A 576,716-nucleotide genomic window follows, 5' to 3' on the forward strand; every position below is an offset into this window, starting at 1 on the left:
TCAGGCACTAATAGTTTCTAAGGCTACTTCCAGTGTGCAAAGAGGCTTGAGAAGCTCCCATTCTAGACTCCGGTCCCTAGGGGAGGTTGTGATTTCCAGCCTTGCAGAATCCAAGAGCTTTTTTTGCGCTACTGAAGAGACACAGGGTGACTCTTCACACAGAGGAGTGTTGGTATAAAGAAACAGGAGGGGGGCCCAGGTGGCTCAGTTGGTTAGGTGTCCAACTCTATCTCAGCTGAGGTCTTGATTTCAGGGTTGCGAGTTCAAGCCCCGAGTTGGGCTCCACACTGGGCATAGAAAAGAGAGAAACAAAGGAGGCAACACTCTCTGTTGCTTATAAATATAATTTATTACCTGTTTAAAAATTCTTTCTTACATTTTGTACATGTTGGCTGACAGAATAAATGCAGGCAATTTACAAACCGAGGGACTGCAGGAAAAAATGGGGAGAGGCAGCAGGGAGAGAGAAGAGGCACACCCAGAGCTAGCATCCCTCACCTCCACCACACAGCGGCATGGCGGATGGGATGCCCGGAGAGCACTCCTCCGCCAGGAAATTTCTTGAAAAGGAATTGCATAGAAGATACAGCAAGAGGGAACTCCACAACAAAAGAAGTGTTCCGTATCTGAAAAGCCAAAGTTGTGTTGTCGTGTTTCAAAAAAGAAAAAAAGTGACAAAGCACAAAATCTCAATCTGACATTTCTGCAGTTGAACTGTTCCAAAGGGAACAGCAGGTGGATGACACAGGCTCTTCGACACCGACGCCTGGGGATCTCTCTCTGGCAAACATTACCTGTCTTCTTGAGAAGGAGCAAAGAGGAAGGTCACCAACTTGCTACAGCTCAACATTAAACTCGGTGGACACATCCAACACTGACATCCAACACACACACACACGCACACACACACACAGTGATGATATTCCCTGCAATTGGGCTGAAATGCATTCTGTCTAGGGGGCAAGGGCTCCACCACCAATGGCAGGTCTAGGGAAGAGCGAAGGGGAGAATGCAAATCACTCACTCAACTTGTTCGGACTGCCATCCTCTTTTCACCCTAGGCCAGGAGGGGTACACATTTGAACTCATACCCCTATGATGGCATCACGTGAGACTTTAAGAATATAAAAAGGCAAAGGCATTTTCCACTGGCTTTTGATTTCTTGCTTTTTAAAGCTGTTCTAAGACAGGTTTGTTTTAACATGTAGAAGATAGCTCAGGTTGTGATTCCTGGATGTGGCCTCACCATACTGCTGAGGTTCACAGGTCAGGGCTCATGGACTCCTAGGCTACTGCTCAGCGATCACCTGCCTACGGTTCACATTCTGCACTCCAGAAATGAGGGTTCCCCCCCTCCGGGTCAGTGCCATCAAGTTCAACAGCAGCTCTGATAGTGTCAATTCCAATAGATCTTTGGAATTGAAGGATGGCACATAGAATTTGAAGATATTTATAAGGGACCCCGAAGTCTCATGGTCTTCGGCAACTTATAGTTTCGCCGAGGCACAAATCTGAAATGGCAAGTGAAGAGGCTGGTATACAGCAGCAAACTCTTTGGCTGGTGGGCAGCTGACTGTATTTTGGGGCAGCTACCTTGTTTAGTTCTCAATGACTGGTTGGCCACAGCTCTTGTGATGTTGTGCAGAGATTCCCAATTTGTGATTCTGGAAGAACTCTTCAATACCCGAGAGTCTCAGAACACAGCCAGCTGGGAAACGGCCTCTTAGGGTTGCATGGTTCTGGTCCCTTGTAGAGTTCCTGTTGGTTTGTACTGGTGATGCCTCCCTCAACCACTCTAAAATAGGTCTAGGGGCATATATTACATTTGGTTGAGTGGAGATCATTAATATCCCACCAAAAATTGATACAGGGAGGAGACAAGCCTACTGGAAAAGTGGGGAACCGTGAACTCTTTTGAAGACAGATTTTTTTTTTTTTTTTTTTTTTTTTTTTTAGAGGCTGGATTTCTGACAATGGGAGTGATCACAGGGCCAATTACTCTGATGGGTCGGGAAGTAAATTGTCAGTCCTAGCTCACAGGGAAAATGTATCCAGTGACCTACAATGTCATCTACCTGCTTTTCAAAAATAGCAGGTTTCAGGCATGAATTCTGGAAATACCTATGACTCCATTTGGCTAACTTGACCTGTAGGGTCACAGGTCTACATTAACATTGGTTGCAATGTATTTATTCCCCTTATGCCTTATTCCATAAAAAAAAAAAAAAAAAATCATTACAGATGCAAGGGAAATCTTTCAAAGTGATAATTACAGCCAGAGATTATACAAATAGGTTTCTTAGGGTAGAGAAACAGCACTTCATTGCACAGAGGCAAAGATCTAAGGATTTTAGTCAACATTAGCTCAGTAAGGTTAAAAAAAAAAAAAACTCACAAAAACAAAAACCCAGAGTGTAATAGTTGGTCCCATGAGGCACTCGGAAGGTAAAAAAAGTTTTATTACCTTGAGATAATTAATAATAAAAATATTTGCCTTATCGGATCTATAAAATCTAATGCTCATTGACCACTATCATCTTTACAAATAATTGGCTTTTAGCAACAATATTCTGAATCACAAAAGCTCGTCTATTCTCAAAGAAGATGGATAAAACCTAGTTTCATTTCAGCTGTTTGCATGGTCATCCTTTCCCTCATTGGCCTTGGACTTGCACTGAGGTCTCTGTGTGAAACGGGTAACTTGTCCAGAGCAACTGCTCAGCAAAAGCTAAAGCTCACATTCAACTTGAAGACTGAAAATTCAACATGTAAACTTTTTCTACTTTCTTTACACTCGTTTTGCAGGTCCTTACATAGTTTTTATTTGCTTGGCCCCATGGGGACAGACCTTATACTGGCAAAGGCTTGTGAATTCTGGGAAGTTAGTGATCACCTTTACTGGCTCCCTTCCTCACATGCTGCTGACAAAAATGGACCAAAAGCATAGCTGCTGTGGCCCTGACAGTGATACGCATGGGGATACATAAGATGAGAGCCTTGTTTGCTCCTCTCCAGAAGTAAAATGGATTCCACCATCTGAATGCTTACTTTGAAGGTATCTAACTTATAGGAGAAATAGCTTTAAAAAAAATCACAAAATGTCTAATTTCAAGAGTGTCCTAAACTCAGACTCCATGACTTCTTCCTAAAGAATGGCTCTACTGTTTGAAAGTTGAGAGAGTAAAATCTCTAAAATAATTGCATACATGAAAATGGGCAATGGTCATACAGTTTAATATTGGATACCTGACCCAAAATGTTGCCCTGCCTTGGAAGAGCTTATATTGATCATGTGAGGATGGGGATTCTTCCTTTTAGTGGAGGTGAGTATCCAGGTTCGTGTCCACACAGTTTGTGAAAAGGCTGTTAGCTGTTACATGTTTGTCATCACCGTGAGTCCAGTCACCAATTCTGAATCTAATGTCTATTCCTTCCAGATCACTCTAAGGAAAACTGAATGAATGTGGTGAGAAGAAAATGAAAATATGATGAAACCTCTGCCCTTAGACAGGCAAACTCAGAAGAAAGGAAGCTTCTTTCTAGTCCTGGATTAGTAATTACAATTCTTGCTTCCTTAGATACAGTTCTCTCACTTGCATCTATAAAACATTTCAAAGTGAATGCTTTCTTACATTTCCAAAAATAAATATTAGAGAACTAAAAGTAAGAAGACTGAAAACATATAGAGCCCAATCAAAAATGTAAATGTTCAAAATGACAACTCTTCAGAAAGTGTTTTATACAGATACTTATGTATTTCTATCATTTCTATTACCAAAAACCAACTTGAGACCTATTGTGTGTGAAGGAGTTGATAACATACTCGCCTCAGTGTAATTTTGCTATGGGTAATTTAAGTAAAAAATTGTGACAATAAGAAAATGTATATTTGAGGTGAAAATTTACCCACATCTATCTGTCATAAAGTCCTGTTGACTCTTTAGCTATTAATTCCCTTTGTCAAACAACTTTTAGTAAATTGTTAAACTCAGGGTAGATTTTGTTGGGCACCACTAGATGGCACCATGCACAAGTGATAGGTGGTTTTCCACCCCCCCCACCCTCCCCTCCCATCCAAATGAAGTAAGCATGTCCTTCCCCATAAGCTATATAGAAGCCCTAGGAATCAAAGGTGGGACATGTCACAAAGAATGATGAAGTGGCTCTCTGTGAAATGAACTGTTGGGTCTGGACCTTCTAAGTTTGAGAGCAATCTAACAGCTATTATTTTCCTCCAAAGGAGAAGGAAATCAGAATTCGTAGTGAAAATTATTTGACATAAAGGATGTGTTGTATGTAAGGGAGTTGCCATTCACCTGATGGGGAGCATAACAGGTTCCATGACAGATGAGTACCTCACTTATAAGGAATTAACCACTCTTCCCTTTTCACTAGGCATGGAAGTTCCTTTGAGCATCCTTCAGATTTCTAATTCTTGATTTCCATAGATGACAGCTCCCAAACCAGTAATGATAAGCAATCTTGAGAAATTATTTCAAACTGAAGTAATGAACAAGCGCTCTCTTTCCTCCTCCTCCTCTTAAAAATATCTATTTAAAAATCTTTTTATGTAGAATACAGTGTTACTATCTTTTGGTCAAATATGCATCGGTACAAACATCATCACCAAATTGTTTATTACTGCAATCTCTTCCTTTAACATTAGTGTAACATATATTTATGGTGCAGGCGTGGCCTGAGAGAGAGAGGTTATGGAATATACGCCTAATAGAGAAGATAAGGAACAAAAGGGGTGACAGAAGAGGCTCCATACCAAAGTATCAGTAGTTCCTCAATGATGAAGATGGAGGAGTCTTGGGAAAATCAAGAAGTCACCAAAACAGAAGAGAAAACATATGTGTAAAGAAGGAAAAAATATAAAATGATTTCTAATTCAACTGCGGTCAGCAACCTGTAACCCTCCAGCTCAAAAGTCAACCACAGCCATGTTTTGAAGGTTCTGATTCATCCACATGGGTGCTTGTTGTTCAGTTGTGGTTTGGCTACTGGGCTACCCTTTATTTATAAAATAATAAAGGCTACCCTTTATTTCTCACTTGCTGAATGATTTAAGTCCCCAGGTTAAAACAAAGAGCCGGTGACAGTTCTAAGGAAATGCCGTAGTTTACACAAAGTAGTCTTTGGACTACTTCCTAGTTAAATTTTTTTTTTTTTTGATTTAAAAAAATTTGATTAAGACAATAACAGAACATAATTTGCCATCAGTCAGGAAGGCAAGTGGTTCCAAGAGAAAAAAGAAAATGAACATAAAGGGATGCTGTCTCTTGACAAGCAGCACAAAGACAAGGCTTGAAAGCCTGACAAACAGGTTACAGGTTAGAATCGTCCTCTTTCAAGCTGAGACTGTTTAGAAGGCTATTGTAGCCTGGGCAAGAGACTAGTGGACTCTTTAAATGATCCAGATCAGAGCCCGTGGTGGTCCTCGGATTGATGAATGAGACTGGAGACATCACAGTAGAAGTCCAGCATTTTAGGACCCAGAGAATACCCACTACCTCCACCCCCTCTATTTGACACGTGAGAGAACTGAGGTTCAGGGAGGCTAGAGAACTTTCCCGGGGTAACACACCTAGACAATAACAAACCCAGAGTGAGAACTGGTTTTCCAGTTGCCAGTTCAGAGGCTGTTCCTCTGAGCACACTGCCCCAGGGGGAGTCAGTGTGCGGTCACAGAACACCAATATTAAGAATAGTTTGTGAACTTTAGTAGAGAACGCTTCCCACAACAAGACTTGGAGGAAAAAGACCTTGCCAGAGCCAGCTTAAAGAAGAGACTGACAAAGCCAGCAAGCATTGACTTCGTTTCTGGGGCAGAGGGATACAAGAAAGAGAGAAGGTCAAGGAAGCAAAGCCTGTTTCATTAAATTGGTGACCACACCCACCTGATTATGTCAGAAGGTGAGGAAGGTCTAGTCAATATCTAAATACTAACAGCACTGCTAAGAAAAACAGAATTTAAAAGAAAATCCTTTTACTAGAATACTTGTAAATACTCATCAATAATAATAATGATAATAATGATACCTTAATAAAAAAAAAAACTTCAAATTGCATCTTATAAACACACATGTGGTGAAGAAATCCTTATTTGTGTGGCTGACCATGAATCACTGTCTTCCCTGCAATGCTACAGCTTTATTCCCAGAGGGTGCCCATCGCACCCTCAACGAGTAAGGAATCTTCCTTCTTTCTCCTTTAGGCTTAGATTCTCCACTTCCCTGATACAAACAGTAACACTGGTTCTACAAGTTCTAGAAACAGAACACCGATGGGAGGATTATCTGAGACACTTGATGCACACAATTTGTAGCAAAAGTCTGTGATTTCTCAGTAAATTACTAATCTGAAATAGACACAACAAACCGTCCACAGCTTCAACTTCAAATGATTTAAACAAAAATAGAACGAGCCATGGACAGTGTCTGCATCCCTGTCCAATTTGATGTAAACAACGTTTGTAGAAATTGGGTTTGTTAAGAAAGTTTATCCATATACCTGGATAGCAATAAAAAGCGTTTCCTAGGAAACTGTAAGATCCTGTACCACACAGCATACAGCCCAACTAAGAGGAAAATTAGGTTGATTTCTAAATTCAAGGTACAAATTTACACAATTGTTCTTAACTCCTGTGATGATGTCCGAGTGTAGTGGGCATGTGTGTCACCAGTTGGGTCTGCTTTCTCTCTCCTGCTTGCAGTCTTGCCTGTGAAACTCATCGGTCTAGGTCTACTCTGGATTTCCTTCTCAATGGCCATGCCCTGGTCGGCCACAGACCCCCTGTGCATTCCCATCTTGCGTTTCCAGTCCCAGCATGGGTCAATACTGCCCTTCTGCTGCTAAAGACACTACTGTTTCGTGTCTTCCCATTTCTTCCAGGACAGCCGCCAGCACGCTCAAGTTTCCATCTGGGAAGTTCTGTGCTTCCCAGAGATCCAGGATTACACCAGTTGGGCTGGATTTGGTGGCAAAGTAATTCAAGTACCTGTAATTGGGAACGGGAAAGTGTGCTGAGTGGTGAGATTTACAGATCTGTTTTCTCTGCAGTTTGTACTAAACCCTTCTGTGTCTCCATTTGTCTTTTTAAAGTATCTGGTCCCCCAGGAGAAGCTGTGGTTTACAGTGAGCCGTCCTAAAGAACTAGCACACACTTAATTAGATCAGCCCCGGACAGGAGATGCGATGCTTAACTTTGTTAACCTCAACTCTGAGTAAGATAATTTAAGAGATGAGATGTCTATGGGTCATATCCTAAACAGGAAGTCAAGACACTTATGTTTTCTTTCCAGCTCAGGCTCTGATCATCTTTGACAGGTCATGCCATGTCCTGTGCTCGGTAGTGATGGCAAGAGTCCACAAAGAGGAGGCTCTTGAGCTGTCCTTATAACTCGGTATCAATGCGGTGATTAGCATGTTAATTAACCATCCAGCATTAGGTCTTGCTGGGCAGGAGATGAGGAAAGACAATCACTCTAAGTGAATGATATATAATTTAGGGGGATTTAGCCCATCAGCTTTGCAAAGTGGATCACAAAAGTCGATCGATACTTACCTTGTGAGATAAGCCCAGAATATCTATTCTCAACAATGTGTTTGCAAGACCAGGGTGCAAGATCCAAAAAAAAAGAAGCTTCATACAGGTTTGCAGAATGAAAAGTAAGTGGATGGATAGGAAAACCAAACCAAACTAAACCAAACACGAATGCTGCCCTAAATCTAACAGTTACCAGCCTCGGAGCTGTATGTCTAATGGAAACCAGTCCTGAAGCCTGGCCATACCCACCTGTCCAGGTTCAGCTTATGGGCCAGCATCCTCCAGTCGTGACCTCTCGTCTGTGGAGCGTCCAGGCTGCTACAGAGCTTCTGCCGGATAGGGGGAGGGATGCTAAAAGCACCGGGTCCCGTCATGGTGGTGATGGTGCTCGCTGGGTCCAACAGAGGCAGGTCGATGCCAGTAGGTTCCTGTAGTTCAGGCATAGAAACAACACAGCATTATTTCCAAAGACAAAAGCCATCTCTATTGAACCATACAATGCCTTGCTTTGAGCAATAAGAAGAAAATGAGTGCTATTCCTCTTGGTAAGAAGGCCTTCGCCCAGGCCGAAAGTGGTGACCTGGTTGAGAAGAAAAAGTGCGTTCTGTGCTGAGTTTGCATAGCCTTGGATGGACAGGTTTCGCTATGGACCGGGTGAGGTGGAAGCTCTGGTGTGATACGGTAACAGCTTTTCTCTCATCCTTTTCAGGATGAAAGAGGAGAGAGGACTATCAATACTCCTAAAGGTTTAGATTTCGAGAGGGGAGAAATGTTCAAAAGGGCAGTTCTTTGAGAATGAACAGATCTGAGATTAGAGAAGGCTGGAAGTTCAGAGTTTCTAGAAACTGTCTGACCCAGAGGGGAATGCCCTGGGCAAATGCCCAAGTAAATTCTCTCTCTAACCTCTGCAGAAGAAGAGTCAGTTCTGCTTTTGTTGAATCAGATGGAACACAGCTCTCCTCCAAATGGTATCAAATTAAGACTAATTTTTTTAAAGAAAATGATGAACACAGTAGATTGCCTTAGGGCAAGCGCTAATGGCATCCTCCGATTGCTGTACACCCTTATTTTTGTTAAATCTAATTTTAGGAGAGAAAACCATAAATTGGCTCTTAAAATAGTTTCAGCTCATAAAACAGCACAAATGCAAAATCTGAATTTCATCTGCAGGAGAACCTCTAATCATTTTCTGATCACTTCTGCTGGTTGGAAAAGCAAAAGCAAATGTTGCCTGGGAACTCTTAAAGCAATAAAAGAAAATCTACTTTATCTACTTTAAATGTCATCTTCCCCCCTCCCCTCTCTCTCTCGTTCTCTTTCAAAGCAGGTAACTCTTTGGTGTACATAAGTAGTTGCTGCAGGATAAACTAGCCACATACATTTTGAATCATCATGAAGTCTCTGGTGTCGTGCAGAGGGCTGAGCTCAGGGGGGGTCAGTGCCACCACTGCCCAGAGCCCCCCAAATCTGGTTGCTCCTGTGCCGTAGGCATCACCGCTGTCTGTGTCCCCAGCATGCTCTGTATCCTGGGGCCAGCTGCCAACTCTCACTGCTAGGCCTGTGCAATCCCACCGCATAGGGGCCATCAGGACTTGGAGGGCACATTAGAGCAAAACAAATTCTTTGCCATAATACACACGGTGGTGTTGGCTGTCATCACGGTATCTGGCCTCGAAACCCCCAAACTGGCAAACTGAGACTCTGAGGATCCCATTTGCTCCTCTGTGTTAGCTCCAGCACATACCAGGTAAAGGACTGGTGGGAATAAAACACATTAGTAGTAAATGGGAGTTGGAGTCCCTGAATGGGGAAGCGGCCTACAGATCTTTCCCCAAACCTGGCGGAGCTCCTTCCAAAGGACCCTGAGAAGAGAGGGCTTCTGACCTCACAGGCACAGGGCTTAAACTAAAGGGACCAGAAGAGTGACCTGGGGGCAGGTGGTGGTGTTTATCAACGGATTTATGTTGGGGATTTCTGAACCAAAGCCCTTCAGCACTTGTATTGGGGGGAAAAAGTATGCAAGGGGTTGAGTAGGTGGCGGTGAGGAGAAATCACATGGTATTTCCACAACTTAGTGCCATCACCCAGGCTGAGATGCTTCTTCCTGTGTGGACAGTAAAAACAGGGCCTAGAAGGAAAGCCACCATATCCCCAAATGTGACCATCCCTTGATGGCAAGGAAGGTTGAGTTTGCACTTTGAGGGGTCTGTTTTGTGTAGCTGTGACTTTGTTCCCCAGAGACTCTTCTTGTTCGTGACCACAACATCTCCTTATGGCTTACCTGTGGTCTCAGTCTGTCAGACGAATTCTTCCTGAAGTGCCACACTGATGTTTCTCCTTCTCTCTCTCCCTCTCTCTCATTAAGAACCGTTAAATGCTCCTCCGACCACACAGAGTCCTCACTTTTACTCAGGCATGAGGGATATCTGCACCGCCTGCCTCATCGGCTGGTGGGAGGCTCCAGAGGTGATGCCTGTGTAGTACGGAGCCCGGCCTGATGTAGAGGGGCGGCTCCCTCCTCCCCCCACTGCTTGGCAATCAGATCCATCCCTTCCTCGGGTTGCCTGCACAGGACTCAAACTCATCTCAGACTGTTCCAAGCGCCTTTTATTTAAGGCCATACCTCTGATTGTTCTTTTTCCCTTAATCTCTCTTGGGCAAACCCTTCAAAGTCTGGACCAAAGACGTGTCCTCATGCCTCCCCTGAGCAAAGCCACCCAAAGCCACCAACCTGGGACCTCTGGCAGCACTTTTCCCGGCCCACACATTCTGCCCTAGGCACGCTGGCCTTACTTATATGCTACTTCTTTTGATTCCTATGATTTCTTGAAGATTAAAGTATTGTTGTCATCCTCAGAATTCCTATGATATCAGCCCAGTGCCCTGCACAGAGAAGCTCCTCAATTCATATTTGTTGAAATGAGAGAAAATATTTTTCCTGCTATAGAAAGAGTCTGAAGCCGTCTCCTGACAGAAGCCCAGCGGTGTGTTGAGCTTCTTTCCAAGTAAATGTGACTAATAATATGGCTCTTTTCACTGTCAAATCCTGAAATGAAGGCAGGCATGCCACTCGGGAAGGTCTGCCACATATTCGCGTTGCCGTCCTTTTCCTAGTGAGTTAAAACCTTCACCACTTTCACGTGACCCTCCGAGGCCCGAGTCACCAGCCTTGGCTACTGGGCCTATTTATTTCTCTGTGGATGAAATAGGCCCAAGAGGGCATAATTTCTTGTCTCTCTTATCAGACGGCCAACAACAGGCTTAGAGGTAAAAGAAAAATAGACATTTCCATTTCATCTAACAATTTCAGTTGCTATTCCTTCTGCCTTCACTTCCAGGTAGGAGTAGGGTTTACTCTCACAGAACACTTATTGCAATAATCGTTTACAATACCGGTACCATCTGTCTCTGATGCCATGATTCCCTCAGTTAAACATATGATTTTTCAACATTAGCCAAACAGCTGCTGTGGGCGACAGCACACGTTTTCGGCGCCCTGTGGGAGAACCAACTTTCCGCTCCCGTAGCCTGACTCTTCTTCTGGAAGTCACCGCCAAAGAGCTAGATTTTCCTAACGGTTGTTTAAACAGGTAACAGAAAACTGAAGAGTAAGTAGATGGGGTGAGTACAGCAGAGTGGTGTTACCTTGCACATTTTAAATATTCTTCTTCATGCACAAAATGTGTACAGAACGCGGTCGTAAGGTCTAGCAAATGTGGGAAACTATAATCGTGACTATTATCCGGGAATCTATTCATAAAGCAGAGGACTCAGACTGCCTCCCGAAGTTCCACCTTTTCCTGGGTTCAAAGCTGTGAACTGAGGCAAGGTGTGATGAACCAAACCGGGAAGATAAGCTGCCTTCTTTACTCTGGGAACTAGTATTTATTCATTTACTTATTGAGATTTATTTTTCACTCCTTTATTTTTTCTAGTGGCTGACTGAGGTTTTATGATTTTGATAGAAAGGGAATCTAAAGTTTGATGACAGATGCCACAGATGGTCGAGGCAGAGTTTACTCAAGAACTCCGGAATCCTAACGGCATCAATGGAGCAGTACTGACCACCAGCAGCTGAGCATGTGCCAGGAGCCAAGTTCTGTTCAGGGCACCTACTAACATTCGCTTGTTTGTCTCTCATGACACACCCAGAGTTCATTTTACCCATGAGGAACCTGAGGCGGGATGGGGAGGTGATAGTTCATGTCCCAGTGGAACTGTCCATTTGGGAATTTCCTACCATGGGTCTCTGTGTAGAGCTGAAACTAAGTAGAAGGCCTGAAGAGACTTTAAATTTCCTCCTCTTCTCTACACTGATTTTTCCCTGGATGTTGATGGGTAATTTCCCTGTTACTATTCCCCGCATATCCCTCTTTAAAAAAAATAAAGAAAAGTAAAACCTTTCATTATTTACATTTGGGCATGCATTCGGGCCCCTACTTTTACTCCTTCAGACATTTTCATTCGTAGACTCCTTCTCTGTGAGACTAAAGGCTTTGTCTCTTGTTAAGCAGTCTCTGGCCAGAGCACCCAGCGAGGAACAACTGGCCAACCCCTGACATCCCCGCGGTCTATGTCAAGCACAGCCTGGTCTCCCTGGGCGGCAACAGGTCCTTCTTGACTGGAGGGGCCAAGGGCCACGGCTTTATAAATGACTGCTGGTGAGTGCCTTGAGTGGTGGGCAATTGGGGAGGGGGCAGCGCATTCCTGGCAAGTCAGCTCATTCTCATTCTCGGAAGACAGCACTTTGGAACTGCAACCCCAGCCCACCTGCCAGCTAGCCCTGTGACCCTAGGAAGGAGGCCTGTGCAGGAGAAAGAAACCACAAATGGCCTCTTTTCTCTGTTTGGTTATGCTTTATCAGTCACAATATACCCCTACCCGGAGCTTTTGATGGGGATCCAGGTCTCAGAGCTCTCCAGAATCAATTGTTCAGAGCTGAGCCTTGCCCCTCTACGTCAGTACCCAGCCCCACATGTCCCCAGTTCCCCTCTGTGGGCTGCACGCACCCGCATTCAGATGCTAACCACAGCGGTGGGGCTCAGTGACCCAGAAGTAAAAGCAGCAGAGTGCCCCCTAATCCCCAAAGTCATCTGACTCCAGTCATTTCTGCCCTTCCCTCAGTGACATGTGTTCCTCTGCCACAGACGCACCAGAGGCTGGCCTCTCTGCCACCAAGTTGCAAAAGAACTCATCTTTCCTCTACGTTGGCACAAGGACGAAAGTCCTTCAGTTGTGATGGCACTTTGCAAAACTGTCGGCTCTGCGATGGGCGGGGGGTGGGGGGGAGGCCCTGGCTGGGGGCGGGGGCTGGGGCTGGGGCTGGGGCCTGGGTGTTAACCGGGGACCGGACAGCTCCCTTTCACTCGGGCCTCGCCTCACCCAGCTTTCATCACACAGCGAACCGTCGGTCACACTGAACAGAAAGCAGGCATCAAAGGAGCAGACGTCCTCGCCCCCCTCCAAAATCCCGCAGCCTTTGTTGTCACTGGAGCTGGGGGGTTATTGAACTTTGCAGACCTGCTGGGCTTGGAGAGTGAAAACACCCTCCGGAGCCAGCAGGGGTGGTGCCGTGCGCCTGGGAGACAGGGCCTGCGCCTGGGGCCTGAGGCCGGCGGTTGCCATGGCGCCCTGACACCGAGATCCTGCCTTATGAATGTCACCGGGGTCTGTGACTAAAGTTGTTTACGAGGCGAAAGTCTCATGGAACCGCAGCAGGACGTGGTGGCCGCGGCTGGGCTGGGCTGGGCGGCTGTGGGAAAGAGGGCTGGGCCCGGAGCCTGGTGCTGGGGGACACGTGGGGCGCAGCCACACGGGGCGGGGGGCATCTCACTCGTCACCCTGGTGTCACCGTGGTGAGACCGCGAGGGGGAAGTCGCCTTCGAACTCATCGACTGTCCTGCCGTAGTTTTGAAATAGGACAGTCCTGGGCTCTGGTGGCGCAGCCAGCGGCTGGAGCTGGGCTCGGCCAGGCCCCGGGAAGCGCTGCCTTCCGACCATTTGGCCCCTTTCCCTTTGTTCCTCCCTGTGGAGGGGCTCCCCTGTTCCCAAGGAGGACGGGAGGACCGGGCACCCCGAGGCTGCTCGGGGCGAGCCACGCCGCGTACGCGCCACTTACAGTCTACCTGACGCCTGAAGTTCGGGTCTGCTGTAAAAAAGTTACAACGTGACCTTAGATTCATGTCATAAAATACAAAAGACCTTACTCTTCAAAAAGGATTTCCTATTATATTCTTCTATATAGCCAGCTCCCTGAGTTCACTAAAAATATTATCCTATTAATAAATAGGACCCATCTAAGCGTTTCAGGACTTCCTACATGGCCTCTGCTGAGACACCTTTACCCTCCCCGCCCCCTCCCACCCCTTCCCAAGGTCAGTCTCTCTCCTGGTTTCTTTTTTCTTTTCTTTTTAAAAGATTTGATTTATTTATTGAGAGACACAGAGTCACAGGCAGAGTTGGAGAAGCAGGCTCCGTGCAGGGAGCCCAACGTGGGACTCGATCCCGGGTCTCCAGGGTCACGCCCCCGACCGAGGGCGGTGCCAAACCGCCAAGCCACCGGGGCTGCCCTCTCTCCTGGTTTCCGAGGCAGGAGCTTCTTACCTCTGACACGGTGCAGTGTAGCTGGAAGATCTGCCCTTCTCCTTCCACCTGTCGCACGCAGAGTTTGCAAACCAGCTCCACTGTGTTCAGGCTAAATCTTTCCAGGGTGAACGTGCAGTGGAGGTTTCTCTGCGACCCACTCCAGATATGATAAAAAGGAATTTCCTAGAGGATATAACAATGTAAACCACAATGAAGGACTAACGCTGAAAACAACTCTCAGATACCACACTGCCAAGTACTTTTCTTAGGAGTACTTTTCTTAGTATTATTCTATTAATACTCATGACAGCCTAGCAGTGGGGACATCCCAACCTACTTTTTGAGAAAGCCAAGGCCTGCCTGGAGATGTTAAAACCACCACCACCACCACCCCACCACCACCCCAAATCTCACAGCTAGTAAGTGGTGGAGCTGAGATATGAACCCAGGGAGTCAGCCTCCGGTGTCTCTATAGCTAACCAGTCTGCCACTTCTCTATCGTTTACAAGAGAAGCCATTGTATGCGATTTTTCAAAAGTTTAGCAAATTCCCAAAATAAAACCTACACACTCCAGTCATTGCTCATTAAAAGGAATCCCTGCCGTGGTGTTCTGGAGAAAAGCAAAGAAAGTCTAAAGGGTAAAGCACTGATCCAGCTCCCTTTCATGCCTGTACGCTCCCTTTGCACAGGACAGGGGAAAGCCAAAACCCACTGCAAGCGGGTAACCGTGGGCCCGATTAGCTGCCGCAGAAAATCCTTGGCCTAAAAAGCACCAAGCCTCTAATGAGCCCATCCCAGAATCTTGTTTCCATAAAGTAAAGTAAAGGAAAAAAAAGAGGAAGGAAGGAAGGAAGGAAGGAAGGAAGGAAGGGAGGGAGGGAGGGAGGGAGGGAGGGAGAAAGAAAGAAAGAAGAAAGAAAGAAAGAAAGAAGAAAGAAAGAAAGAAAGAAAGAAAGAAAGAAAGAAAGAAAGAAAGAAGAAAGAAAGAGAAAGAAAGAAAGAAAGAAAGAAGAAAGAAAGAAAGAAAGAAAGAAAGAAAGAAAGAAGAAAGAAAAAAGAAAGAAGAAGGAAGAAGAAGAAAGAAAAGAAAGAAAGGAAGAAAGAAGAAAGAAAGAAGAAAGAAAGAAGAAAGAAGAAAGAAAGAAAGAAGAAAGAAAGAAAGAAAGAAAGAAAGAAAGAAAGAAAGAAGAAAGAAAGAAAGAAAGAAGAAAGAAAGAAAGAAAGAAAGAAAGAAAGAAAGAAGAAGAAAAAGAAACTACTATCGTAGTTAAGAACAGAGGCGGCTCTGGAGCTGAATTCAGTACAAATGAGAACATCCTTCCCTCGCTTATGTGGTGCTGTGGGGTAAGTTAACCTTCCCAGGCCTCACTTTCCTTATCTGTGAAAAAGTAAGCAAAAGAGCACCTAATCATGACCTGCTGGGGTTAATCAAACCCGATGAGATAAATCAAAGTGCACGGGTATCTGGCAGATGGTAACAATTCAGCCAGGCGTGGCTTGAACTAATATCAGATTATCATTGTTATCAAAATAGTATTTTCCTTTATGATTGCACAAAGGATACTGTTCATAAAAGGGTAAGATTTGTGGGGTTTTGTGGTGATTGCAAAATAAGGGAGAGAAGAAAGCAAAGGAAGAGATTTAATAGCAAAGTCAAAAGCCTGATCCCTCTACCAAGTGCTGAGTTATACAGAAGAGTCTGGTAGGCACCCCCTTGTGAAAGCTCCAGGGTGTTAGTTAGCAAGCTAAGAAATTTGTTTCCTACAATTTATGTGTAAGTACTAGACATACAAGACTAAGAATGAGCTGGAAAAAAATCCTCCTTCACTCTTAGTAATGTTCACTGACTTATACCAGGAAGTCACAACCAGTGGAGCTGCAGTGCTGGGTATAGGATCGGATTTGCATGCAGGTAGAGAGGGATATGAAGCTTATCTAAGTGTGGACTGCATCTCTTGGGACTGGGTACAAGGTTGGAGATCCTATCCCACAGCCTCCTGGGAGGTCAGGCTCAGAGAGGTTGGGGGTCAGGGTGACAACCCCTGGAAACACCTCTGCTTTTCCCATGTGTCCATGCAGTGATACTTTGGAGCAGTGTTTTTATGCTGTTATCTAATAAAATCCTGATCAAATTTTATTTTTAGGTACTATTTCAATGTCCAAACTGGTGTTCCTTCCAAGTTTTCAATGTAAAGATACCTTCCTAGCAAGGCTGAGGTCTAATTTGTGTCACATGTGGGGTAACGCCGTTCTTCTGTTTTTCCTTATGAAAACATTTTTGAGGTTGTTTTTCTTTTATCAATTCAGTGTTAGCATTTATTCTGAAAATGAAATGGACTCGGAGGTCCTTTTACTAAAAATTAAAAAATAACAGTGCAATTATTTGAAGGAGAATTAAGAAAAAAAATACTATCAAATATTCTAGAGTATTTTTCAGAAATCCTAAATAGCTCTACACCATTTTGGAGAAACAAGTACTGATCCAGAATTAATTTCAAGGAAAGGAATATCTTATGTCTAAATAATTTTAGATTTCTTTTTTGGAACTGTCTCCAACCCTTTGGTTCAGCTTGGGAACCTTACCTGATACTTTGCCAGCAATTTACTTTTCCAGAGGGAATGGGTGATATCATGAATCGACAAGCGCAAGTTGTGGGTGCTGCCTTTAAAATGAAGAGCCTTAGGTTCTTCTAGGAGCTGTCCTCCCATCTGTCTCTCAAGCTGCAATACTTCCTACAATGACATGCCCAAAGTCAAAAGTAAATTACTGAATCGTATTACTTCCTCTGGCTGGCTTTCTCATCAAATGAGTACGTTTCCTCACCATACCTCCCCCATACCACAACTAACTCGTGCAGACTCCCACTTCTGCAGCCTGGAGACCCTCCAACTGAAGGGTCTGCCAGTTTGTGCGTGACTCAATCCTCCTGACCGTTAACTCTCTTTCAGCAATCTACATCATATGTTCTGAGGCAAATTCATACAGTCTGCATTTCCCCATGGGTAAGTGGAAGATTTAATCAAATCCTGGAAAATAACGATCAGGACCTCAAACAAGAAGAAATCCAAATGAAAGGAAAAAACAGGTAGAAATATAAACAATTAAAGTAAGTAGATTTTCAATGAACTTTTAGGGAAAAGGGCAAATCACCAGAAAACAAATCCATGTCTTGGACTTGGCAAAACCAGCCAACAAGTGAAGATTTGGAATGCATTTGGGGCATTTTTTCAACTTTTTGTAGTTTCTTTACCTACAGAAAGAATATGATTTTTGCATAAAATTATTCATTGTACAATTTTCCTAATTATCAAACACTAAAGTAAAATATACTCATTACATATCCCATTAGAGGAAAATCTACTGATGCAGATTAGGAGGGTTCATCAGCTCCAAATACTGAACTAAACAATTACTCAGATTAAATCTGGAAGAGAAGACTTCATTTCTCAAGAACTGTGGCTGATTAAAAATTGTGCTATGTAACTTTACTTATACTATAAAGATGTAACACGAAGACAAATTTTAAGTATACTTTCATTTCTCAAACAAGCTAATGGGAGTTAACGAAGCATTTCCAAGTATAGCCCCAATTATCCAAACAGCAGCAAACCATAAGTTATCAATGAACAAAACATGCGGATCTTCCTTTATTATCAGAACCATCCCTAGGCACTTTGCTCCTGTTATGCTTTAAAAGTTTTAGCGACACACATATGTAGGCAATCTGTGGCCGACCAGTCCCACTGCCTGCCTCCCTCCCTTCCTTCCTTCCTTCCTTCCTTCCTTCCTTCCTTCCTTCCTTCCCTCCTTCTTTCTGTTTTGAGGGTTCAGGAAAATAATGGATTTGATTAAAACAAAGGCAGAACACAATCTTCTTCTTTGGTGACATTTCAGTTGGAAGCATGGGGTTCCATAAAACAGGCACCCATCCAGGTCATTCCTGTACTAGGCTCCTACTGGAGTACCACGCGCAGATGGATCACAGTGGAGAACTGTGAGTATGGGAACCAGATTGCTGTCTACCCAGAAATACATCCGCTTTGCATTTGTTGAATGAATTCTAACCCACGCACATGTAGCCCAGTAAGTGCAGAGCTTACCAACATCATTGATTAGATGTAAACAGCTCATTTCGAGCTACTTCTTAGTGGTTCTTAGCATCCATCATATTTAAGTCAGGCTACTATTATGAATAATGAAGCTGCTGAAAGGTCCTATAAGGTGTAGGAGATATTAGCATGATGTGGAATATGGTCTCAGACACGGATTCCTCTAATTAGTGTTTAATGGACGAGATGAGGTAACAGCGCATTGGTGGAGAGACGGGCATGGTCCAGCTGCTTCAGAATATTTACATGGAGAGGATGCAACCTTGCTGGCTGATGAGTAGCTATTACTTGTGACAGGAGTCTGAACAGTCAGCCGATTCCCAACCAGTCAGTCAGCTACCAGGACACATATGTTGTTCCCTGGCTCTGCTGTGCCTACAGCTCAGCAGGCTCTGAGGGTCCCCAATAAGCCATACAGACCTACCCAACCCAGAGTTGCACATGTTCCTCGTGGAACACTTCACACTCCGTTCCTCGACAAGAATCTAGCCATGTGGAAATGAAGACGAATAAGAAAAGTGAGGGTTAATTGCAGTTTCTTCTGCTTCAGCAGCAAGGCATAATGAGCTTATGTTGATCATGTTCGGTGTCTAGTTAGCATAATAGAGAAAGCTGATGTTCCCAGTGAACCTGGCACCTGACAAATTCTAAAGCTAAAATGATGTTTGTTTATAAGCCATTAGAAGAAAAGAAACATAATTAGAAATCTTTGAGATTACAGTCATGCCAATCAATCAGTTCTAGCTTCTTTCCAGTACACCCTAATTACCTCATCAAGACGTCTAAAGAGCAATCGATAGTAATTATCTGATTACTATAGATCTTCATTATGTCCAAATTATCTCCCTGGGATGTCTAAAAGAAGATGCATTGTATTCTGGGAGGAAATTGTACCCAACAATATATAATCCACACCCCATTCCTACAATCAACATAGATTGCTAGAGGATATGGAGAACATTATCAGTTTTCTTGGCAGGGAGGACCAGTGAAAAAAACCTGAACTGCCTATTGGCCATGACCTTGAAGTCAAGAAATCTAATACCACATTTGAATGCAAAGTCTGGGTTGGAGTCAGCCCAAGAATAAGCCTCTGTCCTTGGTTTCTTAGGCATTGACCTCAAAAGGCATGATTGAGAGTTCTCACTGGTGGAGAATGATGGCTCTGGCGTGAGCCTTTTTTTTTTTTTTTTTTTTTTTTTGAGAGAAAGTACAGAGTAAAATGCCATTTTATTTTATGTTATTTTACCTTTAAAGATTAAAGATTTGTTTATTTGATAGCAGGGGGCTGGTTAGAAAAGAGCAGAAGGAGAGAGAGAGAGAATCCCAAGCAGACTCCCCGCTGAGCCTGGAGCTGAGGTGGGGCTTGATCTCCATACCCTTGAGATCATGATCTGAGCTGAAACCAAGGTCAGACACTTAACCGACTGAGCCACCCAGGTGCCCCAGTAAAATGTCATCTTAAAAATAATAGAGCCAGAGAACACATCTCCATTTCCTTTTTTTTTTTTTTAAGATTTTATTTATTTATTCATCAGAGACATAGAGAGAGAGAGAGAGAGAGGCAGAGACACAGGCAGAGGGAGAAGCAGGCTCCACGCAGGGAGCCCGATGTGGGACTTGATCCCGGGTCTCTGGAATCTGGCTCTGGGCTGAAGGCGGTGCTAAACCACTGAGCCACAAGGGCTGCCCCACATCTCCATATTCTTAAGCTATTTTTCCAGCAACGGGAATGATAAAAAAAAAATTTCTACACTAAGCTGGGGGAACCTAATTTTTTGTCCCCTTTGATTAGACATGAACCCTGGTGATAGAGAAACTGTCCATCAGCATGGACCCATGCTTAAAGAAGAGGTCCCTCTGGGGTGCCTGGGTGGTTCAGTCAGTTAAGTGACTGCTTTGGGCTCAGGTTGTGATCTTGGAATCCTGGGACGGAGCCCCTCATTGGGCTCCCTGCTCAGCTGGGAGTCTGCTTCTCCCTCTGCTGCTGTCCCTACCCCTGCTTGTGCTCTCTCATTTGCTCTTGCTCACTTTCTCTCTCTCAAATAAACAAATAAGACTTTTTTTTTTTTTTTTTTTTTTTTAAGCAGAGGTCCCTCTCCAAGCATACTGCATATGCCTATTGGTAAGAAAATTGAGCATGAATTCTATGCTTCTTTATAAATGATATACCAATATCAACACATCAGTAAGCTACTGTATTACATTATAAAGTACACATAAGGTTAAAAGTATGAGCTAAGATGAATCAACACAGAAGTATTATTATCTTTTTTGTCCCCAAAGTTCACGGAATCTGGGCCGTGTGAGGGCCATTTTGGAGACCACTGGCTTTGGCAGGTGTCCTTTCACTGCTACTTCTGGGAGAAATCAGCCCTGGAATAAATGATTTGGTAAGAAGAACCCTAACCAAACTCAAATGTAATGCTCTCCCTGAGAAGTAGCAACTGATATCACATTCAGGATGTTCAACTTCAAGGAGACAGGACAAAATAAAGACAATGACCAAAGCACAAATTAAAAATATTAAAGTGAATTAAAGATATTGGAATCAATCAAGAAAGCAAATCCTGGAAACTGAAATCATCTAAAACTACATGAGTCAGAGATGACTTGACACATAGAGCTTATCCCATACACAGGTTTGAACTTCATGTGTCTTCTTACACACTGATTTTTTTCTGACAACTACAGGACACTACCACAAATGATTTTTTCTCTTCCTTAAAATTTTCTTAATAACATTTTCTTTTCTCTAGCTTATTTATGGATAGCATACAGTGCATAATGCATATAACATACAAAATGTGTTAATCAGCTATTTAATGCCATTGGTAAGACTTCTGGTCAACAGTAGGCTATTGGTAGTTAAGTTTTTGGGAAGTCAAAAGTTATATGCAGATTTTCAACTGTGTGCAGGGGTTGGTGCCCATAACTCCCATATTGTTCAAGGGTCACCTATATAAATTTTACGTCAGAAGAGAGAAGAAGCCAGCCCATTTGATACACTGGTCAGGCTTGTGTTCCATATTGCTATGTTTTTAACTGTTATAACTTCAGATATGTTACAGCAGATCCTACTGAAAAATATGCTGTAACTTATATTTCAAAAAGCTTGATTTTCTGAATTCCTTCTGCATGAAATCATTTTATTATACATAGGATACACAGAAGGAAGAGGACATAAAAATAACAAATGTATGAATCAATAAGATATAGCTTTACAGTTAAATGCTTTCCTCTCCTTAATCTTCCTGAGAGTATTCATTCAACATCAGTAAAACATCCATGCCCTGCGGAACCATGTCAGGCTCTGGGGCACACAGACGAGTCCCCAAACCCGCTGCACAGCACTCAAGGAGGGGAGATCACCATGTAAACACATAACCCCAAAACTGTGCTCAGCTCTCACCCAGCTTTCAGACAGCTGCTTTTGGACCACACAGTTAGGATATTTCATGCACCTTAAGACAGAATAAGAACAAACGTTTTTTTAAGGTCAAAAGATGTAGTCAGACTTCAGAAAAGATAAGGTGACCTTGGAAAGAAATGCCACAATAGGAATTAGGATCGTGGAGGCTCTTTGTTCTCAGAAACAGAAACACCACCTTCCTTTGCAAAGGTTGTCCTCTCTCTCGGTGGCACTCCCACCTGGGGCCTTGTTTTGGTTCTGGGCGACTCTCCCTTTGGCTTTAATGAGCTTGCTCTGCTTCAACGAGAAGGGGTCACTTTCGGCCTTCCTTTGTCACTCCTATCTCCACCCTGCAACTTAACGTTGGGAAGACCCTCTCAGGAGTCACTTATTGGCAGAGGTATCCCTAGCTCCCCTTTCTGTGGCAACACACCCAAGATCCCAGGGGTAAAGTCCCCAGGAGCAGGCCCTGCGCGTGTGAGTCTAGGGCCCGGCGGGGTCTGAGCGATCCTCAGATGGCTGCTTGCCCTGCTCGCTGGCTGCCCAGCACAGGTTCTCGGGTGGCCCTGAGTGAGGGCTCTATTGATTTGGGAGGCCTGAGAGGGATCGCTCGAAAGGCAGGGACAAGAGATTCCACAGTAGAAACAAGCGGCTTTCACAATAACCAATTAAACCAAGACATTATCCATGCCCAGCCATTAGTGTGGGCCACTTAAGAGCCACAATAAATCTTAGCTGTTTTAAAGGCCTGTGCATACGTACACAGGGAGTCCCTCTGGCCTGTACCCAGAACTCTCCCAGGCTCTTAGCCCAGAGGATCAGCTGTCATCAAGGCGTCACAGGACAAGGCAAGAGGGAGGAGCCTTACAGCTCCCACACTCTGGTTTTCCTCACCCCAGAATTTTTCATGCTGCTTTATTGCTGGGGTTGACCGCATCTGCCTCCAGGCCACGTGTCAGTCTCATAGCTAGTGCGCGGGGGAGCCCCAGGCAACACAGCTGCACGCACTGAGCCACTTGAAGCGCAAGTTTACGGATGTGAGACGTCTCTGCCTGGGGGGCGCTTTGTGCCAGGAACTGTGTGAGGTGCTGGGGCCCTGGCTCTGTTCTCCGGGCCCTGAGCTCACCCTACTCCTGCTCCAGAACCGGTTTCCTCTCTTACTGAGGCTCTGAACCGTATGGCCTCCTTTGCTGGAGGCACGTGTTTTCGCTTCCCCCTCCTCCAGAAGCCGTCATCCTGCTTGTGGGTTATCTAGCCTTTAGCCTTCCCTCGGCCCCACACCCCACTCTCTCCTTTTCCTCACTGCCCTCTTAGCACTTCTTTCTTTTTCTTAATAGAAATCTTATCAGCTGGAGAAAGGAGGAAACAAATGGTTAAACTTGAATCTCATATAATGCATTAAAATTTCTTCTGGAAGAGAAGGCTGGAAGGAGGTTAAATCAAGGCTTTGTTTTATGTTGTCTGGCTTCATTCTCTGTATTGTGTGGATGTGATCTGTCTGCGCACTCTCTCTTCTTGATGGAAATGGAAAGGCCTGATTGGGCTATACTCAGCTGCCTAGGGGCCTAGGGTCGGCCCTGGGATCCCAAGCAGGTGGGCCTCGCACTCCGGAGGTTTTCCACCCAGGGACAGATGGGCAGGGAGGCACCCCGCTCCATGCTCTGTTCCCAGTGTTGGACCAAGCACCGGAGACTGAGTTGGGCAGCTCAGGCCCTGTGCCCCACCTTTTCCACACTTCCATCATCTGGGCCAGGGGTCTCAAGGCCACATTCAGCCTCCACTCGGGCCTCACAAACACCAACCCTCAAGGGTGTCTTGGTTTTAAAAAAAAATCACATCTCCATTCAGATTTTATAGAACCTTGTCTTGCTCCTGTTAATTCTTTAAGTCTGTGTTGAGACCTGCCCTTGTCATGGGGAATGAGAAATTTCTCTTTTCGCCACGGAGGCCTTCTGTCGCTCTCACAGCTGTGGGCCTGCATGCCTCCCAAACAGAGGCCACAGAGAGTGGCTGTCCTTCTCTGCTGGTCCCTGCCAGCGCTTCAGCCAAGCTGCTCTCCGTTCCACTGCGCTGATTCCTCCTCTGGCCTGTGGCCTCTGGCTGCAGGGCCCAGGGGTGGGGGGGTGCACATCCAACTGTGGGCCACCTCTCCCACCTGCTCGGGTCACCGCCGCTGGCTTTGCTACCTCTTCCTCCTGAGCTCACACCGGGGTGCTGTGCTCTCCCCCCTGAGTGTGCCTGCCATGCCTCGTCCTCACGATAACACGGCCGGACTCTGGTGACCATGTGCAAACACTCCCCGTCAAGTCACTTCATTTCCAGGGCTCTGCCTGCTGCTCCCACAGCTGCCACTGCCACAGATGCTCGGTCAGAGCTGCCACGTCTAGCCTGCCCAGTCAGGGCACTCTGTGACACTTTTAAAGCAAAATGCCAAAGGGTGGCATTTGAAGAAGTGGCAGTGTCACTTGTCCACCTCTGGGCATATTTCTAAGGAGAAGATGATCCCTCACATTTTTGGAATTAGGAATAGGACATTTTAGTTTGTTCTAAAACTTCTGAAATCATCTTTTATTTCTTTTTGTCACTGAATATGCCATTTTAAAATTTCCACATTAGTTTCTATTTTTGCCATAAGAATTCACCTTGAGCTTAATGACTTTTTACAACACAAATTTATTACCTTGAGGTTGTGTAGATCAAAAGTGTGACCTCAGTCCCACTGAGCTAAAGTCAAGGTGTTCTTAGGGCTGCCTTCCTTTTTGGAGAATTTGCTTTTTTGTCTTTTCCAAAACCTTCCAGAGGCTGACATTCTTGGACTCAGAGTCCCTTTCCTCCATCTTCAAAATCACAATGGTACATCTTTCTGGTCTCTCCTCCATGGCTATGGCTCCCTGGGACTATAGATAGCTAAGACAAATTCTTCACTTTCAAGCACCATGTAATTAGATTAGATCCACCCAGAAAATCCAGGATAATCTCTTCATGTCAAGGTCCATACGCCTCATCATATTTGCAAAGTCCCTTCTGTCATGTGAGGTAACACATTTACAGGTTCTGAACATTTTGTAAAGAGAGGTCTTTGGGGGCCTCTATACTGTGTACCAGCACTTTTATTTTTTCCTCTCTTTTCTTTCTCTCTCTCAAAAAAAATAAATTCAACAAGGCAGGTCATTTCCAAAATACAGGGTAGGGCAGGGCCAAGTCTCATGAGAGGATAATAAAGATTCAGTAAATCTAGACTCACCAAAAAGATCCGTGTCCCTAAATGGCTGACCAACTAGCCTGCCTACAGTCCTGAAACCCACCTCACAAATTAGAGTACAATTAGATTTAATATCATCATTGAGGCATTACCTTCACAATGCCGTTATATCTAAATGCCCATCTAGGGATAATGAACATCATCAAGCCCCTGTTTAGTGCTAGGAAATGTAATAACTTTGATCTCCTTGAATCTTCTCAGTGTCCCTGATGTAGATCAAGTGACTGTTAGTCAAAGAGGTCAAGTTCAATGACCAGAGCCACAAACCTGAGGAGCTGCAGGACCAATTGAGTTAGCCAGCCTAACTCTAGTTCCCCTACCACACCACACCACACTTCCTTCCATACACGCAGCAGAATGATAAGAAAAACACATTTGCATCCTTTTATGCATTTTTTGGTGTCATTTAATACTTGTGTTACATGTACACATAGATTAACTTAACTGAAGAGATCAGCGTCCTGAAAGTATAAAACATGGGTCAAGCTAGCTTTGAGGTTGTTTGAGGGAACTGAAAGAAAACCTAAGGCTAACGGGGCCAGTTTAAAAGAGGGCCAGCCTTCATAAGCCCAGAAGAGGCAGGCTTGAAGTGCTCTGGGTTCTGCAGGGTCACAGCTGCCATGGAGGGGGGCGTCAGAAGGCCAGTGGAAGGCATCAGGTGGCACGATGAAAACAAAAGCTTCTCCAGGCTACCTCTGCCTGTCTACAGCTGCAGCCAAGAGGCTGAGTATCACACAACTCTCGAGTAGACCTCCCACTTCCTCTCATTTTCAGCATTTCTTTCATTTTCTCTTATTTTCCACATAATCTGATCTTTCACGGAGTTTCTATACTAGACCGCAGCCTGAATTAGGGTATGTGAAAGCTGAAGAAATCCAAAGAACACTCTGCTCCATGCCAAATGACTACATGAAGAGAGCCAGCTTATGTTAATTTACATATTCAGTTCATATCGCATATACATTTGTCAGAAATTCAATAAACATCACATGCTGCCCATAATGTATGCAAATAACTCTTCTTTTAGGTTCTGCATCTCAGGGTTTACTATAAACCTCTTTATTACAAAAGGAAAAATCTCAGAAATTGTACCCTCAGGATAGTGGGACAGAGATGCCTTATTTCCATGTTGATGTATGTTTCTCTCTGAGTGTTTTAAAACTTACCCAAATATAATCTTGCTCTCTATTCATTTCTGGTCTTTTTATAGGAAGATTTAAATCTTTGCAAATAATGAGAGGGAAATGCCAATATTATCACTTTAATCACCCAAAGACGAGGGAAACAGAGACACTGTGATCATTGACGGACCTAAATCTTTATGACAGAACCTCGCTATGTGAGCACAGGATTGCTTCTAAAGGGTTTTTTGCAATTCTTCCATCTTTATTCCTCCACAAGAGCTCACCCTGCACATCGCTCCCACTGGTCCCTCGAGCACATGCACATGCACGGGAGAAAAACCCACCCCAAAGGTGGCTGAGAACCTCTTATCTCCTAGCAGCCTTGGCTTTTATATTGGCACTCACCTCTGGCATTCTAATTCTCAGCAATGCTTCCAAATTGTGAAACACAGCTTTTAAGTTTCAGGGACCGTTTTCGCCTGCAGGCTTAACAAAACCGAGGGAAGGTGTCACCAGGGCTGCTGCCCTCAAAGAGCTGGGTGCGGAGATGAAAGGATGCATCAGTGCCTCCTTGACACCAACTCATGTGGTGGTCTCCTTTTTTTTTTCCTCCCCATCCATATGGACAGTATAAGCACATAAGATAAAAAGCAGGAATTAATATTCTCAATATGTTCACTTCCAGACACTGGGCCAGATTTTTCTAGTTAGCTCTCCATGTTGTGTAGTTCTGAAACTCTGAGGAGGAGCACTCCGCTGGGCTCCCTCTCTGCCCCAGTCTAACATTCTGGGAGGGTTTCTGTAATTCCAAAGGAATCCTCAGGACGCAGTGGTAACTATAAGAAAATATCAAGCCTGAGGAGACCCACTTTGGGTCACCAATTGCTGCACTGGAGATGGAGGGGGTAGATGACTGAGCTGGATTCAAGTGCAAACAAGGAAGCAGAGCTCCTTTTCATCAGAGCCCAGGCCAGATGAGGAGAGGCTGAAATAAAAGGTTCAAAGAGTAAAGGACAGGCTCTACGGGAGTGTCCTCTGAGTGGTGCAGTAGGAGTCAGGTCATTGCAAAGCATGAAGGGGCTGCTGTGTAGTCAGGGACCTGGAAGAAGCCTCTGTGAGATCTGAGGAGAGCCAAGAAGGGATCAAAAGGAGTGCAGAGAAACAGGGGAGGCACAGCTCAGGGCAGCCACCTGGGGAGTAGGATACACTCAAGCAGAAATTTATGGTTGAGTGTGTGTGGGTGGCTCAGTGGTTGAGCGTCTGCCTTTGGCTCAGGTCATGATCCTGGGGTCCCGGGATTGAGTCCCGTATGCCTGCTTCTCCTCCCTCTGCCTGTGTCTCTGCCTCTCTCTGTGTCTCTCATAAATAAATAAAAAATATATTTAAAAAAATTATGGTTGTCAGAGCAACACCACAATCTGGAAGTAAAACCAGAGGGCTTGTTCAGTGCCAGTCATCTTTAGTTGTGGAAATTAGAGAAACCCTCAGCAGCTCCAGCTGGCAAGAGATTTAGATTGCAAGTGAGTTCCCTGGAGATTTGGGGGAGCGCAGAGGAGGGTTCATGGACCAGGACACCAGAGAAGATTGAAGGAGGTCTTCCTTAAATCCAACCGTGGCCTGCCTTTGTGTGTGAGATGGAAGGTCAGATGTGGTCAGAAATCAGGAGCTTCTGAGGTAGGGATCTTGGCAGGTGGAGATGCTAATGAGGGTGAAATCCAGAGCAAGACCCTGGCAGATAGATGATGGGGGATGATGTGAAGGTCACCAGAATAACTTTGGGCAAAGAACTGTAATGAGCGGTGTCTTTGAATTTGAAAGGATGATAGGAATAAGAGGAGTGGAAAGAAAGACCATGAGGCAGGTACTGCTAGGCTAGGGGTAGGTACTAGGAGATTCTGGGCTCTGGATCTGAAATAGATAGTGAATAACAGAATATCAGAATAAGAACAGCGGTAGAAAAAGCCAGCCCTCCAAGAAAACAATGCCCTGGAAGCAGTCAGAGGTATGAGAAGTACTGAAACTCATCCTCTCAGCCTTATGCTCACTTAGAGGGAGGGTGGTATTCCCCGCAGGGATTCTGAGGGATGCCGTGTCACATGGAAGATCCAGTTGCAGTTAATGTGAGCTGTGAAGGAGGTGGAGAGAGTAGTTCAAGGATTAGGAAAGTTTGTCCTCGGTAAGATGAAAGTTCCAAAAAAATCAGTGAAAGTGTTTAGGATAACAGTATTTTTTTTTAAAGATTTTATTTATTTATTCATGAGAGACACAGAGAGAGGCAGAGACATAGGCAGAGGGAGAAGCAGGCTCCCTGCAGGGAGCCCGATGCGGGACTTGATCCCAGGACCCCGGGATCACATCCTGAGCCAAAGGCAGAGCCTCAACTGCTAAGCCACCCAGGCGTCCCTGGATAACAGTTCTTAATTTTCTTTTATTCTGCACAACAGAATAACCTAGGGAATGGTAAAAGAAAAACCCGTGGCCCAATGTCTGAAAGTGAACATATCGAGAATATTCCTGCTTTTTATCATAACCAATATCCACACCAATTAGATCAGAACCGTTGGGTTGGGACTGCAGAGTAAGTCTTTGTTAAAGCTCCCCAACTGACTCCCACGTGCATGGGATGGAGAACTGCTAACCTGGGAAGAGTGTGCGCAGGGAGCTGGTGGGCCTGCAGGAGGAAGAGGTGTTTGGAGGGCAGGATTTATGGACGATGATGGGAAGCAGAGAGATGGCAGAGAGACTGGTGGGGAGCGCTGGAAAGCGGGTGCCAGAGGCAGAATTCAGGTAAAGGGCCTGTCTGCAAAGCAGCCCCAAGGTTCTGATTCAAGCGTGGGTGTTAGGCAGCGTCGCTGGGACTGAACTAATTGTCTCTTCAGTGTGTTGGATAGACCGTTTACCTATAACTAGGATTTTGGTATTTCTACATTATTAAAAGGCCATGAGGTGCAAGAAAGCCTTATCCATTATTCATATTTGTTTCAAGCTAAGTGCTGGATCCCCAGATGCTGAGAATTTATAAATGTCTATTTGGGAAATCACTGACCGTGATTCAAACTGCTCTTGGGTTGTTTCTGCTGCTCAAATCTGTTTGTCGATCTTTCCCAGCGTTGACCATTTGCATTTCCTCTCACTAATTAAAAAAATTAAAATTATTTTAATGAATTATTACCGTTTTGGGCAGATTTGTGTGTTTCTGGTGGGAAGAAAGATCAAGTGTGCCCAAGTATAAGAACTATCTGTGTGAATATAAAATACATGTATCAAACATTTTAAATATGATGTAGATCTTCCATAGTATGCTTTTTACAATGATTTTTCTTGGAACGGTTAAAAGATTTGCCTTAATCAGATCCCATGGCTCCACTACAAATACGGTTTTCCCTATGCAGAAATTAAGCCTAGGATGATTTCTTTTCTGACAGTGCCTTAGAAGTAGCACATCTGCAAGGAATATAAAAGAAATAACCATAAGCTTTACACTTACAGCTGTGTGTTCACATCATTTATTCAACATCAGAAACTCTTACAAGGTCAACCATCAAAAATATATCCTGTGTCTCATCCCCTCCATGGACCTAACCTGAGACACTCTGTTTTCATGACCTAGAACTACTTTCTGGATGGAAACTCCAGAAGGAAATACTTTGATATGTAGAAAAAAATTCTTCCCTTGGCTACCCTGACACATTTTCCTTCCACTTCTCTTCCTCCTCTGGGTGCTCTTCCTTCTATAGCTCCTGACTGCCCTTCCTCAACCCCTGCAATGGCAGGGCACCTCTAGGTCTCTATGTTCTAGGGTGCGGCTCTTCCAGCAACCCACATTACCAGTGGAGTCTAGACTGCAGCCAGTTCCCAGGCGTGAAGCCTGCTTTCTCTACTCAATAGTTTGTGACCTAGAGAAAATTACCTAATTTTTCTGTGCCCTAAACTGAACATCTCAAAAGTGGAATTAATGGTATTTTACAGGGTTGCTGTAAGGATTAAATGAGCTAATAAACATTTCGAATCATGCTCAGCACATAGGAAGTTCTCACTAATGCTTTTTTTCTTTTCTTTTTTTTAAAGATTTATTTATTTATTCCCGAGAGATATAGAGAGAAAGGCAGAGACACAGGCAGAGGGAGAAGCAGGCTCTCCGCAGATAGCCCGATGTGGGACTCGGTCCCAGAACCTGGGATCACGTCCTGGGCCGAAGGCAGACGCTCAACTGCTGAACCACCCAGGTGTCCCTATGCTTGTTATTTTTGACAACGTTGCTTATCTTATCCCTCTGCTCTCCCTTGATATTGTCCCTGATCACAAGGGTGACAAATATCAGTATTATATAATTGGTTCCTGAGTCTCGACTTTAGGATCTGCTCTTTTCCGGAAAGCGACACCCATATTTCTAACTATCCCTGGGACATCTTTGTCCTGATGTCTAAGTCATACCTCTACTTTGATGTTCCAAAAGCAAAGTCACCACAAAGCTATCTGCCCTCTAAGTGTTACTGTTATTTAGAGGCACACTTGCTCTTCTGCTCCACCCATCCAGTGTTGGCCACGAGGTCCCATGGGAGTTATACTACAGGACCTTCCGCACCTCATTCCCTTCTCACTTCTCCACCATCAGCCCAGATCTTTCCTTGATTCTTCACGCTTCTCTTCTTGACTCTATCTTTCCACTGATGTCAGACTAATATGTCCAATGGATATTTCTAATCATGTTTTGGGTTGGTTTAAATTTCTCCACTGGCTTTCCAGTAACTCAAGAACCTGAATCTCAACTCCTCTCTCTGGCAGTTGAGGTCCATCACAATAAAACTCTTATATATCTTTCTAGGGTTTCGGAAATAATATGCTTGTGTGGAGTCTGTACTGTTCCCTCTGTGTTTCTTCACGCTGTTCACTTCACCTAGAAATTCTGTATTTTTTCCCATTATGCTGGTCAAACTCTACCTTTCATTTGGACTAATTTCAAATGTTAGCTCCTTTTCAGATGTCCTCAAAATAATATTATGCCCCCCACACTGAACTCCCTCCCACAGAACTTTCCATTAATTGATGGCGTTTATCGGACTCTGACTTCTCTCTTATTCCTTGGCATATTTCTTTTATTCCTCCTTCTAGATCATAACGTCTTCAAAGGCACTTACTATATCTTTTAAAGCTTCAAATGGGATAAAATGAATCACAATAATAGCACCAGGAATTAAGCTCATTTATTCTGCAAAGCAGCAGCCTGTTGTCAAATGCTAACCCTCTTCCTCACAGTCCTCGTAAAAAGAATGGGAAAGCATATAAATGAAGTGGCACACAAGAGGGACATACAGCGTGAGCAATTACGCCAATTCCTTTTATAGGAAGCACACAGCTGAGATAAACATGGAAGCAGATTATTTACCATCCACATCTCGTTGCCAAGTTCTTCCACTTCTTCTAAATTTTTCATTAAAGGAAATCAAGGAAGGTAAACAAAAGTAGCCCTTGGGAGGAATCAGCACAACGGAAACAACTCATTTATCAGCATGGCCTCAGAGAAATGTCTAATTTTTTTTTTTTTTTAACTGCCTCTTTTGGGGCCAGACACTGGGTCATGCATTTGGGTGCACAAACATACACATCTTCTCTGGGTGTGCACCGCCACGCCAAATCTTGGCTTCGGTGTGCAAAGGTCAAGCAGGAGATGTGGACAGGAGCTGCTTACCTTCAGGGCATCCTGGGTGTCATCCAGACAGTAGACTCGAACACTGTACTCCAGAGAGGAGCAGCAAAGTGGCCCGAAGATGGCCAGCTTCAGGCGCTTTGCAGCAGCTTTGGTGGTGGACTGCCCAACCAGGGCATAGGTACTGAGGTTCTCTGTGAGGAGGTGGCAAGCCTCTGCGTCCAGCTGAATGTAGCAGGGGGTGGTGAAGTTTTCCTCCCCAACCACTACCACATCCTGAAAGACAAGAAGGAAGAGGCGGTGGTTGAGTCACTGTGGATTTTGTTGGCCGCCATGATGGGGGCCAGGTAGACGGAGCAGGACCTCTTCTGCTAAATGTTGATCATCCTTTTTTCTCTTTCTTTCTTTCTTTCTTTCTTTCTTTCTTTCTTTCTTTCTTTCTTTCTTTCTTTTTGTTTCTTTCTCTTTCTTCTTTCTTTTTTTTCTTCTTTCTTTCTTTTTTTCCCTTCCTCAGGCTTTATTTTACCTCTATTTCCATTCTTAATCATTCTCTCCCTTACTTCCCCTTGCCTTCATACTGCTAATATTTGTTTTTAGATGTCCTCTAGCACTTTTTTGATCTAGGAATCTACATTACTGGAATCGACATAAAATTCCACAAGAAATTCATGAATTATCCTCTTAATTTCAGTGTACCTGAGCTTATTACCCATTTATTCGAATTTAATGTTTTAATCTCTAAGTTTCTGATTGGATTTAAGAGTACTATTTTATTTCAATGTCATTAGAGAGTAGTAAGTTTTTCCTTAAAAATGTAGGTGTTTGAAAAGACTTAGAGAAATTAAGGATTTATGCAATACCATTCTACTGTGCTCCTCCAAACTCACCTGCCAATGACTTTCCAAAGCAATACATTGCTTTTTCTCAATATTCTGGGCTGCTGGACTCTACAGAAAGTACAATATGACAAACTCGATGCCTCTAAGATACTCTTCTCTGGTTAAACAGCCTAACCTTCCAACTTTTGAAGATACTTAGCAAGAAATAAAAATAAATGGGAGTGATGAATATTTTTAAAATGGTTACTAACTCAACTAAGTTTTGAATTATCTGAATGACTCAGGCCACAGAAGAAAGTCATATGAAAGACCAATTGTAGGACCCATAAACCAAGGATCAAAATTCCACATGCCTCTCCGGGTATCCAGGTAATAAGAATGTGTGAAGCAGGTAGGGCAGAAGACAATAGGGCATGGGGGAGACTGGGGTGAAGTGGAAACACAAACTTGTTTAAAGAGCTCAGTCTCCCCTGTGCTCTGCCCATCGCAGCCATGCAGAAATGCTGGTCCTTGTATTTTTCAAGAGAAGCTGGAAGTTCAAATTTTTTATGTGAAATTTGCCAACTTTTAATTAATCCAAATTTAAAAGCAAACTCCACGTGGTAGAAATAAAATACATGTGTGGGCCTGACTCTGCCTCCACATTAGGCTGCTTATACTCTCTACAGAGGCAGGAACTACATCTGCTTTGATTCCCACCATAGCTCAGTGGGCCTGGTTCATGGTGAGCAAATGGCTATTTGTAAAAAAAAAAAAAAAAAAAAGAATGAATGTGTCATCATAAATTGAGTCTCTGGGACTGAACAAACATATGAAAGAAAGTGCCACTTGGGTGGTTGTTAATTAGGTAGGCCTTGTGACATCATCTGAGCGATAGTATGAGGGGGGGTTTAACGCCATCCACGAAATCATTTCTTCAACTGTGCCTGTACTATCAAGAGAGAAAGAAACTCAATACCTTCAGGTTTATTTTAGCCCCAAAGGCACCTGAAAAGAAGTGCTTTTTTTTTTTCTCTTTTTCTCCAGCAGGGTGATGACAAGCCTCAAAAATCCCATGAAGCATGTTACAGAAAGCCTCCAGTAAGACATAGTTGAGAACAGAGATGCACCATGTCCCTGCCACAGGTGTAAGTATATTCTTAAGCACTGCCCTCTTCTACTTTTCTCATCTCTTTATTTCATTTTATTGTTGTTTGTTAGTGTTATTATTACTGAAGTCCAGAAATAGGGCATTAGGGAATTAAGCAGAGTTTTGTGGAAACAATTTAGAATCACTCTGAGATTAAGATTTTGGGACTTTTTTGAGATAAATCATCTCAAGCTTAAATGGACTGGAAGTCATAACTAGTTAAGTCTGGTCATAACTCAACATAAAGTATACACCTAGACTTCAGTCCTGGACTTTTGGTGCTCTGGCAAGGAGTGATCCCCACATGTGGCCATCCTTCCTGTCCTTAGGAAGGAAATTACAGTAAACCCAGGGATACCCTTCTAACTCTCATACTCCTCTTTCTTGTAATATTAAATAATTGAATCTTCTTGTATATTTTTTCCTCAAAATTTCTTTCCTAAAAGAAAAATAACTATAAGTAATTACAAAGTTGATAATATATGGATTAGATACTTTATAATGATTACACAAAAATACAGAAGTAGCTTTCAAAACTATTTTAGTCTATATAATTTATATATAAATTATATGTGTCTATAATTTAGACATTTTTGATAGACATATTCCTGAAATATGCTTTTTGAGAATATTCTAAAATGTAATGTTTAATTTGGCTTTTTCCTACTTACACAATAGATAACTGTCTTTTCAAGGGATGACAATGAAAATACACAAGCTGTTCTTTTAGTTACTAGGTAAAACTTACATGGTAAATCTAACAAACAAATTCATTTCTACATAACTTCCAGTGCTAACTGCAGAGTTCTGATGTAGAGAATGAGATCTGTTTGAGGCACTATCCTTAAGTTATGATGGCAACAGCCACAGAGAGCTAAGACATCAAAGGTGTTCTTCATTCTAGTGGAGCTTAGGAGATGCACCCTTTCTGTTTTCCCAAGTACAGTTCAGAAGAACTATACGTGTCTACAATGCCTACCATTTTCTAACCCAGGTGCAATGTTTCTCTCCCTGCAAATTAAAAAAAAAAAAAAGATAGAAGTTTCCCATCCTAAGACACAGTACTGTAGTTCCAAATGGGGCTTGTGTAAGACTCTCAAATGTTCTTTCCCTAGGAGTTGGCTAATGCTTGACCATCATTCTCACTGTGCCTACCCATCAGTAGATAAATCACTCAGAAACTAGTCTCTCTCCCTCCCTCCTCTCTTCTCATCACTCTCTCCTTCTCTCTTTCTCCTTTTGAGTGCAAGCTAAAATTCCATGCATGTTCTGCTTTCAAAATAAAAGCCTTCCCATAATTATTCCAGTTTATCTGCATGAATTGCTCTTATGTTCTGTCTTTATCCCAAGGGAAGCTCACCTCCCACTGTCCCTGTGCTGCTTGGTTCTTGAGCTGTATCTTCCAGTCTTCGGTATTGGGATCTGCGCAGTGATGCATAGTGAGGATGACTGGGCGAGTCAGCAGGGCTCCTGGAGGTCCACAACTCACCACAGGAGTCAAGAGTGTCTGAGTGTCTTCCATGGGTGGCCTAGGAGAAGAGCAGAGATTGGCATCAGTGACATTTCCATAGCATCCATTTACTATGTTCTCATTGTGATTTTAGATCTGAAGTTGTACAAATTGTTTCTTCCTGGGAGTTTTTTTTTTGTGTGTGTGTGTGGTTTTTTTGTTTGTTTGTTTTGTTTTGTTTTGTTTTTGTTATTTGGGGTTGGGGAGTGGAGAGGCAGAATTAAATGGGAAGACATGTCCTTTATACCAAGACTTTATTTAATTTTCAAGACTGGAGAGATTTATAACAGTGAATCACCAGTACCTCTTTGATCCCCTTCTCCCAGATACAGGTCTACGTTTGGTAATTTCCTCTGAATTCACGAACCAATACTTTTAGGATGGAACAAGAAGGAACAGAGTCCTTATGAGGTTACATACCATATTTTCTGATAATACTTGGCCTTGTTCTCACAGAGTTTCAAATATTTTTTATTTTTATTTTTTTTAGGACCTGACTTGAGAAATACTTCAAAAAAATCACTTCAGAGTAAAGACACCCTAGAGCTAAACTTCTTCCAAATGACTTTCAGGAATAATTCAGGCTAGTGGAGGAGATTCATTCTTTCAAGTATGACCAGACAGACTATAGAACTATGTTCTATAGTTCTAGAATTCAAAATGGAATCTCCCTACTTGTATGCTTCATATGCAGGATCTGGGTGGAAAGAATCTCAAAAATCTAAATTCTTTATTTCCATAATTTTTTAAATTGTCTTAAGACCTTCTCTAATAAGACTGTAATCAACGAACAAAAGGAAAAATTAACCCAAGGTATCAGTTGATATGTAAGCAATAGTCCCAAAGTATTGAGTGGATTGCCCAAAATTGTACAACAAGTGCCAGTCCTGGGACTAAAGCCAATGCCTTCTCAACAACAATACTCAAAACTACTCTGTCAGAACATTGTGGCTAAGAAATCAAGAACTCAGAGTTTCAAAGGAGGCAGGGCTTTGGGGTTCAACAAACACCACCATCCCTCCAAAGTAGAGACCTCTCTACAATATGCTACATATGAATAGTGCTTTAGACACATCCAAATTGTACTCCACTACTACTGAGGGTCCCCTCATCTAGTATCAATTTGAATTTACAAAACGTTCTTAGGGTAAACACAATCTGTCTTCCTGTCACTTCTCTCCACGTATCTTTGGCCTGCTTTCTCCCCACTTTGCCATGAGAGTCTTTCAAATGTTTAGCGATTGTTATGATGCCTCTAAAGTCTTATTTCAGACTAAATATCCTCAGTTTTTGAACTTCAACTAGAAAAGCATGGTTTCCAGGTCTCTCCCTATATTTGTATCTTCGCTCTCATACATATGTCTGTTAGTGTTCCAATGTTTTCACTGAAGTGAGGCATCTGGAGATGAATATTATAGTCAAATAGGCAGCATAGCAGGACTACTATTTTCCTTCCTTGGAATATGTCGATGAATCAATGCTTTACAAAATTGTTGCCTTAGATTATTTTCAGTCAAGTATTTATAAATATTATTGCACACTTGAGTTACACAGGAAGATGGAGATGATACGGTTAAGCGTCTCCTTTATAAAATGAGGCACTGAAGCCCCAAGAAGGCTAAGTAATTTGTTAAGGCTAACCACTCTGTGTATTCCTAACATGAAAGGCTCTTAAGCTAAATCTCTATAGTTTTGTGGTTGCAGTGATGGCTTTTGAACCTATGTCCAGAAATTTATATTTAGCTATTTAATTTCACCTTAACAGTTTCAGAGAAAATTTCAGGTCATCTATTTCTTATTGATGTCTTTCCTCCAAATATTGGCCAACTCTTCCGGTCTTTTATCCTCCATAAATCTGATATGCCTGCCATTTATATTCTGGTTCCAATCATAGATAACACTATAGTATAAGAATAGAGCAAAGACCTTTTCAAAGATACTACTTGAAACCTCTCTCTAGCCTCACATCAAATTAGAATTTATTGGTTTAGCCAAATATAAAATATAAAATATACATTGTTACATTGTCCAGTTCATATCTTTCCATTTCATTCACACAGGTATTACAATAGACATATCAAATTCCTTTATAATTGTGATGGCCACTTGAAAAGGATTTTCCTCTAGGATTTTTTTAATCTATGGTTAATACATTAAATACTAAATAATTTAGAAGTTAGCTTATAGCTATGGCTTACCCTAATTTAACACTCAGTGAAGATGGCAGCTGTTTTTATATATATGTGTGTGTGTATATATATATATATATATCATAAATATTTGTGATATACATGTGATATACACACACACACACAGTGTTGGAAGACAATTCTCCATGGATCTTTCATGTTTCTGCTTGTCTTTTCAAGACACTTGTAGAGCAATCACCTTGGAAGATAAAGATACTGCTTATCTTTGGAGCAAATTGTAAACATGTCTACTTCCCATTATAAAAATACAGGTTCTCTAAGCTCAGAGGTCCTTCCTGGAATGCAACCACTGAGTGTGTAGATGTCATCTGACCCCTTCTGCATCGCCCTTTGAAACTGGGGTTTTAGGAATTGACACTAAAACGAGAAAACTCTTGATAGTGCTATTGCTGTGAGTAAAAAACTGTTCCGTCTCTTGTGTCATCTATCAGCATCCACAAAACTGTGGCAACCACAGTAAGGTCACATCTTAGTCCTTAGCTCTTGACAATTACTATCCTTCATTCTAAGAATTCAATTAAATTTTGACATATTTTCTCCTTAATAAAACTTGGTTATCACTGCTTCCTCTCCTTCGAAAATTTCACCAAGATCTTACCAACCTAGGGCTTTTCTTTCTTCCTATTCGGAAAATAAAAGTTTTTGTCTCCTTTTAGTCTTGACTGTTTTCCATCCTCAATGAGTAACAACAAAGTTTTATTAAATCCAAAGTTATCAAAGTACTTGGAAAGGTACTTTGGGAAATAATAAGGTTGTTGGCAGCTTGAGAAGTCTTTACCATCCCCTTTATCCCTTCGTTTTCATTTCCTCTTAATCCAGTTTTTCTTCCTTCCCTCCACTCTGAAATTCATTCTCTTAGTACATGATTAAGTTTTGGTTTCATTGTGGTGTAGTCAATATTATACTATCTGTTCTAAGCAGTAGCCTTCTTCTTGCTATTTCTACTTTTCCTACCATGGGGCAGGGGGAGCAAAAAGCAGTGGCTACATTTTCGTGAGCACTACTCTTACCTTTTAGTTACAAGTGTACTTTGATAAGTGAGCATTAAACTTTTAAGGAAGGAGATTTAAGTGGAATCCATTTCAAGTGGTCCTTGCAATATAGTTGGAGATTGGAAACATATGTCTCTCATTCTGCTGTTAACAGCCGCGCTTGAGGCAGAAAGAGGAGGGGTTCTTCTCACCACTGAGTTGGAACAGAAAGGAGAAGCCTCCCTGCTGGGTTGGGGAGCTGTCAGACCTGTACTCTCCAAGCACACCCCTGGCATGCAATATTGATGGGCACCATTTTTGGAGGAGGGATAGTGAGAGAAGGAAGGGGCAGTAGGTGTCAAAAGAATTTATTAACCCAGTGAGGTGCAAGAATGTAATGAATAGGGGAAGTGGTGAAGTGGAATTCGTAATGGGGAATGAAAAACAAAGGAGAAATAATGATAAGAATCTTTTTGTTTGCAAGATGAAAGAAGGAGTGTTGAAATCAGAAACATGTCTAAGCATATCTGGAAGGCATGACTTAGGGAAGATCAAGATTTAACCATGTAAAACCAAAGGTCAGAGCATTTAGTTCCACATCTCCTTTCTTTACATGAACAAGGGACATGAAAATATACAGGACAAAACTAGCAGAAAATACGTATAAATAAATCTGACTCATGTTTTTGCAGAGGGCTCCACTCCTGTAGGACTCACGTGTTACCTGAGATATTTCAGCAAACATTCTCTAAATATTAACTGCAGATGACATGGAAATGAACACAAAGCAAAAATTAGCTGCAGAAGCAGCAATTAAGTAGAAGGTTGGTAATGAACAATAAAGTTTTCACGGCTTTTCAAAGTCCAGTGAGGATAATATGGTAAATGCTGGATGGATTCTGAAGCCTCCGGGACAAAGTCCCTCAGAGAGGAGTTTGAGTTTCCTGTCAGAGAGATTTTCTCATCCTTTGCCTGCTGTTGTCAGTGAGGATAACTTCTACACAGAAGTGCCTAATTTACAAAACTTTCACAAAAGCAATTGCATTTGCTGCTCACGGCACACCTGTAAGGGAGTTAGGGTAAGTCTTTATATTACTTCTTTTTCCAGGAGAGGAAACTGAAATCTAGAGATATTAACACACTTGCCTACAGCCTCAAAACTAGTAACAGGCAAAGCTAGATTTCAAGCACAAATGATTTGGTTTCTCTGACACAGCCGTGTATTTTGGTTTGCTTATCTGGGTTTAGGACCTTGAGACTTTGGGGGGGTCTATTTGCTAGAGCAAGCTTAAAATTACTTCTTGAAGAGCATATGTCTCCAGCCACCTCTGTGTGGAGACAAGATGCCTTCTATTAACATACATGTCTTTTGTCAGGTCCCTCAGGATGACAATCCCACCCGAGGCTCAGCTGCCTTTTGAAGCACACGGTTTCACATATAACTGGCAACTTGAAATATTTGCACTCTAGGTATCTGACAGGGAATATCTAACTCACTTGCTATCAAAAGCTCAATTGAGCAAAAAAAAATATTTATGGAAGCAAGTCACTCTGAAGGGCGTGCCACCATTGCCCTAGACAAGCTGGAATCTATCCCTGGATTAGGCCAGAACAGTTAAGTATTGTCCTTGACTGAATTGCTGAATCGTTGTGGAATTATTTTACTGAATTTATATCATCTACTTACATTGAGGGACACTAACAGAAGGAGCCCTATGAAAACTCATTGCTGTGTTTATTTTAAGGATGTTGTTCACTGTATTAACAAGAAATGTTTCTTTATGTAGAACGAAAGGAGAAATAATTGAACTTCTTTTGGGCATATTTTTCCTCATAGACACATGGATTTTGTAACTTAACCACGCTTCCTTCTTAAAAGCTTTGGAATAGCAAATTCATACCTATTACCAAGGAATATACTGGGAATTATACCAAATGTTTTACACTTTAATTGCCCACCTAACTTGGTTATCTTTTCAAAATTTATTTTTTCTCATTTTTTTTCATCCACTTATTTACAATTTTTAACTCCCATTATAGAGACTATGTTTTCATAAATCACCTTGAATCATTTCTTTATAAGTAGGATTGCAGTGTATGAACACTGTGGACAACAGTGAGAGAATAAGATATAAATATACCTGGACTCCACTCTCTTCCCCCTATCTGTAGCTGTTTTACAGCTGTAGGTTGAAATAATGACTTGAAGACTCAAAAGGGGAATATCAGTGAGTTTCACTGGGAAATAATAATGTCAACTACTATTTTACCCAGTTCCAAAAATGTGTTAAGATAAATTAAAACTTTCTGCTATATGATTATTTACATAAAAGAATTTTGGTCCACTATCCTAACATACTGTTTTATTATTTATATTCAGTACCTTTATACAATAGTTTCCATTGCCTCACCACTAACTCACACCTTGAACCCTTCTTAACTGGGATTGTATCCTCTGAAAAAAACCCTAGAGGCCACCAATGTCCTTCAGTTGACAAATCCAATGATTTTTTTTTGTGTTATTCTCTTTGTTTACATATTAATTTTAATAAGACCCATGTCAACCACTTCACCATCTTGAAACTCTCTTTACCTTTGATTTTTTTCTCTATTATAGTTACAATCATTCATTCTTTCATTCAAAAATAATTCATTGAGGAGCTGCTCAGTATTAAGCACCATGCCAGATGCAAACTCTATTTATCTGCCTCATCTTTATGTGTTCTATTCAGCTTGGTTCATCACACCCAAACCTTAAATAGGAATATTTCCCAAAGCTCTTTTTCTTGTTCTCTTCTTTCTGCCTCTGCATTTTTTTCCCCTCACAGGATCCGCTCACTGGTGACTCTCCAACTGCATGGCCATCATGGATCCCATATCCTTACCCACACACACCGCCCACATCTAGATTAGAATTTGTCCTTCCCCCTTGAACCAGCTGCATTCACAATTTTCCCAGTGCCCAATGCTTGGTTCCTACATGTACACATTGTGTTTTGTTACTCTTCTGCAACACTTCTAACTGGTGGTGAAATCTTTTTTTTTTTTTCTCCTGAAATATATTTCACTTTTCATCCTCTGGACTCAGGCCTGGTTTCCTCCCCTCTCTTCTCACATCTAGTTTATTGCTGCAGCCCAACCAAGCAGCCAACCTCTGAGGAGTCTTCTTGTTCCCTCCACCAACTCATCCAGCCTACCTTCTTCACCAGTTCAATCTTTAAAATGCACTGCTATTTTTGTATTACTCGGCCCCTCGCAGACATTTCATGGCTCCCCACGGTTTACCAAAAGAGTTCTATTTACCTTTATATTTGGAATGTCTAAGTTGATTTTTCTGGCCTTTTGAGAAAACTGCTAAGCAGGGACAGAATACAAAGAAAGGGAAAATTAACATTAACATTCAGATTCTTCTTCAATAAGAAATGACAAAGAGCAAAATTTCAGTCTGAGTCAGACTCATTTTTTTAAACTGCTACTGAAAACAAGGCAAAAAGGTCCACATTAGTGCCATTAATCAGGGAAATTGTATCCATAGGGACAACAGAGGCTTTGCGGCCTCTCCTGAGATCTGTAAAGCAGGAGAGGTAGAAATCATGAGCAAGGCCTTGCAGCTTTGCTCCCTTGTCAGAGACAGCTTGTCCCATCTCTGCAGCTCATTTAGGCTGCTCATCTGCCATCCAGGGCTTTCTCAGAGCACGTTCAGTAACGATAAGGCCCCCTTGTCACATCTACTCTGCCACATATAATTAAGTTCACTCCTCCCTTTAGACAGTTCACATCAGCAGATGACCAGCTGGATGCCATCCAACTGGAAAAACACCCAGTTTGGGATGCAATAAAGGGAATCGGAGAGAAAGAAAATGGAGTAGAAGGATCAAAACTGTCCTCTAAATGACATGAAGTAACATTTGTATCTTCTGATGTCTTCGCCATGTCTTCTTTGGAAGTTCTATCTCGGATCATGTGAGGATAGAAAGAGTCCTCAGTGAGCAGCAGAAAGAAACTGTGTTCAAGAATGCACTAGAGTAAGAAGCAGAGGCTAAAAAAAAAAAAAAAAAAAAAGCAGAGGCTCAGTGTGCCTTGGCGCTATCTACCAAGGAGGAATGGCTCATGAGGGAGCAGCAGAGGAGCTTCACGGCAAGACCACCTGGCTGTGAATTTGGCCTCCCCTCAGTTGTTGTTAACTGTGAAGAGTCAGCTATGTGACTTGTTCTCCCCGCCCCAGCACTAGTTTTTGGATCTTTAAATTGGGACTCATCATGACTCATGGAGTTGTAGTGAAGAATATATAAAATTAAAAGGGTGAATAAATGGTACTATGCCTTCTATTACTATTACATCCTAAAACACGATCCTGTCATTGTGTTTTTATAAGAAAAACACATCTAGCTCACAGCAGAAAATAAGCGAGGAGAGGAATTTCTCATTATTTGACACAGATATCTTCTTGTGTTTGGTCCTTGTTTCGTGGCCTCTTGTGCATATTTTCTTTTGAGATCTTGGGGTTTCCCTAGCTTCATTTTTATAAACTGAACTTCTCTGATGCCCAGAGTTCAACAGAGTAATTCCCCTTGAACCTAACTTCAGGTGGGGGCGTGGTGGGGGATGATGAGAAGTGGTTTAGAATTTCCTTTTCTTTAGAGTCAAAGGCAGAGGAAACTCAAAGCGAGAGTGTCCAGCTTTATCAATTTTTTGTTTCCTCTTTCTTTCCTCTAAAATGCACAGTTATTCTGGCCAGGGTACTGGCTATGCCATGGGAAGGAAGAGCATCACACTTTGCAGCCCCAGCAGGCCCCTGAAGCTGCCCCTTAAGGTGTGATGGTGGTGATCGGCTGGACATTAAGAGACACAACACCTCCTCACTTCTCAGCATAAAGCGCAAGCCAATACTCATTTCTGATTAAGCAAAAGGTCCATGTTGGCCAAGGCCTTGAGAGAGGGACATACTTGGCTAAGCTTGCCTTTGGATAAGAAGAAGAAGAAGATAGCATATACAGGGATCTTTGAGTTTGCTGATCTTATTTCTCCTGCTGCAAAAGAAGGGCACGCTGAGGGCCTGTGAATGTTACTTTGCACTGAGAATGGAAAAAATGAATATTTGATGTGAGTAAACATGAGTCTTTTAGTAATTTTCTGTTGCTCAAATTCAAGGCATGGATAATGCTCAAGGAACTCTGGTTTTCTTAGCCAGGCTAAGTCTGTGTAGGTGGAAGTACACCACCTGAGGGGGGAAAAAAAGTTCTAGGTCCTCCAGATAATAAATGCCAATATCTCCACCTGAGAGCATGATAAAAGAGCTTTTCGCCTTTTGAAGAACAAGACTAAAAATGGATGTTTTTCTGAGGATGAGAGAGGGAAGACAGAAAGTATAATGCATTATAATGATAACCTAGTTCGACATTTGTCACTCACGCTTTGTATTTGGAGCTCAGGGCTGAAGAGCCGATGCCTTTCCCCTTGGGAAAAACAATGATAATTACACGTAAGGATCTTCATTTCAACAATGTCTTTTATTTTAAGATCTCAGTGTACTTCAGAAGCATTAATCAGTCAGGCCTTTAAAGCACTATTTAATACACACGTTTATGTGGGAACTAACCAAGAGAGACCGTTGTTAGACATGTTAGAGGCCAGACTGAAAAACGAAATTTAGGACTTCTAAACTCCTCTTGTTATTTTTACTTAAAATCACTTCATCTTTATGATTATGACACACTTAAAACAAAGCCGCAAGATTCAATCTAGTTTTAATCAATCCTAGATCCACATAGAGAGGTTTGATATGGAATTTATAAGGGCTAAATGTAAGATGGGAAGTTGATAACACGCTAAGGGGAGTCACCAAAAGAAGAAGCTGTGAGAATCAAGTGCTAGGCTGACATGGGGAAGGCAGGTCAGAGGTTAAGGAGTTGGCTAATCTCTGTGACCTTTGACCCTATAATAGGAACGGGCTGGATTCCTGAGCCAGGCCACATGAAGCTGACATCTCGGTGTCTATATGCACGTATTTCTCTAGATCTATGGATCACAACCCTGGCCAGTTTTCCAGCTGTAATGGCCACATGTCCACTTGAGAAAAGATCTCTGGCCCTTGGCCCATACTCAAGATCTGCCAAAGTGTCTGAAGCTTCAAAGATAAAGAGAAGCTGACCTTTTATAGGTCTAGGAGGGGAAAAAAAGGTATGCTGGAAGCAGGGCACTCAAGACAAAAATATGTTGGGTTTATTCTTTCTATTGCACAATTCTCCTCCAGGTCAGACATTGATAAAGTCAAGCGCACCAGAAAAAGCATATTTACCTCATATTTTCTTTCCTGTGTACAGTCACATACATTTCGTAGACTCTCCCTTGGGGAATGGCCCCAGCGGGAATCAGCAAGCTTACTCCTGAATAGCAAAAGAGAAAAGCAGTCACATAAGACCTATGAATCAAAAGAAAACTTCACAGAATGCCTTTGAAGCACGTGAAAGGGAATGAGGAGATTTTGTGGCCATGTAGCCACAAGCCTGCTTTTTCTCTAAAGACATGTAAATATTCAGAGCAGCCCTGCTCTCCTTCCTTATCGGCCTTATTTTTTACCACAGCTTTCTCTGAACTGTTATGGAATTACTCAAAGGAATGATGTAATTTTTTAAACTCTCGTTTTATTTAAGGAACAGACAGATGGTTCCACTGTTGTTTTCCTTGTAAAATGAGGGAAAAACCAATAACCGCTCTTAAAATTTCAAACAGCTGTAATGATGCATCATTTCTAATTTAAGAAAAAAAATCCCCACAAAATTCAAAGTCAGAGAAAATGCTAACCTCCACGATATCAAAAAAACATTTATTTTTTTATTTTCTGAATATCTGGTTAGCATCAGTGTTTTTCCGTAACAGAGTAATAATTGGTGAAGAGCTTCTTTCATCGTACATAACTCTAGAAAATGAACAGACAACTGCTAGCTTTTAGTCATAGCAGAACAAGCAGGTTTTTACAGAGCTGCTAACTGATACCATGTTGTAGGACTAGGGGATCAAGCTTTGTCCTAAATTATCTGGGCCTAGAACAGGGCTTCCCAATTGGAGCTTGTATCAGAATCCCCTGCAGGGTTTGCTAAAACACAGATCATGGGAGTTTCTGACTCAGGGGCCCACAAAATTTGTACTGCTAGTGGTCGCCAGCGGACACCAGTGGTGGTGGTCTGTGGACCCGCTCTAAGAAGTGACTTGCAACACGGCAGCATTGTCTCCAAGAATAATGCAAAGTGGGTGGCAACTTGAAGACACTTGCCTCCATGATTTTATCCCAATAAATGTGGTTTATCTTCAGCTCGATAAAAATTTATGGAGCTCCACTGTGAGTACAGTGTTTGGCAGAACTGTGAATGCCAAGAAGTAAGATAATGTTCCTGTCTTTGAGTAGCTTATAACTTAATTAGCAAGGAAATGGAATATGACAAATGAGCACAGGGCAATAAGGAAACTTGCCCGACTGTGTTGGAAAGTCTCAAGAATAAAGAATGGAGAGTTAAGGAGGAATAGTTACTCAAAGGCCTTTGTGTAGCTGGTTGCAAATAGTGAATCATGGCCTTGAGAAGAAAAGTAACATAAGAGCCGTGGTGCCGTGGGAAGCGGAATGTCACCCTCGGGTACAGAATGGTTTGCTGAGGCACAGAGTGAAGCAGGAAGGCCACACATGAGCCTACCAACTCTTGGTAGTTTTATGTTTTCTAATGGGAACAATAAAATGTACCTTTTTGTTATAGGAATGAAATAAAATTATGAATGTCAAGTAAGAGTAAGGCCTGACACAGATTAGGTAACTTCTTATAAAACACTGTGTGTAAATCACTATGCCTCGTACATAGAAACTGTTTAATACATGCTACCTCCCTCCTTTCCACTTCAGAAAGCTTTATAATAATTCATATGTGAAAAAGTGACAGGTGTAGAAATGGGAGGCAGAGGTAAAATCCAGTGAATCTCATGAAAAAAAAAAAAAAAAAAAAGCCCTGTCTTGAGGATAATATCGTGTCTAAGCAGTAAATGCCCCATAGAGTATATTTTGATCTATTCATTTGATAGACTTTAAAAATAGATTTTAAGTCATGGTTTTAAAGAGCATACAATAGCATGAGAATTAAAGAGAAAAAGGTGAAAAAAAAAGCATATATAATGTATGATTTCAGCTATGTAAAATGTAGAGATAAAAAGAAAAATGATACTCCATGAAGGATTTTAATTCATTAAATATACTTTTAAAGGGATGGTGTGACAAACTGGCAAGGCATTGAAATGGGGGTCTGAATAAGAGAAAGAATCAACGACAAGTTCATATTCAGATCTGCAGACCCATTGGTTCTGTATATTACGCAGCTGTATGGCTATTTATACATTATCTCATTTTCTTATGCTACATGAGGACTTTAGGTCAATCAAATTGTTTCTTATTGCTGTATTTGCAAAATACTCAGTCTTGTCCAAAAGAGCTAAGGTAGATTCACAGAGGAATCCATTAACCCTCTTACAACCAATAGGGGCAAACTCATTAGTGATTAGTGAATATCAAACTTTAATCAAACATTATCAGTTACTAACTTAAACTCACCACGTAAGACCTTTATGAGACTTACCTTTTCGAAGCAGATAACTAAATGACAAGCTGAAAATTCAATTATATTACAAATATATACTAGACATAATATGGCTGGGATTCCAGACAGATGTATCAGAAGTGGGACTCAGTACCTTACAAATACCTTGAGGTTGAAGACTGTGTCATAAAGAGTTAAGTTAATAAATGAAGATTTGATGTCTACCATAGTGTCCTCTGATCTAAAAATTAGCATTCTGAAGTATTGCTTCCTACAGTAAATTGGAAGTGAACCAACTAATATGTTTTCTAATTAATTTGTCCTTTTAAAGTCTGATGACAACAGTGAGCACTTCTGGCTGGCTGTTGCCTTCTGAAGCTCTATTAAAAAGAAGGTCAATGACAGTTCTAAATTACACCTTGGCAGAAAGTTGTGAGTATAATATTTCTAGAGGAAGCGCTTTCAGAGTCAGTTGGAGAAAGATGAATGGTTTCGCTGATTTTGTCTGAAGTAATGCTGATTTACATCAAAAATGGATTCGGGTTAGATTAGGCTACAACTAACTTTTCAGGCCTAATGAAAACCAACAAATAAAAAAGATTTGTGTACCAAAATACGTTTTCATGATCCAGAGATTTAAGCCTCTAGGAATTACCTGAATTAGGAACAATAAGGTGACCCCCGAGAGAGTTGAATGTGCCAAATGCGGTACAGGATGGGTCAGTCTGCCTTGCGAGACTCTGATTCTTCACATGCAGGGCCTCGTTTTCTAACAAGGATTGGGTCATCTGAGGAGACAGCTTTGATGCAAACTCAGAGAGGTCATCCTGGGGGGTGACTGCACCCGAGGTGTTATATACTTTGATTTTCAGGTTGGGCAGTGGATCCAGAATCGGAGAGTTAGTCATTGGGATTTTGTCTGAGACATCATGCAAAGCATACACCGGTCCTCTGTACATGGCTGCAGCCGATGTGAGGTCTGGCGGTACCACCAGGAGATCTAAGTGAGAAAGAGAAAGGAAGGCCATTTGCATTCTCCATTTGGGCAATCGATTAGTCAGGCTCCCCCTGATGCTTTTGGAGCCAAAAACAAATGAACTCAGTGAATATTAGAAATGTATAGACTTTAAGATCCTGTTGAAAACAGGGCAATTAGATTTCTGTGACCCATTGTATTACTGGCTACCAAAAAGACAAGTCCATTCTATATTTTGCTTTGTAGTCTACTCATTGTCCCTAAGGTATTTAGCTATTTCAAGAAACTGGATTCAAAGATAGTCATTCCCACTCAGTGACTTAGGGAATAGTTTCCCTTGTCTATACTGGATTTGAGTCATCGATCTATATACCACTATATTCATATTAATGCAAACTGTCTTGTCAAAAGGCAAAAAGAAAAAAAAGAAGAAAAATTCATTTGACCAATCTGTGTACATTTCTAAAGTGAAAATTTAAAAGTATGACACAGAAACCAGTTAAGAAAAAAAAAAAAAAGATTTGTGCACCTTGCCACTTCTAGTTTGTTATATGAATGAAATAAACAGAATAATGAATAAAATAGACCCGAATCTGTGTCTTCATGGAGCTTATGTTCCAGCTGAGCTACATGACCTGAATGTCACTGATTTTGACACCACACAGGGATGTTGCTGACATGCATAAATCACAGGTGTGAAGAGCAATGTGAACTGACCTTGTCTTGCTGCCTTGATGTTCACAGGCTGAAAGCCTCCATTGAGTGCCGAAGAATCAATAATATCAGACTCAAAGTCGCGATGATTCTTGCGATACACAAACAGGGCCACAACTACAGAAATGGCCAGGCAAACTATCACAGCTATCACAATTCCAACATACAGAGCAACATCATCTGAGTCGGGAGCAGCTGGGGAGGACAAGGAAACATTGGACCAACTGCTTAGAGAAATTTCCCACAGTACACATCCATATCACTGTAATTTTTTCAGACATTTATTGCCTCTTTTTATAGGTTAATTTCAAATCTATTTCAAACGCTATATAAAACAACTGTGGCCTTTCAGTGGAAAATTATCTCTGATTTCTTTTCTTTTCTCACTCTGCATCTATTCACCCACTAATCTATCTTAAATTGGGCAGCATAACAGATCATTTATTAGAAGGCATAAAAAAGAAACTAGAACTGAAATCATCACAACCCACAGGGGAAAAAAAAGTTCATTACTAACTTCAGGTGAAAAAGTTTGGAAGGCTGCTTTGAATTCACTGATAGTTCTCTAAAAACAAACATAAATACTCTGTTAGAAATATCTGGCATGTTCTGAATCTGTATATTTATTGAACCAGAATATTTTCCTAAGTCATTTCAAGTCATAAAATTACTTTCCATAGCACTCTTCTTGCTTTACCCTAAATCAAGGAAGGGGTGGGTGGGAATGGTATACCTAACTAAGCAAAACAAATATCAGAAGCAAACATGTTGGATTTGAAAGGTGTGCTTTCAGAAGGCTCAGATCTGGGAAGCAGAGGTCAATGCCGATAACTCCAGGCTTTTGATACAGATTCAGTATTACCTCGGAGAACCGTGAGTGTCTCACGGTCCCTGGTTAGAGATTTACATTTGAGCTCCTCGTTATGGAGTCAAATATGTCCATACGGTGCACTGGGTAAGATAAAGGCCTGGTTCAGTGATCAGAAAGGTCACACTACCCCAGAAGGTAATTAAGCATTTGACCAACACAGTGTGCAGTCAGCTGGAGGTCTGTTTCTGGTTAAGGCGAGAGGAAAATTCTTGTAAATGTTGCATGTTGCCTTGGTGGCAGAGAGCATGCTTCGATCCAACTGCAAAAGGTGACAGAAGTTGATAATTGAAACAAAACGAACGAAATGAAACCTTTCCAGAACTCCATAGACACCTGGAAGTCCCTGTTTTTTTGGTATTTTGTGACCCACAAACATTTTCAGCAAAGTTAACTGAAGCTTTTCCACTCACTGTGAAAGAGGTGATTAAACTGGTATTTCAGCCTTTTTATGCTCTATTCTACAGACACATGCATTTGGGGGAAAAGGAATTTTGAGGTATATAAGTCCCCGGCCTCCTAAAAGTTAAGGAGCTATGCCTCTTTCCTAAGACTCATGGCCACATAGGGAAATGACTCATCATTTAGATCGCCAGTGGTTCACCCAAACTCTTGGGTCATGGTTTCTTTGACACATTGACAGGATAAAGGATTTTCCTATCGGAAATCGCCCCCTTTCTTTCGGCATTTTGTGTTTAAATGCACTGTACGTGAGGGAATTTTTATTTTTTATTTTTTTGACTATTACCTTTCCCAGAGTTTCCAGAATATCAGCTTCCCATCAACCAAGTCTGACAGCTCTTTTCAGACTATCAGTGACAGCCCAAACACTCTAGGTTTTGTGAGCACTGTTTCCTGAGTGCTGACTGCACTTTGTGGCCTGGTAGTATTTGAGACCCTGAGGCAGCATTCTGAACCCCAGTCAGACTATTAGCCCTAAATCCTTAAGGTTTTACTTTCCCAGGCTATAATTACCCAATCTTCCTGTTTCCTAACTCAACAGGCCTGCATTTTCTCAGCCCTTTACTTTTTAGCATTTGAACCCAGCCCTTGATTAGATCAGCATATTTCATGATATGGTTTGTCAGCTATTGGGACTGAAGCTCTGAATGGCAGACTGATAGATTTTAAAGCTGGCAGAGGCTTAAAATGACCCTCCTTTCTTCTCCTCAGCAGCGAAAATCTAATTTGTTTTTCATGTTAGAATATATTAGGCGCCTATTTCCTGTGTGCACATCTGTGATCCAAAGAAAGGTAAGCTTGAATTGGGGGGCAGTAACGTTAAATGATTATACAGCAACATAAAAACCAAACATCAAACTTACAAGAAAATCCATATTCATTCTGGGTTCTCTGTTCAGTTGAAATAGGATAAAGGAAACCTTGAAAAGAACAAAAAATGAAACAAAAATGGGAACAAAATCAAATTAATGAGGGAAACAAAATAAGAAGCATGAGAAATGGTTTAATTAAAAGAAAAGGAAAAGAAACCTGTGGTTCTTTAAAATTCTGGTTCAGTACAGAATTATGATTTCGCATCTCCTGTCTGCTCTGGAGCCTCACCAAGAATTAATAAGTAGGCAGATTGAATTTCAGAGCAAAACTGGTCTCGAGTCACTAACTTTGGAGTGCTTAAAGTCTTTCTTTTATTGAGCATAAACTCTAATGGATCTAATTTATTTCAGACATCAAGGGTCATTAGCATAAGGAAAATCTTTTTTCCTTATCCCTGCCATATGCTTTAATTCCCAGGACATATTCAGCAAGGCTCTAAGCAGTTTTTTTCTTTTTTATTTAATCATAACAGCTTGCTCTTGGTCTAATAGAACTAAAGAAGACCTGTCATCATTGGTCAAAGGTTAAATACCCACTTACTGAGCAGAGCAGAGACCACCCTTCCTCCCTGCATCTCAAATCCACGTTTTGGATTTTTGGTTGTTACTTGTCCCTCCATTTAATAGGAATCCAATAGGTTTTGCCCAGGGACTGAGCAGTTTGTCAATGCAATGGAAACTGGATGCTTTTTATTTGAAATCATTCAAAAATCAATAGGGCCTAGAGGTTATAAGGTTGTTTATTTTGGGGCTTCAGAGGAACAGTGTGAAATGAGAAAAATAAAAACCTCATCTCAACAATAAATGCAGAGATAACACTAGTAGTTTTCTTTCTTTTTAATATATTGCAAGGTAGGAAATACGATGGGGATGATGATGATGATGATGATGATGATGATGATAAAAATAACATCAAGAAGAAGACTGGGAGAAGACATTTAACAACATGGAATACAAATTTTTTGAAAAGAAAAATCCATAGAAAATTTAAAAGTGTAACTTCTAATTAGCATCCCCAGTTTTCTACTATTTAATATTCTGCAACATACAAATTGATCCAATGATACAGTACCATTTGGATTAATCACATTAAGATGAATAAAAAGCATATGAATTAAACTTTCCTAGTAATACACAAGGGCAAAAAAATGTAGAGAATCTGCAAGAATTACAATCAATTGGTTCAAAATTAAAGGTCCGTAATGCTCTAATACTGAAGGTAACTCCAAATCGTGCCTCAGGTAGATCTTCTGTAGTTTGCAGAACATTCAGTTCTTACAAGCTATTTACCTATTTTTGGGAACTAATTCTGGAGAAACATGCAGTGCTACCTTAATGAAAGAGAGGTTTGCTGTAGCACAGACAAGTTTGCTCTGAATTAATTTTTAATGCTTTATTTTAGAGCAATGATTGCAACCTCCTACTCAATTTTATAAATATTATATTCCTTATTCCAGTTGTCTAAGTCCATGTATTAGGTTTGATTTTCATTTTTAAACACTTCTGTCTGGTAATAACCTTTTTCCATTTGTATTCTGTGAACTCAATAAAAGGACATCTGGGACATATAAAGGCACGGGAAGAAAGGTTATTTATTTTCAAACCCAAAGATGTAAAATCATACAAGTTCACTGCTAGCAGAGAAGATGAGGTAGCTGATGTCGCCACTCTGCTAGGGAAGCTGTTAAATAGAAGGATGTCAAAAGATTCATTTCTTGGGGCACCTGAGTGACTCAGTGGTTGAGCCTCTGCCTTTGGCTCAGGGAGTGATCCCGGGGTCCTAGGATCGAGTCCCACATCAGGCTCCCCATGGGGAGCCTTCTTCTCCTCTGCCCTCTCTCTGTGTCTCTCATGAATAAATAAAATCTTAAAAAAAGATTCATTTCTTGCAGGTTAGAAAGCCTGGAAACCAGTGTAAAATAGGATATTTGGGGATGGTCTGATGTTTACTCTGAGGATTTTTGATAAGAATCAGCATGGGCCTGCTTGAGTAAGCAAAAGAGTTATGTCTTACAGAGGGAGAAGACGCCCTCCAGAGAGATACAACATGGTCAGAAATTCTTCCCTGCCAGGCACTTCTGGGCATGCCTTGGCTTTTAACTCTGTTTCCCAACAGAATCCTTGTTCTTGACAGGCAGACCAAGGAATAGTGAAAAGGAACATTATAATTTGAATTTTAATCTCAACTTTCCAATATCTATGTAGATCTGCATAACTCAATAAATATTTTGGTGAGTGATGGTATTCATCTGAGACTTCTGTTTCATTCTAGGCAAGAACTGGAATTCATTCACTCATTCACTCATTCTTCTAACAAATATTCCTAAGCCCTATTATATACTGGGTTCTATTCCAGGTATGGGGTACGAAGACAAAAAAGATGGGAAAACCCCCTGCTTTTGCTCTAGTTGAACAGAAAATAAACAAGTAAACATAGTAAATAAGATCATCCAGATGTTGAAAAATTTCTTTTGAAGAATAGAACAGAAGAATGCAATGTGATGGGAGATAAAGGGATGACCAACTTAGGAAATCAGGGAGGAATTTTCTTTTGAAATAGGATCTGAGGGGCACCCGGTGGCTCAGTCAGGTTAAGTGTGGGACTCTTGATTTTGGCTCAGGGGCTGATCTCAGGGTCATAAGCTCAAGCCCTGTGTCCAACTCGGAGTTCTGCCCCTCCCCTTGTTCTCTCTCTGTCTCTCTCTCTAAAATAAATAAATAAGCCTTTAAAAAATGGGATTTGAAGGCACCTGGATGGCTCAGTGGTTCAGTGTCTGCTATCAGCTCAGGCTGTGATCCTGGGGTCCTGGGGTCGAGTCTGCATTGGGCTCCCTGTAGGGAGCCTGCTTCTCCCTCTGCCTATATCTCTGCCTCTCTCGGTGTCTCTCATGAATAAATAAATAAAATCTTTAAAGAAAAAAAAAAGAGATTTGAGCTGGAGCTTGAACAATGAGAAAAAGTCAGCCAAACTGAGATCAGGAGGGAACAATGGTCCACAAGAAGGGCAGTAAATGCAGAAGCCAGGACAAAAATGGAGTGGTGGGAGGGAGGTGAGTAAAAGGAAGAGGAAGAGGCTGGCTCTGAGGAGTGAGGAACAGCCAGATGCAGGCCTGGTGGGCCATGATGGAGCATTCTGATTTTATCCTAAATGAAAGAAAAATCCTGTGATCAAATGTAATTTTGAAAAGATTGCTTCTTTTTTTTTTTTTTTTCTCCACAGTGGAGAGCAAAGGGAACAGAGTGACAGGGTTTTTTATGGATGGTTTCTATGACACATGGCTTGGGAGATGTCTATCAAAAGGTGTATGAATATAGTTGATGAAGTGCTTGCATTTGAGGTTGTTCTAAAATAAAAGAAATATTTTTTAGAAAACGAAAGTCTCACTATTATTCCTCATAGCCAATGAGGACCAATCCAGCCAAACTGTTATTTCCCTACATGGGGAAATTTAAAACAGACTGAGTATTAAGTATACTTCACTAATGGTTCAACACCCTAATTTACTCTGTTATGGAAACACTGATAAAGAGTTTTGGAAGGCAACTCTATAAAACTTTTTCCATCCTTTTCAAAACACTTCTGCAGCTACAGAACTAAAACATCACTTAGGAGGCTGGGAATCAGAAAAGAAGGGGATTACTGTTCCATCCCCTAAATGAGGGGAACACAGAATCACTTTTTAGAGTTCGTTTTTACGCTCCTCCATCTGATCCATCTCTCACAGAACCACAGGGGACATTTTCTTCAGCTAATGAGGTGACCCTGCTGAGAGCCGTCCTAGCAATAATGAAAAATAACATCTCCGGCCGAACACAGTGCAAAATAATTGTTTTTCTGTGTCCCAATCAACAGCCCAGCTTATAAGTTAGGGATTTCAGTTAACTTTCTTACTACTCGAAAGGAAGGCCATCAAAAAAAGGCACCAGGGCTGTTGGGAAGGCAGTGAAACTGAGCTTTTCGTTCTTCAGTTTGAATCCTAGCTCTGCTGCTTTCTTAACTGTGAGAGCTTGGTCAAACTGCTTCACTTTTCTACATATCAGTGTTCTAATCTGTGTAAGGGAACATAAGTCTTCACTCCCATAGAGTTGTGGAAAGGATAAGTGAGATTTGTAAAGGGCTGGTACACTGCACTGCAAGCAATCGATGAATGACAACTCTATCAATATCATTATGATGCACATTGTGAGCACGCTGAGACTCTCTTCTTAAGAGATTTTATTTGTAGAGTCAAGTCAGACCATTATTTAATGAGTGACCTTAGGAAATTTGTTTGAATTTCAGGTTCCTTAGTTATTACAGAGACAAAGAGCCCAGTTTTTCTGAGAAACCATGATCAATGCACTCTTTTTAAAATACTGTATACTCTTTCACGCTTTCCTCTGGAAGAGTTTATGGCCTTTGTGGCTTCTGGCAACAACATAGTGGCATGCTTCAGAATCAACTTGCCAGGGCCAGAGTGCAACTTGATGCTAAAACAGTTTCACAACCAGAGGTGGTGTCACTTCTAAAGGGGGAATTTGGAATTGGGGCAGGGGAGGTGTTTTTGGGTTGTCATAATGATTAGGGAGTTGTTTGTGGTACTTAGTGAGGGCCAAAGATACTGAATGTACTGCAATGGCAAGAACAATCTAATGGAAGGACTGTCTGGAACAAAACGTACCTCCATGGGTAACAACTTCCAAAATCATCTCTCTTGGACTGCTCCTGGACTGCTAGAAGGAGCAAAGGCACAGGGCTCATGGAAAGATGCAAGACTTGCCCCTTGGTCGTGGGAACCTCAATAAATGCATTTAAGGGAAGCCAGTTCCAGAGAAAGCAGTGCTTCTGCTATGGGAAATGCTCATGCTCTATGACCCCCTTTTGTAATTTTTAAGAGTAAATGTAATTTTAAAGAACATGTATTTTTTCAGGGGCTCCTGGGTGGCTCAGTCAGTTAAGTGTCTGCCTTCAGCTCAGGTCATGAACCGGGGGTCCTGGGATCGAGCCACTGGCTGAGCCCCACATTGGGTTCCCAACTCAATGGGGAGCCTGCTTCTCCCTCTCCCCGCCTGCTTTTGCTCTCTCTCTCTCTCTTGCAATCTCTTTCTCTCTCTCTCTCTCAAATAAATAAATAAAATCATTTTAAGAAAAGAATAAAGAACATTTATTTTTCGGGATCCCTGGGTGGCACAGCGGTTTAGCGCCTGCCTTTGGCCCAGGGCGCGATCCTGGAGACCCAGGATCGAATCCCACATCGGGCTCCTGGTGCATGGAGCCTGCTTCTCCCTCTGCCTGTGTCTCTGCCTCTCTCTCTCTCTGTGTGTGTGTGACTATCATAAATAAATAAAAATTAAAAAAAAATAAAGCTTAAAAAAAAAAAGAACATTTATTTTTCAATGGAGAGATTTTCCTGATCTGGGAGAAAAGGGATTGGAGGAAATCTGATTGTGGAGAGCAACTTTAACCAAAGACCTAAAGTGTTTGAAAACTGAAGCAAGAATAGGGTGTCTTAAAGACTTAGTGAAATGCTCCTTATGCTAGAAAACATCTCACAATTGCTCAAAGCGTCATTTTTTAGAGGCTACCTAATCCAATCTTTTTCACATGAGGAAACTGAGTCCCAAAGGTGAGAAGTGACGTTTTGAAATAACCCAAAGTGTTGAGATTAAAATTTGGTTTCTGCCCTCATATCAATTAAGACAACAGTGTACGAGTTTTGCATTGTCCAACTCGGGGTGGCCCCATTCACAGCTGTGTGGGCTGTGGATATGGATTGTTAATATAACAATTTTCCAGTTGATGGTGGTAAAGTCACTAGGGGAAGGAGTGTCTTTTTTCTAATTTTGCAAGGTCATCCTCTAGACTGGAGGTGGGGTTGCCCATATTTTTCAGCTGACGTTCCACTATCATAAAAGATGAGAGCCCACACCCATGTATCTTAAAAAGGAAAGCAAACTCACCTTGGTTTTATACTGTAGCAACATCAAGTTATCCTTAAGTACATGGCTCATAATTGTGCAATAACATGCCTACACATAGTCTATTTGGTGGGCTTATATTTGGGAAATCTCAGAAACAAAGCCAGAAACTATACATAAGTCTTCATGTCTCCAGTAAACAGCAATGGCTTTGATTTTTCTAGTCTTGTAAAAAATTTTCTTTTCATATGGAATAGATAATAGACAATAGCCAAAATGATCATCATGAACTTAGAATTAGTTGTTTTAAGAAAGAGAATACAAATTGCTTTTGTGCAATAAGTAATATTTTAAAAGAAAAAATTATCCAGCAACTACGTTAGTGTGAGAAATGCCAAAAACTGAGCATCACCGGACAGGTTTAAATTCCTCAAAATCAAGTCTATGCCCTTCCTAACTCACAAACTCCTGGGAGTTAAAACAGATCATTGATTAGAATTTCCTATTCTAACTCTTTTCTGTTTGCAGACTAAGGAGTCAGAGCATAGAATTGCAAAGGGACTTGCCTAACATCATCAAGCCAGTGAACCAGCAAGGCAAGGGTCAGAACCCAGTTCTCTGGCTACAGCCTCAACAATATATGTAGGTACTGTGTAGGCATTAATTAGCAAATTTAAATGAGGAGAGACAAGGATATAGTAGAAAAGGGCTTGATATGTTCATGGCTTAATTTGCAATTCAGTTATTGAATGAGTTAATGCTAATTAAGCTATAAAACACCTCTTCATTGCAAACGCGATCATTGATATTCATGAGAAGGCTAAAATAAGAGAGATTTTCATGCTTAAAGGAAACAACTTCCAAACAGCATCTTTTGTTTCAAGTATGGGGCAAGCAAAGAGGTACACTGAACTCGGGTTTCTACTCTGATGTAACTGGAGAACCGTGCTGGAATGATGTAGTTGTTCGTGGATGATAATCCCACTATATTTGGTGCAATAATTACACTAAATAAATATCCAAAGGAGAAACATCATTCTCTTCAAAAAAGACACCAATGGGGGGAAAATGGAATAGACACCCATAATTGCAGGGACACTACACATCAGAAGAAAATCATATTTTAGAGCAATAAAAGCTGACAACCACTTGCTTCCAGCATCCAAGACACCGCATGGAGACTAACTACGCCACGAGCCAGATTTGGGTTCTTAATGTTGGCTCCCGTGCTAACTTGTGGGCTGTTTTGATTCTATGCCTCTATTTCCTTCTTTGCAAGATAATTTTTATTAGACAATTAGCAAATATTCAATTTATAAGGTTATTTTTGGTGTATTTTGAGTTTAGTTATATTTAAACAAGTCATTTTGCTTTAGGTAGGCCAGTGGATCACAGTAGATTAGAATCAAAAGCAACTTATGCTGGGGCTTAAGGTTGGTACAGGAGATGGAAAGTGAATAAAATTAAAAATTAATTCTGACATTTCTTTAAGTTAAAACATATATGATACAGTAATTTTTTTAATGGATCAATAATTTTTATGCCTTTCAAAGTTTGAGAACCCCCGAGGCAGATTTAAGAAACACCTACAAGGAAACTTTAGATGTACATATCTGGGAATTAAAACAGTCTTCAGATTTAGACAAATATCTAGACGGAAAGGAGATGGGTAGAGTTTTATAAGGTGTTCCTGCTTGCATTCAGGGTTTACTCAATATATTACAATACAGAGCTGCTTCTATGACCTTAATACATGTATATAGATCTTATGATACCATGAGGATTAAATAAATTAGAAGATTAATTTGTATCTTATATGGGGGCTAGTATGTAAGTCATAAATATGATATAACTCAATTATAGTTTATAAGAACATTAAGTGTGTTCTATAAAAGTGCAAGTTTTCAAATCATCAAGTTTCTGGTTAGTTTTAGCATATTTATGGCATCTGAAGTATACCAAACCACTTCCTTAGATCTGTCTTTATTTTGATGATCCTAGCATTAGAAAAATCCCCATTCCCTATGGATTTTCCCCTCTCTTTGACCTGGATGCTTGATCTTTCTTTTTGCCAGTGGCTTTACAGACTGCTAAAATATATGATTTTTCTCACATTTCTTCAATGCAAATGTTCTTATTAAAAATCTCAAGGACCATTCAAAATAAACATGTCCAGATTTTGTTTTTTTCCTTTAAGGCTGGTTCTTATCTAGCAAGCCCATCAGGACTGCACTAATGATGTCAAAGGTCAGGTCTGTCAAAGACACTCATGGTCATTTATTATAATTTACCACTCTTCTGAGGGTTTATTTATTGACAGGGGCTTAAGGAATTCCAAATAAATGAATACATAAATCCTAGGACATGACAACAAAAATTGAAAAGAACATTTGCTTATCACTGATGTCAGTTACCTAAATTGCCACCGTACTCCTCCCCCTCCCCAGCCTCACAGGACAGTGGGCCTCCCTTCAAGAAACTCATCCACAGCCCTGTTTCTGTGGTAACAACCACGCCCTTCTGAAAACGAACAGCAGGATGTAAAAGCCTTATCATGTGACTCACAGTAGATGAAGAAACATCTAAAATTTCACCCAACAGTTGAGTAAAATCAAACCTGCAATCGGCTGCCCAAGTGTTTCTAATGCAATAGGCTCTATCCTCATCAATGCTCCTGAAGAATAATAAACTATCCAATTCAAAGGCAATGATGTTATAATTCATGGTGGTGAAGATATCTGACAGAAGAAGTAAAATGAGGAAGAGTCTGGAAGCAGAAGCTGATTTGTAGTATAACATTACCCTATCTGCTGGATTTTTAGGCAAAAGGAATACTTAAGCAAAAGCCCTGGCCCGGCACCGACGTGACCTTGGAAGAACCTAGGCTTTGCTGTGGTTGTCAAAGCTGGCACCCTTCTGGATTTCCCTGGAGTTTCCTTTCTGTCCTAGAAGCTGAAGACCTTGCACTTGTCCTCTCACACTGATTTGTTTGGGGCACCATAGGTGTTCAGCAGGTTTCCGTGGGCTAAACTTTCTAACCACATCCCTGCTTTCAAAAACAGGAAAATGTCTTACCAGAAGGGAAAAAGGCTAAAGCAAACCGCACTTACTATACCGGAGACGCAGAGCACTGTGTAGGGCAACCAGTCCGCGTTCAGAATATTTATTTGCCAGCTGGGACTCCACGCATATCAAGGATGATACAAACACAGCTATGACATCAGCCTCTTCCAAACTGTAGATAAAAGCACTCACTGTCTGACACTCACAATTACGCTTTCCTATCAAATTGCTGTGTTGACAAGAATCTCACTGGAAACTGACTGGCACCTTCTCAAATGCCTACCACGGCAGCTATAAACACATCATTCTCAAGTCAAGAAGAGACTACTTGTAAGGTAAATTATTTCCCCACATTAAATGCACCTAGGATTCCAGGGGTCCTGGTATGCAGTGTGTCCACACCACAATTTACACAGAGTTGTGCCACTTCCTCTGTATGTGAGAATTAATGGAAGAGCTATGTGACGTGCAAATTTTTTAATGTGAGGAGAGTGCTAAATTTGCAGACTGCATAACATTTTAATTTCCCAAAGTCAGGAAGTTCACTGATGCAGACACAATTCCAGGCAGTTCTTATTTGTAAATTGTTATTTTTAATTTGTCTACTGTGGCATAAACCATCTTCAGCAAGAAGTAATTCTAAATTCAGATTTGAACTGTAACATATCCCTGTGTGGGACTCTAATCTTCGAATAGGATTAAACACTAAAGTGCACAGCAATAGCTGCAGTCATGTAATAATCTGAGTATACTCATAAATACATATAAAACACCACTTTTGGGCCAGGCTGCATATGTAGTTTTGGATTGCTGTTTTCTAGAAGAAGAGCTCAGTATGGATTAAGCCAACCACAGCAAAATAGATCTTACCAGAAATTCATCACAGAGATTATAAAAGTTAAAAGGTTTAGGTCTTGGTAATATTGTATTTCAACATAAAAAGTAAACATAGTTATTGGCTTAGCATTTTTGGAGGTTTTCAAGTGCTTTTTTCTTTGTCTATATCTCTCTCTGTGTCCATTGTTCTCTCAATAACTCCCCCGTCCCCCGCCCCCGGCTTCTCTCTCTCTCTATGCCTGGAACCATTTTATGGAAATCCAATTTCAAAACTGTATTGTAGAAACAAGGACTGCTTTTATATAATTTTAGAAGCGATATAAAGAAGCCTAAATGGTCAGACAGCATAATGCATAATGGATCTTCCAATACTGCCTTCTGAATAATATACACTATTCTGTAGTATTATTAAGTAAAAATGAGGAAATCTGTTAAATTTCTCATATTAGGCATGTGTTTTTAGTTATGTTCGATAGTGAAAAACACTCCAAGTCGTGTACCCTTTCTTGTTCGATGCAATCTATACCATTTAGCATACCTAAAGTCTCCAGTTCTTTAATTTATTTTTTAAAATTAACAATGTGCTCATAAACTAAAAAGGTCCAACTTCTTTCTGGGACAAAAATTGACTCTGATGTCTTCCTTAATAATACATTCTAGTGAATTTTTTGAAGTTCTTAATTTGAATGTAGGGTCTCCAATGTAGGAACTACTTTTTCAGGCCAATGAGTGTATATCCAATGTAACATATACATGATATATGTTATACTTCAGTATCAACTAATGTGTATGGATGGCCTAAAAAATTTAGTGGAGCTTCTGAAATTGCTTAAAGACCATGACCTTGTTTCACAAATGAAATTACACAGTATCACATAATGAATCCAATTCATCAAACAGTTTAAGAATAAGCATGCTTGCAAGGACAGAGTGATATGTATATAATAGGCAACTGGGAAATAATGCAAAACTATAACTCAGTTCCAAATCCCCATGTCTTCGAAATCCTCTTATATCTACCCTTGACTTACTGGCTGTAAGCAACTCTTTCCACCCAGGGTTTTATGCAACTAGGGTTTTTGCAAATGTTTTATGCAAATACTATTTTGGTAATCGAATTTGAATCAAATCTAATTTGAATCAATGGGACCAATTTTCCAGGACAAGTCAGTGTTATTGCTATATCTCAAATCCCAAGATTCTTGTTTCCAGGATCATACAGTTGTTCTAGCCAATCTTCAACATCTTTTTTTTTAGAAAGTCATTTACAATTATAAGCATAATGAAAAGCCAAGTATAAAGAACATGGTGAATAAAAAGCATACTGAAAAAGAAAGAAATTACTTGCAAACTTCCTAGCCAAAAATAAATGCATACATTTTATTCATCTTTCTCCTAAGATTACTTTTACATAGTTGTGACTAAATGTATGTGTAAACCCATATTCTGATTTTCCATGTTAAACCATCATAAACATTTTAGTGGCTATATGATATTCCACCTTATGTAACTGCCATATTGTTACTTAACCACTGCTCTAATGCTGGACTTTCAGGTTTTTCATTTTTTATAATAAATTACAAAGAATGTAGAGCATATTTGGCATATATCTTCTCAGGCATTTATATTAATTTCTTAAAATTTATTCATTCGAGTAGGATTACTGGACCAAAGGGAATAAACAATTTTAAAGCCCTTAACTTAGATTGTCAAATTGCTTCCCCAATCAATCATAAAAATTTGTATCCCCATTAGCAAAATACGAGACACTTCACTTTGCACATTTGCTAACATTTAGCATTATTATGACTTTAAAATATCCAATAATCTTGTAAGAAACCCTTGAAGACTTTCGATTAAAATTTCATTTGGCCCTGGGGAACCATACATATTTTCAAAGGTGTCTTAAACACAAAACTGAGAGTGTGGCAAATGACTTAGAAAAGTTGTGATTAATTCCTCAATAGAAAATTGAATATTCTTAGACTATAGAGTCTAAGAAAAACAAAAACCTAAATTAAAACTACGAGTATGATTGGTTTAATCTCAGATATGTGTTACTTAGGCATAATGGGAGATGAAACTGAATTAATAATGTCCTAATTAGATAGTCAATGCTATTAACTGGACATTTTGAAATAAAGTTTGAAGTATACTTTAAGTTCTACTTCTTAGCCTTCAATCTTTCTCTATAATTATGGATTTAAGTATGTCTCTTCTAAAGAGTATAAAATGGGATTTTCTACTACAATTTTGAACTCCTTTAACAGGTAAATTTAACTGATTTACATTATTACTCCCCACATATGATGATCCATGGTATATGCCATCTTAAGAATTGTTTTCATTTATCATGGGTTTTTGTTGTTTCTTTTCTGCCCTTAAAAATCTTACTCTGAATTTATACAACCATCTTTTATGTGTGTAGTCAGTCTTAATATTTTAATTGGTAAACTTGCCTCAAGAGAATTTATTTTTTTTTTTTTTTTTTTTTTTTTTTTGCCTCAAGAGAATTTAATGCAAATAGTGTTATTTATTTTTTTTTACTGAACACTATGCATAAATTAGAAAATTTTAACTCAGAACACACTTTCCCATATGCTGTGAAGGTCATCTATAATTTAGTTCCATCTTATTTTCATTTCATTTTATGCCTCTTCATTGGCCTCTCTCTCTTTTTTTAAGAATCAATTTTTATTTTATATTTTTAGTAGTTTACTCTGTAAGAGTTTGAATTGTAAGCCCTATTTTTGATTGTCTGACAATCTTTTAAATTTTGCTCTCTTGGGATCCCTGGGTGGCGCAGCGGTTTGGCGCCTGCCTTTGGCCCAGGGCGCGATCCTGGAGACCCGGGATCGAATCCCACATCGGGCTCCCGGTGCATGGAGCCTGCTTCTCCTTCTGCCTATGTCTCTGTCTCTCTCTCTCTGTGACTATCATAAATAAATAAAAATTAAAAAAAAATCTCTTTAAAAAAATAAATAAATTTTGCTCTCTTGAGCAAATCTGTATTTTCTCATTCTATTCTACATTATGCTTTAACCTCCCTCTTACATAATCACTTACTTCATCTTTCTTTCCTGTGTTCTGAGAAGTTTTATGGGATCTACATTCCAGGTTACTAATTTTCCCTTCAGCTTTATCCAAAGTTGTCTCTGATTTGATTTTTAACCTCCCACTGAGTTTTAACTTTTAATTGTTTACCTTCCTAGGCATTCCATTTGATTTCTCTCCAAATCTGTCTGTCCTTTTTATAATAGTCTATTCTTGCATTTGTGCTTATATGCATTTTATAGTTTGTCTTTTTACTTTTATTTACTGTATAGTCCCACTCAGATTGCTGAATCCATGTTATGTGAGTGCTAACTAACCCACTTACTGTGCTGTGCACTCTCTCTTGCAGTAGACTGTTCCCTTGGGTGATGTGAGATATTGTAATCTCATTTCCAGGAGTCAGAAATTTTTGTCATAGATCAATGAACTTAGGTTGTGGAAAGAACTCAGGAGAATGGCTTATTGTTTGCTTCTTTTGGTACCCTTGAAGTTTCACCAATTAGGTTAATTACATATATTTTTGTTTTTTTATTTCATTAGTACTATATCTTAGATTCCATAGCAGATCTGGGTGTAGGACTGTGGTTTTATTATAGATTTTATTTAAGTGAAGATTTCATTTTGATTTTCTCTGCCATGAATCTTCCTGTGGCTTCCCTGGGTCGGTGAACAAAAATGTTCTAGTTGTTTTTCACAGCGGGAGCAGCAATTTATGAGATCCAGCTTTATTTACAGCTCTAGATTTTAACTCTTGGCCTCAGGCTTTGCAAATTCTGGGTCTCTGCCTCTGTGCCAAAACAAAAACTCTAACTTCCAATCCCCAGGAGCTACATCATGGCCAATACTCCTCTGGATTAGTCTGGTATCCTTTCTAGTTTTGAGTCCATACTTTATCTTCAGGATTTGAGGATTTCTCTATCTTTCCTTCAAACTTGACTCGTTTTCTCTCTCTCTCAGACACACACACACACACACACACATATATATATATATACACTCCATATATGTGTGTATATGTCTTTTAAGTTTTAATATCTTACCCAATATTTCTACCTGTTTTGAGTCAGAATTATTTGTATTGAGGGAGGTGTTAAGGAAGAAATGTGCCTGAATACGACTGCTTTGGACACATTACTTGAATAAGCCTTGACAGTAATATCTTCTACATATTTCATACTGTATTGCTCTTAAGTATCAATTTGCCTTTTAAAATCTACAGCACTACATTATTTAGATTTCTGAATTTGACTGACCTGAATTTCTCCTACCTGGCAATATGTCTACATTTATATCACAATCATTTGTATAAAATTTCAACTATGAATACAATTTCAGGGATATTGTATACTTGGTTCAATGGTAACTAGCTTTGTTTTGGGATAAACATTGCAATATTAATGAAAGACTATTAATGCATCAAAGACACTAATTCTCCTAAAGTAAATAAACTGTTAAATGATAATCCCTAATTGTCAATTGCAACTTTCTGGCTATTTACTACCTCCATTCCATTTCTTAATATAGACCACATCCATCTTGCAAAGTTGGGTACTTTCACTATTAGAAGGCCTTTGTTTTCCAAAATAAGGACGAAGAGTGGTACTATTTCTTTGTAAAACTTTGGTGCAATGCTATGCAAGAAAGACCCAGCTTACTGGTGAGTAGAAACTGTAACTTTCACTGTAAAATACTATAATTACACAGTGCACCACTATCTATCTCTGTGGTTTTTATCACTGAGGAAATCAATAGTACAGGTCACAATTTTCTGTTGCATGAGAGTAGACCTAGGAGGGCAGATGAAAGAGTTCACTGACTTAGTATGGGATCTTATGATAGTAAATCAGAATTGTAAAAGGAAATAGCTTTTGAACTAACTGGTTTTAATCCAAACACTCAAATGTTGCAGTCTAACAAGAGACTTTTTTTTTAAAGATTTTTTTTTAAGATTTAATTTATTCATAGAGACACAGAGAGAGAGAGAGAGGCAGAGACACAGGCAGAGGGAGAAGCAGGCACCATGCAGAGAGCCTGACGTGGGACTCGATCCAGGGTCTCCAGGATCACACCCTAGGCTGCAGGCGGCGCTAAACCGCCGCACCACCAGGGCTGCCCTAACAAGAGACTTAATAAAAAAATAAACAGAAAAAAAACAACAAAACTCTCTGTTGTAGCCTTGTACCCCTTCCCGATTTATACAACTACTTCGTGACATCATTACTGGCAAATATCCAATCATAAGAAAAATTCTATTAGTGACATAAGAAACAAACTAGATGCTAAGGGGATGCTATGTCATGGAAGTCTTAATTTGAGTATTTCATGTTTGTATTTGACAAATGTCTTAATTTAGTATATGTCATTTTGTGTGACCAATTAAAGGCCCTAAGTTCCATCTTGCAGCATTGTAGTTCTTGTTAAATAGGTTGCTTTGGGAACTTTAAAATATGCACAATAGAAGCAGGAGGTTTTAAATTACCCAAAGTTGAAATACAGTATTGAGAGAGGGAGAAAGAGAGAGAGATGAGGGGCGGGGGGGGGGGGGGGTTTGGGGGGGGAGAGAGAGAGAGAGAGAGAGAGAGAGAGAGACTTCAAATATTGCTACCTTTTGACCACATGAATCAATTTGGTCACCACTAAAGGAAGAATATTAAATTATAAAAACATTTAAAAAATAATAACTTGGTGCATGCTATGTTTTTATTTTAATCCTCAACCCAAACTCATGCCTACGGGAACAAATCCTGTATCTCTGGATTAATGGTTAGGAAAACAGCTATATTCTTTTCATTCTTGCATTTCTAATACAAACTTGGTGAGATACACAGTAGCAGTCTGAAAATCATAACCAGAAGCTGTGCTTTACACTCAGCAGCAGTCAGTTCTCAAAGAATGCAACATACTGTGGACAGAAAAATAAGAAGCCTGTTGGATTTTTATTCTGTCAGCAAGTATAATTACTTATTTTTATTTTAAGGAAGGTTTCTTTTCAAAGGTCCTTATGTGTATAGACACTGGAAGGTAAACAGAATTTCATAAATGTGGTGAAAGTAAAATATTTTATTTTTAGGTGACAAATATAAATAATTCTACACAAATATATGTAGTTGCTTGTGTTCTGCAAGCAATTCGTAATATGTTATAATAAATGGCTACATCTGGCCACTATTAGTGAAGATCCAAAGATAGCACATTGTTTGATCCATTCATATGAATAGGTGTGATATCAGAATAATTTTTACTACCTTAATCCATGGTCACATAAGGTGGTAAATTTTGTATACTTAAGGACTCCTCAATTAAAGGGGTAAAAGTTTGCGAGTATGGAAATCAAACTACCATCTCATTAAGAAAAGCTAAGAAAAAAAGTCATGAAAAATGGGGAATATTTAGCCTATACTTCCATTATATTCCTGAGCCAATCTTCTACACCCACTTTTAAAATTTTTGTTTAAAAAATAAAATAAAATAAAATAAAATTTTTGTTTTATTAACATCATTTCCTTTAAACAAACATTAACACAAATCTAGCATTTTCAAGGGTTTGTGGAGGTGCTCCCGTTAAGCATTTGCTATAAATTGGTCAATCTTCTGCAGGACCATTTCCTGTTCCTTATATGTATCTTACATTCATGGACATTGGTTCAGTAATGGCCACAAATTAAGAATAAATAGCCTACTTTTCGAAGTCATATGATTCTACTATGAGTTGAGGGTGCCCTTTTATGCAATCTAATAAAACTAAGTAATGATTCCCTGGTCTGGAAAGAGTGACAGTTTCCCCATGGATATGACTAAATCACTCTTTGCTTATGAGAAAGCAATACTGCATATGTCATTTGTTAACTGGGCAGTTATTATTCTTTCTGATTCCTGGGAGATTAGTTCTTTCAATTCTGAGACAGAGCTAGTACACTGGCATATTACTACATTTTTAATTGTTGTTCAGAATTCTTTATCTCTAATATTTCCATGAAATTCAAATGGTTAAACCTTAGGCCTCGCACCTATTTTTTGTTTGCCCAAATTGACTTACTCTGCATGCAAAGCCCATCAGTGCAGTTCTTGGATTGCAAGACGAGGCCATCACAGTCCTTGCCTCCATTCTTGGGGGCGGGCGCCGTGCACTCCCTCCTGCGCCAGTGTGTGCACTCGGTCCCACAGGTAGACCACTTGCTCCATGAAGTCCACCTGCCATCCACTGCCACACACACACACATACACACAAAAACCAGCATAAGGTCAGAGGGAGAAACAGCTACTTGATGGGAGAAGGGAGTAGAGATCAAGTATACATAAAACAAAACAGAAAACAGAAGAAAATGCCTCATCAAGGAGTACTGCAGTCATAACCCTGCAGGAAGTGAGTGTGCTCTATGTACATCATCAGGGCTCCATGAACTTTTCTTAGTGGGTGTATGTGACTGTTTCCTTACTGACTAGTGACTGCCAAGGAATCACTCAAAGGGAGACAGAGAAACCAAAGTTGTCCACCAGGAGCTGGTGAGGACCAGGAGGCACATAAAGTAGATCACAATGATGCCCTTTTTTTCTGTTACAAAGGGAAGCTTTTGGATTTTGCATTGAAAATTAGGGGACCTCTTTATGGATCCAAGATTTCTTTATGCGTTAAGTGTTATGTGGACAGTGCAAGTAAACCTATGTGGTGATATGGAGAAGAGGTTGGTACAATGGGGAAGAAATCTGTCTATCCACTCACTGATGCATGCATGCATGCATGCATCCATCCATCCATCCATATCTATCATTTATCTATCTATCTATCCATCCATTCATTCATCTATTCATCCATGTCTTAAATACTTTTTATTTTATTTTTTTACTCAAGCTGCTTGATTCTGTTGAGACCTTTTGCAATGCTTTGTTGAAATGACTGTATTATTTTTCATTGTTATTTGATAATCCTATTCCATTATTTGATTATATATATTTTTATTTTTATTTTACAAATAATATTTACGCAGATTCCTAATTTTTTGCTGTGATTCAGTCATTTAGAATTGACTTACTTTCTTACTAAGTTTTGTTGCTGGCTTGTCAGTAATCTCAATGATACTGAACTGATATATGTACAATATATATTAAGAACACACAAGCTAAAAAAAATACATTAAATCTCACTTAAGTCATGCTTAAAATGCATCCTTTAAAAATTCTTACATAAATAGGACAAGAATATTAAAAAAGTAGTTAAGTAAAAAAAAAGTCCTGAAATACATGATTAATTATGATTATCTAGAATTCAATATAAAACAATGCCAAACATCATTTATTGAACATCTAATATACATAATATTTTACACTTCCATATTCATAGAAATTATATCAATTTTAGTAGTCTACATAGTTGGGAAATCTATATGATTTCATATTCAAATTATTGTGTAAATATATTAGGTATAATATGTATGGAGATATAAACATGCCCATATGAAAAAAATGATGACAGTATTAATATTTCAATCATTTAGAGTTGGCTATTGAAACAACTCCCAGCTATTTGGAGAAAAGACATTTACTTTGACCTAGATCATCCCAACATGCACACACACACACACATGCGTGCACACACACACACACGTGTGTGCACAGACACACACACTTCTATTTCAACTCAAAATGCTCAATGTATTTTTAATTGTGGAAGTCAACACTTAGGTAAAATATAGGAGAGTACAGGGTAAAATACTGAACTTCCAAATCTAGGTAAGTGTCAAAATTTATTACATAAAAATCTCTCAAAGGATTCAGTGTGGGATACTGTTTCGATATTTGAAAATGGACACTTGGCAATATAAAATATAGATTGTATTTTTCTCTTCCAGCTCATTCCTACACCCTTCTCTGAGAAAATGTGTATTAGAGGATGAATAAGACAAAACAAAGGCTAAATAAAAGAAAGTAAGGAGGCTGAAATCATAAAAAAATAAAATACAAATGAATGCATAATGAAATTGACAACATAACAGCTACCCCAATGGAATGCACTAAATATATGGATTATTTCAAAATAATTTTAGCTTAACTTTTTAATATATTATATAGTTAAGCATTTTATTGGTTTTAGTTTTAGTTTTGGCAAATATTACCTTTAATTTGCCTAGGGTAAGAGCTAGTGACAATATGAGACAGCACGAAAAGATGCTCAGCGGCAGGAGGATGCAATCTCGCTATAGGTACCACTGCAAATAACTCACAAAAATATGTGTCCAACATGTACAGATAATAAAGGGCTGATTGTATTGTCATTTCAAAATCCATTAGGCCATGTGTCACAAAGCTTTGCCTTCCTTTTAATTCTTTACAAATGTTTTATTTGCCCTCACCCAGAAACTGACACCAAATAACAAATATAAGTCTAAAACATTTTCTAAGTTTTAATTCCAATAATTTCCATGACTCTCTGAAGATCAAGGGTTGTTATTCCTAAAATGTGTGGCTTTCCATGCTGCCTAAATCTCTTGAATTATAGAATTTATAATCTTGGCTCCAGCAGTTTTGTTGACTAATAGATAGGGATTATGTTCGGAAGTGTTTAATCTCCCGTTTTACTCTATTGTGCATGTTTGGGTAATAAAGTTAAGTACTGTTTGATGCGGGGTAATACTTGACTTCTCAGCAATGTAAGCATTGAATGGTATGATGGATAATAATAATGTTTATCATACATTCAGGTCAAGAATAAGGCTTCTTTTAAATCCCCTAAAATGTACTCCTAGAATGGGAGGACACATTTGGAACGAGAACACTGTTTTTTTTACCTGGGCATAAGGTGGTACAGGTTATTTTCTGCACACTCTGGCCTTCACAGAAGGCACCACCATTGAGTGGTGCTGGGTTGGTGCAGGTCCTTGTGCGTTTCTGATACCCTCGTCCACAGCGGCTATTACACACAGACCACTCTGTCCAGGTGGACCAGCCACCATTGACTGGAAGGAGGTAAATATAAAATGTGGATTAAATGTGTGTTCATGCACACACAGACGCACAAACCATACACAACACATAAAGAAAAACTCACCTGCTAAATAACCATCAAAAAAATCTAACATTTCAAAGCCTGAAGAGAGCTAGGGCATCATTTCATTCCAAATATTATTAAAGAGCAGAAGAATCTAAGCATAGAGATAAATAAAATGAATTACCCAGATTTACTCACCTACTCAGAAAAGTAAATAGAACTGTGTTCTATTTCTCTTGGTTAGTGTTCTTTAAAAATATATATATTCCCCTTACCTAGTCAAGCTCCAAAAATTGTTTTTGACAGCTTATCTCAAATAATAAATGTTTACATCATTATGCCAAGACTGCAGGTGGATCTGAAGCATGAGAACGGAATGAAATCATGTAGCTTTTTCATAATAGCAGATGACCAATTAGTTTTCTTTAGCACATGTAAACTTCACAACCTTTTAAGGACTTTTAGTCAGTTTCATTAACTAATCCAGTGAACCTGGTTAAAAAATAAGGTCTTAATATTGCTAGATTTTAAACTAATTGAGCAGCTATTTGACTAAATTGGCAAGTTGTTTCTGTGATTGAATGGACATTCATGCTGTATGTAAAGGCTAGCTATGGTGTTTGATGGAGAGTTCAGTATAGGTATGATCATAAAATCTACATTCTAACACCATGTTCACTATTTACCTCTGGACATCTCCCTCTAGAAAATACTCTGATATATTTTAGTACTTAAATAATGTGAGTTTAGATTAAATTATTGTTAATGAAGCACTTTCTAACAAAAATTATTTGCTGGTAGTTAAAACCTGACACAACTAAAATAAGTGTCTGTCTCTTGATCATAAATGGGAGTGCTAGACATTCAGGCAGCACCTTATAGGCGAAGTGTTTATATGGTGTACTTCATACAGCTGACATCTCCTCTTCTAGAAACTCATGCAATGGGAAATCATCGTTAATGTTTTATACATATAGACACAGACAAGACATTGCAGAGTTATTTTCTGTAAAAAAGATATACAATTGTAAACAACTGTAATATTCAACAATAGGAAAGTGGTAAAGTAAATGCATGTTCATATGATTGACATGTAGGCAGCCATTAAAAACGGTGCTACAGAAGTCTATTTTTTATTTTTAAAAATTTTTTAAAGATTTTATTTATTTATTTATGAGACACAGAGAGAGAGAGAGAGAGAGAGAGAGAGAGAGAGGCAGAGACACAGGCAGAGGGAGAAGCAGGCTTCATGCAGGGACTCAATCCCGGAACTCCAGGATCAGGCCCTGGGCCGAAGGCAGGCACCAACCGCTGAGCCACCCAGGGATTTCCCTACAGAAGTCTATTTAATAATATATGAGTATTTCAACATTACATTGTAAGTAAAAAATATATTTATACCCCTTATTTTAAAATCTTATCTGTGCATAGAAAATGCCAGTCTTATGTATATCAATCTTTTTGAAAGCTATTTCTGGATGACAAGATGACAGGATTATGGACATCTTCTTCTTTGACCTTTTCTGTGTTTCCAAAATTTTCTATACCAGATACATTTTTGCAATCTAAAAACGATACTAACAAAAATAAATATACACAACAGACTTAAAAATGAAATATTCATTAGATGTATATGTTTTGCTGTGGACTTCTGCTGAGCCTCATCTCTGAGTCTTGGACATCTTACTTTATGGGGCCATGAAAAGGACAGCTGGTTGATAGGTTGAGTTTCAGTTAGTGTTCCAAAGAGCAACTTAACCTGCTCAGCTTTACAAAACCAAATGTCACAAAAAAAAACAAAACAAACAAACAAAAAAAAACACCAAAAAAACACCCAAATGTCATGGAATTGTCAGTATAAACTGCTTACTAGCACACTGACAAGCCAATATTTGGGATTACAGTACACGTGTACTGCTCTGGTAGATTTTAACAAGAAATGAATAAACACAAACTTCTAAAGAAAAAAAAGGAATGTGAAAGTCCTAGACTTACTTTCTCATTCGACAGAGGAGACACGGGATCCTAGCATGCAGTCAAGTGACCAACTGAATGTCAATTGGTGGTAGAACCAGTCCTAGAGCATAAGACTCCTGTCCACTAGTCCAATGCTGTTTTTTGAACTCAAAATGCTGAAGTTCCTTGTGTTTGATTCTTTCAAAAAACAATGTTCAGCTTCTATTTATAGATATTGAAAGCATTCTATCCATTAGGAAAAGAGATTTGCATGTATAGAGGCTGTCATTAGTTACCTATGATTCCTATGGGCTGTGCTGTGCTGTTTCTTTTCTGCACTTCAAATGCTGTTAATCAAGTCCTTCAGCCAGTTTAGAAAGACAAAAAGAGGGATCATTTCATTGTGGCTGAAGAGAGGCAACTGCTTACAATTTAACAGAGCCATTATCCTGATGAGGAAATTAAGCCTCAGAGTATTCAGAGGATTAAAATATAGTATGTACCTGTCTTGTAATGAAAATGAGAGATTTAAAGCGTCACAATATTCAGCCTTTGGAACATCGTGGCGGCTCCTGTTTCTCATAACTCCTTAGGGCATGAGGAACACCACCAGATCTGCAGGAAGTCCCACGAGCCAGATACTTGCCCGTGGCTGCCCCTCCTTCACAGAGTCGCCCCAAGGCCCCAAGGCCCTAAGGCCCCTGGAATGTCCTTTAACACTAACACAGCTGTGAAAAGCTTCCTTAAGTTCTAAGTGGGTGGTGTGACACGGGCATATCATTTAAGGGGTGGCAGACCTTCAAAATACTTCCCAGGGTTGTTGGGTTACCTCTGACACGATAAGTCATCAAGAATATGAGGACCTCCTCAATGTCCACCACTGTGAGAAATAGATCCATAGAGTGGGCTCAGTCGGTAACGGGGCTTACCGCACCGCCTGGGAAATGAAACTACCTGTAGAATGAAACCTGTCGAATGAATGGAAGACACCTGAGCACGAGAGCGTGCAGAGAAATAAAAGCATCACGCGCTACTGCCAATGTGAGTGTGGAATTGCTGAGTATTTCTGGAGAAAGGCTAGGCCCAGTCAGAGATGAGCTGGGCTATAGGCCAGAGAGAGGCAGGGAAGCTTCCAGAAGAAATCATTCTGTTGGACCTTGCCACACGGTTAGGATGAGGACCACGGCGATAGCAGGGCTTGCAGTCACTCGAAGTACCCCTGATGGAGCGTGTGAGCAAATTCTAGGAAGTCAGCGTTGCTCTGATGTGTTCGGGGAACAGGTCAGCTCCAGTTTTCCTGAGTGAGTAGGAGCAGGCTACCTCGGCATCACCATCATCCACTGCTCTGGATGGGTGGTCCAGGGTACGCAGAGGAGAGGAGGGCTTGGAGAGGCAGCACGTCGGCCGGCTCCGGTGCAGGCCTCAGGCCGATTTCCTTCATCTTCCCGTAAGAGGACTGGCCAAGGGCTAGGAACGTCCAAGTCTTGTCTTTCTAGGAGTATCAGGGAAGCAGGTAAACCTCCCTGTCGAAGCCAGAAGTTGGGAGAGAGGGGCGATGGGGACCAAAAAGGGGCCTCTCCTGGCTATTTTAAATTAAAATGAGAAACACTAATTTGACATGAACTAGATTGAGACCCGGACAGCTCACTCACCGTAGACTATGACGGTTGCAGTCGTGCTTTTCCTCTTGGCAACGATGTTTTTGGCAACACAAGTATAGTTTGCGGTGTCTGAGAGGCGGGCCTGCTTTATGATGAGGTTATGATCAATAGTGATATAAAAATTCCGATCTTCAACAGGATCAATTATGTCTTCATTTTTCAACCATTCCACCTAAAGATGCACAAGAGAAATGGATAAATCCCCAGTACGGGTCCCTCCAAGGCTGTCTGTCCTAACTTGGGTTTCGTAATCTGTATAACATCGTTTCACGCTCTGATCTTGGGCAAACCTGGAGGAAGTAACTTTCTGAGGTCATGGTAAGTATCACTCACCTGCCAAACATGCTGATTTGTGTCTGTACTCCATTATTCTCGAATGTCAATGAACCAATTGGGAAATACAGTGTTCAAATTGTTTTCACTTCGCCCTGCGGGCAGGAACGGGGAACGCGCGCTGCCAAGTTCAGAACCCAATCAAAAATAATAGGCTAAGCATTTCAAACTGAACTCGAACCTTTTGCTGTTGGATTTGTTTACTCTTGGCAACTTACTGCTTTTCACAAAAGAATGTAAGGACTATTAAAAAAGCTCAAAAGGCATCTTAGACATCATGTAGCTCTAATAAACCAACATTTGGATGATTTATGTGTAACCTTGCTGAAACATATGGATTAAATTTCCCCCCAAATGCACTTATGTTAAAATGTAGCAAACACATATTTGGAGATGCATTTAAGCCAAAATACTTGACGAAAAAAAGGTTTTCTACCAACGTTCAATATAATACAAATAGCATATACATCATATTCAAAGCTCTCTTTCTGTGTATCACTAGCATCAAATCTGTGACTCGTGGTTTGCTTCTGAGGAACCTGAGCTAAGACGTGACTGTTCAAAACTACTGAACCATTTTTTCCATGCAAATAACATCAATTTAGCGACAGCAATGTTATCCTAAGAGATTGAAAGGAGGGAGATATATCTGTATAAACTGTCTTTATGGATGGTAAACTATTTCTTAGTCTATAAATTGCTGCTGCTTCTTTTTTTCCTAGGCACTGGTTTTCCCATAAAGCAAAACAACATTGATATTTGCCTCACTTAAACTTTTCTTTTGCAGTGATGGGATAATGGATACAAGTAATCTTTAGCACTAGAGAGTCAATAGTGTTGCCATTTTCAAAATCTTAAGGAGTTTCTCAGGCACCACAAGAGGGCTGGAAATTAATCTCTAAATCTTGTCAGTGGGTTTGACGTTGTACTGCTCTAAATTACATCCAACATAGGGACTCTAAAATAATGCTCCTCTAATCCTTAGAAGAGAGGCCAGAATTTAAAGGGAAAAACAAAAACCAACAACAATCCTGAAATAAACGTATGAGGATGTAGATAAGAGCAAGTATTTGTAGTGATATAAATTTTGAAATGGCAAAACATTCCTGGTATTTACACTATGGTAGTGAGAAACAGAATGGAATCTACCTAAGACAGTGCAGTTTTAAAACGTGCATTTTGTTTCCAAATACAGACAACACCTTCAGTCAGGGCCATGCCGGGATATACCTGATCAGATGGTCATAATCTATTGAACTAGATTTTCTTAAAACTTGGCCATATGTGTATGGTAGTATGATCTCACTAGAAGGGCAAGAGGGAAGGTAGCAAAATTAATACTGCTACAAACTATATTAATAATCATTAAATATTTTCGATGATAATTGAAAGCAGACATTAATTTTCAAAAATATTTTATTTATTTATTAATGAGAGACATAAGAGAGAGAGAGGCAGAGACATAGGCAGAGAGAGAAGCAGGTTCCCTGTGAGGAACCTGGTGTGGGACTCAATCCCAGGACCCTGGGATCACACCCTGAGACTAAGGCAGATGCTCAGCCACTGAGCCACCCAAGGGTCCCCAGGCATCAATTTTTAAATCTAATCTTTACCTGGGCATATCTATGCCATTCTAAAGAAAGCTTTCCACTTATAGCAAGAACTGTTGGGCTCCCCCGAGTTGGTCTTGGATTTACTGTGTGTGTGTGTGTGTGTGTGTGTGTGTGTGTGCGCGTGTGTGCATGTGCATGCTCTTACTGCTGTTCTTTCAAGGACCCATAATTGCTACTCTTTCTTTGAAATATGGGTCTCAGACTCCTGGACTTTACCCAGAAATGCCTACAAGTTCACAGCATCCCTGCCCCACAACCTCCTGCTTAGCCATTGCCTCATGAGTGTGGAAATATGCTTTGTGTCCAGTTGGGATCAGAATCTGAGCTGCTCCTCTCCAGAGTTTCGCTGCAGGATTAGGCTAAAGCTATCTCTTTGAGGTGTCACCTAAATGTACACACCTACTGGGCTTCTCATTTTCTGTCCAGCGTGCTCCACTCACCTATGAGGTTCTCTCCCCTATGAATGCTTCCATAAAACAAAACAAAGCAAAGCAAAGCAAAGCAAAACAAAACAAAACAAAACAAAACCTCTTGCTTTCAAATCTTGGCCTCATGGTTTGCTTCTGGAGAATCTGGCCTAATTCATGACTGTTGAAAACTATAGTTTCTTCTATTGAAATCACATTGGTTAACAACAGTGATGTTAACCTGATCAGAAGTGACATAAAGACATCCCAAGGGATATTGCAAACCGCTTGTTTATTTGAAAGTCTATTACATGGAAAAAAAGAACAATCTGCATGACTGGCAAGACCTAAAAAGACCTACATGATTATTGGGTAAACCATCTTTACTTTCAAATACGTCGCTCCACATTTTTCTCAAGTCTCTTGCCAGCACTGGAGCAGTGACTATGACCTGGGTTTTGAGGGCCTCTGAAGAACCCAGAAGTACTGAGAAGGCCCCCAGGGTCCTATGGGGGGCACTGCCCTCCTCCCCAACTCTGACTTTAACCAGAGAAGCTCTGCTTTGACCTGTTTTCCATTCTGGGCTCACCTGCAATGCCTTTATTTAAAGAAACAGAGGGTTCGCTACCACTAGAAATAGCTCTGGATTGAAGAGATGAGCCATGGGCTCCTCCGCCTTCTGATAACTCCCTTACCACTGTCCCCTCCGTGCCAGTACTCCCAGCTGCCACAACGTCCTGCTTGGAGACCACATCTCTGCAAGAAGCTCGGGTCATCATCACTCACCTCCTGCACTAGAATCCTCATACTGCTCTGTGCACCCACATCTCCCACCCTGCGAGTCTCCACACCCTTCCAAGCTGTTTTGGAATGCAGCAGCAAAATACTCCAAAATTTCAAACTCTTTTTAAATTGTTTTCTTCATTTTTTTTTTCTTTAACTTAAACCCAGCTCTTCATGATGCTACTGTGTTTTTTCTGGAGTTGTCTCCAGAGACCAGTGGTGGAGGTCTGATTTCCCAAATTCAACATACACTGAGACTGGGGTTTGGTAAGTGTCCTCCTTGTTCTGCTTTGCCTATTCTAGACCCTTCTCTCCAAACAGCTTTGTCTTGAATCTCATGCCTTCAGATTGTCACCCACTTCCTATATTTTTTTGTAGTCATCTACAGACTTCTGGACTCACAGTCATTTTATCCAGCACATTTTCTGTCATGATTTCTAATGATTTTAATAACCACAAACATGACACTTTCAACATTTTGGCCTCTCAGTTACACGACACTCCTTCCTGCCATGAACTTGGTCTGTAAGATACTCACACTTAAAGGCCAAAGACTTTCAATCCTGACCTCACTGTAGAATTATTTGGACAATCATAATATATCAATTCTACATCGAATCCAGAGAAATTAAATCTAACCCAGAGAAACACTGATCCACTGGTCAACACTGGTCTAGCACCTGTATTTTTTAAACTCCTCAAGGGATTGGGAAGTACCACTCTAGATGATTGTCTTTCAAATGAGATCCCTGGACAAGAGGCATCTATGTCACCTGGGATCCTGAAAGAAACACAGAATCTCAGGTCTCCCCATCTAGACTTACTGGATCAAAATGTGCATCTGAACCAGGGATGTATATGCATGATCAAGTTGCAGAACCGCCTGTCTAACTCTTGTCCTTAGCAGTCATTGCAACCCCTCTGAAACTCCATTTCAGTTTTCATCTCTTTCTATCTTCCCCATCTTTCTGGCTTACTCCCTCTAGGACCTCTACTTTGACAACCTTTCACTAGGACCTACATATTTATTATGCTTCCCAATCTCCTCTCTTACCCCTCTCACGTTCCCTCTTCTCTTTTTTACCACTTTTCAGTTGCCATGTCCAACTTCTCAACTTACAGCCTCAGCTCCCCCATCCCTCTCCTTCCTTAAAACACTCACTTGGCCACTCTTCCTCGACACCACCTTCAGAGACTTGCAGGCGAGCGTGGCTGTGCCCAGCCATGTTGAGTAGGCTTATCTTAAACTCATGATAACAGAACGCAAATGGGCCCTGAATGCTGCCAAAAAATCGTACTATATTTTCATCATCTGTTCACGGTCCCATCCTCCCAGACAGCTATTTCACACCTTCTCCACTCTCCTTAAACACTACCTCCCTCTCTATCCTCACTTTCAGCGGATGACCACGACTTCTACTTCACTGAAAAAAGTGACAATCACGAGACATCTTCCACAACTCCCACTACCCACCTCCCCATCCGTATTCCACATCCTCTGTCTGGTTGCTGGGTCAGCTCTTCATGCTCCCACCTGTCACCTCTCATTTGGATTCTCCATCCCATTCCCTCGTGCCTGGTCAAGGGCGAGCCCCAGCAAGTCTCCTCTCTGTCTCTTAAATCATTCATATTCTCTCCACACGAATCATTTCCAACAGCATATAGACACAGAAGTACTTTTCACAACTTAAAGCCCTCCCCACTCATTTCTGCCTATAATCACCTCCACATTTCTTTGCTCACCTTGCAAAATGCCTTGGGATACTTGTTTATTTTCACTCTCTCCATTTCTTGTCCTCTTCATCTCTCCTGAATCTATTCTAATGCACGTTCACCTCCACCCTTTGACCCACCCGTACTCTCTTTTCAAAGTCACCAATCAGTTTCACTTTGTTAGATGTACTGGTGAGGTGTTAATACTTAACTCATATGACTCAGCAGCAGGTTCCACCAGCTGGTTTCTCCCTCCTCCTCACTTGCTTTCTTGGTCAGGGCATTTGCTTTTGTCTTATTTCACTCCATCCCCCACAACTTCCTGGAGCAAAAGTCTGTTCCCCTCTGGAGGCTCTGTCCCTGCACCTTTTCTTTCTTTTTTTTTTTTTCCATTTTCTATCTATAGTCACTTCTGTGGTGAGCTCATCCAGCCTCAAGCAGAGGTCTTCTACACTAAATTTATCTCCAGTCTAGACCCCGCCCCTGAACTCCAGACTCATATATCCAACTGCCTTCTTTTGACACCACTGGGGTGTCTAAGAAGGACCTCTTGAACTGCACCTCCCATAGCCTTGCCCATCTTAGTTAATGCCAACTCTATCCTTCCATTTCTTTGGACAAAAACCTCCGACTTGGCCTTGACTCCTCTCTATCCCTCTCTTTGGGCAGTGGAAATCAGAGCAGCATATTGGGATCTGACCACTTCTTGTCCTCTCACTACCCCCTTTTCCGGTTCAAGCCACCATAATTTCCCTCTCAGATTATTGCAGCAACTTCCTGTCTTATCTTTGCTTTTCCCCTTGGCGATCAACAGTCTATTCTCAACACAATAGAATGGTCCTTAAATTCTAAGTTAGATCATGCTGCACCTCATCTCTGACCCTCCAGTGGCTCCCTATCTTGCTTTGTGTCAAAACCAAAGTCCTTACAAGGACTCACAAGGCCCAGCATCACCAGGATTCCTGACCTCCCTGAGATCACCTTGTTTACTTTTTCTCTTCTCTCATCTCTTTAGCATGCTAGTCTCTCTGGTGGTCCCAATCAGTGGTGCCCTTCCTTTGGGGATTTTGAGTCTGCTGGTGAATTTGCCCTTCCCTAAATATCAGCATAATTTTCTCCTTTCCATTCTTAAAGTCTTGAGATGTCACCTTCTTAGTGAGTCATTTCCTGATTTACCGTTTAACATTGTAACATCTCTCTCTGCCTATACTCCCAATATCTCACCCTCTTTTCTTTATTTTCAGCATGGCACTTCTCATCATCCCATATAGACTATATTTTACTTAGTAGTTGTCTCCTCCACCAGAATTTAAGCTCCACAAATTTTGACCTATGTTTTGATCAATGTTACATTCCTGTGGCCTTATGCTGGCATATAATAGGTGCTTAATTAGTATTTACTGAATGTATGAACAAAAACAAGACATGTAGTGAGATCAAGTTTGTTATATACATTTTTAGACCTCTATAAAGTTGGTGCTTTAACTGGAAAAATTAATATTAAATATATTAAGCGAGAGCCATTTTAAACTTCCCTTCTCACTAAGTTCTATTGGAGATTAAGCACACAAATCTCTACTGCCTGAAGTGAAATCCTAGGAGTTGGCCTGGCCTCCAAATGGACTCACTGGAGAAATCGTAAGGTAGAAGACCACCTCTAGAATTATACTAGGAGACCCCCAATGTCTCATTATCATTTATAAATCTAAAGTGTCATGTGGCCAGCATGTTTTAACTAAAGCATCTTTGAAAGTGGCATACCCATCTAACCCATATTATAGCTGTATGTCTGTTGGAGAGGTAAGAGGTGTTTGAGTAATAATTGCAGACCTTCATCTGGTAAACACAGAACCTAGATGATCATGGTAAATCTGGGCTGAAAATATAGCTTTCCAAGAACTTTAATTTTTAATAAACAAAGAGGCAGGCACCTTGCTTTTTCCAATTCCATCCTACAAACACTGAGTACCTACATGTGAGGCATGGTGTCAAGTTCTGGGGGAGAAAGGGACAAATCAGGTAAGTGCTTGTCATGTGTGAGAATAATTCTGTTTATCATATAAGAGGTTGTCTAAATCAGCAAAGGAAATCAATATAAATCTTTGTAAATATATCTTTTTATTTAAAAAATACAGCCTTTTCATGCAGTGTCTCCGGAACCCAAGAGCAGCAGATAGAGTGACATTCTTCCATTTGAAGTAATTTCACAGTGAATCTCCTTACATAAACTGTATGTGAAATCCCAAGAAACAACAGAATCTTTTGTTGTGTTAGAATTTTATTGCATTGAGTAGTAATTAATTATACTGCTGCAATGCTCCTTATTTGTAAGGAACCCTGGTTAATCAGGAGTAAGTACTTTGGTCTGGCCTCTGAATTCTGTTCCATTTTGCTCATTTCAATGCTTCTTGCTGATTTCACCCTGAGATGTGGCTTCCTCCTATCCCTCCCATTTAGCAAACCATCTGATTTATACATGGGAGAAGACTTTCTGAGTTAAAAGTTATTTTTAGCTATGTATAAAACATTCAAGAAGAGAAAAATAGGTTGTAGTTCAGAAAACAATAAAAGGCTTTGCCCATAAAGCATAACTTGTTGTCAGGGCTGCAGTGAGACAAAGTAGTGTTTCTGTCCTTGTGACTCAGTAACTGCAGTCTTTTCAATAATTTAGGGCACATTTGAAATAATTGACTCAAGTGTTTACAAAGAAATAGGAATTTATTAACAGGCAATGAAAATAGTTACGGGGCAATGTTAGGATGCCCAATCTGCATATTCTGTTGTCAAGTCTGCTGTTGATTAATCCCACCATGTGCAACTGAAAATCTTACTTTAAGAAGCTGGTTCCCAAAGTGCCAGCTGAGAGGACTGCTCTCCCATCAGTCTGCCTGGGTTCAAAATCGAATTCTGTTACCTCTGTATCTCTCTGGGGTAAGTTCCTTATTCTCCCTGCCTCACGGTTCTCATTTATAAAAGGAGGTTAATCCTCAAATGCATGCCATAAGGTTTGTAAAGATCAAATGAGTTAATGCACAAATCACATACAGTGCTGGACACACAGTAAACATTCTTAAATTATTAATATTAATTAAGGATAAAAAAAAAAAAGGATATACTTAAAGGAGATAGGACAAAACCCAAGATACTCTAAAAAACAGCAGAGAAAGGGTGTTAACTTAAAAACAAAAAGGAAGGATCCCTGGGTGGCTCAGTGGTTTGGCACCTGCCTTCAGCCCAGGGAGTGATCCTGGGGACCTGGGATCTTGTCCCACATCAGGCTCCCTGCAGGGAGCCTGCTTCTCCCTCTGCCTGTGTCTCTGCCTCTCTCTCTCTCTCTGTGTGTGTCTCTCATGAATAAATAAAATCTTAAAAAACAAAACAAAAAGGAAAGTATCTTGGTATCTGAATTTCTTTCATTTTCTCTGACATTTTTTATTGAGACAGTCAGCTCACCACTAGATTACAACTCTTCAGATTGTACTAGAAATATATAAATGATTAAGTATTAAATTGGCCAAGCTAGTTTGTATGCTAAACCTAAATACATATTTCCACTTAAACTTTGTGAATCCATAAGTCTAAAGATGTCATTAACATGCATGTGCTTTAGAGAAAGTATCACGTGGTATTTTAATTAGTGTGTATAAATATTATTTTCTAATTCTTCTAAGTTATAAGCAAATCATCACACTAGATCAATTTTTAAAAGTATAAGTAGAATAGATTTTTAATAAAAGAAATTTTAGCAAGATTGAGAAATAGTCATTACTGTACTTAATAATAAGGCATAAATAAGAGGCAATTTATATATTACTGTTACTATTACTTTTACCTAGAGCCAGACCATCCACAGTATTATACTTTAGACCATCCACAGTATTATACTTTTGATTTTACCTGAGTTTCCCAGCTGTGTTTTCTTCCTACTTCAAGTTAGTCATCAGCACTTGTTCTTTTTACTTTTAACATTCAAAATGTCTGTCATGTGTTTTTAAGTCATAATTACAGCTCAATATAGCACATTATGTATAGAAGAAAGAAAAGGAATAGCTTAACAGGGGCTTCATGAAATTGGCTTTAATTTCATTCTGGGATGAGAAGTAGCCACTTGGTGAGGTTACATGTTTTTTTCTGTTAAACATTATTATTCTTTTCTAAAAAAAATATTTTATTTATTTATTTTAGAGAGTGTGTGCACAAGTGGGGAGAAGGGCATATAGAAAGGGAGAGAATCTCAAGCGGACTCTCCAATGAGTGCAGAGCCCCATGCAGGGCTCGATCCCACCACTTCAAGATCATGACCGTAGAGTCGGATGCCTAACTGACTGAGCCACCCAGGTGCCCCTAAATATTAATATTGCAAAAAATAAAACAGATTCTTAAAGAGTCTAAGGAATAAATGATTCTTCAAGCACACACTCATTTTCCATTAACAACTTGACCCCTCACAACATGAAAATAATTTTACATTCATCACTTGATGAAATATATTTTTTTGGACACACTCTTATTTCTTTCTCAGTATCCTGTTATGTCCAATCTATCCTCAGTCTCTCCCTCTTCTTTTCAGTAATGAATCATTTCTGAGTTTTACTATCTGGATCTACATAGCCCCCAAATTTGTGTATGCACTTAGAAATTCCAAGCTACCTATTTGTGTGTGTGTGTGGTGGGGGAGGTAGAGGAGTGATAAATAGATAAAATAGTCATCTTTGTTCTTATAATGACATCATTCTATACCCTACCTCCACCTCCAGATAATGGCATCCATGTCATTGGATTTAGCACATTTAGCTGGATCCCCAAGACAGGGAACTTCCTTCTAGCACCTCTGCTCTCATTATGATCCTAAGTTCAGGAGTGACTTATCCCGAGTTCTCTTCTCTGCTTCTCTTTTTCTTCACACAGAGAAAATTCTGGGGCAGCTGGACCAGTCGAATAGGAAAGGAAAGGTAGATACCATGGCACATGCTGTGGCTATGGGACAACTGCCATCCTCTTAGGGTGGCGGATGTGTTCTGGAGGGGGAGGAGGTGCCCTGTGGTCCCTAATGTGAATCATAACCTCATTTAAGAAAGAGTTCAAAAGTAGAACGTTTTCCCTGCCCTTGAAATTGGGAGGACAGGGAAGGGGATGAGAAGGATGAAATGCGTTGGTGAGGAGTGAAAAAAAAGAAAGCAATGAGCTTGTATGGAGTGTTTCAGGTGCCAAGCCAGGTTCTTTAGATACATAATCTTTATTTCTCACAGTTGCTCTGTGGGGGAGGTATATATAGACTCATTTTTTCCAGATAAGGAGAATTAAGTTCAGATTGAGGAACCAGTGCACCCTTATAAAGCTCATGAAGGAGCGTAGATCTGGATGCTGGACTGTCTGAGCCTGGGGCTCTTGTTCACCCACTAAGCAAGAACTGTGAGGAAGTAACCACAAAACTACAGACAGGAGCATCCACAGAGTGGTCTCCAGATCATGTGCTGGTAGCTAAGAGAAGCTGGGATAACAGAAGCAGGTTAGGTACTCTGGGACATGGATCCGTGTTGGCCTCTAACCTCCAGCCAGAGCTCTGTAGGGAAGCAGTGTGATCATAGGAAAGAGCCATCAGCCCCAACCTCTGTTATCACCACCACCCTGCTCACTCTTACAGGACCAACACAGGTTCACTTTCAGAGCCAGCATGATGACTGGGTATACTTTGATTTCAGGGGCATCAGGAAAGAATCCTTGCTTTTGAAAGATGCACCCAAAATTTTTGGCAGTGACTTGAAATATCTTTAGGAGGGGTGGGTTTTTAATCCCACCCTTACAGGATTTTCTTTGCATGCAAATGACCTGAGAAATAACATCCTGATCTGCTTAGATCACCTTTATAAGGTATTATAAAACTGGACATACAAATGACTAAGGGAAAACCCCTTTCAGTTTAGATAAAAAAGATTTTGAAGGCACGTGGATTTCAAACTGGAATTCAAGTAACCAGCAATATGCAAAAATTTTAAGGGGTACACAAACAAAAACATATTTAAGGGAATCTGTGTTTATATCTTTAACTTCTATATGCACTTCACCCTAAAGCTAATTTCCTTGAAAACTTGCCCTCTACTTTTCAAAATGAAGGCATCTATTGCATCCTGGTCTTACCAAGATATATTGTATGAGGGTGTAAAAGCTTCCAGCATGGCACAAGGCAGGTGTGAACTAACTGGGAAGATTAGTGTGGTATTTGAAAGAGTAAGGGACTATAATGACAGGGTGACAAACTCTTTTGCAAATCTGGTCATTTCACTCTGGATGTTCATCAAAATTGAAGGAGGGCTTAATATGCCACTAATGGGTCACTTACCATAATATACAATAATAGAACACCGTCTGATTTAGTGTCTCTACTAGTTTAAAAGACTTTCATAAATTAAAAATTTAACAAATGAAAGCAACATCTAGTGAAAAATGAAAAATACCTAAAATATTTTTAATATGCATATTTTTTACCTAACAGCATTCCATCAAATTCTATCCTTAAAAAAACCTTCTATGTGCACATATCCATATGCTATGACTCACCTATGTTAAATCTAACTGAACACTCTGTAGTTTGTTATTTTCTTTAGGCAACGTGCTCCGTGGCAAGGAGGCTGAGCAACGTGAGATAGTTCTGTAAAGAGCAATCTTCATATTGTGAGACCTTGTTCCACATTCAATCAAGAAAAGACAAACACAAATAAGGTCATCTTATGCTAGTGAAAAATGTCAGGAAATGGGAAATAGAGCAAGTTTCTGCAGGAGGCATTTGCCCTCCTTGCAAAACCATTCCCACCTCCGCCTTGCAGAATCTTGCACTCAGAAGCTGCACTCACTGCTCATTTTTTCCACCTCTTTGACTTTTTGAGGTCCCAGGTCATCAACATAGTACTTGATATTTTGGGGATCTTCCTTAATCTAAGCAAGTGACATATGTCTTTTCATTATTGTTTGTTTTTTAACAGACCAAATAAGGTCAAACAATATAAACTCCTCTCAAAGCTCTTCCTTTCTGGGCCACCTGGGTGGCTCAGTCAGGTAAGTGTCTGCCTTCGGCTCAGATCATGATCCTAGGGTCCTGAGATCGAGCCCTGCATCAGACTCCTGGCTTGGCAGAGTCGGCTTCTCCTTCTGCCTCTCCCTCTTCTCATGCTTTCTCTCATTCTCTCTCAAATAATAAATAAAATCTTTTTTTAAAAAAGCTGTTCCTTCTTCTGAGTGTCAGATCATCCACAAATATGCACATGTCTCCTACCTACCCTAAAAATCAGCCAACAAGGAAATCAGCCTGTGACACCCCTGCTCTTCTCAGCCATGCTTCCACCTTCTCTCTCCCTGGGTGGCTAAACTGTCCTCATCTATTCATCTGCTCACTAATCCTTCAATCTAGTGCTGTCTGGATTCACTCTCCCCACTCAAACTGCACCTTCAAGAGGTGACCAGTGGCCCCCCTTCACTGCCCCATCCAACAATCCAAGAGCATCGTCTTTCTCTCTGGCACTCTCAGGCCACGTAAGTAACTGTTCTTTCTCAAACCTCTTTCCCTGGTTTCTTTGTTTCATCCACCATAGTTCACATAGTCCTCCACAGAGCTCTCTCTTTCATTTTCTGTCCTTTTCATTTTATAGCAGTGGTTCTCAACTTTGTGCAGCAGAGTCACCCAGGGAGGTGTTAAGACCTGCTCCTGCCTGAGCACCCCCTGCAGAGGTTCTGATGGAAAGGGGCTTATGAAGGGGACAGGCACTGGTGTTTTTTGTTTTTTTTTTTTAAGATTTTATTTATTTATTTATTCATGAGAGACACAGAGACAGAGGCAGAGTCATAGGCAGAGGGAGAAACAGGCTCAACTGCGGGGAGCCTCATGCTGGACTCGATCCCAGGACCCTGAGCCCAGGGCAGGTGCTCAACCACTGAGCCACCCAGGTGCCCCTACAGTGGTGTTTTTAAAAGTTCCTCAGGGAATGTTAATGCCAGCTGGGTTTGCAAACAACTGGCCTATCTGCACCACTGATCTCATTCACTCTCATGGCTGTTCACTCAAAAATCATGAACTCCAGTCCCAATTTTCATTCAGCTCCATTCATATTTTCAATTACTTTCTTTATAACTCCATCTGAAAGCTCAACGAATATGAAAAGCAGAATATGTGCCAAATTGATCTCAGTATCTCCGCAGGTCATTCCTTTCTCTATAAACTTGGTCCTCCTGGTGTTCTGTTTAATTATGGGGTCTTATCCTCCCAATCTTAAACTCGGAGCTCCCAGGAATCCTCATGGCTTTCTTCAAAAACCACTCTATTCAGTTATGGATGGTACCGAAAATGTTTTTCAAACCTGGCCCCTCTTTTCTACCCTTAATCTCAAGTACTGTGATATTACTTTAATTCCAACAATTCTTACTTAAAAATAAATCTTGGGACGCCTGTGTGGCTCAGCGGCTGAGTGGCTGCCTTCGGCTCAGGGTGTGGTCCCCGGTTGGGATCGAATCCCGCATCGGGCTTCCTGAGGGAGCCTGCTTCTCCCTCTGCCTATGTCTCTGCCCCTCTTTCTGTGTCTCTCGTGAATAAATAAATAAAATCTTTAAAAAAAATCTTTAAAACAATAGCTTCCATTAAAATTATCTCCCTTGTGTCACTGTTTCTAGGGTAAAATCCAGACTTCATATGAAATCTTACAAGCTGTCCTCAGTTACTGCACTAGTTTCACCTTGATCGCTTAATACTACTCTCCAGACATTGAGAACTTCCTGAAGCTTCCTTAGCATGTGATCATCACTAACACGGCCACTCACTGCATTTCCTATCACTCTACCCAGAGTGCCTTTCTCCTCTTTTTCTCCTGAGACAATTCTACTTGTTCTTCAATATTCACCTTAAGAGACATTTTTGTTCTGAAGCCCCTTTTGTCTGTTTTATGTGCAGCTGAAGCAATCTTATCAAACCATTTATCATACTGTACTGTAGTGATTTATGCAAAGTTTGTGCCTGGGAGTTCTTGAGAGCATGATTACTCATATGTTTATGATACATTTTGAACATCTCTGAATATATATGTTTAGTTTCATGTTCACAGTATCTAACACAGCACCCTGGCAGAGATGTTCAAAATATTATTTATTATTTATCCAGTGTATATTTGCTGAGTATCTACTATGTGACCTCACTATTCTTGGGCTGTATTAATAAACCAAACAGACAAAATCTGCTCTCTAAGCAATTCCCAAGAAAGAAGGCAATGTATAAGCAATATAAATATATTGGATAAGTTCAATGGTCCTTAGGGCTGGGAAAAAAAAAATCAGTGCTATACAGTGTTTTAGATCAGGAGTCAGAAAACATTTTCTGTGAAGAGTCATATAACTCGTATTTTAGGCTTTGTGGGCTAAGGTCTCTCAACTGTAGGTACAGACAATATGTAAATAAATGAACATGGTCGTGCTCCAATAAAAACTTAATTTACAAAAACAAGTGGTGGGCCATATTTGGCCTACAGGCTATAGTTGGCTGACTCTTGTTTTAGATGACAGGGACGACCTCTCTGCAGAACTAAGCTCTAGAACATGAATATTTTGAAAGGGCCTATCATACTTAGCCAGAGTATTCCAGGTACAGGGAAGAGCAATGACAAAAGTCATTGTTTGAGAAGCAGAAATAAAGCCTTCCTGGCTGAAGTGTGGTGAAAGAATGAATGAATGAAGGAACATATGAACAGAGGCATGAATCAGTGCCCCTGTAGAAAATAAAACTACTACTATAAAGTGGCAAGTTTATGCAAGGAAGCATTCCTTTAATTGAGATTTGTAACCACAATCAGAGAGAAGAAATAAGGACATGACTGCATACGAAAATAAAAGTCATTAGGACCTACTTAAAATTAGTTCACTCATTGAGTATCCATTTAATAGCTACTATGCAGTGAGGATAATTGCAGATGCTAGAAATTAGACAAAATGTTTAATAATTATGACTCCTAAAGTTTCAGACAATCACAATGTTGGATTCTATTGATTTTTAGCAATGCATATATTTTGATTTCTAGAAGCTGAAATACGACTTCTAAGTACTGAGAAGTATTGCTTATCACAGACCTAAGAGCAGTACTGTCATAAAGAAGCAAACAAAAAATGTGACTTGGGAATATATATATAAAACATACCAATTACTTTCATTTTAGGAAAATATTTTGGAAAAAAATTCTTGAACATCACCAAAGGAAATGTACTTAAAAATCATTGAGGGACACCTGAGTGGCTCAGAGGTTGAGCATCTGCCTTCCACTCAAGGCGTGATCCTGGAGTCCCAGGATCATGTCCCACATCAGGCTCCCGTGAAGGAGCCTGCCTCTCCCTCTGCCTATGTCTCTGCTTCTCTCTCTTTCTCTCATGAATAAATAAATAAAATCTTTAAAAAAATAATTGAGGTATTCTAAAAAGAAAGGGCCAGATGTTGAGTTTAATTTTTCTTTTACATTCTAAAATTTTCACTTTCTTCTGAAGTATCTGTAGATAATAACAACAAACAACACAAATCAACATGCTTATTCTACATTTGGAAAATTGATGGGATGATCTAACACTTTTTAAATAAATGACATTTCCCCAAAAGACATCTTTGTCTGGATATTATCTGATTAGCTCATGAAAATCAAATAAGGCTACACACAATTTGTGTCATTTTAACAAACTAAATTTCCAAAACATACAGCCAAAAAAAAATTTGTTGTTGTTATAGGAAAAAATTCGGACTTTGGAGTTGCCAGACTTGGCTCTGTAGCCAGGTCCTCCCACTAGCTATGCTGGCAGCCTTGTGCAGGCTGGAAAGTCCCAGAAACATGATGCTCATGCATATAGATGGAAGGACCATCCCTCCCAGTGTCGTAGGAGGATTTAATGAAATATGTAAGGGAAAGCAGCTGGAATCAGGAGACAGGGAATAAGTCAAATTTAACTGCTTCTTCTCTGAGTTTACCCCAAACAGCTACATCTGCATAAATGTATTTTAAATATTGATGATTCACTATTCTTTAGTGCCTCTATTAAGAAGTACATATCTTCATATTCATGATACTAATCAGGGAAAAAAAACGGGGAAAAGTCTAGATCTTCTTCAGATCTTTCAATTTTCCACTGCATTAGGGCTATTGGTATTAGTTTATGAGTCTTCATTCATACAACTCTCCTAGTGAAGAAAGTTTCCCCTTATTTACAGCCTCAATCCCTTCTAGTGTATGTACCAGGAGAGAGGTCATATTTCTAGCCTTCCTATACGAGATACTGGTTCCCAGCTCTTCTAGAAGGATAAAATGTTTAGAAATCCCTCCAACAGTTGGGTCTTTCAGTTCTATTGATGCCTTCAGTCTGGCAGAGAGTTCTCAAAACACTAACATAATTTTACTAATGAAGATGAGTGATTCCCAATTTGATTATAAGTTTTAGGACTGGAGCATATTGACCCCATATTCTGTGTTCCCAGAAAAGATGTATAAAACCGCCATCCCTTCCTTTGTGTAGTGTGATTTAAGGATCAACTTTTTTTTTATGGCTCCTAGATGCATGGTTTTATAGCTTTACTGTTACTGATATTTTATAAAATTCAGAACTATTGGCTATATAAGTGCAGTCAGGGAAAAAAAAAGGTTTTGCAACAAAACATGGAGATCATTTGTCAATGGCTGGGGTTTGCACAATCTTTTCTGAACAGCCATTTCAGCATTCAACAATCTCATGTTTCAACTTTCCCAGCTAAAAACTGTATTTTTCAGTTTAAATTTAATCTTTGATTTATGTCATCAGCAAGAAGACAGAGAAAAGTGGACTACCATTCTTAATGGATTATCCATTTATAGCTCATAATTAAATATGGGATAAATCATAATCTCCAATTTAATCTTGACTTCTCACATTCATTTTCTCACCTTTATTCGCTCCCATCTCCTCTTTCTAATTAAGTAGCATAAAGGCTAAACTACCTATGACAAAGCCCAAAACTTCTAATGCTAAAAGTGGGGGACTTGGGGTACACCTGGGTGGCTCAGTGGTTGATCATGTCTTCCTTCGGCTCAGGTCGTGATCCCTGGGTCCTGGGATCGAGGCCCGCATCAGGCTCCCTTTGGGAGCCTGTTTCTCCCTCTGCCTAATGTCTTTGCCTTTCTCTCTGTTGTCTTTCATGAATAAATAAATAAAATCTTTTTAAAAAGGTAGGGAACTCATTTACACAAAATAATTATTTTCCAAACATTATTTATCTTTAGTAATTTGTTGCATGGTTTGCTACTAAAATTGTGTAAAGTATAACTATGTTCATATCTTACTTTTAAAAAAACACAAATATTTGGGCAAAATGATACAATAAAAATAAATCAACAACCATGTCCTCCTCCTTGTTGCCTCATCCCTTCCAATTCCTTGAGCAAAAAGAACATATCCCAGGATGATGCATGTATCAGGGGCTTTTCAGGAATGCCTGGCACTGACTAGTATTAGCATTCATAACTATTTACAAATATAGTAAATGTTTCCTCTCAGTCGTTTCTGCATTTTGTTTAAGCAAATCAGTGCCACAGTAAGAAAAAATAATTTACAATCTAAATTCCATACTTATTTTCTGACTAACTGTTTTTAAAAGAACAATGGAGACAATAAATTTGAAACCACAATAATATAGACCTTATGACAATGATCGTATTTTACCATTTGATGATAAAAGTACATAGCTGAATATTATTAAATATTAAGAACATAAGCCATATTTGCTAGAGTATATATACTTTACACTAAACAAAAAGCTTTATGTAAAAGAATGTGTAGAATATGCTCTGACTACCTTCAGGAAGACTAATGTGTTGGTTTCCTAGTCTCATCTCTATACTGCCAGAATTAACACAAGGGGAGAGGCATCACCTGTATTAGGAAATAATTTGGCTAAGCTCCATCTCTGTAAAATGACGCCATGAATGGACCACAAATCCCAATAAAACAACAGAAACAAAATAAATTTTTCCAATAATCAGAAAGCTCCATAGTTAAGGTACATGGAGACACATAAGCAGAAATTATAACAAATTATAAATCTGATGGTGACTTCATATCTTTACAGCACCTTCAACATAATCGTATAGGTTGAGTTTTGTGATTTCTTTCAGTTTAATCTTTCATATCAATAAAGCTGGGTCCTTTGTGAGAATTTTAAACAGTTCTACCTAAGAACTTGTTTCTTTTTGTAGTTCAGGGTAAATGACATACCTGCATTTTACTGATAGACTATGAAATTTAAAAAAAAAGGAAGGAAAGAAAGAAAAATTAAATTCTTTTTTTTTCAAGATTTATTTTTTATTTATTTTTTTATTTTCTTTTTTATTTATGATAGTCACACAGAGAGAGAGAGAGAGGCAGAGACACAGGCAGAGGGAGAAGCAGGCTCCATGCAGGGAGCCTGACATGGGATTCGATCCCGGGTCTCCAGGATCGCGCCCTGGGCCAAAGGCAGGCGCCAAACCGCTGCGCCACCCAGGGATCCCCAAAAATTAAATTCTTTACAGAGATCTTTTTGGAGATAGCTGGACTTTGGTCATAAAATTGCTAACAATGAGGTGCTCAGCCTCCTCCCAAGAACCTATGCACTCTTTGCCCTTTAGATACATGAACTTGTTAACAATGTGATTGGTTAAGGAGTTGTCTAATCATATATGTCAATAATAAAGAACAAAGCACCTTGCAGTTTTCTTTCCTATTCTACTCCCCTGTGAAAGACAGATGTGTTGTGTCTAATTATTCACTGATTGGTATCGGGAGAAACATTAACATAATTGGCACATTTGTTCTAATTAACAGAGAGAAACTGCCACATGCCACCCAACATGAAAAGTGAGTCCAGCAACCATTAGCTAGAAAAACCCACATCCATCAGAAAAGGTCACTCTGTTGAACTCAAACTGGAGCCCCTCATCTGAACACTGAGATTGAGGATGACACAAGAAAGTTGAGAAGAGTGTGTATACCTAAAAGAATGGAGATTCAGCCTAGAGTTGTTGGATGCAGGTATATTAATCAAACAAATGGAAAAAGCAATTATGGTGTGATTATCAAATGCACACTGAGCCAAGCCAAGCTTCTAGAAGGAGCATTAGTTGGAAGCTGGGAGTCTGCCAAGTTTTACTGACCAGTTTAGAAGTGACAAGTTTGAAGGTTTTCCTGTATTTGTGTGTTTTAATCCTGCCCTTTAGATCAGCGGTTCCAAACCTTGCTGGATTTTAGAATCACTTGGGAAGCTATTAAAAATTTTGATAGCCAGGCTGCACATCCTACCAATTCCCGGATGATCCCAATGCACATTCTTGATTGAGAACCAGTACTGCACGCAGACTGGTTCTAATGTTCTTGCTAAAATGTCAATTTCGGGGCACCTGCGTGGCTCAGTCAGTTAAGTGTATGCCTTTGACTCAGGTCATGATCCCGGGGTCCTGGGATTGAGTCCTGTATTGGGCTCCTTGCTCAGCAGGGAGCCTGCTTCTCCACCCCCTCCCTGTCTCTCATGAATAAATAAATAAAATATTTAAAAAAATAAAATGTGGATTTTGATAAATGGCCTGGGGTTGGGGCTTGAAATTCTGCCTTTCTATGAAGTTCCCAGGAAGTCATGCCAATACAGATAATCTGTGCATCACGTTTTGAATAGTAAGGTTTGACAACTCTAAACGATGTCCATAGCTATTAGCCTTACGGAGACTTTTACCACATAGGGTTTGGCTGCAATTGCTTCAGAGTTTGAAATCCCAGAATTATTTTCTTTTGGTTCTCACAGTGGCAACAGTTTCTCACCATCTCTTGTATGACTAAGAAAGCCTCCATTATAGGATGCAAACAAATGTTCTTTACCCATAAAAGTTGTGGATAAAAATGCCTTAAAATACAAGAAGCAAAAGGCCATTAAAAAAAGTGTACACAAAGACAAGATTTTCTCCCTCCATCCCTCACCACCCCCATAGCTATTGTGCAGATATTGTTTCAGATGTTCTCTATTGTTAAGAATAAAGGCTACTTTGTTTATGCATCCATTTGCTTGTCAGATTCACAATAAAATAAGGCACTTATTCACTTCTGTATGACTACTGTCCAAAATACTTTGTACATTTCAATAGGTTTGTAGAAAGTAAGTTTTTTATGCTTTAAAAAAGTGTTTGTCTTCAAGCATGTTGAAATTGTATTTTAGACAATTGTAAAAAAAAAAAAAAGAGAGAGAGAGAAAAGCAAGTGGAAAATGTAGTGACATTTTGCTCAGTTGTAACTTCTGCAAAGAAGAGGAATTTGCTAAGAATGGAATTTGTTTTCCTATTGAGGAAACACTCCCTTAATTGCACATATGTCTGGCTCGTTGCTTTTGAGAGCTGAACGTACACAGACCATACTGCGGAGGCAAACTTGTCTTGAAATCTGAAAACTTCCATTCCTAAAGCCTAAGTTCAACTATGAGAAGATAAAAGGACACTTGACCTAATGAACTATTAAATTAACTAAGAGTGACAACCTCCAAAAATGGTTGAAGTAGAATGACTATACCTAATATCTTACATGGGAGCGAAACGGCACCGAAATGTTCTTAAAATGCTAATTTTTTCAGGGCAAGGCAACCATAAATTGACTAGTTGATGGCTAGTTCTTAACAAGTCTTTATCACAAATCTGCCTTTCAGAATAAGGAACTCTCAGCATTTTTTCTTATTTCCCAATAAGTGGGACTCTTGCTAAGTCTGGCCACCTTTAGAAAATACTGGCTTTCTGCTCTCCAGGACTGGCATTTCTCACCCCCAGTGAGTTTACAGTAAATAGTGCTCTAGGCATATGGGGAGAATCACTGAAAGAAATTCCAAAGCAAGTGAACTTATTGAAGAAACATATACTTTTCTCAAGAAATGAGGGTCATGGAAATAGAAGGCCTTGTTGCCCTGTGATTAAAGACACATTCTAGGTCATTGCCTGTTGCTGAAGCACCACTGAGAGAGAGATGTCTTTGAAAACAGCTGAGGCCTGCTGATCACTGCTTTTAGGTCATCAAAGGAAAGCTCACTCTAGTGGGTCTGCTTTCACATGGAAGACCTAAATATTTTCTAGCTTTTATTCAGTCAATAAAATCAAATTTAAAAATCACGTTCAGAAGTTTTTACTCCTGGGCCACCTGGGTGGTTGAGTGGTTGAGCATCTGCCTTCAGCTCAGATCCTGATCCCCGGGGTCCTGGGATCCAGTCCTGCATCAGGCTCCCCACAGGGAGCCAGCCTCTCCCTCTACCTATGTCTCTGTCTCTGTCTCTCTGTGTCTCTCATGAATAAATAAATAAAATCTTAAAAAAAATTTTTTTACTCCCACAGAAATTAAAATCTAACCTTTATTTCTTCATCTCTCTCCATTTCTTTACTTCTACCCTAAGACAAGTAACCATTTTCTCTTGTTTGGGTTAAGGCAAGATCCCCTAAATGGGTCCCTGCCTCCATTCTTACACCACTCAAATCTATTTTCCACACAGCACTAAGAATGATCTTTGAAAGACATATATAGCACAGCATGATGATGCCATACTTAAAATCTCCAGTGGTTTTTCACGCATTCAGAGCCAAATAAGTCCAAACAACTTACCATGTCTGTAAGCCCACAAACTCATCCTCCTGCCTCTGAGTGAAGGTCTCCCCGGCCTTCCTCATGGCTTCACTGTGTCTCTGAGCCACTGGCTTCTTTTGAAATCTATAGCCACATCAACTCCTTCAGAGGGTATTTTGCTTCCCCTGCCTGGAACTTCCTGACTCAAATACTTTCAAGACTGGCTCTTTCCTGCCATTCAGACTTCAAGTCAAATAGTGCCTCCACAGACAGATTCTCTTTGACTTTAAAGTGACTTCCGCTCCCCATCAACCATCAACCTCTCAAAATCACCTTGTCTTACTTTAACTTGCAATTATCTGACAATATCTTAGTCATTTATTTCTATTCCTGTTTAGTCATTTCTTTGTTTTTAACCCTTTAGGGACTTTGGCTGGCTTGTATCTCCTGAAACTAGAAAGTATCCAGCACATAGTTGAGTAGACAGTAAATATTTCTTGAGTAAAGGAATTCATGATTAAAAAATAAAAAGTGCATGTTGTACTATAGCTCAAAGGAACCACAAGTCAAGACACAAATCTCTTCTAAGTTCAGGAAAGGTTTATAATTTCTTACTGTTTTTTTTTTTTTAATTTATGTTGGCATCATTTAACTTCACCATTATTTTTTTTTAAGATTTTATTTATTTATTCATGAGAGACAGAGGCAGAGACACAGGCAGAGGGAGAAGCAGGCTCCATGCAGGGAGCCCGATGTGGGACTTGATCCCAGATCCCCGGGATCCCACCCTGAGCCAAAGGTAGATGCTCAACCGCTGAGCCACCCAGGCATCCTGACTTCACTATTATTTTTACTTGATTTACATTATTTGGGTTATGGTGATTATTTGGGCTTATGGTGATCTCTGTGTATAACTATTAGAGGCAGATACTGGAAGAAAAACATGAGGTGACGTTGACAACTGTTGACTGAACCAATGCAAAGCTTGCAGGCTGACTACTAGTTAGGGAACCTAATACTTGTGCAAAACTGTTCGCAAGGCTGATAATCCGCTTGTAATAAAAACTCCTTCTTGTTGCTAACACACATGCTAGGACACAACTCCAACAGATATTACTGGGAACTGAAAGCAGTATCTCTCCCCAAATTTGTATTCAAACTCTTCTCTTTAAACCTCTTTCGCCGGCAAAGAATACAAAGCACAGCTTGGAAGACAATGCACCTGCATGGAAATGCATCAACATGAAGTTCCAATTATGAAGGAATGACAGTGAAACACACACTCCTCTCATGAAACAAAATGTTCAGTGGCCATATTAATAATCAATTAGATGGAGTGCCACCTGATGCTGCACATTTGGCGGAGCCTCCAGCTGCCAGCAGCTTTTTGCCCTGGCAGTATTAGCTTAAAAAAAAATCCGTTCCCTGTTTATCAAGACTAAACTCAGCAAAATAATCTATTCTTTTGCACTTCAACCCATATTTTCCCACTTGCTAATTAGAGATGCAAATGTTGATAAATAAGACGACGGTTTCTAAGCACAATTGGGTCAATAAGTTGAACATTGTGCCCTGTTCCTCCAATTAAACTCCTATGAGAAATAGCTCAATTATAATTAGAGAAGCAATTATCCCCTTGTTAAAGGTGATACAAATCACAGGTTTTAGTGAAAAATTCAGTTTTGCTCCTTCTGCCATGCCAACAAATCTTGTATCCATTGATGTTTTGATCCCAATACTCTTCAAAAGAGATAATCTGATGAAATAAAGTATCTCTGAGTATATTTCTGGCTCCCCATGTGACAGCAACATATTCTAGGCATAAACTCAGATGAGCAAAGAGGGATTCATTTTATGGAGTGCTACTATTATACCACTGGAGCAACCCCGCACCCATTCATGAGTGTATTAATATTCTGGCTTGTTTAGGGAGATGAGGAGGCTTGTCTATTGAAAGGGAGGCAGATGCCTTTCCAAAAAATGTAAGAATAACATTGTATTTTGGGCTTGATCCTAGCAAAAATGTTATTAAGATAGTGGGTAATAGTTTCTGGTAGTTGTTTTTCTTCCTCTCATCTAGTCCACTCTTAATTTTATATGAGTATTATGAACATGCCCTGTATTCCTTGAACTAAAATAATTCCCAACAGGCTCTCCCCTCATTTTTTTTCTCCTGATCCTAGCAGGTTGGTACTTTGCTCTCAGGCTTCACACTAGTGGAACCTCTCACCTCACACTGAGTTCTCTCAATAGGACTGCATCTTCAGGGGTGACACGCATCCTTTTTCTGGAAAGTTCCATCTCCATTTCCTGAAATGAGCTATAGCCAATAGGGACTCTTTCCTTTATTTAATTAAATGTAGTTAAAGAATCTACTGAATAGATTCCATCTGCTGGTATTTGAGATAAAACATGAACAAAACCCCTTTCTCTACTTATATCTTCACAGTTTAAGTAGGCAGAGGAGTCAACAGATACATTTCAACACAAGCAGTAATTGAGACTATATAAAATCATTGTACATCGGGGCCAGCTACACTGGATCATCTATACCAGGTATTAAATTCTGAAATAATTCTGCATGTGGCGTGAAGTCACTGAGTGCTTCCCCCTATCCTTGCCAATACTCGATGGCTCCCTAGGCCACCCTCTGATTCAGCAGCTAGAGTTTATACTTGATCCAGCACTAGGCCTTGATCCAGCCCTGTGCTAAAGAAGTTGTGTGGTTGTTAAATACCTTAAATAAAGAAAATAAGTATAAAGAAAGAGCTCTCGGCAAGGAGACCAGAGGAGGGAGCGCCAAGCATAGGCCCCTGTGCTTTATCCTGGGGTGCCCACAGCATAATTTTTTTTTTTTTTTTATCCAATAAGTATTAAGGTGAGTTTTCAGTCAAAAAGGTGACCACATAGAGAGATGGGAGTATGCAAAATCTGAATCAGCCTCTTCCTCCTCTGAAACTTTGTCACTCTCTTTCTGTTGGTCCTGAAAAGTAGAACTACCAATAACAGCCTCAACCCAAATGTCCTATCTGAAATAAAATACGCAGTTTCCTCCAATGTCTTGGAACCCTGATGATGAAGCGGACAACAGTAACTTTAAATTTTTAAATTTATTTATGAGAGAGAGAGACAGAGAGAGAGAGAGAGAGAAGCAGAGACACAGGCAGAGGGAGAAGCAGGCTCCATGCAGGAAGCCTGACATGGGACTCGATCCCAGATCTCCAGGATCATGCCCTGTGCTGAAGGCAGGCACTAAACCGCTGAGCCACCCAGGCTGCCCCCAGTAACTTTATTTATTTATTTATTTATTTTCCCCAGTAACTTTAAAAATCAGAAAAAAAGACAGCAGCATGGTTTGCTGTACGTATTTACATTAACAAGTCATTAATAAAGTATATGTTTACTTATGGGGCACCAGGGTGGCTCAGTCGGTTGAGCAACAGACTCTTAGTTTTTGCACAGGTCATGATTTAAGGTTCTGGGATCGAGCCCCACATCAACTCCACACTTAACAGGGAGTCTGCTTGAGATTCTTTGCCTCTTTTTCTCTTTGTTCCTCTCCTGAGCTTCAGTGCATGTGCGTGCGTGTGTGCTCTCTCTAAAAACTAAATCTTTAAAAAAAAACATTTACATAAATAAGGGCCTTTCCTTGTTGAAAGCTTACAATATTTCTTCATTTGTAGCATTTATGGACTCTAACCAAAGCCCTGGCTAGAGGATACAGGAGGGCATTTTGGTGATTCTTTTTTTTTTTTTTTTTAAGATTTTATTTACTTATTAATAAGAGACAGAGAGAGAGAGAAGCAGAGACATAGGCAGAGGGAGAAGCAGGCTCCCTGCGGGAAGCCTGATATGGGGCTTGATCCCAGCATTCCAGGATCACGCCCTGAGCCGAAGGCAGATACTCAACCACTGAGCCATCCAGGCATCCGCATTTTGGTGAATCTTCATAGAACAGAAGCTTCATCTCTGCATGCCCCATAGCACCAGTACAGGTACAATGTGCTCAGTTATTATTCTGGATTCAAGAGGTTGAATTCAGTCTTTTGTGAATCAGTGGGTGATAATATAGTAATAGTAGAAAAATGTCTGATGTTTCTTGAGCTTTCTACATGTTCTAAGTGATTCACATGTACCATCTCATTTAAACTCTAAAACTACACCCTGGGTAGATACTATTATTATTATCTCCATTTTATAATTCAGGAAACACACATATAGAGGACTGAAATACCTTGTCCAAAGTCAAAAAGTTAAAAATAGTGATGCTTGTGTTTACACCTAGAGTTCTGTAAGGAAATTAGTTTAACATTCTATGGTGACTAAAGCCAAAATAGGGGGTAATATTAAATGTTACTTATGACTTCAGACATGTTTCTGCCATTATTTGTATAAAGAAGATACCAATGTAATTTAAAATTAGTAGAATTCTTTAGAAATTTATTGACTTGTATGGGAAGGAAAAAAATAATTACCACCTCGTATTCTGCAAATAATGTACCTGACTACTTCTTTAATGGAGCTAGACACATACTTATAAAACAAAGATCGACTAAATTGATCAGCCATGTATTCATTGAGCATTTATCATTGGAGTTTTTCAGAATCGTTTGCCTTGGTTGCAAAAGAAGCACAACTCCTTGCCAGTAAGGCCTGATACCTTAAAGACTGATTTTATATTATGGTAAAGCACAAGAGTGGATCTGTAAGCTCAATATTTCATTCTATGCTAGACTTATGTGTTCAATTCTTCTAAAAATTTAAATATTAAGTAATGAATGCATTTATCATAAAATTAAAATAATCTTATAATCTTTTAATTTGCTAGGTTACATTTCATTATTTTCTTTTTTCATTTATCTGCCCTTCTTAAGCAAGTGACCATTGAACTGTGTTACATTAAAGTATTTTTTTTAAAGATTTTATTTATCGGAAACCCTGGGTGGTGCAGCAGTTTAGCGCCTGCCTTTGGCCCAGGGCGCGATCCTGGAGACCTGGGATCGAATCCTACGTCGGGCTCCCGGTGCATGGAGCCTGCTTCTCCCTCTGCCTATGTCTCTGCCTCTCTCTCTCTCTGTGTGACTATCATAAGTAAATAAAAAAAAAAGATTTTATTTATTTATTCATGACAGACAGAGAGAGAGAGAGGCAGAGGCAGAAGCAGGCTCTATGCAGGGAGCCTGACGTGGGACCCGATCCCGGGTCTCCAAGATCACACCCTAGATTGAAGGCGGCACTAAACCACTAGGCCACCGGGGCTGCCCACATTAAGGTATTTATTAGCTTTCTGATCTGAGTGATTCTAAGGGTATTGAATAGAATCTACCTAGGAGTTTATTAGCCTGCTCTTGAGTGTGGCTGTTTGATGTGTCTTCTGACTTCAAAAAAAGAAAAGAAAAAGAATCACATTAAATATAGTTCTTTGAATGTCAAATGGGTATATGATTTTTGAGCTTGCCAAGTGTTAATTGGTCTCCTCCCCACTGATGATACAAATAAAATTCACCGCCAATTAGTTTTCAGTCATGAATCTTTACTGCTTGACAAAGTGAACCACTTTGTTGGAGAGACAAAAAAAATGAAAAGATTACTAGGATCTTGTCACTGAAAGTCTTTGCAAGGATCAGCAATCTGTAAGAAGCGTTGGGTAAAAATGAGGTTTTTGATACCCGTGTCACTCAGAATATATTTTGGTCTCTAAGGTGGTGTAATGGAGATTTGCATTAGAATTTTTAAAAATACAACTAAGGAGACAGATGCACTATTATAATACATGAAATGAAATACTGAATAGAGAAGACTTGCCTCCTTTCATCACACTAAATCATATTACATATCAGTGCTGGAAGATAAAGTTTTGATGCAGTTGGATGAAACATCTATAATCATGCAAAGTCTCTGATCCAATGCTAGAAGTACCACAGAATGCCAGTTACTAGGCAAAAAATAGTTCTCTTCTTTCAAAGTAAAACAGTAAGTTTCATTAGGAGCGCTACTTTGAGTCTTTGCACTGGCACATGGAGCTATATAAATGGCTGTGAGAGAAAAAACGCACTTGTTTTCTAAAAGCCTTGCCTAAATTTCTAATTCATTTAGTATTAATAATAATTTGAAAAGAGCAACCAGATGTTTAATTTTGTTGTCAAGAGACCAGCTAACTGAGCTGGCTCCCACATTTGCTTCAAATTTTAAAAGATTGAAAAATTATGAGAAATCTAATAATAAGTGTCCTAATAACTAAGAAACATTTTTTGAACAATGTTGTGTCAATAACATTATTTTGCAATTTCATAGACAGGGAGGATTCAGGGCTTATTTAAAAAAAATCAGCAGGCCCATATGCAGGCCCAAATTGTGACAACTAAAAAAAAATGCTTCCTTCTGTACATGCAATAAAGAGTAAAAATTCCAAAGGACTAAATAACAAAGACGGAGGTTAACAAGGACCAAAAATTCAGCAGTGATGCATGTCACTCGTCAAATTGAAGTATTTCTGGGTCCATAGAATACCAGATTAGCTAGGGCAATAGTGTTGGATGCCTATTAGTATGTCAACTAATAATCATAAAAGGTAACACTTTTGAGAGTTTAGAGTTATTTGTTAACAAAGGAAAGACACCATATTAGAGGATTTTCCTCAACAAGTATGCTTTATTAAGGGGAATGGCTCAAGGAGGGCATGGCACTCTTTTGTGTTCATGCCAGTTCACAGACAGGCATTTTCAAAGGATACTGTATTGTTTGGTGCTAATGAAAAACGTGGTATGGTATATATCTGATTTGTGACACTTCATTAACAATCAATGTGCTTTGTTTTAGCAAAAACAAAAAATAAAAATGTAGAGCTCGATGGAAAGCTCATGGTAGGAAACTAATTGACACTTGTTATTTCTCAAGCATGTTTTTATTCATAGTGTGTAGATATGACCTTTAGATTACATCATGGAACAGAAAATATATATTTGGGGTGCACAGGTTCAAAGACCCACACACACATTTTTGCATATTATCAGGAACAATAATAAAATTGATAGTACATTATTAAGTCTTATCACCTGTCTATACGATAAGTGCCAGATAAAATAAAGCAGCGTTTCTGATTTCTTGAAAGAAAATGACAATATTAAACCAAACTGCCTGTGGCTTCGTCCAGTGGGGCATTCTAATTGACTCCCAAGTCATTAATCAGTTCTCAATCAATCTATTTTGCCAGCAGCAGGCAGTTAGGACTCCATTACCAACCATTCATCATGCCATATCCTAATTCACTGCACCATTAGCCATGGATTAGGCCTCTGTTAGAATAACTAAGTGCCAATTGCTAAATGCAAAGAATTTTTGTTACTCACTTCAGCCACTGGGATCCCTTCAGGTGGTCGACACTGCAGCAAGACTTCCTGTTCCAAGGATACTTCCTTTCCCAGGGGTTCCTGCTCAAATGTCTTCCTTAGATCTGGAAAGCAGAGGTAATAAAATATATGATGAAATCAATAATTAACATTTATCCATTTATAGAAAATGCTATAAAAATGTTCCAGTCTACTATTTTATGTATCTTTTTAACCACACACCGTCAGTGATATGGGAGAGCGTGGAGTCTCACAGAGTCGAAGAATGAATCTCATGGACAAAGTGAGTGAGCAAAGTGGTAGAAGTTTATTATGCAGTTACAGAGAAAGCTCTCAGAAGTGAAAGAAGTCTTGACAGGGTTGCCACTGAGGGCTTTTAGTAGCAGTCTTTTATTGAGAACCTAGCCAGGGAGCCCACGGCCTAGAGATTTTTGTGCAGTCTTGGTTAGAGCAGGGACTATTGATAACACCTTAATGACACATTTCTTTGTGGTCTGGTAAGTTTTTGTGATTAATTAGTAGCCATTAAAGGGAGATACTCCCTAACATTTTGGAGCCAGGTTTATTATTTTTCTCTGTTTTTACTGTCTTATCTCTGTTTTCTTGGGATGGGTAGGAGCCTGACTCTGAGCCTTTCAGTGTCCTTGGGGTTTATGGGAGCCCACAGATTTCTGGGAGCCTGACTCTAGGCCTTTCCCTTATCTTTCCCTGCCTAGCCCCATCTGCCCCTAACTCATTCCTACATTTATTAGTACTGTGTTGTAATCTAGGTTATTATATTCTGAGTGTTGAAAAATATGAAATTCAGAGGCTATTAGCTGCTTCTACATTAATCTTCAATGGAATACTTCAGAGAATCCCATTTTAACAAACAGGAAAACTGATCAATTGCATTTCCTTAGTATTTCTTGAAAACCAATTATGGTGATTACTTTTATCAAGAGAGCCCCTTTATCATGATACTTAAACACACAGAGTCTGTTATGTACATAATTATTTTTTTCTTTCTTCATAATAGATATTATTAAAGTTGTAATAACCCTGGGATCTTTTGATCAATAACTCAAAAGGAAGCTTTTGTATCAGAGTCAGAAACAGAATGCTGTAATCCTGAAAGAATGAATTTAACCTCTTGAGGCGTCTCAAACAGGAAGTAAGAAAAAGAGTAACTATGTGGATGAGTTTAGAAATACCTCAATATGTAATTATGTAGCCATTCTTCAATTAGAAGATTAAATGGTCATTTTTGCCCAAATATACCAACTACTTAATTACATATTTATATAGCTATAGTGGCTAAAATAATTATATGCAGTAGCCTTTTAAAAATTGTTATAGGTGGACACAAACATATTAGAAATTAGTTTGTAATTTTAAACACCAAAGTTAATAAATGATTCAGCCATAGGGCTTTGAAGCAATATTAATAAAAAAAAAACAGACAAAAAACATACCAAATATTTTATTTCATACATGTACAGTTTCAGCTTCTTCCAATGAAAAGTTATTGGCATTTTATCTGGTTGATTTTGATTATAAATTAATGCTAAACCTTTTATGCTGGGGCCCTGATAAAGACTTAAAAATCTAAAAGTACCATTTCAGCTTATTGAACTATGGATGGAAGCCCAAAGACTCTGGAGGTATGTTCCCTAATGTCTTTCAAGGAGCTATCAGAAAGCACCATCTGGAAGGACGGACTGAGAAAAAAAATCCACTGTTACATACTTGCCATTTGTTGAATTTTGTGGCATAAGAAAAGAGCTTCAAGAGCTTAGAGGTTGTGAGTAAATTATGGATCTGTGTGATTCGAGGTAAGACAAGAGACTCTTCACATGGTGATGGAATTTGTGTCAGAAGGCCACTTTTAATTTGATTATCACAAACTTGAGTATATTGCAGAAATAAGCACTTAAAATCCACAAAGTTACTAGAACTCATAAGTTGTCAAAACCACGTCCTTATATTACATATAAGAAATATAGCTATAAAATTACTCAGAGCCCAGGATGCCTGGGTGGCTCAGCGGTTGAGTGTCTGCCTTCATTCAGCTCAGGGCATGATCCTGGGATCTGGGATCGAGTCCTACATCAGGCTCTCCTTGCAGGGAGCTTGCTTCTCCCTCTGCCTATGTCTCTGTCTCTATCTCTCATAAATAGATAAATAAAATATTTTAAAAACATTACTCAGAGCCCTACAGCAAAATAATCAATGTTACATGAGAACCTGCTGAACCTGGATTTGCACATATTTTGCTATTACACACAATGCTTTCTCCACACATCTTTTCACTAATCTGTGATCCTTCCAACACAAACATTAAAAACTTTTCTATTCTTTCTCCTCTTATACAGAAGCTTCTCTTTTGTTTTGGATCTGCATTAAGATAAAATTTTGGCAAAATGCCAAATACTAATAATGAACTAATAGCAATAATAAACAAGTTTTACAGGATAAAATTGTTCTTGACAAGATATACCTTGTTTGTAAGAGATCATTCTGTAAAACTCCCATCTGGTGTAGGGTAGGATGAAGAGACAATAATTAGAATTAATTTTCAAATTAAAGAAACTACTGACTCACTCCTGGTTAAATTCAATGGCATATCAGAAAGTGAGGTTAAGAATAAGAATGAAGCATGTATGTATCCAAATAGCTAAGACACATTCTTTTAATATTTATTAATTATATACTTTTGTTGTCACTTGATTAGGTACTTAAGGTGACGATATGTAGGATAAAGACTCAAAATGAGAAAAGTAAGTTGAAGTCCTCTTGTGAAGCACCTTTTCTCCATGCTAAGGAATGGCAAACACTCAAAACTTTTAAGCAAAGGAAGGAGATCAGATGTCACATTGCCCTCTTAGGATAGATGGATTGAGGTGCTGCTAAAGAGACAGAAGGTTGTTAGGGACCCATCTGAGTAGACTAGGAAGGATGACGGGGTCCTGAACTAAGCTAGTGATAGTGAGGAGGAGAAAGCAATAGGAGGGAGAGGAGGAGGCAGAGTCTAGGAAAAAAAAAAGATCATACATGTGGGAAGAGCCAGGTATTTGGAAAGTGCCAGGGAGCAAGAAAAACAGTACATACTTAGTAATTCTATTGCAATTGTTAGGATGGTATGGATCATCACTAGGTGACACAGTACTGAATCAGGCAGGAAAGTGAAGGGAAAGATAGCAATGTGTTTTGGTATAGGTTCAGTTCAGTGTGTCTGTAGGATATTCAAATGGACAGTGCAATAAATCCAGATCATTATTTCTCAACCACAGTCCTACTGACACTGACTGGATACTTCTCTGTTGTGAGGTTTTCCTGTGCATAGTAAGATACTTAGCAGCATACTTGGACTTCATCCACTCAAAGCCAAAAGCACTCCTCCCAGCCCTGGTGAAATAAATGCCTCCAGACGATTTCTAATGTCCCCTGTGGGCAAAATCCACCCCAAGTTGAGAACCACTGGCCTAGAACTTAGAAAAGAACATCCTCATAGGAAATTTGTGCTTCGTTGTCTAGCAGATGGCAGAAGCATGGGAAATAGATTATATCACCAGAAGAAAGACTGTGTTCAACAAATAGGACACCAACATTCGAGAGAAAAGGCTGCCAGCAAAATGACATGTTGTGAATGAAGAAGTAAGAGAGGAACCAAACAGACATGTGTCAGAGGAGCTAAGAGGAGAATCAAATTTTAAGAAGTTGGGAGGCCAACAGGACAAACACAGGCAAAGACTCAGAGAAGTAAAGAAGGAATTGGTTTGGGAAATTTAGATGTGGAGGGTGAGTGGAAGCCAAGCTGTGATGAGGGGTGCACAGGAATTGGGAATATGACCATCATGAGAACCTACTGCTCTTTGCAAAATTTTATGGCGACAGAAGTCAGTGGCACCATGAAGGGGCAATGGGTTTGGATACAGCATGCTATAATTCTTAGGATATAGTGTAGTTTTTGGCATGGGTTTCAAATTCCTGCCATATGAAGGCACATCATATGAGGATCCTTGTTTCCTAGCTGAGAATGGTGACCACACATCAGAGGCATGCACTTCAAGAGACAGGTTTAACTGAACCATCATTGAATGGCTTATAATTATTTCATTTTAATGGTTTGACTTTAAACTCCATATAAATTTTATGTAATTTCTAAAATGATCTCACATTTAACCCCCCACAAGGCAATACTTCTTCCTGAAAAATCCTTTTCATTTCTGCCGTAAGACCTCTTTTCTAGCTTTCAGGTTGTGTAATGAGCATAGAATATATTGTTGCTGTCCAGCAAGGCAGCTGCTCATTTCAGTATGTCTCCACTTACTCTGCAAGGGGAGGGTGGGTAACATTTTAAGAATATCCTTTATCGTTTGCAGAGATGTGATAGAAGGCAGGCCGGATGCCTTGCAGGCAGAGAGAACACAAGGGTGACGAATGAATAAGCATGAAAAACGGACACTTGTCAGCTAGGAATTAGATGTAAAACAGAACGGTTCAGAATAATGTGGGGATTTCTGTCAGGAAAAGAGATGGATTTCTGCCCTTGGAAGACCTTTAGGATTCTACATTTCTGTTTTCTTTCCATTAGTTCTAAGGCTGATACTAAAATAAGTATAAAGTCCTTTCATTATAACCTAGATTACTTTTGCAAAGTCAACTTGGCCTACCTCTGATTTAGTCGTTGATTCCAGCAATTAAAAGAAAACCAGCTTTGTCATATGCAGGCATTCTGAGAGATGTTTATTTAAGAACATGAATATTGGCTTACTAAATCCATACAACAGAATCCAATTAGCAGATGTAGAATCAGACTTGAAACTATATGGATTTCTATTTACCAGTTACACAGTAATCAAAGGAAGCCTTTCAGAACACCTACATGCATGGGCACACACGATGTCTCACTTTTTATTGTAGAATTTTGATGCTTTCAATGAATTTTTCCCACATTAATACTATTGCAAATTATTTATGATGTGGAATATACTATTTATGGCCTTCTACAAACATGAACTTCACTTTTTGACAGGGTGGTAAACAGAAGAGAAGGCTGCCTGGGAGTCTGAAGACTATTCCCTTCACTTTCTTCATTTGTGAAAAGAAAATAAATGTCTAGATGCTTTCAAGGGTCTCTTTTGCTACACAGAAGGGCCAACGACTGATAGACGAACATTTTAAATACGTGTTTGAGGGGAAAAAAAGGTTTTCCCGTGTTGAATATATTATTTCTTAGTTGTGATGGATCTTTAAGGAGCTATACCAATTGGATCAGTGTCTAAGAGAAATAATAGAATAATTCATTTTTAAGTAGCAGAGGAGTTGATGAATCTTTGAGGAGAATAAACAGCTTAAAATTTTCCCTGCAGGACAACTTTTATGGAATGTTTGGACACTTGGATATATAGGCAGAGGTAAAAGTTAGAAAACAGGGATAACGATGGGTTCCAGAAGCTTTGGTATTAAAAATATCAGAAAATTCATTATAGAAATCCTAGGAAGAATCACAAAAGCAGACTAAAATTAAAACTTGGCTGATTGTAAATGCATTGAGATTAACTTTGACGAACTAATTTTCTGTCTCCATGGAGAGATGGGGAGAGAAATGTCTACCCAAAGCAGTGTGTAAGAAAGCCCCATCATGTCAATGTGGATATTTATAAAAGGGGCAGAAAATCATGTCTCCATCCCTTGAGCAAGTCTGATATTATTTGAAAAGAATGAGTGTGGCCTATGGCGGGAATGTTGGGGCTGCACAGGCCACAGTTTGGTGTATAATGCATCATACTCCCGTCCAAGCACCTGTAAGCCCTACTCATGATTATGGACCAACCCCCCCGCCTAAAAATGCCAGCCAAAGATCTCCCTATTGTGCCTGAACAGGCAGGTTGCTGATATTATTTTCTTTGAAAAAGATAATGAGTATGTTCTTACTCTAAGTTTTAAAAAATGATTTATATTTATTAAAATGTTTATTTCATCTACAATGCTACTTCATTGTACCAAAAGATTTATTAGAACACAATATTTTTTAAAAGATGAAATCTTGGCACCATGATAGACTGACTCTATGAAGTCAAGAATTCTCTGGTGGTTATACTTCAATAGGCTATTCTTGTAGGAATGAAAATCCTCCACAGAATAATAAGATAAATGACACATTATATTATTAATGGTGGTTGTTTTTTTGTTTTTAGACCTCATAGGGTTTGGTGAATATTAAAAGAGATCTTGGATCTGAAAAGGTTTTGAAAGATTATAAAGCATAAAACATGTAATAAATTATTATAATGATTTCTGTTATTAATACTAAGAGAGCTCTGGAATGAAAGATGATTGCTCATATGAGTAAATTTTCAGCCTGTTATTCTCTTACATACTTTGGCCATATGGTATATCATCTACAGTATCTAATATTCCTTCTTGTTCTTTTGGAATTGAAGGTTTTATTGCTATATTTTTCAAACTGTGTGTCATGACCTCTTAAAGGGTTATAAAATCAATTTAGTGGATTCAAAAGCAACACTAAAAAATATGAAATGGAATGAAGAGAAAATGCCAAGAGGTATCATACATAGTATTGTGTGTGCATATATATGTGTGTGTTATCTTTACACAGACATATAAATATATATACATACATAAATAATATTTATACATACACAAACACACATATCTGTGTGCATTTCTATGAGTAAGAAGTGAACTATGATAAAAGTATATATTTTTATGGTAGTTCACTGTGAAAATCTGAAAGTTCTGAGAGGCAAGGTAAACACTGTAGCTAAGAGCAGGGTCTTTGCATAGAGAAAATTGGGTTCAGGTTTGACTCTACTATTTGACTGGCTGTGTGACCTTGGGCACACTGTTTAACTTCTTGCCTTCGTTTCTTCAGCTGAAAAATGGGCATAATAATAGTAACTATTTTATAGAGTTATATCAGAAGAGTACTTTTAAACCCTAACACCATGCATGGAATATGTGCCCTAAACATAGTACTCCGCCACCTCACCTTTCCTCACCTCATTAGTAAATTTATCATACTATACAGATATTAGATATCGTCATTACTAGTCAAAATAAACATAATCAAATGAAACAAAACAATTATGAATGTGGGAGGGCTAATTATTTAAGAGGGTGCTTCACAAAGAGAAATCTAGGGACTATCATGCTGTGCTTGATAAAAATGCAGGTTTCATATTCAGGTTGGGCCCTGGGAATCTACACTTTTAAAAGGTCTCACACGTATGTTTTATGCACAGTGCTTAAATCTGAGAACCACCTAATGACTGACTGCTTGATTATTTATGGAACACCCATGGTATACATGGCACTGGGCTAGACACCACAGACAGTAGGAGGGAGTCTTTGGGAGGCCGTGGGAATCAAGCAAATCTGCTTGTGAGCTGGTTTTTACCACCTAGTTTTTAATGGTCCCTACACTGGTATTTCCAGAGTGTCAGTAGTGGAAAGTTTTTGTACAGGCTGACAGATGACAGTGTCTAGCACAGTGACTGAAATTTCACATGTATCCAGGAACCATGCAGGAAACATAAATGATAGAAAATTATGCACAATAATTTTTTTCCCTTGAAACATGATGCCCACCTGAGCTACCTTTCATTTCTAAATTTTAATTGAGACAAGGATACAAAAGCAATTCACTTTTTTTACTCTTACTACTCAGCAATATGCTGTATGTTGTCATATAGGAATGCAGACTCCATGGCCTGCAGATCCCACCTTTGATTGCTTAACAGAAGCTGGTAATGTGAACTGTTACGTGATTTTATTTTCTTTTTTCTAATCATGTAGGTTGTTAGTTGCTTAAAACTTTATCAAGATTTCTTGTGTGGGCCGACATTTTGAGGGCCAAAGCAAGAAGCCTGTGGATTGCCATTTTGAGATGTTGGTCTAGCAAAATCAGTGCTAAGTGTGTCAAAGTTATCTTAACATTTCTTGTGGCCTCTCTCTCACCTCAGAGACAGCCCTTCAGATTTCTCTCCATAGCTCTTCTCTCTTCTGACTCTGAGAAGCTTAACCAAGAAAGACATCTTGGTGGGCAAAACAGTTTCTGTTAGTAGGATTGCATATATAACATTTCCTGAATTCATATTTTATAATTATTAATTTATGTTCCTTTGCCTACTTTCAGAAAGAATGTTGGGCAATAAATGTTAGGATTTCAGAATATTAAGTAAGTGGAAATGATGCCATTTTAAATAAATGGAAACTATTAGCACATGAGTCAGGAGAACCAAAAGTTTTCTTGATGGCTGGAAAGATACTTTGTCATTATTTCTGTAATTTTGGATGATTCCATAGGATAAATATGTACCCACATTCTTTCCTGAATCAATGTCTTTATTGCTATGGTTGCCATGTAAACAAAACCCTGAAGTTCTTTCAGGTAAGAGGGAACCTGTCTGGAGTGGTTATGGTTTCTTCTTAGCTCTTGTTCTTTAGAATGGGAGTAGCAAATATTCAGCGCCACCGCCCTTCCCTTACAGTGTATGTGTCCCAAACTAGTAAGTCATTAAATTCTTTTCTATGGAGTTTGAATTAAAGTTTACTTGGCCTCCCCAGCACAGAACTCTGGGAGACTATAACTAAACAGAAGGTAGCATTCAAGATATGATGCATTTGCCTAGAGTTCATGGCACAGAACTTTCTGATATGGGGTGTGTTTGCATAGTTACGACCATCTTTCTATAGGATATTATATCACTGCTAAGTTTCACTTTAAAAAGATAAAGTAATTAATCCCAGACAATTGAATGCTATTTTTTTTTTATTTTAAAAATTCTGTAAGGTCAAATACATCTCAGTGCTTGGTTATTAGTATGTAAGAGATCTTTAATAAATGCTAAATTAGAATCAATTTCCAAAATAATCTGGCAAGTCCCTTTACTGACAGTCTGGGAACAATTTCTCTTATGGTAACAGCGACATCCATAGCTTTCAAAAATATCACTTATAAAACTCTGAAATTGCACAGGTCAGCCCCCTTCCTTTTTTTTAAAATAATAATTTATTTTTTATTGGTGTTCAATTTGCCAACATACAGAATAACACCCAGTGCTCATCCCATCAAGTGCCCCCCTCAGTGCCCGTCACCCATTCACCCCCACCCCCCCCCCCACCCTCCTCCTCTTCCACCACCCCTAGTTCATTTCCCAGTTAGGAGTCTTCATGTTCTGTCTCCCTTTCTGATATTTCCTACCCATTTCTTCTCCCTTGCCTTCTATTCCCTTTCACTATTATTTATATTCCCCAAATGAATGAGAACATATAATGTTTGTCCTTCTCCGATTGACTTACTTCACTCAGCATAATACCCTCCAGTTCCATCCACGTGGAAGCAAATGGTGGGTATTTGTTATTTCTAATGTCAGCCCCCTTCCTTTACAGATAATGCATCTAATCTAAAACCCTGGAGGGTTAACTTACTTGTTCAAGTTCACTAGCTATTTATAAACAGACTCCATTACATGGGTCTGTTGAAGGAGGAGTCCTACATAGTGATTGTATTTATTTATAGAAATTAACACAAAGTTACTGAAATTACTACCAGAAATTTATTTTCCCATAGTCTGGAGGCCAGCAATTTTACTGGGTCATAATCAAGGGATCAGTAAGGCTTACTTCCTCCAAAAATTCTCTGGGAGAATCCATAGCTTGCCTCTTCCAGATTTTAGTGGCTGCCAGCGTTCCTTGGCTTGTAGCTACATCTCTTCAATCTCTGCTTCTCCAGCCCCATGGCCTCCTCCTTTCTATTTGTGTCAAATCTCCCTCTTTCTCTTATATGGACATTTGTGATGGTCACCTGGATAATCTCAAATCATTAAGCACATCTGCAAAAGGTCCTTTTCCCCTGTAAGATAAGATTTATAGGTTCCAAGGGTTAGGACCCTGATGCCTTTGGGATCATCATGCAGTCTACCACAGTGGTTATGAGTGTGAAGCCTGGATCTACCCACTTGATTTTAAACCTGGTACTGTACTTATAGAGGGTTTTATGTGTTTGTTTCCTCTTCCCTAAAATGAGAATAATTACAGTAATTATTGCATAGGGTTATTGTAAAGATCAAATAAAGGAATACACATAAAAACCCTTAAGAAGACAATGCTTCTACCTTAAAAGCCATCTGTAAATATCTTCATTCAGATACCCAATTCATTGAGCCCCTAATCAGTGTAGCTGTGGAATGCTAACAGAGTTCCTGGTTATACTAATATTTAATTAAATAAATATGTTACTTCACTTATTTACTTATTTCTATTAAGAGGCCACGCTCCAAGTATCAGAATTAAGCTTCCTGCCTCCCAAATTGAGCTGGTCTTGATCTAGGGAATTTCTGTACTTAGAAGACATTCATGTTGCACTTAACTGCCATGCTTTCTGACCATCCTCTGTACTTTCTGACTTGGGCCTGTCTTTGCATTGAGCAAATACAGCTGCTTTCCTGTGATTCACATTTTCATACTTCCAAATCTTCAATTAATTCTTTCACAGGTTCAATGAACAGAGAGGTGCTGAACATTTTTTAATGTTTTTTAAAGATTTGTTTTAATGTATTTTCAAAGTACTCTCCTGGTGCATAAAATAATTCTATGACTACATATGGTCATAATACTTGTGTTTTTAGAAGGAAAAGAAGTATCTTTCTTCCAATAATGACAAAAGGTGCTAATTATGTTGTCATAATAGAGTACCAGTTATGCTTAAATCACAAACTCTGGCTGTTAATGGGAAATAACTGCTGTGAACTGACCAGTACAGCAAATTTTGAGAGGACTAGATTAGTCTTCTGAGCTTTGGGTACTTATTAAAAGTAAAAAATGCCTACTTCAAGGCTATGGAACCCTAAAAAGTTTGCCATGGTTTTCTTTTTTCAGGAATAGATTATCTTACCTTGGCTGGAACTTTTTAAAAAATCCTGGTCTTTTTTTTTTTTTTTTTAATATTCAGCAACTCTTACAGTGATTGTTAAATGTAAAGGACACAATGTATACACAATGTTGGATGGGGTTCTCTTTTTTACCTGCCTTTTCTTCTCAAATATTGTAAAAGACAAAATAAAACAAACAAAACCCAACCAACCAAACAGCAAAATAAACTACATGAAGTTTCCCCTATAATTAGGTTGAAAAATCAAGAATTGTCACAAGTTTGTTTAAAACTCAGATTTACCATTTCCTAAAGAAGTGACTCAGCCAATTTATCTAAGTTCCCTGTTCCTAAGAAGCTCCCTGCTTCTGCTTCAATTTGCAAAATAAGGATAATATCAGAACCTACCTCATAGGATTGTTGGGGGCTTATATTGGAGTTTTATTTTGTAACCTCTTTCTACATTTTATTTTATTTTTTATTTTTTAAAGATTTTATTTATTCATGAGAGACACACAGAGAGAGAGGCAGAGACACACACACAGAGAGGCAGAGACACAAGCAGAGGGAGAAGCAGGCTCCATGCAGGGAGCCCGATGTGGGACTCGATCCCAGGACTCCAGGACCACGCTCTGGGCTGAAGGCAGGCATTAAACCACTGCGCCATCCAGGGATCCCCTCTTTCTACATTTTAAAAAAAGTAATGTTTTTGAGCACTCTTAGGAATTTACAATGAACACTTCCATAATACCATAGTTCACATACGGGGATAGACATTGGAATGATCTTTAAAGAAATTAGCAGAAGGGTTAACTTGGCAATGTTTTCAGTTTGACCCAGGGTTGGCTATCCCTTATTGGACTGAGGTCATTTAAACAGAAAAATCCTGAGTGAACAAAGTCCCCGCAGAAGGGAAACACATTTAAGCCATTCCTTCTTTTTTTCTTGGCTTTGGGGCATTTATAGGACAAACATATTTGTATTCAGTTTTGCTAAAGGGTTTTTTTTAAATAAATATTTTAGAGCTAGAACTCCAAATGACATCCATTACAGAGAAGAGGAAGAAAAAAAAAAAAACCCGTACAAATCACTCTTTTATATTCATACTGCATCTTTAGTTTTAGAAAAAAATGATTGTATGCCATCACAATATTTTTAAGGTATGTCTTAGGGATAAATAATAAGAAACATGCCAACTTTATGGATGAGGAACCTGACATATCAAAAAGTTAAGGCTCTTTTCTGACTACAAAGGAATGAATGCAATGATTGCAGACAAGGTGGTTTGTTTTTTGTTTTTTCAAATAAGCAGTTTAGCCATAAACTTCCCTTTTCATACAGCATAAAACATTACTTTAATGACACATTTTAGTTCAGTGGGTACCCAGCCCTGCCTATAACACATAGTTAGCTGATTTTTCCCAAAATACAACTTATGAGACAGTGTTCTATCAATTGGTTGTCTACCTCTCAGAATAAACATGAGCTATAAATGTCGATGGATTTGTGGGAACTCTACGAATCTTAGGAACTTCTGTCCAAATGCAATAGAAAATATGCTTGGAAAAATATGGATTGATGCAATCAGATATGTGTTACTGCACATATCTGATTGATGCAATCAGATATGTGTTTTAATCTTGAAATAGGAACCAGGTGATGAACTATTTAATATAACAATTGAGATTTATATGAAACAAGAAGAAATTTATTGCTAAAGGTTGCTGTCTTATTATCTAAAAAAACCTCTAAATTGTGCAGTTAATCTTATCTGGTCTCTGTAACTTATAATTGGCTTACTAGGGGCTTAAATGGTTGCACAAGGAATTGAACCACAGCTCAGAAATGCATGTTAGTGAACAGGCCACTTATTCTGGTGTGCTGGTAAACCTGCAGAATTCTACCAAGATATTTGGTATAAGGCTGCCAGATTCTGTCATAGTATAACCTCAATCTTTCAGAATGCCTGGTTAAAGAAATGTATTATTTGGCCAAATCATTATAATTGAGTATAATTTAATCTTGTTTTCTGAGTAGACAGGTGGGGATTGGAAAAGAAAAATAAAAGGCCATGGGCAATGACTTCTAAATACAACAATTCACAAGATTACGTATATTTAGTGGAAGATATTACTGCCTCACAACAGAAATACTCATTAATTAATTCCTTTAAAAGACTCACTGAGTTCCTAAACTGTGTCAGGCATCACTGTAGACATTTTGGGTTCATCAGTGAATGAATCAAAGAAAAATCTTTGCCCACATGGAACCCACTTTCCAAGTGGGGGAGATAGACCTCTATCCATGAACAAAATAAATACACAAATCTATGATAGCTGAGAAGCTGATAAGTGCTATGAAGAAAATAAAGAAGTGCAAAAATGTAATGGAGGTGTGAAGTGGAGGAGCACGGAAGGTAATCATTTCATTCTACCTGATGTCCTTGAATTACCTGGGTGACAAAACATTTTTACTAAAAGAACATATCATTAGCATTGAATAGCATCATCACTTTGTCCTATTATATGCTTTCAGTTTAATTCAATTTCATCCCATTTATTTATGTCTTCAGTTACTTAGCACCAACCATGTGCAAAGCACCACTTTTAGGCACTGGGGGCCTCCCCACAATAAAGAAAATCAAGTGCCTGACCTTGTAAAGCTTATGTGCTGGTGGTAGAGATAGTCAACATAAAAAGAAACAAATAATGATGAAGAGAAATGCTCTCAAGAAAAACTAAAGCAGGTTTGGGGTTAAGACAGTGACACAGTGGGGGTCAGGGGGCTTTTGGTAAATCGGTGAGGGTTGACCCCTCTGAAGAGGTGACAGACATCTCAGCAGAAATCCGAATGAAAAAAAAAAGTGAGTCACATGTAAGAGCTGGGGAAGAATAATCTGGATGGGAAGGAACAGGTGTTGCAAATAGCCTGTATTTCAAATAAGTGTACTGTATTCTGGAAACAAGGAAACTTGTGTGGTGGGAGCAGACCAAGCAAGGAGACAGGCAGGAACCTGAGGCCTTCTGTTACTTCTGCACCAAATCACAGTGAGCTGATAACATTATGCCTGTGGAAAATAAGATAATGTTGAGAACTACCACCTGACGTAAAAATCATTGTCATCACTCCTCCTGTCTGTACTCAGAGTGTTGTTAAAAGCATGGTCCCTCTTGCTGGTCATACCAGCTTCTCCATATACCAACTGTGAACTCAGGCAAGATTTTTCATCTCCCTTTGTTCTCAGTTTTCCCATCTGTAAAATAGTGATTATTACAGTGGTCATATAGAATTGTTGCGAGGATTGAATGAGCTAATCCATGTAAGTGTTGGTCAAAGGGTATAAATTTCCAATTACTAAATGAATAAGTTCTGGGGATATTTTTCTGCAGCATGGTGACTACAATTAATTACACTGTATTATGTGCTTGCAATTTGCTGACAGAGTAGATGTTAAGTGTTTTCACTAAAAGAAAACAAAGGTAACTATGTGAGGTGAGAAATAAAATGACTGAAACAGTGCCATCATTCTAATCATTATTCTAGAGCCAATCTGTCCAGGACTAGCCACATGGGGCTATCGAACAACTGATATGTGGCTAGTCTTCACAGAGAAGTATTATACATGTAAACACAGCAGATCTCAAAGATAATCATGAGAAAAAAGAATATAAAGTATTTCTTTTTTTAAAGATTTTATTTATTTATTCATGAGAGACACAGAGAGAGAGGCAGAGACATAGGCAGAGGGAGAAGCAGGCTCCCCATGGGGAACCCAATGTGGAACTCGATCCCAGGACCCTGGGACCATCCCTCAAAGCAAAGGTGCAGAGGCTCAACCACTGAGCCACCCAGGTACCCCAAGAATATAAAATATTTCATTAACACTTGTTTATATTTGTTACTGGGATGATAGTTGAGATATAATGGACTAAAAAATATGTTACCAAGATCAATTTTGCCTATTTCTTTTTACTTTTATAAGGTTGGCTACTAGAAAAGTTTAAATGACACATGTGTCTAGTATTATATGTCTTTGCACATCGCTCTTCTGGATAGTATGCTAGGCACTACAGATTCACAAATATGGACAAGGTTTGGTCCAAAACCACACGTGGTCACAAGGTGGCTATGATCCCAGGGAAAAGAACAAGTGAGCAATGAGAAACGAGCATAGAGGGCCACCTTGATCCTTCTTCATTCTTCCCAGGAACTATCATATTCCAATCGGTAGCCAGTGGCCTTTGTGATTTATGGGTTTGCACATAGAATAAAGAAAAAATCCTTTGGAACTATCCTGCTATTCCCAGGAAGATGGATTCTCTATGCACATAAATCCACTATGACTCTTGAATTGTCAGAGAAGGGTGACCATATGGAGTGCTCTTCCATCCTCAGGCATGGGGGAATATTACAATCTAATTGTATGTGAATTTGGCAGAGAATTTCATCCTCTAGAGTCAAGAGCAAAGCCGGGGACATGAAGTTGTAAAAAAGAAGAGACTTTTAAGTTTTTAATGTTAACTCAGTATAGATCAGTATCAAAATGCACAAATAGCATTTAAATCCTATCTGTTGTTATGAACACCTATGATCGTTCACTGAGCATCTGTTTTGTGTCTGGCCCTATGTCATATGCTTTACAAGTTTATCCAATTTAATCTTAAAATAGCCCTATCATTTGCATTTCATGGTTGATGAAACTAGGGCTCAGAGGGGTTAAGTCACGTCACCAAGGTCATATTAGTAAGTCATGACTGGGATTTGAACATAAGTCAACCTGGCTCTAAAACTTATGCTTCTATCATTCCACTGTGCTATCCCTCCCCACGAATAACAACAGCTACATCACCAACAATCACAACATCAAAACAGCAGCCTTAATAAAAACTAAGACATTTCCCCAAGAATGACAGTGTGTGCAAATATTTTGCCTAAATTATATTCCTATCTTAACACTAAGAATTTCCCCATTGACTTTATAACGAGGATACTAGAAGAAACAACCCAATGAAACTGGTAGCCATATTACCATAAAGGCTCTACTTTGGAAAGTCGTCATAGTGTCTACCTGAGGTCTCTCTCAGGAGAAACTCCCCTTTCTGCAATGGAAGCCACAGCACCCATGCAGGTCACTCACACTGCCTTCTAGGAAATGAGTATGATTCTAGAGCAGCCATGTCACGTTCTCAGCCCATACCTAGCTAAATTCTTTTTTTTTATGATTTTATTTATTTATTCATGAGAGACACAGAAAGAAGGTAGAGACATAAGCAGAGGGAGAAGCAGGCTCTCTGTGGGGAGCCTGATGTGGGACTCGATTCCAGGACCCCAGGATCACAACCTGAACCAAAAGCAAACGCTCAGCCACTGAACCACCCAGGTGCTCTGCCTGGCTAAATTCTAACCTCCATATTTCCTTTTTTTCCCTTCTGCCTAAATAAGTATGTGTCACATACTTATTTTTATTTTTCCTATAGTCTGAATAAATGAAATATTATAAGCAAATAAATAGCAATATTCATTCCTGTCTTATAAACTTCTGAAAATAGAGCTTTTTAGTGAAAGAACAATGATCCTCTCCATCGTACATGTGAGTCTAAGTCTAATTAGGTGAGAGGTAACCGCATTTATTTAAACTTAGCATCATAGTTATTTTTGCCTGATAAAAATTCAAATTTTAATTGCAGTTTATGTGATGGCCATCTGTCAAATATTACTGAGCAAAGCCCCACTTGCTCACTTGAAACAGGGCAAAGTAGAAAATCTGAAAGCTTCATGCAATATTAGCAAAAACTCACTTGGTAGAAATCAGCTTTAACAAAGAGAACTGAAATTTAACCCTTTTTTAAAGCGTGATATAAATCTATACGACTACATCTTTTCATGTTGGATGGCCTCTGGCCACACACATAGGAGTTCACTAAAGAATGGAAGTATAGGCAAAATGTTCTTCAGTCTTTTTGCATGAAAATGGAAAGGTGCTATGGGCAAATGAATATCTTACTAAAAGAATTTGTTTTTTTGTTATTTGAAAATGTCAAATTATGTTTAGCAAAGTTTATATAACTCATTGCAAAGAAAGGGTTCTAATATGTATTTAATTTTTATGTGGAGAACAGGGACATATATACAGTGTGTGTGCATATACATATGTATATACACACATACACATACCGTACCATATATATGCTATTATTTATATATATTTGTGCTTATATATGAAATTGGCACAATAAGAGATTCATCATTTGGAACTAAGCAGTCCTTAAACCTTAGCTTTTAGGCAAGCCAATTTAGTATGGAATATAAATTGGCAATTTAAAATATTCATTATAATTGATATTAATGAATGCAGAGCAATGAAAGATAAAGATTAGTCTTACATCATTGTACCTCTTTTGATTATAATTAGAAGCTAACGTTGAATTCATTTAACTATCTGACCAAAACAATTAGTTTCTTGTTTCTTTGACAAATGTTTGAAAATATCTTTTAGCTTCATAATTAATAAAATAAAGTCTTCAAGATTTGTGGTAGATGATTATATGAATGTTGAGATATGTCCCTGAGATCTCTTTTCAGGACTGATCCCACGTGTTGGGAGCGTTGCCTATGAGAGAGCTCTGTGCCTCTCTCCCGGAACTGCCATTAGTTGAGGAGAGCTCACTTGACCCAGGTCACATAAACTGGTAGGGGTTTAAAACAAGGGCCGACATCCACTGACTAGTCTATGTGGAGGAACAAAGGCCCACTCATGACCTATATCGGTGGGACAATTTTGAAGGGCCATTCAAGCTCCAGAGCTCCCTTGGGGCCGTTCTTTGCTGGCCCTACCCTGCAGCTCAATTTTTCCTCTGGCCCAATCCTATGGCCTGCATTCTTCAAGGGGTATTTTTCCTAAGGGTGCTCCTCAATACGTTGCCTACATGCATGTCCCCAATCTCAGAGTCTTTTCCATGGAGAATCCACAGAAGACAAAGAGAAAATCTCCTTAGATATGCTCTGAGAGGAAAGATAATATATAGCATTTTAATAAACTTCACCAGGAATTTTTATAACAGTTTTATTTCAACAAAATTTATTAAATATCTATGATGTTCTCGGCATTGTGCTAAGCACAAAGGATATAAAGTTAAGCAAAATTGAATTAAGCAATATTGATTTCAAAGAACTTGCTGGCATGAAACATAGACGTTAGAACAAGTGAATATAATTCAATTGAGACAAGCCCTATTTTAAGAGAATGGACACACTGCTCTGGAAGGGTTGAGAAAGGAATGCCTATCTTTCTGGATACCCATTAGACAGGAATGACTTCACTAAGGACATTTGAAACAAATTCTTCAAAAAGCTCAAGACTCTTGAAATCACTTTCTTCTTTTTCTTTCACATGTCACATCCAATCTTTCAACAAAAGCTATCATGTTCACCTTTAAATGTGCAATAGTCCCCCCTTATCTGCTGGTTTGCTTTCAGCAGTCTCAGTGAGCTCCAGTCAACTAAGATCCAGAAGCAGATGATCCTCCTGACCTACCATCAGAAGGCCAAGAGTGACTAATGCTACATCACAACGCCTGTGTCATTCACCTCATCATGGAGGCATTTTATCACATCATCACGAGAAGAATTGTGAGTATAGCACGATTAAGATATTTTGAGAGAAAAACCACATGCACTAACTTTTATTACAGTATATTGTTTCAATTGTTGTATTTTAATCATTCTTGTTGTTAATCTCTTACTGTGCCTAATTTATGAATTACACATTATCATAGGTTTGTATAGAAACGACATAGTGTATATATAGGGGTTGGTACTGTCTGCGGTTTCAGGCATCCACTGGGGGGCTTGGCATGTATCTCCCACAGACAAGGGGAACTGCTGGATGTAGGAGCCACACTGCACCAGCTTTGCTGCTTCTAATCTATGCAAGTCTAACATCTCTCACAGATATAGCCTCCTAACTGGGCTTTGTGCTTCTACTCTTGATCTATTTTCAACACAATTTGTGATTCTGCTAACACAGAAGTCAGATCATGAACTGCTCTGCTGAAAACATTCCAAAGTTCTCTTCTAAGAACCAAAGCTGTTACATCTACAGTGTCCTGGGCCATCCACAGAGGAGGGCTAGCACACTCCTGCCCCAGGGTATTGGTATCTGTGGTATTTGCTCCCTCTGCCTGATTCCCCTTGCCCCTCCTTCAGGTTTCTTCAGTTGTCAACATCCTCCAAGGAATTCCCTGACCACACTCCCTCAGCACAACATACCGTCTTTTCCTGCTTTCCTTTTCTTTGTAGTGCTTACCATCTGCTGTGTTCATGAATATTATTTATTTTATTTAGAGTTTGCCCTTGCTCACCTGCACATAACTCCACAAGGGCAGGGATCATTACATGTTTTGTTTTTGGCTCCCTACCCAATACCTACAACAGTCCCATAGAGTAAATGCTTACTAAATATTGTTAAATAAATGAATGTCTACAAATAATGAAGAGAAGTCATAAAAGGGTGAAACCCTCAAGTGTGAACAATAGCCAGAAAGCATAGAAATCAAAGTATTTCTAATCTAGCGTGATGGAAAGGGAAACATTTTTTGTGGTTGGAGCTGGAAACGTAGGTTGAATATGTATATCATGAAATATTGTTGTCATGGGCTGAACTGTTCACATGTTGAAGTCCCAACCGTCAGGACCTCAGAATGTGACTTTATTTGGAGATAGGGCCTTTTAAGAGGTGAGGAAGTTAAAATGAGGCTATTAGGGTGGCTTTAATTCAATGTGACTGGTGTCTTTACAAAAAGAGAAATTTAGTCCTGGCCAGTTACAGAGGGAAGGCTGTATAAAGACAGGAGAAATCAACCATCTACAGGCCCAGGAGAGAGGCTTTCGGAGGAGCCAGTACTGCTGGTACCTTGACCTCAGACTTGTAGTCTTCAGAACTGTAAACAAAGAGATTTTTACTGGTTAAGCTGCCCAGTCCATGGTACTTTGTAGGCCAGCCCTAGAAAACTTGTATGATGGCATATGGCACCATAGGGAATTTTAACTTTTTCTCACAAACCACTGTAACATTTTAGCAAGGAGGGAGGGAATCTGTGCAGGGATCTGAGTTTCAGAAAGACTGTGTTTGTGGTAATATGGAGAATAGACTAGAAAAGGGAAACAAGCAGAGCCATGGAGACTTCTTGGAGGGTGTCTGCAGCAGCTGTGATCTAGATCAAGCAGAAGAAAGGAAGGGAAGAGGTGAGTACAGAATTGGGAGAAGCCTCAGAGCCAAGACTGTTGAGACTCAATGATATGTGATAGGTGAGTGATACTGACATCCACCACAAATAATTTAATAAAATGAAGACATACAAAAGAGTTCAAACCATATAATTTACATGGATTTCAGGGGTCTCAGACTGGAGAACATATCTCAATATGGAATGTCATGCTGCTCAAGATGTGAATAGCACTCATTGAGCAAAGGAGCCTGTGAAAAGAGCTGCAGGCCACATCTCTTCTTAGGGATAGTACGCATTAGCATATTTAAAAATCAAAATCTGAATATTTTTCAATGAATAAACCTATTTAACTTATCCCCAAAAAATATTTCCCACACTTATTTGATATTAGAACCCATTTTTTGTGTGTGTGTGTGAGGCACTTCTTACCCTCTCCCTAAACATGAATACTCTAGAAATTAACACAATGATGGAAAATAGTGGTGTATTTTGATGCACTTGACTGGTTCCAAAAATAAATAAGGAAGCTTTGTATGGGCAATTTCTATATCCAACAGTAAAACTAATCAACACTGGTCTAACACATTGGCAGAATAAGCTCATAAAGGAATAGAGTCAGGGTTCCTGTAGCCTAATTCTTCCCAGATGAAAAAAAGAAAACTCAGGATCTTTTGAAAGAATCACTAATTCTTTCACATCCTTAGAGGGGAAACTGTCAACACCTTGAAATACAAAATGATGTTCCTGGTGAAGGGGAAAGTGTAGCTCAAATGCATAAATCTGGGAGTTGTGACCAGGGTTCTTTGTATCTAGAGCAGTGATGGTCTCAATTTTCTCACATTCCAAGATGCACTGGTGGAATGTGCATCCCGTGGTGTCCAAGCACAATGACTCACATGCGATGCGCACATAGGCCTTCCTGCTCTTTGTCGTGCCTGCCGAACTCCAGGCCACACACTGACACCAGTAATCTTCGGGCCCAAAGAGTTCTTCCACTTGCTGGCGTGAAATCTCAATGCTTACTTCCCGGACAATGAGACCTGCCAAGGGAAAGAGAGGTTTAAGTCAGGAGAAGTCCTAACAAAATATAAAACATCAAACCATATATTTCCCCCTAGTGATCCTTCTTGATGCCATAGATCAACATTCCAAATATTGTCTTCATCCACTTGTGATTTTCTTCTCATTCCAGTTATTTGTCTCCCAACTTTTTCTTTTCCTTATTTGCTATTTCAAATCTTCTGCTTTCCTCAGAAGATAAAAGTGGAGTAGATCACTGCACAAAATTACACTTTTTGCCAAATAGTCTGACAAATATCCACTAAGTTATCTTCCTGGGTATATTAAAACCCGAACATAAATTTCACATCTGCTAAGGACTGTACCCCAATTAAACAGGTCATTGGAAAGATATCCGTGTGTTGTACATAACCTTACAATGGTTAAATCTTCCTAACTCTTCACATTAAATGACAGAGAATAACCCAAAACTATAATTATAAGAATATAAATTATAAATATATATTGGTTTATGTATATAAATGTATATCACATTTATTATAGTATCATCTGGTACCATGAAGCTATATACAGTTTTACAACACTTTACATAGTTTTACAATAACTGAGTCTTCCTAATTCTTCATAAGAAATGAGAATGACCTAAAACTATAATCATAAGTATATAAATCATAAATATATATAACATATAAGATTTTATTATAATATGACCTAGTACTTTATGAATATGTGGTGATTATTTAAAACTAAGTTATTTTAATAGTTGTATGTTAGTTATTAAGGCATACTATTTTCTTTAAAAAAAATCCTAGTCTCAATTAACAAATCCCTGGTATTCTACTCAAAGACTGTATGACTTTAAAGTTTTCATGCATAATATTTTGAAAGCCCAAATGTTTCTCTTTAATTGTAATGTAACTAAAATCCTGTTAAAGTGGCTTCCAGCTAAAATGCTCAAATAATTGGATTTTATTTTACAGCATTGTGTAATCCTAAATAACAAAAATTGAATTAAGAATCTGGGATTATCATTTCAGGAGTATTTATCTTGATATATCAAAGTGTATTTCATTTATTTCAAGCAAGAGTCGTTCTGCAATGTTCCTCTTTGCACTGAGCAAGAAGGATCATCTGAACAATGTATGTGGGCAACTGCCAATTTTCCTGCACACTCTTTCAAAATGCAATGCTTATTGAGAGAACTAACAGGGGCACAGTTAGGGATAAATATAATAAGCACAGTAAGAAAGATGAAATATATTGCTTTGTAGTTTTTATTCATGTATTTATTCATTCATTCATTGAACAAATATTTATTCAATATCAGTTACGGAAAAGATATTACCCTAGGGACTAGTGAATCTCTGATGAGTAGAATAGTCATTACCCTCAATGAACTTATATTGTGAAGAGGGTACATATTAACTGCAGATTATACCATTATTATTTAATTATAATTGAGTTCAATGCTGCTAAGGAGAAGTATAGAGAAAAGGAGAGGGAATAACAAGGGATCCAACTTAGTATGGAGGATCCAACATGAGTTAAGTTGGTTAAATTATATAGGAGAGGGGCAGAACATATGGGAAGAAGCAGGAAAGAGAATGAGGAGATTGGAACCCAGAAGACAGTTGAGTACCAAACACAGAGATAGTGGCATGAGATGAAGCTGGAGACGAAAAAGATCAGTCAATACACAGTCTTGTAGGCCAGTGGTTCTCAAAGTGTGGCCCTGGAGCAGTTTCATCAGCATTCAATAGGAACTTGCTGGAAATGAAAATTCTTTGGTCCCACTTCAGACTCAAATTGAGTAAGAAATTTTGAGGGTTGGGCCCAGTGATTTGTGGTTTAAAACACTCAAAGAGTTTAGATGCATGCTATAGTTTGAGAACCTGTTGCATACCATGTTTAGAATTTGGGATTTCTTCCTGAAAGTCATGGCTATCATTAAAGTGTTTAAAGCAAGTAAATGACATAATCAAATGAAAATTATATATATAATTATATATATTATAATTATGATATTATAATAATGATATTAATAATTAATGATATATATTATATATATAACCATATATATGATACAGAGTTATCTAGTTAGTTCCTAGAAGGTATGATCTCTTAAACTCTTTGACCATGACTTCTTGGTATAGATGACATGAAGGTATCATCTAAAGACTCTAAAAAAGAGTATTCCAGAACTTACTCTAAAACCGAGAACATGGAACACCTGGCTGGCGTACTGGTTGAGCATCTGCCTTCGGGCCAAGGCATGATCCTGGAATCCTGGGATCAAGTCCCACATCCTGCATGGAGCCTGCTTCTCTCTCTGCCTATGTCTCTGCCTCTCTCTCTATGTGTCTCTCATGAATAAATAAAAAATAAAATCTAAAAAAAAATGAAACTGAGAACATGCTCAAATGGGTAAAAGCCTCAGGGAAATTAATAAATATTCAATAGAGGTAGACACTCTCCCACTGGGGAAATAAGCAATATTTTCTATCATGAACTGAAGAGGACTTGAGACACAGAAACACCTAAACCCTTAGATTCCCCTCAAGGCTCCCTGATCTGAAAAGAAGCCCAGGGAAGTAAATTTTATAAGCCCAAGGCAGGGCAAGATGCTAATGGGGCACTCTATGGCCAAAAGTTTACTAAATGTATTTAAAGTGATTTTAAAGTTTTGAAAATTAGCAAGCCTTCTATGCTTATACAGTGACCATTTAAAAAGAATTTTCAAGTAACTGGCAGAGCTAAATCCCTCACCCCTCTATGAAAAGATTAGTATTTTAATCAGTGTCCAAATAACAAAACAATCTCCATAGCAGAAATCCCAACTTATTAACAAAAAACCATTACTTACTTTCTACTTTTCTAGTCCCTACTCAAGTCCTCTCATTTTCCCATCATACTGTGACTATTCCCATTTTCTGATATCTAGAAGTTCAGGGAAAGATGGAGCACAGCTTTCCCCCTCACTTCCCACCTTTTTTTTTATTCCACTTTCTGGCATTTGATACTTTTGTCTGTTTTACTTGTTTATAACTTCTATCTTCATGCAGAAATTTAGTTACTAGAAACAAAACCCTTCCTTTAAAAGTTGCTGCAGTAAATTTACAGTCACCAAAGGGCTGATAAACCTGCAGTGTGTATTTCCTCCAAACTATAATGGCTTTTTCCAAAATGCAGGGCAGCAACAAACGGGCTCAGGATATTAAAACCATACACAAATATTTTTGTGTCCCAAGATGATAACTTCAGGTTTTATTCCTCATCCTCTCCTCCCCCAACTTTTTACTTACAGCAATTACAGGAAACCTAATTAAATGCTAGGGTAACTACACTAGGGCCACTGGATCCTTCAGGCCAAATAGGCTCACGGATGTTTCTACTGACCACAAATCTGAGGCTTTTGAAGAAGCCACAGACCGACCCTCCTGCTACAGGGATTATTCATAGTATGAATGTTCTGAATTGTGTGGCTCAGGCTCTCTGGGGGTGCAGGAGTCAAGCACACACTGATTTTTGTCTTCAGCTTCATAGATGGCCCATTCAGGAGGAGAGGAATGAATTAGTTGTGTACAGTTGTCCTGCCACATGCCTAAAGTTTACATTCCAACTTCTGGTCAACAACACTAGAACAGGAAAGAACTAAAGCAGCAAGTCTCTAAACACTTAACAGCTCAGAATGCCCTACAATCAGCTGCATTATTCAAGCTATGAGGAACTTTATTATGTACCATCTTTTCATTACTGCAGGTAAGTTCATTACCTATGACATTCTGCTCATCAAACCAGAGGCTAGTGGTTTGACTAAAAGTAGGTAATATTATTTCTCTTTGAAAGTAAAATTTTAAATCTGCTTGAAGTCCTGAGATGGAAAAAGCAAGCTGCCTTGAAATTTGTAATGCCATCAGCATTACTTCCAAGGAGGGCTGGGCTGCTTTGAAGAACATTTGGGAACTTGAAATTGGTTTCAGGTTACTCAAGGGTGGGGAGAAACGCTTCGTTCTACAGATTTGCTCAAATACAAATGTGTATTTTCCATCACGTCTGATAAGATCAAAGATTTTCCATCATCATTCTTCCTTTAATAGCAGCATCTCAAGGATGCATGCTGTTTGAAGTTTGCAGTGATCTGCTTTTATAATAGGATTCATTGTGGTTTGGGAGCCAGAGTGCAGGCAAGTAATTAGCATGCTGTATCAAGAAGTCTTATAATGAATATGAATATGCACTTGCTAATAGGGAGTTTCAAATGATTTTAGAAATCCAGATGCAAATGCAACCCTCTGATTGGATCTTTGTTAAGGCTATACATGCGTATGGCAATAAAATCTGGTAAAATATTTTCCTTATCTTTAGCAAAATTTTAATTTTATAATAGTGTTCAGGCACCACAAATAGTTTTTTCTAGAGATTATGATAAAGTGATCACAAATACATGATGAATACTATTGAATAACTATTTAAAATGATATGTATATTTCCCCAGAAAAAATAATCTATAGTACTGCCAACAAACATTAAGAGTTCACTAATGTCAAAAATTATGTCAAGTTCCAGAAACGTAAAGATGGACAAAATCTCATTTCCAACATTGTGCTCTTCATTTATCCCATTTATTAAGTGATATTCCAAAATCATGCATCATCTCGAAAGATTTTTTGAAATGTGGTCATCAAATTCTCACCTTCTGATACCCCATGTATATTTCACCAAAAAGCATCATGACTTCAAATTAGACATGGGTGTTATGTATGCCTGAGTTGTATTTCTCATTCTTCTTAATTACTTTATCTTTCATATGACAATGGGAAGGTTTGAGACATCATGTTGTGTAGACCTACCAATTTGGTTCTCTCCAACACTCTCCCAACACTCTCCCTTGGGAAAAGAGCTGCAGAGGTCACTACCAAATCTCATTATAGTGCATTCGCAGGACAGAGGTTGGTGGGAAGTGTATGGAGCTTCAGGTAAGGATGATCTGGGATATATTGTAACACTTTATTGAATTAGCGTGGTCTCTTTTTCATGCTTTATTCCATAGCTTAATCTTATTAGTTTTCACTAATATGATCTCAAGTATTGTACATATCAGTTCTAGATGTCTTAATATAAATTAAATTACACAAAATATCAGCATAATTTAAAAGGATGTAATACCCCCCCAAAACCCCTGACAATTATTTCAGCTGCTCACAAAATAATCAATATAGTAACCTGAAAGGCAGAACTGTACAATCAAGATATGGTTTTATGTTACATGAAGTCATCTGACAATCTTTAAGCTAAATCAGGAAAATAAGACATGCAAACACATAATTCATCAAGTTTTCTCTGAAATGTTTTTCTTAGATTTTTAATATAATATTTAATATATAAACAGGCCATCTAAAATTACTTTGTTTAATTGAAAATTGCAACTTACTGGTGTATTAAATTATATTATAAGTATAATTTTGTTAAAGTTACATTTATTATCTTTGTAGTCAAGATGAATTTACCTAAAAGTCAAAGAATAACATGGCTGGGACTGAATGGTTCAAAGTTGTTGCCTGGAAGTATTTCATACCTAGGCCATTGACTTGACTTCCTTTTTTACATGATAATTTCTAGTGACTTGGGTTCTGTTTGGCATTCTGTGCCCAGTGAGGATCTGTGTTTTATTATGTTTTTGTTTTGTCTAGAACTGAGAAGAAAATATTTGTTGGATTGTGTATCTGGAGTGGGAATACTCCTAGTGCTTTTTAGAAAGCTATATGAGAACCACAGATAAAGGCAGTTTTTCCTCCTTAAAACTTGAAATGTTAATTGCAAGATGATATTACAATAGTTATAATTGATACTCTGACAACACTAATACTGTTTTCCTATCCTTTGCAGAAGTGTCAGGTTTTAGATGCTATTACAGGAGAACCAGTCCTCCTACTTTTGATTTGACTTTCCAACCACCACCAAACTTAGAGCTGCAAATATTAATGACAATTGGAGTGGAGAGTCTGCAAAATGCTCTTTCTTACATACAGAGTGGTAATGAGTCAATAGATTAATTCTACAGGGGGATCCTTGGGTGGCTCAGTGGTTTAGCGCTTGCCTTTGGCCCAGGGTGTGATCCTGGGGCCCTGGGACTGAGTCCCATATCAGGCTCCCCGCATGGAGCCTGCTTCTCCCTCTGCCTGTGTCTCTGCCTCTCTCTCTCTCTCTCTGTGTCTCTCATGAATAAATAAATAAAATCTTAAAAAAATAGATTAATTCTACCAGTTGTGCCCCATCATTATTTCCCATTCTTAAGTTTAGTGATTAAAAAACCTGTTGAATGTCTGTTCCAAGAAGTCTTTGTGAGACCAAAATGGGAGCTAAAATCTTTCTGTATTTAACTTCCGCTGTGTGTGTCAATGTTCCCTGGAATATAAAAAAGTGATCTTGTAAAATATGATGGCAATTTAATTTGGAAGGGCACAAAGCATATCCATTGACATAGCAAATACATTACTCATCTAAATATTTTTCAAAAAACGTGAAGTTCATTACATAAATATTTGAATATACATTCCAACATCTTTCTTTAAAGTATAATTATTAACAATTATCTAAATCATAACTACACACATTACTTCCTGTTTTTATTTCATGTAATACATTGATAACTTCAGTAGAAATAATTTTTAACAACATTTAAAAAAAGATCCTGCCCATAAGGGTTGCGGAGAATACTGTATTCCTGAATATCGATCTAACCGTGAACTGGTGAATTACAGACCTTATTATTTACCCTTATTATTACCAGTCACTCATTTAATAGTTATTTACAGGGGATCCCTGGGTGGCGCAGCGGTTTAGCGCCTGCCTTTGGCCCAGGGCACGATCCTGGAGACCCGGGATCGAATCCCACGTCGGGCTCCCGGTGCATGGAGCCTGCTTCTCCCTCTGCCTGTGTCTCTGCCTCTCTCTCTCTCTCTCTCTCTGTGTGACTATCATAAATAAATAAAAATTTTAAAAAATAGTTATTTACAGAGACTCTGCCATGTGCCATGCACTGTTCTGTGTGCTGGGGGGCAGTGGTAAAGAAGGCACATAAGGCCTCTGCCCTTCACGATGCAGTGTGGAGACAGTTCTTGAGCACTTATTTTATGTGCTGCCATTTCCAAGGCAGCCAGAGGATCCATCCATCCATCCTTCCTTTCTTCCTTCCTTCCTTCCTTCCTTTCTTTTTTTAAGATTTTATTTATTTATTCATGACAGGCACAGAGAGAGAGAGAGAGGCAGAGACACAGGCAGAGGGAGAACCAGGCTCCATGCAGGGAGCCTGATGTGGGACTCGATCTCGGGTCTCCAGGATCACGCCCTGGGCTGAAGGTGGCGCTAAACCGCTGAGCCACCTGGGCTGCCCCAGAGGATCCTTTCTTTAGAAGTTTACTGTCTAATACTGAAAACAAATAGAAGCGTACTGAGTAAAGTGACTCTGTCACATGCATTGCACATGTGTCAGGACAGTGACTGGCACACATATTTGTCCAGTTAATGTATGTTAACTGAATGAATGGTTTACACCTATACAGCTATAATATTAAGTAGTGTTAAAAATTCCAGATATAAGTAAATTGAATTGTAACTCAGGGGTACAAGTAACTAGAATTTATTGAATATCCACCACATGTCTCAGGTCATTTGCATAATAATCTTTGGAAATGGGTATTATTATACCTGTACTGTAGGTAAAGAGTGGAAGTCATGATTTAAACAATTTTCCTGTAGCCAATGATGGGCGAAATCAGGATTGAGATCCATTATGTAACTGAACCCTATGATCTCGTTCCTTTCCTTATACTGATATTCCTTAAACTGTGTCTCAACAAAGTGTTCTTGGGGCTCCTGGATGGTTAAGTCATTTAAGAGTCTGCTTTCCACTCAAGTCCTGATCCTGTGGTCCTGGGATCATAGGCTCCCTGCTCTCCCTCACCCTCTGCTCCTCCCACCCCGCTCACACTTCATGCTCTCTCTCTGTCAAGTGAATAAATAAAAATATTTTTTAAAAAGGTATTCTTTGGTCAAATAATTGGGGATTTCTGTTTAATATATCTTCCTCTTAGAAACACAGAATGCTAATCAGCATATTGAAGACACTGGTCAGAAGTTCTGCCATTAAAAAGTATGTTTAATTTGGACTGCCATGATTTCCCCCAAATTTATCGAACCATATAACCCTACAGTCAACATAAAGACAGAGCCCCATCTCATCAAGTCTTTCAATATGGTTTTGTTTAGCATCTTCCATCTGTTGGCTAACTGAATACAAGTATCTACTGTTGGAAAATTCTGAAAATCCCATGAAGAAAGCTATCGTGAAACAGCTTCAGATGGAGAGATCACAGTAAACCTGGGGAAATGGAATTTTTGAGTTTGATGCGGAAGCATGGTTTGGGTTTAAAGACTTAGAGAGGAATCAAAGACACTTCAGGAGGATAGAATAGCACAAAGCCAAAGGGCAGAGATGAAAAAGCATGGAGCACTACAGGGGAGAATAGTCTACATGAATGGAGTAAAGAAATCCGACCATGGAATTAGATACAAGAGAGACTCACGAAGAGCCTTGAATGGCAGCTGGAAAAGTTTGTTCTGTGGAGTGGGAAACCTGGAAGAATGGTAAATTGGTAAAATTACATTTTTTCAATGACCTATGCTTTAGGAAACCTAATATGTCTCAACTAGTAAACAAGACTAATCTGATTTACTTCTAATGGAATTTTAATAGTTTTAATTTTAATTATTACAAAAACTGTTCTCAGATCTGTGATCTTACATCTAGTCACTGTGTGATGGTGTGTGATGGTGGAAACCAGAACATATATCTAAGATTATAACTACTCATGCTGTTGGGCTTTCATTTTGTACTTATCTCATATGTTTTAGAAACAAATATTAAGAGCAATCATCTCTGGAGAGACTGCCACTTATTAACAGTTCATATGCAGTATACTGGGGACAGCTACTTGCTTGTTTTAAAAGCAATATATTTCATTCTCTCAAGGAAAATTTTAAATCAAACTATAAAGGCTCATTTAAAAAAAATCAACTCATCCAGGACAATTGTTACAACTGGGTGATTAGACAAATATCCACCAAATACACAACAACCTCGCAATTTACTTAGATAAGAAAATAAATTCTTGTCCTATATTTACTGACTTTTGGAAAGTCCCAAATTCACCAAACCTTGGTTTCCCAAGTTATAAAATAAAGATGAGAACTTTTCTATATTGTTGGTTTGTGAGACCACAACCATATTCTATTCACAAAATTACCAATGGAGGTACTAACAGAGATTCAGGAGAGGGGAGGAGCACTGTGTTTGGAAATTATACTAGGCACACACCCAAATGAGAAAGACATGGCTAGTTTTGGAACTTTTCAGCAGAGTTGGGAAAGTCAGGTCTGGATGACGACCTTCTTTTATACCGAGTATGTCTCTTTTCTCTTCTGTTGATTCTATGTTACAAATATTTAATTTTTGATAAGTCTAAGGCTATAGGTATAATTTCAGAGGACAATATTGATCCAGATTTGACAATAAAACCCCATTTTTAATAGATTCTTGGCTATTAACTTAATGGAGAGTATAATCTTTAGGGAAAGATCTGGTTCAAATTCTGGTTTTCCCAGTGACTAGATGTATGACCTTGGGAAAGTTCCTTTACCTGACTAAATGTCATTTTCCTCAATAAGAAAATGGGAATTTAAAATTCCTAATTCATTGGGTTCTCTCAAGGATTAAATGATACATGTAAAGCTCTTTGCAGAGTAAACCCTTACTATGAGCTAACAAGATTTCAAAAGCTAGAATAGTTTATACTATACTTTTACTAAATAACTCCCCTCATTTCAGAGGCTTTATAAAATAGTCAATTCTTCCGTCACAACAGTCTCTAGGACAGCTGTCCTTCGGGAAATTTCTTAGTGATCCAGCCATGATCTATGTTGGATCTATATCCCCTCAACCATGGCTACTGAGCCAGGAGAAAAGAGCACAGAGAACACACACCTGCTCTTAAAAGCTTTCGCTGGGGGCGGGGGAGGGGGGCAATGTAACTTTCACTCATAGCTCATTGGCTAGAAGGAATCACCTGGCCCTGCTGAACCAGGAGAATGCCAGGACTTGTAGCACTTCCCTCTGCCCAGAAAGGACAAGGGAACTGGATAATAATATTATACATCATAACTGAGAAAGCTACTCCAATACAAAAAAAGAACAAGATATTGCATTTTTAGGAAATCACACTGTCACTGAAATATTAAGAATTATCAAGGCAAATGGAATTTAAATAATTCTTTCTGTGGTATGAAAGCCTTCACTGACAGAGGGAGCTAAATGTAGATAAATTAGATTACTAAACCAAAAGGAAGAAAACTTGATTTTGGGTCCTGGCTTGGCTATTGTGATGAGTAACTTTGGGTGGGGCATTAAATTTCTCATTTTCTTAAACTTTAAATCAGTAAAAATAGTCCTTTCCCAGTGTACATCACTGTTATGAGGTTAAAATAAATCTTGGAGAGAAAGTACTTTTAGAGACAGACTTAGTGGCAAGGACTGCCAGCTCCTTACATCTTCCTGGGAAGGCAATCCAACCACATTTTCTAGCTTCCTTTGTCTTAGAAGTGGCCACAAAAGCAATTCTGGTCAATACAATGGTATTGGAAGGTCCTTGTACCTCTTCTTGGCCAAGCTGGTGAAGAAGCTTGTAGGTCTCCTCCTTGCTGTCTTTCCCTCTCTGCTGGCTGGATGCAGAAGAGGATGGAGGCCAGAAAGGACGACAGACCACTAGAAGAAAGGAGTCCGGGTCCGTATCTGATCGACGGAAATGGAGCTGCCCTACACCCAAGGACACCTTCCTGGAACTGGCATGTAAACAGGTGTACCATTTTGGGCTATTCTATATTTGGTGGGGCCTGTTACTGTGGCTTGGGATAATGCAGACTTAAATGATATAGACTATGAATAATATGCCTGGCACACAGTGGGTTTTTCTAAATGACTATTAGATAAATAGAGGACAAGAATACTGTTTAATCCCACAATGCTTTGAGAATTTTTATTTTTGTTTTTGTTTTGTTTTTTACTGTGATTCAGTGCTTGGCTTCAAATTATTAAAAACATTTTTTTTTTATTTGGCAACATCTTGTTAACTACACAGAAAATTTCCATTAATTCTGAGAGTTTTAAAATATCTGAATGTGTGATTTTAATATTATGCTCAAAATGCTATAAAACAGAGCTATTTGCTTATTATATAACAAAAATATTATTTACAAATGGTATGCTTGTAGTCTTTTTCAAAATATCACTTCCGACATAAATGTTGAAGAAACAAATTGATGTGAAATGCTATAATGTTTAATTACCAGTATCATTTCTTTACAAGCAATCTTTATTTTGGTGTTTTCATAAGAGCTAGAAAAACTTAAACTTGAATAACAGAGGAGTGGAACCTGATTCTGAATATTATGTGTGACTTGTAATATATTCAGGTCCATTCTGTAGTAGCATCACAAAGAAAGAGAAATAAGGAAAAATGATTGTTTCCTACCACGAGCTCCAATTCACCGAAAGAGATATTTATGTAACTATATAATACTGCCAGCTGAACAAAGGGCTTCAGTCATGTATCTTCTCATATCTCCAGGCGGAGTTTCCTTCTCCTTTTCTTCTTTTACAACTGTGTTTCCTTCAAAGGGTCCATACCCTACTGGGTAAACAATCTCCATGGGAGAATAGGAAAGCTAGCTATTTAATATGTACAGTGTAGCATCAGGAGGTGTGGAATCACAGTAAATAATATTTTGTGATGATACTAACACTAATAAAGATGATGACATCTTCATGATTAGCCATGTTTTTATAAAAGGAAACTAATGGGTAGAACAACCCAGTATGAAGATACATACAACATGCTGACAAACAAAACTGGGTTTCAGGAGAAAATGCAGGTCTTATATAGAGTATACATTATGCACCTAAATTCACTGTGCATGTTTATATGCATATCATTCATTTAGTGTTTTCCTTTTACCTACAGGTTGGAATGCATTTGCTTCATACTCCATTATAAGCCCATTTAGTCACATTTCTGTCAGATCCCACTTGCATATTCAGTGTTGAATAAATCAGTGGTTAATAAAAGTCCTTGAAAACGTATTTAGATATAAATAATGAACTGCTGTATCTGATCATAAGTGTACATTTTTACTCTCGGAATCCTAAAAAGAAGATAGCCTGACCTATCACATAAATATATGGGATAAGAGAAATAACTATAGAGCAATCATGTAAAAGGAGCCTGGTTTATTCTTATTAAATAGATACACTACAGACCAAAAAAGAAATGTTATCCTAACTGTTCAAAAAATTCCACTGCAAAGGAAATACCAAATGAGGATAGGGAGTCAACCTTTTCATCATGAGTGCTTTTTGTCATATCTCCACGGGCTTGGGGCGCGGGCCCAGCCCCACAGCGTGCAGAACCGCAGGATGCTCAGAATGCCTGCCCTACCGCGCCGCCCCCTTGAAGGAGCTGCGCCAGCTGACCACAGGCACGCTTTCAATTTACGGCAAGATGGTCTGGCAGGCAGACTGGGAGGACAGCAGAGATGGAAATACAGATCAAGTACAGATAAAAATATATCCACCTTGAAAAATACAAACAAGACTTTTTGGTAACAATGTACAGGGAAGCATCTATTGAAAAATGAGAAGAATACAATTGCTTCTTTCTCATTAATAATTTTCACAATCAAAAAAAATAATTTGCACAATCCCCTTTAGATACCACCCCATCCTCACTCCATAATCCAACATCTGTAGACATAGTAATCTATACTTACTTAAATAATATAGATTTATTTCCCCTGCACATATAAGTGTCAACCCATCCCTTCTCAAAGCTTCTTGCTACTCAGCAGGTTTCAAATTTGTTTTTATTATCTATTATGTGGGTGATCTTTTAGCAATACTTTGAAGTACCTTTCCTATTAAAAGTGAAGAGGGATTTGGTGTCCTAAGAAGAGACATAATGATAGCTTATGGCTATTATTTCACATGTTCCTGACTATGAGACAATTCTTTTTGCTTTTAAAAAAAGAAAACATATGCCAAAGTACAAAAAAACAACCCCCCCCCCAAAAAACCCTGAAAAACAAAAATAAAATTTAGAAGGAAAAAGCGACCACCTAAAGCCTCACTAAAGGTTCATGTTTTACATAAAGCTGCAGTTGGGACTTTACAAAGGAAATCTCTGCACTTTTTATTTCTGGTTCAGAGGATTTACATGCTCTTTCTAATGATCTGGGCCTTCAGTACTGGGTAATGTCTCCCAGTCCCCAGCTTAGCACTCATGCAAAATTGAAGCACTTTGGAGGCAGTTTAGTAGCTGCAGATGAATCTCAATGTGCAGGAAAAGGCATAATGGCTGTTTAGCACTTGCTAGGAGAAGCCGAGGAAATCAGGGGGAAAAATCTATTGAACTTAAGCCATCTGGGAAGCCAACTGAGAGCGACTGCATTAACAACGTGTTTACATTCCCATTGTGTTGCTAGGCCAAGCAAAAGTGTGTGTGTGTGTGTGTGTGTGTGTATACGCACACGCGTGCACAAAAGAGTGTGCACAGAGGAAATAAAGTGAAACTCTTTTGATTATACTGATTATTTTCGTTTGGTTTTGGCAATAGTACCATGAAAAATTTTTTTTGAGAAACGTGGCTATGAGAATTTTCAGGTCTCCACGAGACAGGGTGACTGTTGGAGTGTAGGAGTTGGAAGGATGCTACGGGCATGAAGAAAATGAGCGATAAGCAGAAGCTTAGCTGTGCAGGGCTTTTCCTGTATCTGGCCGTCAGTACAATACAACAGATTGGGGGAGGCTGCAGAAAGCTGGTAAAGAACAACTAGGGAGTGCTTTCGTTGCCGGTTACATTTATAGTTAACTCAGAAATACTGGCCAAATGAGGGAAAATAGCCAGGTAAATTCCGTGACTGTTGGCTCCTACTCACTGTCTCCATCACCAGGACACTTTTTTCTGCATGGTATTTAATCAACTATTTTTAGAGCACTTTTAGGTTCCCAACAAAAGTGAGAGGAAGATACAGATTTGCCCTATACATTCTGCTTCCACACAAGGAGAGCCTCCTTTATTGTTAACATCCTCCACCAGAGTGGTACACTTTTTTTTACAACTGATGAGCCTCCACCGACACATTATTATCACCCCCGAATCCATAGTTTACATTCAGGTTCACTCTCAATATTGTACATTCTACAGATTTGGACAAATGAAAGGACATATCCACCTTTATAGCCTCATGCAGAGTAGTTTCACTAACCTAAAAATTCCCTGTGCTCTATCTATTCATTGCTCTCCTCCCCTACCTCTTGGCAACCACCGATTTTTTAACCATTCAATAGTTTTGCCTTTTGCACAATGTCATATAGTCAGAATCATACAGTAGACAGCCTTTCAGATTGGCTTCTTTCACTTATTAAAATGCATTTAAGCCTCCTCCATATCTTTTTATGACATGATAGATAATTTCTTTAAAGTACTAAATAATATTGCATTGTCTGAAATTGTTACAGTTTACTAATCCATTCACCCACTGAAGGACATCTTAGCTGTTTCCAAATTTTGGCAATTATCAACAGAACTGTGTAAACATCTGTGTTTTTGTGTGGGTGTATGTTTTCAACCATCCTGGGTAAATATCAAGGAGTGTGATGGCTGTGCCATGTGGTAAGAGTATGTTTAGATTTGGTTAAAAAATGCCTAATTGTCTTCCAAGCAGCTATATTATTTTGCATTCCGACCAACAAAAAATGAGAGTTCCTGTTGCTCCAAATCCTTGTCAACATCTGATGTTGTCACTGTTCTGGGTTTTGGCCCTTCTAATCGATGAGAGTGGTATCTCATAGTCATTTCCATTTGCATTTCTCTGATGACATGCAATGTCCATTTGCATGTCTGTGATGACATATGCTCACTGCAATTCTTCATGAGATGTCTATTAAAGTTTGTTGTGCTTTTGAACTGTAGCTCCCCAAAACATATGCCCACATCTGAATCCCTAGCAAAGGAAAATGCTACCTTTCTTGGCTAAAAGTCTTTGTAGATTAATAAAGTCAAAGATCTTGAGATCCTGAATTACTCCAGGTGGGCCCCAATTCAGTGACAAGTGTTCTTGTAAGAGACACACAAAGAAGACAGACATCGAATGAAAGTGATGTGAGGAAAGAGGCAGAGATTAGAGTGATGGAGCCACAAGCCCAGGAATGCTGGGCAGCCACTGGAAGCTGGAAGAGACAAGGAACAGACCTTCCTCTAGAGTGCCTCAGGAGGAGGGTGCTTCTCTGCTGCATTTCAGACATCCAGCCTCAAAACTGTAAGAGAATAAATTTCTGTTGTTTTAAGCCCCAGAGCATGCAGTAATTTATTGTGGCAGCCCTAGGAAACTAATACAGTGACTAAGGGCATTTACTGTCTATCTTCAAGGAATGGACTCAAGAATCTGACAGAGCAAAAAGGCGAGGAAAGGCTATCTGCCATGCAGTGTTGTTCTGGTTTCACAAATGCCCCATGGAATGGGTGTGGGGAGGTAGGTAGCCTTTTAGTCACTATCGTCATTTCATACAGAGGGCATCGTTGTCTAGGATCATCGAGGCTGTAGCTATAAAAAGAGGCATGTCATTCATTCCCTGCCCTTCCTGGAATTGCCTTGTACAGAACATTCCCCTGGGTTTTTGTAGCTAAATTTTAATTCACTCAAGCTCTAGAGTTCCCCCCCTCTTCCCTCAGGAGGCTGCTATCCCTCAGTCTGAGAAGTTTAATAGGCAGAGACAGGCGAAAGGAAATTGCAGAAAGCAGGGGCTCTCTACCGTGTAACTCTATACTACGGAACTATCAAGGGGTTTTGTGAATTTATTCTCAAGATGAGAGGAGAACACAAGCAAATGGTAAAGCGGACTCTATTCTCTCTCTTTTCCCTCGCCTCTTTTGCCCCTTTCAGACTGTGATCTCTTTAAGTGCATTAGGTCTCAGTTGTATCTCTATTTACAGCACCAAGAAAAGTATCTAGGGCATGGTTTTTGAATAGAACATGTGTTTCTGTACCCACTCTATGCTGTGCTTTCACAGCACTGTCTGCTCTTGCCCCACTTCAACCTGGTTGTACATTAGTATTGCTACAGAGCTGAAAATTAGTGAACAGACAGAAAAAGAATAAGCTATGCCCTGCTCCCAATTAAATCCTCTCTGGGGTGGAGGCCAGGACATAGGTGTTTCCAAAAATCCCCCCCTGGAGATTGTCAAATGCAGCCAGGGTTGACAGCTAGCATCCTAATCATTCCTTGTGACTCTTGCCTTCATATTCTTGGAGATTTCTCCCAAAACAGATTTTTAAGATCTGGTTAAACCCTTGATGAAATTAGGAATGAGTCCAAGACTTCCCTAACCTGAATTGTTTTTCATTACTAGATATTATGCTTCCTACATGCTGTGCTTGCTTGTTTGCCAGACCCTGGTATTTTGCTAATTGTGGCTTTCATGTTATACATGCTGATTTTGTTATCTCCAAATAGTGCTTTCCAGAGGAACTGGAAAGGGTGGTTATTTCAACAGGCATCCCCAAGGTGGCCCTGATAATGCCTAGCTAAGGGATGACTCTAGATTGATGGATTGATGATATTTAGGAGAGAAGACCAAAAGGCTCATGGTGAGGAATGCCACCCCCCCTTTACGTTGTAGCATTAGCTCCTTCGTGGATTGTGGCATTTTTTTAACCAAAAAAAAATTCTGCTGTGAATTTGAAGATATAAAAAAAGTGCTGGGATGAGGAGAGAAAAAAAACAGCATCAGAATTTTGAGCCAATTATTGAGAGAATATTGGATAGTGATATTTAGTAATACAGAGATGCGGCTAGAACAGATTACAATGTGCAGCATTCCAGAATAAGAAGTGCAAACAGGGGATCCCTGGGTGGCTCAGAGGTTTAGCGCCTGCCTTTGGCCCAGGGTGCAATCCTGGAGTCCCGGGATCGAGTCCTGCGTCGGGCTCCCGGCATGGAGCTTGCTTCTCCCTCCTCCTGTGTCTCTGCCTCTATCTCTCTCTCGCTCTCTGTCTATCATCAATCAATCAATCTTTAAAAAGAAAAAAAAAGAAGGGCAAACAACTTGGGTCATTATCTCATAATTATCAGCCAGGCTTACTCATATTAGCACAATAGGTACCAACACCAAAAAAAAGCATATTTTAATTTTGAGAGAAAGCCATGCTTTTTATAAGCTAATCCTCTCTTTTAATCTAAAATGGTTTCTTAAACTTCCTTAAACAAGGTGCTTAATTCATTTCATGTAGCAATCCAGAACTCTGTGGTGTATGTTCCTTCCTCTGAAGATAAAGAGTAAGAGACTCTCCTTAAACTCCTCACAAATTATAGCCAAAGGTTAGATTAAAAATATACTTTGGCTTTTAACACTTGTGCTATTCTCACTTTGAAGTGGGCATATTAAAACTCTAGGCCACAGCACATGCATGGTTGCTGGGCACCTGGCAAAATTGCTATAGCAACACAATCGCTGGTTTCACTCCTGCAATGCCCTGTTTGGGTAGCAAGTAATCGAGATGAAGAATGGTCCTTGGACTCCTGTTTCTTATTGTAGCCTCTGTGTGGGCTTGGGGACGGGTAGTATTTGATTTAGTTCTTTCTAAACTGGGGAAAATACACGCATACACAAACACACACACATATGCATATCTATATCTATATATTGCATTAATATTTATAAATTGTATTAATCAATGATTTCACCTTTGCTGTGGGAAGACAAAGGAGCAATGCATTAGAAGTAAGTGTTAATCGACAGAAGACAATTCCTTTGCTCTCGTTACATTAAAAACTCTCGCTGAATATAATTTTTGAAAATTTCTGTTTTCCTCTAATGAAATGACAGCTCACTAAAACTGAACTGAAGGGGTGATGTTTTCTTGCCTCTACTTTGCAATCATGTTCTGGGCCATATCTGTTCAATAAATACATGCTATCAAAATGACATAGTCCACAAATATGGCATAGCCAGGGTATGTGAAGTACATGCAGTGTCTACAGTACTGATATATGCAAATATTGGAATAGTCAAAAAATGAACAAACGGCATTAAGAACTTCTCAAAAACAATAGATTAGAAACAAAAGCAACCCAAATAGGTAGTCTAACATTTTTCCAGTATTCACTTCTGTTTGTAAGCTAAGGAAAGAAGGGAAACAAAACCCAGGTTTCTACACAGTGAGAGAGCCCGAATCACTCAGGCAGCTGAGATTCATCTTCATGCTAGACTGGAGTGAAAGTAACAACTAAAATCTACATTCTGGAACTCTGACCCAAGCATGTATTTGTCACTGCAGCTGAGATTATGTTGGCCATGTTAACTCAGGTGTTTAAAGACTTAAAGTCAATGTGAAATAGGGACCAATAAATTGTGAACACTAACAAATGAAGAATAAGAAAAAGTATGTATTTCAGGGTGATTGATATTCTGTTATCTCTTGCCAAGGTATCCCACTGACTCAGTGGTAAAGCCTTCATATCCTACATGGATCCTTACCAATTTTTCTATTTTTATTTTGGGGCCAGCCTTACACTGAAAAAAAAAGTTCTGAGTTTCTGGTATTGAAATAAGTACCTCTGGGAAAGAAATCAAATAAATAATTGGTTTATATCCCAGCATCATTTATCTTCATTGACAGACAAATATACTACAGATATAGGGCTCTATTCTTGTAGAAGCAGTAGTCCTACTGACTTAATAGAAAAATTATGGAGTGAAGTTCAAATAGAGCTTCCAAATTTTATGCATAATTTCCTAACATTTATTTATTTTTTAAATAATAAATTTATTTTTTATTGGTGTTCAATTTGCCAACATACAGAATAACACCCAGTGCTCATTTAAACAAAGTTCATATAAATTCCTTTTGAAAATGTTCACTCTGTTAATGAGAATAGAGTCTGAAGTAACTATTTTACATAGAGAATGATTGGTATGTATGTACTTAATACGTAAAATAACTCTTCTTATAGAAGATTATGCTGTCTTATCTATTCCTCAAACCACCTATTCATGAAATATCCTAAATAAAAACATCATCAGTATGTTTCACTAAATTTAAGTTACTCAAATTTAGTAGGATGAATAGCTATAATCCCACAAATCTCCTGTGCTTAAAGCCTTGTGTTGTAAAATTCAGAAAAGACAGAACTTCCCAAAACAGAAGCCATATGATATCATTCCAATGTAGTTGAAGAGACAAATATGAATACACACATACATATAGTTACATATGTATACTATGTACATATATATTATCACATATATATTTTATATGCATATATTATGTATATGTGTATATCAAATATATATTATCTATTTTTATATATGAATATAATTCCATAAATAACATGGCATTTTAAGAAACTGCCATTTTTTACCTTGAAAATGGTTGAATGAATCTCTAACGGTGGGATCCCTGGGTGGCTCAGCAGTTCAGCGTCTGCCTTTGGCCCAGGGCGTGATCCTGGAGTCCCAGGATCGAGTCCGACGTCAGGCTCCCTGCTTGGAGCCTGCTTCTCCCTCTCCCCATGTCTCTGCCTCTCTTTCTGTGTCTCTCATGAATAAATAAATAAAATCTTAAAAAAAAATCTCTAATGGTTTAACTTAATATACATAAACAATTCACACTTATGAGTATAATAAAAATGGAAGTACAAATAAGAGAAATGTAGAAATGTAGACATGTTACATATCACTTGAGTTTTTATAGAAGGATTCATCCACAATATTGCATTTGAGATGCTTCTTTAAGCATGAGTAGGATTTTGACAAAAGTAGGAAAGGCAAAGTATGGGGTAAAGGAACTAGAATGGAACTAGAATAGTGAAAAAGACAGATATAGGGGCACCTGGGTGGCTCAGTGGTTGAGGATCGCTCAGGGTGTGATCCCAAAGTCTTGGGATTGAATCCCTGCATCAGGCTCCCATGGGGAGCCTGCTTCTCCATCTCCCTATGTCTCTGCCTTTCTCTGTGTGTCTCTCATGAATAAATAAAATACTTTTAAAAAGACATAATCCTTGATTTTCGGGAACTTACTCTTGAGCTTATAATGTTAGATGGAAGAGGAGAGGTAATTTGAGAAAGGAAACATAACTGTCCCTCTCAAATATCTAACATTAGTAAACCCAGGAAGTAAGCAGACTTGTTTTCTAAATTTCCATTTGACCTAAATAGGACAGGTACATCAAGATAATGGAAAGCTATTGAACACCAATAAAAAATAAATAAAAAAAAAGATAATGGAAAGCTGATTAAACTCAATTTAATGAATAGCATGCCAGTAATGCAGAGTGTAAATGACTGCCAAAATCTCACAACTTAAAGTTTCTATGATTCCAAGACATCAAAATGTAAAGAAAAGAATGTTCACATTCATTTTAATACAACTTAAATAAATCCCATCTAGTTTCCCTTTGAAAATGTATGAGCAGCTTCTCCTAAATCACATCCTGGTATGACATTAACGTCTCATGATATTTTAATAGAAGTTCTGTGAAAAGGAGTTCAGTTGCCAAATACGATGAGGTTAAAAAAGTTTTCCAATGCAGAGCTTTCCTGGGTCTTTTACAGGAAAATATACTTTATACTGTCTCCAAAAGGAGTATATAATTATTATAGTGTTTCCTAATGTATTTGACCACAACGTTTTTTGTTTCTTTTGTTTTTGTTTCCCCAATAGCACTTACAAGACAATGGTGCTTCACTCAACACAGTTCAAGAGGAAAAACTAAATTTGCCCAATGTCTAGGACATATGGTAGAAAAGAAACTATTAGAAGAAGGTTAGCAAGTTTGATTGGGAACTGACTATACTGAAGTTTTTGAGTATATGATCAATGAAGTTGATCTTTATTCCATGGACACAGGAAAACCATTATGTATGTTAAGAAATGGCATGATATAATTACTTGGATCTCTGCTTTAGGCCCACAACTATCTAGAGAATGGTTTGTTGGGGAAAAAGGCTGAAACCAAGAAGGTGTTGGAGGCTACCTAAATCATCTAAGAGGCATATGATAAAGGAGGCCTATATATATCAAGGGGATAACAGTAAGAATTAAGAACAGAAGGATGTTTTGCAAGAGAATTCTGAGAACTGGCAGTAGCTGATAATCACTTTGGCTGTTGGAGTAATGGATGAAGCTGACGTTTCTATTTTTGGTGACAGGATGGAGAGAAGAGGTATCTGAAATAGGCAGACAAGAGGAGGAAGAAAAATTCAATTGTGCCACTCTTGCAACAAACGGGGACCTAAGTGAAGACACCATATTGCAAAAGCTCCTTTTGGAGTAAAGGCAAATTCACTTAAATTTGTGCCCCATTATAGCTTCTCTTAATGAGTCTTTTTTTTTTTTCTTTTTTCATGTTAAGGCTCACTCATTTGTTAATCAGCAAAATATTAAAGAGCTTCAAGAAGAAAAAGAATCAAATCCTAAGCACTAGTTCAAGGTATTCCAGAGTGAGAAAGGGCTCAGATACAGAAAATCTGACACAGGAAGGCAGGTGAAAGCATGAAAGATAAATATTTAGCTGACATTCTGAACCAGATTTTCTTTTCTCAAGAAAAGGGAAACATGTATCCATATATCTCTTTTAGACAAGCTGTAATGTGTTCAGTAGTTACGGCAGAATTTAGGGAGATGTTACCCGGTACAGGGGCAAGGGCAAAGGTTTGGAATCAGAAAGCACTGGGTTCATACCCCTGCTCTGCCACCTTCTAGTTATGTGATTTGGGGCACATTAGTTTACTTTGCTGAGCCTCAGCACTTTCATTTACAAAAGGAAAACTCCAGAGATTATCTCATAAGACTGTCATGATAACTATATTACATAATACGTGTAAGGCATTCGGTACAAATATTGGAACTTTTTATTGTGGTTGAGTTGGTCCTACAGATAATATTTTGCTAATGTGAGAATAATTAAAGAAGAGAAGGGGAAAAAAATCTCTGGGAATATTAAAATTTCAAACTGACCTAGGTTTTGTAAACTCCCCGTTTGCATTTTTTTTTTTTTTTTTTTGGTAGAGGAGAAATATTTGCCTTTCAGTGCTAAATCTTAGGTACCATGGAAACAGGGGTTGAAAAGACTTCAAGTAAATAGAAAGCAAGCAGCCACGCCTGAGTTTTTCTTAAAATGCAACTATACAATTTTGAGCAGATCAAGATTTCTGTGGAATTCTGAAAGAACATCGATACTTATTACTATATTACCAAATAAGAGCTTTTGGCTATTGACATTTTCAAAACCATTGAATATATACTGCTTTCCCCTTTTCTGTTTCTTCTACTACATATTTGCAAGAAATGCAAATGGGGTATAAATGATAGAAGGCAAACATTAACAGTAATATATGATCTTTAATCACTACATTTTATCAACAGTGGTGTAGCTTGGCTCAGTGAGTACAAAGCATTGTTTGCTCGGTATTTCAGAACTACTTAACACCTTCATATTTAAAAGGAAGAATTTTGTGAGGTGGAAGAGAAATTCTGTTCTTTTTTCTGGTTTTATTGTTTTGCAGTTTTTCATTGTGAAGCTACCTTTGAGGAGGATTTTAGAGAAAGTAGTTGATTTTTTCAATGTATCTGATTGCCGCTGAACATGCTTCCAAATATTATTATTCTAAGGCAGAGTATCTATGAAAAAAGACCTCATTTGCAGTGACTTCTCTCTCTCCTGCTTTATCTGAGAACCAATTTGATTTTTTAAATGTCAAGAAATTTGTCTGATTTGTAATATATTTCAAGACTTGATGCATTTAACCTTTCTTGCTGTTAAGAACCACTAAATCCCCAATAAGACTATAGTCAGACTACTAAGTGAAGAGTTGAGAACCAAAGTTGCAAGTGAATCCAACCTCAGGGGGAAAAAAAAAATCTCCAAAACCAAGTACTTCAGTTTAAATTCCATGTATAATGCTTCTGAACTCATGGGAAAGCAGAGAGCTCTAATATAAGAAGCCCACAAATTTCCCACCAACACTTTTTCAGATTGGAGATTTATGATAACTGGTAAAGAGATGCAATACAATGGTTTGGCCTTTTTTTTTTTTCCAGGTTTCATTATTTATTATGAAAATAACACATTCACAGGACTGGGTAAAAAACTAAACTTATTATGAAAGAAATCTCCTATCAACCCATATTTTGAGCTGTCAACTGCCTATTGCATATTTCTCCAAAACATCCCAATGCCTACAAAAATATATGTGCATCCTTTACATAATGAGGACATATTACATGCAGTGTTCTGTACTCTTGTTTTCACTTCGAATTTTATGTGAGAGATTTTTCTACAGCCTCACATATGGAGAAACCTCATTATTGTAAAAAGCATCACAATAATCCATGTCGGGACAACAGTCCTCAATATGTCTCTGCAATAAAGGTGCAATGAACAACCTTGCAGTTTAGTCTTTGTGCTCATTTGGAATCTTCTTTTTAGATCCTAAGTTTGTAATTACTGAGTGAAAGGGTGTATGCATTTAAATATTGGTAGGTATTTCCAAATTGGCCTTCAAAAAGTTTGTACCAATTTATAATCTCCTCAACAAAGAATGAGCTAGTCCCTATCCCATTCCTTTACCAACACTCTTTACTGTTTTGATCTTGACATCTTAGATGCTTATTTACCAATTTGCATTTCTTTTCCTGTGTCTTCATGTTCAACCTCTGCTCAGTTTTCCATTCAGTTGCTGATCTTTTTCTTAAATATACTTTAAGAACTAGTAATACATAAATCAGTCCTTGGATTAATGTATGTCCACAGATATGTTCCTGTGTGTATTTGTCCCTTGGTTTTGTGGTTTACTTGCTTTGGATATTCAAATTTGAGAATGCTTTCTTATAAGACTTCTTAATTTTGTCTTAATTAAAAAGACTTTGCCCACCACTGAAACCAACCAACCAATCAATTTACAAATCTCCAAAATTTTCTTCTACTGATGTTAGTGATGATGATGGTGGTGGTGGTGATACTAATGATAATGACATTAAACCCTAACATCAAGAATTTATTTTATTCTAACAAATGAGATAAAATCCAAGCTTTATGTATTTCTTCATTAGTTCATTCATTCACTCATCCATTCATTTAATTTCCAACTGCCTTAAACCTTATGGACTGAAAAACCATCTTAACACATTGTAAGTTAACTGAGTATTTCCTGGTCCCTATTTTAATCCATTAATCTGTATGTCTTATTCTCTGCTCAGATCAAACTCTTCACTTCTTTAGTTTTACAATATATTTATAAAGATCTGGAGTTCCCTCATTATACTTTTATTTCAGAAATCTTCTAGCTATTTTCACAAATTACTTTTCATACAATGTTGGTGACTTGCGGATTCATTTATAAACAGTAAATATATATATTTTAAGATTTTATTTATTTATTCATGAAAGACACAAGGAGAGAGGCAGAGACATAGGCAGAGGGAGAAGCAGACTCCCTGCAAGGAGCCCGATGTAGAACTCAATCCCAGAACCCCATGATCACAAGCTGAACCGAAGGCAGACGCTCAACCACTGAGCCACTCAGGTGCCCCTATAAACAGCAAATATTTAAAAAATATTGTCTTTCTACCCAAGAACAAGATAAGTTTTCCACTTATCTTCCTTGCATTTTTCTTACTCTGAGTAGCATTTATTTAATGTTTTTCTTTCTAAAATTCTCCAAATTTCTTGTTAACTTTATACATACATATTTTCTTTTACATTGTTATTGTAAATGATATCTTTTATTCCATTATACTCTGACTGGCTACCTATAAAAGAAAAGTTGATGGGTCATATGAATCTTTTTTTCAGACACTTTTCTATATTCTCTTGACTTTTTTTTCAATTTTTAAAATTTAAAAATGTGTTTTTCCCAGGGGCACCTGAGTGGCTCAGTCAGCTAAGCATCTGCCTTTGACTCGGGTCATGATCCCAGGGTCCTGGGCTTGGAATTGAGCCCATTGGGATCCTTGCTCCATGGGTAGTCTGCTTCTGCCTCTCCCTTGGCCTGCCGCTCCCTCTGCTTTTGCTCTCTCTCTGCCAAATAAGTAAATAAAATCTTAAAAAAATAAAAATTCACTTTTTTCAGATATACAAAATCACATTATTGGTCAAAAATGATCATTTTCCACTTTTTAAAACAATTTTTATATTTTTTCAGTTATTCGTCTTGCCTAATTGCACAGGCTAGTATGTTAAGAACATAACAGTATTGATATCTGAGGGCATCTCTATCTTTTTTCTAACTTGAAAGGTAATACATTTGTCTGGATGCTGGTTTTCTTTGAAAGTTTTGGATGAACATGAAAGACAGCAAAAAGGTATATTACATTCCACTCCATCCATGAACCTGAGGAGCTCTGTACAAGTGTTGAAGCTCCCAATTCCATCCTTAGCTCTTATCTGTCCCACCCTGAATCTGAATAAAAACATGCCAGATATTTCCATTTATGGCTGCTTTTACAAGGTATTTTTAATAACTGATATATGCAATATTAATTTTATGTGGAAATAAAAAATATAGTATTTTAAGAAGGGAGATTTCTTACTAAAATATATATATTCACACACGCATACATATATATATGACCAACATAGCATGAAGCTGGCAGAGGAGCTCAATGTCAGAGCAGTTTTGGTTTTACTTCTCATCCTTCTGTATAGACATTTTCATTAATTTATAAAGACAAGCTTAAATATGTTTGTGACTTTCATCTTAGCTTTTGAGATGCTTTCTTTTTTCCTCTTACCATTAAAACTTGTGTGTTTGAAATCTTTACAAGTAAATGAGCTGAAACAAATAATACTAATTCACTTGAGGTTAGGTAGACATCTGGTGGAGTTATTTTCTGAGTAATTAGAACGAGAGGTGAGACAATTCCCCAAAGTAAGCTACTGTACAGTTGGGTACCTAGTTATTTCTACAGCCATCAGATTGCATGCAGTGAGCATATTGATTCACAAATTGACAAACAATTATGTAGAGCTGCCACCTGATTTTCTAAGACCATTTGTGTTATATCAGTATATGCTTCACATGCTTTCCTAAAAGATGCCTTTTCTCTGTCTTCTCACAGTCTGTTCCATTTCTTTATGTCCCATCACCTCAATATGAGGTTTTTATTAGTGCTTTGTGTTGTTAGAGATAGGGACCACAGATCTCCCTCAAGAGCTGGTCCCTGCTTGTTCTTGGTTAATCTGACATTTGGATATAAATACAAATTATGATTTAGATTTTGGAAACATGTATCTATCTTGGTAGGTAGAGATATTTATGAAAGAAAATAAAGATATTTAAATGATTCCTATTTAGCTTGGAAATGTTGATTGGTGAAATCTGAATATTCAAATTATATGTCTTAATACTATGAGATCATAGATCTAGAATGGATCTGAAAATTCAAATTGTTCTTCTCCCTACTAGAGAGCATAAGCACTTAAACCACTATAAAATGATACACATCTTTCTAGTTTATAACTCTAGGAGATTCCACAACTATCTTAAGTCACCCATCATAAAGTAAAAAGATGCTCTTAAGAAAGTTTACTTTTTAGCTGATCTAATAAACTCTACTTTATCTTCTCTCTGCCTTTAGTATTTAAATGTTAGGGATAATTTTTACAGAGCAATAAAGTCAGGAGTTTTCACCAGGCCAGGAATAATGATAATCTAATCAAGACCCTCCCAGATGGTGGCTATACTCACCCCTTCACCTCTTCCTGGATCCCACACTCTCACTATTTTCAATCACTCTCAGTTTAACTTTAAGTAAGAGTTAGATAATTAGGATATATTTTTAGATATAAGTTAAAGTCACAGGATACTTTGAATTTGCAACGTTTACAAATAGTTTAAAAATATGTTCCAGGATATTTAGGCCTGACACCAGAAGTGACACTTGAGTGAAATTCGTCTTTTACTACAGCACTTGCCATTCACTCAGTCTATTCATTTTTTTCTTTTATCTTTTTAAGTATGAACTATGTCCATCAGGAATCAAGTCAAGATTTATTCATCCCATTTTACTTTGCACTGCATGGAATGAGATCACTAAATCTTACCCAAACTGAACCAAAACTTTTGCCGAAGGATAATAAATACTTTTATTCTCACAATTGAAAGAACTGTGTGACAACATGCCAAAGTAGTAAGTGAATCTTAAAAATGCAGTGGAAAACTCACCAGAGGTTTCATCTACTCTCTCGTCTACTATGTGATCCTTCTGATGAACCCATTCACTATTACACTTGAAGTAGATCTGGGTGGCAGGACTGGCTTTACAATACAGGTTCACAGGCTTATTCTTCACGATGTAAGCTTCTTCAGGCTCAATAAGAAAATGTGGTAGAGGTTCAGGTGGATCAGATGGAAAGGTTTCTGGGAGTTCATGAAAAAAGTCGTCGTCTGGCAAAACAAAAAGAAAGAGGAAAACATTCACATCATTGTAGCCACTTGCCATTTACTTGCTATTCATTTAAAAATAATGACTCATGGGTGGCCTGGGTGGGTAGCGCCGCCTTCAGTCCAGGGTGTGATCCTAGAGACCCGGGATCGAGTCCCGTGTCGGGCTTCCTGCATGGAGCCTGCTTCTCTCTCTGCCTGTGTCTCTGCCTCTGCCTCTCTCTCTTTCTGTGTGTCTCTCATGAATAAATAAATAAAATCTTTAAAAATAATGAATAAATAAATAAAATCTTTAAAAACAGTGACTCATAAATAATCTAATTAAGGATTTGTGTGGCCACTATGCACTGGCAGTACATTAGGTCTATGGACTGATTGCTCAATTAATATTTTGGTTGTTATTCTCATTTTTACACATGGCAAAACTCAACATCAGAGAAGATGAATATGTTGCCCTGAGCATGCATATAGTAAATAGCAGAACTGGAATCAAAACCCAGGTTTGTCTCACTCAAAAACTGTGATCTTCCCAATATAGTACTATACCTCCCACTACACAGTTTTCCTCTTGAGAGCTGACAAAAGCAAAAACAATTTCATTAGAAACATCTGTTTGAAAAATATAAGGCTCATAGGTAAACATTAAGTTCTTTGCAAGAAGCTGAGAAGGAACATGAGGAACAAGAAATTAATGATCTTTAGGTACAGATTCAAATCTATCTTTATTTTCAAAAGATGCCATTGCATGACATATTCATTCCATCAAAATGAATATTTACTAAGCTCAGAATTATTTTCAGCACTGCAAATATAGATAATAATATTATCAGTCAATAGTAGATTGATAGTAGAGCCTCGAGTCTACCAATGATGTTTGGTCTTGTTTGGAAACTACACCTCAAATACCAAGTGTATGATATGACTAGTCAAACCTATTCTCATTAGAATATTACTGAGCATTATCATGAAGAACAATAGTCAATAATCTTGTTTTTTTATAGCACTGAAAATCATCAAATATATTGCTTCCACTCTCCTGTTTCAAAACCACTGAATAAACAAAACTCCAAAACCACTTGAGATATTTGTACACTTCGTGGTATGTTTTTCATAATGTGGGTTCTTTATGATTCCAAATAGAAACAGAAAATTTAAAAAGTGCACAGAAAATCCTACTATCATATTTCACAAAAGTCAAGGTAAAAAGGCTTTCCGATACACTGAAATTAAGTGAGACCAGATAATTTTCTTCCATGACAGATAGTGGAGAGCAAAACTATTATTCATTCTGTAAGTTGATTAAGTACCCCAGCCTAATATGTAATGTTAAAGGGGTGAGGTCACAATTAAAAGTTTTTACAAGTTCTTTAAAAGTATACACATTCAGTAGCAAATGCATGATACAGTATGGGTAAAGACTGGTTGGGCATATATTACCATAGAACTCATTTCATCACTCATTTAGTTGCCCTGTTTGGGGATATGGCCATTAGTAAAATGGACATTGGTCTGCTAAGAAACCTGGCCTGGCACTTTTTCCATCTAGCTCATAGGATAGTTGTGGAAGAGGACCCAAGTTTGATTTTTGCCAATATGTTCTGCAGTACAAATTCGCTTGCTTGCATCACAGACACAGCTAGCTAGCTTTCAAAGCTCTCCACAATTATAAATTTCTGACACTGGGATGTAAATGATGCTTCCTGCAGCTGGCTTTATCACTTCCTTAATTTGCTTGCTTCTGGCAGGGCATCATTTCTGCTTTTTCCATTGTTGAACATCAAGGATCCAAACTGTCAGCTAACTAAAGAATAACCTTGTTTCCATCAACTTCGGCCTCTTTAATCAATATGCAGGAACACTCAAAACAGAAAGGCAAAGGAACGGGGAAGTAAGGTATCGACAGATCCATCAACATAAAGTTGAGGTCTTGAAGGCCTTATTCACTTTTTGTTATTTTTTCCTCCAATGCACTTATTGTTATATGTGATAATAGATATCAGACTCAAATTCAGTAAAATGTTAGTTGTTTTTTGTTACTATTACTCAAGGAGGCAGAGGGTTGATTCAATTTTTTAAAATACTGCTGTATATTTATGCATATAGAAAGGTGTATGTATTTTGTAACAATGTATTTATTTAAGTTTGTAAGATATCAAAAGCTTTCCTTTCAGTCATCATTTCAGAAAGTGAGATTTTTTTTTAGAAGGAATTATGATTGTAAAATATCACGTTCCTGTATACTACTTTACCTGTAGCCAAATACTTATGTATTCACATCCTACAGAAAGACAGGCACTAAAAATTGATTACTCTTCCTTGCCAAAAGCATGTACTCCTTCCTTCTGATTATTTTACTGTAAACTACTGGGGAGACTAATGGAAGTTGGGAAAGTCACACATATGTTTTCAACTCAAAAAGGGTTCCGTTAAGTGCTGCAAAAAATAGTAATAATTTAATAATGTATTTAAAAGAAGTAGGGCAGCCCTGGTGGCTCAGCGGTTTAGCGCTGCCTTTAGCCCAAGGTGTGATCCTGGAGACCCGGGATGGAGTCCCACATCGGGCTCCCTGCATGGAGCCTGCTTCTCCCTCTGCTGTGTCTCTGCCTCTCTCTCTTTCTCTCTCTCTCTCTCTGTATCTCTCATGACTAAATAAATAAAATCTTTTAAAAAAGAGATGTATGGACAAACTAATTTTGTATTTATTTATTTTTTTTTTTTTTTTTTTTTTTTTTTTTTTTTACTAATTTTGTATTTAATTGTGAGTTTTTACTTTACTATCAGTGAAAAGAAATAATTCTGTCTTGGTTTGAAGTTTCATAAAATTTTTGATTTTTCAAGGTGTTTGTTAAATAACACTTACTATGCAACTTATTAAGGAATGGTTTCCATCATTTGAAACATTTTCATCATGTGGTAAATCCAGTGTTTCTTTTACATATTATTCCAGTTTTTGCATAAACTCCATCTTTTAAGTTTGATCTGGGGAGATGCCTTAACCAATGACAACATATTAGTTTCCTACTATTTCTTATAATACACATACAGTGTTTAAGTCTATGCCTAGATAAAATAACATTAGGCAATATGGCACATTACTTCTAATACTCAATTCAGGGGATGGGAATGATAAAGATAATTTTCAAGACCCTGAGACAGTAAGATAAGTATAATGGGGTAATTTGACAAAATGGGAATGGAATGTTTATCAGTGGGATAATGATTATCCTAGCTCTGCTTGGAAATTCTTCTTCATTTCCAACAGGTGGCCTGGATACCATGCCCAACCATGTAAAATGGCCTAAACAATATCCCCCACCATGCGGTCAAGTATGCTAAGACAATATTTTCTTTGCTCTAGACAGCAATGGTAAGTATCAGCATTAATTTCAGAAATTGTCTTTTCATGGAATTTCATCTTAATTTTTTTTCTAGAGTATGTTTTGAAAATCAAGCAAGTCGTTTCTCTTCAATCAAAATTATAAAGGAAAACTTATGAGTATTTAAATATCCAACATGGTTACAGCCATATGTATTTAACAGGGGAAATTATTATCTCCAAATATCATGTATTTAACAAGGAAAAAATGATCATCTGCAAATGAGCATCTACAAATACCTCTTCATGAATGCTTAGCTCCTCTGCACTATGTATACATTTGCCTTGCACACATATGGAGGGATCTACTTTTCAGTTTTAGTAACAAGTTTTATGCAACTATTACCAATTGTTAAATATTTCTGGCTTTTGAAAAACAATGCTAGAATGAAAGCTGTTTTGAAGGCAGGAATTATTGTAATTTTCATTTTTATTTTACATTAAGTCTGCCACAGTGCCAGGCACATTGTAGGAAGGTCAATAACAATCTTATAAAAGCATGAATATTACACAAATGGCAACTGTGATCATTCAGAAAGTGTTCACAAGATATTTTAGAGTTCATAGTACCTCATATGAATTTACAAATACCAGAGGTTGTAACAGTAGTAAGGTCTACAAACTTGACAGGATACAAAATTTGTGTGGCCTAATGCAGAGTGAAAATTTGGGGATTCTCATTGTATTAAGAATTCTGAAACAGTGACAGATGAACATTTTATTTTTATTTTTATTTATTTTATTTTATTTTTTATTTTTATTTTTTTCAGATGAACTTTAAATGAAGAGTCCTGTGTGACAGCACAGGTCACGTATCCACAAAATTGATCCTGTCTAAAATGTCAGTTAACCAAACATTCTACTTCACGGAAAAATCTGAGAATTAAAATTATGTAGTGGATGTTTGTTTTAGAACTTACTTGCTATTCCCCAGCTTCTTATGGTGATTAGATGTCTTCCAAATGAATCATGGCTTTCCAGAGAAAAACTCAGTCTTCAAATAGGTCTCTAAGGAAGTGTGTTTGCAATGGTGTGCAAGGGACAGTGTGCAATTTTATTTGTTCACGGCTTTCCCTTTGGATGTACTCCAGTGCCCATTCATGTGTCTAATCGAAAACAAGTAAAATCCCCACCACACTGAAACTAAATCTTTCAGGGCACTAGAAGACTCTTTAATACATGGATAATACAGTTTGAGATTTTGAAGTTCAATACATGGAGATAACAAGGTTTGAGATTCTACCTTGAGTTGATAGACTATTTACTGAGATCATCTGCTAGCGTAGAATTCATTTTACTATCCAAATAAACCGGCTTTCTGACACTATTAAGGACATGCTACAAAACTTGAAGCTATAAAAGAACAATTCGTTTTTTTTCAGCAGGGAGATCAGTGAGTGCATCCTATTACTACTTTATCTCTTAATATAAATAACCAGAGATCCCTGAAATCTTCAGAGAGATAATGGGAACTCAATTTGTGAACAGCAACTTCAGACAATGAACTTATTTCTGGCAACATACCATTTATCCCAAATTATTATATGTTGTATAAAGGCAAACCCCAGATGCCGATATGGATGCACTATGCTAGCTGGGTCATATGACTTGATTAATAAAATCGCTAAACAAGTGTCCTGCATGGAGTTCATTTAAATTAACAAAGTAAATTTTCCAAAGTTGGTTTTATTCTGTACATTGAATTCACTATTAACTTAAAAGTATAATTGCCTTTTCAATTTAGATGTAACATTATTATTCATTTCACCTTTCTGTAACACCTGACTTAATTTTCTACTTTCTATCATTACCCAATATTGATATTGCCATTTTTATCTTATTATGAGATAAATCTCAATATTTCCTTTTCTGTTAAATAGGCTTTGCTTTTCCATTTATATACAAGAAGAGAAAGCTTTGTAACATGTATTATTTTTATAGACTTTCATTCCACCTAAATCTTGACAGGAAAATATTATGCTATGAACATCAATCTAGGAGGCTTAGGTTGCTGGTTTTATTGCTATGTATCAAGCCTTAATTTTCATCAACTTAATACATAAGTTTCTATATTTCTGAATCATAAGACTTAAACTATTATTGCTTATATCATAAAATATAGGACTATTATCTCTTTGTCTGAGACCTGAAGCGTATTCTTCTGAAATGGAATTTACTTCCAAATGATTCAAGAGCAATTTAAAATGAATGACTGCAAAGCTAATTTTATCTGCATTTGGCTGCCCATCCATCAGAGAGATAATTCATGATATATTACAACAAAAGGCAGCTGAAATTAACTATTTGAATGAGACTCTAGCTTATTTTTAACATTTTGATTAAAATATCCTTTGGAAGACAAAGACTATGGTCTATATTTCAAGCAACATATTAATGGATTCATCATTTAAATTTAAGTAGCTGAATACATAATGCCTTAAATGTATTACACAATTTGGAGGTACTGCATGATTCCAACTCCAAAACAAAAAAAAACTTTTTTTTTCTTCTTTTAAAGAAATACTTTAAAAATCATGCTAGACATGATTAATGGTGACATGGAGTCAACATGCTATTTGGAGATGCACTTACTTGTGAAAGAGAGGCACCTTCTCTGCCCCAGTTTAAGCCTTTATGATCCCTGAATTTTACTAATATAAAGTCTTCCTAAATGTTTTACTACCTACAGTCTTTACCTCTGCTACATGGTCTATACCATGCTCTTAGAAAATGTTTTCAGGGGATCCCTGGATGGCTCGGCGGTTTGGCGCCTGCCTTTGGCCCAAGGCGTGATCCTGGAGTCCCGGGATCCAGTCCCACATCGGGCTCCCGGCATGGAGCCTGCTTCTCCCTCTGCCTGTGTCTCTGCCTCTCTCTCTCTCTCTGTGTCTATCATAAATAAATAAATAAATATTTAAAAAAAACAAAATGTTTTCAAAAATACACTTACTCCCTTTCTCAATTAATTTAATAAAAACAATGTAAAGCATGATGGTAAGTTATTTTTGCTCATCAGATTAGCTAAAATATATTGTATGGTTGATGAGGAGTAGGGGAAATGTGCCTCTGCATATATTGGCTATAGTATAAACTGGCACCATGGTAGAGAAAAATGGACAATATAAAAAAAATTAAATCTCTGCACACCTCCAAATAGTTTATCCCATTTCTTGGAATGTATCTTACAGACATAATGGCATTTATAGGTGTGTGTGTATGTGTGTGTGTATATACGTGTATGTGTATGTATATGCATATATATGGATATGTGTATGGATATGTATCTATATACATTATGATGAATATATCCATATACATTATGGATATACATTATATATGTATATATAATAGACATTGTACATATATACATAGGTACACAAATATTTTACTGCAGCACTGTTTATTAAAAAATAAATGAAAAATTTCAACAGAAGTCAGCTGGAATTAACTATTTGAATGAGAACAACTAAAAATCAACTGAGGGATGGTTAGGTAATTATGATATGTCCCACTCTTTTGCCAATAAAAATAAGGAGCAGATTTGTATGTATTAAATTAGAAGGGCAATCATTAGTCATCTAAGCAAATAAAGAAGTTTTTGACCAATCTGCATAGAATGATGCCACTTTTTAGAAAGAAAGAAGAGAGAGAAGAGAAGAGAAGAGAAGAGAAGAGAAGAGAAGAGAAGAAGAGAGAGGAGAGGAGAGGAGAGGAGAGGAGAGGAGAGGAGAGGAGAGGAGAGGAGAGAAGAGGAGAAGAGGAGAAGAGAAGAGAAAGAAGAGAAGGGAAGGGAAGGGAAGGGAAGGGAAGGGAAGGGAAGGGAAGGGAAGAGAAGAGAAGAGAAGAGAAGAGAAGAGAAGAGAAGAGAAGAGAAGAGAAGAGAAGAGAAGAAGAGAGAAGAAGAGAGAAGAAGAGAAGAGAAGAGAAGGTGGGTGGGAGGGAGGGAGGAAGAAAGAAAGAAAGAATATGCAACACCTAGATGAGTATTTGAATAACCCGGTAACGGCCTTGCCAAGGCGGCAAATCAAACTAGCCATCACACTTCCCACAACATTGCCACCCTGTTTTGTAACTCTTACTCAATTTTCAGTTATCAGACATCCTTTCTTCTGAAGGCCTCCGCACCTCCAAATCCTGGACTTCAGTCCCTTATATCATCTCCCACTGCTCTCTACTCTCCTTGTTTATTATTTCTTCCCCACTAAAAGGCAAGTTCAGAGCTTTAGGAACAGTGCTTATCTTGATTCATTTCTGCATAACCAATACCTAGTCCAGTGCCTGGCATGGACTTCAAGGTTTTCTTTTCTTTTTTCCTTTCCATTTGAATTATTGTTCCTAATTAAGTTCCTATATGATAAGATAGAAGTATATAGGAATTAGTCTAGCAACAGAAATAATGAGAAGAAATCCTTACTCAAAATATAATAGAAATATATATACCTAGAAGGTGGTCCCATCCCCACATTAAAAAATTATACGGATCCCATCCTCACATTAAAAAATTATATATATCTTCTATGCAAGTATTAATGTCATATATCATGACATGTAACAACAGCCTTTGACTAAATATATTCTCTCACTAAGTAAGCAAAGTTGAATCTAAAACATTTGTGTGTGGAAAATATGATGCATCTAATTACTGTGTCTCCTCAACCTCCCGGCCTCATTTGACACTTGACTTCATTGTACTACTCACTCCTTTTTGAAACTTTCTCCTCTCTTGGGAACTGTGCATTAGCAATAGACTGCTTCTTATCCTGTATCTTTGACCTTTCTCTATGTTTTGTGCTGTTTGAGTACAGTCAGTCTTACCGAGGTTCTCTCCTTTAGTTTCTCCCTTGGGCATCCCATCCACAACTTTGGCTTTAATTATCGGATCATGTCACACACACCATCTTCCACTCCATCCCTTGCTTCTTAAAATCTGTGATGCCTTTGCATTGACCAAGAATGAAATCAGATTCCTTACCAAGGCCAATGAGGACCCAACTGATCTGACTGCTGCTGGCCTTTATGTCTCATTTCCTACCCTCATGTCCTTTTCACCACTCTGAAGACAGACAGTATTTGTATCTTTGAACACATCAAAATCAGTCCTACCCTAGGGCATTTGTAGAAGCTCTTCATTCCTCTAGAAAATATCTCTCTTCTTCTTGCCATTTAGGCTTCAGCTCAACACGTCTCCTGCACAAGGAGATTCCTGGTTACCCAATCTCAATCTCTTGATGTGTTTCTTCAAGAACACATCATTCTATTTGATTTCTCTTTATCATCTATCACTCTCAAATCAGCTTGTTTGCTAAGTTAGTTGCCTCTTTTCTTTTTCCCTCCCACAAAACTCAAAGCTTTATGGGATTGGAATACTTTATTTTGTTCAACACTATCCTTAGCATCAACATCAGATGAATATCTTCCTTCTAAAACTAGCTTCTCTTTCTGACTAAACTCCTTTTTTCTGATTGTAATATTGTTCTCACAGTCAGATGCTTGGAGTACTGCCTCCCTGTCAGGTCCAATTCATCTACGTGTACAAAGAATATCAACTCCATATTGTCTCTCTCACCATCAAACTCTATTCTCCTTTTCATTGCCACTGCTTAAAGTGAAGTCCATACCACTTGTAAATGGATTATTACAAGAGTTACACTACTGACTTGCTTTGCTGCAGACTTGCTCCTGACTTTCTTTCTCAATTCCAGCTATCCCATATCTAAATGGAAGGCGGAATCATAACAACTTCTGCTGGAAACTTTGTGTTCAACAGAACAAGGCCAAAAATTTACTCAGTTTTCAGTTCATTTACCACCATTCCACCAAAGCTAAAGTTGATGATTCTATATTCCACACTAAGGTAGCTTTGTAAATGTTTTCCCACATGCATATGTTGCTGTGCACATGATGTCTTATTTCATATTGACTCTTCACTGCCTATCTCAATGCCATTGAAAATCTACTTCTAATCCTCCCAGAGATAACTGTTTCTTATTGTTCAATTGTCAAAATCCTTTAATGCAATTTGAGAGTCCCAGTCATTTTTATATTCCTTACTGTTGTCCAGCTGCATCATATATCTAGTAGCTTCTAAAATTTTTCCTCAATTGAAGTGAACACATCTAAAATTGATTATTTGCTACAAGAACTATGAAAAATATGAATTACTTCTCCATAGTAAAGTATTATGATAATTCAAATTATCTTGAATATATGTCTATATATTTACACTTATCAAAAAAATCTATATTTTTTTAACTTCGATGGGAATTTTCTTTTTTTTAAAGATTTTTCTTATTTATTTATTAATAGAGACACACAGAGAGAGAGAGAGCAGAGACACAGTCAGAGGGAGAAGTGGGCTCTATACAGGGAGCCCAAGGCAGGACTCCATCATCCCAGGTCTCCAGGATCACGCCCCGGACCACAGGTGGCGCTAAACCGCTGCGCCACTGGGGCTGCCCCTTAATGGAAATTTTCAAGTATGTGAAAAATGACAGAATGAAAAAACTAAACATCCATAACCCAGCTTCCAGGAATTTCAAAATCCACATGTAAAGGAAACTGAACATATCTGAGTGCTAGGAAGAAACAGCAAAGGAGACAAATGTCACCAGATTAAGAAAAATAAATAAATTAAAAATGTTGGAAACTATGAAAATAAAATCTATGGCAATATGCATACAATGTTCAGCCATAAAATTAAGACTTAAAAATAATATTGATCTGTAATGAGAACACACAATTTAGTTTTTAGAATGTAACCATTAAAAAACTATAATCTCAGATTCCACATGCTATTAGAAACTCTTAGTGTCTTTGGAATGAAGAAATTATCCCTTAAATCTAGTGAAATAATTATTAATACACCCGAAATATATAGTACTCCATATATCCATAATGGATTTCATGAATATAGGAAACTTTAAAGTTATAAAATCTTGATCTTTCCTAGGATTCCCCCAAGCTACACAAATAAGAGTTGTCTGACTTTTTCCTTTTTCTCATTTCCAACATAAAAACAATCAACAATCCTACTAGTTTTATGGCCTACAAGTTTCTTGAATCTGCTTCTTTTTCTCTGATTCCACTGCCATCATCATTTCTTGCCAGAACACTTTCAAAGCCTCATAGTCGGTATCTTTTGCTTCTTGACTAAAGCAGGATCTAAGCCACTTCTCTGCTTAAAATCCCAAACCTCATTTCCTATAAGATAAATGCAAACTCATCAATATGATATAAAAGCTCCTCCATGATCTAACGTGTGCCTACCGTCCCACCTTCCTTTCTTACCACTCCATTCCTTGACCTCTCTACATTCCAGCAATACATACCATCTACTGTCCTCTGGACACAACATGCAGTTTCTACACTTTCTCTTCACTGACCCTCCTCTCCTTTTTTACCGCCACCTCTTCAGCTTCTAAGCTCCAGCTCAGGCATCATTTCTTCCAGGAAGTTTTCTCTGCCATTCCTGCCTCTGCCAGCCTAGAGCCTATTTCTCCCCTAGTCCTACATTCATATTTGTTAGGGCCTTACAAATACTTCTAACACTGCATTTTATAATAGTTTTATAGCGAACTAACTGGCTCATATTCATCTTTGAATAGTTGGTGCTTATTATAGGGAAAAGTTTTCAATTAGCAATAATCACGCCTCAGATAAACCACATTGGTTACAATACCACCACTGTGCAAATCCTGGTACTTGTTATAATTTTTGGAACTGAATATATACTTTCTGAATAAATGGATGCAGGGCTTTCTGTGTCCTAGGTGAGAACACAGACTTCGTGTTCTCATAACTATGAATTGGGTAATTGCTATGAAAATAGACTTTGGGATCCCACAGACTTGGATTTGAGTCTCAGCACCACTTTTTACTATGTGTATGACTTTTGAGATTTCACCTAATCTCAGTTTCCATGTCTATAAAATGGGTAGGCAAAACAATGTGGTGATAGTGTGTGGGGTACATGAAATAAGGCAATAGGAATGGTTCAGCAGGGAGCTGACCACAGATAGATCTTCACATATGATAACTATTTGTATTGTTTTTTGTTATATTGCTGTTGTGGATATTGAGCTACTCTCATTTTCCTAAATACACTTGAACACTTCTAATCTTCCAGAAGTATCCTTTCTGGCCTGTGCCTTTACCAAGCCTGTTCCTACTCTTCTTTCCAAGTTCATTGTAAGTTTTAACCCCTCCATGAAGTTATTCAAGACTCGTTCAGCATGGGTTTGTTGCTTCTCTCTGTATTAACATTGCACAATATGACTTGCTATTTCATTGCATTTCACTTGACCTTTTCTGCACTCCACTACACAGAGAGTCTACTTATTTTTATTTTTATTTTATTTTATTTTTTTAAATTTTTATTTATTTATGATAGTCATCACACACACACACAGAGAGAGAGAGAGAGAGAGAGAGAGGCAGAGACATAGGCAGAGGGAGAAGCAGGCTCCATGCACCGGGAGCCCGACGTGGGATTCGATCCCAGGTCTCCAAGATCGCGCCCTGGGCCAAAGGCAGGCGCTAAACCGCTGTGCCACCCAGGGATCCCCAGAGAGTCTATTTAAATACAGTTACGTGGGCAGCCTGAGTGGCTCAGCGGTTTAGCACTGCCTTCAGCCCAGGGCATGATCCTGGAGTCCTGGGATCAAGTCCCACATCGGGCTCCCTGCATGGAGCTTGCTTCTCCCTCTGCCTGTGTCTCTGCCTCTCTTTCTCTCTCTGTGTGTCTCTCATGAATAAATAAAAGTAAAAAATAAATAAAATAAAATAATAAATACAGTGACGTGTAATCAATTCATGAATCTGTAGCACCCAGCCATATTTGGTACATGGCAGGACCAAAAAATGGCATTTGTTGAGTAAACTGATGAAAAGATAGATAAATCCCTAATACTGTAAGTTTCTAGATTTTTTTTCAAATGCAGAAGTGAATACTCTTCATTTTCCTACTTTGTGAAAAATAAAACTTTAGTTGTTGTATTACTGTCCTCTTAAGAGTCCTCATTCTTGGGCAGTCCCGGTGGCACAGCGGTTTAGCGCTGCCTACAGCCCAGGGTGTGATCCTGGGGACCCGGGATCAAATCCCACATCGGGCTCCCTGCATGGAGTCTGCTTCTCCCTCCGCCTGCCTCTGCTTTTCTCTCTCTCTCTCTCTCTCTTTCTATCATGAATAAATAAATAAAATCTTAAAAAAATAAAAATTTGGGCAAAATTTATAAACAAAATTCAGACTGTACTTTCTCATTAATAATATCCCATTATGCCAACACCATGCACCTTATCACTTCTCAAAATAGGTTTGCTTTCAGGGACTGATTTAGAGGAGTCAGCAAGAGGTGGTAAAAGGAACACAGCTGTGAGTTGGGACCTCGGTGCTGGTCCTGGTCACTTTCCCAATGATCCACTGCTTTTTAAAGTGTAGCTAGGTAGACAGGGTGATAAGTAAGTCTGTGTGAACAAAAATCCATGGTGTGAGTACACCATACACATAAAGAGCAGAGATTTGAAAATGTGAGAGCTCTCTAGAAGTCCTCTAGTCAAGAAGTCTATGCTTCCATCATGACTGTGCTTGGGACTGTGGGAGAGGGGCCAGGAATTTGATGGTGGGGAGAAATACTCAGAGAATTGTTTTATTTCTTTGTGCTCTGTCTCCCTGCCAGGATGGCTGTATGAGAACTGGGGGGTGGGGACACCATGGGTGAGTACTGATTATGGCTGTAGAGAAGTCATTTGTTGCATAGTTAAATATCTACATAGAATTTTGGTTCAACTGTCTCATTTTATAGAAGAGGAAGCTGAGGCCCAGACAGTCTGAGTGACTTGTCTGATATTTCATGACTATTATGTGGCAGGAGTAGACATCCCACACCAATCTCAAGATTTCATGGCTCTGGTATGTATTTTCTGATTATGTAAGTTCTGTAGCACCATTTCAATACTCCCTTCTAATTCACCTGATAATTTATTTTATCTTCTTATTTTTGAGCTACCCCATAGACTATTGCCTTTTTGATGTTATTATTTATAAAAATTGCACATTTTAAATTTTATTTGTTCTAGTTGCTAAAATTCTATAATAAAGAAACAGAAATGGAAATTCACTCCTCAAGCTTCCTCCCACTCCCCAATTCTACCAACTGTGTTTTGTTCTGGACCTTTCTCTATGTGGTTATTTATGTATGTGCAAATATGTGTGGATACAGATATAGGAATAAAATATAAAAGGAAATATGTATGCATATATTTTGTGCTGACTACCGCTTTTCATAGTAAATTCTCTGGCTCACTTGATCCATCACTTGCCAAAGTTGGTGTTATCATATGCCTACTATGTTCCAATCACTGTCCTACAATGTTTAGGATAAGCTAACATCCAATGTTAAAAATAGAAACATTAACAACTAACAACCCCTGCACATTTATGGTTTTAATAATGTTTGCATGACACCAAAATTTTTGCACATGTTTAAAACAGGAACAAACAAGCATCACAATCTTTATTAATATCATTGTTATCTTTAGTTCTGGTTATTGAATTCTGGATCCATGTGTGGGTCTTTTTAAAAATTATATGTGACATAAATTCACATGAGATATAAATTCACATTTCATGACTTTGCCAGCAAATGATTAATTCACTTATTGTGCGAGGGTACTGTTTATGAACCAATATCCCCACTTTTTATCGCTTTTGATGGAGCAAATGGCATTCTTCCAAAATTTACTGTTTTGAAAGAGCATATACCCAGTATACTATAGAAGACAGGGTAAGAATCACCTCCAGCAAGGTACAGGGTTGGTTAATGTTTCACATTTTCACCTCCCCTGCCACTGGAAATCACAATACTTGACACTGGGTTACAAAATTATTAAACTTTAAAGTAGCAACACTTCCTTCTCCATGTGAGACCTCACTTCTCCTTGACACTTTACTCCTAAAATCCCCTTAGGCTCCTGGCCTTTTCTCTCTGCCTCTAACCCCCGTAACTAATTAAATCTGGACAAGTCTTCGGTGAAAATAGTTTTCCTTCAAAGTTATTCATTCAAAGTTCCCCTTAAGGCATTCTTTGTCACTTTAGCCTAGCCTGCCATCTTTACATGCAGTTGAAAGAGGTAAGCTATTTTTATAAAATAAAAACTCTTTCACGACCTAGGTCTACCTTGATGTTTCAGATAAGACTACGACTACATCTTGAAATATGACAAATGCTTCAACACTGTTAGAAGTTTACAAGTAAACAACAAATTCCAAAGACTCTGGTCTCATTTAAAGACAGCTAAACTAAAAAAAAAAAAAAAAAAAAAAGAAAAGTACTATTATATTTGGAAGTACTTTTGTTGGGGTCTATAAATGAATTCTTTGACAAAAATGGAAAAGGATTAACCAACTAGTGTAGCTGAACTTATTCCCAATAAGTTTGTTTTTCGAATTATGTCAGTCCTCAGAGTTAAGCAGCACTATTAATAATGTTACGTATTTAGAAGAAAACAAAAACGAAGATCAAAGGAAATAAGGAGATAAAACTGGAAATACAGCACTACTAAGGTATTTTCTCTGCTAAGATCAAATTAAAACTTGTCACGTTGCCAATTTAAACCTTCTTCTACATTTTAAAATTAACAGGAAATATTACTTTTTATTTTATTTAAAAATGTAAAGATCAGCCACATACCATCTGCTGTTGATCCAGGGTACTCAAACTCTAGGGCAAAAGATTGAATGAGATTTAATGATGGGCTCCACCATTACTTGCTCAAAGCCAGAGACTCAGTCTAAGAAGATGTGAAGGAGGTTTTATTTATGAAACTATTTTAAAAATTATTTAATGATATCATATTGCCATCTCATTTTTTATCTACCCTATGGATGCAACTTTTATAATAAAGTTCTTATGCTTTTCTTTCTTAAAATTTTTTTGTTCATGAGAGACACACAGAGAGAGGCAGAGACATAAGCAGAGGGAGAAGCAGGCTCCCTGCAAGGAACCCGATGTAGAACATGATCCCAGGACCCCAGGATGACAACCTGAGCCAAAGGCAGATCCTCAAGCACTGAGCCACCCAGGTGCCCCTCCTTATATTTTTCATGGACCAAAACTTGGGTTTTGAAAGTTTGAGTGTGTTTCCCAAGACCATCCATCTAATAAATGGAAAAGCTGGGAAAGGAATCTAGGTACTACTGGTTTGGTAACACTGTGCTTTTTAAGTGATGCTGCCTTGAATAATGTGAAAGCTTTGATTTACCAAATCACTGTCCATGATTCTCTTATGGTACTGTTAGTGACAACATCAAGACAACTACAAAAATAACAAATACTTCTAAAGCACTTACAAAGGCCAGGTACCCCACTAAGTACTTTAGATTTATTCCTTCCTATAGGTCTCACAGCACCATGGGTAATGCTGTTATCTCCATCACTGTGAAGATGGAAAAGCAAAAGTCAACTAGCTTGTCCAAAGTTCACACAGCCCCCAAGTAGCAGTAATTTCCTTTGACTAACATTCAAAACAGACTTAGAGAATCATCTGATGAAGAAGGATGAAGAATCATCTGATGAAGAAGCTCTGTGAAGCTTCTCAAGGAGAACCAACATCAATTTAGTACTTAAAGGTCAAAATGGGAACTATATAAATGCTACCTTTTAATATAATTGTACACACGCTGCATCTTTTAAGAGATTAAATGATATGTTCTTATTGCTTTTTTATTTGGTTTACTTTCTAATTTATTCAACCCACATATTCATAATAACTGGTTTAAATCACCTGGAAAAGCTACTGTCCAAGTTAAAGGAAACAGACTTAGCAGATCATTGTCCACCATATGGAGAGGAATAATAAAACACAATAGGCATAAAATATGTGTGAGCAATTTGGAAATTGCTAACTGCAACACCGAATGAGATATTAGCACTGTTAAAATTATTGTCAAATAAGTAATAACAAATTAAGACAATGTGTAAAAAGATGTAAGGAAAAAACTGAAAGATAACTAGTGCGACTCCACTGCAAAATGTAATAACTTCTAGCTTTTATTCTTGAGCCAGAAATAACTTCAGTTGCATTTTGTCCCCCTATAAAGTGCTTCTACAGAGTATCTATAATATAAATAATGACTAAGAATGAATGTAAACTGAGGCCAAGGAGGGTTATTTGTGGAAAGGTAGGACAGAGCTGAGGGGCACTGAGGAGATACAGCTCTGTCTTCTCTTGTTACAGGAGATGGATTTCTTTGAACCATATCCATTTTCTTTTCTCCAAGGCCTCTGTTTTATCAAACCTCCAAAAAAGAAATAAGAGTTGACAATCTTTACAAATATAAAGGAGGCAAACGATTTGTGGAAAGGAAGAATAACAAGGTTTCCTCGTGTTAAGGAGGTGTTTTATCAGAAATGCACTCATGCCTGGAAAATCTCAGTCTTTGAGCACATGTGGTTATTTTCAGGAAGGCATATTCTCTCTGTCTTCCACTTCAGTAAACTGGGGAGTGAAAAACCATTCTGAGAATGCAGCCAGTTCATTGACATTAGCAGCATATCGTTTTCCCAAACTTTGAGCGAGCAATGGATTGATTTCAGGGTTCACAGTGGGGCAGGGCAAGACAGCACGGCTCACATAGCTTTTGGAAACAATATAAATTCATAGAGCTATTTCAAGGTTTCATGAAGATGTGATAAACTACTGGATTGGGTTACAGGTTTCCTCCTGCAGGGACTATTTTATCCACTCCTCTTAGATAAGTCAGGCTGATTTGTTGTTTTCATGCTCTGTTTTTCTTTAAATCTACTTAAATAAGCACGTTGATTTCAAGGCAGACCCGTAACTCCCTCTTCCTCTGTACGGGTTCAACTCAAGTTCTTGTGAAATCATTATCCTTTTCCAACCTTCCGGACTGAATGCTACAAAAAGTGAATCAAAAAGTACATAAACCTAAACTGACATAAATGTGGTCATCAACAATACATTGTTTTGTGCAAATGTGGATGCAGAATCATACAGTATTTATGAAAATGTCTCCAAGGTAACGTGGGCTGTGGTCAGATCTCCTGCCTGCGATTCTCTAGAACACACGCACGTCCTTCAGGCCAAAGTGCCTAAACCAGAACCACACCAGATCACAGAAAATAAAATCCTCTAAATAGTCAGGAGAACAGAGAAACGAGGAAGCTATCTGAACTTGGTTGTTTCTCTTGAAATCACTGCCCATACTTAAGGAAAACCTTCCACTCATAAGATCTGTCAGGAAAATTAAGTCGCCTTTTCCATAAATTGGGAAATCAAGTTGAATTTCAAGGAAAAAAAGACTCATGCTTCCAGGATTTTGTATTCTCAGAGTATGATGCTATGGATCTGAAAAGAAGTTCTGACTACTGATTACCTATTAACCTGATACGTTACAGGAAGGACTGCATAAGTGATCGTATGCACTATCCTGGATTCAGTACCAGCAGACCCACATCATCAAGACAATATCATCTCTGAGCCTTAGTTTCATCACCTGTTAAATGGAAGATACTGTCGTGGAAACACGTTTTTCTTTGCTCATCATTCATTTCCTCTTGTCTTGTGACAGAAACATCTCCTACACTCTCAGGCCATATGGTTCCCATTCACTTCCCCTCCAACCCATCAAAGATTCCAATCCTGAGACCACTATTACTGGTCCCAGGTAAGCACATGGCCAAGTATCATGGAAGTGGAATCTGGGATTTTGCTGTACAGAAAGGAGATGATCACTGAAAGGACCATCTGCCAGTATGGCACTGCTAGTGGCCATCTTGAAGTGGGAAGGAAAAAGCAAACCTGAGTGAAGCCACACAGAGGAAGGCAGCACGCGAGAGACGTAGCAGGTATGTCCTGAGATCATCTTTCGGGACAGTGGATCTGGACTGAAGTTAGATGGATCTGACTCTGGGATGTCTGTTATGTGAACACTAAATTCAGTTTTTTCTTTCAACATTAAGCCATGTTTGATTTGGTCTTCTTTCACTTCGCTCCAGAAGATTCTTAACTATTACAGTGTGAAGACTGAGCTGACCTACCAATAAGAATAATACTTGTAAAAAGTTCTTAGGTTAAAAAAAAAAAAAAAGTTCCTATGTATTTAAACACAAAAGCTAAAATTCTTTACAAAATATATTTACGAAGTATATTTTACAAAATATATTTTCACTTTTATTTGACTAAATGAAGAAGCTTAAAACAAGTTTCCCAGGCCATGGGCCCTCTGCCACAATTTGACAACATGAAAAACTAGAAAATACAACTAGTTCTGGAGGAGTTCATCGGCAAGTAGAGAGACACAAACAGGTATTAAGTGATAGCAGACTACTGTGAAAACAGGTAAAAACCTGTGGACTATGTATAAAATGCAGAGCTATGTCACACAACTCTAGAGAGCGCCACTCACATCACACAGCTTATATAAATGTCATCCTCTGTAGTAATACACAGAAACCCTAGCTCAACTGTACCTCCGTCAGCTGGCACACTGGGGCCAGCCCAACACTTGCACCAACAACCATTTTCAATATTCATAATAGTCCTTGGCTGTTGCATTTTTAAATGAACTGATGATTGGCCACTATATTTGAGTTTTTAAAGAGAGTTTGTGATAGACAGCTGGCACCGCAGGTTTACCATTACACAAACCAGATGCAAATCTCACTGGTCTTCCTTGGCTATGCTATCATTTGTTAGCGATCAGCTGGCAGGGGCACCACTACATCAAGCATCTGTAAACATAAAATGTTGCATCTCAGAACTACAAAGGTCTCTGGGCAGTGGGAGATTCATTGAACATCAGATTAATTATTTGGCAAAACCAGTGGAGCTTTTATGACTCAAAGGTCGTTTACAACAACATACTTTCACGCTGTTGCCTCAGCGATAATACTTCATTTTAAGTGGAAAAATCAAACTATAAGTAAATTAGTATCCAAATTAATACAACAGCTGCATGTTTTGATAGTGATTAATATGCACTGAATAAAAGAGGTTTTGCTTTTCTTGTTCTCTGTTACAAAAAAGAGAAAAAAAAATAGTCTTTTGATATAATGCCCCCTCTGAAGCAGTGCCAAAGTAGTTCATTGTTTAGTTAAAATACCACCAACAACAACAACCACCACCATAAATCTGAGAGACCTTCAGGGAGATGCTGCTTTTCTTTTCTGGGGGAAATAACAGTGACAGCTTCCCTGGCCACTCTAAGTAAGCTTGCCTGATGCCTCAGTCCTGGAGTCCTCTCCTTCACAGGACAAGACAGCCTCACCCCCTGGGTATGGGCTGATTGCTTTACTTTATTTAGCTATTGAAGCTCATTCTTCTGACCAAACTCTTTCAGTAAGGGCTGTGATGCCAAGTCCATACACATGCACATCCGTATATATCAACATATTAAGACCTGCCTCTAACTTGGCTGCATGTTCAAAATGACCCATCTCGGGGAATCCCTGGGTGGCCCGGTGGTTTGGCGCCTGCTTTCGGCCTGGGGCGTGGTGGTCCTGGGGTCCTGGGATCGGGTCCCGCATCGGGCTCACTGCGTGGGGCCTACTTCTCCCTCTGCCTGTGTCTCTGTCTCTCTCTCTCCTCTGTGTCTTTCATGAATAAATGAATTTAAAAAAAAATCTAAAACAAAAAAACAAAAAACAAAATGACCCATCTGACTTTCTGCTGCAGGCCTAAACTTCCTGAAGTACCCTCTGGCCTGCAAGTCACAAAATACCAAGTGTCTGGAGGCTGAAAGGTTTGGCTCTCAGCTGAGCTGGCAAAGTACAATTGTGCTTACCTGGCTCTTATTAATTTGCTGATGTTCAGAGGTGTGGATACTTTCGAGAGTTATACTGCATTATTGATATAGGGGCATAATTTAAGTCTCAGTATGATTCAGTATGTAGTGCAGTGAGGCAGTTTCAAGTACGTCTATCAAGTATTTCATGTTTTAATTCCCTCGGATGATTGCTTTTCTTAACCTAGAGACACTATGACTGTATTTGCAGCTCTGGTTTAGCTGCTGAAAGGCTTAGAACCAAATTTGTGGTGCCCTGTAAAGACCATGTTATTCTACATGCTGGCTTTACAGAGAAGGAGTGGAGCCCAGTGACGTAGAGCCTAGGCTTGGAAGCCAGGTGGCAGGTTTCAAACGTGGGTTCTGCCTCCTTCTTATCTTTGTGACTTGGGACGTGTATCTTAGTGCTTTTTCTTCCTCTGGAAGCTGTTCCAACAACTGCTACTTTGAGGGATTAAATGGGTTTCTACATGAAAAGTGTTTACAACAGTGCCTGGCGTTGAGTACACACTGAATAGACATGACAGCATTATCATAAGTTCGTTATCATCATTGCTTTGATAATTTTCCTGCCCTATCAACTTCCTCAGTGATTTATTCATCGTGGCTTATGTATTTTTCTAAGCATTGCCAAATTCTATATCAAGCACACCACGGTATAAACCAAACAATTAATATATGTATAATTTATTCTTCTAATTTTCTAGCAAAAATAGTACCCCATTTTGCTTTTATAATCACATCCTCATTGAAAATTTTATTTTATAATACCATTTAAAGATTTTATTCCCTAATGCCACTTTTAATGGCTCATACCATATTTAAAAGTGTTCTTCTCAATACTCAAATATATGCTGGAATGCCAAGTGATCTTTTCAAACAGATCAATTTCTAACATACACAGACTTAAAACTACACATACCCTAAATATCAATGCCTATGAAAAGTTATTCAGAATAAACAACATAAAAGGCAAGTGGGATAACAAGACCCAGGCTGCCTGGGATAACTGGTCGTTTCTAGAGATCTGAGCTCTGGCACTCATCTACAGAGCAATAGCTTCCTTGTTATCCAGGATTTAACTTTTAACTTTTATCCAAGTAACTCTTCCCTGGAATCTCTCTAATCTAAAGTCCGAGAAGCAGGGTATATATATATATACCCACATTGTAAGTGATAACAGAAATATTTGTTTTATTTGAAAAGAAATAAAAGTGCTCGCTTCGGCAGCACATATACTGAAAAGAAATAAAATTGGGTTCTGCAGAATATCATGGAGCAAAGGTATTACAAACCTGCTATCTGGTCCTGTCACAAAATAGACCTGGAATTACCTACTTTTCAAAAGAGAAAGGACGAGTTTATAACTTTTAAGAAATGAAGTCAAGGTAAGCATTGTTTTAAATTAAGAAAATAAATGATGTTGAAAACACTAATCAACTTTCAGATTACATCTGACCCAAAATTTGTTATAAGAGATGACTCATTATCTCCTTTTATCTTAAACCTCTTGAGGAATCTAAACTGAGTGCCCAACCAAAGACAACATAATTAAAATCCTAGTTCCCTATCCCCTGATTCTTTTAAGTCTTGCAAAATTGCTTTATAGTCTAAAATCTCCCACTGAAATAAAAAATAAAATGCTAAATCAGTCATACAATTCATTGAAAATGTAACAAGAAGCTAATACTGGTATGACCTTTGTTAATATAAAATGCTAGACAGAAACCTAATTATAAAATAATTTGCAAAGGACTTCCATATTAATACCCTCCGTGATCATCTGACTAAGTCTAGTTGAACCTAACTATGTAGTTTTAATTATTAAACTTATCTTTGTCACATTAAACAGCCGGGCTGAGCACTGAGTTTGTTATTTTGAAATAATAATAACTTTTCTGTGTGGGGCAGTTTATGCCAAAACATTTCTATTTGTGTGCAAGTATAATTTGCAATGATATCAGGTCTATAACCAGCTGAAGAAAGCAGAGAAAAGTTACAAGACTTCAAAGGAATTCAGGAAGTTAAGTTCATATTAATGTCTTTCATTTGACTAGTCATTTAAAGTTCAGAAAACCTATCTCATGTATCTTCACTGAGACCTTGCAGATTAGGCAGGAAAGATTTTATTAATCTCCGTTTTACATACAGTAAGACTGAGGCTCAGAAAACTGAATGACATATCCCCAAATTATACCTTGACCAATGGTAGGTCAGAACTAGAAACTGGGGTTCTTACTTCTATCCTTTTTAACACTGTACCTTGTGCCACTTTATTTGAATTTAGATGGTAGATTTTTTTAACATTCTACAAATTAAATATCTATACTTATCTTTTAAATTTTTATCTCCTCTCCTCACAAACCTTATTGGTTCCTCCTGGAATATATTAGGATTAAGTTTTCCTGATTATTTCCAGATGTTTGAACATTATTTTTTATTATACTAATTTATCTTTCTTTGTTCTGATTTTAAATTTTTCAGATAGGTTAATCTGGGTGATTCATGTAGATTTCAGTTGTTTCAGGAAAATAGATTATATGGCCTATCATATTTATAGCTCGTTGTAGGTGTTTAAGAAATTCTTTTTGAATTGACCAGCTTCTGTCTAAGGAGAACTTTTTAGATTATGTTAGAATAGAATACAAATAGTATATTCAGAAAATTATTTTACATTATCATCTCAGAAATGGCTGACAAATTCATTCTGATGAAAGACAGATATGGTTCAGTGAATAGATGCTTTCACAGAAACATTAGAGCCCATGAAAATAACCCAGACACAGTCTAAATTAGCTTCTGGTGTGCTGACAGCCTGTTCAGCATAGTATATGAATACCCCTTTCATGATTTAAAAACATTTTGACGTCTAAGATAACATTAAATCTAGTTACCTGAGATGTATGAAATTATAATGTATCATAACTGAGTAGTTCAATTGAACAGTGAGGTATTTGGAAAAGCAAATTCAATAAGATAATAAGTCTATGTTTTTCTCCCTATACCCATGGAATCTAAGTAGAATAACTTGTGTTTTTATAGTATCTTTTTTATAAAACTGTCAATTTCAAAACTCTTTACAAATTATAGACTTACTACATTTTAGGTCACTTTATGGCATTGGTAAGAATTATGAATTGACTTAAAATACAAATACATGAAATAAAAAAAAAAAACAGGCAAGAACATTTCATAGAGCAATCCGTTGAAAAGCAGCCCAGTTCTGATGACTGCTAATGTTTATTTATGATGCACTTTATTAAACCCTTTGACTTTTCCAAGGGCCACCTGTAAACCAGTTATGATTTGTAGGTCTTAGGAATGTGTTCAATTCTCAGCCATTATTCTCTAAACCAGGTGTCTGAGACATTTCCAAAGCCCAGATAAGTGTAAGGATCTAAGCCAGAACTACCCAACACAAATATAATGCAAACCACCTAGGCAATTTAAAATCTTCTAGTAGCCACATTACAAGTAAAAAGAAACAAATGGGATTAAATTTAACAACGTATTTTATCTAACCCAATATATTAAAAATGTTGTCACTATAACATACACTCAACATAAAAATTTACTGATATTCCACATTCTATTTTTTTGTACTAAGCCTATGAAATCTAATGTATTTATTTATAATTTAGTGATCTTAAACTAAAAGCTAAATTTGCACTGGAATTACTTGATTTGAATTTGGTTTTTATAAAATGTATATATAGTTCAATAGCTATGGGTAAAGTCAAGCTTCCAAAACATTTCATATGTATTTAAATATTTTCTAGTAACTGACTCAAGTATCAGTTTTAAATGTAAATTAATGAATGTTAAATGAAATGAGGAATTCAATTCTTCAGTTGTACTAGCAATATTATAAGTCCTTGATCATTCAGTGTAGCTGGGGTTATGTATTAAATAGCAAAAATCTAAATAGATTAAACAAAACAAAGTTTCAACTGGAGCAGCAGGTGTAAGAGGAAATGAGGATGGTACTGTAGAGAAAGAAAACAAGTAGAATGGTAAGTATATATAAGGCTGTTTTTTGTAAGTCTGATTTTTAAAAAAGTCCTTCCAAGAGTATTATGTCATTTTTTTGATTTCCAGAATAGTCTTGACATTTGTTTATTTGCAGGCTACAAGATGATACAGGACACAGCTTTAAGGTTAGGATAGAGCTAATGAGCATCCATTTGAAATCCTTTCTATCAGTAAGAAAGGTTTAGTCTAGAATTGAACATGCATTGGCCACTAGCCACATATAGGCTACTGAGCACTTAACACATGGCTAAATCGAACTGAGATGTGGTGTAATTGTAAAATCCACATTGGATTTTAAAGACCTCATACAAAGAAGGGTAAAATGTCTCATTAAAACGTTTTAAGACTTAACACATGTTCTGATAATTCTACTTTGGATATACTAGATTATACGATTATTAAAGTTAATTTTACTTGTTTCTTTTTATTTTTTCTTTTCATTTATTTGTTTTTTTAAAGATATTTATTTATTTATTTATTTATTTATTTATTTATTTATTTATGAGAGAGAGAGAGCACACAAGTGGGGGGTGGGGCTGAAGGAGAGAGAGACACAGATTGCCTGCTGAGCAGGGAACTTGACACAGGGCTCCATTCCAGGACCAGGAGATCATGACCTGAAACAGGAGCTGAAGGTAGACACTCAACCATTAGAGCTACCTAGGTACCCTGTTTTTATTTTTTAACATAGCTACTAAAAATTTAAAATTTCATATGTGGTCAGATTTGTTTGTTTGTTTGTTTGTTGGTTTGTTTTATTTGGACAACACTATATAGAAAGAGAGCTTGCATTTGCTTGCATCAGAGTTGATGAGACTGCAATTGCTTGGTTTTTGGTTTACCCTGAGCATGTGATTTCTGGTTTTCAGAGTTCCTCTTTACCAATATGCTGCCAAGAAAAAGCTGCATATTCTTGGCCACACTGGGGCTTATGACCTGGTTTTCTGTCGCTGGCTTTTGCAAGCAAAGTTAGGGTGGACTCCAGGGCCTCCATGAAAAGGAGGGTTTAACTGTTCTCATTTTCAGCTAATTGCTGTTTTGTTCTGTTAACCTTCTTTTGCTCACTTATGTTTGGCAGCTTGATTTGTGCTTTTCATTCTTCAGGAGTTGCAAAAGTAGCAAACTACACCGCCCATTGTGGGTGACTGCATGCAATTACTGCACGCAGTTTTACATTTTTATCACAGTAGGACAAAGGCATTATAAGAAAAGCACTACATGAATAATTATATGAATAAAATAATCACCAGGTAGCTCAAAAAAGTATGTAATTCAAAAGAACAAGCAGTTCAATGTGGGCATTCATTTTATGACTAGGCAGGCAGTCTGTGGAAGGAAAGCTATAGTTTTGTCTCAGTCTTTACACTATCTGTGTAATTATCATATATGGCATGGCTCTGAGGTCGTGAAGGATATTGAAAAGGTGTTGCACTTCTGCTACTGTCTGTTCTGTCCGCTACACTCTCCATAGCAAAAAGGAAAGAAAATGAGCCTCCATGATGTTAAACCAAGAGATGCTACTTGGATCTGTGTTGCTTAGGTTGTTTGCACACGTACTACAGGGGCATCTGAAACTTCGGTTTGGTGAACCTATAAAGTGGCGTTGTTCTATCAGTTTTCTCAGGAACCTTCACTGTGTAAGTAACACAGTCATATCTGGCCTCAACACTTCATCTTAGCACATGGCACTGTCACCAATTCCTTGTGCAAAAGACACAGAGAGTGCTCATTTTGCTGAGGTAGTAACACCAAATCTGATGCTCACTGTCCTTGTGAACTTTTCCTGACACCTCCACTGATATAGAAAGTCTGCTTTCACCCTGTAAACTCCCTGTATTTGGCCCTTGGAAAAAAAAAAAAGTGCTTGTAGCTCTAGGGCTCTAATGCAGCATGCTCTTGCATGGCTCATATAAGGAGGGACAGGCCTCTATATTGCCTTGTAACACTGTAGTAATATAATGTGCCTTGAAGGATTCCTTGAAGAGAGCCATTGGTATATGAAATAATGAAACTTCATTAAAACATACCATTTAATAACACCATTTACAAGCACAGACTTTCAACTGGAAACATAAAAGGACTGAGTTATACAAAATGGTTGCCTCCTGAACGTCCATCCTGGACTGTTCAGCACTTCCTTTTATAGGGTTAATAAGGGGGACACCTGGGTGGCTTAGTGGTTGAGCATCTGCCTTCAGCTCAGGGCATGGTCCTGGAGTCCCAGGATTGAGTCCCATATCGGGCTCCCTGCATGGAGCCTGCTTCTCCCTCTGCCTATGTATCTGCCTCTCTCTCATGAATAAATAAATAAAATCTTTAAAAAATAAAAAAATAAAGGGTGAATAAGGTTGCTTATATGTCTGAAAAAAGGGAAAATAGCTAATACAACTCACTTTTCTAAATGTTCATCTTGCTGATAGATTGAGAAGTGGAATGGCAGTTTATGTAAACGTTGACTTTAGCACCTCATGTGAGTATCTATATTTCATATTCATATATCAACACATTCTCTAGTTTTAAGGAATAATTCTTTTTCTAATTACTAATTCCTGTAAATTTCAAGAAGAACCAAGCTAGGATATTTAATTACATAGTCTCTGCCTTTTTCTCTCAGAATTATTTACCTGAAGTCTCAATTATAAATAGAAGAGTCATATTCTTGGGAACAAAATGCCAAAGGCACAGTATTTTGATAGACTTGTTTTTCTTTTTTTTTTTTTTTTTGGGTAGACTTGTTTTTCTAATAAAAATTTAACAAGTGTTGGTAGAGGTGGACAGAAAAAGAAGGAATACACTCAGGGGACTGACTATGCCTAACATTTGTCAATTAATTTATGGTTTCAATAATATAGAGTTGACATCTTTACATATTTGACATTCATTCTTTGTTGTTATGGCCAATATCTGCTAACTCTCATTCATTTAGTTGTCATTCTTCTCTCCAAAAGAATTTCAGAGACTCTGAATTTTAAATAACATTCCTTTCTTGAGAGCCTACTGTGTTCAGGTTCAGTATTTAGCACTTAATCAACATGCCTCCTCAAAGTGTTCAATAACCAGCTCAAGTATGAGCTTGACGGATAGATGAGGAAACCAAGAATAAGCGAGGGCATTTTCCCCAAGGTCACATAACTTTTATGTGGCTCTACAGAAAACAATGCTGTTTCGCCTGACACCAGAGCCTGAGGCTTTCCATAAAGCTACACCACCATCATGAAAGGAGTTATTTAACAATAAATATGAAATTTTAGAGTTATGTTACTAGTGGACAGAATATTAATTTAGGAATTCTGCCTGTGAAAGTCCTCACAATGGTTTCCTGGTGATAGAAAATGATGTGAAATCTCTCTGGTGATTAACAAAAGTCTATTTCTCAGTCTTCCTTTCCAGAATTTACAAGATAAAGAATCAGATGATTCCAAGAGTGATCTAAGGTTTTAATGTCCTACCTACTATCACTAAGCCTAACATTGCTCATTTCTATTACTCACTTTGCTAAGCTAACAGACTGTCTTTATGTTGGAAAAGATGCACCTGAGTTAAAGTTGGGTGACTTACCGACTAGCATTACTGTGACAATTATCCATGAGTGACTGCTGAGGCTGGATTTTCCAACTTGGTGATAATATGATTTTTTTTTTTTAATTGCTTGAGATAGTGTCTCAATTAAAACTAGGATTGATTTTGGTGAGCTGAAATTTTTAGACTAAATAATGTTTACAGTAACTGTTTATCAATAAACAACTAAGTCTTTAATCTCTAAGTCCTTGGCATTACCCTTTGTTTAAATAATGTTCTAAATGTAGGTAGACCAAGAAAAGAACCAATATAGCAGCTACCACACGGTTTCAGTCATATAGAGCACAATAGTTATACATTTTAGTAGCATTTAATAAAGCAACAAAATTTTTATTCATAACTTACTCTCCAACTGTTAACACTAATTTTAAGCAATTTGCAAATAGGTTATCCTAATTATGCAACAGAACAATTTTCGAATCAGTCAGGCAAGAAATGGCATATGGCTGACATTAACTTTACCATCCCTTCAATCTTCTGATAACAAACTGAAATACAACTCAGTGAATAATCTTCTATTTAAATGTTGAATTCTCCAAGTTTATAGCCCTCTAAAGGAAATGTTGTCATTCTCCTAGTAATTCATAATTCAGTATGTATATGCCTCTATGTATGTATATGTATATATATGTTTTTTCTATAATAAATAAATTACCTATTACATGTATATATATTTCTCTGCTACATTCTTCAGGTAACATGAGAGGGCACTACAAGGAGAAAAAGCAAGTTTTATTTAACATTATTAAGTTAAAATGAGGGAAAGAGTGAATTTTTGTAGTTTACCTCTCTGTCTCAGTTACTGACTTGAACAGATCATGGATGAGCTAGAAAAGAAGACATTTAAAAAAGTTTCACAATGAAAGAATGTTAAATGCTCGGAACTGTGAAAGGGATCCTAGATGGAAAACTTAAGATTTCATCCATGTTTGAGCATAGTATAGACTGTATATAACAGGCTATCAATGAAAATTATTGAAAAGGTTGGAAAAGAAATGCTATTTCTTTAATCAAATCAAAGACTTGAAATCTGAATTAACACTTCAATTCTTGTGATTGATATAGGATAGTTGACTTCTTTTCCTTTTCTTTCCCTGCATAGTCTTATTCTCTTCTCTGACTTTAGTTCCTAACTTATAAATCTGTATCTCTAGACCTTTATGGGTCAAGAGCAAGTTGCCATCTTGCTAGATGCCTTCACATAAATGTATACAAGTTGCATCTCCAAATTCAACATGTCCAAGATGGAGAGAAGGGAGGGTGTTAAGAAAGTTGACATTTTTATACACTTACCATAAGCGAAGTCATTTATATCCATACTAGTTTTATCTGAGGACCACCATTTGGATTGTCATCCTGTGTTCCTTAGCTCAAATACAGAAAATTAAGTATAACTTTTCACTTAAATTAGAAACCTAGGAATCAAGTTTAATTCTTCCCTCTGCCTTACTTCTCACAACCACTTCACTTTCAAGTCATACCAGCTGTACCTCTGACATGTTTATGAATCCTATCCTATTTTTCTTTTCTACCACTTTTAGTAGGATCCTCATGAGCCTCACCCAGAACTACCTATCTGTTCTTGCCAAGAAAAAAAAACACCATATTACTTGCATTTGCTTACTTGTTTCTCTAAAATGCAATCTCATCATATTTCAACTTTCCCCAATTCTATTCATGTTTCTCCTTTAACACTGGCAGTAAAGTTAATCATCTTTTATCTATCTTCAAAGGCTTTATAATATAGCTCTGGTCTACTTTTCCAGCCTCATCTGACATCTCCCTACCCTACTTTGAACATACAGGACTTTATTCTTGGCTTTAATCCTTAATTCTTGGCCTCTCATTATTATCTTTAATTTTCAGCTAATTTACCTGTGCAACCTTCCCTCCCCATCTAACATTTCCAGTTCCTCTTACTCTTCCTGTGCCTCTTACACATGCCCCCCCTACAACATCTCTCCCTTCCAACATTTATTCCTTTCTCTATTTACTGTTAGTTTCTACCTCACTGGAATTATGCCCCCACCAAAACAGGGATTTTTGTCTATTTTGCCCATCTATGTATTTATCATTGAAAATGACTAAAAACAGTTTCTAAACCTAGTGAGTATTCACTAAATATCCGCTGAATGGAAGAGTAAATTCCCTGAAAGACATTGTTCTTTCTATCTTCTGTTTTCAAGGCATCCATGTCCCTTGCCCAAGTATACATCCATTAGCTGGCAAAAATCTCACCTACTCATAAACTCATAGTTCTAATATTACCTTCTTTTTGAGAGTTTTCCTGATTCCTTAGGTATATTAATCATTACTCATTCCATGACTCGATAGCACTTAACGTAGTCTAATTTGGGTTATGGTTTGCTGTCTGTATTATTAAAATGAGAGCAATGTATCTTCTCATCCATCCTGCCTTGCAAACAACAGAAGCTTAATACAGGTTCAGTAAACTGATTGTTTAAACAAAGCTGTAGATGAAACATAAACTAAGGAAATAAAATACAAGTTTGTCAACTGGAGTTCTATTAAGGTTACTATTTTAGTTGGAAAACATCAAAAACAAAGGGAGAAAAAGTGCAATTTCTTAAGCCTGTATTGACTCTTTAGGCAGAAAGAACTAGGAGAGATTGAATGACTGGTATTAAGCCAAGAACAGGAACTTTGGAGACTCATTATCATCTAATACCTTTAGAACAGCTGACATTAATTTTGGATACACCTAAGAAGACGAATGCTATCTATATAAGCAAGACTTCTAAAGCATTAAAATAGTCCTTAGTGGTTTTTTTTCACTCCCTTTGTCTATCACAGCTTAGCTTAAAAGATCTAACAAAATCACAGCAGAGGAATTTGCTTCAGGCTACAGTGAATTCTGTGTGCTTGAAGACACTACATGGTGTGTCAAATGTTAATTAGACAATGAAATAAACCAGAGTTGGCATGAGAAAATAGCCAAGCATTGATTTTCTTTTCACTTTCTATTTATTAAAATGCTATAGAGCAAACAGATAAACTTTCTTGGCTCAATATTTATAACCAATTTCCTTGTTTTAACAGGGAAATGGGAGTGCCTTCAGAGGTGAATTGAAAGCCTGTCTGTTTTCAGTAATGCTTTGGTTAAGCAGCTTTTTCCTGGTACAATAGGTTCCTCACTATAATGCCATTTGGTAAGTTTTTTTGCATGGGTTATATCTTGACAGACATGATATCATAAAAATAACTAAGAACTGTAAAAAGTGAGAAAATCCAGACTACATTAAAAAATATGCAAACACACTGCATAAGACAGACTTGTCATTATGCTTCAACATTTGCTGAGCCTACAGTTAAAAGAAAGAAAAATACTTAAGGTTTTTTTTATGGTGAAATCAAATGGGATTGGGATTAGACATGGGAAAATCAAGTCTTTTCGTTATTCTAAAGAATATGGAAGCTGCAGCATAATCTGTAAATTCAGAGACCTGTGTCTGCATCCACATTGCTTGACTTCACTATTTAATGCCTGTGTGAATTTGGGCAGATTACTTAACTTCTCTGTTCCTCTCTTTTTTCATTTGGGAATTGGGGATAATTTTATTGCCAAATTCAAAGCATCGTGATGTAGGTTAGGTGTGTTAATACGTATAAAGCACAGAGAACACAGAGACTATATAGCATTTGTTAAATAAAATAGCTATTCATAAAAGGAAGTAAATTCAAAACCTCACAGGATACAGCATACAGACAATTGAGAAGCAGTAAATCAAATGGGTATTTAATTGTCATTTTCACCCAGCATAACATATGTTCTCTTCCAAATAAAACATGAAAATGCAATAACCCTTACTAACCTTTGACAACTTATTTATAAACACCATGTTCTGCATTTCTTGGGAAAGGTTTTCAAGGTATGCATCTTTCTGGTTTCTAGATTATAATGCAACCAGCACTAGAGCCTGGATAATCACACTGTTTTTAATCAATTACCTCTTCAATGCAATGCCTCCTGAACCATTTCCTAGAACATGTAACAACTGTATCATATAATTGTGTAAAACCCAAGATACACATGCCTGTTGTTTAATGCTAATTTCCTTGAGCTTTCTAAGAAGAATTGCTATTGACTACTTTCATTAGGAAACTATTGACCCTCCTCCAGTGGAGCATCCTGAGAAGAAATTCACTAAATATGCCTCGTATTTCATCTCTTGAATATCAAGGTGCAATCGGCATGCTGAAGGATATGGTTTATTTAATCCAAAATTAAAATTTTATAGGCTACATTACCTAAAGTAAATTGCTTAATACATTTAGAAGAACAGCTGCTTTCTAAGTGTTTGGCTTCCTGTACTTGAGGCCTAAATTGGGTGAACCCCTACAGACACAAGTACAGTAGTCTCCATATTTCAGATGTCAAATCCGGTCCTCCCTCCTCAACCACATACAGAAAACAGTTTTCACAGGGGGAAAGATTTGCTGTTTCAGGTACCATTGATTCCAAAGAGATTTCTTCATCTTTCCTCTCCCTTTGTTAGTCTACAAAATTGAGAAATAATCAAAACTATTTTATAAGATTAAACAGCCTGATTTTCAATTTATTCAGCCTTGTTTGGGTATTACTCCGTCTTTATTTAAAGTAGTCATGCTATATTTAAAAATAGATTAGAGGCACCTTATAACAAAAACAGATATAAAACACAGCACTTAAAGCTGGAACTAATGTGTGGCTGGTGGTTCATGAACACGAGGGAGACTTTCTCACTTGGCTTCTAAGCAAAGTATTCAGAAATCATCCTACAGTACTCAGAGGATGTAAATATAATAAAAGAGTACAATCTAGATGTCTGTACAGTTGAGTGGAAGAGATGGCGCCAGACTCTAGGCCCTCTGGAAGACATACTACCACATGAGAGGACAGGGCAGATAAGGGGCTAGTAGGATTCCCCCAGCACTCATTTCAGCTAGAAGTTGCTAAGAGCTGGTGTCTACAAAACTAGATATAACCCTAGTTTTGAAGCCTTAGTTCAATTATCTCCCACATCATTCTCTGCTACTAATAATGTACAAGGCACCATGATCTCTTGTCTTGTCCTACAATAATATCCTCAAAGCTCTCCCTATGTTGACTTGAAACTCTTAAACATGACCATCCTCCAACATCAGAGTAATATTTTAAAAATATAAATGGACACATGGCACAATACTTCTGACCATCCCCTTTTGGTTTTTACCATGGCCTAGAATGCCTTATATCTACACGACCTGACACTAGCTTCCCATCCTTCCTACCACGGTCTCCTTCTTCACTCTGCTCCAGCTACTCAGACTTTTTGGTGTTCCTTTGAACACCTGCCAACAATCTCTGGCTTCAGGATCATTCGTGGTTCCTGATGGAACTTGATAGGGCATTTCTCCTTCCACTCTGCTGTCTCAACACATTCAGGACCCCTCTCTACAGTCACTTCTCCCAGAAGTATGTTGTCTCCGTATTTGCTACTTCATTCCTTTGTGGCCTTTTCTTTCACCCAATATTATGGCACATGTTGATTTGTTAATATGTTTTTTATCTAATTCTTCTTCCATCTATCCTAAAAGTGTTTATTTCCCTGCTATCCATAGCACTAACACAATGATAGGCACATGTAGGTACTCAACAAATGACTACTGAGTAAGTGAATGGACCTCCAGTTTCTAGGAAAGAAACAGTTTAGCTGATTGTCTATAGGATAAGGAATGAAAGATACTGACTGCTTTTACAAATGCAGATGAAGAGTGGAATACTTCCATTAATTCCTCTTTGGCTATTAAAAAGGTTAGGTTTCTGTTAGGTTTCAAAATAAGGAAGCAAGAGTAAATACGTTTCTTCTGGTTTGTTTAGTAATTCCAAATATAATGAAGCTGTTTTGATGACAATCTCTAATCAAATCACCATAGACGAGATCTGATCTTTGGCTGGTCTCCAACTATCTTTGTTTGGTAAATCTGAAGAGTAGGTTTGAATTAGCCCTTCAATTATATTATAAGCAGGTTTACATCCCAATACAAATTTGAAGAATGTACACACTAATGTCAAGATAAGAGAAAGAGAATGTCAAAGCAGCATCTCTCAGGACTGATCTTAATGAGTTAGGAAACTAATCCAAGAAAACAAAGGAAAGTAATACTTCAATACAGATCTTCTCCCAACAGTTGTAGGACACAGAACAAGAGCACAAATGGAAGCCCACATACTGTATGTCTAAATACAAGGTTATACATCAAGCTAACAAAATATTCAATAAAATATTTTTTATCCTCTAATCTTGACAAATACACCATCCTGGGATTTACTATATGGCTAAATTCTACATTATCATTCTTTATGGGTCCTGACTTCCATGTTGAGGCCCATGGAGGCCTGCGAGGAGCAGATGTATTCTCTTTCCACCCCCGGATCCCTTAGTTGCTATGGGCAGCTTTGCAGGCACCCACGCAGCCATCCTTATACACCTGCAGAAGCTCTGTCCATAAGCCTTACAAAAAGTTGCCTTTTGGCCACTCCTTAGACCTAGGACTTCACACACTGACAGGAAGGCTTGCCTTTGAGAGGACAGACCCAGGGACATGATATATGCATGCATTAGAATCAAGCAAGAGCTATTTTGAGAATACTAAAGTTCTGGGTACCCACAGCAAACCTGGACTGGGAAGTGGATGAGGAAGCATGTAGAAGACCCACAGTAGGGACCCTGTAGAGTGCAAGACCCAGAACAGCAAGCCTCTAAAGCAAGCTTATGGGTGGTATGGTCAGTGCCAGTCAGGGTCTTTCTACAAAATAGGAAAAGAAGGAAGTAGAGAAGTATGGAAATCAAACACATACTACATGGGTCATATAAAGTAAATAGAGCTCAGAAAAAAATCACATTATGTCTTGGGAGCTTAATTATAATAATAGATTGAACTATGGTATTAAATATTTAAATCAGCACTTCAAGCAATAAAGAGTAGAAACGACATGGCAAATAACATGGACTGGAGTAACATACCCTGAAAATACTTGACAGAGACTCAGAAGTGAATGTTTTATCCTATTTGTCTTTCCTTGACCTACCTTGTCTAGTGGCTTGCCGCATAGTTGACCCTCAATTAACATTTGGGTAAGAAATGGATGAACAAATAAAAAATTAAATTAAAAAATATGAGAGAAGCTGACAGACATAGAAAGCAAATAATCAGTGTTCTGAATCAACGTAAAAATAAATTGGAATTGGTTATTAAGGACATAATTGAAGAAAATATTTTAAAACGTAGTCAAAATTAATACAAAGAAAACATTATCAAAGTACCTTCTCTTAAGGTTACCTAATCTCAGAGAAAAAGAAATTTTCTACACTGCCATACAGGGTGAAAAAAACAAGAGATTATTTAAAATGAAGCCATTATTGAGAAATGTATAAATAGGGATCCCTGGGTGGCGCAGCGGTTTGGCGCCTGCCTTTGGCTCAGGGCACAATCCTGGAGACCCGGGATCGAATCCCACGTTGGGCTCCCGGTGCATGGAGCCTGCTTCTCCCTCTGCCTGTGTCTCTGCCTCTCTCTCTCTCTCTCTATGTGACTATCATAAATAAATAAATAAATAAATAAATAAATAAATAAATAAAAAGAAATGTATAAATATCTTTCCTTCAGTGAAGAAGAAAACAGAATGTTACAACAGTGGGAATGCAAAAGTGATTGTTATAAAGAAAATATGTTAATACAGCATGCTTATCTGAAAAACAATCAAAACATCATTTAATTTGAGCCAAAAAATATTTGAAAACTTTTAACACTCACTCCTAATAAAATCACCAAACATAAGATGAGGAAGACAATTTTCTAATATAAAGTATCTATTTTACAATGAAAAGCAATGTTCTCAATGGCAAACTCCTTGAGTCCCTTTAAAACCAGCAACAAAATAAGAGTGCTCACTCTTTAATATTGTCTTATGTTATATAATTTTTAATAACTATAATATACTACTTAATATTTCTTATGTAAGATGTTTAAAATAAAGGCAATAAACATAAAATATTTTATTCATTAAGTCATTTTTATTAATGCCCTTGAGATTTAGATATATCTTTTTCTTAATTTGCCTTTGAGATGTAGATACATGTCATAAATATGTGCACACACATATAATTTTTCAGAAAAACATGTCTGCTCTGCATCTTGTATTGTTGGCCTATAAGGTGATTCATATTTTTTACTCTATGAAACAGGTTATCTGATATTAGAGAATAAAGGAAAACAGATTATAAACACAGAAGTTGTTCCTATGTTCTATAGGAAAAAGTAAACATGTTGATGTACCAATATTTATGTTTAAAACAGGGCCAGCTTAAAAACCAGTAATCTATTATATGTTTAGAAGTTTTCTTTTTGAAAAAATAAAAGAGTTTTTACATTTTTTATTATGATAACTAAGTGATGAGTGAATCATTCTGAATCAAATTATAGTCCTTGACAGTAGATTAAACTTAAAACTAAACCTAAAGTTATTGTAGGCTGCAACTACTTGATCTGCTTTTCCAAATTTTTCCTTTTTCCTTGATGATAGAGCATTTCCAAGTTACTTCTCAAATAAATTAATGTTATTGTCTACAATACACCATAATCCATTCTTGTATTGCTAGAAATTCAAATTTGATAAGCATTTTTCTTGAAACTGCAGTTTCTTTTTACAAATTAAAAGACGAGTCAGCATAGCCCGAGGGTGTCCATGATGCCCCTAGACAAAAGTTTTGGTTATCTGTCTCTTCACTGGTCTTTTAGGCTAAATCCAGTGAGGGGCTAACACCACTCCTCAGTCAGGCCTCAGCCCTGCAGGATTGTTCAACATTATACAGAATTTGCATAAGCAAATCATCATTTGTAATATTCAGGGAACTTAATCAGTTGCTTGATTATATTTTGGAATGTAACGGCACCCAGAGAAAAGTCAAATGGCTAAGACAAAACATAAGTAAGAAGGCTTTTTTTGTGTGTGTGTGGGGAGAAAGCTGTCTTTAATATTCTTATTTTAAAATCACACTTTTCAATTTTCTGCTTTATAATGAACTACAGCCAATTACTTCCCATCAACACTGATAAAAAGAGCTGTCCAACTGTTCAACATTTGCTCTACTAATTGAATGATCAATTATTCAAATAAATGATTCTCCCTATTAAGCTCCAAGAAAAGTCTTGGTTGTTGCACCAGCCCCAGATATAATATAATGTGGAGCAACAAAGAGACCAAATCCAGATAGGATTCTGAATTGTTAAGAGAAAATCCCTCTAATTGGGCTAAGATTTATGGTACTAGAAACTGCTTTGGCATCTCATGGATTCTGATTTTTTCTGAGACTGCTAATCTCACCTTCTGTTTTGCTGATTAATTCATTGGCAAGTATCACTATGTTCCTTAAGAACATGCACTTTGTTAGGTAATGGATTTTAATGATTAGTCTAAATGCACTCCTTCCTTGCCAGCAAAGAAGGACTTCTCCCTAAGTTATCTCAGCCCCAAGAGGACTCTACGGGGAGTGGGGGGTCGGGCAGTGGCAGGGGAATTCTCAGCTGAGAGACGGCAGATGTGTTCTGCATTCATGCCCTACATTTAGGTGGATTAATAATAGCTGAAGGTCATTCTGTGGATTTGCTCTTTTAAAGACAAAATAACTTTTAAAAGACTCAGACTGCCTGGGTAAGCAGACACTAGCCATAGTGTTCACAGTATTCAGAAGGATTCCTTCTCAATAAGTGACAAGCTTTAAAGATACAGACATGCATCCAAGCAAGGAGTGCTTACATCAATGGGGGTGATTTTCACTGCCCCAAACCAGTAACTACTTTCACACACAGAGTCACACAGTATTTTCACCCATGTCTAAAAGCCAACTAGTTCAGAGAAACACAAGATTTGGTAGCTTATAGAGTAAGTGGCTAACTTCATTGGTAGGTCTCCTTCTTCCCCAAATTAAGAATATGCTGACAGGAATGAAAATTATACGTTTTTTTTTCCCTTTCAGTTTTATTGAGCTATAATTGACATATAGCTATATATATTTAAAGCATACAGCATAATGACTTGAGAGGAAATACAGCTTTTAGAAGTCAGATTAGTTTGCAACTGAATCATCTAAAAAGTGTATGGTAAATGCAAAGTATACCCCACTTTCAGAACAGGAGCTAAGAATCAGATTCTCAGAGATACAATCTATTAATGGGAGGAACATCTACTAACCTGGGCAGAATTTTATCTCAAATGAGGCTAGATTAAAGTATGGATACAAGCCCATGTAACTGTAACTATTTTTATGATATCCTAAGGCTATTATATGGGTGATGATCATTTCAGGAGCTAAAAAAGCCACATTTTTGGATGTACAAACATACATCGTTTACATAAATTCTAGTCAGTAATAGCTTCCTGCAGAGAGTTGAGGAGAGATCATTGAAATATGAGCATTAGAGTCAAGACTAAGTCCCAGAGTCCGTCAGTGACTGGCACACCACAGGTCTCTGACAGCTATTTACTGAATGACTGAATGACTCCAGGTAGCATTGACTACTTCCAACTTCATTCCATTGATCTCTCATAGGAAATTTGAGAGCAAGCATGCAATTTAAAAATCTTAAATTAGATTAAAAACCACAATTTGTAAAATTTTACATTATTGACTTCCTATAGCTAACAAACATGATGATTTGGAGTTATTTAAGATGTCTTAGAAATAGGCGACTTTGTATTGTATTTCTAGAGAAAACTTTAAATTTTCTTCATAAAACTTAGAATGTTCACCTAATATTTTACTAGTGTTTTGTTTTAAGACTTCCAGTTGGCCACATGATTATGTTCCTGGTTTACGAACTTTATAATCATGACTTGTTTTGAAAGTAGGAATAAATACTCATACTGAGGGTAATTTATTGGTTCTGATACACATAATTTAAAAACTATTGGTGAATAGAGGAAAAAGGGTAACTGGGGCAAGGGGTAGAAAGACAATAAAGAAATATAGTCTGATCAATAATAAATAGGATACTAAGAAACACCCTAGAGACTCTATGCCTCCAATTTCACTTAAGTCTTAACATACTTTACATTTCAAATCATATCTCACAGAACAAGTGATAGGATTACACTGCTAAATCCATAAGCATTGATTTTTGTCTCAGTCACAGATGCATGCTGTGCACTATTGGAAAATTTGCTAAAATAGGTTTGCGCTGCAGAGTGACTAGCATGTAGTGAACACTATTTCTATAAACTTGCTGAAGTCTTTAATAAGCAATCATCTAAGCTTTAGAAACATAAACAACATTAAATTACACAGAATCCTCTGAACCTGCACATGGATCTTTCGCGATTCTCTCGTTTTTCATTGTTGTGGAGGCCTTCCTATTCCCTAAGCGGAGTATCCTGCTTTCTAAAAATCACAGCACACATGTGTGAGCTTTCAAAGTGTTTTTAGGAAATATCCCCAGTGGACTCTGGAGAGCTTGCCTTCCGGTCAGAGAAAGAAGAAGCGCTCAAATGGGCTATTATTTTCACTGATAGGTTGACCCCATTCCTTGTGGAATTTTGGATTTAGTTTCACATGATTTAGTTTCACATGGTGGTAGATCAGTGCTCAGTAGCTGTGAGAATAACAACCACTTGGCACTCCTGAGGCAGGATAAGGAATCTTGGGAGAGGACAGGCCTAAGATAAGGAGGTGAAAGATGGCAGTGCTGCCTCATGCCTTTGTTGGTTCTTGTCAACTACTCCTGGGGAAGGGCTGTTAGAGACTGTGCTAGGAAATGGAAAAGGGCCACAAATAGTCCCTGGAAGACTTGTGGCTTGATGATGCAAAAATGCTAGGTATTTTAGCATTTGTTGCTTTTATCACATTGCTCATTCACCATTAGAAACTAGTTTTCTGAAACATCCTTTTTAAATTGTTATGACAATTTTCTTTGTTCTATATTTTCATGCCCTCTACCTTGACTTAACTCTTTTTGATGGAGAGAATCCTATTTGGTCCCATTTTCTCATGCTCCAATTTTTGTTCTAGCTAGATTATCATATCTAGTTTATTTCCATGTACTTTAAATAGATCTTTAAAAATATTTTGATTTTAATGTTTAAAATAACATAGAAGATTGAATTTTTAAAAAAATAAAAATCAAAGTTATCAATCAGCATTTTAGGTCTCATTAACATGGCCAAATTTGGATAGAATGTAAATAACACAGAAGAACACTTAACATCACTAGTATAATTGCAAGTACAAATTACTGTTTTTCCTGATGTCTAAGGCTTCTATATTCCTTAGGTGACCATCATTAACATAACTTCTTAAAATTAGTCATTTGTTTAAAAAATAAAACCTTGAAAACCAAATCTCCTGATTTGCTGTGATGCTAGTTTTCTCACCTTTTTTTTTCCTATGGTGACAAATAACTCCCTTTTGTGAATATCCTGGAGTAAAACCACACTATTTATTCAGAATTCATTAAATGATCATCTCTAATTTCTATGATTAAGCATTTAGCTTCAGATTTTGCATGTAGCTAATAGCACTGAGCCCACTTTAATTAACTTAACCTCATTAAAGAAAAGCGCTCTCTCCTGGGGACCACGTGACAAGTGAAATGTGAAAGTTCATATTTTGTTCAATTTTACTATACCGATTTAAAACCTTCATTTTAATGAATACTTGTTAAGTATGCAATGTGTACTAAAGAGGATTTTTCCTCAGTATAGAAGAAAAGGAAATAAGATTTAAACATTTTTAAATTCTAATACCTAACAATATTAGTTTATAAAAAGGTTATTAATGAGCTTTTTATTTACAAGTCATACATTTCTGAAAAAATTTACTGCGCTATCATCAAACCACAAGAACAATGTGAATTTCTTACAGGCACAGCATAAGATGTATGCTTTGCTTCTGAGTATGAACACGCATCATTATTGAACATCCATAGTGATTCTAAGAGGGCCACTTTGAAGATCTTCATCATGAAACTGGACATGTTGATTGTATATTTCTGTGAAATTATTCATGAAGGTGCTTGACGTTCGCTGTGAAAGAAAAGTATTGTCTGTGTGTGGGTGCCATGGCACTAAAAGAAAATGGAAATAGAAGGAGTGTAAACAACTATCTCTATTCTTCTATCTTCTTAATTCATTTTTCAAATAATCATGTCTTCTCTAGTTTTCCCCCAAAAGGAAAACACTACCGCCACCTATGCCTATCTTTGAGACAATAACTGAGCAGTGCTAACTTTAACAAAAATTATTAAATTTTGAGTATGTCTAAAGCTCAGATTTTAGAATGTCAAATTAAAACATACAATTTAATTATTTGGTACATCACTTCTAAAGTTTGAGTGTTTTATTAATAATGAGGATTTGGAAATATTGCATAGAATATTGCATATACACTTACCAATGACCTAAATGACATCCTCAGTGACTAGATTTAAAAAAAAAAAAAAAAAAAAAAAGCCCAAACCCTGCTAAAGCATTAAATGAAAATTATGGATGGACAAGGCTACTAAGATATTCAGACAATAGGCTGGCACTGTATCAGTTTACAATGACTGGCTGCTGACCACAGTACTGGAATGTAGATAAGAGTGCACGTGTGTGAGGGTCAGCTGGTCAGTGACAGCTGTGACTAGCAGGAAAGAGCAAAGCCCAAAGCTAAGATTTCTATAGCAGCCACCTGCATGCTCAGCAGCCCCAGATGAACCTGAGTGAGAACCTGGTGTCCAGGTTTCCCAGCCACACTGCAGATAACACCAGTGAGTTGGTTCAGGTCACATGGGGCCTGTTTCAAAGTAGTATCTAGACTTGGTAAGCATAAGGTCCTCTTTACCCATGTCATCATCCCTGACCTTCACGAACACAGGTTTGTGGGACTTGAAGCTTAAAGAACTTGCGAGGCCATATTAAGAATAATAATCCAAAATCATGTATAAAAACTTAGATGCAAAGTATATATTTTATTTAAAATGAGAAAAGAAGTCATACAAAATTAAAAATCTGCGAAAAGACAAATATGACAAATATTACAAAATTCAGAAAAGTAACATTTATCTTCTTCTTAGCTGCCTGTCACACTTTAATGATACTTTTTTTCCCCTTTTGCATTTGTTTTGCTTCCCACTCTTTATGGCTTTTCCATATGACAAAGGTCTTGCATTTAATGCATATTACTCTGACTTGTCTCATTTCCCAGAGTTATTCTAAAGTTCTATAATTGCAAGCTTGCCGTCCATTGCCATGTAGGTCTTTGAAACATTTTTAATGTTGCTTCTCTTTCACTTCTTACTCCTAAGCACAGATGCTTGGCTCTGCTTTGGATGGCACGCTGGCACTAGTCTGGTCAGTGCATCTGTTAGAGTGAATCACTCTTCCTCTGGTCACACTACCCAGCGGATATGACAATGGGTTTGGTGTCATGGCCACCATTGGCTTCTCCCTGTCATAGCTTTGCTATTTCTCTTGGCTCCATGGTCATGGGCATCTCTGATCTTTCCTTATAGCAACTTGTGATATGGGATAGGAATCTTGAATCTGAAATCTTTTTTTTTTTTAAGCAGAAAAAAACAGGTGATAATTTAGAGTATGGGAAATAACTCTGAGTCCTTTGCTTAAACTGAAAAAAATAAAAATAAAAAAATAAAAAGTTCACATTCAAAGCAGTGCTTTCCTAACTTGGGAATTTTAAGCATCTTCATTTCTTTTTAATGTTTTAACACTTCCTGGCCCACTATATAAGATACACTTCCATACAGAAACATAATGTGCATGTTCTCTAAAGATCCTTTCTCTTTGAAGTCACAAACATCATCTTCCATATCTGATTACTTCTAGTACACTGCATGAGAGAAAAATGTTCAACTATCCTGGGTCATTTTCTATAAATCAATCTTTTGGGAACAGATTGCACCTTAGCTTTTAATGACACTTATTAATATATTATATTAATATATTAGCACACTGGCATTCAAAAGGAATTCATAAGGCATAGACCTAATTTGGATAAGTACATAGAGTATAGAGTCCCCAGGTGGAGTAATCTCCTATCTGCCTATGTCCCCTTTTGGCAATGGAATAAATAGCCTTGCCATCATTTGATTCTAAATTGATTCTCCTACTTAGCCACTGCTTTATCAATGCTTGGCTGAATGTAAAGCTGGGAGTGAGCAACTTCCTCAGGGTGCACTGCTTTTGATGGGTTAGCTGTCAAACGCTCCATTGTCCAAATTACACTGCTACTGTAGATTTCCTGCTAAGAAACAATTTACTGTAGCATAGAGCTATCAGTCTTGCGGGTTGTGTTAGTTTTGGGGGATCAAAATCTGATTAACTTACTGCAGACACACAGCAGTTCCTACTGTTGCTTTCCCCAAATTTCCATTTACTGTGTTGTTAGCAGGACATGATAATAGAGGCCCTCTACAGAAGCATTGCTAGAATAAACAGTAAGCAATGCTGCCAAAGCCACATGCAATATCAAGGCTAAAGATAAGCATGAAAATAACAAATAAAAAAAGAGAAGAGATGAAGAAAAAGAAGCTAAATCATCAATATGTTCTCATATTTTTCTTCTTCCAAGAAAGAAGAAAACGTAAATTATCTGGAATATATTATCTAACATAACATAATGGAAGTATATTAAAATATATTAGAGTATATTAAAAGTAACATATATAATATATACCTATTATATATTCATTACTTTTAGCCAGACATCTTTTCCAAACTGATAAACAGTTATAAAGGGATAAGCACTCCAGTGGTATGTGCGTGGATTTTCCTTATTTTATTATGTTGTTGTTAAATACATAAGCATCATGAGATGTTACAAACAAATCTCTTTTGGTGATTTAATGTTTTCTTCTTTTAAAAAACTATTCCCATAATAGTCATCCTCAAGATTTCTGTTTGGGAATGTTAAGACTCAATTATCGCTTTATTGATTCAATACAACAACTTAATGATGAGTCTGTTTACCTTTTCTACTAGCTTATTTATATAAATACCAAACAACAGCATACCAAGGAGATTTCTGTGATGAGCAAAATGCCAGGCTCTCTACTTCTTATTCAATAGGAGGGAGTTGAGTATTAGACTTAATTTAATCATTGCATTCAAGACAGGACCAAACATCAGTTCTAATATTGCATTTGTGATAATATTGGCATCCATATTTGCTAACTTAATTGAAGCACTACAACTAGCTTTAATATAAACTTCCAAATTTTAATAAGCTGAGACACGGACATTCTCATTACACCAGCAAATAAGTGCACATGTCACCTTTTCATCTTCACAAGAAGGCCCACTCATTTTCTCTTCCCATCAGGATACTCAGATTTGTCTGTCGTCTTTCACTCAAAAAAGTATTCTACTTTAGTACACTAAACACTTTTGTGAATAGCATTAACTGATTTACTCCATAAAGGGCCTTTTGCTAGATTAGTAACAGAGTGTGAAAAAATGATTTGCTCTAAAAGAAAGTAACTAGAACAGTTCCTTTCAAAACCAAATATTTTATATATATATAAGTATAACTACTTGTATACATCTCAAATATATATACAACATATATATGCACATGTGGAAATATCTATAGTTGATATCTATGTATTTTTCAATAGGCTTTAAATGAAAGCTTGACGGTGGTAGGGCTAAGAAGAGAACTGGTTGTTGTCCTAACTTTAAGCTCATCTTCTGCCTGCTTTTCAACCTCATGTAGGAATATTTCTTGAGTAACTATTATATACTGGGTTCTGTGTTTGGTCTTGCAAATACATTGTGCATATAAATAGTCTTTATCCTTAAAGAATTCACAGTGTAATAGAAAAACTGAAAAATGATTACAAATACAGGAATAATAGACAGAAGTATAAAGCAAAGAGAACACATTGTGCCTGCAAGGGAAGAGGTTAGAGGAGAGTATATTTTAGCAAAATCTTGAAAGAAGACCTGGTTAGGTGGGCAAGTAGGCAAAAGGCACTTTATACGCTTGCCATGTTACAGAAGTAGGGCTCAACAGAGCAGTTATGAAGAAGCATAGCAAGTCTGGTAGAGCTAGAACACAAGTCGCAAGTAACTGAGTGTGGATAAGGCTGGAGTGAGAGTAAGGGCCCGACAGGTAGAAACAAACTTGAATGAATCCTGGCAAGAAGCCATTAAAGAATTTTTCAGGAAAGAGTAACAGGTCCCAATTTCCATTTAAAAATAATTACTCCAGTAGCTGTGTGGAAAAAGAATTCGAAAAGGTGGAAGACAGAAAAGTGGATGAGTAGGCAGGAGATAATTGCAAAGCTGGTGATATTATGGAGACTGTACTTAGACTGTGGTTTTGGTAAAGATGAGAAGCAAAATTTAAAAGATCAGTTGAGAAGACAAGGTCTTTGGTTGGATAGGAGTTGAGGGATACGTTAAGAATGAAGCATCTGACTTGGCTGACTGGTGCAACCAATACATTAAGAGTATGTAAGAAAAGGGCCGCCGCCGCCGCTGCCACCATCGTGCCAGCCCCTCGGGTCTCAATGAGGCCAGGTGACACTCCAGAATGGGAGACAAGCCAATTTGGGAGCAGATTGGATCCAACTTCATTCAGCATTACTACCAGTTATTTGATAACGACAGAACCCAACTAGGCGCAATTTATATTGATGCATCATGCCTTACGTGGGAAGGACAGCAGTTCCAGGGGAAAGCTGCCATTGTGGAGAAGTTGTCTAGCCTTCCGTTCCAGAAAATCCAGCACAGCATCACGGCACAGGACCCTCAGCCCATGCCAGATAGCTGCATCATCAGCATGGTAGTGGGCCAGCCCAAGGCTGATGAAGACCCCATCATGGGGTTCCACCAGATGTTCCTATGAAAGAACATCAATGATGCTTGGGTTTGCACCAATGACATGTTCAGGCTTGCCCTGCACAACTTCGGCTGACCTCTTCCCAGCCAGGCACTCATGCTATTTCCTCCTCCCTCCTCTTCCTGATAACTATTCACACTCCTCCAGATGCTCCAAATATCATATATAAATGAGCAGGGCCGCGGTGGGAGCAGGCGCAGTGCGCTGCTACTACCGAGGTATTGTGCATGATGTTTGGATGCTAGAATAGTTGCATCTGACAGGAGAAGTTTGTGTTGTACCAGCCCATGCCTTGGAAAGACTTAAGTAATGCAAAAGTTGTCTTTTTTTTTTTTTTTTTTTTTAATCTACTGACAAGTTGCTCTAGTAACCCAAAGAAGTGAAGGAGAAAGCAGCTGCCTCACTGCCCAGATATTGACCGCCCAGATATTGATTTGTTTGGATGTTTCAATGGCTCATGATATAATAAAACCACAAAAAATTTCTTAACAGTTAAAAAAAAAAAGAGTATGTAAGAAAAGGACACAGTGTAAAATGGGAGAGAAGAGAGATGGGTTCCTTCACGTTATATCTGAACCCAGATGGAGGACTGGAGCCCTTTTGGAATCGGTGGTGGGAGATCTTCCAGAGTGAGGTGAAATGTCTTCAACCACTGCAGTAAATATGGATTCCCTGTTTCTGTCATCTATTCCCTTTGTGCTTTGTAATTAAAGAAAAAAAAAATCTTTCATACTCATAAAGACCTCATTTTGTTTCAAACATGCTTTGAAAATACAAGTGTGCTATTTATGATTTTACCCTATTATACAGATATGTTGAATTGCTCATATTATAAAAAATTGCAGATTATAATTTGTAAAAAGAGAACATTCAATGTTATACTGCTCAATTTCATTTTATTCTTGTAAAGAATTTATATTTTCATTGAAATTCATTTTGATCATCACTAAATAAGAACTAAAGCCAAAGGATTTTCAATGATGTTTCACAGAACTATAAAACATAGAAAGAAGGTTTTTAATAGCACAGTGTATTATTTTAGGGTTCTACAATTGAAAGTGTCAGAACTTTCCATTGCTATTGATAGCAATGGATTGAGTTGATGGTTCTGATATTAAAATGAGGAACAAAAATGTCCTTATTAATTTTCGTATTACAACAAAATTATTATTTCTGCTGATGGCTATATACTTTTTTTCTTCCAGTGTTGGCCAGTGGCGAAAGGTCCAGTCCCATGATAACAACTTCCAGTAGGCAACCTACCTGAATGTCCTCCTTGGACTTTAAATTACGCATGTTAAGCAATGCACCTCCCCAATTTTGTTTTCTACTTATTTTTTTGAGCTCTGGTATGTCCAGAATTCTTTTATTTGGCTATATTTCAGTAACAAGCTGAGGAAAAAAAAAATCAGGCTCTAATAGGATGACTATTGTTTCAAAACGGAAACCTAGAAGTTGCTCAGGGGCTGAACTACCAATGTAGTTCAAATACAAAATTGAAACATCAAAAACTTCAGTCCTCTTCAAACAACATCTAACATTCACTCTATGTAATGCTCTGATAACTGTGTCTGATAACTGTGTTATTGCTGGTACCCATTCTGAAATTTGTCTTGACTCATTTTTAATCATCCATCATAACCTGCAGTGACTCTTCCTATATAATTTCTTTAATGTTTGTCCCATGTATTTCTTCAACCACTCCTCTGCCCCAGCTCACTCTCATATTATTACAACCAATTGGTAGGGGGTCTCTGACATCACTATTATGCCTCGATACAGTTTATGCATATACAGTTGACTAAGCATTCACATGTCCACGTTTTTTCAGTCTTATCTCACTCTTTACTACAACACTGATTTTTTTTCAAATATTTCTTTCTTGGGGATCCCTGGGTGGCTCAGCGGTTTAGCACCTGCCTTCGGCCCAGGGCGTGATCCTGGAGTCCCGGGATCGAGTCCCACGTTGCGCTCTCTGCATGGAGCCTGCTTCTCCCTCTGCCTGTGTCTCTGCTTCTCTCTCTCTCTGTATCTCTCATGAATAAATAAATAAAATTTTTAAAAAGTATATTTCTTTCTTCTGAGCACACTCAGCACAGCTGCATAGTTTGGACATCCGTGCCTTTGATTTTTCTGAAGCCCTCTGTACTTCTTTATGTACTGCCTGCTTATCCTTTGAGATGCAGATGATTTTTCAGTCCCTCAAAGCTGATGTTATCCCTAACACATACAGATAAATTTCTGCAGAGCTATGATTTGCTAGTCTGTCTTGAAGACAAAAATGTTGACAGCTGGAGACACCATGGCCACATCCCTGCCTTGTTGGGAAGGACAGATCTTGGACCTATTCTCACTTTCCACCAAAAAGGCCTTTGTCTTGTGCTCTTCTTACGCTTAATTTAATGTGGTAAAGTATTTTTTTTCCTCTCTAAGGATCTTAATGGATATTCACATGGGTTTTAATCCAAGATTAGAAGCCCATACAAGATGTCAACAAAATATAAGGTATTAGGCATGTCCAAGGCTTAGACAAGTATGGCAATGCTTAAACTAATATAAACTCTGGTCTTCTACATACACTTCTCTTTCACTCCTCACACAAATAAATTGCGAGATTTAAAGAATGTATATTCAAATCTGGAAGAAAAAATATATTTTAGCTCATAAAGAAAGCATATTTTTAAATGCATTCATGTTTTATGTGAACCTGTGTCCTATTTGTTTGAATTCAATATATTTAAGAATAAATAACCATACCTCAACTTAAATATCCTGACATTTCTGATTTTGCGCCAATTTCTCACGTAGTTTTACTTTTAAATGTGAAAAAGTAAGTGGTCTGAAATTCCATCCACATGCAGAGCTAACAACTTAATATTAATGGTTTTAAAAATAATGTCATATTTCTAAAATCCTGTGTCTCTGACATGGCTGACCCAACTATGAACCTGTGACTAGTTTTCTTAAAGAGCAAAGTAATATTTTTTTTTCTTTTTGCCTGTGATAATGCATCTCAAACATCAGTTCAATGTTGGTTTTTACTTAGCTGACAAAGACCCTCGTCCTAAAATATTTTTACTTACAATAACCTGATTATTGCAAGGAGTTTGCTGTTTAGGAAACTACCTAAATGACTGACTGCTTCCCAAAAGTATGCTAAAGATTTCCAAGCCATCTTTCCAAGGCATTTAGGTAGATAAGTAAAGCCCGTAAGATCTCTGTTCAAGAGATGGATAGTTCTACATTTGTTCCAGAGGGATATTTTTCATATTCAATGAGTAGGCACATTTGCTTTAATACTGAAAATTACCTACCAGAGATGATCTATTTTTACACAAACACTATGAACATTACACAAGCCACATTAATAATAATAATACAGAAAAGGGCTCCGAGAAATAGGAGTCCAGGAATATGAAGAATAATGTAAATTTAAAAACAACCAATGACAACAACAATAGGACAGCGAAAAAGTACAATAATTTACCAATCTGGCACTACATAAACCAGCAAATGTACTTTATGATGTTTATCTTTGCTATAATTTTCAGAACATAAAACCATACCTTGATTGCAAGTCTGATCTATTATTCACAGAATCGTTTTAGAGAATTTGTTTATAAAGTCTCATTTCAAAACAGATGCAAATTAGTCATGTTGGAACAGGTAGGAAAAACACAGTTCTCACACAACTGATGAACAATTCCTTTTGCTTCTTGACAGAAAAACCCTGCATACTAACTAAAACTAAAAGAAACAGAGGCGCCTGTGTGGCTCAGTCAGAAGAGCACATGAGTCCTGATCTCGGGATCTTAAGTTTGAACCCCCAGGCTGGGTATAGAGCTTTCTAAAAAACATAAATAAACTTAAAAAAAAAAAAGAAAAGAAACAGTAAAGAAAAAAATGAAACTGGAGATGAGGCCTCTGACTTTCTGTTGCTCAGGTTTATACACTTTGATTTTACTTCACCATAGTCATTTACTGTTTCTCTTAACTTTTGGAGGTGGGATTAAAGTGTGACAATGCCTATAGTTCTAAGAGTCTTGCATAAGAATAATTCATATTCTGAGCACTTACTCTGTGTCAGGCATAGGGCTGAGGATATACTCTCACTTAATTCTTTAACATCCCTACTAAGTAGTCCTATTTCTATCTCCATTCTAGAATGAAGAAACTGAGATTTGAAGAGGTGAAGTAATTTTGCATAAATTCACATAATTTATAAGTGGTGAAATAATTATGTAAATACAGCCAGTCTGACTCCTGAACCATGCTTTCAATTTCTTTGCTATATTATCTCTCTATATGGCCACAGGACCTTTGTTTTTTGTGGGGTTTTTTTTTTTTTTGAGTTAGTGGTATTAAATAAGCATACATGTTAGATAAATAAGTATTTTCTAGAATCTGTCAGTTAAGAATCCATTGTGCAATGAACATTTTTTCCTAAAAAATTCTTGCCAGGTAAAAGAAATGTTGCAAAAAGCTGCCTTAAGCATATTCCACAGATCTCCCAGTTGGCAATTTGATAGGCCGGTTATTATTCAAACACACTTGTCCTTAACCATACTAGAGCAATCAAGTGAAACAAAGCAGGTTACACTGAAAGTACTTAGAAAGCTGTGCACAGGGTTATACAAACCCAGAAAGCATCCAAAACTGCTGGAAAGGAAATCTGGTCAATTCAAATACTAACCATCACAGTTAAGGCAATTTCCCAACATTTATCTTCCCATCAGTCTTTATAATGGATGTTTTACTATTCAGTTTGAAAAGAAAAATCTAAGTATTTACTACAGAAGGTATGTGAAAGATGTTTACATAACAAAATAAAGAGTTAGTCAATAAAATAAGATAAAACAGATTGTTAGACTGATTTTTGCCTCCCTTTTCTCCTACATACAGAGGGGTAAGCTAAAACATGAGCATTGCACAGATTTCTAGAACTGTTCTATTCTACAAGATAGCCACTAGCCACAAGTGGCTTTCAGGCACTTCAAATCTGGCTAGCTTTACAACTGAAGTGAATTTTAAATTTGTATTTTTATTAATTTAAATTTAAAATTGATTGATACTCAATTTAGTGACTGGAAAATTTTTAAGTATCTTTGGTGTAATTCAGGTAGATAAATTTGCTTTTTCAAATGCAAATTCTATGAAATCAAATACAGATCATGTATTTCCAATTAAAATTTAGCATCTGAGTTGAGATGTGCTGTGAATATAAAATACACACTAGATTTCAAAAACATTAAAAAAGAGAACATTAAATACCTCATTGATTGTTTTTAAATATTGATTACATGTTTAAATGATATTTTAGAAGTATTGAGTTGAAAATAATGTTAAGATTAATTTTACCTTTTTACTTTTTAAAAGTGTAATTATAAGAAAATTTAAAATTACATACACAATGCCCATTATAGCTCTATTGGATATTATTCTAGATAGTTCTATTGTTTTAGGCTTTTAAGCTCATTGCTTGTCTTGAAAATAGTTTAAAAGTATGCCCCAAACCTTATGAAAATGACATTATTTCTTAATCATAATCTCCATTCTCATTGTTGGACAAGAAGGATTCTAAATCTTTACCTGTTGGACAGTAAAAAATTCTGATTCTTAATTAAGTAGACTCAGCAAAAGATAAATCACTCAAATAAAAAGGAAACAGAGATTTTTGGGGGGTGCCTTACTTATCCCATTTCTCCAGACACCACTGGTGGGTTAAAACCAGGATTTGAAAAATGACTACCTGAAAACTCTCCAGGTGACTTTCGCAAGGTACATTTCTAAAAGGTTCCAAAACAGACACACTCCCTAGAACTTCTAAACAAGGGATTTGGTAACTAAAGAAATCTACGGCATGCTCATTCTTGACTTCTACATTTTCAAAAGAGAGAAAGTTAGTATCCTATGCTTCTTAATGATCCCAATGGTGTTTATCCTTTGGGCTACCCTCTAAAGGTAAATACAACCAAACCAAACAAACACGCAAGTAAACAAATAAGATGGCTCAGGGTATCCATAGATCTGAATAGAGGGCCAAGCCCTTTGTGACAGAAAGCAAAGGTCACCACCTCCTTGGGCCTGTTTCCTTATTTTCCAAATGGAAACAGGGAGATTCATGATATCCAAAGGCTTCTTCTAGCTTTAAAAGTTGGTGATTCTAAATGGATTCTTGGAAGCTAACTCTCACAGAATACTTTTCCATTTTTCACAGCACCTTGCATATTTAATTCACAACCAGCTGGTGACAAGCTTCTTAACCCTCTTTAAACAAGGAGAAATCTTAGATGAAAGAGGCTAACTGACCTCCAAACTGACACAGTTTTAGAAACTTGGTAGCCTGGGACTACAACTAATCTAAATTATTTTCCCATGTATTATACTGATTTTCATTTTCTGACAGTTGCAGAAATTATGCTGAACAATTTTCATATATTAAATCATTTATAAAAGATGGGCTAGACAGATAACTGTCATTTCTTTCTAATAGATCTAGCACTCTTTCTTTGTCTTTCACTGTCAATACCACCTATTTTAAATGTAAACTCTTAGAAGTCAGTGAGAATATCTATGAAAGATAGACAAAATGTATTTACTAGATAGTGTCTTAACCATCTTGATGACAAATCTCTCAACTTTTTTCAACTACGATGTTGTACAAATTATGAAATGAGCCATGTTATTTTTGTGGGGAAAAGGTATTTTTGGAGAGGTATTCATAATACTTTTTAATGTACGTTGAAAAATAAATTAGGTTATTTATTTATTTATTTATTTATTTTACAGAAAGAGATCTTTGAAGCCTAAAAGAACTAAATAGCTTACAAATTTATTCAATTTTCACCCAAGGACCCCCTCCTCCCAGAAAGTTGGTTCATTATTGAGTAATTAATAGTTATTTCTTCTGTGAGTCAGTAAACAAAAATTATATAACAGACAACATTTTGGGGCTAAGAGAAAGTATTCCAGTTAAAAATGATTGGTCATTAATTAGTCTAAAAATGTTAGGACTTCTTGGCATCACTTAAAGAATCAGCAGAGCAATTTTTTAAGAGAGTGTGAATTATATAAACACTTTACTAATAGACCACTATAGAAATCTTGTCACGGTAAAATGATTTAAAGTGTCACAAGATGGAAAATAAGAGAATTTTCATTTATCAGATGTTTTATAAACAAATTCAGCCAATTATATATTACTAGTTCATAAGGACAGGACTGAGGCCATATTGATTTAACTGTGACTATCTAAAAGTAAAAATCTCCCAGGAGACTATAAATAGGGTATATACATCATACATTCCCTCAGGGAAATTCCTTCAGATCAGCATGCACAGTATTAGGCGTCCACAAATCCACCCTTTAACCTGGCAACAAAAGAGAAAAGAAACAGTAGGGATTTCTACCCTTGGGGAAACATAGTAGCCATTGGCTTAGATTTATTGTACTCTGCTCTGCCATGTGTCACTTCATGATACAGTGCAATGTGGGAGTAGGAGAGATGGAAGAGTTAGATGGTTCAGCGCGAATGTCAAAGTTGTATCTGTGGACTGCAGTGTTACCTTCCCCACCAGTGTAATAGGAGTTACTGTAGAGAGATCATAGGGTGAAACATAACATGTTGAGTGAATGTGAGTAATTCGAATTTTCCAAGATGGAACTTTTGTGACCAGATCATACCAGTTGGCTGTGGAGCACGACTGGAGGAATCAATGGTAAATATTAAGAAAGGAGGTAAGAAACTCCTCCTGTTAAAATATAACACACACGCTAGGTGGGCTGTACTGATAATCCACAGCACACTTACTGTACCTTAAAGTTATCCTGGAGTATCTTCTGAATTAGAATCATTCCAACTGGCACTCTGGACTTGATTAGGAAGTTCTATTGAGAACCATTAACATTTCCAAATATTTTTTTTCTTCTAAATATTGAACAAGGATATTATTTCTGCAGTTTAATTACCAAGCTCCCACCTCTGAAATATGGATATGGGTGTAATTTTACCAGGTTTATGCAGAGAATATTTAGCATGTTGATATTTCCTTCCTGTGATCATTTATTCATTTGAAATTAAAAACCTAAAGCAGGCATTTTTCTGATATTTTATTATAGCCAGCCGTTCCGTAAGCTACAGAGTTGCCTGTTTTAAAAAACAGAATTCAGGGACACCTGGGTGGCTCAGGAACTGAGCGCCTGCCTTCAGCTCAGGGTGTGGTCCTGGGGTCCTGGGATCGTGTCCCACATCGGGCTCCCCTCATGGAGCCTGCTTCTCCCTCTGCCTGTGTCTCTGCCTCTTAGCTTTCTCTCTCTCTCTCTCTCTGTGTGTGTGTGTCTCATGAATAAATAATATTAAAAAAATAAACACAGAATTCAAAAAGCAATTCCTATATAACCTGTTTTTTCCAAGATAGCTTACTATATGTTTCTGCTCTAGGCATCAACCCTGGAAGACAATTTTGAATGTAAATCAGATTAAAATTATGATAATGGTACTCATTTTTGAAAACCTCTTCTCTGATAGTTTTATTAAGAAACAGAAAAACAAATGAAGATATCTGGCTGGGTAGCTAAGGACATCTTATCTACAAACCTGAACTGAATACTGTGAATGCATTGCCTTTAGTGGTGCTTTAGATGTGCAGAAGTGCATACTGATACTATAAAATAAATCTACTATTTTCTGCAGTATTGCTACTCCATTTGTATTATTTTAAGACTTAGCTAAGCTTGACTTCTGTACCCAGCTGCTTTCTAGCTATCTAACTGAAACTCCTTTCCACTCCTGAAGCTTCATGAATAATTTGTGAAGGCAACTTCAATCCCACTAAAGCAATTTCTGAAAGGCAGTAATGAAATCCCACAAATGGGAAACTAACTCTACTATTCACCCCTCCTTACACTATGGATAAAATGTCTCTAGTTGGGAAATCTCCTCCTGGTAGAGCAGGGATTGATCTTTACCTACCCTTACTGCCAAAGGATGAAAACAGTCATGTTAAAATAAATAAGTAATGTAAGCAAACAGAATTCCTTTAGCAGCAAAAACTATACACTATTTTTTTTTTCCTGTTGACTTCCAGAGATAGGTGATGATTTAGGCCTGGAAAGTTTGTTGGTGGGACAAGTACCTCCGAAATAGATTTCTTTATATAAGTCAAAGGGGATGACAAAATATACAATCATAATTTTGAAAAGGTATTTGCTTGTATATATATATATTTTTTCTCATCTCTCATTTTCTGAGAAAATTTGTATTCCTTTGTTAGTGTTATCCTACTGTTTCTAGATAGTATGCTCTGCAGCAAGACGCTGGTTCCAAAGCAATTCAGTAGCACAAGCAGCACTAGAAGAATTGATGAAAAAAAAAATGGAATAAAAACGAGAGAAAACCTCGCTCTCTTCTATTACTGACACCTAAGACAACAGGCTGTGAAAATGGTTTCATTAAAAAATAACAAGCTCATGCTCACCAGGGGATAGATCAGGGCAAACTGAATCAAAAATTCCTCAATCATTGCTCAAGTAGGTCAACTAGAATTAATGCAAAGGGCAAAGATTCACAGTGAGCTCCCTCTTTCCCACCAGTCTGCTTCTTTAGCCCTCTTTCCTGGCCAAGAGGTAAATGGTTTGGAGGGACCCTCCATGATGGGCAGGTCTTTTGGCCAGGCCTTTCTTTGGACCCATATAAAAGTGGCCCCTTGACTCTTAACTATAGAGAACAAACAGATGGTTACCAGAGGGGAGGTGGATGGGGCAATGAGTAGATTGGTGAAGGAGATTAAGAGCTCACTTATCATAATGAGCACTGAGTAATATATAGAATTGCTGAATTGCTATATTGTACACCTGAAACTAATATAACACTGTCTATTAACTATACCAGAATTAAAAAAAAATAAAGGTGGCCCCTTGTCCTGGAAACTACTAGTTTGAACACGGCAAGTTATCTACACCAAAATGCTAACAGACTGCTAATTAGATCCAAAGTTATTTGCCTTTTAGCAATGTACTTCCGTTATTTTTTTATGTTTTTACCTTACTTTTACAATAGAGCCATTTTTAAAAAAAGATTTTATTTATTCATGAGAGACACGGAGAGTGGCAGAGACATAGGCAGAGGGAGAAGCAGGCTCCATGAGGGGAGCCCAATGTGGGACTCGATTCCAGGACCCTAGGATCATGCCCTGAGCCAAAGGCAGACGTTCAACTACTAAGCCACCCAGATGCCCTCCAAAAGAGCCATTAATTCAGCTGGATGATTAAATGCTGGCCTCCATCACAATAAAGTTATTTTTTTCTTCTGCATAGATTATAATAAAGGACAATTAATTTTATTCTTATATATAAAACCATACCCTTTATTTTAAAAACTCAGAACAAAGCTCAAGAAGAATTAGTCCAGGTTAAACCTATAGAGCTCAAAGCTTAGCATCCTCTAAGACCTAAGGCTATAGCTATCCCAAAGCAGGTCTTTTCTCTTTCACCAGCATTATAAAGCTAAAGAACTCTCTTCTTAAATAAAATGCTGTGTGCTTGTCCAAAGAAAATACAGTTCTCATTGGACTGACTGAGGGTTTTACAGTCCTAAGTTTTGTTATTCAAAGCATCTCACCTCCTCCCATGCAAAGCAGATCAGAAGTTTCCTGAGGGCCTAGGGATTTACCATAAAGATCTACTGCTTCCATGCAAGACTAACAAGATAATTTGTAAGGCCAAGGGATCATAAAACATGGAATTTCTTTGTTCAAAAAATATTAAAAATTTCAATACAGTGGCAGCAGTGCATTAAACTAAACATGGGGCCTCCTAAGGGCCACAAGGCTTCCTGGTGCATAGCTGGGAACCCCTGCCTCTGCCTGCCACTGAGCTGGAAGGAGCATGCGGAAAGCTTTTGGAGCAGGAAGTTCTCTGACTTCATCATGAAGCAACGTCTATGTTTTTTTTGATAATCGGTCACTGTGGCATGAGACATAGGAAATAACATCCAGACTATTATAGACAGATTACTGATAACCAGGGCAAGGAATTTCAACTTCGGATAAACCCACATGATATTAATATTGAAGTCTGTGCCTCTAGGACCTTGGGAAGCTTCAGAAAAGCTATCTACTGCATAGAAAACATGTGCTGACCTTACAGTTACCACAACACTTGGATTCAGGTGTTCATTAACTGGCTATGTGATTTTGTGTAAGATACTCCATGGATCTCCTTTTTTCTCACTTGTAAAGCAAAGGTGTTGCATACGTGATTCTGAGGGCCCCTAGAATATTTACTAAGTCTAAGAGATGAGAAAAAAGAGAAATGACCTATATTTTATTTTCTTAAAGTGGGTAACATCTCTACTTTTAATGGGCAGTTAAATTTTATAGAAGGATGATGATGATGATGATGATGATGCTATATGCTAAGCTCTGTTTAACTATCTTACCTGTTATATTTAGCTAATTTAGTTTACATTTAGCTCACCTAATTTTTTTTAAGATTTTTTATTTATTTATTCATGAGAGACAGAGAGAGAGAGAGAGAGAGAGGCAGAGACACAGGCAGAGGGAGATGTAGGCTTCATGCAAGGAGCCCAATGTGGGACTCGATCCTGGGACTGAGATCATGCCCTGAGCCAAAGGCAGATGCTCAACCGCTGAGCCACCCAGGCATCCCACATTTAGCTCATCTAATTTTCATAAACACTTTATGAAGTAGATACTATAATTATGTCTATTATATAGGTAAGGGAGTTGAGACCCAAAGGGCTTAAAGACACTGATATTTACTAAGCTTCTACCATGTACTAGGCTTTATGGTGGAGCCCATGGGATCAATGCACTCATGCCCCAAGCACAGAAGCCAGGGTCCTGAGCACTAGAGAATGGGCAAGAGAAAAAAGAAAGGGACAAAGTCTTGTATTGTTATCTGGGTGCCCCAAAGAGGGGTAGCGTATAGAATGGAAAAGCTAGGGGTTTGATAAAGGGAAGAATTATCCTGAACATAAAATAGGTTCCATTCATATTTCTAAGAAATACAAATGCTTTACACAAAGTGAGAAAGTCTAACCAATTCCAAGGTTAATAAAATGATGCATTTAAACCATTGTCAACTTGTTATATATTTTCAACTAAGCAAGTATGGGTATGAGAACCCACATTTGTTTTTCTTCCTCCAAATGATTTTTAACTAGTAATATTAGAGAAAAGTGAATAAGAAAACAGGCCCCTACAGGAGTTAGTTAATTATGCACTAGACAAAGAACCTTTCTTTATATCCCTATTTTTATTAGATAGTATGAACAATTAGTTTTCAAATAAATATCAAATATATCCTTCCCAAATAGAAAAAAAAGTAAATTGGGCAGGAAGCACTATGCATAGAGATTTAAGTAGCTTTTTTGATATATTATGTCTGTGTCATTAGTTGCCTTAAACATAAATGTACCCTATGGGGCTAGTATCATCCTAAAAACTCAGCTCCTTGGGAAAATGCCCATATACGGACATTATTTCTGAGTTTTTACTGCCTTTCAAAATTTTAGACATAGACTTCAGGGAATAAAGCACATTTAAATTAGCTGTGCAAAGCAGACTAGATCATCTCATTGCACAACATCGAGACAACTACCAAAAACATTTCTTAAAACTCTCATCTATATTTCAGAGCAGCAGTATTATTAATTGTCTGTATTCTGCTCCATCTTCATAATTCAATGTGTCCACTTCTACATCTGTTTCCTAAAATTGGCATCTTTATTGTACCCTTGGGACACAATTTCCCAATAAGAACTAGCCAAATGTAGCTTTTTTTTTTCTTCCTATGTAAAAATGCTACAGTGAATAATATACATCTTTGCTCTCAAAGGGCAGGAAGAAAATTTGTGTCACTGACCATATGCAAATTGAAACAAAGAGTTTCATGGCTATAATCAAAACCATTTACCTGAGTCATCAAAATGACTTGGGTAATCAGAAGAAATTATTTCCCCAGAATTTTAATGAAAGGTATCCTGTACTTCTGAGTAATTGGATCCATTCTGGATTTTACTCAAGTTGCATCCAAGAAATCATCATCCCCCATAGTGACACCAGTCCTGCCCAATTCTGGTGGCCATACTCTGCTAACTGTCTACCAAATTAGTGAGAATAATAGCTGTAATTCAGAAGTCTAACTTCATTTAATCACTCATTATTCATTCATTCAGCAATTATCTGAGTGTCAGCTAAGCACCAGGCAATCAGTAATACTCTACCATAGCACAGAATTCTCCCTGTTGAGTGTCTGTATCACCCTAACTATTGTTGTTGACTTGGTAGAACTGTCCAACTGAAAATAAAAGCTTGCATTTTAATTACTAGTTTAGACAAAGCAATAAATACACACCTTCTGTTTCTTGTTTCTGTTGCATGTTATGTATTTTTAAAAGACAATCGGGTATTGATTTTCAACCACAAGTAAACAAGGCATCTGGACTTTGTCTTAATGAGATAAAGTTTAGTCTGTGCTTTCTCTGTGGGATGGGTTTTGCTATTTAATTGGTAGCAAAAATCTTCAGCAGTGTGTCCTTTTTCTGCAAACAGTGAATTCTATGTGGGAACGAGGTTGCTGCAGGAGGCTTTCAGATATAAATAGAGTTTTAGAACTAATTAGATAAAAATCACAGGAAAAATACTATTACTTGAGCAGAAACTGGAAACATTATTTTACTCTAAATTCCCTGAATAGCACAGGAAAAAAAATATAGCGCTTACCTGGAATCTTCCAAAATAAGGCCAATTTACTTTTAACATGCTATTTATATCAAAGGTCTTTCTAACATCTTAGACAAAGTTAGGATAACAAACATGAAAAGAAGTATGTTACTTGCATTACTATGTTCCGAAAATAAAAATGTAATCATTAAAAAATAAGAAAAATAAAGTAACACAAGACACAGAAATTACCATGCCAAAAACAATAGTCTAAAAATGTTAACTGAGACATGTTAAGTACAAATTACTTTGATTTAAGCAGGACCTTCCCCAGAGACTACCAACGCAACATTGTCAACAACTTCACAAAAAAAGTACTGTACTGCATATAGCAGGTAAGAACCCTTTAAAGTTACTGAGGATAAAAAAAAAGTGCAAAATATTTTTTGCTCCCTTAGTGTTTTCTTTTTTTTTTTTTTAATTTTATTTATTTATTCATGAGACACAGAGTGAAAGAGAGACAGACACAGGCAGAGGGAGAAGCAGGCTCCATGCAGGGAGCCCAATGTGGGACTCGATCCTGGGTGTCCAGGATCAGGCCCTGGGCTAAAGGCAGCGCTAAACCCTGAGCCACCCGGGCTGCCCCTCCCTTAGTGTTTTCTTTCTTTTTTTTTTTTTAATTTATTTTTTATTGGTGTTCAATTTACTAACATACAGAATAACCCCCAGTGCCCGTCACCCATTCACTCCCACCCCCCGCCCTCCTCCCCTTCTACCACCCCTAGTTCGCCTTAGTGTTTTCAAATCAGATCTTGCCACTTCCCTGCTGAAACCCCCTCCGTGGATTCCCACCACATTTAGGATAAATGTAAAATCCTCAACGTGGCCTATAGCTCTGTTCCACCTCTCCATCTTCATCTGTCCACACTGCATCTCTTATAGGTATACCAGACTTCTTCCAGTCTCTCAGACAGACTTAGTCTTTCCTGCCACAGGTCCTTTGAACTTAAATTCTCCCCACCTAAAGTTCCCTTTCTTCCCTCTCAGATAGTTACTAGGCATTCTGTAGGTGGTCAAATAACATTTCTTTAGGGAAGCATGCCATGTCAAATCTGGAGTACATTTTTGTTGCCATCTTCTCTAACACCCAAGTGGGGCTCCCTCGTTTATCTTTTTTCTTAACCTTGCTCCTTTTCTTAACCCTGTTCCTTATAGTAATTAAAAACTATAATTATGTATGGGAGTAGGATTTTTATCTTTTTTTTAAAGATTTTATTTATTTATTTACTCATGAGAGACACAGAGAGAGGTAGAGACATAGGCAGAGGGAGAGGCTGGCTCCGTGTGGGGAGCTTGATGGGAGACTCAATCCCAGGACCATCAGTCTGTCTTCAATATATTAGCCTTCCCTATTAGAGTATCTGTTCCACAACTATAGGGATGGTTGTCTCCACTGTTCATCTCTAACATGATGCCTCCATGTATTCGCATATATTTCCTAAAATAAAAGTTGACTTTTCAATCATTGGTCTTGGTTCCTAATATTGCTACAGACAAAAGTAACTGATCTTTTACATATAAATAAACTGTAATAGACAAAACAGTTATAGTACACATACCCTAAAGGGATACCAGTTGAATTATATCCTTGTGTAATCTTTTCTTTCAGGAGAGAAGAAATCTGTGACTTGCTTCTAACAAACAGCATATGGTAAAGGGGATGGAATGTCACACTCTGATTAGGTTACCTTATGTAACACTCTGTCTTAGCAGACACTCTGTCCATGAGTTCTGATGAAGCAGGCTGCCATGGTCTAAGAGGGGCATATGGCAAGTAGCTATAGGAAGATGAGAGGAACTCAGGGCAGACTTCACCAGAAGCAGCAAGAAAATGTGACCCTTAGTGCTATAGCCATAAGGAAATGAATTATTCCAATCACCTGCGGGAGCCAAGAAGTGAATCTTCCTCCCCTTCCCCCACCTCCCTATTCCCTCACTCCCCACAGTGACCCCATGGAGTCCCAATAAGAACACACGCCTTCACTGCAGCCTGGTGAGACCCTGAGCAGAAAATCCAGGTAAGGGGTGCCTGGGTAGATCAGTGGGTTAAGCATCTGCCTTCAGCTCAAGTCATGACCCCAGAGTCCTGTGATCAAGCCCCACGGTGGGGAGGGGGGCTCCCTTTCCAGCTGGGAGTCTGCTTCTCTCTCTCCCTCTGCTCCTCCCCCTGCTTATGCTCTCTCTCTCTCTTTCAAATAAATAAAATCTTAAAGAGAGAGAGAGAGAATCCAGGTAAACTTTGCTTTGACTCCTTACTTGCAGAAATTGTGAGATCATACATGGGTGCTTTTTGAAGCTGCTAATTATGTGGTAATTTGTTATATAGCAATTGAAAACCAATCCAGCTGCCAAACTGGATCACCTCCAAAGCCAAATTACCATCAAATGCCTTTTTCTTCTTTTTTACTCTGATTTCATCAACTGAGTTTTGGATGATAGGGTGTTTTCTTTTTTTTTTTTTTTTAAGAGATGATTTTCTCACATAAATAAATAAATAAATAAATAAATAAATAAATAAATAAATCATTTTCCCTGCCTGCCTTGAGATAGAATCTTAGAAGTATTTTTCTTTTCTTTTCAACATACTTAAAGAATTTAAATTTGTTCATGAACTAAGTGCCAATCATGCACACTGCAGGATACATAATCTAGAGTACATTTTGGGGGGGACATATTGAAGCTAATGGATAAAACATAAAATCCAATAATATAATACAGACCAGATAATAATACAAAGAACTCAATATACACATTCAGTGCCTCTTCATGATATTTTTATTCTAGCCTCATCCCTAAGAGGCTGGGTCAGAGCCACTGCTGGGACCAGGGACAGAATAGGCAGCAAGAGCCCAAGAAAAGTGGGGCTGATTACATCTGGGCATGTACAATGTCTGTTACACTCCTCTCCCATATGAGGCCAGGAACAATATTTTGCTCACCTATGTATTCCCTAGATGCATGGCTGACATTCAAAAAATACTGATTTTTAATTGAAAGCCCAGAAGATATCAGAATACAATGGTGCAGGTCAAGGATCGCTTCTTGAAGGTAGTCTTATATTGGTTTTTGAAGATGTAGACAGCAATTATTAGCAGAGGATAGAGGAAATCTCTTCTTTCTGTAATTTCAGGTACAAGTTGTCTAGTTTTTTCCTAAAGCCTGTTTCTAAAAATATATCATTTATAGTTTTATTCATTTTGCGAGTTGTCATGCTACTAATGCAACATCTTTATTTAATTTTATTTCTACATACTTGTAATTTTGTTCCAGAATATTTTCTAATCTATACTATTAGGCCACTTAAAAAGATTATCTATGTCTCACTAGGCTGGTTATAATTTTTAAATGACTCCTATCCCTGTATAACATCCGGCAGATGTGCATTTCCAGGTTTCTCTCCTCTGCCTGGGCCTGCTATTCTAGCGCATTGAAGGCCTTGACACAGAAGAAAGAGCTCTGAGCATGGACAAAGAAGACCTATGTTTAAGTTTGAGCCCTATGATCAAGCACACTTCTCTGAGGGACTTATTTTGTATAATAGGCATAATCATTCTCCATTTGTTTATATTTTGAAGAGCTGCTTAACCTTTAGGGGAATAAAAGTACATGCAAATGGTTCCTTCTGTTTCTGATCACACAAGACCAATAGGGGAAAGGAATAAACAGATAATCTCAGAAGGTTTTAAAGGGTTATAGTACCTAAGTATTCCAGGGTGATTGTGAGGACAAAGATAATATATACAAATGATCTGCAAGCTATCAAAACCCTCTCTCACCATAGAACTATAATACAACAAATATTTACTATTTCGTGACTATACCCTATGTTTTCCTCCTCTGCAGTTCATTTAGGCTACTTCTCTAGACTATTAACTCCACTTAGCTGAATCTTTTTAAATTTATTTGAAATTCTGGTGTTTTTTTTTTTGTTTTTTTTTTGTTTTTTTTTGGCAGCAATGTCTCTAGAATTCCTTAGACTAAAGAGATTGCTCCTTTCTCCTAAAGTTAAAAAAAATCTGATGTCTCTTTGAGACATTTCTTCTGTGGTCCGGACATTGATCTAAACTTTGGGTCATTTACTTTTTTCATGTATTAGATACCAGTTCTTTAAAATACAATGTAAGGCATTTAATATAACTTTTCAATTTGGTGAGTATAAATTTTTTCTATGCACAGGAAGATGTCAAGAACTTCACACTTGGAGGAAGAAAGAGGGACCCGGAGAGTGTGCCAGTAAGTCCTAAGTGGAACAGGAGTAAAGGCAATCGGCTTTACAGATGAAAGAAGGGCAAAAGATTGCATCTGGTTGGGAGAGTCGGGCTTCTCAGAATAAGGCCTTGAAATCAGCCTGGCGGTATTAGTAAACTTTCCAAAGACAAAGACTAGGATAGGAGTTAGCTGGGAGGAGAACACCTGGGGAAACAGCCCAGGCACAAATGTGTTGACAGCGCGACACCGAGCATGTTCTGGCACACGTCAGCTTAGCTGAAATACAACCCCTGTGAGGGAACTGGGGCTCACACTTGGGAAGAAGCTCAGTGTGGAGATGAAGAGAAGGCATTTAATTTGACAGACTGTGGGAAGCCATCGAAAGCTTCTGTGCAGCGAAGTCAATAGCGCACAATAAATATGCACTAAGATTTTTTTTTTTAATTTCTACAACCTTGCAAAAACCTTGTTCCCTTTCCCCCTAGCATTCACATTCCCCCCCTGGCAAATGTTTTATTTTTTTATTTTTTATTTTTTTTTTTGGTAAATGTTTTAGATATAATACATAACACTTTATTATGGAAACAAAGTTAATATACATTTTCCATATGCATAGTCAGCTGCAAATCAATCTATTGCCCAAGTTCCTTTCTTCTAGTCCAAGTCAATCTCCTTCCATTTCTCTTGATCCTCTTAGCACTGTACTATTCTTCTCCTCTTTGCTGCTCTATGGATCCCAGGTTTCAATGATTTGCTTTAGGTCATAATTAAAAAAGAAAACACTGGCATTTTTCTTCAGTAGTATTTCTTGACTCATCTTTTAAAGTTCTTTCTTGTAATCAATAGGAGGATATTTCCAAAGAAGCCAGCATGGCTCACAGAAGGATTACTTTCCAGACATAGAAAGCTACCTTGGGGGAAGGAAACTACTTAGCCTCCTCTGTGGCAAGTACATTAGACATATATAACACAATAATTAAATTGATGAAGAGTCAATAGACTCTAAAGGACTGGGAAGAAAAAAAACAGCACATAAACGTTCCCCTTCTCCAATTTTAAGAATAGCTTTTATTTTACATCTCCAACTAGAAAAAACAAATTAAGAATGCAACTGTTTACAATTGTGAAGTAATTTACAATGTCTGCTACTCTCTATAATGTTTCTCCTGAAAGGGGTCTGATTACACCCCATATTTTATTTAGATCCAACCACTAAAAAGAAAATATATATATTTTTGGACAAAGTTGCCCAGTGTATGTCCCAGAAAAAAATTAGTAGCACTGAGTTATTTTTATTAGCTGCTGGTATTGATGAAACAAGACACATGATTCTTCAGGTACCCACTTGGCTAAGCCTTATTTCATTTCTGACATGTGTTAGATGTAAATAATTTCAGCATTCAGGCATGACATTCAGTTCTTCTTTCAATCACAAGTTTGAGAAAATCATATCACAAGACCATAATATATTATTTGAAGAGAATCATAGTGGATCTGAGGGTCCAGTCCATGGTCCAAGGGTCCAAGTAGTTATTTGCCTTTAACTACTCAGCTATATGATAATGAGCCTCGTAAGTTTTCTGGGACACTTTAGTTTTCTCATTTATTAAATGAGGGTTTAGCAGTGGGCATTTGTCTTTATGTTCGCTAAGGGTACTACCAGCTCTAAAATTCTATGAAACAAAGTTAGTCTAGTCTTTAATAATTCCTCTGTTCCTTAGTGGGATGCTGCTGAAGGCTATCATTAGCAACTTTAAAATTTTCCACTACCCCCCAACTGCATCAATCCCCAAACAATATATATACTGAAATCTCAAGATTTAAGAAATATGAGGGGTTTAATAGTAAGATATCTGGTCTAGGTTCTCATTTTAGGCGGAGAAGTTAGATGATTTCCCCATATGATGCATTTGGTGTGGGGTAGGTTCATGCCTCCTGTGTTCTGGCCCTGTGCCAGCGTTTGCTAAACCTCATTTGCATGTGCTCTATGTTCACGATTTGATATATTTGCTCTCTGTTTATTATTTGTGAATTTTTTACTGAAATTCATTTATGTTTTTATTTAAGTGTATTTATTACAAGAGGAATCTATCATCACAGTAAATGGAAACTAGTATCAACTGCCATCGAGAGAAGGTTACCATAATATATGTATAAGGAACATGGAGCAATGCTTCATCATTTAGTTAGATACTTTTGCTTACCATCGGTTTGGGGCCTAAGGCAGATCCTCTTTGTTAAAAATGTGAATTACCAAAAAAAAAAAAAAAAAAAAAAAATTAAAAAAAATGTGAATTACCAAGAATTAGAGTAACCAGCCAACTAGCAAAAAACTGACTCTACGGGATCCCTGGGTGGCGCAGCGGTTTGGCGCCTGCCTTTGGCCCAGGGCGCGATCCTGGAGACCCGGGATCGAATCCCACGTCGGGCTTCCGGTGCATGGAGCCTGCTTCTCCCTCTGCCTGTGTCTCTGCCTCTCTCTCTCTCTCTCACTGTGTGCCTATCATAAATAAATAAAAAATTAAAAAAAAAAATTAAAAAAAAAAAAAACTGACTCTTAGCTTAATTGGATGGGTTCCGAAAATCAAAAACATCTTTACTTTCATGCTAGACTGATTGAGGTGTGATTCCAAGATTACTTGCCTTCCCAGTATCTTAACTTCCAACTCTATGCCCACATGAACAATTTGCTAGCTCTACTTCCCAGTTCTCTGCTTTCTAACGCTCTGCTGCCTACCAGTAAGAATACATCATGCACAACAATGTTAGGTTGGGCCAAGAACTTGCCCACCTCCAGTTACACTGCTGCATTATCGAGCATGAGCTTCTTGGAGATAATGAATACCATGATCCCCAAAACTGTTCATGCTTTTCAAAGACCATGAATTCAACTGAAAAGTTATTGTTTGATTCCATTTAGGGCCAGCCCTGATTTCATTCTCTAAAGTGAAACTTGACAACTCTAGTTCAAGCAAGGCTTATACATGATGCAACTAGAACACGCTTGATTCGTAGTCCCAATTTTCAGAATGTGGCCTCCTCAAAAATAGGTTATTCAAAATAATAGGTCATAACCTCTGACTTCTTTTACTCTTAGTCCTTTAAGCCACCCTATTTCATTAACAAAGTTTATTCATTCCTCATTTCCATGTTTAACTTTCGGAGTAGAATTTATAAAGCGACCCAAAAATTGAGAAATCAAGGGATATGCTCCTAGAAAATGAAAGTAAAATTCAAACCTTAATGCTCAAAATTGTTAGTCAAAGCAATTTATATATTGTTCAAAAGCTGTTTCACTCCAAACTATATTTTGGACAATTTCATTATTTAAAAAAATATACCCATTCAAAAAAGTAAACATTTGCTTTTAAAATAAAAGTAATTCAATGTTTAAAGGTGGCAAATTTGACAAAAATGATGTTAAATGGGCATTTCTTAGGGGTTTTATGAAGGAGGTGCAACTTGTTTATCTGTAAATGACTGTGCCTTGCTCCTGAAACTCCTAATTTCAATAAAGAAAGAGAGAAGCAAAAAGCACCCAAGAACAAAGAGAATGGGAGAGTAGACAAAAGGAGATGAAGATTGTAAAGAAAGAAATGAAATATGGAAATAAGATGATGAATTATTAAAAGCTACAGCTTTAGATAATAAAGTTCTCACCCAGAATTCTCTATGCAAAACAGTATCAACTGACTATTTGAAGAGAATAAAGATATTTTCAGATATTCAAAGGGCACTAAAATTGCATCTTACATACGTTAATGTTTTTAGGAAGATACTAAAGGGTGGGTTTCACCAACTCTGTGGGATAAAGCATACAAGAGGATGTGAGGTACTTTCCAGAGGCAGAGTACCTGGCAAGAATGAGAGGGGAGGGGAGCATATGAGGTGAGAAAAGGAGTTATAATAGAGCTAAACTGCAATTTGCAATAGTTTTAAGTCAATCATAGATGGCTAAAGATGTTATGAAATAACAGAATAAACAATTTAGGAATAAATATGTAAAAACCGAAAGAAACGATTAAAAGAGGCAAAGATGATTGGCTCAAGAGTCTGAGAGGAATGGATAGGAATCATTTAACTTTTAAAAATGTCACATTTGACTATTACTATAACAATGTATTACATATTTAATTAATCCGCAAATTAAAATAAATGCCTCTACATTGTTAAATGAATTGTTAAACACATTTATTGTTAAATAAACTGTTAATTTCTGTAAATGTCTCAAGGCAGATATTTTATACCACTGAATGCAAAACTGTAGCAAGAGTGTTTATTTCAGTCATAGAATATTCATATTCTTCTAAATATGCATAGTCTTCTAATCTCTGTTTTAAATGGTTTACAGTGTTTTTGAGGCTTCTGAAGAATACAAATGGTTCCTGTTGTCTGGGAAATATTCTGTATACAAGATACCAAGGATTTTCACCTGTAATCTTCGTTCCCTGTTCTTTACCACACAAATGTATTCAGCCTGTTTTCATTAATGCTTTTGCCATTGGAGTGACTCACTCTCATTTGAAAAATATTAAAGACAGGATGAACTGTAAGAACTTTTCTGAATTGCTGATTTTCTGTATGTTAGGATTCTAAAGGAAATCTTGCCTCTCTCAATGGCAAACCATTTGTTACCAAACATAAAAAGAAGCACAGTCAATATTATTTGAAATACACTAATTTAACACCGAACTGTTTAATAAAAAGGGGAATCAAGCTTGGCTATTTAACACAGTGAAACATTAATGCTTAGCACACTGAGATATTTCTTACACAAAAAATTGTCCCAAAATGTCTCTCTGAGATTCCATGATATATAAAGGTATATATACAAGGAGAAGAAAAAGAAACATTTTCAGCTACTTCGAATATGAGAAAGAAGTAATCTTCTTTTATGACATTTAAGTAGGCTGCATCGTACAACCTCCCCAAAGATTAGAAGATTGAGGGTAATAATCCCTATCTCCTTTTTGCGCCCACATTCACATCACTTAGAGAAATGAACACAGGCTAAAGCAGTTGATACCAGCAGTTTCTTGGGACATTCATCCCTGGAAAAGGCAGGTGAAGTGGGTAGTTTGACAAATTACTTTTCAAAACAACTGAATTGTATTCTAGATTACTAGAATTCTTTTGCTAATACTTGCATCTTTACGTAGTTTGAAATGCTTTGCAAGAATTTACCCAAATGTTAGATTAGTTCAACCTTATACAATCATTAAGAGATTAAATGACAGATGTTATTACCCTCATTCCAATAACAAGGAAACAGACTCAAAAAAGTTAAGTGCCTTCTCTATTCTGTGTGGTTTTCGAAAGAGGAGAAAACAGGTCTCCTCTCCTCTCCTCTCCCCTCTCTCCCTCCCCTCCCATCCCTTCTCCTTTCCTTTCCCTGTCTCTCTCTTTCTTTCTATCTTTTTTCTTTCATTTTTCAGTCCATCAATGATTCCCAACCTGCTGGTCTCAAAATACCTAAGGGATTCAGAATAATTTCAAAGTGTCTAAATCCTCAGGTTCAAATGCAAACCCGGCATTATCTTCAGAAGAATCAATAATGTGTCTTACGTTACCTGTATACGTCTATTTTTCGAATGTGCACCCGTGTCACAAATAAAACGTACATTTGTGTAAAAGCTTTTTTGCTGAATTCACAATAGCCTTTTACCTTTGTGTATTCTCAAGTCAATGGAAATTCAAAGTACAACTACTTATTCCATGGAGCCGGTCGAACCTGTATGAATAAAGTCAGAAAGCTCCCTTGCTTTCACCATGCTCTCCGAGACACCCTCCCTGATCAGCCAAACTAAACTAAGCACCCACTCCACCCACTCTTTTTCATCTTGATCCCATTTCCCCAAATATCATGGCATTCCTCACACTCGCAAGCATTGCCTTTATCTTTTGACTTGTGCCGGAGTCAGCTCTGACCCACGCCCTACTTGTCACAAGAGGGTGTGGCCCCTGGGGACAGAGACAGGGTCCCTCTTATATACTGTGGTGTGTACCCAGTGTTGGCCTGGAAAAAAGAGGGGTGTCACCCAGCTCTGGGGACTTCATATGGAAGGGATGTTTCTTCACCCAGCTGACTGGTGGCTCTACGCTGTGAAAGCAGATGATCTCAGCATAAGTTAAAAACGAAACAAAAACCAAACCAAAACAAAACAAAAAACAACTCTGTCAGTGAAAACGGTGACTGCTGTCGATGGGTTTGGGGTATTTAGAACATCATGTCAGTTCCTTACGTATGTTTTGTATTTGCTTCCTCATTTGTAAGAAGAGTACTGTCACCTCTACTTTGCAGATGACACAACTGATTCTCAGAGGAGGCAGGCACTGGACGCTGTACCACACCAACAGGTGCCGATGTACCTCTTGATCATGCACGCATGTGCCTAAAATCTGTCCTAATCTATTGGGTTGTATTGTCCCTGGTATCACTCCAAACACAGGATAGCCCATACTAGGTCACAGCCTCATTAATAAAAACCGAGAAGACCAATAGATTCCAACCAAGGGGCTACCTGTGCTCTCTGACGTTTGTGCATTCATTAAAAGCTTGGCCCCTTCTTTCAGATTCAACAGATGTTTCAGCATTAACTAAAATCCCCATTATATTTTCAACTCCTGGAGGAGGGGAAGGGAGAGGGAAGAGAGGCGAGATGTTGACAAAGGGAAGTCTGTGATCCTGAATCAGCCTCAGAGCTCAAGCACAGGCAGAAGGATGCTGACACCTCCCAGAGCACATGAAAGAGCCACTTTGTTAGTAAAGGGGGGACAGTGTTAGGGGACACAACGTTTAGCTAGAAGAAAGTCAAGCCTCAGGCAGAAATCAGGGCAATTATTGAACAAATCTGGGGGCATCGCATTCACTCTGAACACTAAAGAGATGATGGCCTTCTGCTCAGAGGCAAATGACAGCATTCAAATGTGTGTCCCACCCGAATGCAGCCCCCACCCCCTTTACCCAGTGTGAAGAATCAAAGGGAGTTCTCAGTTCAGCCAGGCTCTGCCTCAGGGTTGACAAATGTGAGATCAGCCCCTCCTCATCACCACCTGGTTCCCTCTGGACCATCTAATGGTTCAGAGGGCAGAGGAATAATGCAATTTGTCAGGAAAGGGACAAATGCGGCAATAACAATGTCCACGTAAACTGAGCAAATGCTTGGTTTAATTGTCTCTACAAGTCAACCTTGCAGGAGTTCAGCTGGGAAAACTGATGATCCAAAAGAAATTATTTTCTTATCTTTTATTGAAAATTTCAAGGAAAACACATGCCACAGCCCCTCGGGATAAGCCAGAGAATTGCTGGACAGGGAAGATGGATGTCTTCCAATGTCCTGACACATCTAACTTTAAGATATTGAGGATACTATCATAACTTTCTGCCTTAAATGTCTTTATTAGAGAAACAAGATTTATGCTTTTGGTCTAGGGGGCAAAAAAAACTTGGATGTCCATAAAGGGCCCTGTGTCAGTCATTCAGCCTATCTGATTAGGGGCACATAGGGCAGAATTTTAAAGAGAACGTTCTCTTCCTTTGGGTGGCCAGTTTTCTCTTCCTTGCAATTTACTTTTATACATTCCCTGGAGCTTTCTGGGACATTACAGTTTTTGTTTGGTTCTGTTAAAAGTTCTTGCAGGAAATAGTAACACTCTAGATTCCTGAATTTTCAAAAATTAATCACACGTAATCAGGCTCCCTCATAACCACCCATAAATCTGCACACTAGAGGAAAAATACACCTATTTTGAATAATTCACATAAAGCACACAAACTTATATTACACTGAAGGCAATCAGGCAAATGAAAAAGTCACAATTAAATTGGATCTCCATCTCTTCTCTTTATTCATAAGTTTTAAATCCCCCTAGCCGGCTAATCTATGTCTAAGAGAATACAACTGGTTATTAAGTAGGACCTTTTCTGATGGCTGTCAGCAGGGCAATCATGGATCCTAGAGTAGTCATTATTCTCCCTCCAATTGGTCCCCTCCTGCTTGCATACTTACCCCTGCCTTCCTTAAGGGCCTTGCCATCCCTTGCTTGACAACTGCAAGACACTCCTAACCAGCTTCTCCTGGCCTCTTGTCCCCAGTCCCTCTCATCAGTTCTCCATAATGCTCTGGCATGTTTTTCTCCAAACCACAATACTAATCATATCTTAATTGTTTCCTCATTGCCTTCAGGATATAGATTCCAGCAGTTCAGATTAACATAAGGTTAATCTGCATGAGCTTCTTCAGTCTCATCTCTTATTGTTACCCTTCTGTCTCCCAACATCCATCCATCTTCCTTCCTTTCTTTCTTTCTTTCTTTCTTTCTTTCTTTCTCTTTTTTTCTTTCTTTCTTTCTTTCTTTCTCTTTCTTTCTTTCTTTCTTTCTTTCGTTCTTTCTCTTTTTCTTTCTTCTTTCTTTCTTTTTTCTTTCTTTCTTTCTTTCTCTTTCTTTCTTTCTCTTTCTTTCTTTCTTTCTTTCTTTCTTTCTTTCTTTCCTCTTTCTTTCTTTCTTTTTCTTTCTTTCGTATTTTAATTTAAATTCAATTTGCCAACATATAACTTCCATCACATCATGTACCCTCCTTTATGCTTGTCACCCAGTTACCCCATTCCCCCTACCCACCTCTTCTCCAGCAACCCTCAGTTTGTTTCTCAGAATTAAGAGTCTCTCATGGTTCGTCTTCCTCTCTAATTTTTTTCCATTAGGTTTGCCCTCCTTCTGTTATGGTCCCTTTCACTATTTCTTTTATCCCACATATGAGTGAAGGCATAGGATAATTGTTTTTCTCCAGTTGGCTTACTTCACTCAGCATATACCTCCAATTCCATCGATGTCGATATAAATGGTAAGATTTCATCCTTTCTGATGGCTGAAAAATATTCCATTGCATGTATAAACCACATCTTCTTTATCCATTCATCTGTTGAAGGACATCTCAGCTCTTTCCATAGTTTGACTACTGTGGACATTGCTGCTATAGTGGACATTGCTCTGCTACTGGAGTGCAGGTGTCTCATCATTTCACTACACTTGTATCTCTAGGGAATACCCAGTAGTGCAATTGTTGGGTCATAGGGTAGCTCTAACTTCTTGAGGAACTTCCACACTGTTTTCCAGAGTGGCTGCACCAGCTTGCATTCCCACCAATAGTGCAAGAGAAAGGTTCCCCTTTCTACACATCCTCACCAACATTTGTTGTTTCCTGCCTTATAATTAATAGCCATTCTCGCGGTGTAAAGTGGTATCTCACTGCAGTTTTTTTTTTTAATTTTTTTATTTATTTATGATAGTCACAGAGAGAGAGAGAGAGGCAGAGACATAGGCAGAGGGAGAAGCAGGCTCCATGCACCGGGAGCCCGATGTGGGATTCGATCCCGGGTCTCCAGGATCGCGCCCTGGGCCAAAGGCAGGCGCCAAACTGCTGCGCCACCCAGGGATCCCCTCACTGCAGTTTTGATTTGTATTTCCTTGATCACAAATAATGGGGAAAACTTTTTTCATGTGCCTGTCAGCCTCATGTTTAAGTCATGTCAAGTGACTTGCAATTCTTCACATGTACTGTGCTGTCTTAAGCCTCTATATTCATACATACTTACCCTCTTCAAAAACTGTCCTTCTCAATCTTCTTCAGTAGGTTAACATCACTTTATATAGAATTCAACTCAGCTGTCTCATCAGGGGGTCTCACTGGGATCCGCTTTTCATTCCTCACACTTCACTGTCATCGTAGGTTAGCTTTCCCTAACCCCTTTTCTGGACTATAAGCTCCTTGAAGGAACTGCCTTTTATCTTGATGCTGTTTTTCAAATAGCACGAGTTGTTCCTGGCGTGCATTAGAAGACACTTGACAAATGTTTGTTGGATAAATGAATAGAATAAAAGTAAACTGAGTTGGAAGTCACCGTATTTGATATAATATGAGAAACAAAGGGAAATCAAATATCTTCACACACACGTAAAAGTACCGATACCTGAAATCTACCACTCATGGTTTATTCCGTAAATGATTTATTACTTTATTTCTGAGAGTCTATTAAAATGTAAATACTCATGTGAGAGTTAGCACAATGAGTCACCAACTCCTGACCTTGAAGAGGTGTTTAGGTCCCCCACTGTCACTAGAGAGAACTGAGGGCATAAGCCTGCAAAATATAAGAGGTAAGAAAACAGGGAGATAGCAAAAGGGTAAGGCCAGGTTGCACTGGGAGGAGAGTGGAGGAACAAAAGTAAATGTACCCACTTCATAAGTTTCCTTGGCACCAACTCTTGCCTTTCATCTATATGGCCTGGGTTCTCCCTGCTGCTTCTACTAATGGGAAATGAACATAAGTGAATGAACAAATTTTCTATCATGAGTACAACATATCTTGGTAGAGAATGGAAGAATCTCATGTGACCCTCTGCTAAGCCCACTACCCTTTTTCACATACTCAGTTCCCCAAACTGATATCCCAATGCCCTTTGCCATACTGGAGCCTCCTGGTCTTACACTTCCTTGACTTTTTGGAGTTATTACTTAAATATACCTGAGCATATCCCATCCAGTTTTTTTGTATGGCCTCTCCTACATTTCCAATATCTCTCATAGCACCACTTATACTACCCAAATGGGCTTTTGATTATGCCCTTTATTTCCCTGCCTACCTTGTCAGCCCTTCTTTCTCAAGGGCCACCCATGGTGGTGCCTGGCCTCCAACATTTTCCCACACAGGTTTCCACTCCTTCCCAGAATTGCTATTCATGAACCTCATCATTCAGATCAGATCTAACATCTAATTATTCTGATTATACCACATTTGTGTGGAGGGTCTTATTACCTTTCCACTTTATTGAAGACAATGTGATCCAGAATAATTACAACTGAATGTATTCTCCCAACGGAGGGGGACTGAGGTTTTAAAGCTATACAGTTTGGTGAAAGTGTTTTCTAGCACTGTCATAGACCTCATTTTCGCTCTTACAACAATGATAATTTCGGCATTAAAAACATATTTCTTCCAGAGAGTTGAAACCTTTCCCTCATAGCCTACTTGTGAGTCTACGCAACAGGCAAGGAAACAGAAAATCATAAATCCCCTAACCCCCAGTTGTTTTACTACACAGCTCCCCACTGCAAATCTTGCAAATGTACAGGTGTTCGATGAACTGCAGGATGGCTCCCTGGTTGTCTTTTCAATACAAGAGACACAACTTGCAAATGGGCAGGATGAGTTCTCACTTTCAGAAGAAAGTTGTTTTCTAATTTGTACTCAGACCCAAATATACTGTCAAATTTCTCTTTACCTTACTAAATAGTGGAGGCACATTAGACAAATGCCAATTTCTTTTGATTAGATCTACGAATCATCGCAAAGAGCACACCAAATTAACTTACATAAGAGCTCATATGGTTGGTAAGAATACTGAGATTAAGGAAAAATTATTTTATCAGTTCAAATTTCCTGTTTGGGTTTACACATTTTTTTTTTCTTCTTCAGAATATAGGCCTTTTTGGAGAGGAAAAGTTATCAAAAAAAAAAAAAAAAAAAAGATAAGATGAAACAATGGAGGGTCATACAAAGAAATCAGGCAACTATCCAAAGGTCTACCCTGACTTCAAAGTTGACTCTATGTTCCCAACACTTCCATGACTGCTCATGAGTTTCCCAATATACAAGTTTTGTACAGAACTCAACCAGCTTTGCTGTGAGGACTGTCAGCAATGATTGGAATTCTGTGAGACAAAGGTAAGTCTTATTTGAATTTACTGGCAGACGATGACAAAAAGAAGAATATAAAGAAAATAACTATAACCACTCTGGAAAACAGTATGGAGTTTCCCCAAGAAGTCAAAGATAGAGCTACTGTAAGACCCAGTAATTGCACTACTAGGTATTTACCTCAAAGATATAAATGTAGTGATCTGAAAGGGCATCTGCACCCCAATGTTCACAGCACCAATGTCCACAATAGCCAAACTGTGGAAGGAGCCACAAAGGCCTTCGACAGATGAATGGATAAAGAAGCTGTGGTATATATATATATATATATATACATATATATATATATTGAAATATTACTGTGTATATATATATATATATAATGAAATATTACTCAGCCATCAGAAAGGATGAATACTTACCATTTATATCAACACGGATGGAACTGGAGAGTATTATGCTGAGCAAATTAAATCAAACAGAGAAAGACAATTATCTTATGGTTGAGTGAAAACTCATATGTGGAATATAAGAAACAGCACAGAGGATCATATGGGAAGGGAGGGAAAATAAAGGGGAAGTCATCAGAAAAGGAGAAAAATCATGAGAGACTCTTAACTACAGGAAACAAACAGGGTTGCTGGAGGGTAGGTGGGTGGGGCAATGGGGTAATTGGGTGATGGGTATTTAGTAGGGGATGTGATGTGATGAGTACTGGATATTATACACAACTGATAAATTACTGAACACTACTTCTGAAACTAATGATGTACTTATATGTCAGATAATTGAATTTAAATAAAAAATTTAAAAAAGAAAATACATCGTAACGAAGGTGCTTAGATCCAACTATTTTTGTATTAAACATGAATGTAGATCTTATTACTGTATAACCATGTGATTATGCTTTTGAGATGTCAGGTTTTTTTCTTTAACCCTGAGTCTCTATTCATTCCATTCTAATAAAATAAATAATTAACATGTGAAAGATAATTTAATATGCCTCTGTATGAGAACATGAATGCCTATAACCTTATCTACATGATGTACATGGGCAGGTAGAAATTCCTGACCTAATATTTTAAGGTAATTTTTTTCAGATTCAGTAATATGCCTTTGAACTTAAACACATTTTCTTCAAGGCGGATATATAGTGCAGTGAGGAGAAAAAATGATCTGGATAATTATGCTGAAAATATAAAGAAAAAGAATTTTGGAGATTATTGTGACCTTTCTTTTGCAAGTGGGAAATAAAATAAAGACCAAATCTTCCGTACAATAATATTTACTCATCATATTAAATTCATATAACGTTAAGCCTCTCCCTTGATTATAAATCCATTTGAGCCCTGGCCATCACAGCCAAGAATTTCTCTCTTTTCTTATCTTTCTGTTACTTTAGCCTGAGCTGTGACAGATTCCATTAACTCTTAAAGGTTGTGCCAGAAGCACAAATATAAAGGAATCAAGCAAAGAATTGTTTTAAAACACTGGGAATGCAGAAGTTTTATTAATATTTGTCTCAAGTTGGTCTACCTGTCTTCACAACCCTACTCCTTTTTCAAATCACAACTTTTTAGTTCCAAGTTTCTAAGTACATTAAGGCCATGATCCTCAAATAACTTGGCAGAAGGAATCACTGAAATTGTTAAACCTGTAGCTTCTAGACTTAACTTGACTTTCAGAAGCCAAATCTCAGATGGGGGCTGAGATCACAGATGACTTATAACAAACACCCTGAGTTTCCCCTAAAACACAGATTTCTAAGAAGACCAAACATGCAAAGAACAGCAAGTCAATGAAAAACAGAATAAATATGCCAAACTGATTATCCATTGATTGAGTTGATATTTACTGAGGGTCTCTTCTGTGCAGATCACTTTCCTAGTCCCCCAGCATTATTTACACACCATGTGTAAGGTCAATTGCCTGGTTTTAATAAGTTCAGTGCCTCATTTTTCTTAAGGCAAAGCAGATTATTTTAAGAAGGCAGCTTTTTACATATATCATAACTTATTTCCAAAACACCCTTGATGATTAACAACTTCGACCAGTGTCCATTATAAGCAATCAAAAAGTATGGGGAAAAAAGGGTGGGTTTATGGCTTGAGGTCCTAACTCTGGGAAATGAACTAGGGGTGGTGGAAGGGGAGGTGGGCGGGGGGTGGGGGTGACTGGGTGACGGGCACTGAGGTAGGCACTTGATGGGATGAGCACTGGGTGTTATTCTATATGTTGGCAAATTGAACACCAATAAAAAATAAATTTATATAAAAAAAAGAAGTGTAGGTGCTACAAGGCAACCCTGTGCAATGCTCTCATTCTGAAAAGAGACACTTTTTTTTAAAAGATTTTATTTATTTATTCATGAGAGACACAGACTGAGAGGCAGAGACACAGGCAGAGGGAGAAGCAGGCTCCTTGCAGGGAGCCCGATGTGGGACTCGATCCTGGATCCTGGGATCACAACCTGCACCAAAGCAGGTGCCCAACCGTTGAGCCACCCAGGTATCCCAAAAAGAGATGCTTTGAGCTCACTTTTCAAGTGATTCGGAAAGCCCTTTAAAATTCTGGCTTCTTCCTCCAGTAATAACTGAAAGATAATAATGTCCCCTATTCCTTCCCAATCCCCAACTTCAACTTCATCAGACTATGTAAAAACGTTCCTGGAACAGACATGTGAAGATTAAAATAGGATAAATCAAGTGAGGTAGAGGGGTTTTTGGAATAAATTTATTTGTGAATGTCCAGAGGGCAGAAATAGAATGGAAATTAGGAAGATTGAAGTCAATGTAAGGAAGAACCTCTAAACACTTATTTTATGGAATGGACTGGCTCATCAGCAGACACACAGGAACCATCAGTCAGACATGTTTCTGTGGGCAGCACACAAATGAAATGTTTTGAAAGATTATAGGCTGTGAGTTTTTAGAGTAAGGGAGTGCTTGAAATGGTGGTGGGAACTGTATCTGCCCTAAGGAATTAGAAAGTTAATTTAAGAAAAGTCCACTCATCAGTCCACCCTTGAACTGCATCTGTCTTCAAGAACCAAGTGCAACACCAAATAATTAGAGATTATCTTGGGGACAATGATTTAAGCAAACAAAAAATGAGTGGATAAGGGTGCAGCTATGTGGAAATTCCCTGTGGCCATGTATAAGTGCTATCCAATTCTCTGGCTCTAGAGGATAGAAGGAAAATGCGTGAAAATTAAAGAGAGATACAATTTGATTCAGGATAAAGATTACTTCTTTATTCATGAGAGACACAGAGAGAGAAGCAGAGACATAGGCAGAGAGAGAAGCAGGTTCCCTGCAGGGAGCCTGATGCAGGACTCGATCCCGGGACCCCAGGATCATGCCCTGAGCCAAAGGCAGATGTTTAACCACTGAGGCACCCAGGTATCCCTGGATTCAGAATAATGGGATTTGTCTAGCAATAGGAACCTTAAGGTCCAGTCAGCTTACACATGCTTAGATCAACATTTCAAAACTGTGCTTTCACTTTCAAAACTTCTAGACAGTATCAAAATGTCCACATGCCATGTCTAAGGCACAGAGCAACAGAACAAAATAGCTGACATAATTGAACAGTTTTTGCTCCCTGAAAAAGTGAGCATTGATAGTGTGTGCAATGTAAAGCTGTTTGAAAGGACCCAGCGCCCAGTGGAGTGCCTGGGTACACCTAGCAGAGTGCCTGCCACAAGGTAGACACTCAACAGAGTTGTATGGAGCACACTTATTAGAACTACATGAGTGTTATGTTAGCTCAAACTCCTGTTCTGGGAACTTTAAAAAGAGTATTTAATCTACTGTTTCGTTCATTTCTTTGAAGAGCCCTATGATGTAGATTCTATGATACCTCTCTTACTGGTGACAAACTGAAGCCAAGCAACTTGTCCAAGGTGAGTGTTAGAAACAAGAATTAAACCCAAGTCTGTTTAATGCCAGAAATCATGCACTTACCCACTGTTAAGTCTGAGCTGAGTGATCTGCATACACTTCTTCTGCTCTGGTATATTGTTCATTATACATTTCAGAATGAGCCCCATCAGGACCTCTGTAGTATGAAGAAACTAGAGCTCTAATGGCACACAGAAAAAGAAACTGCTTATGGAAATGACATTCCAGGTGGAGATTTAATACATCTTTTTCCATAAATTAGCACTGTAAGTCCTGAATGTGCATAAAGTTGAATCATTTGTTTTAAATGTGTCTCCCCCCAATACACAGCTCTTTGACCTATATCCTGCTATTTCCATTATTAATAAACTCCTAATGTTTGACATTATGCACTTGTTGCATAGTGATTTTCACATTTAGTGAGCAGAAAAAATCATCCTCTTGATGACCATTTTGTAATTCTCCCTCAAAACGCTTCCTTGGGATGTTGTTCAGATTGATTAAAACTAATTTAGAGGAAAGAGGAGGAGAGCATCCTCAGTTCCTAAGCTAATTAGCATTATATAAAGTCTCTATAATTGACATAACATTTCTTAGTTGCATTTCATCGTTCATATGGTGATTATTCACGAACTAAAGCCAAGGAAGGAAGGAAATGGGGGCAGCATAAAGGGAACAAGTAGGTGAATATGCATACCTAGGACTGAGTGTATGCTTCTGGCATTATGCCAAGTTCAAAAAAAAAAAAAAAAAGGTAGCTACCATTTTGTTCCAGCCATGCCAGTTATTTCTTCTCCCCTCCTCTGTCATTAAGCAAAATTAAAACAACTATATATGAGCACGAAATGCAAAGTGAATGAGAGAGTCCTTAAAAATCCAAGCATGCACTAAAATTTTATGTAAATAATTCTGCATATAGTGAACATGTTGGAATAAGCAATACCTGTTTTGTCTTCTGTAACACCAATTGCAAAAGATTAGAGATATAAATTCAGACATACCCTAAGTAAATAACCATGGCTTATCTATGAAGTTAGCTCAAGGCTTTACAAGTTTGTATCTTTAGCTTTATCTCCTCAAGAATTATAATCTTCTACTTAGCCTAGTATTTCACTTTACTTGATTTAAATGCATCTCTCTCCTCCAAACTTCTTAGAATGTTTCCAAATTCTAGAATCTCACAAAATGGACTTATATTCTTGTGATGGGGTCAACTCTTGGGAAAAATTAAAAGCAGCTGAAATGTGTCTTCCTGTGCTTTCTGGCCTGCAACTTTATTCCTGCTTCCAGGCCGCTTCTCCATCTGGTGGCTTCTTCTCCCAAAGAGAATGATTTACTGATATTTAGTGATCATGTAAAGTGATGAGAAATTTTATTATTACTCCTTCTTTGTTGTGAAGAAGAGGTAATTTAGGAATAAGCACGAAGTCAGCAGAGAACTGTGTTCTGAATGGGCTGCATCCTCCAAAATCATCTGAATAGTCTATTCCTCCAGTTAGGTGACAGAGTAGTGAGGACACAACCCACTTGTCCATGATTGTAGACTGACTGTCTTATAGCGTCAGTCTTACTGCAGTGAACGATTTACATGTTGCAAAAACAACTGTGTCTTCCTCTGAAATATTAGTCTGGGATGACTGTCCTCTGTCAGAATTCAATTCTAAAACTCTACAAGTGTGACTAGAAATGTCACAACAAGAGATTTTCACTTTGATTTGTTGACAGCTTTTGAAATGAAGAAGAGTTTTATGTGCTCTTTTAAGCATTTTTTAGAATAAACCTAGTGGGGAATTTCAAGAAACACAAAACACAAAAGAAATGAAAAGAAAATGCATCACAAATAATCATGGCATGATCCAAAGTGTCTAACTCAAAAAGCATAGCAGGCTGCTGGATGTGAAGTATACCTAGTAACTTGAGGCCTCTCTTCTACTACAATAGGAATATTCCTTACTGGACAAGCACTAGCTGCCTATGGCGCTGACTCCTGACTATTTATAAAGAGAAAAAGCGGTATCAAATAATGCCAGCATTATGGAGAAAGAGTGGTTCAGTTCAGATTTCCTTTAACAAGAAGAAATTTAACTTTCTATAGAAAGATGAGCAATGATTGCAGAACAGTCCCTGCTCCTCAGGATCACAGGCCAATACCAGGTGAATATCTGAGACTGACTCCTCCTTCCCCAACCCCTGCCTCCTATGACTTCAGAATGTTTTATGGCCGCTCCCTTTCTGTACTATTGCCTTTAGTTTATTTGGGGAGTGTCCTCTCTTTAGGTGAGATAAAATAATCTTGGTATTTCAGACATCCTTTAATTTTTTTTTTTTTCTCATGGAGAGCTACTGGGGACTGAGATAATATAAACAAAATATAGACTTCCTTAAAGTCAAAAAGCTGACAGCTGAAACATAAAGATATCAAATTTGTGAAAAATGATTGATGGTGATATAGTAAACTATATCCCAGTGGTTTATTGGTTGGTTTCTAAATATTCCCTCAAGCTCATCCAGTTTTCTATTAGGGAAATTCAGATGACAAAGTAACCTCGCTATTATGTAAACATACAGAAAGAGAAAGTAATTCTTAATTTCTTACAATGATGAAAATCACTAAGAACTCAAATAATTATCTAAAAACCTAGTATTTTACTCCATTTGCCTTTTTTACCATAGGTTCTTTATGATAATAGGAATTTCTTATTTATTAAACTATTTTATCAGTGATCAGAATGAAATCATAATGGATCTTAAAGCCTGAGACTCTCCTTTGAGCAAAGGTGGATACTAAAAAGAGGAGGTTGTATTCCCTCCAACTCCAGGGAGAATATGCTATGGTTCTCTGCAGCCTAATGTAGCTGGCTGCCAGCAAAAGATTTCTGGTAAATGCTATTTATGCCCACTCAATTAAAGTAAACGGATATTTATTGAGCGCCACTGCACATAAGACAGAGTGTTGTAATAATGTGGTAATGCAGTCATCACCTTACTACCCTGTAGACCCTTAAACTTTTCTTCGTTCAGATCTCTGCACCCAGGGAATTCATTCCTTGAATGATGCTTTTCTGGTATATGTTGAACATTTATGAAATACTAACTACTTGATGCTATATTGGATATACTGGATAATATAAAAATCCCAGAGGATTCCTGTCCTCTAGAAATTAATTTCTAAAATATAAACTCAGATCAATCCAAAAGTTCCTATAGAAATGAGGATTATGGATCTTATTTACAAGAGGTTATAAATAAAAAGGACTCGATATGCAACACAATATTTCCATAATTTCTGATGATCTTTTTATGAAGAAATGGCATTTTCAACATTTCTGCTTGAGAAGTCCTGAGAATAATTAGAAATAACCAAATGTAAAAAAAAGCCTTAGTAAGCAGATAGAATTTATTCATTTATTCTGTACTTACTGTGAATCTAAAAAAAAATATGGATCAGTTTAAATGAAGAGTCTTATTTGAGAAGTATTATATATCTATACTTTCCAAAATATGATGAAACCTCACTAAACAGGTACCAAGACAACATCTGTAGGCTCCAATTCCAGTCATTCTTTGTTGTTACATATATTAGAGAAGCCTGATATAAAATTCAGGCAGACTTTAGTCTATTTGGTAAGCAATTTCATTGAGAATGCAAGATGTATTTGTATCAAAGGGGGCAAATAACAACAAAAATCAATATTTTCATAAGTCTAGAAAGTCAACAAATTTAATTTGTTCTAGCTACCAGCACTTGCATACTTTTATCTTTTAAGGGCAGAAGATTGATAAACACTTCCCAATAAAACTTAATGCAACTATATTTTATTGATGCATATGCAAAAGTATACAAAATATTTTTTAGAGTTTCAAATTGCTTTAAGCTCATTTACATGTTCATTTTGTTTTCCTTTCCTTTAAATAAATGAGTATCCTGGGAAACGAACTAGGGGTGGTAGAAAGGGAGGTGGGCGGAGGGTGGGGGTGATTGGGTGACAGGCACTGAGGGGGGCACTTGATGGGATGAGCACTGGCTGTTATTCTACATGTTGGCAAATTGAACACCAATAAAAAATAAATTTATAATAAATAAATATATATATATATATATCTTTTATTTTTCATTTTTTTAAACTTTTTATTTGGGCAGCCCGGGTGGCTCAGAGGTTTAGCGCCGCCATCAGCCCAGGGCCTGATCCTGGGGTCCGGGGATCGAGTCCCCAGGCTTCCTGCATGGAGCCTGCTTCTCCCTCTACCTGTGTTTCTGCCTCTCTCTCTCTCTCCCTCTGTGTGTCTCATGAATAAATAAATAAAATCTTTAAAAAAAATTTATTTATTTATTCATGAGAGACACAGAGAGAAAGGTAGAGACATAGGCAGAGGGAGAAGCAGGCTCCCTGTGGGAAGCCTGAGACGGGACTCCATACCAGGACCTTGGGATCATGCCCTGGGCTGAAGCCAGGTGCTCAACTACTGAGCCACCCAGGTGTCCCAAAAGAGTCTCTTAGATTTTGTTACAAAGAACTGCAATACTAAAAGAATTCAAAGGTCCCGTAAATATAGTAGAAAACACTCTAATATTTCAGGGAGACATCTATATACTGTTATTTAGAGCAATATGGAGAAGATACATAGACCCAAAGAAGGACCAGAAAAGGGAAATTTAAATAATTCAGGTCACGTTTTTAGAAGAGCTTAACTGAAGAAAATTCTCCACAAGGGAAGAACAAAACTACTTAGATGAAATTTTACAAAATTATATAACTAGCACTTAGATTAGCAAGCTAAATCCCAAGATTTAATTCTAGGTCTACCACCTATTGGATGATGAGATGTGGGGCCAGTTCTCTGAAAGATTAATTATTCTCAATCTCTATAATGTTCTGGCTCAGTCTTTTCACTCCATCTAGGTAAATGTAAGCAACACTTTTCCTTCTCTCATTTATTGGGCATGTATTTCCCACTCATTGCTATCGAAACAAAACACTCTAATCTCCAAAACTTCCCCATGATCTTTTTGGAACAGACTTACTTGACTCCACTTACCCTAAAAGTCTCTTTACTATCAAATGCCACTTTATAACTGTAATGTATTCTTCATAAAGATAGAGACCTCATCAACTGTGAACAGTAATATCTGAAATCAACAGCTCTGCAGACAGGTGGAATAAGACAGAACAGTGGAGACTTCCACAAGCCTCCCTTTCTTTGTCACTCATCTCCTCCCTCCATGTCTGAAGTTTACCTATTTTCAACAAAGTAAGGGAAGTACAAATAAATTAAATGCAACATACTTATGGGCATCTGTTTCAATGCTTAGTATCATTTCAGATACTATGGTAGATCAAAAAAATGTTCTTTTGGTTTCTCCTCTTATGTAATATATCCATTACTTGATATTTGACCCAACGTAAGAATCAGAAAGTTAAAACTGAAATTACCTCATACTCACTTGTACTGCACATTCTCTTTTTCACACACACACACAGAGGGTCAATTGTTAACATAAAAGTTTTCACGAGAATATGAAATATAATGGTGTTTGGCACACAAATGTTTATGAATAGTTTAAGGTAAAGTAACTCTTTTTATTGTGTCTTCTAAAGTTGTCATTAAGCTAATTACGCTTTATGGAAAAGTCCCGATTATATCCCCTATAATGGATTTTATGGTTTCTTCTACTGAAATCCTTCTTCTCTGCTTTATTATGTAGGATTTGGCTGCCTTTTCCTTTACTTCCAAGACAGGAAATCAAGTTGATAATGTCGTATGGATCATAACAAGTTCATCTATTTGTACTAGTGGAAGATCTGTGGTAACAGCAAGGGCCAACTGAGCACCACATGTCAGATGTGCTGACTGGTCCCAAGACAGCAGGCAACATGCAACAAAAAAGAGAAGTTCAAGACCTCACTGACGACGACAAGCTGCAGCAACAGCTTCCCAGCTGAGTGACATGAAGCCCATAATGGAAACAGTACTCGTTGAGGTAGCACACATGAAAGATTAATTTCCTGGATTGTCTGCATTTGCATAGTAATAATAAGTTCATCTTCTTGGCTTGTTCTGGCCTCAATTAGCAATTCTATTGTCATACCTGAGATTTGGGGAAGGAAGGAAAAGAGAAGGCAGTAGAAAATGTCCCTCTGGAAACAGCAATGCTAATGGAGCTTATCACTACCATCATTAATTTAATCAAAACCTTGAGGCAGAGGGCTAGAGCAATCTGTTAAGAAAACATTTTCTAAAATGAGAGTGCTTCCCATTTCAATTAGGGTCTTGATTTTTTTCTCTCTCTTTGAGACAGGTTTTTTCTCTATCTTTTGTCCCCCGACCCCACCCCCATTCCTGCCACTGATTAGATATGCACTGGAGCTGTATTTTTACTAAGAAATGTCTTCTTGGGAATCAACAATTTTGCAACAACATCCCTCTCCCCTAACCTTCTTAACCGGTTCCTTTTGTTTTAATGACATCTCAATTAGTTCAGACCCACTGTGCCAGAGATAAAGTTCTTGTATCTCATTGAGAGAATACTCTAGAGAAAATGGAGTTTGCTTTAACCGTGTGCATGTTAATATGCTATTCTCTTTAATTAGTTTTACAGATAATGGCTGCGGGTGGATAAACTGCTGTACTTCTATGTGTGTTTAACACATATGTGTGGTTAGGTGTGTTTTCTTTCTCAGATACAAAACCACTACCAACAAAAAGCCTAGGAGGGAGTCACTGAGATTAAGATTCTTGAAAATGAAATCCCAAACATGATTACAGGCATTGTGCTTATACATAATACAGAAATATCAATTTACAATTGCAGAATTCTAAATTTTCCAACCTCAGGAACATTATTATTAAATAGACATAAAGTGGTGGTGGTCTGACCTCAGTGGATCTTCCCTATTACCCTCCAAGGAGTAACATTTACAAATGCAGACAAGTCCTACTGGAATGATCAAGCTTTCCATATGAAAGAATTATATTTTCTGCTAAAGAGAATTTCCTGAGCTGAAAGTCATGCAAATATCTCAACAGAAATATCTCTCTGGGGATTGGAGGAAACAAAACTGCATTTTGGACTTCTGTGACGCTAAAGACAGACTACATGAATACCCCCTCTACCTGTGTGCACTGGCAGCTTATCCAAGTGGTTGTTTTTATAAGGCAGGAGGTACCAAGATGACTGCTATTGGCTTACCTTTCCCAATATAGTTATACTTTAAAATTTTAAACAGCTGTAAGTAACATGGAATTATGAGGTCATGAAATTGCATGTAAGGGATTCCATCTATGAACCACTACAAGGTTTGAAAAAGCTGGGGATCCCTGGGTGGCGCAGCGGTTTAGCGCCTGCCTTTGGCCCAGGGTGTGATCCTGGAGACCCGGGATCGAATCCCCAAGTCGGGCTCCCGGGGCATGGAGCCTGCCTGTGTCTCTGCCTCTCTCTCTCTCTCTGTGTGACTATCATAAATAAATAAATAATAATTAAAAAAAAAAAAGAAAAGAAAAAGCTTTCACAAAATATACTCACAAGACATAAAAGACTGTTTTATATTGTTCTTTTCCATTCAAACAAATACATTTGAGTTTTCTTCTGTCTTCATTTTCAACATCCAATATGTTTGGAAATTGGGGAAGATAAATGAGAAACAAAAGATATTTTACAAAGCAGATATATTTCAAAAATGTTTTAGGGACACATGCCCTTTAAAATGGAGAGCAGACATCCAAAAGTATAAGTAATCTCCAACTTTTTTCTTTAAAACGTGAAAACTCCTACCCTTGGTCAGGGTCAGGAGCCCTGACAGCTGCTGTGCACCTTCAGGAAACCAGAGAAAGTCCCAGGAGGCAGGGAAGGATGGACACCTGTCCCAACCATGCATGCTTTGAATGGTGTAAACTGTTAATGCGTGTTCAGAGCAGAATGTCAACAGTAACTTAATGCACAGAAAGCTTGTAAAGACTTTCATCATGTAAAGAATGTATGTAAATTAAAGTTTTACATAGTGAAAACTCTGTGTCCATTCCTGAATGCCTGAGAAAGGTGTAATGTATTCATGTGAGCTTAATGGGGCAAATTAACAAAGCAGGAAACAACAAATGTTGGAGAGGATGCGGAGAAAAGGGAACCCTCTTACACTGTTGGTGGGAATGTGAACTGGTGCAGCCACTCTGGAAAACTGTGTGGAGGTTCCTCAAAGAGTTAAAAATAGACCTGCCCTACGACCCAGCAATTGCACTGTTGGGGATTTACCCCAAAGATGCAGATGCAGTGAAACGCCGGGACACCTGCACCCCGATGTTTCTAGCAGCAATGGCCACGATGGACAAACTGTGGAAGGAGCCTCGGTGTCCATCGAAAGATGAATGGATAAAGAAGATGTGGTTTATGTGTACAATGGAATATTACTCAGCCATTAGAAACGACAAATACCCACCATTTGCTTCAACGTGGATGGAACTGGAGGGTATTATGCTGAGTGAAGTAAGTCAGTCGGAGAAGGACAAACATTATATGTTCTCATTCATTTGGGGAATATAAATAATAGTGAAAGGGAATATAAGGGAAGGGAGAAGAAATGTGTGGGAAATATCAGAAAGGGAGACAGAACGTAAAGACTGCTAACTCTGGGAAACGAACTAGGGGTGGTAGAAGGGGAGGAGGGCGGGGGGTGGGAGTGAATGGGTGACGGGCACTGGGGGTTATTCTGTATGTTAGTAAATTGAACACCAATAAAAAATAAATTAAAAAAAATAAAAATAAATAAAAATAAAAATAAAAATAAAAAAAGCTAGGCTCTAGTAATTTTAAAGCAAACACTCCCTCACACCTCTATAGTCTTCTAAAGTTGAAGACATCCATGACAGTGAAGCAAGCATTTCTATATAGTCATTGTAGAATGAACAGACTTATGTTCATAGTCTAAGCTAGAAGGTCTTAACACAGTTAACTAACTGTACAACAAAACTAATCAGTTTCCACCATCATTAAATATTAAGTAAAAAGGCCAGCATTAATTCACATGTAAAAAACCATCATCCCTTACATAAAAGAAAAGTTATAAGGTCTTTCTTTTTTGCTCTCTCTGATTCATTATTTTTTTTTTAAGATTGTATTTATTTATTTGAGAGAGCACCAGGGGAAAGACGGAGAGGGAGAAGTAGGCTCTCCACTGAACAGGAAGCCTTGACTAGGGGCTCAATTCCAAGGACCCTTGGGATCATGACCTGAGTCAATGGCAGACATTTAACCCATTGAGCCACCCAGGTACCCCATGATTCATGAAATTCTTAATAAATCACATTGGGGGATGAAAAACCTGGTGAGTGACTTCTGCAGATACTAAGATATGATTAAAATAAAGAAGTAAATAAAGGAAAATAGCCCTTACCATACCTCTCCCCCACTCACCCCGTGCATATATGCCTATCCATAGAAGCCAAAGTTAAAATACCCGAATTTGGGCAGCCTGGTGGCTCAGTGGTTTAGCGCTGTCATCAGCCCAGGGTGTGATCCTGGAGACCCCGGATCGAGTCCCACATCAGGTTCCCTGCATGGAGCCTGCTTCTCCCTCTCCTTCTCTCTCTCTCTCTGTCTCTCATAAATAAATAAACTAAAAAATAAAATAAAATACCCAAATTATCATATATAGATACTTTTTTTAATATGTGAAGAACAGGTAATACTGATTTTCTACATACGTCAGGATTTCTGGTGACTGCATTATACTATGTGAAAGTGCTCAGTCCTCCCAGCAAGCTCTTCAGTATAATCCTTTTACTTTTACATATCAGGAGACTGAGGCAAAGAGAATTACAGAAACCAGAAGTGGTTGGACTGGGATCCAAAGAAACATACTTTCAACCAGGAACTATTAAATCTCTATTGAAAGGTAGAAGAATGGGAATAGGGTTCAGAAAATTTTAATGAGCTACATTCTTGTCCATTATAATAACTTGCTGAATCCCATTTTTTCGCTTGTTTTTTCCTTTTTTTTTTTTTTCCTTAAAAAAATGTCTATATAACCTGAGGTCTTAGATTTCTATGTCACTTTTCATTTCCAATCTACATAACTTTCAAACTGTAACCCTTCCCCACCCACTGGAAGTTTAGTGTTGAAAGTGCATTTGAGATCTCCAAATGCAGGCTCCCTCCTCCCATTAAAGAAATCCATTTTACTGTATCTCTGATTTACAGTGATTTTTCTACATACAGTCTTCCATTGAAGGGCATGGCTCATAGGTTATGAGATATTCTTAGATGTTTAACTGTTAGAAATATCTTCATTTCATCAACTTTACCTACCCATATGGTCTAAATATTAACCCACTTCTTTTCTTTTTTGTATTCTTTGCCTTTTATGTAACTTTCTACAGACATAAAGAAAATAGGATTAATTTATAAAGTTTGGAAAAATATAAGAATACCACAAAAAACTTAAAAACCTAAAATTCATTCACCTGAAAAATCTACTGAAAAGGATTTCTTAGTAGTTATTTTAATATATATTTCAACCATAAAAATTAAACTATGATCTATTGATCTGTTTGTTTTTGTTTTTTTTTAGGTAGGCTCTAGGCCCAGCATGGGCCAAACTCATGACCCCAAGACCAAGAATCACATGCTCTATCTACTGAGTCGGCCTGGCACCCCAATCTAGTGATCTTTTACTCAAAAATAATAATATAATGTGAATATTTATCCATGTCATTAACTATTCTTGGTAGAATATAATTTTTAAAGTGTCTTCAGTTTCTTTTTATTTTCAATTTTTTATTATAACTTTTAAGAAGTTTTGAATAATTTATATATTCCTTCTCATAACTATCAACATTTCTTCTATGGTTTCTTCATTTGATATCATCCATTTCAACATCAAAAGAAGTTAAATATTTGCTTCTTTTTTGTGTAAATTTTATTTTTTTAATATTTCTATTATCTCTTTAATCCTTCTGTCCTTTATTCTCACATATATTTTTATGGTTTAAGGAACTATCAATTTTCTGGAGCCTCACAAACGATATTCTTCTACATAAGAAGAATGTGATCATGCCTATCATTCTCTTCCAACCTAATCACAAGTCTTTTCAATGTTAAATATGATCAACTCTCTTTTCAAAGGTTTGAGAAGTGGTCTCCTCTGTATATTCTCAAATTGGCAATTTTGTTTGGAAGTGTGATGTTCACAACTGGGCATAATTTTATTTAGTTTTTATTTTTTAATGTGCAATCACTGTCCATGCATCTTAGGGCAGGAAATTATAACTCCATAAATGCAGCTAAGATTAAATGGGGTTGTTGGCTACCACATCATAACCTTGGCATGTATTCAATTGGTACTTAACAAAAATCTCCCAGATCTTTTTTACATGAACCACTGCTGTCAAGCCCTATTTTCTGAAAATGCTGGCCATTAATCTACAAGGCTTTCATCTACATAGCAGTATATATGCATTTGATATACATTGTGCTTTCAAATGGTGATTGTGCTTCTGATTTAAATGCAATTACCCAGAAACAGAAGGGGGACTCAATGACTGCCTTTGATAAGAAGTGATAATGTGGAGTGTAGGATGCTGGGGTCCCTATCCAGCCATCTTTCCTCCTCAACACACTGACTCGCTGCTGCGTAGGGAACCCGGTGGCCATATACTGAGCAATGCCTCCATTTAAAACACATACTTATGGTATGATAATAGGGATTTCAAGGAATCCCTTTAAGGATACCAAGAAACAAATTTAAAACTCCCCAGAATAAAAGAGGAGTTTCAGGCACCAAAAGAACTGAGCAGACCAATTTTTTTTTTTTTTTTTTTTTTTTTTTTTGCAAAGCCCTTTGTGATCTTCTTAAGCCTATCTATTCAGAGTAAAGGTCAAGTGGGCAAACCCAGCAATTCTATTTTCCCACAAAGCTGCTACAGTTTTCTGTCCCCTGACAGCCCCATCACTAGGAGTCTATTATCTTCCATTCTGTTTCCAGCACCACCCAGATCCTTAACTGGAAACCCACTAAACAGCTCCTTTCTTTCAGGGGTTGACTTTCAGCTTCTTGTAATGGTTCATGTTATACATCTAAAAGCTTTCTTCCTTTGCTCTGTTTGTTTAAGGAGGGCAATCTGAGAAAGCAGAGCCCACCCTAAGCAAGCCTTTCACTGCTGTGTAGACCAAATGCAAGCAAATTTGCTAATGAAGACCTCTTCTAGTTCATTAGGGGGCACTTGAAAAGTAGCATTTAGATGTCTGAAACAATCCGTAAAGATTGTCTTCAGAATTTGATCTCTACTTGAAGGAGCACTTTGCATTTTCCTTTATATAAGTTAGTGATTGTTTAAAAACCAAACAAACAAAACCTAACTGGAGTTTATGGTCTTCTCATACAGACTCCTGTATGGTCCTGTCTGCATTCTACAGAGTATTCAAGGGAGTAAAAGACTTTTCTTGCCCCAGTACGTGTTTAGAGTGGTAGCTGTTTACTTGTTCAAGTTTTAATTCAGATCAAAAAATGAAACACGAGGAAATAAAATCTAGCTGTGTTGACAGCTACTTGGCAGATAAAAAATATCAAATCCTCCCATTTTTGAAGTTAAATGGAGACAAAGGAAAGGGGAACAAAATGCTTCCTGGCAGGCTCTAAGCTTTCCATTTAAAGGTGTCTGTACACTGATGTGATCAGAGCAGGGCCAAAGAAGTCACATTCCCAGCAGAGAAGTCAACACATCTAGTTAAAGCTCAAGTTAGTTTACTTACATTTCATTGCATGTTTTCTTGTCATTTCTTGACTGGCAATTCTCAACACATAAGCACACATTTAAACACACACATATCCTTAACCAGAAAGAGAAAATAAGTAGGAGTAACTTAATAAAAAATAAATGGCCAAAAGACAGGAATATAAGATTTCTTTAGTCTAAAGATCAATGTGTACCATAACATTAATTTATGGAGCAGGATTGTGATATTTACTTATTTATTTACATGTCATAATAAATTGTACTAAAAAGGAATGATTTAAAAAATACTTGGTTTAGGGCACCTTGGTGGTATGGTCAGTTAAGCATCTGACTTTGGTTTTGGCTCAGGTCATGAGCTCAGGGTAGTGAGATCCTTGCTGAGTACAAAGTCTGCTTGTCTCTCTCCCTCTGCTCCCCCCAACCCCAGCTATCTCTCTCTTCCCTCTCAAGCAAATAAACAAATAAATAAAAGCTTTAAAAAAATGCTTGGTTTGCCTTCAGTTACCAAGTAGAAAAGAAATACACCTAAAACTACAAACTACAGGACCCAAACAGCAGAAGTTTAGACAGTTTTTTTCCTTTTATCTTTGTTACGTGGCATTCTTTTACCACAACATGACTATTCTCTTCCTACTATTTATGAGCCAAAGTCAATGACGAGAACAGTTTGAATTATTAGTAGCAGATATCATCAAATAAAATATATTCAAAAAGCCATTCCTTGTGCAAGTTATATTATGACCTGTTATTTCTGTAGTTTCCACCCTTTCAGGGGTAATGGCAATTGCATCAAAAGCAGGTCTTAGGATGACAATTGATCCAAAGTTACATGGAGCCCAAGAACATGAAAGAGCACAGGAGTGGTGCTAAGGGCAAAGAGCTTACAGGAGTCTTACTCGTGCCTTACAGGATGTTGCCCTAAATCTTTAACCTGACTACAAAGTCTCTGTACTCTGATCTCAACTGCCTTCTCCAACCTCATCTTTATAGCATGTCTCCTCAAACACCTACATGACATTCTTATCCAGATAGATCTATCTGTGGACCTCAGAAAGCATCATTTTCCCTCTAGTCCCCAAATGTTTGAATTGAATTTACTTTTATCTAAAATGTCCTCATCCTCCCATCACCATTTTTCCCAACTGCCTGACTTGGTAACTCCCACTCAACCTTTAGCACTCAGTTTGAATCCCAGTGCTACCACCTTGTCAATTTGGTTTCCTTTCCTGTGCAGTTTCATAGAATCTCTTGCTCAACTCCATTACATTCTGCAGGGTGATAAAGAGCAAAGTATTTCAAAATATGTCCCAGGTTCACATGCATTAGGATCTCCTCTGAGAATTCTTAAAACACAAATTTCTGGGTCCCATCATGGTCCTACTGAATCAAAATCTCTGGTAATGGAGCTGAGAAATCTTTAAATGTGTTTCCCAGGCAAAACCTATCCATATCTTAGCTTCAGAACCATAAGGGAAGGAAATTTATTATTTCAAAGACTGAAAGCAGAGATTGAGGGTACTTTTGCTTTTTAAATAGTATCAAGAGATAAGTGCCTTGGTGGCTCAGATCATTAAGTGTCCAACTCTTGATCTTGGTGCAGATCTTCATCTCATGATCACGTTTGACCCTAACGTTGGGTCCTATGTTGGGCTCCATGCTGGGCATAGAGTCTACTAAAAAAAAAAAAAAAAATCAAGAGAATAGGGAGTAAAACATAATGATATTTTTAAAATGGAATATAGCCTTTGCATGGTGGTAGAACCATCTACATGCCTGAAAGTCACAATTTCTTAGCTGATTTTTTTCCCTTTTCTAGTCTAGAAAAATGAAATCTTGCCCTATACATATTCTGTTTCTTCCTACAAGGCATAGAATAATGACTTCTTTTAAAAAGACAGGAGCAAAAATGTGTGTGTGTGTGTGTGTGTGTATTCAGAAAAGTACTTTTTAAAAAGGCATTTTAATTAACCCCAATTTAGTACACAATGATGAAACACAGTGAACTTAATACACTCCTGACCCATAGCTTTTTAGTGATAATGATGGTGATAAATGAGTCTGCACTCTCTAGTCTAGAAATACTTGCCACAGGCATGATTTCTCAGTAACTTGCTTCCCTCACTTCTCACTGCCCCATATCAAGTAATAATGATGTTAAACACAAGAACAGAAAACCAAAGGAACCAACTGAAAGAGATGTAAAAGGTAATGAATAAATGAGGTGGTGCAGCTCTGGAGACATTTTTTAAAACTCAAATTCCAACGAATATAGTTTGGAAATTGGAATGACCCTCAAGGTTGGTTCTTCAATGAGTATCCATGTTTCCTGAACAATTTTGGTGTTGTTTCTCAGGTTTTAATTAGCAGTGGTGCCACCCTAAGAGGATTCTCAGCAATTTCTCGTAGACTCCGGGCCATTTACTCTCATTATGAAAGTCTGCTTTCCTCGTTTCTGCCTTATCATTGACCTTAGCACAGTTCCTAATGCCAACAATCATCTAATTATTTTCTATGTAACATGGAGAATAAAAATAAGTTCCTCTGTAAAAATCCTATGATGTATTTTATTTTTTAATGTCTGCTGGCTTTTCAGAAAAAGGGAAATAACCATATAGTTTTCTGAATGCTAAACTATTTCTTTATGTGAGTCAAAAACATTGATTTTGGCACATTGCCTACACCAAGAAAATCAGTGCTTTGAAGGCAATGAGTGACTGACTACTTACACAGAGCTTGTTATAATCTCTCACCCCCTACCTTCCTGGAAAAGCAGAATTCACAGTGGTTGGTCAGAACCCTGTTTGGGGCTGGAACAGGCCAAGATCACTCAGAAGTTTCTAGAGCCAATTAAATACCCCTGATTTACTGATTTAATAAAGAAACTCTGTCTTCTGACCTCAGAGGGTCAATAAGAATAAACATCAATAAAAGAGAAATGTTTTCATTGAAAACATAGGGAGACCAAGCACAAGGTTTCTAATGTGATTCTGTGATGCACTAATTTATCAGTGAAATGGGCATGGTGGGTTACAACTCATCAAGGAAGAGAGATCTCTGTCCCACAGCCTTCAGACTATGCTACTTAAATTTTTATTGTTCAGTTACAAGCCAAACTACTGAGTAGACTGAGACTCCTGGGCATTTTTAGTTAATTTTCAAAGAAAGAACAGTTCTTTCTTTTATCTTAAAGTCAACCTTGAATGTGAAAAAAAAATTAAATAGCATAATTTATTAATTTATTTATAGCTGATCACACCAATAGACATGAGTGTGTTGACTGCCTTTCTGCTGCATTGATAGGTGGACTGTGGAGGATTGAGGAGTTCTTGTCTCATATATTTGTCTTTATACTAACTTCTGATGAAGTACCTTATCAGAAGAATTGATAGTCTAAGTGATGTAAAACCATGCAAATAATCTGCTATGTCGTTAAAGCTATGGGGATATACCTACTCGCATAAAAGCAGGTACCAGTTCCATTAAAATAAAAATTCATAGAAGAATAATCAAATGGAAATGTGCTAGAATAATCCTGCCTTTTGGTTGTGTGATTTTGCATGATTATTATATCTTTCCTTATTATCATTAACATTAGCATTTTCTTCTTTTTTCAAAGTTTTATTATGAATATTAATACAAACATATGGCAAAGGTGAAGGAATTTTACAGTGAGCATCTATGGATCTACCACGTACATCTTATTAGTAACTTTACTTCTTTAATCACATTCCTATATATCTATCCATTCCTCCAACTGTCTACCAATTGATCAATCAATCAATCAATCACTTTTTGGATGCATCTGAAAATAAATTATAGATCCGAGTACACTTTCCCCTAAATATTTAAGGATGACCATTAACCATTAACCAGAGTTACCTATTTAGTTTAGTTTAGTTTTCATTTAAATTCAATTTACCAACATATAGTATAATACTCAGTGCTCATCCCACATCACATTGTTTAGGGTTTTTTTCTAATGTGAGATTTACACAAATTAGAATTGATAAATATGAAGTTCAAATTCACTAAATTTTGACAAATGCACACAACTCATCCTGACTGAAATCTGAACCTTCTACCAAGCATGGTCTGGCTCCAGCCCGTTTCTCTAACTGCCTCTCCAGTGCCTCGTGCCTGGCTCACTCATCTCCAGATGAACCAGCCTTCTTTCTTGTTCTCACACAACTGAGCCCCTGTTGCCCTCAAAGTCCAAGCACAGATTCATCCTTTTCTTCCTGCCCCTCCCCGTATTTCAATTGTCACTTTTCAATATCATCTCCTTAAAAATGTCCTTACTGCTTGCTCTTGTGGATTAGGACTTCCCAGTCATGCTCTGTAATCATTTTTTTTTTAAGATTTTATTTATGTATTCATGAGAGACACACAGAGAGAGGCACAGACATAGGTAGAAGGAGAAGTAGGCTCCTTGTGGGAAGCCCAATGCAGGACTTGATTCTAGGGCCCTGGGATCATGACCTGAGCCAAAGGCAGACTCTCAATCACTGAGCCACCCAGGTGCCCCTGCCCTGTAATCATTCTTACCAAATCATGAATCATACTTTATGTTTCCTTTAGGTAATGTGTGTGTACTTCACTAGATTCTGAGCTCCCGATGGCCGGGACTCTGTATTTCTAATTCACTATGCCATCTAACACAGTGCAACTTAGCAGGGATACAGCAGGTAACTCCTGACTGACTGACTGAATGAATGAATATTCTCTGTGTGCTGCTTTCTTAGGTACTACTTGTTCATTCTATCATAACATGCCGTATTATTTCTTAGCCCTTTTGTATGTTTATCTTTTATCTCTTCTTGTAAACTGTAAGCTTTTGAGTTCTAATTCTTATTCACTCATTCATGTGTGTTACTAAGCACCAACTCTACCTGAGACATAATGAAACACTAGGGCATGTAATAGGAAATGAGACAGAGACATTTCTGTCCTCACCCCACAACAGGAAACAGAAAACCAAGAAATATCATGTAGCCTGAAAAGTGCTTTGGGAATACAAAAGAGACACCTAACTTGGATCAGAAGGGCAGGAGAGACCTACCACTGGAAGTAGGCTCTGAATTAAGGCTTGGAGTAGATCTTAGTCTTAGCACATTTCCCTTTCACACTAAAATTCAAGACCACCTTCTCTCTTATCTGTGAACTCCCTTCACTTTTATCAACGTGGACTGTGGAGCACTTTTTCCTACTTGGAGAAAGAGCTAGTAATAATAAGGTGTCAGAGTGACTCTCACTTGGTTTCTGGCAAGTAAAATCCAGGACAAGTTCAAAGCTATGACTATATTATCTTTCTCCCCAATGGTCTCCTTCTTGAATATCCCACAGTGACTATGAAGTTTCAGCTCAAAGGACTTATTATTTTTCTACTCTGTGCACTGGAGTCCAGCCCCCGAATATGAAAGCACATTTCAAGAGCCACAGAAGCACTGAATTTTGTCAAAGCCCATTCCTTTATAATATTTGTTAACTTTTCTCAGGGTCCAGGAACACATCACAGCAGATTTTTGTCCTGCAGAAAAACACAACAGGAAATAGTATAGCTTGAATACATTTTTGCATGTCCCACATTTTCACGTACTCCTTTAAATTCATTCATTTATTAAATGAACACAGAATTGCATGTTTGTTTGTCCTGACTGGCTTGGTAAGCACAAATTCTAGAAATAGAAAACAAGAAAGCTGACAGGAGAGACTGTTAAATGCTACATGAATACTCCACAGTCTTACAGATTCTGATATCCCTCTAGGTAAGATTTTATTTCTCTTTTTTTTTTTAATTTTTATTTATTTATTATAGTCACACAGAGAGAGAGAAGCAGAGACACAGGCAGAGGGAGAAGCAGGCTCCATGCACCAGGAGCCCGATGTGGGATTCGATCCTGGGTCTCCAGGATCACGCCCCGGGCCAAAGGCAGGCGCTAAACCGCTGCGCCACCCAGGGATCCCAAGATTTTATTTCTCAATGCAAAACAAATTCTAGTGAATGAATCAAGTTGGACAGAGGGGCTGAAGTTCACTTTTGCGTAACAGTAGATGGAAAGATCAAAATGCTGCATATGGAATTGTACTACTGTGAATGACAAAATTGAACAGTCCCCTCTTTTTACCATGGTTCTCATCATCTTCAATTACAAAGTCAGTGTGCTCATTTTTCAAATGCACAGTGAGTTCCACTCTTGTTTTCAAAACGCGAATTCCCAACAGGGAATAATTTGAGCATGACATAAATTTCCCATTTGATTATACATTGTTTTGTATATGAGAAACAACTTTGTTTCTCAGATGATGAACACAGAAAACTGTACCTGACTGAACCACGCTACATAGGAATACACAAAATTCCATATGTGTGTCCATGCATGTGCATGGACACACACACGCACACACACACACACACACAAACCTCACACATCTATCAGCTATTTCGGTTTACCATATGTGTTTCAATCCACATCTGGTGGTCCAGCTTCCCATCTGATTTCAGGTAACTCTCCTTCCACCTCCTCACAACAACTTTCAAGCGCTACTCCTTTGTAAATAAACGTCAGGTCTCTTCCACAGTAAAATACATATTTATTGCAGCATTTACGTATTTCTTAACCATTTAATGTTTAAAACTATGCTATTATTTTTATTAGGTTTCCATTTTTATCTGTGTGCATGCCTAATTCAAATGTTGAGACCCAACCCTATTTTCCCATAAATACTTGTGATTTTTATCTCATGATTTTGCATAGTGGGATGAGTTTTAGGATCAGATATGTTGTACTGTAGCAGAAACCATTGTACAGTTACCCATTGCTAAGGGTAATTTTGATGAATTACCTCTCCATAATTTAAAAGGGCCCTATGACATTAAGTGCAAATTTAACTTAAAATAATTTTTATTCTAATAATTTCCTGTGATTATCAATTTATGGAGTTGATAATAACTAGGGATATAAGAAATTATAATTTGTTTGATGTCAACATTTCCAAAGAGTAAACTAACTCGAGCAATCATTAACTACCAGATTAAAAATAATAACCCATAATCTGTTTCTCCGAAGTGGAGAAAATGTCCCTCTATTACATAATAGTATCTTCAAAAAGTCCATGGATTATTTTCTTGGAGATAGACTATTCAACTTTTTTGAAGCTAGGAAAGATTCCTCTCTATAAGAGAGTGAGAAGAAAACCACAATCATGAAATTAAAGAATTGCAACCACAGTGATTTTTCAACTGTTACACTGAATAATGCAAAGATATACAATTAACTACAGAGACTGCTATGGATGAATGATCTAGCTCTTGTTCTGGCATTTTTGGGTCAGCCATCTTACTAAAAATCTGAAGATGGCTTACTGAGGACAAAGGTCCTAGGTCTTCTCTGTTAACTAACTCTGGAAACAACTTAAGAGTTAAAAGAACACTTTCAAACTGCTAGTATAACAGAATATTTTACCAATATATCTTAGATTATTGCTAACTGCTGTATAACCAATAGAACTATAGAAAGAGTTAGTAAACCAATAAGGAAGGGTGTGGTGCTGCTGTCCCCATGACATTGTGCTCTATTTTTCCAGAACATAGTCAATATTATGATTTTGGAAATAATGATCTTTAATGCAATTTCATGGCTTATGTACTTTCTAGTGTCTACTTTCTATGAAAGATGTATCATGGGATTTTCATAATGCTTCACTGAAGGCAAGAAACATTTTTTGAAGTGTTCATAAACTCTGAATAAACTGTCTTTAATCAGACTTAGATTTCTGCTTGCCTTTTTCTTTCTTGCAAAAAAAAAAATAGAGACTTAATATAAAACAGCAGGTCTGCAACTTTCTCACTAAGGAAATAAAGGAAAAAAACCTGACAGAGCAAATCCAAACCAATTAAGCAGAACAGAAACCATTTTAAAGTGAATAAAAGCATCGTTGAACATCAAATATAGGTCTAATATTGATGTGAATAAATTATGCAGCTCTAATTGTGAAATTTACATAAGTGTATCATGTCAATTCTAATACATTCATTATATTCTATTAAAAATAGTATTAAAATCACATTTAGGTGGTTCTGAACACTGGAACTGGTGGTTTTACATTATCATAGTTATTTTGGTATAATGTGAAAGTTTTAAGGATTCAAAAATGCAAGAGATTTTAAATTATTAGGGTCAAATTTTTTTATTTATTGAAAATTCACAAATCACAATATTATGTAAGTGAAGAGCTCAAAGCCTGTCTTTATGCTGTGGCATAGTGTATTAGGAAACTGTAGAACAGGGGAAAAAAATCTAGAACTTTATAAGAAGTGTTAAATAATTTACTATAAAGGGTATATCCCTTTTCTCCCATGTAGATATGATTTAAAAAACTATAAAACAAACTACTGAAAAGTTTTGATTAGCATAGATCACTATATTTCATAGCAAATAGAGTAGATAATAAAGACCAGTACAAAGGAGAGCTATAAATAGCTTTCTTGCAACACTGCAAATCATTAGCAAACATACTACTGAATCACTAGAATGATACACCATTAATGATAAGGTCTCATGTGATACCGTATGATTCTGTAATAAAAGCAAAAGCCCATCTAAAAAAACTTTGCTAAATTGTTTTGCAGTGTCAAAAGAAATAAAATACAGTGTCAGCATCCTTATCAGAGCCTGGGACTTCATTGTGATTAATTTCACAATTTAGCTGTAGTTTATTTAGGTGTAGAGATAAAGGCAGAGCTGCCAGTAAACTTTGCACATTTATGCTTCCAACTTCATTAATAATCTGTATGGATTTACTTTTCTATCACTGTAACAAAATCTATTATAAGAGAAACTTTGCAGCAAAGGAACTCCATTTACAGACATTGGGACTGTTCTAGTAGATCAAAAGTATAAAGAAGTCTATCAACATGACCAAATATCAAGTTTGTTCTTCCAGAGATCACTCTATTTTTAACAAGACATTTCTCATAAAGATAGTCCTAGACCTGAACTTGAGATTCTACAACCACTTCAAAGTAATAAAAGTGAAAATCAAAAACTGTATCTCTTCTTCCTCTAGTAAAACAAAGCTCCCAAACAATCACATATCACCATTTAAATGTGAAGACTAGAAGAGTGAATTTTAACTTTTCACTGATAAATGATGATAGCAAAAATGCAGTTACCCCTCAAACATACTTAAAAACATAGGTATGTTCTTATTATCTGCATTTTGCGTCTGATGAATCTAAGCACACAGTATCTCAGGTGTGCTGGAATAGAAAATGATTACCCTGTGCATAGCTTCCTGAATAGCTGCTGTTATTAATGGGCTTATTTTAAAATTTACAAATAGTGGCACTGGTCTCTAAAGATACTCAGTTTTCTCAAAATGAGCTACAGATATTTTTTCCTTCTCATGTTATACAGAGGGAAGTAAATCAGCAGTAAACTGAGACCTGTAGTGCTAGGGTCATCTCTAAATGTCCTTCCTTTTCCTGATGTGAAGAGGTAGCTAGATTTTTAATCCCTAAATTCTTAAATTTCAGGTCTCCGTCTCCTTCTGCCTGTCATATAGTAGGTAAAATGACACCTCTGATGCATATCCAAGTTCACAGACCACCATCAGCTTATTTTTCTTTTATAGGCCCTTGCGATAAGCAGTCCATTATATATAGTTTTCTTCATCAAGGCTGGCCCCAACAAATACAGATAAATAATGAAACATTCTAAGCTTCTAGAATGTAAAAGATTTATAAGCATGGCTGGCAAGAATGATGTGAAGAAGGGTTTAGAGGCCATTAGAACTGTAAACTTTAAAGGAAAAGTCTGAGTCATTTAGCGAAAAGAAGAGTGTTAACATGAGCTTTTGTTTTCTTTTTTCCTCGTCTCTCTGTTTTAAGACAAAGTTTATTTAACAACACATGAACAACCCCTTAGTTACCTGATATGATTAGTGTCATACATAATGCATCTGACAGGTGAAAGATAAATACTTTCAGAAATAAAGTAATTTTTATTTGAACTATTTTGGTAGAAAAACTTGGGAAAAAACTATTGCATATTTCCTTAATGTGGTATACTGAAAATATACTTAAACCTCTTTGCTTTTTTTAAGCCTGTTCCTCAAAATGTATTCTATGGAACACTGGTTTCAGAAATGGGATGCTAATGGTATTTCAGAAAACAAAAGTGTTCTGAGGCCAAATAGATTTAGGAGATGTGGATATCAATGTGGATTTTCCTAAAACAATGAACATTCTCATTTTGACTGGCTAATTGAGTGGGAAGCATAAACCCGTTATGTCAGAGTGTGGAGTGACCCCATAAGTACCAAGAAATGGAATGTCAATCTTTCTCTTATATCTCATGGCACTACTTCTTTACCAACTCCTTAGTAGAGGTTGAAATGTTGGAAAGGGAGATAGAAGGAGACAGTGTGCAAGAAGAGAGGCCAAGCCAAGGGCATACATTCCCATAATACTGATTGATTGTCTTCTCTCATCATATTTTTCTCCTGTATCCCAGCTCTCTGTGGCCACAATCTGGCCAACTGTTGCTGCTTGTTTTCGACTGGTCATTTTGTCATTCTAATCTCTGTTTGGCAAGATAGCTAGCTAGCTACCCTCAGCTACTTTTGCTATTATTACTACACAGGCATTTTAAAATCAGAGATCAGTTCACTGCTGTTCTACATGGATAGAGATCTCAGAAAGATACGTAATGGGGTAAAGGGAGATACCAAATAATTTTCAGTGGGAGATGACTTATCTGTGTGCTTATAGGCTTTTTAATTTTTTCCCCATGAATTAGAACTAGAGATGAGCATGGAAATATAAAAGAGATAGCTCAGGTAAATTTAATCACACCTGAAAAAAGTACTTTGCTCTCTAAATGTGAAAAATTCAAACAAGACCACTTTTTTTTTTTTAAATAACCTTCATTAAGTTAGTAGGGATAATTCATATCACTTACCATTTTTTAAGTGATCATTAACCTATTGATTTTAACATTTTGAAAAGTATTTTAACAGAACACAGTAAATGACAAAAGAAGTCATGGTTTCTTGTGTTTGCTAAGCAATAAAGAGGTGAGAAGTAAGTCCCATATAAAAATGTTAAATGACAGTGACTCCAAGTAAGAACATAATTTCTGCCAAACAACAATAACAACAGAAGCTTTGGGATATTTTAGGTTTTCTGTTTTGTCGTGAGGGTGCTTGTGTTTCATATTACATCTGACTGATGAGTGGACAAAACACACTCTTGTATTAGTGAACTCTGAAACCCTAGAATACATAGAAAAATAAAAAGTGGAGTATGTTATAATTTCTTCTATTACTCAATATTCTCCTAATTGTTTCAAATATTGGTATGATTTTAATTGACATATAAATAATTCATTAAGTAAGTAAGTATGAGCAGAAGGCTCTACTGATATCTTTACAGTAAAAAGATAATAGTGCATCTATAGTGAAACTCACTTGCATACAATTTAAGGTATTATATATAGGCTTTGAAATGGCAGCAAAGGTAACAGTTAAAAAGAGAAAATTAGAATTCCTAAGACTTTAGACTAAAAAGATTAAACAAAGCAAAACAAACAAAAAAGAGGAAGAAGCAGCAGCAGCAGCAGCATGGGAAAGATTGCTGGAGTGCTGGAAAAACATTTCACCATGCCTCAGTGAACTTTTGAAAGGAGTTCAGTGAAATGAAATTTAAAAAGTGCTCATCAGCAAACAGCTGTAACATGGTTTTCTTTAATAAACTTAACACTTAGTGCTTACATCACCATTTTCATCTTCAAGGTACTTTACAAACATTAAGTAATTTTTTAGCACTCCTGGGAATTAATAATGAGATTTTACATTTATGGAGTCACTCATTTGAAGAATTTAAGAGATTCTTAACTTCACAAATGTTAAATTCAAGCCATATTCAACTGATTTTAAAAAAGAGAAGAGGTACAGAAACACTAAGAAAAACTGGTATGGCCATTGGAAATAGACTTGCTATAACATTAGCATTTAGAATTCCTGATATCTGCATTTGATTTTTGGCCACACAAAAGCATTCCTTCATGGAGGTAGTTTAAATTCAAGAGTGTTTGAGATACTGGTTCAAAAATGGATACAGAAGGGTTCATTTCAATTTAAAGCCACCAGACTTCATTTTTGCATTTCATTTCTATGCACTTCCTGAGCGGTCAAATATGGCCATCTCATTATTACCTGGCTTAATGAAAGGAAGCAATGGCACTGCTAAATCAAGACATAATAGAAAAATCATTCATAATGGACTTCAAATGAATTTATTACTTTCCTTGCAGTAAATTTAACTTTTAAAATTGTATGTTGCAAAGATAATACTGAAATTGTTTTACATTAAATTAATAGAGAAGCAGAACTCCTTAGTTAGTGGTAAGAGATCTATCCAAAGTGTGTTTTTTCTCTTAAATCAATATTCAACTAATAAAGACATTTCTAAGTTACTTTGGCCAGGTGTTATTTACTTAATATGTTACTACTCAATATTAGTTTATCCTATATAACTGCAAACCAATGTTTTAAAGATCTTGTAATAATAGGTATAATTGGGGATGCCTGGGTGGCTCAGTAGTCAAGCATCTGCTTTCAGCTCAGGGTGTGATCCTGGTGTCCCAGGATCAAGTCTCGCATCGCACTCCCTGCATGAAGCCTGCTTCTCCCTCTGCCTATGTCTCTGCCTCTGTGTGTGTGTGTCTCTCATGAATAAAGAAATACAATCCTAAAAACTAAAGAAAAATAGGGGTATTTGTTGATATATATATATATATATATATATATATATTATTGTATTTAGTGATCACAGAAAAAAATAGTGTTAACACAGTTTTATGGATGAAGTAACTGATGTGCAATCATGTAATTTACCTAACTAGAATGATTTATCTAGTGATTTAATGAATGGTATTGAAACCAGTTTGTTCAGGAGCATGGGCTCTTTTTTAAAAAAAAAAAATTATTTATTTATTCATGAGAGACAGAGAGAGAGAGAGGTAGAGACACAGGCAGAGGGAGAAGCAGGCTCCAGGCAGGGAGACTGACATGGGACTCGATCCTGGGTCTCCAGGATCAGGCCTTGGGCTGAAGGCAGTGCTAAACCACTGAGCCACCCAGGCTGCCCAGGAGCATGGGCTCTTAAACACTGTTTCAAAATAAGTTATTTACTTGAAGCAGTGAATTCAATTTAAATTTTAGTTTAAATTTGAGACAAGCAACCAAATTCCAAGGGTTAACCTTGTTAACATGGAGTTCCACACTGAAAACTGTGGTTAGATGGAGGCTTGCTGCTTATTAACCTCATTTCCCTTATTCACCATGCCATCTTGGGAAGCCCACTGTGGACCTCAGCAATCCCATTTATGCAATGGGGATACTTGCCTAACAACAGGTAGTCATAATGGACTGCCTTATGAAATCCTTTAGAAAGCAGTACAATTAGCCAAGAGGACATTACCCATGCCATAGGTTTAAGGAGAATGGTCCTCAGAACTGGAATAGTGGACTCATAATTCTTCCCTCCACTCACTGCTGGAACTCAGAGTCTCGTTCCGCTCTCAATGTGTGTTAAGGGGCTTATCATCACTCTGCAAATCCAAGGTTTTGCTCCATTAAAAAACTAACTGAAATCTTATATTGAAGCAGTCTTCAATTATATTTAGAGATGTAGAGAGAGGCATATAAATAGCCACTCTTGGTAGATTTATTCTAATGGAACCTTCACTGCAGGGTTTAGTAACGGTGGAGGTAACTAAACTGACAGCTGTGAGGTAGAGCCTTGGGTGCGTCATTCCGGAAGGGAAGGAGAGAGTGAATCCAATTTAAAAAATGACAAAGCTGTCACCTCACTCAACTTATTTTCATTATTAGTTGCCTTTTGCTTTTCTATTTTTGCAAAGGAGAAGGTTTAGAGACAATTCATATACCATGCATATCTCAAATTTCAGAGAAGTTTTTACAAACTAAATTACTAAGGTTTATGTTCTCCCTCCCTGCTTGTAAGTATGGATCATTTTCATCCTCACTTTTCTCTGCTTATTTCCATAAGCTCCCCCTCCTCCTTGTCTTAGGTACATTAATTATAGGGATGAATCTTTTTTTTTCTCTTTTAGGTGAATAACAGTCTAAAAAGAAGGGGAACAGCTGAATGAAGTTTAGGCTTCTGTTCTACTCCATCTGGAATCAAATGGGGCTTTTCTCTATCATCTGGTGATATCAACAGTCAGAATGTAGGGTTTTATTTTGTTTCATTTTGTTGTTAATAGTACCCTGTGACAGGCTCAGAACATCAAGTATACAAATTCAGTAAGATGATACTCTTAGTAATGCTGCTTTATATCATCTAATCAAGCAATCACTCTAAATATTTATTGGTTTGGCAATATTATTGACAAGCTTGGCAATTTTGTAGCTAAGATAAGCTTTAAAACATTATAAAACAGTATATAATAAGGCAATAAATGAGTTTTCTGAGCAATCTGAGAAACAGGTATAAATAAATAATAAAATAAACCTCTTTTTTAAATATTTATGTATTTTGGAGAGAGAAATAGAGTTTGTGCAAGTGGGGGGAGGAGCAGAGGAAGACAATGCAGGCAGACTCTCTGTTGAGCACAGAGCCTGACCTGGGCTAGATCTCACAACCCCTGAGATCACAACCTGAGCCCAAACCAAGAGTTGGACACTTAACTGAATAAGCCACCCAGACACCTCAAGAATACAATCTTGAAGAGGGAGGAAGTAAATCTAAAATTATGTAGTGCAGGATGGGGATGTTCGATGCTGGTATGGAACACAGGGCACATTTGGGATGTGAGTCCATCTTTACCATTAAGATAATACCAAAGAAATTACTTAATCAGGAGTATCAAGTTTCTGGAAAATAATAAAAGAGCCTGCAAAAAAAAAGGGGGGGGGTAGTTTTTAGAAAAGTAGATTTTATAAAGTATCTAGAACGAAAGAAAGATGCACTTCTCATGAGAACACCTAAAAAAGATGCCCTCATTCAGAGCCTATCTGTTCTTAGGTAACCAACAATTTAACTAGTTATTTACTTTAATTTACTATGATGCAATAGATAAAATATAGTAAATAAGAAGAGGGCAAACTAGCAAATTGTGAAGGCAGAAGAAAAAATCTACAAAATACTAGATGAAAATCCAAAAATCATTGGCTGAATCCATTCAGAGAAAATCAGCAGCCCATATGGTGACATACTCTGAGGGACTACGTAGTATAATAATACAAATTCTTGTATAGAGCAGTTACTTAAAACGCAATAAGCTATGCTCATAATGGATGACTGTTTAAGAAAATCTTACATGATGCTTAATATTAGAAGTCAGAGTAAGTCTAGAATTACTGAATTAAAAAATCAGTATGACATGTCTTTCATGATATTTTGTACAACAGTTCAAAACACTTACCATATGACCTGGCAACCCACTCTTAGACATTACCTGAGAGAAATGAAAATTTATGTTCTCACGAAAACCCGTACATAAATGCTTATTGTGATTTTATTCATAATTACCAAAACTTGTAGGCAACCTTCAACTTGTGAGTGGATAAACAAACCATGCTACATCCACACAATGGAATACTACTTAGGAATGAAAGGAATTAACTATTGACACATACAAAAGCATGGCTGAATCTCAAATAATTAAGCTACATGAAAGAAACCAGAGAAAGAAGTTACATATTTTATACTTATATAACATTCTGGAAAAGGTAAAACAATAGGCGCAGGAAACAGCTACGCGTTGCCAGAAGCTGGGAGCAAGGAAAGTAACTGACAAAAAATGGATATGAAGATGTATTTTGGATGTGAAGAAAATGTTCAATGACATGCTGGCTGGAAGTGGCAGATCCAGGTTTAAATTTAGGCCTGCCTAATTCCAGATCCACTGACAATGATAAATGTTATTTATCTTAACTGTGTTGGCTATACAACTGTGGTGGTCATATAACTGAATGTATTTGTCAAACCTCATAGAACTGTAAACTAAAAAGGGTAATTTTGATTCTACATAAATTATACTACAATCTTTTAAAACATTAGCTCATTTTCCAGTCAGCTACATAGACTGGGAGAAACTTACCATAATTTGTACTTATTTGTTTCCATTTGACCCAGTTAAGAATGGACTCTACGCAAAAATTATTTTTTAAATATATTCATAATACCTTGAACCATGAAACAAGATAAAAAGGTTAGCTCCTCTAGCATGTTGCAAATGTTGTATTTTATCTAGAAAAAAAAATTGCTTAGATTAGTCTGAATCCAGCTTGGCCAGTAATAGCTGAATAGTTAGAAATTAGATTAGAAGACAGACAGAAAACAGATAGATAGTCACATAAAATTCAGTATCCAACTACTATGCCAGATTCTTAAAGATGAATATCTGAATTAAACTCTAGTGAGGGGATCCCTGGGTGGGATTTCAAAGGCCCTCAGAAATAATAATAGTTACTATTTTTTTAAAGATTATTTATTTATTTATTCATGAGAGACACAGAGAGAGACAGAGAAAGGCAGAGGCACATGCAGAGGGAGAAGCAGGCTCCATGCAGGGAGCCTGACATGGGACTGGATCCTGGGTCTCCAGGATCACACCCTGGGCTGAGGGTGCCACTAAACCGCTGAGTCACCCAGGCTGCCCTAATAGTTACTATTTACTGAGTATTTACAATATATCACACATTTTGGAGAGCTACTTACAGATTTAAAGCCTGAAAACTCCCGTATTAGGTAGGCGATCTATTTGTAGACAAGGAAAGCTATATTAGAAAATTTAACCACTTGCCCAACGACACACAGCTAGTTACAGTGGTGGGACTGAGATTAGAATTCAAGTCTGCCTAACTCTAGATTCATTAAGACACAATGATAGAAAATTAAAGTCTACCACAAGGCAGACTATAAAGAATATTGCCAGAGAGGTAAAAGCATCTGTAGGTAAAAGGATCTTCCAGGAAGAAGGGACTTAGGCCTAGCCCCTTCTAGTGTAGATACAACTTTGATAAATTAAGATGGAAAGAATGACTTTGCCAGGAGAGGAGGCAATCACTTTTAGGCTAGCATTCTTCTAGATAATGTAGAGTTGCGAGTGTAATTTCTCCTATGGTCAGGATTTTCTCTAAATTAAAAAGGAGCCCTAAGCCTGATTTCTTGAGACTGTATTATGACTTCTATGGGAAGAAGACTAAACTGGGGTTGCAGCTCCATATGCAACCCTTGAAAATCTCGTCACCAAAGGCACCACACAACCTGATAGGGACTTAGTTCCCTCACTGGTGAAAGAAGTACGATGACATTATCTATCCTACCTACCACTTGAGAAAAACAAATTAAATTACATATAGGAATTAAATTTCAAAGTCCAATACTAATATTTAATGGAGCTATCTAAGCAAAGACTATCAAAACTATCTCCATACCCAGCATTCCTGGCCTGGCTTTACCAGATACACAGTACAAAGAACAGCTCTAACTCAATGTGGAGTTGAAAGGAAGTGGTGGCAACAGATACAGATACATCACTAGTGTTCACAATGTTCAACAGTGTGAGAAAGTGTGAAGCAATGGGATTTTCTACATATTTCCTTTGATAAATTACAACTACCAACAATGTCTGCAGATTTCTAACATAGAAATATGGTGTGAGATAACACCTGGGAAATACACTTTTACATAGAAAAGCTGTTGAATTGGCATTTTATCATTTTATGGTTTAGATTGTTTAAGAAGAAAGTTGAAAGACATTTTAAACACTGACTCTTTAGACCTCGTAGGGCCCAGAGGGAGCAACTCTATCTGGTAACAAAAGGAATAACCCCTGTGACCTGGCCCACTTCTGAATAGCAAATCAGTTAAGCCCCCACTTTGATGAAGTTTTCATCTCTGGAATTCTATTTATTTACCTTGTAGTTCCCCAAAAGCAAAGACAGAAGCATTGCCCTTTTACCAGCACCAGGATGGTCATGAAACCATCACTTAAATTGTCTATGTAGCTATTTTAATTGTCATATCTAGAATTAAAGTAATTCCTTTTTTCATTCAACACATTTGTTGAGATCCTATGAATTTCCAGGAACTGGAATAGATTGGAGGGTAACAGTGAGACAAGCATATTTCTCCTCCTAAACTTGAAAAGCCCCCCAAACTAATGAAGTATAGGGAACATATGTAAAAGTCCCTAAAATTTGGCTTGACACATTAATACTTAATGGTATTAACTAATATTGATTTCATACAGTATGAAGACTATATTTTGAATCATGAAAGTATTAGACAGCTATAATCCAAGAAGTTAGTTAGGCATTTCTGACAGGGTGTTTGCAGCATTTAGAATTCTCCTTAAATCTCAATCTGGAAGTCCTGTTACTTTGATCTTGCCAGCGGCAACTGAATCAAATGACACATCTAAATAAATGGATCTACAGAGACCTTATTCAAAATGGCAGGCATTGCTGATTTAAATGAAGCTTGAAATCCACCATAGCAACCTGAAATTTCCCCTTCTTACATCTGAGTAAAGTGATGTTCATTTCCAGAAAAAGAAACATTGATGGAAACAATGTCATTTCTGAAAAGCAACTGAAAAAAAACGACCAACCAACGAACCAACCAACCACCAGGCTTAACTCATAATCTCTGAATCCCTCAAAATGTAAAACTGAGACATATTGATGAGGCAATAATGATACAGTAATGTCACTAATGTATACTAATGTTAAAGTAAAGAATTAGACATTCTTTTTTTTAAGATTTTATTTATTATTCATGAAAGACAGACAGAGAGAGAGAGAGAGAGAGAGAGGGGCAGAGACCTAGGCTAAGGGAGAAGCAGGTTCCAGGCAGGGACCCCGATGTGGGACTTGATCAGGATCATGCCCTGGGCCGAAAGCAGGCGCTCAACCACTGAGCCACCCAGGCATCCCAGAAATTCTTGATACTATAAATATACATCAAGAAAATACACACAGGACTTAACATCTGCTAACTTTCAATAATATTTAGTCTTTTATTATTAAGAAAAGATCTTACTACTTTTGTCTGAAATAAGATGGATGACAAGTAACAAAATACTTATAAAAAAGGCACTGTTTCATTTCTCATCTTGGTCAAGCCAGAAAGTAACTACATTTTTCAAAAAAGAATTCTTTCAACAAGCAACTCATTAGTGCTATCATAAGCATTGCAATATATAGAGGTAAATGTTAAATAGAACTATTTCAGAAGCTGTATTTATTTTCCATCATGTTAAAAAGAACATTTTTAAAAATTTTGACAGAGAATCATGTTTTCAAAATCAATGTGACAATGATAGCTCTTGAAACAGTATTCTAAATTATAACTCAGAAAAATATTTGTTGAGGGGAAAATAAGAAAAAGCAACCCCCAAATTTGGTGATAATATCTTTAGGCAAATATGTGTGATTCTTTAGACATGGCACATCAGTTAAAACACAGTGGTAATGTATATGGTGCATTATTTTAAAACTGGCAGTTCTAAAACTTTGCTTCAATACTGGATATACTTTGTTTCAATATTCTAATTTCTCATCTACAAGTATCTTTTCCCTCTAAACCTCTAGTAAGAATTACTGGTTAACACAAAAATGAATGTGCTGTAATACTTTCTTTGAAATCCTGCAGTCAACTCTTTGCATATAACTTTCTAATAGAAAAAAAAAAATCCCACATACTTCATTTTCCCTAAAGAGCAGCATGAGATTTCCAATCCTCTGCCTGAACACATAAAATATTAAGAGCCAATTTTCAGCTGCACCTCTGTCACTTCCATTATCATTCTACACGTCCAGAGGTGATAATGGACTCTGTAAATTGCAGTCTTTCTCCATCCCAGACAACTGAGGGTTTCACCAGGGGACAGTACCACACAAAGGGTGGCCCAGATGTATGTTAATGGCACTGAGCAGTGAGCCGCAGACACCCCCATACAAGATAATGTGATGTGTTACCCAGAGGAGATTCAAGATGAACTGAAAACAATTTCCTCAGGAATTCAGTACAATCAACAATAACCTGTTCTTGGTCACAAATCAAGTGTGTAGCACTATCTTCACAGAATCTTGGAGACAGAAGATTAAAATATTCTCCTAACATCCCACCTGTAAGGGAATTGCCTGTCTAAACCAACACAGAATGAAGGCTCATGGACACTGACATTTAAAGAATTATAGAAAAGACTGTTATTTCCCATTAACTTTTTTCAGGCATACCAAACAGATTTGCCAGTATTAACAGAATATCTTTCAACATGAAGTGAAAAAAGAAAAAAAGATGAGATGAAGGAAAAATGTTCATCTTATTCATTGCTGAAATGATACCCACCACTCTCTGTGGTGGGCAATTTGTCTATTAGAAGCAAGCTGTCTTGTAGAAAACTGAATGGGATTGACACTGGGTTTTTAAATGATTAGGTTTCCCACCATGATGTGCAAAATAAAAAATCAAATTTTAGGGGAAATATACAGGAGGAAGCGACTTGGTTACAGTTTTGCTTCCCTTTCCATAGGCACTATTCTAACATGACTTACCCTAGTATTGGGCAAGTATTCACTGAACCCTTCCAACTGAGCACTGATGCTTTGGGCAAGGAAGTGGGGTTAGGGGTGGAAGATAGATTGTGCCAAAAGAAAAGAATGTCTAGACAAAGAAAAGGGACAAAATAAAATTAGGTTGCTTTGCTCAGATAATTAAATGTAGCTCATTCACAGATCAGACACTAACACACACACATATAATTGCATGTGTAGAAATGTGTACATATACATATTTCATATGCTAGTAAGCATAAATGTTGGATAAATTAAGGTAAGGTCAATTTCAATTCTATAAATACACTTTGGGGGCCATTTCTATGTTCTTCAAAGTAAATTCAGGAAAGGCATAGCTCAAAAATGACACACACGCACAAGCACACAGAAAGGAGAAGAAAATAAATGAAGCAGGAAGAAAGAAGAAAAAGAATCCAGTAAAATTATTTCCCTATTTATTAAAATAATATCCATAGTCTGCACTTCTCTTCTCCCTTCCCCCTCCCTCAACAAACAGCAAGCACTCAATGTTATGATAGCACTGTGCTAAGCACTAAGACTATATAGTGATGGCAGCCTTCAAGAGAAGACAAACAGCAAGCAGATCATACAAGACAGTGTGGAACGTGCTATAGGAGAGGTAAGAGAGGGTTTCTTCTGATGACACTTTGCCACCTTGTTAGAGTTTTCAGGACTTGTTCTTAGATTTTATATCCTTGCCTTCCATATCTTTTTGTACAAGAAAAATGGGAGAAAAAAAAAAAAGAAAAACGGGAGAGAAAATCAATGCATAAACAGAATCTTAAATTTACACATATTTATCATTAAAAGCACTGGAATCCACAATAAGCAAAACCATCATCACCAGCATGTAAATGATTCAGGGGAGTGGGAAGGAGAGAATGGAGAGCTATTTTTTTAAGGGTGCAGAGCCTTCTTCTAGTGCAATGAAAAGTTTTGGAACTAGAGACACATTGTGAAGGCACTACAAGCCACCACATTATATAGCTTAAAATGGTTAATTGTATACAATGCAAACTTCACCTCAATTAAAAAAAGAAAACAATTCAAATATTTCATTTGAAAATTTGCGGTACTGTTTGAAATAGGTATTGTAAAGTATCACAAAAACGTACAGGATCAATCGGTCTCTTGTCTCTTTTTCTCTTTCTTACTCTCTATATACAGAAAAATGTATGATTCTCTTTGAAAAAATGAGAAAATTTTGAACTAATTGGATAACTATAGCAAAAGTTGATGTCTTTGAGATACTTTTTCAAGTTCATAAGATTATAATAATATAGTAGCATAACAGGAGGTAGGATGATTACATATGCCAGTCTTCTCAGAAAGTTTCTTCCCTATGAATTTTTAATGATGCAAGTAATTTTTCAAGGTCATTAAGAGAGCAAGCAGTTATTCAGACATTAAATTTGTTCATAGTTTCTTGGCAGCTGTGTAAGAAAACAAGCAAGTGGGATTTGTGGAGGAGGAAAAATGAAGTGCTGAAGAAGAGATGAATTAGAAGTACTATGTAATTAGCTGCACGTATATTTGACTGACTTTTTAACCTTTTTAACTCCTACATCTAGGAGTTCTTGAACATAGAATGGGACTTAGAATTAATCATCTTCTGGTTGCAACTATCATTAATAACATATACATATATTTTTAAATGTCCACATCTGTAAAATTTATTTTCTAATGATTTCCACATTATTAGTTTCCAAATATCTGCTAAACATTTATATGCAATTCTGTGATTAAGTCTATGGAAAGGACATTAAGAAATATACATTTATCAATACTTGTAAACCAGAATGAGATATTCCTTAAAAATCTGGAAATAGCAAGAAATTACACTGCCTTTTTAATGTTAGACTATAAAATGGAAATGCAATGGAACAAGAAAGGGGTAGCAAAATGTATATATGTATTAAAAAGAGTGTCTCGATCCCTGCAGAAGGCAAAGGACCATTAATCATTCAGGGGATTACACAGATAGGGGAGTCACAGAGGTCAATATTCAAAATACCTTTTAAACATCTTCCAGGAGAGTATGAACTTTGGGTAATAAACTTCAAGAATTTCTTCCCATTGGCAAAGTCATGTCTAGGCTGGAGATAGATGCAGGGGTCTATTTTGTTCCCTTTCCAGTAGCAAAACCTTCTCCCTTGCATTTGGTGTCCATCTATAATGGCCCAAAGCCATATGATTTATCTCACTGTCCTTGACCTGATTGCAAACAACATGTATTACTTATTGTTCCATACACATTTGCCTACAAAGAGAAAATGCTTGTGGCATACAGACCATGATATTCTTGTCCTTGAGATATTAGTGCTTACTGTACATGAATAACTTGGCATTCCATATGATTTGATTTCCTATGTATATGGACTATGAGAGATAATGTACCACCATGTCCATGGAAGTATTCCACTCCATGTAATGATTATGTTTTTCATTTTGAATTGGAATTTTGGTTTGATATCTCAATACCCTCATGAGAGATGACTGAAGCCACTGAGGTCTGAAATCACAGTGTGAGGGCCAGGCCCTCGATGTTAGTTTATTTGCTAAAAGAATGACCACTGTCCCTATGAGGCTTTGCAGGTGACAGTTGTGGGCTTTGTCCCTGCAGAACAACATACAGCACAACAGCCTGTTCTATTACTGAGTGACTGCACATACAGATACCCTTTCCCCTCAATTTTAATTGCTGTATGATGGTAATGATTATAACAAGGTAATTAAACATTAATTTAGAATATAATATGGAAGTTTTGGGAGGTTTTTTAAAGTGTGGGCATGGATTTATTGCTGTCTTGTTTCTTATTTAATGCAGAGTCAATGTTTTTTGACTAATGGTAAGATGTCCAAAATTCAACATTTTTAAACACTCAAACAGTAAAATATGTGGAAAGAAGCCCTCAAATGTTAACTCCTCTAAGTTCTATCTGGTAGAACAACTCGAGATAGGGGCTACTGGGTTGGTCATCTTGATTTATGAGGAGAACTGCTATCTTCACGCAGGCAACAGGAGAGTCTCAAATGTCAGCAAACTCTTAGATACTGGGGAGAGCATGCTTGCCACCTGCAGAAATGCCTGGGGAGACCTAAGATGACTTCCATTATGAAAATCCTTTCAGGATACCTAGGTGGCTCAGCGGTTGAGCATCTGCCTTCGGCTGATGGCATAATCCCAGGATCCGGGATCGAGTCTTGCATCGGGCTCCTTGTGGGAAGCCTGCTTCTCCCTCTGCTTGTGTCTCTGCCTCTCTCCCTCTGTGTCTCTCATGAATAAATAAATAAAATCTTTTAAAAAATCCTTCCTTTCACCTCAGGCTGAAAGAGACGCATATTGCTGAGAGTGACAAGAAGCCCCTGAGTGGAATGGAAGGGACTACGATGACCAAGGCCATATGGAGTAGACCACCACCAGCTATCTAAGAGAGATGAAAATTACAGAATTAAAGAGAAAATCTACTCAAGTTAAAATAAATTACAATGTAAGTTAATTTTACAAGTAAAGCCTCGAGGTATTGCAAAGGTGTCCAAGTAGGACAAGAACATTGCAGGAAAGTCAGTTGTATGGATAGAGAGCTCAATGAGTTGAAGAAACTTAACCACAGCAATAGTAGAAACAGACTAACTCAACTGTCATACATCTGTGCATTAACATGGATTGTGTCATTAGAGTTTTGGATACAAAAGATTAATTTGGTTCTGACGTTCAAAACAAACCCTTAAAGTACATGGCTTTTTTCATCTTGATTTATGATAGAAGACAGTGCCTGATGGAAAAAAAAATCTTGGAACCAAGACATGTTAAGGAAATTATAAATATCCAAAGACTTATCCAAAATTTGGACATTAGAAATCCCACGTTAGTTGAAGGAGGTGAAGTTCGTACCTATGTACAAAGAGGAAGGTTTCCTTTTAAAAATATAATTACAAATTCTGTTACATTTAATGGTCATAACATATTCATTGATAAGATATTTAAACAAATTCTATAAAAGATTATATCCCTTCTATACATAGAGGATACAGATTTATTTGTCTAGAAAATTAAAAGCAAATGAGAGTGTTTTCTAAGTCCACAAGTACTTAAAACCAAAAATATTTAATATGAGTAACATAAGGAATAAAATATTATGTTCATCTCTGACTTTAATGTTCCCAGAAAACACTATGCCTTTTACACACATGATACCATTGAGTGAATTCCAAATCTGTTGACATAATTTAAAAATGCCTTCACTTACATGTTTACATACACATTTAAAAATAATATGTCATGCTTCTTGGTGTTTTTTGAGTTCATTCATTCTGAATTCAGAAGCATTAGGAATACACTCATTTTGTTATTTCCCTTCAGACCTGTTACATGAATTGTAAATAAATATTTTTTAAGTAGAGAAAGGAACTATTTTCCAAATAGAGCACATATTTGCAATATACTCTTTGATAAAATGTATTTCTTAAAATAAACAAACATGATTGAGGGAACTTTCTCTTACCTCTTTATCTATCTGCTGTCAAAGAATTGTGGTGACCATATCAAACATTCTTTTTTTTTCCCCAAAGATTTATTTATTCATTTAATAGAGATATGGAGGAGGGGCGGGGTGAAGCAGATTCCCCACTGCACAAGGAGCCTGATGTCGGGCTGGAGCTCAGGACCCTGACCTCATGACCTGAGCTGAAACCAAGAATTGGACACTTTACCAACTGAGCCACCCAGGAGCCCAAACCATATCAAACATTATTACCCACTTCTGTCACATTTTATTTGTCTGAAAAGGCACAAGTGAAAACACTCGAAGAAACTAACAAAACAACAGCACACAGCTCAAAGGCTTCTGGTCTGCACTCACATTTCCTATTTGTGCACTTAACACTCTTACTATTTCAGCACGTGGTATTAAGATAAAACTGATATTTTTATCTACTTAATTCTGAATCTTTAGTCACAAACTTTGGAGAGAAAGAGAGAAATTGGAATTTACACCGAGACAGAGATTGACTTTCTAAGAATGGACAGCCAGCAAGAAAATGGGGACATCAGTCCTACAAACCAAGAAGCTGAGTTCTGCCAATAACCAAAGACTGTGGATGTGGGCGTGAACCCCAGATGGCGTTACATTACAGCTCACACCTTGACTTCAGCCTGAGGAGACTGAACAGAGAAACTTGCTTACCTACTTTCAGAGTTCTGTCCTACAGAACTCAGAAATGTGAATGGCTTTCTTTATGGTGCTAAACTAGGAGAGTTTATCCTTAGAAGTGAGTCCAAAACCTCCAGCTAAGATCAATTTGTTTGCTTCATAAGGAATAGGAGGAAAAAAGTGAATAGCATATATGACACAGCATCTGGTGTCTAAGAATATTTACTTATGATAAAGATATCTTTGTGTTTTTTTTAAAGATTTATTTATTTATTCATGAGAGACACACAGAGAGAGAGGCAGAGACACAGGTGGAGGAAGAAGCAGGCTCCTTGCAGGGAGCCTGATGCAGGACTCGATCCTGGACCCTGGGATCAGGCCCTGAGCCAAAGGCAGATGCTCAACCACTGAGCCACCCAGGCATCCCTGTCTTTGTGTTTTTATTCACATTTTCTTTATGTTTGTTTCTGCCTGAACATGTTGGGGGGTATATTTTACCCCCTCAGTTATAATTTTTTTATGACATTATTTCAATAGACCTGACAAGAAATGAAGCTCCAAACTGCCCATTATTAATCTAGGCCATTTTTTTCAGAAGTTTAAGAGTTTCAAACCTTTTTTTTTTTTTAATTTATTTATTCATGAGAGACACAGAGAGAAGCAGAGATAAAGGCAGAGGGAGAGGCAGGCTCCCTGTGGGGAGTCCAATGTGGGACTCCATCCCAGGACCCTGGGATCACACCCTGAGCCAAAGGCAGACGCTCAACCACTGAGGCACCCAGGAGTTTCAAACTTTTGAACAAAAATGGAATCTAGTATGAACAGGCCTGCCTCATAATATTACATTTGAAAATGTTACCATAATATTTATTATATTAAAGATTACATTTCTGCTTCTATCTTGGCCGTGAAATAGAGGCCATTGAAATAAAAAGATGGTTGATAGGATGTTTTATATCACATCTCTCTGCCAATTGCATTTTTTGCTGGATGTGACTTTTTCAGTCAGGTGAAAAATAACATGAAAACAGAATTTTCCACCATTTCCTTTACATATCTGTTTTTCTTTTTACAGAAGCTAACATACAGTTTCAGTCTGCCTTTTCCATTTCTTCCTTTTGCTTTCTAAAATTACAAAATTTTTCTGTTTCCCTCTCCACCTCAAGATATACAGCCCCTTACGAGAGCTAACTGAAGACAGGAAAAACTGCAGTGAGAGTGCTTCTAATACTTTTAAAGTTAAAACTCTCATTTTTTCAGGGTAGGATGATTACAAAAATGTACCTTCTTTGTCACGAGGTAATTTTGATTTAAATGAATAAGTGAATAATAATGATTTGATTTTTATTGAGTTCTTATGATATAGTTTTAGACATGTTAATGCTTTGAATCCTCATAATGATTTAGTAAGAGCTACGATTACTATTATATAACAGAATACTGAAGTTCACAGTGGCCCCCAAATGTAAATGATATAGTGGGAATTTATACCATCAATTTAACTTTTATCCCAAGATTTTATCTATTAATATAGAAGTAAATGAATTCTAAAACTACAATTTCCTTTGGCTTGCTCTAAAAAAATTTCTGAGTTCTCCTGTAATTCCAGAAAAGCTATGTGGACATTCCTAGCACTTTTTTATTAATATTCCAGCAAACCACATAAGAGTTTTCCTGGGTTGTTACTCACTACCTCTATTTTAAGAAAAAACAAAGTTAAAACGAAACCTGTGTCCCATTTCAAAGTTTTTCGTCAATTGAGGGCAAAAGTACTACATAGATTCAGTATTTCTCCTGTCCCTCCCAACTCTTCAATTTCCTTTCAAATCCCTACTCTTTTCCTATATTTAAATAGTAAAATACACCTGGAATTCAATTCAAGTGCTTTCACAGGCATTGTAATTGTTGTTTTCTTTAAGAACTGACTTTGGTTTGTATATAAAATTAAAAATAAATAAATAAAGTCATACAAAGTCATTCAGTAGACTGACAGTGTATCATTCCAGTATCAGTGTATTAAAAGTCCTTAAAGGCCCATTAAAGTATCAGACTATCCTGGCTCCCAACCTTCCGTTGTCTTATTTTGGTTCAATAGTCATTATGCACATGTAATTGACTGAGCATACATCAGACCCATAAGTCACAATGTAAATGGACAAAATACAATAAATGTATACAAATAGACTATAATTACAACCCAGTTCAATGCAATGGATTTGATAAACTTCCTCATAAATTGTAAATATTCTAACAACCACAGTTTTATCAATGATAATAGAATTGGAGGCAGAGCAGTTAATGTGGGCTCCAAGTCCTTCTGAAGTAAATGAGGGACCTGAATGTGGCATTAACTCATATCATATTGCAATGACGGTGGACCATGTGATCCCAGGATGGCCTGAAAGAATTCCCCTTAAGAACTCTTAATAAGAAAAGCAATCATTTATTGTGATAGTACTCATTGCAATACAGGATGGTGAACACATTCATTTTTTTAAGCAACACTGTTCTAAATTTTGCATGCAATTAGCATTCTTAGAAATATCTAAGTATTTTTTCAATAATTTTCTACAGATGGAACATATTTATTACTTATTTGTGGGTTTGGAATTCATATGACTATAATTCATATAACATTAAGCACTTTACCAATTATTTTAAATTGCAATTTAAGTTATTTTTCACAACAGCCGATGAGTCAAAAAATACTACAACAGGTATTACATTCAGATTTAATTGTTTCTTGTGAAAGTGAATTTTTCTTTGGTTCAAATATAAGAAAACTAGATTTTTTAAAAAAGATTTTATTTATTTATTCATGAGAGACACAGGAGAAGCAGGCTCCATGCAAGGAGCCCGATAGGGGACTCGATCCCAGGACTCCGGGACCACACCCCCAGCCGAAGGCAGATGTTCGACCACTGAGCCACCCAGGCATCCCAAGAAAACTGTATTTTTTAAAGAGGAGGAAGAGTAACAAGTTACCAGAGAACCTCCTATCAGGACTGTCTGGGAGTAACTATATCTTACAAGCCTGCTTCGAAAACTGTCTGTATGGATGGTATCAAAATTTAAATACTTTTATAAAGTATAAAGTGTGCTTTGCATTATTTCCTTGTGATAAACTTGCTTTTTGAAGAGTTCTGCTTATACGTATGGATAGATAAATATTAAATTTAAAATAATTATAGTTTTATATTGTAATAGTAAGCATTTATATAGAGAATATATATTTATAAACATATATCAACATATATATAAACATATCTTTATATATTAATATTTAATAACATAAAAATACCCTGTCTTTGTGGAATAAGTTAAACAGCAAATGTGACTGTTTCTCTTTTGGCCAACTTGGTGTCAACAGCTTTTGGATCTTAATTATAGCTACAAATAATGTAACTGTGACGGCAGTTATATCCCATCATATTCATGGGTCTACCCACACTCAATGGGAGAGGAATCTTCAGGTGCTCACACGAGGAGGAATTATTCCTGTGGCCACCTTAGAATTCTCCCTACCTTTCATGTGGATGAAAGATGCTTGTTATTTACAAAAACTACAGGCAGCATATTTCCCACATAGGCACAATGGACGGTTTTAAATATTTCAGATATTTTCTTTTTTTTTTTTAAGGATTTTATTTATTTATTAATGAGAGACACAGAAAGAGAGAGAGAGGCAGAGACACAGGCAGAGGGAGAAGCAGGCTCCCTGCAGGGAGCCCGATGTGGGACTTGATCCCAGGACTCCAGGACACACCCTGGGCGGAAGGCAGGAGCTTAACCGCTGATCCACCCAGGCGTCCCCAGATACCTGCTAATATTTTGGAATATCTCATTCTGAAAAGCCATTCTATTGTTACAGAAAATATTCATAATTCTTAACTTTAAATTATTGACAGTAATAACTATTCTACTTAGTTAACTACTCTTTGATGATATAAACAGGTCCTCTGTTTATTGTTTCAGAAAGACGTGAAGGGAAAATTTCTTAATGCAAAGCATCTCTTTTTCCAAGGACAGCATAAGGCATGAATTTATAATAACTCACATACAATTAGACTCACTCTTCCCGTAAAGTTAAGATGCAGTATATTCCTTTTCCAATACACAGCAGAAGGCAAGAATGAGCTGAAGTGATGTCAAAAGAGGAAACACAGAGAAAGAAGTCATTGCCCTCTTGGTGATTAAAATACTGTATCATAAACACATTATAAACAAATGTAGGTATAAAAGTGTTCTCCTAAGGAAAATTACAAACTGTTGGCTCATTCAAATCACAATTAAAGAGGGAAAGTGGGATTCACATTAATCTAAACACCACTTCAGTTTCTCTTAGATACATTATCTCAAGGTGATAAATGGGATGGACAGTTTCTGGCCAGTTGAGTTAGTTTCTGTCATATTATCCCGAGTCTGTTTCTATAAAAGAAGAAATCACTAGCAACTCTGGGTCTTTATTGGGTAGATTCACATTCAGCTTGCTGTGGTGCAGCTCAAATGCGATGCTTTTCTCCTCCCTTGTGTGACCCCACACTGCCACGGATGAGGACTTCAATCCAAGGGGACCCAGGCAGAGAATCCTGACCATGCCTGCAGTTCTGCACTCAAGATATCTTTTCCTATGCGCAAACATAGCCGAATAAGAGGAAACTTTACTTCTTTTGATTTTCTCATTTTCTTCTTGTGGTTATATGACTGGCAGTTGGAACTATTTATTGACTTTGTACCTGTTTACTGAGTCCCACAATCCTTTCCTCAGTCAATTCAATAGAGCTTTGGGGTTTTTTAGGCAAGGGAATAGAGGTAAAAAAAAAAAAAAAAAGATATGCTGTAAGACCATAAAGAGAACCGTATTCAAAAATAGCTGTTGGGGCGCCTGGGTGGCTCAGTCGGTGAAGCATCTGCCTTGGGCTCAGGTCATGGTCCCAGAGTCCTGGAATGGAGTCCTGTGATGGGCTTCCTGCTCTGGGGAGAGTCTGCTCCTCCCTCTCCCTCTGTTCCTCCCCTTACCCCTCCCCTGCTCATGCTCCCTCTCTTTTAAATAAATTTTTTTAAAAAATAGCTGTTGCCATTTTTTAACTGTTACTGGATGAGCAAAGCACTTCCCCAATACTCATTTTTCCCTCCCACTCTACATAAACACCTTCTGTTTGACATGTATGTGTATACTGATTATACCAAAGTGGACACAAAGTAAATAATTGTAAATTTAGACAACATAAAATGGAAATATGGAACATTCAAATCAGTCACAGGATAACAGTACAATGTACACTATGGATTTATTTATAAATTCAAGGAATATTCATTGAGTGATAAATATGTTCCAGGTACTATATTAGGCATTAGGGATCAAATCAGAAGACCCACTCCCTGCTCAAAAAGGCCCTTGTTAGTCTAAAAGCATTGTAGTGGAGAACAGTCATGTTAACCTTGAATATAAAAATGAAATCCTCAAGAGTAATTCCTAGTTCCAGGGTAAGTTTCTGTAATATAGAAACACACAGGAGGTGATTCTGTCTCTTAAGGGAAAGTCAGAGAAAGCTTTCTGGATGAAATGAGAAGAGCTAACATCTGCAGTATTTTAAACCTTTCCCCCCAAAAAAACTTACAATTATTAACATGTACCCTGGGTTTATGTGGCAAGTTAAAAGAAATACTTATACAGAGGATTTTCTTCCAACGTATCCAAATAATTAATGAACGGCCCTCCTCTTGTTGACAGGTATATTCAAGAAATTCAAGCATCTATGTAAGCGTACTCTTTGATTTTCCAGACTGCTTGATCAAGGTAGATAGTCAAATCACATACTGTGAAGTCCCCACACACTCAGGCACTTGAACGTGAAATAACACACAGTTGGTAAATAGTTAAGGGTCATGAAGGGGTGAAGGCCTTAAGGCTGTTCTGCTAGTCTTCAAATCTTTGAGGGTGGCAGTGTCTTTGATCTGTCTGCCTTTTAAACAAGGAAACCCGGAAACATCTCAGATGATCATTTGATGTGTTTCTGGCGGGGCAGGTAGTCCTCCAGCTGCCACCCTCGAACATGCTGTGCTCCTACAGGCTAAACTCTGGGCTTTTATGTTGGAGAAAAACCAGGCTTCCAGTGGCATAGAGGCTAAAGAATAGGGCTGATGGAAAAGGTCAGCAGTGGGAATGGCTACCAGACTGTGGGATCAAACTGCCACCTTTGCGCGGGGACAGATGGTCACAGAGACTGTGGAGCAGCTAAATGTGTAGAAGCACTGCTAATAAGTGAGAACAAGAGGCTTCTGTTGCCAAGAGGAATGGTGCTCTGGAAGAAGCAGGGTCAGGAGAGGTCTTATCACGGGAAGACACCAGGCTCTCCTGATTTCAAAGCCAAGAAGCCCTACTGCGGTGAACGCAGAATAAGGCATTAGCAGAGGCTGGAGTTTCGACAACAAAGCAAGAGGCGTGGGGTATCTGGGTGGCTTAGTCGCTTAAGTGTCTACCTCGGGTCATGATCCACGAGTCCCGGGATTGAACCCGGCATCGGGCTCTCTGCTCAGCGGGGAGTCTGCTTCTCCTTCTGCCCCTCACCCTGCTCATGTTCTGTCTCTGTCTCTCAAATAAATTAATTAATTAAAAACAAACAAACAAACAACCATAAGGCAGAAGGATGCAGGCGCCCAGTCTAAGGGGAAGCAGGAAAGTGAAGCATGGAACAAAGGATAGAGCTGCAAGCCCATAACAGTGCTGAAAACCCTCCAAGTAAAAATTGAGTAAATTGCATTAGGTACATGATTTCTGAGACAAAGAAGCCTATGACTATGGCCATATCACCCTGAATTCTTCTGATCTTGGAAGCTGAGCAGGGTTGGTCTTGGTTAATGCGTGGATGGAAGACCGCCTGGGAATACTGCGTGCTGTGCTTTACTTGGGGCCCTTGCGTGGCTCAGTGGTTGAGCATCTGCCTTTGGCTCAGGGCGTGTTCCCCGGATCCTGAGATCGAGTCTCACATCAGCTTCCCCATAGGGAGCCTGATTCTCCCTCTGCCTATATCTCTGCCTCTCTCTCTGTGTCTCTCATGAATAAATAAAATCTTAAAAAAATAAAAACAAAAAACAAAGAAGCTTATGAAAATGGAGGATATTGTAACTCAGAGTACTGCCAGTGCACATCTTTGCATATGCCTGATAGCAACTTTTACACACATTTAACTATTAATTCATTTACTCAGCAGACCTATGTTGACTCTATTTCAAACCACAGTGTTGGTTGCTCCAAACACAAAGATGAATAAGAAACAAGTCCTGCCAGATGAGGACAACTGAGGGAAAAAGATATGTGAACAAAATGGAGGCTTCTGTCCTAAGCATTTTTAAACTCTACAACTATATTATTAAATTATTAATATTCGGTTAATAATAAATTAAGGAGCATTTTAATAAAGTGATCGCTAATCCTTACTGTAAACAAGCCTTCTCAGGAAGTACAAGATGAAATGTATTACTATAAATACTTTCATGTAAGCTGAAAATACGAGCTTACATAGAGAGCGATATACTTATGATCGACAAGTTGTATCATTTTTATCAAATCGCCAAAGTGTTGGCTATATGGTTGGCAAGAAATATCTCATTTTAGTGACCCAATCAAATCCAGTCGGAAGTTATTAATAGTGAACCACAACCTATGGCTCATCTGAAAAGCTCTGTATTGGTTTACTTTTAAGGAAAAATATTTGGTGAGTCTAAGTGGACCTGCTAGAGGAGGAGCTGGAACAAGGGGTATCAGCGGCAGGCTGGATAATAATGAATTAGTTCCTATGGAAATGAAATTGTTACTGCTCGTTTTTGTCATATACAATTGATTCATGTGCTGCATCTGGCATTTTAATCTTAGCATTTGAGAGCCATTCCATCTTTCTTTAAGACACGAGAATTAGTCAAAGACAGGTAAAAAGGACAAGTATTGAGCACGGCATCATTAAGAAGAGTCTGATTAGAGAAGTTTCTTTCCAAGCCTTAGAAATTATTATTGGACAGGATTCTGGATGGTATGTGAAAGGATTTTTTAAGTTACGAAAGTAAGAGGATCTAAGATCGTGCTATTTTAAATCACATGTGCTTATGCATTATCCACAAGAAAGTAAAATTAAATATTGGGTATGTTTCACTAATAATACTTTCCAATGTTGAAGACACATTTCTCTTTTTTTTTAAGATTATTTATTTATTTATTCATAGAGACACAGGGAGAGAGAGAGGCAGAGACACAGGCAGAGGGAGAAGCAGGCTCCTTGCAGAGAGCGTGACGTGGGACTCGATCCAGGGTCTCCAGGATCACACCCTAGGCTGCAGGCAACGCTAAACCACTGTGCAACTGGGGCTGCCCTGAAGACACATTTCTTAATTATAAATAATTCACATCATTTTGTACTTGAAATAATTTACGGGAATTATTTGAATTTGTCTTATACATGACTGTCTTATTTTCTTACCATAAGCATGAAAAAAATTCCAAATGGGCTTGGTTTCAACTTGAGTCTATTGAGTCTATTGAAGGTGTCTTCCTACCTATCTTGTGTATAAGTTGTAAAACTAAAAAAAAATAAATTAAATTTAATTTAAATTTAAAAATTTAAAGTAAATAAATAAAAGAATCATTTTCAGAACTCAGAAAATTCCCTAGTTTCCTGAGTGAGGTTAAGTGTTGCACTTCAACCTTAGGCAAAGTAAGTAAACCTGAAGAGTCTTAATATTCCATTTAAATACTATAATCGGGTGTTAAATAATGAAAAAGAAATTCTTTCAGAGCTTTTCACAGTGAGATAATCCAGGCTGAGAGTACGTCCCCAGTGATAGTGAGAGCCAAGTGACTGCATGACATCCTACCATGAAGGCACACTGTTACAAATGAAAACTGTATGGGTCAGCAGCAGGCTATGTTAAGTAAACAATAAAACATTTAAAACGAACAGCCATAAAGACTTAGGAGCATCAATGAGTAGAAGTGGATGAATTATTTTGAAGAGAGTCGTGATATCAACCATTTCTGTCAGGGGATAGCTTCTCATGCCAAGCTGCAGTCCATAACTTCCACCTCCCAAAAAATGAAGGAATGACTCTTCAGGTTTAATTGAACTGTCATATCAACAAACTTTAAAGTAGATAATGATCCAAATTATCTGATGTGATAGCAGGAGATTAGAATATCTGGTCTCTGAAGCACCTTGGAATTCTAAAGGTATATGAATCATTGTGTGGGGTTCAAAAAGAAAGCTCTGGCTCCTCTGTATGTACTGTCTTTTCTTCCACGTAAGAAGGAAGCCAAATAGTCTTTTTCCTACTCCCATCCTTTCTGAACAGATTCAGTGGTTCTTTAAGGTATATCTGCACCATCCTTTTGGGTAACATGTGGGGTGGCTAAAAATGAATAAAGAATATTCAGTAGCATATTTTAGGATCTACAGGAATTTATATCCTAGAAATTAGAAAACCTAAAGGTGACAAATAAATATAAATGGATCCAAAGCACCAAGGATTAAAAAAAAAAAAAGCAATAGTTTTGATTTGTGCATTTTATTTCCTTTCTAATTTCAGAACCAGAATTACAAAGGAGTGATTTCATGTTGCAGGGCATGTGTAGATTTTCCTCCTCTTTGCACCTCTTCACAAATAGTTAGGGCTTCTCTTTACCATATTTTGACTGTAAAAATGAACTTCCCCATATTTCATCCTACCTTTTCCTAAGTGCCAAAAAGTTAATAATCTAAACTGGGTTATTCCCGTGGGCCTATATCTGGGCAACAGCTATAAGTGTATGTTTCAAAAATAGATTTTTCCATATAAACTGAAAACTTCAGCTGAGAGACAAGGAGAAATATATTGAAGATTTCCAAGTAAGTATAACTATGTCTAAATGGAATTTTTAAAAGGGGAAGTTAAAGTTATGACATCCTTAGCTTAGTGAATATTTTTTCCCCAGTGAAGAGTTTAATTAATTCATTTAATAAACATTCACAGAGTACCCATGTGAAGCTGAACATTACCCTAGTGCTGGGATCCTGCCTTGAACAAAACAGGCCAAAGTCATGGCTTTTATGGAGTTTAAAATCTAAGTAAAGGTCGACGATAAAGTATGTAGTAATAGGTAATCAACTTATCATATACTCCCAAACTACACATAAGCTGGGTAGTAATTAGGAGATAAACTAAGACACCTATAACTTTTATAACTAATCTTCAAAATTAAAAATAATAAACTCATTTAATTCTATTTTTCCCTAGGTAAAATTATTGGAAGTGGAGCAAGAAGAACAAACATTGATAGTGAAACTTTAAACGTTTAGGAAGGGATCCCTGGGTGGCGCAGTGGTTTGGCGCCTGCCTTTGGCCAAGAGCGCGATCCTGGAGACCCCGGATCAAATCCCACGTCGGGCTCCCGGTGCATGGAGCCTGCTTCTCCCTCTGCTGATGTCTCTGCCTCTCTCTCTCTGTGACTATCATAAATAAATAAAAATTAAAAAAAAAAAAAGTTTAGGAAACATAGCCCAGCCTTTGGAGACACTGATTAATTAATTCTACGGTTTTCAGCACCTACTAGTATTTGCCAGAATCTATGTTTGAGTTGAACTACCGATACAAGGGTAAATAAGGTAAAAGAAAACAAAAGCAAAAAACCCTCAACCCTCAAAGGAAACTCATACTATTATACTTGTAAAAACCATGAAAAAAAAAAAAAAACGATGAAAAAATCTCATTGTGTTAATTTCAGTGACTAGAGATATTTTGTCTTAACAAGCATGGTTGTTTTAAGACATGTCCTCAAGGTCGTTGGTGCCACTTCTTAACTGCATTTTAACTGAGCGTGGACTGGATCTAGTGACTCCCTTCTAATGCACAGAATAAGGTGGACGGGAAGATGTGGCACCTTAGAGAGGTGGGCTGTAAAGGGCAGTATGGTTCCCACTTCTCCTCTTGGTCTCTGTGGGATCACTTGCTCTGTGGAGACCAGCTGTCATGTGAGGATACTCAAGTTGTGATGAACAAGTACTCAAAACAAAGTAAGGTTATTTCATAATAGGTTTTGATGACTCAGTTATTTATCAAATTTTATGCTTAACAAACATTTATTACTACAGTAGGAAAATATGCAACATTCCGGTTTGCTAAATATTTTAAGAAGGTGCTGAAGAAAACGTATTTCCAGCAAGTCTAAATTATCCTTATGGTCTATTTGCTTAGCAAGGCATAAATTACTAATTATTCTGTTTAAATTGCAAGGACCTGCACTGTTAAAAAAGAAAAAAGAAAAAACAAGTATGAAATATTTAATCTTTCAACAGTATAGATTAATAGTGCTGAAAAAGTTCTAGCTAGCTATTTTGAGTGTCCGGAAACCCTACAATTTTTTTAACCCTATCAAAGAAAAGATACAAAGATGAAAACCGTTATGCAAATAAAATAAACCCAAATTAGAAAGTTTAAAAATTTCCTTCATTCAACTACTTAAATTTAAATATAAGAAAAATGATGGAAACTTTAAACTGATTATTTCTAGAAGGGCCAAGAGTAGAAGAGGGACACACAGTAAGCCAGTAGTGAGGAGGTTGGAATTAAAAGCAGGAAAAAAAAAAAAAAAGATTTTCCTTGGAAATGGTGATTTTAGTTTAAAATTGGATGACTAAAAATAATACAAATACAACTATAAATAAATAAAAGTCTCAAGTGTCTGTTAAATCTAAAATAAAAACCCTCTAGCTCTGCAAAAAACAGGAGTCATAGAGCATATTTTGCATATTCTTTATTTCCTTAAGAATTGGAATACATGTCATTATTTACAAAACTATTCAAAATTTCCAAAGCCCTTGGATTTTGAAAGCATGCATATACATCAAAATATCTGCTAAGGGACTATCAAAGAAAACTTAATAAATAGACCAAAATGTAAAATATTTTGTATCTTCCGTTTAATAGCTTTGCTGTAATAGTCTGTTATAAATGTGTTATTTAAAGAAAAAGATATTTTCCACGCTAACATATTTTAATTAGTCAGTAAAAGTGTAAATTAAATTCCTCTGATGGAGTGAAAAGCCTTTCATTTCGCATTTCCATCATGAGTTCTACTTTTCCAATTAAAATATACAAAATATTCTTATATGAAGTAAGTTCTAAAGTATTTATCTGCCTTTTTTGCCAAAATCCTTCAGATAGGAGGATCATGAGGAATAAATGACTATTCATGTTTCAACTATATTACTTTTAAGCCACGATGCAAAGCAAAGTTGTGTTTTTTAGGTAATAGTTTTGTCTCATCATTCTCCGTCTATTTAAATATCATATGTCTCTAAGTAAGGACATGGAAACTAAAGAATGGAAATCCAAAATGAATGGTTCATTTTATCCTTTGGAGCATCATTTCACTGCAGCCTCTTCCCTGTGTGGAGCCCCATGATACACATATAAATTCACCTTTCAATCATTTGTGTGGGTTAATGACACTGAGTAATAGCACATTAGCAAAGTGCCATTCTAGACACCAGCCAGGCATGCCAAACAGATAATCTGACAATCGTTTCAGATTCATTTTCCACGAACAGAAACACTGTTCAGGCTTATTAACTGGCAAATCTGCATAAGGCAGAGCATAGAGCACAGAGCCTCCATTAAAAGAAGCAATCTATCTCATTAATGTAATTTACAAGGATATTTGGCCCATTCTATTGTTGTAAAATCTAAAAAAAAAAAAAAAATACGTTCCTGTTCAACAAAGCTGTCATTTATTTATAGCAAATTCTTATCATGTCCCCTATGCTTCACTGAAATAAAAAAGATCATAAATTGCTTAATAACGAAACTGTTACTCAACTATCATATATTTTGCTGCCATCAAAACAGAGCATTTGGAATTTAACCCTTAGTATGTTCCTGGAAATACAATCTGATGATAAGGCTCACTCGATAGTAATTAGTTCCAAATCCCCTGTTTTTGTGTTTTGACTTTCTACTCACAAGTTACCTTAAAACTTCCCCTTGGAACATGAGATCAGAGACCTCTTGTGCGGCAAGTATCTGCAACCCGATTTTAATAAAGATACACTTGCCTAAGATTTCTGCTCTATCTCCATCTATGTGGGCATGGAGTCATGTTTACTTTTACATCTGTGAATGGAAAGTTCATCTGTGAATATTGAAGTTCTCATTATATAGCTGAGCAATGTATTCCTTTTTGTCTCTTGAGAGCTTGCTTCTTTGTACTCTGTAGACAATGTGTTGTATCCTTCTCTCTTTGCTGGGAAATTTCCCTGCATTTATCTTTGGGTTTTGTAATAAGAGCAAATTCCATTTAGGATCCATCTGTCTTTAACAATGGTTTAATTTTCTTTCATGTTCTCCTGATAAACGTGTAACTTTACATTAAATCGAGGTGACCCATTGTTAAGTATTCATTTTCAAAAGAAGCTTTCAAAAGATGAAGTCTTATTGAGATAGTCATATACAGATAGATTTTCAAGGGCAGTGATCTATGCTGAAATTACTTAAGAAATATTAAATCTACACTCCTCTTTGTCATATTCCAAGTCTACTATTATTTGCTTTGAGAACTTCTACATGGGGAAGACAGTAGCCATAAAAGACTTAATTATGAGAGAGGGGTCAGGATAGTCTCAGAATGGCAGAACTCTGGAAGGGAAATATTTGTTTGGGTAATAGTTCCCACCTGACAATCTGTTTCTTTTCAAGGTCTAACTCTCTTACATAGATCACAAGGTTTTTCAACCCTGGTAGGGTACAATCACACCACCCATTTTTCCTCACCTTCAATTTTCTCTGTGTTGAAGACAGTGATATTCCTTGCTTATATCACCTAAACCTTCACTGATAAATTCTTCCTTCAATGGTTCTGTACTTGATATTTTCTTTTCATTCAGAAACCGTTAGTGTTATTATTTTTTTTCCACCTTGTTTCTATGGCAAAAAAAAAAAAATGTGCTTGCATTCCTTAGAGTTGATTTGCCTTCTGTGACTAGCCCTTTGCCACAAAGGTGAGATGCAATCAAACTGGACTTCACACACACACACACACACACACACACACTTTGTTCATACATATAGTTAAAAGAAAGACATGGATGGAACAAATGGAAAGAAACTGAAGCCAGAAATGTAAAAACAGAAATATATGCTAAACACAAGGATAAAATAAAAGTGTATCATAAGAAAATACTGGGAAAATACAGGGATTCTAATGTAGAGCTCATAAATTTAACAAACTGAACCCATCTGCCCATCCAGCACCAAACCAAGAAAGAAAACTTTACCAGAGTTACAGAAGCTCCCTTGTGCTATTTCCCAGGCACCATGCACCACTCCCCAAGGGTAACTGCTATTCTGACTTCTAATTCTAATGTCACAGATTAGTTTGTCCTGGTTTTGAACATTTCATGTTTGCCTTATAATATCTTGATATTTAATAAATGTCGGTATATCTATATATCACCAAGCACATTCCTGATGAAGGCGTTTCCACCTTTTCATCTTTGCCACAGCCTGCTTTGCACTTTAACATACAGCTCCATCTGGGAGTCATCTTGGGCTCCTACATCCTGCTCTGGGCACTGGTAGCTGAGGTCAAATGTCTCCACTTTCCTGAAGATGAAGACATAATCTAATTTTAAATTAAGAAGTGTCTTTATATTCATTGTGTCCTCTGAAAACTGACTCAAAGATGATGAAGAACCCTATGTAGGAACCCCATGAAGAATCCACGATTGAAGGAAACACATGAGAACACGGGCTCTGAATCAGAGACCCATTTGGGGTCTTGCTTTAGTCATTCTCACATCTCTCTCTCTCTCTCTTTTTTTTAAGACTTTATTTATTTGAGAGCAAGAGAGAGAAAGCAAGATCGAGAATGAGTGAGAGAGATAGAGCATGAACTCAGGGTGAGGGGCAGAGGGAGAAGGAGACTCCCCACTGAGTGGGAAGCCTGATATAGGACTCGATCTCATGACTCTGGCAACATGACCTGAGCACAAGACAGGCGCTTAACTGACTGAGCTCCCAAGGTGCCCCTAGTCATTCCTACATCTTGACTTCAATCTTCCAATCTATAAAGAGGAAGTGTTACTGACATCCAGTTTGAAGTGTTGCTGAGGAAACTAAGTGATGGTATCTAGGAAACCCACAATAGGGGTGCTGATGAATCTCTTCTTGCTAGGCCTTTTCTCTTGACTTCTAACCTGTGACATTCAGGAAAAAAATATATATGTATATTATATATAAACATATGTATAAAATATATATTATAAATTTATATTTCTAAATATGTATAAATAAATAAAAATAAATACAGCATCTTGCTCCTAGGAAACCTCCATGGTCAGTATCAACTTTTTATGTGATTATCTTTTTAATTATTTTAATTCTCTCATTGTCTCATTTGTTTTGTTTGCCCTTTCACTTTTATTGGTACCAAAATATTTCAAAAAAATATAGTCAGAATGTACCCAGAGTAAAATATATTTTGCATGATAAAGGCAACTAAGTTCACTGTCCCCTTAAACTCACAAAAGGATTTTGAAAATCAGTTCTCCCATACTAAAGCAAACAGCTACCAACTGGGGATACCTAGAACTTCTTGTTAGCCATCTTGTGTCAGCTTTTCTTAACTTTTAGCAAAATAAATTTTTAAAAAAATTTATCCATCTTGCTTAATGCTTGCTTAACTATCACCAACTTCTTCATTCACTTAGGCAGCAAGATCTCTAATAACAAGGTCCCCGGTATATTTCTCAGAGGAATAAAAAGGGTCTTCAAAAGTTCACATAATTATGCCAGGTACACACTTTTTCCCTGCATTACTATATACTATCAAGTACTGGCCAACATTCCTAGTCAGGTAGGCAACTACTTCTGAACGAAGACCATGTGAGGCACTGTCATAACTTATTAATACTCAGTAACTTGAGTCAGTGTGTCCAACTTTTTACTTCAAATATATCATTCCATCTAACTCCACTTCTTGGCCTGGCCTTTTAAACACATCCTTTCTAGAATTAAAGAACTTCCCTCTGGGCTCCTTGCAGATTGCTCCAGTAATGAGTCCTATTTTCAGCTGTTAGTCATGCTCTCTTTCTTCAGATCTCTGATACATGGATTAGCTTCTCAGTAAATATTTCTGTTTGAAAGCTGCTGGTCTCCACTCTTTGTAAAGTCTTAAAAGGTCTGGCATCCACCAGCTCCACAGGATACTTTGCAGTTGTAAAAAGGAATGTCACAGTTTGGAGATGACAGACAGTGAGCGATTTTCTTTTCCCTTGAAGATGATGATAGACTGCAGTGAAACATTACACAAATTACCAAGTGAAATATAACTTTTTATACAACTGGGGATGTCATTAGTTTTGTCAGAGGGCATTTCCTTTAACTTTACCATCTTTTCTAAATTTAAAAACAAATTCACATTTTGATAGAGTTTCTAAAATGATTTCTGCATAGGCTGTTAAGAACCATCCATCTCACATTAACCAAAATACGAAAAAAATTATATATGAAATGAAAATTGCACAGGCTGAAAGTAGCTGATATTATGAGAAGGACTGAGTTTTAGAACCAGGCCCTTCCTTGCTCTGGGAATTCGGGCAACTTTCTCACATCCTCGTTCATAAAATAAGAACAGTAAGACTTCATGACAACAATTTGTCATGAAGATTCAAGAATGGCTTATTTATCCTTTGCTTTACATGTATAAATATTATTTGTTACTAAATTGGGAACTTAAAACTCTCATGACTTGTGTGTCATTCTTGATTTTAAATTTTCTATCCCATTATCTGTCTGTGTACATTCCTTCTTGTCACGCATCTCTATTTTTGGGTAAAAAAAACTGTGATCACTGTTCTTGTGTGGCCTCTATGATATGGGGTTTTAGACAACTGGATACATCCTTTAATGTGTTATTAGAGATCATGCCACAAACAAGAGCTATGTTTTGTATTTATGTATGGGACAGTTACCCTTAAAATGAATGACAGCTAAGCCCTATAGTCAAGGCACAGGACAAAGAAATTGAGGTTTTGCTGAGATACTCCTCAGGCTTGCTCTCCTAATGCAACTCCATAAGGTTGGAGCAAACTCCTTTAAGCAAACTGCTTTCTAATTCCTGAAGTTGTCATGCAACACTAGAGTTTTAATTATATTTCAGCAGGGAAGAGAATACAAGCCCAATCTGAACTCAGAGGTGATACATTTTGAGTATCCCTGATTTGTCCAACCATCACAGCGTAGAGAATGTTAGGAAACAGTCAATCACTGTTGGACTTTGTGAAATAATAGAAGAGATCAGAAACTTAACCAACATATCCCATGGGAACAGCTGAAAGACCCAGAAATTGGCATTTATTTGACAAAGTGCAGACATTACAAAATAAGGAGGTAGATGGGGCCTCCAGACAATATCAGGCAGCACAAGACACTTCCTAACCAGAAGGCAACTCATCATAAAGGGCTGCCCACATCAATTCTGGTTTATGGAATCAGGGGTTTTCAATGCTGGCTGCCCTTCAGAATCACCTGGGGGGCTTTGACCAAACACAGATGCTAGGCTCCATCCCAATGAATCCAGATTCAATTGTTCTGGACAGCAGCCCTAGGATGAGTATGTTTGAAAGCTCCCCTAGCTGATAGGAATGTGCTGTCACGATTGAGATCTTACAGTGTAAACCACAGCAGAGGATAGAATCTGTGTTATCATTTGAGTGGACCGTATATTCCCCTCAGTCACCTAAATGAGTAGTTAAAACAACATAAGTTGTTTAGAACTTAACTACAAGACCCAACGGAAGGTGTGAAATGCCAAATCAACTATGTTTAACAGAGATAAAAGTCCACATATTTGTAAGGGTTGATTTAGCTCACAAGGGATCCAAGAAAGTGAATGTATTTTTCATCCAGAAGCCCTCCCCCACTCAAAAAAAAAAAAAAAAAAGTAACTTACTTTTCACAGGTGTAATGGTTAATTTTATGTGTCAACTTGATTGGGCCAGGAGTGCCGTTAGTCAGCTAAATATTATTCTGAGTTTGTCTTGGAGGGTATTTCTGGATGAGATTAACATTTGAACAGTAAACTGAGTAAAGCAGATTACCTTTCTCCATACCAAGGGCCTCATCCAATCTTTTGAAGGCCTGAATAGAAACAAAAAGGCTGAATAAGGGGGATCCCTGGGTGGCTCAATGGTTTGGCGCCTGCCTTTGGCCCAGGGCATGATCCTGGAGTCCCAGGATCGAGTCCCATCGGGCTCCCTGCATGGAGCCTGCTTCTCCCTCTGCCTGTGTCTCTGCCTCTCTCTCTCTCTCTTTCTCTATGTCTATCATAAATAAATCAATAAAATCTAAAAAAAAAAAAAAAAAAAAAAAAGGCTGAACAAGGGAGAGTTCACCCTCTCTGCTTATCTTCCAGCTGGGACATCAGGCTCTTCTCTTGCCTTCACTCGGACTTGGACTGGAACTTATACCACTGACTTTTCTGCTTTTCAAACCTTCAGATTCATACCAGTATATTACTATCAGCTCTTCTGGGTCTCCAGCTTTGCAGATTGCAGTTCTGGGAACTTCTCAGTCTCCATAATCATGTGAGGCAAATCTTTATAATAAACATCATATATATATGTATATATGTGTGTGTGTGTGTGTGTGTGTGTGTGTGTGTGTGTATATATATGTCCTATTTCTCTGAAGAACTCTGATATACAGTGGGGCTTTGGTTGATTATTTCTGAAATAACTTATTCCTGTAGGAAACAGTTGCCTAAAAACACTAGTTTCCATGTCCTCAGAAATGAGCAATAGATGCTATCATTTGCATGCACATATGATGGACTCTGGCTGCACATTTTCTCAAAGACCACCCCCTGTCATTTTTCTACCATTGCACACAGCCTGCTTGTTATTCCTTGGATGAAAAAAAGGGGGAGGGGAATGTTAAGATGACCACAATGGAATTCACTGGAACAGCAGCAGGAGTTCTAGCAGTTCCCACAAACCAACCCATCACTACCTTATTTTCAAGACCTCCCGCTAATAGTAAATGCCTGGGCTTTGGTTCTGGTATATTAGACTGTCCACTGGCAAAGAACTCAAGTTCCATTCAGGCATAATAAATCATCAGTCTCACACTAGCAAATAATTCACCCAGACTCCCTTCTGTCTTCCCTTCTTTGACAGTTCATCTCCTGTCAAGTGAACTAAAAAAGGTATTAATATTCTTCATTTTGCAACTATTAAAGTCAGATCACCACTTTTCACATTATGTTATTAACTCTTTCTCTTTATTTTACAAATACCCACTCTTTCACTCGACCAATAGAAACATGCATAAATATGGGTATTTTTCTCTGCTCATTGTGTTGGTAAGGCAACTACCCACTAGAAATCTTAAAACATAGTTATAATTTTAAGTTGTTAGCATATGACTTTAGTATAAAGAAATGGTAGCCCTATAAGCTTTTCTCACTTCAACAATCAGATACAGTCTTATTCTAAGAATGAATAAAATAAAATAAAACTAAGAAGTAGACTCACTTATGGTTCTATATTCTATTTTTCAATTCAATGTGAGTCAGAAGCCACCCTACACAATCAACACAAATCAGACTTCTGCTGACCTATAGGTTTCCTCTCCTTGACACAATCTGTTAATAAAGTAATTGTACCCTGGGTTTGGCTGCAATCTCTCATTTTGACTGTCTTCAACCTGGACCTCATTAAACATGGGGCAATTCGTTGTCTGACTAATTTTAATGACACTCTCAGAAACAAGGGGGGGAAAAAGAAAGGAAAATGAAAAGAGAACATGGTTCTCGAAGAATAATACACAGCAAGCAAGTTAACTATACAGTGGAAAATGAGAATCCTAATACAGTTCTTAGGGCATCCTGTTCATTCATTCACTCATGTTTTAACATGTCAGCACCATTCTAGGCATTCGGGTTAAAATAATAGGATAAACAGTCCTTGTCCTTTTGTAGTTTACATTCTAGTAAGAGGAGATCATAAATTGACAAAACCAATAACCAGGTATATTTATTAGTATATTAAAGAATGGCAAGTACCATGGAGAACAATAAAACAGAGTGATAAAGAAGCATCTCTAGTAAAGAGACATTCAACGATTTCCAGAAGAGAAGGAACATGATCAAACATATTATGGCGATCATATCTGCTGCTTTGTTGAGACTCTTGTAGCAAGGAAGGGTGTGAATGTTCTAAACTAATATGAGAGATACTATTAGTGCTCAGCAGTTTCTGGTTCCCCTTTTTCTGAATACAAAGGGACCTATTTCCCAGCCCTGCTGTAGGTAGGAAGGACCATAGGACTGGTGTTGAAGGATGAAATACGAGCAGTAGTGATATGCGTCACTTCCATGCTAAGGCTTCAGGATTCTTCAGTCTCTCTCCTTCCCCTGCTATTTGGCTAGCGACATTGTGAAGGATACAGCCTCTGGCAGCCTGGATCTCGGAGTGACTCTCAGAAGTTCCCTCCAGACCCCTTAATCTTGCCAACATAAAGTAGACATTTGTGAACAAGACACACCAATTTTTTTGGTGTTAAGCCACTGAGGTTTGAAGAATTGAGAGTTACTGCTCAGAAGCCTATTCTGTTGTGATGAAATCAACTATTTAGGAGATTATTAGTGTAACTCAGTCAGGTATGACAACAGCATGGATCAAGGTGAAAGGAGTGGAGGTGAGCCTCTGGATAAAATTGGAAGGTAGGGCAGCCCTGGTGGCGCAGCGGTTTAGCACCGCCTGCAGCCTAGGGTGTGATCCTGGAGACCCGGGATCGAGTCCCACCTCGGGCTCCCTGCATGGGTCCTGCTTCTCTCTCTGCCTGTGTCTCTATGAATAAATAAATAAAATCTTAAAAAAAAAAAATCTGAAGGTAAAACCGAACCATTTAGCAAATTCTTGTTATCTTTATAATAGTTACTTTTAAACCTCAAAACACTTTGTAAACTTTTGCCCTTGGTTATAAATTGTTTAACAACTGACAAATATAAGCCATCATTGGGCTGATGTAACATGTAGCATAATCACTATAACTGGTCTCAAAACGGATGCAGTGTGAATATCTGATATTTACTTTCCGCCTTCCTGTCTTTAGCATGATCACATGTTTTGAGAAAATATGTAAATTTCTATAATGGAACATGGTATGTTATTAATTATATGTTTTGCCAACAATTCCCAATAAAAAGACATATTATCAAAAGAAAGTTCACTGCACTGTCAACTGCATTGGGAATTACTAGGAATTATGCTAAGACAGAATATGGCAATGTCTATTACAGTGATACTAAATGACGTGTGCTTAAAATTGTACCTAAGAGGAGCAGCTCGGGTGGCTCAGTGATTTAGCGCCACATTCAGCCAAGGGCGTGGTCCTGGAGACCCGGGATCGAGTCCCACATCGGGCTCCCTGCATGGAGCCTGCTACGCCCTCTGCCTGTGTCTCTGCCTCTCTCTCTCTTTCTCTCTCTGTCTCTCATGAATAGATAAATTAAATCTTTAAAAAGAAAAAAATTGTACCTAAGGTAAAGATATACATAAAATTAAATACCATAAGCTATTTATTAACAAATATGTAGTAAGAAAACAATGATGTTTGAGAACCTGTCTCGGCAGTTGCATCATGATGAAATTTAAAAATTACTGATTTTTCTAAGATCAAAATCTATGGTCCCAAGTAATCCATTTTGTAGTGTTTTCAAAAACACCATGCATAAGGACACTCGTATGTCCCAAAGTAAATTAACAGTCATAGTATTATGTAATATAGAATACCTCCTCACCACTCAGTGAAGTACTTCATATTTGCTCTGTGTATTTCACAACACAAGTACTTGAAAATTGAACAATTATCATATTGGTGATCATAATGCGGCCCTAAATTAATATAGCCCAGATATGCAATATACCTTGATTTTAATTATTCTCAAATGGGAAGAGTAAAGGATATATTACTTTGATCAAAGCTTGTCATTTTCTCCTACAAGTTATTGTGACAGTAAATCTCAGCTGTGATTTTGAGAGCATTCAGGGAATCAGGTAGGGTTCTATAAACTATATTTCTGCTATACCCAGATAGTCACTTTTATGAGTAATACTAGTAACAGAATAATCACAGGTTCAACAATGCATTTGATCATACAATCTTCCAATATCTCCTCCATTTAAGAATATTGTGATATTAAGAGAATGTTAGATAACATTAGATCATTTTATAAATATATGTTGGAAATGAATTAAAAATATTTTTCTAACATCATGTTATTTAAGGGGCAACTTTTTGCTGAAACGTTTTCACTGATTTAATCAGCATTAACTTAAAAAAAATCAGGCCTACCTTATTAGTTTCTGATATGTTCAAGTTCAATACGTCAAAGATGCATAAAAATTAAAATGTATAATTTCAGAATTTACAGCCATTACAGGAGCTTTTATTATTTTAACCTTAATGCACAAAATATTCCTGAATATAGTGTATACTCACCACTGACAGTATCTCCTTTGTCTAAGTTTTAAACTGTAAGTATCATTTTCTAGGCTGTCATTTCCTAACCTATAAAATACAAGCATTCATCATCCACAGTCCCTTTTTGCTCTAACATTCTTTGACTCTAAGTCATCGTCATGTCAATACTCTTTGGCATCTCTTCTTCACATTCCTACTACCACTGCCTTCACTCAGGCTCTCATCATCCTATACTTGAACAGCACAGTGATCTCCCAAGTATACAGTGTTCTAAGCTCCAGTCTGGATTCATCCCCTCCAGCCTCCACATTTGCCCTCAGAGTTATCATTCTCAAAGCTGATCCTTTCAGTTATTCCTCGGCTTAAAAATTCTTTAACGTATTTCTTCTTCCAGATCCTGGAAGAATCCGGATGGATCCCACCATCTGATTTGGATGTTCCTCCAGCATGACCCTGGCCCCTCGGAGCATTTCTGTTACATAGAATTTATTGCAATGTACTATGATGATTGATTTATTGCCCTATTTCCCTCTAGGCTCCTTGAAAGTAAGTAAAGCATTTGATATGGGATCCTTTGTACTTAGTACATTGCTTTATACTTAATGATGAGCAGTGTATGCTTGCTGAATAAACAAAGGAGTGAATGAACAGGCATCTCTAATACCTGAATGTAAGGTTTCATTAAAGTACTGAGGTAGCATATTCTCCAAGACTATAAATATTTATTCCCATTTGAAAATATGCCCATAAATCTCTAGTACATATTTTGCCACAAGAGATACAAAAGGGAAATGCTATATAAACACTAACCTCTGTGGTATACTTTTTAATATTCATACATAAAATCACTCAAAGTAAAACATTGCCTTTTGCCTAATTTATTCTATTTAGACAAAGAAACCAGACTGTTAGATTTATGACATGGTTAAACGTGCTATGTATTGATTTACACTATTACAAATACTTACATTCCACCAAAGTTTTTCATTTTAAGAAAGAAACTACAAATGTTAAGTGATATATTAGAAAACTCCCTCCTACCACATCCTAGTTATTTTAAATGGAATCTAAATTTGGGGTCTAAATTAAGAGAATATATTTAAGTTCCACACAGCATAATTTAGAACAGGAAGTTTCCCTGGTAACCACATATAAGTTGGCAAGCAGCAAAAGAAACTATAGCCTTAGGTTCCTTGTTAAAAAAAGAAAAAAAATAGGAAGTATACTTTATGACCTTGAATTCGTTGTTGCTTAACTCCTTCCTCCTGGGCTATGGCATAATTTTAGATTTGTCTTTTTCATTTAAGTCAACTGTTTTCCAGTGGGTTGAAGAGAATTTTAGTAAATCCCATCCCATTTTCTTCAAAACTTTTCAGATGTTTTATATTAGGACTAACAATAGTGATGACCTTTCTTTTTTCTTTGGTTAATTCACCAGTCCAATCAATAAAGCAATCTTTAGCCTCCTTCAGTCAAACTACAATGAGCCCAAATGTCTTTACACTCTATTCTGGAAATATTCTGGAAATAACCATTAAATCATTAGCAAGAATGTTGATGTTAAACTTACTTCTTAAATGTAATTTCTGTAAACATAAATAAAGAAATTTGAAAACAATGTAGTATTAAAGGCAACATACTACAACTATTATTCATGACATTATTATTCATGGTAACAATTAAACAAAAATAAAACATTCTAAAGGGAATCTTGCATTAATTTACTTCATATAAATACAAGAAAAGAAACAGACAGATGGATTGCACTTTATACACTCCCTACCAGCAATAATCCAGGTCTTCCAAAATTTGTTTTAACAGATTTTTAAAGTTTTTCTTAAAAAACAGTGCACTACTTTCATAGTTTCTAAAAGTTAGTTCTTTGTTAAGGGGCACACCTAACATATTTTTAAGTACTTTAGTGTCAGTTCTTTGGTATCTGTGATTCATAGCAACTGATACTCTAATTATTATATATGATTTAAGGAGAAAAATGCATGTACAGGCAAATTCTACCATTTACAACAGGAACTCATAACACAAATTAATGGTAGCACATGCCCCTTAGTGGTTAATATAACATTTACAAAAGCTTTTTGTTAACTGTAGCAATATTCTGAAACTTCAGGGCCATCTGGAAATAATTCTATTCACAGTCTTGGGAGAAGGCAAGAGTTGTTAGCACAGAATATTTCAAATATTTAGATAACTTTAGATAACCATAATGTTAGAGAAAGTAGTAGCTCATTCTCACGTGGATATGCATGCTCTCCAGCTTTCAAAGGTATCCTCAGAAAAGGAAGGATCAGTTAGAGAAATGAAAATTTGATTAACCATGCAGTTTGGCAGATACTTATTTATTCTCTGCCAGGTTAAACTGAGTTATGCACAAAGGAGATGATGGCCTAACAATGTAATAAAAATGAAAGAATTCCGGGCAAAAAAAAAGGAAGGAAGGGAGGGACAGGAGGAATAATAAGAAATAAACTTTTCAGGACCTAAGAAATTATAATAGAGGATGCAAAAGAGATGCCTGCTAAGAAAGCAATAGGTCATTGAATTTCTGGTGACAGGACATTTCAAGCTGAAGAATCAAAAGCTCTATGATGGAAAATGCACTGGCATTTTGAAGGAACAGAATGAAGGCAAGCAGAGCTCCATAAGAGATGGTGAAGTACACAGTGAGAAAACAAATAGTGGGGGTGAGATGCAGAAGATGAATTTTGGGGTGAAGAAAGGAGGAGAAATACGGTTTCACATTAGTCAAAAGAAATAGTTTGAGAAGATGGAAAGGATTGCCTTGGTCAAATTCAACTAGAGCAAGTTACCAATGATCCTTACAGAAGTAACTAAAAAGAAAAGGCATTAAAAATGTGATAATGCCAAAATTTTGAACTTTTCAAGATATTTCTGGCAATAAACCTCCTAAAGTTCATAGCAAAATAAGCATTCAACCCACATTTTATTGTTTATCTGAAATGCTGATCCCATTGTGAAATTTTAATTAATATATAAAAGGAGCCCCTACATTAACTTATTCTAATCATTATAAAACAATTAACATTTTGACTAACTCAGATTCTGCATATCTTTGTCTACAAAAGTAAGCATAATTAACACTTGTATTAGATTCATTATCTGTGTTTTAGTGAGTGATCTTATTGTTTCAATAAAACCTTGCTGAAAAGTCAGCATAACCATAAATATAAGCAGAAAAGAAGTCATTTCTCAATAATCTTCCTACTAAAGGGAAAATTTCGTTTCTGAATACACTTATCCATTAGTCATATTCATTAAGAGAACATCTAGATAATTCATTAAGTCTCTGAAGTTCTTAACTTGTGCTAAAGGATAAATAACAAAACACTTTAAAAGGTAAAATAAAAAAAATAAATAAATAAAATAAAAGGTAAAATATTCTTTAAAAACAAAATGCTTTAAATCGAACACCTACTGAATTATTACATATCCAGGCACGTCTCATTTCATTGCATGAGATCAATTATAGAAAATAATGTATTTTTTTGTAATTTGTATATGTTTTTTATTTCTCCCACTAGATGAAAAGATCATCATGGTAGCAACTGGGTTTATTTAATTCCCCAATGCCTAATTCATGGAATAAAGGAGGAACCTAATGCATATTTGGTGAATGAACAAATGAAAGGGTGGGTGGTAACACAAAAGTTAGATAGGGGAATATACAAATTACCTCCTTTCTAAGGTTTTAATATTGGCAAATAAAACATTTTTCAAAGACTGCCCCCCAAAACGTATGTATCTATGTATGTATGTATATGCATGTATAGGTGTGGGGGGGCTCGGTGTGTAGGTGTATGAGTGGGTTTGGTAGTCATTTGCATGAGACACGGAAGGAAATGTGAACATGTAAATTACCTAAGTGGAGACTGACAAAATAATCACAGGCATAAATGGCAAATCTCTTCCATTTAGTACTGCATTGCCTTTTTAAAGAAAGAAAAGGGACAGGATTTTGTAGAAGTGATCATATTCACTCACTAATAGAAAAAGAATGAGAATTTAGGGTAAGATACAGAGTTAGGCAAAGAGGCCAATTATATGCTATTATAATGAACATTTTAAGGATCTACCTATGGAAAACTGCCTACCTGTAAATGGACAAGTTGGCAAAATGTCATCCTATTTATGGAACAACTCATTCTGTTTATCGTGGAGCTGTGATAGAGAGAGAAGACCACTAGATAGGTATAAAGAATATGTATCCAAATTCTGATTCATTCACTAATTAGTGAACCTGTTTACCAGCTGTAGGGTTAGAAATGACAATTACCACATAAGATTGTTCCAGAGATCAATGAGGTCTTTTATCTTAAAGTACTCTACGAGTCACAAATATTCAAATGTGTTAATATGCTGTTCAAATAAGATGATTTTATTTCTGCATTTTGTTTTATCCTTTTTTTTTACTAAGACATTCCTGAAATATTTACAAATTTGTTCTACTCCCAAACAGAAATTGCCATTTGAATATCAATATGTGTCCAAACACTGAAATAGGATTTTCCCTGGCATTGTTTAGAGAACATCATGATTAGTCAGAAAATTTTGGCATATAGCAATAGGTACCCTTAAGATAAAGAAAATATGTCAAAACCCTTAACATTAGTACATTAGTGTTATCTTATTACTATTTATTGTGCAAAATTTTATAGGATTCTAGGTTTCTATCTGTGTATGTGAAGGAGAGTGTGTAGTTTTGAGAAAGAGAAAGGAAATGGATGGTGGATATAAATATCTAATATAATATGGGCTATAATTCCTATGCTGTTTAAATAGGAATGCATAGGAGGTTTTTTTGGATGAATTGTACTTTTATGCTTAGCCACACTAATTTAATAAAGTACTCTTTTCTTGCATTATCTGAATAGCCAAGATTATGATAGTTCAAGACTCTTTAAATGTGTTTGTTTCTATCTATTTATTGCTGATTTTTTAAAAATTAAACTAACGCTACAGCACTTTGTTGTATAGTTTAAAAAGTTGTTTATGGGATCCCTGGGTGGCGCAGCAGTTTGGCGCCTGCCTTTGGCCCAGGGCGCGATCCTGGAGACCGGGGATCAAATCCCACATCGGGCTCCCGGTGCATGGAGCCTGCTTCTCCCTCTGCCTGTGTCTCTGCCTTTCTCTCTCTCTCTCTCTCTCTCTCTCTGTGACTATCATAAATAAATAAAAATTTTAAAAAAAGTTGTTTATACTTCCTGTTAAATTTTATAAAATATTTATTTATTTATGTGTATGAGAGAGTACAAAAGAGAGTGAGGGGGGGAGGACAAAGAGAGGAGTGGGAGAGAATCTAAAGCAGATTTTCCACTGGGCAGAGCCTGACTTGGGGCTCATCCAACAACCCTGAGATGAAGACCTGAGCTAAAATCAAGAGCCAGGAGGTTCAATTGACTGCACCACCCAGGCACCCTGCTGTCAAATTTAATACGTACTCAATTCAGCGGAAACATCCATAGTTACTCAGCTATCTTCTTCCAGCATCACAAACTTGAATTATCTGCCCTTTATTTTCATGATACTCTCTCTCGGGATATATACCAGATGGCTTAAAAATTTTGTCTTTATGTTTCCTTGCACATTAAACACTTTTAACCCTGTTGAAGATTCAAAAATACATTTTATTCAATGTAGAAAAAAAATCTAAAATTTAATCATTTATCTATTTCACACACACACACACACACACACACACACACAGAGTACCTAAATTTCACCTTTAATGGAGATTAGGTTACTAGCAGAATGGCCTGTGGCAAAGCCTACTATTTCTCTAACATAAATTCATTACCTAATAAGATCAACAGAGTAAGTTTTTACAAATTCAAAATTTAGTTTAACAGGACAAAGTTTTCAACTGATTGAGGTATGATTTTTTATGTTCATTTTAACTCATTCTTGTCTATGTATTAAAGCAGTTTTCTAAGGACTCCTCTTTGGTAATATTCGGCTAGTGAGTCATATTTTCAGTAGTGAATAAGTACATTTATTTTATTTAATTTTTTAATTTTTTTCATTTATTTTAAATTAATAAATAACTCTGATTTTGACCACTTTTCAATTAGAGAATAGCTCAAAAATCATTATACAAATTCCATTATATGTTTGGATATATGTCATAGAGGAATTAAGTGCATTTGATATACGGGGGCGGTGCAGCTTTATATTAACCAACATTGTTAGGAAGTAATATAAGCTTAATCTCAAATTAAAATAAAGATAATAATTGCAATATAAGTTCAAGTAAATGTGAAAGACCATGGGATGGAGTTGTTAGGGATGAGATATGTCCAGAACTAGAATCTCAGACTGTGTAAGGGAGTTAAAAAGTAGGTGTAAGGAATTCCAAATCAAGACCAAGGATATACCTTTGAAGGAGTTAACCATAAGACCTCTTTGGAAAACTGAATACAATAATCCAGTTGTAATGCAATATTTATGGTTGGAAACCTGGTAGGAAATATAAGTTAGAAACTGGCTGTTAAACACTGAATTTCAAACTAAGGTGTTATCATGTACACTATTTTTAAAGAGAGTTTTCTAAATATCTTTATCCAGCAATGCATTTCTTTTAGTCAGTAGATGGAAACAATAGATGGTGAACTTTGTTAAACTTTAACAATTTTTTTTTAATCTGTGAAAAAAAATCAATAGTACCACAAAAGGTGAAAAACACACTGCTGGGTTTTCAATAAATCTTTCTTTTAAATTTTTAAATTGTGCTTAGCTATTCATTTGCAACTATGTGCTATAGGACAAAAGTTGTCTAGGTTTATAAGGCATCCAGTAACTGGGTCAACATTTTAAAATGTTGACATAAGCTAGCTGCACATTCCTGCTTATTTCAGATAGCTTTGTAAAGCATTGATTTGTTAACCCAAAGTTAGAGATGGCTGGCTGAACAACAATATTCCAACCAAAAGACCAATCGTAGGATTAATAAACAATCTGAAGGGAAATGACAGTAAATCTCCATTACTATCCCCAGTTATATTATATTTCAATTGCAATGCCATTTTTTTAGTTTTAAAAAACTGAATCTGCCAAAAAATGCCAAATATGTAGTACATTTTATGATTAAATCAAAACTGTGATATCAAAACTCAATAAAGAGATATAAAATTAGGAGTCAGTTAGCTCACTCCAGGGTTTTTAAAAATGTTCCCCAGATTAGAAAGGGCAAAAAAAGAAAAATCAGTTATATTATCGGTGAGTGAAAAATAAAAAAAGACTGGCTGACCATGTAGTTAAATCATTGGCATAAGGAGTGGTGCTAACTATTTGGTGAATGTAGAAGCACAAATCAAATGATATTTGAATCCATATACATTTCAAAAAAGAGCAAAGCATTTATAATTTAATGACAATGTCAAGGGGGAGTCTGTATGTTCATATATTCAACCAGCATAGTAAGAATGGCATCTGTGACTGATTCAAAGATTTCAGAAACTTTGAAAACATTACTTACTGATGAAATTTTTCAGCCATTAAGAATTAGACCAAAGAAGTCCCATAATTTGCTTAGGGCTTTAGAGATTCCTTCAGATCTTGTTGCCATTCCCCCTTAAGTATAACTGACCAAATTCAATGCTTTTATCAAAGATAATGTATGGAATGCCCCTCAAAGATATATCTCTGTTTAGTAACACCTTCCCACATTTAATGAAATTCTCAAAATTGGAGATGCAAAATTTAGATGCATGAAAGAACATTTGGTGGAGGAAGGAGGGTATCTTCTATTTCTAAGGGCAATGTTAAAATTAAAACTCTTTAAATCTTAGCTAACATTAAAACATTTTAAAATCCAATTTAAAATGAAGATGTTCACATAACATATTTACTTATATGCTGTCAAAGCGTAGAATTGATACAATTTTTAAGTCAGTATCTATTATGAATGTCTTCATTAATGTTAGCATCTGGAAGTAATTCATTATTACCTTTCTTAAAATTTGATTGGAAAAATTAATTGAGGAAAACTTGACTTCATTATAAATTGGAATATTTTATGTTAATATAGAGATATTTGGATATTGGATGTATGTAGGATGTTTCTCCAAATATAATGAAAGTGACCCAGTAATGTATACTTGCACATATCATTTATGCAGGCATTTCTAAGTATTTTTAATGAAAAGTCAGCTAATCATTAAGCTAGAAAGAGTTTTTCTATTTTCCCCCAATGTCCCATATCCATTTGCATTTTCCTTATTTCAGAGGAGAAATTATTCCTCTCAATTTTTTCTTTCTTTTTTTTTCTTTTTTTTTCAATTTTTTCTTTCTGAATAAAATCTTATTTTATAAGCCTAAGTGAAAGGAAAACTGTTAACACATTTCCCATTCCCCTTTCCTAGGGACGTTCTTAACAGTAGGGTATTCTTTTTATCATCTGTAACCTTTGCTAAATTAAGACAGACAGTTTGTACCAGTATAAACATCAGGTTCTGTTGGTCTATCCAGGTTGCCCCAAAATTGACAAAACTGTTGTCTCTAACACCAGAAGGGAAGACTTTGTCAATTTCTTTTTTTTTTTTTTTGAGTGTTTTTTTTTTTTTTTTGAGTTTGTCAATTTCAAGGTGAGATTAAGCACGGCTCTTCCTTTGGCATTGATGGAACCACTGAGGAAAAAAGGGTGGATGTTACATGGAGTTGAGATCGATATATTTATAATAAAGAGAGAATAATTGATACATACTTATCATAAAGGGCTCATTAGCTTCACATATACTACTGCTCTGGATCAGCCCAACCATCTCAGTAAATTAGGACGCTGGTTTTAATCTGTATCTTATGGACAGAGAGCTGAGGCTCCAGTAGATTAAATGGCTACCCAAGTTCAAACAACTATTACATGACACATCTAGGATTTAAAATCCAGAATTTTGGATTTTATTTTTATAAAATAAAATTTTATAATTCTATAAATTATGAATTTGGTGGAAATCTCTTTGTTGACCACAGCATAAAGGGCCAAAAAGGAGAAGAAGCTTTAATCTAAACTTCAAATAAATCCATGACAGAGGATCCAGATTCCAGGCAACACTCTATACATAAGAAATTAGAAATTACTCAGGAACATAATACTAATAACAACACTTTTCATTTGTATAGGACATTACACTTTTCAAGGCATTTTACATATGTTATCCCATTTAAATTACACATAAGAGCAATTCAATAAATTCTAGTTAATTCTTTTTAATGGGAATGACTACAACTAGAAAACTGAAAATCAAAACTCTAGGAGATTATACTATTCTGAAGAAAAATAGTATAGGCCATTCTGCATAAATCCTTACTCATCAATTTAGCAGCAGAGTGGCATTCATACTACTTCTATATTTTAGCTCTTTCCTGATCTTCCAAACCTCAGTAATTAGGATTTGATCAAAAGTGCCCAATGGCTTTGTTTCTGTTTTCTTTCAAACTAGTAAATGACCCAGATTGGCCAAGAAGAGGTACTTTAGCATCTGGTAAGAAATTAAAAGTGTTGACTGTATTCTGAACTGTACAGTATCTGAATATTATGGTGTGTTAAGTATGTGAAAAATACAGAATGAGAGAAATAATTATAGGTTGTTTTTATTTTAATTAGGAAATTATCAACTGCCTATCTTTAGTCCATTTGTAAGCTTTCAAATATTTTATAGTACGCTACTAACAAAAGAATCATTTTCAGCCCAATTTGGGTTTAAAATAGAGATATTATTCATACCCAGGAGAGCCCTAATTTGATCAAATGACATAAATATTGGGCACTAAATGACAACAAACATTGAGAACACGTACAAGAAATAATATTGAAAAATATATTTTATAATATAAATTCATTTTGATACAATCATGTAAGGCATTTATGAAAAATTATATTCATTAATTCTATACTTATTCCACAAACTGTGTATTATTAATGGGCTTTAAGAAGGACCCTTCAGCACCAAAAAAAAAAAAAAAAAAAAAAGAAGGACCCTTCTTTATTCAACAATCATTCACTGGGCGCTTATTTTGTGAACACTATGGGCCGATCACTATGCTGGATCCTGGAGGCCATACTCAATGTGGACATCACTATGGTTTCCTAGAGTTGTAAATAAATTGTAAGACTTAATGTAATAAGAATGAACTCATGGCACCAAAGGCACACATGTAGCACAAATAATAATTAATATTCCCCACACTCATTATCATTCAACCATTTGATTCATTTATTATTTAAAGATAGTATTTATGAGTAATATAATTACAATGGTGTTGTGGAAAGTTCAGAAAGAACAGCAAAGGAAAAAATTATAGCTATTTTCATCTTCTATGCTTTTTCTTAGTCTTTTAAAATATTTTATTGCATTCTACATTTTTTACACCCCCCTTAAGCATTTTCATATAATCTCAAATAATTTTATAATAAGCTTTTAAGTAGTACATGATATTCTATTCCATGAGCAGATGAATCAATCATGGCCTACATAATCAATCCAAAAGCCACAATCTTTCAAATCTTACAGACCTGGGCCAACATTTAGATAACTGCTCCACCACCATCTTACTAGCCACCACCATCTTATCTGTGACGTGAGAATGATAATGTACACCTTTCAGGCTTTTCAACCATCAGAGACTATTAACTTATAAAGCACCTATAACAGATACTAAAACTCAACAGAGAACTACAAAACAGTAGCTATTGCTTATTATTCTTTGAATATTGTAGAATTATATCACAATATTTTGAATTATTCCTTTTAGAATATTTTCTTCAGTTCCACCCACAACTGTACCTATCACTTATGATGGTCCCTGAATTTCTTATTTTCTAACCTCAAATCAGGAATATGTTACAGTAGTTATTTTGGCAAAAGGAAAAATTAGTCAGGGAGCCATTAGCAAAGAAGGGAAAGACTTGCTTATTTTTAAGGTCAGCTAGGTGACAAGTACTACATAAGAAGAAAAGCATTCTATTCTAATAATATCAAAGTGAGATACTATTTGCCAAAGTGGTCTAGAAATTTAAATATGTACATAAATGTGAGCTAATACTATCATTTAATTATAGGACTTTTTTATTCACTGATTGGTTGTAGCTCAAACTTTGAGCCGATCTCTTCTATGTGTGTGTGGGGTGGTGGGGAAGAAACAGTGTAAAATCCCTTCTGTTGTTATCAGATATTCCTTCCAAAACATTTTCAAATTGGGAAATATATTTTTTGGAAGTAATATATCATTTTAACTGAGTGCAGATTTTACCTTTAAATGTTTTATTTTGGAGTTGATTTATATGAAATGTTATGTAAAACTTCATAAAGCCTCTTAGGTGGGGCAAGACATGGAGAACTATTTAACTCCTGATACTTTGCTACATTTTGCTGCAGTAAATATACTGTCCTATTTAAGTAAAAATGCATTTCTTTATGTTTAGAGAAGAACAAAAATACAAATTCACAACACTCTATGAGTATAGTGTGCTGACAATGAAACTTCTTTCCCCTCATGGAAATCAAGGAAAGGAAAGTTTATAAAGGACCAGGTGAAATGCACTTGGGTGAAGAAAATATTTTCAGGCATACAGCTTTAAAATATACTTCTTATTCTAGGTCAGATTCCGTTTTTTATGTTATTTCTAACTGGAAAAATAAATAAATTCCTGTGATTCTCAGAGTTCAAGGTGGGAGGAATATTCTCATACGATAGGTGGAGGTTATAAAGTCAGCTTGACCCTCTTGGGCAACTGAGGACCTTGCCACTGTCCCCTTCAGGAATGTTTTGAAGGCCAACAAACCACTCCACCGCTGTCTTCTCTTTAGAAATAATTCCCACAGACTATGGACGAAGGCTGGATGTGGCTTTCAGTTTCATTATGGTTTCTTGAGAGTGTTCTTAGGTCCTTGCTTCTGCACAAGTGGCCTATGCCTCTGTGGGAAATCCTAGTGATCTCTGGCAGAGCTTGCAAGAGCAGGCAGCATGAGGGTTTTCTTCCCTGGAAACCAAACTCCTGTGCACTTCTCATGCAATCAGTCAGGAAGGAAAGGTCAACAGACAGCTTTCAAATAACTGATTCACTTAACTTCTGACAGTGATCTGGGGCAGAGAAGTGAAGCTGTGGGGAGATGAAGGCAGGAGCACCACACTCAATCACAGGAAACCTAAACTCCTTTAAGTCTTATAAAGAGACTAAACACATTCCAGTGGGCTCCCTCCCCTCAGCCACAGACATTCGCCAAAGCCATTAGGTCAGTCTACACTGATGTCTAGTTAGAAGCTGGTGGTATGTGTGCACATGTATGGAACGTGGAAGCACTGAGGAGGAAGAAACAAGAGTAAAAGGACGGTCGTTCACTGTGATTAACAGGACAAGACAGGGCCGAGTTCCAGAAAGGTTAACTGGCTACATCCTAGGCCATTAAGTGCAGACCTGGATTTCAGAAAACAGAAGGCATATGAGGATGAATCATCCTTTGAACACTTAACACACCTTTAGTGTCTAACTCATTAGTAGCTGAAGCACTCTAACAGTAGTCTGTCAAGCCAGCTGATGTGGAGACTTAATATAAATGATAAAACCTTTGGAGATTTATTCTGTCTTTGGAGCAGTCAATCCTTTAAAACCCAGTTCATGGGAGTGCTGTAATATTTTCTTTTTAGTAGAAAATAAATTTAATTTCCATTTTGGTTTCATTCTTAGCACCCTGTCATTCCACGAAGAATATTTGTGAGAGGTTCTCCAGTTGCAAAAGAGTTAGAAGTTCCTACAAACCCTATCCCATTCATTTAGTTTCCTCCCAGACAATAAATTTCATGATGACAGGACCCCTAAGTGCTTCACTTTCCAGGATAGCCCTAGTGCATATAGCGCAATAAGTGGCTCATAGGAGGCCCTAAATAAAGAAGCTGCTTAATGAATAGATGAGTACCCAAGAAACTATGCCCATCACAGCCCCATTAAAGTGTTGTTGCTGTTGTTTTTTCCCTAAACTTTCTATACTTATTTCATTGGTCATGTTTCTATGGGTTACTTTTGATTTGGCATAGAAATAATGTAATGAGTACCCTTGATCCAAGGTTCCTCAGCTGGATAAACAACAACTTGCTCTTATTTTGATTAAGGAGAGCCATTACATGTTTTTCCTCAAGCTATTAGTCTACTAGGAACATGCCGTAATTTATAAGCCCTATCAAAACTTTCCCTTTAATGAAATGAATAGGAAATTAATGCAGTCAGGCAGAAAGCTCTTTTAGCTAATAGTGTTTAGCACTTTCTTCTTTGAAATACTAGAGAGCAATTTTCATTTACTGGATATTTAAGGAGGGAAAATTCAGTCCCACGGATATCACCTAGATTGAGTTTATGTACAAGTGTGGTATATTCCCTCCCTTGGGCAAGCCATGTGCTATAACATGGGAAAACAAATTTTCCAGCTTTCTAACATTAACAGCTATTATAAATGGTATCACATGACCACTGGCAAATAAACTCTTAGAATAATACTATTTCCAATGTGTTAATAAATATTTGTAGAATTTAGGTATCATACTCATAGGCACTAAAAGAGTTGTGATTCTGATTGTGTCTTGATGCAGGTATAAATTCATGGACTTATTTTAGTTCTTGGAAAGCGTTTGGCGTTTGAAGTATCAAAATAGGTGACAATACAATTAGATTTTAGTTTTTAAAGATATATATGTTGCTAGTCCTCTGTTCTGCACAGGCCTCTTTTTTAAAAGAAGGGCTGGCTAGAGGCATATTTTACTGGCTCAGAACTCTGAGAACCAGACCATTTATTCAGAGCTTTTATTGTCAGCAACTAGTATCAATCATTCCATAAATACAGAATTTACATATAATTTTACTATTTAAGAAAAGCTGAAAGGAGTTTGCTTTCCAAGAGGGCTACCATCCCCATTTGCAATGTACTTTTTATTACCAATTGGCTTAAACCCTTTCATAGCAGAAAGTAATTTCTGGCCTATCAAATAGTAGTATTATTACACACTAGAGAGTGTGGAGAGCTCAATTATTGTTGTGAAATTAATAAATTCCTTGAAACATATATAGCTGAAATAAAATAAGTTTGAAGTGAAATAGCTTTCAAGATAACAAGCTATAGCTTGTACAAATATTAAAAAGGCAAATCGGAACCCAGAAAATATGCACAGGATCAAGGATCGTTTTGCCTACTATAAGTCCTATTTTCAGGATTCATCTTTGAGGCAGTTTTGAATTTCACATCTGATTCCACCTTTGAAAATATTCTCACAGTGATGAATGACCTCTTCCATGTAAAACAGGTTTTGGAATCTATGTATATTTACCAAAGCTGCTTCCCTTTTATGCTGGAAATGTTTATTTCTTTACTGGAATCCTATAGTGATGCAGCCACAGACAAATGCTACTGTAAAAAGAAAGAGATTTTCCCTCAATTTATAAAAAAAATGTCACGAAAATACTACAAACGAATCTTTTTCTTACACTGATAAATCATGCTTCGAAGAAGTGGCATTATTTTTTAATTCCAAAAATGTAGTTCATTAGTTTGAAGAATACTTATATTTTGAAATTCTTACCATGGTGTTATAGTCATACCTTGTCACAAATTTTGACATAAATTAATGAGCATTTACATTTGATACTTTACCTACCCAAATACTACTCCTCCTAGTTTGGTTGTTTTATTACACTGGATTTCAATCAGCCCTGATCACCCTGTAAAAACTTTGCATTCGAACTTTGTTAGAAATGTAACAAAAATAATACTCATATAAACGTTTTCTAAAACTTATATATAATTATAGTTACATGGCCTAACTACAGAACAGTTACATGACAAAACCTAATGTTGAACACAGGCTTGACAACCTGCGGATAGGCACTCAGTATATATCCATCACCATTTTTATCATTATTAATGGTATAAGCGGACATTTAGATTGTATGAAATTCTTACTAAAGTTGTTCCCTTAAACTTCCTTTCAGGACAAAACATCGATTTTAGTCAATTTAGTTTGAATATAGTGATAGACAATATTACCAGAATATTTCATAATTTCTGCCCTGCCAAGACTTCCACACATCTCCCATCTCAGATTTGCAAATAATGTTATCTGAGATTATGATTAGCTTCACCTCCCCTCTTTCTTAAAAGAAAAAAAAATTTTGACTTTTATTAATATTTCCAAGATATAGGCCATATCTTAACTTCCTACTGAGGAAAAAAAGTTTAATTCATATGTCTTCAGTTATCTTCAAATTCGTAAATTATTGGATAATATATCTAATTTTTCCCTTTCTTAACATTAATAGGCTGACATTCATTTTGATTCTTATTATAATTTACTGCCTGTTAGAGTTATCTGACATAATTCTTCTCCTAACACAATAAGTTCAGTTTCTTTTTTCTAATATTATTTGGCTGCTTTTGGACACAAACCTTCTAAAAGTTATTGACGAACAGAAGCCAAAAGAAATAAAAATGTCAGCAAATTTATTAAGAGGTACTAAAATAATAGAACAGTAGCCATATGACTTATGTACTTTTTATTTCTGCTTTTTATGCAGAATATGCAAAACCATCTAACAAATTTTTTTCAAAAAAGCATAAAATAGCATCCTCTGCCCCCCCTTGCCACCACCCCTCTAAATTCTTTAGTGTTGTCAGACATTTAACACTGCTTCTTTCCTCTCCCATTTCATTCTGCTTATGCTTAGTGGAAACTCTTCACTGGTATCCTCAATGTAACAAGGCAACTTTAGTTTCAGACACCTGTGGCATTTTCTTCTTTTTCCCTCAGTCCCTAATTATCGCTTCATATCAACCTAAGAGGAACTTCATATTAACGTCATTAATCAATCACCACTATCTAATATTGCTAAGTATCCTGAAAATTTATTTCCTACAGTTTTTACCATGTGTGATCTTATCTTAACTCTGGTCACATTATAAAGTAAAACAAGACTTCTGTTCTTGAAGTCTCAATGACATGTTCTATGGAATAATGAGCTTTCAAAGGATGGTTATAAAAATGGCACTTCCTGGTTCTCAGCTCCTGAGAAAGGTTCTTCTTTTTCCTCTGCCTTTATACACTTGGGCTTCATCCCTTTTCTTACTATAAATAGGATTCCTCTCTGAGCAAATTTACCTACCACTTGGTTCCAAATATAGCACAAAATAAACTGAACCTTTAACATTTCTTTCACCTCCTCTCTTTAAATCCCCAGTTGTCCATTTGGGGCACCCATCATTTCCTCTTGACCCTAAGACTATGGCCAATATATATGAAGAATATATACATTTATGTGATGTATGTGAATCATATCTTTGTGAACCTAAGTTCTTAGTAGTATGCTTGTAAACACTAGTATGAAGTATAATCATGACCATGATATGGAATAATTCAATGAAAAAATAATTTAGGGAGTATTTCATTCCTGATTTTGTCTATTACTTAAACATGAATAGAATTTTTTTTTAAATGGGAGAAAAGCATACTTCTCTTCCAGTCTATAAAACATAGTAACAAAACTGAACTGCGATTTCAAAAAAAGATGCTGACAGTAGAACAGGGAGCGAAAAATCAATCTTTCTGCCAAAATCTAATTAACAGCTCTTTTAAAAATGTGTTTTTTTGCAAAGATATTATATATGCATATATGTGTGCAATATCCCACTTATATGAATCACTACCTAATATCTTTGCCTTATGACATCATACATTCCAGTTTAAATTTGGGGGTGGTCTTTTTTTTACTTCTTTACAATTATTTCCAGTAATTCCTATCTTCTTTGAGTTATTCAAATTCAACTAGCCTAAAACACAGAGGTTTTACCTATTTATCCAAATATTCCTGACACTCTCTTAAAAAAACAAAAACAATGCTAGATATGGCAGGAAATCAAAGAAAAAAAATCAACAAATGTTCACTTCGTAATTTCAGATTTTTGCTTCCTGCTTCAATTGGCCCATCGTTAGAATTTTATTTTAATTATTCATTAACACAGAACAATTTATCGATTAAAAACAGTAGCAAATGAACAACGTAAGGCCCCCAAAGTGTTACCACCCTGGTACAGGTCAATAGAACTAGGCAAACAAGAGGCCAATTCAAGAGTTCCTGCCCAATTTCCTTCCACAGCCAGGTCTTTATGAGCAAGCAGTCATGGAAAAGATCCTAGAAAAATAAACTGTGGAAACATTTCAGCAACTTAATTGAGATTTTGCAAGGCTCTCAAAGCCTGCATTGTTATAGCCCACTCGCATCAAAGACCATGATTCAGCTTTAGAAATGGTGCTATTCAAACCCTGCCGTATTAGCCATATATCTCAGGAATTTACTTCCTAATTATGCAGTATGCCTTATAAACACTTTTTTTTGTTGTTCTGTCATTGGGTGACATAATATTTTAAGCAAGTAAAGCAAATTGGTTTAATCATTATTATAAAAAGTTCTTCCTCAACACATGTCAGATTTAGATTTTGGGAACACACCGCATTTGTATTCTAGAAACTTCAGTGATCTACAAATGAATTTATCACTTACTGTACTACTAGGGAGGAAATACGTGTCTGCATAACCTTATACCTAAAAGTGAACTTCGGGCCTTAAATTTGAAAGGGGATGTCAGAGAGCAGTACCATAGTTTCTGCAAAGAGTGAGAGACTATGCCTTCTGAAAAGCAGACGTACTAAAGTCTCAGCTTTGATTTAGTCTCTGTCTCTAAGGAAGTCCAAGAGTGGATTTAAAGAACATAGGGACTAAATTAATTTCAAGGATGAAGAAGAGGAAGTCTAAAGTACCTTTTTCAGGGGAGGGCTAACCAGGAGAATAGGGTATGTGTTAATTTGTACACTTGTCCTTTCTCCTAATATCTGGCAAAAGAAAAGGATGAAGAACATGATTCTCTTATACTTCATCTAATTTTTATTTTCATTGAAAATTCATCCTAATCTTCAAAAGTGGCCAAACTTATTTTTGTGACCTTCCCAGGAAATATATTCAAAGTATGCAAGATTCTGTTACAGGAAAACAATAAAAAATAATTTGGAAGTAAAATTATTCAATAGTTGCAGGGTATTCGACTCTGGGGCAAGAAGTTCAGGGCAACCGTGCTAGAAGAGTATCTGTACTCAGGATGCTGTTTTTATCTGTCTCAGATGAGTAATTATCATAAGTTACTACATTTGACTGACCTCCAATAGTACGGCACATTCCAGTCAAAATATGTCACCAAACCACCAACACTGCATGGTCGTTTTTGCCCCTAGGTGATAGTGATGTTAACCATAATACCCAATAGTAATTTATCCTGTCACACATTTTAAAGCTGCTATTTTGAATGGTCTTCGATGTAATAATATATTACGTGTTACTTTACATTAAAAAAAAAAAATCCAGCATGCTGAGTAAGGCTAATTGCTGCAGAGGGTAAGAAGACTTAGCAAAATGACTATGTAGGGGAAAAAAAAAAAAAAACACGACTATGTACTCAGCCTAAACATACAGCAACCCTAGGAAAAATTAATCAAAAGCCACATCATCAATCTGAATTTTTTAAATAACTGTACTGTATTAATGAGAAGAATGAAATAAAATGCTTATTTATGTATATGGCAATGATAATATCCAAGATACATGTGATTTTCTTACATAATTATAGTCTTCTAATGCCTTTACTCTTCGATTTTGAGGGTATTTTATCAAATGTAATACAAGCAAGGTATAAAATAAGTGACTTAAACAAGAAATGGTAAGTGTATACACAAATCACACATATACACTAGATGATCAGAAACTGCACTCTGAACAGAGAATCATTATAATTTTATTTTGAGGTCCATGGTAGGCACTTAATAAATATTTGACAACTTAATAAATCAGATGCATTTTTAAGTTTTTATTCTCATGAATTTGAAATTATCAAACATCAAAAATACTGGAGAATAATCTTTTTCATTTCTTCTTTAATATCATGTCATACTGAGCAAATAGATTGACAGATACAAAGGAAAGTGATTATCTATTTAAGCTAACTAAAGAAAATGAGCTAATGATACACCAATAGATAATGAGGATAGATAAAGGACAGCTGGTAACTCTGGAATGACTGAGATCCTTCTAATGACAGCCAAATGGAGCAACACAATGAAATGACTTAGCCCTTCCCCCTCTCATCCTCCTAGTTCTTTCCTTTTTTTTTTTTTTTTTTTTTGGTCCTCTGTAACAATGTTGGTCATCGAACATCCTTTGCTATGTAGCCTCTATCATATTTGTTTTCTACAAATTCTTAATAATTTCCTGCTCTGATTTTTCTTTTTTCACAGACAGGCAACACTAATCATAACCCAAGACCCCTTCCTCTAAACTCAGCATTTCCTATCTCATACGTGGCCTTAAAAAATCATACCTTCTCCTGATCTCCACTCTCACGATGGTGCTGATGACTCTAATTCTCTCTGTGTAGCCATTTCTCCTTCCTAATAAGCAAACACATAATTCTAGGATGCAGACATCATTCCCAGTTAAAAGTCTTCACAATCCAGGCTCATCATGTTGCCCTACGAAAGTTTCTTCTGTATCAGTTCCTCAGTTTTGTCAATGGTATCATAGACTTTCCCATCCTCTGGTTCAAAATGCCACAACTGGCTATAACTGACACAGGGACTCCTTCACTTCCCTGGATCAATGTGAATCTATCAATTAAGCCGAAATCTTTAACATTAATGTTTCCTTCTTAGAATCTCTAAATTTTACCCCTTCCTGTCCATTCCCACTACCATCACATTCCCTTACTGTTAAAGATGTTAGGATGTCACACTTGGTTTGCTTCAGGAACCTCCTGACCAACCAATCTTTCTTTCAGTCTCTTTCTCCTTGAATCAGTCCTTCAAATGATTCCAGTTAATCTCCCTAGACAATGCTGCCTTTTCCCATAGAACAGAGTTTAAGGGCAAACGTTCTGGAAACACACTTGTGAATTAATGCATGCCAGCTCCAACTTTCACCAGGTTACCAGTCTTGTAAAAGTTACCATTTTGTTGCCTTATTTCTTACCTATGACATACGGTTTGTTGAGAGAAATAAATGGGTTAACAGAAGTAAAGCACCTAGAATAAGTTCCTAAGACATGTGATCTATAAATGGTGGCCCCTGTTAATTAGTGCCATTATCATCTCCCTCATTAAAAACTTTTAACAGTTCCCTATATACTATGTGAAAGGACCCCAAACTCTGACCTTGGCAGTTAGGTACTGTCCAGTCTGATCCATTATTAATGCCCCAGATTAAATGGATAATCTTTGCCAATATGAGTTCTCTAATCCAGTCAGGATGAAATAAAACATACTTTGAAATTATGTTTTCTTTCTTGCTGTGACTCATGGTGTTCCTCTCTTCCCTTACTGTGTTTCCTTTTCTGTCCACCTTTACCATGCCACTCATTCTTCAATGTTCCCAAAGAAGATGGACCAGATAGAATTTCTTGTGGCTCAAAGTTGCTAAAAAAAAAAAAAAAAAAAAAAAAAAAAAAAAAGGCTCCTTAAATGTGGAGAGAGCTTTGTATTATAACCCAACTTGGGGATTAAAATGTACATTAATATTTAATGGGCTCTGAGAAGTCCTATGGTAACAACTTTTTTAAACATTGTCCCAAATTTTACTTGAAAGTGAAACATCTTTTTCCTTCTAGAAATTATTAGAAATCTGGACTTGAAAATTCCAGAGTCAGGAATAGAACTGAAATCTTTTAATTTTTAAACTGTCATATAGCCACAATATCTTACTATTACCCTAGATTTCAAAAGTGAGTTCAAGTAGATCCTGGAGAAGTAAGAGTGTAGAAAACTTAATTTTTAATCAAGTGAAAGAATCAGCATATGAAATCCTTGGAATAACAACAATAAAAAATGTTTAATAACATCAAATTAAGTTTACTTTAGACTTAATGACACTATATTAGTTAAAACTTTGGAAGCCCAGAGACAGATATTTCTAAAAGCCTTTTTTTTTTTTAGTAAACATAAAAATATCTACCCACGTTTTTCTGTGTAATTATAGTGTTGTATCTGATGGCAGTTAGTCAAAGACGTATAATCCAATGTTGATTAGAGTTTTTATTTTTGGCTTGCTTATCCATGGATTGATTTCTTACAGACTCTTAGTCTATAATTCCATGCTCTTTTCCAGACATTTCAGCCTTCGACTCCTAATTTCTAGGCTCTGCCTTATAGCTAGAAAAATTCCATCTTTTTTTTTTAATACAAACTACAAACCGAAGCAAAGAAAGGAAAGACGCTGAAATATCAGATACAAATAAGAGAAACAGATTTAATAAAAATCTGAAGATTGGCATCCAGCCTTTTATAATAACTGATAAAATCACTGCTGCTTATAAAAATGTATGTAACTTGTTAACTTAATTAAAAAATAATTGCAACCATGTAGGCTAGAAACTATTATGAGACAATTAGATAGTTGATAAGAAAAAAACACATTCCTCAAAATGTAAGTTTTTATCAATGTTCATTTTTTTAAATTCTCATTTAGGTTACTAGAATAGCAAGCCATTTGTTTCCCAAATAATTATTTGCATAATAGTAACCAAAAATGAACAATAGATATAAGAAAAAAAACTAAGTAAATATTAATCAGCTACACTAGTATCTAAATTGTCCCTTGTTTTTTAAGTAGCTGTAATCAGAATATTCCAAAAAACAGTATGTTTGCATTTGATGTCTGGAATTACTATGCTCTATTAGACAGATTTGGTTTTCCACCTATGAAATACTCGATTCTTACAAGACCACCTAAACTCTACCTATATTTTATTAAAGGTACAACAAATTCGAAGTATACCTGCCAATTATATTTTAAGAATAATATCAAGTTTAAGATACCATTGTCACACATTAAAGATCTGCATCTTACTGAAGGGTAAAGTTTTGTTTTTGGTTTCCCAAATTCTCCCCGACATGTTTCACTGCAAAAGTTTTAATTTGGATAAGGGAAAACTCCATTAGACATATATTTATTAAAAATGAAAATCCCCCATCATCCATTTATAGTACTTTATATTACCAAGTATATGTTCATCTCTTAAAAGCTAGGTTGAAATTTTCTTTTTCTATTCCATTGAAACAGACCACTAGAGGGCAAGCAACACTCTGATCTCAGTTATAAAAAAGTAAATGGATACAGCTCCTTAAAATAACTAGCTATATCCAATGTTCGTTCTTAACTCTCCTTTACTCTTTCCTTCCTTTATTCTTTCATTCAGCACCTATTTCTTCCAGTGCTTGCTATGTGCCAGGCACAGAATCCAATATAAAATCAACCAAATATATCTCACTCTGTCTCTTTCTCTACCCTTGGGTCTCTTTCTCCATCTACACATATGCATATATATTTGAAAAATTGTTTTTATACATTCCTTCAGTTTTTCTTTCATACTTTCTTATCTTTAAAATTGTATCATAAATATAGTGTGCTATAGCAAAATCAGACATCCAGACTTTATCAGACAAGTTGTAGTGCAATAGCTTAAACATCTCCAATACTGAAAATCAAAGAGCAGCTTTGGATATAAAGTATATCAATAAATAAACTCTATGGTTTGTAGAATGTTCTACAACCCTGTCCAAAATTTGACTCAGCATTTTCCTAACTCAGTTTCTCTCTTCCTTTGTTAGATGGTTCAGCATTGTTATACAAAGAGAAAAGTGGTAGAACAGTTGTCCAAGACAATTAAAGTCTTCTTGAAGTCCCCATTAGCCAGTGCCCTGAGAAACCAGCTGAATGATTTCATAATTTCTGTTGAATATAAAAGGACACTGATACCCTGGGGATATTGATCCAGAAAGACAGAAAGAATAGCTGGGAAGCTCTTTCAGTGATACAGAAGTTAATGATTTTGTGATTCACCCAAGAGAAAACCCTTACAACCCTTGATAATTGCAAGACAGAGAGTGCCACTGCTGACCTCGTCAAATTAGCAGAAGCTATGAGTTTCATGGCAGATGCCAAATCCAAATGCCACAAAAGCGAGTTTAGCAGTGCTCACATATTTTTAATTGTGTTTGTATGTGTGTGTTTTCTCTAACAAGATATTGCTTTTAATCATTGTTAATCTCAGGGTCAAAATGTTTTGTAACCTCAACACTTTGGTGGTCGCAGGCTAGACATACCAGGCACACTCTGCCAAACAAGCAGGGAAAATAGAAACTGCTTCTCTTCCACGTGTCAAAAATAAGGCACACGGAACTAATGTTACAAGTGCTAAATGTTCATTTTAATTAAGTTACATAGGAGAAGGGAAAAAAAAAACCCTCATGATATAGAAATTGATAGAGAATTGTTTAAACAACAGGGAACAATCTATATCTGTTTAACTAGTGGTTTGTTCACCTAATATTTATACTGATTCATTCCTTCAGAAGGTTATTTACAGAGCTCCTATTCAGGCTCTCTGGATACAGCAATAACCTGATCTGCCCTCATGTCTACATGCTAGAGAGAGAAACTGCACTGTGCCTGCTGGATGCAATGATACAAAGTTGGGCAAAGGGTCCCTTTCTTTGAAGGGTTTCCTCTCAGATGTACAAGGACATCAGGATCCAGACACCATGCAAGAGGAAAATTGATAAAAATCGAAAATATGTACCAGTGCACCAAGTGGTTGAAGAGGATGGCAATACAGGTGGAATATGGAAATAAAAATGGGGCTGGACAAACTTTCAAGCCAGAGCCAAAAGAATGCCAACTAAGCATGACTACAGGAATTGCAGGATTTTCAGAGCTCAAAGGAACCTCAGAGATCATTTGGTACAACGCTGGTACCAGGCAGTACCTACAGCCTTTTCAAGTACTTGCTAAATTAACTAATCTCCTCTCTTTGCAAATGGGGAAACAGAGACTCAGGAAGGTATGGATCCTGTCATTTCTGACAGAGCATTTACTGATTTGGAGAATTGTGACTTTAGATGAGGAGGTTACAGGCTTTTATTTGGAAGGATCAGGCACTACTGGAGTTTTGCTATCCACTGTGCACTTTTTTTTCTTTGCAAAAGGCAAAGAGATATTTAATGTCCAAAAAAGGGAGACTGGAAAAGGTGGCAGGACCCCAATGTGAAGGGCCTAGCATGCCTCTTGCTCACAGGTAACTGTGACATAATATGGTTGGTGATAAGGGATCATTTAAAAATTTTAAGCAGAGAGACAAACTTGAACTTGATAAGAGAACACATGAAAAAAATGAAAAACTGTAAAAAAATATGAAAAATTCATTACTTTTGCATTTACTATGCACAAAAAATATACTTCTGATGAAGGTATACAGGATGGATTGGCGTCAGGCAGTTCTTCCTCCACTTATATAAATCAGGATATAAACAGAGAAACTGGATAGACTATTTTCAAACAAGCATGGAAAATTTATCATTCACAGACAGCAACTATCTATCCTCTCCCCTCAAAACTGTAAAGTAAAGAAAAGTGGGCATGGTTCTAGAAAGAGTTCATGTAAAAGTAAGGCAATGAGAGTACTTCACCTTAGATGCTCCAAATCCATGGGCATTCAAATCCTCCCCAAAAGAAAACTTTCATAGAAATAACTGAATGATATAAGTACAATTAAATAGATACCTGTTTACATATAACAATAAAATCTAAAACTGACCATTTTTCACACTTCAATAGGGTCCAAAGATTCTCTACCTGAATTATATTTGTTTTGTTAATGACTATGATAAATAGGATTTTCAACTTTTTCATGTCAGGTTTGTGGAAACACACTCAGGGATTCGCTACTACCACTAGAAAGTAATTTTTGTTTTTAAAAATTAGGTTAACTTGTAAGAAATTTTAAAAAGCCATTTTGGGGGTAATAAAAATCATTTCTCTGAAGGGTTGATGCAGGAATATAGTCAATATTTTTAAGGACATAAAAATCCTTGACTAATTAATTTACCTTACAGATGTTGTGTGTATAGGTTCTTCACCCTCAGCAAAGGTGTCCCTTCAGAAAACAAAACAAAACAAAAAACAAAACAAAAAAACTATTTTCTTGATAAAGGTTAGCATCATGCCTCCACAAGTGGCTTGACAAACCTAGTTCTTGTCATGGTGCTAAATATGTAAATCACGCTGAATGACCGAGGCTAAAAGCAAAGTGACAGTTGACTGTGACTGCCATTAACCATGGATCACATCCCAGCATGTAATGCAATTATATGGCAGGAAACAACTAATGTGGCCTGTCTCTGGTGGGAGAAGGGCGAAAATATTGAATTTTTCTCTGTAATCTATTTACATCTTGCAAAGGGGGCATTAGTCAGATTGAGGTTCAGAATGCCAGGAGCACACAGGTCCAGGGTGCTAAGTGGTGCCTCCATTCATAATGTGATAAGAAGGCAACAGTTAGTGCAACAAATACATTATGATCCCACTGAGTCAGAGGGGCAGTTTTCTCTCATAAATTCCCCTTTCTGGTACACCATCTCAGGATATAGGCATCTTTTAGATATTCTAAGATCTGCCAGCACTAAGTATCAGGACCAGTTCTCCTCTTTCCTCACAAGTAGACAAATTATGTTGAATTTTAATAGTAATTCATGTTAATTTTCTCATAAAGTTCAAAGTTAATATATATGATCAAGACTCATGAACAAAAACTATGAAACTGTACATCTCCTAAAATACTTTATTTTTATGCTGAATATATTAGATCACACCAAATTTAAGGCAGAACAGGCAATGTTGGGTGGGGGGTACTAAGGCAACAGCTTTAGAACAGCTTAGCAAATCCCTCTGGAATATTCTGGGAGTTTGAAAATTCAAGCCTAATACGTTTTTCTTGGATGCTCATGTATTGCCAATCATCATGACAAACCACTTAAACTTGTTCCTCCCTGTTTCTCAAAGCAGCTTTCTGAGAGTAACCCTTTTGGCAGTCTCAGTACCTCTTCCCTCATTTCTCCATGGTCTCTCTCACCAGATAGTACTTTTTTTAATTGTTCAAAAATTAACTCAAGACAAAATCTGTTATAGATAAGTTTGATTAGCTAAGAAGCAACTCAGCTAACAAAATATGAATTTATGTTTAAAGGGAATTTATATTGAGAGAATAAAAGAACTGTATTCCTAAATAAGTACAAACACAAATTAAATCCAGACACTTAAAAAAATATGCATGACCTTATTATGATTTTCCAAAGTTTTTAGTTCCACCGGCCCTTGCAGTAGATGGGAGTTCTTTTTATGCTGGGTTAATTCTTAGAGAGTCTTCCAGGTGTCGGATAACCTCCTCTAAGAAGGCTTCCTTGACAATTTCCACAAGTTATCATATGTTTCTATAATTAACTGTACCTTTCCTTTAAGGCACTCACCACAATTGCAATTAAATCCATTTATGTATCATTCTTCTTTGTTTATCCCTTAAACTAGTCTATCTGTTCCTTGAGGGCAAGAACTACACATCAGTTTTATTTACACTAAATCTTTAGGTATAAGAAAGGTACCAGGATGGGGCACCTGGGTGGCTCAGTTTGTTAAGCATCTGCCTTTGGCTCAGATCATGATCCCAAATTCCTGGGATCAAGCCCCAAGTTCAGTTTCCTGCTCAGCAGGGAGCCTTGCTTCTCCTTCTCCGTCCAACCCCCTCCCCACTCATTCTCTTTCTTTCTCTCTCAAATAAATAAATAAAATCTTTAAACAATATATTTTAAAAATGTGCCAGGTGAACAGTAAGGATTTAATAATCACTTATAGAATGAATAAATATATGAAAGGTGAATTATTCCTTGATACCTTCCCATTTTAATAATACACTATCTTAAATGTATCTAATTTTCTATTTCTGAAGCAAACAATTCCTACATGTAAACTGTATTGTTCTAACAATTTTTTGAGGTATTCCTTCAACCTGAGTAGAAAGAATGAAAGATAATTTATAATATATCGATGATAAGTCCATTGCTTTACATAAGTAAAAGGAAAAACTAACAATGATTTAAAAATAGCATCAAAATATATCATTTCTTATGCAATATCTATTCTAGTACAGATGCAATTAATTTACTATAATTCAATCCCTAATGATAGTGCATTCATAGAACAGACTGCTTCCACATATATTGTCTCAGTAAATTATCACAAAGGTTTTAGGCTAAGGTGTTATTGTTTCTATTTTACAGATGAGCAAACTGAGGCTCAGAGGTTAAGGGTCCTGCCCAAGTTTAAACATTTGTAGGTGATACTGACAGAATGGAATCTGTACAGACTTATATTCTGAATAAAATCCCAATGACAGAATTCTAAGGGTATGCCATAGCTTGCCTCTTAAAATAAGATATTTGTGCTTAGTGTCTTAGGTTTGAGCCAAAGTTTTTGTTAGCCGAATAAAAGTGATAATTGAAAGCATCTACAATTTTCCTTTATGATAGAGAAATAAATGAATGTTAAGCATGAATAATGCAGTTAAGTAGCTCTAATCATCTACTATGCATAGCTGATAACAGATGTTCAACATAGATCTAAGGGGGAAAATAAGCCACATAACACATCTAATAGGATTTTTTTATAAATAACGCACCTTAGAAAGAAGGTCAATTTTCACTCAAAAAAAAAAAAAATCAATTTCAGCAATTCTTACTTTTAGAGAGCACATTTTCCTATTCTACAGCTATGTGGTGACTTCAGCCAAGTAAAACTTGGCAGTCTAAACAGTATATATAGATGTTGCAAAATTTTTATAAACATTAACCAAGCAATCTGTAAATTATGTGGTCTTGTGCATGTATCCACATTAATTCTGGAAGTACATGTATGTATACATGTTACATTTTATATTACAATTTCTAAACCATGTCTACATAGGACAACTCAAGGAAAAACTGAAATAACTGTAACTACACATATGCTTTTGCTGGATCACCCATGCAGAAAAATCTTCCACATTTTTTTTCAGTATTATAGTGGTAAAATTCACTTACATTTTCAAATCTAATCCTTAAAAGTAATTGTTATAGTCATTTAATTTAGAATTAAAATAAAACATAATTAAAATGAGACATATTTGATACTTGACTAAAATACGACATCTTGAATTAACCCCAAAACATAGCTCCTCACAAAAAATTCTTGAATGTGAATCCTGGACTGGACGTTCTAAATATTAAGCAAATGAAAACAAATACTAACAGGATTAGAATATTCTATAGTTAGGAATATCCTTCCTTCATTCAACCAAAACATACTGAGTGCTGAGTATGTGACAAAGAGTAAAAACACACATGGCCCTCGGTTTTAGTGATGAGAATTCTAGAACTTGGGCCAGTATTCCAGATTATAGAGATCAAATGCTCCCCCCTCTTTTTTTTTCCAAGACCATTGGCTGGTGGATACTGAAAGTTTGGAGGCAAATATGTATGAACACCCGGTGGTGATCAGCTCCCCTGTTCAGAGTAGGCATGTGGGTCCTTGGAGTGGAGGGAGTGATGGATTTGCAGAATCCCTCGCTGCTCCCAAAACCTTCCCAAGTACTGCGTCTAAGTCCTGTGGTCCTGTAATCAAAGTAAGATGCTCATCAGCCTGGATAATCGTTGTTACTTCAATGCCTGCATCTGGTGTTTATCATCTTGGAGAGCCAAGCAACAGAAGGCTTCATTTCAACCATGCATTTTAAAAATCTCTTCTTGGAATGACACTCCCTATGTGCCCTAAAGGACCTAAAGTGCATGCCAAGTTACTATGTTCCCCGTGGTACATACACATGGATAGCACTATGGAAAGAGAACTGAAGTGCCCAGGATAGGGGTTTGGAGGCAGGATGAAGTCACAGAAGAGCATAAGAAAGGGAAGGATATATTCACAACTCAGTCACTTACCCATGAGCTTTCTTTTCTGCAAATTGGAAGCTAACATTCACTTCTCCTTACTCAAAGACTAATTATGAAGGTTAAATGCAACAACATATCAATGTCTTTATTTTTAATTGGAGAATTTGATACAACTATTAATAATAAAAGTAGGAAAGTGTTATTCACATGTAAGATACTATTTATTATCTTCTTCCTTATACCTAACTCAGAAAATTCTTGCTTCCTCCAAATATAATGGTTACTTCTTTGAAAGTCATTCACTTCTATTTTAACCTATGAATTAGGGGTCTCTAAGCCACCTGTGACCTTCTGTTGAAGTCATACTTGCTACATATAAATGAATGTTTACCTGAGATAGGGTAGTTAGAACACACTATAAAGAGTGCAAAGAAGGTGGTTCAGCCATATCATAAACACACACACACCCTGAAAACACTGAAACAATGCAGACACGTGATACAAAGCAAAAAAGGATAGCCATGACAAAGTGCTCCTAAAAATATCATGATAAAGACAATTCTGAAAATGAAACTATTAACTCAGTACCACGGGGATACACTCTTCCAGGTTGGGATTATTCTATTTCTATCCCTGTACTGTAAAAGGAAAATATTTTATGGTCATGAGAAGTTGGAATTGAGGAACAGTAGAAAAAAAAAGAAAGGATACCATTAAGAAGAGACATCTGGTCATTTTGGCATGATCATATTTCTGTTACAGAGTGCAAATACATTCTTTATGAGAATGTGCCATTGATCACATACTCTGCATTTTAGCAGTGTTTCTAAACATACTGTAAATTATGTTAAGTAACTCATTGAGTCTCTGATTTAGCTTTTTTTCCCTCAAGCTGAAAGATAATGTTTGCTCCAAAAAAGAATAAGCCAGTAGGCAAATCACATTTATAAACTCTGCAAGTGATGTGAGTGACGTTAAAACATCTGGGAGATGTTAGAGACTGCATTAACTCTAATCATGGATCACATTATGGCAGGGTTTTTTTCTTTTTTCCCCTAATGAGGAGAAAAGACTAAGATAGTGAATGTGTTACTCAACATAACCCTGCAGTCCTTGTCCCAGAGCTGATAAAGTACCAGAGGGAAGGCCTTGCCCCCACCAGATTTCCAGAACTAAGGCTACACAATCTCCTTTATGTTTGGTTTACGTGTCACTGGTGACAGTGTCTGAAAAAACAAGGCCCATTTCTCACTCCAAATAAATCACAGGCTATCCAGACCCCAATATTTACATTGAACAAGAAGATGATCCTTTCCTCTTTCTTCCAGCAACACTCCATTTGTTAATTGACTAACCCAAGGAAGAGGTCACCAGAGACAATACTCCATATGTAGTGATAAGATTTAAACTCTGCAAACTATAACATACATGGGAAAACCCAATTTAGTGCTTATTCTACAAAATATAATTAAAATCTTTCTAAAATATTGACCTTAAATATGTATATTTATAGAGAAAACTATATGAAGATCCAACACCAGGTATATAAATATGGAGAAAGGCCTAGTACATTAACTCTGACTGCAATAGCTCACCTTGGAAGAGCTTTGTCATATTCAATATGCAGCATGATCACTTCATGTTAAAATGTCCTTTTAACCATTTAGTATTTAAGAATTATATTTCTATTTCATTTATAGGAAAGCAGTCAAATATCAATTTTGTGTGTGGTTTACTTGATAACTGAGTCAAAGGATAAATGAGGAAAGTACAACTATCCCTTTGATAAAGAGGTTGCTTGCCTAAGATGTAAGTCCCTATAAGTAAACTTCTGTAATTTTTTAAAGGAGGTATGAATGAGGCACTAGTGAGAAATATAATTTAATATTTAAAAATATACTTGCAACAGAAAAAATATTGACTTGGGTGGCTTAGTGTCAGAGAATTGGAGAGATTGGTTGATAGTATTATTTCCAAAACTTCATTTGAAATTCATTTGAAAGCTGAGAAAGAGACAGAGAGAGAGAGAATTTGATTAGAGAAACAGTTCCTATTTTCTAGGAATCACACTTTGGGAAACGCTTCAAAGTTAAATCAACATTTGGGAAATGCTGCTTCAGGACACAGAGGAAAAGGAGTTAAAGAAAATTTTATGATGATGCTTGAGTTCATTGTTAAGCTGCAAGCAGCTGGTTAAGAAAAAAAAAAAATTCTCAGAGTGGTAATTGACACCTGAACCCACTCAGAAGTGGAAATGGTCACATGGATTTAGAACAAGGACAGCATGGATTTGAATCCCCCAGAGAAGTAAGAATCCATTTGGAGTGAGAAATCAGAGATCTCCCTTCAGGCCATCACACCACCCTATTATTCCAGGGTGATTAAATGATTCCTTTCCTTTATAGACCAGAGAACAGACTTAAGATTATTGCATCATCACTAGCATCCACCATTACTTACATCCAATGACCCAAAATATTGCTGCACTTACTAATTCAGGAAACTTCAACAGAAAAACAAACATAAATACTCCCCCATCAACTTCCTTTTTTTTTTTTTTTTTTTAACAGCCTTTCCTCCAAGTGTTGACTGCGGCAGTATTTTGACTGGAACTCACAGGAGTGAAGAATAATCAACTTACCTACTTAACTGCCTCACACCAAATATTTTCTTATGTCAATACATGCGATAGAATTAGCTGTGGGGGCATTCATTAAATATTTTAATTGTCCAGAATGCATAAGGGAACAGAAAGAGACTTTTTATGAATTCCCATTTATTCCACTGTCTGCCCTAGTTACCTTCAAACCTAAATTGCAAACATAGCTGAAGGTATTTTTGTCTTGCATAGTTGTGAATGCCTGCATCTTTAATAGAAAGGATTTATAAAGAAGTTTTGGAACATGCTGACTTCATAATGAAGAAGCTCTACTCCCAGAGGAGTCATTAACCCAGACATCGCTAGTGCCCAAACCACCGTAAGTCATACAAAACTCTTCTTTAAGCAATGCCAAGATGGATTCTTAGCCTTTCAAGTAAGCTGAAGTACACAGGGATCTCTATCAACCCCTCAAAATGTTCAGATGAAGAAACTGAGGCCCCAGAAAGGTAAAATGACTTCCCCTAACATCACAGAGTTCCTCAGGTCTCTAAATAACCCAAACTAGAAAGAGATCTTTAGATCTCATTTCACATCACACCATCACCACATACAAAATAAGAAACACATTTGTAGATGTAGCACTGTTTTGCTGTGTCACTTCTCTAAGATACCTGCATTAATACAAGACAAAAAGAGTTATGGGAGTTATCTCAAGATTCAAACCTAAATAAAGAGTAAAATTCAAGTCTTACTTTTCTCATTTCATATGATTGACTGATTCACTGTATTCGTGGAGGTTATATTAATTACTCTTACAAACTCCAAAATCCAGAATGGTGAAAATATGATAGAAGTTTACAACTGAATTCTGATATAAATACTTTGATCTGAAATGATATTCATTATCTTTTTGGATAAATGACTAAAAATGGAACAACCTGAAACATTTCTTGGGTCACCATGGAAGCTGCATTTAAAACACTTTTTTTCAGAAAAATTTTGATGCATATGCTCCTTTTAAAATTTTTTTTAAAGATTGTATTTATTTATTCATGAGAGACAGAGAGAGAGGGACGCAGGAGAGACAGGCTTCCCACGGAGCAGTGAGCCTGATGTGGGACTCAATCTCAGGACCCTGGGATCATGACCTGAGCCAAAGGCAGATGCTCAACCTACTGAGCCACTCAGGAGACTCAATAGACATTTTTTAAAAGATTTAATTTATTTATTTGAGAGAGAGATTGAGCAAGAGAGAGCATTAGCGGGGGCAGGGGCGAAGGGAAAGGGAGAAGCAGATTCCCCCTTGGAGCAGGGAGCCTGACCAGGCTCTATCCCAGGACCCTGAGATTATGACCTGAGCCGAAGGCAGACACTTAACCGACTGAGCCACCCAGGCGCCCCAGAAATAGTCATATTTTGTAAAGTTCCTATCCATTTTTATATATCAGAATACCAGGGAAAACAAAATGAGTAAAATTATGAAAAAGCAAACATAATTTTCTATTTAATTTTATCATTCAAGTTGGTCTTGGCATGGTGAATGAAAAAACTGGCAGTTACAAATTGTATAATTCAATTTAATGAATATCAAACTGAAAATAAATGTCAAAAATGTGCATTTTTTTCCTCAGGAAATAAATGACCAAATTCCTTCCAGTAATTTGTTTCTGGATTAATTGAATATTATATACTAAATCAATTTTCCCAGATCATCTACAAATATGTCATGTCCCTAGCTGAGCAGTTTCATGTGAAAAAAAGTATTATTTAAGCATTTCATGAAGGTATAGTTTTAATATTTAATTTCTAGATACTAAGTTATATGTAAAACGATGTTTGGAAAATACCTTTTCTATAAAGGAACTGACACCAAATCCCCCCTAAAAACCCCTCAATTGTTATATATTGGTACCCACCCCCGTAAATGACCAGGGGCTTTAAATTATCATTTTTAAAGTGCAATGCTAATATTTCTTTCAAAAACAACAGTTAAGGCTGGATGAAAGCCATTCCAAAAGGTTAGAGAGAGAGAGAGAGAGAGCAAAAGCCTCCTCATGTTATGAGGAGGGAGGAAGGTAGGGTGATAGAGATCGAGTGTGGGTAAAGGAGAAGGGAGAGAGAAAGAGAGGCTTTATCAATATTCTAACAATTTAATATTTATGGAGAAGTTGTTAATATGAAAGACCACATACTAAAAAATATAATTTTTTTCACCCCATGGAGAATAGAAAATGTCCTGTATTTTCAATTAGTTTTTTAAAGTTCAGAGTTGAGAGTCAACTTCCAAACCCTCAGTGGATCCTGTTATCACCATTAACCTTCAGTACAAAAGGGTATTACAATCCCCAGCAGGATTCTTAAAATCACTATGGTGTTTTGATCTTAACGTCTCCTTTCTTTTCCTCCTAATAGTGAATTTGTATCTGCATTAGAGACTTTGGGGAGAATATCTTGTATTCTTAGCCATATGTTCTCATGATCTATTCAAAGACCCCAAAGTCCTCTATAGTTTCTGGTTTGGAAAACCCCCCAGGGACCAGAGCAAATAGCAAGAAATTAAAGGGTCCCCAACTTGTAGACTCATTTCCTAGCAAATTATAGTGTATTTCAACAACACTGACAGGTACTCCAACGTCCGTCTTTGCTTGGATTCCTTCAAACATGAGAGTTCAACATCCAGATTCAGATCCCATGCAAGTGATAGAAGCAGATAGGGCAGAGAAAGAGCTAAGCAAAAAAGCGTGCTCTCAGCTATAGTCAGGCTTCAGCCTCTTAGGAAACATGAACTGCCCCCCAGTTTTGTTCCCACCTTGAAGAAACCTACCAGGCAAGCAGCTCCTGGTTCAGCCAAGGGCAATTCTTTGGAAAGAGCGGAAGCTGCGAGCCTTTAACCACCAACATCACAGCAGCTGAGGGATGCATGTACCGGTCCAGGAAAGGAGATCAAGACAGGGAACCCAAGAGCATCCACTGTGGTGCCCCACCTCTCACTTGACATAACTGATCATCACCACATGTGGCGGAAACAGATGCAGGACAGATGAATAGTTATGATTGCAGCTGGAATCAAGTATGGCTGTGCAATAGATTGGGCTATATTTTGTGAAAGAATGCATGGCTACACTACAGAGAGAGAGGCAGAGAATAATAATAAAAATCTAAGAAATTTATTTTTAAAGATGATCCCACTTAGTTTCACTAAACTGACAAAGATGCTCCTGTATTCAAATTTGAAGAAACAAAATGATAACAAAGTAATTAACTTTAATAATTGCAGCTAAAAAAGATGTACTATTAAAAAATCAAACTCAGAGTCAATTAAGAGCTCCGGTTCCAAAAACAGAATATATGGAATTGAAACAATGCTACCTTTAGGAATAAATGTCAAAAGTATCAGTCTTCTAATAAGGTTTTTTTTAAGCCTTAATTTAATCCCTATTGCCGGTAAACGAATAATTTATTGATTTATTTTTTCCAGAAGAAAAATGAGAAGAAATATATGTCAACTCAGCTAGGAGTCAAATAAACAAGCAGTTAAAAATTCATTATACCACAGATCTGACTTAAATTGTAGAAATTAAAAAAAAATTCTAGAAATTCCCACACTCCATGTTTAAAATAATTATTAGTTTATACACTTGGCTTTATCATGCTTCATGCAACATTACCCTGAATCTTCAGAGTACATAGTGCTTTTTACATAGTGGCAATTCAATACATGTTTGAAAGCTGAACTGCAATGGACTTTGGAAAACTCTTATTAAAGATTCACCATTACTTCGACCAGTGATGGCTGGACTGAAGGAAGTGAGGGTAAGATTAAAAGTTACAGATCAGAAGGGTCTAGGCTTCGATCCTAGCTCTGCAATTTAGCTGTTGGGACTTCGGCAAATTATTTCAAACAAGCAGATCCTCAGTTTCCTTATCTTCAGTACTTCTCTGGGTTGTTGAGAGGATTAAAGGAGATAATGCATAACCCTTGCCTTGCATGCTTTAAGCACCAGCACCTATTGTTGCAGTTAGGGAGTGGACAGCTGATGGCAACTGAAGTGGTGGTTGTACTCTGGCAGGCAGCTGGCAAATATCCACTTGCATTCAAGTTTCCGTTGGCCTGCTCTGCCTGAGAAATTTCAAAGAAAAATTGAGATTTCTGGCTTTTTTTTTTTTTACACATTGGAAGTTCTTACTATATCAAGCCCATCTTCCCACAGTAAGGAGCTGGAGTCTTCTATGTCAGGCAGGACATGTGTTCTGTTGCCATAGTCCCCAGGCTTATGTGTCACCTTCCACTCAGCCTACGTTGTTACATCCTCTCGCTGGTCGCAGTAGGCACTGGGGCTAGTGACTCTTGGGTTTGTCAAGGAAGAGTAAGACTCAGAGGCATGAAATATAAATCTGTATGGGGGCAGCTGAAGACACCGTGCTGCGTGCATGGTGGAAAGCAGCTGGATCTGGGAGCCAGGGGACATGAGTTGTTGTCCCAGTTCTGCATTAACACCTGTGTGAACTCCGGGCTCTATAGGGATCTGTTTCCTCATCTGTAAAATATATGTTCTGGGTAGGTTACATTTCTGAACACCAGGCAAGGCAGTTCCCCATCTGGGTTTCAGCTTCTCATATGTTCTTTTTTTTAAAAAATTATGCCAAATTAGTGGGTCACTGAAGCCTGGCGGAATTAGAGAGAGCCCTCTCTCCACATGCCCCTGTCAGAAAGAGAAACATTGCACACAGAGTTGATGGAATACATTTGGAAGCTCAAATGCCAAAAGGAAGTATAATATACATAATAGTAGCAATTTTGAGAATGCCCTCCCTTGTGTTGCTGGCCTTGTGCATTAGTTCTAACTGAGTAAATAGAACTAATTGTTTCCCCAAGTTTATTCCTGCTAAAATACCCATGCAGGTTCAAGTACTATAGTAAATTAGATCTGCTTTATTCTTCTTAGGCAAAATTCCAACCTTATCCTCTTATAACTTTGCAGAACTACATTTTGAAACTCAATAGCTACGTGTTAATCATTATTTGTTCTTTTTGTGTTTTTTTGTTCAGGAAAATTTTAAGAAAATGACCTTTGTAAAGCCCCCAAGATAAAAACTAGTGAAATACACGCAGCTCAAAAGGTCTTACCAAAATTCTCACCCCAAATAAGCACTTTTTAAAAAATAACCATATGTAATTCTCCTATCAGTGAGCAAAGACCACTTATAATAACAAAGACATATGCAGCAAATATATCCTGCCAATGTCCAAAATACTTGTTTGGAAAGATTACTCCTTTTCAGTCCAAAATTCCATTTCAATTCTTCCAGTTGAATTTCTATATGCTTCGAAGTAGAAACCAGCTAAGACAGTAATCATCAACTTACAGAAGGTTACTGTCAAGATTTTTTGTATTTTGTGTTCTGTTGTTGAGTAACTATAGAGCTACCCCAAATGAATATGTTGATAGAGTCTCTCAAAGGAGATGACCATTTGGTGACAATTCTCAGTAGGAAAAATGACAGCTAGTAAGAATGGGAGAAAACAGGGCCTGGCAAATGTATTCTAAGATTTTATTTTATTTTATTTTATTTTATTTTATTTTATTTTATTTTATTGTATTCTAAGATTTTAAAAACAAGTCTTAACTTCCACCACTTTAAAAAAAGAATTAATGTTTTATTGGAAGTAGACTGCTTTATTTCCTATAATACCTTTAATAAGAAATGCAAATTGGTTTCATGAAAGAAAGTGCACAGGTAAAGGACATGCTGTTATTTGACAGGGCAACAAAGTAGCTGTTCTGGTTACTCAACTATTCTCTTCAACTTCACCAGAGGATAATTACTTTTCAAAGACATAAAGTATATTTAATTCTAAAACCACTGTGAATATGAACTAACTTTTCTTCCTAGTGATTTAAAAGGTATTGCAGGATCTTGCAGTCCTCCTGGTTCAGTGATTATTCATCCCATTTCCTCAGGACAAACACAGTTTATGCTTGTTGTCCAGGAACACTTCTTAATAGCTTTTCCATTCACTCACAAAAATGACCTAATTTAGGCAATAATTATGCGGCCTCCCTATCTCTGAGTTACTATAATGCATTCTTCTACTCAACACACTACAGATAGAAGGGCTAGTAGGTACAATGATAAGATTGAATCTGATTTAAAAAGTGCTTAAAAAAAAAGGAGTTGATGGTACAGTATATAAATAATATATACTATATAAAAATAAAAATATATAATAATGTATACAGTATAAATTATATACTGTACACGCATTTTAGACAAGATATACTTTAAATTTGGGCTTGTTAATGAAAAAAAGTTTAATGAACGGTCAGAAACAGGTTAAAATAAACCAGTAAATGATACTAGAAGAAATGTATTAATTACATTATCTATGAAGTTTTAAACTTGTGTGTTAAAATCCAAATCAAAGACCAAACTATGTAAATAATCAACGCTGAAGAACAAAGTTCCAAACATTGTATGATGAAGTAATTCGAGTTAAAAAAAAAGTTGACAATGAGCTTGAACTGTGCTTCTCATTTTCCAAAGTTGAATATTTTCACAATATTTCAATTGTCTTGGCTTCTCTGAAACTACATACATGGATTAGAAAATGATCCTGAGATACTTATATGACCAACATTATAAACTCACAATAAAATACACAAGAATAATTATTTGCATCAATTCCTTCATGAATAAGTCACTGAGAGCTCATCTGTAGGTTTTTGGGTTTCTTTTTTAAGAAGATGTAGTACTGAAAAAACTAGTAACAGGAACAATAACATGTCTTTGATACAATATCATAGCTTTTTAGGTTAAAATTTCAAATCAAATAGCAATGTAAAAAAATCAATTAAAACTCTACAAACCCAAATAAATAAAATCAAATGGCAAAAACTGACTAAACTCAACTCTAGCAATGTTGATCAATTTTAATTTCAAATATTTTGATAACTAATCATGAAAAACACATAACACATTCATATATAAAATACATCAATATTTTTGAAATTTTATACCACTTAGGACTTTTCATATTTTTCCTGCCTTTGGCATTGTTTTATTCTGCTTAATAAATTGTATTTACTGAGAAATAATTAACTGATTGTCAATCGCCAAGAAAATAATTATGCATAGGGGTTCTGACCAGTGTTATCAAATTGAGTTAATAAATTTAAGTCAAAGAAGGACCCTTGTTTCTTATTTCTTAAGCTGTGCAACCTTATGTGTTTTAAATACTGGAGTAGCTCTCACTCTCCAAATCTTTTTCCATGGTCTTCAAGTTGGCATTCTACAGAGATAGCAATCTCAATATATATTTTTGTGTATATACATTTAACATAGTAAAACATATATATTATATTATAGTAAGCATTATTTTCATATATTTTAGGAAAAATAAATTGTGTGTATTTTCATAGACAAAATTAGAGGGTCAAATGAGAAGCATAGCATTTGCTAAAAATTAAGAAAATATGAGAATATTTGAGAAAATATGTGATTTTCCTATCAATTTAAAATATGATGTTTCCTTATACGTATTTTAATCCAATCAGTTTAGGAACTTTAATAAGATCCTATCACATGCATGCTGTGATACTATACTGCAGAATCACTTTACATTCTTCTCACACATTCTTCCCACCTTTTTGTTTTCACATTTCTAAAACTGGAATATACCAGAGCTTCAGAAATATTCTCTGGCATCGCGTATACTGTTGACCCTAGTCACGCTCTTCAACTCTCCAAAGGACAAAAGCCACATGAAAACGTTAAAAAGCCTTTATCAAAGGGAGAACTACAGAGTAAGAATAGGTCAGCTCTAAAACTTACTATGCTATCAAATTTTAAAACAATATCTGTCAATGATCTAACTACAGTTTCAAACTTATTTGTGAAAGATGTTAAACAAAACATTCTTAATGTTTTGAATTTAAAGTCTAAGTTTCATTAATGTTCATATAAATCCCCCTTTCAGTTTAAAGTCACCTGATGAATTTTAGTTAATTATAAAAGTTTCTACAATTGTCTTTGACGTAGTTCTAAACTTTGTTTCTGCTGAATTCTATTTTCTCACCCAGAGAGGTTCATTAGACAGGTCTCCTTCCCACCCCACATAGCATTTACAGAGAAGGGGAAAGATCTAACATAGCGATTCTCTACCTTGGAGCACTGACATCATTTCATAAACATCAGAGCACCAAGGAGACCATTACTCAATATCCAAACAAGTTTTGAAACATGTAAAACTGTATTTTAAAAGAGACAACAAACGTACCCAACTTGACAAACTCAAACGTTGTTGCTGAGAGATGTGGTAATGTCTGGCCTGAAGTAGCTTAGCTACAGACGATGTAATAAAATAGCTAAATTTGGATTGGAGACTCATTTTGCACTGTAAAAATGTAATGCAGCCTAAAAGAACAAAGGCAAAGAGATTTCGAGAAAATCAGAGACCAGCTCTCTGTAACTCCTCATTTCAAGGCAAAGACAAGTGCTGTTAATAGGAGAAGCCGAAGGGAAGACCTCTCAAAACTGAAAAGGGAAGAAAATGGGAAGGGGGAAAAGAGAATAGAATCTTGCGCAGCTGTAAAACAACATTTTCAGTGGCCTCTAAGTTAAGTGAGAGCAGCACTTTAAAGGGAATGAGAGACATTGTTTTATTCCTGTCTCAAAATTAGCTAAATTAATCCCAGGAGAAAGTTCTAGCACCAAAGCACATTTATCTCCTCTTACCTCTTTCAAAATCTGTTATGTCAATTTTCCAACTTGCAGTTTTACATATTTTATCTGTGGCATTTAATCTTCTTAACAGGATTTGAAGTTTCTTAAAGACAGGTACCATACATTATGTTGTTGTATCCCATCTATGCCTATGGGATATAGCAATCATTACTTCCCAGACTGAATTCTTCTCAGCTGTACTGCATTTTTTTTCCATAAAAAGGCTAAACGGAACCGTGATTTGAGAGAATATACTTCATGTTAAAATAGAAATATATTCTAACTTCCAACTCTACCAGTTGTTGTTAAATCTTTCTCTCCATGTAAATTTTAAATCTCACTAGTGAGAATGCAGGCAACTATGTGGATGCATCCTTACACCTATGTCGGGCCTAGTTTAATTTACATGACAACCTGAAGAAAACTCCAAGTAAGTCAAAATGTGCAGATAAATTACAAATCATAAAATACCGCCCCCTTTTGTTTTATCCATCTGTTTTTCAGTAAATCTTGAATCTCTCTTCCATACTCAATGTCCACTTTGAACCTCACAAACTCACGTATATATTTTTAGATGGAGTCATCTTAAACGTAGCGCATCAAATGTGACTTACCGTTTATTTCAGTTTAGTTACAGAGATCTCTCCCTTAGCATTTTTGAGGGCTGGTCTGTCCTGGTAAATTTCCAGAATAAATCTTAGGTGTTCTCTTTAAGTAGGGCAGGATCTTGACATACAACTACTAAGGAAAGCTAAAGGCACTTCTGGCAAGGGCAGTGAATGACTGACTTATCCACTTGTTTTTATAGTGATAAATATATGGTTACATTGGGCAAGAAAACAAATATTCCCTCAAATATGTGCTAAGCACATGTGAGAATGAATGGGGTTATGAGATATATCATGATTTCTCCCTCCATTAGAAGGTGCTTAGTTCCATGAGGTTCATTCACTCCCGCTACAACAACAACAAAAACCCAGCCAGAGTGTTTGCTTACTTGGAAAGAAAGAAAAAGAAAATTCTCTACTTAAAAATGTAAAGCACTACAACAGCAATTCTATTTTGTTGGGTTTCTTTAGTCTATCCATGCCTCCCATAAGAGAATATCCTGAAGCTAGTATCAACTATCGTTTAAGGGGTACCTGGGTGGCTTAGTGGTTGAGTGTCTACCTTCGGCTCCAGTTCTAAGCCAGGGTGGCAGGATCTAGTCCCACATCAGGCTCACCAGTGGGAGCCTGCTTCTCCCTCTGCCTATGTCTCTGCCTCTCTTTCTGTGTCTCTTATGAATAAGTAAAAATTTAAAAAAATATTTTTTATTTAAAAATAAACCATAGTTTAAGATGGAAGAAAATACTGAAATAATAGTGCACTATCAAAACAGCTTCATTACGTGCATTTCTTAAAGGGGAGCTGGTATTACAAATCTACACCTAATTTTTTTTTATAGCTTGATTACAAGATTTTATTGTATATATTTTATTGAATGGGTCATTATTCTAAGTACCACTTAGAAAGGATGATGGTATTTTATTTCTTTTAGAAAAAGGTGCAAACTAAAAAATGTTATCACTGAAACGTGAAATGTTGTATATCAATTAACAAATGTCTACTAAATTAATATATAGTAAACTAGTAAAATCTTTAAATTATTTGAAAATTTGAGATTCCATTGAGTTCTTTTGGTTTTTATTCTTCAACTTACACGTCACAATGGGGAAGACTGCTAACTTATTTAATTGAAATAAAAATTATTGGTCATATATCTTTGTGAATTTAATGATTTAATGTCCTTTGAAACCATAAAATTTTATTTAAAAATAACTAACTTTTCATTCATCATGTAATAAATTGTAATAAGTATCTGCTACTTATTAGAAAACAGAGCAAGAGCAAAGCTTTTGTTTATACCACAGTCATTCTAATAACCAAAAAATGTCTAATGTTAAATCATCCCTTTTCTAAAGATGGAGACTTGTTTACATTCATATCTGGATAGTATTTCACCATATAAAAGAAGATAATGTGCATAGATGAAATTTAATTCATTTTCTTTTGTTTCCAAAATAATGTTCTTATAAGACTGCTCTTGAGCCAGTTTTTTTTTTTTTTTTTTTTTTTTTTTTTTTTTTTTGAGCCAGTTTTTATTTAGATGTTGTTTGGTTTAAATTGACAGTCTTTAAGTCTTTCCTAAAGTCATATTTGCCTCTTTAAACATCTCTGTGGCATTCCATTATGGGCACCTGCTGCTGATAATTACAGGTCTGTCTCCTAACCACTTCCTCTGCTTTATGTCAAGGCAAGGTTCAGGCTGCTTGATTACAAACAACTACCAGTTAAAGACCATTGCACAGCTCTCTGCGGTAATCATTCAGGACAAGTTTGGTCTGTGTTTACCAAAGTCTTAACGAAAAAGCAGCAGTTACTTGTTATAATTTCCTCTTTGCTGGCAATGTAACATAATCGATAGCATATTTTGGTCGCCTTAAAAGTGCCTACGAGAATATCTGATTCAGTAATGCTTTATATAATGATACATTTCACTATACTATTTTCTAGTCTAAAAACCCAAATAAAAAGCCAAAGATAATAAGCTGTGGTCCCACCAAAAGAACGGTGAGATAATAGTCAATTACAGGAAACAACTAGGTTTAATATGCATTCCAAAACAGCCTTTTTTTAAATCTGAGCCACTTGACCCCTCTCCCTCCACAAACTCTACCCACCACCTCATACTCACACTATCATACAGCTTTGTCTGAACATGTGTCCCCCACCTCAAACTCATAGATTGAAATCCTAACTCCCAAAGATGATAGTATTGAGACGTAGAGCCTTGGAAAGATACTGTTATGAGAGTGGAGTCTTAACAAATGGGACTAGTGTTCTTTATTTTTTTAACATTTTATTTATTTGAGAGAAAGAGAGCATGAACAAGTGCAGAGGGAAGGGCAGAGGGAGAAGGAGAGGGACAAGCAGACTCCCTGCTAAGCATGGAATCCCATGTGGGACTTGAATCCCAAGACCCTGAGATCATGACCTAAGCCAAAGTCACATGCTTAACTAACTAAGCCTTCCAGGCACCCCAGGATTAGTGTTCTTATAAAAGAGATCCTCAGAGACCCCTCACCCCTTCCACCATGTGAGGACACATGGAGAAGATGGCCATCCATGAACCAGGAAGTGGGTCCTTAGCCACATGACCATGATTGTGACTTGATCATGGATTCTCAGCCTCCAGAACTGTGAGAAATAAATTTCTGTTTTAGTCACCCAGTCTGTGGATTTTTTTTTTTTTTTGTAGCACATATCGATTTTCTTTTTTTTTTAGTTACTTTGTTTTTTTTTTTTTTTAATTTTTATTTATTTATGATAGTCACAGAGAGAGAGAGAGAGAGGCAGAGACACAGGCAGAGGGAGAAGCAGGCTCCATGCACCGGGAGCCCGACGTGGGATTCGATCCTGGGTCTCCAGGATCGCGCCCTGGGCCAAAGGCAGGCGCCAAACCGCTGCGCCACCCAGGGATCCCACATATCGATTTTCTTAAACAACCCTCGTTAATCCCACAACAGAACTTCTTAAGACAGTTTAATGTTCAGAAAACTATAGTTCTGAGAAGCTTGTGTTTATCAAAAAACAAACAACAAAAAACGGGTACAACCCAGAAGAAGGGGTTATAAAAAAGTCTCACCTTTTTAGTGGTTGTAATTTTTTCCCCTGGAAATCTTTCAAGGAAACTACTACAAACCAAATATTACATACGGCAAAACAAAACAGAAACAAATTAACAGTTTAATCAATCATTAAAAACATCCTATGCTGCTTTGTTAGGTTCTTTAAATGGAATAGGATCCTATAGATACAAGAGGTTTTTGTAATTACGTAGGGACTAAACCAAACTGTTGATTCCAGAATTCTTATTATTTTCCCTTTAAGAAGCTGGATGTTTCCTATAGCACTGCACTTGAGAAAAGTGAGGAAGAAAAGTTAGTGTTTAAAAATAAAAGTGTTAAACTTTGCTTTTGGTCAAAGAAAATGACAGGAATTGGTGTTCTACACGTCTATTTAAAGTATTTCCTGTGTGCATATCATTTTGGTGCAGTGAATGAGTTACCCTGTTTATTTAGTTAATGCATGTATTATCTGTTAGATAAATTTGTTAAAGGTATTATCTATTGTTAGATCTATTTGTTAAAGGTGTACAACTGAATTATTTTGGGTTATGAATGTTTGGATTATGTTTTTCCTATCAAATTTGACACATCTTGATGAAAAAGGATTTTATGTTTTGTCTTATTTTAATTTTACAATGAAACATTTTAAGGAATATAAAACAAAAGCACAAAAGGGATTATTTAATGTCTGTGAACTAAAAAATATATATAATACTGAATTTGTTTGGACCTGAAAGTATTTTCTATGTCCATAATTTTTTTTTTTCAAAATAGGGTTGTTACTTAAGCAACTCTCATTTTTAAAATACATGCTGAAAAACTTTTTCAAACAGAACTGTTTTGTGAATTTTGTTCTTTTTCCCTCCTTGTAAATCATAAATAATACATGTATACCATTGAGAAACTACATAATTCAGCTACAGTTGGTTCATGAACTAATCCATAAGAAATATACTTTATTAAATGCAGCATTTAACATAATTAGTAAATGTCTGTCACAACATATATATTTAATAATTTGATATCTAATTAATTTCTCTTTTTTGCCTGTATTATAATAAGACCCTGGCAAATATAAGAACTTTGACCTTGCTTAGAAATTTGTTTAATAAAAAAAAAAAGAAATTTGTTTAATAAATTTTGCTTCTATCTTAAGATCAGTAAATGCTTTGGTGTGTTAAAGTTACTGATATAAGTAAAGAAGTTGAATTGTTTCTATTCCTCTAGAAAGAATTTAAATGTTAGCAAAAAAGTAAAGAATCTGCTATTTTTCTTTCCTAGCCTTTTTATCCATATTTGTCTTTACAAGTAAAGTTAATTCTAGTGGAGGAAAATATGAACTGATTTTTTCACTGAAGTTTAATACCAATTTTTAAAAATATTTTATTTATTTAGTTATTTGAGCGAGAGTGAGTCAGGGTGGGGGGAGAAGCAGAAGGAGAGGGACAGGGGACTCCATGCTAAGTGCAGAGCAATAGAGCCAGAGGGAGAGCTTGCTCCCATTACCCTGAGATCATGACCTGAGCCGAAATCAAGAGTCAGATGCTTAACCCACTGAGCCACCCAGCACCTCTCAATACTAGCTTCAGTGGAATATATTCTAAATTCAGAATTTGGCACCAAAAAGTAGGTTAACTTGATTGTCCATAAAACTGAAATAAACATATGGTGACTTTCCAAAAAGGTTTACTGATCCATTAAATTTTCACAGCTGAGGATAAAAATGTGATTTTAAAATTTACCAATTTCTTGTAAGAATTCTACCTGTGACAGTATGTTTTTGTTGGCTCATCTGGCATTTTCCCACCTGATGGTATTCCCAACACCCAATCCTCTCTCTTCGTGATATATTCAATGATTTTCATTGTAGTGCCAAATGAAAATCATTGTATAGTATAGACATATATAATGACAATACAAGAGCCACAGCAACAACAATTGCTAATGTACATTAAATGCTTATCTGGTCCTACACACTGGGCTCAATTACTCACTTTTAATAACTCTGTTAACGCTCACAATTCTATGTGGAAATAACTATCATTATTCTGATATTCTACTTGCCAGTGTGGAGAGAAACGAAGAAATTTTTAACTTGGATGCAATTTTCAAGCTTAGAGTTTTGCACTTTGCTCCCCCTTTACCATGAGATTTACATAAAAGCTGCTATTACTATTGCCCTAGCCCAGTTACCACATGAATACTCTCAGCTGTAGACATTAATAGTTTTTCAATGATTAATGTCTTCTGTTAGGAGATTACTGGGTCCACACATATGCATACATCTAATATGTTTTTAAGTTCCTGACAATCAAGAAAAGGAAATGTAAAACTACAAAACAGAAGAAAGAGAGAAAGCTAAAACCATTCACCATTCTAAACAGTCATGAAAATCACATTAAAGAATAGGCATCAGCAAAGACAATTTAAAAAAAAAAGTTTTCCAAGCATAAATAAAAGCAATTTAGCACCAAACCATACTATATATGGTATACACTCAAATTTTTTAATGTAATTCTTCATACAAACAAACAAACAAAAACCCCACACATTTGTACAGGTACCCAAGAAAGCAACAGTGTATTAACATTGCAGGGTTGCAGGGTAATTTTTCCAAAAAACTATTCCACATTCTAATGTAATAATTGTCTTATTTCAATCAGTCTAGGATCATTTTATTTCCAACATAATTTAATTTCATAATACTGGTTCATAGAAGTGTGCAAACTTTTTGTGTGGCCATATTTGAATATGGCCTGTATCCTTTGTCATCTTGAAATAGAAGTAAGTTTTATGCAATAGAAAAAGAAAAACAGGGGCACCTGGATGGTTCAGCAGCTAAGCCCCCGCCTTTGGCTCTCCGGTCATAATCCTGGGTTCCTGGGATCGAGTCCCACATTACAGGGAGCCTGCTTCTCCCTCTGCCTATGTCTCTGCCTCTCTCTGTTTCTCATTAATAAATAAATAAAATCTTTAAAATAATACTTAAAATTGTCACTTTTAGCAGATGCTGTAGTCTGAAAAAATAAAGTGAGTTTAGAGTTAAAAAGCAGGGATCCCTGGGTGGCTCAGCAGTTCAGCGTCTGCCTTTGGTTCAGGTTGTGATCCCGGAGTCCCAGGATCGAGTCCCATGTCAGGCTCCCTGCATGGAGCCTGCTTCTCCCTCTGCCTGAGTCTCTGCCTCTCTCTCTGTGTCTCTCATGAATAAATAAATAAAATCTTTTTAAAAAATTAAAATAAGAGACAGTTAAAACGAATTAAAAAGCAAACCTCTCTGGTCGAACTGAGGCATATATCCATCTGCTATTAATGTTCAAGTCACATACTAAAGATGAGATTAGTCAGCAAGTCCCCCATGCAATATGGGAGTAAATGGGATTTTGGTTAGGAATTTAATTGCGTAAACTGCCCATGTAATAAGCTTCCAAATCATTCAGAATAAGTTTTTACAAATGGCCTGAACTGAGTTAAAAAGAATATGTCTTGATTTTATTAAGAAATGCTTGTATGAAAATCTGAATAAAAAGGAGATCTCTGCCACCCCAGTAGGATTAAACAGCAGTCCTTCTCTTCCTTTTTGTCTTTTGTTTCCTTTCTTTTCATTGCCAAGCAATGCAGGTTTATGTGAGCTGTTATTTTTTATCATATAAAGAAAAATTGATTTTAAAAAAATAAAATAAATGGTCATGTGATACCTCAAGTTTGACTAAAATTTATAAATAAATGGCACAGGGTAGACTTAAATAGATTTATGAATAAATTCTCAAATTTATAAATAAATTGATAAATAATTCTGAGCCCTAAAAGTGTGATAAGAATCCATATGACCATGTGAAAATATACGCAAAGCTTATGCCAAGTGATTGGGGTTATAAGCTTTAGCAGGGCTCCCCACTGTTGCCTATGCAGTGAATGGTCTGATGATGGAGGGTCGGCATGGAGGTTCTTGGAATACTTTATAGTTGTGTAAGCACGACAACCACTGATAATTACTGACCTGTTCTGAACTCACATGCCAGATTACTAAGCAACTCTCACACTTTGTCTCCACAATGGCCTTATAGTTACAGTTGCTGTCTTTGAGAATTCTTTAAGATGATTTATTAAAGATTCTTGGATTCTCATACAATTTGCAGCAAAACGTCTTATCTTTCAGATGATCAGATGGAGACGAGAAAATATCCCAAAGATGGAAACAATGGGAGGGGAAGGTGTAAAATGGACATTTTTAGCTTTTGATTTCTTTGCAGGAAACATCAGAGTGCTTTTAAAAATGGTACCATGGTCATTACCTTAAAATATTAACACAAATGAAATTATACCTCTATTTTCACTTTTTCTCCTCTTCTCTCTTCTCAGTCACCTGTGTCTCCCCTACCCTCATTTACACACATCCCAGTGCCTAAAGAGGGGCCTTTCTGTTGTTTCCAAGTGCACTGAAAAATTAAACACTGAGGTTAATAGTAATAAAAAAAAATCACATCACTCAAAATGAGTATCTCAAAGTAGTGCATGTTATTATGTGCTTCCAAGGAAACAACTCTTTCTGGATGTCAGCTTCAGCTTCTCCATATGATTTTTCTCAGACTTCCTTTTAAAACCATCACTACCATTTATTATCTTCTTGTTATATAGACTGTTACTTTTGTTTCATCACAGAGCTCTGCCTGTTTATTAGCAGCCCTGCCACTGCTATCAGATGACATTTGTTTTACTTAATGTATGTAGTTTTAGAAAAAAATTACAGAACTGTTCTTACTGCATTATATGAAAAAATTCCAATGTACATTTAGCTGACACTGCATCAGCTGCTATTTAAACTGGGCTTAGCTAATGGACTTTTAATGTCAGAGGGGTTACGTGCAGTTACTGGCTATTAGCAGAAATGGCTCCTTTCTATAAAAATCACTTTTCCTCAAGTGTGTTGTTTGAACATTCCTTTCCCTAATTTAGTGACTGTCACTGAATGCAAAACAAACTCAAGGACTCTGGAATCTGCTGTTATCTTTAAGGCCCTCTTTTGAACCTTGCAGATCAGCATTAAGCAGGCAACCACCCTCATTAGCATTTAGACTTGTAATCACAAAATTTTGTGAGGCATTATTACTGATCTTGCCATTCTTAGCAAAGCCCTACATACTTTGTTATGAGAACCCCACATCATCCGACAATGTATGACACGTATGATAAGAGAACATACAAGACAATATTCTGAACCATAGCATGTATTTGCATCTTTTAAAATTCTAGTTCAGAAACACCAAGTGATATGAAAATGTATGGCAATAATTAATATGTATTCACATGTTGATGTATCATATAAATATTTATATATTAATCTGCATTTAATACAATATGGAATATAAAAAGCAAGGAAGTATAATTGCTTCCTCTATATGGAATGAAATTCTGTATATTCTCTCATTAGTAACAACCTTTCACCCCCTCAATTAACTTTATCTTTGTTCATTTAAATAAATTTTTCAATGGATGTAATGGAGATATCTAGAAAGATGTGCAACATTTAAGGAAGTCCAAGAAAACCAAATATTCTGCAGTCTGAAAACATAACTCCATATTTGATTAAGAAGTTCAAACAAATCATCCCTGAATTCAGGAAAGAACCACACAGCTGATCTCTCTTTGATCAGCTCACAAAAGAGGACACCTCAGAAGGGTGCTTACTAGGGAAATAGCTCTTCCAGAGAGTACCTGGACAGGGATGGAGGATTTTACGCATTCATGCATGCAAGTTATTGTTTTCTCTTGATCAACAAATCATAGTCCACTGGGCAAGAAACAATGAGAATTTTGCCCCAGGTTGGAACAAGACAGGGAAAGCGGGGATGCCTTAGTTTCTGTCACTTGGAAGACAGGAGAAAACTTGTTTCTACAGATAAGCCACTGGACACTACGCTAATGACTTAGCGCCTAGCAGAGAGAGAGGAACTTTTTGCAGAAAGGTAGAATATAAATTTTCAGTTAGAAAGAAGTGATGAAATTTGATTCCCTGTTCAATGACTACCTTTATGAATTTGTTTTATAAGTTAAGTTTTATTTTAATTTTTTGATAGGTTCTCTTTGCTTTCTAAGGATATTGCCAAGGCTGTTCGAAAAAGCTCTCCTAAAACAAAAATAGTTACACATATACACATACACACACAATTTGTGCCAGCATATATATGCTCACAGGGAATTAGTGAACTGTATATGTCTATTCCTTGTAACTCTTCATTTCATCAAGACTCTGCCTGAAAATACCCCCTAGGAAATAATTCTATAGACATTTAATTAAATAAAAAAATGACATGTATCTTTCACATTTATCATCATTTCTAAAAATCCAATGAACTGATTATCCTCACCTCTACTGGGAAAACATATCTATTGTTAAAACTTTTCCTAGCCATCCTTCTTATTTTTTTATTATAATAAGTAAACTATAATTTCCTTCACTGTGGTCCTTCTAATTCTACATAAATATATGCATCTGCATGTAAATCTAAACAAAAATAAATATTTTGATCAATATGTAAATAAAGACATACATGATACTTTTATAAATACACTATAATTATATGAAAGAAAAAATTCCACTTAAGCAAATTCTTCTGTGGAAGGACCGTCCTTAAAAACTCCTATATAATTCTAAAAGTGCTACTGGATTTCTTATGTACATTAGATTAAAAATACAATGTTCGTATTCTTACTAATGACAATATTTAACAGAGTAGTTCAGGAAATGAGTGCATTTTATAATGATGACTGAAGGATTAGTTATATATTCTATTATTAGTGAAATAGACTGTCAGACACCTTATATCAGTATACCACTAATTAAGTCTAGATTTTTCAAACAAGCACATCAGGCTCAAACAGGTCCAAATAAAATCCAAACATAATTTTTTCCAAGTATACACCTTTCAAGTACTTTCCAAGTTCTTCTGCTATGTTAACTGAAATAGGTGCAGATCAACACTCTTATTCAGATGAAAGTTGCAAGTCAGAGGGCTTGTTGAATAATATTATGATGAAATACTGATTTAAGGTCTCTATTCCAGATAGTAAAAATAATAAATCATTTGAACCTGCTTGTTTTTCCTCAGCTTCTGAGAGCAGTAACTGAAATGAACTTCTGTTTTCCACCACACTGCATGCTCTGTCGGTAATGGCTGTGGTAGCCTGGCAAGGAAATGTCTTAGGCTCTTTCAATCATTGAATTTGATCCCTAATACATTTTAAAGCTTATATTCTTTCATCATCATATGGAGATCTAGAAGGAAGAAGGAAAGTTGCTAAAGAAAACAACAGGCATAATTACTGTTTTATTTAGGATGACTTCAAGATTGCTGCTTGCTAAACATGAGCACTTCCACTGGGTGGCTATGATGTGGATATTTGGCAAACTCTTTATTCAGTGGAAGATAAAATATATCATTTTCCCCTTATCAAAAGCTAAATTAAAATGTCAACGGACTTCACACAGACATAATGCTCAAAGTGAAAGGACCATTATTTACTCTATCTTCCCAATCATAAACTTTCTGTTGTGGTAATAATTTGGTTACTTGCTTGATATGGGTCAGATGTAATACAGGGCTCTGAAAATCACATATAATAAAAGAGCAAGTGCTTTGTCACTGATGACAGTTTTTAGTTCCTGCGAGAGAGAGTACCACCTGTTAAAGAGAGTACTCTTTGATCTAGTTGCAGAAAGGATTTCTTTTAGGTTCCTGAATTCTAAAAAGATAGGAGAGTGATTTAAAATACTCACTTTATTACAAGGACAAACAAACTTGCAAATTCAGAGATGAGAATTGTCCAAAATTGCTCCCTTTAATTTTACACATGAACGTAATTCATTATTTCTTGTAGTTATAAGTGGGTATTATCGCATCACACATCTATCACGTTGCACTAAATTTCCATGGTCTAAGAGAATATATATTATGAATTAATTTAAAGTTATTACATTTCTATGCAAATGGCATACTTTACTTCCATGCTATTCTTTTTTATTTTATATTACTATACATGCTCATTTTTTTGAATTTTTAAAAACACCTGCATTTCCATTAGTGGACGTATTTGCCCTTATAACTGGGTTGCAGATGTAGTTTAATATGCCAGCACTAATCTGTTTTTTTATTGGAAAGGAATGCTCATATATAAGGTTTTTCTTCTGAACAGAAAAAAAAAGACAAAAAAAAATATAGTTGAGTTCAGGAAGTTCATGATTAAATAATCAATTAAGACCAACTAAAACTGAGAAATGTTAGCATTCATCAATAAACTTGTTAAATGTGCTGAGGGAGTCTCTGTTGTTTAACATCCTTAGTTAGAAGAGAAGGTAATACATGTTTATCTACATGAGGCATTTTTATGGTTTTCATAATTGCTGAGAAATGAAACTAGCCACAGGATCCAAACGACAGTGATTAATGAAGGTAAAAACTCCTATCTTCACAACATTTTAAAATAAGACTGGCTACTCTGGAGTTAAATTTGATTAGTCAATATCCTCTATTAACATGATTATTTTGAGCCTTCATATTTAGAATGAGAACTCTAACAGGCACACCGATAAAATGAAGTCTCACCTGGTTCCCCTCACTTTCATATTCCCCTACCACGCTGCATGGAGATAAGGGTTGTTATTTAATTAAAAGAGGGTATTCCCCAAACATTTGGGTTTTCAGATATTAGACTTCACTTTTGCCACACAAAGCACTTGTGCTCCCTGCTCACTGCTAGTAAAAGGTATAATGACATTAAGGACAAATATCTACATATTTGGCACTTTCAAAGCTATAGCTCATTTTCCAAATTATAACTTCAATTTAATTACCGTTACCATAACTTTAACACTATAAATTCCATGTGGAAGACAGGATGTTTTAGGTACCTCTAAAATCTGGAGACATTCTCTGTGTATTTCAAGACCTCATTATATAATCCTATGGTAGCAATTTTTGTGGGGGCAGGAATGCTTAAGATGAGAAACCACATTACAACTTCAACCCAATTCTTTTTACAAACCTGAAATTACAGAACCATATTGTCTAACATTTTGTTTATAAAGAATCAGAATATTGTCAACATAATATATTAGGTTTTCAAGAAAAGGAAAAAATTCTTCTGAGAGCTCCAATCAGGTACAGAGAATAAAAAAAGTTTACTATATCTGATCTTGTTCCCTCACAAAATTATTATCACAAAATGTTTGTATTAAAATCTCCATAAATGAGGAGATGACAAATATTTAAAATAAGAAAACTAGAAATTATTCAATTATTGGATTTATTAAGACCTAGAAAAAAAGGAGAGAGTAGTATTTTAATATTGCTAAAGGCAAACTTAGTTCACTTCAAAGAAGTCACATAAAAAATGGCACGGAGTTTCTGTAAGTCTCTGCTTTAATTTAATATCCTTGAACTAAGCAATACTGGGATAATACTCGAGGTCTCAGTTTCATGTAGCCCTCCTCCACAAATACATAAGCAACACCAAACCCCCCCCCAAAAAATAGGAAATCAAAGAAGAGTCCATACATAATTCTAAGAAGTTAGGATAACAAAGAAAGCAAGTGAGAAATCTGGGGACCTTTAAGTGTAGAACATGCAATCAAAAATTAAAAGCAGAATGAAAATACTATGGGGAAAAAGATCCGTCTTCACTCTAAGTAACATTAAATACCCCACAAATCTCTAGTGTTATCATAAACGTTAGCCAGAAAATAACATTCCCTCTAAATATGAAAAAATAGCAATAAGCCTTAAACAACACGAAGTAATTCAATGTGAAAGTTTCAAAATATGTTATCTACATAATCCATGTTGTTCTAAATTATGATACTAACATCTTCTATTGCAAATTTAATTCAAACATATGAAAAGTCCTGGTGAATCTGTATGCCTTCAAGTCAACCTATTTTTCTATTTTTCCTTATGTTTCTTTGTGTTGTTTTATATACATTCTATTATGTTCTTTAGACTATACACCTTTGCCCATTTTTTTTTAAAGGAAAACTATTGACATTTGCATAAAGGGTTGATTTTCCCTAAATCCCTATCTGAAAGCCTGGGACTTGATTTTTTCCCACAAAGTGTTTATGGATTTATGAAAAGTTATCTTTTAATATTCATTGTAAAGATAGAAAGCCAAGGGTAGAGCTTGCAGCCAGGATTTAACCAGCAGTGACTCAACATGGCATTTTTAGAACTGGCATTAGGTTAATTTTCCCAGAGAGAGTAGAAAGGAAGAAATAGGGTTATGAAGCTAGAGAGCTTCCCCCAGACTGTTCAAAGAACCATTGCACGTCATTGTCCAGGAGTTTGCAGTCATCTATTTTGGAACAACTCCTCAGACAGCTTCATTTGTTGCTTTTGGGGAAGCAGAGTCTACAGCAATCCCCAGTCTGAGTTCAAAATTATTGACTTTAGTTTTTTTTTTTTTTTAAACTTCTAGATTTCTTTGCCAGTGGTTTACAGAGTTAGAAGCCAAATAATAATGTTTACTTTCTGTGGGCCAGGCACTGCTCTAAACAATTTACGTGTATTAACTCATTCAATCATAATAGGACTTATAGTATATATTCTCTTCACTTTCTGTGGAAACTGAGGCATGGCTGAAGCTAAATGTGCCACCCATGGCCACACAACTAGGAGGTGGCAGAAGCAGGATTAGGAGACACTGATAAACACTAAGCCAACCAAAAGAGTGGGCACTTACCATTAACAACCCTTAGCTTGTGCCTCCCCAAAGCCAGACCAAATATATATATTAAATCTAAGTAAGATTTAATATAAGTAAGACAGTTGCAATGCAAACTTAGCATTAGAACATTCCACTTCAAGCCAAATTGCCATCCTTAAGTTCTTCTGCATAGAAATTTTAGAATTCCTACCACCACTTCCAGGGGGACCCTAGCCTGACCTATGTTCTCTGTCTTTGATACTCAAATTCAGAAAATACTATACCTATGTTCACTGCAGAAAGTGAATTATAATTATATGCTTTTACATCTGTCTTCCTTGCGGGCTGAAACCGTCTCTTTCAACACTGTGTCCCTAACAAATAGCACACAGTCTGGGACATAATAAGTGCACAACAATTGTTTGAGAATTTTACTTATATTGGGACGCCTGGGTGGCTCAGCAGTTTAGTGCCTGCCTTCAGCCCAGGGCGTGATCCTGGAGTCCCGGGATCGAGTCCCACGTCGGGCTCCCTGCATGGAGCCTGCTTCTCCCTCTGCCTGTGTCTCTGCCTCTCTCTCTCTCAAGAATAAATAAATAAAATCTTTTAAAAAAAGGAATTTTACTTATAACATCACACACTATCCAAATGAACTAATGGGTTTCTAATTTGTGGGGGATACGTGAACAAGGGGATTTGTGGCGATTTGTTTTTAGCTGCTACAAATACAAAAGTCAAACTAAAAATAAATAAATAAATAAAAGATGTAGCTTAAAATTGCAAGGCAAGGCTCTGGCTCAATCCCCACCCCCACTAGTTTCCCCTATTATCTTCCTTAAGTGGTTGCAGCCTGTAATTGTAATGTTTCTTCTGAGAGTGACTCCGTCTGCTGCTCCAGCAAAGCCATGACCTAAATCAGAAAAGTGCTAAACGCAGTTCAGGCCTAATAGAGCACACTCTGGCTGCTGGCACTAATTGGAGAAGGTAGCATACATTGGAGAACAGTTATTTTTAAGTCTCAACAATCATTCCAAATAAGCTAGGAGGGCTTTCTGGTAGAGCTCACACCTCCTTTATGTTTTTAGGGGGGTTGCTTAAAAAAAGATCATTATGAATTTTGATCAGGACATCAAGCTTCCAGACTAAAATGATACTTGAAGAACTTGTTTTGTTGAATGCTGAATCCCCAGTATCCAGAATATAGAAGACGAATCAGTGAATGTTAAAAATCTGATAGTTCTTTATTCTTTGCAAGTATCTTAAAAGTTTATCCTCTGAAGCGTTTTAAGCATTCCTTAAGCTAAAATATGTGAAATTATTGAAATTATTTTTTCTAAACAAAAGTGAACTAACCTAGTTTTCCTTATCACAAATTTCAAATGTGATTTTATGAATTTACCCTACTCCTCAAATGGAGGAATTCCATGATATAATTATAATGAAATACAGTTATCCTTCATGCCAATTGTCTATTCGTACCACAGCAATATTCACAAATGTGTGAAAGTAATTTCTACTCTACTGTAGGAAGAAGTATAACATTTGTTTTAAAATATATAGAGAGACACACACAGACACACAGACACACATTAACGTATGATAAAAGTAAATATTCCCAATATGATTATAGTCTTCACTAATTTTCTGTCCTGACTTTGGTGATGTTAACACTCATAACACTAGTTGGTGCTAGATAAGCATACTATCAGTGCTGTGTAATCCAGAAATAAATGCTTTTCTAAAACAGGAGGGCACTAACTCTGAGACACACTAATCAAATACTCTCTCTCTGTCTCTGTCTCTGTCTCTGTCTGTCTCTCTCTCTTTACCTAGTAAAATCTTTCATTCTTGGAAGTCAGAAACAACACAAATTCCCTGGAGCTAGGAGTTTCCAGCAATTCTGAATGAAATAATTAAGGCATAGCCAGAAAGGAGAAAGTTGTTGCCTTAAAGCCTGGAGAATCTCCCAAGGACCTGAATAAAATGACTGCTGTCTTCATATAAACTACAATTACACAACCCAGTACACTCACAAATAATGCCTGTTATGGATTTTTTTTTTTAAATCTTAAACATCTGTTGTTTTTGGGCTACCACTGAAGACATACATATTTTCTAAAACTGCTAATTTTTCTAGTACTTCTCTAACAACAGAATAAATCTCCTCCACATTGTCAAGTACTTAAATTAACTTTCTCATCTTAATTGCAAACGTAGTTTCATTCATAAAAATAGTTCATTTCCATCTTTAAGTGTTCAACACATGGAAATCCTACCTTAAGCAAGCAATAGTATCTTTTATTTCCCTACTGTGCTAGTCCAAAGAGAGAAGAGAAAGGAGAAGGCATTAGAAGGAAAAGGAGGTCTGAACACCAGACTGATGTAAAAGTGTGATTCTGAGAGGAAAGTGTACTAGTGGTTCAGTAGTAAACCGACTGGGAAATGGTTAGAGGGAAGATGATAATAGCCGAGTGTGGGGCTTTCTACATTTGTAATACCCAACAGATAACACAGTCGAAGAGCTGGTGTCCTGAAACATGGAAGATAACAAAGCTAAAAGCCGTAGTATAGTGTTTTCAAGACCACAAGATCCAAACACACAATAGTTTATTCACCAGAAACTGAAATAACTAAACAAACTAAATGGAGAAGAACACCACTGAAATGCACATTCCCGACAGGATAGGTTTTATTTTTTCCATGTAAGATTACAGGAGTAGGTTCCATCCCCAATCTTTGGATTGCCTGGTCTATAGGAAAAGTGCAACCGGCACACACGGTCCGTCGTCCGTGTTGAGCCTATTCTCTTTTAACCAATCCTTCCTTCTTTCAATATTAATCCACTTACAATCTCCTGTTTGATTATCTTTATTGATTTTTCCCCCCTCAAACCCGTCTTTTTAATTTGGCTATAGTAAGCTCTAGGAGTGAATCCTATGGCTCTTTTTTTGGCATCTTTGGGGACTTTAACTCGTCCTTTTCCCAAGCAGTTCTCTGACCGCCCAGTCCTCCTCCGACCCACCCCCACCTGAACCCCACCCCTAGGCCGGATCCTTTGTGCGCCCAATAACAGTAGGCGATTCCCACCGGGAGTCACGCGATTGCTCTCACCACTATTCATCAGGTTGTTCACTTAAACTTCCAAACGCTCCTCTCTAAGCACCCTTGGCTGCAACCCAGAGAACTTCTTACCATTTTCAGGAAATCTAAAGGTTCATAGGATTCCTCTGTAAAACGGACAGACAGATGAGCTCGGGAAGTGTGCATAAGAAAATCAGGGCACAACCTCGGGGATGGGAGGCATCTGGTGAGAAGGGAAGGAAGGATTTATGAGCGCGGCTACTCAGCTGGGCAGCAGGAGAATTTACTCCCGAAGTAGCAATCGCTAATTCACAAAGCCTCGCTCATCACTTACCTCCTCCCCGGGACCACACTCGCTAGCGCGGGGCGCCCCCCCACCGCCGGGGCCCTCTCCCCCCACCCCGCGCCTGGCCCGAGCGGGGCGCACGCTGTCCTCCACCTCCTGCGTCGGGGCATCGCGGGGGCACCGCGAAGCTACCGCCGCACCTCCTCTGCTCTCCAAATTTGGGAAGTGCACCCGAGAGGACGGGATCCCCGAATTACCTCCGAAGGCTGCAGACGCTCCCTTTACCCCCCAACCTAGGAAAAACAGCTGCCTTCCCTGGCCCAGCGACCACCACTGAAATGGGCGATTAGACCGAGGTGGGCGATCGGCTTGGCCGGATGGCGGGGGGCCCAGGTGACCCGAAACAGACCCCGGAGGGGGCAGCGTGGGCTCTTCCCCGTCCTTCTCCCTTCCATTCGCTTCCTGAGCTCGGAAGGCTGGAAGCGGCCGCTACCACTCCAAACTCGGGGTACAAGGCAATCAGCCCCCGTGCTTCCCCTCCCTCCTTATCCACCCTGCACTCCTGACCGCTCTCCTCTCAACCCCTGTTCTGCACCCCCCGCCCCCCGCCCCGGGCCCCGTCGCAGGTTTTAAAGCTCGGACGCGTTAAATTAAAATGTCAGAGTTACAAACTGGCCCGTCACCCGGGAGGGTTTCGTATTTGGTTTGAACAACCAGTCCGTTTCCCCAGAGCTCCGGGGCTTCAAGTTTCTCCGCGGCCCGGCGGGAGGAAGACTCCGAAAGGGTCGGAGTGTGGGGGCGCGCACGCCCGGGGCCTGCCGCAGGCTGGGCGGCGGGTCCGGGCGCTCGGTGCGTCTCCACAGCGCCCCAAGCAGCAGCACAGTGGCACCGGCGCGGGTAGGTCCTCGGCGGTAATGGACACATGTCCTTAGCTGAGCGCCCTTGCGCGGCTCGGCGTGCGCAGAGACGCCCCGGGATCCCGCGACCCCAGATGTGGCTCAGCGCGGGGAGCCCCCGCGCACCAGGGCGCACCTAGGGCAGGCCACGCCGCCGCCCGCCCGGAGGGGCTCTCCAACCAAACCTCTCTGTGCACGACATGCAACAACGTGTGAGTGTGGAGCAGAGAGTGCAAAAGACACCCGGGGCGCCCACAAGCCCAGAGGCGGGTATGTGTCCACACCCCGTGTGCCCCCCGGTCCATCCGTGCCCATCGCGGAAGACGGATTAAAAAGAGCAACCAAAGCTTCTGGACTAGTTGGGAAAGTGGAACGGGAACTGATTTCCAGCGGAGAGCAACGAGGCGAATTAAGGAAGCCGGGAGAACTGGGGAGGAGAGGAGGGAGGAGGGACGGGGAGGCGAAGGGAGGTGGCCGCGCAGCTCGGCGGACTCCCCTACCTTGAGCGGCCGAGCCGGTGCCGCTGGCACTGAGCAGGGCCAGGGCAGGTAGCACGAGCATCTGCAGCACGTATCCCAGTCCCAGTCCGCAGCGGGCCGCTGTCGCCCGCAGACCTTTCCTCATCGTCGACAGAGGTGTGCCGGGCGGAACCACTCGGGGAGACGCGCCAGGAGCGCAGAGCCCCGCTGGGCAGCCGCCGAATCCGTGCACCCACGAAGCAGCCCGAAGAAATAATGATGACCGAGAGCCACACGCCACTTTCTCCAAGGGCAGGAGCCAAGAGGGGGTGGAGAGGAGACGCCGAGGAGGAGTTTGGCGGCCCCTCCGTGCCCCTGCCTTCTAACTGGCGGCTCGGGGAGCGGCTGCTCTGCCCCCACTTGGGAAGTCCGGGAGGCGCCAGGCGGCCCCCTCGCCGCTCCCCCAGCAGCAGGAACAGCCGCAGCTCCGCCGCGCGCCGAGCCCGGACTGCTCTCCGGGTCCCCTCTTCAGTGCCGAACGCACACAGGCAAGGGGGGGCGGGGGAGGCGGCGGAGGGAGAGGCAGAGAGAAGTGGGGGGAGGTGGGGGCGGAGGGAGCGAGTTGGGTACCGCGGGGCTTTCCGGCCTCCAACCTCAGAGCGCTCACGCCCGCGGCCAGGCGTCGGGGCGGCCGCGGCGGGGCGGCCGGGGAGGGTCACCTCGGAGCGCCGGGGCGCACGGGGGCGCGGGGGGCGCTCGCCGAGGGGGCGTGGAGGGCGCAGCCCAACTCCGCCGGGGGCCCAGCGGCGGCGGGAGCGCGCCCGCCCGCGTTATGTAAGCGAGGATTGGAGCGAGATGCGCGCCCAGCGCCGGAGGTGGAGACCGGGCGGGAGAAGCCCGAGGGCAGAGGCGGCTGCGGACGGAGGGAGCGCGCGGGCCTCCCGCGGGGCGCCAGGCTCGGACTCCGCGAGCGCAGCGGGCGCGCCCCGAGTCTGTGGGCTGAGCCCGCCGGAGCTCAGCCTGCAGCCTGCCAGCCTCTCGGCGGCGCCAGCAAAGCCTGAGCCAGACTCCCCGCGACTGGACTTGCTCCACGGCTTGGGCTCTTGCGATTGATTAAGCTGGGTGCGGGCTCGAGTGGAAGTCCTGCGTGGGAGGGAAGAAGGCGAGAAGCGTTTGCAGTGCCCCCGCCGCAATCCCGGGGTTGTCAGCGCCGCCCAGACTGCTCTGTGTTCTGGGTGCCCATGACTTCTCCGTAGTGGAACAGAAACTAAAAAGCTAAAGGAAAACTCATTCTTCAAAAGAGCTGCATTTGCGTGCATCCTGGTGGCTGGCAAGGCTGAGTATATAAAGGGTGGCGAGAGGATACCTGGCACTGGAACTCCCAGAAACAATGCGCAACAAAATAACAGCATTTGTAGACATTCACCTAAAGTGATGGTGGAAACTATAACATGTTTTCCAAATTCCGAAAGGTGTGAGTAAGGGCTCAAACTGCTATGAATTTTTTACCTTTTTTTTTAAAATTTTTTAAGGAAAAGATAGTTAATCTGGATAGCTGGGTTATGGATCTCTGCTGTAATGATGAAGGAGGAACATAGGAATGGGTGGATAAGATGACAGGCTAGACAAAAGGAAAAGTGGATGGATTAAAAAGGCCGATACACATTGGCAGTCCAACATTCTGGGAAGAGGAAGAAGAAAACCACTTCCTAAGCTTAGAACATTTCTAAACTAGTAATAAATAATAGATCTGGGAAAATTTAAGCTGTTGGTGCCAAGGGGGCAATGTGTAAACACACACACACGGGCAGGAGGCTTGTGATCTTACTCTTTTACCCTGGACAGGTCAGGTAAACTGCATGTCTCAGTTTCTACATCTGTGAAATATTTCATTAGATGGCTTTAAAGTTCTTTTCAGTGCTAGCATTCAATGATTCTGCCTGCCAAGCTCCGTCTGAACCTCTAACCAATAAGACCTGTCTCGGATGACTCCAATAGATCCGAAAAGGTCATACTTGGCAAAGACATTGACAAATCTGGCCATTTCTTTTTCCTGTGGAGGCGCTGCCTGTCATGCTAAAAATTCTTCTTTACCCTCTTCGCTTTCCCTTACCCATACACAGATATCATGATCTTTTGGTAAAAGGATAACTTCTGCCTCCAGACTGAGTTCAGTTTTCTCAGCATTTCTTATGACAAGGTGACAGATATTGAACCATAAACCTAGGTGACTCAGTTTCTTAATCTGTAAGATAGGTCTAGTACCAGTAACCATCTTATAGGGCTCTGTGAGAAATGAGTGAAAGACATGTGAAGTGCCTGACACAAAATTGTTAGCTGCTATTCTTGCCATTGATGAGTTTCATCAGCTGCATGATGTCTAGATGAGTGCTGTCCAACAGAACTTTCTGCAATAAGGAACATATTCATATTTATGCTCTAAAATGGTAGTCATTAGACATGTGCGGCTGTTGAACACTTGCAATGTGGCTAGAAGGGATTGGCTATTTTAATGTAATTAATTAATTTTATTTTAACAGGCACACAGCTAGTGGAGACTATGATGGACAGTGCAGCTAGGCACCTCATACCGTCATTTATTTCGAGGATTATATCACCATAAGGACTTATGATTATATTTCATATTTGTTTGGCAATTTTTCCAGGAAGCAGAGCCGCTTAATTCCTAAGAAATCCTCACATATGCTCTATCATAGTAGCAACACTCAAAAGTTATTTTGTTTATTCATTTACAATTTTAATGTTTATCTTTTCTAGCTAGAATTTCACTCTTTTTTTTTTTTTTTTTAAGGCAGAGACTTTTCCTGGTTCATCATTTCATCCCCAGCTCTCAAGATAGAACCCAATATATAGTTGGTGCTCAGTCAATATAGGTTGATTGATTGTCAAAAAGTCTCAGTAGGAAAGAATCCTCAAAGTCTAGTTAGTTAAATACAATTAAACCGTTACATCATCTTGTTTGGGATATTGAAGTACCCAAAGACAGGTATTGCATGAAATTAATTCCTTGAAAGAAAAGAGGAAGAGAAGAGAAGGAAAAAGTAGTTCAATACTGAAATTCAGCCTAAAGAGGGCAGGAGAATGGTTTGCGAAATGGTGTGTAGAAATGAGGTGGAAAACAGAAGAGAGAGTGAGAACACAGGAACAAGGGCAGGAAAAGTATCAGCAAATGGATCCGCTTTATCAAGCAGGATAGTTTCCTACAATCCATGGTTGCAGACAGAACTTACCTTGTGTACCAACATTCTGCTTGGTTTCTGCTGTTTTTTTTTTTTTTTTTCTTTATGAACTAGATAATGAAGTGCTGCATAGGCTTCTAAGCTAGGATTATTAACTTACTTCACTTAGAGATAGGCTCAAATGTCTCTGCTTAGAGAGACCTTCTCTGGCCAACAACCTAAAATAACATATACCCCTTAAGCCTCAATTGCATTCACATGCTTTGATTTTCCATCTAACATTTCTTTTATATAAACCTGTATATGTACTTGTAGATATATGTCTACATATGTGTAAGTGTATATGCAGTATACATATGTGTGTCTATGTGTATGCCTGGGTTTATGTGTTTGTGTATATGTATGTATGTATGCTCTCCAATAGAATGAAGGCTCCTCAAAGGGAGGGATTTTTTTCCTAATGCTTTCACCACCCTGTATCCAGAACTTAGAAAACTGCCTGGCACATAATAGGTGGTCAGTAAACACTTATTGGATATCGAATGGAAGAACGAGAACCAATGAATTTTTAAAACTGAGTGAAGTCGTTGATTGAAGCAAAATCTCAAATTACGAACAGGCTTTGCTAGTTGTTGAATAAAATCAAGTTTGGGCAAATTTTCACCAAAAATGAATTTAAATATGACTTTTTCAGGGTTGGAGTACTGCAGGTGTTTGAGGTACAAACATAAAATTCATCTCATTTTAAAAAATAAAAATCTTCATTTAAATCCATGAACAAGGGCTTCCTTTTTCTAGCTGCAATGAGTGGAGAATTAACTCTGGGATAATAAATCCCAGTGACAGGTGCTAATGGGAATTAAACATGCAAATCCCTTGCATATCCCTCCAGAAATCTACACCAAGAAAGTATGCTATTTAGCACGCAGACTGCTTGGTTATATTATTTACTCTAAACCAGTGTGTAAAAAGTTCTCAGCTTAAGGCTTAGGACCTAAAAAACAACGGAAAATGTATTTTAATTATAGAAATATTTTCTTTCATTTTATCTCTCTAATGTGCAATTCCCCACATTTTGTATTTTTATGTATTTTAAAAAACGAATAATCATACCAGAAATATTATTAATCGGCAACAAAGGAAAAAGATTTTAGTGAGTAAGTATAAGATGGTGATGAGAAAACTTCCTAACTAGGATTTGGAAAAATTACTCAGGTAAAATTACTGATGACATCAACTAAAAGGAGCCAGATGGTCCAGATTCAATTGATTCAATCCTCCTTCTCTGCCTCAGCCTACAGAAAGGAATTTGATTGCCATAAACCCATACACTCTGGGACTTTATACTTTGTTAATTGTATTAAATAAGACCCTTTTGTTTGCAAGTGATAGAAACCCAACTTAAACCAGCTTAAGTACGAAGGAGAAGTCATTGTTTTACATAATTTAAAAGCCATGGATAATATTAATAGTGACTAACACTTATTCATCAAACATTGTGTGTCAGATTCAATTCTAAACTCTTGTATGTGTGCTATCTCATTTAACTCTCAAAATGAGGATTAAATTAAAGTAATACAGCCAAGGGCGCCTGGGTGGCTAAGGCTGTTGAGCCAGGTCGTGATCTCTGGGTCATGACCTCAGGGTTGTGGGACGAGCCCTGCAACAGGTTCCATGCTCAGTGCAGAGTCTGCTTGTGATTCTCTCTCCCCTCTCCCTCTGCCCCTCCTCTCTCCCAAATAAATAAATAAACCTTAAAAAATAAAATAAATAAAGTAATTCAGGGATATCTCAGAGATATTGTGAGTTTGGTTCCAGACCACTGCTATTAAGTAAATATCTAAATAAAATGAGTTGAATGAATGTTTTGGTTTCCCAGTGCATATAAAAGTTATGTCTACACCCTACTGTAGTCTATTATGTGTTCAATAGTGTGTCTAAAAAAGCAATGTATGTACCTTAATTTGAAAAATACTTTACTGCTAAAAAATGCTAACCATTATCTGAGCCTTTGATAAGTCAAAATCGCCTATCACAGATCACCATAACAAGTATAATAATAATAATGAAAAATTTGAAATATTGCAAGAATTCCCCAAATGTGACACAGAGACATGAAATGAGCAAATGCTTTTGGAAAAATGGTGCCAATAGACTTGCTTGATAAAGGATCGCCACAAATCTTCAAATAGTAAAAGAAAAAAAATGCAACACCTGCAAAGCATGATAAAGTGAAGAACAATAACACGATGTATAGTTGTATTACTATTTCCATTTTATATATGAAGAAAGAGAGTGGTTACATAATTTTGCTCAGCAGACTATCAATCCAGTAGAGTTTATTTTCTGAACTTTGAGAAGTGTATAGCACTGAGATAGCATCTTCTCCTCAAGGAGTTTATAGTTGGGGTGTAGAGATAGCATTTACAAGAAAGAAATAAAGCTAAAGATAACATGAAACACAGAGAAGGGAGAAAGGAAAGAGAAAGGAGGGAATAAAGATACAAGGAACAAAAGAAGGAAGGAAGAAGAGTAAAACAAGAGAATCTAAGAAAAAAATAAGAGAAGTAAAGAAAGTCCAATGTGATTTCTGTTTTTGTGTAGTATACTGTAATTGCTATAAGAAGGAGAAAACAATGAGCAGCTCAATAAAAATTATATGGAAATTAATATGATATGTAATTTAATAGAAGATTGGTAGGGATAGATATTATAATTATTGCTTACTAGAGCTTTTCAAATACCTCATTTTATTTTAAATTTATCTGCCAAATTGGACCATAGTGGTTTCTCTTGTGTTACAGATTGAAGAAATAAAGATGCTTTACAGAATGGTAGGAAGGTTGTGAATCAGGAAACATGGATTAAGTCTCTACTTATTTAACATGTTTGCTCTGATAGTCCTGTAGCTTCTTTGTACTTTAATTTCTTCCTTATATAAAATGGGAACAATATGAACACATAAAGTTGCCCTGAAGATGAAGATGAGATACATGTAATGGTACTTTGTAATGTTTCTATGGACATTATTATGATATGTCCGATATTGTATGATATGTCCGATATTGTACCACGGACAATATCGGACAATTTGCACAATAATTTAAAGAATAGCATCAGTGATGTGGCTTTCTATACATGAGTAATACTACCCTCGTGTAAAGTTGGAGCTGTTCTCACTATCACGCTCCCTTTTGCCCACATTACCTGTTCAATTACTAAATCCATACAATTTTACTACTTAAAGGTCTCCAGTACCTATTCCTTTACTTCCAGCCCCACAGACACACAATATATTGGCAAGTTCCCCATGGTCTTTCCTAATTACTTCCTTACTAGCCAGTCTGCCCTCATACTCCAATCCATGCTCTCTACACACTCCAAATGACCTTCCAAAATGCAAATATTGTCATTTTACTGTCCTAAAAATCTATTTATTAATTCCTCATTGTCTTAGGCCTTCTTTCCCAAAGTCCATTATGGGGAACTTCTGGAGTAAACATAGTTGCTAGCTTGCAAATATTATTTCTTATTCTTTACTCCTTGCCTGTTTATACAATTGACTTTTGCCTTTGCCATCCTTCTCACCATAAGTGAGGTGGATTTACCTGCCTCACCAATCATGGCTTAGCCATGAGACTGATTTTTGCCAGTGAATGTGGGCAGAAGTTATAGTGTACCAGTTCCTTTCATTGCATACTTTTGCTTTTTTCATGTGCTCCTGCTACTAGTCATGAGAAGAACATTTCCTAGGAAGCCATTGGTTCAAGGTGCCTAACAGACTCATGGAGAGATGTGCAACCTAGAGCCTGGTGCCTGCTTAACGGAGTTATAGCAGACTCAATGACACATGAACAAGAGAAAAAAAAATGCTTGTTTTTTTCAGCTACTGTGATCTGGGGAGATTTTTTTATGCAGCATTATAACAGCAAGAAATGTCTGATATGTATAGTGTAAGAAATCATGTCCTCGGATAAAGTCCAAGATAAATCAGATGATAACCTCCCCTGTAATGCTAATAAGCTAGTAGAAAATAAAACAGACCAGAGAACTACATAGAGTCTGAGAAGCACAGCGGGAGAGGTATGGCTACATGGCTGTTGGAAATAAGAAGAAAGGGCACTTACTTTAAATTGAAATGATCAGCAGAGTCTTAAATGATATTACATTAGGCCTGGACCTTGAAGGGTAAATAGAATTTATGTTTGCTGAGTTGTAAAAGATGTTATTCCGGGAAGAAGAAACAACTGTGGCAAAAACAGGAAAAAAAAGTAGAACATGTTATGTCAAGTACTGAGTAACTTATTTTGGAGCACAGATAGCAGTAGAGCATTATACTTAATGCTATTACTAATTATAATTTTTAAAAATTCTGTCAACATTTTGATCTCTCTCTCTCTCTCTATATATATATATATATCCATATATTCATTTAATAATACTATACATGAAGTAGGTATTTTTATTAACTTATTTTAAGTACAAGTAAGGAAATCATGGCTTAGTAGAGTTAAGTAACTTGCCTAGCTAAATTAGTGTCAGATTGGGATCTAAATAAAAATTTAACTAGACGCAGGCAAATACTGCAGGGTAAATTTGGAAAGGAAGATAGGACTAATTTTTGAAGGGCTCTTCATGGTTTGCTATGTGGACTAGTCTACATTATGGGTATACTAGAATGTTACCAAAGGACATTAGGCAATGAGATGATATCATGGCAATGTCTTTCATGAATGTGTAAAATGGGTTAAAGTAGGAAGAATAATCACAAAATTTATTCCAATAATAAAGATAGGAAGCACTGAAAGCCTGAATATCACTAGTAGTAGACAGGTAGCAAATGAAGAGCATATACACAGAATGTTTAATTGATATGGTGGTTCCTAATTCCAGAACAGAGGATGAAAAATTCATATCATTAAATATTCATATAATATAATTAAAAATAAACTATGTAACCCTGAAAAACCACATGCAACAGTAAACTACCTTCAACTTAATTAAAGGCATTAATGAATTAGAAATAAGATTTAAAGGGTGAGAGGGACACATTAATTTCTTAGAACTACTTGTGTTCACTAGAACTTGCAATGATTTGTTCAAGCAATATTGTAATGATTCACCAACATTTTGATTATATACCCATATTTATTTTTCCACAGTCCCCAATAATGTGTCTGGCACAGAAAAGGTTATCAGCAAACATTTGAAAAACAAATAAATAACATTGAATAAACTCTTATAAGATATAATCTAAATTAGCTACTACATATTAGAAATCTTTTGCTTTCTATTTTTTCCTGAATTTAGCTATAAGTTCATTGTTAGAAATGTGTAGTGCTTGTTTTATAGAAACAGGTCATAATTATGGTGCTGGATCCAGCCTAGAAAATCCTATTAATCATGTATAATTATAAGGAAAATAATGATTTACCGAAAGTATATAATTCAATAAAAATTCAAACAATTTGCAATTAAATCAAGAAAAATAAGTGGTATCTGGACTTATGGTATAAATAAAGGAGAAAGGGGGAGAAAATGTAAAATATTATAGAGATTTCTAAGTTACTCTCATGATATTTCTAAACTGCCAACCATTCATTCTACTTCATATCTAATTTCAATTGGAAACAGGAAGATTTTATTTTCTTTAACACAGATTTGCATAGTGCTAACTAACTTTGTCTTTTTTTTTTTAAGATTTTATTTATTTATTCATGAAGACACAGAGAAAGAGGCAGAGGCATAGGCAGAGGGAGAAGTAGGCTCCTCACAGGGAGCCCAATGCTGGACTAGATCCCTGATCTGCAGATCACACCCTGAGCTGAAGGCAGACGCTTAACCACTGAGTCACCCAGGCATCCCAATAGCCATGTCTTAATCATGATTGCTTTTTGTTTTGTTAATATATTGAACTGAAAGGAACAAAGAAGATAGAAAAGGAAATACATTTTTTTTCTGATAAAATAGAGGAAAATAAATAAAAAATATAGGGGAAGAAAGGATTAAAACAATTTGAGTGAGAATATTCCAGAAGTATTTTAAACAGAACCCTGTGAAACACAAGTTAACAAGAAGGAGATGAAGTTAATAGTAAGGTAGTAACAATGGTTTAGATTATCATGGATGTGGTCCACCAGATGGTCCCAGGGGCCAGAATAGCCTGTAACATCAGTGGGCAACCAAACACCACTTATGAGAATATTACAAGTCAAGTACTCTTAAGAATAAAGTCTTTGCAATTATTGGCCTGCTTGTTCATGTGTGTTCCTTATGTAGACTTTGAGCTTCCCAGAAGGATTTTACTCTACTGACTTATTTGAATCATCAGCATTACCTACCACAATGCCTAACTCTTGGAGGACCCTAAGAGTGGTTGCAAAATGAAAAAAATAAACAAATGAGTAAATGATATAATAGATGTACGTGTATTTTAACTTAATCGATGCTATATTTTATTGTATTTTACTATTTTATTTCTTGTCAAGACCAGGAAAAATCACTAGATGATTGTTAGTTTCAAGGTAAATTTTACTTTACATTTCTGACACAAGTGAGGTCAAAGAGGAGGACCTCATCCTCCATCTACTGTTTTTCTTTGTTTCTTTGTTTTTGTTTTGTCTGCTGACATGCTTTTTCAAAATACAAGGAGACCATTTAGAGGCAATGGTTTACTTTTCATTTTACTGACCGCTTAATCCAAAGGCTAATAGGAGGAGTCTATTGAAGAAATTTGTGATTGTAGAAGATAGGGCCAAATAACTTGGAAAAAAAAAAAAAACCTACTTAAATACCTGAGAAGGCTGAAATCTCCCAGGAATATTTAAAGTAAGTTATCTGAGGAGGGGTGTTGGCCTCTAAAGACTGGTGTTGGAATCTCAGCTCTGCCTCCATCTTATGGATGACCAACTTCAGTTCTCCCAAGAACTGAATCTTTTGCTTGGCACAGCCTATTACCTGGGAAATTAGTATCTTCAAGTTTCTTTGCATTGCTCAAGATCTTTACACTATCTGAAATATCCTTTCTTACAAGTAAACTAACCATTCTTTAAAGTCCAGTTCAAATGCTAATCCAGGTGGAAAGCATTCCTTGAACCCTATAGTTGGAAGTGCTCAGCCTTTCTCTGATGTCTACATTTTTTTAAAGATTTTTATTTATTTATTTATTCATAAGAGACACACAGAGAGAGAGACAGAGAGACAGAGAGAGAGAGACAGACAGAGACATAGGCATGGGAGAAGCAGTTTCTCTGTGGGGAGCCCAATGTGGGACTCGGTCCCAGGACCATAGGATCATGCCCTGAGCTGAAGGCAGACGCTCAACCACTGAGCCACCCAGGTGTCCCTGTCCAAATGTTTTTATATAACCTTCTGTTGATATCTCTACAAATGTATAGTTTCTTCCTATAAATTTATGTAGCATATATGATTTGATTTTGGATCTGAGACACCTTGGATTCTTTAACAACAGCTAACTTGTTGGTTGACATAGAATGAGTCGATAATATTTTTAAAATGTATTAATGACTGTTTTCTTTTGCCTTTCAATGAACAGAATAGACTTCCTAGTCATCTCAAGGCATTCACCCAACAAGGGAAGAAGGAAAAGGTGACGGAAGTGGGCATATCTACAGTTAAGGGAGAAAGTACATAAGAAAAAGAATGCATATTAAGTTTTTGAACTCAAAGATGGAATTTCTATGTCTGTAGCCAAACAATGAGTTTGAAAAGTGGATTCTGTACTGCAGAGAAGATGTCATTTCTAATTAAGACAGAGGCCATTAAACTTGGTGATTTACAAGATATAATATGAGGAAGTGAAAAAATCCACAAGACCAACTCTCACTTTGTCTATCTCCAGTTATTGTGGCAAAAAATCCAAAAAACTAAAAACAAAACAAAACAAACAAACACAAATTTGGAAGAGGAAGGAATAGAAAGAAGCCAGATATTTTTTTTCTTTCACTTTCCATGAGGTCTACTCATGAGGGAGGAGAATATAGAAACCCTATGGGTTAAGAGTAGGAGATAGCACTATCATCTTACGTCAACATAATGTGCCTCAGTGGAAAAATATTTAAAAAGAGAAACTTATCATAAATAAAAAAAAAAAAAAAAAGGGGGATCCCTGGGTGGCGCAGCGGTTTGGCGCCTGCCTTTGGCCCAGGGCGCGATCCTGGAGACCCAGGATCGAATCCCACGTCAGGCTCCCGGTGCATGGAGCCTGCTTCTCCCTCTGCCTGTGTCTCTGCCTCTCTCTCTCTCTCTGTGTGTGACTATCATAAATAAATAAAAAAAAAAAAAATTAAAAAAAAAAAAAAGAGAAACTGCATTCTGAAGGCAATTTTGTGTGAGGGAGATATTCAGATTCCCTTAATGAAAAAGGATGCACAGTGTAGCACTGGTTTGAAAAATACAGTGAATTCAATGATACCCACTCTGGGAGGCCATAGGCAATGTTTGGAAATCACTGTATTCCACAGGGCTAGCATGACTTGACATGATGATGAACCACCGAGCATCAGTGGACCTTGACAGTTATCAAGTGTCTCAGAGCACATGTTGTATCTTGAAGTGCAGGGGTTCTAATTTCTTCTCTTGCCCTCATTAACTTTGTGACCTTAGAAAATTTCCTAAGAATTTCATCAGTATTCTTACCCATAAATCGGGATACTAATAGTACCTATCTTACAATGTCATTGTAAGGGGTGAACAAATTAATTCACATAAAGCACTAATAACCATGTGTGGAATTGAGTAAACATTAATATTAGCTACATTAAAAATTATTATTATATTTCAGCTAATAAACATCTATCCATCAAAGAAGTTTCAGTGTAGTCATTTCACAGATATAAATACTTGTATACCAAATATCTTTCTAACATTTTGAATATTTTAATTCCATAAATACTATGATGTGTTGTCTCCATTCATATGCATATTTTTACTTTCAAAAATGAAACAATGTAATTTATGAATATTTAGCTTAAAAGCTCAACATATTCCATATTCCAGAAATTTGGCAAAAGCATCCTAGAATAAAATGCTTCAATTATGTGATTATAACATAAAAATGTGAGCAGCGTGTGTGTTTATGTTTGTACCTTATGTTCACAAAGTCAAGATAACGCTTGCAGCAAAGGAGTCCTCAAAGGTCAGTTCTGTGGAGAATAGAACAATATCTACAAATTTTCACAAGATTTTTTAAAGGGAAAAAATACACTCCAGGGAATGTGACACAGTTGTCATAGAAATTTAAGGAACGGGTAATGTGTGTATCATAAAAATGGCCTTTAGTGCTCCTTACGGTATAAAGTAGTTGTTACTCACCCACCATGCTTTTCTAATAGTAGTTGATTTGAGCTGAGTCTGCAACACCTTTTACTTCTACAAATGTTTGCATCTATGAAAATCTCACCGAATGAAGCTTAAGTTTACAAAAAATTCCCAGAACAGAGCTTACTGACCTATATGAGTATTTAAAGTAGTAATTTTCATCTCATTAGTACAAAGGACTAACCAAGTGAATATATCACTCAGAAAATATAGACATATCCATTTTTTAACATGTCAGCATTCAGTTGAAAGACTGTCATTGATGTATGTTTCAGCAGCCCCACCCCATCCTACCCTTCTATACATGTTAGAGGCTCATGTGCAGAAACCTGCCCTTTTGGAGATAAAAATGCCTATTTGTAAGTGAACAGATGGTGTTGCTCAAGTTCAGAGACACATCTTAGGCAGAATCTCAGGGGGAGGAGGGGCTGCCGGAGGGGAGGAAGGCTGGTGTAGTTTGAAAAGGCTTCCTGGGTGATTCTGATAGCCTCCCACCTCGCCCCCACTGTGCAGCACTGATTTAAAGCTTAAAGATACATAAATGTCATGTTAACGTTGATTTGAGCTACAGAGTAAGAAATGAACTCTTTTCATTTTCTGGTAGAAACTTGTCTGATTGCATTTCTTTGCGTTTTATGTCATAATTCTCAAAGCCTGAATCTCCCAACAATATCTTAAAATTGACTCATTTTAAAACTTCTGATTAGTGCAAATACTACATTATTTCCATTTGTGTGATGGTGCTAAATAGTGAGTCCCGCATGGTCATTCAAAGAGCATTTCTATTTTGGGTAGGTTTCCATATATAGAGGTCACAATAAAAACACATCACACATTTGTGGCATTGTAAGGTAAGCAAGGACATTCAAAGGTACTAGTGGAACCATTAAAATAAAGTTTGAGGTTTAGAATAACTAAAATAATTATAGCTAAAATCACCTTTGGAAAAGCTTTAAGTCAATCATGAAAAATACTATATGTTTTAAGTATACGAATTTGCTCAGTAATTCTTATACATGCTAAAATTTAAGATTTTCTTGTGAAACTCCTAAGGGAAAGGAGGAAAAAAGCTACGTGTAGATACCTGAGCATTTTAACTATTATGACCTTCAGGTGGTTCTTGAATCCAAAGAAATGACAGATGCCAAGAAGTGCCAGAAAATTGCCTTGGTTTCCATCTAGGGGTAAAAACCTTTATTACACCTGAAACCTTTATTACACAGCTGCCTCTGTGCCCCTGGAAGGACTAAAGGTCCGGTCCTTGGGAAGGTAGAAGGCTAACTCCACTTCCTTTGGTTAGATTATGTTGAAATAAGATAAAGTTGGAATGCCTGAAGAGAAGAAATTGTCAGAATTGGATGAGTAGGCTACTGAAAAGGTTGTGCTTGAAGTTGTGGTTTGATAAGGCAATGGATCCCGGAGCCCTTCTTGTCCAGTTCTAAGCTCAACCTGTTTCCTGGACAGGGATCATATATAAAGAGCAAAAAGGATGGAGTAACTGAGAACCATACCAGAATCCATGAGAGTCCTGGGCAATGGAAAATCTAGCTTAACTCTGAGGGCAGGCCTGCCAAAAGGCCAAATGTCACTTGTCTAACAATGATCTCTGTATTTTGTATTTACCTTCTGAGACAACCTGCCCTGATTTCAAGGTTACTAGTTGGTGTGTGGTGTTGGTGTAGTGGTGGTGAGTTGTGTGTGTGTGTATAGAGGGTATGTTGACCAGCTCATTTTTCTGGGATTCAGGTCACATACTTCTCTGTCACTAGTTTCCAATAGAACACATACATGAATACATGCATGAATGTGCACACACCCACCCCACCCCACCCCAACACACACATATTCTTCGCAGCCTGGGACTCCCAATTCCCTTCTTACATTTTTCATCTATTATACTGGGTCCTCTACTGCCCATTTTTCTTACTAGTTCAGTCTTTTCCTTTCCACGTTCCCCCTTCCTCCTCACCACCTCCCCAAACTATCTTTTTAAAGAGCCAAAGCATGACTGAGTTTTCAATAGTGATTATGAGTATTGAGTATACCCAAGGGAACATAATTTTACAAATAATGAAACTAAGCTCCAGAATGTCAAATTACCCTGTCCAAATCAGGACAGTTTAATGATGGGTGCAATACCAATACCTATGTCTTCTAATTTCTGGTAATATTGGAAAAATTCTGGGATAGGAAAAATATTATATAAGTTCTACTTTTGATATTTACTATCTGGACTTTGGGCAAGTTGCCTAACTCAACTAAGTAAACTTCGGTTTCCTCATCTTTGAATAGAGAATGATAAAACCTGAATCAATAGAGTTGCTATGAAGCACCATTATGTAGATGGATTTAAGATGACCTATATAATGCGTAGAATATGGTAAGTGAACAATAAATCTGATTTTCCTACCAAACTTAATGTTTTTTTTTTCTTTTATGTCACATGATCTTGCAATATCTCTTTCAGTTCACTCTCTTCTGCAGAATTATTCTGTTTTGGTATTGTGTCACTGACTTCTCATTCAAGTGTCTATGCTCAGAATTCAGAAGCTGAAGGAAACTCTTCCAAATCAGTTAGTGACATGTAGAATGATAGAGCAGTTTCCTTCCTATCTGCCCTGGTTTGTCTGAAGTCTAGCAGATGGGATATCATACACCAGCAGGCCTTGCAGAGTTCTGTCCATCTGAATGCTGAACCCAGAGCTGCAGCAGCTCCCTCTCCTGCAAGTGTTGGGACTCTCTGAACTTCCTGCAGGACTTGACCTTTGCCTCTAGCAACGTAATAGCAGTTCTGTCATTCTCTGGCCATTGATAGAAAACATAGAACTTAAGAGGCAGTTGGTGAATATTTATAAAATGGAGAAAGTCATACATGATTGCATGAATATACAAGTCCTTGCTTCCCTGTCTGAGCAGGATGGTGAGCAGCGGTTTCTGTGTAGGAATCAGTGTCTTACATCTGCTGATCCACTTTTCCGTCCTTCTGCGTAAAACTTTGAAACAGCAGGCTCTCGGAACATGTAAGAACCAGCTCCCTCTCCAGCCGCTTCTCATTCTGTTTACCTCACAGAAAGGCCAAGACACTGAGGTCTAGTCAGTTCTCTATAAGGACTCTGTTAAATTTAAAGGCAGAAGAGAGAGAGACATTTTCGGGACATTTCCTGCTCCCAGCCTCCACATATAGCTCGAGACCACTTGATCTTGGAGTTTTTTCCTCAGGCTACCATCTATATCCTCTCATAGACTTAACATTTTGACCTAAGATAGACAGAAGCCTATTTCCCTCAAAACAGCTGAGACCAGATGACATTTCAAAAGCAGCTTTGCTTCCTTTTTAAGGAAGTACAAAATATAATACAAAGAGCAGATAAATAGTCATGTTTCAAAATTGTTGGTTTCTAATCCCTTCTGGATGGTGCTGCTTTGACTTTGTTTAACTCCATGCCCTCCCAGGTCTCTGAGAGTCACTGGATGCCATTTTTTTTTTCCTCCTGACATGTATGAGGACACCCGGACATCTCTTTCCCTTCAAGGTCAAATACAGAATGCTGCAACCCAACTTCTTTATACCATCTAACTCTATACAAACCTGCAGTCCCCAAACTATGCCTTCTATAGTTAATGGCTAGACTGCCGAGGGTAAAGCAATGTATGTATGACCTCATTCTCCTTTTTTTAGGTGGTCTGTTTAACCTAGTCCTGCATGCTTTTCTGATTTACTTCTTATGATTTACCTTTTTACTTCATAGGAGCAGAAGTGAACTTGTTAATGTCCATTTGTTATGGGGTTTTCTGTTAAATTGTTATTTATCTGCTAAATCAGTTTATTATAGTCTCTGAGATAATCACTAACCCCTGGTGGGCGGAGGCATGGGGAGAGAGAGTCACTCCCTTCCATGGCCATATTATTATTGGCATATGTATGCCCACTTCATTAGTGTGAAGATACTAAGGATAGCTTTCATGATTCTGAGCTATATATCCCCAGATGCTAGCACAGTTCCTGCCACAGTAGGATCCCCTTCCCAAAAAATATTACAGTACTTGATTTATTTTTTTTCAGTACTTGATTTATACAATGGCCTACACTTAGACTAATCTTGACATCCAGCCATTTGAGACCTGCACACATGTAGTAACAGAAAGATTACATGCTCCAACTCTTCCTATCTCTTTGCGTAGTTCTTTTTTAGATCACCTGGATATGGTGTTAGCACTGGCCTTTCAACTGTCATGTCCTTTCCTTATAAAGACTACAGTTCTGGTGTCGGACCCCTTCTTTGATCATGAAGATTTTTCATATTAGACGTACTAGTCAATGCTATCTACTATATTTTATCAGCTCTGATTTTTGCCAGACCTCCCATTTCTATAATCTTCCAAGATAAATCTTGAGTTCTAAGACTGTATTTCTCCATATTACTCAGGGATAAAAATGATGATTTGGCTGAAGAAAGAGGAACAGATAACACAGGATGACATTGAGAAGAAATGGTTGGCCTTTTCTTTAAAAGGGTGTGGCAGGACAACTTATAAAAATAGACCAACTCAATGAAAAGGATAACAGCCTTGTAGATGAAAGATATTTCAGGCCCCACAGGTACCTTACAATTCACCACTACGACTTCTTGCCCCCTTGTTTCAGACATGTTCCATAACCAGCTACCTGAAGAGGGCACCCACCATCATCTCCATTCTGCATCCCACTCCCCACCACCAGACTTCTATATCTTGCCTAAATGAAAACTGCATGAAGGTGGAGATCTTTCTTACTCTCCACTGATTCCATAGTGCCTCTCACAGGGCCTGACACATAATAGACATCTAGTAACTACTTAAATGACTAAATGAAAAAAAGTGTTACTTCTTAAGAATCTGGAATTTAAAATTCCCAATTTGTTCTTTGTCTATCTTGAATTAAATATTTAGAATTACTAAATATCAGGATATTAACAATAATTATTAAATATCAGGATATTAACAATAATTTGATATTTCCTTTCTTTTTTTTAAAAAAAAGATTTTATTTATTTACTTGAGAGAGAAAGATAGTGAGAGAAAGAGAGAGAGCATGAGTTGGAGGGAGGTGCAGAGGGAGAGGCAGAAGCAGACTCCCTACTGAGCAGGGAGCCCCATGCAGGGATAGATCGCAGGACCCTGAGATCATGACCTGAATCAAAGGCAGATGCTTAACTGGCTGAGCCACCCAGACACCCCTGGTATTTCCTTTCAATACAAAAAATTATTAGAGTCAAATAGCAGCTTCTCTTGGTGAACACTATTTTTAGAAATATCTGATTTGAAGAAGAATATTTTAGGATGTGACTGAATTTTGATAACAGATATCAAACAGAAGATAAGCCAAAGAAAAAAATCTTACTATAATTGTTGTGATAAGGACCATATTAGAGTGAGAACTGCCCTCAGGGAAATTATATACTTGGACAATAGCAGCCTTAGTGGAATACATTTAGCAGAGTACATACCGGTAGCTTAAATGCTGATATAAATGGAGTGTTGCACTCCACACATTAATCATCCATGCTTGAGTGTCTGCTTAAGTGGATGCTGCCCAATATTTAAAATGCTATATTCAAATATATTATTGTTCAAATTGATGAAAATAAAAAAGTTCTAACATTGTAATTAGTATCGAGAGGTGAGACATTCTAATTTATTTAATAAAATTAATATTTTGATTCTTTGATTTTGGTAATAAAGATATTTTCAAAGCAGAGAGAATAGAAAAGTATATACTTTAAAAGAAATTAAAATCAAGACAGATGATAAATCATCTATATGCCTTACATTAGCACTGTCCATGTGAAGACAAATTAAATCCTAAGGCAGAGAAGAATGCATATACACATAGAGATACATAAACTCCCATGATAGATGACATAAGGCTGGAAGACTATTACAGTACTTTCCAAAAAAGAAAATGGATAAATTCTGCATATTTCATTTTGGTAGGCTTATATCAATCCATAGAAAAATTCTAGGTCATATAATTTGTGAGCTTTTTTTTAAGTTAAGTTTCACTAGTAGCTAGCTAGCATGAGTATTTAAGAAAACTTTACATTAAATAACATCTTTTTCTTTTTGGACAGCTGTTTTCTAGATTAGCTCCAGGGTCTATTTTTCTCTGATATGGGTTTGGATAAGATGTTAAAATGTGACCTGTATAATAACTAAATGGAACAACTATGATCAGTGTTATTAGTAAAACAAAATCAACTCAACCAATGTTGTTAATCTCCGAGTGATTGCAGAAATGGATCCTTCTGATATGGAATGATAAGGATCTGTGTTTAGGGATGAGATAGATGGATGGAATTTTGCCTTAAAATATATAGAATACTTCTCCAGAATGTTAGTTCTGGTTAAAATCATTTGAGGCAGAGAGTCCTCAAGATGGTATGGCTCACATTACCATCCTGCCTAGTTACACTACTCTCCAGAACAATTACTCTCCAGAACAGAGGAATTGAAAATTCAGAACAGCTGGGTGGAAAGTTTGGGTACCAGTGAGTGGCATAAGGATCTTTTTCTCTATACTTTTGCCTCTTCTTCCACATGAGAGCATCTTGAACGTTAAAATGTTGATTGACATTAAATGTCTCAGACATGAAAGACATTAATAGCAATAGCTATTAATATTTCTCAAGATTGTTTAAGAATGGATTATTTTGCTGGTGGAATGCTAGGCTATATCAAGGTCTTCAAACTTTCATAGGTAACAAAAATAAAGATTAGCTTAAATAAGCATACCTGTATCTAATCTGGTTTCCTTTGCCACTTTTTTTTTTTAACAAATGTCTTTCTCTACTTCATGAAATAAAGTTATACTTCTCTTCAATTCTGTGTTGCAGCCACTGTTGAATCGTCTTAGTGTAGAAGCCCCACTCCCAGCACAAAATAAAATGACACTGACAAATTCTGGTGTTTGTATAGAGGAAATAAATGAATCTAATAACAGTACTAAATCCATTTGCAAACCATATGGTTTCTAATTCTTTGCTTTCAACAAAATTGAAAGAGTACTTAATTGATTTGCTATTTGATGATAGATCAAATAGATTAGAATTGATAGTGAACCCTATCTTATTCTAGCAATAAATAATGTTCATCTCTGCATACACAAATTAATTAGAGAATAAAACTGCATTCATCTCATTAAGAGATGCATTTCTAATAGAAATTTGCTCTTCATGTATAATAATTATTACAAAACATGTAATATATTCCATGTTGTATTATTCCTGCTTACACTACAAACAATTGTAACTCAATCTAAAATAAAATTTTTAACACTTAAAAGCCTTGTGATCACAGAAAATTTTTTAAATTTAGTTTTAATTTACATACTATTTTATTGTAGAGAAGTATAATGTGAGATTAATAAAAATCTAAACTTAATAATTTATTACACCTTAATAAAAATTTTCTAGGTAAATAGAACAGATATATTAGTTCAAGAGAAAAATTATGATGTTAAATTTTTGATTGTTGACATCTTTTCATATATTTTTAAAACATGAATGAAAGCAAGTATAAAATTGCTATGATGTTTGGATTCTACTTGTTACATTTTAAAATGACAAAAGGCTTTTCTTTAATTTCAATAATTGCAACATGTTAGAAAATATATAAATTGCATTATTTAAGTTTTTAGGAAGAAATTAAACATCAAGAAAATATTGTGTGAAGGAGTATCTAGGCTTTCAGAATTCCTAGTACTTAAGTATTAAGGCTAAAGTTTGAATGCTGTTGGACTAGTTCTGGTGTATTTCAAAGCAGAGATGTGGATGCTTCTGATATACAATAAAAGGAAAATTTATGGAACTAATAAAAATTACAACCCAGAAATGACGATTAATATAAATGGATGGAACTTCAAGTGATCATCTGGTCCAGTTTTTAGGTGACTGTGCAGATGGTACACTTTCTCTTGAATTTTATGAGCTGAGACTTATTTATTGTACAAACTAATAATTGGTCTACCACATGGACTTGTTATGTGGAAAGAACCTGCTGTGCATATGAATCTGAATTTAATTACATTCAGTATTTATCTATTGAAAAACTAATAACTGCTCAGCCTATAGGAAAATGAATAAAGAAGAAATATAATTACCTAAATGTGTTTCAGTTCAAAAAATATATGCACCTATGAAAACATACATATATTATATACTTATATATGGTATTTTATATTATTGCATGTTATTATTATAGTACATGTATATTATTAAACATTATTATTAGTTATTATTAAATTATATAATACATTCATACAATAGAAGTTAAATTTCTTGTTAGTATATTACATATATATATATGTATATATAGTAGGTACTCAGTAAAAATTGTTGATGTAAAATAAATACTAATTTCAAGATATATTATGACATATATTTTCCCTATGCAGGTTCAGTTGTTCTGTTTATCCCTATCAGTTCCTTTCAAAAATTCATCTATTTTTTTGTATATTTTTTTACTGAAGTTCGATTTGCCAACATATAGTATAACATCCAGTGCTCATCCCGTCAAGTGCCCCCCTCAGTGACCATCATGCCTGCGCCCACTTCCCCTTCCAATACCCCTTGTTCATTTCCCAGAGTTAGGAGTCTCTCATGTTTTGTCACCCTCTCTGATTTTTTCCACTCAGTTCCCCTCCTTTCCCTTATAATCTCTTTCACTATTTCTTATATTCCCCATATGAGTGAAACCATATAATGACTGTCCTTCTCCGATTGACTTACTTCCCTCAGCATAATACCCTCCAGGTCCATCCACGTCGAAGCAAATGGTGGGTATTCATCATTTCTAATGGCTGAGTAATATTCCATTGTATATATAGACCACATCTTCTTTATCCATTCATCTTTCGATGGACACCAAGGCTCCTTCCACAGTTTGGCTATTGTGGACATTGCTGCTAGAAACATTGGGGTGCAGTGTCTCAGCTTTTCACTACATCTATATCTTTGGGGTAAATCCCCAGTAGTGCAATTGCTAGGTTGTAGGGTAGCTCTCTTTTTAACTCTTTGAGGAACCTCCACACGGTTTTCCAGAGTGGCTGCACCAGTTCACATTCCCACCAACAGTACAAGAGGGTTCCCTTTTCTCCACATCCTCTCCAACATTTGTTTCCCGCCTTGTTAATTTTCCCCATTTTCACTGGTGTGAGGTGGTATCTCATTGTGGTTTTGATTTGTATTTCCCTGATGGCAAGTGATGAGGAGCATTTTCTCATGTGGATGTCTTCTTTGATGAAATTTCTGTTCATGTCTTTTGCCCATTTCATGATTGGATTGTTTGTTTCTTTGCTGTTGAGTTTCATAAGTTCTTTATAGATCTTGGAAACTAGACATTTATCTGATAGGTCATTTGCAAATATCTTCTCCCATTCAGTAGGTTGTTTTTAGCTTTGTTGACTGTTTCTTTTGCTGTGCAGAAACTTTTTATCTTGATTAAGTCCCAATAGTTCCTTTTTTGCTTTTGTTTCCCTTGCCTTCATAGATGTATCTTGCAAGAAGTTGCTGTGGCCAAGTTCAAAAACAGTGTTGCCTAGGTTATCCTCTAGAAGTTTTTTTAAAGATTTTATTTATTTATTCATCAGACACACACACACACACACACACACACACACACACACAGAGGCAGAGACACAGGCAGAGGGAGAAGCAGTCTCCATGCAGGGAGCCTGATGTGGGACTCAATCCCTGATCCTGGGATCACACACTGAACTGAAAGCAGGCACTAAAATGCTGAGCCACCCAGGGATCCCCTCCTCTAGGATTTAATGCATTCTTGTCTCACATTTAGACCTTTCATCCATTTTGAGTTTATCTTTGTGTATGGTATAAGAGAATGGTCTAGTTTCATTTCTCTGCACGTTGCTGTCCAATTTTCCCAGCAGCATTTATTGAAGAGACTGTCATTTTTCCAGGGGATAGTGTTTTCTGCTTTGTCAAATATTAGTTGACCATAAAGTTAAGGGCCCATTTCTGGGTCCTATATTCTGTTCCATTGATCTATGTGTCTGTTTTTGTGCCAGTACCTCACTATCTTGATAATCACAGCTTTGTAGTACAACTTGAAATCCAGCATTGTGATGCCCCTGGCTTTGGTTTTCTTTTGGAATATTCCCCTGGCTATTCAAGGTCTTTTCTGATTGCACACAAATCTTAAGATTATTTGTTCCAACCCTCTGAAGAAAGTTCATGGTATTTTGATAGGGATTGCATTGAATGTGTAAATTGCCCTGGGTAGCATTGACATTTTCACAATATTAATTCTTCTAATCCATGAGCATGGAATATTTTTCCATCTCTTTGTGTCTTCCTCAATTTCTTTCAGAAGTGTTCTGTAGTTTTTAGGGTATATATCCTTTACCTCTTTGGTTAGGTTTATTCCTAGGTATCTTATGCTTTTGGGTACAATTGTAAATGGGATTGATTCCTTGATTTCTCTTTCTTCAGTCTTAGTGTATAGAAATACCACTGATTTCTGGGCATTGATTTTGTATCCTGCCACATTGCTGAATTGCTATATGACTTCTAGCAATCTTGGGGTAGAGTCTTTTGGGTTTTCTATTTACAGTATCATGTCATCTGCAAAGAGGGAGAGTTTGACTTCCTCTTTGCCAATTTGAATGCCTTTTATTTCTTGTTGTCTGATTGCAGAGGTTAGGACTTCTAGTTCTATGTTGAATAGCAGTGGTGAGAGTGGACATCCCTGTTGTGTTCCTGATCTTAGGGGAAAGGCTTTCAGTGTTTCCCCACTGAGAATGATATTTGCTGTGGGCTTTCATAGATGGCTTTTGAGATGCTGAGGAATGTTCCCTCTATCCCTACACTCTGAAGAGTTTTGATCAGAGTGTATCAAAATTTGCTGTATTTTGTCAAATTCTTTCTCGGTATCTTGAGAGGATCATATGGTTCTTGGTTTTTCTCTTGTTGATGTGATCTATCACGTGATTGTTTTACGAGTGTTGAACCAGCCTTGCATCCCAGGGATAGATCCCACTTGGTCATGGTGAATAATCTTCCTTCTTGAAGTATTGTTGGATCCTATTGGCTAGTATCTTGTTGAGAATTTTTGCATCCATGTTCATCAGGGATATTGGTCTATAATTCTCCTATTTGGTGGGGTCTTTATCTGGTTTTGGAATTAAGGTGATGCTGGCCTCATAAAATGAGTTTGGAAGTATTCCATCCCTTTCTATCTTTGGAACAGCTTTAGCAGCATAGACATTGTTTCTTCTTCAAATGTTTTCTAGAGTTCCCCTGGGAAGCCATCTGACCCTGGACTTTTGTGTCTTGGGAGGTTTATGATGGATGACTGCTTCGATTTCCTCCCTGGTTATTGGCCTGTTCAGGTTTTCTATTTTTTCCTGTTCCAGTTTTAGTAATTTGTGGTTTTCCAGGAATGCATCCATTTCTTCTAGATTGCCTAATTTATTGGTGTATAGCTCTCATAATACATTTTTAAAATCTTTTGTATTTCCTTGGTATTGGTTGTGATCTTTTTCATTTATGATTTTATTGAGTCTTTTTTCTTTTTAATAAGGCTGCCTAATGGTTTATCATCTTATTAATTCTTTCAAAGAACCAACTCCTCAGATCAACAGTTTTGTTCATCTGTCCTACAGTTCTTTTGTTCTCTATTTCATTGAGTTCTGCTTGAGTCTTTATTAACTCTCTTCTACTTGGTGTAAGTTTTATTTGCTGTTCTTTCTCCAGTTCCTTTAGGTGCAAAGTTAGCTTGTGTATTTGAGTTTTTTCCAATTTTTTGAGGGAGGCTTGTATTGTGATGTATTTCCCTCCTAGGACTGCTTTTGCTGTATCCCAAAGATTGTGTATGGCTGTATCTTCATTTTCATTAGTTTCCATGAATCTTTTTAATTCTTCTCTAATTTCCTTGTTGACCCATTCATCTTTTAACAGGATGCTCTTTAACCTCCATGTGTTTGAGTTTCTTCCAAATTTCTTCTTGTGATTGAGTTCTAGTTTCAAAGCACTGTGAAAATATGCAGGAGACAATCCCAATCCTTTGGTATAGGATGAGACCTGATTTGTGACCCAGTATGTGGTCTATTCTGGAGAAAGTTCCATGTGCACTTGAGAAGAATGTGTATTCAGTTGCGTTTGGATGCAAAGTTCTGTATGTATCTGTGAAATCCGTCTGGTCCAGTGTATCATTTAAAGCTCTTGTGTCTTTGATGATCTTGTGCTCAGAATATCTGTCATTTGCAGAAAGTGTCGTGTTGAAGTCTCCTACTATTAGTGTATTATCTAAGTATGTCTTTACTTTGGTTATTAATTGATTGATATACTTGGCAGCTCCCACATTAGGGGCATAAATATTCATGATTGTTAGGTTTTCTTGTTGAATAGATCCTTTAAGTATGTGGTGTCCCTCTTAATCTCTTACTACAGTCTTTGGGATAAACTTCAATTTATCTGATATGAGGATTGCTACCCCAGCTTTCTTTTGAGGACCATTTGAATGGTAAATTATTCTCCAACCTTTCATTTTTAGGCTGGAGGTATCCTTAGGTCTCAAATGAGTCTCTTGTAGACAGCAAATAGATGGGTCTTGTTTTTTTATCCAGTCCAATACTCTGCGTCTTTTGATGGAATGATTTAGCTCATTCACATTTTGAGTTACTCTTAAAGATATGAATTTAGTGTCATCGTCAACATGGGGATTCTTAGTGTGGCAATTGGTAAAGTTTTGTGATATCACTTTCCTATGGATCTCTTTCCATTTGAATCCAATGCCCCATGGACATAAGAAGAGTTCTTTACATAAAGTCTATGTAGCATGTCTGGGATCTGGTTCAGGAGCGTATAATACTGTCTCACAAATTCCTGCCGGACCAGCAGGGTACTAGGCTTCTTCATAACCATTGCTTTGGTCAATTCAACCTGCGCACCTGAGTGGGAGAGGAACAAGCTTTGCTCCACAGTATGGCAGAAGGAGAAATCCCCTCATGCAACTGCATCCTCTCATCTATTATTATAAGACTCAATAAGACAAGATGCAAAGTATACATTTCAAAATTAAAAATTTCTTAACATTTTATCAAATTATATTTATTATGCCAGTGTTTATATTTGTAGCACTAATTATCACTTAATAATAGATATTATAGTTTATAATGGATTCTGATTCAGTTAGATTCCCTAATTAACAACCTACTCAATTATCCCATAGTAATTAGACTTTAGTACATCAGATATAATGGCTAAAGCAAATTATTTATATCTGGGTTGAAAACTACAAGAAGATGAAAATGGCAGCTACCCTTAATAATTAGATATGATTTTGTTTTATGTGTCTAAAATAAATTTTTAGATTTTTACTGAAATGTCTTTAAAATGAGAGAAAATAGCCATACTAGTGTGGTTCATATTACTATCCTAATTAAAATTGACAAGGTTCTCAATTTGAAATTATTTTTCAGAAAACAGATGTGCATTCATGTGGATGGGCCATATTTTTTATAAAGAGGACTTGACTTAGAATTACAACATTATTTATGCTTCTATATAAAATAGACTAAAAGTATTTGAATTTAAATTAAGTGCATTGAGATCCTGCCTGGAAGTTAGAAATTTATAATTGCTGGTTTTTGTCAGTGGAAGTACAGTATGGCAGGGATCATTTATTTTTCTGATCATCATGTTTTCACTGTGGAAAACTTGAGGTTCATGCTAGGTAGGAAACAGTCATGCACATAGAAGCACATGTTGTGAGTGAGGAGATCCCAATTTAGAAACATCATTTATCCTAGTCAGTTTTAGATTTTTAAATTGTTTAAAGATGATAGTCAGATCATGGGAAACAATAAACCCATTGCACAGAATCATGGTCAAATCACAACTGTGGTATTGTATTGATCCTTTGCCTCATAAATTAAAAAAAAATGTATGTTTGTGGATCTATACAATGTGGTGCTCCCCAAATATGAGCATATGTTTTAGGAGCATAGGCATGCTAGCATGACACCAGCAGAAGGCATTTAAGATTGTAAAAAGTCTAGTAAGTGTGTCATGTGGAAGCTACTGAGTACTTGAGAGTAGACTCAAACCCATCTTTAAATATTCAGACAACTTTGAAATAATAAAGATCTTAGATTCTTCTTCTATATTGCTCCAGAATTCAGAACTAGGATTCGTCGTGGAAACAAAAAGATTTTTTTATCTTATCATAAAATTACTTTTAAAGCCTTCTTTGGCAATGGAATAAATTGCCTCATATGATTGTGGGTTACTCATGTTGGAGCTTCCTAAGGTAATCATCTTGTAGAAACATTGTAAGCCAGATTAAACCCTAGGATGTCTGTGTATTTAAGCTTTGCATAGTACTTTGAAATTTCTTTAAAATTTTTAAATTCAATGTTTTACACAGGGATTATTTAGCAAATCTCTCCTTACTTTTATATGGTGACAGTACAGTTTAAATTTTGAAAACACCTTCATTCATTCAATCAACAAATGCTTATTGAAACAGTTACTTTGTGCCAGGTATGATCTTAAGTCCTGAGGTAGAGTGGAGAGGCAAACTAGACATAGTGTCAGCCTTATGGAGGTCAGAGATTAGTAGTAATTAGACATTACTCAGTAGTCACATAAACAAAAGGCAATTACAAACTTTGATAAGTGATGTGGAAAAAGTGCACAGTACTTTGTGGCCTTATGTAAAAGCTATAAGCTTCTTTCCATTTCACCCTTACCACCTACTATAGTACCTGTAATTCTGTTACCCAGAGTACTACATAGACTGCTAACTGGGTCCCATGCTACCTCTCATGCTACCCTCTAAACCTTTCCCAATCCATAAGTATAATTTCCTCAAAATGCAAATCAGACCATTCTTCCACCCTGCCTGAATCTCTGCAGTGGCTTCTGATTGCTCTAAAGATAAACATGATCATTAACAGCCTGAAAAAAGTTTTGTACTATGACCCATACCTATCTCTAAGGCTATCTGAAATTGTTTTCCCCATTTTCTATATTCCACCCACTCTGGAGATTTTCAGACCAGGTTTCATTACTTTCTGCCACAGGGCCTTGGTACATGCTATTCTCTCTCCCTGCTAAGCTCTTCATCACTTCTCCTTCACCTAGATAAATCCATCAAACATAAACTCATATGTTGTCTTCTTGTACACAATCATCATTCACTCATTTACTCAACAAATATTTATTAAGCCCTTATTATGCACCAAGTATTATTCTAGTGTTTGGATTACATAAGCAAACAAAACAGTCAGACAGACTTCCCCTCAAGGGAGAATAAACAATGATTCCTTCTAATTTATACTCTACCTAAAAAATTAAGTCCTTATCGAGAAGCTTTAGAAGAGTCATTATTTCACTGGATATACAACTGTATCCTTACAGATTTTTCAATGTTAAGGCTTCTAATAATTCCTAGAAATATAAGATTAGATAGAAGATTATATGAAAAATGGCCCTTTGACAAAAACACGTAGTACTTTATATTTACAATTTATAGATGTCTTATTTAATTTTATATCATATGATTTCATAACTTAGTTCATAGTATACTAGTACATATATATTTATATATGTAAATTTTATGCATTTGTTTATTATGTATGTATAGGGCACATGCATGTTATGTGTGGTAACATCAGTAGATTATGCACTATCCTCCATGGAAGATATAAACTAATATTTTATCTTGAAGACATTAATGAATTTGTTCAAAATTAGTTTTAATATTTTAGAAATTAAAATTAATATTATAGAGAATGGTAATAAAATTTACTTCTTTCAAAGCAGTGATCTTTCATTAATAACCAGTTAGTAAATATCAGAAAGCCTTTATTCATCACATTTTATTCAGTGTCAGACATGCAAGGAGGTTTTTACAAATTAGGAGACCTCCTTACTGGTCTGAAGAATTCATAGTCCACCTAGAGAGACAATATAAATGAAAAAATGTGAGCTAGTATATCCACAAAGTACAACAAAGTATAGTAAAGATTGAACATAAAAAAGAAAACACAGAAACTTTTCCTCACCCCAATTATTTTCAATATACTTCCTTATTCAGCAAATATAAGCAGTACATCCATGAATTTATGTTACATCAGATAAAATTCACTAGCTAGACTATGATTTCTGGCGAGAAATAACTGCTAACTAGTGTTTTGTACTACTCAAAAAAAAAAAAATGTAGAAGTAGCAACCTGAAAATCTTTAGGAAACTTCTGGGCTTGCTAGATTGCAATTATATTCTTATGACAAGACTATCTCAAGTTTGAAGGCACTCTAGGTTATGGATCTTAGGGGGAAAATAACAGCTTGGTGAGAGTTTCTCTTTTGCAGCTCACTGAGATTAGGAAAAAGGGCAAAGGCAGCCGAACGCATTTATAGCTGCTTGGAAAGTTGCTGTGTCAGTGGAGGCAACTGCCAGATAGGATCTCACAGTGGAAATTGTAGCTCTGATTTCTTCTGTCAATCTGATTGTGGTGAGATCTGAGAATTTAGAGCAATGGATTGAGAAAATACCATGAAATGAAAGGACTATTGGTCTGGATAAAACTACAGTCAGTAAAAATGGAAAATAAACTTCTATATATTTAGCCTTTAGCAGCCTCAGAGACTTCAAATAACATTTTACCAAACTGCTTTTGAGTCCTTCAAGTTGCAATACTTTTCCTGTGGGTTACTTGATAGTTTAAAATCTGTTATGAGATAGTATGAAAGGGATATAGAATATATATATATATATATAAAATACAATATGTATAATTCTTTTTCTTAAATGCCACTTAATCCAATAAAATTTAGGCCAAGGGAACATACTAATTTAAGAAATTACTGTCAGTTTCCACTGCAGATGATATGGATAATTTTTGCAGCCTAAAAAAAGTTTTCTATTTGGTTTGGGATTGGCCAAAACAAACTTGTTTTCCCTGGCCTACATATTGCTTTCATAGGGCTTAATCCTATTAGTCAAAGAATCTAATGTTACTGTAGGTTTCAGGTGTTATTTATGCTAGATGGCTTCGTATGTAGGGCACATAGTTTAAAAGGGTGCACTCTGTAATATTAAATGATATGAAAAATGAATGCTGAGAACAGAATTTAAATTTGAAAAAACTAACATGCTGACAATTGACAAATGGCCCAATTAACATTACAGACATTGTACGAGGTAGAAAAAAGAAAAGCAAATAAACAGAAATTTATTTTCGTTAAAAGCAAAGTTTAGAAAATTGTAAAAATTGGGTGTTTTTTTTTCTATTTCATATAAGCGACAGGATTATTTTTCTAAATAGCTTACTTATGATTCTTTTTTTTTTTTTTAATTTTTATTTATTTACTTATGATAGTCACGGAGAGAGAGAGAGGCAGAGACACAGGCAGAGGGAGAAGCAGGCTCCATGCACTGGGAGCCTGATATGGGATTCGATCCTGGGTCTCCAGGATCGTGCCCTGGGCCAAAGGCAGGCGCCAAACCGCTGCGCCACCCAGGGATCCCTTTACTTATGATTCTTTAAGGAGAGCACAGTATATGTGATTAACTGCCCAGTGATTTAGGTTATTGAAAATATTTCCTGTAAATTGGATATCTATGTCTTGATTCACTCCCTGCCATCAGAACAGTCTCTTAAGTCTCTGCGAGCAGAGGTATCTGGTTCATTGCTAAGGTCACAGTACAGGGACTGGACAAGTATGGGAACACAACAGAACATGGCCCCTCAAGATAGTTCTGTTGAACATACAGATAAAGGTCCTAACAAGAAAACGGACGAGGAAAAGCAAAATATGACTCTGAATATGGAAACATTCTGAACAGAACCCAGTGAAATAGAGTTCAGGATTATGAAAGCAGAGTTTTGCTAACATGTTACATGATCATGATTAGAAGAATTTATAATTCTCCCAAATAATTTCCTCCATGATCTCTGTAGAAAAAACAAGTAATAATAAAAAAATTCTTGAAAGATGAACTTAAAATCACTCATGTATCCTCAATGATAGGATTAGATAAAGGGAAATATATTTAGCACACCACTGCTGTTTGTTATTTTTGCAAGTTTTGTTTTGGAAAATTGCCCCTTGATTAGAAAAGTGACCAGGAGAAGACAGAAATGAAAAGGTAGGGAATCCACAGAAAACCACCACATAGCATAGTTGGAGTGTTTAATTTTTTCATTAAAATTTCTCACTAAAGACTAGTTTGTTCATTCGTTTGCCCTCCCTCCCTCCTTCCTCCTTCCCTCCTTCTCTCCTTCCCTCCCCTCCTCACTCCCTCCTCCCTTTCTCTTCTTCCTTACCTTCCTTTCTGTCAAACCTTAGGCAAATGGAAGCTATATAGAGGACTCAAACATCTGTTTTGAGATTCAAACAGGCTTAAGGGACTTTTTGGGGAGTGACTCACTTTAACAGATGCTAAAAATATGGGCCAGGAAAATATAGGAATTTAGAAATAAAGGAGACCCGGGATGCCTGGGTGGCTCAGCAGTTGAGTGCCTGCCTTCGGCCCAGGGCATGATTCTGGAGTCCTGGAATCGAGTCCCACATTGGGCTCCCTGCTTGGAGCCTGCTTCTCCCTCTGCCTATATCTCTGCCTCTCTCTCTCTGTCTCTCAAGAATAAATAAATAAAATCTTAAAAAAAAAATAAAAATAAAAATAAAGGAGACCCTGAAAGATACCATTCCTCTGTCTTCCTTCACTTGCTCACTCCCTTCAAAGCTTCTCTCTCACCACACTTTCTGAAGCATGTTAAATATCTTCCTTGATTTTCCACATTTTCTTGGTCTTTCAGCTACCTCAATTGAATAGAGAATCCTCTCGTTGCTTCAATAGGTTTATCCACATCTCTAAAAGGTATCAGAGCATCACCAAAAATCTCATGTTAATAAGACTAGTGTTAAGTTAGGAAATATTGCTTACTGTTTGCCACTTGTCTCAAAACTGTGTGCCTAAATTAATCCCTTAATTCATGAAGAACACTTTGTTCCAGCAAACAATAACAGACACTGTAGAAAACATCAGATCGTGTCTCAGCTTGTTGGCACTGGCTAGCTTTCCTGGAACTGCAGCCGTTGATTTCTTGAAATGACCTCCTGGCATGGGAAGATGAGGGTCAGTTCTCCTTCTGTCACTAAGGCTACTAAGGATTCTGAGTATAGAGGTGCCAACTCGTTTTAAAAACTAAAGTCACCACTGTTAAATCTGGCCTGGGTGCCAGATTCTTCAAAGCAGATTCATCTACAAAATCAATATGGACATACATTTGTTGCATTATTTCGTTACACACCTGTACCTCAAACATTTAACATCTTGTCAGGAAGAATATTTTGAGCTCTTAAACCTTAACCAAATGTAAAAGCAGGGACCCATAGAAAATTAAATCTCCAGTGAACCAGTAAGTCAAATTGTGTTATTTTTGTTACTGGTTATTCCAATGATTCCATGCAAAGAAAAGAAGCCAATAAAAATATTACTTAAAATGCAAATCTAATTTCAAAAAATGTGCTACTAAATAATACAAGTACTTTAGCAGAATCACTGACCATACAAAAACTTCAATTAAGTGGGATACCCTGATCGATTTAAATTTTTTAAAAAGGGGGGAATGGGAGAAGGGAAAGTAAAAGACTTACAGAAGAAAGCTTTAGGAAATATATTGATTTGAAGTAGTTCATTCCTGACAATTTCCAACCTTTTGTGAAATAGGTCATAGATCAGTTGTATGGTAATGAAGTGGTATTAATAAAGATGGTTTGAGAGTTAAAAGGGTAACATGAGTTGTGAAATCTGTCTAGTGCTAATATTGTCTTATAGGGGTCAAAATAGGTGAGAACCTAAAGAGCATTAATTTGTGAGACAAAACCATAGTAGGCTAGATAAATGCATATTTTTTTTGCCTGGATCATTAATTCATGTTTAAATAATCCCAAATGCCAAAAGGACAAAGTATCTATCACCTGAATATTAGGCTTGATAAAATATCTCTATCAAAATAGACAATTTTCTGTATTACTAATGTTTATCTAGTATGGGCATGAACTGCATAGCGGCCATTAAAAAATAAGAGCAAAACAAACAAACAGGTATTACACCATGCTTTGTATAAAAATATTTACTAGGCTATATTTAATCAGACTTCATTCCATAGATTTGTCTAATTATTTGAATTGCATGAAACTTTTTTCCCTAATATTTTTTACTTACATAATATTGAAAAATATATCCTGGCAATCAGGTAGAAATTTGAGGAGCTCTTTAATGACCCAATTTAGCTGTATTATCAAATATTTTTATTATATAAAAATATTGTTAATGCCCCTCCCTCCATTCTAAAAATCCGAATTCAATTATTTAAACTTGCTAAGCCACTCTTATATTTCAGGTACTGTACTAACATATGTTTATGACATTTGTCAAATATATGCATAGATATATACACGTGAATACATTCAATGAAAATATCCTCAACTAATCAGATTTTTATCTATGTTGATTTTTCAGAAAATCATGGAAAAATTAATAGATACCAGAAAATTAGATATTCACACCCCTATTTTAAGTTAAAAATAATATTTCTAATATAAGAACCAAGATCAATATATATTTAGTCCTATTTTCTACAACTCTTATTGGCACATACTTATTTTAATTAAATTTTACACCTGCTCTAAAGTTTTAGAATATTGAAATCTATCAAAATACCCTTTGCCTTAATAGTACAACAAATAGAGAGAAATTGTATTCCTATAGGTCATAATCCACATGAAAAAATATTGCAATATAATGAAAGGAGATAAGAATATTATACTATAAAACTGAACACCACTTAAAAAATAACAGTTTTGCTACTGTGGGTTGAAAGAAACGAGAAAAAGAATTTCCCTTTGTGCCCAATAAAGTCCACTTTTGCTTGGTGAAACAACATTAATATTTATTTTGATAAGAGCCAGATTTAATACGTAATTTTAGATGACGAACAATTTGTATTGAACGTGCTTTTTGGAGCAGCGTATTACACCTTTCAAAAGTAATTTTCTATTTGGAGATGCTCAGGACTCTTGCAAAATTGAAGATACATAGAACAAACGATACAATTCTATGAGGCCCAAGCACTACATTGTCACAGCGAACTGTAACAATCTTGCTCTTGATTGAAATAAAGATGTTAAAAGCTATCCATATCAGCCAATGTATTGTGAGCTTCACTCATACATAAAGCACTTTTCCTGGCACACATGAACACAGGGAAGTTCACTTGCCTTATTGCATGGGAAGGCACTGGCACGATGCCGTCTTTGGATTATCGAATCCTGTCATGCCTCTCCAGTGTATATTGTATGGAGAAACAATTAAGAAGCAGAATGTGAGTCTGGCAGAGAAAGATCATGAAATTACGTGATTATGAAATTTGTTTGCTAGTATTTTACCACACCAGTGACTCATAGAAAGAATTCACTAAGAAAAAGTGCATTGGAGGATATCCAGAAGTAAGTTTATATTTGCTTAGGAGCTCGAATTTCTTTGTTTCCCCATGAATTTAATTTTTTTTTTTTTGGTCTCTTTTCCTTAGTAAGGCCCATCGTATTGAAATCCAAGCTTAATAGTATGTCCTTTCAGGAAGTAAGAGGAGATCTGTTGGTCTGAGCTGTAAAGCTGGTTGTCTCCTAGAGAGAAGCACAGTGATCTGTGAGTACTGAGAGCAAGAACGTATAAGTAGGATAAAGCAAGCAGAGCATTTCTGTAACAGCTCTACAGAACCAAAATTATATAATGAATCATTAGGTTTTCTTGAGGATATCTAAATAAATGCTAGATTATGCTAATGTTGTTGTTGTTGTTTTAAATACAGATGTAAAAATTGACTTTTGAGGTAGAGACTTCATTTTGTTAAATTCACCCACATCATCTACTCATCCCCCATACCCAGCCCTACCTCCTAGACTCCGCTCCTCTGTCCCTCCAGAGCTTATTATTTTTATTGTTCATTTCAAACATCAATTCACCTTTAGGTCTCTCACCTAAAGAATTTTTTTTTCACACGTGCTTTGAGTCCTCTTTAAGAGTCAAGCACCATGATATGTACCTTATACAAGTTAATCTAATTACTCTCTCAGAAACACTGGGAGACTGATAATACCCCATTTCATAAATGAGGAAACTGGGACTTGGTGAGATTAGATCAGTTGCTTAAGTCCATGCTTCAGAAGTTGTTGAAACCAAGCATTAACCTCAAATGAGTCTGACTCTACAACTTCCACTGAAGTAGGAAAACTGAAAGGCCCCCATTTTAGAAAGACTCCATCTCTACTGATTTTTGGCCAGGCCCTATTTACTCATGTTCCATGTTTTAGCTCTTGATAAGTTATGTTCCTACTTCAAGGTGGGAAGCAAGAAAATTAATCATTCTCTGAGTTGTGTCCTAGGCCCCAAACATCTGTTAACACCTAAGAAATGCCAGATCCCAAACATGTTGCAGGACATTTGCTTCAAACAAACCTCAAATGATAATGACAACAACCCTGCCTTCAGTAATTTATGGCATAACACCTATTGTTCTCATGACACTCCCCTTTGATTGGATGCTACTATGGATTCCTGAAGAAACATGTACCCTAGATCCTTTTCCAATATAAACCCCCAGCTGCAAGCAACAATAAGACTCATTCTCCTTTCCTTCCTGAGTCTCCCAGATGCTCCATCTGCTATTCCTGTCTGTTACTCACCCTGTTAATGAACTCATTTTAACTTTTTCGGGCTCACATTTGAATTCCATCCTGTGTGAGACCAAGGACCCTCTTGGCTGGTCCTGTGGAGCCCCCCTCTGGGTTCTTGGACTCAGCCTGCCTGCCTCACTACCAGTACACACATTTCCAAAATTTAATTTTCCAAACTTCATCCAAGAGAAATTCATGTTACTTCATGGCCGCGTTCACATTAGGCACTTGTTTAGTCCAGAAGTACTCTGTAAGTGCCTTGAGTAAACTCTCTGTGGGAGATGAAATGAAATATCATGGAAATATCAGATTGAAGTCCTGCTTGTGCAAGTTACTTAAAGTCTCTGTGTTTGTTTGCTCATCAATATGAGGATAATTCTCTTCACCTCATGGGTCATCATGAAGACTGTGTGGTATCCCATGTAATAGTATCTGGTACATGTTAGGACAAGTTTTTTAAATGAATTACACTCTGTAGGAAAGAAAACTGGATAGAGTTGAAAATCTAATTGGAGATGCACAAAGACCAACAAAAAAAATTATTTCAAGATGTGCCTGGGTGCTCAGTTGGTTAAGCATCTGCCTTTGGCTCAGGTCATGATCCTAGGATCCTGGGATCCAGTCCCACATCAGCCTCCTTACTCAGTGGGGAGCCTTTTTCTTCCTTTCCCTCTGCCTGCCACTCCCCCTGCTTGTGCTCTCTCTCTCTCTGTCAAATAAGTAAATAAAATCTTCAAAAAAAAAATTAAAATGATTTCAGGACAACAGTAATGAATGTTAAAAATTCTTCAGGGAAATGTATTCATATTCCTAAATGACTAAAAATAACAAAGTAGTAAAGGGAAGACAAGGTATGCATGGAAAGATTTCTGGGAACAGGTGTGTTGCAATATGTCAAAGTGATAAGTTGTGCTTGAGATTGAGAGTTTTGTTTTGTTTTGTTTTTTCAGGTTTCAGAGCACGTTTTAAAGCTGTGCACACTCAAACATGAAAGCTATCTTCAGAAACAGAGTCCTCGGTCATGCTGTCGGTGTTCCTGAAGTCCATCCTGAAGGCGTGGGCAGGTCCAGGCACAGCAGGGGCTCACAGAGAAGGTGACAGCACCGGCCAACACCAGAGGGGTCCAAGAAGAGGTGTGAGGGATGTTAAAGAGGAACTGAAGTCTTAATTGGAATAGAACATTGAGGTGTTTCTATTTCATCAATCCTCCAAATGAAATGATGGCTAATATTTGTTTAATGCTTTCTAGATGAAGACGCTGAGCTAAGAACTTTGTGCTAATTCAGTCCCCACAGCAACTATACAAGGGAGGTGCCACCCTTGGTTCTTTTCCCCAGGTGAGGAAACTGAGGCACGGGGATGCTGATTGCATCACCCAGGTTACACAGCTAGTGGGCAGCAGATCCAGGATACCAAATCCAGGATTTCCAACCCAGTCTGGTTCCAGAGCCTAACGCACTTCTAAAGAGGCACTCGGCGCGTGCTGGGGACATGACAGGGTATAACCATTGAAGGTTGTGCTGAGGAACATGGCTGAACATTAGAAAAAAGAAGCTGGCGCAGCCCGGGGGGCTCAGTGATTTAGCGCCGCCTGCAGCCCAGGGCGTGATCCTGGAGACCCGGGATCGAGTCCCGCATCAGGCTCCCTGCGTGGAGCCTGCTTCTCCCTCTGCCTCTCTCTCTCTCTCTCTCTCTCAATCTCTCTCTCATGAATAAATAAATAAAATCTTAAAAAAAAAAAAAAAGCTGGTGTGACTTGTTATGTCAATTGAGGGTCAAGCTCAAATGTTTCCTATTTAATTCTTAATCAGAAGATCTGAAACCTGCCTTTGAGATGTAAACTGTGTAGGGATTGCCTTGGAATTTTGCTGCAGAAACGGATAAACAAATTGGATTAAATGACTAAATCCTTCCTCAAAAACAAACAATCCCACAGAACAGTGCAGAGATAAGGAGATGAGCAAGAAGTGCAAATCACAGTATGAAAGTCCCAACTGACCGGAGCCAGGATAAAGTTTGGGGAGGAATTTAGAGGGGAGCAAGATTCCCCCCTAAGATTTAGTAAAGAGATGCCAATAAGAAGCTTGGGCAAAATAGAAAGGTAAAGTGGAAAGGTACAGAAGGAAGGCATCATCTTGAAAACCTTAAGTTTTCAGTTTGAGTAGCAGGTGAAATAGGAGGGCAATCAATATTAAGCAAAATTAAAAAGGTGGAAAAATTAATGTGAAATGGAGCAGATTTATTTTTCATAACATTGAGATAGAGGCAAATTTTAACTCATCTATGAAACACATTTTCTTTCTGGACAGCTTTTAAATCAGATTTAACCATTGCCAAACACAAATTTTAATGAATTGCTTGTTGATAGTGCGAGTCATAACAATGCTCCAAAGAGTATAAGAGACACAGTTTATTTGCAGTGAAAAAAATAAGGCTCTAGAGTGACAATTATCACATACAAGTTGTGTATGTATGTGTATGTATACATGTATTATGCTATATACATATATATATGTATATACATTATATATAATACAGTGACCAACTTATCATCTCTAACGAAAGTGGAAGCAGAAAAATTACAAGAGAGATATAAAAGACTAAATCTGGATGTTATACAGAGCTACTTCTCTATATGTATATTATTAGAGATGGAATCTGTATCTGGCTGGAATATTTTAATACATTTCAGGGGGAGCAATTTGTTGTATTCTTTTTGTTAAGTTTTGTATTTCTGGTTTCATTGACTTTCCTTTTGTCACCACCTCATATCCACAGCATAGAAAACCTGCTCCACAGGGCTTGAGTTTACAGAATTCAAGAGGTTCCCTAAATTCATGTAAATGAGTTATCTAAGCCTTTGACCTTTGAGAAGTCTTAGGTTCTCTGTCTCCACTCTGTGGTGGCCTTGCTTGGCAGAAAGTAGACAAGTGGCAAGGAGATGCTAACGCTCACAGAATCCATTGCAGAAATCCTCATGGAATTACTTCTTCAGATTCACGTTTGTGATCAGTGCCCAATTCCTGTCTGAGAATCAAAAGGTTGTCATAAAATTCATGTTTTATTGCCTCCTCTTTTTACATCATGTAATTCCCAAACGGTATCACCAAGCCCTACTCAATGCTTTCAGTGGAATCAAGGTAAGCAGATAGCTAAGTGAATCCTTCAGGTCCTCTCTCTCTCTGGTCAACAAAAATTGTCTTGGATTGAATTCTATTTAGTTTCCCAAACCAAGATCTAGTTTGTATTTTGGTTGTAGGATTGGATTTTCTCTTTGGATGATTGTCTTTTTTGTACGCATAATGTTAAGTGAACTGATATTAAAGGATGAGAGCTGTAGCTAGGTTGGTAGAGAAATGCCCAGGGCATTGGAGGTCAACTTGTGCACAGAGCCAACATCAATCTGAACAATCATTCATCTTTCTGGTCAGCTCTACCAGGGCTGTTCTCCCTAAAACTCTTAACTTAAGAGACATGGACATTGCCAGAGATCTGCAAGTTATTACTGCTTAAAACTATGCTGAATTGTATCAGAGACTGAAGTAAAGTGGTGTCATTATTAAAAGATCCTCATGTTTCCTACTAGTTATGTATCATGTTCCTACCTTAAAATTACTAGACTATACTACACCTATAATACTTTTAAGGGCACTTCTTAATTTTATTTCTCTTATACTCACCAATCCTAATTTGGAGGATAAATGTTGACCAATCTAGATGGTAAAATGCACAATGAAATGTTAGCATCATAGAAACAGGGATTTTGTGTCTGCTCGTTTGCTGTTGTATTGCTGATAGAACATTATATGACATTTAGCAGAAAAGCAATAAAACTTGTCATACAGATGAAGATTTTGCTTTGATTAAAATGCCAACCCTTTTTTAAGATTTTATTTATTTATTCATGAGAGATACACAGACAGAGGCAGAGACATAGGCAGAGGAGAAACAGACTCCTTGCAGGGAGCCTGACATGGGACTTGATCCCAGGACCCCGGGATCACACCCTGAGCCAAAGGCAGACGCTCAACCACTGAGCCACCCAGATGTCCAAAATACCAACTTTTGAATAAAAACATTGAAAATTAGGTAGGCAGAAAATCCATACACATGCGTCTGTGTGCGTGTGTGTGTGTATGAACATATCTCTTCTGATAAACTCAACATATTCCTAAACAAAGCAATAATGACTATGTAACAATTTTTCTTTATAGATTTATAATAACTGTATTATTATTTTAACCCCCAATATATCATTGTATTGCCAAGGGATTATTCAAGACTGGATTCATGGTTTGTTATTGTTTTCTTTTTAGTTTGTATGTCTGAGAACAAGAAGAATGTTCTACTCTTTTCTTGCCTCCAAATCTGGTTTCAAAAATCCCCCTGGAAGACCTGGTTAATTTTAGTGGAGGATAGTACGGAGAAGAAAGAGCAGGGTAAAGGCGAAATAAAATCTGGGAATATCTAGCACCCTGAGACACAACACATCAGTGAGTTTTAGGCCTAACGGACCATCTCTTTTGTATTAGTAATTCTGTTATTGACTTTTTGAGGATTAATAGGATTTATAAATCACGAGTAGAGCCTTAGTGGGAATAATGTGGTGAAAATACTTTCTGCTTTTTCTTGTTCCTTCTTCTTTTTTTCTTGACCTTCAGTTATACATCTGGGAAGTGGCCCAGAAAGTTTTCATGATCTTTCCTGTCAACCCCACTGGAGTCAACTTCCAGCTCTCTGAAAAGAGGAAGAAACTCGCAATCTGATCCCCAGCTATAAGGACCTAAGGCCCCAGATTGATTAAAGAACCCCTACTTTTTTGCACCTGGGTCATTTTATTAACTGTGTTAGCATTGTCTTTCTTCCTTCTTTTTTTCATGGGTTGTTTAGAGATGCTTATTTCTCTATCTTAAAAGCCTTATATCTTTTAGCATCACTATGAAACTGCTCCCTTCCCATTCTTTTCCTTGTAAGATCCTTTCAATTTTTCTTATGGCTGCATCTGTGCCATTTTTTCCCTAAATAGTATAAAGGTGTGTGGTTTGATTATAGAGTCAAAAAAAAAAAAAGATTTTCTACTTATTTCTAAAGGATTAAATCTTAGTAGGAAAAGTGGATCTTAAGCAAACTTTGTTTTATCTCAAGTTAGGCCAATTTTTCCAGATGAGTGACAAAAATATTTGAGCTATTAAGGTTTTCTCAATGACATTTGCATCTAACCTTGGTTTCTTAGAGACATGTAGAGGACAAAATTAAAGGCAGATTAAGAATTTCTGTGAAAAAAAAAATATGTCCAGAGCTAAAAATAGAAACACTCATCCAGAAAATTCACATGAAACAACAACCATATAACCTTTAAATGTCACCCAGTACCACAAACAATAAAATTGTCAAATTCCTAATTGTATTATACACTTATTTGTACTACAGTTTCATAATTCCATTACAAGGAACTCCAGCTCAGATTCTAAGGTATAATTTCTTCCTCCCTTTCTTCCTTTCTTCCTTCCTTCTTTCATTTCTGCCTTCCTTCTGGCTTCCTTCCCTCCTTGCCTCTTTCTTTCATTTTTCCCATCTTTCCTAGATGCTCAGAGCAAATTATACGACAGGCATTGGATATTTTAACAGGAGCATCCAGCTTTTTCTTTTCCATGTAGTGAAAAAGCCACATTAGTACTTGAGACTTTGTGTTCAGTATTAGTTAGTTATACAGAACACAGAGCTGAATCACATTCTCACCTCAGAAAAGTTTACTTCAGAATCATCAGGCAAGAAACTCTAAACTAAGTAGTAATATATTCTCAGTTCTTTATGCTTTTGCAACCTTTAAGAATACAATAAATTCTAAAAATTACTTTATATTTGGCATTCTCTAAAAGAGGAAAATAGATGTTCCTTTTCCCTTTTCTTTCAGATTAAGAGATAATGTCTTCAGGGAAAAAAATCCAAAGGCAAAAATCTTTCACCTAATAACTCATTGAAGGCACATGGCCTTTTTAATATACTTGTCTTTTTATCTGTGGTTGACATCCACCCCACTGGGTCGCTAGGGCCTGCTTTTGATGCTAACAGAGTTCTTCCATGAAACGGAAATGGAAACTATTCCTCAAGAGCAAAGAGGAATGCCCCATCCCCCAAATAACACAAGGAAAAATTTTTTACTGACATATTAAAAGGGTTATTTCCCCCAATATACACAAAAGAGAACATATGCATTAATGTAAACAACAACAACAAAAAAACCCTTCAAACCAGAGAGAAAATTATATGTTACGTAGGAAAAAAGCATGTGAGTTAACTCACTTCAGTTTAAATATGCAAAGATGATCAGATATTTCTCCAACAAATCTGAACACCAAGCATCCTCAAGTTCTGTGCTTTTTACTAGCATTTGGAAGATTTCATTGTTAAATGTATATCCTTGGTCCTGGCAAAAGGAAGAAATGGAGAACAAACACGGGTGAGCACTTGGAGGCCCAGCCAGACCACATCATTGTTACAAGCCACACGCTAGTAGGACAAGGGCTTTCACAAATTTAACAAGGGAACTCTCTGTTTCCAAAAGAAAGCTTCTCTTTATTTTGTTAACTCTGCAGTTTCTGAATACTGACTGATCTCCTAAATACTTTTTCAAGCAAACCACAGGGACTCTCAATGAGAGTTTATTTTATCCTGAAGAAACAGCTTTTGCAAAAGAGATTAAACACATGCAATTTTATAAAACACGATTTAGGAAAAAAAAAAAAAGTTAAACTTAGAATTGCTGTAGGTACCTGAATGTGAGATCCAGTACAGAAGTGAAGCATGGAAGTCCTGTTATCTGTTCATCCCTCTAGTGAGTTCTGGCCTTAGGAGACAAATTCTATGGCCCTGTGGGTCAGACTCCCTGATTTCTTCTAAGAGCTGATAGGATGGTTACCCCATTTTGCACTTCTCTAATGGAGCTGTGACTGTTACTTGAAAATTGCCTGAACTGGAGCCACACAAACTAAAATTCATTGAATTAATCCTACCTGCACTTTATAATGATGTAACTTTACTTCTTTCATTTGTCTTTCTCACCCTTCTTATTAATTTAACATTTTAATTATCTTCATCAATTACTTACTGGAATATTCTTGGAGGGACTTGTTCTGAGTATTTTCCAGCTTGGGCTTTTGCTGGGCCAAATGAGTTTGCTTTCTGGTAAAGTTCTGGAAAGGGACTAGCATCAGCCATCTCATTTTCATCTGCTGGCTTCAGTGCTTGTAATAATCTGAAAGGTGTGAGAACGCTCCATGCCCTTAAATCAGATTCAATGGCATGTATGTTTTGTATTTGGTCCAATGGCGTTTGTCCACCACCTGCTCCCTGAGCGATAAAAGAGTGGGGTGGGCGAGATGGAGGAGAACCGAGGTTATAGCAAATTTGTCATAATTATTTTCCAATGCTATCTGAGGATTCTTGGGGTTGCTTCCATAGTTTCCTCAGCCTTGGCAAGCATAAACTCAAAATGACAGTGATAACAAATGTAGAGCTATTTAAAAAAAAATCACTGGAAGTCAGTAAAATCACAAATACAGTTGAATTTTACCTACTATTATTCATTACTAGGTGGCTGTTGATAGTTTGGCAAAGTCTGGAAAAGCAATAAGTTCATGTAAAGTTCATATGTTGTATATATTCCAGAAAAATTATTTTCTTGCCTTTATCTTAATGAAATTTAAAGTAAAATAATCAAATTTAAATTAGTTTTTGTAAGCTATTGCTACTATGATTTATATTATTAGTAGTTCATGCTAAATAACTACATGTAGCTCAAACAAAAATTTCATTTCTACCAAAAAATGTTTGATCTTGATTTGAGATCATCAGTATATTTCCTTTACTCTGCTAATGAATTTTATCTTTCCTAAATTAAATCTAAGAGTAGTAATAAAATTTAGCCAGCATTCCCTAATGTGTCTGAGAGTCATTGGGAGGTCAAATAAGATACATGTTTCATTAAGTTCTTCCATCTAAAGGTAGATCCAGAAAATATTATATAATCTTAAATTGTTGCAAACATGTTTAGTGCTATTGGCACAACTAAGACCATGTTCCCTTTGAGAAAATTTCAAACTATAAGCCATGTTTGGCATAGAGACAGTATCCATTCTAGTTTATAGGTACTTTCTTTTGAATGGTTACACAATTGTCTTTAAAATCAAAGCTTAAAAGTGAAAAAATATTTTCTCAGTTTATTTCATCGAAAACCTATCCTTTTTCATCAGTTAGAAAACCAGTGGGAATGTCTTCAAGTTTTACTTCTATCTTTTTATCTGGGACTTTACTATCTACTGGTAAATACTAGTTGTTCAACATTATTTTTTTCCCTTACCAACTAATTGAACTGTGTGCTATTCCTTTTCTATTTTAGGTATGATATACTCTCTCACTTTCATGCCCTTTGCATTAATAATAGCATTCTGAATTATTTCTTCTAGATAGTAATCATTTGTTTTAATATTTTTAGCTGTCTTCATATTTGGTTTTTCTTCCATTATATTTCTCAGTCATTTTCCAGTGTTTCTAAAAATACTGTACTATCACCACAAAAGCATTATTGTGTTTAGCTAAATTTTGAAGAAATATTAGGAATCTTTTAAGAACAGCATTGCCCCGTTCTATATGAGCCATTAATTACCGGTCTGTGTTGAATGCTATTGATTTCTTACTGATTATTCATGCTTTTTTGCCCTGGTTTTGGTAACTGCTTGTATTCGTGTTTCTGTGCTAGTGAGATTTCCTGTTTTATTCATTTATTTGTCAGTTTAAATGTTTCCAATCATAGATGAATCCCAAAATTGATCTTCCAAATGGCTGTGAGAAAAGTAATAGTAAAAACAAAATATTTTGCTTTTGAATTTAGAATAGGAAAACCTAGTTCTCTGGAAGTAGAGAGTAATGGGGAGCTATTGTTTATTAGGTGAAGAGTTTAAGTTTGGGGTGATGAAAAAGTTTTGCAGATGGATGGTGATGATGGTTGCACAATAATGTGAATGTTTTTTAATGCCATTGAGATATCCATCTCAAATATATGAAGTGGTAGATATTATGAGTTTTTTACTTCAGTTTTCAAAAATCTCATTTCTACAGTTTCTTTCTTCATTTGAAATAATTTTGGTGTAAAGTTAAATCTAAGTACTCTGCCAGGATAAGGGAAAAGAAAATTGTGATAATAAATTTGAAAAGGATTATGCTTTGTTAGAAATATTATCATGTATTCTCAGAATGAATGTGATTACTGTTTTCCAGAATTATCATCCAATAGATATAGCAAATGATAAAAAATACACTTTCGTTTTTTCTTGACTAATTTACCAACTTCATTAACATAATTTTTTTCATATTCTTACAGGCAATCTAGAGTTGCATTTGTAGGTTCTGAATCATAAATTCGGTATGAGTAATTCTCTTTATCATTGTTCTGATCATTAATTATGTCATCCAGTAAATAATATAATATGATTTCATTTGACCTATTCAAGTTGAAAATTAAATGATAAGTAAGAAATTTTTATAATTTTATAATTCTTATTTTTATTATTTTGATTTAGTATCTAACTATCATTAAATATTTAGTAATAGGGATCCCTGGGTGGCACAGCGGTTTAGTGCCTGCCTTTGGCCCAGGGCGCGATCCTGGAGACCCGGGATCGAATCCCACGTCGGGCTCCCGGTGCATGGAGCCTGCTTCTCCCTCTGCCTATGTCTCTGCCTCTCTCTCTCTCTCTCACTGTGTGGCTATCATAAATAAATAAAATAAAATAAAAAAATTATAAAAAAAATATTTAGTAATATTTCCTTTGTGGATTTCCATACATCATATTTGACAGACGTATACTCATTTTTATTGTTAGCATTTAAAAAAATTTAAGTGGATCAACTTTGAAAATTTTCTGTTTTTCTCCTTTTAACATCTTTATTTGTTGAGCTCAATTTACATACTCTCTATTTCTTTTTTTTTAAAGTATTTTATTTATTTATTCATGAGAGACACAGAGAAAGAGAGAGGCAGAGACACAGGCAGAGGGAGAAGCAGGCTCCATGCAGGGAGCCTGATGCGGGACTCATTCCTGGGACTCTAGGATCACACCCTGGGCAGAAGCCAGATGCTAAACCACTAAGCCACCCAGGGATCCCCCAAACCCTCTATTTCTATCATGATCCTGACTTGTAATCAAGTCACAATGATCTAAGGGTTTAAAAATAAAACATAATTGCATGTAAAGAGTTCAAAATTGAATATATTTTGTCAAAAATGTAAATTAACATAAAATGTCAAAAAAAAAAGTAAAATTTTATTCCACATAACTATGTGTTGGTTATTCAGTTACTATCTCAATAGTATTTGATTGTAGCAATTGGGAGATAGTATCCTGAAACAATGGAGTCCTATCCTAGAAGATCCAGTTTATGCTTGAACCAGTGACTAATTTATTATGCTATTTACTTCTTTTTTTAAAATTTTTTAATTTATTTATGATAGTCACACACACAGAGAGAGAGAGAGGCAGAGATATAGGCAGAGGGAGAAGCAGGCTCCATGCACCGGGAGCCCAACGTGGGATTCGATCCCGGGTCTCCAGGATCGCGCTCTGGGCCAAAGGCAGGCACTAAACCGCTGCGTCACCCAGGGATACCTATTTACTTCTTTAGCCAGAATAATGAGTCTTGGAATCAAAGGTACATGAGGAAATGGCTCTTCTCATTAAATCCTACAACACACTCACAGAATTTCTTAACTTCCATTCCTTGCAATGTGGAATTATGTCAGTTTGGAGCTCTTACTTTCCAAAAAGAGAGATGCCTACACCAGGGGCCATGACAAGAGGTCCATTGAATTGGACTGTTATGTAGCCATTCTGTACTTTCCATGGCTTGGAATCAATAGGAAAAAAAATGTAGGTAGATGTCACTCTAGTGGTTGTGGTAATGATCAAGAAGAATTTGGCAGCCTCCTTTATTATAAGGGCATGGTAGACTGTGCCAGTGCCAGGAACCCTGTGAATTCCCTGAAATACCTTTTATTATTTCCACGTCAAATAGTAAAAGTAAATGAAAAATTATTCTAAGGGGAAAAAAAAAGAGGTAGAAACACTGATTATTCAGATTCAAAGAACCCCAACAAGCCAAGGTTTTGGCTTGGAGCAAAAGTAATATACAATGGATGGTGAAAGAAAGGGAACTGTGATCTAATTATTGAAATGAAGGATTTAAACTCTAGGCATGTTACCCCACAATTTTCATGTGTGCATGTCATCTCATTGTTTTATATAAGGCTGGTTGGTAGTTTAGGCTGGTTTAATTTTGCTGTTTAGTCTTTAAGTTAGAGAATATTCCGGTAGCAATGTGACTTTTTAAAGAAGATATTAATAATTCCCAGTGATGGAAGCTATTGTCACAGAGTACACCATAGTACATACACAGAAAAACAGTAACTGTTCACATATATGTCTTACCCTTTAGAGGAAAGTCATGGTTTTGTTTAAGGAAGGGATGTGTTTAGTAGGCCAAAGGAAGGTTGTTAATGTTGCGTGGGAGTTCAAATCTATGCAGAAAATAAATGAGTAGTCGAGGGGCATGAACTGTGTAGGTTACTAAGTTTTTGGTTCTGTTTCAACAACACCTTTGCCTATACTAAAATGTTATACTGAGACTAGGACTTGGCAAACCCAATTTCTTCTTTCCAGCCATCTCCCTGTCAGTCTTTTCTGGTTGGGGCAAGTAGTGGAAGACTGGAAAGCAAGAGGAAGGAGAAAGGTTAGACTTCCTTACGGTTTTACTTCCTCTTCCTGTCACAGTCTCTCTGGCAATGATTTTGCATCCTGGCAGTTTTCTCTTTGTTGTTGCTAATGTTATTTGCTTCACATTCCAGAACCAACCTGTAGAACCAAACTAAGATGGATTCACTTGTGGCAGTGACAAAGGGGAGCTGGTCAATGCCGACACACAAAGGAAATTTAACCTAACCCTACAGGAATGTACAGTTCTTCTAAAAAATCAGAGAACACAAGCCAATCCCCAAATGCCAAGTCTGTTCAAACCATCTTTGAACAAAATTATTTTCCTGACTTAACTATCATGACCCAAACAAGAAAAAGGACTCCTAGGCAACCAATTAGCTTCCAAAAAAAAAAAAAAAAAAAAAGCCCAATAACTTCCCTATTTATTCCATAAAAATATCTGTCAGCAACTCGGAACTCATTGCTTCCATAGCCTTGAGCTACGAGCTTGCTGGTGAAAGTCTTGAGATACACTTAGCATTATGCTTTGTTTTATTCAGTATGTAGTGTTCACCTGGGACCCAAAGACATCATAAGTCATCTTTAGTATTATTAGATACTTTAGTGCTTGCTAGATATTATTTTTAAGACTTCATAATCGTTTAAAACTCTTTTCTTGGCCTTTATTTGATTTCCCCCCTTTATTTGCCAAACATCAATTCTCTTTCCTAAAATCTTCCTTTCTTTTTGAATTTTACTCTTTTCTCTCTCCCAAAGGATTTTATTTTTTCACATTTCCATGACATAACCAATGCTAAGGTAGCTGTCTTTTGAGGTCCCTTTCATCCTGGTCTTTCAGTTCTCTCTTGTTGACCCATCTTTTTTTCAGAGGAGCATATGACTAATTTGCAGTTTTCACAGTTCCAAAGCTCACTTTGCAATACACTTGGTACATATTTACTGGGATCTGTTTCTTCCTCAAGGATCTCTATTTCAATTGATCAATTGGCTCTATGAGTCGCAGCCTTTGAAAACCTCAAGTACAATCATATTCTTTTTGATACTGGTCTTAAGTAGAGTAGATAATTTTAAGCATACACCAGGAGCCCCTTGGTCCTTGTCACTGTGAAGAAGAGTTAAAAGTCTACTACTCAAATTATGAAAACTTGGGTTGACAGCTGTCATTAGATCACAGTTGCTTGTTTGCTCCACCCAATGAATCTGTCCTCAGTTCAAGCTTGCTGTGCCCTGTGGCCTCTGAAGATAATGCCAATAAATAAGAACACTTCTATTCTCTTTATTCCACATTATGGAGGTCTTTTGAAACAAAAAGTAAACAGGATTCCCTGATTCTCAAATACCCAATATAAAAAAAGTGGCCAAAATATAGTCCTGAAGTTTTTCTGTATAACTGAGTCTCTTCTCTATTCTGCAGACTAAATGTCCCAGAAGGGAATACGGTATGATTAGTAAAATCTTGTCATTTTACAGTGTTTTCTGTCCTCAGCATTCCCATGTGTTTATTGTGAAGTAATACTGCATGTCAGAACTCTCTGATCCCTATACTCTCATAGTCCTAGAATTCTTTTCCATAAAAATGTTTCTTATGTTAAAATATTTAAGAGAATATAATATAATTTGTTTTCAAATCTTAATATATTATCCTCGTTCTCATTGTATACTAACTCCAAAATTAATACCTATTCATCCTGAATCCTCGGATATGTCTCCATTTCATATTCTGGGCTAGTCAAGTAGAATTAAGATGCATTAATTAATAAGAAGACCATACTAGGTTAAATACATTAGGAAACAATAATATAAAACTGAGCACACATTAGACTAAAGCAAACACACATAGTTTCCAGGCATTTCACCAAAGTCATTTTTTTTCCAGTGTGATTCAGACCTTAATGAAATAGAAACCAAAGGAAATTTTAGCATCTTTATTTATACACTAGGCCACTGAAATAGAATCTATCAACATCCCCCTCGGAGTTTTTATTTAAAAAACAATATTTGAGGTAGCTCAGTCAGTTAAGTGACCAACTCTTGGTTTCTAATCTTGAGTCACAATCTCAGGGTCATGAGATGGAGCCCCACATTGGGTTCTGCATTTAGCCTGGGGTCTGCTTGAAGTTCTCTCCCTCTCCCTTTGCCTCCCCCTCCCATTTGCACACATGCTCTCTCTCTCTCTCTCTCTCGCTCACTCACTTGCTCTAAAATAAATAAATAAATAAATAAATAAATAAATAAATAAATAAATAAATAATAAAATCTTAAAAAACACACAGTATTTGAACTTCTGTTTCCCCTGACCTTTTGTGTAGTCATATATTTTCTTTGTTATTTGATAAGTCAATTGATTAAATAAGCCTGATGATTCTGAAGCCATCTTAAAATCTTCACAGAATAACAAAGTATAATTTTTAACATTTTGTTGATAAAACACCATTCACATGTGTAACAGACTGTAACGTATCACTCTATTCTCAAGGTGGATGCAACACTCAAGTTCTTTGTACAGGAACTTAAGGGACATGGAACATGGATCATTTGAAAATGTAATTTCCCCTTTCATCAATATCTCCCAATACAGCTGAACATCACTGATATTGTTGTCACTCTCTTGGTGCATCTCACATTTTTTTAAAGTAACAATTGGAATTGCCATTAAAGTATCAAATATTGAAACAAAAGTTGCCTTGAGTTCAGACTTGATATTCAGACATATGACAAGGATAATAGTACCTCCACCTTAGAAGTAACAGGTAACACATTCTCTCATTGATAGTAGTAAACCCTAAGGAGAAGCTACCTATTCTATCCAAATCACCAATTTATTGAAAAGTATGCTGCTGTGGCTCAAAATTAAATTTTGATTTGAGCCACAAATTCTGTGGCTTAAGTAGATGCTTGCTTCACACTGGTGACCTTAACCCAATAATTTGAGCATAATAATTAATCATTAAAACTTAAATATTAATTAATTAAAACCCAAAACTGAAGCACTCATTTATTCCAGACATTGGAGATGACATGACTACAACTGAAATTTAGGAAGTTAATCTGTTAAGAAAGGTATGTAAAAGTCAACATATAGGAACTGTATTCATTTGTATCAGGAAATGAATGCAGGTAGTTTTCTCTTCAGGGCCTAAATTATTCGCTCAAAGTTAGTTAAACAGAAGACTGTTAAAACTTTCATATTCTAAAAAAAAAAAAAAAAAAAAAAAAAAACCTTTCATATTCTAGAGCAACAGTTCCTCTGTTATTGTTATGTATCATCAACTACATGCATGTCATGCATCTTAAAGAAACGTAACTTTTCCGCACCTTTTTAAGTTGTAGTAAGGACTTTGACATTGAATTTTAGTATTTGATATATTAAAGTGATTAAAAATTTTTTTTTGTAATGCAATGTAAACCTGGGGTTTAGAATAGCATCTTTACTAATTATTCATTTTATAATGTCGAGTAAGTAAAAATTTCTCTCTTTATTTCCTCTCTTATAAATTCAGGAACCAATATCAGCATCAGAAAATTGGCTAATGATTAAACAAGATAATGAGAGCAGAGGTACTGGTATATAGTAATAACTCAATGAGTGGTAGCTATTAACTCTGTAAGTATTTTTGCTGTATCAACAGAGTTTTTCTAGACAGGAAAATTAAATAAAAGCAAACAAACAACACCAACAGAATGTCAGTTGTATTTCAACATGTACTAAACTAAAGTCAAAAGACATGAGTGCTTGTTTTGTCTCCAACAAGAGCTTTCAGGTTCACTCAATGACTAAAAATCAACTGAAGTGGAATTTTTATTTTATTTCCTCATTTATAAAATGGAATATTTGAGTTCCTAACTCAGATGTGAGGATATCCAGCTAACATGTGTGAAGTTATGTTGAAAGTATCAACATCTGTCATATTTCGCCTCAAGTAGGAAAATTACTGAAGCTGATATGAAACCAGTTCTATTATCAGCGTTTTAAGATTATGAAATGGTGTATACACAGAGGGGGACATACTGTAACATATTTAAATTTTAAATCACAATAATAAATTATGTGAGCACCGAACCCCCCAAATAGAGCATTACTCCTGCAACTTCCTATGTGCCCATCTCCACTCTCCAGGCTTGTAGCTGGAGAACAGAGGTAGCACGATTTTGATTTTATGCTTATCATTTTGTGCATGTGTTTATTGCCACAAATAACATACTATTTATATTGTTAAGATTTTATTTGTTTATTCATGAGAGACAATGAGAGAGAGGCAGAGACATAGGCAGAGGGAGAAGCAGGCTCCTCTCAGGGAGCCTGACATGGGACTCGATCCCAGGACCCTGGGATCACACCCTGAACCAAATGCAAATGCTCAACCACTGAGCCACTGAAGGGTCCCAATAATATATCCTTTAAATGCATAGAAACGATATCATCTCATGAGCAATTTTCAGTGACTTAAAAATGACTTTATTATGATTATTTTCCATACTATGAAATTCATATTTAAATTGTACAATTCAATGATTTTTAGTAGTCAGAATTATGCAACCATCAACACAATATAATTTTACAACATTTTAATCACTCCCTCAAGAAACCCTATACCCATAAGCAGGTACTCCTTACACCTCCTCAGAGCCCCTAGTCCTATGCAATCACTAGTCTATATTCTGTGTGACTTGGTTTTTACTACTCATCATCATGCTTCTGAAATTTATACATTTTGATGCAAGTAACATTACTTTATTGTCATTGCTAGTTTTCTTTTTGTGTGCTTAATCTGTCAGCCACTGGGTGAGGTCTACTTAAATCTCTACCTGTAATGGTTGGTTTTTCAATTCTGAAGCCATAATATTAAAGACATACACATTTAAAATCATTATATTCCTAGTGATTTGAGAGTTTTATTTTTATATATTGATCAATATCTCCTGAGGTACTTTTTACCCTAAGTTGTCTTTTATTTGATATTAATATAGCTATATTAACTTCTTTCTGACTAGTGTTTGCATGTATATCTTTTTCTATACTTTTATTTAGGACCTATGTGTCTCTTATAAAGAACATATTTGCTGGTGTTTACCAGATTTTGAAAAGGATACTTTTTTAAAGAACTTGAGAGTAGAGACTTAATCAATTTATAGGTGTATACATATGACTATGTATGGATTTATGCATATTTATCTTTGGTTTTAGTATGGTCTATGTTAACTTAAATGGTCAATAGCAAACATGATAAAAAGGCTTTATTCTTTTGGGTGTTCTTTATTCTTTACTTTTGAGGATTGATGTAGTAGCCTTTGCTGAGAAAACTTTCATATCTCAGCAAAGCAGGTGTCTGATCAGGAGGGACCTAATGGTATTAGTTTAGTTAATTCACTTCCCAATTTAATCTCAAAATGGAAGTCCTGAATATAACTGTTTCACAAACTGGAAGCAACACAATTTCTAGTGCTTTACTATAAACCCTGAAACAGAATTAATGACACAATTTTAAGCTGTATAGGCTACTTTTTAGAGGCAAAAATTTGTGAGTGCTGGAAGCCAAGTGTATGTATTAATAATACAAACACTTATGTTTGTAAATGCTATTTTAAGCTACTGTTTCCAGACTTCTGAGCAAAATTCAGTTTGTTTAAACAAAAATGGAAGTTTCAGAAAGCAAGTTGGAATATCTACTCTTAAATAAACTTAATTAAGAATCATTTTCCAAGGAAATGAATCTAAATTATATCACTGAGGAAAAATTACTACAGATAAAAACATATTCTGGAGTCAGACAGATCTGGGTTAGAGCCTGGAGACATTCTTTCAGGTTTTTTGGCATTGTTGCCTTCTTCTTAATGTCTGTAAAACGGGGACTATAATGATACTTATAAGTTTTGTATTATTGTTTTTTGAAAAAATGTATTCTTTAATTATTACCTTATTAATAAATGTATGGAATATTAACTGTGTACCAAGTACACCCCTAAATGATTGTCTTGACTTATTGGATTTAATCTCATACAAATTTATGGGTATATACCTTCATTACCTTGTGATTCAGATCTGGAAACAGCAGGGACTGGAACCCTAGCCTCTCTAATTTCTTCAATGTTATGCAATGTTATCTCATAATACGAGGCTATATCCCAGTTTTCTTCCTGCCCCCAGAAACTCTTTCAAATAGCTTCTCTTTTACCTGCTAATTACAGACATTTCCTAAAATCCTTGTCCCTAATCCTTTTACTCTAGTCTTGTGATCTCCTCTACATCTCTGTCTTCAGGTTCATCTTTATTGATTCTTAAATTTCTATCTTCAGTCTTGGGGGCTCTCCTTATAATTTGGATTTAGTTTTATTTTCAAATACTTATTGAGTAGAATCATCCTAATGTCTTTACATTTCAAACTCATTATGTCAGAACCTTAACTCCTCATCTTACCTTACAAAATGACTCACTCTTTCATCTGGCTAGAATATTGTTATTTTTGAAACAACTTGAATTTGAAGTCTAAAAAGTGATTTTTACTTATTCTTCTTTGTGGTTAAATATTCAGCCAGTTGTAAGCCCTCCTTTATAGCCACCTCTGGTTCATTTCCCACTTCTCTTCCACTTTTTAGATCTGTCTATTATGGCTCATAACACCATTATATGGCCCATCCTGGGCAGCTCTTGACTGATCTCCCTCCTGATCGCATCTGTATAAAAACCTCCAGATGGATTTTCCTAAAGCCAATCTCTGATCATTCAGATAAAATTACAAAACAACAAAAGCAACCCACTAGAACTATGGAATTCAATTACCTGCTGCATGTACATCAATATTTTAAGAGGCCTCTTCTAAACTGTCAAGATCATTCAGAATTGGATGTGGGCTACTCCTTTCCTTTGAGGCTAGTCTTCTACAGGATATTTTTTTTTAAGTAGACTACTCTGATGTAATAGTAAAATAGTATTTTAGTAATAGTAAAGTAGTAAACTAGACTATTTTTATTTCTTAATCATATCTTGTTCTTTTAAAAATGTCACATGATTTGGAATTCTGCTCACCGTCTCTCTGCCTTTCTCTATTACCTAGTACCACTCACCTAACACAATATATTACCTCCCTTCTAACATGCCCTTTATGAGATATAATATAGTCTACTTAATTTGTTTTGTGTGGACAAGTCTTATCTCACCTATTAAATTGTGATAGAGAAAGAGAACACTTAATGAGAACTCCTATGGAACAGGCACAGTATATTCTCAAGAGCTATGGGTGGTAGCATTCATCTTATTTACAGACATAGGGGCCCAGGAAGATCTAATATCCATTGGTGTTCTGAATTCCACTTTGAAAAAATTCTGGTTAATTTTCATCGCCATGCCAAGTTTCTGTGTATTCAAGGAAGAATGATACCTTAGGTCTTGACATGACGCACTTGTTTTTCATTTGACTTTTTATAACAGAGACATTTGCTGTGGTGATATTGAACAATAACTGAAAATTTACCTGTTTGACTTTGTTCTAATTTTTGTCAGTACTACTAAGGAATGACTTCTTGCCCTTACATATAACAGCTCTAAATTCAATGAGGAAGATATTTACAGTTCTGTAAATATCACTTTGGCATTTTACATTTTGTATGAGAGAGATTTTTACACTGCAGTTCATAGCACAGTTTGAGGTTTCTAAATGCCAGCAAGAGACATTGAAAACACCAAGTTTTGAATTCAACATTGAGAAATGTGCAGAACTTTTAGGGGTTGCTGTGAAGAGGGAAGATGGTATTTGGTGATAGAACACAGAATTCCGACTTATTTATGTATTGGTTCACAGGAGAAAGGATGGGATATTATTTGAATAAGAGAGGGAGGGGTGGCTCTATACTTTACTTCTTTTATGTTCTACTTACATTATCACCTGAAGCATTAAAAGGTGGATGGAAATCAAAATAGAGACCCCTTGGAAATGACAATTTCTATATATCTTGGTATTTGTGAAGAATGGAGTTATCCATTGCAGATGTAAATATTTTGGAGGTAGATCACACCAGTCTATTTCATAATCTAGAAAGAACAATAAATTTAGAAAAAATACATTTTTGTAACAAACATTTAGATGCTCAGCATGGCTTAAGATTTTTCTCAAATTACGATCACAGTATAATCAGTCTTGTTGACATATTAGTGATAAATACATTATACAAATGGCTTTTATCTATCACATAGAGATAATTTTTGTGCTATTTTTAGAATATAAGTGGCAGTAGTTATGGCAGCTTTAAGCAGGCACGGGCTGCTGATGTTGGCATGGAAATGTTGATAATTAAAGTTTCAGCATAGTAGAAGGTTTATTGTTCCTACCATCATTGTGGAAAAAGTTAAATGATTTACTTTTAACTGTAATTGTTTCTCCAGCTATTCTTTATTGTTTTCCCTGAACAGTGTATTATATGATCCAAAACCACAAAATAAAACAAACAAAAACTCTGTTTAACTGGCTGTTGCTGACATTTTGCCTTTTCTCAGAAAGTAGGCTTGATTAGAAACAACTGAAAGGTATTTTTGGTGAGCATGCTGACCTAGAATAAATATATCTCACTAAGTTAATAATTTTATATTTTATAGTTGGCTTTAAGAAGAAACAACCAGGATGATATTTGTCTTCATTACATACATATGAAAAAAATTTTTTTTAAGTTTGCTCTTGAACTAATAGATAGTCACAATGTGGAATTTGAATGAGATGATTTATCACAGTGTATTCACATAGATGGTGAACTGGTTTTAAAACAAGAAAACCTCACAGAAAGTCAAAGGCTTTCTTTTTTTGAGACTATTAGGTTAGTTGGCAAGCTTTAGTGTTGGAAATTTGTATCATGGGTTCTCTTCCCACTCTTTAGTTTTTCCCTGGGTTATTCAATTTTTAACCCTGGCTTCAACTATCACCTACATAATGATTTTCTTAAAAATCCAACTAAGATTTTAAAACATGCTCTATCTTAAGCTCCAAACTGCTCTAATTACTGCACTATGTCAATTATCTCTTGCTTGTAATGGATTATCCCCAAACTTAACAGCATAGAACAGCAGACATATTTTACCTCATGTTTTCTGTAGGTCAGGAATCTGGGCCCAGCATAGCTGGGTCTTGTGGTCCAGGGTCTCTCACAGGGTTGAAATCCAGGTGTAAGCCTTGACTATTGTCTCATCCAAAGGTTCAGCTGATGGAGGATTTGTTTGTAAGAGCATTGTCATGATTACTTGTATGATTCATTTCCTTGCAAGCTATTGGCCTGAGGCCTCTCTCTGTTTCTTGCCCCATAAGCCTTTCCACTGGTCAGCTCACAATTTGGCAGGTGGCTTCCTTCAGAGTGGGGGAGTGAAAGGAGGGGAAGCAAGAAGCCAGTCTTTTTGCAACCTAATCTTAGAAATGTCAACCCATCACTTTTGCCATATTCTCTTCATTAGAAGTGAGTCATTTGGTCCAGTTCCTCTCTAGCAAAAGGGTTGCCGAAGGCAATAAACACAAGGAAGTGAACCACTGGGGCCATCTTAGAGGTAGCTTACCATATAACCAACTGAAAACTTCCTTTCAGTATTTCCTAGGCACTTGAAACTCAGTCTATCCAGAACTAAGTCCACTGATATTGCATCCAAACCTGCTTCTCCCTCTGTGATCTCTATCAAGAATAGGGCTCACAGATTGTAATCTATACAGTTTGTTCCTGTATTTTATATGCATGTCTATTCAAGCTAAAAATTTTTTTTTACTATTAATATTATCTGAAAGTCTATTCTATGTAAGCTTATATACTAGTCATTACTAGTTGAGAGATCCTGGAGCCAGAGTGCATTGGGAAACAGCACAGTCTGGGTGTATAATTCTAGGAGACTTCATGTTTAATGATTTGTATCTGAAAGATCAAATATCTTTACTCTTTTACTATCTGGCCTGTCCTTTTTCACAAATATATGGCCCGATCATATCTGGCCTCCTTGCCGATGTTTTTACTATCATGTCAGGTGCAAGCTGTGTGTCCTCACATTTAATGCCCTATTGTCCTTCCACTTGGTGAGGCTGTATAGAACTTGTCTGTCAGGGGCACCTGGGTGGCTCAGTGGTTGAGCATCTGCCTTTGGCTCAGGGTGTGATCCTGGGGTCCCAGGATCCAGTCCCACACTGGGCACCCCTCGAGGACCCTGCTTCTCCCTCTGCCTATGTCTCTGTCTTTCATGAATAAATAAATAAAATCTTAAAAAAGAAAAAAAGAACTTGTCTGTCCAGCACACTGCTGTGGAATTTCAATGAGGACTATGAGCCAAGACGAGTGCATCCAATTTGCATTAAGTTCTTCTCTCAACTCTAGCTCTTATATTTTCAAATTATAAGAATCAGAATCTCTACTTGCTTCCTTGTGTTCTTAAGCAAAAGATACATGACATCTTTTGGACCCAAATGCATCCTATATAGTAGCTATTTCTCATTATTTTCTTTTTTTGGAGGGGTGTGGATATGGGTATATTTCCAAGTGCTGAGTCCTATTTTTTACTTTATTGATAATTTCCTTTGGGATCTTAAATGAGTTGGAGGTGAGGTAAATTAGAAATCTAGGTTCAACTGGATATTCCACAGAGTACTTTTAAAAATCTCTTTCTTGCCTTGCCAATAAAATTTTATTCAATTATATAATCTATTCTATCATAGACTTACTAACATCTTGAAAATTTTTCCTGCCAAAAATGATTATCTGCAAGTTTCTCCTTCAAACATTTATTTGTCTTCCCAAATAACTTTAGTTGATTAGTGAGAACTAATGTCGCCTTGATTTCAATAGATTGCATTTCTGATAATAGTGCTATGCCTATAACTTTCTTGCCATGGTGATAAAGTTAATTTAATTGCATGTGTTTGGTTGCTTTTTCTGGAAGCTTTCTGAGAGCTGGGGCACATCTTGGCAAGCCTCTTGTTTCTGAAAGTTACTACTTAAATGATCAAGGTTTTATGAATATTAATCATGTTTTATACCACACATACTATGATTTTTCCAATACTTTATGTGGAGATGAAGTTTTTATGATTTACTTATATCTCGTTCATCAACTAAAGTAAAAGAACCAGTGTCTCTATCTACTCTCCCTTATTCTTGTCTTTTAAAAGATTATTTGAGATTGGAATACTCAGTAAATTCTTTTCAATAAATGCCAAAACAGAGTTTATGGACTCTTTGCTATTTCCTTGTCATTCTTTAGAATAAATTTGGCACCATAAACATGATGGCCCCAGTGATCCCAGCTTTATATTTATTTGGAGAATATTTTTCTCACAAACTATATGCCACATGGTAAGTAGCAACTAGGGGCATCTAAATGTTCACATACATCTTGCTATGCTTTATTGTTTGTAAAATTTTCTTTAGATGGTCAGAGTGACTCTTCATTTTTCCCCAAATAAATGCTTAACAGGTTCTTTCTTTCTTTCTTTCTTTCTCTCTTTCTTTCTCTTTCTTTCTTTCTTTCTTTCTTTCTTTCTTTCTTTCTTTCTTTCTTCTTTCTTTTCTTTCTTTCTTTCTTTTTCTTTCTTTCTTCTTTTTCTTTTTTTTTGATTCTCTTTTCTAAAATTGAGTAAACACTGTGGATATCAATTACATCAAGATTTTCACTTGCTGCCAACTATTTCAAACATTGATTTTGCTTTTATGCCTCTAGTATATGCTAGAAGCATTTGTCTATATTTTCTGGTTTGGCATTTCTGCCATTTCCTATACTTGTCGGCTGTCTGAACCATTTCGTGGATTACTTTGCTGTCCCCATTTTTCTCAAGTACATCGTCAACTTACAATAGACACTCTTTGCAAGGCTAGTGTCAACCTGAGTGTTTTTTGCTGTTCTGCAGCCATTCTTTACCACATTGTATATAAAAATATGAAAATTATTTTTCAAAACACTGTATATTTTAGTGCCAACAGAGTGGTTACATTTTTATTCATATTCTCTCTATTCCTTTAATGAGTACCTCCGTTTATTATAGGAACATTTCTGTGGGCTAAATTTCAAATGTGTTCTTAGCACTTCCAGGCAATATTCACTGTATTTCTCAGTCAATTCACTCTCATATAGCTGATGACTTTGCTTTTTATCTCACTGATCATATGCAAGCAACGAGAAGAAAGTTTATCTTTCCACCACCAAATTGACCACATATACATGTCTATCTGTGTACTCTATCTCCTTCCTGCTACAAGACATTCAATAGTTTTACCATTTTTGAGGATATGGTACTTATGTGTTCGATCCTATTCATATTCATTTTCTTCTATTAAAGGACTTTTGCTTCTGTAAATATGTGACCTCTTCCTTGCATCATCACATTTTTCCCATTAAGGGATTATTCTCATTAACATGCAAACACAATATAATATTTTAATCTAAAACAAACAATATACACACGATGATAGAGGGATAATTACTAGTCATTTTTCAATAATTCAAGTTTTACTTCAGTCAGACATATTGAAATTAAACCTGATTCTGACACATATGCATTAGCAATGTCTCACGTAATCTCACGGCACCAACTTTTTTCTATGCACCAGATACCCAAGTTGCAAATGGAAGCCTTGCCTTGTTATAAGGTAGATATCAAGTTGACTCAAAACACATTTATATTAATTCTTAGATTATCATCACAAAGATACTATATTTAAAATTTAAAGATTTCCTAAATTCCTGAACTTAAAACTAGAGTTTGGGAAACATTTTTTTTAAAGATTGTATTTATTTATTCATGAGAGACACAGAGAGAGAGAGAGAGAGGCAGAGACATAGGCAGAGGGAGAAGCAGGCACCTCGCAGGGAGACTGATGTGGGACTCCATCCCAGGACTCCAGGATCATGCCCTGGGTGGAAGGAAGTCACTCAACCACAGAACCACCCAGGCATCCTGGGGAAACATCTTTAATATAAAAAGAGGGTGGGGGTTAACTCTGAAGCTTGGTCAGTAATAAATTTGCATTTATTTGCCCTGAGTGTCTTTTGAGCTTTTCTTCCTCGTGGAATTGGAGAAAGAGGACTGATCATGGATTTGCATATTTAGGTTCTAGCTTAATTTATTTATATATTTCTATCATCAATGTTCAGTATTAAAATGATCTTTTTATATATTTTAGGTTGTGATCGTTACTAAAAATATAATATAATCCTTTAAATAGAATCAACTTTATGATCACTCAACTGAGTGCAGGGATTAGTATGGTACAATAGATAAAGCAGAGAAGACAAAATAGAGTACTAGAGTCAGGAGACTGAGCACATCCAGGCCTTGTGCCTTCTGCCAACTTGTTTTCCTCCTCTGTAGATTGACAGTAGTGGATTAGATGATCCATATGGTCTCTTCGGCTCTGAAACTCAAGGGGATATTTTTGGGGGGGGCCAGAAATAATTAAAACTAACCTTTTTTGAGCTCTTCCTAGTTACATTTCAAGAGTCTATTATCAATTCTTAATATGGATTATATAATTTAATCCTCACAATAGCCATTTGAATTTTTGTGCCATCACTATCACAGATAAAGACACTGACACTTGAAAGGCTAATTAAAGTGCCCAAAGGCTTTTGATTTGTAATTGGTGGAACTGAGATTTAAACCCAGGCCATTTGACACAAAAGCTGAGGAGCTCTTAACCACCTCACAAGACTGCCTCTGTGAAAGAATGGGCAAATTTGTACAGTGAACTATAATCTAAGTAGAATGAAATATTCCTTAATGAAGATCTGTGGTGGAATTAAGTTTTGAAATTTTATTAACCTGGTAATTTCCTCACTCTCTCTCCTTCTGCTCCTAAGAGGCAAGCATTGTTTTAAGGCAATGATTACAATGACTACAAAGAACAAAGAGTTGTATCTTTGGCTTTCAAATATCTAAATTGACTTTTAAAACTTATAACAAGGTAATTAGACTTTTGAGCTGGGCATTTGTGATATGTAAGAGGCAAGGTTTTTGAATTTCAAATGGTTAAGCTCCTAGGAGTATTGAAATGAAGTTCATATTCTTAGTGGATTTTAAAGGGCAGATATGGAGAACAAGCTTATTCCTCACTCAGGAATTAGATAAAGTAGCCTTGACAGGGAAGAAAAGTCTGATAGCAAGCAAGAGAGTTAGAATAAGGATCTATGACCTATTTTCCTGGTCTGAACATCTTGAGGGGGTGAGCGTGTGGTAGAAGCCCCAGGTAATTCTACAGAATTGAATGTGGAAATGTGGGCTGATTTTTTTTGGCTGGAACCTTAGGTGTTGTCAGCTTCTCAGAAGGTCCTCATGGAATGGAAGTATCGATGAAATGGATATCTAGAGTGAATATGGCTCCACAGAAAACTAGAGGGTCTGAGGCAAATGTAACACATTTTCTGAGCCTGTGTTACTGGGAAAGAACTCTGCATTTTTCCAGTGTTGTCACAGAGTCTGTGGAAATTAGGATTTTAATTCTGAAGTAGACTCAGTCTAAGGATAAGGAGAATGCGGGATAAAAGGGCATTAACCAGAGGGACCAGGATAGATGGGTGGTGATAATCAGATGTTAGGAGGAATACAAAAGTACCAGTCTCTATGGTGGAGGTTGTAGGATAACAAATCACTGACTTCCCAATTACATGTAAATATCCTAGGAAATGAAATATTTCCTATCAGAGAAAAAAGAAAGAGGTGTAGAATCTTGAACCAACTGAGAACATTTTGGTAACTGAGTTAAATTTATTATGTTTCAGAAAACGGGAAAAAAATGGAGTTGATTAAATTAAGTCTTCTGTCGTTATGGATAAGAAGAACTTGAAATAGAAATGAGTTTAGTTTGGAAGGTACAAAATAGTTAAATATCTCTTGCATATCCAGATAAGTAGACTAGTAGCATTATAATAAAGAAAGAAGACTGTATTGAGGAATTAAGGGACACTTGTCAGAGGAGTAGGGTTCTGAATTGGACCTTGAAATGTGAGTAGCATTAAGCTAAAAATACAAGAGAGAGACGGGTAAAAACTGTACACCCGCTGCAGATGATATGAACAAAGAGGTCACATGGTTGTGAAAATTACTGATGTATTGAGGGACCAGTGTGATTGGGCATAGGGATTTTGGAAGTTATAGTAGGATATATAACAAAAAAAAAGCAGATCAGTGGTTAATCGTAAATGGAAAAGAATGCTATTCTTCGGAGTTTGGATGTTTTCAGACCTTAGACAATAAGAGGCTGTGGAAGGGTTTTGAGTAGGGAAGAGATGTACATTACAGGCATTTTTATTAGTTACTCTTATAAGCCTCCATGCCTGTTTATCCAACTTCCTACCTGACATTCACCCTTGCATGTCTCACAGACAGGTAAAACTAAATCAGTTGAAGGGTAAATTTTGGACTTACTATCAAATATTCTCTTTTTGTTTCTCTATTCCAGGAAATGGTACTTTCTGTCCCCTAGGTTTTCTAGCTATAATACCCTTGTTCCAATAATCCTTTTATATTTAATCTTATTTTTTCTTTTTGCCAATAGTTCTAGCAAAACAGATTTGAATTATGCACACTTCTCTCCATCTTGCCCGCCACCACTTATAGTCCAAGTCACCAACAGCCCCATTCTTCTGATTCCTGGAATTTATTCTTCTCATCTTCCACTCTTATCTTCTCCAATTCACTCTTCCCACTGTAGCAAAAATAATATTTCTAAAACAAAAAAGGGACTCCTGGGTGGCTCAGCAGTTGAACGTCTGCCTTTGGCTCAGGGCTGGAGTCCCGGGATTGAGTCCCACATCAGGCTTCCTGCAAGAAGCCTGCTTCTCTCTCTCCCTGTCTCTCTCTCTCTCTCTCTTTTTAATCTTAAAAAATAAATAAAATCTTAAAAAAGTAAAATAAAACAAAAGGAAGTTCAAGTTCCACTTAATTCTTTTGATCACTCCTCATTACCCTTAGAACAAAATCTCAAATCAACAATAACAACAAATGCCCTTTGCAAGACTTTCTAATGACATCTCTTGCCTCTCCTTACCTTTAATCTTCAGCCATACTGACTTTCTTCCAGTTCTTGAAAGGAATTAAATTCTTTCCTGGGGATCCCTGGGTGGTGCAGCGATTTAGCGCCTGCCTTTGGCTCAGAGCGCGATCCTGGAGTCCCAGGATCGAATCCCACATCGGGCTCCCGGTGCATGGAGCCTGCTTCTCCCTCTGCCTGTGTCTCTGCCTCTCTCTCTCTCTCTCTCTCTGTGACTATCATAAAAAAAAAAAAAAAAAAAAAAAAAAAAATTCTTTCCTGGATGATGGTATTTTCACTTCTTCTCCAACTCTTTCTAGTAATTTTGCACATCCTTTGGTTTCAATTAATATCATAGCTAGAGAATTCTGCTTTGAATCCCAATCTAAATCAAAACTTTGTTTTGACTCTAATCACATCATTTCCTTTTTTATACCACAATTTTAAATTATATATTCATTTTTTTGATTCTATGTTTACTAATTAGCTTCCTTGCTAGACTATAAGCCCCATTATCATATCTGTTCTGTTCTTTGACCAATCACCAGCTCCTAGCCCAGTGACTGACACACACAGTAGATTCTTCTTAAATTTGTTGGATAAATTAATAAAAGAATGACAATCAATGATATGAAAGTCAGATTTCAAGTTTGAGGAAAGAGAATCTGTTTAAAAACTTAGTAATAAAAAATAATGAAAGTTGAAAATTAATGCAAATGTAATGACATTTGAAATGAAATATAAATGACAAATGAAAATACAAATGACAGAAAAACAAAAGATAGAGATGTATCGCTTTCATATCCTAAGATAGGTGCCTCCGGACTAGTATAGCTCACTCATCAGATTCCTAGATGCCATAAATTTTACTGCCCTGCTTTCCTAAGAATGGCACTCTCTGAACTAAAGTGGCCACACAAATTCTACCAATAGGTCTGCATTCCCAGGCAGTAGAGAAATAGAATGGGAGGCAAAAAGCATGCTCCTTCTCTTTAAAAAGATTTTCTAGGAATCCCACAAAACACTGCTCTGTATATCTTGTTGGCCAAATATTAAGTGGTCATAGCTAGCTTCAAGGGGGCTAAGAACATAGTTTCTCAGTGACATTTGATGTTCTATTACCAAGAAAAAAGGATAGAATGCCCGTGGATTTAGATGATTAGCAGTCTTTGCCATATGGTAGTTACATGAAAATAGAGGGAGTAGAACAATTTTGTGTCACCTTTTAGAAGTCCTGAGCATTCAGTTCTGATTAGATGAGCTCTACTATATCCCATTTCATGAGTGGAAAAAAATGACATCAGTGAGAATGAATATCTGTATCTTCATACTTTCTTACTTCCCATCACCCTGATAATATAAGGTTCATTTTGGTTAACAAATGGTTTCACTTATGCTGATACTTTCAACAAACTTCATTTCAACTGAAACTCTGTGAGGAATTCAAAAAACATCCTTAAAATGCTTAAGCAGTTTGCACAGTGTAAATATTTAAGACAAATATATCCAAATATATAAATACTGACTGTCTCATCTTTCTCGTAGATAAATCCAAACATATCAATGGGGGCAGTGAAAAGTCAGCTAACTTTGTTCAGATGTTGTTTTGCATATCCCTAGATGCAATGGAAAACACTCTAGGGATTTTTTTTTCCTTTTTGCTAATCCTTTTTACCATTGTATAATGTTTCAAAATTTGGAGATATAATCCTGCTAATAGAAAGATGTGTCCAAGTAAAATCTCATCTTCAGAAATGTGTTTTGCTCACAAAACAGATTTTTAAAGTATTAAAGAAAGAGGAAATACAAAAATACCAGCTTTGTGTTTCATTATACCATGTTTCAATTAAATAGCATTCTGTTCTTACAAAGTATCTGTACAATGTGTGGAAGTTCACCTTTTGATCATGTCTCTTGTTTTTCCTTTTGGCCAGATTTGGAACTTTCTGTTTAGTAATAGCTTCTCATCTCAGATAGGAGCGTTAGTCAAAATTCTATCACAATGAAGTACAGTAACATCTTAATGCGATGCCCACTCACAGTCATAACACCATGGTAACAATAACTGTACACCAAATAATGATAAATTATGTAGTATTTATAGAAGTGTAGGCAGACCTGGGTACTTGACACACATTATCTAACAAGATAATTTTAACTGTGATCATGTTCACATCTCATTGATGAAGAAACTAAATTCAAAGATATTAAGTATTATTTCCAAATATATAAAGCTCACAGAATCAAGCCAAGTCTGTGTGGCTCAGGTCCTATGTTACCCTGTTCTAGATTATGTGCATCTCTGCCTGCAGTCTTCTTAATCTCGATGGGCATTTGTCTTGATGAACATCACATTTTTTTAGAAACCTGGGAGACATAACTAAAGACATCTGGCTAATTTGTTTGCTTGTAGGGGTAGAGTGAGTCCACAATTATATCAGTCCTTATCAAAATTTCTTCATGTGGTGGTCCATTGACCCAAGTGAGTTCAAGATATACTTCAAAGTGTAAGCATTCTAAAATTTTATACATTTCCTTTGAGAGGATGTTCATAGCTTTTATGAGATTTTTACAAGGATCTGTAATTTCTAAACACCCAAAACTCTGGAAAAAAACAACAAATGTTCATGGTTGTCGAACATGACAAACAAGTAAGAAATGTATATATATTTGTTTTAAATATAACATTGCTCTTTTAAAGAAGCCTGAGCAGGTGACTGGGTGAGACTTGTTGAGGTATATCCATTACTTTAAATCACTATAAGAGAAAGGTCAAGCCAATATTCACGAGAACCCCTTTGCTCCATTGGAAGTTATAGGGCATATTGTAAGAACACAGGACCAGAAATGTGAAGACTAAATTCTAGTTAGACTCAGATTTTTCCATCTCTGACTTGAGGTAAGTTTCTTAATAATCCTTTTCCTCAGTTTTCTCATCAGTTAAAAAAGGAATTGCAATGATGGTCTAAACCTTGTCTAGCTAATGGGGCAGATGAAATAAAACTTAGAGCAAACACAATTTTTAACAGTGAATTGAAGCTGTGAACTTCTCTATTTCCTTCCAGGTTTTATGATAGGGGAGGTAAATCGCTCTAGCAACCTGGGACTTCAATTCTTCTTAGGAAAGAGAATACTTTCTTCCTGCTTCCCAGAAGTGGTGTTTGGGTTAACAATAACAACCAAGTGATATTCAACGGTTATTTCTTCAGTGAAGCTTGCCTATCTGAAATAGCATCGAATTCATTAATTCACCAAAGACCCAGATGCTTAAACTAGATGATTGAACTAGATACTTGAACTAGGTGCTTAAACTAGAAATGGAATTAGAATAGTGAACTAGGTGCATGAATTGAGTTATTAAGTTCAATAGTTAAATGAATTAAATCATTAATTCAATAGTTTGCATAATTCAACAGTTTATTCTTCCCTGTGATCCATCCTTCACTACCTGATGTAATGTTACCTATCCATTTGTTTCTTTGTCTGTTGTTTCCCTGCTGCACCACAACGAAAAATCTATGAAGCCTTGGACTTTGTTTTGGAATATGCAGTAGCCAGTATGGTGCCTGGAACATAGAAGGTACAACAAATATTATGGTATAAATATTGGGTGATTTACATGCACAAAATGCTAAATATTACAACTCTCTTACTCTTTTATTTATTATTTTTTCTTGTGATTCTTTCTTTCATTCCCAGTTCTTGATGAATTACCTCTTACTTTCTTATTACTTCTGCCACAAATCTCCTGCATCTCTATTGGGGCTGGTCATGTCACTGCTGCAAACATGACACATGAGCCAGAACTGCATGATGACAATGGCTCACTCTTTGGCTGTCAAAGATGTGGGGTCAGTCATGTGGGGACATCCTGATTCTACCACTTACTAGCAGTGTCTTCTGGGAAAACTTGATTAACGTTTTTAAGCTTTAGTATTTTCTAATCTGTAAAATATTGTTTGAATATAGAGTAAAGCAAGAGACAAAGAAAAATAAGAAACGGAATCATCCAATGCATCTTGACTGGACAGTGGGGGCAAGGGAATCTTAAAAAAAAAAAAATAGTGATCACAGTGATAACCTCGATGACAATTAGGAAAAGGAGTGGGTTTTGAAGAATTGACATGGATTTTGGTGAGATTTAAGATTCAGCAGCAGCTTTTGTAACTGAAAAAAGCTGTCCTATCCATCAGTGACTGCACTAATTACCTCTTCTGTGGTTGTTCTTACTATTTGGACTTTAACAAATGCCCTAAATATGTGTGTGTTTTGGGGGAACATTTGACTACATTCTGAAGCACATCAGGAGCTCCTATGTGGGCAGAGACACAGATTGTTGGGGCCATCTGGGCCTGTGGACTTTAAGTAGCGTAGCATACTAAGAAACCTTTTCAGAGTATTTCTTCCATCCAAAAACTCCTACTTGGTGCACATTCCTCCTTCAAACCACAGCACATAAGTCATTTCATGCTGAGTGCTCTAAACTTTCTCCATAGGAAGGTAAAATCTGAGGATATGTGGGATAATTTGGGAGGAAATCAAATTATTACAGATGCTATGCTAGTAAACAACTCCGATGAGGACAGAAAGTCCTGGTCAGTTGTGTGCCAAGGTGGAGTCAACTTCTCACTTTTGAATACTAATTAAACATGTTTTATGGAAGTCTTTTGGGTTGATGGGTCCTCAATATTGGCTGGGGGTGTCTGAAATGGTAGAATTGAAAAGAGTCAGGGAAATGTCACTGGTATTGGATGAGTCTAGGAATGTAATATTCCCGCATGAGTTGTAATGTGAAGCCCATTTTACCACATAGACTCTACAGATATTAACAGAACTGATGGCAAAAGTAAATGATCTTTCCTTTTTACTTTTGATATATTTTTATATGTATACATCTTGGTATGTACAGATGGGTCTTTTTTTTTTTTTTTTTTTTTTTTAAGAGACACAGAGAGAGAAGCAGAGACATAGGCAGAGGGAGAAGCAGATTCCCTTTGGGGAGCCTGATGTGGGACTCTATCCCAGAACCCGAAGATCACGACCTGAGTCAAAGGCAGACGCTTGACCACTAAGCCACCCAGGCACCCCCACATGGGTCTGGATTTGGTTTATCTTCATGGAAAACAAATTAAGGGAGTTATATATTTAATTTGTTTGCTGAGGCAAAAAAAGAACGGTGCATTTACCTGCATACATATTCGTACCTGTGTAGGGAATTTGCATCCAAATGACAGTAAAATTGCAATTGGTTTGTATTGCCATAATATAAGTCTATGGCATTTTTGTGACAGAGTAATGGGAAAAGACTGCAAAATCTGTTGACCTATGCGAGTGTGCCAGTTACTATGGATACCTTGCCATATTTCCTCAGCAGTCACCAATTGTATTTGCTAATGGATTCTGACTCTAAGCACGGGCAACTTTGGTTTCTCAGTTTTCTGTAGGGCTAGATTAAGTGCCTGGTTATTAACATTTCCAGGAATATACCTTAGCCAGTGATAGACAGGAGTGTCCTGGTCCCTTGGGTGGGAGGACTGTGCAACTTACTTTATGGGGTTTCTTCAAGAATTCCCCCATAGGATTGCGGCCTAGCTGTGCATCACATCATGATAATCTACTGATTGACACACTCTGTATAAACCTCCTTTCCTACTTCACTCTTTCGTCTCAGTGTTAATACTTCCTGGGATCACTGCTCAAATAAACTATCTCACTCAAATCATTATTTTCTGCTGTTTTCCTGGGAAGAACCTAACCTAAACCAGGAAGTCAGGAAAGGATACAGAAACATTGTGGTTACTGGATAATCTGAGAGACCATAAGGGATGATCAGAGAGAGTAAGTTATGGATTAGGGTAGATTATATTCACTTGTTCACATATATATCTGTTTACTATTCATTCACTCCTAATCTACTTGGTGAGAGCCTGTACAGTGCCCATAACTAAGGTAGACTTGTAATGAGGGATAATAGTTGGCTTCCATTTGGGGGGAGCTAACAGTTAATGAAATATCAGGCCTTTTTTAAAAAATTTATTTATTCATGAGAGACAGACAGAGAGAGAGAGAGGCTGAGACACAGGCAGAAGGAGAAGCAGGATCCATGCAGGGAGCCCAACATGAGATTCGATCCCAGGTCTTCAGGATCACGCCCTGGGCCAAAGGTGGTGCTAAACGGCTAAGCCGCCAGGGGCGGTCCATTATATCAGGCTTTTCAAAGGCTGAGACTATTCCACATTTTTTTCTTCCTGTGCTAGGAACCAAGCCCTAAATTGACAGCATAGAATAAGGAAGATTTGCTAATACCTCATTTATAAGAGAAAAAAAAAGTCTTAAAAATAAGCCCAGGGCAGAGCTAAAACAGGGCCCTGCCTGCAGGGACTACCATTTTTGTTTCATATGCAAAGGGAAATTGTTGCCATAAGGACTCTCTACACCCAGCTCAGAAGGATGTCATTAGCGAATTCTTTTTTTGTGTGTGGATTCCCTGGGTTTAAGATACTCCATAAGTACAAGGCGTTATGTTCTCAACTCTTACTATATTTTTTTTCTTAAAAATCACAGTTTTTGTTTAAAGTGGCATGTAGGAGGGTTTTAGAAAACACATTTTATTCCCACTCTCTTGTTCTGTTCCCTCAGTACCATCTGGTACAAGGGAGGGCCTCACTAATTGACACTAATGACTGGGAGATCCATTGCAAATTACTGAATTTTTTAGATTAACAAACATGATTAGAAAAATCAAGGAGTCTGCACTGAACTAATATACTTTATTGATAACTAAGAAAAAAATTTAAACACATTATTAGAACTTAATCTTTTAATATAAATAGATACTTTATAGGGGTTGACTGTGCCATTGAGGAACACTGGAACATAATGTTCTGGGAAAGAAATTAGCTGCAATTTAAAAAGAAAATATCCTCATACTTGATGCTTTTTCTGAACTCTACCCATATCCACACTACACATGAACTAGACCTAGGATAGTTTCATCCCACAATCTTAGAGGTCATCCAGGACCATTTGTTCTAATGCAGGAAATGCACAGAGATTATTTGTGAATGTGTGTCTCTCTTTATGTTGTGTCTTATTGCGTCTCTATGTTGTGTCTTATTGCTTTATAATAACACTGCTTATGTTAATGGAAATTTTGTGGTTTGTAAACATTTTAAATGTCAGCTGGTGAGGCTCCTAATGTTTATTATTCTCAATTCCCATTCCTGTGCTATCCTTGCTCTTTATCGGGCAACAAAATCTTTCCCTTCCTCCTACACACCAGTGTAAATAGTTTAACACACGCAATCCATATATGCATACAACTTTCCTAGGCCCAGCTGTGTGTGAGTTCTGCATCCTTCAGGAATTCAATCATCAAGAGGGGTGATGGGAAGAGAAAGGGAGGGAGGGGGAGAGAAAGTGAATGGAGAAGAAACAGTCACAGCCTAGATAATTTAGAGACTTCTCTTCTAGCTCTTAAGTACTGTCCTGTAAAATGCTGTGTATTGTATCAACTTCTTTTCAAATAACTCTTGAGATCTAGTATGGAATTTTGATGTCTAGAGATTGTTTCTCTAACCTATCTACTTTTCTGATCACAAAACTGGCAAAAACCAGTAGGATGAGTATGCCCAGCAGAGGTGGTCAAGGGGAAGCCCCAGCTTCCCTCTCTTGTGAGACCCACATTAGGAAGCATCCTGGCTTGCAAGTTAAGGCTTCTGGAACCAGAGACAGGAGGAGTAAAGGATGGACCTCTGACTGACTGTGTGATGAACTTCAGAGAAATAATGTCATCTTATGCTTTATAAAAACCCAAAATTTTATTTAAGCCTTTACTTTTTTTTCTTTGTCTAGTTTCCTCTAATACAAGCTCTTAATCCATGCTTCTTTCTCCAAAATAAGTGATCTTTACAAATTCAAATTCAAAAAGTATAAAAGCAAGTATAAAATTTACTTGGTTCTGATATGTTTGCGAATCAATGAAAAAATCTATGAAATTTATTACAAGAAGGAAATTAAGAAAGAATGCAAATGCATAACACAATTTTCTTTTACATTTCTTACTTAATATTTTGTAATCAAATTCTCTTAAATTTTTTTTATTTAAATTCAATTTAGTTAACATATAATGTATTATTAGTTTCAGGGGTAGAATTTTGTGTTTCATCAGTTGCATACAATATCCAGTGCTCATCACATTATGTGTCCTCCTTAATGCTCATCACCCCAGTACCACATCTCCCCACTCATTTCCCCTCCAGCAACCCTGGGTTTGTTTCCTGGAGTTAAGAGGCTCTTATGGTTGATCTCCCTGTCTGTTTTCATCCTATTTTATTTTTCCTTGCCTTCCCCTATGATCTTTTGTTCTGTTTCTTCAAGTTCTGCTGAAGTTTCTCATTTCTTACTAAGTTGGAAAAGATTAGAAGAGATTATCTTAGTCTTAGATATTAGGTGGTTTAGCTTTTTTCCCCCTTCACTATAATTCTTTAGAGTACTTTCTCTAATGTTGTACTCTCTTTTCTGCTGTTTTAAACACTGTCAATATTTTTGTTTGAAGGTTGATTTGCAATAAGAATGTCATGAAACTTGAGACTCCTAAAATAATTTTAAATCATGAAATGTAACTGAGTCAGTCACTGAGTGGGCTGTACTTATGATAACTAAAATTTAATAAATCTTTCTGGCAGATATGGATGTTTAGATTTATTAAAATTAATCCAGAGAAATTTTTTTGATAAAAAGGCATCATTCATTCATGCTAAGAGCAAACGAAATAGAACAAAATGTAATAATTTTTGAGCACTTAGTATGTACAAAGATCTGCAACAGTGGGAAAAAAGATCAATCTGCATATGAATGGCTAGAATAATGATTTTTTTCTATAGTTTTCTAGCACAAAATGTATCCACTTCACGGCATGCTTTTTTTTTTTTTTTTAAGTTTATGTTGGTTCATTTAACTGAAAGAATTGGGAAAAAACACAATACAAAAGAGGGGTTAATTGCCTATACTTGAATCTGAAATGCTTGACAGCCTTTGGTAGCACTGAATTGAATAGAAAACACACTAAGAGTTGGGGAATACAGACTTTAAAAACTATAGTGGATGAGGATGTGTGTCATTTTCTCAGGAAAGAAAAAAGAATCACTGGTGTGCCAACCACTAAAAGGGGGTGAAAAGACATGGAGAAAAACCTTAATCTCTCTTACCGCAGAAAATATTTTCTTGCTGTGAATAGATAAATTGGTAAAGGAGGAACTGATGTTGAGTGTTGTCTGGTGCTCCTGTCTGCCTTTGCTGCAGTTGAAAAGCAGTCATTGCTAAGAACTTGAGAGCTATTCCTCTCAGCAGTCACCATAATGTTTACCCTCAGGGATTTAGTCCCAATAACTTCAGCAACCAAATTGGCTAAAAGACATTTTGTCTCAAAAGGTCTCTGTCATGTTCAAAAAGAGCAAATCATCTTTAATCTACTGTTTAAATTGAAAGTGAAAGACAGTAGACATTAACCTGAGGTCTCCACTCCAGTCTCATTGCACAATTGCATTAAAATGCCCTGGTTCAGATGACAGTCTATAACAACACTCTGCCACTGCTTTCAAATATTAACCATTCTTTGCAGACTGGGATGTTGGTACACAAGTGAAGACACATCAAAACAAATGCAGGTGATAATCGGGATATTCCACTAGAGCCTTGGAAAATGTTCTAAGCAATGGGGGGAAATATTGGGACCAGGAAAGGACTTTAGTAATCGTACAGTCAGACTCCTTAATACTCATGCAACACACATCTCCTTCGTCTCAGATTCTCTAATGTAAGTATATATTATTCCCATTTCAAAGATAAAAACACTGAGACCCATATTTTTTGTTATAACTTGATGCATTGATATTCTTAGTAAAATAGAATCAGAATTGAAGAGACAATGAAATAAATCATCAAGAAATACACAGAAAAAATTAATTTCTGAGCCAGGCTAATAACTTTGAGCTCTTCAGCCTCAGGTTTTTGTTTAATCTATCATATCCTACTATGTCTTTCTTTTAATTATCCATGAATTCTTCTAAAAGAACTGTGTTCTAGTTCAAGATATTAGCTAGAGTAGTGTTTCTGAAACTGTGTGGACCTAAAACAGGGTCATGGTCCCAGGCATATGGTCCCAGTGTATTCAGTGATGAAGGGTGTGGGTTATTTGTGGGGTGCTGTGATGTTCACTGCAATCATGATCAGCTTACTGACTTGTCCCAGCAGCTTCTAGTATTTATAATATCTGCCACTTAGACTGTAGCTGTATGTTCAGCATCATCCAAGAGTCTCAAATAAATCACTCCTTAGACAAAAGCAGATAAAGTGTCCTAAGGGAAGAAGTACATGCTTAACAGCAAGTCATTTTAAACCTTGAGACTTCCCTGGCATTGAGCCGCTGTTCCTAATGATCAGTGTCTAAACTTCAGTCACTTGTGGTATAGAAGAAAGAACAGGGGTTGGAGTTTCAGTTAAGTGATTATACTTGACAATTTTCTTAATCTCTCTGAGACTTATTTGTTTTATAGGTAAAAACACTTTTTATAAAACCCAGTGTACAAAGTTGCTTTGAGGACTTCATATTACAATGCACCTGACACAGTCCCTGATAGAGTGACACTCACTAAATGTTTGTTGTTTATTGCCTTCTCTTCTTATTTGCAATGACCATATCTGAATCTGAACATGCACGTGGTGGTGGCAGAGACTGTGATTTCTTTCAGGCAGTATCCATAGCTCCTAGCCAAATGCCTAGAACATGGCAGGAGAGCAGGAGAGGAAATGCCTCCTGTCATAACAGCCTTCCCTTGTTCCCAGTGCTCTCCGCACAGGGACCCATCCCTGTTCCCTTACTTATTTCAAACTCCTTTCCACATCATTTTACACATGCTCTTTTCTTTTCTAGAATGCTGGGCCCACAGCTCTTTGTTTGGTGGCCCTCTTCCTGCCATTTGGATGCCAGCTTAATGGTCTACCTCGCTGATGAAGCCTTCTCAGTTACGTTTATATATAAATAGCTTTCTTCTAAATGAGGAGTCTGTTCCAGGCCCAGATCCTTTGTGTGATCTTTCAGGCCCAACCAACCACAGACAATTATAAAACACTATCTGGGGATCCCTGGGTGGCGCAGTGGTTTGGCGCTTGCCTTTGGCCCAGGGCGCGATCCTGGAGACCCGGGATCGAATCCCATGTTGGGCTCCCGGTGCATGGAGCCTGCTTCTCCCTCTGCCTGTGTCTCTGCCTCTCACTCTCTCTCTCTGTGTGACTATCATAAATAAATAAATAAATTTTAAAAAAATAAATAAATAAAAAATAAAACACTATCTGTCAGGCTCCATGAAGTGGAGGCAGGGGATTACCTTCTGCACACTACAGCCAGAGTATTGCAATTTTTTCTAGAGGGAGTTGCTGTCAAGACTTAGTACCCATCCCCACTCCATGGCCAATTATGCTCATGCTTTCATACACACCTCTGTATTTCTAGCCCAGGCTCCTTCATTTAGAGCCCTCCTTATTGGGGACCTTGGCTGAGGCACATATGCTTTGACTCAGTGCCTTTCTCCTCTTAGTCCTCCTTCTTCCTCCTCTCAGTCCATGGACCCATAAAGAGAAAGGAGCCTTTTCTATGAGGCCCCTTCTTGGTGGGATGATTCTTCCATATGACCCTTACCCTATGCTGTTCTGTGGGGAAAAAAAGTCAACAGGGGTGAGCTGGTACTTCTTTTTGCCTTTTGCTTACACTGTTACAGTAAATGAATAAAGTCTTGATTGTTACTCTCTCAATGAGTTTGGCTCATTGTCCTAATTGACCATCTATATAAAGATGGTGAATTGTTTGTTTGGTGGTCTTGTTTATTGCCTCCATTTCTTTTTTAAAAGATTTTATTTATTTATTCATGAGAGACAGAGAGAGAGAGAGAGAGAGAGAGAGAGGCAGAGACACAGGCAGAGGAAGAAGCAGGCCCCATGCAGGGAGCCCGATGTGGTCTCCAGGATCACACCCTGGGCCGAAGGCAGGCACTAAACTGCTGAGCCACCCAGGGATCCCCTATTGCCTCCATTTCTGATTTGAATGCAGGCTACATGATTCAAGCTACGTGAAATTCAAGTTACATGACCTTACCTGCTCTATCTATTGCTATATCTACAGTACCTAGAAAAGTATCTGCATACACTAGGTCTTGAATAAAAATATGAACACTAAAGAAATGGCAACTACCTACTTGGTAAACTACTTCACCTGGGCTCTTCTTAGTAGGCAAATCTGTGTACACCATGCTTTTCACAAGGATAGAAATAAGATTCAAGCCTTTTAATACCAATTCTTAGGTCTTCATTTTTTAGATGTAAGATCTATATTATACCATATTCATATATTACCTGCCTAGATCTTCATCCACTGCCTCTGGCAAGACCACTTGAAATAACATTCCCTATAACTTATGGTCTACACTTAGGATTTCTATTGCCTTGTCTGCTAATGATTGCTAGTTGGTTAGGACATTCCTCAATTGCTTGCTAATTGTGTCCCTTATAAATACCCTATCTGTATAGGACTTTCTTCTCTCATGTCTTAGGAATCCTATACTTGACTCATTTCATTTGTTAGAAAAAGATATTAAACTCTAAAACAGAGTCAGCAAATTATGGGCAATGGGCCAAATCCAGCATGTGACCTATTTTGTATACTTCTGGGACTAAGAATGGATTTCACTTTTTTTTTTTTTAAAGGGAGAGAGAGACAGCAGGGGGGAGGAACAGAGGGAGAGAGGGAATCTTATGCAGAGGTAGAGAGAGAATCTTATGCAGGCTCCATCTCAGAACCCTGAGATCATGACCTGAGCTGACATCAGGAGTTGGACGCTTAACCAACTAACCAACTGAGCCACTCAAGGAACCTCGAGTTTCACATTTCTGAAAGGATTATTAAAAAAAAAAAAAAAAAAAGGAATGTAGGATAAAGATAGTATATGGCCAGCCTACAATATTTACTATCTGGCCCTTTGCAGGAAAAGATCAATGAACCATGCTCTAAAATACATCGAGCCAGCTGCAGAGATGCTGACACCACCAATCCACTTGCTATCAGCCAAAAGGCTGCACTATAAGGGCAGGTAACCTTCAAAGAAGGCTATTTCTCTAATTATAGGTGGCATTAGCACTACTGTCCTGGCTTCTGTATCAGGGATTCAATTTTTTCAAAGTGGTTTCTGTATATAAATCTTGGGGTCAAGTTTTATTTGCCACTTCACAAATATAAGCAAACCATACTATGCATTATATCTGTTCTAATCAGAGTAGACAGTTTGAGACTTTCTTTAGACATGATAGTACAGTGCTTAGTCACAAGCTCTTTGCACCTTAGGCCCTGGTGTCAATTATTCACAGCCGATTACTAGGGAGTTTATAAAAGATCATTAATAAAACAGAGAGTTTCTAAATTCATGGAGGCAAATAGGAGAAGAGTGGGCCAAAGTGGGAAGCTAAGAGAATTATAAAACCAAGAAAACCAAGTTGCCAAGACACATTCATCAGAAATATAAAACTGTGTAGACCTCCACTAAATTTTCAGATGTTGTGGTAAAAATACCTGAAAAAGGAGTTGACTGCCTTTTAGAGACTATAGAAATATCCTTTGGCTGCAAAAAGTAGTCACTTTCTATGTAACAAACATTCATTGAACATCTATTGTTTACCAGACATTGTTCTAGATCACAGAAATGAAATGGTGTGGGACCCAGGAAATCTAACAAAAATCCCCTACCCCTGGACAAGCAGAGCAGGACTAACTCCATTTTGTGCTACACCTGCCATCTCATGTAAAACCCCCCACACGACCTGCCTATTATTTAAGGCACTCCCTCACCCTAGTTTAGCTATTAAGCACACCCTTATCAGAAACTAGCACACACACACACACACACAAAAAAAAAAAAAAAAAAAAGAAAGAAAGAAAGAAAGAAAGAAAGAAAGAAAGAAAGAAAGAAAGAGAGAAACTAGCACGCATAGGAATGCGGGGCCTCTGACCTTTAACCACCAAGGAATGAAAACCTCTCTTTTGCCCACCAAACCTGCATGCCAATTCTAACCAGAATGATAGGCTAGTTCAAATGGTCACTATAGGGTGAATCGTGATTCAATTGGCCACCTGTGTATGGACCGACATGACTGTGCAACTTTCTATGTGTGTTATAATCTCATTAGCCACTGGCCCCTATAACACTGCTGTGCTTCTTAGTCTCGGGGTCCAAGTCCCTGCTCTGCTGTGTGGAGTATACTTGGACCCAAGCTCGAGCTTGTAAATAAACCCTCATGTACTTGCATGGTGTCGGCTCCTTGGTGGTTTCTCAGATTCGCAATCTTGGGCACAACAATGGTGAACAAAATAATGTTTTAATCTTGTCCCACTCTTTTAGCATGGGACACTGGCATATGTCATTTGGCAGAAAGAGTTGTGAAGGTAAGCCAAACAGAATAAGGGAGAAGGAAGAGTCAAGGTGGGAGTGTTGCTTTTTTACCTAGAGAGATTAAGAAAAGCCTGGCTGATTAGATGACAGGAGAGCAGAGAGAAGAAGGAAGTAGAAAGAAGTGTGAGAGTCGTTATTGAGACAAGCAATCCGTGCAGAAGAAACTGCAAAAGCCAAGACACTAAGATGGGAAGGTTTATCTCTTCAAAAGAATAGAAAAGGGGTCAATGCCACTGAGTAGAGGAAGAGGAGAGTGGAGAAGGCAAGGTCAGAGAGGAGGCAGGGAACAAAATATGGAGGACCTTCTTGTCTTTTATTCTGATTGAGATAGGAAGTGATTGGGGGCTTTTAGCATAAGAAGGAAATGATCTAATTTAGACTTGAAAAGGATGGTTGATTATCTCTATGGAGAAAAGATCTAGGAGACCAGGATTTTAGCTAGAAAGCCATTTCAGCAATCCCAGAAATGATAAAGGTCAGGCCCAGAGTGGTGGCAGTCAAGCCAATAAGGAATGATTAGGAACAGACTATATTTTGAAGCTATAGCTCATATGTTTTTTTAATGGATTGGATGCAAGGTAGGAAAGAAGAAAAGGGTCAACAATGGCATCAGAGATTTAGTCCAGAACAAATGGAATGATAAAGTTGACATTCGCTGAGATGGGAAAAATGTGGAAGAAGCAGGTTTGGTGGAGTAAATCAAAAGTTTGGTTCAGAAAAAAAAAAAGTTTGCTTCAGGACTTGCTAATTTTGAGATACATACTGGATACGTAAGTGGAATTTTGGAGGACATAGATGACTATACAAGTCAGAGGCAGGTCTAGGCTGGAGATATATATTTGGGGTTGTCATTTTATAGTTTATACCTAATGGAATGAAATGGAATGAGTTCCCCCAGGGACTCAGTATCTTTAGAGAAGAGTAGATGTCTGAGATTCCACCTTTGGGTTGTAGATGTACAGGATGTAGAGACAGAACAGCCCATAAGGTGATCACTAAGGGAGATGTGGGTGTCATAGTCTGGGTAAAAAGAACAGTATGGTCAATTGTGTCAAGTAATGTTAATATAGAGTAAAATGAACATTGGACTTAGCAATGTAGTGGCCATCAGTCACCTTTGGTGGAGGAGGTAGTGAGTTTAAGTAAGAGTGAGAGAAGAGAGTATGGAGCCAATTACTCTTTTGAGTAAATTAATCTTCTAAATTTTAAAAAAAAGATTTTCATTTACTTATTGATGAGGGACACACAGAGAGAGAGGCAGAGACAGGCAGAGGAAGAAGCAGGCTCCATGCAAGGAGCCGGATGAGGGACTCGAACCCTAGAATCTGGGATCACGCCCTGAGCCAAAGGCAGGCACTCAACCATTGAGCCACTCAGGCATCCCCTGAGTAAATAACTCTTTAAAAAAAAAATTATGATAAAGTAGCTTAAGAGTACTTGGCTAGCAACTAGAAGGAAATATCTTCAAGGGAAAGACATTCCAGTATTTGGATGCTAATGGGAATGAGTATTAAAGGAAGTATTTTAAAAAGTGGAAGAGAAAAGGGACAGTGGCTGGAATGGTGTCTTTGAATGCATGGGAGAGAGATGGGAGGGACTGGTCTTTGAGAGGTGCATGGAGAGTGCCTCCATGATAACAGGATAAATATAGCTGGACTATGAAATGTGGTGGTAAGAGTGGGTGGAAACTCTTCTGAAGTCTTCTGTTTTCTCAGTAAAATAGGAACCAAGGTTATCAACCTAGAAAGATGATGGGAGAGAAAATACCGCAGGCTCAAAGAATGATTGTGGCAAGAACGTGCACTAGGTAAAATCCAGGTCAGGAGCAGAAGCCAGGTCAGAAATGAGGCCATGGTAGCTGCTTATGCCAGAGTTCCATAAGCAGTATGGATAGAGCAGAAGCCCATAGGTGTTACACCTGTTATGAGGGGTCAGACCACCATTAAGTTTCATATGCAGGTGATGTTACAGAATGAACTAGGCTGGGCAGTTATAAACACTTATATGCAACCTCAATTCTCCATTTAATAGTAAAAAATGGCACCTATGCCAGTTTTGAAAGGCCTCAGTAATCCTTCAGAACTGGATGGATTAATGAGTGAAGAAGCATATACAAAACACATAACAGGGGATCCCTGGGTGGCACAGAGGTTTGGTGCCTGCCTTTGGCCCAGGGCGTGATCCTGGAGACCCGGGATCGAATCCCACGTCGGGCTCTCGGTGCATGGAGCCTGCTTCTCCCTCTGCCTGTGTCTCTGCCTCTCTCTCTCTCTCTCTCTCTCTCTCTCTCTGTTGTGTGACTATCATAAATAAATAAAAATTAAAAAAAAACATAACATTTATTGAGGAGTGAAAATGGAACCTTAAATAAACTAATATGAAACAACAACAAAATACTAGCTATTGTAAATAATGTTGCAATAAACATAGGGGTGCACATAAAAAAAAAAAGATTGTTGAGTTTTTAACCCTCCCAAAACATGGAAGTCACTCAAATTCATTGTCTTTTTCATTATGCGGAAGGAACATGGGCGTATGGCAGCAGTGTGAAGAGTACTGGGAAAAACATGTAGGTGGTGAGTAATTGATTACCTTTCAAGCCTTACATTTCCTGTATTAATCTAATGGAACAACAAATCCTGTAAAGCAAAATAATTTGGGGTGACAAATAACGATCTTAGCACTTCCATGAATCTTCTTCCTTTAATTGGTTGTATAGTTAATCTCTCTAGACCCAGTCTAGTCATCTCTTTGGGACTCACGTTTATAATTTGCCCAGGGTTTTGCAAAATTAATTTCCAAATTGTAATTCCAAACAATTTCCAAAATTATATTCTGGAAAATATATCAAATGAGTCTTGGTTAACAACACCATCCCATTGTTGATTGGTTTGGTTATTTTCTGAAGACATGGATATAGAAATTAAATGTATGCTTATTTTTATTTTTGAATATTTTGTAGGACTTATTTATCATCATTGTGACTTTATATTTAAAGTGAAACAACTTGTGAATTGGAAGAGCATGTGTTACAATTGACTCCTTCAAGTAAATTTTGTGAATAAGAAGGAGTTTTTAAAATGCTAGAGTTTCTCCTGTATTATGTTTTAAATTTGCACTCTTTATGACCTTTTTATTTCGTTTACAATCATGTTAAAATGAGACTTTTTCTCTTGTAACATTTTTAAGTAGTAGAAAAGCCTTCATACTCAGTGGGCTCTAAAGATCAATCTGTAACATTTAATAGCTATATTGCAAATACAAAAGGCATATTCTCATCAAACTCTTGATATAAAATTTCCCTGCATTTTATAGCTTATTATTTTATTTTCTTACTACCCAGTAAGAATGTTGTTCAAGGTTAGACTTTTGTATTCCACGGTTCTATATTCAACATGTTGATATTTGGATTAGATAGGCATTGTTAAATGGCTAGTAACATACGATTAAATCAAGAGGAGTCCAGATGCCTGGATGGCTCAGCGGTTAGGCTCTGCTTTCGCCTCAGGGCGTGAGCCTGGAGTTCAGGGATCTAGGCTCACATCCGGCTCCCCGAGGAGAGCCTGCTTCTCCCTCTGCCTATGTCTCTGCCTCTCTCTCTCTATGTCTCTCATGAATAAATAAATAAATTCTTAAATAAAAATAATCAGGAGGAGTCATTAGTTCACAATTGATCTTGATGCACACCAAAATTAACAAATGCTTCCAATGAAGTTTTATCTTCAAAAATTACAATGGATACGTTAGAAATCTATTTGCTGCTGCCCACCATAAAACTGTTTTGTATAGGGAGAATTCTTGGACTGGTGCACCTTGTATATATTACTTAACCAACCAGACCCTCAGTTTCTTCCTCTGTATGTTAAGGGGATAAATGAGATGATTTTGTAATCTAAGGTTTCCTGTTTCTAAGATCCCAGAGATTGATGCGAAGTCACTTTAAATCTGCACATTTAAAAGAGAGATAGCTAATTTAAGAGGTGTTTACTAGGTAAACAAGACCAACCTTTCCTATCCAATCAAACATTTCTTAGATTTGTTATTTATTCTTCTCTTTTCATTGCCACTACTTTATTTGTGAAACTAAGCATCTGGACTTTTGAATTGGCTTCTAGGTTGGTTTTTGTGATGTCTATTCTGCATTCCAAGAACAGGTTGCTAATTCATTCATTCATTCATTCATTCATTCAACAAATACTTATTAAATATCTAGGATGTTTGTCCCAAGCACTATTTTGCCTTGGTAGTTACAGAGATGAACAAAACAGAGGAAAAAAAACTTTACTTCATGGAGCTTAGAGTCTAGTGACGAAAGAAAGACAATAATAAACCAGTAAAATACACATGAATAGTGATAAGCAGAATGAGGAAAATAATCAGGGTTGAAATTTAGGGAAAACTGGTAGGGTGAAGGTATAATTGTAGACAGGATGATCACAAAAGTCCCATTGATAAAATGACTTTTTAACTGAGACTGGCCAAGCATTTATTTTGAGTAGCAAATTTCATGAGTGTCAGAAAATATCACCAGAAGACTTTTTTAAGAGAAGGAAAAATCTAGAAACACACACTCAAAATTCAAGGAGATTAAAGCAAGTAGAGGAGATGAAAAAATAAAGCAGGCAGTAAATAGAAGAGGTGTCTAGGATAGAATGCCAAAAATACGAGTCTGGGTTCATTGTCTATCACTTTCCGGTTATGTAGTCTGGGAGAATTACTTAACATTGCTAAACTTGAGTGTGTTCATCTATAAAATTGAGATTATAACCCACACCTGTGTCCTCAATGTGCTTGTACATTTGTTTGTTTGTTTGTTTTTTATAGACTTAATGTAGTAGCCAGCATAAGATGAGTTGGCTTGGTATGTGTTCAATGATTAAATAAAAGAGTAATAAATTATTTTCTAAGAAGTGGCTTTCGTGTTGCAGTTCTATCCATTGTACATAAACAGAGTTTTTTTCATGGTAAACCTTGGTTAAGCCTTTTAAATGTATGCTTCTTATTTGAATTATCTGAGCTATAAAATAATTTGAGCACTGTAGCAACAGTGAATTGAAAACAAAACCAATCTTATTAACAACACTGATTAAAATGTTAAATCTTTGCTCTGTAAATATAAGTTTCTATGAACGAAAATAAATGTTAACATTAAATCTGCAGTTATTTTTGTTAACCTCAAGGCTCCCTAGGCAGTGAGAAAGAGTGTTATTTTAAAGAATGAATGAGTCTATTTCCTTGTGCTACAGGAAGGTTTTAATTTTGATGACAATGAAAGGCATCCCTAGAATCTAGGTAACAGCTACTTACATAGTGGATTGGAATTTGCAATTCAAACCATTTTTAAATACAGCATATTCAGCTGTGCCTCCTTCTATGCTGAAATTGGGTTAATCAAAAATATCAATCAAATTCATACTACAAAAGAGGTAGTATGAAAAGAACACAATATAAGTACTCAAGATATGGGATCCCTGGGTGGCACAGCAGTTTGGCGCCTGCCTTTGGCCCAGGGCGCGATCCTGGAGACCCGGGATCGAATCCCACATCGGGCTCCCGGTGCATGGAGCCTGCTTCTGCCTGTGTCTCTGCCTCTCTCTCTCTCTGTGTGTGACTATCATAAATAAATTAAAAAAAAAAAATAAGTACTCAAGATATTTATTTTGTTACTCGGCCATGTAGGACATTTGTAGGACAAATATGGAGACCCATTATACAGTATCATACAGGCAAAATGATGTTACTTTTTATCTGACACTCTCAGATCTTTTAGTATATTTAAATTAAATTAAGAGCCAAGTTTAGGATTGTATAAAAAGCCACAATTCTTCCATTACATTTCTATACCTAGTCTATTTCAAAAATGGTAAACTGGATACAAATAAAGCTAGGAAAATTGTTTTTGATGCATCTTAGCTTTTGCATCAAAAAATATTGAGATAAGCACTTAAGGCAAATAGTTGTCTTTCAAGTTATAGTAGCTTTTTTTTTCCTCACAAATTCCATCAGCTTTTGAAGAGGAGTGAGTCATTCATTTGAAAACAGAGGTCATATTAGAAAAAAAGACAGTACATGCATGACTAACAAAATCCTTTCATTCATGAGAAAAGTTTTATTTAAATTTCAAATCAGTAGTGAACCTTAACCAAACACTTTTGGACCAGGAAAGAAAATGAACTCTGTATTTCTATGGAGATAGTTTGTGAAGCATAACATATGATAGATCTTATCTTTTTTATGACCTTGCTTACCACTTGAAGGTGCCATAGGTCATGAAAACATACAGCAAAACTTATAATGTTTAATTCACTTTATTAGTACTCATCTTTCTATATGGTGCCAAATAAATAATCTGTGAAGCTAGTCGTAACAATTTCATTACCTTAAACAAGCTCTTGTATTACATACTGGGAAATACTTTTTTGATGGTTAAAAACAAGCTTTAAATAGTTTTTAGCAAACAAATGTAAACTATATCGAATCACAGAAATTACTATTTTTTGTTTTCAAGCATGGGGCAGAGCTAATGGCTCTTTAATGCTTTATATCCAGCATCTTTATTTGTAAGATTAGCTAACCATCTTTGATTTTTTTTAATATATATTATACAACTGGTTTGGGGAAATGCTTGTAAAAATACATTCTACAAAACTAAAGTTAGTAGATCATTTGGGAAATAAAAAGAAACATGTTATCAGAAATGGAGGTTATTGAAATTTTCCATCTGAATGTGACTGAATTAAGCTCTGCAGACAAAATTTGACATTGTAGGAAAAGCAAAAAAAAAAAAGATGGTTATTTTAATATTTTCAAGTTCTGGGTATTAAGCATTTTATGAATCAGATAATTAAATTTTTCACTTGCTATCAAATGACTGGTATTGTATATGGCTTGCTATCTTTGAAAAACTTATGCTGAGGGCACTAACTATGTGGTTTGAGCAACATGTTTTCATTTGGATTATATCAAATCCATGTAACTTCCAACCTTCTTTTTTTTTATAAATTTATTTTTTATTGGTGTTCAATTTGCCAACATATAGAATAACACCCAGTGCTCATCCCATCAAGTGCCCCCCCTGAGTGCCCATCACCCAGTCACCCCCACCCCCCACCCACCTCCCCTTCCACCACCCCTAGTTCATTTCCCAGAGTTAGGAGTCTCTCATGTTCTGTCTCCCTCCCTGATATTTCCCACTCATTTTTTCTCCTTTCCCCTTTATTCCCTTTCACTATTTTTCATATTCCCCAAATGAATGAGACCATATAATGTTTGTCCTTCTTCGATTGACTTATTTCACTCAGCATAAAACCCTTCAGTTCCATCCACGTCGAAGCAAATGGTGGGTATTTGTCGTTTCTAATGGCTGAATAATATTCCATTGTATACATAGACCACATCTTCTTTATCCAGTCATCTTTCGATGGACACCGAGGCTCCTTCCACAGTTTGGCTATTGTGGACATTGCTGCTAGAAACATCGGGGTGCAGGTGTCCCGGCGTTTCATTGCAACTATCAACCTTCTAATAACAAATACAACATATCATGGAGAATAATAAAATATGACTTGTTGGAAGTGTTTTGGAGGCAGAAAGCCATACATAGCACACATTTTCCACAAACACTTTCTGAACCAGAATAGGGCAGATGGAAACCGAATTACATCAACTATTGATACAGTGAATATAGGAAGACTTAGCTTATATTTGAAGGCAAGAGGACTTCTTAATATTTAACTCCAAAGTAGGTGGAGTTCTTCCCATAGAAATTTCTTACAGGAGCAGAATGGAATGAAAATATTCTTGATATGAGTTTGTTCCCCTGTAAGAAAGAGAAACAAAGGGATGGAGTTATACATACTCGGTTTCTCCTTCCATGCTCACTAGTTAGAAAATCTTTATACCTGAGATGGAGTTAGACTACAAATAGGACAAGAATATTAGCCAATGAAGGCTCCCTCCACATGCAAGGAAATGCCAGTAGTAGATAAATAGGCTAACCCTTGCTCTGCTTAAACAGCTCTTGAATATGGGATAATGGAGCCAAATAAGGAATGGTGCAAGGTAAACAATGACTCTGTGGCCAAAATTGCCATTTTAATCAATATTTATCAAGTAATTGACATGAGCAAAAGATTATACTTTATACAGGTATTTGCAAAGAGGTTGAGCTCAATAAACAATTGTTTGATTAATAAAAGAATGAAATAAACGTTGCAACTGAACATAAAAATCAAAGTCAAAAGTTGATTGAGCTAATTGGTACTGATTCCAATTATCTTTGCTTAGGGGTTGGAAAAAGGAAAAAAAAAAAAAAAAGCAATATTCAGAGCTCTAGTTTGCCCTGTCATGTGTTTCATATCTTTATTTCTTTTGTGGTAGATGGCAAAAAAATGGCCTCCATTCTTCCCTGCTTCTGTATCCAGTCTTTGTCACCTAACTTTGAAGTGTTCTGAGATTGATCATATGGCTTGTTTGGGTCAATAGGATATAGCAAATATCACCAAACAGAAGCTGGAAAAGTGCTTGAGTGAACAAGCTTTATCTCTCTCTTGCATTGCTGCCATCATCATGCCTAGTCTACAACATGCCAGAGTCTAAGAAATATCTGGTAGAGTCAAATTATTTCAGTTGTCTCATCTGAGGCCTGCCTAAGTAAGTCCAATGCCAATACAGTGAGTGCAGTATAATTCAGCAGATCCAAATAGAAAGCAATCCAGGAACTTGGGCATTGAAAATTGATTTTTGTTTGCCACTGAAGATGTGTGTGTGTGTGTGTGTGTGTGTGTGTGTTTTAAAGAAAATATTTATTTGAGAGACAGAGAAGGAGAGAGGTAGGGGTAGGGAGGGGAAGAGGGAGAGGAAAGAAAGAATACTAAGCAGACGTGCCCTGCTGAACATGGAGCCCTGAGTAGGGCTGTGACCAGAGATCATGGACCTGAGCCGAAATCAGAAGTCAGACACTGAACCAACTGAGCCACTCAGGTGCCCATTGCAGTTCTTTTTATACAGCATTATAGCTGTATAATGGTTTAGCTTCTTTCCATTCTCTTTCTCTTCCTCTCTTTCTCTATCATTCATTCTATCTTCCTTTCTTCAATTGTAAATCAAAATTTATTCATCATGTGCTGTATGCTAAGCACTATGCACAGTGCTGGAGATACAAGGATAATAAGGCATTAACCCAATCCCTTTATCTTTATCTCTACAATCCTTGTCAATTTTCTCTCTACAATCCAAGCTCTCTTATGACTATCAAAGTCAGTAGGCTATAAAATTAAGTGACTATCTGTAGCCAAGTATAATTTCGTTAATTGTTGAATTCAAAGGCCTTTGAGTATCTAAATAATAATAGACAGTGCTTAGTCATTACTTTTATTGTTGGCTCTAGCCTCATTTCCTAAAGCCTGGGCATAAAGCCATGTGCAAATCTGTAAGGTTGTTGGTGTCTGAAGTGCTTGGAAAGAAAACAGATTGAGTGGAAGATACTTTAATCATAGGAGTTGCCAGAAAGGAAATACATACTAATGTGGAACTATATGAGATATGAGAGTATAACTATCTACACTAAATGTCATACTTTTAATGGCCTCATAGAAAAAATCTAAAACATGTAGATTCATATTTTAATTAAAATCTTTTATTTTAAAGACTCTAAATATAATACAAATACATACAAAATATAGTGATATATAATACATTACTTATATATAAAACATATATATTTATTAAAAAAGAAGATAATTTAATGCCATATGCCTATTAACTCAGACTCAACAATGATCAATTTAAGGACAATTTTGTTTCACCTATATCCATGTTTTTCTTTCCAGATTTCATTTCGAAGCAAACTCCAGTGAGCATATAATTTTGTCTATAAGTAGTCAGTATATACATCTAAAAGATAAAAGTCTTAAAAAACAATAATACCATTACACACTAAAAAATAATACTTCTTAATATTAGTAAGCTCCACAGTCTGTATTCAAATATTGCCAGTTATTTCATAAGTGTTCAAAGCAAAAGCCAAAAAGCTTCCACACATTGTAATTGGTAGGTATATTTTCATGTCTCTCAATTGTAAATGATTAATTCTTTTTTCCCTTGTAATTTATATCTTGAAGAAACAGTCATTACTTGAATTCATGACAGTTTGATTTTTTTTTAAAAGATTTTATTTATTTATTCATGAGAGACACAAAGAGAGAGGCAGAGACATAGGCAGAGGGAGAAGCAGGCTCCCTGCAGGGATCTCAGTGTGGGACTAGATCCCAGGACTCCAGGATCATGACCTGAGCCAAAGACAAAGGTCAGCCACCCAGGTGCCCCAACAGTTTGAATTTTGACGTGGAGTTATATAACATATTTCTCTGACTCTTGTATTTCCTGAAACACAGAAGTTAGATTTATGGGCTTGATCATATTTAGGTTAGATTTTCTTGCAAAAATACTTTAGAGTAATCTTGTCTATTTCCATCAAGAAGCACTGATGCTTCTCTACAATGTACTAATTATCTAAATCCATCAATTCATTACAGACAGCAAAATGGTGATACTCTAATTATATCTATTTCACTTGTTGACAGCCTAGAACATAATTATAAGGAGAAACTTCTCAAAACATATTTGGTTACCCTGGGATTCAGTTGGTAAGTTGGTACAGGAAAAGTTTGATTAATTCTTCATTCTGTATTAGCCAGTTTTTGAAATAATGAATTGGTAACTTTGCACCTTCTATAGGTGAACAATAACTTTTCTGTCTCTTCTATCTTTATCTTGTTTCTTATTTTTTTTAAAAGAACCTTAATGACCCATGGATTTAATCATATTTGATGTATTTTAATTCATTGGTCAGTGGGAGATCCTTCAAATTGACTATGGAGTCATTTTATTAAAAAAATCAAATGGTTTCTGGTTGGAAAAATATTACAGACTCATCTTGTATATCTTCTTCCCTGGAACTGGAATCAGACACTTCTGCAAGGTGCCCCTGACACCTTCATATGGGAAATTATATCAGCGACTATAGTCCAAGCACTGGTGGAATCATGCAACCAAGTTCATCAAGTTTTAGACCTTTTCAATGGGATCGTGAACAAATGCCTGCATAATACTTAATACCTTCATTCAGACTCTTTGAATTAAAATTTAGCACTAATTGAATTAGAACTGTATACATAACCTCATTGATTGTGTGTCTACATCTTCTATCAAACAGTGGTAAAAATCTACTTTTCCAATAACTCCAATATAATTATACTTTGGCTTTATTCTACAATACACACCTACCATAATCATTACTATCAGAAAAAAACACTGTCAGCACCACCACCAATAATTTGATCACCTGAAAAAAATTTGAAACTATTTTTGTCAGCTTTTTGGTGTTTAGGATATATGTGACTTAGGAATGTATACAGCCAAATTTATGTTTAGTCATTTGAAATAGTTCCTCTCTTTGGTTATGCCAGAAATGGACTAAGGAATTAGAATATATAAATATTTAAAATTTAGCCTTAGATATCAAGATACTTTTTTGTCATTTGAACTTTCCATCATAATTATTTAAATTATATTCATTATTTTAAAGTCAAATTCACAAATGAGATGAAGTAATTGGTTTCCAAAATGGCCCTTAAACATCTTTGGCTTCTGGTATTTGTGCTCTTGTATAGTTCCCTAAGGTTAATCAGTATGACCAATAATATACTTTGAAAGTGATGATGTGTGACTTCTAAGGATAGGTCATAAAAGACATTGTGGCTTTGGCCTTCATCTTTTGAATCACTCATGGGGAGAAACCCGCTACCATATTGAATGCATTTCTCAATACTTTGTTAAAGGGTGCGTCCTTTGGGCCCTCTCAAAGAATGAGGTGTTTGGTGTGCAGTTGCACATAATATATCTACTTCCACATGTGTCTTTTTAAGCCTTCTGATTCCTCCTTCCATGTTATACTAAGGAAAATCAACTTTGTTGAATATAGGCTACTCTCAAATCTACGTTTTAGTGTAAAACAGTTTGCTAGAGCTGCTTTTATCACCTGAGCCACCATGTTAAATCCAGTCTGTGATAAGATGTGCATCTGTATCAATCAGTTGGCATGATCAAAAATTATACTCTGTCTTCTGTGGTTTAACACTCTTAGAGTCATTATCATCTACGTATATTTCCCCAAGTTTCTGGTGATATAAATTAACTAAATATTGTAATTACTATGAAGGATAAACTATCTTCTTAGTTAGACTTCACTCTTGTTTCCTTCAGCCTAGTAAATCTAATGAAATATGTTTAGAGGCGGTAAAAAATGGTTTGAGTGGATCTTGAAATGCACAACATTTCTCTATATGTTACTGCCTCAGGTAAGGTTGTTACATGGTCTTCAAGCAAAGAGAACTAGTTTCCTCAGATATGGGAAGAGGTAAAGAAGACTTAGAAAAACTAAGGGATTCAGGATGCTTTATTCAAGTTCACCCATGTATTTCCATTCCAAATCACAGTGTCCCAATCTTTCCCAATCAGTGCTCTAACTTTCAGATAGAAATCTGTATGTTTGGGGAACCAGGGTGGCTCAGTTGCTTAAATGGCTCCTTTCTTTTCAGGTCATGATTCCAAGGTCCTGGGATCGAGCCCCAGTCAGGCTCCCTGCTCAGTGGGGTGTCTGCTTGTCCCTCTCCCTCTGCCCCTCCCTGCTACTTGTGCTCTCTCTGTTGCTTGCACTCTTTCTCTCAAATAAATAAAATCTTAAAAAAAAAAAGGAGAAATCTGTAAGCTCAATTTATACTGTACCTTTTCATTTGCACAATTAAGTGTTGGGTCTTATACTCAGCAGGCTTGACTGTGACTACAAGGAATGAGTGATTTCATTAGGTCTGCATATATACTTAGATATGTTTATTCAAGTATATACATACATGTATGCCTATGGATATACTTATATATCACATTCTATGCATACCTATATATGTATAGGAGATATATATGTATATCTATTAAATATTTTATTCATTTATTCATGAGAGACACAGAGAGAGAGAGGCAGAGACATAGGCAGAGGGAGAAGCAGGCTCCATGTAGAAAGCCCGACGTGGGACTTGATGCCAGGACTCCAGGATCAGGCCCTGGGCTGAAGGCAGCGCTAAACCACTGAGCCACCCAGGCTGCCCAAGGATATATATTTATATATACATTTATATACATATATTCATTCATATATGTATTACACATATATATTTATATAAAATAAGTTTTATTATTATATGGCTACTATCCTTTTATTTTTTATATTTGTTAAAGATTTTATTTTTTATTATTTATTCACGAGACACAGAGAGAGACAGGCAGAGACACAGGCAGAGAGAGAAGCAGGCTCCATGCAGGGAGCCTGATGCAGGACTTGATCCCTGGACTCCAGGATCACACCCTGGGTCGAAGGCAGATGCTCAACCATTGAGCCACCCAGGCATCCCTGGCTACTATCCTTTTAATGAGACATTGGGCTCTGGGAACCCTGAATTTTTAGAATGGCATATAAAGAAAGAGTGAACTTTGAAATATGCATCACTAATAATAATAATAATAATAATAAACTTTAAAATGAAAAAAATAAGATAAATACTTCATATACATTGTCTCTCAGAATTGTCAATAGTATAATCCCCAGATTAAAGAAAGTGAGGCTCAGAGAGGTGAAGATTTTGTCCATAGACACACAGGAAAGAAAGGACAAAGCAAAGATTCAAACAATGTTTATACTACTTCAAAGCTTTGTCCCTTTTTTCTGTGTAGCTCTGCTCAATTCAGGATTAAACAGGAAATATTTTTAAGTACATTTTTTATCCCATGTGAAGAACCCACATCTTTCCCACTTTAATGAGAGCAGGTTGAGGAACCTCTGAAGTGGGCTGACTGGACTCAGCTCATTCTGTCAGTGTGGAGAAATCTAGACATCTGCGTGGTGAATAAGAGAAGTGAATAAAAAAATGTGGTAAAAGCAGAGAACTGACCTTGCATTTCTGTAAATTTAAGTGGCTGGTGTGCTTATACTCCTTTTTAATTACTAAAATGTAATTCTCTGGGCAAAGGTTGCCAGATTATGCCATGCCAAAATGGGGCCTTTCAAAGAACAAGTAATTGATGTTGACTTGCAAAACCTTGCAACAGGCATAAAGCTTCCAAATGCAATCATGAGCAGAAACATAAAGAACCTACTGATGAGTGACTTTTCCATTCTTGGTGTGATTGATTATGGGAGTCACAATTGATGTGGGAGTGATCACTAAATGGAATAGCCCCAAGGAAAAAGTCCTTTGTCCAAGAAGATGAGTCTAGGAAGAGGGTATGGTACTGAAAAGATGAATTATGGTTTGGATTAGGAAGTGATAAATGAGATCCTTCTATTGATATTCAGTGGAATCCAGTGGCTATTTGAGATGGCTAGGGGATGTAACTGCTTCAGGAGATAGCTTGGTAAGATAAGTTTTTATAGTACTTTGGCTGACATGACTTTTCTGTATCTCCTTTGGAGTAGTGCATTTACTACAATTTCTTAAAGATGTGGTGTCATCTGTATAACACAGTTTTGTTCTTTCAGTCTGTCCTGAATTCATCATCCCAGGATTACATATTGACTATTTCTGAAGAATAAAATAAATATTAATATTTCAGAAATTATTTATGTGGAATTGTGAAATAATAATCCATACCTGATATTTGTTTTTTTTTTTATGGTGTAAATGTAAAATTTTACCAAGTCCACCTACTGCAAAAATATTCTTTTAATGGAATGATGACTACTTTCGGTTTTTGCTTATGAAATTTGTTAAGTGTATAGACTATCATCATGTCCTGTTCTCCTCCATACTCCCTGCTGCCCCACTACTGCCCATGGTCCTCAGACCTGGGGTGTAGAGTTTTATTCCTGGTCTGCTATTTCTGCTTCCCTCAGCTGCAAGAGGTTTGCTTGTCTGTCACATTTAGTAGACACTGAGGGACTGCCCAACTCTGGAAACAAGGCAGCTCCCTTTGCTTCTTCTTGAGGTTTAAGCTAAAATTGTTGAAATGACCTTGCCCTCTTTATTCACAACTCCCTATTGGCTTCTGAGTGCGATGAAAACTGTCAGAAGAGATCTTAGCCTTACACCATTCCTCCCATGATTGTCTTTCCTTTTTCTCTCTTTTGTCACTTTTCTTCCTGTAGTCCAACTACTTCAGTCACACACATGACCCTCCTGAAATGTCCTGCTGAATTTCCTGACTTTGCTTCAGCTATTAATTGAAGTATCAGGACTTCAAAAAACAAACAAACATGTATTTTCCTCTCTTATTATCATTCTCATGTATTGCATGGTGGGATACTTTCATCTTTTTATCTGGGTTAGACCAAATTAAAATAAAAGGATGAGCTAACTGCTAGACATTGTTGTCAATTTAAGGAAAAGAAAGAAAATCTAAATGCATGCAGACCCTTGTGCCATACACGTTTATTAGAAAGTGTGCACATGCATGTGCATACACAAATGAGGGGGTGGCACAGAGGAAGAGAGAGAGAGAATCTTAAGCAGGCTTCAGGCCCAGCATGGAACCTGAGGCAGGGCTGAATCCCACAACCCTCAGGTATTAACCTGAGCCAAAATCAACAGTCAGATGCTTAACTGATTGAGCCACTCAGGCACCGCAGGAAATAGACATAATGTTTTGGCAATATGTGTGTGTATGTGTGCCTTTGGGCTAATGTTTAACTTTTTGTCCTTCAGTTATACCAACATTAAAATGAGGATGATAACATCACACCAACGTTGGTTAGTACATGAATTAGATAATGCCTTTCAAGTTTCCATAGTTCTTTAGAGAAAGATATTGTCAATTGGTTCAACTCATTTGTAAATGAACAAAAATATAAAAATTAAGAATTTTACTCTTTTTTAAAGATTTTATTTATTTATTCATGAGAGATCCAGAGAGAGAGAGAGAGAGAATCAGAGACACAGGCAGAGGGAGAAGCAGGCTCCATGCAGGGACCCTGATGAGGGACTCGATCCTGGGTCTCCAGGATCACACCCTGGGCTGAAGGCGGCGCTAAACCACTGAGCCACTGGGGCTGCCCACACTCTTTTAATTTATATTATAAAACTCCAAGTATATTGGCATTTTTTGTTAGCACTGTACATAGGACTCTCAACTCCACTCAGGTTCAAATCTAAGACAAAGCATTTATTATATAACAGAGGCAAGAGTTTCGTGATGAAAAAGTAAGTTAATGTAAAATAAAATTATTTACATTTTTTAATGTTATGTGATTAAAGGCATAAAACATTTGGTAAAAATTAAAGAAAGAAGATATACCAGTATTAATCTTTTTACTATAGCCTGCCATTATGTCTCTACAGGCTCTTTTCTTAAATGTTTCACATTCAAAATTTTAAAGGCCAATTTAGTTGGAAGAAATTCAACCACAATTTTCTCAAGAGAGTTGTTTTCCTCTAAATTGTAACTCTTACCTTTTATTGGACCACTAATTCTGTCTGGTATCTATTGAAAGTGCTCTTTCAATACCTAGGTCTTTACTTCTATCTAGGTAATGCTGAATGTCAATCACTTGTCTTCATCGTATAAAAACTAAAATCAAGTCTGGGTGGCTCATTGCAGAAACATTATTTACTAAAGGACTGAAGTAACTCACTGAACCTTTGGGTGAAGGTGAGAGAATTAGGCTTGGGGGCTATGCAATCCAGAACAATGCCCAAAACACACTACAGAACCTTGTACAAGCCCATCCAGGGCTTGTATCTCCAACAGTGGAAGGTATTGCAGGCAACTTGACTTCTGTTGCTTTTGGAAACTAGACCCAGTTGATATTATCTTTGCCAAGACGTTCTGAGGCCTCAGGGGATAAGCATCATGGGCCAGGAAAGTGAGTGGTTAGAGTCAGTAGGCTGAGTCCATCAGTGCTGGGATAGCAAAAGAAGCTGAAGAGGCATCTTCTTTGCTCACTGATTAGTCAATTCCACGTAAGCTCTTGCCTAGTAGGGGCTGGGAAATCATAAGGAATAACACAAAGAAATAGTTTGTGAATTTGACAGTTTCTGAGAAGCCTGAAGATGACCATGGCTAAGTTAGAATTTTATAAGAGTTTTTTTCTAGAAGTATTTGACATTATTAGAAAAAGCTGTAGAGCTGTTTTGGGAAAATGAACTAGAGACAATGAAAGAATAGTGATACCACCCATAGAGCTATAACAGAAAATGGGAAATCCTAAGGTAAAGAAGGTAGGAAAAAGCCTATAAAGTAGTAATAAGAAAATCATGTTTAAAGTGGAATTAAAAATGACTTAATCCTTGAAGAAAAATGATAATGAGGCAATATTTGAGATAGGTGTGTGTGTGTGTGTGTGTGTGTGTGCGTGTGTGTGGTCTCAAAATGAAGTAATGAGTTGCAACCTGTATTATTAGCTCAGGATGCCATAACAAAATAGCACAGACTAGGTGGCCTAAACAACAGAAATTTATTTCTACTATTTCTGGAGACTAGATGTCCTAGATTAAGGTCTAGCATGGCTCAGTTTCTGGTGAGAGTTCCTTAACTGGCTTGCAGACAGCTGCCTTCTTGCTGGATCTTCATATGGCCATTCCTCTAAATATGCACAAAGAGAGAGAGGGACATAGAATGCTCAGGAGTCTCTTCTTATAAGAATGCTAATCCCATTGGATCGGGCCTCTACCTCTATGACCTCATTTCATTTCACTTACCTCCTTCTAGGCCTTATTTCCAAATATAGTCACTTTGGGAGTTAAGGCTTCAACATTTGAATTTTGAGAAAATACAATTTCATTCATAGCAAACAGTAATTATATTGTATGTAATAGTGTTGATATTTTACGATGTCAAGGATTTTATGGCTAAGCCTTTTTAACCCAAACACATCATTTGAAATATGCTGAAGCAATATCTATCTATCTATCTATCTATCTATCTATCTATCTATCTATCATCTATCTATCTATCTAAATATATGTATATAATGATATATAAATATATATCCATGATCAGATACTTAGTATCTTTGGTTTAAATTCATAGTATTTATTCAATATCCATTATTTATTATAGCCACAAGCTATGCAGTTTTTGTACACACTCATTTAATGCACATAATAAACTAGTGCCACTCTATAAATTGAAGTGGGATTGAAAATTGTCTTTGGGAAACCACTTCCACTCATGGGAACACAATGAGTAAGATGTAATAAAATATGACTTTATTTTATTTTATTTTATTTTATTTTATTTTATTTTATTTTATTTTTTTGTCCCAGGGATTTATTGAAAACTCTAAACCAAAGAATTTGATTATTCATTGGGTTGCTATTATATTAGTTTGGGACTTAAAGGACTAGAGTAACACTTTTTAAAAATTTTTTTTATTTATTTATGATAGTCACACAGAGAGAGAGAGACAGAGAGAGACAGAGACATAGGCAGAGGGAGAAGCAGGCTCCATGCACCGGGAGCCCGACGTGGGACTCGATCCCCTATCTCCAGGATCGCGCCCTGGGTCAAAGGCAGGCGCTAAACCGCGCCACCCAGGGATCCCCTAGAGTAACACTTTGAATTTTTGGATAACTAAATTTCTCAGAAGCTCTGGAAAGGACTACTTGTTAGGACTTGCCAACTATCTTTAATTTACAGAACTTCATACTTATTTATACACAGGAGAATCTTTTTTTTTTTATTAGAGTTCAATTTGCCAACATATAGCATAACACCCAATGCTCATCCCATCAAGTGTCCCCCTCATTGTCCATCACCCAGTCACCCCCACCCCCAGCCCACCTCCCTTTCCAACACCCCTTGTTCTTTTCCTAGAGTTAGGAGTTTTTCATGTTCTTACACAGGAGAATCTTAAGAGAATATTTGCTTTTGGTTGCCATGATAAACCATTCCATTCTGAAGGTGGAGTAGCAGTAGGGAAACTTATTCACTAATCTTATAATTTTTAGCACACTGCTCAAAACCCAATACTTGTTGAACACAGGAGGGGTTATGGTAGTAATTACGAGAACTGTAACTACACAATTGTTTAGTCTGGTCAGGCTCTAGATTTAAAGTGCCTTTGATGTAGTGTCTTAGGTTATTTTAAAACTCCAAATCTACATTAATATGGCAAAGAAGCATTATGCAGTATTAAAAATAAAAAGACAAATATGAAAACAAAAATCCATGCTATATTGATCAGAAATTGCAAACAAGAGCATTCCTTATAATGATGTCAGTCTTAGTGTACAAATCTGTCTTCTTCTGAGATAGCACTTATATATTTCAAATTGTAATGATCTCACAGCATTTCTTCCCTCCTCCCACCTAGTCTGGAATGTACAATCTGAAGTAAGTTTCATTTGTTTGATAATATTTTAGGTAATATATATTATTTAGATATCCTCAAAGGTTGATAGATAATTCTTGTTTGCTTATGGCTAGGACCACAGGAGTTTGTTGAGTTGATTGTATATATTGATTTCCTTGAGATAACACTTGCTTTTCCCTATTTAGAGCAGAAAAGCCCCATTGTACAATTTGCTTCATGATGGGATTTATTTGCTTATTTTATGGGCATGTTTATTACTGAACAGTCTTTGAACTAGAGCAGGTGTTGCCCATCATCATGATGTATGATGAACATACTTAATATGGTGGATAGAGATAGACAAACTAAGTTTAAAGAGTCATGAATATGGATTTGATAGTGTTGACTAAACAAGAACTTTCTACCAGGCCTTGAAAACTACAGATTTATAGTTTTGCAAAATGATGAATATCACTGATGGTAATTTTAAGCAAAACTGACATTTTTTAATTGGAAAGGGTTTTTGGAATAGTAAAGTGAAACTTTTTTTTCTACTCTTTTTATCATTAGTATTTTATCTTTATTTTAAAGAATCAAAATTAATGGTTTATTTGGCTTCTCATTTAGATAGCTAAGTGATAATCGTGTTATATATAATATTTTCAATGAAAAAAGGGAAGATTTTAATAAAATATGAACCTGTCAATATTCCTGATTATGCTGAGCAATAAAGAGAGGCTTTTTGGTTCTATTACTAAGGTACACAATCAATTGGTAGATAATAAAATTAAATAAGTAGTAGTTGAATTGTAAATATATTTCATCTCTATTAAAGTTTACATTAACATTATTTTTTACTTATAATATTTATTAAACTTATTAAAAACTGTACATTGTAGGAGACTCAACATAGATCTAAAGAAGTCTAGTTTTGGTGTGTTTCAGTAACTTAAAAGGTTTTCTCAATATTTATCCTAGCAGTGTGATTAAGATTTTAGAATAAACCCCTAAAATTGAAGTATTTGTGTGTCATTCTTCCATGATAGTAATACCTATTTTTTGTTGAGGTATTTGTTAACCAAAACAATAGTTCCCAGGGATGTCCATACCCTAATCTTTGGGATTTTCGAGTATGTTACATTACTTGGCAAAGGAAAATTAAAGTCACAGATGGAATTACAGTTGTTAATCATCTGATCTTAAAATAGGGAGCTTTTCCTAGACTATTTGACTGTGTCCAGTGTAATCACAAAGATTTTTAAATATGGAGAGAGAGCTAAAAGAGGAGGCCAAAGTGATTCCTCTTAAGAAGGACTTGACTCACCCTTTCTGATTTTGAAGGTGGAGAAAGGGGCCACCAGCTAAAAAATTTAGGTAGCCTCTAAAACCTGGAAAATGTAGGAAACAGATTATCCTCAGAGCCTTAAGAAAGCAACACAGCTGACAGCCAGGAGTCACTCTCATTCCTAGAGCTTACCCTTTCATATCAAGACAACTTAATTCTTCAATGTCAGGATGAGAATCTTTCCAGTAGGTTATATAAATGTCATTTATAGAGTAACCAAGTCATAGAAGTGATTATCTTCTTATCTTCTAAGCCCTGCCTATATTCAGGAGGAACATATACAGGGTAAATGCAGCATGGGACAGAAATCTTGAGGCCATTTTGTAACTCAGTCTACCACACTGTAGGTGTCTCTATCTCTCCCCACAGGCACACAAGCACACACTCACACACACACACACACACACACGCTTGTTTTATCAATGTAGACATACCAGCTTCTTATAATATTTTTTCAATTTTTTTTTTTTTTTTTTACAAATTCAGTCCTAATATTTCTGTTTTAACTATAAGATCCCGTGTGATTCATGAAAATACCATGAAGAAAATAAAGACCATTCCTCTCTCTGCATCCTTTCTTTTAGGACATCCAATTGTATACTCACCATTACCAAAACCACGTGATTATTGACACTAACATTTCAGATCATCGCTTTTAATGTTTATTTACATGAATTTTTTTTAATCTATGAGAGTTAAGTAAAAATTAATGCATAGCTCCACATTACTGGTGACAGAAAAAACTGTAACTGAAAATCTTCTCACTGATCTAGTACTTTATATTCCCAATGCATCAAGTGATTAATTAAATCCTAACACTCTTATGAAGGAGATTCGGAATTTTTATAAATGAGAAAAATTACAGCAAAGGTCTTAAATCAAGTCTTTATCATTGTTGAGAAATGCATGCCTCACAAATTAAAGATTTCTTACAGGGAAAATTGCTAAAAATTTGTCACTAAAAGATAAATAATATTATGAAATATATTTCTTAGTAAATTTCTAAAATATGTGATAATCTTATGTGTAAAAAGAAGTTAGAGAATATGTAAAATATTGCACATAAATGTGTGTGCATGAAATTTTTAAGTGCAATTAGAAAATATAAATGAACTCTAGAGGCACTAATTCTGTGCATATGTGATAGACTCCTCTCCCCAGTGCCTAACCCTGTTTTCTGGTCCAACTATAATAACTACAGGTGAAAAGTAAACCTCTTTAATACACTATTTTTGTTAATGCAACTTAAATTTTAAAATAATATATAAGAGCAAAAAATATGTGTTAATGTATTATGTTGAAATTTTAAAGAATAAATTGTAGTTGGAACGCATCTGAGCATTTTTTCTAGAAGGACTGCCCTAGCTATCTATTGACGAATTCTTCTCCTGGTCCTAGTTCTTTTCCTAGATGGAATCGAGGGCCAGTTGCCAGGCTTATCTAGTCATTTTCAGATAAATAAATATTCCCCAAATATTAGCTAATATTTTCAGTGACAGTAATATTCAATATTTTTAACCTCATTCAAAATACTAGGTACTTTCTCTTTCCCAACTTGTATGAAAGGCAACTGCAGGAGGAGAAAGGGGTGCTCCCTGCTCTGTCCTTGACTCATGTCTTTGTCCCTCCTTCTTCCGCTTGTCAATCACAATGTCTGACCCTAGCGGGGAGTGGGAGAGATGAGGAAGAAATGACAGGAGTCAGACACTCTCCTATTTGACTAATACTGTTCAGAGCTAAAATATACTCATTGTGCAAGGAGATGTTTACAAATCTTCCCTCACCAGATACTTTCGTGGTTCCTTTTGGAGACTGCTTTGCATGACCCTTCTGCCTATTAGGCGTCTTCACATGCAGGTCCCTTGGCCAGATTATGGCTTCTCCTTGCTTTCTTTTTCTTTCTGGTTTTCAGTGTTTTACGGCTGCATGAGCTCCCCCTCACTGCTAGGATTACATTGCCGCTCTGGGTGGCCATCCTGGGCAAGATCAGTGCAAGTCAACCAGGCTGTCTCTCACATGAGACCCACATCTTGTTCCCCAGAAATACTTTGTCAAGATGATCTTGGGAAACAGGTAGATGCTAGTGCAAAAAGCACCTCTTCTTTCCTTAGCAGATTAGCTTATGAGGGAATGACTCATCCTCACATTTCTCAAACTCATTCAGACATCTTTGTCCACCCTGTACACCATCTGCAGGCAAGAAATACTAAGCTCCTTGACTAGTTTCCTCATTTTACTCTCTCTTTAGTTCAGGCAAAGGGAGAATTTCATTCATTTTCCTTCCCTGTGGAGGAGAGTGGATGGTTGCCATGCACAGAAGCACACCAAACACTCTAACCAACTCTTGAAATTTTCTACTTCCCCTTTTGATGTGAATGAGAGGGTTGAAAACAATGGATTTTCCACGGCCTCCTTTTGTAAATTCCACACACAGTGATCTCACACTTCATTTTGGAATGGAGCGTCTCTTCTCTTGATCCTTGGCAGAAAATAAATTAAAATATTGTTATTTGCTAGCTTTAAAAATGAACAAATATTTGTGTGCATTAGTTAAATGTATAGTTTTCTTAATCTTGTGACTCAATTGCGTATCATGCTTTATTCGATTAGGTTCTAAGCACTTTCCATCCTTAGTACATGTTATTTGAAAACTTGATTTTAATGGCTAATATTTAATAGCACATGGTATACTATCAATTATTCAATAATTTTCCATTATTGACATCCATGTAAAATCTGATTTTTAGTATTATATTTTACAGTGTAATGAGCAGGTTTTTGTCAATTTTCCCTTCTAAAAGGGTATAACAATTTCTATTCTCACCAGTACCGTTTAAAGCAAGTTCACTTTTGATAACCTTGACCACATTTTTTTCAATTTAATATGTCAAAATGGTATTTCATTGATTTTTTTCCATTTGCACTTATTTAAGTGAAATTGAAATGCTTTTGCATGATTGGTGGTCTTTTTTCTTATTTGTTATGCTCTATCTCTTCATAGATGGGTTCATCTTACTGTTACTTTTATATTTATATTTACTTTTAACATATACAGAAATTATAATTTCTGTTTGTAATCCTTTTCTATTTGCCTAATTATCTTTTACTTCTTTTGGTTTGAGAAAGCTCTCTGTATTTCCTATCTTTTTATCCTTGCTTGTCTTAAGCTATAGACTGCAGTTGTGCTTTTAGAAGTTATCCCAATATAAAATCTTTACCAAAAGTTTTTTTAAACAAGACCTATATTTAGTCAGGAACTTTTTCTCCTGAATAAGGCACCTAATTTAGCATAATTTACATGCCTCATAAATAGTCTTTTATCACATTCTTCTGAAACTACACTCTCCTAAAATTTTGTTCCAAGAGTTATTTAAATACATCAGAAGTTTGGACAAAAGTGTGTGGTTTACTGGATTCTGCATTTCAAAGTTGTGTTACTGATGGGCATCTTCTAGTAGTTATTCAAGAAAGAATGTGAATGTCAAGCCCTTTAGATTAGGATTGCCCAAGAAAAATACAACACAAACCACAAATGGAAGCCACATATGTAATTTTAAATTTGTAGTAGCCACACTAAAAAAAAGGGGGGGGGGATGAAATTAATCTCAATTTTAAAAACATTTTATTTAATCCAATATATCCAAATATTATCATCTCAACATATAGCTAACAAAAATGTTAATAGAATCTAATACACTTTTTGTAGTAGACCTTTAAAATCTAAGGTATGTTTTATACTTGTAGCACATCTCCACTCAGAGTAGATTTTAAGTGCTTGATAGCTACAGATGACCAGTGTGTTTATTGGACAGAGCAGGTGTAAGTCTTTAAAATACTTTAATTTTAAATATTCAAAGTGAGAACAGCCTCTTATATATATCCCTATTTTTACATTCTACTAAAAAAAGAATATTCTATTGTTCTTTTTCCCTCTCTGATGTTCTAAGTTTCTCACTATTATTTCCTTTCTGATGGAAGAACTTCCATGAGCTGTACAGTGAGTTGGTGTGTTGGCAACAAATTATCTTAGTTATATTCATCTTAAAATGTCTTTATTTCCCCTTCATTCCTGAGGTATATAGAAATTTGTTCTGAGTTGAAGTTCTTTCCTTTCAGCATTTGAAAACTGTCCTGCCAATTCCTTCTGGCCTTCATGGTTTCAGACGAGAAGTCCACTGTCATTTGATCTGTTGTTCCTTTGTAAGTAATGTGTCATATTGTACTAGCTGCTTTCAAGGTTATTTTTCTCTATCTTTAGTTTTCAGAAATCAGATTATGATGTCTTCTGGTGTGGTTTTCTAGTTTTTAAAATTTATTACTCTTCTTGAATATGAAAGTTTGTACCTCTTGCCAAATTCAGGAAATTTTTAGTTATTCAAATATTTTCTGAGGACTGACATTTTTCTCTTCTTCTGAAACTTTAACAACATAAGTTTTAGATCTACTTTATTGTCTACATGTCCCTGAAGCTTTGCTCATTTTTTTGTTTACAATCTATTTTCTTACTGTTGCTCAGATTGGGTGATTTTTATTGACTGATCTTCAAATTTATTGGCTCTTTCTTCTGTCATCTCTATTCTGCTAGAGAGCATAGCCAATGAAATTTTTATTTTGATTTTTGTGTTTTTTCCGACCTCAATCTATAATTTCCATTTGGTTCTTGTTTTTCTACTTTCTGCTGTTTTGTTGAAATTTTCTATCCTTTCTCCTTGTTTCAATAGTGTTTGTCATTGCTCACTGAAGTATTTTTAGGTAGTTGCTTTGAAATTCTTGTCAAATGATTCTGATAACTGATTTGCCTTGAGATTGCTATCTGTTAATTATCTTTTCATATTCCAGTTGTGATTTTCCTGGTAATTTAAATGTTAAGTGATTTTCCAATATACCCTGGACATTTGGAGTATTATGGTATTAGACTCTGGGTCACATTTAAATGTTCTGTTTTATGAGGCAGTCACCTTGTTTAGGGTCAGCATACAAGTTCTTTTTTTTTTTTTTTTTTTAAGATTTTATGTATTATTCATGAGAAACACATGGAGAGAGGCAGAGGACATAGGCAGAGGAAGAAGCAGACTTCCGGTGGGGAGCCTGATGTGGGACTCAATCCCAGGACCCCGGGATCATGACCTGAGCCGAAGAGGGATGATCAACCACTGAGCCACCCAAGTTCCATCAGCATACAAGTTCTGGTCTACTTTTGTGGTTCCAATGGTAATCTAGTTTTCCATCTTTGCAGTGCTAATCTGCTGTACTTCGTGTGGTACTCAGAGGTTAGTCAGAAAATGTCAGTGCTTTTCTAAACAGTTGTCCAACTCTCAAATATTTTGTTAAGCTTAAATCTGGTCAGTTTTTCATATGGGTTACTCAGAGGTCAGCCTAGGACTTCATATATAGGTTTAAAGAATCCCTTTCACTAGCTCTCTGTCTCTGTCTCTGTCTGTCTCTCTCTCTCTCAGAACTCTAGTTGGGATGGGAGGGATTTCCTCCTACCCTTTGGTTTACACTGATACAAGCATGAATGGGGTAGTGTAATGCCTCTTGCTAAGGCTGGGCAGGGTTGCAAGTGCAGGCTCTCCACTTGGCCTCTGATGACAGTGCAAGTGGTGGTGGTGGGGAATTAGGAGAGAAAGGAGAGGTGGTGATGGTGAGGTGGTGAGGGCATGTTCTTTCTTGTGGTATTGGCTAAAGAAAGTTACTATTCTTCCTGATTCTTTGGCTAGAGAGGGTGGTCTTTTCTCAGACTTTTTTTTTTTTTTTTTAATCTTTGTCTACCGACATTTCTGAGTTGCCAGCTTCTTTAACCTTCAGTCTGTAATACAGGAAAAGCAAAAAAATAACCCAGAGAACCCACTGTTGGGCCACTTCTCAAATCTCAAGATATGCCTTCTTCTTCTCACCTTTTTAATTCCCTTCTTATGATATTCATTGTATTATGTCCAAAGTTTTACTTGAACTTAGTGTAGGAAGTGGAATAAAGGAGTCTATTCCATTTTGTCTGGAACTGAAACTCTTTTTGTTCAAATCAAATTTACCTTCAATGATGTTACCAATGCCTCTTATAACTGATTTCAAAACAGTTTACAAATATATTATTTGCAAATGTCATATTTTCATTCAGTATACATATTTATTTAAAAAGACCTGTGCTCTAATATCTAATCAAGGTAAAGAATCTTAGTTGACATAAAATAATTATCCTTCCCAGTAAAACTCTGTTTTATCAATTTGGTAACTGTTCTTCCCAGATAAAGAGTGATTTTCATTTAATTAGTTTTCCTACTCAATAACATTTAAAGTCTTAATATTAAAAATAAGATTCAAAACTTGAAAATAATTCATTATAATATTTAATCTTTCAAATACTTTAACAATTTGAAAGAAACAACAAAGATTATTCAGGGCTTATGCTGTTAAGAAGATCTAATGATGTTTACTCATGTTCTACTAGAGTTAATATTACATGTTGAATGAACGGATTTGTTTATGAAGAAGAGCTTATGCCTGGTCCTGCAAGCATTTTCACACTTGTTACAAAGATATTTAAAACATTTTGAGCATATATCCATGAAGCACTTACATGTCTTTATGATTTCTGTATGTCTTTAAAAATTGCACATAAAATTAAAAAAGGTATAATACAATTTCATGTATTAAAGATGTGGCCTAATACTTTATTATGTAGACTTTTGAAAGGTATTTCATGCATGGCAGTTGCCTCTGGTAATCCATATGAATATATATTTTTAATTTATAGTATTATTTAATACAGATACTGTTACATTCTTGAAAGAGCTGTTCCAGGTATTCACATAACTATAGATTTTAAATATAAAAATGTATTTAAGCAATTCAATCTTTTGTAATCATATTATATATCAGAAGAAATATTCTCATTACATTTTTTTGTGTACACAAATTGTCCAATGTAATATTTCAAACACATACATTTTCAATTAATACATTAATATTATGTTCTACATAATTTGAAATTCCTGGAGGAAAAGGAAATACATACTCTCGCACCTAAAATACTCTTCAGTGATTCAAGGACCATGTGTGGGCCAAGAGTGCCTAGCAATAATGAGGTGGGACATAGATCAAAGCCAGGCCTTGGTAACCTTAGAAGTTGCAGTACAGGGAGCATCTGCCTCAACTTAGAAAACGTCAGTACCTCAAAAATGATTCCTAAAATCATGTCTCATATAAGAACTACAGCTGTTGGGACACCTGAGTGGCTCAGTGGTTGAGCAGTTTGCCTTTGGCTCAGGGCGTGATCCCAGTCCCAGGATCAAGTCCCACATTGGGCTCCCTGTGAGGAACCTGCTTCTCCCTATGTTGTATCTCTGCCTTTTTCTCTCTGTGTCTCTCATGAATAAATAAATAAAATCTTTAAAAAAAAGAACTATAGCTGTTCATTGTCCAGTAATAAGCAAATGAACATTTAGAGTCTATCACTGATAGACTCTAGATTTTAAGTCATTTGTTTGAGTGCCTATAGAGTATCATCCTTTAGAATTGTTGTGGAATGCCATTTAATTTTACCTTTGATTCATGTTTAGCCACACCTCTAGTGATATTGCATGGGATATTTCAGTATGTAGATGACATAAAACTCCCTACTTCTCAACAATAGAGATTTCACTTATATTTTTTCTTCGTGAATCCTGTGTTTGAAGATATTTTCTCTAGCAAGCACCAGATAAATTTGCAGACATTTATTTATTAAACAAATAATGTTAATCACCCACCATAAATCAAGCACTATTCTAAGTCCTGTAGACACAGTTCTTTTCCTAGAGCTAAAAATAATTCCCCATTTCATGGTAATCAAAGACAAAACAAATTTCTGAGTTTCTGATTATTGAATATAAACCAAGCCTAGTATACTGGCTTTATATAACGGTAGGGAAAAGCAAAATATCTTGATGATACACTTTTATTCTTTAGCTTGTATATCTTATGTTTCAAAATTTTGAAAGTAACCCAATGACCTTTCATTAGCAACTCCAGATATCTAATGGAATAAAGTATCCCTTTGAGGCAATTGCCTCGTAGCTTGAAACTCTGCTGATTTTAAACAGCTATATCACTTGACAAAAGTTTATCTTGATCTGTTCTCTGCTCTATTTGGTTAGTTGTATAGTTGCTGTATTTGGCTGAGCCCTCCTGGGAATGTAATTGGACGAAAGCACTACAACTCTAAAATTGCTTGTGTTAATATTTGTATTATATTTTCCCTATCTATTTTTCATTGTATTGTGGATTTTTAAGTACTATTTCTGTTTCTTACAATTTTAAATAAAATCTAGTCTACAAACGGATTCTGTGCATGATACTATTGTAGCGAAGATTCTCAAGGAACAGACTGGTATGTGGTGTGTGTGTGTGTGTGTGTGTGTGTGTGTATTAAAGGTATTTGACAAAACTCCATCTTTATTCTGAACATTTCCATAGAAAGTATTGTTTGTTTAAGCCCTCTTGACTGAGATTTATGTCACTGTCATGCAAAATTCATTAATAAAAAAGTGTTATATATAATAAAAAAGTAGTGGCCTTCAAAATCATATAGCCCATCCTCCATTTTCAATTTTTTTTCAAAATCTTATATCTTTATTCCTATTTCATCTATATTTTTATTATATCTTTGCAATGAAGAAATAGATTTTGATGAACCTTTTACCATATATTATTTGAATGGTATGTGGGAGGTTGAATTTTGGGAGCCCCCAGTGACACATAACCCTTAATAGTTATGTCCTTGTGAGTGGCCTCCCATAACAACTCCAGGCATGGCCATGTGACTATCTTTGGCCAATGCAGCACTAACATTAGGCATTAATCTGTCCTCTTGGAATATTCTTATTGGATTCCAGATACCAAGATATATGAGGAATGCCAAGTAGCCATATGGAGTGATCCGCATGTAGAACAGGAGCTCTTGGCTGACAGTCTCAGCTGTCAACTATGCAAATGAAACCATTTGGACCTCTTATTTTGCCCAGGGGCCTACCTGATACCACATTGTAGGGGAAGAAAAATTCTCTCCTGAACAAGTGACTGGAGCAGAAAGCTTTTATACCATTTGACAGAGAAACAATACATTTGTGAAGAAATGAAAAGACAAAGGGTTTTGTGTTAGGGACAGTAAATTCTGAGGTAATAACTAGGGGATGTATGGTATGACAGGGGGTGTAAAACTAGTGAAAGATCAGAGATATTTTAGCAAATTTGTTTGTACAGACCCATTTCAGTGTCAACTCCAAGTGCCTAGTCATAAGGATATTCTTTTCTTCCTGGTAAAGAAAAGGCACTTTTCAATGGGAAATTTTATGGCCTATTTTAACCAAAAAAGGGGGAGGTCAGTTTCTCTTTATTGGAAGTGTCTTCAACTCAAAATAATCAGTATCCCGAAGTGGCATATTTCAAGGTGGTATATCTTGAACTCCTTCAACATGAATCAGAGGCAATTGATTGTCAACCCACCAACTCATAGATTCATGACTAATAATAAATTTCTGTTAGTTCAACCTACTGACTTTTAGAGCAGTTTGCTACACATCAGTAGTAACCAAAACATGGTATTTCCCAGTTTTTTTTCCATAGCTAGATTTTGGTTCCTCAGAGCATTTATGCCATGGCGACCAAGCCCACAGCTGTATTTCAAAATGTAATCTGTGCTTTAGGAAAAAAAAAAAAAATGAAAGAGAAATGGCTTATTCCCTAAAGGTAAATTTATAATCTAGAAAGAAACCTATGGCATATGTAACTAAATTTGAGGTTGAAAGTGATATTTCCTGAGATTTTCAGAGGTAAAGTACCATGATGGTTGAACAATGAGTGAAAGTGTCACAGGTTGCCACGTGTGATGACCATAAAAATATACCAATTAGATATCCTGCTGAGAGAATAGTTGACCTTGTGTTCCAGCAGCTGATCCCCTGAGCCCCGCACTGTGTTGGAGCCAGAGTGATCTTTCCATTGGCTCTTGCCAGTGAATGACTGAACGTGATGGGGGACTTAATTCTAGCCCATTCTTTTGAGATGTGCAAATTCTCAACAGGAATGGCTTGGCTGAAACTTTCACTGAACTGTGTTGTAGTAAGATTCTCTTCCTATGTAATTCCTTCTACCTTGCCTTCATGTGTTTCAGTTTTGCATGTCTTTGCCTTCTTCTTTCTCATCTTTAGCTTTCACAGGCTCCTTAAAAAAAAATCTTGCTTATCTAATTGCATCTTGCAGTGCGTTTCTCAGAGGGACAGAACTAACACACCGTGTTTTTGGGCCTTTAAAAAATAGAATTCAAACATTCTGAAGAGGAATGGAATTCAAAGTAATAGAAATAATAAAAAGAATCTTGAAAGAGGGAAAACTTGATGACTCATATGAGGAACAAAATTTGATAAAAGCAAGATAAATAGGAGGAGGGATCAAAGGAGTAAGACGAAAAGAGTAGGTTGTGGTCTTAAATACAATGAGAAACAGTTTGGACTTTGGAATAGATAAAGGGCAGGCATGGGAGGATTTTCCACAAGGTGTGACATGACCCGAGCTGTGCATGAGGAACAGTAATCTGCAGCAGGTTGAATTAAGGAGATAGCAAATGCAGAGTATGAATTAGATTGCAGTCTCCTGTTTCTTCCGGTCAAGTCAGAAGTCAAATAAGAAGCCCAATCTTGTCAACCAATGGAAAAATTGGCACAGCCTTGGCATAAGGGATAATGATAACACCCTTATATGTGTACAATGCTTTGGAGTCTATAAAGAGCCTTTTATATAGATTAAATTTTGTTATCATAAATTTAGGGAGTTATTTTTTATCTCCATTTTGCTCTGAGGAAAGTAAACCTCAGAGCCTGGGAAGAATAATGTAATTTAGTTACAGCGCAGAGTTTGTAGCTAGTAAGGCCATGACTTAACACCAAATCTTCTAATTCCAGGTCTAGGCTCTTCAGGGTCACACCAAGTTTTAAACCCATGAAAGACATGGAGTAAAATAAGTCAGTGAATAAACAGAGAAATTAGAACTTATGGGAAAAGTTATTGTTGGAGATGGGTCTTTTGGACCTGTGTCTAAAGAGAAGCTAGGGAAAGCTGTAGGAATTGATGAGACTATTAACGAAGAGAAGTTAGGAGAGTAGACAGAAAGTTCACATGAACATTCTAGTTCAGTGCTTAAGAAACTGGACGAGGATCTATAACAGGGAAAGAACAACTAATGCTCATTTAACAAATATTTATTGAGTATCTACTATTTATCAGCCTGGAATAAAGAGTAAGAAAACTAGACAAAATTGCCTCCATCAAGAAGCTTATGTCCAGAGATGTTAAAGAAACAGGCTGAATGGGGGATCCCTGGGTGGCTCAGCGGTTTAGCGCCTACCTTTGGCCCAGGTTGTGATCCTACGTCAGGCTCCCTGCATGGGGCCTGCTTCTCCCGCTGCCTGTGTCTCTGCCTCTCTCTCTGTGTGTCTCTTGTGAATAAATAAATAAAATATTTTTAAAAAAAAAGAAAGAAACAGGCTGAAAATTTTTAACAGACATTAATAAGGGAGGTCGGTTTGACTATCTAGTACTTATGACCACACATTACATATAGTCACAGGGAGGGACTTATGCCTTCACGTCATTGTAAAATGAAGTTGCATCTCTTATTATTGCTATTATGCTGAATTCAATTTATAGGCATAAAAACTACTTTTGTGTTCTTGATTGGAAAATGTGGAAGCAATTTATCTTTGATGAGTTAATGTATAATACCTGGTATCTATATTCTTATAAAAGTTCACAGCTTTTGGGAGCTCACAAAAAAACTGTATCTATCTACTAGGATATATGGAATTTGTCTTGGTGTAGTTTTGATGTTTTGAAGACCTACAATCCTAAAGCAGACTTTTTTTTTTTTTATTAAAAGATAATGAATATGGTTGCTGTATTTTATAGAATGCTGTTTCTTGGACCTGTTTCTATGTTCTGCTTTCCATCTTACCCAGACATATTTTCAGAATCAAACATATATGAGCAAAATTATTTAAAACATCTTCATAAGTAACTATCTTTATGAGAAATGGTTTACTGAGATTTAGATCCTCGAGATATATTCTATTTTCCCCTCTTTAATTTTTTTGAACAATTACAGTTTTGGATATGCTCTCTAGATTCTGGGGAATCAAATAAGAAAATGTATTCTTTAGAATTACTGAATTTCTAAATTGTTTATATTTATGATTTCGAATATAAATGGTATACAACTGTGTAACACACATACATATTGACATACACACCTACATGTGATGTGCATGCAGGCATATTCCTATCTCACAATAAAGCTGAGTGTGCAATCAGTATTTTCTGTTCGTTAAAGTAAATCACATGCACACACACACATACACACAAATGCCCTCTGTACCAATCTGAAATTATGGCTTCAAATAGTAAATCCTATAAAAACCTTAATTGAAGGGGCATTAATGGGAACTTCTATAATGCTAAGAAACTGTCCACTCGATAATGCCTCTCCAGAGAGACTTGCTGACTACACACCTACTTCAGGAAGTAAAAGCAGAACTTGTGCTTCATTTCATCCCTTCAACCTTAAAACTGCCTAGAGTCCTCACTCTTCTCCTTTTGATATATCTCTCCTATGAATGACAAGTATATCCACGAGATAATAAAATGTGTTAAAATAGTCTGCTTGGCAGTGTTTTTGCTGATGTATTAATTCATTTCCTTTCATGTGCTATATCACCATCATGTCTAACCAGATTTTATGAGAGGGCTTACTGAAGTGAAAATCAAGCCAATGAATCGTTTAATATGAACTAATGAAAACCAGATAGAAAAGGCTTTAGTAACTGGAACTTTAATTGTCAAGCAGATGTAAATTCTGAGCGCTACTAAGTGAAGGAAAGGACAGTAATGAAGAAATTGGGATCATTTTGTGATAATTGGTTTAATTAAATAGTCATGTAAACAGTGATGTCCTGGATGAAACCACTCAAATAGGAAGGGGGAGATGTTTTCTTCAAGGTAGGAGAAGAACTTTGAAGGAGAAGAGTACACCATTATGTTTACTCATCTTTGCCTCAGTTTGAGAGAAAATCATTATATTAGCATGTCCTAGCTGTTCACACAAAGTTCACTATGCTCAGAGAAATCCGCAAGGAAATTTACAATGAAAAAAAAAATAGAAATGAAATATTTCAAAACTCCTGCTGTCTGTTTAAAGGACTGATATGATCAATTTATGGGTTGCCGTGTGATTAGCTTTGTGATGAGTAAAGAAGCACTATCAAGACAGCTATACTTAGAGTGCGTAGGTCGTTCCTGGATGTTAAAAAAGTATGTTTCTTGTGTAAAGTAGTTATTGTCTACAATAAAGGAGACCAGTGGGTGTTAAAACCATGAGGTGAAAGGGTTTTAGGGAGTAGGATGCTACTGTCTCATTCAACAGATAATTTACTAAATACAAAGACACAATTTTATTTGGATGATATCTATAGATAAAAGCCTCAAAGAGTAACCAAATTTAGCATGATAACTGATTATACTTCTTGACATGGTGCAATAACAAGTATAAAACATCACTTAGGTAATATTTGTGCCAAAATATTTAAACTGAATTTAATCATGAAGAAGCAAGAAGATAAAACCAGAATTAAGAGTACTCTATAAACAATTGGCCTGGATGCTAACCCAGAAACCAAAGAACCAAAACAAAACAAAGCAAAACAAAAAGCCACACAATGTCATAAAAGGCAAAACAGAATAAAAGAAGAAGCAAAAAATAAATAAATAAATAAAAGGAGAAGGCACTGTTCTAACTTGAAAGAAATAACAAAGGCAATGACTGCTTCTACTTGGATAGGGAAAAAAGAAAAGCGAAGATGAAATACATCTTTTGGGGAAAAGGGAAAAGTATAGAGTGTTTTGTGTAGTACTGCATGAATGTTAATTTTTCTAGTATGATAATGGTATTGTAATGTAGGTGATTGTCTTATTAGGGTTTTTATGCTGAAGTAGGAATAAATGTCATAATGCCTGCAACTTTCCATCAAATGGTTCATCACCAGAAGAAAAAAAGGAGAGATAAAGCAAATGTGGCAAGATGTGTACAGTTTAATAAGCCTATAGAGTATATAAACCTTAATTATATTAATATTTCAAATATTCTGTAGATTTATTATCTTCGAAATAAAAAAAAATTGGAAGGGTTGGCACGACACATGGCTTTTTTAGTTAGAGATAAGTGTATTTGGGGCCTGCTGAATAGGTATACACTCAGAAGTACTTAAATCCCCTTACCTCCTCGTATTATTAAACTCTGCTTTCTGAGTAGTTGTATACAGATAAAATAGATAAATCAAAAAAAAATAGATAAATCAAAGTGGGAATTATTTTCTGAGAAGTCATAACCCAAATTTCTATTGAAATAAAAGACTCAATGATATCAATTGTTTTTGCTCCTGATCACAACTAGGAATTATATTTAGTGTTCTTAAATTATATAGATGAAAAAATATTAAAGGGGTTAGTTATTTATATCTCTGTAATTTTGATCAAGAAAATTTTATCTTTGCACATTTTAGAGAATGTTGAAATAAAAAGAAATCCTTATTCCTAAAAAGACACATTAACATGCATTTTCTTATAGAACATTTAAACAAAGATGAATAAATGAGTCATTTAGTTATTTTGTTCATAGCATTTATTTGACTCACTCTGTTTACTAATTTGATTTCCCTTATTGTTGCAAATAGATACATTTAGATGTTTGTCAAAAATCATGCATAAAAATGATGTAAAGAGTATGTAACCTCTCCTCCTTTTTTATAGGCAAGTCTTTTCAATGTAACTCCTTAGTACATTTTTAAATTTTTGTGCTTACACACCCAACCCGTGAAACAGTATTCATGAACATAGAATTGCAAATATCCATTAAGCTGTTTCTGAAAATAGTGAAGTGCCTAAGTGTGGAAGTGGCTTTTAATATGAGTCTGATTACATGATCTTTGTGCTTTATTAATCTAGCTCATTATCATGTGTGATCTAGGAGAATCTCAGGAATGTAAGGATGGTGTAATGTAAAGAAATGGATATCCTCCCTTGCTAGTGTTCTGGTCTGGGCACAATCATCTCTCACCTGGCAAATTGCTATTACTGTCTAACTGGGTTCCCTTCATCCCTTTTGCACTTTTCAATCCCCTCCTACCATAATGATTCTGTTAAAACTAGTTCAGAGCGTGTTGTTCATTTACATAAAATCCCCCCATGTCTTTTTATCTATTTCACAGTGAAAGCTGAAGCTTCTACAAGGCAGACCATCTGAGCCCTGGTTAGCTCCCTGACTTGACATCCTACCACTCTCCTTCTTTCTCATTCTTCTTCAGTCATTCTGTGCCACCTTAGTGCTTTCTGAACATACTGGAACACTTTTGCTTCAGGTCTTATGCACTTCTTATTTTCTCTGTCTGAAGCACTCTTCTCCAAGATATCCCCATGGCTCATTCTCTTTTTTTCTGGCCATTATTAAATGTCAATTTTCTTCATGACCCCTCATGCTGGGTTATGGGTTGAATAGTGTCCTCTGGGGGGAAAAATATGTGGATGTCCTAATACCCAGTAACTCAGAAAGTGATCTAATTTGGGAATAGGATCATTATAGATGGAATTAGTTGAGATGAGGTCATACTGGAGTAGATTGGACACCTAATCCAATATGCCTGGGGTCCTTATAGGGAAACCATGTGGGGTGCCTGGATGCCTCAGTCAGTTAAGTGCCTGCCTTCAGCTCAGGTACTGATCCCGAGGTCCTAGGATCGAGGTCCTTCTCACAGGCTTCATCAGGCTCCCTGCTCAGCAGGAGAGTCTGCTTCTCCTTCTCCCTCTGCCCGGCTCTTGTCTTTCTTTCACTCACTCTTTCTCTCAAATAAATAAAATCTTTTAAAAAAGGGGGGGGGTGGGAGGGAAGGGCATCATGTGAACACAGAGACGCACAAAGAGAACACCACGTGACCATGAAGGTGCAGCTGGAGCTATGCAGGTACAAGCCCAGGAATGCCCACAATTGCTGCCAACCCACCAGAAGCTAAGAAGAGTCAAGGAAAGTTTCCCTCACAGGTTTCAGAAGGAATATGACCCTGATGACACCTTGATTTCAGACTTCTAGTCTCCAGAACTGTGAGACAAGCAATTTCTGTTTTAAGCCGTCTGGTTTGTGGCGCTTTGTTACAGCATCCTTAGGAAACAAATAGAGCTTCCCTATTTGAAATTGCAATTCTTGGAATGCCCTGTCCCCTTAACCTGACTTATTTTTCACCTTAGCACTTGGCATTATCTAATTTACCATATTCTACTTATTTATTTTGTATATATTTTTTTGCCTTACTACTCACAAACCCCGCTGTAAATGCCTGCAGCCGTGAGGCTAGGAGTTTTTCCTGTTTTCTTCCTTGCTCTCTCCTCAGCATTTGAAATAGTTCCTGATGTTGTACAGATTCTCAAAAAATATCTCTTGGACTGAAGCAATGAACATATGAATGAATGAGGGAATGAACCAGGTAATTTGTTTAATCTCCATGGGGAAGAGTAAGGGGTGTTTCAAAATGACATGAGTGTTTTGGAAAATTGTTCCACTTACTGTATAAAATATTATAAGTGGAAAGAAGTGTTTCCTCTTATAAAATATTACACAGCAATTAAATGTAATTTTTGAAGCATTTAAATGACATGAGAAATTCTTACTATTCTATGAAAAATGTAGTTTATAAAATACTTTCTGCAATATAATCAGAGCTGTAAAACAGACACTTGAATAAAGAATAGACTAGGGGAAATAGTTTGCATTTCTAAGGATGGTATTTTTACTTAGTGACACTGTGATTATTTTGTTTTTATTTTATTATTCCAGAATTACTCTGTTATGAAATTAGGCAATTATAATTGACATTTAAAAAGGTTTATTTCAAAAAGATTTTATTTATTTAGACAGACAGAGAGAGAGAGAGTGATCAGGGGAAGGGGTAGAGGGAGAGGAAGAGGGAGAGAGAGAGAGAAGCAGACTCCCTGGTGCGGGGCTCTACATGGGGCTCATTATCAGGACCCTGAGATCATGACCTAACTGAAATCAAGAGTAGGGCACTTACCCAAGTGAACTGCCCAAGTGCCCCTTAAAAATGCTTTTCTTTAACCTCAGTTAGCCTCATGACTCCCTATAACTTTGCATAATATCAGGAAAGAATCCAGGAGTGTTATGATAATTCCATGATGGACTTTCAAAACCATGCCACAGAACTAAGCCACCAAAGTTGCCACTGCTTCTGCCACTTTCAGTAAGTTTAAAGCAGAAGTTCCCATGTCTGCTCAGAGCCTTGCTACCTTCCCCTCTCCATTGCTTCATCCAAAAGATAATGAAGTTAGAACCACAACTCTAGGGGATCCCTGGGTGGTGCAGCGGTTTGGCGCCTGCCTTTGGCCCAGGGCATGATCCTGGAGACCTGGGATCGAATCCCACGTTGGGCTCCCTGCATGGAGCCTGCTTCTCCCTCTGCCTGTGTCTCTGCCTCTCTCTCTCTCTGTGTGACTATCATAAATAAATAAATAAAAATTAAAAAAAAAGAACCACAACTCTAGCCATATTTGAATTAAAGTGTCCAGTGTGTGATCTGACTGGCAGTACACAAATTATATTCAGGTTCCCAACTGCAAGGGAGACTGGGGAATGTTGTTTTAAATTCCACTGCCTCTGTGTTTTAGAAGCTAATTGGAATGCATGGTGATTGACTATTAGATGAAAAATAACTTCTCATAATGGGGAAGATGTTTATTGTACTCTTGCTTCTAATGGTATCACCAGGGAGAATGTGATATCCAATATGTGGGGAATAGTAAAATAGAAAATAAGGCATGGTTAGGAACTACTCTGGTTAGAAACTTTCTTCAGCTCTTTGGTTCATGATGAGTGGGAAATGTTTTCCCTGTCATCAATATTGTGAAGGACATCCAAGTTGCTTTCAGAGAATATCCAAGAGTAGAATTTAATGAAATTGAAGCAGACATTCTTGTTGGCTACTTTCATTGGTTGTGGCCAACTTTTTAGACTTTCAATTTTTCTGAATGCAAATTTTTTCCTTCCCCCTCATGAAGATGAAACTAAGCCAAATGTATACATTTGGTTGGAGAGGGACTTAATCATTAGAGAGTTTTTTTTGTTTTTTTTTTTGTTTTTTTTTTTAAGGAGCTTTTAGGCTGTAATACAAGAGGAGTGAAGCCCTTAGACTAACAGAAATCAAACTTATGATAAATTGATCTAGGCCTTCATTATAGATGGAGGAAAACCATGATTTGCTGGTTTGGGGTAGATTGCTGCAGATGGAGTAGATAGCCTTACAATATTCTGCCCATAGAAATGTTAAGGAACATTTGTAATTTATGAACTCAGAAGGAAGACAGAGGTAAACCAAAGTAACTATATTCTACTTCTTCCCTTCCTACCTTACCTCATTTGTCCTCAATATTCTTTTTGTCTTGACAATGTAACTAGTTGGCAGACTGGCCAAGAATAGGCTACTGTTAGTATGTTCAAAGATAGTGTAACACTGGAATTTCATTTATTTCATTCTTGATTTTGCCATCTTTATTCGTTAGTTGAATGTTGATTAGGCCTCTTGGGCAGCCTATCAATGAGAAAAATCAGAAAATATTGGCAACTTATTGCAACTAAATTCAACATGAAATATAAATTTCTACCATGCAAGAGTGAGTGGTGATTTTATGATATGAAGGACTACCTTTATTTTAAGAAGGTGCTCCATGAAAAAGGAAAGACCTCAAGGGTTAATAAGAGGTTTGAACTTTATGATGCAGGGAGTGATAGGACCCAAGTTATAGTTTAGGAAGAGGAGAAAGGTGACTGCAGCTTGAGTAACCTTGTTACCCAGGGCTTGGTTCCCAAAAAGTACTGCACAGTGCCCTGCTCTGACTTTCCCAAAGAATACAGGGGGAGATGGAAAGAATAACAAACAGACTGGTATCTTGAACCACTTTGTTTTCTATTTGATACTCTCTCTTTATTCTTTTCTTCTGCTTTCACAGTTCTTCACTGCATCCTGCCTCTTATCACTCAGCCAGCCGTCTGCCTTATGTATCAGTGCCATGAAATGCACTGATAAGGCTCTCCCGGGCTTTTGCTCTGGGTTTCCCTCCAGACTCAAATTTTTAACTTTCTCTCCGGACAAGAAGAATCCTGGAGTAACTCTATTTAGCAACAATTTTCCATAGGTCTTTCCTGTTTCTGTATGTCTTGTGAATACTGCACTGCTTGCCTTTTGTTTTGGGCTTTTTGCATAGATTTGTACAGTAAGTCTCCTCGGATGCTATAGATCTTGTCTTCCTCCAAAGCAAAGGGAAAAGCAGGCAGGTTTAGTGTCCACCACATAAATGCAGGCTTCCTGAGCTCAGGATTCCACTCATGTAATGCAGTTCACATTTGGAGGTACCCATCTAGGCCTTTCTGTGTCACCTTACAGAACTCGGGCAAAAAGAATCCAGGAAAATATGATGCTGCTCATGCTTTTTTCTGCGCTGTGAGTAGTGCATGCGCTTTATCTGACCCAGGAAGCTGGTATCTTTTCCAGCATCCTTGACAATGGTAGGCTATTTTTTTTAGCTTGCAAGTAATATGAATTCTCATACTGCTCATTGCTTTATTCTTCCTGTCTCAGACTTTATTTTAGCAGTTTTATTGAGACATAATTCACCATTATATAATATACAGTTCAAAGTTTTTATTGTATCCATAGACTTGTATAACCATCAACACAATCTAATTTTAGAACATTTTTATCACCTCGATAGGAAATTCTGTGTCCTTTAGATATTACCATGCAATCTTCCTATCCCCTTGTTCCAATCTAATTTTTGTCCCTCTGTGTGTTTCTGTTGCGGATATTTAATATAAGCTGAATCATAAATATATATCTATATACATATATATGTTTTTAAGATTCATGGATGCTGTGGTGTTTATCAATACTTCAGTCTCTCATATGGCCAAATGATATTCTGTTGTATGGATACACTAACTTTGTTTATCTATTCTTTTGTTGATGGATGTTTGAGTTGTTTCATTTTTTGGCTACTATTAATAATGTCGAACATTTATGTACAAAGTTTTGCATGAGAGTATGCTTTCATTTCCCTTGGGAAGATACCTAGGCATGGAACTGCTGTGGCATATGGTAATTCTATGCTTCACATTTTGAGGAGCTGCTGGCAAATTTTCCAAGACAGCTGCATGGCTTTGCGTTTCTACCAGCAAGATACAAGGGTTCAAATTTCTCCATATTCTCTCCAACACTTGTTATTTCGATTCAAAAACATATATATTATAGCCCTTCTTGTGTGTGAAATGGCACTGTGGTTTTGATTTATTTTTGCCTCAATGGCGAAGGATATTGAACATCTTTTCATCTTCTTACTAGTCATTTTAATATCTTTGAAGAACTGTCTATTCAAAACTTTTGTCCAGTTTAATTGGGTTATTTGCCTTTTATTATTAAATTATATTATATATTTCTAGCTCTGAGTCCTTACAAGCTATATAATTCGCAAATATTTTCTTCCATTCTAAGGCTTGTCTTTTGACTCTCTTAGTGTTCTGAGGAGCTCCAAAGCTTTAATTTTAATTAAGTCTAGTTTATTTTTTATTTTGTTACTTATTATTTGGATATCATATTGAAGAAGATTGTGTCTTGCACAAAGTAACAGGGATTTATTTCTGTTATTCCAGACTCATTTTTTACTTCTTACATTTATATCTATGATCCATGTTTGTTTCTATTAACTTTTTTAGCCACTTTAGCTTTCCTATGATAGCTGTTTTCATGATATTTTTTATCTTTTATTTCTGGCCCATTTGTAACTTTAAATCTAAAGTGTGTTGCCTCTACAGCATATAGTTGGATCTTGTTTTTTCTTAATTGTCTGACAATCTTTCTTTTGATTGGATTAATTCATTTGCATTTAGTGTTATCACTAATAAAATTGAATTTATGTTTACCATTTTGCTCTTTTCTATATCTTGTGTGTGCTTTGCTTCTCTGTTTCTACTTTACTGCTTTGCATTAAGTATTTTGTAGTATAGCATTTTAATTCCTCTAATGATTTCTTTTAACCTGCATTACTTGGAGTTATTTTCTTAGTGGTGTCTCTAAGGTTTACCATATGTATCTTTACTCATCAGAATCTACTTTAGATTAACACTAACTTAATTCCAGTGAGATATAGAAATATTACTCCTATATAGTTCTATTTCTTCCTTTCCCTTCTTGCGTTATGATAGTTACAACCCCCTAAATGCATTGATATAATTATTTATATATATATATATATAATTGCATGTCTTTCAGAGGAGCTGATAGAAGAAAAGAGAACAAGTAAATATTTAAAGATTCTGTTGCATTTACTTTATTACTATTTACCAATTTTGGTTCTCCTCATTTTCCTGTGGATTCAAGTGGTCATCTGGTGTCATGTCCTCACTTTGATAATATTTCTTTCTATCCCCATTTTTGTGCTAGTTTTGTCAAGTATTACATTTCTGTATTCATAGATACCACAAAAATTGTATGCATATTGTTTTATACAATTACTTTTAAAATCAGTTAAGAGAAGCAAGGAGACTATGCACATATACTGGTTTTTATGATTACATAATTACCTTTATTAGCGCTTTTAATTTTTCATGCAGATTTGAATTACTCTCTGGAATTGCTTTCTTTCAGACAACAGTACACTTTTAGTTTTTCTTTTAAGAAAAGCCTACTGGCAACAAATTCTCTCCATTTCTGTTTATCTGAGAAAGTCTGTTTTGCCATCTGTTTTGAAAGACAGTTTACTAGATATAAGATCTCCAATTCATAGGTTTCCCTCTCCTCTCAAGCTTTTTGAATACATCATCCTACAGCCTTGTGGTCTCCATTATTTTGTTTAGTTAGCTATTGATAGTATTGGGTTTCTTTTGGAGGTAATGAACAATTTTTTTCTTGCTCCTCACAAGATTTTCTCTTTGTCTTTGGCCTTCAACATTTTTAACCTGATGTGTCTGGGTGTAGATCAATTCGTGTTTATCCTACTTGGAATTCATTGAGCTTCTTGGATATGTGGAATGTTTTTCATCAAATCTGGGAAGTTTTTAGCAGTTATTCCTTTTCTTCCTTCTTCTTCACCTCTCCTCCTGGTACTCTAATTATGTGTATGTGAGCATGCTTAATGGTGTCTCACATTTTCTGAAGCTCTGTTCCCTTTTAATTTCTTATTCTCTCTGTTCTTCAAATTGAATAATCTCTATTGATCTATCTTCAAATTCACTGATTCTTTCTTCTGCCAGCTCCAATCTACTTTTGAATCCCTATAATGAATTTTTATTTCTGTTATAATTTGAAATTTCAGAATTTCCATTTGTTCCCTTTTTAATAGTTTCAATCTTTTTATTAATACTCTCTATTTGAAGAAACATTGTCATCAGGCTTCCATAATGTCTTTAAACATGACTTCCTTTACTTTTTGAACTATGTGCTTTGAAGTCGTCTGTTAAGTCCACCTACTGGGCCTCTTCACAGGTAGTTTCTATTACTTGCTATTTCTGCTTTTCATATGGGTCATACTTTCCTGTTCTTTGCATATCTTGCAATTATTCTTGTTGAAAACTGGGTGCTATATTGTAGTAACTGTGGATAATTGTCACCCTCTCCATTCAGAGACTTGTTTGTATTCTTTTTTAAAAATTTTATTTAGTTATTTAGTTGGGCTGTTTCAGTGGAGTCTATCTTCCCTGTAGTGTGCAGCCTCTGATGTTATCCCTCAGAAGCAACAGTAGTGGACATATAACCAATATCTTTGGGATTACAGTGATTTCCAATACTCTCTTTGACTGTCTGTCTCTCTGACATCTCTGTTAAGCCTCTGTTGATACCATATCTGGCTGTTAGTGTCCACTAATTGCCTGCTGGTAATGATGATGATAATTGCTGACTGCATGCCCATTGTTCTTCCTATGCATAGACTAGGACTCACAGTGACTTATAGTTGTTTCTGGCTCTAGGAGCAATAGTGAAGCTTTTATTTATGAGCCTTTATTTCATGGTATATTATTTACTTTTAAAACTTATTGACTGCTCTTCTGAAAGTTTAAGATTCAGTGAGGGGAGAATTTCCACATAAACTAAGGCAATTTTGCTCTCCAGTACAGAAAGCTTTCAAGAATATATATTAGAAACTCTACTAGCTATACCTGGTCTTTGTAGGAACACATTTTAGTCATAGAAGTGCAATTTGATAACAGCTAAGGAAATGTCATTTTAGCACTAAGTTACTATAAGCACCACTTGGTCTGCTGAAGAAGTACTCTCTGGAGAAAAATTTGCCATTTTACCTGTACTGAATACTTAATCTTTTTAAAAAGTACACTGTGCATTTATTCAAGATTAATTTAAAGTAATGATTGCAATGCACTCAGACTTTCTCTCTGTATGAAAGAGTTTGAAATTTGTCTTTTTTTCCCTCAAGAATGATTGTCCTACATAATTACCAGTTTTTTGCTGAACTTTTTCTGTCACAGGTAGAAAATAACACTTTGGATGTTTTAAGTTCTTCCGCTGAAAGATTATAGATGAATAAACCCTATGCATGTGTCATATTACATGCATTTAATGGTTCCTCAGAGTACACATAGTTATTTTATTCTGACATATTCCCTGTCTATTATTGTCATTATTATCATTATTATTATATTAACAGCCTTGAAAATACTCTTGCTCTTTGTTGAGCATTAAATGAACTAGTTTGAGTGTGCTAGTAGAAGTTCTAACAACAACAACAACAAAAAGTAGCCATTTTCTGCAAAACATTTTAATTATCAGAAGAAAACTTACTTTCCAAAGAGGAAAACATATTCTTGTAACAATTATGAAATGATAACAATTTATCAAATTACTGAAATTTGACTTTTAGCTAGGTGTAGTAAATAGTCTGAGGTACATTGGGATATATTCTGAAGAAAGCATATATGGAACCATCTATGTCAAATTAGCATTGAGAATGTGTTTAACATGTAACATATTTCTGAGGTCTTTTAGTGGGATTCTGCTGTTCTTTACACAAGAGTCTGTTTTCCTGCTTAGGTACAAACACTCACAACAGTAGAAACATAATAAATCCTTTCCTATTCTAGTGGCAATGAAAATAAAGAAGGCTCATTATGATAAATAATAGAGGAAACATTTTTATTTTTCAGAAAAACTAATGTTGCAGTTGAATAAGAACCAACAAAATCAATTATTTCCTCATAGAGATCTGTTTTTCTTTCCTGTGGTACTAAAACACTTCCACGATATGTCCATTGCCTAAGCTGGGATTCTAAATATCATTCACATTTTTCTCATACCCCTCACATGTATTCAATCAGTTATGAAAGCTGTCAGTTCTACATTTTTAATACTCTCATATCTCTATCTTCTTTCTCTCCTGTCACTGTGTTGGCTCCAGCACAACTGTCTCTCACCTCACTTAGCATCATGGCCCCTTTCTCTGATCGCCCTGCTTCTGGATTCTCTGCGCGAATCGTTTGCTGCAGGGACGTTTAGAAAACATCCATATCATTTCCTGGCATTAGAGCAGTCCATGGTTTCCTGCTCCCTGCGGGATTCACACACAATTCCTTAGCGTGACATGCAAAGCCCATCATGACCCAGACCAATCCTTCCTTTCTACTAGTTCCATCACAGCTTCTTCTCCCCTCTTTACCATTATTCTTCAGTCTATGAATCATTTCCAGCTTTCTGATTTCACCATGTTTTTTTCTTTTCTTTTCTTTCCCTTCCCACCTGCCTTCCCTCCTTCCATCTCTCTGCTTCTCTCTGTTTCTGCCTCTCTCTTTTCTTTCTCCCTTGGGAAAGTTGTATCTCTCTGACAATCATGGCTCTTGTTTTCAGTCCTCGTCTGCCTAATTCTTAGATTAACATGTACCCTGCAGCTATCCCACCAGCTTTCACCAAAGTATTTTACTGTTCACACCTAAAGTGGTATTTCTGAAACACCAATTTCACTCCCCAAAGTTATGGAATGCACTCCTCAATTATGGTAGCTTTCTGTGAGTTTACCATTTTGAAGGCTTACTGAATCCATTGTTATTGCTGGTCAGGTCTGTTTCAAACACATGATTCCAAACTTCAGGGCTAGGATTGTGTTTTGCAAATGTTATCATCAATCATTCTAATTCAATACCCGAAACATAGTTGGGGCACCATACATGTTTATTAAGCATGCTGCTTTTTAATATATTTTACTGTTGGAAAAAAATAAGTTAACTCTTTCAGAAGAAATCACAAGTTGTTGAAGAAATCACAAAATAAAATTTCAATAAATATGACTATATAAAAATCAATAGTCCTTGATATAGAGCTCCTATAAAGAAAACACATAAGCACACAAGTGTGGAAAACAGAATTGAAATAAAAGCAACAAATACTTACAGAATTTATGTTTGTAGATGCAGAACTGTGATGGCTCGACTTCGATGACATTAAAGGTTGTCAAAGTTCTCCATTATTTCTGGTGGAATATTAACCATTGCTCTTAGCCTTAAGTATTCATGTGAGTTGTTTGTGTTTGTTGTCATTTGTTCTTTCAGTGGAAAGTTTAGAGGGATTCTAGAGAATCAGCAATCAAAGGTAATTTTATTTTTCTATTTTTTTTTAAGATTTTATTTATTTAATCATGAGAGGCACAGAGAGAGAGAGAGGCAGAGACACGGGCAGAGAGAGAAGCAGGGCCCATGCAGGGAGCCCGATGTGGGACTTGATCCTATGACTCCAGGATCATGCCCTGGGCTGAAGGCAGACACTTAACTGCTGAACCACCCAGGCATCCCCCAAAGGTAATTTTAAATAGCAGGAGCTGATACTGCTTTCTTCTTTTTGTTTAATTGTCCTCATGGGTCCATGTCTAATCTCAGAACATGACAATTACCAGATTATAATATAGTTAGTGCTTTTCTTCTCCATCAGAACTGTGAGCTCATTGAGAGAATATGTTTCATTAATCTTTTTATGTTTTGTGTCTGGCTCAGAGACTGGGGTTTACAAGCTATTCCAAGGTGTTTTGAGTGAATGAATGGAATTTCTGGTTTGCTGAAATAATGTGATGATTTATAGTATGCTTGCAAACTTTGATTATGGAAAAAGAAAGACAATACAACACTTAGCCTTTTGTTCTGTTTTGCCTGTTTCAGATGATTAAGCCCTAAGGAAAAAGGTCAGGGATGAGTCAGCAATTTACATATAGTAGGCCACCTGCAACCCCCTCTAAACAGGATTGCCTCATTAAATGACCTGTATTCATTTTTAAAAGTGAGCCATAAATCACTTTTAGCGTATCAAATTTCCACCAAACATCCAACTTACTGTACATTATCAACTAAAATTCTATCATAATTCATATCAAATTAGAAATTGCTAACCCCTGAATGCTTCTTCTTCAAGTTGATCTATTTGCAAGATTTTGGCTCTTAGGTTGACATTTGGATTGTGTTGTAGTGAAAATTGTATCATGGCAAGACCCTTATTAGGTTGGCTAACCATTTAGAGATATTTCCACAGGATTTGAATACTTTGAAAGATATAAGACAATGTTTTATATTCGGTCTTATGATAATCTACGGAATTTATGATGTTGAGATATCTGCTACAATAAGGTAGTTCCATCAGAGTGTTACCTGTTATTTCCTAAGCATATGAGAAACCTAATCCTGTGATTGATCAGTAGCGGTGTTTTAAGTGGAATTGTGTCCATCCACCCCCAAAAGATGTGTTGGAATACTAACATGCAGCATCTCAGCTTGTGACTTCATTTGGAATAGGGTCTTTCCAAAGGTAACCAACTCAGTATGAGATCATTAGGGTGTGCTCTATTCCAATGAGACTAGTATCCATTGAAAAGGGCAAATTGGGACAGACATGTGCACAGAAGAATGTTGTGTGAAGATGAAGACAAATGGGGTGATGTATCTGTAAACTGAACAATACCAAAGACTACCTGCAAAGCACCAGAAACAGGGATAGAGGCAAGGAACAGATTCTCCTTCACAACCCTCAGAAGGCAACAGGGTTGTTGCCAACCTGCCAGCACCCTGATCTTGGATTTCTAGCTTCCATAACTGTGAGACAGTAAATTTCTGTTGTTTAAGTTGGTGTTACTTAGTTACAGCAGGCCTTGGTAATAAATTAAAAAAAAAAAGTCCCAAGTAATAAATGGCACATATCATTTGTTTTTAGATGGAGTCTGCATTCATTCAGGACTTCTGAGAAACAGATGTCAAGAAGGGATTAAGTGTGCAAGGTGCTTTAGTAGAAGTGCCTGTTTGAAAGAAAAGAAGGTAGGAGATAGGTAAGCAGGGACATCTGGGTAAGGTTAGCAGAGCCATATGACTGCCGTGTAAATCTGATACTGAATGAAAGGAAGATGGAAAGATGATGGATGGATGTTTCCTAGATTGCCTTGCAGTTTGGCAAAGCCATTGTGGTGTCTTTGAGTCAAAGTCAGCTGTCAGAGATATGTTGGGTTTTCTAGGAACAGGTTAGCCTTATTATCCCTTAGTAGCCCTATAAAATTCTTTTACTAATTATGAGTAGCTAAGGGAGGATGTGCTCAGCTTAAATGCAGTGATGGATTTCTAAATGCAGTCTGAGGTCCTCAGATAATGCCACTCCATGAAGGGGGTAGTCTGGGATGCACACCCTCATGGACCCAAGAGATGCTGTTCAGATGACTCAAGAACAAGGGCACATGCAGGGAGCCCGATGTGGGACTTGATCCTATACAGAATTCAATCCTTGAAAGAAAATTGAATGTAAATATCTGTATAAGAATAGAAAAAATCCAACCACCTAGAACAGAGGTTAAGGCAGACTAGGTGGTGAAAATGAATCAATCTTGCTATGTAAAAACTCAGCACAAAAGCAGCTTTATTGGTCACAAGGCAGTTTAGTGATAAGAAACTTGAGAGTATGGGTGAAGAGATTGCTCTTCTCTGTTTCATATAGGTAATGAAAGACACAAGTGACAGTAACTCCAGAATCCTAAATGTGTGGCTTCCAGATTTTCCCAGGGTAGGGGCTGAGTTCACCAGCACAGTAGCTAGAAGAGGAGAAACATGGAGATGTGTGCATATGGGAGATTTTTATGGTCAAGGCCTTGAAATGGTACATGTTTGTTCCATACTCTTTCCATTAGCTAAAACTCAGTCACTTGGCTCACCCCATTTGCAAAGTAGGCTGGCAAATATACTTGAGCTCTGTTCCCAGGAAAAAAGGAGCATGAATCCTGGTGTACATCGAGGCTTCTCTACCATACTTGGAAATGATCAAATTTCCTGGTATGTATGCATCCAAGGATGTATTTTGGCTTAAAGTACAAAGAATTCATGGTCTATCTGCAATTCTCAGTTTTTATCCAGCTGTTTGACATTTTGCAAGTGCATATAATAGTCATTTGCTAATGCTTTTAGGATTAAAGGTATCTACAATATTTGGATACATGCTACTATAATGTAAAGTAAATAAATTAAGCATATACTAAGGGGATTATTACAATTTCATGTTTCATAACTGAATAATTTCCCCCCAGTTTTTACAAACAAAAAATGCAATTAAGTGTTCTAGAATTAGACCTACAGATGGTCCAAATGAAAATGTATGGAGATGGATAAATCCGACATGTTGAATCAGTCCTATAAATAAATTTCTCTTCAGTTTTGTGTTACAGGTTTCTGAGATCGTATTTTCAGGCTCATCTTTTTTGGGATTATCTGTATTCTGGTTGTGTATATGCATTCATAGGCTTGTAATAAGAACATTACAGGAACTTAGAGGAGTATGAGTTATATTTTTAGTAGCAAAGCAGTAAAACAATAATTAGGAATAAATAAGGACTAATCATCTGTGATAGTTAATGTTTCTAGAAAAACAATATTAACCAAATCTAGATAAGCATCCGAGTCCACAATGTGACTTGCTATCTTCTTTTCCCAAATTCCTGCTCTTCACGGTGATTATTCTGCCACCAGTGGACAGCCCCACCTTTCCCTGGAGTGTGCTGAACCCAGGCTGAAGGAAAGCTTCGCAGGTATCGCCGTGACCCATATTGTCAGGCAGACCTAGATTGGAAGGGCAACTGTACTACTAATTAGATATATGTCCTTGGAAAATTTACAGGTTCCTCAAATTCTCTAAACCTTAATTTCTTTTTGTATGAAACAGTAATGATGATGTCTCCTCATACATTTGCTGTAGGGAATAAGTGAGATAATCTTTGCATAGTGGTTATCACACACCTGACATATGATTACTGTTCCATCATGTTAGTTATCACTGTTATTTATACACACACACAGAAACACACATACCCCTCCTACTCCACAAGTTACTGGTGTTCAGAAAGCAGTTCCTAGCTTAGGTGGAAATGTTTGAAAAATCCTTTGACGGGAGCAGCCTGGGTGGCTCAGCGGTTTGGTGCTGCCTTCAGCCCAGGGTGTGATCCTGGAGACCCAGGATCGAGTCCCATGTCAGGCTCCTTGCATGGAGCCTGCTTCTCCCTCTGCCTGTGTCTCTGCCTCTCTCTCTGTCTCTCTCTCTCTCTCTGTCTCTGCCTCTCATGAATAAATAAATAAATCTTAAAAAAAAAATCCTTTGACAATGTAGTATTTCATCAACATTATCAAATTCCAGTCCCTAAGTAACGATAGCAAGTTGATCCTTCTGTTTAGTTTGGGGTGAGGGGTAGGGGTTGGGAGGGCTTAGATTTCACAAGGGCTTCCTAGGTTTTTGTCCTAAAACCTTCTAAAACTCGGCTTGTTCCTCACTCTCCGCCTTCAGTTTTGTGAAACTGTTTCTGGAGTTGAGACTGAGTCCATGCTCCTCTCCTCCTACCATACAATGGTTCCAACAATACATCTTACTCCTTGCCAGTAAACCAAATTTGCACCTCCTTGAGGACTGCCCATGGACTGCACTTATAGAGTCCAACTTTTGAAACTGCTCTTTGATTTTAGATCCTCCTCTGGCTTGCCTGCCCTGCCCTTAGTGCACCTGTCATCACCTGAGTGTCTTCCACACAACCTAGCCTTCCTTCACTTTTTCATGAGAGGCAGGAGTTTCAAAGTTGATTATTTGTATCTGTTGTAAGTGATGTTATTTTATTATCATGAGCATTATTTTTCCCAAGGTAATATGTTGTTTTTAAAATCCATATATCAGATTTGGTAACATGTCATGTGTAAGAAAAATGGATAGGATAAATGATGACAAATTCATACCTTTTTTTAGCCCAGGTTTTAATGGTTATGGTAAATAGTAATAGATTATATTCTAATTTTGATATAATTTTTGATGAAAATTTGAGTTGGAAAAACCAAGATGCCATGCAATTTTCCATTTAGGGTCCCCCCCCCAAATGTCATATCTATATCTATCTATATCATCTATATCTATATATATTAAGACCACATTGTCCTTTTATACAGTAAATTTATTTTAACATCACTTCACTTTGAAACTACTCACATTTAAATTTGAGGAAGAAATGCTGCCTAATGCCAAGACTTTTTTTTTTTTTTTTGGAGCATATGAGTACTAATTCTTTTATCTGATCACTCATTTTTTCATTTCACTACCCTGTGCCAAGATATTATATTAGGTGTTGGTTTTTCAAGAAAGAATAACAGAAACTGTCCATATTTTCAGAGAGCATATACTTTTGCAGCCCATGAAACTAAAATAATTTTCTTTAAGTAGAACATATTTCATTTGTGAGATCGTTCATTCTTTCATTAATTCTTGAGCATCTATCTATGCTACATACACTATTTCTTGGTCTGGTGGAATACAGTAGCCAATAAGAAAATCAACTCTTACTATTTTTTAAACCCACTCTAGACAAAATCCAATTGTTCCCCTATATGCAGTGGAATTCAGAATATACATTAGCTCTTACACCTCTTATAGGGCATTAGAAAGATGGGAGCAGGTCCAAGTCTTCCACTGATTTTTCCACTATGGTGTACCTTACAACTCTCCTTCCTCTATATCGTCACCATTCTTCTATTTCCTGGGACTTAGGATGTAATGGCAAAACAAGGCTTTATTCCACTCAGTTCCTCTCCAGCCATTTTGGTATTGTGGAACAGTGAACTCAGTGAAGCAAATGCCTGCTTCTTCTTCTTCTTCTGGAAATGCTATTATAGCACAGCAAAAACTTGAATGGAAGTCCTGCCAGGATCTAGAAAAATCTAATCTCCCAGATGATACAGGAAGTCCTGCCAGTGTCTAGAAAAATCTCATCTCCTGGATTGTCATTTTAAACATATGAAGTGACAATAATCTTCTTTGAACTGCTTTCTAAGTATTAAGAAAATAAAAAAAATTGTTAAATGTCACTGGTTATTTTGTAATCCTAGGTAACTCATTATACTTAAGTAACTGGGAACACTAATCTCAAAGACTATAATACTAATCCCAGTTCTTATAAGAATTGTTTAGGGTGTCAACAATTAGGACCTAGATGCTCCTAAAATGGACTTTGTTTGAAAAGGATCAGTGCAGAATCATGCAAATGGAGAATGCTGTGTTGTTAGAAATTTAATGATGTCAAAAACTAAGAGACACAGCTCTAACTATTTAAAAACTTTTCTTCACAACTGGAAGCATTTCTCCATATAATTCCAAATCTATGAAAGTTTGTATTTTAGCTAACAAATGACTTAGATTTTCAACCTACCACATTAATTTTCTATAAAATTCACAATAGAGAAAAAGAGCAAAATTCTGACATTAATTGATTTTTTTGAGGGGGTAGAATTTCACCCTTGCAATAATAAATTATATTTTAAATAAATTTGACCTTAGTGATTTCACATGTTAGATTATGACATAGAAATGCTATATTATTTTTTCAACTCTGGTCTTACTACAAGTTAAGCATGTGCATTTTTATACTAATGATGAGGTTATTATGTACATATTTTCCTCCATTCAACTACAAATTGATATGCAGCAGTTCTAATGACAAATAATATAGAATCTGACTCACACTTCTTTTCTTTCTTTCTTTCTTTCTTTCTTTCTTTCTTTCTTTCTTTCTTTCTTTCTTTTCTTTCTTTCTTTCTTCTTCTTTCTTCTCTCTTGGAGACAACTGTTATCATATATTATAATTGTTCTTTAATAATTCATATTTGTTAAAAAGATATAATATTAAATAAGGATGACCTTTTGGCTCATCCTTTTCAATTTATCAGTTACAACTCATTGTTAGATCAAGATGAAAGCTGGACCTCATTACTGACATAGATTTGGGGAGTGAGTGACATGACATCTTTGTTAAATATTTCATCTCTTATGCTGTGTTTCTACCATGGGAAACAGAGCTTTCAGCTTGAAGTATGTGAATAGTAGAGGAAAGTAATAATTCAGATTAAGCCCTAAATAAAATCTCAAGTTAAGTGTAGCACTCAGCACAGAAATAGTCCCATTAGCTTCTGCATAGGCTACTCCCTAGACTACATGTACAGTAGGGTATTATCTGACTCCTTGACTCTAGGCTACTTTTCTTTAAATTAGAGTGAGCAGCTACTGCTGTTTTTAGGACTTTTTAAAGAGAAATTACAAAAAGTACCATTCTTTTTATAACTACTTCAAGAGAAACAAATGAAAGACAACAAAACTCTTTAGGGCAGTGACTTAAATTAACTATGCTGGACAGACCTTAGTGATATTCAAAAAATAGACAAGAGAAGGGATTAAATTTCTTTTTAAATTCAGCAAGGAAAAAAAAAACCTCAAAATATTCTATATTCATAATATGTTTCTCTGGAAACACTAATCCCAAGAAAAGTGCTTCTTGCCTGGGCTATTAATTTTCCAATTATAAAATGAGTTAAGAAAGAGGAAATTATATGCATACATACATATATACATAATTATATATATGCCATATAGATGTATACAGTAGTCCTTCCCCTATCTGTGAGGGATATGTTCCAAGACCCACACTGGATATCTAAACTATAGATAGTACTGAACCCTATTATATACTATTTTTTTTTCTTATACATACATACATACCTATGATAAAGTTTAATTTATAAATTAGTAGGCACAGTAAGAGATTAACAACGATAACTAATAATAGAACAATTTTAACAATATAGTGTAATAAAACTTATGTGAATGCAGTCTCTCTCTTTCTCTCTTAAATATATTATACCATACTCACCCTTCTTCTGAAATATATTATACCATACTCACCCTTTTTCTTCTGATGGTGTGAGGTGATAACATGCCTCTGGGATGAGAGGAAGTGAGGCGAACGACAGGCATTGTGATGTTGTCTTAGGCTGAGTCACGTTTTCACTATATGTCAGAAGGAGGATCATCTGTTTCCAGTTTGGTGACTGACCTCAGGTATCTGAAACCACAGAAAGTGAAATGGTAGATAAGGGATGACTACTACATACATATATTATACATTCACACTTTCATACATCCTTGGATTTGTCATGATTTTCTTTGTGTTTTACTAATGGTACTGCAGTGAAATTTTAGCAACAGCAGCAGCATGGAGATAACCATTAAGTCATCCAATGTATTCCCTTGCTGAAGAGAAGTTGGTCTCTACAGAGTATTTTCCAGTCTTTTGCCACTTTATGGTTAAATCATTCAGCCACAAGGACTTTATGGATTTCCTTTGAAAGAGTATTTCATAGGCTGGCATCTTGATGCAAAGAAATTTCCAAGATTTTCAACCTGAATTTTCTTTAACTCAATTTTACGTTGCTGTTCCTAGTCCTGCTTTGTCTCTACTGCCTTAAAATCATTTTTTAAGATGATCATTACCCTCATATCTGTCAGGAGAGACTGTAATTATAAGAGCATCCTAGCAGATCCTATTCTGCTTCGTGTATCTACCACATTGTTTGCATGGTTTCACTTTAAAACACCCTGCTTGCTGGTTAGTCATGCTCTGTGAGTTGGGTAAACTATTCTCATAATTACAAACAATTGTTAGTCAAATAATTTGTTCTTGTTGCATTTTAAAAGTAAGCTTTATTTGGGGAATTTTTCAGCTCTTAATGTTCAGAAATCCCCATATAGTTCAGTGGTTCCAGGTTCCTAAGGGTGGGAGCCAACTCTTATCCAGATCTCTAACCCTTACCTTATGTAGCAAATATGGAAAAGAGGTTCTTTGTGAAACAGTTGTTGAATTAAATCAAAACCTTGTCTTCTTAGGTTGAGCTTCTATTGAAAATATAGCATTTGCAGTCAGAATTTCAAAGATCAAATATATTCATTCCTGAAAAACTGGCCCTTCTCTTACATTCCAGTTAGATTGTCTCCCATATCAGGTATGATTTCATGGCTTGCTCTATAGGATATTACCTTAATAATTTATGTTTATGAATGCTATTTCAGCATTATTTTTTCCTATATTGATGCTCATTGGAAGGTTTTGATACAGTCTTCAGCAGTGCACATAAAAAGGGAAGTCAAGGATAAAATTGGGGGTCATAGTAAACTATAATAAAAGCTCACTGGGGAAAAAACAAGTACAGTCATATAAGGTCTCTTTCTAGCTTTTTTTTCTTTCAATTCATAAGTGAAAGATTATACATTTAGTTGAACTAAATATTATATTTAAGGTTTCATGTAAAATGGAATGGGGCTATATAATTTTCAGAAAATATCTTGTAAACAAAATATTTTTTATAATTGAAATATATTCCCCCACTGCATTAGCTGAGATTGTTAGAGATTTGTTTTAATTCTGTGATTTTCTTCACTGTTCTGGGAGAACTCTTCAACATCTATCTGGGCATAGTTACAAGTTCTTTGTGGATATTGACACAGGCTATTTTTACTATTACGGTTATCAGTATACTTAATAATAAATTTCTATTACAAGTTTGTTGTCTCATTTGGATAAATCTCCAGTTTGCAGGCTCACAAAACCTTCAAAATCTTAGACAATAACGTTCATAAAGTCCTTGTAGATACTGACATGACACCACACTATGAGCATCCATGATAGCACTAAATAATACATATGCATTGGACTCTTATACAGGCTTCTCTTTACTTGCTGCTTTGGATTCTCCATGATTCTGATGCAAGACCAGGTACTTTTAACAGCTTTCAAAAAAATTTTTTTCAGCAAGCATTTAAAAATAAAAATTTGTAATCTTAACCAAAAATGTGTGAGGTTGCTAGAGGGACAAGATAATGCTGTACGCAAAATTACACTAACAGATTTTCACTTAATATTTGTTCTTGGCCATGCCAAGGGTTTTTGGATCCTCAAATAACACCGAGTCTTAACTATATTTCTTGCAGGCTTTCTTTGGGATTTCAAATTCCTCTTTATTACACAGGGAAATGTTTTGATTGTTCTACCATTTGAGTGAGCCCGTGGGATGGTACCTTTCTACCGTAAGTGTTTAAGTTGGTGTTTTTCCCCAAGAAATTATTTCCAGAAAGGAATTCTTTGAATTGTATCTTCTCAATATCGCTACACATAAAGTAAGTAAAATCTGAGATAAGAGTAAAATTTAGTTTAACAAGGCTTTGATGGGATACTATGCAAGGCACTGAAAGAAATTATCCGCATACTTAGTGGCTTAAGAAAATTTTTATTATCTCAGAGTTTCTGTGAATCAGGAATCTAGGCATGGGGTAGCTGGGTCCTCCCATTTAGGGTTTCTAGCAAAGCTGTGATCAAGGTGTTGACTAATTTTGCAGTTATCTCAAAGTTCAACTAAGCAGGTTATGCTGCATCAAAGTGATCAAGACAAAGATAGAGAGGGTTATTAGGAAGTCACAGCCTTTTATAACCTAATCTTAAAAATGACATCCCACATTTTTGCCATATCCCATTCTTTAGAATTTAGTTCGTAGTCTACATTCCTAAGGTGATTACACGAGAGCATGAGAACCAGAAGGCAGGAGCTATTGCATGCTGTTTGAGAAGGGTGTCTACCAGCTATTGCATGCTGTTGAGAAAATAGTAGCTGAAAACCTGATATGAAATATAAATCACTATTTATAACAATGAGTTTAATTCATCATCATCTTTGTTGTATATAATACCTACTGAAAGTTGAATACTGCTGTTGCAATTTGAATACCTAAGTCACCACTGCTTCCCCATACTAAGGACTAATGTTCTCATTCCTCCATCTGCTGGCAGCGTTGGCTGACATCTCTCAACTTGTCCTTAGAAATCAGCTTCAGCTGAAGACAGCTGCATTGCCAAAGGTGACTGACTCCCTTTTTGGGGATAACATACATCTAATGACCCATCAATGTTGCATTATTTTTTTCTCTTTTTTAGAGAGAGAGCAGGGGTGGGAGGAAGCAGAGGGAGAGGGAGAGAGAATCTGAAGCAGGCTCCATGCCCAGAACAGAGCAGATGTTGGGGGCCGGGGGCAGGGTGTTGATCCTACAACTTGGAGATCATGACCTGAGCCAAAACCAAGAGTCAGACGATTAACAACTGAGCCACCCCCGGCACCCCTAATGTTGCTTTTAAAGGCCTATCTCCCTTGCCTCAGTGTTGAACAGCTCTCAAAGCTCATTCCAGCTTTAGGGCTTCTCTTAAGATCAGCTGAAATCATTGTTGTTGTTTTTTGTTGTTTTCAGATTTACTTATTTATTTATGAGAGACACAGAGAGAGAGAGAGAGGCAGAGACATAGGCAGAGGAAGAAGCAGGTTCTTCTCAGGAGCGCCATGCGAGAGACTTGATCCCAGATCCCAGGAGCATGCCCTGAGCTGAAGGCAGAAACTCAACTTCTGAGCCACCCAGGAATCCCTGAGATCATTGTTGTAACTGTACAGCAATACAACTCCTCCATCTACCCAGTCTGCTTACTTCAGCCCTACAAGTAATGATTCCTATAGCACTCCCCAGTAAACCTTTTGCATTCAAATCTGTGAATCATAGTCTATTTCCTAAGGAAATTCAACCTGCAACAACTATACTTTTAGCTTTCTGTATAAGGGGAAAATGGCTAACTCATAAATACTGAAATATTAATATAGACTCTGTAGATATTTTGTATGTTTATAACCCTTTTGAAAAGGATGTTGAAATGCATCTCTAAGAATCTCAAGTCAAGATGTCAGAAATTTGCCCTATGTTCCCCTAGAGAATTTAGGGTTTAAGATCATGCTCTTGATTTTCACTAACAATTGATGTAACACATAGCCATTTTCACCTAACTACAAAAGCTATTATAATAGATCTAGTTAATTATATTCTTTCTGTCCCTTATAAATAAAACTTTGGTGGTAAAATCTTCACCCAGGATTAGAAGTGAATAGGTTTATTTTCTTGTATATTGCTTTGGTTCACACTTCTAATCCAGATCATGGGGCAAATTTGTTGTTTTCTGTGGGAAATCATCAGGGGAAAAAAAACCACAAAACATCAAATCCTTAATACTAAATATGAAGTTAAGGCTATCACACTTTATATCAATTACAATATTCTTCAAAATACGGTTACTCTATACCATACTTTCCTTACTTTATTAAGATGGAATTCACCAAATTTTAGTGTAACTTGTGACAATTAGGATGACAAGAGATCGAAAAGGGTCTAGGAAATGTCCTTAAGCAAGATTAAAAGGAAATCTCAAAACATGGTAACTGTTAGGATTTGCAATTTTATTATGAATTTCCCCAGGACTTCTTGTTCTCTGATTCATTTCTTTACTCTTCAGCCACTTTGCTCTGATCTCATGGGAGGAAGGCTGGCCTCTGGATATTGTGTTTTCCAGTCCCCTGGGTCTATTGACTTGTAGGAAAAGACTGGAGGAGCCTGAGAAGGGAGAAATCTGGTACCTCTTTCCCTCTCTCTCTGCTTTAGTAGTGTCCTCAGCAGAAGCTGCTCTGTGGCTCCAGCTCCTGCTCTCTTTCCTCCTGGCTGAGATAAGGCGGCCCTGCCGGCTTCTTTTGGCTTCCCAGGCTGCCAGTGATAGCTACTCTCTGCTGTTGCTAGTACTTGGTTTGTTTCCCCACCCACTTTGGCTTTCCAGTTCTTTTCTATTACCTGTGCAGTAAAGTTGATTTTAATTTCCATCTGATTTAAATATATAGAATGATTTATGATTGCACCTGGATGGCCACAGCTACCTGAGCTATATGCCTGTTGGTTGCAGCAAAAAATCCCAGACAGATCCCAAAAGCCTTTTTAACATTAAGGGAAAAATAATTAGTCCTCAAAGTAACCTAATGTGATGTTATTATTCACATTTTCCAGAAAACAAAAGTGGGCTGAGCAAGGATAGGTAATTTGCATAGGACCACATATCGAATGTATAGCTTACCTGAGGAGTGTGGCTTCTAAGTCAGACAACCTGCTTGGAATGCTGAGTCCACCTCATATTAGCCGAGGAAATTACTTAACTAACCCATGCTACATTTTTTCATCTATAGAAGAGGGATTTTAGTCATACCAACCTCAAAAAAGTGTTGAAGATTAAATAAATGAATCAATGTTAAAGGGGTTAGAGCAGTTACTGGCATATAGTACATGCTCAATAAAGGCTAGCCATTATTATTAGCCATGTGGCTTCAGTATTATTTTTAATTACTTTGGAAACACAAACCAAGTTACGATGACTGCTCCTAGGATTTATGGCTCAGTGTTTACATTTTGAAAAGAAACATTTACAAATGCATGACATGACATCATGTTGAATGATAATTTCTAATTTAGTTAAAAATGTAGTCCTCTATCCCTGATTATCAGAACAGTTTAGGAAAGCAAGATTGATTTCTTTTGTGGAATAGTCGAGAATTCCACAGTGGCCTAAGGCTCCAAATGATCGCAAACCATCATCTTGCAATTAAAATGGCCAGAGCTGACCTGCTCTTTATTAAACATTAATCTTTGGCTTCTTCTGAATGCACCAGTGAGTTCAAGGTCTGGATATGTATGACTCATGCTAGCTCTGTGCCATTAAGCTGTTTTATAGGAGAAAACTATTCTTCATTGCATTGAGCCTGACACTCGAGATTCTTTTTATAATTTGAAAATTGGCAGTTCAGAGTATATTTAAATGAAAAATGCTAGCTATTGTAACCATCATTTGCTGATAGAAACAATGCCTTCACAATTGAAATAACCGTACAGAAAACACTGTGGCCTGAAACTACCATGGACATATATTAATATTTTATATATAATATTATTAGCACATTCTGTTTTACAATACTTTTTATATTCAGTATTTGTTCTTGGTAACTTTCTCAACAGTATACAAATTATATGAGTAACTTAAATTACACTGTTTATTTGCAATCATGTGAAAGAAAAAACAAGCAAATGCATATTTTGTAAACAAGAATTTTCTGCTAATTATCATTACAATTGTGTATTTTACAATGTCTTTGAGACATGAGTGTATCTCTAAGCAATACAAAAATAAGTGCAAGTGAAATAATTAATCTGAATAGGTGGATAGATAATTGTACCAAATATTAGTTTTTGTTTTTTACTTAATACTCATATGCTTTTACCATCTGCAAAAATCTAATTGCTTTCTACAGAAATTTCCCCTAATTTCTTCCACTCTATATCATTTACATGACTACAAAGGCTAACTTACGGCAATCTTAGTTATTTAGACTATTGAATAAATATTTAGGAGATTTTGAAATTAACTTGGTAACTGGGCTCTCCATTACCGATGGATATTAATTTTAAATTTTGGGGTAGATATAAGGTGTTTTTACATTATGATATTTTAGTTTCTTAATTGAATCTTAACATATAAATAGATATATATAGTACTTTCCTTTTTTATTATTTTTGCAAATGACTAAAATTATACTGAAAACACTTGGACCAGAGTTGTTGTCCTTTATGCATGTTTTTCTCAAGCAATTGTGGGAAAACAGAACTGTTTACTGATGTCATTTAAATCCAGGAAGCTTCTTTATTAGTGATAATCTGTTATAAAATATGAATAATACCCAGTCTTTTTATGACGCAGATACTCAAAGGGATATCGAAATCTAATGTCAATTTCAAATTAAATCTAGATTTTTAAGTTAGCTTCTTTGAAAAGAAATATAATGCTCATCTAATTATAATGTTCATCTAACCTTCACATATTCTAGGTTTTTAAACTAAATGTACAAGCAAACATGATTTATAGTGGAATAGAAAGATGTACACTAAGTTTACACTAAGGATTTCTAAGGATGAAATTTATGAGGACAAAGAGGGTTGAAGGAAACGTTTTAAAAAAATATTTTCTTCAAAATTTGAAATGTACAAAGGAAGGAAATACTCTTCAGTAATTCAAAATAAAGCATAAATATTTTGTGCAAATATTTTCATTCATCACATACATGGGTTAACATGACAGCCTCACTAAAATCAGTGTAACATTATGACAAACCTAAATGCTTTATGTGATATAAACCAACAGATATTCCCCTACTGCTTTTCTTACACCAATCATTCTATTTGAAGAGGTAACCCATCAATGATGAAATTCCTTTTTTTTAGAGAGATTTTATTTATTTGAGAGAGAATGAATGGGGGGAGGAGCAGGGGATATGACCCCAGGATATGGGACTGGATCCCAGGACCCTGAGATCATGACCTTCAGGCAGACACTTAACTGACTGAGACAACCAGGTACCTATGAAATCACTTTTAAACTAACAGGAAAGAAACTTGAGTTGAATCTAACCTCTTTACTGGACAAGTGGGGAAGAAACCCAAAACTGAAGTGAAGAGGGACCAAATAGCTTTTCTAGTAGTGTTTGATATACACCAAAAGTCTGTTTTTATCAACTGAAGATAGAACAGTTCAGTCATGCAAATCACCTATCATTATGAAATTCTTACAATTACATGAAGACTCTTGAAACTTCTACTATGGATTTTGAGATCTAGATAGAAATGGGTTCACTTTCAGCCTTTGTCCATCAAGTTATTAAGTCTTGGGCAAGAATCTGAAATTCTAGATACTTCATATACTAAATATATAATTTATCTATAAAAAAATCACTAAGCATGTGAAAATTAGAAGTTGGGAAGCAAAGTGCCAGCAGTGCCTAGTTGTGGCCCAATAATTGATAATCTAGGAAAATCTGCTGTTTGAATAAGGATAGAAAAGATCATAAGATATGGAAGCTACTTGGTTTATTTTATATTTCTCTACATTTCATGAATTGTTTTCTAGACATATATTGGACTACTCTCATCTTATACATCTACCTCAGACATCATGTTTACATTTACATTTCTAAATCTTCCCAAATTTGGCGGTTCCCCCTTCATTGAATCTTTATTTTGCCATTGTTGGTAATACATGCAGAGTATATGCATGAGTTGGAACTGTGTATTCAGGATTTAACTTTCTTTAATAATAGCTGCTAAAACCCACATCTATTTATGATCATTGCCCCCATTAGAACCACATACTCTATAACAATACCAAAACAAAACTCTCTTGGTTTTAAAAATGATTACAGTTATGCTTTATTATTAATAATAGTAATAACTATTGAGCATGAAATAATAAACTTGGGAGCTAACTCATATCCTGCAGTTCTGTATAAATTCTACTTTATTAGTTCTAAATATAAGGTATAGGAAAAAAATGCCATGAAGGAAATATGAGGATAATCCTACCCTGACAGCTTCCTTGCTGTGCTTGTTTCTAGCTCAAAGAGACTTAATCAGTTTGCCGAGTAGAATTCACAGCAGTAGCTCTAGAATCTAATAACATACATGATGCATACCATAGATATATGCAACATATTAAGGAACAGAATTTGTAGAACATCTGTGCTGGGTATTTTGTCATATAGTGTCTTTGTGAAGGCATGGTGAAGGTAGTATAGCTTTTCCTGAATCCTTCAGTGACTTATATCTTGAGGTGTAATGGTGACATGATAGACATTCTTGAGGGCCTCGGCAGCAGCCACAGGCTTTACTATGGCACTTGCAGCAATCCAACTAGGCCATACGCAATTTTAGCTAAAGCCTAATAACAATGATAATAGTTAATATTTTTTACATTATTATGAAGTAAAGACTGTTCTAAACTAGGCAAATTGTCTTATATACTTGAATATAAATACAAGAAATAGGGCATATTAATATTACATTTTACAAAAGAATAAAGAGATTATTATTAACTTAACAAAAAGTCTATAGCTAGAATTGGCAAAACAGGATGTTTATTTATTACCGAATCCCAAGATCTTGGACTGTGCTGCTTCTCACCCAATCTGTCTTAACTTATTGTTATTATTTGTATAAGCCAGGTGATAGGAAAAATGGGAACTGTGCATTACAGTTAATCTTCAGTGTGAGATATCCCTTATGAAGTTGGTTCCTGTCTGTTCTGAAGCCTAACTACTAAAAAGTTCAATTATTTAGAGTACTGTTAAGACTTATTTATTAATTTCTGTGTCTGAGGCTTCTGTCTAAAGCATTTTCAGACTTGGAAAATGTTTTAAATTTTCTAAGATTTTGGGATATGATGAAATGTGATTTTTTTTTGTAGCAAGACTACACTATAATTTTCTCCACATGTGTGAACTAAAGACATAAAAGATGCAGATAGAATAGAAATCAAAGGAGCACTAGAGTAGAAAAGCTAGTGGCAAGCAAAAATTCAGCTCCAGTAAATGAATGGCTGATCCATCAGTCCTTTCCTTTGAAGTTTTGATCTAAAAGAACAACAACAAAAAGAAGCTGAGAAAGAAAAAAATAAACTTGTTCCACAAAAGTAAAACTAAATCTAAGTTAGGAAATTTCATCATTTTTTTTAAGCATCCCAAAGTAGCCAACTTCAGGATGAAGTACAGTTAAACAATAGGACTTCTATATTCTTAAATGAGAATGGAAGGAAATCATTTTTAAAATAGGCCAATTTCAAAGGAAGTGTCCCTTGTGATTCACTCATGACACCAATCTGATTGGATGCTCGGATCATTAACGCAGTCCAGGGCAAACTCATTTGACATTTTCTTCAGAAATACAGAGAATACAGAGAGATATTTAGAATTATTTAAAAACAACCTCATTTAAAAATCTTGGGTTTGTCTTGGTTGTATGAAAAATGTTAATCACATTCATTTGGAGAAATGTGGTAATATGATACATATAAATGGAATTATGTTTACTGAATTGCATGAATGATTGAGAGAGGCAAAAACTTATAAACCATCTGGGGATTTAATAAAGTAGCAAAGGAAAAATAATCATAGCCACTCCATTTATTTAGTAAATATTTACTGACCTCTATGATTGGCAATATGAGGGTAGCTTAAAAAAGAGAGTAAACCCAGAGTTTTGAAGGATAAATAGGAGTCTTCTAGAAATATGAGGATATATCATTGGGGCATCTGGGTACTTCAGTCAGTTAAGCACCCTACTCTTAATTTCAGCTCAGATCAGATCTCAGGGTCATGATATTGAGTCCCACATAGGGCCCTGCACTTAGGACAGTGTCTGCTTGAGAGTCTCTCTCTCTCTATGCCTCCCACTGCTTGAGTGCTCTCTCTCTCTAAAATAAGCAAATAAAATCTTAAAAAAATATGAGTGTATATTAGAATTCTAGACAAAGGAAAGAAGAGAGAAAGAAGGTGGAGAAATAGTACAGGGTTCAACTATTACATGAGAATCTTGAATTACCCACAATATAATCACTTGGAGGGTTTGTTTGAAATGAAGTTTCTGTACCTTGTCCCATGCCAAGTCAATCACAATCAGTGATAGCAGAGAGCAAGAATTTGCATTTTTAATAGGCACACTTAGGCTCTTTTTATAAACATTAAGGTTTGAACATTGTTGCTGTAGATAATAGAAGAATCTAGCCTCAAGCAACAGAACTGCACAATCTATTTTACATTTACAAAGAATATGCTGATGGCCTACAAGTATTAAGAGAGAATTAAAATGGAAGGAAATGGAAGGAAAGAGACCTGTTAAAGACTGATGCATTGATCTTTACCTCTTTTTCTCTTTTCGGTCTACTTTTATCAGGCTTTTGTTCCTAAACTCTCTGGTCAAGGTTACCAAGGATTTTCAGCTTTCCAAATTGCTACTTCACAAACTACATCTCAACAGCATGTGAAAAAAAAAAGATCACCCCTGTAAAACATTGAATATTCCCAGCTCTCAAGAAATCACCTATCATTTTATTAATATGCTATACCACATTGATTGATTTGTGGATGTTGAGAACCATTCTTGCAAACCTGGAATAAATCCCACTTGGTCATGGTATATAATCTCTTCAATGTATTATTGAATTCAGTTTGCTAATATTTTGTTCAAGATTTTGCATCCTTATTCATCAAGCATCATGGCCTGTAATTTTCTTTCTTATGGCAGGCATCCTGTCTGGTTTTGGTATCAGGGTAATAACATCGGCTTCATAAAATGAACTTGGAAGTGACCCGTCCTATCTATTTTTTTTTTTTTTTGGAAAAGTTTGAGATAGATTGGTATTAATTCTTCTTTAAATATTTGGTAGAATCATCAGTGAAACATCTGGTTCTGAGCTTTTGTTTGTTGGGAGGTTTTTGATTACTGATTCAATTTTACTAGTAATTGGTCTGTTCAGATTTTCTGTTATTTCGTGATTCAGTCTTAAGAGGTGGTATGTTTCTAGTAATTAATCCATATCTTCAGGTTGTGCGACTTGTTGGCAAATAATTGTTCATAATAGTCTCTTATGATCCCTTGCATTTCTGTACTATCACTTCATAATGTCTCTTCTTTCGTTTCTGATTTTATTATTATGAGTCCTCTGGTTTTTTTCTTTCACTTTTTTATATCGCATTAACAAAATGAAGGATAAAATCATAAAATCGTCTCAGTACATGAAAAAAAAAGCATTTGACAAAATGCAACATTTATTCATGATAAAAACTCTCAACAAAGTGGAGATAGAATGTACCTCAAAATAATAAAATCCATATATGACAAGCCCACAGCCAACACCATAATCAATGCTTAGAAGCTGAAAGCTTTTCCTCTAAGATCAGGAATAAGACAAAGATGCCTTTTCTCACCATTTTTATTCAGCATAGTATTGGAAATCCTAGCCAGAACAGTTAGGCAAAAAACATAAATAAAAGGCATTCAAATTAGAACAAAAGAAGTAAACTCACGACTTGCAGAAGATATGATACTATCTAACCCAATCTACAAATTCAATGCAATTCCTATCAAAATTCCAATGACATTTTTCACAGAAATTTTTAAAAAATCTTAAAATTTGTATGAAACCACCAAAGACCCTTAACAGACAATGCCATCTTGAGATAAAAGAAAAAGACATCACTCATTTTGACTTCAAACTATATCACAAAGCTATAGTAATCAAAGCAGTATAGTATTGGCATAAAATCAGGCACATCGATTAATGAAACAGAAGAGAGAGCCCAGAAATAAACTCATACATATATGGTCAATTAATTTATGACAGAAGAGCCAAGAACACACAAAGAAAGGACAGTCTTTGCAATAAATGATGCTGGGAATACTGGATAACTACATACAAAATAATGAAACTGGACCATAATCTCATACCATACAATCAAAATAACTAAAATAGATTAAAGACTTGAATGTAAGACCTGTAGCTATAAAACTCTTAGGAGAAAACACAGGCACTAAGCTCCTTGATATCAGTCTTGGTGATGACATTTTTGGATTTGACACAGAAGTAAAGGCAACAAAAACAAAAATAAACAAGTGGGACTACATCAAACTGAAATCTTTCACACAACAAAGAAAACCATCAACAAAAAGAAAAGGTAATGTACAAAATGGAAGAAAATATTTGCAGATTATGTATCTGATGAGGAATTAATATCCAAGATATATAAAGAACTCATGCAATTAAATAACAAAATCCAAGCAATCCCATTAAATAATGATCAGAGGATATGAATAGATGTTTTTTCAAAGAAGCCATACAGATGGCCAATAGATTTATGAAAAAATCCTCTACATCACTAATGATCAAGGAATTGCAAATAAAAACCACAATGAGATATCACATTAAAACTGTCAGATTGGCCATTACCAAAAAGACGAGAATTGGCAAGGATGTGGAGAAAAGGGAATTCTTGTGCAGTTGGTAGGAATATAAACTGGTGCAGCCACTATGGAAAACAGTATGGAGGTTCTTCAAAAGATTAAAAATAGAATTATCATATGATCGAGTAATTCCACTTCAGGGTATTTACCCAAAGAAAACAAAAACACTAATTTGAAAAGATACATGCATCTCCATGTTAGCTGCAGTATTACTTATAATAGCCAACATATGGAAAAAAACTGTCTATTGACAAATGAATGGATAAAAATATGATAAATGTATACAATGGAATGTTATTCAGCCATAAAAAAGAATGAAATCTTGCCATTTGTGACCACATGAATGGCTCTTGAGGGCATTGAGTAAAATGTCTAGAGGGGATTTAAAATGTTTATGTTTAAAAAGGGACTCCCTATTTCATGGCTGATCCATCAATAAGCCCACTGGAACTTTCCTTAAAGTATATGCAGAATCTGACATCTTTTCACCAATTCCATGGCTATCATTTTAGTTCACATTGCCAGCATCACCTATTGCCTAAACGATCACAGTAGTCATTTAACTGATCTCCCTACCTCTACTCTTGTCCCATATGGTAAATTTTCTATTGTGATCCTGAGTGATCTTTAGGAATATAGAGCAGAAAATGCAACTCTGGTGTTCAAAATCTTCCAGTGGCTAGCATACTTAAAATAAAACCCAAAGATTTACCAAAGCTCTCAGGATCTCCTATATCTCTTGCAATACCCTCTATACTTTTATAGAGTGGTCTACTTAATGTTTAACATATCAAGTTTGCTTTTCTTCAGAAGCTGGCATTTATGGTTTCCTCTAGCTGGATGATCTTCTCCCAGATGACCGGCTTGTCTTCTTTATTTTATTCTGGTCTCTGCTTTATATATAACTTCCTTTGAATATCCTCTCATGACCACCTTACTTAAACAATTTTCTTTCCATGTTACTCTATATTCTCCTACCATATTTTTATTTCAGTCACAGCATTATCACTACTTAACACTGTATCATTTAGAAATTTACTAGTTTTTCTTCTTCCTTTTCCATAGGAATATAGACTCCATAGGAGTAAGTTCATTTTATTCATTTTTTAATTTTTATTTTTTATTTAATATTTTTTTGAAGTTCGATTTGTCAGCCTATAGTATGACACCCAGTGCTCATCCCGTCAAGTATTCTTTTTTTTTTTAATCCCCTGTGCTTGGAACAGCATAGTATGTAGAGGCAGACAAAGAATATTTATTTACTGAGTGAATCTTTCATATGTGAAATGTTGAAGCTTTAGCAATGGGATTTGTAAATAAGGATGGTGAGAAAAGATAAAAGGATAATTTTGCTTTGTGAAATTAGAAGTTATTCTAACTAATATTACAGTATAATATGAACTAGAAAATAAATAGAAAGCATATGAAAATGTCAGCATTTCTATTACGAAAGTGACAATATAAAAAATAAAAGGATTAATTTACATAAAAGAATGGATATAATCAATAGCTCTGGTTGTGAAGGATACTCAAAAAGTGAAGTTGCTATGGAGGAAGAGGAAGAAAATGGGCAGGGATGATTTGCACAGATGTTTTAAGCATAAAGCTTGACATTAAAGATCATAAAAATCTGGAAAAAGTGTAAATAATCAGACTAAACCATGCGGTAGGAGATTAGGGAAAATTGGAAGGTAAAAAATAAGGGTGGAAAAATGATCTTCTTCCAGGTTATTTGTAGCCTTGAAGACCATACCTAGGCTGTTAGGGATTAATTTTAAATAAGGAAGAGGAAGACTGAAGTATTTTAGCTGGGAAGTGATGTCTGTTGCTTTTATAAATGCAGAACTGAATAGTTTTGGGGAATCACAAATAAGCAGTATCTCACCTCCAACCACAATGGCTGAAATGGAACAGATAATACCTCTCCTTGTTCTTTGGCATCCAAGTTAAGGACATGTGGCTTAGCCAATTGCATGCTTCTGTCAGGGATTTTGATTCCTGAGGGACAGTCAAATGTTATTTATGGTGATGGTGGAAAAATCAAGAGTCCATGGTAATGGTGTCTAGTGTCTGTGCATTGCAATAGCTGTTCAGTGTACCGACCACAGCATTATTAGTCCTTTGAGCTTTAAAAAATATTTTGAGATTTATGAATAGAGAGAGAGAGAGAGAATTTTGCAGCTTTCAGATAAGTCATAGATCCACACCAGAAGAGAATTATGGAAGGAAATATATGATGTCCAAAGATCAAAAGATAAATTTTGTGAAGCTTTAAAATTTTCTAAAACTTGCTAATGAAGTTTTAAACCTTTGGAAAAATTGCTTATATGTGAAGGTGATGTTAAATGCTATCCAAGTGGTTACAACAATGGAATTTCCTAAATCTGAACACCAAATTTTATTATTTTCATGGTGGTAAACTTATTTTTAACAAATGTTAATCAGATCAGAAGAGTGTAGATGGTTCAATACCACGGACCTGTTAGATAAAATTTTGATTGTCTAAATTGATTAAATTATTTGGAATATTAGTATATTTATACTTCATATTATATAAAAATAAAACTTGTGTGAAGGGTTCATCTCTTCAAGATAATTAATTTTTCAGTTTATCTGTAGTCAGGTGGTTCACGATGAATGCTCAGGAAAAGTTAAATGAACTCAAATACAGTCCATTGTGGGACTGGGCCCCATCACAATAGTGTAAGTATAAAGTGGCCTGTAAGGGATCTCTGTGTAGAATTATCTTTGATTAATACAATGGTAAGATTGAATAGTTTTGAATTTAACTTTTCTGAGTAATGCTATGATATTTTTAATGATGATACTGGTAGAGCACAGAACTTTTATCAAAGTTTTGTCTATTATTTTTTATTATTTCTTTTCTGTGTTGATGCTAGCCTTAAATAGCAACTGATCTTATTGGCCTAATTAATTTGAAATATACTCTCAGAATTTTAAATATCATAGATGAGCTTGTTTGCTTACAAGCATGATGGTGTCCTGTATATTAACCCACCCATACAATATTTTGGACATCTTCTATGTGTATTGAATTGAAAACAATTTCATTAGCATCAGTGGAAAATTATTTGGCAGGAATAGAATTATATGATACTATTAACACCATACAAAGACTGTAAAAGCAAGACATCTTCTCTCATTTGGACATTTTTATGTATTATTTATAGCTTAACCACTATGGGTAGTTCATAGCAAGCTTTTATCAAAAGGGACTAAAAACATTTAGAAGTAAAATTCTAGAGGTAAAGAAAACGGAAATTTCAATTCAATTGTTGGAAGCAATAGTAGACATTATTTTCATATAAAAGGTAGTGTGCAGGAAGCAGTTCTCTTCTGAGTAACCTACTGTATTCATGATTTAGCAGAATCAGTTACTTTGCAATTGATTTTGACTATAGCTTGTATTTGAACTTTAGGCACTGTGATCTCAAGATTTTACATAATGGCACATATGAATCACTCAGGGCTGCTGCAAAAATATGCACGGGGTGCTCAGTAATGATTCACTTTGCATTAAATAAACACTCTTCGAGGCAGGCTTCATGAAAGGGTCCAACCCTGACCTTAAGATATGAGAGCATTTTTCATAAAATACAAGGACTGGGGAAAATTCAACATCTTGTACAGAAGCTCATTAACCAAATGGCTTATATAAGCACACAGCAACAGGACTCACTAGGCATTGGTGCGCCAAACTGAAAGTTTGATAGTGGAACATGTTACACATAATTAAATATGGATCCTTTCTAATCAATAGTGAGGGCGTAATTACTTTTCTCAAGGTTAGTTAGGCAGGGTTGTTTGAGGGGACAGAAGCCAGAGTGAAGAGACTCAAGAACACAAACTAGAGGATTATGCACTTTGGAGCCACGGTGTGCTATTAGGTGTTTTGGCACACTTGAAAACCAGACAGCAATGTTACCAGTAGTCTCATTAGGGAACTATTAGACAAGGTCAAGAAGGCCTATGAGAACCAATGAATACATTTAAGCGATGTCTCCCTGCTTCACCAAGTTGCTCAATAGTAGCTCCCAGATTTTCATGTCTTCAATAAACCATCTTACATGAGCATCTCCTTAAAGTATTGCTCAATCCTGCCTTATAAAGAATGTCATCATTCCTCTATGGAAAAGATCAGTGATGAATTAATGAATGCTTCTAATACTGATGAAATCCAACTGTTCCAACCACTGACTATAATTCAAGAAGGAAAGAAATATGTACTTAAGTATGTGTAGGTGTTTGTAAATATGTCTTCCTCAAACCATATCCCTGTGAGGGAGAAAAAATGAAGAAGGAGTACAACAGCTTAGTCCCATCAAGTGTGTGGGCTAGCTAGCATTTTTAGAAATGTTGCTAAATATTGTATCTTTCCTTCCTCCCCCTTCCTTCCCTTCTTCATCCCAAAGACTTGTTGAGTACTGTATGAGCCAAGCATTGAAGAGAGGAGATAAACAATTGATTTGAAAGATGTAAATGATAATTGTGGTGATAAGGCCAATAACGAGGGTCTGCCAAGTGTCAAGAGATGTCTAAGGCTCTGTGTTATACAACAGAGAAAGGACGGCTGGAGCTCTTAGTCATGTGAGACTCAGACTATCTGCATATTTCACTTTAGATAGAACAACTCACGAAAGGATTTCATATTTATTCCGGGAACAAATCATGTGAATTGGTGTTTATAGAAGGATAATACTTTCCCAAAAATATTTTTTCCAAACATATGTGATAAAGTTCTTATTTCAGAGAGATTTTTTTTTCCAGGAAACTTAAAGGATTCTTAAAATAGTCTAAAATTCTAACAAATACATCCCTTAAAACACTCACTTTTCTTACTTTTATTTCCAAAACTTAAATTTGTTCCTTTCAGAGGCCTGGAAAAACAAATCATTACTTTTATATAAATAAATATTATCATATTTAGTAACTGTTACGAAGTGACCAAATTTTGATCTTCAGTATATATATATATATATATATATATATATATATATATATACTGAGTGTGTGTGTGTGTATGTGTATATACACATATATATAAACATAAGCTTTGATACTAGATAAAGCCTGAGAAATCTTTTGGGTATTTTTTACTGCCCTTCATTTATTTATATTTTGAATATAAAGCACCAATACCAAAATCTTCCTCTCTACCACTAGATTTTTCTAAAGTGTATCCATTAAACTTTATTTTTTTTTTAAGATTTATTTATTTATTCATTCAGAGAGAGCGAGAGAGAGGCAGAGACACAGGCAGAGGGAGAAGCAGGCTCCATGCAGGGAGCCCGATGTGGGACTCGATCCCAGGTCTCCAGGATCACACCCCGGGCTGCAGGCGGCGCTAAACCGCTGCTCCACCGGGGCTGCCCTCCATTAAACTTTAAAATGAATAGTTTGTTATAGGATTAGAGAGGATATTTAGCAGTTTTTAATAATAAATATCTTTTATAATATGATTTTTGATAGCCTTATGTGATAATGTTGTGGTCTATATACCTTATAGTACTTTTACAAGACACCATTGGTCCTTTGCTAGCAGAACTTCATTCCATTTTTTTATTTTCAGGCATCTATCAGAGATCTCAGGGAGGAAGATATGAGTCCTTTGCCTAGCCTAGGGTTGAGAATTCAGTCAATCAAATACATACGCAGAGAGAAAGAAAAACAGAGACAGAGAAAGAGGCAGAGAGAGAGATTTATAGAAATCATGTAATTGTAGGATGGCAGGTTCAAAATATGTAGGGCAGGTTGGTAGGCTAGAAAATCAGATAGGAGATGATGGTCTTATGGTAGAATTTCCTTTTCTCAGGGAAATGTCAGTTTTTACTCTAAAGGTCCTCAACTGATTAGATAAGTCCCACCCACATAATCAAGGGTAATCTTCATTTGAAGGATTGTAAATGATTAATGTATTGCAGATATTAACTACATGCACAAAATACCTTCCTAGTGATACCTAGATTAGTACTTGATTAACAAGTAAGTACTATAGCCTAGACAAATTAATACAAAACTAACCATCATAGTTGCTTGACATTTTAATAATTCGAAAAATCTAGATCAGGGGTCTGGTGACTAGTATCCCTCACTAGAGTCAATAGTGTAGAAATTTAGGGCCTGTCCTCCCAGAATTTCCCAGAATTTAACCTATTTATAAACACTGAAGCCCTCAGTTGGGGATGGATTTAATCCCTTTGCAAGACAATCCTGCAATTTAGCCAAGTATATTTTGTAAATCTTCCCCCAGACCTTCACTAGAAAGGCTGTTGATTAAGGTAACAGTTTATTGGAGGAAAGAAAACACCTAGACCTTCCGGATTTAGTATAAATGCAGTGCTGAGGTGGTGCTAATTTCTGAAGGTCCAAAACTCTACCATAATCTATAGTGGATTATGGTGATATGTTGATAAATGGAGTCTTGACCCACATTTGCTGTAAAAAATGGTCAAATGGTCAAATGGTCAAATGGGTACAGCAGACCTAAAAATATTTTGTCATTGTTTTTTTTTTCCTAGTTTGCTATGTATAATACTCAAAACAGATCATTTAACAAGATCTCTACATTGGTTTCCTACATAAGAAGTAATGATTATAATGGAAGGAAGAGCCAAGAACAAGTACCTGGAGCTACCTCCTCTCACCAATGCATCAAATTAGTAAACTAGTATTAATGCTGCTCCCTAAGGGGAATTTTAGAGATAATTTCACCATTAAAACTTTGAAGATACAGAAGTGGTGATTCCTATGATATTACTTCTTAATGTATCTGACCTATGAAAATGCTAGATGAGTTTTCCAGAAAGACTGAATAATCACAAACTTAATCACATGGTGATGACAATTTCAACTGCAAAGTAACATTTTTTTGGGGAGAAAATTAACTCAGTTTCTGATACCTGCTATATAACAACAGGGCACATATTTTTTCTCAATTTCATCTTATAAAGACAATTAACTAGTGTACCTTTACCCAGAGGTGGCAGCAATATCCTGAAATCTGTCACGGTAGAGTCTTTGGGAATCTTGATGATCTCAGTAACCCAGAACATCACACTAGTCCTTACATTAATGACATTATGCTAATTAGTCCAGAAATTACTAAGTATCCTAGATGCCTTAGAAGGATTCATGCATGAGAGGGCATGAAAGATAAATTCCAAAATAGTTCAGGGGTGATGTCAATCAGGGGTCTCCAGAGCAACTGATGGACAGAATACATATATATAGAGAGATACATTTTAAGAAATTGGCTCACCTGGATGCCTGGTCATTTTTTGTTGATTCCTTTTAGTCAATCCCTTTAAATATTGCCTCACTGGAGCCTTTTCCAGTTAAACCATCTGAGTGGAAATCTGTGTCCTACAAGACCCTTACTGATATACTCTCAGGTCCAGAGAGCGTATATTTATACATCTTTGCCTCAGCCAGACCTAACACTGAAGTGGGTATTTCTAAGGTAGTCAGTATTTGTTGACTGATGATTATCATAAAAATCACCATTTATTGGACTTCAACTATGTAGCAGAAATTATGCTGGACATTTACATTTATTTCACTTTAGTCTTTGTATTAATCCTAAAAGGGATTACAGCCAAGAAAAGAGAGATTCAAAGAGGTCACTTGGGTGAGGTGAAATAGCTAGTAAGTGATGGCATAGGAATTTGTACCTAGATCTGTCTGTTATGCTCTGTCACCATGCATAATAAACAAAAATTCATTTTCTTGAACTTAATTCTGAGGTGAATATAAATAAACAAAAAATTTCATTATTTCCTGCATGACATACTCAACAGGTATACAAAAAACTCTAATTCTATTATTATTTTTTTAAAATATATCATCCTTCCTTTGGTTCTAATTTGCCACATGTCTTGCTATTTGCTATTTGCTATATCACAAGATTTGATATATTGTTCCCAAGTTAGCACCACTAATTCACTGAGATAGAACAAGTAGCATTTAGCATCACTCACCTCTCTAGTATATTTGCTTCAGAGAAGGAATTTGTCCTATATTAAAAGACATATACTCTATTTCTTTATAGATCTCTTAGAATTTTTAAACATCACACTAAAAATAGAGAAAGAGCCAAAGTGATTTTTAAAATTTGGTGATATTGTTGGTCCTCCACTTGGCTATAAAGAATCTGATGAAGAATCAGACCTATTTTTTCTGGTTTAATGTGGGAAATCTAGTATTATGACTCAAAAAACTTTCCAAGCCTCTCATTGACTGTTATGTTTATTTATATTATACTAAAAATTGTTAGGTATACAGAGTCTTAAAAAACTATTTCATAGCTCTTGTCTTGTCACATGATGCAATAGATGGTCATGAATGGAAATGGAATAAAATCATCAAACTATTATCTCATTTCCTAAAAAGCAATGTGACAGTGTGGGGATCAGGCCCATATCTTGTAATTTTTTTTGATACCCTACCCAAGAGGGCCAAATAAGGTAACTGACAGCAAAACACTCATTCTCTCCAGAAGATCATGACTCATACTTCTACCTGGGATGGTAGATTAAATTATATCCTAAAGGACAGTCAGTTTTGGATTGAGTGCCCAGAATCAGTAAGCTTGTTTGATCAGAGGACCCAATCAATAAGTGAATAGCCATGCTTTGCTTCATTTAAAATTAATCTAAATCTATTCTTTTTCCATTTTATATAATGTTGCCACTTTATTTTTCAAGAAAGAAGCTCCATTCCCATGTGCAGTTTCTTCTTTCCATGAGCAAAAATTTCAAATGAATCATTTAACTTTTTTTTAAAGATTTACTACATTGTAATTTCCAGTAATATAACAAATAAGAATTTAATTTGACAGAGTAATGTCAATGAATGTAAGTGACTTGTTCAAAGTTAGGGAGCAATTTAGAAACAAAAACAAGGAGATTGCAGAAAATAAGGAAAGTTTCAGAAAATAAAAGGCTAATGACTTATTGAAGGATTGAGGGAGCTGATCTAAAAGAACTCCTGATAGCCAAGGTAAGATAACTCGAGCAACAAAATAAAAAACATACTGTTGTATTATATCCTGAAGTAAAGAATAAGCATCCATAAAAATAATACCTATACTAATAAATGATTAAGCAAAGAAATAGAGAAGAGATAGATCTATACAGAAGAATTTCAAATAATTTAACTAGATTGTTTACCCATTTCATGGAAAAGGATTAACATTCCATCCCTCCATTTCCTGCTCCAGGATGGACCCTGGTTAGGGACTTGCTTCCAAAGAAGACAGTATGAAAACAGTTGGGAAGCAGAATAATTTTAAGCTGGCAAACACTAACTTGACCAGGTGATCAAGGTGAATGTCATGAGTGAAAGTTATGAATTGTTGATAGGATATGGTAAGAATGGCACTTCACTTCTGTGGTCTTCCTCTCAAGAATATATAATCCCATTCTAAAAATGAGAAAAATATCAGACAGACCCAAACTGAAGAATTCTTCAAAGTATCTGACTGATTATACTTAAAACTGTCAAGATATCAAAAGCAAAGAAAACATGACAAACTGTCACACATCAGAAGAAAAATGATGACTAAATATAATGTGGTATCCTGAATAGGGTCCTGGAATAGATAAAGGACTGGAGGAAAAGACTAGTGAATCCCAAATAAAGTGTGGAATTTAGGTAAGAGTTATTTGCCAAAGTTGACTCTCGGCTATTAGTTAAGACAAATGTTTCATATTCGTATAACATGTTAACCTTAGAAGTAACTGAGTGAGAACATGGGAACTCTCCATGCTACCTTTGGAACTTTTCTGGTAAATATGAAACTAATCTAAAGTAAAACCTTTATGAGAAAAATCAGAAAAAAAATATCAAGAAGATTACTAAAGGTCTCTGCAGTCCTAACCAAACTTTAGTTATAAAAGATTTTTTGATTTTTTTCCCTTAAAATTGCTGCTGAGTAAACTCTTTACAAGTTTCAAGTTTCTATTGTTCAGCATGTTCTAGAATTAGAAAAGGGTGTTATAGCATGGAGTGAGATAACACTCAGCACATTACCTTGTATAAAGTAAATCCTCAATAAGTATTTATCAATTGATTAAGATTGCAAATTTTTTTCACCGTGATTTAAGGTACTTATTACTTTGTTCTGTTTCTTATATAATAAGTAGATGAGCATAAGTGAGAGGCCTTTTAAAATATGGAAATACTAATTTCCAAAAAACTTTACTAGTGAGAATGAATAAATAATGTAGTAGGTTAGTCATCCAAGGAAGTAACTCATCCTGTGAAATGGTCTTTTAGTTTATCCTGGAGGAGATTTGAGAAAGGTTCACCTAATCAGTGTGTTTGGAGAGTTGACACAGGGGTACATAACTAGAATGGAATTGGTATGAAAGAAAAATAGGTAGATCAATGACATTAACATTCCTGAAGATAGTATAATTAGCCAAAGCATGAAGAGAGGGGACTCTGAGAAGAATAATTTGTCAGCATTTCCCTAGCACTTTCCATGGATGCCTCAGGCTATTATGGCTTGATGTCATTAACGATTAGGTTCATTCAACTAACTCTCCTTGCTCTGATTAATTTTATTTCCTATGTAGATTTTTTTAGTGGAAAGAGAATACTCTAGGGTGCTTTGCTGGTTATAGTTCTCATGGTACATTTGCAGATTTGCATTCTGGTCTACTCACTAGTTTCCTGGGCATTAAGTTAACCTAGTTTTCTCGTTTTTGCCAAATTTGTGTAATATTATCACCTACCTGAATAGTCTTGAAATTAAAATAAGTGATAAAATGCATAATCCTAAATTAGTAAAATGCCTGTATAAGTACCTATTCATTCCTAAGATGTGTTGCTGATATTATTATTGTCATTGCTATTGTTATCGAATCATTCTCTATCTCCATCCTGAATTTGGGCCATTCTGACAAAATTAAATTCTTTAACCTGAAAATCTGAGAAACAGACATCAAATGATTACCATCCAATGGAATGCAACCTTACTTGGCCTGCCTATCCAGCTTGTTGGCTTTCCCTTGAACCTCTATCTCTGCTTTCCCTTCTAACACCAACACCTGAGGATCAGATGCTCTTTACGTACTCATAAAATCTAAGAGCAGGTAGACAGGCAACTTTAGAGGGATCTGTTAATTCATCATTGAAATGAGGCACCTCTGGAGTGGAACATAAAAGTTATTTAGCCAGCAGGTTTAGCAGCTGTGATAAATGGTGTGTGTGATTTAAATTTGAGTAGAATTGTGTTTAATTGAAAATTTGGCCACTACATGAAACTTTCACTAAAAAGATTAGTGCGACATTGAAGGGCTGCCAAGGGTGCCAAGAATGAAGAAGAAAGCCACATAGGTTAATATTTCATGAAGCAATCAGTATTTTATAAAGGAGAGTTCTAGAAAATATGTTCCAGCACCATTTTCAACAGAATCACCTGGGGCATGTATTAAACTGCAGCCTCATTGGCCTCCAAGAAATTCTAATGGATCTGAATCTCCCTAGGGGAAATCCAGGATTTGTGGCTTTTTTTGGTTTTGTTTTGTTTTGTTTTGTTTTGTTTTGTTTTGTTTTGGATTTGTGGCTTTTGTAAGGTTTGTAGGTGTTTCTTATATACCAGAGTCTGAGAACCTGGTTTTGTTTCATTCTTCAAGAATGAACACTGTTACCAACATGAGGACAGATTTTATACCTATTGTTCATGCCTTTCCAGGAGGTCTCGAATTTAAAACTTAGGTAAGAATGGGGACAATATGATGTCCAAGTACTGTGCTTTGTTAATGAATATTTATAGTAAAATATTTTATTTTTTAAAGATTTTATTTGTTTATTCACGAGAGATACAGGGAGAGAGAGGCAGAGACACAGGCAGAGGGAGAAGTAGGCTCCATGCAGGGAGCCCGACATGGGACTCGATCCCAGGTCTCCAGGATCATGCCCTGGGCCGAAGGCAGACAATCGCTGAGCCACCCAGGCATCTCTATAGTAAAATATTTTAGAATGTGTTACATAAACTAAAAATCATGCATTTTAAATAAGAAGTGTTTTCGTTACAAAAGCCTTTATTCAGAAAGTTGATTCGATTTGCAAACAAACAACTAAGCAAGGTTCTGCTTCTAGAGGCACAGCAATTCTACCAAGCCTGATTATTCTTTATCTTTGTCAGAGTCCTTCTGTATTTGAGGTTATTTTTCTGTGAATACACATTCTACTGAATATGTATCAGAATCAAGCTCATCAAACTTAATCTCATTCATAGCAATCTTCATGTGATTAATTTTCACAGGTATGGACTTGACAACAGATTTGCTTTGTTCAGTGTCCACTATTTGCAAACCATGTGATATTTCTATGAATCCTGATATGAGTCGGTGCTTTCAACTTCCGAAAAATGTATCCTGAGGAAAAATAAAACAGACTGGTTTCTTGGCAATTAAATGTTCATTCTAACACCAGTTCAATGGAACCAATCACAACAATAAGCCAGTGAAAACAAGCATGAAGATGATTTCTGTCCTGCCACACTGAAGGGATAGTCTAACTTTGAGTCAGAGAAGCCTAGCTTATCACCTGTATGACTCTGAATACACTTTCTGAGCTTTCTGGAACCTCAGATTGCATACCTATAAGGTTGGCCAATCAAATAAGATAACAATATTTGTAAAATGCCTGGCACATAATATGCTAAGAGAACAGTGGCTAAAAGGAAAATAAAAAGGAATCTACAATAGTGGAAAATGGATGGGAGGGCAGGCTGCAATTTGTGGGGCTTTGCTTCATACACACAACGCAGAACTCCTCGTCTGAGCCTGGACATCTGACTCCCAGGGAGTACTGCTACCATTACACTATAAACATAAGAAGAAAGGAAAAAAAGCCGTTTTGTGGCACAGCTAGAACTCTTGAGTAATTTCATGATTTTTGAATTGTAAAATGAATAAGAATGTTATTTACTTCAAGGAACCTTTATATTGTACCATGGTTGGATGAATCTAGAATTCTTAATAAAGGCACTTTATGGTGAGAAATATCCCTTCATGCAGCTGACCTTAGATTTCCTGTGTTACTTTTTTATTCTTTGACTTCACATTTCCTGTCTCTCCCTTTATACATAATGAATAAAAAATGTTCCTACATTTTATATTATTGTGCACATAATTATTTCTTATTAACATTTCATTTTCACAAAAGGAGAACAAAATGCCATTTTCCATGAAGAAAAGGAAGAACTAAGGATTTTAATGCCTTAAAAATCTTTATAGCTATTAGAATCATTACTGTGCTTTCTCAGAAATACTCCATTTTAAGGGAAAGGGTTTTTAACCTTTTTCTGATTACACAGTGGTAACAGTTCCCTAATGAAATATGTTAATGAAACTTAATCGATGACTTTAGTTGTTGCCAAATAAGGATAAGTGAAAGGTAATTTATTCATGACATTGAACTGGTGTCTTTTACAATACTTTTTGAAAAATCTATGTACTCCCTGTACTTTGAATTCAAATAACAAGATATTAGAAAACCCACTCAAAAGAGGTGTGCAGTTTTTGGAAAGAATTTTAACATTTTAGAAATAGGAAGAAGGCCTTTGATTTGGTAACTAACATACATATAAATTAGAATGTAAGTCATTTTCAGTGTGGAAATGCTTGTTGATCCATATTTCAATACGGGCCCATAAAGTTAGTTAAAATGAGAACAGAAGAAAGGAACTGAAATTGTGGGAATCTGACAAAAAAAAAAAATATTCTGGAACTTAGCCAACGTTTTTCTATGCAACGTATAGAACATTTTTCTTAGCAACAAAGTTCTTACCAACATAGAATCTGAGAGTGCCTGACTATACAATCATTAACATTTAGTTGGCATTACTACCTAAAAGTTCTGCAGTTCTGTGAATTGTTTATTTATGAGCAATGCTCATTTTTAAATTTGAGAATTAACATCTATTTTTGTGAATCTCTGTAAGTTCTCTTTATATATTTAAAGTTTTAATTTTTATCATTCAAAACTATTACAAATGTTTTCCCAAGTTTGTCATTTACCACTTAAAGTAGTTTTGATACTTTAAAATTCAAAAAGTGCAGTCTTAAAATATATTTAAATTTTCTCTTTGGTAAATAAATGAATTATAAATGTAAGTTATATTAGGGCACAGGTTTGTCTTGAATTGTGCTTTATCTTTAACATGTGCATAGCGTGTAGGAAATTCTAAGTATTTTTAAATGAATGAATATTTTCATGTTTAATATGTTTGGTTATTAATAATTTTGTCAAAAATGGAAATCTAGGGAAAATCAACTATGACTTATCATGACTATTGTCATGAGATAGCTTATTATAGTGGATTTCCATACATACTTATAGGGCTGAATTCAGTGAAAAAAAAAATCTATCCAAATAAAAACATAATGTCTTCTCCAAATTCTTATCTCAAGAAATTTATTTTTTCACTAACTACTATCTATTCATGCTAATCATGAAAGCTTCATTGATTTACCAGTGAGGATTATTTGGAGGCAAATTTTGATTGTCTCAGACAAAAAAAAAAAATTCTGGAACTGCATCAAGATCAAACAAAAGAAATGAACTTGAAGTTGCAGAACTGGGACTGAAAGATAATTAGTAACCAAGATTGCTCAAGAAATTACATGGACACAATAAAATTATGTTCAGGGTGGGGTTAAAACTCCTGAGGAGTATCTCTGCTGAGAGTGAAAAATAGATTCTAACTCTCCCTTTGTCTCTTTGTCATGTCACTAAACTAACATTTAAAGATGAAAATACAAACATCTGATTGGCCAAATCTAGGTCACACATTTCACCTTAATATTCAAAGAACAGCAAGAACAAGAATTTCCCTTTGCCTTGTCCAGTTTCTACAGAACAGTAGCAGTCCCATAAGACTGTGGAATGGGGCATTCACTGAACTAGGGGTTACTGAAAGACAAAACATGACAATATCCTATAGAAATTGAAATGTTCAGCAAAACAAGTACCATTTTCCTTTATAGCTTACCATTTGGAGGAAGAAAAACTAACATCTGTGTAAATACAGTATTAAAACTCTCATAAGTACAATTATAGAGCATGGTACAATATTATGGTTTTTCTCAAGTGACAGAAATCCAGCTCATCCTAATTCATGACATAAAGGAATTTATGTCTGGGCTACATCTGATGGGTTTAGATATAGTCTCAAACAGTGTTTTATGTGTTGGCTCCCCAGTCTCCATTTCTAGGTTCTAATTTCTCTAGTATTGGGTTCATTTTTAGACAGCCACTTCCCCACAGGGTAGGAAAGCCAATTCTCCAGAAGCCCCAGTGAAATAAAATCTTTATTTCTTCAATGCCGTTTATCTTTAATGAAAGATCTTAGAAAGAATAAACAACGGTCATTGAGAAACAACATTGAGTGAAAGTTTTCCTCACTGAAGAAATATTGAAAAAAGTCCAACTTCAATGTTCATAGTTTTTATTAAAGCTTGATAGTCAGGTTGAGGACTTCCAGGGTGTTTGTGTGAGGAGCTCCACAGAGTTTCTTCCTGAAAAACAATATTAAAATTTGATAAGGCTTTTAAAACAACCATTTCAAGACTCTAAATGTTGATCAAATGTGTACCAAAAGAAATGGAGAAGCATTCAAGATAAATAAATGAGTCATGGCAAGCACAATGAGTCTGTGGCCCGTTAGCTTGGGGATGCTCACTCTCCATTTTAGATCTGTGGTATTCCAGTTCTATCAAGACAGCAAAGACAATGAAGATCAGTATCCTTAATGCTGGAAAGAGATGACTTGATTGAGAGAACAGAAAAAAAAAAAAACTTAACCCTTGTGTATGTGGCCAAAACCAATTTTTATTTCAGTGGCAACATTTATAAAAAGCTAACATTATAGATACTTGATTGTGCCACTGGCTGAGGCGTGTAATAGAGCAGCATATAGTGCAGAAATTTAACAATGGAATGCAAAGAATACAAGTTGTAGAAGGACTTGAGATGCTCTTACATATCCTTGGTCTTTAGGAAGGCTACACACATGCTCCGGAGAGATCGAAATTGGCAAACTTGAAGGTAAACCAACAGAAGTTATTAAATCTGAGTAAAGAAAGAAAAATAAATAAAAATTCTCAGAGACTTTTATTCTCAGAAACCACTAACTGAACCAACATACATGTAATGAGAGTCCCAGCATGAGAAAGAATCATGCAAATATTTGAAGAAATATTAGCTGAAACTATTCCAAATTTGATGAAAAACATTAATTCAAACATTCAAGAAACACAATGTACCTCTATGTAAGATAACACAGAGATTCATACTTAGATATATCATAGTTGCACTTTTGAAAGACAAAGACAAAATTAAATTCTTGAAATCAGCAAGAGAAAAATGCCTTTTTATACACAAAGTAATCACAATAAGATTATTGCTGACTTCTTATCAGAAATAATAGATGCTAGAAAGGAGTGGGATGATATATTCAAAGGGCTAAAGAAAAAAGTACCAACCAAGAATTCATTTAGCAAAAACTATCCTGCAAAAGCTGAAGGCAAGTTAAAGATATTCTTGGATAAACAGCCTGAGAGAATTTGTTGCTAGCAGATTTGCTTTATAAGAAATACCAAATGAGTTCTTTTAAGTGAAAAGAAAATGGCTTTAAATGGTGACTCAAATCCATGCAAAGAAATAAAGACCTCTTCTATAATTTTTTACATTGGTAAGTACAAAAAGAATATAATAATTTGTTATTTTTCCTTCTCTTAACTGAATTAAAAGATACCTCCACAAGGCAATGATTATAAAACTGAATTGCTGGGCTTGTACTATAACATATAAAGATGGAACATATATAACAATGACTATCCAAAGAAAAGGGGAAGGAAATGGAACTATATTGGAGTAAAGTTTCTATATTTTGCTATAATTTTAAATGTATTTTTAGAAGGCATGAAAAGAGGCACAGAGTAACAAATGACATAAGATATACTGAAACCAAAATGCAAAATGGAGGACATATATCCAACCTTATCAATAATTACATTAAGTAAACAGATTAAATATTTCAACCAAAAGGCCTTAATTGTCAATTCTGTATAGAAAAAGGGATCTCAATATATACTGTCTACAAAAGGCATAATTTAAATCAAAAGACACAAATAGGCTGATTGTAAAATGATTGAGAATGATAAGCTACTTAAATTACAATGGTATGAGGGACGCCTGGGTGGCTCAGGGGTTGAGTGTCTGCCTTTCGCTCAGGCCGTGATCCCGGGATCTGGGATTGAGTCCCACATCGGGCTTCCTGCATGGAGCTTGCTTGCCCCTCTGCCTATGTCTCTGCTTCTCTCTGTGTGTCTCTCATGAATAAATAGATAAAATCTTAAAAAAATCTATAATGGTATGAGACTTGGAGTGGCTATGGTAGCATTATACAAAATAGACTTTAAGGAAAAAACATTTTTAGAGATAAAAAGATCATAAAAATATATAACAAACACATTCATACCTATAAACAGAGCCCTGATATACATGAAACAAAGGTGAATCATAAATTTACCATATGACCTGACCTGTCAATTCCATTGTTAAGTATCTACCTGAATGAAAGGAAATATGTAGCTACCAACAGCTTGTATGCAAATTTTTATGGTAGCATTATCAATCATTGCCCAAAGTAGAAAGAATGTGAGGTCCATCAAAAGATGAATAGATAAACCAGTATAGTATATCCATGCAGAGGAATGCAATAAAAAGGAGCTGACTACTAATACATGCTACTACATGGATAAATCTCATATACGTGGTGCTAATGAAAGGAAGCAAGAATCAAAAGCTCACATGTATTAATACATTTATATGAGCTGTCTAATAAAGGGCAAATCCACAGAGACAAATAAAAAAGTAATTGTTGCCTGTGACTAGGATTGAGAATGGGGTTAATTCCAAATGGTCATTAGGGATCATTTTGGGCTGATGGAAATGTAGTAAATCTGAATCATGGTCATGACTGCACGACTCTAAGTTTCAAAAAAGCCCATTGTATTATACATTTAAATTGGGCAAATTTTATAGCATGTAAATGATACTTCAGTGAAGCTCTTAAAAACAAAAGCGTGAATATTACATAGTGGCTCAGAGTGTCCATGTAAAGTCTTGAACTTCTATGTTATTGTAATGTTCAGTGACTTAAAAAGTATGCTCTATGCTCCATGTGGTGGAGACTGGAAAGATTCTCTCTAACCTGTTTTCTCTTCCTGCTAACACAAAAGAAAAAAAAAAAAAATAAACAACTATCTTTCCCAGTTTCCCATGTGAGCAGCTCTGGCCAATGAAATTTAGATAGAAGATAACAAATCCATTTTCTGGCTTGGAAATAAGCTTTCTGCCCTATCTTCTTGACCTCATCATTATGAATAAACAAAAGTGACTTTGACATGGTAAAGACACACAATGAGAAGACTCACAAATCTGAGAATGCTCAACCTGTATAAAGGTCTATACATAAGTAAGAGATACTAATTTTTATAATGTTAGGTCATTGATATTCAGGGTTTTTGTTACCATAGCTTAGTCCAACTTGCCCTAATACGTTGCATTTGTTATTCTACAGGATAGCTATTATCCAAGCCTCTACTCTGATCACTATTCATTATTTATCTTTCTTTCCCAAGACAATTTCCCATAATCCACTTTTATTTATTGTTTTTTTATCAAAGTATATGAATGGTCAAAAAAAAAAAAAAAGAAAGCATGTTTGTCATTATTTCATCATTTCATGATTAGGCATTGACACAGTTGTATATTGATACTTGCTAGGGTAGAGGATGATAAGATTATCATTATACATTTTCCAATCCTTGACCATGCCTAAGAAAATGATTTCTATCAGTTCTGTCTTTCCTTCTCAACAAATATGGACTGTAGTACCTATGTGTGATTTGGAACTGTAAGGAAAAATACTTTAATTTTTAAAAATATAATGAAAATCACAATCTGAAGCAGAAGTTTATAAGCAAGAAGATAGGTTAATATGTGTTTGTGTGGGAGTTACCTAGAATGAAGCCAACCAGCCTCAGAAACTAGATAATGAGGTTCGGGGGATAACAGGAGTGATTCCAAGTATATTGAGGTCACGTAATTTAATGAGGTTTTGAAAGAAGTAATTGGGAGGAATGGGAAAGAAAATACTAAGGATAACTCCCAATCATCAAATCTGGCATAAAGGACCAGAGAGCATATCAGAAGACAGACATCTGGAGCAAAGCCATAACCTGTCTACATTCTGGGTATATGGAAATTGGGTGAATTTGGAAAGTGAAGTTTATGAGTCAATTCAATGTTCCAAGTAATTGAATCTTCTTTGTGCCATATTAATCTTCATGATTAATATGTTGTCATATTTTGATTTTTTTTAGCTTTGAAATTTAAAGAACTCCAGTATTTCACAATGATAGCAAGCTTTTTTTTTCCCTACTAGCTCTTTATTTTGATGTTCCCATTGCTCCCATGAGCACAGGCTCTAGCCAGACTTCCTGAACCCAAATCTTGTCCTTGGCTCACTTCTGCATTTGTGTATTTATGTGGTGTAGACTCTAGGATTCATTTCTCATCCTTTAACCTCTTGTAACTTGATCTCTAGCCATGTTTATTCTAAATCAGAGTAGAAATCCTATTTTATTTGACTTTGCATCTCTGGAACCTAGCACTTAAATACAGCCACACAAAAGATAAATTCTTAGAGGTTCTTGGATTAATTTTTCATCAGAATTTAAAAAGGGAAAGTGTCCAGGTTAAGACACTATAACTCTTCTGAATGTCTAAAATCTTAGGAACTAAGGTAGGACCTGGGAATAGGAGGTCCAAAAATTTAAATTGTGCAGTATTTTACAAATCAAGAGGGATGATTTTCATTCCTATTAAAGGAAGAGCAACACTGCTGTATTTGAGTGGCATCCGAAAAGTAGTATAGTCTAGAAAGTAGGAATGCAGTTCCACAGTTAAAGGCCTAGGGAATGAGAACTGTCATATTTATGATGTAATGTGTATTGCATATTTTTGCAATTTGATGAAACAAAAGACTATCCTTTGATTGATGAGTTGCAGGTAGTACAGCTTGGATGTCCTAAGCCTAGCAAAATAATGACAACATAAAACTTGAGCTTGCTTCAATTTATCTCTTTTTGGACAGGTCTGTCCCTGGTTTTCTGTAAACTGATCAGCTCAGAAGAAGCAAAGAAACAACTAATATCCCTGAAATATTGTAAATTTCTGGCAGACAAAATACTATTTTATTCTGTTCCTCATATGATCTAAGAAAAGTGATAAGAGGTGTTTGACAAATATGTGTTGACGTCATTTCTTGAGTTTAGTAAGCACAATGCAAAGCAAAGTGGGAGATTAGAATTAGCACAGGACACACTCTTTCATCCTAAAAGCTTTTAATCTTGCTAAGAAGACAGGAATTTAGAAGCCTTTGTTGAGAACCAGAGGAGTCTTGGTTCTATTTAAAACTTTCTAAATGACCCTAAACTGTGAACATAATGATCTTATATATGTGTTTTACTGTAGCAAGTGGTTGGTTTCTTCTTAAAAGCCATGATAAAATATTTATGACTTTTAATATTTATATATTAGTCCACAGGTTGAAAAATGAGACTAGAGGCCACCTGCAAAGACTGATAATTTTCCATTATTAGAATTCTTAGTTCTAATCAATATCTATGCTGTATGTTATCTCACTATCGATTTGTCTTGTTTGTTTGTTTTATATTATCAATATTCTTAAAAGAACTTCCTGTATAGCCCACTCAATTTTTCTCATTTAGCATCTAAAGTAAGAAGAAAATTCATAATATGCTTTATTTCAATTTAGAAATATGAAATATTTTTATCACAAGATTAAGCATATGGTTAATGTTTATGTACTAGAAATACAGCTTATTTTATGAACAAGGTGAAATTAACAATTTAACTTAATTTTTCAGATAAGATTCTGTATGTTTGTGTGTGTTCTCCATGTAAGTTTAATACCGTTAAAGCAGAAAATTTATATGTCACTTGTTAAATCTTGTGAATATAGTTTGTATATATCATACTCTATAAAGGCAATATCTAGCTGTTGAATAGATGAGTAGGTATTAATCATCTGAAGAGACCTTTGGTTTAGGCAAAATTGTCACCAAGCCCAAAAAGAACTTTACCAATTTCTATCTTTCCCTTCACTCCTCTGTGTTGAGTCTGCAAGATCTCTAGTAATCTCAGGAGAAACAGGACATTTCCAGTGACTTACAAAGCAGATTTCTGTCATTGAATTTCTAAGAAAATTAGCCCAATTGTAAGTCTGGGCAATAACTTGTGGACTAGCAGAAGGCACTCTGGAGCAGAAAGAAAGTAAAAAAGAAAGATCAGAAGAAACAGGGAACGAGTCCTACTGCCTTGTGGTCACAGGGAAAGGAGAAAGGAAAAGATGTTAGTTGGCCTCACTCTTCTCACTGGGTGAAGTGGTTTGGGCAATTTGGCTTTAGATATCTACTTAGCTAACAAAACATATAGTATCTATTGTGCTCCACGACCACAAAGCACTCTTTGTGGAGAATATAGTAATAAGCTGTCCCATTGTGCTGGAAACAAAGTTCAGAACAATTTACAAGCATTTCTTACTCTGTAATCTAAACCACCCAGTCAGGGTTGGGGGTTAAGGGTGAGGAACAATTACCTAATTCCTCAAGAACCATATTTCAAATCAAAAGGGCTTATTCAGATTATTTTAATTTGTTTTACTTCAAAAATTTATTAGTGTAGCTACAATGTGGAAAACAAAGCTTTGGTAATGTTCCTTTGATAACTGACCAGTCATAACATGAATAAAATATATAAAGAATTAGCTGTTTGCCACTGATCTGAATTGTTACATGGCTGTTCTTTTTAGGTGAAAAATCAGTGAACACATGGTGTTTAATGACTATTGTGAAGCACAGCTCTAAGTGACTCCTGAGTGGAGACAAGTTCAGTAGTTTTCAACATGCTCTGTTGTCCATTCCTTCCTGAGAATCTCTACTTTTCTGCTTCTGCAAGCAATCTTTCAGCTGATGTGTTTTATGAAGACCTGATGTTTGTTTGGCCTACACTGAAGAAGTAAATTTAACATGATATAAATACAAAGACATTTTAACAGTTATTTTAAGCAAAAAGAATCCCTCCAACAAACTAAATTCTCTACTCTTTAATAAATGAAACCTTCAAAAGATATAACTTCTTTCTTAATGTAGAGATTAGCATTTAGTTTTCCCTTTAAAAGTAGGATATCTTCTGCTTATACTGTCTTTGAACATTGATTTAATATAAATATTTGAGGAGTTGCTACCAAACTTGCTGATGACAGTAAATACTTCAAAGAGAGTTTGTTTTCCTCTTTTTGAGAAAAGAAATCTTATTTCATGCATTTTATGTCTTCATTTTATTTCACCCCACCCACTCCTCGATGAAGAGGATCTGATACCAAGAAAAACATCTGGCATGTATATTTATTGGAGATACACAGATCTTTACTTTGTATTTTGCATACAAAGTTATTCTATTTGTCCTTCCAAATTCACTCATATGTTTGTAAAGGGGCACACATAGTATATGTCAGCTAAATTCTGAGGTTGAGGCCAAAAATCTGCTATTATATATGACACATGCAGAAATGTATCTAGCCCAAACTTGAGATTAGTAATCAGTAGTAAAATTTTCATCAGCACAGAATATCCTGCTTTCAAAGGTAACATAAATCTTCATGCTAGAAAGAAAATTTGACCTAAGCAGATATAAATTTATAAAAGGTTGAGGTTTCTTATTGAAGAAGCTGTTCTAAAGCTTAGAGAGAAAAAATAAGAGTGCTGTTATTAGGTATAAATATTTTCAGAAAAAAATCAGAATTAATTCTAGTACTTTGGACATGTCATTCCTAGATGTGATCAAGTAATTTTAAAAAACATTAATTTTAACTAATAATAAAACTGGAAGTAGAAATTAAGGTAAGAGCAATAAGCTGCTTAAATTTGAGAAAATATGGAGATCACTAAATGCTTTAATAGATAAACAAAAATCAAAGTACTTGTTGATAGAGGAGATGATATATGTGATGGCTGTGCCACTCTTCTGAGTTTACCCAAGTGGGAATTAATCTGACATTTTATATGAACTAATTCAGATTAACAAGTTATATTTATCCTTTTGTAATTGTGCTTAAAACATTTATAATTATTGTTTATGTCTCATAATTTTTTTAAAAAGATTTTATTTATTTACTCATGAGAGATAGAGAGAGAGGCAGAGACCCAGGCAGAGGGAGAAGCAGGCTCCATGCAGGGAGCCTGATGTGGGACTCGATACCAGGTCTCCAAGATCAGCCCCTTATCCAAAGGCAAACGCTCAACCACTGAGCCACCCAAGCATCCCTATGTATCATAATTTTTAATATTCATAAAAATATTTATAAATAAGTAGCTATTACCTTTAGATCAAAGATGAGAAACTTAATGAGGGATTCAATACAAAATCTCTGCCAAAATTAAGCTAGGCTAAGGTATGAATAAGTGCGATGATGATATATGATACCCATTTTATGGATGATAGAAGATTTCTCTGGGGATAAATTAATATCATATTATGGGCAAGAGCATTTATATTAGAACCACAGATTATCTATTCAATTTCCTCTAGTCTTGGAATTAAAAATTAATGGTATTATCATTCTGATAACATTGTTAAAATAAAACCATGTTTTGGGGATTTACCACTTTTAACTCTAATGCCACAGTTTTGTTACCATGTAGCTTTTGCTTTGGCTTTGCTCCACTATTATGGAGCATAATTATTATTGCTACTTTATTCTGACCAATTTTTTATGTACTCAATATTTTGCTTAATCTCTGCTAAGATATCATGGCATAGGGATTATGATCATTTCACAAATGAGGAAACGTAAGTTCTGAAATTCAACCAACATGGTCAAGATTCCAAGACTGGTCAACAAGCTATCCATTTGATCCCAAAGTCACAGGGATCTCATTACAATCATGAAGAGAATCAGGTTGCGGTAGGAATGTGTTAGCAAAGAATTAATGTTTTATCACATCCCATAAACAAAATTAATTGAGATCTTAATAGTAGAGATTTTTTTTTTTAATGCCCCTATTGATTTTTGCTTAGAAGGTACCTGGGTGGCTCAGTCGCTTAAGTGACTCATTCCAGGTCATGATTCAGGGTCCTGGGATCCAGCCCTGAGTAGGGCTCGATGCTCAGGTGAGAGTCTGTTCCTCCCTCTCCTTTGGCCCCTCCACTTGCTCATGCTCTCTCTCTTAAATAAATAAAACTTCTTAAAAAAGAAATTTTTTGCTTAGAACTGAATGGAGTAAATAGAAATTTACTACTAAAAAAAGACCAACTTTACCCAAAGAATTTCATATTCAACATCATATGAATGAGTTTCATATGAAATTCTCCATGCTGATAATCAAAGGAATTCACTATGGAAAAGAATAATGCGTAAGGAAGAGAAGGAGGAGCATCTCATGTTTAGAGCCCACTGGGAGCTTCAGAAATGTGAAACAATGACTTCAAGTGTCAGATAATTCCCCCCATTCTTCAGTTGGTTTTATTGGGTCAATATTCATGTCTCTAATTGTATAAGCCCCAGTTTCTCACAAGTAAGAATCTGTGTGGGAATTAAAAATTATATTCAAGTTGGAAATATTATCACAATCTTGTCCTAGCACTGAGCACTACACATGGGCTTTTTGTAAAGGAAAACTCATTTTATTGTATTACATCAGCGTAAGATCTGTGTAAACCCAATAGAAATTGATTCCAGTTTGGATTTAATATCAATGTCTTAATTTTGCTTTGCAATTTACAACTCACTAAGGGTCCCTATGTATATTATCTCACTTGAGTTTTCATAGGCAATGTCATTTCCACTTTACAGGAAAAGACAGTGTTGTTAAAAGTTTGCCAAGAATTTGTCTTTAGTGGCAGAACTCATGAGTTTTAGAAATGAGAGATTTAACCAATACTTTTTTTATGTTTAACTTCAAACAGTTCTTTCTACTCCATAATGCTAAGTCACTTTAGTGATGACATGATCTTTAATGAGATTCCTCTGATGGCGGTTTGTTTGCTCAGTGAAAGTTAATGTTCATTCATTCTTGAATTTAATTGTTCAGTAAAACATACTGAGATTTTTTTATACCAAGTACTGTGCTAGTTCTAACGAAGGAGGAAGTGCATAATTTGGGGAGAAATGAGTGAATAGTGGTTGAGAAACTTTGTGGTAGAAGAAAATCCTTTGGTAGCTAATATCAACAAATAATTTACAAATAAAGATGTGAGAAATAATTGACATGAGTCCATTTAGCACTTTAAACCTGAATTTTGTGACAGATAAAATTTCATATTTTTTTCTAAAAGGAGAATAAATCCTTTAACTCAAAACAAACAAAAACAAAACAAAGCAAAAACAAAAGGAGAATAAATCCTTTAACTCAAAACAAACAAAAACAAAACAAACAAAACATATTTAACCAATATGTTAAACCAGAATTGTTCTGCTTGAAGGGGTGAGGAGAGTCTTGACTACTTGGCTTTCCCTTTTTACCTAGAGTTTTCCCTGGGATTCATGCTCAGAACTCTGGAGAAAACCCCTACTTGCTGCCAACCATGCATATATGATGTGTTTCTATATGCCTTTATATATTCTCTAATATCTTTGTTGGTGAGGGTTTAGGTCTGTTTTCAACAAAAGTTAGTAGCTAGGAGAGGAGGAGAATAACTGATCTGAGTTTTGACTCTTCTTTGAGCTTGATGAACTTGTTTGGCAATTGCTACATTCAATCAGTATAAGAAAATCATGATTAATGCAGAATGTTGCATTTAATACACATAAGTGGGAAAATGTTGACTTCTGCTGACCATTTACAAATGACTAGAAGAAACAAAAATCAATGAAGAAATGAGGGATATATTTCACCCTGAGTTTGCTTTCATTATTTCACTCATCTGCTTTACTCTCAGTCTTCATGTTCTTTGAATAGTCACCTCTACCCTAAATAATATCTTTCTTACCTACCTTTATCTCTTCATCCTAGCCTCCCAAACAAACATAGCTTCTGCCTGAAAGTATCCAATGAGCATCAATCCTACCCCACTTAATCTTCAATGTTATATGTCTTTTTACTACTGCTTTTCTGTCTCTACTAGCTCTCATTTATTGAACACATATTATATTCCCAATTCAAGGCTAAACCCTTCATAGTCATTTGGATGCAATCTTCCCAACACTTCTTTGGAATAAGTCAGATTAGAACAGGGTACTTAAGCTTTTAGACTTTCATGACACCTAGTAGAGAATGAAGTACAGAGCTGGGATTAAGACTCAAATCCAATTGACTGTAAATTTCCGGCAGAGAGTATTGATTGCTTCCTATTTTCTGATTTCTTCTTCTATTAGTGGAGGCTTCATATGAGCAGCTATATAGCAGCTTTCTTTGCTGCAAGAACAAGCCATAGACCCGTTACCACTTAGGGGACATGGCAGCACAACTTCTGTGCCATGACCACAAAGAGGAAGTGCTCTCCTCTATTGTTTTCTGTCTTGCCATGGGTTGGAATATGGTTATGAAGGAGGGAGCCTTCACAGCCCACTTGGCCTCAAGATCAAGGCTGGCAGGTTTAGGATGTAGAGCACTAAGTAGGAAGATCACTGTATCTTCAGCATCAAGTTGCTGGGGATGTATTCTTAGACCACTCACCTAGACTTACGAACTCTCTATTTTGGTGTCTCTCTCTCTTTTTTTTTTTTTTCTTAAGATTTTATTTATGTATTCATGAGAGACACAGAGAGAGGGAGAGAGGCAGAGACACAGGCAGAGGGAGAAGCAGGCTCCATGCAGGGAGCCCGACGTGGGACTCGATCCCAGGGCCCCAGGATCACGCCCTGAACTGAAGGCGGCCCTAAACCGCTGAGCCACCCGGGCTGCCCTATTTTGGTGTTTCTTACTATAGTCCAACATTTATCCAGAATAACACAGAGGTCCATGCTCTAAGACTCATTTAGAAAGTTAAAAAAGCAGTATGAAACAGACAGCATTTAGCAGTCACCTTTAAAGGATCACAGAATGGTTTGAGCATGTTTAGAGAGTTTTATGCAAAGAGAAAAGGAAGAAAAATAACCCAAACATGGGGACATTTGTGATTACCAAGAGTAATGGCTTTTAGGGTGGTACTAGCAGTTTTAGTCTCAACAGGTGAGGAAGGGTTTAAGAAGCAATATGAAACATCCAAAGCAATTTTGATTCAAGGGATGAAGGTGGAGTAGAGAGTATGAAGAGACTGGAGACAATCTGCCTAGAAATCAGAAGCAATTGGGAATAGTCAGAATGTAGTTTCAGAAATGGGATTAGGTGTGAAAAATCAGAAAATATTCTATACAGCACATTTTCTTTGAATCTGTTACATTGCTTCTGGGTTTATCACAATACAATTTATTTGTATTCCATTTAGATGTAGTAAATTTTTAATGAATCTAGTGACTACATTGTTCTTTATTTTCTTACCTATTAATAATTTGGTTAATTATTTCCTTTTTACATAAATATTAATAACTTTCTGCTTTCAATAGCTTAAAACTATCATATTTCTAATGAAACTCACTCTTCAATATTTAGCACTTTATTGTGCTTAAAATGCAACTATCTTCCATTAAAATTGATTATATTTGAGGGAGATTTATTATTTTGAAATCTCAAATAAGAAAATATTAAAAGTAACACACATTTAGTATCACCTACAATCAAGGAGAATCATACATTTTAATTTATGAGTTTTCTAATCCTATATCAGACATGATTCACCACCATTAAATGTACTCAAGAATCAAAAACATGATTGGAGTCTAACTGTAAAATACCTTAAAACTTGCTTTTGGAGGAAAGGGAATCATACAAAGGGGGGAAAAAAACAAATTGTTATTATAGGCCATAGATTATACTACAAGGGTATAGGTAGACTGGGCATTCACTGAGGAGAAAGAATTTATTCATTAATAATAATTCACAGAATGAAATTTTGCTTCTTAAAGATTTCTGCTATGGTACTCTATGCTGTTTCCCTTATCATTTAAATAAAATATATATGAAACACAGTAACTCATAGTTATTTGGATTCTAAATAATTTTGAAGGGATGATATGTTACTGGAAACTATAATAATTTGGAGAGGTAAATGTGGTTGAATAGAATGCATAATTTAATTCAAATTGCTACCTTCCACTTGCTTTGTTTCTTTACTTTTGCCCTCAAATATTTAGAAGGAATGAATTTTAATGAAAATCCTTCAAAGTCTTCCCAACTTATTCAATATAATAACTAGTCATTATAAAAGATAGATTCTAGGCACAGTCTGGCTAAGGAGGGAAAGATCTTTCTGGTATAGGATCAATGGACCATATGCAGTGGGGTAGCAAATTTCATTTTCTAAAAATGACTGCATCAATATATAGCCCATCCCACATCCTATTTTTTTTTTCAATGTGGTCTAAAGGCTCCTCTCCTCAGAGGTAGAGTCTATGGTCTCTCTCTATGAAATGAGGCAGGCCTTTCAAACTTCCTCAATGAATAGAATGAAGCAGAAGTGATGCTACTGACTTCTGAGGCTATATCTTAAAAGGAAACACAGTTCCCATCTAGCTTTGCCTCCTTCCTGAGACATTTGCTACTATGTTGTGAAGCAGCAGAGGCCACATGGAGAGTCCACAGGTAGGCATTCTGGCTGACTGCACCAAATTGTCCTCCTGCTGAGAGCCAACAGCAACTATCAGGCAAGTGAGTGAATTGGAAATTTTAGATGATTCCACTCTCCGGGCTTTGAGTCTTCAGCAGATACTCCAGGCATCATGTTCAAAAGAAATAATGAGAGATAGTAACTGATTTCTATTGTTGCAAACCATCAAAAGTGTGGAATAATCGGTAAATGGCAACAGGTAGCTAATGCATGTGGTAACTGGGCAGCCAGGACTATCAGTCATGGCTACCAATAGATTTTGAGGACACTTTGATTTTATCTGGTTTCAGAATGGCATTGATGACTCCATTCTGATAGTGCACAAACAATGGATTTCTTAAAAGGTGTAGCTTCTTGAACAAGCAAGCAAACTAAGAAACTAAGCAAAGTAATCCTTAGATTGCTTGAAATACATGCAAGAGTTACTAAACCTAAAATGATTTTGAGGTTATTATTATGAAGTACAGTGAATGTTTTTGGAAAAATGTCAGATATCATTATATGTTCAATATAAGATTCTCCTTTAAGTTCAATAATTTCACTGAACACATCATCTGATTTTTTACTTTGATATGTTTATATGTATTAGCCTTCAAAAATCTCTTTCGGAAATATGTAATCATACTGAACAAATTTGTTTTTCTCTAATTATTTTTCTAATTATTTCCATAATATGAATCTGTACATCTCGTTTTGAAATGAATTAAATCCTGTTGCAGGTACCAGATGGACAGAAGTGGTAGGTACAGTTCTGTTTTTAGGCTGAGAACAGATGTCGCACTGGGGGTGTGAATCACTCTCCTCCACACAGTCCTGTCTCTGAACATCCTGTGCAACTGTTCTGCTCTGGGGGATTCCCCACTGTAGCTTTTCACTGGGACTTCGAGGATAGACATCTATTTTAGCATTTAAGGACTTCTGATCCCCCAGGTACTAACATTAGGCCTCTGATTCATTTTTACATATGTTTATCTGCTCAAGGGCTGAGGAATAAGGGGCTGGTTTCCCTATATGCATTTTCTTTCCCCAATTGTGATAGGGGAATTTGAATTAAAGAATCTCTGGTCTCAACCTGTTGAAATCCTCCTTTCTTTTTTACCATGGGACACAAAATGTGTTATATATTTTCTAATGAGACATATATATTTTATCTCACTGAATGTTAAAGATATTTTTTAAAAGTAAAGAATGTGTTTTTGATGGCTTAAAATAGTAATACCACTGGTGGGGTGGTGACTAATTAATCTTTCCATTTTATAGATTCAAATTCTAGCATTTAACATACAAATTCCAACATTTAATACATTAATACTATTTTTTTCTTCTATTATCTGACAGATGGTGAACTGCCTTCTAAGGTGCATGGGTCCAGTGAACTGCTGATCTTTACTTATCTTCCAGGGGGGTGTGAATTTGCACCTGAATTGAACTTTTAAGATCAATAATAGAGAGGAAGAACCACTGCAACTAATACCTTTTTCCGCTCACAAAGTATTCAGCCTTGCTTCTTTAGAAATGTTTAATAAATATTTAAAGAAAACCACTTTCAAGGCATGTCAAATTATTAGCCTTTCTCAGGTATCCATATCCTTAGTCTTCTTCTGTGGACTTCTGACAATATGTTTTGCTCTTGTAAATACTACCACTGATCCTACTTCTTTTTTATTTTTTTATTTTTTTATAATAAATTTATTTTTTATGGGTGTTCAATTTGCCAACATGCAGAATAACACCCAGCGCTCATCCCGTCAAGTGCCTCCCCTTAGTGCCCGTCACCCATTCACCCCCACCCCCCGCCCTCCTCCCCTTCTACCACCCCTAGTTCGTTTCCCAGAGTTAGGAGTCTTTATGTTCTGTCTCCCTTTCTGATATTTCCCACACATTTCTTCTTCCTTCCCTTATATTCCCTTTCACTATTATTTATATTCCCCAAATGAATGAGAACATATAATGTTTGTCTTTCTCCGATTGACTTACTTCACTCAGCATAATACCCTCCAGTTCCATCCACGTTGAAGCAAATGGTAGGTATTTGTCATTTCTAACGGCTGAGTAATATTCCATTGTATACATAAACCACATCTTCTTTATCCATTCATCTTTCGATGGACACCAAGGCTCCTTCCACAGTTTGGCTTTTGTGGCCATTGCTGCTAGAAACATCGGGGTGCAGGTGTCCCGGCGTTTCATTGCATCTGTATCTTTGGGGTAAATCCCCAGCAGTGCAATTGCTGGGTCGTAGGGCAGGCTTATTTTTAACTCTTTGAGGAACCTCCACACAGTCTTCCAGAGTGGCTGCACCAGTTCACATTCCCACCAACAGTGTAAGAGGGTTCCCTTTTCTCTGTATCCTCTCCAACATTTGTGGTTTCCTGCCTTGTTAATTTTCCCCATTCTCACTGGTGTGAGGTGGTATCTCATTGTGGTTTTGATTTGTATTTCCCTGATGGCAAGTGATGCGGAGCATTTTTTCATGTGCATGTTGGCCATGTCTATGTCTTCCTCTGTGAGATTTCTGTTCATGTCTTTTGTCCAATTCATGATTGGATTGTTTGTTTCTTTGGTGATCCTACTTCTTGAAATCATCTTAAATTATTAATAGTAGTAGGTGGGACATAAATTATAAATTAATAATATTACAATATTACATCAATATTACTTCTTCTGTTTGTTTTATTTATAGAAATTAGACTATCATTAAGGTCAATCCATCAACTCCTCTTTCATCAAGACCTTCAAAACTCTTTATATTGTGATTAAAATTAGTAGTTAAAATTACTCAAAGAAAAGTATTAAGTTAAAAAAATCTCCAGAAAAGTTGATTGTTTCCTTACCTTTCCTGCTGTGCCTGGAACTTTCCTTAAAATGCATAAATGTTGATAACTTTTAACAGAGTTTTTAAAGATATTCGTGCTTGTTATGGGTTGAGGCATAAAATGTCCTTGGAGTCTAGGGCAGAATATGCTTGATATAGTATTTATTTTCCTTCCAGAGTTAAGGAGATTGTGAAATTGAAATTGCAGCAATAGTGGATGTAGAATATGAATAAAATTGTTAACTGGCCCCTTTCTGATCTGTGTGCCAAGAATTACTAATTATTTAGTCAGATGTCAGAAGGCCTGGTTACCTAATATATGGTGTTCAGATCAGGGCCTAGAGGATGGTCGTGATCACTAAGACAGAATCAAATGATAAGAATCTATTGATCAAGGCTGCAAAAATCACTGGTAAACATCTAATATTATAAGTACTCTGTCAGTGTTTCCGGTGAAGTGTCTAAACACAGGATAGTGGTCATAGGTTTCTTTCATTATCTAGCTAGTACTAGAGTAATCCCACTTGCTATTTGCATTTTTGGTGAAATAATTTTGATATTTTAACTTTGTTTTGCCCTGTTTTCTTCTTTGCATTTGATCTTCTTTCTCTTCCATGTAATTTTATTTTCTTTTCATTAAAATTGGCTTGGAAAGAGAAGACCATTTAGATACACTCTGTAGCTGTCAATCAGTAGGCCCAGAAAGTTCCTAAATGATACTAGCTGATTCAGCACATTAGCTTGTTGGAGTTATCTGCATGGCAGAAATGTCAGTATATTGTTTCCAAGCTGGGCTTCTACATGCACAGAGTAACAGAGCATGTCCCTGCTTCTTTTATCTTCCTCAGGAGAGCAACCAAGTGGTATAATCAATTCTTCCAGCCTTTGTATTATTTCACCTGATGTTTACTTTGTGCATTGCTTTGAGATTTGCCCTTATTTTACATCTTTCAAATCTATTTGCCTTTTCTTTGTATCTGTTAAGGAAATACGATTATCTTAGTGCAAGGTCACCATGGATTTCATTAAACAGTCATAATACTTTTCTTTTTTCAGCATCCACAAAGCAGTGAGAAGTTGTCCTAATTACTGAAAGATTGTCAGGCTCTGGATATACAAAGAATAACCTTCTCTGTATCAAGTGCTAAGGGAATTGAAACTGTGCAGATGGCTTTGACGTGGTAACTTTACTGGTCACTGACATATATTATTGTACCTAGGAGAGATCAAGCACAAGCTTGACATCTTTTGTGCTCTGAATATCAAAATCAAGGAAGTGCAGATTTGGTCTTTAATGGATGAAAATAAGTCTGTTTCTTTAGAGAATTCAAAAGCAAAAACTATTTCTCAGATTATCACAAATGACCAAGGTGGCTTTTTCCACTGGGTTTGCTTTATATGTTTCCAAGGCATTTAATGAACAAAATCAGGATACTGTTTCTAGGTGTTAAAGGTCACACAGGGAAACTCCAGGCCCTTTCTTTATATTACTATTTTTTAGCAGTCGATACCAGCCACCTGGAGGAATGGCCACTCCTAGACCATGGCTTCTTTTGCAGTGACATTTGCTCAATAATTCTTTTTTTCATGGCAATAATTGAAAAGAATCAAAATGGTGTGAAGAAGTAAATGTCATATTCCCACAATGCAATATAAATGGAATTCATAAAGGCTCAGTGACTCACAAGACAGGTTAATTAAAGCTTCCATGTGGCACATGGAAGTTAGCACAAAATTTGTTTGATCACATTATTTTTATGACTGCATAGAATGAATCCTTTGTTAGAATGCCTAGCAGAGACTGTGATCCAGTAGTAGATATAATCGATGTTATTGCTACTTACTTTCTTTTGGATTTTTAAAATCCGTTTCCCATTATCAGTCAATAATGTTATAAAGATTGGATTTTAAGATAAAAAGTTAAGTGTTGCAAAAAGGCAACACAATCCTGCAATTAGAAATAGCTCTAATTGTACCAGGAATGGCATGTGAGTTCCACTACATAAATGAAAGAAAAAGCAGATGGTACTGGGAAGGGAAAACATATTGTGGACTTGGAAAGACATAATGTCTGTTAAGTATGATGATTGTTAATTTCTTTTCCTGGGGCACCTCGATGGCTCAGTTGGTTAAGTGTCTGCCTTAGGCTCAGGTCATGATCTCAGGGTTCTGGGATTGAGCCTGCTTTGGGCTCCCTGCTCAGTGGGAAGCCCGCTTCTCTCTCTCCCTCTGCTGCTCCCCCTGCTTGAGCTCTCTTTCTCTGTGTCAAATAAATACATAAAATCTTTAAAAAATAAATTTTTTATCCTTACAAGCTTCTGTGGGCCCTAACAACATATACCCTGTTCCTTGGAATTAACATTTCTGCTTTCCTAGGACTAAGGAAAAAACTTCAATAAACAATAAATAGCTCTAAAACAGAAATAGCATTTGGAAGAAGCTGGGACCAACTTTTACCACTGGGCCAGCAAAGCACCTACTAGTGGCTACTAGCTGCTTCTGGTCAGAGTTTCACCTGTGAACTCTCCGACAGCTCAAAGGCAAGGACCTGGAAGGGGAAGGGTGGTCCTCTTGAGCCCCCCTGAGCATTGTGGGTACTTATCTGTATACCATAGATGGGAGCAACACACTTCCCTTGTCCTCCCAAAACAAGCAAATAAAATGAAAGCAACATCAAACATTGGAAATAGTGATTATAGAAGAAAAGAATTTGGGGACTTTCAGTTGTTTCAAAGAAAATTTATTTTGAGTCTTGGTAAAGGATAATGCAAGAACTTATTTCATTACAATCAAAACCATGAACAATGTCCAATTTTAAAACTTTTTCTGGCACATGGTCACACAAAACAACGATGACTCGTCTATATGCATTGTTGCCGCTTCTGGAACCAAAATCAGCAGCCCTGCCATCCAAAGACTAAAGCAGAGCACCTTCCAGAGGAGAGAGAAAGACACTTCTGTTTAGAGTAAGCCATTACTCTTTTGCATTTTTCTATTACTCCCAAATGGGAACAGTCTCAGCATTTGTGGTGGGATCATCAGAGACAACGGGAAGGCTGAGTAAAGTACTTCAGATCTTTTTTTTTTTTTTTTAAAGATTTTATTTATTTATTCATGAGAGACACAGAGACATAGGCAGAGAGAGAATCAGGCTCCACGCAGGGAACCTGATGTAGGACTCGATCCCGGTACTCTAGGGTCACACCCTAGGCCGAAGGCAGGCGTTCAACCGCTGAGCCACCCAGGTGTCCCAAGTACTGCAAATCTAATCAGAAGCTGAGGTCTGATTCTGACTCTGCTTATTGCCAAGTATACATCTTTGGGCAATTCACTTTTTAGTTGTTCCACGTTTAATGTGAGGTGGCATTTCTTACCTGGCTGACTAAGGAGTAAATGAGATAGTGAAATCTTTGGAATCAACACATCTGTTCGCACAAAATGATCAACTATCATCTAGTGAACAAACCAACAGCTGACAATAACTATGTACCTGTAATAAGGAAAAAGAAAACTCTTGGATTTTATCTGAACATTTCTGATGAGTATATTTTAGAGTTCTTTTTATGAAATAAAATTAGTCTACCTTCTACTTTCTTAGAATCTTGCTTTAGGTAGAATCTCAATCTCTCAGGACCTCAATATTAACATGAATTTCTTTGATCATTTAACTTAGCCTTGCACTCAGCTAACCACTCTGATTTCAGATCTCTTTGCTAGCATAAGAATTTATAGATTTATTTAAGATCCCAATATAATAAAGGCAAAAAGTTTGTCACTATAATTCAATAGGAAGATTACTATAAGGACAGTTATTTGATTATATGTAATAAATAATAACAAAACTGAAACTACATTTGATAGAAACTTTAGAGTATTTAGTCAATAAATGTATACAAGTAGAGTATATATCTCTTTACCTTAAAATTTCTGGAAAATTTAGCATTCTCTTAAAATACCTTAAAAAAATAAAGTTCCATAATATTAAAATAAAAAAAAACATAAAAAATCCTTACAGTTTGGGTTACATACAAACTGAGATGCCTATGGCCATATCAACTTTTCCCAGTGCTTAGCTTCTAGATCTAGATGTTGTATCCCACTACTTGTTAATATAATTTTATAATATGTATGTATCGGGCAGCCTGGATGGCTCAGCGGTTTAGCGCCGCCTTCAGCCCAGGGCCTGATCCTGGAGACCTGGGATCGAGTCCCATGTCGGGCTCCCTGCATGGAGCCTACTTCTCCCTCTGCCTATGTCTCTGCCTCTCTCTCTCTCTCTCTCTCTCTGTCTCTATGAATAAATAAATAAAATCTTAAAAAAAAGATTTATAATATGTATGTATCCCATATTGTTTTAAATAAAAATGTCAATAAAGTTTATATGTTTAATAACTCTTTGACAAGACAGAGCTTATGTTTTCATTGTTTACTGAATTGGTCATTTGTTTCTAAGAAAACATTAAAACTGGAGATTTCAAAAGTACGTTGCCTGTCCCCCATAAATTTAAAATAATCATAAAATCGCGTCCTACCACATAGTAAATATTATGCCTTGGGCATAATATGCAAATTGATTTCTAATACTTTTTTGTATTACTTTGAAGGTATTTTTTTAAGATTTTATTTATTTCTTTGATAGAGAATGAGAGAGAGAGAGAGAGAGAGAGTGCGCACAAGCAGGGGGAGCAGCAGGCAGAGGGAGAGGTTGAAGCAGACTCCCGCTGAGCAGGAAGCCTGATGTGGTACTTGACCCAGGACCATGGGATCATGATCTGAACCAAAGGCAGACGTTTAACCAACTGAGCCACCGAGGCAACCTTACCTTGAACTTAAAAAATTTGTATTGTTCAAGGAATAACATAAGAAAAATATTCTAAACTAAATTATTTCATGGGAGACACAATTAATATTGAAGAGGTTTTATAAGACTTAGCAAGTTAATGTTTCTAAACTACTATAGGTCAGAAAATATGTTACACAGATTAGATACCACAAATTATTATTTCTCATATATTAAACTTATATTGGTTAGTATCAGTGACTTCTAAAAAGACTACAAAAGTTCTATTTAAATTGTAATCCTTGGGCAGCCCAGGTGGCTCAGCGGTTTAGTGCTGCCTTCAGCCCAGGGCATGATCCTGGAGACCCAGGATCAAGTCCCACGTCAGGCTCCCTGCATGGAGACTGCTTCTCCCTCTGCCTGTGTCTCTGCCTCTCTCTCTCTCTCTGTGTCTCTCATGAATACATAAATAAAATCTTTAAAAATTGTAATTCTTAATTATTACCAACCATTAGCTTATAGTTTAAGCATAACAAAGAAACCCGAGACAGATTAGAGAGGACAGCATATCTGATAATTTTAGATCACACTTTTTCCCTTGGAAGGCATTTTGCTTTGGTTAGATATTCTTAATCTGTTGGTAAGGACCCTGAAAACAGGAAAAGATATATTCATTTCAAAATACTGGCATTGTCGCTTTCTACAATCTCTACACGGAAACAAACGTGCCTAGAAATCATCAATACTGACTGTAAAATAATGTTAAATTACTCACCTGCCCACTTTCCTTTTATTCTTCTTTTTCTGCCATTCTCTTAAATTTTGTCTGATTTTAAACCACCATGTTTTAACTCCTTTAATCTTATGTGAACTGGCTTCTGCCCTAACCATTCTATTATTTTTTTTCTTTTGGAAAGCATAATTTTCTAGTGACCAAATCACTAGACCAAATCCAATCCTTTTTCTCACTTTTTTATGCTCAGAATATAATGTTGTATGTGGGATTGGTTATGGTCACTTATTTCTTTCAACATATACTCTTTAGGATTTGCTATAATTTAAGCATGGTGTCCAAAGGGAGCAATGGCATTAGAGCATCAGGCAAATCATGGGCTTCTCAGTTACTCTGGATTTCTATTTTCATGATCACAGTTCTGTGTACTTGTTAGATAAATATTTATGGAGTCCCCATTTTGTGCCAAGGGACTCAATGCTAGTGGCATAGCAATGTACATTCAAAATCTATTTGTTGAAGTGGATTCTTGAGTACTCAAGCCATAATTAAATCATTCATTCATTCAAAAGTATAATTTATAATACATACAGTGTGTATCAGGCACTAGTTTAGGCGCTGGTGATACAGTAGTGAAGGAAAAACAAGTCCCTGCCTTATAGAGCGTATATACTCCTGGGAAAAAACAGACAATAAAATAAATGAGTGATATAATATGACTGGGGTTATAAGTTAAATGAGAAATATCAAACTAGGATAAGGTTTAGAAGATGAGAGAAAGATGCGTTTTTATCAAGGTGATTGGGGAAGGACTGTTTAAAAGAGGTGTTTTTGGAGAAGAATTTGATGGAAATGGGTTAGTGAAGCATGTGAATACATGAGGAAGTCCATTTCTAGCAGAGGGAATATGAAGTGGGATGTCTTGGGGTGGGGATTAGTTTTGTGTGTTTCACATTCAGGAAAGCCAGTGAACTCAGAGGGGAGTGAGGAAGAAAGGAGATTAGAGTTAGAGCCAGGCAAACAGGCTCATCTGGAACCTGTAGATCATGGCATGAATTTTATTCTAATTATAGTGGGAAGCCACTGGAGAGTTTTAAGGATTCTTTTAATTGCTATGCAGAAAATAGACCATAGTGGAATGAGAAAGGATGCAGAGGGACCAGTGAGAATTTAAGATACTAACTGGTCCAAGGAAGATATGAAGGTGGCTTAGGTAGGGCAGTTGCTAAAATTTATAAGAGGTCTTATTCAGAGTATATTTAAATGGTAGATATTACATACATGGCTGGTGATTTAGGGGGTAGAGTCACATATGAAAGATACAACACAGTTATGACTTCAGGGATTTTCACCCAAGTGAGTGGAGAAAACTGTGGAGGGCCAGATTTGCTGACTATACTTGCCAAAGTGAAAAAGACTGAGAACAAACAGGCTGAGGCAGGAAAATCAAGAGTTTGGGTTTGCTCACGTTAAAGTTGTGAGGGCTACTAGACCTCTCAGTGCAGCCATCAAGTGGGTTGTTGGCTATATTGATCTGGAGCACAGACTGCTAGAAATCTACATTTGAGGCTCATTAGTCACAGGCCTGCCTGAAATCAAATGAAATGAGTATTCATAAAGAAGAAAAATCCAAATTGAGTTTGAGACCTGCTGATATTTAGAGGTCAGCAATAGCAGGAAGGGTAAGCAAAATAAAATGAAATCATGAAGCAGGAACAAATGCAGGAATGTAGTGTCTGGGACCTCTAGAAAGTAGTTCCAGGAGGACTTGATCATCAACTCTATCAAGGCTATAGAAAAGTTGAGTAAGTCTTGAGAATTGTTCTTTGGGTTTGGCAATGTGGAGGTCACTGGCAATCTTATTGGAGATGTTTTCAGAGAAATATGGATAATTGAAAGAGTTGGGGTGGGTTTAAGAGAGAATTAGAACTAAGAAAGCAGAGGTAGCTCCTATAGATAGCTCTACTGAAGATTTTTTCTCTCTTTTTTAATATAAATTTTAGTTATCTAACATATGGTGTAATTTGGGTTTTTGGAGTAGAATTCAGTGATTCATCACTTATGTACAACACCCAATGCTCATCACAAGTACCTCTTTAATGTCCATCATCCGTCTAGCCCATCCCCCCACCCACTTCCTTTCATCAACCCTCACTTTGTTCCTTATCATTAAGTCTCATAAGGTTTGTTTCCCTTTGTTTTTTTTTTCTTTTCCTTTCCCATATGTTCATTTGTTTTCATTAAGTCCACATATGAGTGAAATCATATGGTATTTGTCTTTCTCTGACTGATTTATTTCACTAAGGATAATACAGTCCAACTCCATCCATGTCATAAATGGGAAGATTTCAGTCTTCTTGATGGCTGAGTGATATTCCATTGTATGTATATACCACATCTCGGGTCTTTATCCATTCATCAGTTGATGGACATTTGGGGTCTCTCCATAGTATAGCTTTTGTAGATTAATGCTGCTGTAACTATCAGGGTGCATGTATCCCATCAAATTCATATTTTTATATCCTTTGAGTAAATACTTAGCAGTGCAATTGCTGGATCTTAGGGTAATTCTGTTTTTAAATTTTTGAGAAACTTCCATACTGTTCTCCAGAGTGGCTGTGCTACCTTGCATTTCCACACTTTCTCCGCATCCTCACTAATACCTGTTGTTCTTCTATTAAGTGGATCCTAGAAATGGGTGGCTAGCTAGCAAAGAATGTTGGGCAAAAGGAAAAATTGTTGTTGTTTTATAAAACAAGTGGTAGGATATTTGTATGCTCTGAGAAATATTCTGGAGAGAAGGAAATACTAGGATGAAAGAAAGCAGATGTAAGTACATGACAATGGTGGTATTGCACAATGGTGGGAAAAGCACAATACTCAAATCCCAGAGTGTTGGAGTTCAGAATATGATTGGAGGTCAATTTGTGTACCTCCCTCCAAAGACTCCTCTGCCCTAGAGTAAGTTTCTATCTACTACTGTATAATGAATCAGCCCCAAACTTAATGACTTAAAACAACAATGGTTATTTACTATCTCATAAAGTTGGGATATACAGGCCAGAAATTCACAAGAAGCTGGATTGGGCAACTCTGGTTCAAGGTCTTCATGATGTGTAGTCAAATGTCAACTGGATCTTTAGTCATCTGAAGGCTTGACTGGGTTTGTAGGATCATTTCTAAGGGGGCTCTCTTACATGGCTGGCAAGCTGGTCCTGAAAACATAAATCCTTTTCATGTGGGCCTCTCCATGGGTTTCTTGGGTGCTCTACTACATGGTGGCTGGGTGGCTGGATTCACCTGGAGCAAGTCATCTAAAATATCAAACCCAAAGCTTCAATGCCTTTATGACCCAGCCTTGAATATTACCATAACATCTACCATATTTCATTGACTACACAGGTTAGGCTTGATTCAGTGTGAGGGGGGATTACATAAGGACATAAACACCGGTGATGAGGATCGTTAATGGCCATCTTAGCAGCTATCTTTGGACTTTTAACTTTTCATTATCCTCACCTGTCAAATGTGGAGATTTCACCATATGAGCTCAAGTTCCCTTCTAATTCTAAAACTTCATGATTTTATCTTTCAGCTGGACATATGGTTCTCAAAGTAAGCATCTGAGGGAGAGGGGGTTGAGTCAGCTGGTATCTTCTGTTTCCCACCCTCCTACTAATTTCTATTCCTTTCAATAATTCTTTTTTGGAAAGTAGGGTATATGATGGCCCTGCATATTCTGAAATGCAATAAGTAGCTTTTTGAATAGTAAAATGCTCATCAGCTGGTTCATAAAGTAGACTGAACCATGTTTAAAAACAAAACAACCAATTCTACCGAAACAAAAATTCTCCTGCTGTTTTTAAGTTGATTTATTGAATCCTATCAGGAAACACAGCCTAAAGAATCCTCTAGGAATGATATTAGAATACTGAAAAAGAAAGTTTGTCCCAGTTAAACAATCACAATCATGGGTACTCTAAGGGAGGGACATAAGGCTTTGGATTAAGAACTGGATTTGAAATCTGGCTGTGTCTTAACTAAGCAGCTGCTTTTTAGCAACCAGGTAATCTCTATAAACCTATTTCCTCATATGTAAACAGGGATGATAATTACTACTTCACAGAAGAATGAACTCTATTAACCATGTGAAGTGACTATGACCATATCTAATACATGATAGATATTGTATGTACTTTTATATTTATATATTATTTTATATATTTTATATATATATTTATATATATTTTTATATATATTTATATATATATATTATATATTTTCATATCCTAACCTAAATGTTCTTTCCTCATCTCATTAAGTACTGGGGATGATAACCACCAAAACAAGTATATTTACAATATATGAAATTAAGGAAAATTTTGCAAAATGAACTTAAAATATCCACTTTATCAGATATGTAAGCTCCAAATCAGTATGGGTAAATAAGTTTTCTTTCCTGATTCATAGCTCATCATTTGACATTCATTCCTTCATGTAACCAGTGACTAGATCACTGAATGCCTTCTCTCTAGTTTCCCTCTGAGACGGGAGTGGCTAGAGTGGTATGATAGAGTGTATAATTAAATAGATAAAATATTTAATGTTCTCCTTGCAAGAGAATTATGCTTCTCTACCTGATAAATTTAAGTGCATCCATGTAAAAACTTCTTTTTCTTCTTCTTCTTCCTTCTCCTCCTCCTCCCCTTCCTCCTCTTCTTCTCCTCCTCCTCCTCCTCCTCCTCCTCTTCCTCCTCCTCCTCCTCCTCCTTCTTCTTCTTCTTCTTCTTCTTCTTCTTCTTCTTCTTCTTCTTCTTCTTCTTCTTCTTTCTTCTTCTTCTTCTTCTTCTTCTTCTTCTTCTTCTTCTTCTTCTTCTTCTTCTTCTTCTTTCTTCTTCTTCTTCTTCTTCTTCTTTTTTCTTCTTCTTCTCCTTCTTTTGTTTTTGTCAGATACATACGACTCATGGGTACAATGCTACCTTCCTAGTTCCCTCTGCCACTGAAGCTGTCAGTGTTCCAGATAATGGTTGAATTGTCAGCCCACAGAGTGAAGACAATGGCAATGCAGAGTAAAGCCCTAGCCAATGATTATAAAACAGAAGCAAGGTAAAAACCGTTTTTGCTTTAAGCCACTGAGATGTGAGAATTTTTTAAAAATTCTCTCATAACTGATAGACATGCTATGTTCAACAGTATTTATGAATGAGACTTTTTCTAATTTTGTACCATAGTGCCAATTTAAGAGGCCAATTGAGACAAAGCAACTTGTAGAGAACTTCAAAGGCATTAACTAGAACCTGCTTCATAGTTTTGAGTCATATATCCACTAGGAGAATCTTAAAGATTGTTTTATAGAAGGATGATTCTGTGATGAATAAAGGGATTTATTTGGAGACAGCATTTACATTCTGTGCTTTCCTACTTGATCTCACACAATTTGGGGGGAAGAGGTAGAGGTGCAACTACTTTCTAGTGCTAATTCTAATTAGAGAGCTTCAAGACACTGGAGAACCTTGAAATATATTCTTTGAACTTAGGAGATGCAGAAGTTTGAAGCCTGAAGCATGTCTGTGAGAGTTGGATTGTGATCTGACCTTTGCCCTGGAAATTAAGGGGACAAGAAAAATACTGTTTGTTGGCTAAGTGAAGAGAGTACCATTTTATCGGGATCTGCTGGTCTGAAGTCCTACAGTTTGTGTCAGCGAGAGCTGCATTTGTATTTCCGGGGCACTAGAATGAGTCACCAGGAAGAGAAAAGTGTTGAAAGGACATGGCCAAGATTAAAGGAACTGTTGGAGAAAGGGGCTCAACACGAAACCTGTTAAGATCCTCTGAATGTAGGGGCACCTGGGTGGCTCAGTGGTTGAGTGTCTGCCTTTGGCTCAGGTCATGATTCTGAGGTCCTGGGCTCAAGTCCTGCATCAGGCTCCCTGCAGGGAGTCTACTTCTCCCTCTGCCTCTCTCTTTGTGTCTTTCATGAGTGAATGGATGGGATCTTAAAAAAAAAAAATCACTTGAATATAGCTCTTAAAACAGAGTCAGCTTTTAGTCATCAGCATGGTCAGAGTGCAGAATTATTCTATTAAATAAGAACTGTTCTGACCTTTATTCTTCTCCTTTCTTCATATTTCTGACCTTAGGTTAACAGCTGCTAGTTCATTGATGGGAGAGGAGACGAGGAAGAGAGGGTCTGGCAAAAAACCGTGCCTTACCTTCCCACTATGGGACAGGAGCAGGGATGAGTTAAGATTATATGATTGTACAGACTGGACCCTCAACATTGATCATAGTGTGTTCTGAATGCACTGAATGAGTGAGACTGAAATTTGACCAGTGTCCTATTTGCCCAGCCCTCTCCCATGTGATCAAAGGGGCACTTTTTCTAATTTTCATCACAGATGTGATATTGGCTAACAGAGAGCCTGGAGAGAAGATTAATGGTAAACTAAGGTCAATTTTTGGATGCATATCTTGAAATGTACATAATAATTTCCAAATTGAGACACTGTTCTTGACTTATCATGAGGGCATGGTCTGTAAGTAAGCAAAAAGTTAATTTGACATGCTGGAATTGTCATCAGAAGGTAGGGGAAGATTATCATCATTGAATATAAAAGGAAATTGGAAGACAAAAATGAAATGCAATTTTGTTGGCATCTGTGTTTCATACTAGCTCAATGTATTGTTTACATATATAAACATGGAAAAAGAAAGTAATAGAGTGCTGAGTGAGAGAGAGAGCATAACTGAACAAGATAGACTCCTCTGTACAATTTACTCTTTCCATATCTTCTCCCCTCCATCCACCACAGAGGGCTTTTTAGAACAAAGATTACTGACGTGATACTGTCAGAGGTAGGTGATAAATATGAATTTAGGAAAAGCTGTTTGCAGTTTTTGTTGATTTTGGTGGTGCTCTCTTTTGTTGTGTTTTTTGTTCATTTGCTTGTTTTTTGAGGGGTAGTATACTAGTTTTCTTGCGTTTACCCCAATCTGAAGAACGTAGGAATCCCTGTGTAATGTTAGATTGGAACCATAAATTTATCACTCCAGCCTTATTTCAAGGGACTGCCAGGTGCTGGAATTATGACACAGAGGCCAGAGTAGAGGAGTAATTAAAGGAAGAAGAATGGAGACTAAGGGAAAATTTTTTCCAGGCACCCATTCTAGTTGGATTCAGTCCAGATCCTACCAACCTATTAGGTTCAGTAACAAATTTCTATGCACCATACTCTGGGTGGTACTTACTTTGTAAGTTTGGCTGGGATCACTGACTGGTAGACTGTTATTTCTGATAATGGGCAGAAGCTCCATATTCTTCTAGAAGTTTTTGAAATCTAAATTTATATCTGTATAAGTACTGATATACAGACATACAGATATATAAGGATAGATATAAACAATGTGAGAGATATATAAATGTAGGTGGAGATACACACATAGATATTTCTGTCATCTATTATTTTTTTATTTATATTTTCTCTACTAAGTAAAACAGTGTTCTCTTCAGTTCTGTTCACCATTGCATTTGTAAACATGCTGCCCTATGAAATGGAGCATATCTTAATAAAATTTAGTAGTTAGGGTTGCCATCAGCTAAGTTGGCCTCTCAGTTTCTATGGACCCATGCTTATTTATCAAACATCCCAAGGAAGATTCTAAGCTTTATCACGTCCAGTGTTTTATGAGTTGAACTTTGTGGTAGGAGAAAAACAATAACAATATGTGTACTAGGCATGTGAAGAAGTGAAAGGCTTCAGATTAGTGATGGGAGGAGATTCTGAGGAAGCTTCTGGGAGCGGAAAGGAGGAAAGATGGACATGAATTCGGAAGGGAAGTTATTACTTTAATGCTACATTGACCAGCTCTGGAGTTGAAATTATGCATATTTCAGTAGGTTCAACTTCTGGTTATAGATGGAGAACCCCTATTCCTGTGTCCTGTTACTCAGCACTTTTAGCTAGTCACTCATCTCTTACTAAAAATTCAGGTGGCTGACAAAGACGGAGCCAGTGAACCCTTAGCCAATAGTCTGATACACTTTCATCAGAGGAACACACTAGGAAATTAACTAGGAACACACATGGGTCAGTGGTGGAGGGCCTATCTCACCTGTAGTTTTGGATTTGGCATAGGTTTGAGGGTATCAGCGACCCAAATAATGGCTAATAAGGCAGAGCAGAAAAAAAAATAAGGCAGAGCAGCCTGGGAGTCACCCAGGCTACATCATTAACTATGGTATCCAACATGAGGGGGCAAGAAAAGGTGAATGGTGGAACTCTGTGATGGAGATCCCTGAACAACAATATCTCACACTTAAACATCAAGCAGCAGGTACTTTTTTTTTCATCCTAGAAATTCTATTCCTGTTCAAAGCACACCTGGAGGCCTTGACTATGGGTTCCAGAAATAATTCCTAGAGAAAAACTGGGGCAGTAGTTAGGTTATGAAAACCATAGTCCAAAAGCCTAAGCCTAACCTTTCTAGGAAGCCTCTTGTCCTAGCAAGGGACTTGAAATACAAATCAGTGAATGGGAAGAAACCTACTCCTCTAGTCAAGTCCTCATTACTGAGAAGATGGGATAAGAAAAAAAGGCTGCTGCATCTGGGGTTTGGAGCAGCTTGGGCTTGTGAGATAAATTCCCCAAACCATCAACTCTCTAATGCCCAAGCATGAATGTGGTTATTTCTGAAAATTGAGAAGGACAGAAGTAGCAACAGACTGATGAATATAGACAAGAGCTTTCTTTTTCCTTTATCCTTCATCAGGCGGCTGAGGGACACTACAGGAATGAGCTCCTGATGAGTACCAGGCATTTTGAAGTCAGACATGAGTATTCTCTTAGAAGCTACCTATATTCCAAATTCTAGTTTTCCATATTAAAAATGTTTAAGCTTATGTTTTCAAAAAGTTTCTTTCAGTAATACAGCTTATTTGGTCCTCGTTAAAATGTTGAACAAACATATAACAACAACAACAAATCAAACAGTGCAACATCCATTTCAGTCCAATACTCTGAATCTCCCACTCTTAGAGAACTGAATGTGCCTTTAAACCTGGAAAATATGTTCTCTACTATTTAACCTAAATGCCACTATAATTATAACCATCTCAAACTTTTTCCTATAATTCTTTCTGAAGATATATAATTAAAATAAAGTGGTAATCTAAACAATGAAAATAAAATGGAAACCAGCAATTACACAGTCAAACTTTGCTCATGTTAGAACAGAATGAAGAAAGGCATTATTTAATTAAAATACCAAATGCCACAATTCATGTGGGAAACCAAGCATACCATGAGTACAGAAGGTAGAAGATGGTGCTAAAGACAAAACCACATGTCTAATACTTGACATTGTGTATAAACGTGAATTATACCACAATGAAATAATCCTATTCTCCGTGGTGGCCATAAAGACTATATTTCATATGCATCATTTTTAAAATCTAGCATGGGGAAGACAAATGTTGCCTGCAGCTGAGTAGCACCTTCTTTAGCTGGACATAAGCTCCTTGGTATACTGGTCTAATCCACACCATTAAACACCCACTAGTTTTGGTCTTATAATGAGCTCTTTTGAGCATTTGAGACTACAAAACCTGATTGCAACCCCTGACTTAAATTTTTTTCAAATCTCCTTCACCCAAATCAAGAGCAGCAATATTGAGAAAAAAATAAGTCTATAAGGAAAACAGTTACTTTCAATCCTGTTAACAACAGTTACTTACAGGAATAATCCCTGAAAGTTTGCATATTAAATAAACATAATGCCAGCACTTAGTTTAAAAATGCTCTTGAGAGGGGCCTAGGTGGCTCAATCTGTTAAGCATCTGCCTTTGGCTCAGGTATGTAGTCCCACATCAGGCTCCCTTCTCAGTGGGGAGCCTGCTTCTCCCTCTCCATCTGACCCTCCTCTCTGCTTGTGCTCTCTCTCTCTCTCTGTCTCAAAAAAATAAATAAAATATTGTTTTTAAAAATAAAAATGCTAGTGAGGTTTTAGCTAGACTTATTAGCAGGCAAACTATTTGATGTTATTGTTATTGTAAGTGAGTTTGATGAATCCTAACTTCCTGATTTTCCACGGGGAAGTGTGACCAAATTTTTGGCAATTTGTAGTAGTTAGTGTTTATTTAATTAGTAAATAGAATATATACAGTTTCTAAAATTGCCATATTTGTACCATAAAATGAAGAATTCATGTATACTATTGACCTTTAAACAGCACAGGTTTGAACTGAGCAGGTCCACTCACATGTAGATTTTTAAAAAATAAATATGGTACTGTACATGTATTTTCTCTTATGATTTTCTTAATTACATATTCTTGCTCAAGCTTACTTTATTTAAGACTACAGTGTATAATACATATAGTATATGGGTTAATAGACTGTTTATGTTATCAATAAGGCTTCTGGTCAATGGTAGGCTATTTGCACTTAAGTTTTCAGGGAGTCAAACGTTATATGGAGATTTTTGACCATGAGGAGGATCGGCACCCCTATCACCTGCATTGTTCAAGAGTCAACTGTATATGAATATAAGGAGTAAATATGAGCAATCATATTAGTATATCAGTGAGGATACCTGTGACTAATAAGAAAGCATATTATTATTATAGAGATAAATGTAACTAGCCTGCTTTATTATAAATATATATATTTTTCCATGTTTAAGGGTCACAACAAATATACATATGTTATATAACATTGTATTATAAAATATATACAAATTTATATTTGCAGATTTAAGGGTCAGAAAAATCTAATATATTTATGCCACATATATCCATATATATGAAATATATATTGTTCATAAAGTATTTTAAAAGATTGGAATTGAAGACACAGATTGTATTACACTTATCAACATGTTAAGCATTTAAATACACATATAATATACTAGGCATTGTGTAGAATAAAACAAAACTGCGGAAACAAGATCACTGGCCCCTGGAATGGTAACTTTGGTTGTAAATACAAGATGCTCTTTTAAGAACATGTGACTGTGGTCATCCTGGTCCTCCTTAGTGATACCCTCCTCTTCTTCAGTTTGTAAAACAAAGCAAAATATTCTCCTGCCCTTCTCCTCCTTTACAGTTTGGTTTTTTTGGTTGTGTTTACCTTCTTTTCAGGATGCCCTTTCTTTTATTGCCCTTTTAATATTGGTTATCCCAGTTTTCTAGCCTCAATTTTCTTCTCTTTCTTATGGCATACACTTTTAATAAGCAGTCATTTTCCCTATAGCGCCAATGCTCACAGTGTTAAACTCTTGTCTATATTTCCAGCTTGACTCATTGTCAGGTCCATGCTATTACAACTCACATCAGTATTTCCAGCTCAAATCTTTCTCCTGAGACATCATGCCCCACTGGACAGTCTAAACTGCTTCACAACATTTCAGACTTAGCATATCTAAAATCAAGTTCTTAATTTCACTGACCTTACAGCACTCTCAGGAAGGCAATGCATGGAATTGAATGGAAGCATTCCTCAGATAAAACTATAATTACTTATATTCTTCATGGGTCTCATTTGCTGCTGGTTTAAAAAATCTAGTTAGCGGGGACAGCCTTAGGTATTTCCTCTGCAATTTAAAAACTATCTTAAAATAAAAATTCCAAAATACATGTTTTGTAAAGTTTTTATGTGCTATGTAATTACTATGGAGAAAGCATATGTTAGGAATTAAAATATTTTATGTTAAGTTTAGTCCCTAAATTTACTGCAAAATTATATGTTTGGTTTTCTAGAAACTGATATAATGAATACTGAAGGCTATGTCAGGTATTTATTTGAAAGTACTTTTATATGCTTTGGGAAATTCTTTATTCTATCTAATCACATAAAAGGATGAACTCTAAAACTCCAAGAATATTACAGACAATTAGAATGAATTTAGTTAAATGGAGGAAAAAAATTAACCTTGAGCTTGCTGCGGTATACCAGATATACTGAAATTATAGTCTCCCCATTGAACATAATGACTTCATTCTATAAGCAGCATTAACTAGGACTTTTCTATATTCATTGTATAAAGGTGTATATTGTTACTTGGTTAATCACCATCTCTTGTCTTAAAAATAAAATGGATTTTTCCATCATTAAATGCTTTAAGAAAGGAATGTGCAATGTCCAGTCTATTTCTTCACATTTTTTGAAGTAATTATATTTTTTATGATTTTTTCCCCTTTTGTCAGCACTTGTGTTCTTTTATAAAAAAGGACCTGTCCTGAGGGTAGGAGTGTGGAAATGCACAATTAAAGTAAGTCTTTATTACTTTATTCTTTGTTAATTAACTGAACACCTTCATCAGCAGATCTATCAAGCTTTCTTTCCTGAAGTTTTAAAGACTAAGCAATGTGAGAGCGAGGCTCTTGTGCAGTATGTGTGGTATGGAAGAATTGGATTTATTTTCATCTTAAATGCAATAGCATGGTGTGGAAATCAATGAGGAGTGAAGCCATGGGTAATTAAAAGATGCTTTGTTTTCTTTGTTTTCATTTATATGAAATGCCTTTATTCTATTTGGGGAAAAAAAGGAAGAAAAAAAAAAAGAAATCTCCCAAAACAAACACATAAGCAAAAATCCATACATATACATAAAAGACAAAAGCTATGGGAATTAGAAAGGTGCTCTGGTTAGTGCAATGAGTATAAGCTGAAAATGAGCTTATTACAAATGAGAGTCCTGCAATAAAATGGTTGACTTTAAAACAGAAATCTCAACACACTATTTCCTTATTAAAATACCATAATGTTTTGCACTAAGACGACTTAGGTCCCTGCATGCCTCACCAGCCTCCTCTGCCAACGCTTCTCCCACTTTCCAAACTCCAAACTTGAAGGTGTTTTTTGAATTCTTTGATACATCATGCTGCTCCTGGCCTTAGGGCCATGCAACATGCTATTCCCTCTGCTTGGAAAACAATTTCTTCCCATCTCCACAAATCCAACTTTTATTAATGTTTCAGAAATCAGAGTGGAATTTTTCACCTCTGAGGATTCTTCTGGAACACCTGGAGTAGTAATTAGCAAATGAGGGAGGTGCCACCACTTAGAAACCATTTAAGAACATGTGGAAGCATTTTTTTTTTTGGAAGCATTTTTTTTTTTTTTATAATAATAGTGATCACTGGACTGAATGGTGCCGCCTTTTAGTGCTTAGGGATTAGGATCCTAAAGGATCCACAGTGTAAGTTCAGTTTTGCACCTTGAAATATTGTTCCTCTCAAAAAGTGAATAGTGTCCCCATTGAGAAATATAGATTGAGAGAATAGATCAAGTCTTTATTAAAATTTCTATTAGCTTTCTGATCTCTACATTTATTGAAATTTTAAATAAATAATTTTATTAATTATTTAATATCAGGCTCAACAAAATTATTTGGGCAAGCATCAGGGATCTTTATTCCTGATGTGTACTTCTAACCCTGTCATTCAGCATTTGGAATGCTCCTTGATTCATTCCACCTCATGGGAGAGACAGTGCTTATTAGATTTGGCAGTTTGGAAAATATAACTTAGGGATTCTGTTCAGTTTATTTCCTCCCTTGGCAATGGGCTGCCCACAATTCTGCTTTTTCTTGTGTGAAAATTCATAGTATCACTTGTGTCTTGGTGGCTAAGTCTGCTTAATTGTAGAGCACAGTCAGCAAGCCCATTTACTTTTCTTACTAAACTACATCTTCCACATTTAATATAATAAAAATGACATTTGGCCTCCATCTGGTACCTTTTCAAATTCTCAATTTGTCAATCGCCCTATGAAAATCCATCGTTTCAGTTTTAGGCCCAGAAAACTTATTTTTTAAAGGTTTTATTTATATGAGAGAGAGAGAGAGAGAGTTTGAGAATGAGCATGAGCATGAGGGAGGGATAGAAGCAGGTTCCCCACTGAACAGGGAACCCAATGCAGGGCTCCATACCAAGACCCTGGAATCATGACCTGAGCTGAAAGCAACCACTGAACAACGGAGCCACCCAGGCATCTCCATGCCCAGACTACTTATTAAGAAAGAAATCAGAGGGATCAAAATTTTAGGGAGGAAAATATAAGCAAATAGAACCTAAACAAGGCTTCTTTTGTGGCCACACCTTTGGGTATAAATGGTGTTTTCATCTGGGTTGTTTTTGGTCATGCAGTTAGATTTCAACTGCTGCAGCCTGAACAAGATGCAGTCAGCCAGCACATGATCTTGCATAGGGGTCCTTGGGCACTGGCCAATGGGCAGACATAGGCAGCCTGGCAAGTAGAACTCAGGTCATGTGGCGCTCAGCAAAGGAAAGACCCCAGCAAGACTTCAAAAACCAGCCAAAGCGTGAGCCTCAGCAAAACAGCTCTCTGCTCATAATCTATGTGACTTCAGGCTTTAAGGTGTTATAAGCAGAGCTTTTCTTTAGCAGGCACAAGCGAGGCAAAATTACATTTGTTACAAAGTCTGTCCAGTCATGGGTCTCTTAAACCCCAAAGGAAAGAGTTATGCTTTCTATTTTTAAACTCAAAGATAGCTGAGCTCTTTGTGTATTGAAGAGACTTAAGGGTCTCTAGACTTAAGTTATTAGAGACAGGTTTAGGTAAGCAGCGTTAGGTCAGCTGCCCAAAATTGTATTCAAATTTAGGACAAAGAAAGAAAATCTGGAGGAACAGTTCTTAATTTCAAGTCACTTAATCCATTGAATCAAGAATGGAAATTATTTAAATAATTTCTGAATGTGGTTCAAGATGATTTGGCAATCATAACTTGGCCTGCTGGCTTTGCCTGTTGTGCTCCAATAAAACGTTCCCCAAAACTTATGGAGGTAAAAAAATGGAGAGATGGGCAAAGGCAGCAAGAATATGAGTCTGTGAAACTGTTCTCCCCAATTCCAGAGGCCCAGAGTGTCAACAGCAACTTCAGTCCAGAGAGTTAGTGGCAGCAACAATTGGGCATTGGGCTAAATTGCTGATTCATAGCAATGAATGGTGGTAGCCGTGTCACTAGACAGATCTCACCATGAATGCCACACAAAGTGTTAGGGACTCAAAATTGAAAGGAAATGGACACTAAAAGATTTTGGAAGATATTGACTTAGAAAGAAAAGCATAAAGGTAAGACTAGCTAATTGTGTCTTGTACCAGTTTGAAATTGCTCAAGAAGGACTCGCTGGGAGAGGATATGGTAGATATGGGAGACTACACCCCCCCACACCGCCCCAAGAGGTCACATGTGCAGCGCTAAACTTCAGCTCTAGCTAGAGGTTGCTCCTAACTTAGTTGAAGTTCACAGGTCTTAAGTGTGTAGAAGTTAAGTGTGTAGCTTTCTGAAGAGGCTAGACCCAAACACTTTCCTTCACTTACACTCCCTTTCTTAGATGCTCCTGAAGTGCTTCTGTATTTTTAGCCACAACTGAGGAAAAGGTTTTTCACGTTGTCATCATATTTGTTTAAGCTTTTATTATTTATATTTTTTATTTTATTTATTTATTTATTTATTTATTTATTTATTTATTTATTTATTTTGTTTAAGCTTTTATTAGGAGAGTTTCTTATTGCTTTCTTTCAATTTCATTGCTTTCTTTCAATTTCATTCAGATTTCATTCAAAATCTCTGATAAGATATGTGCGATAGGTGACTGGACATCATTTGGGATGAGTGAAACTTTATCCCTAGTAGCACTGTAGCCTCTAGTGTTATTTAATTTATTCTGTGACAAACTTATAGTCATCTATGCTGAAATCCATTCTCTGCTGCTGCTGCTGCTGCTTCTTCTTTAAGAAGAATTGCATCCTCTATTTTATTTATGTGCCTAATGGGAAGACTGTATTTTCCAGGTTTCCTACCCTTCATTAAATATGGCCTTGTTACTACTTAATAGTATACACTAATATAATAATGAAATATAAGCAGAAAAAAGTGAAATTTCAAAGAAAATTTCTTCAAAGATGTTTGGCATGTACACTTCACCTATTTTTTTTCTTTTGTTCTCTCTATATTGCTCCCTGAAAAGCAGATGTGATGGTTGGAAACCTAGCAGCCATCTTGAAATATAAAAATGAAGGCTAGGGGGACACCTGGGTGGTTCAGCGGTTGGACCTTCGGCTCAGGTCATGATCCTGGGATCAGGGATCAAGTCCTGCATCGGGCTCCCTGCGAAGAGCCTACTTCTCTCTCTGTCTATGTCTCTGTCTGTCTCTCAGTCTGTGTTTCTCATGAATAAATAAATAAATCTTAAAAAAAAAATGAAGGCTAAGGATAGGGATACAGAGAATTGGAAGGAGCCTGGGTTCCTGACGTGTCTTCTACTTGAGGGAATATAGGTTTTTATATGCAAGAGTATTAGGGTTCTCCAGAGAAGTAGAACCAATAGGATGGATGGATATAGATATAGCTATGGGTATGAATATCAATATAGATAGATAGATAGATAGATGATAGATAGATAGATAGATAGATAGATAGATAGATGATATGGTTACAGGTAGGTATAGATGTAGACAATGGGTCACATAGTTCTGGGGACTGAGAAGTCCCACAGTCTACCATCTGATAACTGAAGAATCAGGAAAGTTGGTATTAATTCAGTCTGAGTACAAAGCTTGAGAACTAGACCAAAAACTCTGAAACCCTGATTGAGAACCACTAAACAATGCTGATAAGTAGAGGTGGGATCTAATGATAACATATGTGTCACTTTTTAGTTTTCATAAGTTATATACTCCTTCCCTTGCCTTAAGTGACACAAATAAATGCTTATGTTAATGCTCCACATGGTTAAACATTCCATCTTTTAGCAAACAGTAATGATTGGGAGGCAAATGATGGGATATTCTGCTCAGAATGAAGACTTTATAGCTCTGTTGGTTTCACAAACAGTTCTCCTACCCTCCCTTCTCCCCTTCCTCCCCCTCTCCACTCCGTCCTCTCCCCTTCCCTTCCTTCCCTTCTTACTTCCCTCCTCTTCCCTCTTTTTTGTTTGTTGTTTCCCCATGAGCTGCTTTTCAAGCTAGTTTAGAAGAAAAAGAAATGCATTTCTTACCCTGAATTTGTTATTCTGGCTCCACCATCCAGGTAGATGGACAATAATAAAATAGCCTCCAAATGCAGTGTTTCTTTTTCTTTTCTGAAGCTCCTGCCCCTCAGCCAGGATGCTTAGATTATGATTGAATTGCCCACTTAAAAGCCACAAGGGATCCTCTTGATGGACTGGGAATTGATTCAAAGATGTAAATCTTTGATTCTATTATATAGTAGAATGAACAAAGTTTGAGAGACACAATTTTACATGTGATTAAGGGCTATTAACTACTAACTTACTGATTAAGTTATTTGTAGTTGCTAAAAAATTTCATATTCATAATACAAAATTAGGGCACGGTTTACTGCAGGCCCTGATTTAGCATATTGACAAAGTCTGAAGTGCCCCTGATGTCCAATAGTTGATATTCTCCCCTTTTATTTACAAATTACTCTTGTTTTAGCATCATCCTTATTTTTGTTTATGGTCGGTTGTTGTTTTACTTTATTGTCAATGATATGAAGCCATCTGTATTTTCACATGTTGGGCCTCAAATCTTCCGTCATTTCGAATTTGAGGTAATTGTGTGCTATGGTTCACCACAAATTAACAATATTGAATTGCTAAAGCAAATGTATATACAATTTCCCTTAAAAATGTATCAGATATGCTTCCTTTTCATTCATAAAGGACTGCATATTAACTTGTTATCTTTTAACAACTTTTAGCAATGGCAGATAAATGTAGTAACCTTTCAGGAATGAATAAGATTTGAGCTTAAAGGGCATTGAGCATAATGCAAAGTACCATTTAGAATCTCACTGTCTTCTTTTAAAAAGTGAATGATTGTCTCACTTGCATTCCTTCCTAATATTACCTCTGCTTTGTTTTTTTTATTATTTTACAGAAAGTGCAATTTCATGGAATAAATAAGAGACAAAGATCTTTTCTTTGATACGGTTACTTCTTGAACTGTTAAATACCTGAATTTCATTATTTTGACTCAGTTGGGAACATTTGTAACATACATTTTTGTTTATAACAGATCATTTATTCTCAAAGAATTGCCTAATCCTTTTTAATAATCATTGGTAAAATATTAGAAGCTTTAGTATTAGACAAATCTAGATTTGAGTTCAGTTTCTATCACTTTCTGACATTTGGTTCCTGGAAACATTTACTATTTTTTTAAGATTTTATTTACTTACGAAAGAAGGAGAGAGAGAAACAAAAACAAAAACAGAAACAAAAACAAAACAAAAGAAAAAAAAAGAAGGAGAGAGAGTGCATGAGTGCACGCATGAGGAGGGAGGGGCAGAGGGAGAAGGAGAAACAGACTCACCACTGAACAGGGACCCAATGTGGAGAGTGGGAGGGAATTTCAGGACCCGAGGATCATGACCTGAACCAAAGGCAGACAAGACACTTAACTCACTGAGCTACTCAGGCACCCTGGAAATATTTATTATTAAAGCCTTAGTTTTCTCATCAGTAAAATAAGAAATGCACTCTTGTTTATGCCATTGAATTGATATGATAGTTAAGTGAAGTATCATTTGCAATATACTCAGCAAAGTGCCTGGAACATAACAAGAAGTCAATAAATAATTGTCTATTAAAGCCACCCTCATTTAAGATGAGAAGCAACTTACAAACAATGAATGGAATTCACAAGGAAAGCCACGTAATGTCCGTGTGTCAAATTCAGAATAAGCTGGGAGATACATATTTTTGGATGGCAAAACTAAATATTATAAAGATAGAGTTCTCTCCAATTTAACTATGTGTTTAATGGACTTCTAATCTTAATTACAAATTACTTTAAAATTTTATATAATTACTCTGATCTTCATATGCAATAGTATGCAGGCTATAAAATCTAGAAGGATTTTGGAAAAGAAAGACACCTGGGTGGCTCAGCGGTTGAGCATCTGCCTTTGGCTCAGATCATAATCCTGGGTCTAGGAATCGAGTCCCACATCGGGCTTCTTCTCTTCAGGGAGCCTGCTTCTCACTCTACCTATGTCTCTGCCTCTCTCTGTGTGTCTCTCATAAATAAATAAATAAAATCTTAAAAAAAAAGGAAAGGAAATGTAATAAGAAAGGGCTTGGTCTATCAAATATGTAGTTATTTTTGCTCTAATAATTAAACCGGGGAAATGTTAGCATATGAATCAACTGACGGATAATAAAACTAAAAAGCCTAGAAACAAGATTTTTAGCTTATGGAGATGTAGATATCTATAGATCTATCTATATAGATACATATAGATATAAATATAGATAAACAAATATAGATAGATAGATAGATAGATAGATAGATAGATAGATAGATATAAAATCAGCATCCCAAAATAACAAAAGTACAGAGTATACAATACATGACTGTGGAAGAATTGAGTGGACAAAATAGAGTTATAATATCACCTCTTTGTAGTATCCAGTAATTTCTGGTTATCTCAAAGACTAAATACAAAAGTATAAAACAATAAATAGTTATTCATAGTATATGAGCACATGACTATCTGCAAAGAGTGGAACCATAACAGAAGAGACTGATACATTGAATACATTACATTTGTGTTAGGGGCACCTGGGTGGCTCAGTGGTTAACCTTTGGCTCAGGTCATGATCCCAGAGTCCTGGGATCAAGTCCTGCAACAGGCTCCCTATAGGGAGCCTGTTTTTCTCTCTCTGCCTATGTCTCTACCTCTCTCTCTATCATTAATAAATAAATAAAATTAAAAAAAATAAATATGTTTGCATTAAAAACGTTGTAAATTAAATTCTGAGAAACAGTACTCCCCTTATGTATGGAATATAGCACAAACTCAGTCAGAATATAAGTATTCAGTCTTAGGTAAACATTTTAATTATGGCACATCCACATAGTGGGGAATTTTTGGCAGCCATTCAAATCATCTTTTAAATAGCTTTTGATTATTTTAATAATAATTTTATATGATACCAAGAAAAAGAGCTCGGTAAAAATTCATAATATATCCTAATTATATTAGAAATAAAAAATAAAGGGAAATACATTAAAATTTAACAGCAATTATTGTAGGGTGATTTAAATATTTTTTGCTTTTCTGCATTTAGAATGTAGAATTTTTAAAAAATATTTCATAGTCAAAGTATATATTGAATTTATAAACCCAGAATGGGTTTCTAATGATAAAAATAATTGAGAAGGAAGAAATTTTTATTCAAAGGGGTAAATGGCAAGAAGTCTTTTTTAGACTCTTTCAGGCTTAAATAACCACAGAGCTTTAAAATATTCTTTTTCCCTGGTAGATTAGAGAGAATGAAGGGAATTTAATGTTGAAAATATAGTTGGCAGTTCCCTACTGGTGAGAATTAAACCAATAAATCACATGAGACTCTGTGGGTAATCATTTAAGCTGGCAAGAATAGAGCACATAGTATTAAACTTTAGACCCACATTTACTTTTTTGGGTCATGGTTGACATATCAGGAAATGAAGTTTGGGGTATAAGCAACATAAGAACATGACCCCCCCCCAAAGTTAGGGTAAGATAATATCTGTGGAGAAACACTTATGTTATGTGGTGGAGAGTTCCAAAGATTGATAATACAAAGTTGTCATTACATTTAGCCAAGTCCTTGATGTGAGAAATTTCAGTTCATTGTTGATGACACAGATTGTAGAAGCATATGGAAGCAATTAGAGAAAAGTAAATGGAGACCGTGGAGACGGGCTGCCTGTTTGTGGAGCTTGACTAGATAAAAGGAACACTCTAGGATGAGATCTAAAAGAGACAATGGCCACTCAGGTATCTTCTTTCAGAGTTAAGGAAATATGAGCATGAAAGAGGGCCAAAGGAGAAGACAGAACTGCTGATTCTCTGGTGGGGGGCAACACACAAGTGAGAGGGTATCTCATTATGGGCAAACAGCAGGTTGTGTGGCAAGGGCTGAGGAGTTAGATTTCCAGATAAGATGAGAACTCCTCCTCTATTGAAATTAGTGGGAAGCAAGCTCTGATAAATATAAAACTTCACCAGAAGATAGGCAGCTGGGTTGCAGGGAGCAGTGTAGTATGTGTAAGACAAGGAACACTGGATCAGAAGGTGAGACTGGCTCTCCATGACCTAGATGTATGACCTGAGGATATATCCAATGTTTACACGGATCATTAACCACATTGGATCTGCTTCTCCTCAAGTCAATGGAGATATGATACATTTCATAAAATTTTCCAAATTTTCCATATGGAAAATTTCCATAAAATATGGAAAATCTCTTTAAAAATTATAATGCATTCTTGTAAATAGATGATAATTTTATTGGGCCAGATGAGGGCAGATAAAGGTTAAGAGTTTTTGGAGAAACTCATCATAAACTCCAGTATGATGCTCATGGCCTAAGAGAATGGAAGCAGCATAGCCAGCTGGTGGCCCTGATAGGAGCTTATTAAATTCCTCTATAATCCAGCAATAATCTTGCTTTCTGAATATGGTGCTTTTGATGAGTGCCTCACATGTTTGAGCCTAAAATCTCTTCTTGCGTCCTATCTTCGTTTACCGATATGGTTGATGTTTATTGGGCCTCTTATTTAAAAACCTCTCTGAGGCTTCTCCCATGGTGGCCTGTTAGATTTACAGTATTGGGTACTATGGAAATATCTTAGACTCTAGATACACAGTGGGTCCGTGGGAACAGAAAGATTCTCACGCACAGAAAGCTCCATAAAACATCTACAGCATTGTCTTAGGTTGCTTGGAGAAACGCCATTCATATTCATAACGTATTGCATAATTATGAGATCCTGATTTTCATATTTCCCAGTGTGCCTTTTCAGCTCTGCTGTATTACCAAATTAAAGAAGACAACACAACTTTACAAAATTAGAGTGTTCTGTTTTGAATGTTGTAGTTTGACAGTACTCTATTTTTAATTTGTTCATCATTGATCCTAATAAAGACAAACTGTCATTGTAACCATTGCCTGGATTGCAATACATTAGTTTTATTGCCTCTATAACAGCTGCTCATGTGTCGCTTCTTCTGTCATTCAATGATGATGTGTCCTTTTCTGTGCCCAGTGCCAGAAAATCTGGGAAAGCTCATAGCACAGCACTTCCATATGAACTGGATTAAGTTGAGGAAAATCTAATTGAATGTCATCATTGCATCTCTACAACTTAGTACACAAAGGGGACATACAGAAGGAAAGCACTTGATTATATGTGCAGCAAAAGTGAAGAATAAATATTACACTTTTTTTTTACTGGCTTTGTAATTTTTCCCTTCCACCTAAACTCTCTATGCCTCACTTTCTTCACACAGATAATTGAGAATGCTAGAAACTGCCTTCCTTACCTGGTTCTATGAGGATCATATGAACACACTTTGTATCTCCAGCAAAGATCTGCAAGGATATCACCTACCAGTGTAGTATATACAACAGTGCCTTGAATCTCAAATTAATGCATATGATAGCTTAAAATTTCACCTTCATTTTTCAAAAGGTATTATTTTGCCAGGGAAATTGTGCTTTATATCTGTACATATTTGCAAGGAACTCTGGAGAGTGAGCCATGGACTCTACGAGGATCTAGGTTTAGGATGTAATAGGCAGCACTGTGCCCACACTTAGATAGGAATAGGGCAAAGAAAACTGATGACGTGGCCAGCAGGAGGTTGTTAAAGTGGGGTGCAAGATTTGCCTTCTTTCTCAGACTGCTCTTTTTCCCAATGATTTGCCTGTAATGGCTAAATGTGCTGCTCAAACTTCCTTCTAGGGGGCAGCAGTGCCCTGGAATTTTGCCAATATTCCTTTGTCTCTCTAAACCTAGTTCAGTGACTCAGGTCTTCAAAGAAGTAAGGTGAAGAGAAAAAAATATGCTAACTTTGTTACTGCATACCGGTACTAGAAAAAGGTAAGAGTTTACCCAAAGTTGTTGGGAAGAAGGGTTGTTGGAGGTCATTTATAAAGAAAACATCAAATATGGTACAGTTAAGAGATACTAATCTATTATGAAAAACTATACAGAGGAGAGAAGCCCTCATTTCATTATTGGATATACAGTTTATTTTCACTATCACACTTAATATATACTTTATTGCTATTAAAATTAAGGTTATTAGGGAAAATTTATGTTATTTAAAGATTAACAATTTGGGACATGAGTTTTTAATTATTTGAGAATTGAAATCTTCAGAACAAAACACTTTCCCAGAAAGCATAAATGACACTTTTTGGAAGAAATGCAGATAGACCTACCTCTGACTTAGGCTTTGTTGAATCTGTTTTGATTTATTAGAAATATGTTTTGAATTGATGATTTTTATTCTGAATGCGGATTATGCTGAGCAGAAATGAGTCCACAACTTTTGACACCTTTATTCATCCTTTACTGGTTGAGACATGAAGCCATACTAAATCTTAACACCGAGTTATACATGAATTTTTATTTCTATCTGACTTGGCCATATTCAATTACAGCTTTAATTATCGGAAGCTTATTAAAAGTTTGAAAAGTTTTATAGTTTTGTGTTATGATCCCTTTTATCATTTTCTGCTAGACCCTGGTCTCAAAGTTTTAGGATAGAGGGTTATGTGCTAAGAGCATGACGACTCACGTGATTTTGCTCGTCCAGCAGGAGAAAGATGGTGGCTTTATTAGTTGCTACTAAAAATTAACCCATAATATCTTTCCTTTTCTAACACCATCATTATCTGGGTGGAATGAAGAGCACTCTCACTTCACATCTTGTTTTTAATCAAATGTTCTTGTCATGATAATTTGTCCTGAATTTTATTTAACAATACTTCAGAATTTTCATGGGGGTGAGAAGAAAAAATATATATATATTGGTTGCCCAGGGCTCTGAACTATTCTGAAATAATCGTGCTTATTATAACATTAAATAGGAACTTTGCTTGATTGCAGAATATATGGTACTGACATTTTCCCTTTTCTCCAAGGGAGATAAAGTAATAGATCAAATGGGAAAAATTCTTCTCCAAGTTATATATAAGTCTTAATTTTTTCACCAAGTTCTTGCTCATCACTCTTAATTACCAAATCTTAGAGCTAAGAAAAAAATGCACTGCTAATTAATCATATCATGAGACTTGATATTATTTATCTAGAACATATTCACTTTTTAACAGTTTTCTTCACTTAACATTTGGCAAAAAAGAGCAATTATTGCTGGAAGAATTCAAATATCTTCAAATCACTGTTTATTTATTTTTTTTTTTTACATTTCCTTGTTACTTATTAAAAAATATTTTACATACTATTGATGCAAAGGGGTGACACTTTTAAGATAGATTCAGAAATGCTCCTGGAGTATCAACCATTAGACATGAAATGTGAAATTCTGTCATACTGATGTGAATGACTGCTACTATAATCATTGGCTTCAATTTTATTAGGTTTTTATTAATTAAATGTAAAGTCGACCATTGGCCTTATAAAAGTGCTCATCTGTTTTCCTTTAATTTCAAATAGATTAGAAGTAAGATTTGGCGTTAATTAAAACTTAGAATTTATGGAGATTTTAATTGCGAACAGCATTTCAGTGGTGAGCATGTAGATGACTATTAGTTCTGTTTGGTAATAAACATGGTATTGAACAATGACAGGATGAAAAATAAATTATGTGAAGAAAAGTATACCACTCTCGGCTCTGTCATCCATGCAGCGCCTGAAATCCTGTGTAGCTGAGGGCAGATAAGAGGAGAAGCTCAGCAGCTCAGGAGCTCCTTGGTGAATATTCAACTTTTACACTGCTGTCTGGAAATTCCACTTTTATTTAAAAAATGTGGATGGGTTTAGGAACATGACAAATAAAAATGCAAAAAAAAAAAATCATTAGAATTAATCTGTTTAGGGGAAATACTTGGATATCATATTCTATAAATATGATTGCATCTGTCTTTAAGTTGAATCTAGGTTAATATAGGTTAACTCTATATGATGTCCAAGAGGCCCCTGGATTTTCATATTTTATTATGTATTATCTTGACCACAGCCTGTTGGCTAAACAAACAAACAAACAAGCAAAAAAAGGGCTATCTTCTGTAGTGACCTGTGGCACAGGTATTTTCCAGTTAGCATCTTTGCATGTTCTCCTTTGGCATGAGTCGGGTTTAGCCTCGTCACACTGGGCTTTTAAGGGGAGCTCTATCTTTGCAGCCCAGACTACCTAGGACAAGATTAAATTGGCACACTTTACTGGATAGCTCTTGTGTTCCTGGCAGTGCTAGCCTGGCTGATACCTCTGAGAGAAGGCTCAGCTGTCACTCAGTGACCCATTAACACCACTGTTCCATCCTGCAGTGTCATTTTTCTCATTCTCATGGAGATAATGCTCCCTGGAGATGTCCAATACCTGAAGGAATGAAAGAGAACAGCGGAGAGAGGCTAACTATGAAAGAGAGAGCAAATAACACAGCAAGACCATGAATTCCAACAGCAGAATTTTAAGTTGAGCAAAAAGAGGAGGCCCATTATGATGGCTGGACTGGGAAGGTGGGGGAGGATCAAGTTTTAAGAGATACTGTAACTTTTTAACAAGCTCTGCTTCCTGCCAGAGTGTCAAAAGAAGTGTTCAAAATAACACCTGCAAGGATACCTAGAGAAGCCAGCTGCTTTGGACATGTCATAGGGAAATTTGGGTAAGGATTTATTTACAAACACGGATTTTGCATTTTATTTGTGTCTTTATTTATAAACAGGCAGTGGATATAAAACAGAGGATGCATTGAGGTAAATTGCTTAGTAGTCTAAATAGAACCAGATCCCTGGATATGACTGTGGCTTATTAGGGTACAAAAATCACCTTCCTAGTAAAAACACAAAAAAGGAAAATGATATGTGATCTCTGTAACCCTAGACCTTCAATTTCTTTTGTCCTATGACACAGGTAACTGAACTGTTACCGGTGACTTAAGCAAACTCTATAGGTCTCTTTCAGTCCAAACTGTATATTATATAGAGAGTCACCTTACACAGTTACACTTTCTAATGATTACTATAAAAAAGTACTATAAGAAAATGCTTCTCCATATCCTGGACTAAGACTGAATCAATTTAGGTCGATATAAAAGCCACCTGCATCTTGATGTTTTCTGTGGAAACCCAGAAGACCTGGGTTGAAGGCCTGACAAGGTAAAAACAGGAAAAAAAAAAAAGCAAATTAGAAAATCAGAATAAAAATGGACATGATTCAGGATTATTATAAGATGAGGAAAAGTGCCACATCAAAAACTTGGTGGTGGTTACCCACAATCTGCATCTCAACCCTACCTCCACACTTTCCACACCAAGCAAAGCTTATTATTGGGTTTAGACTGTCATTCTATGGTTGGGGTTTAGGTATCATCAACTGCCTCCCCCAGACCCTCCCCTCAGGTGACACAAGCACTAGAAACCATAGAATAAATGTGCCATATTCTTTTGGAACACCAACTTCTCTTTTAGAAGTGTGTGTTTTTAAAGTCAAGTATGTAAATCATGAATAATTTGCATCTTTCTTTTTACATTAAGATAAATATGGTATATTATGGAGTAGGATACAATGTTCATACATATTCTAAGAACTTTTTTTAAAGACTTTAAAGAAACACTGGTAAGACTATCTTGGGCCCAACCTGTCAGAACCTTCGTGTGTCTTGGGGGACCCCCCCCCCTTCCATTGATCCCTTCCATTGATCCAGGGTCAGGATGCTCTGCTGTGGTGTTTAGCAGGGAGAAGGGACTCTCGTTATTAGGTTTTAGCAATGACTAGGGCACTGCTTAGAATCGGGGTGTTGTACGGTCAGGTGGCGACCTTACGCAATGTGGTTGGAAGGCCCGGGGCTGGCCACCCGGTGATGGGGCGCGGGGGCGCGGCCTGTGTCGCCAGCGCGGTCACGGTGGCGCTGCTGGGCGCTGGCGCAGAGGGAGGCCCCGGAGGGAGGCCGCGAGGGCAGCGGGACCCCTGGGCGCCTGAGGGTGCTGGTGGCACCCTGTAACTCTGCACACGATGCTACGTTTGCAATTAAGAAGTGCGATCTTTATCGATTAGAGGGGTCCCCCCCCCCCCCCCCCCCCCCCCCCCGGCCCGGTGACAACCGTGCTCACCCGGGAGGATGGGCTCAGATGCTACCGGGCGGTGCAGTTAGTTGTTCGCATCGCCCGGACCTGAAGGCGGATCAGCTGTATCCGTGGATTCGGTCACTTGTGCGACGGTCAGGAAGGTGTCGCGTGGGCCTGGAGGCCGGGATCAGCCCCACCGGTCGTCAGCACCTCCTGTCGGGCTCAGGGCTCGAGCTCCCCTCGTGGAATCTCCGTGCGACCCGTTCTCGCAGAGCTGACCCGGCGGGCGGGGGCGGAGCTCGAGCGAAAGGGGGCGCGATGCACACGCGGGTCTGCCGGGACCTCCTAGGGCGGCGACCCCGGTTGCCCTGGGAGCTGGCGTCGCGCAGGCCTGGAGGTACTGGGGGAGCCAAGACGTCTGTGGGCCGCTCCGCGGCGATGGCGCTGCCAATCAGGGATGCGCACGGCTGTCGCCAGGGCCCCGGGACCGACGGTGGGGGGAGGGGATGTCCTGTGAGTTCCGGAGGCAGCTAAGTTTGCAGCGGCCGACAGCCCATCCGAAAAGGGGCCCGTAGGGATGGAGCTGCAGGCCTGCCCTTAGCGCGGACACAGCCTGAGCCACCCTGGGACCGCGCCCCGAAGACGTGGAGAGCAGCGAGCCCATTAGGCTGCTCGAGGACAGGAGGGCAAACAGCTCGCCAGCACCGAAGCGGCGAGGCGAATCGGTGTGGAAGTGAGACAGGAAATTGAGGATGCCGCCCAGTTTGCTGTATCTGATCCTGAACCGCCTTCGGAAGAATGAGGTCATCACATCTCCCGCGGTAATCCACCTTTCGGAAGTTCGTGGTGCAGATCCGTGGATCAAGTTTAAGTCCCTCACTCTAAGGGAGGCTGTCATGGATTTATTTGCAGCCCTTCAAAGGAACGTTCCTGGTCCGCTTTAAGAAGCCCGTGTGCCCAATTTTGTTAAGCAGGAATAAAACCCGCTAATCCAGAATCTTGTAAAGGTGTACCAAAATAAATTGAGATGATTAAGAGATTACTAGAAAGGATTAAAAGAGATCATTGAAAAATGTGCATTCAGTTACAAGGCATACCACATTGCATTGTACGTGGCTGCTTTAAAAGAACAGTACAGTTAATCTTTTAGTGTTATCAGAAGGTAAACTGAGGCGAGTTAAACTTTTTTTTTTTTTTCTTCAAGAGTATGTCTGAGCATACATTACATGGATTGGAATCAGGCAAGGCCAAACCAAAGATGATTTTTTTTTTTCTTTTCCAAAGATGATTAGGAGTGCTTCATCAACAGGAGCTAGAGGAGGCTTTTTCATAGAGAAGCAAAGCAAGGAAATTATCTTGTTGGCTATAACTTAAGCTGTTGCTGGGAGAGCCTACCTAGCTGTTTGTGATGGCTTATTTTTAAATTTCATTTTCTCAGTTTGAGTGCATTGACTCTGACTTAGGTTTTGGTTTATTTACGTAGGATACCAAGGCATTACAGCCACCTCAGGCTGATGGCCTCCTTATTTAATTAAACAATGTGAATACCTTAAAGATTATTTTAAAGTTATATAAGTCTAAATTAGGAAAAATAGAAAAGGTCGTTTAGCCTTTCCTGTTACTTGCTCTAATAGTTCTGTTTGATTTAGCTTTATATTTGCAAATACTCTTATTTAAAGGAAAAATAGTTCTTTGGTTCCTTCTCCACCCTGACAGGCATTTCTGTGTAAAGTCAGTATCCTGAGGTAAGAAAAGTTTCAACCACATGAACCTATCAGGCTTCCTACTGCTTATGCCACTTACTACAGTCTACTTGAATTAGCCAATAACATGGCCTACTGTGACTGTGTGCCTCTACCCACATACGTATGCATATTCAATATTGATGCTGAGGCCAGCTGACACAATTTCCATGAAATAGGATATAGATATGGGACAAGAACATTTTTTCATGTTGTACTTTAGTGCAATGCTTTCAGTATACCAACTTAGGAAAATAAGTTAAAATCTATGGCAAAACTGCATTTTGCTTTAAACTTCAAGTTAAAGCTACTTTTATTTTTCAATCCATTTATCCAATCAGGTGTTTCATATTTTAGAGAACTATTCTGGTGAATTTCAGACTGGAAAATGAACAGATATGGTGACATGAAAAAGAGATAAACCAAAAAAAAAAAAAAAAAAAGAGATAAACCAAGGAGGGGATATTAATAAAAATTCAGTCTTTGCTTCAGCAGCACATATACTAAAATTAATAAAAAGTTGAAAGTAAAAACTGCCTTGGCTAGAACTGAACATTCACAAATAACTTTTCTCAAAGGAAAATCTAACTTGGATCATACAGGTTTGGTTTTCTCTACAGTCAGTACAATGTCAATTAGCAAGATATGACTTTGTGAAAACATTTTTACTTGGTTACATTTGACTAATGGTCAAAAATCCTATTGAATATGATCGGCATATCTTGTTTCGCTGAGATAGGCTTACCGAAATCAGATATTAGACTTTGTTATCTAAGAAATAGTTTATAGAAAACATCAAAAGAATCAGCTATTAATAGTTAAAACCTGTCCAAAAGATATGCATCGTGATGGATGTTAAGTAGACTTATTGTGGTGATCATTTCATATATACATATCTCCAATCATTGTACACTTGAAATTAGTATGCTATATATCAATTATATCTCAATGTGCAAAGAACCTAACATCTTTTTTTTACTGTACAACATCTACTTCTACGAATAAAAACTAGAAAAAATATTAAAATAAAATAAAAATAAAAGCTAGATCCTAAGAACTCTAAAGGAAAGCCAAAACCTTAAGTATATGAATATATGTACACTTTTGTGCAGGCTTAATCTCCATGCCTTATACCCCCAAAAGGTTTAAACAAGTATGATAACCTCAGCATTTTAAATTCAGAAGGAAGGGATGAGAGTTGGTTGTTTATAAATCAAGAATATTACTAGCCAATGTATTTTGTGTATGCAGTGTTAGTTTAAAAGTACCTTGATTGGATCCCTTCCATTAAAAACAAAAAAGTATTTCATAATGCCATCAAAATAATCACACATTTTGTAAGACAAATAATTCTTTTACTTTTTTATTTATTTTAATATAGTTGCATTTCCATAAACTTGCAAGTGGAAGATAAGATCTTCAAAGCTAATTCTCTTATATGCTACACAGAAATTTTTAAGGTTTGCTTATACTATGGATTATTTTAATACCAGTAAAAATTGAGATACAAATAATTGATTAGAAATGAGTCCATCATAAAGCCAAGCTACACAGATAATTAATTTGAGGAAAAAAATCCAGTCTTGCTATATTAAAATTACAAAGTACATTTGTCACAATATACATTATCAAACTCCATTAAAGCAAGGAGTTTTCAATGTTTTCCATAGTAAAAAAAATGTCCAGGCTTCTGTGTGTACATTCAGCAAGTTTAAGCCTATCACAGCACACAATTATGTAATGATGCAAAAAAAAAAAAAAAAAAGAACAAGACATCCCTTAGTTTTTTTCAGTTACGTCACACTAAATTAATAGCAATTACTTATAAAACTATAAATTAGAGCAGAAAGAAATGCAGCAGCTGGATTCTATTTCCTATCTGTAATACCATGCAACTCAATCTATTTTATCCACCTATTACAAGACCTAATAAGCTGTGATGATCATAATAAAAATTTCACTGTTGCAACAATGCTAGAATATCTGAGAGGAGAATTTCTAATACCTTCGTCTTTATGATACCCTATAAAGGTAAAGGATTGTGTACATATCTGTGGAGTGGAATGAGAAAGGAAGTAGGTTAAGAAAAGTATATGAAGGGAATATTTAGACATATAAGGATTGCATTTATTTAGACATTTGATATTCCTGCCAATCTAGTGTACAAAAAATAGAGCAGATATTAGTGAAACTTACTCTGATAATTTGTGAGGAAGCTAGTTTTTAAAAATTGAAATATAAGTTACATACCATAAAATCCATCTTTTAAAATTGGTTTTTAGCATGTTCACAAAGTTGTGTAACCATTACCACTACCTGATTCCAGAATATTTTCATTACCCAAAGAAAGAGCCCATACCCATTATCAGTTACTCCCCATTTCCCTATCTCTTCATTGATTGGAAAGTACTAATCTATTTTTGGTCTCTGGACTTGGGTATTCTTCACATTTTTTTAAAGATTTTATTTATTTATTCATGATAGACATAGAGAGAGAGAGAGGCAGAGACACAGGCAGGAGCAGGCTCCACGCTGGGATCCCGATGCGGACTCGATTCCGGGACCCCAGGATCCCACCCTGGGCCAAAGGCAGGCACCAAACCGCTGAGCCACCCAGGAATTCCCTATTCTTCACATTTTATATAAATCATAAAATATGTGCTCTTTTGTGTCTATCTGCTTTCACTGAGCCTAAGGTTTTCCCAATGTTGTTGTAGCATATATCACTTCTCTTTCATGACTGACCAACATTCCATTTTATTGATCCATTCATCTGTTGATGGACATTTGGATTTTTTCCACTTTTTGGTTGTTATGAATAATAAAAGCTAATGTTGATGAAAAAAAGTTCAGTCTTTTCCTTATAAAGACAAGTACAATAGAAATTTTAAAAGTATTAGGCCAAGGCAATGCAACAGAATCCTTATGCTAGAATCTCAATTAGATAAAATAATTTAAAGATATCTTAAAATATTTTCAGCTCAAATATTTACCAACTTCTATAATCTAATTGGATTTTAATTTGATAGACTAATTTTTAGAACAATTTTAGAATGACAGAAAAATTGAGAACAACATACTAAATTCCCATATGCTTTACACCCAGTTTCCCCTATTAGTAGCATCTCATAGTACTTTATGGTAAGGGAAGGGTTATCACAATAGGCCTAGGTGTCTCAAAACCTTCACATCCCAGAGAAAGGCCTGTCTTCACACTCCTGGGAGATAACTTCTGAACTCCTAGAACATTCTACTTAGTAAGAATGTTTCTGTATGCCCAAGGCCGTGGGCCATGCTATATCAGTTTGTCCAGATAAGTTTATCTTAATAATGTGTCCCCATGTTACTCCTTTGAGAGGAGATAACTGGAAGCTTGTGCCTAGTTTCTCTTAGAATTTTATCCATGTGCTTTTTTCCCTTTGCTGATTTAGATTTGTATTTTTCCCCTGTAATAAGTAATAACCAGAAGTATAACCAAAAATCAAGTTTCTTGGGATCCCTGGGTGGCGCAGTGGTTTGGCGCCTGCCTTTGGCCCAGGGCATGATCCTGGAGACCCGGGATCGAATCCCACATCGGGCTCCCGGTGCATGGAGCCTGCTTCTCCCTCTGCCTGTGTCTCTGCCTCTCTCTCTCTGTGACTATCATAAATAAATAAAAATTAAAAAAAAAAAATCAAGTTTCTTAGTTATACATAATAAAAACCTATATATATATATACATATACATTATATACATGTATATATATATATATATATATATATATATATATATATATATATGTAGTCCCAGAAATAATAGATTGCTTGTTTAGGAACATATAGCTATTGATCATAACTATTCTTCTTTTTGCTAGACTGTTTTGGAGTACAAGACAATATGCTTAGCATTTTACATATAATATCTCAATGTTTATAATATCCACATAATATAGGCTTTTTAATCTTCACTTAGAGAAGAGGAAATTAAAAGTCAGCTTAAATAAATTACTCAAGATTTCACAATTTATAGTGGAGATAGGATTAAAAACCAAGCAACAAAATCCATATTTTGAAAAGTACATTTTTGACTGCTTTTTAATCATTGCTTCTAATAATACTTAACCATGCAACAGATTTAAAAAAGTGTATTAATGAGTGAATGAATGGAATTAAACTAGACCAAAGGATTTTACCAATTACTTTAATCTCTGAGTTCAGATTTTTAGATTTAGTGTAGAAATACAGAAAGAAAATCCAGGGAGAAACAGATATAGAGAATAGGAAGTAGGGCAGATTAAAAAAAGTCACACGGAGCACCTGGGTGGCTCAGTTTATTAGGCACTGGACTGTTGGTTTTAGCTCAGGTCATGATCTCAGGGTTGTAAGATCAAGCCCTGCATTGGGCTATGCACTGAAGGTGCACTCAAGATTCCCTCTCTCTAAAAAAAAAAAAAAAAAAAGAAAAGAAAAAAAAAATCCTTTCTCTTCCTCTCTCTTTCCCCCCTCTCGCTGCTTGAGGGTACACTTTCACCTTCTCTCTAAAAAAAAGATAATCACAAATTCTGTGATACTCCTTTATATTCCATCAAGTAGTGGGATCTGTTCCTTCCTCTAGGATACATGACTAGAGGTTCACAATTTAAAAGTAGCAAGGGGAGGGGAGATGAGTCTCCAGTAAAAATAAAAAAAGCCTAGAGGTGAAATTAAAACTGTCCAACCTATATTTTCCCACCATCTGTAGCTGGTTTTGAGATGAACTAAAGTAACTGCAACATTAGGGTTTGAGGATTTTATAGTAAAACGTCAACCATAGGTCAAGAAACACACCGAAGACTATAGTTTCTATTTCACTGCCTGAGGCTTGTCTTGAGTCCAGATGGAAGTTTTCTGTTGATTGGTGAGTATCAGGCCTTGATGAGTCAAAGCCAGCACTTGAAATGCCAAAGTAGTATGTAAGCAAGTTTTTGGGAGTTCAAAGCTATTCATGTCTCATCTACTTGAGTAGTAGAGAGGAATCCGAGCAGCTGAGGGCTCAGGATTACAGAACCTGAGATGCAAACCTGGAATGAAGGCAGGACCTGGGCCAAATCAGTAGTTATAGACACGGAGGGAGACAGAAAATAAAAGAGATGCCAGGGGAATGAGGTGGAAATATGTAACAGACAAGGACAATGAAACTAGAAGCAGTAGGTGTACATACTGGTGAACTTTGTATTATCATGGAAAGTAATATCTATTGGATGAATTGAATTGGTAGCATTTCATGTACCCACAGGCCCTTTGAGATCGAATGCTTCTTTTCCAGTATCACTGAGTCTTAAATCAGCCCTGCCTTTATGTGACATGGAAATAAATTAGAGGCTGGGCTTTGGAGTCATTTAAATCTAGGTTCAAATCATGGCCCTGCCATCTATGAAAGATGGTACCTCGAGAAAGTGACTTAGTTCTGTATCTCCACTTCCTCTGTAATATGGCTGACCCATATGACTGTTGTAAAGGTTAAATGAAGAAGAAGAAGTGAAGTAACATCTAACTTAGTTCCAGGTATAACCAAGATGATCTATAAATAAACATTTCTGATTGATAGGAAGAGAGAATTGCTCACCGGGAAAAAGGACAAAAATTTTGAAGGGATTATCTCATCTGAAAGCGATAAAAAGGGTCTTCAATTTTATGTAGGTAGTTAGGTATAAAGATTGCAATGCAAGCGGCATGTGGAATATATTTTCACAAATTCAGCCAGTCTTTGTTTTCTCGTGAGCTTCTCTTAAGTTCTTCTCAGGCACCATTTGATACAAGAGGCAGTTAGGAAGTGCTACCAAGTTTGGATAGAAGATGATGTGGGTAGTAATGAAAACCGGCAGTTTGCAAGCCCAATTGTGTTGAGGATTGGGGTCTTTGGATCTACTAACTACACTAAAGCATGTAGATATTGTGCAGATACTACTTTGGTAGATTTAGGGCTGGGGAGTAGGATTTTTCCATTCTATTATATTATAGATGACTGGGTATTCTCATACTAGCCATTCCTTCAAAATTAGCTCCACTCTTTTTATTGTAGATTCCTTTAAATGCTCCAAAATATTAATAACAACAAAGATCTGATCAGGCTTGAAACAAAAATATCCAGCCCAAACTCTCCATTCAATCAGTATTATAATTTTTTCTCATTGACTTCATTCATGTCTATTTGATCCATGAGGCGGATTTATACAGCAAAGAGCAAAGAAGAGAGGTCTCCGTATTGGAATTTGAGAAAGAGAGATGGAAATTTCCTGCCAAGTTTATGCACAGAAAAGAATACAATCAAATTAGGAAACACTGGAGAGCAACAGAGACAGTTCATACAATACTTTCCTTTTGACAGGCTAATAAATACTCAAGCTGAATAATTTACCAAAAGAAAAAGGGCCCACTCAAACCTCATGACCTTTTGAACAATGAGCAAGAGTTCAATTATCCACAAATGTTCTAGTAGAAGGCAGCTTTCCAGGCTGCAGTGTTATTTCAGCAGTCATACATTAGAATTAGTAGAAGAATATTGCCTTTGTAGTTTCTCCGTCCTGCTATAGTTTTTGCTACCTTCTTTAAAAAAACCTACTGCTACATGAAGTAGCACTTTGCCAAAAAAGAAGAAAAAATAGTAGGATGAAACAATTATTTTAATGTTTCTGGCAAGTGTGAGCTATTAGATTTCATTGGAACACTTTATCTGCACATTACTAGAGTGATATTGTCTCTTTAGAAAGTATATAATTTGCTTCCATTAGAGGCTGAGAGTCACTTGCCAACAGGGCCCAGAGAATTTCTCCATGGTCGTCCACGTGGGCTGCAGTGTTGCAGAGTGAGCAGCTCATCACTTCCTTAAGATACACTAAGGTTCCAAGAATCAGAGAGCTATTTCTGCCACTGATATCTTGTAAAATCCTACAGCTTCCCTTAGACAAAAGGCTAAAGTCATATGAAATATCATATGTTTTGCAACCCAACTCCTGGAGCCTACTAGAATTATGAAAGCCCATTATGAACTTAGTCCTTGTGGGGGAGACATATTTACTATGGATTGAAATTTAACATCAAAAAGCCTTTCTCAGTTCTCACTTTTTAAAAATTAATCTGTTAACCCTTTATGTGTTTCTTGTATCTTTTTTGAATTGCTAAGATTGGAGCCAAGATCCTTTACAAAAGTAAAACTCTGACAGGTCTAAAGATTGTAGAAAGACAGCTTCAGTATTTTGACAGTGAGTGATTTCTTATTTGTGCACTGAATTGTGCTAAGAGAGGAAAAAGAACTCTAATGAGTCACCTAAATTCTCAAACATTTTTCACTACTCTGTAAAAAAGGGGAGTATCACACTTAGCTTGTGGTACTGTCTTGAGGATTGGAAATAGGATGCATGAAGTCCTTAGTGCTTGGCACACATTAGGTGCTCCAAACTGTAGTTATGTTTTCTCTTCTTCTCCTGTTTATTATTAAGGCTTGACTTACCTCACATATCCTTACAGAAAAACACTCCTGTCTCTTCCCTTTCACAAATGTCATTTGGATTTTGAATCTTTCATTTTAAAAGCTTAGTCATGATTTTTATTCAGTGATTCCAGAAACTCACTAAGCATTGCTCTTATTGAATTACACAGGTCATCAGTGGACAATTTAAATGTCACCTGGTCTATAAATTGAGTTTACTGCATATGTAGTGTAGGCTTGAGTTGCTGAGTGTGCCTTGCGTACTCTCATTATCCAGACTATTTATCCACTTTGAACTGTCCTATCTTCTAAAAACCTTATCACATTCTCTTTTGTCAAGTTTTAGCGTGACGCATAACACTTGTCATAAAGATGCTATTAGTATGTTACCTTTCAAATCTCTAAAATGCGATGAACCTTACATATATGAGCTAATTTAGAAAAAGTTGTCATATGTAAAATAAGCTTTACATGTGCGTAAGTTTTCCTTTGAGAATAAATTTGCTCTCTTTATTTCTTAATAAGCAGTGTTTTTAGTGTTAATCAAACATATTTAGAAGCAGGTGGCAACATTCTGTCAAGTTAGAGGAGCAGCAGTACAAACACTCTATTTATTAACATTATTCATAAAGTTTCTATTGTAAACAGCACTAAACTACTTACTATTCACCATAAGGGTATACAAAGTGCACTGGAGCTTCAAAATCAATGACATGTTGCCCTCTGCCCAATGCTGCTCTTTGGCAAAGAGAGAAGAAGCCGTTTCTCAAACTCAGCATGCCATTTTTTAATTCACACTTAAATTTCCACTTGAGGAAGCAAGCCAAAACAAACTAGTCCTCCCTGGGATGCACCCTGTGAAGAAGTGCCCTCCCAACTTTAATAATTATCTGAGAAGAGTCTTTCTCCCACTCCCCTTTTCCATCTGAATAGGAGCTGCTTATTAGGACCTACTTGTTTTCTATTCTTCTATTTGCATAATGCACAGATGTCAATCTGCTGGCTCTATTCTTTCCCACAGAATTAGATTCTTTGTCTGCTGAGTAAGTTGTTTTCTCTTCGCAGCTACAATTAGGGATACAATATATAAAAGTTGTAAGATTAAACAACTATCAGTGTTTATTGATTTTTTAAACAACTATCCGCATTTAGATTGAAAGATATTTTTAGTTAATCATATCTTGATTCAAGCCCGCTTCTTCTTTTGCAAATTTAACTTATGGGCATGCCTGCAAACCAGTATGTGTATTTAGGGAAATCTCTATTTAAACATAGGATAGATTGAGGATATGTAAACAGCAATTATTGTGCCATACCATCTTTTAAAGCACACTACTGTAAATGGAAATACATCATTATTTAGTTACCAGAGCTTGGTAATAAAAATTAGAAACTATGGTTTTATATCTACCACAAGTAACTTTTCAGTGATTACATGGATATTCAGTAAGATTTTTTTTCTTCTCTATCTGATGTTCTAAGCAATTCAACTTAATTCTTCAAATACCAAGTCTATTTTATATCATTAATTTATTTGGCATTTTCTTTACCTACATTTCTAAGAAGATATTTTTCAGAAGAGAATGGCACACAAGGCTATATAGTACTATGAGTGAAAGAGACACATGTTTGAATCACACACAGTTCCAAAGACACCCAAATGTAAATATGTTGTGCAGATATAGTAGAATTGGAGGAAAATACTTTTTCTTTAAAAAGACTTTATTTATTTATTCATGAGAGACACAGAGAGAGGCACAGGCAGGAGAAGCAGGCTCCATGCAGTGAGCCTGATGTGGGACTCGATTCCAGGTCTCCAGAATCATGCCCTGGGCTGAAGGCTGATGCTTAATTGCTGAGCCACCAATACATCCTGAGAAAAATATTTCTAATCAGGATATTCACCTAAAAACAGTATTTTAGGAAGCAAAATAATTTAGAAAGCAAGACATCTATAACATCTAGTGCAATTTGATTCACGAATATTTCACTCCAGTGAGATTTAAATTTTCCTCTGTTCTTTCAATTTAGGCTATATTTGGTGTAGATTTGTTCACCCAGCAGTTGATGATTAGTTTTTGAACGTGAAGGGCAGGCAAAATTCATTGCATTTGTTCATCTTTATAACAATTTTGGATGAGGCTTCTTGGAAATGTAAGTCAACGTTTACAGCCATATGTCATAGCATGGTCTTGTAAATATAGTTAAATAATAGTGACCATAAATTCGTAAGTAAGAACAGGTTGGTTTTTTGTTTTTGTTTTTGTTTTTTTGTTTGTTTGTTTTTTGCCATGATTTAGAAGCTGTTTAATTCATTTTTAAAAATAATTTTTAGTGACTCAAAAATTTGACTTGAGTTGCTATCTAAAACAACAACAACAACACAGAGTCTCTGGTGGTGAACACACGCCATCACTTTTAGGATTCTCATTTTTCTTGAAGGTGGCAGATATATACAAGATGCAAGCTAGTCACAATGTTGTATCATCTTTCTATTTTTTTATATATGTTAATATTTTATACATCAAATAATACAGAAGTCTAGGTTTATAAGACTCTGTTATAATTGGGGAGTTGGAATAGCTGTGTCTCATCAAGAAAATTCTCTTGATTTCTGTCCTATGCCTGATCAGTTATGATTTCCATGACCTTCCAAGGTCTTAAATCAAACATTTCTAAGGTCATCTAGAAGATATATAGTATTCAAACCAGGATATCTAATATAATTGTAGTCACAGAGTTTAAAAAATGTAGTATACTTGACTATATCCAATTTCTGCTTTCCTTAACTATGAAAAAAATTAATTTAATTATAAGAAATATGTAAGAACCAGGGAATCCCTGGGTGGCTCAATGGTTTGGCGCCTGCCTTTGGCCCAGGGCACGATCCTGGAGTCCTGGGATCGAGTCCCATGTCGGGCTCCCGGCGTGGAGCCTGCTTCTCCCTCCTCCTGTGTCTCCACCTCTCTCTCTCTCTCTCTGTCTATCATAAATAAATAAATAAATAATAATATATATATATATATATATACCAAACATAACAAACTTGCTTATTATACTCTGCACAGAACGCATGGGAGTAAATAAAGCAAATATATAGTTTTACAAAAAGAGGGAGAAAACTGGATTTACAAACTGGATTAGAGAAAGAGAAAATGAAAAGTTACTCTTAGGTAAAACATTCTTTCTCTACCTTACTTTCCCTAAAGAGTTCCATAGAAGAACTGAGAATAGACAATTTTCTTCTTTTACTGGTAAAGATGAATATTGTTTAAAGATGGAAGGGGGAGGGGATCCCTGGGTGGCTCAGCAGTTTGGTGACTGCCTTTGGCCCAGGGCATGATCCTGGAGTCCCGGGATCGAGTCCCACATCGGGCTCTCTGTGTGGTGCCTGCTTCTCCCTCTGCCTGTGTCTCTGCCTCTCTCTCTCTTTCTCTGTCTATCATAAATAAATAAATAAAATCTTTAAAATAAATTAAAAAAAAAAGATGGAAGGGAGAATCAAGCCCAAGACTATTTTATTTTAATCATCATTAGTATGTAGTAGTACCAGAGGCAACTTGACAAGCCACATACTAGAAAATCATATATGGAAACTCCTATTGCCATGACATAAGGATTTTTGAACAATAAAATTATGATTGGTACCAGATGTTTTTGATTTAAATTAGACTTCCCTTCATAATGAATAAATGATTGAATAAGCAAACAAATAAAAAGAATAGAGAACACTTCCATGCAGAAAAAGTGCAAATAATCTGAGACATTCTGCCCTCAGGTAGGTGGGGCATAAGTTACAGTTCCTTAAATGTAGGTTATGCATAGTGACTTCTTTCAAAAGTGTAGAGGGTGGAAATAAGGTATATAGTAACTCAATAATGAAGAGAAATGACAAATATTACCTAATTCAAGTGATCAAGGTTAACATCTACAATGATAAATCATGTTGAAATGATGTGATGGAAATGGCACTTTAACTCCATGGTCTACTTCCCAAAGCATGTAACCCTAGTCTAATCGTGAGAAGGACATTAAATACCTATTGAAGGATGTTACACAAAATGTCTGATTAGTACTCTTCAAACCTATTAAGATAATCCAAAACAAGGAATTCTCGGAACCTGCCAAGAGGAGATTATAGAAACAGGATGGCTAATGGTATGATATCCTCAATGGGATCCAGGAACAGAAACTGGACATAAAAACTAAGGAAATCTGAATAAACATAAGTTAATAATGTTTCAATATGATTAGTTAATTGTGAGCAAGGTAATGCAAGATGTTAACAATAATACTAATATGTCAGTATTGATTTATTATTTGTGTACCATATCAATGGAAGATACTAACAATAAGGGAAATTGGGTGTGATGTATATGGAAACTTTCTATACTATCTTTGCACTTTTTTTTCTATAAATCTAAGACTATCTGAACTATGAAGCTTATTAAAAATTACCAAAGGATTCTAAAATAACTTTTTATATATTTTTTAATTGGAGTTCGATTGGCCAACATATAGTATAACACCCAGTGCTCATCCCATCATAGAATAATTTTAAAAATAAATTGATTACTACATTTAGAAAGTAAACTTTCTTGTACTTGTCAAAAAAATAAAATAAAAACTTTCTTATAGAACTTCAAATCCAAAAATATGTTTTGGTATTTATTCATTAATCCAGTGTTTAATTAATATGACCCAGTATTTATTTATGACACTACACTTTACATCATTTTAGGCATTAAGATAGAGGCAATATCAACAAATTCATAAAGACTACTATAAAGGTGAAGAGGAAAATGCCAGCTAACTAGAATTTTAGGATATTAAATGGCTTTAAGATATTGAAAGTTAATTAAAGCTTTATATAAATTACTGTTTATTAAATGTCCCAAATCACTATTTATATCCTATCTATTTTAGGAAGGAATTACTTTAACTTTTCGATGTAATGACAAGTAAATATGACCTTTTGTATGGATAGTTGATTCAAACTAATTACAACTTATTGCCTAATCTGATTTCACTTCTGTATTTGATTTCACACAACAGTATGAATTTTGAATAAAGAAAAATATTAAACATTCACAATGTTTAAACTTACATTTACTCTGCAAGATAAAATGTTACCATTTCAGTCTAAGTATCAATATTGTGGGAAGTGCATTTTTTCCTTAAATGCACGTTTAATTATCTTAAATACTTTGGTCCAATTAGCTCCATAGTAGTCCATGCTGCCACATTAATAAATACATCAAAGTGTGCAATTATCACTCATGTGTGTTCAGATGATGAATTTGCTAAATTGGGTATTTTATTTTTATAAGAATTTTTTTAATAAGAATTTTATATTCATAACACAGCATGGAATTTCTTAATGTAAATTAACAGGAGAGATTTTTAAAATAATCTCAGTGAAAACTAAGATGAAACTTAACTTTTTAAAAGAAGCTGAAAAAAAAATAAAATAAAAGAAGCTGAATAAATTACAGTCTAAAAAGGCAAATAGCGCTAATATTGACAGCCAATTTATCCATGATCAGATCATAAACACAGAGGAATATTGAGCATGGGAATATTAGAGAAATTTGAAACAAATAATTACAGGTAATTAATTGAAAATTCTGTAAAAGCACTTATCATATCTGCTTAAATATAAAACTCTAGCTCCAGATCCTGGAACAAAATAGGTATCCATATAATTTTTTTGTATACATCTCTTGATAAAGAAAAGAATCTGAGTTGCAGTATCTTATTTGCAGTCCTGATCTGGGATAGGAGCAGAGCAGCCTGACATTTACAATAGTTCAGTGGCAATTACAGCACAGTTAATATATCAATTTAATTAAATTTCTATAGTGATTCATGACATAAAATATCAAAATAAGTTAACTTGCACAGAAATAGACAAAAGATCAATGCGATGGGCAGAGATACAATGAATTAAATTAAAGTATAATTGCCATCTACTGAAAAGATTGTGTACATAAGTAAGTTTTTTTGTAAAGCAATCTCTTAGAAAGACATCATTTAAAATAGATAAAATAGATCCCAGAAAGCTCTACTAATTCCTAAAGTCAGCTTTAAAGCGATATCTAAATTATTTTTATCTTATTCTTTTTTTTTTTAAGATTTGATTTATTTATTCATGAGAGACACACAGAGAGAGAGAGAGGCAGAAACATAAGCAGAGGGAGAAACAGGCTCCATACAAGGAGCCTGATGTGGGGCTCTATCTTGGGACTCCTGGATCACGCTCTGAGCCAAAGGCAGACGTTCCACCACTGAGCCACCTAGGTGTCGCATTTTTATCTTATTCTTAAAACAGAAATCAAAGTACTATGTTTGCACTAAGTAAAAATAAACTGATTTATGTCAACAAATTGAAAGTCTTACAAAGTATAGTATGAATTTTGCATTTTGTTTATTTTTTTAAAGATTTTATTTATTCATGTAAGAAACAGAGAAAGAGATGAGAGGGAGAGGGAGAGACACAGGCAGAGGGAGAGGTAGGCTCCATGCAGGAAGCCCAATGTGGGACTTGATCCCAGGACTCCAGGATTACTCCGTGGGCTGAAGGCAGGCTTTAAACCCACTGAGCCACCCAGGGATCCCCTAAATTTTGCATTTTAAAATGTGATTTTTCCACTAACTTTACAGTGTTTTAAATAAATTTACATTACTGAAACATCTGTATGACATAAAATAAATGCTTTATGTCAAACGAAGAATCTGTGTGTCAAAGAGAGGAAAGAAAGCAACCCAGCTGGGTGAGTTGATCAAATTCTCCATCTTCTCACTACCACTCTGAAGCAAGTATGATCACGGAGTTCTACAGCTATTTGGAAGGAAAGCTGATGGCCTTCCTGCTGATAAAAGCAATAGGGTCTTCAATAATTAAACTAAGAAAGAAAGGAAATGCTATTCCCTTATAGTATCCCAAGCTGATGAAACGGGTCTTATTGGTTATAATAAAAATGCTGGAGAATTAATAATATGTGCTTTTATTTGTGCCTGCTTTATAAATAATCTTCTTAAAATATTTTTTCCTTGTGGAACTGGACATCTTTATAAAGAAGAATGAGTTGAATTGAATCTTCTAATTCTACATTTTATAGTTCTATGATGCTAGATTTACCTAGCTCATTTCCTGTGCTAGTAATCTTAATTTAGTTACTGATGGAGTAATTATTAATTTATGAAGTATTTTAGCTCATTGAAACAAGCAAAATAAGATAGTGTGTGTTGTAAATTAGAGTGTGAATAAGCTCTGAAATCTTCCAGCAAGTAAAATTAATTAATTAATTAATTAATTAATCAGTAGCTTTGTGTGGACATGTGCTACAGAAATTGGATTACCGAATGTCCCAAGGAAGTTTGAGATGCCAACTTCAATATTGATCTACTATCTTGAAAAATTCCATTGGTAATGTTAAAAGAGAATCATGGACACTAGAAAAAGAGAACAAGTATGTAGATAAAATAGAGTCCTATATGCCTAACAGTACTGCTTAGTCATTTTTCAGTTAAAATTAGGTTCATTTATGAGTAACAGAAAATCTCAAATTGTGGTAGCTTTTCCAAGATAGAAATTTTTTCACTCTCACAAAGTTATTGGCAGACTATGAGTAATAGGATGGCTCTATTATCCATAGGGACCTAAATTCCTTCTGTGTTCTACCATCTGTA

At 36.8% G+C, this 576,716-nt stretch overlaps 3 protein-coding genes, 3 long non-coding RNA genes and 1 other non-coding gene across 9 annotated transcripts; 4 read left to right on the plus strand and 3 right to left on the minus strand.

Moving 5' to 3' along the window:
* Window positions 1–330: 330 nt before the first annotated feature.
* On the minus strand, window positions 331–351,791 carry UNC5C (unc-5 netrin receptor C). 3 transcript variants are annotated; one of them, XM_025424156.3, is made up of 17 exons: window positions 351,278–351,791; window positions 151,527–151,748; window positions 124,071–124,214; window positions 103,069–103,172; window positions 74,263–74,443; window positions 70,455–70,622; window positions 67,709–67,873; window positions 50,812–50,868; window positions 48,622–48,813; window positions 47,584–47,928; window positions 44,651–44,738; window positions 35,022–35,190; window positions 31,736–31,969; window positions 16,722–16,871; window positions 14,156–14,320; window positions 7,802–7,980; window positions 331–7,003 (listed from the first exon to the last, which is right to left on the minus strand). In XM_025424156.3, exons 1-17 carry the CDS (start codon window positions 351,399–351,401, stop codon window positions 6,838–6,840), a joined length of 2,853 nt encoding a protein of 950 aa, XP_025279941.1. In that variant the 5' UTR covers window positions 351,402–351,791; the 3' UTR covers window positions 331–6,837. The 3 variants fall into 3 exon arrangements, with proteins under 3 accessions (XP_025279941.1, XP_025279950.1, XP_025279957.1); XM_025424165.3 differs by lacking the exon at window positions 50,812–50,868; XM_025424172.3 differs by lacking the exons at window positions 103,069–103,172; window positions 124,071–124,214; window positions 151,527–151,748; window positions 351,278–351,791 and adding an exon at window positions 79,151–79,293.
* LOC112645121 (uncharacterized) lies at window positions 111,473–132,451 on the plus strand. Its single transcript, XR_007407726.1, has 5 exons — window positions 111,473–111,584; window positions 121,424–121,576; window positions 127,730–127,953; window positions 129,016–130,227; window positions 132,288–132,451. It is a non-coding gene; the product is annotated as an uncharacterized LOC112645121 (long non-coding RNA).
* On the minus strand, window positions 162,672–162,816 carry LOC112647417 (U4 spliceosomal RNA). The gene has a single exon (XR_003128315.1). It is a non-coding gene; the product is annotated as a U4 spliceosomal RNA (small nuclear RNA).
* LOC112645116 (nuclear transport factor 2-like) lies at window positions 197,042–197,895 on the plus strand. The gene has a single exon (XM_049104885.1). The coding sequence runs from the start codon at window positions 197,104–197,106 to the stop codon at window positions 197,416–197,418; it is 315 nt and encodes a 104-aa protein (XP_048960842.1). The 5' UTR covers window positions 197,042–197,103; the 3' UTR covers window positions 197,419–197,895.
* On the plus strand, window positions 211,411–213,163 carry LOC118353096 (uncharacterized). Its single transcript, XR_004811304.2, has 3 exons — window positions 211,411–211,492; window positions 212,767–212,808; window positions 213,104–213,163. It is a non-coding gene; the product is annotated as an uncharacterized LOC118353096 (long non-coding RNA).
* Window positions 351,792–384,756: 32,965 nt separating the features above from the next.
* LOC112645129 (uncharacterized) lies at window positions 384,757–398,386 on the minus strand. The gene is made up of 4 exons (XR_003126980.3): window positions 398,319–398,386; window positions 393,628–393,869; window positions 392,823–392,946; window positions 384,757–385,469 (listed from the first exon to the last, which is right to left on the minus strand). It is a non-coding gene; the product is annotated as an uncharacterized LOC112645129 (long non-coding RNA).
* Window positions 398,387–553,563: 155,177 nt separating this feature from the next.
* On the plus strand, window positions 553,564–560,779 carry PDHA2 (pyruvate dehydrogenase E1 subunit alpha 2). Its single transcript, XM_025422521.3, is given in 11 exon segments — window positions 553,564–553,575; window positions 559,698–559,835; window positions 559,837–559,993; window positions 559,996–560,035; window positions 560,037–560,119; window positions 560,122–560,166; window positions 560,169–560,294; window positions 560,297–560,486; window positions 560,488–560,525; window positions 560,528–560,670; window positions 560,672–560,779. Coding segments are annotated over 11 exon segments (1,080 nt in total).
* The last annotated feature ends 15,937 nt before the right edge of the window (window positions 560,780–576,716 follow it).

This window comes from Canis lupus, chromosome 32, assembly GCF_003254725.2.
Source record: "Canis lupus dingo isolate Sandy chromosome 32, ASM325472v2, whole genome shotgun sequence".
In the NCBI taxonomy this organism is placed as follows: Eukaryota; Metazoa; Chordata; class Mammalia; order Carnivora; family Canidae; genus Canis; species Canis lupus.

Excerpts from the sequence above, each read along its gene's own strand:
- UNC5C (XM_025424156.3), bottom strand. The coding sequence starts at position 351,401 with ATGAGGAAAGGTCTGCGGGCGACAGCGGCCCGCTGCGGACTGGGACTG. Across the intron at positions 48,814-50,811 it reads GAATGAATATGGATTTTCTT|CTGCTCCCGACTCAGATGAT; the intron begins GTAAGTTTGATG and ends TGTCCTCCCCAG. Across the intron at positions 44,739-47,583 it reads CCTTATTGTTCCTAATTCAG|GAGTAAGCTTGCTGATTCCC; the intron begins GTAATTCCTAGA and ends TTTGCTATTCAG.
- LOC112645116 (XM_049104885.1), top strand. The coding sequence starts at position 197,104 with ATGGGAGACAAGCCAATTTGGGAGCAGATTGGATCCAACTTCATTCAG.